Source organism: Microcebus murinus, chromosome 24 (genome assembly GCF_040939455.1).
Source record: "Microcebus murinus isolate Inina chromosome 24, M.murinus_Inina_mat1.0, whole genome shotgun sequence".
In the NCBI taxonomy this organism is placed as follows: Eukaryota; Metazoa; Chordata; class Mammalia; order Primates; family Cheirogaleidae; genus Microcebus; species Microcebus murinus.
Genome location: NC_134127.1, coordinates 11,304,462 through 11,881,177, shown reverse-complemented (window position 1 = coordinate 11,881,177; position 576,716 = coordinate 11,304,462). Strand labels below are relative to the sequence as shown.

Genomic DNA, 576,716 nt, shown 5'->3' with positions numbered 1-576,716 from the left:
CTCTTGGGAGGCCGAGGCGGGCGGATTGCTCAAGGTCAGGAGTTCAAAACCAGCCTGAGCAAGAGCGAGACCCCGTCTCTACTATAAATAGAAAGAAATTAATTGGCCAACTGATATATATAAAAAAAAAAAAATTAGCCGGGCATGGTGGCGCATGCCTGTAGTCCCAGCTACTCGGGAGGCTGAGGCAGAAGGATCACTCGAGCCCAGGAGATTGAGGTTGCTGTGAGCTAGGCTGACGCCACGGCACTCACTCTAGCCTGGGCAACAAAGCGAGACTCTGTCTCAAAAAAAAAAAAAAAAAAAAAAAAAAAAATTAAATCCCGAGTAGAATAAAGGAATCGAGAAAAAAGCAAGCAAGTGCAAAAGGCTAAACTACAAAAGCTACTTCATGGCCCTGAAGGGTTTATCTAACTTTTTGTAAGTCTTGTCCTTCAGGACTTCCTAACCCCACATAATAGAGGTGCCCTAATTTCATGATCTGAAGGACCAGTAGGCCTGATATTCTATCCCCTCCTGGCATCACTACAAAAGTCCTTTCCCTATTAAAATCTCACCGTTTCTGCCTATTTTATTGAGGTTCCAGTGGAGGTCTTCACATATTAAATGGGTTGGTACAAGTGTTTATAAATGGTGTCCAGCACCTAGTAAGTGCTGTGTGAGTGTTTGTCATCATTGTCTCTGTTCGTCCAAGGGTGGCTGGATAAAAGGTTTTCAAGTCCAAGTTCATCCATCAGCCCTGAGTTCTCTCTCTTACATAAAGAGAACTGTGCTTTTAAATGTCCACCCATGAAAAGCGAAGAGCCCCAGGAGTCTGAAACCATATATCCGCACACATAACAAGCCGTCCAAACACACGGTTGGCAGTGGAGACATGATCTTTCAGAGAGGCTCTGTGCTCACTAACACAACCTAGAGTCTGTTCTCATAAGGCTGTTCCTGTAGGGCTTAGCCCCAGCCGTATAACATTTTAGATTTCCTGAGACTGCCAGCCTTCCTCTAAGTCTAATGCAACCCATTGATTGTATCATTTATTCAGCCCCTAATGTGTGCGAGGCAGTAGGCCAGAGGATGTGTGAGCTATATAAGATCATTGTAACAAGACTGAAATTATTATGCACCTATTAAGTACCCAAGCCCTATACTATGTGCTTTGATTCCATGAGTTCATTTTATGCTCAGAGCAGTTTTTAAGGTAGGAATGATTAACCTTATTGTATAAAAGGAGAAACAGATTTTCAAAAGGCTAAATACATTTTCCAAGGTTATATACTAATGGCTACTGGAAGCACACAAGTCAAACCTTCATCCCCTACTTTAAACTGCATTTTTTTTTTTTTAAAAAAACACTATATATTCCTCTGTCTTTAAGGAGACCACCGTTTTGGAGAAATAATTGTTTTCTTATTGCTTCAACATCCTGATAGGTCCTTAAATAGGAAGATTTTGGTTGAAAATAAGTAACTAGAAGGTATTTTTTCTTTGATTGAATATCAGATGGGATTATAGATTTTTAAAATTATTTATAACTTATTTTTATTATAATAGTAATTCATGCTCATTGAAGAAAATTTCTCACATGCAGAAATTTGTCAATAGGAAAATAATTAATTAGCCATAATTGCATTATCCAGAGACAATGATTGTTAATGTTTTAGTGTACACTTTCTCATCTTACTTACAACTGATTATTAGTTACAAGGTTGGGATCATATGATATTTTTGTCTTTATAATCTACTTTTCTAACATTGTACCATAAATATTTCCCTAATATATTTAAGGAGTAGTTTAAATACTTAAATATTCTTTAAAACACAATTTTGATGATTTGCTAGCATTTTATCCAATGGATATACCATCATTTTTTTTTTTTTTTTGAGACTAAGTCTTGCTTTGTTGCCCGGGCCAGAGTGCCATGGCGTCAGCCTAGCTCACAGCAACCTCCAACTCCTGGGCTCAAGCGATCCTCCTGCTTCAGCCTCCCGAGTATCTGGGACTACAGGAACTCTCCCCCATGCCTGGCTAATTTTTTTATTTCTATTTTTAGTTGTCTGGCTAATTTTTTCTATTTTTAGTTGAGATGGGGTCTCGCTCTTACTCAGGCTGGTCTCAAACTCCTGAGCTCAAGTGATCCTCCCGCCTCGGCCTCCCAGAGTGTTAAGATTACAGGCGTGAGCCACTGCACCTGGCTTACCATCATTTTTTGATCTGTTTCTTAATTTCTTTACTTCTACAGACAGGGCCACTGTAGAGGAGTGTGCATTTTGTGCACTGCCCCAAGGCTGACACTCTGGTCATGCTCTGCCCTGCAAGACACACACGTGGACAGGCTGCAGCAGGGCAGAAGAACATCTTTTTCTAATTAGTCTGAGAGACACCAATCACAGCCTCGATGATAATAGATAATAGTAGTTTGCTGAATCAAACACAGAATACTTTCAAGTATTATCTGCTATTGGTAATTTCTACCAGCAGAACCCACTACCCCCTGCACTAACTTCTGTGCCTCTTTTTTTCCAAATTAAAAAAATTGAATTCTTACATGACTGTAATGATTATTATTATTTTTTTTAAGAGACGAGGTCTCGCTATGTTGTCCAGGCTGGAGTGCAGTGGCCATTTACAGGTGCGATCATGGCACATTGCAACCTTGAACTCCTGAGGGATCCTCCCCCCTCAGCCTCTTGCGTAGCTAGGACTACAGGCACAAGCCACCATGCCCAGCTTTTTTATTTTTGTAATTAATTTTCTTTCCCATTAATTCCATTGCACCATTTTTTAATAGCACTGCAGTTACTTGGAATCATGGTTCTGCAGGTGATGAGAGATTTTTCCATTTCCTCTTTATTTCCACAACGCAATGCCATGGGTACTTTAAACGCGGCTAAAAAATATACAACCATTGAAGATCATTTCTAACAATGGCAATTATTATTGATCGGTTGTGTACCGGGAGAGTCTACACAATCATTCCAGATCCTCTCAGGTTTATATAATTCCAGGCAATTAATGTGACTTTTGTATATTTGAGGGACGTGATTGCAATGCTGAACAGATGCTGAACTCTCCCAAAGTCAGTGGGGACAGAAGGTCATCGCAGTTGTCTAGTGTCCTGCTCTATTATAGATGATAATGCAGAATTGTAAGGGGGAAAACTAGAGGTGGTTATGATGATTGTGTTTAGATTAAGGATGAAAATGACATTCATTTTGGGAATGTTTCTCTACTGCCTTCGCCATGGGAAACTTCTTGGACTACAAATTGCCTAATACATATTGCATGTCCTTGAGTTTTGGCTAATGTACCAATCTCTTTATTAGAACAACCATTTACATGATATAAATTTGCTCTGAGCACCGCTTGGAGGCCGGGCGCCCCGGTCTGGGATTACTGCTGCTGTTCTGGCCAGCATCCGGGAGTGGGCCTGGAAGGGTTTGCATCTGACAGTTTTAATCCTCCGCCTTGGAACTGAGAGAGCTTGCAAATGTGCATATCCGTGCTTGTCGCTTGCCTAGGGTCAGACTTTCATTTGCAACAGGAAATGCTGGGGAAGTTGAGATGAACCATAATTTAAAAGAGAGGTTAAAGTATGAACACTTGTGAGTAGACTGCAGTAATGATAGCAGCTTAAAGTTATTCTTCTACCAGAGAGTATGCATTTTAGATGTTGCTAAAAGAAACACACGGCAGTAACAATAGTCTGTGAATCAGGGTGGAATCATGTAGTCCCTTGAAGAAGCTCACTTCGATTTCAACTCAATTTATACTGCAATAATAAGGATTGACCTTCATTTAGAAAACTGTTGTAAGACAAGCGTTCTAAATCTTGCTAAATTGTTTTAACAATGAAGTGAATGAGAGAGAGAGAAGGAGGGTTCAGCCTCATTATAGCATTTCAAGAATAGGAATAAGGAACTTTCTGTTTGTTTTCTTTTTGGCTTTTTAGTCTTGTACGATTTGCACGTCTATGTGGGAAGCAGACCTGGCCTTTGGGTTTAATTTTGAGATAATGGGCACAGCAGAAAAGAAAAGCCACAGACTAAAATTTAGAGTCATTTATGGGCTAAGTGACTTTGGTAAGCCTCAGTTTCTGCATCTGTAAATAGGGAAATAAAGGTTTCAGGAGGATTAAATGGGAATGTGCTATAGCAGTGTTGATCACTATAAATACAGGAATAGGTGCACCTGCTAGTAACTGCCACAGGCCAGGATTGGGAACGTTTTCTTATTTATTTATTTATAATTTTTAGTTTTAGGGATGGAATGCAATGGTGCAATTATAGCTCACAGCAGCATTAAACTTCTGAGCTCAAGTAATCCTCCTGCCTCAGTCTCCCGAGTAGCTGGGACTATAGGCACCATTCAGGGTCCTTTTGAGGACAAAATTCTGTGATCTAGGGATAAGTGCCAGGAACTGACGAATGAGATTCTCCTTCCTCACCTTGAGTATTCAAAGAGATGATGGCTTAGCACCTAGCACTTTGGCCAATTCCACGGGGCTATTCTCTTGCCAGTTTCCTTCCCTCTTTGGTTCTGACCTTTTGATTCTGAGCTGTCAGGAAGTTGATCAATGACACAGTTTGTATGGCTCATTTCATCCATATAAGGCATGAAAGAGCCACTTTTGCTTTTCCTGTAAACGAGCACTTGTTTATGAGCCCACAGGGAATCGGTAGACAATGTTGTGTTCTCTCTCAAAGTACCACACGTATACACACACACACACACACACACACACACACACACACACACACACAGTGATGATATGCTGTTAGGTCCAAGAAAGAAGATGAGTTTTATTTATTTTAAACCTGCCATTCAGAACTTTCCCTTGGGCAGGGTCACTAAGCTGTCACCCTAGGCCCAGAGTGACTTCATTGGACACTGCCTCTTACTTCCCTTTGCTGAATAATGTTCTTATAAAATCCAATTTTATACTTGCTGCCTTAAATGATATCCAAGGGGTTCATGAAAGCCTTCAGCTGTGTGACCTCCTTCCAAGTCCTGGCACCTTTTTGTCCTGGGCACCTACATTGGCTGAGTCCCCCTTGCCTGGCTGTTCTCGGGATGGAAGTCAGCAGCGTGCTGTGTCTACCATGCGATTGTTTTAAGAGTTAAGGGGATGCGTACATATGTGTGTGTGCACATGTTTCCCATCACAGAAAGTGGGGAATAAATAACTTACCTAGATTTTACCCTAACGTGAAGATCATTGACTCACGATTTCAGAAGGTGCAGAAAATTCTTTGTCTATTTTTTCTTCCTCATGTCCCTGGACAATGTTGTTATCTGAAAGGACATTTCAGTAGGGTTTCTATGTAAATGGCTTTGGCTCTAATTCTGACGACCTCCCCTTGGGGACACAGAACAGCAGAGTCATATCGCTGGAAAACCATTTGGCCCAGGCCCTGCCATCAGGCTGCCTTCTGGCCATGTCCATCGGAAAACAGTCTGTCACCTCCAACTTGCTTCCACCAGCCAAGACAGCACCAGCGAGGTTTTCTCATTGCCTGCTGCGATGTTGAACAAAAACTCGTGTTTTAACTTGTGTCTCTGATATAAAATGAGGGAAAGACAGAGTAATAAAAGATGAGCAGGTCTTCCCACGTAATAGCCATTTTTAAAAGCCAAAAGCTCCTTGCAAAATGATGTAAAAAGGCAGGACTTAACTGCCTAACTTCAAATCCAAGATTTGAGCTGGGACATCAATGGTCAGTTTTTCTGGCAACAGTACATTACCTTTCTTAATAAAACTCTTTAACCCAAAATATGCCCCCTCCCCCGTTCCTGATGGTAGCGTGTGTAATGAGACCTTTTATTACAATCATGAACATGGGATACTGGAAAATATCCCATATATGGCAAGCCAAAACTTTAATGCTGTACTCAGGAATTCTCTTATTAAAATGTGCACATACACTCCTACTTGAGATTTATTGGTATTTTGTCTTGTTGTGTTAAGTTCTTAAGCTGATTTTTTATATTACTCTTGTGGCATTTTAAAGCTTTTGTGCTTAAACTGCACATTCTTCTGCAAGCATAGATATTTCAAGATGAAGTAGGCAGCATTTTATAGAATTTCAAAGAGATGGGTGGCTGAATGATGAATGAATGTATTTACTGTGTATCAGAGGAATAAAACTGGGCCAAGGATTTTCCTCCAGGAACCAGATTTTACAAAATGTTTTAATAATATATTTTAACATTTTCCCCTCGTTGGAGCCGTGTATATATCCAGGAGACTGTACTTTGCCCCTTATTTTTCCTGACTTTGAATCAGAGTGACAATTTGGTACTACCAAGGTGGCATGCCCTGGCTACATTACTCTCTGCCACCCTTTAAGATCTGTTGGCAACTAAGGACATTTCAATGGCTTCTTTGAAGCTCTTGCTTTCTTCTACATTCAATTTCCTTCCTTTAGCACACCATTCAAAAATGGCATTGCAATACATGGTGCCACGTGCCTATAGTCCCAGCTACTAGGGAGGCCAAGGCAAGAGGATTGCTTGAGCCCAGGAGTTTGAGGTTGCCGCAACCTCTGATGACACCACTACACTCTACCCTGGGTGACAGAACTAGACCATGTCTCAAAAAAAAAAAAAATGGTGTTGCAATCCTGGTATTATTTCTTCTCTTCCCTTGACTAGCCCATAATGTTTCTGGAGGCAATCTGATCAGTTGGTTTAAGTAGCTCAATTTGGAATGAGCTAACCAGCAGGGGAAGTAAGGGTATGAACAACAGAGGTGGCTGAGGCCCCTCATTAAACTAATGTGTATATAGTGGAGGAGGAAACAGATATCAGAAAATATTGGGCCACTAGCTGGGTATTAAGTGTCAGCTGTTGTCAGAATTATGACAAGAATGGAGAATGAGGATCTGTTTTGCCTTTTCTCATTATCTTGGGGGTGAGAAGTTATCAGTTTATTGTTTGACTGTTTCTACCCTTTGAAAGAGCAAGGATCGTGTCTGCACTCTGTGTGGTGCTACAAAATCAAATTAACGTTGACCTGAGCTCCTATTACAAGCTGCAAAGCAAAGTGCAGGTGCGGCTGGTGATGTGGAGGAGCATTAAACATGGGCAGGAGAGATGTGAAAAGCAGTTGGAAACAACTTTAGGATTTCTAACACAAGGTGTTAGGTGGCTAGTAACCTGATGAATGTCTTTGACCTTAAATAAGTCTTCTTAGATTAGTGGGAGTGAGGAGGGGTCAGGGGTGGGGTTCTAAGGATGAAAGGATGGAGGTGATGGAGAGAATTGGGACATTCTAGGCAAGAACCACAGCAGCAAAGTAGAAAGAGTTCTCTCCAGGAGTCAGGAGACCTGGCTTTTGGCCTCCTGTGGAGCATTGGGCCAGCTACGTAACCTTTCTGAGTTCTTGTTTCCTCAACAAAATATGGAGGAGTTAGATGACTCTTTTATTCAAGAAATATTTTTTGAGCACCTGCTAGGCGTCAGACCTCATGGTGTGCACCATGGGTATGACGGGGGTGGAGGTGGGGGCAGCATCATACCCCAGTGTCATAGATAAGATCCACGCCTTCTAAAGAGGATGGAGTCTTCTGGAAGGCAATTGACAAATCATCAGTCACTCCCAGTACTGGAGTTGAGTTCTGTGACAGGGAAATGTACAGGACCATGGGAGTACCAAGGAGGAGAAGAGTCCAGAGGAGGAGGCTGAAAGGTGAGTAGAGGTTGGCTAGCCAAGGTGAGATGGGGCAGGTTCTTCTGAATGGGGCACACTCCTGGTCGGCCGGAACCTGAAATTCACAGGGTGGAATCACGCATCCCTGACATTCTCACGTTAAGAATATCCAGCAAGTTCTGCTGTAGATAGTCATGCTCCTAACTAGCTGGGAGACCTTGAACAAGTTTCTGTAACTCACAAAGCCTAGTTTCTCAATCTGTAAAATGGGATCATAATGGCAAGTATTGCATTCATCCATTAACTTATGTGGACTCAATGGGATGATGTATGTAGAGCCCTTAGCCTAGTGCCTGGAAGGAGGTGAGCCTGTAGTAAATATTAACTGCTGCATTGTCATCATTACTACATCTGTCATGGCCCAGAGATCCCATGTGTCAACAGACTGCTGGCTACTGCTGCCAGGCACACCTTCCCCAATCACTGTGGCCCTCTTTGGGGAACTGAAGGTCTCCATAACAAAAGCTTTCTAAGAAATTGCCATGGTATTAATTTGTGAGCAGGTGTTTGCATGAGCTCAGCTTGTCCTCTCATTTCTAGAAGCTTTAGGTTCATTCTCCCCAGCACATATTATTATACCTAGACATTTCCTATGTGGAATCCAGGTGAAATATTGGGATATGTGGTTCTATCCCTATAAATAATATGGCTTTCTCTCTCTGTTATTCTGACACAATGACCAATGAATAATTTGGGTGGCTTTGGAAAAATAATGTGCTTTCTGTTGTTTACAATTTATTTTGGGCATTGTATTTCTCTTTGGCATTAGGATAACATTATACCTTAGTCTCTATCCTTCCCTCAAGTATAATCTTACTCGTAGGAGGTGTGAAAGGTTAATTTAGCCTTTAAGTATGTTCTTCTAATTCTTCACTTTTAGAGAAATAATTCCCAAGACCATCCTATCAGAGAAATGCAACACTCTAAAAATCTACTTTATTCTATATAGACCACTTCCTATGTATTTGCTGAAAATTTGGCGCCATTTTTAATTGAGTATACACATTTTGAGGGGGTGCAAACATGCTGTGAGTTTTGGCTGTTTTGAGACTCTCATTGTGTTCAAAACTTGAGGACCTTCAAAGATGTCTTCAATCCTTTCCTCGTTTTCCAGCCATCTCTGCCTGATCCGTCACATTCTGACCTTGAACAGTTCTGACTTCAGTGTTGAACCACAATCCAGCAGCAGATCTCATGGAATGCTGCAATAGCAGAAAGGATTTACAATTGTTTGTGCTTCTCATCAGGGACTTGAACGGCATTTAATTCAGAATGATGTGCTGTGCTCCAACAATGCAGATCTGAAGGAGGCAAGAACGGAGACAGACTGATTTATCTGGGGCCATATGGTTCGGGTCTAGCCAGACATGGAATTTTTTCAAACATGGTTTTAATACAATCCACACTTTCTCCTTCGCCCACACCTCTGCCTTCTAAATAACTTTGGTGAAGCACAATCTATTAATCCTTCGATGAGAAAGAAAAGCCATGAAAAAAATCTGACATGAATCGTATGTGAGACAATGCTTGGACTATTGGAAGTGGAAGACATGTGCCAAAATAAAAAACTCAACCTTGCAGCAAATTAAGAGTATTGATTGAACTTTGCAAAGAAGTGCTTCTTTTGTATTTTTCTGTTTGATGGATGTATTAAAGAGAATAAATACATAATATTGAGCAAGGAATCATTGCCACCAACAGTGGTACTAAAACCCTTACTTGTAACTATATGTGGAAGGATCAGGTTAGATGCCTGAAAGTGATCATTCTCTTAAAACTGGTCGTAGGGCCAGGCGTGGTGGCTCACGCCTGTAATCCTAGCACTCTGGGAGGCTGAGACAGGCGGATTGCTCAAGGTCAGGAGTTCGAAACCAGCCTGAGCAAGAGTGAGACGCTGTCTCTACTAAAAATAGAAAGAAATTAATTGGTCAACTAAAAAAATATATATATATATAAAAATTAGCCAGGCATGGTGGTGCATGCCTGTAGTCCCAGCTACGTGGGAGGCTGAGGCAGGAGGATTGCTTGAGCCCAGGAGTTTGAGGCTGATGCCATGGCACTCTAGCCCAGGTGTTAGAGTGAGATACTGACTCAAAAAACAAACAAACAAAAAACAACCCTCACCCCTCCCCCCCAAAAAAAAACTGGTCCTAGTGGGAGCTGGGCAGGGACATGGGCTGGGCCTTCATCTGAAACAAAACAACTGGGCCCCTCCCAACTCTAACGTCCCTTGGCAACCTGATTTTTCGTATCAGTCCCCATGCTCAGTCCCCACTGCACCCCCAGGTCCCCGGGGGTCTTCCTTTTTTACCAGCTTGGATGCTTGCAATGGGTCCTGCACCCCGCATCAGAGGATACCATAGGCAGGCTCTATAGGAGGTGGTATTGAGCTTTTCTTTGTTTTCAGTTGCCATCGTCATGAAAAATGGGTGATGTTTTGGCTGTCCAAGAACAATAAAGCCATGTGTTATAAACCGGCTCCAGGTTCTATCATGTTTTGAAAAATCATATTTTTCCTTTGGAAGTTGGAAGAAGCGCTACAACATAGGTGTGCACAAGCCCTCCCACCTCCCCTGTGTCATAGTTAGGGTTTGTGCTCTTCGTTCATTTCTACCACATCCTACAATGCCATGTCCATGATTCTGTTCCAAGTGCCCCTAGCAGTGTCCCCTAGTAGTTAGCCTCATTTGTGGCTAAATATGCCTCTGTGCATGGCATAAACATTTCAATTTACCTTTCAGAGTCTGACAGATTGGCACTACCATACTCCATTGCTCTCGTTATATTGCAATCAGCATTCCCGGGCAGCGCTTTAGAAAGATAGACGTGTACTTGGATACGGATTTCTCACTCTCTAGAAGATTGTTGTTTTAAAACTTTATATCTGAAATCCAATCTGCAGATCCTGATTCAGTGGGTCTGGGATGGGGCCCAGGAATTTGTAGTTTTAACAAGTATCACAGGTGATTGTTATCAGGAAAGTCTGGAAAACACTGCTTTATTGTGTACTCAACTTTCCTGTTCCCTTTCCCCAAATATTTGCTGTACGTACAACCTTGGTAATGGCTCTGTACACTTCCATTTGACAGAGTTTAATTGTAATATGGCCATTTTGAGCACTTGTCATTTTTATAAAATGGAGTTTTACCAGATCAATCATCCTATATTGACACTTTTAATTCATTGCTTGTTCCTTCATGAACTTCTAATTGTGAAACAACCATGAAGTCTACTTTTTAAAAAAAAAAAATTTGGAATTTAGTTCATTAGAAAAACCTGATTCTTAGCAGCTATTTAGGGTAGCAATTGAAGTTCTTTATTTTTTATTTGTTCTTTTCAATTAAAAACTTTTAGGGAAGGGAGAAATGAGGAGTGGTTTCATGGATAAGAGTTTCAGTTTTACAAGATGAGAAGAGTTCTAGAGATTGGTTGTATAACTGTGAATATACTTAACGCTGCTGAATTGTACACTTAAAAATGCTTACTGTCATAAATTTTGGGTTATGTATATTTTATCACAATTAAAAAAAACAAAGTTTTGGGGAAGTGTCCACAGGTTTATTGTCTAGATGAGGGACAAGAAATGAATGTGAGTACCTATTATGTAACCAGGCACTGTGCTAAGATCTTTTTTACTTTTTCTATTTATTAGATTATTTAGTTCTTACCAACAATGCTGTCTATATCCCATAGATGAGGAAGGAGAAGGTCACTTAACTCCACCAACTGCTATCAACTGAATTGTGACCGTCTCCCAAATTGATATGTTGAAGCCCTAACCCCTAACATGATGGTATTTGTAAATGGGGCCTTTGGAAAGTAATTAGGTTTAAATGAAGTCAGGAGGGTGGGGCCCCCATGACGGGATTAGTGCCTTTGTAAGAAGAGACATCAGAGAGGCCGGGCGCTGTGGCTCACGCCTGTAATCCTAGCTCTTGGGAGGCCGAGGCAGGCGGATTGCTCAAGGTCAGGAGTTCAAAACCAGCCTGAGCAAGAGCGAGACCCCGTCTCTACTATAAATAGAAAGAAATTAATTGGCCAACTGATATATATATAAAAAATTAGCCGGGCATGGTGGCGCATGCCTGTAGTCCCAGCTACCCGGGAGGCTGAGGCAGAAGGATCACTCGAGCCCAGGAGTTTGAGGTTGCTGTGAGCTAGGACGCCACGGCACTCACTCTAGCCTGGGCAACAAAGCGAGACTCTGTCTCAAAAAAAAAAAAAAAAGAGACATCAGAGAGATGGTTTCCTCTTTCTCTTTCCACCTGCATGCACTAAGGAAAGGCCAGGTGAGCACACACCAAGAACACAGCCATCTACAACCCAAGGGGAGAGCCCTCAATAGACACCCACCCTGTTGGCACCTTGACCTTGGACTTCCAGCCTCCAGAACTGTCAGAAACAAATTCCTGCTGCTTAAGCCAGTGATTCCATGGTATTTTGCTGACTAAGACACCAACTTACCAGGCCAAGGTCACTCCATAGTTGAGCACAGGATCCTGACTCAGCTCTGCCTAACGCCACACCCATGCTTTCTCTGGATATAAACTTCTGCCCTGCCTGGTTTCCTTGATTCTCTCTTTCTAGAGCCTTGGAGAAGCACAAGGAAGGTACTGCACACCCAGGCTGGAACACCTTGTCTCTAGACAGGTCTCTGTGTAGTGTGTGAGTCCATGGGGACATTCACGCTAGGTCCCCTGATCTTGTGAGTTGACAAAATTTATGTTGGTAAGCTTGGCAAATTTAATGATCACCTTGAGCAATTCTTCAGGTATGAGGACTTTCTACAGGGATTAGTCCACAGTGACCAAAGCTGCAGTGTGGGATGATACATACACAGTGTACTGTTGGGCAAAACCTTCAGCAAATCCTATACACGTAACCAGCGCCCACCCCGGCTTGCTGGGATTTGCCATTTTGCAGGTGAGAGCTCCAGGCACTGGGTGTCATTGGCAGAGCCTTGTCCAGCAGTGGCTGGTGGCGATGTGTCTGCCACATCAGGTCAAGACCTCTGTTGCCATGGCTGTCTCTCACTGCAGAACCTCTTCATCAGTGTATTAGAGCTTTTCGACTAACACCCTTGAGTTTAGAATTTAATGCCCTGGTTTCATTAACTCTGTTTTGATTACTCTAGGGGCTGCCTTTCCTAGTTGACTTTTACCCAGATTTGTGCAACTGCTAGAACCTTTCTTCTGTTCTTGCTACAATATGCCTGCCATACTTCCTTTTACTCAGGTGTCTCTTTTTTGTCTCTTATCTCTGTGTGCTGCAGTAGCAAAAGGATTAATCTGTGGTCTTTCTCCACTCCCCTCTCCTGCAGAGAGAACAATGTTCAGGCTAAGGGCTTTCTGAAGAATCTGTACCACTGGACAGAAGGGTTAGACACGTTTGTGTCACATCATCAAACTTGGCCTTCTGTTTCTATCTACTTAGGATCTATACCCCGCCTGCCATTGTGTTTCTACTATGATTTTATCTTGTAGAAATCACTTTACCTCTCTGAGTCCCAATTACTCATTTATTAAAGGATGGTCCCTTTTAGACTAAGCATTCTAAGATTGCACTAATTTTCCTCTTTATTTCCAAATCTGTCAGCGGTGGGAATGCCTGCCCTGACCTCAGGTGACAAAGAACAGGTTCTCCCTGAAGTGTTGACATGGGCCCTCCCTTGGCCTCTCCTGCCAGGGCCTGGAATGTTCTGGCACCTTCCAGCTTCTCCAGGCCAAAAGTGGCCTCAGCCTTCCTGGTGGAGGTCGAGGCTCGAGCTTCCTCTTAGGAAGTGGCTCAGAGTGACAGAATCAAAGCTTAGCATAGCTTAGACCTTTCTTCACATTGGCCAGTTTTACGGGAGCCCTAATTATACCAGTTGCCCCCATGCCCTTAGTTAAGTCCCTTACCAAATCCTGACTTGTCAAATGAGGTTCAAATTATACCATGAGAACCTACACTTGCCCTAAGAACTTCCATCTTTTGCCCACAATCAATACTTTCTTACTCAACTCTTTCTTCAGTTTCAGCTAGCATTGGAGGAGTCATTTTTTTTCCCTATAGAGTTTTAAGAATTGCTTTCTCAGCAAATTGAGAATAAGAAAATATAGGAAATGTTCCCTCTCACTTTCTTTTTCCAAAATGTTAGTTTAGGAGCCTCTATAAATCGGACGGAAGTCTTAGGAAAATGAAGTCAGATAAAAGCTTACAAGACGACTCCAGAGTAGTCAAAACTGAAAACAGCTGGAGTCAACCATCTTAAACATGTGTGTTGATGACTGGTACAACTATATCATAGGGCCCATGCGTCCGTAAAGTGGAGTCACTTCTCAGTTCTGGAATGTTAGCGACCACTCGGCCTTTATATTATGACACTGTCTGGAATGAAAGAGTAGGAAATTAAACAATCCAACCTTATTTTCCATTAATGTATGTATTAATTGATTCTTTTTTTGATCCTGTATTGATTGTGAATTTCATTCATTAATTCATATACTTGTTTATTTATGTTAAAAATATCATCTCTGGGTGTCTTGTCTGCCAAGTGTCATTCAAAGCTTTGGCCTTAGAACATTGGACAAGGGAGGCAGAATCTGACCACATAGAGTTTGCATTTGAGGGAAGGATAACAAATTGACTGATAAATGAACTGAGTAGTTGCAGATCATGATAAATGAAACAAAAGCATAATATGATATGACATTTATAGTCAAGCTAGGAATCACTGAAATAATAATTTGTCTAAACCTTTGGTTTTCTAATTTCTACTTTTTTTTGTCATTGTACCTCTAGACTGATTTCTTCCCAACCTCAAGTTCAAATACCTAATTAGCAGAAAACAACCACGCAAATGTCTGGGAGAGCTGCTTTAGTCATTGAAAATACATAGGCTTCCTTATTAACCTATCTTAGTATCTCCTTTGCATTTCAGAATTCTTCCAAGTAGGTCATAATTTTTTTTTGAAAATCACAGGATCTTCATTTTCATTTAAATTTTTGAGATATGTATAAATTATGACTCAAGACAATTAAAAAAAAAGAGTTTGCATTAGACATAACACCATTCAAAGTCATGATGTTAATTCACGGAAATAGTATTTATTGCCAGAAGAGATGAAAAATAAAATTAGCCAACATCAAGCTGTGGACTATCAGAGAAGTTCATGATCTATGCATGGCAAAGAACATCTTGTTCCACCGTCCCCAGTTCTGTTCTTTGTGCTGACCTGGTTTTCCAGAACTGCTAGTTCTGATTACGGTTTTTCTACTGATTGGTAGACACCAAACAAGGCATTTACCTTCTGGGTCTTCTTATCTCTAATTTGTCTTATCTGTAGGAGGGTTGCCTGGTTTAGATGAGTCAAACCTTTAAAAATGCTCTGTATAACATATTTCGGTTGTTTTTTTTTTTTTGTATCTTGGAATGTAAGTTAAAATTGCTTGTGTCCATTAGTGCTGTCTGCAATTTTTGTTTTTACTGCAAAATCATTAACAAATAATGAGATTTGTATGAATTAAATTCACCAATAAAGCTCCCCACCAAAAAGCTCATGCCAAGACCATAAACTGTAACTAGTTTCAAACAACCAGTCTGGTGTTGAGGAAACCGAGTGTCTCCTTTCAAGTAGGAGGTGTTGGAGATGTTTTCTATATTAATGAGGCAGGAGATGTTTTCTATATTAATGAGCAGTTCTGCTTTAATTCTGTCGGGACAGAGGCTGATGGCCTGGGAAGCTGTGTTATATTGGGTTGCAACATCTGTCACTGGCTTACATAGCTGTTAATATTTCATTTCATATTCAGACTTATCAGTATTCATTAAAAACCCTCCATTTGTGCAAGGCCTTCTGGGAAAACGTACCCTATCTTGGCGTCTTAGATTTAACAACAACAAAAAAAAGGTTCAGTTTTAAACACATTTTTCACCCTGCAGCGAGCAGCATCTGGCTGCAGGAGGTGGAAACCAGTCTTACATTCAGATGACCAAACAGTTTTTCTCTGGGGGAAGTTTAGCATTGGTGAAAGAGGCTTGCAGAATTAAAATTTAAATCCACCGATTTCCATTTTGATTCCCCACCTACAAGAACATTTAGAAGCTGGTGCCAATGGCATTCCATTAGTACTTCTCATGAGTCCTTGCATATTTTACCTGTGACTGAAAACAAAGGCTGAGCCTGGGAGTCTGGATCCTTGAGGCTTCAATCCTACTTGGGAGTCCAGGCATGTACACAGTGTCTAAAGGTCTAAACAGAAAGATAGGATGTCCTGCCCCAGCAAAAATCTAATGATTTTTCTCTGTCTGTAGCAGAAAACGAATACAGCAGGGATTTCTTCCACCAGCTCCTCTTTGCAGCTCTGCTGTAAATTCTATTAAAAATGTAGGAAATGTACAATGTCACCCGTTGCTGCTTATTTCATATTTAAAAAACATGAACATTCCTAATGTGACCTGTTATTAAAGTGTCGTATTTTATCACACTCATAGTCTCTCAATGATTCAGAGAGGAATTAGTGTACATTAAAGTTTTTCGTGGAGGCAAGAATAAATCGATCAGATACGGTACAAATTGAGCCGACAGCCAAAACAACCCACGTGTAGAGAAAATCAAATTTTGGGTCTAAATAAAAGATATTTTCATTTATATGGAATGGTATGACCAGGTCTTCTGCCTGCAAGGAAGGGGACTAGGAAGAACAAACTTCTGAAACCTCTAAATGTCAGCAGAAATGCAGTCTTGCAGGGCAATGCCCACAGTGTAGGAAGGTGCCCATGGAGGGAGCCTGTTTGCTCTTGACTCTTGGGTGCCTTTCCTGAGTACACAGTCCTCCCCAACTTTGAAGGCTACATGAAGGTGAGCAGCTGCCCAGGAGACTGAATAAGTTTTATCCTTTACTGAAGGCCAGATCTTTGGTCTCCTCTCAAAACATCTAAGAGCTTGAGGAATAAAAATAAAATCCTAAGCCCTCCAATGGACTGAACGGACCCCCTCTAGGCCAAGGGACCCCAGAGTAACCTTAAAACTGAGTTCCTGGCCATGAAAGGATGGGAGGTCAGACACACCTCATTATACCCCCTTCCTCATTAACCATAATTAGGCTTTCTTCCCTAAGAGTTAAACAGAACCACCGCTGATTTCAACCAACACCTAATGCTGCTCTTCCCTCTTTGCAGTTTCTGCACTGCCATTGATCAGTGTTCCTTCCTGATAAGAGACCACCAACCATGGCATGGTCCTGGCCAGGCTACAAAGGATGTGTGGTGAGGATTTTCATGTCCTCTGCATCACCTTTTGGCATCAGAAAGTGGAAAAGTCCACCCTTGGGTCATGCTGAAGCCACCATTCTTTGTACATGTGAACTATGAAAGTGTATGAAGCTCAACTGCTCAGGCTTGTATTTCTCGTTTCATAAATAATCATGACTCCTCCTATATAGCTTGTTAACTATGTATATTCAGCCACCCTGCCTAGCATAAATTCTTATTACTGTTGCCCCTCCCTCAAAGTACATGATTTTTCAGCTTCTGCCCCAGGCTATAGCTTCACTGCTTTCAGTATGGCCAGCCCTTAATGAGAAATAAAGCTCTCCTTTCCAAATACATGAACCTCATTGTTCTTCAGTTGACAGGTGTGTTTCTTAGACTATAGACTTTAGGTCAGCAGAATTTTTCTAAGTGGGGAATGACAGTGCAGGAGCCATATCCTGTTCCCAAATCCCCTGCCATGCTCAGAAGTTTCCACTAGTGGCCTGAATCTAATACTACAATCATGTCTCTGGTCAACCTGTATTTTGAAGAGACTGGATCTCATCTAGGTTTAGTTGCAGCCTAAAGCTTGAATGTGGCCAGAAAGCAGGAATAAAATACAGTATGGGAAAAAGATAAGAATTTTGTATGTCCCTTTTGCATATGCTTCTAACTTTCCTTTCCAAGGCTCCACCAACACTAAAGCTTCTGAGTTAATTTAATTGCCCTATGACGATGACTGTGTCCACAGTGTCTATCTCGTGGAAGTTAATCATCTAGTCTGGACTCTCAGCTTCTGGGAAACTAAATACACCAGTAGAAGTGTGCAGTAAGGTGTGGGACTATTACATCCAAAGTAAATTACCAAGTTAAAAACAATGTGAGCATATTGTCTACCTACAGAAAAGCATTGCTTAAAATATTGTTTTTAACTTTTCATTTTGAAATAATTTCAGGCTTTAAAAAAAACACAAAAAAGTGACTGTATGTCCTTTACCCATTCACCCTGGCTCCCCAATTTTTTTTTTTTTTTTTTTTTGAGACAGAGTCTTGTTCTGGTGCCCAGGCTACAGTGCCATGGCATCAGCCTAGCTCACAGCACCCTCAGACTCCAGGGCTCAAGTGATCCTCCTGCCTCAGCCTCCTGAGTAGCTGGGTCTACAGGCTTGAGTCACCACTCCCAGCTACTTTTTCTATTTGTTTTAGGTGCCTGGCTAATTTCCTTTTCTTCTATTTTTTAGTAGAGATGGCGTCTCACTTTTGCTCAGGCTGGTCTTGAACTTCTAAAGTGATCCTGCCACCTCAGCCTCCCAAAGTGCTAGGATTACAGGCGTGAGACACTGCCCAGACCCAGGCTCCCCAAATTTTAACAAGGGACATAATCACAATTACATGCCTGAATGAGTACAAAGATCCAAATCAGGAAATTAACATTGATATAAGACTATTACCTAATCCTCACACATTCAAATTTTGTCAATCATTCCATTAATGTTCTTTTTCTGGCCCAGGACCCAGTCAAGGATCTCCATTGCATTTAATTGTGCTGTTCCTTTAATCTGCAGTGATTTCTAAGTCTTTCTTTGTCTTTCATGACCTTGACACTTTTGAAGAGTACAGGTCTGTCATTGTATAGAATAGCCTTTACTTTGGGCTTGTCTGATAGTTCCTCATGATTAGACACAGCTTGTGCATTTTTGATGCATATCTCAGGATATCTATATGTGCTGTTACTTGTGAGATTCTCTTTGATCACTTGGTTAAGGTGATGTCCATCAGGGTCCGCCACTGTAATTTGTTTTTCCCTTTGTAAATAGTATCTTGTGAGGACATAAGCTGGAGACTAAATATCCTGCTCCCCCTCAGAAATGCACCTGCTTCTTTTACCATCCTTACCTGAAGTGGTGCTTTCCAAATGGTGATTTCTTAATTCCATCATCCACGATGTGTTTATTCATTGAAATTGGACAGTAAGGATGAACTTCCCTTTCTCCCTTGTTTATTTATTTTAAAATTATTTATTTATATCCATATGGGCTCATGGATTCTTATTGTATTCTTGAGGAATAACCAATTACTATCATTATTTAGTTTCTTGCTCAAATTATTGTAGATTTGGCCATTGGGAGCCCTTTCAATTAAAGGAGTTTCTATGTCCTCTGACATGGCTCTATCATTCCTTGGGCACTTTCTTAGTTTATGACATATCAAGATTTTCCAGGCTCATCTTGCTCTTTCTCTATTCCAGCTCTGGAATCAGCCATTTCTTCAAGGAACCCTGCTCCTTTTCTTGGAGGTATTTAGAATCCAAGATCTGGAAGCTGGTTATTTTCATTGCTGTCAGGTTGTCATTTCTTCTAGTTCCTATCAGTAGGTAGAGCTAAGAAATATATGTTACACACACATCTGTTTCTATTTCTCCACATGTAAATGTTAAAAACCATAAGTAGATACTCTCTCCAATTCCAATCTAAACCCCTAAGGCTCATTCTGACCTTCCCCTTTTCTTACTTGTAATTCTTTTCTTTGACAGTGAGAACCCTAAGGCTCAGATATTAACTTACCTGCTCCATCCTAGAATATACATAAAATACTTTAACGCGGTACCTTCTTAAGTTCCTGGACTTAGTTACAAACGTGAGAAATTACACATGAACTTTAAAATGTCATTTAAAAAAATCCTCAGCTTTCCTTCTTATATTATCACCCTTAGTAACTCTCTACAACAATGCAAATTTTTGCTCATTCATTCTTACAAAGACATTTCAGGTCTGTCTTATTTCTTACCTAGGATTCCTAGAGGCTCTTTTCAAATAACTTTTATAGGGGAAGAGTTGGGAGTGGGATCAAAATATGTCTTTTCTTTCTCTGAACATGCAAAACAGACCCAAAGAGACTGTTACCTAATGCATCTATTTTCTTTCAATGCAGTCATCTTGTCTTTTTGTCTAGTTTAACTTTGATAGTGTAGGATAGAGAACCAGCAGAGCTTCCAACATCATGCACTTCTGTTTGATTTCTGTAGAAGTTAGGACAATGAGAACTGCAAAGGTTTTCAGGAGATCTGTTGAGATCGCCCTGGGCAAAGTTGCTATCTTCGAGTTAAAGAAAAGACAGATTTGAACAAATGCAGCTTTTTTCATATTTCTTCATACCTTAATACCCTAAAATCGTTGCTTTGGGCCTTTTAAGACGGGCTGTTGAACGACATTGCTGCCACCATCAATCACTGCTGCAGAAGAGCTGAGATGCACTAAAGTTTTGTAGATGTAGTTTTTGCTATGCAGAAAACAGCCTGCAAACCATTACTCTGTGCCTTCATTTTATTTAAGTACAGGATGCCAATGGCAGATCTAAGTCGAGGCAGTTAACATCTATTTTGGTTGCCCCAAGACCAAGGTCTTATGTTTATTCAGTACAGAGTTGATTATTTTCTATAGGACTAGCTCTAGATAAATTAGATATGAGTGAGAAAAATTATTTACAGAATATATGAGGCCACTACCTCATATACCTAAGATATTTGTACTATATTTCTAATAGTAAGCACAGTTAAGAAGAATGGGTAAAATTGCTGCCAAAATACAGACTCTTATATTGTTTCAAAAAACAATTTAGTTGTGTATCTGTTATAAGATTGCATTTTTTAACCCTTTACACTCGCTTGCTTTTTTTCTCGATTCCTTTATTCTACTCGGGATTTAATTTTTTAAATACCCCAGATTTTACAAAGCGTGGCAGTAGAATAAAAAACTGGAGTTTCATTTCATACAAACTTATTTATTTGGATTTTTTTATATTTCAAATTATTGATACATTCAAAGAGTAATTTTAATCTCTATAATTTTTGCTAACCATGTCAAGTCACACTTGACAGCAGAGTGCAAAGGGTTAAAAAATAAAAAGTCACAGTAAGACTTAAAATAAAGGAATGGGAAAAGGTATACCCAGAAAGTATAATAAAAAATACAGCAGGATGGCAAGATTCTCACACAAAGTATTAATAAAATTAAAAACAGGATCCAAATGGGTCAAGATGATATTAAAATAATAAAAGATACAATCATACAAAATTTATAATAGTCATAAAACTTTATGTACTGGCCGGGCGCGGTGGCTCATGCCTGTAATCCTAGCACTCTGGGAGGCCGAGGCGAGTGGATTCCTCGAGGTCAGGAGTTTGAAACCAGCCTGAGCAAGAGCGAGACCCCGTCTCTACTATAAATAGAAAGAAATTAATTGGCCAACTAATATATATAGAAAAAAATTAGCCAGGCATGGTGGCGCATGCCTGTAGTCCCAGCTACTCGGGAGGCTGAGGCAGGAGGATTGCTTGAGCCCAGGAGTTTGAGGTTGCTGTGAGCTAGGCTGACGCCACGGCACTCACTCTAGCCTGGGCAACACAGTGAGACTCTGTCTCAAAAAAAACCCAAAAAAACAAAAAAAACTTTATGTACTGACTAACATAGCAAAAATGTACATACAACAATAAAACTATTAGAAATCTTATGAGAATTTAAAAGATATTAATATTAGTAATCAATTTTAATATTACTCGTTCAGTATTCAACAGATTAAACATAATAGTTTAAAAATAAATAAAACCATAAAGGTTTTGAATATATAAAAATATTTGAGTATTGAATATTTCAATGTTTTGATATAATGGATAAAATATGTTTGAATAAACAAACAATATATTCAAATATGTTGAATATATAAATATATAAACTTAATTGTGGACAAACAAAATTTTGTTATTTACAGAGCTTTTTAAGATCACCAATGAACATTTGCAAAAGTTAATCACGTACTAACATACAAAGAAAATCTCAAATCTCAATAAAATGTAAAAATTAGTACTATTATTAGACATATTATTTGATTGCAATATAATAAACTGAAAATTATTAAAAGATGACAAAATGGTCTACCTTCTTAAAAATTGTGACAGAAACTACTTTTTATCATACCTCTTGAATAAATGACAAAAACAAATCTAAAATCCAGACTACTTAGAGATGATAAAAGTGGAGGTAATACACAGAAGAATCTATAGTATATAACCAAAACCACACCCACAGAAAAATCCATAGCCTTAAATCATTTTGTGATCAAACAAGAAAGACTGAAAATTCGTTAAAATTTAATTCAAAAATGATATTAAAAGACCAAAATAAAGTTGGAGAAAGAAATTAATAAAGAATTAGAAAACAAAAATTTTAAAATTTAATAAAACATACAACTGATTTTAGAAAATAATAAGAGAGACAAATCGATGGTAGACCTAGCCAAGAAAACAGTTGAGAATATAACATACATATAGTATTAACAGTGAGAAAGGCAAATATAACCACAGATTGAGAGAAGTTTAAAATTATGAGACAGCAAATTTCATGGGAGAGCATAATTATGCCAAAATTGTTGACAAACTAGATAAAGTGAATTATTTTAAGAAAAATTTAAAATAAAATTGACACAGTAACGTGCAAAACTTAATTCATGGAAAATCCAAGAACATCAGCAGAAAAAATATCGAAACCAATAGATGTGATCGAGAAAATGTAGAGAAAAAAACATACACAACAGCCATTCACTTTTGTTCATACAGTAATTATCTGTTAAAAAATGTATAGGGAAAAAGATCCATTCACCATTGCAATAAAACTGTAAAATACTCAAAATATGCTTAAAAGTGTTAGAGGCAAGGACCCTCAAAGACCCTCAACTCCCCTATGACTCGTCCTACACACGGACTTCGCCCTGGAAAATTCCAGCTATAGCTCCGAGAAGAATGCATTCCATGACGTGCTGACCACGGGATGCTCCAGGGAGTGCTGGCTGCAATTGTTCCCGACCACCTGCCAGGTTGCAGATGAGTAACCAGTCAAAAACAGGATACCGATAAGACGCTGATTGGGGCTGATTAACCCAGACCCAAGCCTCATCGTCAACACTCTATTTTTTTTGCCTCTACTTCCTTGTTTTTGTATGCTTATAAAACCTACTAAAAATCTAAGTAAAGCAGACCTTGACAATCATTCGCTTGGTCTCGTTTCTTTCTCTCGCTCATCTCTTTCAGGCACGGTCCCCCTCGCCCCCGCGAGTAACAGAAGGTCCCGCGGGCCAGGACATAAAAGGAAATGTGAACAATCTTTTTGAAGAAATCTATTAAACTTCTCTGAAGGAAATAAAAGGAAGAAAGACCTAAATAAATGGATAGACAACTAATAGAGGTCAATGACTTGGGCTACTCTGGTAGGACAATGTTTACTGTGTTTCTCATGAATTAAATAGAAAAGCAAATAATAGTGTTATAGGGTTCTCTGGGAGATAATTAGAGAATATCATTAATATAGCATCAAATTCCATATGAAACAAGTTTCTGAGTTATTCAATACTATTCAACAGCTTTTGTAGTTCTGGGATTTGGACAAAGCATTTGTCACACCTGGCTCCTTGACAATATTATCCATCTTCAATGATCCTTCCTCAACCCTAAATGGCAGGACATTCATCATGGGGACCTTGGCACACAGCAAAAATCACCTACTTGTGTATTTTCTTTTGCTCGAATATGTTAGAATTATGTGTTATTATTGTTAGAATAATATAATAATATATTATATATAATAATATATTAATATAATAATAATATAATATTGTTAGAATATGCTAGAATATTGTTAGAATTATGTGTGCAGCCAACAGAGGGTTAGCTAAGTTCAGCGAGCAGCACCTAACCCAGAACTAAAGAGCCCCCCCCTCATGGAGTCAGAGAGCTGATGAAGCACCTGTCCCTTAAGCTGCACACCTGTGTCAATCCACGACAGCTTGGAATGTCACTAAACAACTCGGTTATCACGTGAGACCCCAGAATGGCACTAATAATGTATTTACTAAATTATCTCGTTTTGATGATGAATGTTTTGTTCACATCAACAGTGAACGTGCCAAGACCTGAACTTCAAGCAAGCTGGGTCCATGACGTGTGAAGTTTCTATGGAAACCAAACATATAAGAAGTCAGGGCTTCTAAACACATTCCTTTGGGGTCATCCTTGAGTCTGCTCCTTCTCTCACCCTCCAGGGCAATCCTGTAGGCTCTACCTTCCAAATATTATATATTCGGAGTCCCACACTTCTCTCCACACTTCTGTTTGGTCCAAGCCATTCATAATTTCTTGCCTAGATTGATCTGGATTAGATCCAATTGATCTCTCTGCTTCCACATCATACCCTTTGTGTTTTTTAAAAAATTTAATTAAATCTAATTTTTTCTAACTCCATATCCACTGGAGTTCCCTGTCCTTTTATTTATTTATTTATTTTGAGACAGAGTCTCACTTTGTTGCCCAGGCTAGAGTGAGTGTCGTGGCATCAGCCTAGCTCACAGCAACCTCAAACTCCTGGGCTCAAGGGATCCTCCTGCCTCAGCCTCCCAAGTAGCTGGGAATACAGGCATGAGCCACCATGCCCAGCTAATTTTTTCTATATATATTAGTTGGCCAATTAATTTCTTTCTATTTATAGTAGAGACGGGGTCTCGCTCTTGCTCAGGCTGGTTTCGAACTCCTGACCTTGAGCAATCCGCCCACTTTGGCCTCCCAGAGTGCTAGAATTACAGGTGTGAGCCACCGTGCCCAGCCTCCCTGTCCTTTTAAATGAAAGTCATATCATACTGCTTTGTTTTAAATCCTCCAAAAGCTCATCCTTTTGCTCAGAGAAAAAGCCAAAATCCATACAATGGTTCATAAGTAGAGTGACAGCATAATTTATCCTTCAAATAGGGACAGTTTTGAGAGTAAAAGGGGAATTATTACACATTGTTCCAGAACAATAGCACTCAACAGGACTACGCCAGGCACGTGTATGGCCACCGTACCTGTAAAGCCTTCCATCATTGTCCACACCCCAGTTTCCTGTTGGCCCTCAACACCCTCCAGTATCACCCTCGCTTTCTCTGTTCCACCTAAATAGACCTCCTTGTGTTCTTTAAATATGCTAAGCATGCTTGTACCTCAGGGCCTTTGCACTTGCTCTCTCTGCTAATTGGAGTGCTCTTCCCCCAGCTGTGTACAAGGCTCACACTCTTCTTTCCTCTGGTCTCTGCTCAAATGTCCTCTCACTAGCGAGGTCCTCCCTGACCATCCTGTAAGTTCAGCGACCTCATTTCCCCTCCCCACCCCCAGTGTTTTTATCCCTCTCATCCTGCCGGACTTCGGCTTTATTTATCACCACCTGTCATGTTACATATTTACCTTTTATTGTTTATGGTTTGTTTTCTCCCACCAGAATATAAGCTCTCCAAGAGCAGGACTTGGTTTTGTTCATGATTATATTCCCAGCTCCTAAAACAGTGCTTATCATGTAGGAAGCACTAAATAAATATCCACCAAAAGAATGAATGCGTGCTTAAGGCAAAGAGACACGGAAATCATAGCATTCCTTGCAGAAAAGCACGAGATATTTATTTTTAAGTCCTTCATGTGAAACAGGAATAATTTATCAATGAGAACTGTGGCCATGTTATCTTTGTACCATAAACTCATTAACACATATGTCCACAAGGAATAGTGTCAACAAAAACAAAACCCAGCAAACTGTTGTACTGAGAACTACGGATTGTTTTTGGCTTTTTAAGGTTCGTATTTGTTTGCATCTTGTTAATTTATCTTGTGCTCCTTTTGTTCTCGCAAATGCTAAAGGAATGCAATGTTGGAGAAAAGCATGTAATTTTGGACATTTGCTCCCATTAATTTGACTGTTTCCATGAAAGAAAGCTACTGTTAGATTTTGGTCATAGAAAACCCAAGAGTGTTCTGCTGACTTGGAGCTTAAGAACTACTGTATTAAACCATAGCCAATTCAATGTAAATAGCCCTTAGAGACCTTTTTCTTTATTGTCCATACAAGGACATTGGGATCCAGGATAGTTGTCACTTGTCTGAGAAGGCCAGGCTCCTGTAAGAGTGTAACAAATGCCATTTTATAGTAATATCTAAGAACACCCTGTCTTTGCATCCTCACCAACATTGAGACTTGCACAAAATATTAGTCAATTTAACAAAAGGAAAACTAACATCTCATTTGTTAGAATTGCGTTATAAATTATAGTTATAATTTTTATTTATCGATTTAAGCAATTCGTTTCTAGGGAGATTGACTTTTTTTTTCTATCCATCTTTACTATTTGAGTTTCTTCTTTTGTAAATTTCTATTAATATCTTGTGTCAATTCAGCCATTGTGCTAGCTTTTTTAATTTTGAACTATCAGAGCTCTTTCTGTAGGTAAGAGCTCTTATTATATTGTAGATGGTCACTTGGACTTTTGTTCTGATTCCTTTTTGATACATAGAAGATGAGCACCTAAATAATTTCCTTTGTAATTTTTTTGACTTTGTTCTTATATTTATAAAGTTTTCTATATCTGTGTGTATATGGAGGGGGGGTTGGTTGTACATGTGTCTGTGGGTATCTATGTATTTTTGTTGCTCTGGTTGTCACTAAGTGAGGATAAAGATCATATGGGTAACAGTTTACTACATACACAGTACCCTGTGTCTTCAGCCAGTCAGGCAGGGAGTAAATCATAGTGGCTTTCTTGTGTGGGTCAGATTGGTTTGGAGTGGCCTCCATGGGCCAGGAGGCATCCCACTGTGACAGTCCTGGTCCTATATGCTGTGAGATAGCCAATTCCAGAAACAAGAAAGGTGGGAGTTCATCATCACATGCCTTTTTACCTTTCTTGTCCTTTTTTTTAATGCTTCCATTATCCCATTCCAACTTGCTCTCCTTTCTAAACTTCTGTTGTTGAACAAGTTTGTAGGAATTGGGGTAGATTTGTCTTGAGAAAAGGCAGCTGCAAATTTATTGTAAGTTTCCCAGAGGTGGGACTATATTTTACTCATTTTTGAATTCTCCAAGCCTACTAGAATGCAACACATACATTCTGCATTGTCGAGTAAGGTAACATAATTTTGAACCTAAAGCAAATAAGAAACGTCTTTGAGAGTACTGATACACAAGTCATGAATACAAGTATACACAAGTCATGAATTCATATGTATACTTGACATGATTTTAATCAAAGTTGAGAACTTTGAGTGAGACACAAATAACAGCAAAAAATAAACAGTAAAATCAGCTACTGAGGGAAGTTATGGAATCTCTTTCCCTAAAACAAATTAAAGGCAATGGCTCTGTTGGAGCATTTCTGCTTTTGTTATTGGTCTTGAGGTGGAACATAGAATAGCTAATCTTGTAGGACTCTTCTAGATTTCTGATGCTATCAAATTTGGCCAGAAAGACTTAGTGAGGTGAGACAGATTATTAGTGGTCACTCAGTCTTTGCAGTGACCTTTTTCTGTCTGAGCAAGTGACTTCCATTCATGGGCCTCTCCCTGTACTAACCTTCTCCCAGGAAAGGTCTTGACCCCAGCCAGCAGAGATGGAAGGTTCTATTACTTATATCAAATACATTTTTGCTAGAGACCTGCCTTCCTTTGTGCCTATGTATGATGACCAGCATTTGTCATTGCCTCGAAATTATCTTGTAAAACCTGGGGTTGTGCAGGCTCTTTGGAAGCACAACCACCCATAGGAGTTCTGAACCTCACCTTCTCCTTGATTCAAGGGTTGGGTCTGTGCTACCTGCTGTGTTATTTATCTAATGTCAGCTCGCTGTGTGCTTAGAGCCAGAGAATCACTGCTCGGCTGGGGAAGGGGTATGCCTGCCTTCATGTCAATCACAGATAGCCACGACACTAGACACACTGCTTGCCTGGGTAGGGCATTGGCCTGGTTGATCAGGTTCTCTCTAGCAAGCTTGTCTGTCCCCCACACCTGCAGCTATTTCCCGTCCATCCCTCAGTGGCCAGGTCTGGCCTGGTTGTGGCCCAAACTGCTCCTGTGGCCATAGCTCAAGGGACTATACTTAACCATGTCCCGCAATGCTGCCATTACGTATGGGGGAAACGTAACATCAGCCAACGCAAAACAACCCTCTCAATTGAGAAGAAGCATGGTCTATGGAGAGCAAGGTGGTTTGGCCTCAGCTGTGAGCTCTCACCACTCGCCACCATCTTTAACACCATTTATATCTTCTCCATTTCTTGATCAAAATCTATGCCCCTTTTCATTGCAGGCCTTCTAAAGAACAGCTCAGCAGATGAAAAGATAAGCGATTTAAAATGTGTAAAAGATGCCAAATTCTGGCAAGGCACGGCGAGATGGATGACAAAGGCCAGCCTCTGGAGCTGAGAAATCTCCAAGTAAGATTTATTATTCCTAAGCTAGATGAAGCCGGCTGTATCTTGCCTGGGTGTCTGTAATTGATCATGTCCCTTCAGCATTCGTAAACAACAGACTCTGGTTGTTATAAGCAGAAAAAGAACTTGTTTATAGGATGTGGGATTATCATGGAATAACAGGGAATTAACAGGGAAGACAGAGAATGGAATTAACAGAGAATGGAATTAACAGGGAAGACAGAGAATCAGGTAAGTACCAAGGGGATCTGGGTGGCTGGCACAGCACAGGACCCCCATGGCGGGTACAGGCTGATTAGGGTGCTGCTGCCACCACTATTGCTGCATGGGTGCCACTGGACCCTGAATGCTGCCAGGATGGGTTTCAAATTGCTCCTGCTTCTAAGAGTCACTGCTCTAGGCTAAGAGGTGTTAGGCAAGAGTGATCCATGGCCATGTTTTGGTTATAACCCCATAACCTAGCTGATGCCCATGAAGGCTCACACAAAGGTAGAACTTGAGCTGGAGTTTAAAATAATTAATTAATTAATAATAAATAAATAACAAAATGATAATATGAGTTTAAAAATATCCACAAATCAATCAAGCCATTTGATTTAATGCAGGGAGCAAGCAACAGAACCAGAATTTAAAAAGTTTTATTTCACGTGAAGTTGGCTGATCGGGCTATGTGATATCCTGGCTTCCATCCAGTTGGAATCTTCTAGAATTCTAAATCAAGGCGCTCAGCTTCTTTCCTTATCCTGCGTCCCCAGGATTCGCCTGTGAAGGCATCTATGAAATAGAAATAATGATAAGGTTGTGAGGATGAACTATTATAATACAAGTAAAGTTTCTAATATAGGACTTGTCACATACTATGTATTGAATAAACGTGAATTGCCTTCGTCCTACTAAATACCTTGAAGTGTTTCTTAACCTGAGAGGAGAGGATTTGCAACTTAATGGAAAACCCTGTCCTAAGATCAAAAAAAGAAATCCTAAAACTTCCTTTCTGGTATCACTGAGAAGATCATGTCAGGAATTTCTGCACCCTGGAAATTAACTCCAGGGAGAGTTGCCTCCTCTGTCCTGGGTGGAGGGCTGCTTGGTGTTGGGTACAGGGCCTGGGGGTAGTGATTAGGGGTATTCCCAGAAAACTGGACCATAAGACTATTCAAATTATCCCTCGGATTGGGACTTTCCTTTCTAACAAAGGGCTACTACCCTGGCTGCCAGATTGCTTTGCCACACCCACTCCGCCTCTCACTTTGCTCCAAGCAGATTGGAGCAAGGCCTGAATGACACGGAAGGGTCAGCTGTGTGAATGTACCGGGAACAATGCGATCCAGACAGAAGTTCAGAGCAAAGCACTGAGATGGGGACAGTCTTGGCGCCTCTGAGGGACAGAAAGCAGAGCAGGGAGGCTCCGGCATGGAGGATAAGAGGTGCTTGCCAAGAGATGTGGGTGGGGAGAGAGAGGGCAGTGGGGAGGTCACGTGGAAGCCCTGACGCATGCGTGGGAGAACCGAAAGCCACGTGATCACACGAATCACGTGACCTGGTTTACACTTTGAGGGGATGATTCCTCTGTTATTAACGAGAGAGAATGAAGAGCAGAGGGCGCAAGAGCCCAATTAAGAGAATACTGTGGTTCCAGACAGGAGATGAGGTGGTTTGGACTAGGATTTTAATAGCGGAAATGGTGAGCCATGATCTGTTTTGAATCTATTTTGAACCAGGACCAAAGAATGAGCTGATAGGTTGGGTGCAGGGGGTGAAGGAAAAGAGAAAATGGATAACTGACTTCTAGATTTTTAAATTTTAGCAGCTGCAGCTAGAAATGCCATTTGCTGAAGTGGGGAGAAAAGAGTGAGGTAGGAAAAAATTTTGGCAGGGGGACATGGAAAGTTTTGTTTGGGACACATTGTGTTTGAGATATAAATATAAGTCTAGGCTAGGGCTAGTCCAACTTTTTCTGTCAGGGCCATAGAGTCTCTGTTACACACTCTTCTCTGACTTTTTTTTTTTTTTCCTATTCTTTAAAAGTATAAAAACTATTCTTAGCTTTTGGGCCATCTAAAATGGGCCACCGGTCACCTTGATCTGGAGCTCAGTGGAGAAGGCAGAGATAGAGACGTGGATTTGGGTACCATTAGCACATAGATAGTCTTTAAGACTCACAGATAATTTCTCCCTGTGGATGAAATCATACAGGAAGGGAGATTAGATAGAGAAGAGAGGAAGGTATGACCACCTTTAACACTGAGACAAAGGGGGTGTGGCCAGTAAAGGATACTGAAGTTGGAGAGAAATGGGTAGGCTGAGGTGGTCCATTATTTGGATTTTGCTCTGTCCTGCTGTGGACTCAGAGTCCCCAGATTTCAGTGCCCTACAAGAAAAAAGGAGCATGTCTCACTCAAGTTATGTGTTGGCTGCAGTTCCTCTGTGTCCCTGTTCCACATCTTCCTTCCAGACCCAGATGGAAAGAGAAGTGCCCATCAGAACAGGCTGCAGTGGGAACAGAAGGGCAATGGTTGAACCAGGCAAGGGCCCTTCAAGGTTCTCCTGGGATATGGCATCTGTCCCTTGCACTAACTCGCCATGGTTAAGCTTGTTGTGACTATAGGGTATGGGGGTATAATTTTTTCACAGGGACAAGCAGCAAATCGTTAGGAACAATAACACAACTACCACAAAGGGAGTGTTGTTCATGAAGCACAGAGAACAGAACGTGGTCAGCTTGACCAAATGCTGTTGAGAGGTTGAATGAGATGGAGTCAGATAGTGACCACTGGGTTTGGAAATACAGAGGTCTTTTGTTGCATCAATAAGCCATTCTTCTATGTGTGCAATATTAACAAGAACTTTCTGCACTAGAAAAACATGGTATGCTAGTGTTGTCAGCCCAGTTATGTAAAAACAATTTCACTCCTTCTATGGACTTCCATGGAGCTGATTCAAGATTGATGATGCCCTGAAGTAGCTCATGGGCCCAGTAAGCGGAGGTATTTAGCTGTAAAAGTAGATGGTAACTTGAATTTTGATTTGCCCAGTCATAATTATATGCATTCTTGGAGAGGAGTCCTTGACTAAACAAACAGCAATGATTATATCTTCTGATCAAATTAGTTTAAGGGGTTTTTCTAAAGACAGAAGGAAGCATTGAATAGTAAATTTGCACTTTAAGGAAGATTCTCTACACGCCTCTATTCTATTAGTAAGATTTTCCTGCACCAACCCTCACACTTCCCCAGATCTAATTCTTTCTTCCAGAAGAATCTGTGTATGAGCTTGCAAAGTGAGGGGTGGGGATCCAACTGGTGAAGCAATAGCAATGGTGCTGAAGCAAAATGCTGACTCTACATAGTTTCCCCCTCAACCTGCTTGGGGTTAGGGACAACTACAGGAGTCATTTTGATATTTGTCAAGGTACCTGAAAAACCTGAAATCTCTCCATGTGATCTGTATCTCCTTTAGCATTTTAAAAGAATTGTTCTTTTAAAATGTAAATCCTAACCCTTTTTTAAAAAAGTTTAGAATATTGGGGTTAGTAAGGAGATCTTAAAGGTATTTGAGTTCAACTATTAAAAAAAATGAGAATCTTTACAACTCTGAGAAATTTAGCCTCTTTCCACACATATCTGGAGAAGAGTGATCTAATTATCTGACTACCGGAGGGACAATGATGAACTCCTTTAATTTGAGAAAGTCTTTTCTGATGTTTAATTCAAACTTACCTTCTCATAACTTCCACTAGTAATCTATGCTGGGGATAATATAAATGTGGCATGATAAGAAATATATTTGATCTGTGTCCCTAGTTCCTGGCATGGAGCTCCTTAAACCCTCCCAATTTCATCAGTGATGGGAGTGTCCTCTCTTGCTTGTAATGACAGCCCTTTTCCATCACACCTGAGATTAAGCTAACGAAGGATTCAGAGTGGGGTTTCCAGATAGTGTCAAAATGGGGGCTGGTCAGACATTGTGACATCATTGAGAGTCAGAAATTTCAGCCCCTGCCCCCAACAGGCAGTGGACATTGAGTTCAATCACCAATGGCCAATGATTTAATCAGTCAAGCCTACATAATGAATCCTCCATAAAAATCCCCTAAATAACAGGGTTCAGGGAGGTTCCAAGTTGGTGAACACTTCCACGTGCCAAGAGGATGGCACACCTGGATTCCACAGTGACAGAGGCTCTTGTGCTTGGGGGCTCTTTCAACCTCACCCTATGTATGTCATTGTCTGGCTGTTTGTTTGTATCCTTTATAATAAATTGTAGCACTTAGTATTTTGCTGAGTTCCGAGAGTTGTCCTAGCAAATTATAGAAACCACTGGGGTGGGAGGGAGAGGATAAATACCCCCAAATTTTCAGCCAAGTCAGAATGAAATGCAGGTGACCTGGGAACCGGGTACTTAGAATTGATGTCTTAAATGAGGGCTGTCTGTGGGACTGAGACTAGCTCCATGTGGTTAGTGTCAGAATGGTATTGAGTTGTTGGATGCCTCAGAGAATAGAGTAAACCTTTTCCATCTTTTACATGAGAATCCTTTGAATATTCTTACATCTTCTCTCTTTGGTCGAACATCTTTAATTGTTCAAATTCTCGCAAGATAATTGACCAACAGTGCTTTATCCATCGTAACCCTCTCCATCACTCCTCAGAAACTCTAGTTTGTCCAAATCCATCTTAAAATGTTATATTTAAAATTCAGCACATTTCTCTAGATAGGACCCCGTGAGGCCACTAGCAGTGCGCTAGGCAGTTAATAATTAATATTTGTTAGTTAATAATGTTATGCTCCTTCCAATGGACATCCACTGAATATTTGTCCAATTGTGGTCGGGCAGGGGAGGGTGGCTAGTGGCAGCTCTGGTCTTCTTTGCTAATACTGCCATCAGTTCAGCTCTGACCCAGTCCTGTACACCCTACCCAACAAGTACTAGTCCTCCTATAGGCAACTGCACCTACCTCCTTGCAAAACAGTTAGTGACCCTCAATATAATTCAAACATGTCCTCAGAGAGCTCAGCTCTCGCTGTGATGATCTTATCACGAAGTATCACATTCAACCAAGAATTCTGATAAATGACATTTTCTCCCTCTCTTTACACAGCCAGTGATATTGAGCATCTTATATTTTGGAGCGCTGGACACCTGCATGGTGAATGCACCCCTAAATCCAGCTCTGGATCTGACCAACTACTTCTTGTGTTCTGAGTCACTGCATTGATGGTGTTGGTGTCAATTTTTAAAAACCCTGTCATGGCGCCACTCTTACGAGAGCATGCTTAACTTATAAACAGATTTTTTTCCCCACGTGAATTACCAAGCCAGTCTCCCTCATTCTACATTTCCATGATTGACTTCTGTGAGCCTAAATATAGAATTTTACATTTAGCCTAGTTGACTTTCACTTGGAGTCAATGAACCATTTTAATTTGCCAAAAACATTTTGAATTTTTATTCCAGTATGTCAGTATAGGATATTTTAGGCAATATTGCATTATCTGATTGACAAACACTTGGAGGTAGAAACTTGATCACTATGTTAGGGAAATTCCTCTCTTTAAACTCTAGAGCTGTGCTATCCAAACAGTAGTCACTAGCCGTGTATGGCTTTTGAGCCCTTAAAATGTGACTAGTTTGAATTGAGATATGTTATGTCCAATATACATGTCCAGATTTCAAAGAGTGAGTGAAAAAAAAATGTAAAATATCACATGAATAACTTAAAAATATTGAAGATGTTAAAATCATAATATTTGGGGTATATTGGGTTAAATAAAATCTGTTATTAAAAGTAATCTTGCTGTTTCTTTTTACTTGTTAAAATGTGGCTAGTAGAAAATTTAAAATTATACCTGTGGCTCACATAGTATTTTTGTTAGACAGCATTGCTCTAGAAATTGGAGTGACCTCTAGCTTCCTTCCATTGCAATTGGATAATTAGAACAAGCTTGCATTGGGGCCAGGGCAGTCGAAATTTGAATGGGAGACGCAGGGTGTTGGTTTGTAGATGAAAGTGGGAGGGAGAGGTCATATCTGGCAGCCAGAGAGCAGCATGATACTAAGTGGGTAGGAGGCTCAAAAATAGGCAGAAGACAAGAGAAAGTGTCTAGCCAGGTGGGGAGAGGACACTCAAGTTGAACGGCAATTTTCTGTGATTCCCATGTCATATGTTTCTCCTGCTGATGTCTTGGTTGGATGAGAGTTTATCTACACGGCTCACACCGCAGATTTCCCCCAAGTCTGCCCCATTAGGAAAGGTACCCCATTAGGTACCAACCTCCTTCACTAAGCCACCCACCTTCTACCAGCAGAAGGAGAAGAGAGAAGGTGGACATGTGTGCCCTGTCCTGTTCTCTACTATCAGCTCTTTTCTACTGAGAACCTTCTCCTCTTTTAGCATCAGTAAAATATTTGTCAGACAGTCGTGTGCTGGGGTTCTGCCAATTCTACAATTTCTGGTCCTAAAACATCATTTATCATGCAAATGCAGAAGTAGCATTTTTTTCAAGATTCTTTTTCTGCCTTCAGTAGTATCCTTGACTTTGGTTTGGAGAGAGAGACTCTTTCACTGGGGGACAGCTATAGTGAGCCCCTGGGCAGAGGAAACATTTGTGTGATGCATGTGTGTCTAAGTGTGCTGTCATTCCCACAAAGAATGCAAAATCAAGCAAGAGTTAAGCTAACCACCAGTATCTACACCTTGGTATTGCATTTTCTGGTATGTTAATTCCTATGCAAACAGGAGGTATTAGTCCCATTCAATATAGGAACCTGTTTATAACCAAGGTTTCACACTGGCAGCTTGAGGCCAAAGGTGGCCCTCAGACATAGTTTGTTTGGCTCTTGCAAATGTTTTAAAAAATTAAGCCAACCTGGGAAAATCAGAACATCTCACATAGAACTCCAGAGTTTGAGCTTCACTTGAAATCTCCCAAGATAACTCTCAGTCTGTATTTATTCCCCAGGGAAATAATGGGCTGGAATGGAGTCACCAAAGCCCCATTACCCTGGGCCCATGGTCTTCGCTGCCAGGTCCCCGGGCACAAATTGTCTAGCTGGTTCATGAGTCATCTGTTGCCACTACTAGATCTTCCTGATTGGATATCAGAGTGGAGTGTAGGCTCAGGAAAGTGGTATGAGGCAGGCTTTTTGGGTGATGGTTTTATTGCCAGGGAGATATGAGAGTTAGGTGAAGGTGGAGGTTCTGGAAGGCAGAGATTAAGGTTCTGGAAGCTGCACCTAACTGGATATACTTCCAAGAGGTGGAGCAAAAGAAGGGGAGGGCAAAACTTAGAGTTTGGGAGGAAGGAGTCTCACTCATATTCCAAGTTCACCTGTCATTCACTTCTGCTGCCTAGTTAGTGGAGCTATCAACAAGGAAATCTAGACCAGGTACAGTGGCTTATGCCTGTAATCTCAACATTTTGGGTGACCAAGGTGGGAGGATCGCTTGAGGCCGGGAGTTTGAGATCAGTCTGGACAACATAGTGAGACCCCATCTCTATAAAAAAGTTTTTTAAAAAATTAGCTGGGCATGGTGGCATGCAAGTGTAGTCCCAGCTACTCAGGAGGCTGAGGTGGGAGGATTGCTTGAGCCCATGGGTTTGAGGCTATGTTGAGCTATGATCGTACCACTGCACTCTAGCCTGGGTGACAGAGTGAGACCCTATCTCTAAAAATTAAAATAAAAAAAAACAAACAAAAACCAAGGAAATCTAGTTAGTCACTAGTCAAAAACTATGCAATTATTCAGCTTACTTACAATAGTAGACTTAACCATATGCAAGGATGCATTTCCCCTACTAATAAAAGGAAAAGACCGGGTAGCAAGAGCATGGGGTCTTTGTGAGTGAGGAAAAGTTGACAATGGCTTGCTGGCCTATTAGCTGGATGAAAGGACACCTAGATCTCCAAGTGACAAAGGGAAATCCGGTCCTGCCCTCTTATTCTGAGGTCCAAAGAGCAGGTCAGTACTACTCTTTATATAGGGCAGCCTGGGGCAAGAGAGTGAGGGATAAAAATGGCTTCCTTGTTTCAAAACAGCCATCTCTTATGGTATCTTATATTCTTGGCTTTTATTATAAAGCAACTGAATTTTTAAAAAGCATAGTAGAAAAGGGACAATAACCCAAAGACAACAGTAGATTCTTTTTTTTTTTTTCTTTTAAGCACATTGGATAAAAAGAGATTGCTTAAGAAAGACCCGAGTTTCCTTCACATTCCTGCGGTAGAATCTAGATAGCTTTTGTAAACTTGAGTCTACTCTGGTTGCTGTTTTTGGCCTAGTTTCCTTTTAGAGCAAGAAAAGAGTTTTGAAAGTCCCTCAGCCTGCGGTGTTTTCTCTCCTTAGCAATTTCTAATTCAGGAGGCCAATTTTAGCCACACTGGGCAGGTTCGTGAAGCAGGGTCGAGTCTCACATGTTCTGTAATGACCAGTTTTTATTGAGGACCAAATTGAACCCTTTTAAATTACTGTGTCCCTAGCCAAGATCTAATTTCCCAATGACAGTAATCATAGTGTGGGCTGCTCATGAAGTCATACGTTTGTTTGCCTATTCGTTTGGAGTGGGAATGAGACTGAAAGAAAGACCTGTTAGAAATTGAGAAATTGACTGACACTCTATTTGCATTTTGTTATAAATGTGTTCCGTGATTTTTCTCTTGAATTCCAAACCTGATAAATGTAAATCAGTGAAAAGCAAAAAAAAAAAAAAAAAATGGCTGTGCCTCATTCATTATAAGAAATATCCCAGTCCTTTTGTTCTTGAAGTTTCTCTTCTCCATTTTTTGTCCTGAGTTCAGTTCACAGGGATGGTTCTAATTTCACATCTCTTACTATAGCTTTTAGCTCTGGAAGGATTGAATTTTTTCCTTTAAGGGACTACAGAGGCATTTATATGCCATTACCCTATGATAGGCTTTGCATTTCTCTGTAAATTTCATGGTGGTGTTTATCTTTGAACTTGTGTCTTTGACAAAGACTCTCCCCTTGACCAAACCCTATCCAGGCTTCTCTAAGCCTTCTTCTCCATTAGCCCTCAACCATGGACTGGGAAGACTTAAATAAACAAAACATAGTTTTTAACAGTTCAGAGCCTCAACCCTAGGATGACCATAGCATCCATTAATGCGACCGCCTGAGAAAACTCAAGGCTGTCAAAAGAATTTACTGTTGGTTCCAGCCAACACCTGAAGATAGGACACCTGTCTCCTAGTCTCTATGGGCAGGGGGTTGGCTGACTTCAATCAACACCAGTTAGCAAACCCAACCCAGCTGGGTTTCACATGGACCAACTCTGCTCTCTTTTTGTAATTTTTCCCTTCCCTAACACTTCTGAGACCCTTCTACTGCCAACCCCATTCCTTATTCTCCATTTAAAATGCCAGGTGCCCTCTGTACAAATTGAAGTTGAAGTCAGCTCACTTGGGACTTTTCCCTATTATGATAGCATATTATGGACTAAAATTTGTCCTAACCACTTTAGTTAGTGTCCAGCTTTCTTTATCCCTTTTTTTTACAATATGCATATTCTGCCCAAGCAAACTCCAAGGTCATTGAGAGAAGTGAGTAGATCTTGTACGTTTTTGTGTTGACCACAGCTCTCTGCACAGTGCTATGCTCACGTTAGGGTCTCAGAAACGATCCATTGAAGAAATGGCATAGTGATTGATTTGGGGCATAGAGTCTGCACAAATGGCGATTGTCTTTGCCCTGTTGTAGGTGAAGTCAAGGGACTGGGAGATTTATTCAAACTAACTCAGACTCAAATATCCCCTCTCTCTAGACAGGTCTAAGTCCACAACCTGGGTAGACCCCATGCTCCATGACAATGCCACAGCTTGCACTTTGCTTCTCCTGGCACTGTGTCCCCTTCTGTGTGCACCCCTATACATATACACAAACACACACACCCCACCCATAAACAAATACCATACGCACACACCCCACATGTACATACACACGTGGACTTCGTGATTTCCCTTTCTGCTTCTATGTTTTCCCTCATTTCTCTTCTCTGAATATATTCAATTTTATAAAAGTGCTTAAGTTCAAACCAACTGAGGTGATATTTCCCAGGAATTAAAAATTTAGAGAGTGGATTATCATGATGAAAAAAAACACCATTATTTTTTAGGATTTTAACTAAACAGATATCTAGAATTCAAAAGCACCAAGACTTCACGCATCGTACAGATTGCTTTACCTTTTAAACTAATATAAATTTTATGAGCATCTGAGCAGCCAAGAAAGGAGAGACCTCTTGGGAAGGAAGGTCTGTTACACCACGCTCTCTGAGCACCCTGGGCTGTCTGGGGCTCTCAGAACAATGGGAGCAATTGAAGAATTGAAATGAGTAGGTGATCGTTTATATTTTTACAAGGCATCTCCTGGAATACCCCAACCCTGGAACCTCAGTGGGTCCTAAGACTTCCTTCCTCTGGCACCATCTTCCCATCATGATGGGCCATGATTCAAGATCTTTATGTAACACATGCCCAGGCAACTTTTGAGTTTATGCTCAGTGTCTTTTTTTTTTTTTTTTAATAAATGTTCACACACACACACAATCCACTATTACCTCAAAATGCTGTTATGGGCTACATTTTGTCCTACACCCCCCAATTCATATATGGACATCCTAACTCCCAGTACCCCAGATGTGACTGTATTTGGTGATAGAGCCTTTAAAACAGGTGATGAATGTAAAATGAGGTCACAAGTGTGGGCCCCAATCCCAATATGACTGGTGTCCTTATGAGAGAAGATGAGGACCCAGAAAGAAACACACAAAGGGAAAACCACGTGAAGACACAAGAAGAGACGATGACCTACCTACCATGTTTCCCCGAAAATAAGACAGGGTCTTATATTTATTTTTCCTCAAGAAGACACCCTAGGGCTTATTTTCAGGGGATGTGTTATTTTCCCCTCAAAGCCTCAGCTTGCAGCAGGCACAGGATGGCCGGGACCTGACAGGGGGAGCTGACCTTGTTGGTGGGGCTGCCTGCACCTTTCTGGTCACCCCTGAGATAGTAGCTGTCATGATGGGGCAGATGAGAAGGGCTGCTCATCTTCTTTACTGCTCCACGACGAAAAGCATGGGTTGTGCAGATGCGCTGCGTAGCCACGCCCGTCACTAGGTCTTATTTTCGGGGTAGGGCTTCTATTGCGCAAATGCTTAGAAATCCTGCTAGGGCTTATTTTATGGGTAGGGCTTATTTTCAGGGAAACACAGTACAAGCCAAGGAGAAAGGATGAAACAGCCTTGCAAACACCATGACCTTGGACTTCTATCCTCCAGATCTGTGAGAAAATAACCTTCTGGTGCTCAAGCCACCTAATCTATGGCACTTTGTTATGGCTCTTCCAGCAAACTGATATGATGTCTCTACTCATTTTTGCAACATCTCCGAAAAAATATTCATTTTGTAGGTAACAGCTACTCCTGAGTGAATATACCCAAAGCCATGAGGCTAAATAGGGATTGTAACAATTAGTTTTTTTCAAGTCCTGCACAGTATTTTTTTTCCATTCTACATTTGTAAAATATTTTTAAAGCAAACTTCATTCCTACAGAACAGTGGTTCTCAACTCCAGCCTTGTATTGCAATGAACTAGGGCAGGGGTCCTCAAACTACGGCCCGTGGGCCACATATGGGCCGCCTAGCACGTTTATCTGGCCCTCCAGGTGTTTTTGCCGCCGCTGCTGGTCCTGCTTAGCAGCCGACTCGTCCCGGGCCCACAGTGCACACTCTCCAACGGTCTGAGGGACAGTGAATTGGCCCCCTGTTTAAAAAGTTTGAGGACCCCTGAACTAGGGAGATTGGGGCAGGGGGCTGTCTAGGTCCCCTCTCCAGAGTTTCAGAACAACTGGCCTGTGCTGGGCACTAGTACCCCACCCCAAGTGATTCTCATGGGCAGCTAGGGTGACACTCTAGCTCTAAAAATCAGTTGATTAAAACAAATCCTGAGTATTGAAAGTTGACAAAAGGAATCATTCTGTTTCATCCTTTAGAAGACTTGGATTTCGTAAATCATGGTCCATTGCTCCACCAATATGAAATATATTTCTTATTCCAAATAACTCTTCACCTTTTTTAGCCTCCCAGTTGTTAGGGAGCTGATACTGCACCATGTAGTGAGAACAGAGACCGTTTGGCAATTTCATCACCGCTGATCAATGCAAGTTACAAAATGGCAGCGAGAGTTTTAGGGGACATTTAAAACTCCTGGAGTTTCAGGGAAGCGTCTATGTGGAGAAGAAACTCTGTTTGGACAGGGGTGCCCTGCGGCCCACATCACCCTAATTAGCAACTTAGCAACACAAGCCCTGTTACAGAACTAGCCTAATTTGGTGGGGCTGGATCAAGATCCAGTTTTTCAAAGTTTGGAAGCAAGTGAAAGCGCAGTGGGTGCCAATTAGCTGGAGTTGCCTTCCACCCCTAGCTACTTAGTGGCGGCTTTTTAATGTGTGTTGGTTTTTCATTAAAGATTGATCTGACTCTGTGGATTTCTAACGTCCTTTTATTTGGTAAGTCAATCCCAGCCTGGCAGAGTCACATAACACAAAATTTTTTTTTTTCTTTTTTTAAAAAAGGCCTTGGCTGAAAGTGACTTTCAAAACTCAGCTCTCTAGTTCCAGAAGAGAGAGAGAAAGAAAAGGAAGAAAAAGAGGACGGTGGAGTGAGATGCAAGGCCCTTCTTCCAGGCTGTGAAATATACCAGGGGCTGAGAGGCATGGCCAGAGGAGGAAGAGAATGGTGAGAAGTTCCTGAAAGGACAAAAATATGTATATATTTTTGAGACACAGTCTCACTCTGTTGCCTGGGCTTGAGTGTTGTCGCGTCAGCCTAGCTCACAGCAACCTCAAACTCCTGGGCTCAAGCGATCCTCCTGCCTCAGCCTCCCGAGTAGCTGGGACTACAGGCATGAGCCACCATGCCCGGCTAATTTTTTCTATATTTTTTTAGTTGGCCAATTCATTTCTTTCTATTTTTAGTAGAGACGGGATCTTTCTCTTGCTCAGGCTGGTTTTGAACTCCTGACCTTGAGCCATCCGCCCACCTCGGCCTCCCAGGGTGCTAGGATTATAGGCGTGAGCCACCGCGCCTGGCCCCCAAAATCTTAATGCTATTTTTTTTCAACAACAGCTTTGGGGGCATGATCTGGGGTCTTTTAGGAAAGTAAATAAGAGAGTAGTCTGGCTGGTGGAGAAGGAAAGAGATGTTATAATAGTACATTCAACCTTCATCTTGACTTTCATTGCCAGAAGATACAGCAGCCTGTGGCCAGGTCAGACAAAATTGCTTAACCGCCTCTTAAATATTCTGATTGGCTAGCAATGCAAACTGCCTAACCAATCAGGTGGAGCCCCTTTGGGGCAACTCCAGATTGGCTGGAAACCAATCCTCCCGATTGGCAAGTTTCCCTCGGCTAATTTATCTTGTACTACTTAATGAGGTATCCTGACTATAATTTCTGGCAGAAGCTAATAATGAAACTACTTGCTAACAATCTCATTGATAAATTGCCCCAAGTGGAACTATTCTTCTATCAATTAGGGCTAAGGTTGCTTCAGCTGTGGCTAACTGGCCTCCTGGTGGCCGATCATCTAAGGATTTGTACTATCTGCCAACATGGCCAAAGGCACAAAAAAGCTTAAGATCCACAGTCTAATCCTGTAAGGCCTGGGTGGTGTTTTGTTTGGTATGGCTCATATTGGTATACCTTGAAAAGTCATTCTCCCAGTGGTTCAACAATAGTGTCTGTTAATGCAAGCCTTACTATATATGATATATATTATATATAATATGTTTGACGTTATTTACATATGTGTATTAAATCACGATAACTTGGCATATGTGTGTGTATGTGTTTGAAAAATCAACAACAGTGTCTATTAATGCCAGCCTCATTATTTGTGTGGGGGTTTACATATAGATAGATAGATATACCAACTTGAAAATTTCTTTCCCCAGGGGTTCAACAATGATATCTAGTAAATACCAGGTTAACTGAGATTCTTAGGGGCTGGGGGGTGAAGGGTGTCATGGTTAGATTTCCTGACCAACTCTGGATTCACTACAAAATGGCTGTTAATGCCAGCATTATTTATATATTTGCGATATTAATATATATCTACATCTTACATCTCTATCATCTATCTATCTATCTATCTATCTATCTATCTATCTATCTATCATCATCATCTATCTCTGCCTTCTAAAGCATGGCTCAAAGAATGAAACTGGATCTTTGTTCGCTTAGCCAAGACCTCATAAACCGTTGAGTTAATTCTACTCGTCAGTTCTTAGGACAGAAATATAGAGTGTCAAAAGTTGAAGGACAGAGCCTGGAAGTTACATTTTGTCCTAAAATCCTGATAAAGGTTTGTTTTCTAGTTATTTTTTCTCCTTCTTCCAAAATGAGAATGCCACAAAACACACAAAATATGAACCCCAACCACAACCACAGGCAATTAAGTGCCATGGCTGGCTCGGCTGCAATAATTTGAGAATTCGCTGCATTTGTTTCTCTCTGTGACTTTTGTCATTTAGCTGCAGGGTTGTCTTCTCAGTTCTCACATCTGCACGTTCCGAGGTGTGGACTTGTACATGCTCATCTTAAAGCAGCATCAAATTCTTGAAGAATCAGCTTTTCCACTGGTCTCGCTATGCCTTTTTTTGTCTGTTTCTGCAAAAATTGTTAGCAAGAACTGACCCGTCCCAATAGGTAACCAGGTATCTTGAGGCTGTTCTTTGCTTGGAAAGAGATGGGACTGTGGCAATGCAGGTGGGCAGATGGCCGGGTGCTCACTTATTTTACAGCAGCAATTGGGGAAGTTCTGACAGTGAGAAGGGAGGGGAGCCCAACAGGGGTGTTGGGAAGCTCTCCATCAAAGGCAGAAGAGAGCTCCATGATAGCAGGACATTAGTATAGAGACTGGTTTGGTGAATCAAGTTGCCACTGGTGAGGTGACAATAAAAAGAGGCTGCTACCTCTTGGAAAGAAGGAGAGCCAAGGGTGCACTTGAGCTGAGTGTCAGTTGTCTGGGGCAACCTAGCACAGAGAGCAACCGAGCTGAATGCCAGGTTTCCTTCCTGCTGAATCCAGCCAGTTTTGCAAATGAACAGAGCAGGCAACGAAATGTAGACTTGCTTCATAGGGAGTTAAGATAGTTGTCACCACCACTAACTACCACCATAGAGCCTTACCTGGCATTGGCTTTTGGCCTGACTCATGCTTACTGCTTCTGTGCAAAGGATAAGTAAAGGTGAGGCATGATTCCTATTTGCACAGGGCTCACATACAGGGAGTCACACTGCCGTGGATTCCCCACCAACAGAATAGTGATAAGGTTGTTGGCAAAAAGTCCATAATTTGTATGCTTTGTGATTTAACTGCTAAAGATCAGTATCTAAATGATCAGTTAGTATCAGAATAAACTATTGTAACAAAGAGATCCAAAATGCAGTGGTACTAATCAGATAGAAATTGATTGCTTTCTCACCTAAAATTCCAGGGAGTGAAGTGCTCCAGGTCAGTGGGAGGCTTTATCCATGCAGTGACTCAGGGATCCAGGATGCTTCCATCTTATTTATTCTCCATTCTCTAAACCATTTTCCTTATCTGTGTAGGTACCATATCCAGATACTAGCCAGCAGGAAAGGGGAAGAATATGAGGGGCATGCTTGCAAGGTGTTACAGCACACTTCTCTTCCGTTGGCCAGAATGTGGTCACAGAAATACCTTTCACTGCAGGGGACCATGGAAATGTGCCTGTCTGAGCAGTGCATCAGCTACAAGTCTCTCACAGTGGAAGAACAGGGGAGTGGGTTTTGGTGAACAACCATCACATGGGGCCTCACATTATATTCTGATCTGGTGGTTTTGCAATCCTCTGGCTAATTTTTTTTAATCTAACAAGAAGTTTGTAGAATTCAATACTTTCCAATCCCCTTATAGTGGTTGTATGGCAACTTTTCTTTCTATTTGCTTTTTTAAGGCCTTCTGTCTTCCCTCAATCTTTAAAAGACCGAACGAATAAAGATTACTGGGAGAATTTTCCAGCATTCCTTAAAGATAGTTGGTGTTGCAAATCCAGGTTGGAAGACTTGGATAAGAGAAGAGTGACCTATAGAAAGGGCAGGAATTCTGGAGACGGGGGAGGAAGGAGATTTAGATGATCGATTCTGGGGGACTCTTTCCATATAAACCCAATCTCGTCCAGATTTGGAATCTCAATTAGAAAAAAAAAAATGGACTTTAAAAAAAACGAGTTTACCAAAAATGTTTAAATTCCAAGGTGGTAGAGGCTTTCTTACTTTTTTCTTCTGGGCTCTGACCCCATGGATAAAAGACATCATACTTGGAAACCGTTAAGTCCTGTATCCCAAAAGATTCTCTCCTTTCTCTGGTGGGTTCTTAGAAACCTTTGGGCTACTTGAATATTACAATTAACCCCTGTTATGCAAAGTGTTAACAACCAGGGAGATTTTTCAATAGAAGTACACAATTCTGTTAGAATTTATTTCCACTCATTTTAAAAATACAATTGAATAGTGCCATTTACGCCTCTTTTAACATATACTTGCTTGGACAGATAGTTCCAAATCAGCCATTTGCCATTTAGCAAGTGTTTTCTCTGATCCTGTGCTTTGCTTCTGTTACATTTAAAGTAGATTTTACACTTTCTCCTTCACGTAATATTCAAACTCAGCCCTCTTGGTTTGTTCACAGGGGAAGTTTTGGCATAAAAGATGAGTTGCAAAGTAATAGCTGAGTGGAGCCAACACACTCAAATGCAATTACCCTTTGGTACATTTTTGGACTAATGATATTTACATCAATTTGCCTGAAAAAAGAAAACTAAATGTCAAACCAAATACCAAAGAATGAACAACCTACTGCAAGATTGCTAGAATCATAAACAGTTCCCTGTGCTCTAAGATTGCTCTGAGAACCATGTCAATATGCTACTTTCATGGTAATTAAAAAAATCTAAAAAGCCAATACTTATTTTGTCAAAGGCACAAATAGGTAAATCCAACTTGTCCTATGACCAAATTAACACAGAGTTCTGATTGTGCTTAAAGCTGGGGCAGTTAGCAATCATTCTTCGTATTTCTATAAAGAACTTTCTTCTGAAAAACTCAAAATGCTTGAGAATCATAAAAGTTGGAAAGAACTTGGGAAACCTAAGTTTCACATCTAATTCTTTCGTTTTGCAAATTTTGAGGCCGTGGTGCACAAAAGTTAAGTGACTGGTCACACTGCTAGCCTGTGCGTCTTGACTGAGCCTAATTAGCTTTAGTGGCTTATCCTGATGCCCTTGTCTTTGGACATCTTAATTCTCTCTTTCCCAGTCTATTGTAAGACAGTTTCTTTCTTAAAAACTGTGAAGTTTGGAGAAGGAAGAAGACTTAAATATTCTACATTGTAATGCTTCGGTTCACAAACACGAAGACTTGATGCTTTGGCTTTTGACTTATCTTTGGACTGGTGCTCCCATCATTAAAGCTCATAGCTCTTCCTACATCTGGTTGGGTGTCAAGCAAACAAAACAGAACAACAACAATTAAAAAAAAAAAAACAAACCAAAAACCTCATGGCTCTGCAGAATTCCCAATGATGCCTGCACCTCTCAGGTCAGATGCTAGAACACCAGGCCCTGCCACCAGAAATCCACCTGCATTCCTTAGAAACTCGTGACTCTTTGTGACTTGGCCCACAGTCACCAAGCCCTGCTCCTAGAACAAGTCCTGTTGCTTCTGGCTAATGCTGCACAGAACTGGATGCACGTGGAACCAACTCTGTGGTGTTGAAACCTCCCAACATATTCCCTGACTCTGAGATACCCATGTGTGAAAGGGAGGGTGTTGAATAAAGAAAACCAAGGCATTTCATTTGACAGTAAACACTGCCAATGGCATCTGTGTCACATGGTCACCCAAATGCCTGGAGCTGCCCTAAGAGAAATATAGAATGAAAGGTTATAACCCTACACTGTTTGAGACAGTGCATACAACCTATCAGATTAGATCTGGAGTGTCGAATACCATTCTGAGTACAGCATTTACAAAAGGATTTAGACAAACTAGAAGGTGTAATCAGACCCGCGAAAGGGCCAGAGATCATTCCTGGGAGAGAGCTGCCGAAGGAAATAGGGGTTTAGCCAGAAGGAAAGAAAATTGAGAGCTGCCTTCAAAAGTTAAAAGGGCTGGAGCTGGACTATTAGACTTGCTCTGATTTGTCACAAGGGCCAAGAAAAAGCAAAAAGGGCGACAGAGATTTCAAATCAATATAAGTGGGGTTTTCTAATCTCGTGAACTTGTGCAGGGGCAACAGACTGCTGCAGGTGTTTGAGGCAGGGGAGATAGTGGTGAAATCAAGCCAGAGTCATCAGCTATGTGTGCACTGGGGCTTGGGAGGTGATTCTTTAAAAGAAAGAGACTAGTTCTCATTTCCCTCAAGCTAGATGTGAATACGTTTCCAGGATTCTTTCCTTCACGTCTACCAAAAGCAGCATACATGCTTAGCTCCTGCCCAGCTGAAGCCCTGGATGAAAGAGGAAGTGACTGGTCATCCTGGGAGACCCTCTCACCCACCACTGGCAGAGTCAGGACTTCCTGTGGCCTTGGGGAAAACTGGGAATGTGCCAATTTTGTCCAGATGATATTGATGACAACGATGCTACTGTTTACCAAGGGATTACTGTGTGCCAGGCATCTTGCTAAATAGATTAAGCATAACATCTTATGAAATCTTTATTCCCATTCTATAAAATAGCTATTATAGTTTTCATTTTCCCAAGGAGGAACCGGAAATGCAGAGAACTTCCCTTTCCGGCAAGGCCACTCTTGCTGCCGTGTGGCAGTGGCCGGAGCCCGAGCTCTCACCACCGCGGCTGTCAGCTCACCTCCGCTGCAGAGATTATCCACACCTCCTGGTTGAAGTGCCTCCCAAGCCAGCTCCACTCTGTTCCCAGCTCTGAACTCCCAGGAAGGTGCAGTGGCATGGTAGAAAGAGCTTATGAGTTAGAATCAGACAGGCCTGGATTTAGAACCCAACTCAACCACTTACAGCTATATGATCTTGGGCAAATTACGTAGTCCCTTTAGCCCCTAATTTCTTCGTCTATAAAATGTCTATTTCTTTCGTATAGTGGACGCATATATTTTTTTCCAGGGGTCAGGTTCTGAAATAACAGAGTAAGCAAAAAAACAAAGATTGTTAAGTGTGTCCTTGGCAAATCCGTTAGGGAGGTCACTTGGGGCCCCCATGTGGACAACTTTCTGCACTGGGGTGGTCACTGTGATCCCTGCTCTTACAGGGCTTAGCATCTGGTGGAGGCGACAGCAGACATCAGAGAGTGTTAAGCACTATTCAAAGACCAATGCAGTGATAAGGAATGACAAGGACAGGCTTCTCCCAGGAGGTGGCATTTCAGCCAAGATCTGAACAGCAAGCAAGAGCTTCATGCAAAGATGCTAGGAAAGAACATCTGGGCAGAAGGAACAGGCAGGCTAAGGCTCCCACGGAGAGAATGAGCCAGAACAAAGTGGCTTAAGGGAGACTGCTCCAAGATGGGGCCAAGCAGTTAGGCAGGGAATTAGATTGTTTAGGGCTTGTTTTCCAAGTGTGCCAGGAGAGTTCCCAAGGCCACTTCGTGATCTGAATTCCTTTTTTAAGCTCTCTCTGACAGCTGTGGGGAGAATGGATTGCAGGCTGATAGGGAGACCAGCCCGGAAGTTTTGCAGCAGTGCAGGCGTGAGATGCTAGAAGCTCCGACTCGGGGTGGTGGCGAGCAGCAGATTCAGTTCACGATTTGGGGGACAATGACAGGGACAGCTGGAGGCCTGGACGCAGGGTGTGGGGGAAAGAGAGGAATCAAGAATAACTCAAGGATAACCCTTATTTGCAACTAAGTCCGACACAGCTTTTTCGCCAGTGCTGGTCCTGTTCTTTAGTTTGGGCCACACTGGATACTGATTCCAAGTTACAACCTAGAAGTTCTCTTAAAAATAAATCACTGTTACCTACTTTTTTCCCAAGAAGCAAATTGGAGGGGAATTTAAAAATATCTTGTGTTCTCCTGGTCTTCTGAGTTCTTCATCTTTTTCTCTTGGTCGTCTAGACCCATCTCCTGGAACATCCATCGTGTTCATTTTCTCTTTTTATTGTCAAATCCATGGTCAAAAAATCATTGGTGCTTGGGTTAAACAAAGTGATTGATAATCATTTACAGCTGTTTTCTATTGCTGCAACCACCACCACAAACTGAATGCCTTAAAGCATCACAAATTTATTCTCTTATCATTCTGGAGGTCAGAAGTCTGGTGTGGGTCTTATTAGGCTAAAATTAAGGTGTGGACGGGACTATATTCCCATGGGGGGTCTGGGGAACACTTCATTTCCTTGCCTTTTCTGGCTTCTAGAGGCTTCTTGTCTTCCTAGACTTGTGACCTCTTCCTCTGTCTACACAGCCAACAGTATAGCATCTTTAAGTCTCTTATTGCAAACCCTGTTTTCAGAGTCACTCTGATCCCCTGATTGCCTCCCTCCTTTTTAAAAAAATTTTTATCGATGCATAATAGAAATACATATTTTTGAGGTACATATGATAATTTGATACATTCATATAGCCAAATAAGGGTAAGAAGGATATTCATCGCCCTAAATATTTATCTTTTCTTTATGTTGGGAGCATTCAAATTATTCTCTTCTAGCTATTTTGAAATGTACAAATGTACAATGGATTAATGTTAACTATAGTCACCCTACCGATCTGTCAAACACCAGGTGTTATTTCTTCTAACTAAGTGTGTATTTGTACCCACTAATCAACCTGTCTTCCTCCCCACCCTTCTCAGCCTCTGGTTACCATGAATCTTCTCTCTGTCCTCATGAGATCCACCTTTTGAGTTCCGGTTCCATCCATGTTGCTGCGAATGACCGGATTTCATTCTTTTTTATCTGCCTGCCTTGTAATTACATTGGGCCTAACCTCTCATTTTAAGATCCTTAATTTAATCACATTTGCCAAGTCCCTTCTGTTCTTCTTCCCTGGGAGGTGGCATATTCACATTTCCAGGGATTAAGATGTGGGCAGCTTTGGTGGAGGTATGGAGCCAGGTTGGGCATTATTCTGTCTAGTCCAGCTGTTATCCACTCTAGGGAGATTTGTGAACAGAGCATCTAATTAGGATTCACATACACACCTCTTCGTGCTAAGCCAGTATTCAAAACCAGCATGCTAGAGTTCCCATAAATGATCAAAGTGATAAATACGGTGAGTAGTACTCCAGGACTGACCCATCACCATATCACGTTCCAGACCATGACTTGCTGTTGGAAACCTTAGTCCCTGAATCCAAGTTGCATTTCCATATCGGGCTGGTCAGAGAACCCAAGTATAACTTGCAATCTCAGTAGACTCAGGGGCCACATGAAGTTAAACCTGGGACCAGCCAAGGTGAAGGTGTTTCTGGGTGGCCAGCAAGCTCTTTGCATGGTTTTACCATGGTAGGAAACCAGAAGTCAAACTTAAAAGCCAGAATTGTGATTGAATTACAACCCCAGGAGCCAGTGTGTGTGTGTGTGTGTGTGTGTGTGTGTCTGTGTGTGACAGCTGAACTGCTCAAGATGTTCAGTCAAGATGAGCAGCCCTTCGGTTTCAGGGAAATCTAGATTTTTCTCTACGTGCAGGTGGATGAAGGCAGCCTGTTAGCTGTGTATCCTCAATCGAAGAACCCGGAAAAAGGGCCACATGCCACGCTGGTGTATTTTACGGGTATGTGTGTGACTTGATCTTATTTTAGGGATTAAAAAAAATACCTCTCTGTACACTTTAGATAAGAATGACCCTGTGGTTTGTTATTTGGGCCAAAGTCTCTCCTCTCTTTTTCTTATATAATCAAATCAAATATAGATTAATCCAGAAACTAAGGTAGAGGTGATTAGCTGAAAAACTCTTTGGGCAGCTCTCAAATTTGGGAGGCACTTTAAAAAAAAAATATTCCATTCTTTTCTTTCATGCAGAAATCTCAAGTTCCCTAACTGAACTGCAGCTTTTTCATGATTATAGTGAATCAGTTTTTTGAGAAGATCTACTTCTTGTCCCCAACCCCCAATGTATAAATAAATCACTCACAGGTTTATTATTATTATTTTTAAATGACTCTTGTATGTTTATAATTGAGGTTCTAGAGCACAGTTCCTGGCCTTATTTGGTTTATGAATTAGAAGGAACAACCATAGCCATTTTGAGTTACAGAGGCATGGGATATTAAAGTTGTATTCTTTGATGTTTCTGCCACAAAAGGAAACCCTGTGACAGAGGACAGTACTGAGGAGAGCAGACACTCAAGCGTTTGTTAGCAGAAAGAATAAGAGCATTGTTTGGGCCCCAGCAGGGAAGCCAGGAGACCAGCTTGCTTCCTCAGTGATGAAGTTCCCTGAGCAGTGTGGTGTAGAAGAAAAGGGCAGCTCCTTGGAGTTTTGGAGTTAGAATCCTGGATTCTAGATCTGCCACCGTCTGGTGTGTGACAGGACACAGTCACACAGCAGCCTCTGAACCTCAGCCTCCTACCTATGGACCGAGAACCTCTGATGATGTTCTAGGCCTCTGTGCTCATTGGTGGAGTCAGAAGCCCAACTCAGAACTCACTTTAATAAACACACCACCACCCATCACTGGTGAGAAATGAGTCATTCTGATCTCAAATATGTTGTGATTGATTAAGTGGTACTACCTGTGCCTTACACAGAGAATTAGAATACAACAGAATTGGAATACAATATGTGTGTCGTATACAACTATAAGATGGAAGCTAATTTTCCCTTGATTTATGAAGCATTTCCGGGTGTGATAATTGCTGTGATCTATTCATGAATGAAGGCCTAGCAGCAAGTTATTCTACTCATTAAGCCTTTTGCTTCCACTAGTTATAGAAATTAGACCTTGAAGGATTCTCCATTATCATTTGAGCCTACAGGAAGGAAAAAATGAAAGTAGCATTTCCGGTAGACACAGCTAGTTCATGGAGGGCCAAGAAGGAAATTTGACACCCCTCTTTCTCAGGCTCTTCCTGAACTTTGATCACACTCACAATCTTCACTCACCCAGCAAATATGTGTTCGGCTTGGCTGTAACCTGCCACTGTTCTGGGTGCTGAAGACAGAGGCGTGGACCATCGGCTCAACGTCCTTTCTTTCTCCCATCTTTGTGGGGAAAATAGAAAATAAATGGACAAAGGCATTTCAGGTGTCCACAGGAGCTACAAAGAAAGAAAATCATAGCAATGTGATTAAAAAATGAGGGAGCACGGGTGGATTGTCTGGACTGGAGGGCAGAGATGTCCCCTCTGGGTAGATGCTCTTCAAGCTGTGGTCGTCAGTGGAGTCACAGTCTAACTCAGAACTCACTTGAGGAAACACATCCAATGCTGGTGGGAAACGTCTTGTTCTAATCTATGGAATGTTGTGATTTTTCTAGGTGTCATCTGAGTTGACATCTGGACGATGAGAAGGAGCCAACCATGTAGATATCTGGGCTTGAATCTTCCAGGCAGAGGAATAGCAAGTGCAAGGGGCCCAGAGAAGAGAACAAGGAAGAGACAAAATCTGGTGTGAGCTGAATTCGGGACCAGGAAAGAGAGTGGCGGGTAGTATGGTCAGAAAGGTTAGCGGGGTCCTGCAAACCGGGGTAAGGGGTTTGGTTTTTATTTCATATGAAGTTGGAAGGTGCCAGAAGTCATTCAACAGGGGAGTCACAGGATCCAGTATGTTTTTAAAAGATTGCTCTGGCTGCTGGGTGGAGAATGTGAGTAGAGGGGCGAAGTCGAATAGGTCTCCTTGTCAGGAAGCCAGCAGGACAGAGTAGGCAAAGGTGACAGTGGCAGGGACTGGGGAGCAGAAATGGAGATGGAGGACAATGGAAGGATTTAGAGTATATTTTAGTAGCAGTGGCCATAGGACCTGCTTGTGGGAGGTGAAGGAAAAGGCGAAATGAAGGAAGCTGGCAGCTACGACGACAGGGGACAGACAGGTGTGTCAGCAGGCATCATGAGTTCAGTTTTAGATATTAAGCTTAGGTTGCCTGTTAGACATATATTTCTTGAAACATTATCCAATTTAGTCTAACATTTGCTCCTCTTTGTCTGAATTAAATGAGGTTTCCTATGTCATGCTCTAGAAACTCAAGTTCCTGCCTGGGATGCCCGAACAAATAACCGGTTGTTCTTTAATGACAATGGTGATGTAATATACTTGAGAAGATGCCCTAATTTCTCATTTTGAGGTGCCCTGCCTGGCCTCTGCTGTGCCTAGCTTTTTCTTTCCTTTATAGACAACCTCAGGACACCCACATGGCAGATGGGAGAGGCAGTGGGACCAAGGAGACCCAGAGGCAGCGAGACAACTGGGCCACACCCCCAACACGTGACCTTTGGGAGCCCCTAAGTGGATTGGAGTGGTCAGCATTGGGGCTTCTTTCTGCTGATGGTGGATAATCAAAGGGAAAGACTGCAGGGGATGAGATGTTAGTTTGGAGAAACTGGAAGTGAAGGGGAAAAAGTCAGTGGCCATCTGTCCATCAGGAGAGAGGAAGAGATTAGGAGCGCCTATGAATCTGATGAAAAGAACTCAGAGGAAGGGCTTAGAGAACACAGTGGATGGGCTCATTTCCCCAGGGACTGGGAATCTGGAGAAAAGATGTGTTTTACCTTGAGCTGATGGAAGATGCAAGTTAGAACTACGAAGAGACTCGGGCTTCCCAGACAAGCAGGTAGAAGGCGGCCGGGGCTGGGAGTAGGGAGTGAGTATGAACAGCTGGGTACTCACGACTGCAGGCCCCAAAGGCCAGGGCTCTGGAGGCTCAAGACTATACATATGGTTTTCTCCAGAGCCTTTCTACCTACTGACATGCCTGGTTTCATCACACAGCTAGATTTCGTTCCTACTCACTTGTAGGCAATTTATGAAATGGTAAAACCTGTGAGCACTGGAGTCAGCCTGGGTTTGAATCTTTTTTTTTTTCAGCATATTATGGGGGTACAGATTTTAAGGTTTCAATAAATGCCCATTTCCCCCCTCCCCCCACAACTCTGAGTCTCCAGCATGACCATCCCCCAGATGGTGCACATCTCACTCACTATATATGTATATACCCGCCCCCCTCCCCCTTGGGTTTGAATCTTGACTCTACCATCTACTAGCTATGAATTTGGATGTGGTATTTCAATTCTCTGCATCTCAACCACTTCATCTTTAAAATGAGGGCAATGATACCTCGTGCGGTGGTTGTGAGGAGAAAAGGAATTAACACATGTTAAAGCCTTTAAGGTAGTTCCTGGGATATATTAAGCCCATTAAAATACCATTTCCTGTAGGGAGAGGAACTGAGGGGCAAATGGGGCAAAGATTGTAGCTTCTTAGTCCCCCAACTCCTTGGGAGGTAGAAGAAGAGGCCAAAGTCAACATGGTGACTCTCGTCATGTTGTCTTGGCGTTTTAATGTAAGTGATCTCTTCAGCAAAGATGGGGACTTGCTGTGTCATCTCTCACTCACGTGGGAGGAAGAAGAGGGTGACCACTTTAGTCATTGCGCAGCATGTGAAAAATATAAAAACAGCATCACGATGTCTAATTCTGCCTTCTAAAAGCATCGCTAAGTAATTCGCCATACCTGAGATAGAAGCAGATGACTAGATTCCTTGAAATACCACTGTGAAATATCTGGACGCTTTGTAGATTAATAGCATTAGAGAAATGCTATTAGAAAATTCCTGCACTTGAAAAAAATCCAGTGCCTAACCTTTGCAACTATCCCCTTTGGTGTATGCCATTTCTGCCCCGAGGAAACAAACTTTAAAAAAATTATTTAAAAAATGTAATAGGATGAATTACCAATCCATTAGAGAAAACAAACCCATTCTAATTAACAGCTAGTCACGGGAAAATTGCTCACTGCTGCAGGGCTAGATAAATGCCAACCCAAAGCTAGAGAAAGTGCGCCAGCTACACTTCCCAGTTCAATTATTTTGTCCTCACTCAGCCAAGTAATTGATGTCTGATCATTTTGCCCGGTGGGCGGTGATGGAAAGGGAGTGATTTCTCCCCAAGCTAGACCAGCTTCTAGACTGTGGCTCAGGGAACAAAAGAGATGACAAGACAGGATCCTGGAGCAAACATGTCCCCAGACCAGCCCCCATGAGAAAATGGGGACAGCAGTCATCCCCACGCGACCAGAGCAGAAACTGTCCAGTCACCTGCCAGCCCTCTCGCCTGGAGTCTGTACCCCAAAACAGCCCCTTTGACTTCATAAAACTCTCCAGTTCTAGATCCAGAACCACAGAAGCAAGTTTGTGCTTGGCCAAAAGAAACTAGGTGACGATTTATTTTTCCCTTCTGTTAGCAGAGGTAGGACAGTGAAAATGATTGTTGCTGAAAAAGCCTATCTTTAAATGATTGATTGAGTGCTTTATTTCATGCTGTTTCCTGACCTTGACAGCTAAATGGTTATTGAATGGAAGAATTTTAAGCGCTGTTCCTTCATATTCAAGAAGCACAGGGAAAAGTATCCTTCGGATGCCCATCTCCATGGTGAAGTAGAAAGAATATTTCTGAGCAGCCGTGTGAATGATTAAGGAGTCTAAGAACTGTCCACAAATGTAGGATTTCAGCACTATCCCAACCAAAGGGGTGCATTATGCAGCTCATTATCATCACAGATACAAATAAATCCTAGCCATTCAAATCTGCTTTTGTTCAAAATTGCTGTTTGTGTCCCTTGAATACTGTGTTTCCCCGAAAATAAGACCTACCCATAAAATAAGCCCTAGCAGGATTTCTAAGCATTTGTGCAATCTAAGCCCTACCCCGAAAATAAGACCTAGTGATGGGCGTGGCTATGCAGCAAATCTGCACAACCCATGCATTTCATTGCGGAGCGGTAAAGAAGATGAGCAGCCCTTCTCATCTGCCCCATGAGAGCTCTATTGCTCGACATGAGAGATTGGGGCCAATGTTTCTAAAGGAAATAGAGTGGCAAGAAATTCAGGATGGAATTCGGGGTTTGGAGAGTTATGATGATGTTTCAGAAGAAGATGGCTTAACTATATTTGGATAAATGTAGATTGTTGGACTGTACTTAAGAAAAATAACACATCCCCTGAAAATAAGCCCCACGGTGTCTTCTTGAATAAAAATAAATATAAGACCCTGTCTTATTTTTGGGGAAACATGGTAAAACCATAGGACTTACAGATATAAACATCTTAATTTGGTAGAAAAGCGTCCATAGAAACAAAAACCCAATGCTGAGATTGAGAAGGATCAAAGAAACACCTTACCATACCGGATGCTTTCATGGACTCTTGTTGGACAGCTAGCAACTGCTGGGCCCTGTCCTGCCCTGATGACAATTCAGCAGGCAGAACTCCTATAACCGAGGGAGTGGCCTGAAAAAGGGCAAAATGTTTTACGAGTTGTCTCTTTAACCCCCACCCCGCACTCTTTAGGGAATTAAAATATGCATCCCTACCAGAGGCCAGTAATCAGAGGGGCAAGGGGGTGTCCTTTGTTCTTTGTACCACAGGAGATGGCTCGCTGATGGTAGATGGAATTGTTCAGGCAGAGGTCACAAGATTGTCTGAGATTGTCTTTGCTGGATATGGGTTGATCAGGACCATTAACTGTAGTTAAACAGCAATAGCCTGAAGCCGAAAACCCCTTTTAAAAGCTCCGTGTTTCTGCTTATAGATAAAGATGTGAGTCTTTAAGACGTGAGTCTGCCATACTCCTCATTTGCTGGTAAATTAGTAAACTCCCCTTTCCTTCTCCTCAAACCACTTGTCCTCATTCTTCTGATGTCGCCTCAGGGACAAGTGCCGAAATTTTGGTTACACCCCTAGACACCTGCCATATCAGCAAATGGTTTTCTCCCCAAGAGTAAAGAATACAATATAATGGTCAATAAGACGCATACTGTTAGGATAAAAAAGACTCTTTTGGGTGTTTTAGAGAGTTGAAAGGGATCTTTGATGACCATCTAGTCCAACCCAGAGAGGTTAAGACTCTTGCCTTTGGTCACACCGTGAGGGACAGATCCAGAACATGAAACCAGGTTTCCTGGACTCTTGATTCAGAGCTCTTACTACCTTACTGAGCTGACACTTACGGTACATATTTTAATCCCTTGAGTTGAAAAATATCAACAGACGTATTCAGCTTGTTTTACACTCGAGATAGGCATCTCCCAAGTACAAGGGAGAAAAGCCTCTGTCTCTCAGAGCCCACCTCACCCCGGGTGTCTATGATGGAATTGCTGTTCCCAGACGTAAAGGAGCTCAGGAAATTTCACCCCAAAATATGACTCCTTGGTATAAAGACTATTTTGAGTTAAAGGCCCTTAGAGATCAACGGGCCCTCAGAAGGCACTTCTCTCTCTCTGCATAAACCAGACAGACCCATCAAAAAGAACAATTGACTTCCATTCCCCTCCCTGTTATCTCAATATATCGCAGGAAAGAAGATCAAGAATGCAACAAGACCTGGCCCAAATGATTTAAACGTAACACCTATCTCTCAGGTTAATTTACAAGTCAGTCTGTCCACCCTTCCATTCATTCTCCCAAGCGTCTATTCATCCTCCCCAGCAACCATTTATTGCCCCTAAACAGAATTACCTGTATTCCTCATCTCCCCCTCCCCTATAAAAGGTGAGTATAAAAATATCTGGATCTTACTGGGACATTGGGCCAAGCACACAGTTTCATGTTCTGTGTGTAAGTGGACCCATGCTGTTTCTAACCTGTGTTGTTCAAAGGTCAACTGTAATTACTCAGGAATCCTGGCTCCTTCCATCCTGTGTGGCTCTCTTACCCACAGAAGGGGAGAGAGAACTAGAGAGCTCATTCGAGACATTTTTAAAGACCAGTCCTGGAAGATGCTTACCCCATTCGCATCTACCCCATTCTGTCAGTCAGAACCCAGACACACCCAACCAACTTCAAGGAAAACTAGGAAACCAGCTCTTCCTGTGTGTCTAGGAAGAGGAAATGGAGTTGACAAAGGTATAGCTGGTTTCAATCCTAAGAAGCTCCAGTGGCCCAGAAAGATCAGCAAATACAAAAGTACCTTTATTAGGGGGCCAACTGTCAAAAACATTAAACAGAGGCAGAAACAAAGATGAGATTGGTTAACTCTGATTCATCAGTAAAGGGTATTGGATACAGAAAGGCTGCTAGGGGAACTGGGTTTGGTCAGGGTCTTCAAGGATGAATAAGTATTTATTTATTTATTTATTTTGAGACAGAGTCTCACTTTGTTGCCCAGACTAGAGTGAGCGCCATGGCATTAGCCTAGCTCACAGCAACCTCAATCTCCTGGGCTCAAGCAATCCTGCTGCCTCAGCCTCCCGAGTAGCTGGGACTACAGGCATGCACCACCATGCCCGGCTTATTTTTTTCTATATATATTAGGTGGCCAATTAATTTCTTTCTATTTATAGTAGAGACGGGGGTCTCGCTCTTGCTCAGGCTGGTTTCGAACTCCTGAGCTCAAACGATCCACCCACCTCGGCCTCCCAGAGAGCTAGGATTACAGGCGTGAGCCACCGCGCCTGGCCTGAATAGGTATTTAAATGGTGGAAATAGGAGGGCGAAGGTAGACAAAGACACAGCTGTGTGGGCGTCCACACCACCCAGAAAGAGAGAAGGACCTGGTAAGACTGGGGAAAACAAGAGTGGAAGAAAAAGAGAGGCCAGATTCCAACCAAGAGTCTTGAGTGTTTTGTTAAATGGTTTGGATTTTGTTGTATAGACAGTGGGACCTTTTTGAATAGGTAATGACATCATGCGATTTATATTTTAAAAAGAGATGTTTTCTTTACCATGTATTTGGTTGTTGGCTGAGGTTGGTGAGAAGCCTCATGGCTGATAATTAGGGAGGTTGCTGTTTCATAAGAGGCAGTTCTTTTCTTCCAAGAAGCTAAAACACTTTGCATGTATTGATGAAGCTCATTAATCCTCACTTTCTTCAAGGGTAGCACAGATGAATCAACTATTCCTACATGACCTACTTTACTGAACTGAGAAAACCACCTGCTGATGGTGCAAATGATCTATAAGAAGAGTTGCAGGCTTTATCATTTGTCAGCCTTGCAGAGAACGCTGTCCAAATGCCACCGGGAGAACCAAAGCAACATGACAACTCCACAGTACAACTCAAAACACTGAAATTAGATTGCAGGGATTTGCAGAAACCACTTGTGAATGTTGTCATTAGCGCATTTGGGTTCCAGCTTCCAGCTTGTTTCTGATCAGCTAATCACAGCCCATGTCTTACGCTTTAACCATGTAAATATCCATTTCTTCATGGGTTCTCAATCCTATCGCTGCTGTGCACTATTGATAGTTAAAGGTGTTTCTTTATTATAGTGCATGTCTACACACATGGAAATGTAGTTTAAGTCCTAACATAGATGAAGTTATTTTAGTTTCTCTGTACCTTCCTCCACTAAGTTTCCAAACCAACATTTCTCATTCCCACATCCACAATCTGGAAGATGATAGAAACTACGGTAATAGGGAAACCCTAATTTTAAATGGTCTTTCTTCAGAGAAGTTCAGCACACTTCACTTGAGTAAAGTCACTATTGGCTCTTCACCCAGTGGTCAGTTCTTTCCTTACTAGGAGTAAGGACTTTGCTGTCAAAGTCCTGATTTTGTCCAGATTCCCTGGAACTGTCCAAAGCAGGTTCCAGAAAGCAGGCAGGGAGCCAAGGGCTTGCTCCAGGTTGCAGAGGATGGGTGAGAAAGGCAGGAAGAGTCAACCCAAGATAGTGACTTCCTCCTAGAGGGCTACCTGGTGTTTGGAGCCAGGCACGCCCGGCTCTGGCTCTTCTTGGCTATGACTTGGGTCACTTTACTTAGCATCTCTGAGCTTCAGCTTTTCTCAGCTGTAAACTATGTACATCAAAGGTTGTTTTGAGAGTACAAAATAATCATAGTAAATTATCCAGCACAATACTTACTGCCCCATGCAAGATGGCCATTCAAGAAAGTACAATGATGGACAAACTTTTTCCTGAAGACCCTTGATGTCAGCAAAGAACCTCTGGTCCATTTACCCTCCTGTTGTCACTTGATGCCACACATTCATAGGACAGAAGGGAAGGACAGTGCTCCATGGAGGAGACTCAATTCAAAGCTATCAATAGCAAGCCATTAATTCAGGCTGGCACCCAAGTCCATACAGCTCTATTTTTTATGTGCGAAAGTTTATGGGAAACAAGAAAAGCCCTGAGACCACACCCGAGCACCCATTTTCTCAAGCTATTTTGCCACTTACAAACTTAGAGGAAAATTGCTTTCTTAAGAGTCATTTTAATTGAGTGCTGTGCTACTTACACATACCCCTCATTAATTTTTTTCATAACTACTTGTTAGCCTCCAGTTTGAGAGAAGGGGAATAAAAAAAACCCTGGAATGTTCTTGCTTCGAATGATAATTGCTCATTAGAACCCCATTTTATTATAATTGTACAATTCATTATGCTGAGCACTTCATTAAAAGCATTGTAAAAATTCTGACAACTTGAATATGTTACATTGAATATCGAAATGAATCTGATTTAGAGCTTTGCCATTTCTTGAGGGCATTTTCTAATTAATATACATCTGAGAAGTCAGAAAAGCGAGAGGCTCCATATTTTATTCTGGGTGGCGGTCGTTATAGCGGATGTGTTTTTTTCAAAAAGCAACATTATTTTGAAATAGGAAGCTTTCTTTGGAACAGAAAGAGAAAAAATGGCCCATAAACCTGAAATAGTCACAATGAGGCCACATCTGTCTTTACAAATACAAGTGGCTCTGAATTATCGGCAACTAATACTGAACCAAATCTTTTTATAGTGCTGTTAGGAACTTTTGGGTGAAGATAGCAGATTGAACATTTTCATTTATCTCCTTTTCCTCTTGAAAGCTCCTACAAAAGTAACAGCCATGGGGCTTAAGCAGAATCCTCAGCTGGCAGAGTGAGTTGTGAGAGGCAAACGTACTATACTTCAAAAGCCCCCAAATACTCAGAAATGGATGACTCTGGTAATTAGAGGCAAAGGTGAGGCTATAAAAGGATCAGCTAAGCATCGGTTTCGGAAGCATTTGGATCTCCAGATTTCTCTGTCCCACTGCATTGCACCTCGGCCACACCAGGACAAATTGAGAGGTTTTTAAGCTCTAAATAGGGTAAAGCAAAGTTTCTCTGGACTGGGGCACTCTAGAAACAGCTGATGGCAAAGCTACCATAATAAAACAAGGGCTCCAATGGACGTTTGTATGTTCAATGATGAGGCCTTTCTTCCAAGTCCTCGTAGGCTACCAAAATACTGGCAGCCAGTTCTAGATCTCACACTGGAGAGTAGGAGAGAGGCTTCTTTGAGGAATCTGACCAGCCTGTAGGGAGTTACCTCTAAAGATCTTCATTCAGGAAGACTTGAGAATACACCTAGTGGGAGCCATGATTCTCACAGCATGGTCTCCTAACCTACAGTATCTATATTACCTGGGAATGTGCTAAAAATGGAAATTCTTGCAACCTGCTCCAGAAACCCTACATGCAAGGCCCTGAGGTCTAGGTTTAACTAAGCCCCTAAGTACACACTAAAGTTTGAGAACCACTGCTCTTTAGCAAAGCTCACTATGGAGACAAAGTTTCCTTTCCTTACAAGTGTGAGCAAACAAGGGTGAGAAGATACCAGAAGAAAAATGGAGAATGCAATACTCTGAACAATAAAAATCTTGTAGGAAAAAAAGACCATGCAGGAAAAACATTAAACTTGGAAAAAAGCTAGCATGGCTACTCTCAGAGAGGTAAGAAAAGATATTTTATCCATGAAACAAGAAGAGGATGTTGTGTTTTAGGAATTCTTTGCAAAGTGACGAGTATGAGCTTTTGAAAATGAAAAAAATATGGTAGTGAAAATGATGAATTTAACAAAAAAACTAAAAAATGAAACCAAAAGACAAAAAGATAGAAAATAGAAAGGAAATAAAAGAAAAATCTGTGGTTTGGTTTAGGAGAATGGTTGAAAACAACTGGTCTAGGAGAGTGAACACCCAAATCATAAAAGATCCAAGCAAAGGAAGCAGAGAGGAAGAAATACTCCGTGAAATAGTTGAGAAATGTTTCCCAACATTAAAGAATACATATTGCCAGATTGAAAGGGCCCACTCAGTGCCCAGCCAATAGAAAACAGGTTCATATCAAGACACATCACTGTCAAAATTTAGAATGTGGGAATAAAGATATCGTGCAAGTTTCCAGAAAGGAAGATCAGGCGTAGACTAAAGATGTAGAACCAAATGGCTCTGGACTTCTCAGGAGTAGCAGTGGATGTTGGGGGATGGCAGTGCAAGGCTTCTGAAGCCTCAAGGAAGATGATCTGCAGGTTAGAATTCTATACCCTGCTAAACAATCAAATGTGGGGATGAAATAAACATAATCAAATGTGAGAGTAGAATAAAGACATTTAGGAACAGGGCACCAATGAGTTAAATTGTGACAATGACATGGGAATTGTTCCTAATCTCTCTATTAGTCATTCATGCAACAAACTTATACTGAGGACCTTCTATTTCCGAGGCACCTTGGTAGATGCTGAGGATGTTGTGCCATAGGACAACATTTAACATCTAAGACATTTGAAGCCTTGGGGTGTTTCTAAATGTCTTTATTCTACCCTAGAAGACAAATGTCGGACTTTCTCAGTAACAGAAGGGCAAATGGGTCAATGACCCAGGGTACGTGGGGAGTCACTTATGAACAGTACCTAATGCCACATACTGTGTGTGGCAGCAGGACGCCATGGAGGGCCACTGAGGCAGGTAGAGGCAGGGATGTGATGTGCTTTCAGTGCCAACAGTACAATGTGGGATGTACAGAAGACAGCATTAAATATTGGCCCTGGCAAGTGGCTCCCCAGCCTGAGAAAGAAGGTTGTAGATCCAATAGACCCAATATGTTAATTATGAGTATTCTTCAGTTGAATGAATAGTTTTCAAAAATGGTTATGCACCTTTATTTGATTTGCCATGCTTAGTTTGCCTTTCTTCATTGCCAGGGCTGTTCTTTTCCCAGAGTATTATCACCCCCTGATTTCTGTTGACACACTATGATATCAAGGAGCAAAAGAGCAGGTGATGGGGGTCCCCACACTTTCACATCCTCTTCCCCCACTAAATAAAGACATTCCCATAAGAGCCAAGTTCATGGTCATTGTGAATCAGAGTCATAGTTGTCAGCACATAATGGAGCACACCATGCTTTACTCTGTTTAGAGAGACATCTGTACATTGTGCATTGCTGTGGTTTCTTTCAACCCTTAAAGTTAAATGCTTGTCTTTCCTTTATTGTCTGTTATCTTGTTTACAAGGATCTTCTGAATGTCTCTAGTAGCCTCATTTAGATTTCTAGGATTTAAAGAGATCTACTCATAGATAACCTATGCCCTCTAGTATTTACACTCATTCCATTGAAAGAGACCAGTTTCCATCCTGTAAGAAGACCTGGAGGCAGGCTCTGATCACCATGATCTCCTTCCCTGAAAGTGAACATGTCTGTAGACATGTTCACCAGTCTCCTGCTTCTCACTGTCCCATCTTGGGCTGTGCCACTGGTGGCTGACTCTCTCCTGGGGCTGAACAAGAACCAGCCCTGGGTATGGTCAATCTGGAGATCACCCCTTCCTTCCACATAGGGAGAGAGAGGGGAGAGAACACAGCAGAGCCGACCATCCATATAAGAGACTAAAAATGTAACCTAGAAAATACATTAGCATCAGCACATAGTGCTGATTAACGCTTAGTTACTGCTAGAACCTTCTTTCTCCAGGTTGCCTAGCAGTCTCCATCTCTGCTAAGATATCTGTGATTAACTTGTGCCTCTGTCCAGAGTTTCTGGATCCGTAACTCAATCAAGTTTCCAAGTAGGAAATTGCTAATCTCTCTCCTGAAGACTTGTCACCTCAGCATGCCCAGTACTCTCAAGATACCAAGCAAATCTTTTTGTTCTTGGTGGGCTTTGTCTTGGCTTGGGGGCCAGCCCGGGGGCCTTGTCTTCAAGCTGCATCTGCAAAGTCACCACCCTCTTAAAAACTTCTATTTTATATCACTTTCAGTAATATTTTCAAGATGATTTTATTTACTCTAAATGTAAGAGTAAGAAAATATTACTTGTCCCTATAGAATGTTATTTTTATCATTTTTATTCAGAGTGGTTTGAAGAGAGATAAGGACTATAGACACAGTTGGCCCTGCATTCTGGATGACAGCAGGAGTGGAGACATTCTTGGCAATAGGTTACCTTGGAGGCTGCTTAGACCTGTCTTCTTGTTCCCAGGAATGAGTCATCTCAAGTCTAACCCATCCAAGTCTCTCTCTGAGAGCTTCTCTGCTAGAAGTTGCTCCCAGAAACCACCCAGTTGCTTCTTAGCACCATTTTTCTGCAACACTGCTTTGTCCAAAGACCTGCTCTTAAAGATATGTATTCAGAGATACCTAAATTTGCCAGGGAAGGTACCCTGGGAAATAGCACAGTGACACACTCCTACTTTCTTGGTTTCACTGGGTGGAGCCTTCAGTTAGGACATAGCTCCACTAGCTATTTGATGAACTTATAGAGTAGCATGGTGCTGAAGAGGTTGGGTCTTGGGGGTAAGATAAAAATGGGTTCAAAGCTTGACTCTGCTATTTCCCAGGTAGGTGATCTTGGGTAAGCCATCTAGAAAATGAGACAAATTAACTTATCTGAACAAGTGGTTGTGAGGATTAAATAAGGTAACATATGCAGGTATAACAGGGAACGGCCTGGAATACGTAACAAGGAATGGCCTGAAAAAAGTAGCAAAAATATTTTCTGTCTCTTTGAAACTTTCCCCCTTCTTTTTGAGCACTGAAACCTGCCTCCCTGCCTCAAGGCCAGTGGTAGGGAGGAGCAGGGAGAAGCCCTTTTGTTCTTATCCCAGGTGGTGCCAGGCCCCCAGGGGGGCAGCTGGTGGACTTCACAGGCTTTGTCTTCAGCAGAGATAGGAAGATTAGAAAAATTAACCACAACCGCCTAGAACTAAAGGACCCTCCCTTTAAAAGCTCTGTATTTCTGCCAATGTGCAGGAAATTTGTATTTTGAGATAAGGTGGTCTACCATTTTTCCTCCTTTGCTGGCAAAGAAATCTCTTTCTTCCTCCCCAAAACACTTGTCCTTGTTCTTTTGATTCAGCCTTGTGGACAACACAAGGATGAAACACTTTAAATCTTCAATCAATAATATTTGTTATTCTCCTTTTGCAGATAAGAAAATGGGGGCTTAGAGATGAACTCACGTAGAGGGAGCAGATAGCAGCTGAATGTATGGGGGGATATCTTGAAAATGTAGTGGCCAGCCTCACCCAGTAGAGATATTCATTGACTCCAATTTCTTTGTCCTTTATGACTTCTAGAAAACATTTGGGAAATGGTTAGTTGTCTTCTTAGTCCCGTGTAGCTACAAGGGAACTTTCTATATGCCCAGGGATATTTCTGTATCCTCTCCTCAACATACAGAGCTATGTAGCAGTAGTTGGGTCACAAGAACATTGAGCCATACAATGTCAGGGCTCAGCAGAACTCTCTAATTTGGCTCTAATATTTGTCTTCCCTCATTTCAAATACTTCATAGCCAAAGACTTGGCCTCAAATTTTCTTATCTTTCCCAAAGGGGCTCATAGCAAAGCAACTATTCCAGACCTGCCACCCACATTTATTCACAGTTTTTTTTTTTTTAAACAAACCTGCAGTTTCCTCTTTGGAAGATTATTCCCCACAGATACATCTGGAGAAAGCCTAGTCTAGACGATCTTCCAAGTCTCAGCCAACTCTGAAATTCTGTGACTCTGCTGTAGGTAACTTATGGTTATATAAAAGATCAAGGTACACATCACAGGTGTTAAGGGAATCCAGAAATGTCCTTGACTATTTAGTGCTTTCCTGAAATCCCTTTTAGGCATTGATAGTTGGGGTCACATTTCCACTAGGTGGAAGAGAAATTGGAAGGGAAGTTACCTTGAACTGGCCTCATTCAGACAGCTCCATTGTTGGCTGAAGGCTCCCCTTTGACAGCTACCATCCAACCAAGCCTAGCAGGGTCCCCAGGGAGTGGCTAGAGAGAGGGTCACCCTGAAGGCAGACATCATGAGGAAGTGACAGCTTGGAAAGCAAACCTGCCAGGCGTCAACTCTCAGTGCTGCTACTGACTCACAATATCACCCTAACCTCTCAGTTTTCCCATCTGCAAAACGGAGGCAAGGCCATCCTCTCCTAGGGCTGCCATGGGAACGAATCACCCACTCTAGATGCCAGCACGTGGTAAGTGCTGTATCAATGGCCGTTGTGAATAGCAGCATTCCTAACAAAGTCCAATTGCTCAGCCTGCTGGAAAGGCTCACACTGTAGAATGCACGGTTGGGGGCCGCTCTCATGGACGTGGGACTTCTTTTTTTCTTAGCAGCAGTAACTACTACTGATTTGCAAGAACCAAATTGGGAGTAGTTAGCGCTATTCGTACTGTCACAAAAAAGTTAATTTTGTAAATTGAAAGTATTATCAATTTCAGTTGCTGGTTATTATCAGTTATAAAGAATTTTCTGATGGGCTAAGCTGACCAAGGCTGGAATAGTCACCTCAGTGATGGTGAGGGCTCATTACTATGGCAGGGTGGCTTAAGGGTAGGGTAGAGGGAACACTTGGTTGGAACATTGCAGAGGAGATTGAAAGACCAGGTAATGGTTTGCATCGATGACTTTAAGTTTCTTAAAGTTCCAAATGGGCACAGACCCTGGGATAGCAAATATGCATGGCAGGTCTCTAAGCAGCCCTGGAAATTTATCATTTTTGCTTCAAGTTTTCTTTGGTCTTACAGACTACCCATTAAGTGATTAAGAATCTATAAATAAGCATTAGAGACAAAACCCCATAATTTACTAACTTTCAGGTTTCCCTTGGTGGGTTTTCTTGAAACTCAGTTCCCGTGCATAATTGTGTTCAAGCCCCTCCTTGGGAAAGACCTCTCCCCTGGTCTTTGCAAAATCTAGCAAATGCTTCCTGAACTCATCTTTATGGCTGCAAAATCTAGGCAAAGAGGCAGCAGTGCTACTTACAGATAACAGCCAGTGTTTGCAGAGATAACATGCCAAACCTACAAAATTAGCAAACTTTCCATGCAAGGAGGAAGGAGGAGGACAAATGACTGCCAGGCCTGTGCATTCACTGAATCGATGCCAGTTTCAGACCTCAGAGAACTGGACACCTAGATGCTTCGTTTGAATTGCTCGAGTATTGACATAGCCCAGTAAACTGAGATCCTTCAAAGGAGTGAAAAGAAAAAAGAAGTTCAGAGGAACGTTTACAGAGAGAGTTCCCCTGGGTCCCAGCTGCCCAGCTAAATTAGCATCAAGCCGTTGCCCTGGAATGGGGTTGTGAGAGTTGAGTTTCCAGGCCCCACACAATGACTGCAGTCAATATGGGGACTGCCTGGTTTTCATCTGGAAGAAATTTACATCTGATCTCACCCTCGCCCCCAAATTTCCACCCTCCTATCAGCTTGACTCTATCATTCTGAGGCCCAAATAGTTGCAAAAATGCCTCCACTATTCTTCGCCCTCGTGAATTGACTATAAAATTTCTCTCCCTGGATCTTTCTTATGAAAGTTAACCTCTTGAATGACAGCATCTCATTCACTAAGACCAAGGGCAAAAAAGGAGTTTTTCTATTGTGAGAGTTCCCTCCCTTCTCTGAGCTCCTTAAGCTGTGCCTAGAAGGGAATGGTTTGAGGTGCATGGAGGACTGAGCACAGCTGGGACAGGAAGTCTGGACATGCTTTCATCATGACACTGTATGCTTCCAACCTGAGCCCTCTTAAACTCGCCAGTGGCATTGGAAAGTGGAGAGAAGCCACTGGTATCTTATGACAACAATCACCAGGTAAAGGGGACAGTGGAAAGAGAAAGAGTGTGACTACCTCATCCATCTTTGCTTTTGGAGAGGGACGCTGACTAAGACAGCTGCAGAGGCTGCAGAGGAAAGACACCTTTGGCTTTTCCCATGGCATATCTTGATTCTAGATTAATTCAGAATCTTTATAACATGCTAAATGTTCTCCCAGGAAGGTGTGGCATTAAATTGTCATTGATAATGATAATGACCACGAATGAGATTTGGTGCTTATACAGAAGTGTCTTGCTGTAAGCTTGGCACTCACAAAATTTACCCATGACCGTGTTGCAGTGTTGCATTTTAGGTTTTGTTTGTTTACTAGATGAACTTTCTTGGAAGTTGTGCTTCCACGTTGGTGAACAGAATTCCAAACTGTAACCTGGCTTGGAGGAGGACCTGAGGAGGGCAGGTCACTGCAGGAGATCTGGGCTGCAAGGTTGGTGCTCCAGAGCAACCTTGTGGGCATTCCTAGGGTGGGCAGAGAGAGAGGAAAATCTTCCCCTCTTCTGCCTGTCACTCCAACTTCAAGGCTCCTTCCCATTGGCCCTCACAGGGTCCTCCTGGGCCCAGTTACTCTGTAAACCTCGCTAAATCTGAGTTGCTGTTTACTTGGGGTTGGTGTGTGGTAGTGGAAATCCTCATTCTTGTCTGCATGTTAGGAAGACAGTTAGGTAGCTGATAGGGAAACCCAGAGACATGTGTCTCTGGTTCACAATGTCTCCCAAGATTGGTCCCAATTTCTTCCAGATGGCAGGGCTGGCCTCCATGAGCCTCCTGCTCCTTTGGCAAAGTTTTCCATCTTGGCTCCTTGGAAGCCAGGGTAAGGCAGGACGATATAGTGTGGTGGTCACTTACTTACTCTCCAGGCTTGGAAGAGACAAATCAGCAGGACAGAGGCCCCGGGCACTCCACTCTAGTGAGTTGACATTCTGGGTCCCGTGACTTCTCTTTAGTGTTGAACTTTCAGTCTGGACATATTGAGCAATTTACAAAAATCTCATAATGGTTGGATATATGTTGTTCTACATTTGTCCAAACCTATACAGTGTACAACACCTAGAGTGAACCCCAACATGAACTATGGACTTTGGGTGACACTGATGCCAATGTATTAATAGGTTCACTGATTGTAACAAATGTGCCACTCTGGTGGACGATGTGGATGACAAGAGAGATTGGGGGACAGGGGGTACCTAGAAAATCTCTGTGCCTTCTGCTTGATTTTGCTATGAATCTAAAACTTCTCTAAAAATTAAATTCTATTTTAAAACAGGATCTCCCCATGGTCACATATAGGGTGTTCTGCCTATAACTATTTGTACAACTTTAATAAATTTTCTCTACGTGTACTATACACTCACTCACACACACACACACACACACACACACACACACACACACACACACACACACACATAAAGTATTTCTCTTTCCTCCTCCCCTGTCTCCTTCAAGAGGAAACTTCTCTGAAAGGGTCCACAGTTTTCCAAATCAATGATTCAAAGCTGAGTAAACAGATCATTCTCACAGAGTTCAGAGTCAGTATAAAACCAGAACTTCATTTGAGCCAGTAGGACATTTCTACCATGCTTTTTCCTCCCTGTCCTCATCTATAAACCCCAAAGCATCACCACTATCCCAAGAAGGGTCTCAACCCCCCTATCGGAGCATCCCAAACCAGAGCACTGGAATAGCTTAGTACACAGAAAGAGTCAATTATTCTGCTAATCCCCTGGTGGTGACACTTAGGCAGCAAGTCCAGCCCCTCTGTTGACAGAGAAAGAGGCCAAGGCTTGGAGAAGTAGCATGACTTGCTCCCTATCACACAAATGCTTTCAGGAAAAACCAGTTCTCCTCCTTCTGAGAAATTTACTCTTGCTACTGGGCCCCCCGAATAAGTACCTGACTGTTCCTTATGTAGAAGTAATGAAAAAGTTCAAGCCACCAACATCAAAGGGATGGATGTTAACATGTTCAATCCAGGTCATTTTATAGGACTGAAGTCATTGGAAGATCAGTTTCTGGGGGTTAAGAGAACTAAAGAGCCTTGTTTAGACTATTTAAAAAATGTGAATCTAATCACATCTGAAATAAGCAGAATTAGGAGCTGGTTAGCAGAGAGCCAGGGGTGGCTTTATTGCTGTTTCAGAACAACTTTTCCCTGACAAAATGATGCTTTGAGAAATCTGCCAATGGTATGGAAACATGTTCCAGCTATTTAGAATTTGTTGATTATTTCTTCCAAAACATATTGGTTCCATGGTAGATTATAAATAATTTGGACCTCATAACTTCAATATTTATTGCTTTATGATATATCCAGTATATCATAGCTACTCAAGTTTTTGTTGAATGAATGAAGATCATTCATGCTAAACTAGTACACTGATGATACATTTCAGGTAAAAAAAAATCTGGTAGCTGGGGTGTTAAGCTAAAATTAATAAGTTAAGATGTAACAGGAATTAATTTCTAGCCATTGATTTCATTTGTAAGAAATCAACTGGGATGAAATGGAGGACACTTGTTTCAGTAGCAGCTCAAATGAAAAAGACCTGAGAGCTTTAGTTTGCAAATTCAAAGCCAAATGTATGAAGTACGTATGTGAGAGTTGCCATAATTTTAGACTGCTTTAGTAGAAGAATAGTTTCTAGACCAAGGCTGGACATCACTACACTGTGCTCAGAAGTGATAAATCTTACCTGGAGTGTTGGAGTTAATAATTCGATGTCAGATCTTAAGAGGAATATTGATAAACTAGATCATGCTCAGAGAGTAGAGAGTAGGTTAGTTAAAAGTCTAAATGCTGTAACATATTATGGCCCGAAGGAACTCAAGAGTGTTGAGCTAGAAGGAATAACTGAAAGTGACATAGAGAGTGACTAGATGATACATTGAATGTCATCAAAATTTTATGACTATGAGGCAATATCCATAATGTATGTCCAGAAAAGTTGTGATTGTCAAAGGTGGCATTTTCAGCATGGAAGTCCCTGCTTCCATAACCCAACAAGACTCAGGGTATAAATGAAAATGCTCTACAAACCATCATTCTCCATAAACAAGGGCTAAAACTATCCTTACTCATAAATGAAGATAATACATATGCTATTAACCCAGATAATCATAGGCTTATCAGAAATGTTGGATAATTCCACTAAGAGATTTTTTTTTCTGTTCCTTCAAATCATTAATAAGTATTTTGATGGCAATAAAAGCAATAAAAAATAAATACACAAATAAATGTTTCTTTTCTTTGGACAATGATTTATTAATATCTATTCACAGTGTGGCGTATTCTCTTTGGATATGGGTTTTTAATCACTTACGAATTTATCAAACCATATTTCATTCAACTTGTGTATTTCCTTTTCTTTTTCTTCACCCAGGAGTTGCTGGCATCAACTGGTACATTTCTACGTGTTTTTCAGAAACTTTATCACAAGCTTTGCTGTATCTATGAACTCCCTTTAGGATACTAACACTATAAAAAATGGAATTAGTATTGCACAACAGAAAAAATGAGGTTAGTATTTGCTTTTATGGATTCATATTTTTAATAAGCATCAATTCTTCTGTTTCACACTCTGTTCTAGAATTTTGCCAGGAAATAACAATCCCCCTGTTCCTCTTTCAAAATTCAGGTTTTTGAAATTTGGGAGATCCTGTTCCCCTATGGCATCTCAAAGATTATAGTACGGGCTCTGGGATCCACCTCTAAGTTCTTTTGGGACTCTGGGATGTCGCCTCTGAGCTGGGGAGGGGTAAACTCTTCTAGAAGAGGCAGCCTCATGAGGGCAGAGTGGTGCTATTTTGCAAACCAGCCCGGGTGGTTGGTGGTGATTGTCTGGGGTTCCACATTGCACAGAATTCTTAAACCTTGCCAGGGTCCAGCAAGAAGAGGCTTCACCGTGCAGTGGTGACATCTACCCTTGGCCCCGGCAAGAAGGGTGACCGCTGGTGTGAACTCAGAATTTCCCATCCAGAGCTAGATGTTTTCTCACTGTCTCGTTACCATCCTGAGCTTTATTTTCCTTCCAAGCATCTTTGTTTTACTCTTTTCACTTTGAAGACTTTTTTTTTTTTTCATTAAGAGAGAAAATTGAAGAAAAGTTGGAGGGGATTGATTCTGTTGTTTCCTGGTTGCGTAACTTTGGATGAGTTGTTTAACCCTATTTTATAGGACTCAATTTCCTGAGGCATCAATATAAAATTCTTTCTTAAGCTTAATTTATGTAGTTGTGACTATCTATATCATCTTTGTCCCCTAACAGTCTCGTTCTGTTTATGGATTCAGCTAAAGACACTTTCTCTTTCTTCCCTCCTTCCTCTCTTCTTCCCATTCCCTCCTTCCTCTCTTCCTTCCCTTTCTCCTCCTTTTCTTTCTCTTCCTCCCTCCTCCCTCCCTTCCTTCCTGCCTTCCCTTCTTCCTTCCTTCTCTTTCTTAAGAAATCTCTCCAGACTCACTCACTTTTACCATCCTGTATTTACTTCACATTGTATTCTTGGACACACCCAACACTTGAACTCAAAGCTTTGCGTTGTCCTTTGGTTACTGGACATCTTTTGCCAAGAACTTAGGTGTGGGCCAGGCATGGTGGCTCACGCCTGTAATCCTAGTACTCTGGGAGGCTGAGGCCAGGAGGATCACCCAATGTCAGGAGTTCAAAACCAGCCAGAACAAGAGTGAGACCCCCCATCTCTACTAAAAATAGAAAGACATTAATTGGCCAACTAAAAATATGTTAGAAAAAATTAGCCAGGCATGGTGGCGCATGCCTGTAGTCCCAGCTACTCGGGAGGCTAAGGCAAGAGGATCACTTGAGCCCAGGAATTTGTGGTTGCTGTGAGCTAGGCTGACGCCACAGCACTTTAGCCCCAGCAACAGAGTGAGACTCTGTCTCAAAAAAAAAAAAAAAAGAACTTAGGTGTGAGTCCCTTGTGCTTTCTGCCCCACAATCTCAGGCCAACCCTGTTCACCCCTATCCTGGCCTTTTCTCTACATCCGCACCCAGATTGGATGACATAACTTCCTAGAGAGGTCAGACAGTGACATTCAACTTGCAATAAAGCAAGTGAGAGCACTTCGAAAACCATAAAGCCTCTGAATAGCTCCATCATCACAGACTAGTCTCCATCCTAAAATGCAATATATTTTAAGACAGCATAAATTTTAAAAACATTTTCAGGGGAAAAACTCATAAATGTGCACTTGGATTTATAAGGCAGCAGAAACATTAAAATGTTTTCTTAAAAAAAATTGTGTCTTAGAATTGGAGAAATGCAGAGTTACCTGTTAACATTCTGTTATCTGCCCGCCCGCCACCGCCTTGTGTACCCAGTGACCGAGCAGGCTGGATTTGGCCGGTGAAATGAGGAAATGGTTCGTTCCCCACCATGGCCCTCAGACCCATTCAGTCATCTCCCTTTATCAAACCTTGGTGACATCTTGGGCAGATCTTACAGAGGTCTGGGCAACTTTCAAACATTAGAAAGTCCAATACAATTCAACCCAAAACTTCACTCTCTCACCCAATGGAAGCTTCTCCCCTTTCTCACACCTGCCACCCTTCCTACCCCTCCCCAACTCTCTTTGCTCCTCTTAGTTCTGGCCAGGGTCCTATGGTCCTGCTAATTGTGTTTTTTTCTGTGCCACATAATGATTTTTCTTATCATCGCCATATTGGAAATTTCCCATGGGACCCTTTCGTAGGTTCTTTAGGGACACCTCCCCACCACTGTCACTGTCCCCCACCCCCAACATACAGGTCTCCCAGCCCCACGTGGCTCCTGCATCAAGCCCCCATCCCCAACCAGGGTGATGTGTCTTTAGGTGACTTCCTGGGACATTCCTGGGCTCCCTCCACTCTGGCAGGTGGCCCTCTTGGCTGTGGTCCTTTCTAAACTGGGGACTAGAGGGCACTCCCACGCCTGCCTGCTCTTCTCTCCCTACCTAGTGGGAGCCTCAGACATCTCCCTGCCTTTGGGCTGCTTCAGGCCCCAGTTTCAGGACCCTTAAACCCAAGGACCAGGTTTTGAGATTTCCCAGCCAGGGACGCCCCTGTGCCCTGTGCAGCCACAGGAGGGAGAGACTCGCAAGTGAGGTGCCAGCCCCCCCTTCCGGAAAACAACTCCCACCTAGTGGCTGTCCAGAGGCCCTTTTGTCACTTAGCCTTGGAGGATGTCTTCAAAGACATCCTTCTTCTCTCCCAAGAGCCATTGGCCTCATCATCGGTAGGTGGAGGTGGCCTCCTCTGTCCAGATTCAAGGTGGCTATGGCCAACTCCTCTCTTCAGAATGCAGAGGACTCTTCATCCATTGTCCTCAGTCTGGAGGCTTTGGCAAAAATAAGAAACAGGTGCAGGCTTGTTCCACCTGTGCCCCTAGCTCAATGCCACACTCTGGGGGCGTGTGCCACATGCCAGGCACGAACTAAATGCTGAGATTAGCAAGAAGAGCAAAACACAGTCACACCCTCAAAGGCCTGGAGCTCCAGCAGGGCTCAGAATGGATAAGTGAACAGTAAGGCCATGGGCTGGTGTCTAAGGGCCTGACTGCAGGCAAGTTATTAATTCTTTACCTCTAGGCACCTCCAGTTTGTACCTGTAAAGTAGGGATAATAACATCACCAAGGCATTGTGATGATCAAACACGTTCAAACGTTAAGTGCAGAGGACTGAGCCCAGCACGTAGAAGAGTTATTTTTGTGAAACACCAAACACTGCGCTGCCCTTCCCATTTTGCAGGCTCTGGCTTCTCCTGGCCTGAACTTGCCTTCTCGTATCTTCCCAGGTTGGGGCTGCTCCTTTGCGCACGTCTCTGGTCACCTTCTTCTCCTTCTCGTGCCTGTGCACGTCCTCTTAGCTCCAGTCTCAGCAGAACGCACAACCAAGTGGCTTCCTGGAGATCCCTGCTCCTCTGCTTTTTTCACCGGAATAGTTGATGTAATAGGTCATGTGCCTCACATCCCACCTTCCCTTCTAGTCTCTCCCTGTGGGGACATTTGAAATGCACCTTCCCCCTTTGGAATCTTCTTTCTTAAAATATAAAGAGCACTTCTAATTATGCTCCATGTTTTCTTCGGAATTCTCATGTTGAGCAAAGCCCTTGTGTCGCCTCCTGTCTCTTATGAGAAACAAATTGAAAAGCAAAACAAGCCAAAACTTAGCACAATCAGATTTCTAGACGCTGTCCACCTAAAAATGACTTCTCAAGACTGTCTTACCTCTGTGGCAGTTTCCTGAACAATGATTGTAGTAAGATATTAAAATGATACTCTTGCTGGGTTGAAATTTGGGTGAGGCTTCCAAAGCTACCCTAGAGGGGCACTAGATCATCTTTGTAAGGCTGGCATAGGGGTGGCCCCCAAATTTGTTCTGCCACCCACCTCAAGAGTTTAGAATAGGAGGCTGTGAATTTATTAGGAGGCTAAAACAGCCAGCAGCAAGGGGTCGTTTGAAGAGAGTTGGTAGGACCTGGGCATTCCCAGCACCTCCGCCCCCTCCCCTGGCCTGGGGGAGGGGAGTGGGTTTTTTTCTCTCATGTTAAACAAAATGAAGAAGCCCTCAGAGACCACTCAGAGAGTTTCTCCTATGTGGCTCAGGATTAGGTGAGTATGGCGACTTGCACCTGTCTTCCATTTGTAAAGTCTAAAGAAAAGACTGTGATTGCAGTTGATTGTGATTGCCAGAGAACAGAGTAAAGAGATGGGGCTTGAGAGGCGAAGGTACCCTGACACAGGTGCGCACCCGAGTGCTACAGGGGTAGGCAGGTGAGTGGGCAGGTGGGTGAGACTTCACCTACTTTAAAAGAACTGCAGGTTGGAGTCTACCATGTTGTTAAGCAAAGTGTCAAGGGAAGACCCCTCCCACTAAGAACCCCAAAAGTACTGCACAGGAGAAAGAATCAGCCTGGAGCAAAGTGTAATGGTGACAACCAAGGTGAGCCCTGTCTTACACCTTCCCTTTCTTCCTTCCACCCTTTTCCAGGATGGAGGAGGAGGGGAAATAGTGAGAAAGCCAACCACAACCCTCTACCCCACTGTCGGCTCCTCTTCTTGTATCAGGCCCAACCTGGTAGGAGGGAAGGAGTTTAAATTGTATGACAAATTTGAGTTTGGGATTGGACTGGACATTTTTATTACCTGATAAATGAGGCTATTTGTTAATTTCATAGAACCTGCCTGGGATTTCATCCAAGAGCAAAAAGAAGCATTCAACTTAGAGCAGAAAAAAAAAATAATTGCTTTCTGCTTGTACTCTATCGAGTCCAACTCATTTAATGAAATAGTGACTTGGTAATAAGAAAGCAGAGCCCGTGGCCTCTGCCTACACGGTCTATAGATGATTTGGTTGTGGTATTGGAAACATGATTTTCACATTTATAAGTTCCTAGACATAAGAAATCCACCCCCAGAGCGATGGCTTTTTAATTCTCTCTCGTTTTAGTTTCATTCCTGTGCTTTGGTCATCCATCATCTATGAATAAAAGATGCTATTGGACCAGGGTGAATTCCTCTTGCCATACTCAGCAAAGATCTGAGCACACAGACGTGACAGACATAGGAAAAATTGGGCCAAAGATGGAACATAAAGAGGGAGAGGGAAGCTTAGCCATCCAAAGCTAAACAGGAAGTACCAGTCCATAAATTCAGCACTTCAAGAAGGGGGAAGGGGTTGGGTACACAGAGGTAAGCAGGTAAGCAATGCTCAGGGGGCACTAGCAGGGGTTTCTTGTGGCATCTGAGAGGCTAGAGTAAGTAGAGGCGTGGAGACAGGAGGAGAAAGAGGGGCAGAAGTGAAGGCCTGTATAGGCAGGAAGTCTGATAAAGTTAGAAGGACTTTGCTATAGGGTCCACAGACCCAACAAATAAAAATACAAAAAATAAATAAAATTCTTTTGTCTGGCCACCCTACTCTGGTGGCCAGACAAGGAAGGTCTGTTGGACCAGAGGAGTAAGAAGCAGTATCTGTAGCATTTACTATTGTGGCCATTAGAGACACCAAAAATTAAATAAAGACAATGAAACTGTGGAAATAGATCTTTCTCCATGAGATTCTGCGAGAGCACAAACGTTAGCAATACCAACGTGGATCAACTCTTAGCACCAGGAAAGACAGTTATATTGAATAAATAGTGTTTGCTTTGGTGATGTAAAGGACACTGGAGATAGAAAATTTATATTCCTTGGTTTAAAGAAATATGACTTCGATATAAATGACTAAGGGACACCAAATAACGTTAGGCATATTTAAAAGGAAGCACGTCCAGTCTTTAGTTTTGAGTCAAATAATGGGGGTAAATTTATTCCTTGTGCAACACATAATTTTAACCTTTTATTATGCAAAGCCAAAAATTCAATTTACATTGTGAGAATTTATTGGTTTGGCCCCGTTAATTTTGATATTTGCCGTTGGCTGGCTCTCCTAAAAGGCGGAACATCTTGAATCATCTGCTCACGTTATTTCAAATCCTTGCTCGCAAAGTGACATATCGGGCTGCCATCATCAGAGGCTTTTGAAAAACTGGCAGACGCGAGTGCTGATGTGGTAGCAGTAGCAGGAGTGTGATTTTCACATCAGCAAATGGATGTGCAAGAGGAAGTTCTTGCCGGCACTTTAAGGGCCCCCATTACGGGGACCCCCCCACCCCCCAGCTTTGGTCACGTGATGCCAGCACCAGGCATGTTTTTAGGGGGAAATAAAACTGCCCTCAGCTCCCAGTGTGTGAAGGTCTAAAGCACTGGGTGATTTAGCACGAAGCACCGTGTTTCTCTGCCCTCCCCCTTCCCACCCCTGCCTCAGGATGAACCGTCAGCGTCCTGAGAAATGATGCAGAGTGTATCCGAGCATAACAGGTAGCAGGGCATCAATGAATAAATCAAGAAGCGTCTCAGAATGCAGATGTATGTTGCTGGAATTAAGGAGAGAACTGAAATGTATTAATATCTTGAGGATCTAAAGGGACACCTGCAGCCCAGAAGGATGAAGTGATTTAATCAAGATCAACCAACCAAACAGTGCCAGGGAGGTGTTCCTGAACCCCACCGAACTGTAAAAAATGAAATTTTTATTCTGTATACTCTTAACATCCAGTTTCAAAGTCCAGGATTATTTTTTATTTCATTGGGTTTCCTTAAACTGAGGTGCACCTTTATTTGTGTCGCCATCACTACCTTCAATTATAACAAGCTACGTATTAGTGATACTAAGAGTGGCAGTAATTAGCCTATGTTGATTTGTTATTCAACTTCCAGCACTATTTTTAGGACTTCACATGTTGCAATCTATTTAACCCTAACTATTTAATAGGTGGGCATATTACTACCATCCCCATTTTACAGATGAGGAAACTGAGGTATTGAGAGGTTAAGAGGCTTTTTCAACGTCACAGAACTTGCTTGGGGTGGAGCCAGAATTGAAATCCCAGTGGTCTGGTTCAGTGCCCATGTTCCTAACCATTAGGCATCACTTCCCCTCCCTAGCTGCAGCGGGTGGAGTTTGGGCGAGCACACTGCCCAGTCTGGAAACCCAAGGCTGGCTGTTCCAAAGACAGCGCCCTGCACATCCAGGGCAGATAGACTGTAGATGCAGTTTGCATGGCCTATCCTTGGCACCTCAAGGCAACCACTGGTTGGAAAGAACAATTCAGAGAGTTTAATTAACAGCAAACTTGTAGGAATGCCAAGAACAATGGGAACTCCAGGAGTGGATGCCTTTGTGTGGAAAATCAGGATTGAGGGGCCACCTTTCAAGCTGCTGTGGAAAATGACAGGCAGAGCTGCACTCGCTGGGTTTGGGCAAGAGAGTGGTCTAGGTCAGTGATACAGATCGATTGCTTTGCTCGGAAAAAGCCAGTGGATGGTTTGATGTAGTGACTTCTGCAACCAAGATATATAGCTCTATCTGTGCTAAATGGGGCCCCGAAGAGATTAACCTCATATACAAAGTGAAAATGATATGAATGAATTTCAACCAGTGGGGGGAACTTCTTGTGATACTTGCAAATAGTGGCTTCATGTCAAGGATGTTGGATTTAAATGTCAAACTATGGAAAAATTCTCTTGAAAGACCGTTCACGGGGTTGCAGAAGAAGCGCTGGATTTGGACATGCAGTTGATTAAAATTGGAGATCATTGTCTTGTAAAGATTCCTGAATACATCAAGCTTTAAAGAGGGGGCTGTAGGGGTTCTGTTTATTTTATAGACAAGATACATCTTCAGAGAGAATGCATTTCATGCCTTCAACCCAACTGCAGGTTTTGTGACTTCTCTCCCGCCCCAGGGGAGGGTGGCAGTAAGGCCAGTTGCGGGGGTGGGGTGGGTGCAGGCCAGATGGGCATTCTGGGGACCAACCTTACCGGTGCTAAGAGTGGGCTCCATTTCTGGGATCAGCATGGTGACCACTTCAGGGAGGCAACTGTGCAGAAACTGGAAAAACATGCACTTGGAGCATGAAGAAATGTGTTCAAGTCACAGCTCTGCTACTGACTGGCAATAAGATGTTGGGTGAGTCCACATCCCTGTGCCTCGCTGTAGTCATTTGTGAAATGGGGCCATAAACCCCTGCAGAGCTGTTGTAAGGATCAGGACAGTGCTATATGACAGCACCTGTCACCTACAAAGCACCAGGAAATGCTCTCTAATGTAGTAGCAGAGTTGGAAACATAGCTTACCTGGTATCTCTTCTACCTCTGGTCCCTCAGTAAAACTATGCTTGGCTTTTTTGCTTTTTGTTTACTATTTTTTTATTGTGCGAAAATATATATAGCATATAATTTACCACTGTAAGCATTTGTGTTTTGTTTTTTTTTGAGACAGAGTCTCACTTTGTTGCCCAGGCTAGAGTGAGTGCCGTGGTGTCAGCCTAGCTCACAGCAACCTCAAACTCCTGGGCTCAAGCAATCCTCCTGCCTCAGCCTCCCAAGTAGCTGGGACTACAGGCATGTGCCACCATGCCTGGCTAATTGTTTCTATAGATATTAGTTGGCCAATTAATTTCTTTCTATTCATAGTAGAAACGGGGTCTCGCTCTTGCTCAGGTTGGTTTCGAACTCCTGAGCTCAAAGGATCCGCCCACCTTGGCCTCCCAGAGAGCTAGGATTACAGGCCACTGTAACCATTTTTAAGTGTACAATTCAGGAGCATTAAATACATCAACAATGTTGGGCAACCAGCACTATTATCCATCCACAGAACTTTTTTATCATCCCAAATTGAGACTCTGTACCCATTAAACAAGGACTCCCCATTCCCTTCTATCCCCAGCCCCTGGTAACCTCCACTCTACTTTCTGTCTCTAAGAATTTGCTTATGAGGCTCCTGTTAGTGGAGCCTTACAGTATACATTTGTTATTTTATGTCTGGCTTATTTCATATAGTATAATGTTTTCAAGTTGCATCCATGCTGTGGCATGTACCAGAGTTGTCCTTTTTAAGGCTGGATAGTAGTTCATTGTCTGCATATATATATACATATATATATACATTTTGTTCATCTGTTCATCCATTAAAGGACACTTGGGCTGTTTCTACCTTTTGGCTATTGTGAATAATGCTTCTTTGAACATGGTGCACAAATATCTGTTTACATCTCTGCTTTTAATTCTTTTGGGTATGTTATAGTTTGGATGTTTGTCCTCCACACCTTGTGTTAAAATTTGATCGCCAGCGTTGGAAGTGGGGCCTAATGGGAGGTGTTTGGGTCATGAGGAAGGATCCCTCATGAATGGTTTGGTGCCATCCTCATGGGAATGAATGAATTCTCACTCAGTTAGTTCCTGTAAGAACTGGTTGTTATAAAGAGCCTGACATCTTTGCCCACGCCCTCCCCCTGGGTCTCCTGCTTCCTCTCTCACCATGTGATCTCTGCACACTCTGGCTCCTCTTCCATGAGTGGAAGCTTCCTGTGGCCTCACCAGATAAAGATGCTGGAACCGTGCTTCTTGTACAGCCTGCAGAGCCGTGAGCCAAATAAAAATCTTTTTTTTTAATAAATTACCCAGCTTCAGGTATTCCTTTATAGCAACACAAACAGACAAAGACAGAGTTTAGATCTAGCAGTGGAATTGCTGGATCATATGTTTATTGCTGGATTCTCTATTTAATTTTTGAGGAACTGCCGAATCATTTTCTACAGTGGCTGCATGATTTCACATTCCCACCAGCAATGGACAAAAAAGTCCCCATTTCTCCACATTCTTACGAACACTTGTTCTTTCTCATTTTTTGATAACAGCCAGCCTAATGAGTGTGAGGTTTTGAAAGATATCAGTTACATCTTCCACGTGATAAAAACCCAAAAGTAGAAAATGTTCCCTCCCCGTCACAGAACTCTAGCAGACCAGGGAGTGTGTCTGGCACCAGGAGTCTTTTATTTTTTCTCCCAAGACTTTTAATCCAAAGAAAAATGGTTTTCAAGGGGGGAACTAGGAAGAGGACTTTTGAACATAGTCACCTGACAATTCTGTCCATTTATTTATTCATTCATTCACTTTTCCACTCATTCATTTATTCCATAATTAAATATCAAGTTGGTGGTAGGCCACAGGGAGAAATTGTGTTAAATGCTGTGGCAATTATATTTTAGAATCCACAAAGCAACCTTAAGAACCATCTTGTCCAAACACCTACCCCATTCAGGAATGTTTTCTAAAACTAGAGAGAAACTATCTTTGTAAGTTAATGATCCATCAGGAGCAATGTAGCCCAACCCATGAAGCAAAACTTGTAGGAGAAAATGGGTTTAAAACAAGGACAAGCATTTGCTGGGAAGCTCTCTTTTCTTACAGCTCACTAAACAGTGCAGTCACTTGATCAGCCCGTGAGATTTGAACACAATAAGACAAGTGTCAAGAAAGCCTGATTAGATAAGTCCTGAGTACTTACACAGCCCTTACATTGTGATAACCTCCCACAGAAATGTCACATACAGGCTGTGTGCAATGGGAGATACAGCTGACTTGGAATTTGAGAGCCAGGCAGGAGTGTGAGTATTTGATTTCAATATGGGAAAATTCCAGAGGACTAGTTTGGAGGGTTTAGGAACAGAGTAATGTCTGTACAATTAAATTTCACAGACATTTTCTAGCTCATGCTGGGACATTTCAACCATATTAAGGGACAAAGAGAAAGAGATGGACAGATGGGCTAAAATGCAATTTCTACACATAGGTTTATTTTACTCTCTACTTAATGCTCGAGCCTCAGGAGTCCAGAAGTAAACTAGACTCACAGATATCACTTTCTGAAGTCACATTCTCTTCTATTAGCTGCCCACCTTCCAAAGCCACACTAAGAAGCAAGGTCAACCTTGTCCACTTCAGTCAGGAAGAGAACAGCATTTTGTAAAGATCTGGGTGGAGGTTTTCAGGAAGAACTTCCCAATTTCCATGTATCTCATCTTAGCATCCGAGATGATGGCTAGAAAATAAGATTAAATAGGACTGCACAAAATTTTCCATAGCTTGGATGCCAGTAACCCCATATTCCATTCTATCTACATTCAATGAGGTGCTATACCGCACTTAATATCTTACTGCCATTTTTATGTACATAGAAGTCCTTTGCAGAAGTAACAATCTTAAATGCATGTAAGGGCTTTTGCATAAGGACTGTTAATGTCCAGAATTAGCAATAAGGGCTGGAATGGTTCATACAGACGAAGTGTTAGCACAACCCTTAGGCTACATGTCTAAAACCACACTCTCTAGCCAGCATGTTGGTAATACAACTGATATATGGATCTCCAACTGTTCACTGCCTGCATCTCTCTCTCTCTCTCTCTCTCTGGGTTTTGAATTCAGGTGGAGAAAATGGGTGTTATATATGAGCTCCCCAAACCCCAATCAACTTCAACATTTGCAGCAAACTCTCTACCCTTCTTTGTCCTGTTTTCCTAATTGTCCTGAAATCTAGCAACATACACACACACACACACACACACACACACACACACACACACACACACACATTTGCCCTCCTGTTTGAAAGTCCCCAACCTCTACACCTAACCTGTCAAGCTGAATTATCTGGCTCTGGCCAGAGAGGGCTCCTGGCTTCCTTCCCACTGAGGGGAACTTATCCCTGATGAGGCAGCCGTGGATCACACCCTCCCTCAGAGAGTGTGGGCATGGCACTTCCGCCACCTGGAGAGATAGACTCCACCGAGCTCCACCTTCCCAGGGCCCTCAGCAATCACCCCCTCTTTGTCTGGCACCTCTCCTCATTTCCATCCAAGATTCCTGGAACTATGACCTCAAGCCTTGATGCTGGGAGCCCTGATCTGCCCGGGAGGATTGGGGCAGGTCATTTATAAAACAGAAGCATTTTCTGGCAAGGAAACAAGACTATCTCCCAAATCAGGTCAATGTCAGGTCAGACTGGAATTTTCAAGTATCTCCAGTAGCTGGTCCCACAGTCTTGTCTATTTCATGAGCAAGGTAGGGGAGACTGACGATTTTCTGACAGTTGCCAGAACCCGGAGCTCTGTTAAAGATAGGATATGAATGCCAAGTATGCCGCCCCGTGATGCTAGTGAAGAATTCATTCCCCACTTACGTGAGTCTTCTGATGCCAGAGACTGCACTCCTTCAGTTGTTGGAGCTCAAGGTGGCCCCAAAGGGGGCCCTGAATTAACTCTCCTTGCTCCCTAGCACTGAGAATTGCTAAGGACCTGCAGAATATATTTATTAAAGTTAATGGAAATTTATAGGGTTGCCAGATGCACTTGTGTGGGGAGTGCTAGATGATGACACCTGAATTATGCAGTACACAACCAGTGAGGCATATGCAAAGGTCCTAGGGTCACATGGGGGAAACCAGCCAGTTGACAAACACGTCCCCACAGAGTGGCCGTATAGGATGGTTTTGCCACAGTCTGGGCCTGAGCATCTGTTTTGGAGGTTTAACCACCTCATTTGTCAGGGGAAGGACCTAGCTTAGCTATGCTCACAGAGGCTGCTGTGATTAGAAATGAGACATGTACCACTCAGAGTGGAAAACCTGGTGGGGACACGTTCTTCCTGGACGACGCTGAGCTAGGCAAAGTCGACACTCACCCTGTGATACTCCTAGTTCTGTGATTGCCTAGACCTTTTTCTGATGGCCATGTTCTTTCTTTAGGGATGAAGAAACTACATTTCTAAGTCTTAGTTACCACTGAGTCCTACAGGGCTGGAGACATTTCCTCTTAGGTGTTTTTGTCTCTCTTGCTTGGATCCATTGTGTGAATGTTTTATAGTTAAACTCATAGCATAGCAACCTTAATTCCAAATTTCTTGGGTCACTTTGATGGACCCGGTTTACCCCAGCCCTCAAATATGGAAGGTGCTGCTGAGGTTACCCAGTGTTCGTGGCTGCTCCACTACTCACCAGCCCATGAATGGACCACACTGTCTCCCTGTCCCGTGTGTTTACTGATATTACATCCTCTGTCCAACCTCTGATTCCTACAAGGCATATCTCAAAGTCCCTCCCCTGATTTCTGAAATTCTGCAATACTTGGAGATAATGGAAGCTAATCTAGCCATTAATTGGATATTGGCTAGTGTTGATCATTGTCATTTCCTGTATGTCCTATTTCACCAACTAGACCATAAGCCATTTAAAACCAGAAAATGGTAACCAAAACAGCATGGTACAAAAACAGAGACATAGACTTATGGATCAGAGCAGAGAACCCAGATATGAAACCATCCTCATATAGCCATCTGATCTTTGTCAAAGCAGACAAAAACATACACTGGAGAAAAGAATTCCTATTCAATAAATGGTGCTGGGAAAATTGGATAGCCACATGTAGAAGACTGAAACAGGATCCATACCTCTCACCACTCACAAAAATTAATTCACAATGGATAACAGACTTAAACCTAAGGCATGAAACTATAAGAATTCTAGAGGAAAATGTTGGAAAAACTCTTACAGATATCGACCTAGGCAAATAATTTATGAAGAAGACCCTAATGGCAATCACATGAACAACAAACATAAATAAATGGGACCTGATCAAATTAAAAAGCTTCTGCACGGCTAAGGGCACAATCAGCAGAGCAAATAGACAAGCTATAGAATGGGAGAAAATATTTGCATGCTATACATCCAATAAAGGGCTCATAACAGAATCTACGAAGTACTCAAGCAAATCAGCAAGAAAAAACCCAAACAACCCCATTAAAAAATGGGCAAAGACATGAACAGAAATTTTTCAAATGAAGACAGATTAATGGCCAACGAACACATGAAAAAAATGCTCAATATCTCTAATCATCAAGGAAATGCAAATCAAAACCACAGTGAGATATCACTTAACTCCAGTGAGAATGGCTCTTAAAACAACAGATGCTGGCATGGCTGTAGAGAGAAAGGGACACTTATAACTCTGTTGGTGGGACTGCAAACTAGTAGAACCTCTAGGGAAAGTAGTATGGAGATACCTCAAAGAACTTAATGTACACCTTACCATTTGATCCAGCAATCCTACTACTGGGTATCTATCCAAAGGAAACCTGTCTGACCACCTGTTATTGCCTGAGCCTTGCATTTTTGTCACTTGGTTACGTTCTGTCTGAATTTATGTTCTGGCTTAGGACAGGAGAGTCCTGTCTGTACAAATGCAGTCAAGGTTTGGTGATTGATGGGAGCTCCATACTGGAGTCTGACCCACACAGGTGTTGGTCAACAACGCTCCAACAACTAAAGGTTGCCTTTCCCAGCCTGGCCACTGTTACCTGTTGAAGGGAGCTTCAGCATCAGGCAGAGCTGGGCGTGAGTCCTCGCTCTGTTGCTTATGAGGCATCACTGTGGGAAACAGCTCACCCAAGCTCTCCAGGCTTCCCTTTCATTTCTTCATCTATACGACGAGGGGAGGAGAATCATACTCCTCACCTACCAGAGCTGTCATGAGGCTTAAGTGCCACCCTATGCTGAAGACATTAGGCATGTAGAAGAAGGGTTAAGAGTGGGTCCTCTGAAATCAGATCACATGACCTTGCCCAAGTGACTTAAGTCCCTAAATTACATTCTCCTGATCTGTACGAAAGAGATAGATGTGTGAGCTGCATGGGCTTCTTGTGGGATTTTGCAAGATGATATGTCTAATTAGGTGGGTGGTTGGTAGTAGCGATAGCAGCAGCAGTAGTAGTAGCAGTGAAAAAGTGTTAGCACAGTAATTGGCACATGGAAGGTGCTCAATAAATGTTATCTTCTATCACACCTGTGATCTCTCTGCCAAGTATCAAGGTAGGGCCACTGGCTCCTTCTCCATACCTGCTGTCTACACAGCTCAAAGCAGGGCTTGAAGCCTCATCAAACTGTTGTAATATCCACCAACGCAGGCCTAGGATAGTAGGAGCCTCAGCATCCCTACCTATTAGGCTCTCTGTAAGTTTCCCCCACATGGGTTATCCTGTATCTTGAACTCTTTAATCCTAAAGATGAGCTGTGATAAATTCTTTCTCGAGGATGGCGTGGAACAATTTATAGTGCAATAAAATCTACAAGATTGTCCTCTGAGCATGAATTTTGACAACAGCTCTCTTCCCAAAGGACAGCACAGAAGATTCCTGTGCTAAGGGAAAAGTGATCTCTCCAAGAGGAAAATCGCTCTAAACCTCATAAAGCATTGGGTGATCAGAGCTTTCAGGAGCTTGGCTCAGTGTTTGAATTCCTGTGGCTACTGAGTGTTTCATGGGCTAGCTGTCACCCTACCTCCTTCGTGCAGGATGATCTAGGTAACTCCTCAGAGAATGGTTTCCTTCCACCCTCTGGTTCTGGACTGATGCTCTTCCTGGTCCTTGGTCATGCACACCCAACTCTGGAGTCTACAAATTAGGACTCTGCACTTGGACCCCTGGCTACATCGAGCCCTTTATTGCATTTAACTTCTGAAATTCTCTCTTCACTTTCTGTCACTTCTGGTATGTGACTTAATTACTGCCCGAACTTTTTAAGTCGTGATTTTAATGCAACTAAACAGGTGCCATAATTTATTCCTCCAACGGGCCTGGTTTTCTGTAATGACAAAGAGATTCACCGCATTCCCGATTAATCATATTAGCTCCAATTTGTGTGCTGCCTCCAGGTGAGGAGAGAAGGATATAAAATATGCAGCGTTGTTATTGTTCATTTTTACTGTAGCTCATTCTCTCGCATGAACTTCTGGATTTCAGAAAATCAAGACCATTTAATGATGTCAAGGGCACAGGCAGAAAACTGCAAAGAGGCTGTAATTGATTTTGGGGTGTAACACAGGGAAAGGTCTGAATAAAAAAAAATATATATATATATATAATAAAAAATATATATATATTTTTTTTTCTGGCTTTTTAAAACTTCCCCTACTCTTTTTGAGAACTGAAACCTGCCTCCCTGCCTCAGGCCAGTGTTGGGAGGAGCAGGGAGAAGCCCTTTTGTTCTTTCATCCCAAGCAGGACAGCCCCCCAGGTAGACGACTGGCAGAGCTCACAGGCTTTGTCTTTGGCAGAGATGGGACGATTAGAATAGTTGACCACAATGGCCTAGAACTCAGCGGCCCTCCCTCCGTATTTCTGCTTTTGTTCAGGAAATTTGGATTTTGAGATGAGAAGGTCTGCCATTTTTCCTCCTTTGTTGGCAAAGTAATAATAGTTCTCTTTCCTCCTCCCCCAAACACTTGTACTCATTTTTCTGATTCGGCCTCATGGACAAGCAGCTGGGTTTTTGGTAACTGGGGGAAGAAGTACCGTGCTTCCCCGAAAATAAGACAGGGTCTTATATTTATTTTTCCTCAAGAAGACACCCTAGGGCTTATTTTCAGGGGATGTGTTATTTTCCCCTCAAAGCCTCAGCATGCAGCATGCACAGGATGGCTGGGAACTGACAGGGGGAGCTGACCTTGTTGGTGGGAATGCCCGCACCTTTCCGGTCACCTCTGGGATAGTAGCTGTCACGATGGGGCAGATGAGAAGGGCTGCTCATCTTTTTTACCGCTCTGCAACGAAATGCATGGGTTGTGCAGATGCGCTGCGTAGCCACGCCCGTCACTAGGGCGTATTTTCTGGTGGGGCTTCTATTGTGCAAATGCTTAGAAATCCTGCTAGGGCTTATATTATGGGTAGGTCTTATTTTCAGGGAAACGAGGTAAGTCTAGGTATAACGAGGGATGTTTCACAAAAGCTTCACCATTGCTGGATATAATCCACTACAAATTCAGGAGGAAGAACGCAAAAAGAACTGCAACACAAACTTAATTAAAGTCACGGGTAGCTGGCAGAGATAGGGAGGGATACAAATAATACTAAAACCACTGCAAGACTCTAAAATGCATTTACGCTTGCCTTCTCTTGAAATCTAGCCATGCCCAGAAACACATACCCATGTCCCCAGAGTCACAGAGTAACATTTGTCCCTTCAAAAGTGTCCCTATCAACCTGTGACACATCACTGACCCAGAATCTGACTTGGTGGAAGAGTGAAGACTGATTCAGAAGGTCCGCAGTGGGACTCCCTGATCTGAATTTGAACAGACGCCCAGAAGGTTCTGATGCAGATAGTTTATGGACCACACTTTGAGAAGCACTGGAGTAGATGACTCCAGGATTTTTCAGCCATAATAATATATATACCACATCTAAACATTAGATTCTTTGTATATTTTATACATTCATAGCTTGTGTGTAGACATGTAGAGAGAGACTATACACCATCTGTCTCTCCCCGCTATATATGGATTCCATATGGGCCTCGTTTATGATAGAACAACTGAATTTCATAAGTTTTCAACAAAATCAAATAAATACGATATATGGATTTGAGTATTTTCTTTCCTTACTTGACTCAGAAGAGGAATTTAATTTATAAAAGATGACTAGAATCACAAACACAACTCCACATCTCTGAGAACTAAACACAGAAGTGTCCATGTGGGTTGACTTCAGGGACTACTGCAAACAAACTTGGGGGTCTTGTCCTTGCTCTCCTGATGGCTTCTCAATACCTTTCAGCCTTCAACTTGGGACTTGATCTCCAAACTCTGATGCCCTGTAGAGGCCTCCAGCACCAGGAAGTCATTAAATTTGCTCTGCCCTGCCTCCACGAAGTAAAAATATATTTTGCCCTTGTTAATCATTCACCTTTAGGGACTGCAAATAGGTTTTAACTCATGATTGTTTTGCAGAGGCTGACCAAAGGCGTGGGTGGGTTGAGAAGGAGTCTGAGGCTTTCTACAGGCTCTGGATGAAGCAAAGTGACCTGGATCTCCATAGGGGTAGAGTGGGGCCACTTTTGTGTCATCTATTTGCCAGCCAAGCCCTGGGCTTTCTCTTGAAAAGAACAACTCTCTATATATGTAATTTTAGAATTTGGAAATTTGATCACTAAGGGTTAGAATTTCTTTCTCCTAACTCCAAATTCCATGCTCTTCCCAATAACCTGGTTCATACTAAATCATCTTTACTAGTGGAGGCCTTTTCTGTCCAATCCAGACAAGCTTTGCTAACAGTAGTGATTTGGGGCTGCATGTGAAAAAAGGGTAATCCCATGCAAGGTTATTGGGGACTTTTGGGGGAGGGTAGGCCTTGCCATCCTCAATGTCTCTATTTCTGAGTAGCATTCTCAAGCCTTTGATAGCTTACCAGAAGTGCCTTGCATTGGTTAGATTTCTTCACCTCCTACCTCAATCTATAGATTTGCCACATTTGCTGGTTCTAAAGCTGTATGTGCTCATAAGCACACATACTACAAATAGCTTTTTCCCACTGTGACATACAGGATCCTTCCTCCATGGGAGTAAGCTCATTGGGAACAGTTTTCCCTGGATCTCTTGCCCAATACCATCAGGATTCACTGGATTTATTTTGGCAGAGGGAGGGAGAGACGTTGAATAAAATGGAAACAAATATTGTACACACCTGGCATTTAACTCCTTTGCTATTAGACAGACTGATTTAGTGGCGAGACTCCAGGTGATGGGTGGAAAGTGGCATGAAAGATACAGGAAGGAGATGAAGCAGGATGGAGCCAAGAGAAGCAATGAGTGATGGGAGAGCCAGGCTGTTCTCAAAGCATTTCTGTTGCATTGTGTTCTTGCAAAGAAGGACTGATAAAACCTGCTTGAGGTTTCTAATTTAGTGACTTTCATCTAGAACCAAATACATCTGATAGTAGGCTGACTTTTTTAGATGCAAACACTGTGCTCAGATTTATTAATCTTTATGTTATGAATATTTAAATACACCCATCCCCATGGAATCGTTTCACGTGGAACTAATGCACTTACATTTTCAATGAAATGAGTAGTCAACCATTACAGATAAAATATTGATGTGAATTGTTAGATTAATTGATTGGGGGAAGGAAGTTATTGTGCAAGCAATCAGAGGATTTAGAAAAAGGAATAGAAATCAGATGACCCAATTATTGTCGGCCCTTGACATTCAGGAAGACACTGTCCAATATATCTCTTTTTCTTTATGAACAGTCGCTTTTTTAAAAATATCTGAAGAAAATTATCACTGTAAATCAACCCTCGGGTAGGAAATGTGAGCTCAAAAGGAATCTGATCTCCAGCAGCAATTCTTAGGTGCTTAGTTACTGCTACAAAAAAGAGAGGTGAGGAATTGAGCCTGCTTTTTCCTGAATTCCTCATAAAATACAGCAACTCAAACTGAAGATAAGTCTCCCCTCTCCCTTGAATTTCAAGATACCTGTGTTCTTATCAAGATGTGAATAAATGTAACTTTAAGGTCACTTTAAAAACTGCTGGCTTCAAGATGCTTTGAAGTTTTTTTTTTTTTTAAGTGGAAGAATAATAATTGTTTAAAGCAAAACTGGCATTCCTTTTTCTGAGTATGATTTTCTATGTTTGTCTTTAGATGAGGCATACTTTTCCTTGAGTTAAAGGTTTAAGCTTAACTAATGAAGACTGCTATAATTCTCAAATTCTTTTTCAGTTGGTAAACCTATACACAATGCACAGATTCACTGCCATGTCTCATTTTTTTGTTGGCCAAAGAATTCCTAACTTCTGTTCAGTTAGGAGTGAGTTGATAAACAGAAAAGGCAAAAAGAGCTACAATCCATTCAAGGGGAGATTGAGTTCAGATTTCTTGCTAAATACCTCGAACATGGCCGTTGGATGAGCAAGGCGTGTATTGATTCAACAAAACAGGAGGTCTTGGTGTGTTTCAGTAACATGATAGGTGCCCGGGGCTCAAAGAACGAGGAAAGAATCGAGAAGGTGAATTGTCAGCATTTTGTATGCAGGAATAGAGAGACTATAGGAGTAAAAGAATTCAGGATATTGGGGGGAAAATGGTTAAAGTGATGCATCAGGGAGAAGAAAGGAAAGGAAATGTAAGTAAGAGCCAGGTATGGGGGAGGCAAAAACAGCAGACCAAATGAGGAAGACAGATGAAATACTTGGCCAGGGGTCCTCAAACTTTTTAAATAGGGGGCCAGTTCACTGTCCCTCAGACCGCATTGGAGGGCCGTTGGAGAGTGTGGCCACATTCCACACATGCGCACTGTGGGCCTGGGACGAGTTGGCTGCTAAGCAGGACAGGCAGCGGCAGCAAAAACACCCAACAGGCTGGATAAATGTCCTCGGCGGGCCACATGTGGCTTGCTGGGCTGTAGTTTAAGGACCCCTACACTTGGCAATGAATTTCACTTAGTGCTTGCTTCCTACATTTGACATGCATAGGAATCACCTGGGGATCTTGTTAAAATGCAGATTCTGATTCAGCAGGTCTGGGGCAGGGCCTGCAGTTCTGCATTCCTACCAAGCTCCCAGAAGACCTCCGTGCTGCTGCTGGCCCAGACCACCCACTGAGTAGCAGGAGGTGAGGATCCCAATTTCATCTGCTGGAACTGGAAGAACGTCTTTCCATTCATGAATTATTTATTATCGGTTGTGTACCTTGCAATCTGCAAAGTACTCTGAAGAGTCCTTAAAAGAAGGAGATAAGACATGCAAACAGCAAACCACTAGAGTGAAACAGAAGAGATTGTGTGTTATGGAGCCTACATGTGGCTGGAAGTCTTCGGGAACAGAGAGGGATCTGTCTACGTGTGCCAGAGCTTAGACAGGCAGGAAAGGGAAGGAGAGGCTGTCAGCTGAAAATGAACACAGAGGGGAAGAGCATGGAATGCAGTTGCCAAAGAACTACTGAGACTTGTGTGGGGCCTTAATGCTCCACTGCAACCCCATACAGTGGCCGTCTCTAAGGTTCAAAAGGCCAAGGGTTGTGGCTGGGCCTGAGTTCAGCTGAGAAGGCAGGCGTGTCTCCTTTCAGTCTTCAGAGCACCTGGCACATGGCTGGACCCATTAATGATCATTCAGTAGGTGACTGATGCATTGCCAGGACCATTCAATGAACCACGGAGCAGTTACCACGCTTATTAAATAATACACCTTGACATAGGCATTCTGGTTCCAAAGGTGAAAAAAAAAGGACTCCCATCGTAACAGTGGGAGAAAAATACAAACAATGATTGTGGCATAACAATCTAGTCAAGACATTCATTTCTTAGTTGCTTTTGCTGCTAAATGGAACAACAAAAAAAGTAAGATAACATTTTCCTTCTCTTTTCTTAAAAGAATCACCGTACATTTGCATGAAGGTTCAAACTGTCTGGGCTTCCGAAACCTTGCAGAAGCAATCCTCGCCTAGCTTTGGGAAGATCTGTCCGCTACAAATTATGCTGGAGTTGCCAGAATACGACTTCCTGTACCGATCTGTCCTGGAGCTAAGTCACATTGTCAAGTCATGAAACGTGGTGATAAACATGGACGTCTTAGTAACTCAGCCAGAGCCAGGAGCAATGACTGTGTCTAGAAAGAAGAGAAGCTTTCACCCAAGAAGGACTGGCATGTGGGCCATGCCTCGAAGGATGAAAAGGAAGCTGCCAGTAGCTCAGAGGGACGGGCTTCCAGAAGAAGGCCATAGCTCCAGCAGAGCCGTGGTGACATTCCTGTGTTGGGAGAGCAAAGCACTGTGCATTGAGCAGAGACCTTGAGCCCAAGGGGGCTAGGACAGGAGGTAAGCATGGACAGGTAGACTGAGGCTGAGCAAAGAGACCTCTTGAATACCAGGCAGGAGAGTTTAGACTTTGTCCTGTGCACAGTGGTATCTAATCATGGCTTTCCCACCTGGCTTGTGAAGGCGCTTGGGAAATTGCAGCCCCCAATTATGACTCCTTAGTATAAAAAGTATTTTGATTAAAGGCCCTTACAGATCAACAGGCCTTTAGAAGGGGCTTTCCCTCTCTCTGTATAAACTGGACCAACTCATTAAAAGGACAATTGACTTCCCTTCCCCTCCCTGTTATGTCAATATATTGCAGGAAAGAAAATCAAGAATGCAGCCAGACCTGGCCCAAATCATTTTAAATATAATACCTGAGTTACTAAATATAATCTCAAGGTTAATTTAATTTGCAAAGAGAATCATTCATAAGGCAATCTCTTTTCCCCATCCATTCATCCTCCCTAGCCCCCATTTATTGCCGCTGCACAGAATTATCTATATTCCTCATCTCTCCCACCCCTCTAAAAGGAGTGTATAAAAACATCTGGATCCCACTGGGATACTGGGTGATCTCTCTGTGATTATCCCTATGTCCATGGTAAATAAACCTCTCTCTCCTGTTAATCTGCCTCAATTGTGAGTTGATCTTTCAGTGAACTTTTGGGAGAAAGGGGACGTTCCTATCATCCCCCCATTTGGATAAAAAATTGCTTGTACCCACATAGTACTGGCAGTCGGCTTTGGACCATGGTTAAAAAAACAATGATATCTTTGCATAAACTTCCATTTGAAATCTGTGCCTTTACTCGGCTAGTTCTCGGGTGATGTACTCATGGAGGAGTGAACTGGAAGAAATAATTGCTAACTTGCTGTGTAATTTTTGTGAAGGAGTAACTTCCCTGAGCCTCAGTTTCCCCTGCTAGACTAGGAGTTATGATTATTTTGGCATATCAAAGTTAACCATTCTCACAGTACTAGTTCCTGAGGACTTCCCATGGTGCCCTCACATATATAATCCATGTCATCCTTCAATGACCCCCTGAAATACAGTTGAAGAAACTCAGGCTCAAGGAATTTAAATAATTGGCTACAATAATTTGTTTTAAACAAAAGGACACAGGTGGCTAACAACTGGCAAAGCTGGGATTCAATCTGATCCCAAACTCCTAACCTAGACTCAATTCCGTAGCAACCCATACCCCAAAGATGGTCATTTTAATGATCTCCATTTCAAATAAAAGTTCAAACTCAAAATTCTTTCAAAGGACATTGCTTTGTAATCCGCATGCTGCCAGGAAGGAATATAGAATCTGATGCTACGCTGAAAAGACCTTGTAGTTCACTTTAGTTCTCTCTTCTCTTTTTACATAAGAAGACACTGGTGTGCACACAAGCTGTGCGTGGAAATCAGTCAAAGCCACATGGTTCATCCTAGTAACAGCTGGTCTTATTATATTTTCATGTGTTTCAAATGCAGCAATTGAACAGGGGCTCTGATAAATGCAGTTTGGGATTTTTTTCCCCACACTCACCCATTTTCTCTTCCTTATGGCAAAGAGTCATTCTCCCTGCTTCTTTTATAATTCCAAGTTTCACAGTGATGTCGAAAATAAGTATCATGACAGGCCTGGCAGAGGCCTGGGGCCAGGCAGGTGTTTGCCAAGTTGAGTGACAGTTCAGGACAAAGATCTGGATTCTGATGGTTCCTGGGAAGAAGTTTCGGCGTGCGTTGCTTCAGGAAAAGTGTTAGAAAACTTGAAGTTTTCTCGTGATTGAAATGAATATGATATTAACATTCTTTCAGGGAAAATATGGTGATATAGTCATAAAATATGCTTGAAAAATTAAGACCAAAGTGGTATCAAGAATCTTAAAATGAGCCAGACTCTTTGAGTAATTCACTTCTAGGAATGTACTTTAAGGACATAATCTAAAATTCATAGAGTTATATGTACATGAATGCTCATCTCAGTATTACTTATAAAATTAAAAAAAAAAAAAACAAAACTAGAAACGACCTAATTGTTCAATCCACAAAATAAAATATTATGGAACCATTAAAATATTATTTGTAAATGACTTCAATGAGATGAGGAAATGCTTAGTATATAATTTTCAGTGGGAAAAAAGATGAAATAATATAAGTATTAATAGCATGACCTCAATAATGTAAAAAGTTGCATAGAAAGTATGGAATATACCAAAATGCTAACAGAATCTTTCAATGGGAAAGGTAGAATTATGAGATTAAGAATGATTTTATCTTCTTATCTAAGCTTACCTTAGTTTTCCAAATTTTAAGCAAGAGAATGAGTTCCTTTTATAATTAAAAACAAACTTAAGAAGCATAGAAAATCTCATATAAGTAGCCAAGATGTTCTCTCATGCAACACCTGTTTTATTTTCCATTTGGAGTTGTCACCCTACATTGTTATAAAGTCGTATAGTATAACTCAGAATGGGCAAGATCAGCTCGGTAACAACAAGAACTGACTGTGAAGGCCTTTTCTGGAATTGTGGCTTGGGAATGGAAACCTGGCTTCCAAGGTGAGCAGTCAGGAGTTTGGCTGAAGTCCAAGTTCATGGGACTGAAGAAGGAGCTTTAGGACGGACACCAAGGAACAGGACGGGAGAGAGAGGCAGGCAGCAGGTAGATATCTTGCCTGAAGATGAAGTGATTCTCACTGGAAAAATAAAAGACCTCCAAAGATCCATTGCTTTTGCTCTGAGCAGAAACTTAGAGCTGAAAAAGTATAATCCCCCCATTTTACAGATGAGGAAACTGAGTCCAAGTGACCAAGACTCCCAGCTTCTAGGCCAGTTTGTTTTCAATTTTCCAGTGCTGCCTCCCTCACTTTGAAATAAATGTCTGAGTGCTTTAAATAGTTGTCTGCAATTTATTATTATACTGGAAACTGTGAGTCGCCTCTGTTCTTCTACTGGGATTTAGTGCATGATCCCAGCAACAAGCCTAAGTTACCAAACACAGTCAGTGCCAGTTGGAGATAACACTCCTCCCACTCCCTGCTAATTTATTTCTGAAGTGGTTAGATCTCCAATGCCCTGGGGCTAGAACGACAACAACTCCAGAGGTTGGCCAGGTGTTTGTCCAGAGTCTGTGTAGGAAATCTCCATTCATTTCTGGAATTCATGAGCGTCAAAGAGGGAATAATATCCAACTTAACATGCCACTTTCAGAAATTTGGTTGACTGCCCTGGGATAGTGGGAATGTTCTTAGCCCACTTTGCAGAAATTGCTCAATTTTTTTTTTTTTTCCTGGCCTTGGGAGTAGAGCAATGAGGAGATGGTTGAAGTTGGAAATAGGGCAGTGAGAAGTTGGGATCTATGATGCTAGCCAAGGGCTCAAATGAGCAGAAGCACAAAACTATAGAAACAGTGCAGAAGATCCTGTTAGGATGGAAACATCGAATGTCACAAGTGGTGGGGAAAATGAGGAGGGGGGGTGGCAGCTAGCTGGAGGCAGAAGAGAACCCTCTTAGATAGGTGGAGGTGAACCCTCTTCGATAGATGGAGACCCACCTTCCTCCTCTCAGGAAAGTGGAGGTGCCTTAAGCTTTCTAAGCTAGGCATAGTCTCAATACCAGATTCTAGCACTTACTGCATGGTACCTGCCCTGCCCGGTCTTGTACCTGGATGTGCCTACTGCATTCCAGTTCTGTTGGCACCTGGAATCCCCAAAACAGCAGTGGCGATGCCTAGAAGCAATGTCATGTTGGTGAAACAGCAACTCTGGGATGGTGATGGTGATGAAAACAATGGACGATCAGGGAGCAGGTGAGGAGTCTCTTCTAAGATTCCAGGCGGAGAGTAACTCAACGGTGACAACAGAGGCACCAATATTTTCAGCTACTACAAGGAGAATTTGTGAGTTTCCTTTATGTTCTCAGGATCCAAAAGGAATAGAGACATCCAGGATTGCAATAATTATACTGAAGAAAGCCGGGCGTGGTGGCTTAAGCCTGTAATCCTAGTACTCTGGGAGGCTGAGGCGCACAGATCGCTCAAGATCAGGAATTCGAAACCAGCCTGAGCAAGAGCCAGACCCCGTCTCTACTAAAAATGGAAAGAAGTTATCTGGACAACTAAAAATATATTTATAAAAAATTAGCCGGGCATAGTGGCTCATGCCTGTAGTCCCAGCTACTAGGGAGGTTGAGGCAGGAGGATCGCTTGAGCCCAAGACTTTGAGGTTGCTGTGAGCCAGGCTGACGCCACGGCACTCTAGCCTGGGCAACACAGCCAGACTCTGTCTCTAAAAAAAAAAATTATACGGAAGAATGCTTGGTATAGAATCAAACAGGGACTTGTAAGATTCATAAAGGTCACAAAGATGAATTCAGTTTGTACTACATGGCACATACTATATGGGCTACATGCTGAAGGAATCAGCGTCATAAAGAAAAGACAACATTTCTATCCCCTTATGGGGCTTCCAATACAAGAGAAGACAGAGTGAACAATCATTTATATATGTGGCAGTTAGCACAGTTGGAAAATACAAGATGCTCTAATATAACAGCATCTGTGAACTCAGAGGAAGGATCCAGATTAAATGAGGTAATGTGCACAAAGCACATAGCACGGTGCCTGGCACATAGTAAGTGCTCAATACACAGTAGCTGTTATTTTTACTATTACTGATGGCCTAAAGAACACAGTTCAAGGAAGCAAAACGGTTTTTTAACATATGAACTGGGAAGAAAAAGTCTACATTCACGCCATTCATCCATTCACTCATTTGTTCATTTAATATACTTTTTTTTTTTTGCTTATATTTATAAGGCACCATGCTAAGCAATAGAGTCCAAAAATAATAAGGGTTCCTATGCTTGAGGGGCTCAAATTCCAACAGGGAAGAAATACATAAACAAAACATTGCAAAATGGTGTAATAAGAAATATATTATGTAAGACAGCGGCCAGCAAGCTCAATCCTGCCTCACAGTGCTGGGCCAAGAAACCACACTGCATAAAGGAAGGGAGTTGAGTCTAGAAGGATGTAGTCTAGCAGTTGTACAGGAGCCCTTGTTTTATCGCTAGTTTTTTCTTGAGTAGGGGGAGCTTGGCAAGGTGACGTTCATCTTCGCGTACCTGCCTCCATGTTTTATGTCTCAGTTCAATCAACCGATGCATTAAAAACAAAATGCTGGAAAGCATTCATTGCTGTGCTAGTGCTACAGCAGCAACACTTTTGGCTGGGAGAACAAACTCAGAACAGGTGCATTTTGCACAGAGGGACTCACTTCCAAAGTAAACACAAAATGGCCCATCTCCACGAGGACCACGACTCGAACGCAAGTGTGATTTGATCAAAGTCTCAAAGAGTACTCTGATGATCCGTGTGTTCCAGAAAGTGGGAGATGCTGACGCTGGGGACAGTGGGCAGATGTCCACAGGAGAGAGGGGTATGGCCTTGCAGAGCTCCAATCTCCACGCTGGCACCCACGGGCAGGAACCTTCTGCCCCCTCTCTCTGCACCCTCGCTGCCTGGGCCCCAGAGGCTCAGGATCTTGGGGGCAGAGTTTGTCGCAAATGTCTCACATGAAGGTAAAGGAGAAAAGAATAAAAATGCAAGAACAAGTTCCAAAGCCCTCCTCAGAGAGGCAATATGAGGATGATTTTCCTTTCAACTGTCTGTGGCTGAGAGACAGGCACCCGCCCCACTCTCTAGCCTCTTGGCTGCCAGGAGCTTGGGCCAAGTTGGAAGCCAAGCCTAGACTTGGCGGGTTGACTGATGGCCCAGAAGAGCACAGACTCATTTGATGCCTTCACACGAAGCCCTCGCATGGACAGAGTGACCGGGTCTGCCAGGTGCATGCCTTCGGAGAGTTCTCTGTCTCCGGCCCTGTGGGTCACCCCACCCAGTAGAAGGCAAAGTTAGTTCCTGCTGACTCTATTGGCTCAGAAATCAACTGGAAGAGAGCCAAACTTGTCTCTTTTCTAATTCCTGTCCAAACAAGCAAATAAACAAATGCAACTGCAGCAAAATAGAAAAAAGAAAAAGGAGCTTGTTCCTAAGGGGAAGAAGCAAGGGGGGGGGGGACAGGTAGTCCCTGAGTATCCTTTGTTCATGTAGACCAACGCTGTCTCCCGACCACTCTCTTCTACCCCAGGAATGGTACATCCTATGAGAAGCTCTATTCATCAGTAAAAGAAGACTAGGTAGGCAGTGTCTTACCCGGGAGGCTGACCCAACTGTGAAATGTTGGGTTTCATAAACCAATAAATCTGGCTTTCCATCTTCTCACACTCTGACCCAGGAAGAGAAAAGACTCCAGAAGAATCTTCTCTAGGGGTCCCTTCTCTGCAAAGGGACCCAGAAGTGTGCCTTAGGAAATGCAATTCCACCATAAGATGCAGGAAATGTAGAGAAGGAGGGTTTAGTCTTAGGGAAAACTACTTACCCAGACTGTTTCCTTTTTTGATAAAGTGCTGGATAGGGATACAACATAGTGTGGAAAGAGATGAGCATTGCCCTCTAACTTGAATTTGGTGTAACAGTTCTCAGAGAAGTAAAGACTCAGATAAAAGCACCAGAAAAGCCCCTCTGGGAATTCTTGGCAGAGCAGAAAATGTTGGTAGACCTAGGAAGGATTTCCATCAATGCGCTAACAGTGGTGATCTCTGAGTTACAAGATTTTATGCATATTTTTCTTGATTGCTTAACTTTTTTATTTATAATAAACCTCAACTAAATCAAGAAAGAATCAGGAAAGAAATAAACTATGGGTATGATTGTGGGTTACTCCTCCCTACAAAGACCTCAGTAAAATAAAAGCATGGAAATACACTCATAATATTCAAGGCAATGGGAAGAGACAGAAGAGGGGAGATCCCAATACACTTTCAGAGGAAGGAAAGAGAGTAGAAACCAGTTAATGGATAATCAGATCACGGAAGCCATGTTCCAGAAGGGTGGTGGAAGTGGAGGTGTGGGATTGCAGAGGGGACGATTCGAATTGTCTGGGGAAGAAAAGAACTGGCCAAGTGGTGGGGGCCCATCCCCTCCCCACCCATTTCTGAGTTTGGAGCCTTGGCAGCCAACCCCCATGCAAGAATCAGAACTCCCTTCTCTACAGACATTGAACATTCTTTCTGGGAATTAGGACTTCTAGATCTCTGTGTAACCCACCTGCCCTTTGACAGTTAAGAGCTTCCTGGCCAGACTCCTCTTTCTGCTCACACTAAAGTCAAGCCCGATAGTCACCAAACCTCACCAAACAGTGGCACAGTATTGGGACACCAATGCAGTGTCACAAAGAGAGCACAAACCCATGCTTCATTGCTACCTAAAGTTCGGCACTTGTCCAAGAGGCTGAATCAGAAGAATGAGGACAAGTGTTTTGGGGAGGAAGAAAGAGATTACTTTTGCCAGCAAAGGAGGAAAAATGGCAGACCTTCTCAGCTCAAAATCCAAATTTCCTGAACATAGGCAGAAATACAGAGGTTTTAAAGGGAGGGCCCCTCAGTTCTAGGCTATTGTGGCTAAATGGCCCATCTCTGCCAAAGACAAAGCCTGTGAACATCACCAGCTACCCACCTGGGCCCATGGGGTGGCTGGTACCACCTGGGAATTATCTTTTTTAACAAAGGACTTACCTTGCCTCTGGGATGCAGGCCAGTCTGCAGTTCCCAAAATGAGTGGGGGAAGTTTTAAAGAGACAGAAAATCTTTTTTCCCCCCTCAGGCCCTTCCCTCTGTTATATCATGGCACCTACTGTACAATCTTAGCTCAGGGCCAGTCTCAATATTTATGGGAATGATTGCTAAGTATATCAACAATTTTAGATTTATAATAACAACATACATACTGTTTATTGGTTTTTTTAAGGCTGACCTTGGGAGTCAGCCTAATAGAACACAGGAGACGAAATGTGGCAAAAACCAAAAAATGTATAATATGATCAGCCTCGAATGTGTATTAGCCAATTCCAGCTATCAGAAAATGAGAAGGACACAAGGAGAATTCCACACAGAGCAGGAAGAATTGGTGGACTCAGGGAAGATTCCCATCAATATGTGAACTTCATCTAATTTACTTGGAAATCAAGAAATACTGTCTAAAACGGACAGAACATAAAAATAGATGTTTACATTATTATGCGGAGGTACAAAGGTAATAAATGGTAGGACAAAAATAATTGTTAAAAATTGAGAAGAGAAGGGGGGATAAAGTGAATCAAATCTGTATCTTTTTGTGGGTGTGAGTGACTGGACAATATCTTAAATGAATAAGTTAAGAACCGGCACATACATTAGTTAGAGTTGGGAAAGTAGCTTAAAGAATGAAGAGCAGAAAGCATTTGCCTTGAGCAACCAGAGCTACGCATGGGGAAGAATGGGGTAGGTGACTGTAATTTTTCACTGTAATTCCTTCTGTTGATTTATTTTCTTTTTCTTTCCTTTTCTTCTTCTTATTTTTTTTTACAATTTTCATGATAAACATTAGATGGGGAATGAGTGGAGAAAGAAAGGAAAGAGAAAGAGAGAGAGAAAGACAAGGATAGCAGAGGTTACCTCTTACCATATCCAACCACTGATGTTTAGTCAACACCAACCAGCTTGAGGTGTCAGATGGTATGAAATCAGCCTAATTGTTTCGTTGGTATTTCCATCCCCTTCTGGCAGTCACTGCTTGTATGTTCGAGCAAGAGCTACAGCAGCCCCTGAGTACCTTCAGGTCTTCTTGTGCCCTGGACTGGCTCAATGGCCGACCTGGTCATTGTCAGCCTTTTCCTGATCTTGCCTGTTACAGACTCGCCCAGCATGGACCCGGGGCTCTGGCTGGACCTCCACACAGCCCCTGCCTGCTGGCCTTGGGTCTCCCTCTTTTGGCCTTCAGTGTTAGGGTGGAATGCTGGTGCATGCGGGTTTGAGAAAAATTTCTCCAAACAAAGATTAGGATAGAAAAATGAAGTTCATTTTACTTTTCCCAAGTGGGGTCAACACAATGAAACAGAAGAAGGAGAAGTGTGTTGGCAGAGAGAATCAGGTATTCAGGCTTTTTATTTAGGGGGTAAGGAAGGTTTATGGCTGTAGCCAAATTAGCAAGGAACTGTGAACTGTCCTATCCACTCCTTTCTTCCTTTTTGGCAGGCAGGTAACAACAGAAGTGTCTGTGGGATATCTTGCCCTTAAGATATGATTTGGGGAAGGAAACTGAGGCCTGGCATTTGCTTTCCCTGCTGCCAGTCCAAGGGCTTCTGGGAACTCCTTGAGTCTACAGATGCAGATTCTAAAGGGCAGTGAGCTGGTGGATGTCAACAGATATTTACATTTCTTTTTTGTCCGTTTAGGCTCTTTTCAGATGTTGTTAAGAATGGAGTCCCTGCAGGGTGCCTGCTGGCTAGTGACAGAAAGAACAGAGTGGGCAGAGAGACAGAGAGAGAGAGAGAGAGAGAGAGAGAGAGAGAGAGATCTTGCATGATTGATTTTAGCCCTTACTGAAAAAACTATGAGTTAATAATTTTTCTGTTATTTTGTTATTAAGGTGGTCCTTTCATTCAGCATGATCAACTCAAGGTTGATCAATGGCTTCCAGGCCTAAGGGGCATAAGAGAATAGGGTTTTCTTGTTTGACGTGGACAGCCCAGGAAAACCCACCTGCAAGAAAGATTGCATTGGAACCCAGAATCACACAGCACGTAGTGGATACAGCATGGGCCTTGGGGCCAAACCAAACTGTTCCAATCCTAGATCTGCAGCCAATTGTGTCATCTTGGCCAGAATATTTTACTTCTCTGTAAAGTAAAGATAATACTACCTCCCGCATGAATTTATTGGGAGGATTAAATTAGATCTTGTATATAAAAGGACTAGCAGACAGCTGATTTGCAGTAGGCACAGAACATTAGATCCCCTCCCACCTCATTTTTCCTATCTCCATTCTTCCTCTTTCTTTATCTTAGATAAATGTGGGCATGAAGTGAAAAGCAATGAAATGCTTTGCAGATGACCCTTTCTAAGATCAGGAAGTGCTGGGATCCATAATATTAATACTACTACTGCTTTGCTGTGAGTCTTTATTATAACTTGCAGGTACAGACCCACTTACCTTAGAAAAAAATCTTCCAGGTTGCTTCCCTCTAGGGTAGAGGAGGCACCTGGACCACAGCATCTATTAAGACTTAGAGTCCAAAAATTGTTAACTATTAGGATGCATAGGACCTTAGAGGGGGTCTGGTGACCAGCCATCATTTTTATAGAGGGGATCCAGAACTTGAGACCCAGAGATATTAAATTGCCTAGTTGAATGTCACACCCCTGTCCTACTGCATTCCCATCTGCCACTCTTCCAAAATGAAAGATCCCTGGAGAAGGTCGCTGTGTTTCTGTGTCAAAAGAATATAAGTTATACAGCAAAACATGGTTATAACTGTGACCAGCATGAAAAATACGCATGATGAAAAGCACCAAACTAAAAAGAGGGCAGATATTTTAAAATGCTTTTTTTTTTTTTAAGAAAATGTGAATACATTAAGTGACGCTGTAGTTAAATGCCACTCTACACTAAGGGAAAATTTTCCCTGGGCATCAAAACCGGTGACAGATGGTAGGTTTATACAAGAGTGTCTACTAATGCAACAGACATGATGTATCCCAAACAGAAACAACCAGATATCCTGCTGTTCAGTGTGTTGAAGATATGGCTAAGAAACCATAGCCAACATTATGTAAGAAACTTAAATAATTTCTCATGTTTTCTTCTTGTAGCTAGTAAGTTAATATATTTATTCATGGAGTCAATTAGTATTCATGGGCTAGAAGACCACTTGATATACCAGTATGACAGATACAATATCAGGGTATGAATTATTTTAGGAGAGTCTTGATAGTTTGAACATACAGTAGACTGGCCAGTATTAGACAATATGGTCATAGGCTGTGATCTGTTACCTGGTTAGTGTTCATTTCAGGCTTATTAGGGAATTTAGTAAGGTGACATTTGTAAGGACATAGGACTTAAGCCTATTAATTACATTATTCATCAGCAATTGCTTAGTGCTAAAAGGTTAGAATTGGAAAATGTCAGGGACATTGTAATTAACACAAAGCACTGGTTATACTTCTGTGCCTTGGATGGCTGAAAGCACAGTGATTTATGTGACCCTCTTGAAACAAAACACCATGTTCTGCTATATTTTATGGAATTCGGGGAGATCTGTTGAGGTGGTTTATAATTGGAAAGTTTTTGGAATTGTTGAAGTCAATTGACTTGTTTCCATGATCCAAGGAAACTCACCATGCCAACTCGCCATAGCTGGGGCCATCTGAAATCAACATTTGGAATATTTCCTCTGAAGGGCATCTGTGAGTTAGATACCTATATGCTGAAGTTAAGAAATGTAAGATTCAATTCAACGCACTCATTTCTAAAGAAATTACATCTAAGAAACTCATTTTGTGGGGAACAGTCTGGCCCACTTAACTGCACTGCAATGAGTTTCCAGAAATGAAAGTGACAGACTGAACTACATTCTCAAAATTGTCACTTCGAAGACTAGACTCCAAAAAGTGTATTTCCAACATAATGAAAATGAAATAACACTGTTAAGTTTGCTTTCCTCAATTAATCTTGATAGGCTAAAGGAAGAACTATAAATTGATGTTATTGAACTGTAGGGCAAAATAGTACTGAAAACTTAGTATGACGATAGTGAAGTGGCAGAATTCAAAAGAGGCAACTCTTCTATCCATGTTCAGAATGCAAAATGGAAGAAGCGACAATGATATTTTGATACGCAAGAAAATGTGTCAGGGTCCCAGATTTGTATCAAGGAAGAAATGAATAATAAAAAATTTTATCGATTATTAAACATTTCTTGTTCTCTACGTGCATTTCATACATACAAAATGTAATCCATATTCCATATGTTTGCATACAACCTGCTTACATTAAAATTCAATAAAAAATAAAGCCTGCATGCTGATTTTTCTTAAATGTAGTCCACTGTGTTCATTTTTGGAATCTGCCTGCTGTATAGGCATGTGACTTTCAATCCCTGGCCTGAGGGTCCCTGAACTTGAGGGAAGACTTGTACCTGCATATCATGTGGCTGATCCTGGAGGCTGCATATCTGAGCTCAGAGGCAGGGCACAACACTTGACCTGGGCAGCCTCCCAGGGCATTGCGACAGAAATGGGCAAGCGTCCAGGGACTCTATCCCAGGAAGCTGCATCTGCAATACCATGTGAGACCAACATGCAGAGACTGCAGTTGGCTACTAAGAATTTTCAGTTCTTCCTGTGCCTGGCCTTGAAACCAGAACTGATCAATAGCATCTCTGGACTGAGCCAGCCCTGAGATACAGGAATATTTACTGAATGAGAAACGGGGGCCCCTCATGGGGCAGATCCTTGACTTCCTAGAAACAGCACGAGCGGGGATTTAAGTGATTGACTGAAACAATAAAAGATACATTAATTTATATTTTTGTTTTTAATCAACTTCAGGTGCATTGGATTAATCCTAACTCTTGATCTATGACACACTCACATCATGGCCTTTATTTAGTGTGTGGATGAATGCATTTATTTAATTATTCAGAGATATGAATGCATTCATAGCCCAAGTTCCATATGGAAGAAAACTGAGCATCACACTGAACCCTACTCATATGAGATCTAAGAGAAGGGACGTGCAGGAAGGACAACCAGCACTTAGTGAGGATCTATTCCTTGCCAAGTCCTATGCCAGGCCCTTTGCAAAATTATCTATTTAATTCTCCCCAAGACAAGCAAAGACAAGCCAATTGCTTGTCATCCTCCCTGCCTTGCTCCTTTCTTCCGACTACTGGAAACTGGCTGGTCAGAAACAGAGGCATTGTGAGCGGCAAGAACCCTGACTGCAGTGCACTATTCTCAGGTGGTTGGGTGGTTTGATGTTGGGTGAATTTCAATTTTCACAGCTGAACTCGAAAATCTCATTAAAACGGCTTTTCATTGCTGTTTGCTGAGTTGAAGGCAGCAATGATTCAGCAAATCGGCAGACACAGCAGGTTGCTTTTCTTGGCAGGTATAATGAGGGACCTACAAAGTATATGATTGAGAAAGAAAAAATGGGATTTCAGAACTAAAACAGAGGGAGCCCCTTTGTAAGGATTGTCTTTTCTCTACATGCAAACTGATCTTTATATGTGAATGACTTTGAAAGAAAAAGAGGGCTCGCTCTTCTCCCCTAAGGGTGCAAGTGTTTGTATTGGCAGAAGTGTTGGATGGGTGGATTGCTAAGAAGTTTGGAAATCGCTATTAGTGTCTGATGCAACCTGGTGTCCTGAACAACATTAATTAAAAAAAAAAAAAAAAAAAAGTCCTGAGCATGAAAAAGATCTCTCTTAGATTCAGAGCAGCTCTAAATCCCCCAGCTGGCCTGTACCTGGGTTTTAACAAGTTTTTCTTAGCATTTGGCTGGAAGAAACAAGAGGAAATACTGAAAGGGTCGATGTCATGGCCACCCTGGGCAAAGGACGGTGCTTGGTGTTGCAGCTGAGTCAGCCAGGCACCTCCCCGGAAAGTTGCTCATAGTGTATCGATGGAAACAAGTCTCCAAAAATTGGAATTCAAGGTAGAAAGAAATAAGGGCCGTAAGACGTGCGAGGCAGGAACCAGTCCTGCAAAAGGAGCTCTTTCAGATAAGTCTTGCTGATTCGGAACTAGGATATACATGCCAAAGGGCCTCTGGGACGGCGGAGGTGAGAGGACCGGGTGGGTGACAGGGCAGAGATGGGAAGGTGACAGTGAGAATGGGTGGGGAAGGCTTCCTTATGTCGGAGCCACCGTGCAAAGAGTAACCATGAGGCCGGGCGCGGTGGCTCACGCCTGTAATCCTAGCTCTCTGGGAGGCCGAGGCAGGCGGATCTTTTGATTTCAGGAGTTCGAAACCAGCCTGAGCAAGAGCGAGACCCCGTCTCTACTATAAATAGAAAGAAATTAATTGGCCAACTAATATATATAGAAAAATTAGCTGGGCATGGTGGCGCATGCCTGTAGTCCCAGCTACTCGGGAGGCTGAGGCAGGAGGATCGCCTGAGCCCAGGAGTTTGAGGTTGCTGTGAGCTAGGCTGATGCCACGGCACTCACTCTAGCCTGGGCAACAAAGTGAGACTCTGTCTCAAAAAAAAAAAATAAATAAAAGAGTAACCATGAGGAGGAATGGTAAAGCGAGCAAGACCTTCTAGGGCTGCGCCCTCAGCCCCTTCAGCCTGTTTCTTGGCATCTGCTGCCCGGGTTCTTAGCGCTCTCGGGCTATGGCTTGGCTGGCAGGGCCCCCAACACCGCAGGAACCCACTATGGCCTGTATTCCTCCTCTTCCCTTCTCCGTTATTCCTCCCTACGGGCCAGGTCGCCACCTCGTAAGGACTACATTACTTAATGGCTAAAATGGCGACATTAGTCATGGCTGTACCTATTTGCTTCTTGGACGCCTGTGTCTAAGAGTGGCAACCGGTCACCCCACAGCAGGCCAGAAGGAAGATATTTGAGGACTTGCAATGATAAGTTCTTAGAATGGTCTCTGACGTCACCCAGCACAGCCTCCTATGTCTGGTATCGAAGCTTCCTAAATCAGCCCCAACAGGCAGACAGACCTGGGTCTTGGCAGTCCCCAATCCTGCCTGCCTGTGGGTGACTCAGAGACCAACCCCACGCATGTCTTTATTTCAGGGCTTTGCTTGGTAGCAGCCAAGGGGATTAGGCAGAAGCTGGTCTGAATTATGGGCACAAAAGCTCCTCTTCAGCCCTGGGGCAGCAGGAGGTTGGGGCGGGGGGAGCCCTCAGGGTTGGTGAGATCTTGCTCCAGGCAGCAGGAGAACAAGCTGCTACTCAGCCCAGGGGCTGTTTATGTCGGGACAGAGCAACCCACGCCAGCTGCCTGGAGCCTGCCGGGCTCTGTGGCCAGGGAGCTGCCCTAGGTGGATAATGGGGGCATTCATTCCCTCCTGGGGTGCCCACCAGTGCAGGGGGAGTGAACTCTGAACTGTGACAACTCAGGGGGAAGCAACCATTCGTACAAGCACAGGTGGGGGCGGGGCGAGGGGGACAGTCAGGAGAGTTGAGACATCCATACAGAGCACTGTGAACTTTTGTCGCCTGACTTGCCCAAGTCTGCAACAAGGCTAGTTAAACATTGCTAGCGTTTCCAAACCCTCTGTGCGACATTTCTCCCAATGAACTGCCTGCTAAGAAAGGGTGGGCAGACCCAGCGCCCTCAGATCAGTCGAGATGCACTTCACCTCCCCTCCCCTGTCCCTGGGGAGAAGAGCTGGGTCAGTCGTTCTCTCTGTGACCTCCCGAGAAGAGTCCTGGGCGGGGATTAGGAGAACACAGGGCTATTTCCAGCCTTAGCACCATGAACATGACCTTGGGGCAGTTATGTAACTGTTCCGGCTCTTTGTTTCCTCACCTCTAAAATGGACATCATGACAATTGTCCCACCTCCATCCCGGGGTGGCTGGAAGGATGAAATGAGAAAACAATCATAAATTGTGTTATACACGAGACGTCCTTAAGTCTTCAAGACCAAGGTTGGCAAACCTTTATGCAAAGGGCCAGGTAGTAGTTATTCTAGGCTTTTTTGTACAATGTCAGGTCTCTGTTGCATATTCTGTTGTGTGTGTGTGTTTTCACAACCCTTGAAAAATATAGAAATAATTCTCAGCTCATGGACCACAACAAACAGGCCATAGATTTGGCACATGGATGGTAGTTTGCCAACCTCTACTTAAATCAGAAGTGGGGGCTGGAGGTACAGGTCAGTGGTTGTGATAAATCCAAATCTAAATAAATGTTAATAAATAATATATGGATCATATATAAATATAAAGAAATATGCATAGTCATGGTTTTGCTGACTTATGGATCACACTAGTGAAATTATTTGAACCCCGGCCCACGGGTCATTTAGTTCAAGTATTCGTAGACTGTTTGGGCATTGATTCTACTCTTCCTGGCCTAGGCTAGAACTTCTGCTTTGAATTGTTTAGTAGTCTTAAGACTAAAGGCCAACCGTCAGCCCCAACTCGGCTGGTTGTCACTCCTAAGAGGTTCATTGGGCCCTCATGGAAAATGAAACTCCAAGCAGAACATCTTGCTCACCCAGCCAGCACTGCCTGGCCACAGCTCCTGCCTGCTCTCCTTAGGGACAATGGGGAGACGGTCTTTATTTGGGGGCCACCACTGCCCATGCAAGAACCAATTAACATTACCTGTGACAACTAGTGCACAAACAGTACTTTACTGACAATGTGGATTTTTTTGTTTTGTTTTGTTTTTGAGACAGAGTCTCACTGTGTTGCCCAGGCTAGAGTGCCATGGCATCAGCCTAGCTCACAGCAACCTCCAACTCCTGGGCTCAAGAGATCCTCCTGCCTCAGCCTCCCGTGTAGCTGGGACTACAGGCATGCACCACCATACCTGGCTAACTTTTTCTATATGTTTTTAGTTGGCCAATTAATTGCTTTCTATTTTTAGTAGAGATGGGGGTCTTGCTCTTGCTCAGGCTGGTTTCGAACTCCTGACCTTGAGCGATTTGGCCCGCCTCGGCCTCCCAGAGTGCTAGGATTACAGGCATGAGCCACCGCGCCCAGCCGAGACAATATGTTTTAAAATTGCCATTAGTTCTCCCATAATACCCCGTGAGATAAGCTGGCTTTATCGCTGTCATTTTCAAAGGAGAATTGTGATTTAAAAAATATTTAAACAAAGTACTCAAGTCACTAAAGTCAACTTTCCTGATTAGGTGAGGAATGGATTCTGGTTCCTCCTGTCACCCATGAGGTCCCTTTTCCCTTTTGCATGTCTCTTTCTATTCCTCTATCCTCCTTACTTGCAGAATGAAATAAACATTCAGCAGATAGCACAGAATGTTTATTTCATTCTTTTCCTTTGCAAAGTATTTCCAAAGAAAAATGGCAGGTCAGTAACATTTCTCTAGACTAGAATAATGCAAGCAGTCAGATTTCAGATACGCCCGTATAAGAAGTACTGGCCTAATACATCTTGCTTTTGTTGACAAGTGTGGAAATATGAAATGAATGCAACACTTTCGAATCAAGTTCTTAGATAACAACCTCCTGGTATCTTCTTTTGACAGAGGGGACAATGTGTGAGCTTTTCAAGAAGATGGCTGGTGCTCAGAGCTGACACTGGCACCCCAGTCTCTGATTTGGAGTCCAGTCTGTTTTCCACGACACAATGTCACAGCCCAGTTCTGTGGTGCCTTGATGGTCACATTCCTACATAACTGCAACTCGAGTTTCTCATTTCATTTTTATAATCTCTATGTCTTGTCCCACTCCAGATGAAGATCGCTATCATTTCTAATTTAATACAACATTTTTCTCTCCATGATTATTCCAATTTGTTAACCCAGAAAGCTAAAAGCTCGAAGTTATATTTCAGCACCACATGGGAGAAAGGTTTATGCTGCAAAGGAAAGGTCCTATTTTTTGACACAGGCCAGACCTCAAACATGGATCTTGTCAATGCCTGGCCTTGGTCATGGGAAAATGCAGACGGCTCAAGGTTGGTCTAGCACCCCCTCCTGGCCAAAACAACCCAAAGTTTCCATCATAAAGACAGTGATCATCTGCGCTACTTTTACTCATCAAGGGAAATACTTCAGAAATAAAAACCTAGCCAAGAGCAGTGCCTGGTGCCCATTAGGCACACAATAAGGGTTGATTAAGTGAGTGAAAACCCCTCCAAGGAGATTTTTGAGGTAAGCCTTCTTAGAAGAGGAATTGGACATGCTAATGAACCTAAAAGATAAATGGCTTCTTTGGGAACACTGTATAAACACCCATATCTTCATAAAAATGTGATAAAGAGAGAAGATAGATGGTGGTGTCTCCTTCCCTGGAACTAGGGTGATACAGAGAGGAAAAATTCTTACCCGCTGATTTCGGTTTTATTAAACGTCATGCATCTGTCACTGTGTTATATTTTATACTTTTGTTCTTTTACTAGAGCTTGGGTGGATTTGTTCCTGATAAGGTACACGAGATCTGTCCCAATCTCATCCCAAAGCCACCCCATGATGATCCCTGAAAAGCTTTTCCAGCGACCACTAATCCCAGTCATGGCATGTGAGTCCTCGGTAGCTTTAGTCCTAACACTGGATGTTCTTGGCTTTGCCCTTGGACTTGGGGAAGAGTGTCCTGCTGTCTTGAGGCTGAGGCCCTGGGGGTGGGGCCTTCTGAGCAGCCCAGACTATCGGCTTCATAGAACACTGAGAAGAATGCTGTTACTTTATTTGTCCTACTTCATATTCTGTTATACCTACAGGGAGGACAGGCAAAATTACACTTAGGAAAGAATGTCATTTGTCACAACATACATGACTCCCATAAACTTCAGGACAAAATCCAAACTTACTGGTATGTCAGAGGAGGTCCTCTGGATTTGACCCCAACCTGCCTTTGCAATCCTCAACCTCTGTCACTCTCTCCCAGGCCCCACTAGCCTCTGTGAATGGCTTGCCCCTTCCCTGATGTACCCTGCTCTTCTTTCACCTTCGTGCCTTTGCCTAAACTCCTCTCTGCACCTGGGAGGCCGTTTTTCCTTTTTTGTGACCTGATGAACTACTCATCCTTCCAGACCCAGCTCAATTAGTCCTCAAATAGCCTTTCCTGATTCTCCCAGGCCAAGTTTTTTTTTTTTTTTCATGTTCTCCCTTAATGCCTTGTGCAAACTTTTATGATGATACCTGTGACTCTCCAAGAGTTATCTATTTATGTCTGTGAGCTCCTGATCTGCAGGCTGTGACTACTTATTGTCACTCATTGAGGACAGCCCAGTGCCTGGCCTTAGTAGTCTCGAAGAAAGGTTGAGGGAATGGATAAATGAGCTGGATGCAAATCTTGGAAGACTTTGGCAGCCCAGCAAAATGATCCAATGCTATCCTCAGTGACAGCCACTGGGGGGCATGCAAAATGATCCAGTGAGGCAAAGGGAGAAAATACTAGAGCTCCTGTTTATGGTTCTGTTTGTCAAAAATTAGCAATGAAAGTAAGATCTTCTAATATGTTATATGGCTTGCTAGCAGCACATGCATTTCATTTATACATAAATATATGCATTAAGGATCGGGTGTGCATTAAAGAATTGTAGGCCACTGTTGTAAGTAATGGGAAGCTATTGAAAGATTCTGAACAGGGGGAAAACATGAAGAAAAGAAAAACAAGTGTTCAGGAGAATCAACCTTACCAACTGGAGGGAGGTCAAGCCATCGGCCAATATGCAGGGCCTGAAGTGGACCAAACACAGAGATCAAAGGATGGATGTTAGGCATGGGGAGAAAGGAAGACCTTCTAATGAGTTGTTATACTACATTATCTTCATTGTGCTCATTACAGCAGCGGGACTGGGGGACACACTGACTGACAGTAAGAAGGAGGGAGAGTCCCATGGAGTCACAGAAGGAGACAACAGGCTGAACTCAAAGGACACAGGAGAATAGTCTGCCCCAGGCTTAGATCCTGTAAGTGAGACCTCAAAAAAAAAAAAAAAAAAAAAATTTCTCCACTTTTTTGAAGGGGCAACGAATTAAACATCAGGCCTGTTTAATCCCAGCTCCGGGCTTGTTAGCAAAGACTATTTATAGTTCCAGGTTGCTGCGACACTGTTGTGCAATTGCTGCGTGCAGCAAGTGGGACAGCTAGTCTGAGCCACTGCCGGGTTAGTGACCGTCTGACTGGCTTCTGGCAGCCTCTTCTTGTTGGCTTAGGAAACTGCAGAAGAAGGTGGATTTGTTTGTCTGTTGAGCAACCTGCCGTTCTCCTGCCTAATCCTGCCTTTCTCCCTTTAAACATTAACCATTTCTTAGAACATTTGTGCTTTGTGCCCAAGGCCAAGGGGGCCCCAAGAGAAAGAGGAGGAGAAAAGGAGAGGGGTGGGGGGCTCCTTATATCAACAATTGATTCATTCCACGAACATTTTTCGAGCGTCCGGAGTGACCCAGGAGCCCACTGAGCCCCAATGACTCAGAGCTGAGTAGAACAAGTCCCATCCTTAGAGACTTGGAGTCCAGTGGAGGAGACAGATGTGTAGACAGAAGACAAAGGGGAAAGGAGAAGCCAGGTATTGTCCCTGTGCCTTCAACTCGGCTTCTCCATTTTCCAGAGAAGGTTTAATGGGGGAGACAAAGAGATGAGATACCTGCTAGTCTTCAGGGTCTTTGTCCCCAGAGCAGTGGGACTCAAGCTTTAGTGCGCAAAAATCAACCTGGAAGCCTTGTTTAAAATGCAGCTTCCTGGCCAGGCGCGGTGGCTCACGCCTGTAATCCTAGCACTCTGGGAAAGACAGGTGGGAAGATCGCTCAAGGTCAGGAGTTCGAGACCAGCCTGAGCAAGAGCGAGACCCCGTCTGTACTAAAAATAGAATGAAATTAATTGGCCAACTAAAAATATTTAGAAAAAATTAGCCAGACATGGTGGCACATGCCTGTAGTCCCAGCTACTCGAGAGGCTGAGGCAGGAGGATCACTTGAGCCCAGGCGTTCGTTGGAGGTTGCTGTGAGCTAGGCTGACGCCATGGCACTCTATCCAGGCAACTGTTGTGACTCTGTCTCAAAAAAAAAAAAAAAAAACCCAAAAATGCAGCTTCCAGCTCAGCAAGTAGGTTTCAGTGGCTTTGGTTTGGGGTCCCAGGCTCTACTTAGCCCAGCTCTCCGGAGGATGCGGGTGTGGGTAGTCTGTGGCCACAAGGGGGCGCCACTCTTCCAAAGGTGGCTGGAGAGTCGAACCTGTGACCTCCTGGCTGGAGCTTCCAGCCCTGGAGCTGGTCCCCCAGAGACCCGATGCAAGGGGAAAAGGAAGACTGGCAGAAGGAGCCTTAGAGAAGATTAGAGCAGGAAACGGAAACCCAGAAGATCCAGGGGGTACAAGAGAGAAAGGAATACCTCTCTAAGGAGTCCAGCCAATATCACCCAGGGCCCTGGGGCCACTCAGCTGTCCTTGTATTAGCTGTGATTTTGGGTCTTTTAAACTTGATGACCTACCTGTTTGATCACGTGGCACTGAACTGAAAGCAGACTTTACTGGAGGCTTGGACATGAATATCAAGGATGGAACCAGCCTCTTCTTTGCTGCGCCTCTTGTCTTTCTTGCAGATCCCTGACTGCAGGCACATTGCTAAACTCCAGGTGGTGAGGCTGGGTAGAGCCAGGGGCGATGGAAGCACAGTCTGTGTTTTAGAGAAGACGCAGTAATTTCCCCAGCTCTTGGCAGTTCTGGGCAGCCACATCCCCACCCAGGCAGCGTCCAGTTGACCAGGAAGCCAAGCTCCATGAAGCTGAGCTCTGATGGTGGTCTACAGATCCTACCCCTCATTCTTATGGTATCTAGATTGTTCTCTCTCTCTCTATTCAACTGGACTTAGCCCGGGGGGTGCACTTACTCTGATCCTAGCACCATGAGCTTCTTCTTCAGCTGTTTATCCCAGTACCGCTCCTAGAGCACAAATGGACATCGCCTCCCCCATTCTTTAAGCACCTGCGCTAGTGCTACTTTCCCTGTGAATTCTTTCTTTCCCTTTCCCATTTGGAATCCAGTTTTTTAAAAAATTATGTTTTTTAATTGACAAATAATAATAGTACATATTCATGGGGTACACAGTGATGTTTCAATACTTATAAGAGGCATCCTCAAACTACGGCCCACAAGCCACATGTGGCCCACCAAGGACATTTATCCAGCCCACTGGGTGTTTTTGCCACCACTGCCTGTCCTTTTTTTTTTTTTTTTTTTTGAGACAGAGTCTCACTTTTTTGCACAGGCTAGAGCGAGTGCCGTGGCATCAGCCTCGCTCACAGCAACCTCAAACTCCTGGGCTCAAGCAATCCTCCTGCCTCAGCCTCCCAAGTAGCTGGGACTACAGGCATGTGCCACCATGCCCGGCTAATTTTTTCTATATATATTAGTTGGCCAATTAATTTCTTTCTATTCATAGTAGAGACGGGGTCTCGCTCTTGCTCAGGCTGGTTTCAAACTCCTGACCTTGAGCAATCTGCCTGCCTTACCTCCCAGAGTTCTAGGATTATAGGCGTGAGCCACCACGCCTGGCCCGCTGCCTGTCCTGCCTAGCGGCAGACTGGCCCCAGGCCCACAGTGCGCATGTGTAGAATGTTCGCCGCACTCTCCAACGGCCCTCCAACATGGTCTGAGGGACAGTGAACTGGCCCCCTGCTTAAAAAGTTTAAGGACCCCTGACTTATAATGTATAGTGATCAGATCAGGGTAATTAGCATATCCATCATCTCAAACACGTATCATTTCTTTGTATTGGGAACATTCAATATCCTCCTCCCAGCTATCTGAAACTATGCATGATTGCAAACTATAGTCATCCCGCAGTGGTATAAAATACTGGAATTTATTCTTCCTCTCTGGCTGTAATTTTGTATCTTTTAACAACCCTCTTCCTATCCTTTATCGCATTTTTCTCTTTTCCCATTTGGGGTCCTTATCGCCTGGTGCCGACTCTCTGTGCAGGTGTGCTCCCCCTACTCCATGACAAGTTCCAGGGACTTGGTGTCATGGAAGTCACCACAGGATGATGGTTAGGCACTCAGGCTGACCTGAGTCAGAATCTCAGCACTGCCACCTGTCAGCTGTGTGACTCTGGGCAAGTCACTTCATTGTTCTAGGTCTCAGTCACCTTACCTGTAAAATGGGCAAACAACTGTACTTACTATTAAGGTTAAATGAGCTAATCCTTCACCCAGGGCCTAAAATAGTGCAGCTCTCAGTAAGTGTTTACTCTTCTCATTACACCTATTTATATCCTTACTTTTGACTCTAATCCCTGTGGATTTAGAACAGAGTAGATGCTCTGTAATGTTTATTGGATTAGCAATTACCATATGTAACTCTATGGCTGCATCTGTCCATTAGTACATTTTAAGAAGGAAGGGGCAACTCAATAGACCCATTCATGCATCAATATTTTATGGTGTTTCCTCTGCAAGAGGATCTGTTCAGAGGGGAATTATCTATTAGTAAACAAACTCAGGCAGTCTCTCCTCAATTACTCTTCTTCTTGTCCATGGCTTCGGGGCACTTTTCTGTTTCCATGTTTATGTTTGCTATCCTGCTTCTGAAAAAGGAACAAATCGGAAAATGATGGCTGCTTCCTTAGATGGAAATAGCAACCAAATTCTATCCAGTCTGTTAGAAATGTTTGAATTCAGCTTTTCCGCCCCTCAATGTCCACCTCGTGAAATGAAGGAGCAAGAACTAAGCTCTGAAGTCCCTTTTAATCACAGTGCTCTGTGATCTCCTTTGTCCACGGCTGGACTTTCAGGCTCAAGATGGCGAAGCAACTTCAGGAAGCAAACATCATATAACGACTGGTTCTGACCCTGTTATATGGATAATCTCGGAAAGAAAATATGCTTCTTGCCCAATCTGCTGCTTGTCTTGGCACTTACTTGCCTGGATTACTAGAGACTGTTTGCCTGGCTGAGCTCAATGTCTAGAAATTTGGTTTACGTCCCTTTAAGTCCAGGAACTCTGAGCAAAGATAACAAGGGTAGACCGAGCTCAGAACGAACTAAGCGCTTTTTGTAGAGTTTAATCAAATGATTGAAGGTTAAACATGAAGAGGAAATGTTTCACCAAAGTAGGTGAAAAAAACTCAGAAACACGTCCTTTATTGTGAATACCTGTCCTTCCCCTCTGGGAGATTGTGACTGTGAGTCCCCACTATCCCACGGAGGCTGAAGGTGGACAGTGACTTCCACCTGCTCCTCACCTGAGAGCTCCTAGAAGTGTAGTAGGAGCCTACTCTGCCACGCAGGTGGCACCTGGGCACAGTTCTCTGCCTCCTTCTCCCATATGGAGTGGTTTACTTTGAATCCATGCTTTCTCTTGGGTCATTGTTTCTCATCTTGATTTAATCCACACTCTTTTTAGATGTATATATATATTTTTTAATGTACCTGTACTTTCTCCCTCTCCCCCAACCCCCAGAGGTTGGACTAGGCCCCTGCTGGGCCATGGCCCATTCCACCCACTCTGGGTGGCCAGTACCTCCCTCCACCATTCGCGATCGACTGCTGGTGATTGGTTCTGGGCGGGCTTTCCTGGGTCAACATCAAACCCAGAGATGCTGCAGTCAAAGGCAGTGCTTCAGTGAGTCATCCACTCACCGAATGTTTTCTTAGTATCTTCTATATGCATGAGGCACCATGGGAGGCCCATAGGGAGGTAGAATGGGCCCGGGGGACCCAGGAGAAGAAGGGGCTAGCTCAGCCTACAGGCGCTGGGGAAAGTTTTGCAGGTAGAGAGAAAAAAAATCAGGACACCCAGGAACAGCATGTAGGGTGTGTATGTTGAGGGCGGGGGCCAGAGGAAGGATGGCCTATTCTGGAAACTGTAGATCACACAGTAGATATGGGAAGTGATGGGAGACGATGTTTGAAGGGAAGCAAAGGCATTTGGACTTGATCTTGTTAGCGATGGTATCGCCATTAGATAACCCAGCAAGGAGCCGAAAAAGAATAGGAGTTTTAGATCTTCCAATCTAAATCAACCTATCTAGCCAGCATCCTCGGGGTATTCAGGTAATTAGAAATTAAACTTGAGAAGGGATCCGTGGAAGAAACACCCCAGAAGCAATCAGCAGGTATACTCTTGACCTGTGGAAGCTGCTATAGAAAGTGCAGATATAAATCCTCAGCTTACTGGAACCAACTGACATAAATTCTCCATTAACCACACTTGTTTTGCTGCACACCTACAATGCAATCAGCTCAGCCTCCTACAATCCGTTACATTGCAATGAGAGATGATAAATAATAGAATGTCTATAAAAGTGCTTTGTAGCACACAGAATGCTCTACAAATAGACTGATAGTATCGCAGCTTTCCACGGGCATGCACAGAAGTTGTGGCCCAGACACATAATGTATCAAACACTCTCCTTGGAGAAAGTTATTCCCTTGAATTTAAGGCAGAAACATATGGAATTGAATAGGGAGGGGTACAGCTAATCAGATCAGTCAAATCAGATTTGGTGATTATTGTCATGGTTCAGAGTAATAACCCTAAGATAGCATCAATAAAGCACATTTTGTGGATCTCTAGCTCTTCGGCATGGTCACTGGGTAAATATTGGGTTGATAAACTGGTTTCTTTAACAGTAGGACTTGCAGAGCTTTTAATATATTAATAATAATATTAATATTAATAATTAATTTTTTAAAAGTCAAAGAAGATGTTTGTATCCAGTATTTCTCAAGTTGATTTTGCCACCGGATGTCCTCCTGTCTTTCCTGGTCCATACCACCTGGAGATCCTCCAAGATAAGCAATTTTAGAGCCCTTTCTCTGTTGTGTATTTTGAGAGGCAGAGGCCAGTTTCCAGGGAAGCTGGAGGTAACCTGGAAAGCAGGAACTGATTGAAGAGCCAGCACCAGGGGCTCAAGGCTTAGCAGGCTGGAAGCCCTCATCTTCCCTGCAGCTGAAGTTACTCAGTAGCCCCAGGATTCAGGAAGGCTGGAGACTTAGGCTCTAAGACCTGAGGTTGCTTCCCCTTCGGTTCTCAGCGAAGACCTGCCCTGAGCACGTCCCAATCGGCCTCACCCCACGTGACCCTCTCTTTGTTACCAGCCCTGACTAGTAGCCTCATCTCTCCAGATCATTCCCTTTGCTTGATATTTTTAACCCTGGCCTGGGGCTTATTATAAGAACTCAGCAAGAAGGGCTCACGTCTTCCTCGTCAATATTGTCTCACTGATGTAACATTGTCTTATGCGGCATTACTTTCTTCTCTCATATTTTTAACTTATTATTCTTTTGCGGTGTGTGTGGAGGGGGGCAGGGGCTCTTTTAGGACTCCTTTTGTTCTATGATCTGTCTCTCAGAGTCAGTAATCACTTTCCTTAGTTTGATGTGGGTGCTCTCAAGGGCTGTTTTTCAATCTTTGTGTATAGTCTCTCTTGTTTTCATCCCTGATGTTCTTTTGGTTTTCTTCATTTGAAGGCAAGGAGAGACTTTAATTAGTTTTTGCTTTAGTGTTTATTATTAATAACATGTGCTTTTGTTTTTAGTGTGATATTTTCAGAATGACCTACACGCAGTGCTCTTCGCAGGCGGCGACGGTGCCCAAAGCAGCATTGAACGGGAGCACTTTTCCCTTCTTATGGGAAAGAACTATATTTTTCTGGTCTGGCCCTTTGGGATTTTGGCCCCTGGGACCCTGACCCTCTAAAGATACTCCTGAGTTTTCTTTGTAAAGCAAAAAGAGAGCTTATTTCTGAGATCACATCATAAATTTTTAAAATTAAATCCCAAACCCTGCCTTTGAATAAGACACTGTCTTCCAGCCCCAAGCTTTACTGTAATCACTATTAGTTTTATTCAAGTTAAAAATGTCCTCCTGGTTTCCCCTCCCTCCACTAAAATTCTTGGTCACTTTTAGGAGCCTCATTGTACTTAAAATAATATAATTTTTTTCCCATTCTTCTAGCCATTTGCCTGACTCCTGGAGCTCTTGTGATCTTGGCCTGTATTTCCAGCTACCTATGGAAAAAGAAATCTCTCTGCAGGCCCCATGAGCTTGTCAAATCAGCCTTTCTTGAAGTGAAGCACTTTTTCCTCCTGCCATCTGCCTCTTCCATCGCTGTCCTTAACTTAATCAAGATGCTCGGTAGATAGCCTCTAACTGGTCTTAATGGTGTCTTTCTTTTTATACTCAATTCCATCAGTCTAATCGGATCTAATTTAAATTTTGTCCACTCTGCATCAGTAATTCTTCTTACATGAATCTCGTTGTCACCTGCCATTCTGCCATCACCAGCTCTTGTCCTCTCTTTTTTGGACCGTTGAATAACCTCTTCCGTGGTCTTCCTTAGGTTTTCCCTTCTTCTCTTCTAAGTCCACCCTCTACTCAGCATCAAGAAAGACTTAACTGCAATGAACATTCTTCACCCCACCCATAACCCACTGCCAGTCTCTGGCATTACCCCCTCACCTGTAAGGCAAAGTGCAATTACAGCCAGCTCATCCCTTCAAGAGATGGATCTTGTGTGACTGAACAAGATAATTCTCACTGCTCCTTAACCAGCTCACCCGAAACTACAGGGGCTTTCTACAAAGGACCTATTATATGCCCATATTCCCAGGCTCTGGGAATTCCTCTGGGCTCTAACTCTGGCCTGGTTTCCTCACTTTATATCCTACACTTCATACCAAGGTCTTCCCACTCTGCCTGTTCTCCAAGGAGTGGTGGCCAGGTTGGACTCTCTGATGAGTTTTGGAGATTGCTTCTTAGCTCACCCTAGATATATCATTGTCTACTAGCCCCAGGCAAACCCCCGCACAGCCCAGGTAACAGGGACACTGTAGGCCAGCCCAGGTTCAGCACGGTGGCCTTCCACTTGTTGAGCAGGGGGCCCAGATGGAACTTCTATTATCAAAGCTAAAGACTATGAGGTTTGCAAGATGAAGTTCACTGGCAACACCTTGGAGTTCCATAACAAGTATTTCTAGTTCATTTATTCTTTTAGTCATCCAACAAATATTTATAGAGAGACTACAAAGCGCCATATACATTCCATAGTGCTGGGGACATGGCAGAGAAGATGTCAGAAAATGTCCCTGCTCATGGAACCTGTATTCTAGTGTTGGAAGAAAAGAGACAACATCCATGTCAATGCACATCGAACATCAATAGTTGTCAATGGTTTTAAAAGTCTGAAGACTATTAGTTGTCCAACATATAAGTGACTGAGAGGGAAGGGCTATTTTACACAAAATGCTCAAAGAATTAATCTCTGAGAACATGACCTTTAAATAAGGGTCTGAATGATAAGAAGCCAGCATGGCAATTTTGGTGGGCAGTGTGCTAGATAGAGAGACAGCAAGAGTACAAACCCCTAAAGTGGGAATGAACTTGGATGAGTCTGAAAGAAAGAAATGAGAACAGTGTGGCTGATCTTGATGAGCAAAGAGGTAAATGAGAGGAAATTAGGTCAAACAGGAAAACACAGACCAGATCGTGTCAGGCTTAGTACGTTTGCATAAAATATTTGCACTTCCCTTTGAGAGCAATGGGAAGCCATGCTCTGCACGCCCAGGAAAAAAAAAAAAAAAAAAAGCTGGAAACCATGGTAACTGAAGATCCAACTAACTTCCATGGAAATGAAGACTTGGGCCCTAAGGGAGGGAGTGACTACCAAGTTTCTTAGATGTTCATGGCCTGGAAATGATACCTTGATGAGACACCTGGCTTCTGGGGTTAGTGAGGAGTTCAAAGAAGGAGGCTGAATGGATTCAGGAGGGCAAACACAGAGACCTGATGTCTTTCAGTAAGAGGGAGGGGTCAGGGGTAGGTAGAGGGGCCCAGGTTCCAGGGAGGCTGCAGATGTGAGCTCTAGGACAGTGCTACTGCAGCTTCCAGACCCATGCAGAGTTATGGGTTGCAGCAATGGCGCTATCTTAAAGAAGCAAACATTCTCGATGCATCTATGCAATGGACTACACGTGTCCCCTCAAATTCATATGTTGATACCCTCACTCCTCATGTGATGTTATTAGGAAGCAGGGACTCATGGGAGGTAATTAGGTCCTGGAATTAATGCTCTTATAAAAGGAGCTCCAGAGAGTTGTCTCACCCTTTTTCTGCCATGTGAGGCTGTAGACCTGCAGTCCGCACCCTGAATGAGAGCCCTCAGCAGAACTGAACCATGCTGGCCCCCTGATCTTGGACTTCCAGTCTTCTGAACTGTGAGAAGCAAATTTCTGCTGTTTCCAAGTCACCCAGGCAGTAGTCGGTTGTTATAGCAGCTCAAATGGACTAAGATGCTCACATAAATCCTGTATATATTGATTCTCAGCTCTGCTCTTGCACCATGGGGACCCTATAAGAAGATGCACAAGCCTGTAAAAATAAGTGTAAAAGTGGCACCCCAATATTTATGCAGGGTGATCCCCAGAAATGCCCCATACCCTAGTAGTGTAGATCCTAGTCTCTGGCAAAATGGCTTTCTTGACCTTTCAATGGCCTAATAAGCAGATCTCCCTTGAGAAGGGCTTTCTCCTTTCATGATTGTTCATTTCCTTGCATGGTAATTTTACTCTGCTAATATGCAATAGTAAAAAAGAAAAGCAAACCTACCAAATAGAAGGGTACTTTGAAAGTGCTAAGACTGCTCAGTTCTCTGATGGGCCCTGCTGCTTCAGCCCACAGGGAGGCCCTGGAATAAAATTAGGACTGTATGAAGGATGAATAGGGCCAGTCTGTCTCCTGCAGAGCCCTGCCGTGTGGATGGGGCCAGAGTCATCACTTGGTTCATAAACTGGAATAGAGTGTCTTTCATTCAAAGTTCCCAGGACACTTCACAGCTGCTAAAATGATCCTAAGCAAATATTTGTAGCCACATGGTACAGGTGAGAATGGAGGTACCAAGAAGAAAAAAGATTGGTCAAAACCCCCAAAGTTAACCACGGAGGCAGGTCCAGTATCCAGGCCCCCAGCCTATTCAGAGCACTGTCAGCAAGATCGGGCTTGGGATAGGACCAGTGGGGATTTTGTGACGATGAAGAGTCACGATCAAACAAATTTTGGGGTCCACAAGAACAGGTGGTTGTGAGCTTGCTGCTTGCTAATCCTGTGCCACGCAGGCACATGTGCTTGGGGACGTGGTGCCCTGCAGCTCCAAGTGGTTAGGAAGCTTTAATAATTAAAGCTCTAACTAGATTGACAGTGTCTGTCAGAGTAAGTAGGCAGAAGAGTATTTTTTGTATCCCTGACAAACTCACTTTATAGCTTCAATTAAGCCCATTTCCTATAGGCTGGGGCCAGAAAGGCAAATGCACAGAAATGAGCACGTGACCATGTTGCCTGCCGAGACAGGGGTGGACACGATATAGTCTACCTGCCGTAGGCTATAGTCTGGGGTCAGAGTTCAGGGCCAAAATCAAGGTCGTGCTTCCATGTGGCCCTTCAGAGGGAGGCTGCCCTGTTCTTGTCGCTGCTGACACTAAGATAAACAAAACTCCAGCACTGTGTAGAGTAATGATTAGTATACTCAAGCATCCTTCTCTCAATAAGCCTCGTTGGAGTTGATTAGCTAGATAGCAGACAAGGCAGGAAGGAAAGGAAAGAGGGCAAATAAGCAGAGATCTCAGACTCATGATGGGCTGCCACCAACAGTACTCTCACCCCATGGGACTCTTAGAGCCTGGTTTGTCCTGGGGCGTCTCCCAAGAGTCATATCTAAACAGAGGCCTCCCCACATGCCAGGAACTCAGAAAACCTTCAGGGCTCATAGAAGACCTCCAGCATGGCCTTGGAGAGGTCAGGGACCGTCTTGGCAGTATGGAATGGTGGATTGTTCAAATTCAAATTTCGACTCCTCTATTTACTAGCTGTGGGATCCTGGGTGGATCACCTCATATCTCATACCTCATTTATTCTGGGCACAAATAGTATGTACTTGATAGAGTTGCAAAGTAAGAAGTTGACAGAGTGAAGAAGCACTTAGAACACAGCTTGGTCTGCAGTAAGAATTCAATGAGGGTCCGTCATTATTATTACTACCGTGTTTTCCCGAAAATAAGACCTACCCATAAAATAAGCCCTAGCAGGATTTCTAAGCATTTGTGCAATAGAAGCCCTACCCTGAATATAAGACCTAGTGATGGGCGTGGCTATGCAGTGCATCTGCACAACCCGTGCATTTCATAAGACGAGCAGCCCTTCTCATCTGCCCCATGAGAGCTCTATTGCTTGAGATGAGAGATTGGGGCCAATAGTTCTGAAGGAAATAGAGTCACAAGAAATTCAGGATGGAATTCAGGGTTTGGAGAGTTATTATGATGTTCCAGAAGACAACAACTTAACTATATTTGAATCAATGTAGATTGGTGTACCTTGGGAAAAATAAATATAAGACCTTGTCTTATTTTCAGGGAAACACGGTAATATGTAGCAAGCCCAGGGTACCCCAGAACTTACTAGATTTCTGGTCCATCTTCAATGCAAATCCAATTCACTGTTGGGTCTGATTTAACTTGGGAGTTACATATGAGATTCAATTCCCAAATTAAAGGGCTTTGACCCAAAGATCACCTGTGTCGGCAGGTGAGGAAGGGAGCCAGGTGATGGTGAGAAGTCCTCATCCCTGGCTCTTTGCTCCTGCATCTGTCAGGGCTGGCCCCAGGGAAAATCAAGAGACAGCCCAAATTTGCTTTCATTGAGGTGTTCCTCTCTAGCACCCCCCAACCCAGGCCCACCCAGGATCTACGACCCCGGAACTCCCCCAGGGCAGGGCATCGGCACAGCCTTCTACCATCAATCAGTCAACGGCCTCCCAGTGAATCCGCCCACCCTGGCAGCAGGGAGCAGGGGCCAGCTCAGCCAGGGACACCCACAGCTCGGGGCTGGCGCAGAGGGGCCAGGAGAGAGAACCACAGCAGATGGGGTAGATTTCAGTGCTAGATTTCGTCCAGGCTGGTCCCGGGCAATACAAAGGCATTTTGTGTATTGTGAAGGGCCACCCAGATGTGAATGGGTGTTATCCTATGGTTGTTTATGCTTTTCATTGGAAACCCAGGGGTTTACTATCTGCGTAGCCATCCACAGAGCAAAGGAAGCTGGAAAGATCTGGATTTGCAGCTGACTCTGTGGCTGACGCTTGTGTGACCTCAGGTAAGTTCCACAACCTTTCAGAGCTCAGGTCCTCTGCAAAATCCCCAGGGAGCAGGGTCTCTAAATGAACTGAACGTAAATAAGATAGATCAGGTGCCTGCAACAGACAGAAGCTCAACCAGGGTTCCTTCTCCCTTCTCTCTGGTGAAGACACAGGGTACCTTTTTTTTTTTTTTTAACATGGAAATGTAACTTCAGAAAACCAGAAACAAGACTGGCACCAGGGAAGGCCTCAGCAGTGAATTGCTTTCAAAGCGTCCCTAATCTCTTTAAAGATCGTGCTGAGAGGGAGTATCTATTTGGGTTTGCAGCAGGCGCTTGCAAACAGTGGCATCTGGGAATGTTTTCGGGATGCAGAGATGTTTTGTTAGCCTGGGTCCTGTCTCTACGGCCTGCAGCCGGCAGGAGCCTCCAGATGTGTGTTGAAAGGGCAGAAGAGTCTAGCCCGGGAGGCTGGGCTCCAGGAGACGCAGTGCCAGCATTTGTGCATTGGCGAGAATGTTTCCTGCAGTGATTAGTGAGCCCCAAAGAAAACCACCGCCAGGCAGGAGCGCCGTGGAGGGGGGTCCAGGTGCCATGAGACCACTCTACCCAAGTGCACTGATGGCTTCACATGCATCCCCTTGCCTGGGCTGCTTCCAAGCCTCCGGTCAGGCCGGTCTAGAAGCTGCTGAGAAGCTCTGTTTGCAAAACCTCCTACACCCTGGCAGCCAGCGGCCAGGGTGTAGGAGACGAGGGGGTGGAGTTCGTGGAGGTGCATGGCTTTATCATCCACCGTCCATTCAACCGGAACCTCTCTGCGCCCTGACCTCATCCCTTCCTGCTTCCGTTATACTAACACCACCACCCCATGGACAGAACCGCTCACTACAGATAGCATTGATTATTCCCCCACCCCAACCCCTGCCAGGTCAATATTCTCTTCTGGGAACATGAACCCTTCTCCTGACATCTGCTTCAACCCTCCAGGCCTGTAGGGTTGCAAAGGCAATCACAGCTCAAGAAAAATATCCATAGGGATTGAGAGCACATTAGACCCAGAGCAGCAGACATTGTGTGTAGACATCAGCACATACAGGTTATTTATGTATATATGCTATCTGTACATATGATGTATGTATGTGATATGAGATATATACACATATATATAAGATATGTGTGTGTATGAACTCTAGCTAATCTGCATTTAGACATATCTATTTTTATTTAAATAAATATACATATAGTATATATTAAATATATGTATGTTTATTTAAATATGTGATATATAATATTACATAGACATTCCTGAGCCATCTCTAGGTCAATCTTGAAATGCTCCCTTCTGCCTTTCGCCTGCTTTTCATGCTACAGTGTTTATGATTTCTTCTCTGCCCCCAATGTACATTTTAACTTGATCTCACTGGGATAAAAACGTTTCAGGCTTTGGCTTTAGATGTGTATCAAGAAAAAGAGCTAGGGGTGGGCATTCATGGAAGATGTAGAAAGTGTCGCCCAGGCTGGGCACTCGTGGGTGTTTAGCGTGTGCTGAGGGTGACGTGTGGGGCTGGTGGACAAGGCTGAGATTGCTCCTGGTCAGCTGTGGTCTGAGAGTGGACAATGAGCCCAAGGTTGGTCACCCTCAGGAAGACGCCACAGTCCTTGCCTTCCAGAACATACGGTTAACATCCTTGACTTCAATCAGCTGAATGAACAAGCTAATTAGAGTCTGGGAATTGGTTCTTCTGCCCCCAGTTCTTTGGCATTGGAAAAACACACAGAAGACAGAGGGGCAAAGTCATGTCTGAAGTCTGGTTATTTTGCAAAGAATGGAGCGAAAGTGGAAGTAGTGAGCCTCTCAGTGTGTCTGGATATCTAAACACAATTCACCACCTTGCACAGGTGCCTCGTACCTGGTGTGAGTGGCAGACACCTTAAGCAGTGATTGTATTAATAACGATGATGAAACAATAACAAGAACTCCCATTTTGGGAGCTCTCCTCGCCAGTCTGTACCAGTGAGCTCTGAGAAGACTTGAGAGGGTAGGGTATAGCAGAAGCTACTTCTTCCTTCCAAAAATGTCCATTCATTCTCCAGTCTTCTAAGTTTGGGTAGAAGTTGAGAAGTTACCAGACCGTGAACCCTGAACAATCTACTAACCAGCACAATGTAACACGAATCAGTACAGTGTCTAGAAAATGCACACACCTGGAGACCAAATTATAGGTTCTTGTCCTTCTCTGACACTCCCAGGACTGGAGAACTTGTCCGAGGCTGTGACTAGATCATGACTCAGTTTCCTCATCTGTCAAGTAAGGAAATTGATCTCAATGAACCCCAAGTTCCCTTTCAGGGGTAACATTCCCTGATCTTCAATTTAAAAATGATCAAAAGTTTGAATTCATTGATAATGATAATCCTATTAGAATTTTTAGCATAATTACAGGCAATCGCAAAGAGCAGAAAATCCAGAAAAAGCATTTATGTTTGATTCAGAAGTTCAGATTTGCCATGCTATGTGTCATGGCTAATTATTGATTGTTTTTGCAGAGAACTGAGTGGGCCCGGAGATATTAATAATTAATGTTAATAGCAGTTTGCATTCTATGGTCACTAATAGTGGTCAGCCACAGGAAGACAGAGTAAGTCCCTGAGAGATGAGAGGGAGTCATTCACCGGTTTGACAATTGGTTCTTGAGGCCCTGAACTTGGCCCTAGCCCTGAGACAGAGGCTACAGAGGAGCACTTCTATAATTCAGTGGATTGTTCCACTCACAGGGCATCTTATTAAGTGCAGAATCTCATTCAGTAAGTCTAGGGTGGAGCCCAAGATCTGACATTTCTATAATAACACGTTCTCAGGAGAAATCAGATATATGTATGCAGAAAAATACCTGAAAATAAGACCTACCCATAAAATAAGCCCTAGCAGGATTTCTAAGCATTGGCGCAATAGAAGCCCTACCCCGAAAATAAGGCCTAGTGATGGGTGTGGCTACAAAGCATATCTGCACAACACGTGCATTTTGTCATAGAGCAGTAAAGAAGACAAGCAGCCCTTCTCATCTGCCCCATGAGAGCTCTATTGCTTGACAGGAGAGATTGGGGCCAATGGTTCTAAAGGAAATAGAGTTGCAAGAAATTCAGGATGGAATTCAGGGTTTGGAGAGTTATGATGATGTTCCAGAAGAAGACGACTCAACCACATTTGAATCAATGTAGATTGCTGTACCGTACTTAAAAAAAATAACACATACCCTGAAAATAAGCCCTAGGGTGTCTTCTTGAGGAAAAATAAATATAAGACCCTGTCTTATTTTTGGGGAAACACAGTAGGTGTCCTGCAAGATGTCTTGTTGGGTGTTGACAGGGGGCTCCGGATTTTAAACGCAATTGCAGTTTAGAGGAGGGGAACAGCCCCAAATCCTAGAGGAGGAGTCCTAGCTTTTGCAGAAGAGGAGGTCCAACCCATCTGAGAGCAGAATGTTGCTGTAGTTAAAATGCTAGCAGGTAATGGAGAATTATCGGTTACGGGAAGCGAGCAGAGCATAAAGAAGTTTTATTGGTGGCAGGAGCTGAGTGTCATGATGCTCCTAAAATGCGTCGATGGTTCTATTACACAGAGACCCTCAGCTCAAGGCTCCGGCTTTTCTGTCCTCCAAATTGAGGTTTGCCTTTGACTTAATGGAACAATTTTCTTCTGGTGCCACGAGAGCCATTTCATTCTAAGACGGATTGCAATGTGAACTGGTCTTTTTCCATTTCATGTCGCAAACTGCAGCACAATTAGGCTCTAAATAAATGCCAATGGCTTCTGTGGGAAGCTCTGAGTGCGGGGCTGGAATACTAGAGCAAGGCAAGGTTCTGATTCCGCCTGTTGTGCTTAGACACCCTGTATTTCTTTGGAAGCATCAATACTGCTGAGTGCTGATCAAACATTTTAGGTATGCAACGTAGTTTAAAAGACAGAAAGAAGACGGAGTTTGTTTTAAAGGTTGCCACATTTTAAGGTAAACACAGATCAACTCTGTCCCAAAACAGTTGTGCCTGCTTCTGTGAGCTCGTGACCTTTCTGTCTTGACAATCTCCAGTTACATACAGAGACGTGGCCCCCGTCCCACCCTCCCCCCTTCCAGCTGAGTGAGGACAGATGTTATGGGTTGAAGTGTGTCCCTCCAGAGTTCATAGGTTAAAGTCCTAACTTCAGAAATGTGAACTTGTTTGGAAATTGGGTCATTGCAGATGTAATTAGTTGAGATGAGGTCTTAATTTACTGGATGGTAGAGTAGGGTGGGCCCCTAATCTGATGGGACTGGTGTCCTTATATATAGGAGAAATTTGAAGATGGACACACACATAGGGAAAATGTCACATGAAGATGAAAGCAGACATCAGAGTGGTGCATGATCTGTAAGCCAAGGGACATCAAAGATCATCTATGGCCATACCACCCTGAACATGCCCAATCTCATCGTGCCTGATCTCGGAAGCTAAGCAAGGTCGGGCATGGTTAGTCCTTGCATGGGAGGAACACCAAAGATCGCCCACAATCCACCAAAAGCCAATGCAGGGAGGCCTGGAACAGATTTTCCCCACATCCTTAGGAGGAACCAACAATGCCAACCCCTTCATCTCAGACTTCCAGCCTCCACAACTGTGAGACAATACATTTCTGTTGTTTAAGCCACCCAGTCTGCAGTGCTTTGCTGTGGCAGCCCTAGCGAACCAAGACAACAGATTGATAATAAAATTAGGTATCAATACAATTAAGTTGTTACATGAATGGCCTTGGGAAAAATCTTTTAACTTCTGTAAAATGAAGAAGTTGGAGCAAATGGTTAGTGAAACCCCTTGAAGATAAAGTATCCTGTGATTCTATAAAATTCTGACATATTGATCAATCTAATGCCATTTTGTGGGTAACACCCGGAAAATGATTGCTGAGAAACAGCAGCTGGGACCAGAAGGGGCGGGCACAGCTGAAGGAGACCAGGCCTCAGTTTGGGCAGCCACAAAATCAAACCACCAAGTAACCAGGCGGAACCTGAACCCACTGGGGACCTCAATGCTAAATGAGACTGGACCACATGTGGGCCAGCAGGGGATGACCCAGGCCAGCAAGGACCCCAGGTTCCTCCTCCTGCACCAGGACTACAGCATCAAAGGACAGAGAGCCCAGCAGGTGGAACAGTCTAGAAGCAGTGATTTAGGAGTCAGCCTAAGAGAGCTGGACTGAATTTCTGTCCTTTTGATTTGGCAGTAATCAAAGGGCAAGGACGACCAACTCACAGACCAGGGTAGGCAGCCTTGGGGCTGTTCAGGAACATGTGTTGGAGGAAACCCTTGCTACGTTGGCAGATGGGAATCCAGAGTCATTGCAATTGGGTATGAAAGGAGATGTGACTTCATGTTGCAGTCTAGCAGGTGGCACGTGGGCATATGCGATTTGCACGTTCACCTCTGAACTTGACGGAGCAGGGGCCGTGTCGGGCTATCCATTACTGTTTTCCCTGGTTCTTGCCTTGTGCTTTGGAAGAGCTCAATTTGTTGCATGAAAGGAGGATGATGAAATTTTTCCAGGAATAGGGAAAACAATTAGCCAATTTATTAATAGCATTTAGGGCCATGTTACCCTTCTAGACTCAACTTTAATTACCTGTTTATTAGAATTAATTTTTTGTCATCATTACATTGATTGTTTTACTTAGTGCCTCTTGGCGAAGAATAATGTGTATGACCACAAAGGCTAGCTTAGAAATTCAAGGATATGAATTGGGCAGGCAGAGTTAAGTTTCCCCATGCTATCAGTCAACAACGAATATTAGCCAGTTCTCTGATGTGTGCAAGGTGTGTGCTAGACATTTGTCATCAAGGTGCAGGGTCACATGCCAATGCTTATTCTTCAGAATAATACTGAAATAGAATCCTATGATCTCATATCAGCCCTGCTGTTTTCTGTTTTTGTACTTAGGTGTTCTCCTTTTCCAGGGATGTTCTGCTTTATTAAACATCTCTTAACCTTTAAGACCTATCTCTCAAATTATCTTATCTACCCATTTCCCCCAGATTTGATAAATGAGAGCATCTCTTCCTTTGTATACACATAACTCATTACAAGTCTCTCCTGGAATTGAGATTCTACGGTATATTTTAGCTAATGACTATTTGCCTTCTCACTCTTACTAAAATACGTGTTCCCTGATATACGGGGTTGATTAGGGTCCCCCAAAGATTATGTCTACCTGGAATCTTAGAATAGGTGACCTTATTTGGAAATAAGCTCTTTGCAGATGTAATTAGTAAAGATCCCAAGTTGAGATCATCCTGGATTTAGGGTTGGCTATATAGCCTGATGTTTTTTATAAGAGAAAGGAGGTAGAGATTTGGACAGAGAGAGACACAGAGAAAAGAAGGCCTGTGAAGATGGAGGCAGACATCAGTTACACAGCCACAAGCCAAGGACACCAGAAGCCACCAGAGGCAAAATTCTCGCTGACACCTTGATTTCAGATTTCTGGACTCCAGAAATGTAAGAGAATAAATTTCCATTGTTTTAAACCACCAAGTTTGTGGTAATTTGTCATGGCCACCCTAGGGAACTAATATATCTTAGTAAAATCCATAATCTATGACTTACCTTTGTATGTCCTCAAATTTGCTCACAAGTATTTGTGAAAATACTAGGTTACTACATTGCAAGTCATTCATCTCAGCTGTTCTTTAGTCCTAATGGCTAAAGAAGCACTTGTGAAAAAAAAAAAAATCAAGGCCCAAACAAAGTCAAATTATATTAATTAGTTATGTTTTCTCTGAAGTGTGTCCTGGGAGATACACATGACTTTTGTGTGCAAAGGAACCAAGAAAGACTCTTCGGATCTGGGTGTGAGCAGTTGTCCTGCTGATACAAACATCTAAATGAGGTCCCTGACTGCCAGGAAGGAGCCCAATTCTCACAGCAAGAGAGACTTCCAGAAGAATCTAGATCCACTCTCTATGGCCCTTTATGACACAGAGAAACTGAAGTTTCTAGATCATTAATTGGACCCTTGAGGGGCACAAGGACTAGTAGGGTTTCACTAAATGTCACATGAAACATACACAAGAATTTGGAGCCAGATGTGTAAGCCATCTATCTTACGTTCAAGTAGAATAGATTTTATCATAATTTGGAGGTACCTAGCTGAGAGGCCTCCCCAGCGGGCACAGGGGTTGGAAGGTCAGGATTGGATATTCATTTCTTTGGGTTAAGCATTGACTCTTCGCTCCACCTGTTTTTCATGCATGAGTACCTTAGGGAGATCTGCTAAGAACCCCCCTAATTTCTTAGTGGTTCTTGATTTATCAAATAATACCTATAATAGCTAATACATATGGAGTGCCTTACCCATGCCCACAACTGTATGTATGAGCACTTTGCATGCGTTAGATCATTGAATTCTCACAGCGACCCTGTAAATTGAAACCCCCATTTTACAGATGATAAAACTGGAGTCCAGAGAGATGAAGTAACTTGTGCAGGGTCACACAGCCAGTCAGTCATGGCGGATCTTACGCCCATGTCTGGTTAGAACGTGGGGAGGCCAGATGCACGCTTCCAGGGCATGCTCTTTCTACCATTTTGTACATTCTGATTGAAATGTTCTATTGTCTGAAAGGGAAGAATTATTGGGAAAAAAACAAAAACAAGATGAAGGTGACTCCCACTGGGTGGGTCAATGATGCCAAAGTCCATCCCCTTCCGGGCCAAGTTATCCTGGGGTGGGGATGGGGGGCACTAGGCTGCAGTGGCGGACGGAAGTCCAGAGGGGCTGTGCCATGTCTGGCTCTTGCTCCAGCAAACTTCAGGCTTGGTGAGTCACCCAGCGCCTTCCACTCCCCCAGGGGCCGGATCATGAGCAGCAGGTCTCCCTGGGTGGTAAGATTTATGCCAACTGATGGTATCAGGCCTCAGGAGTTGTTAAAAGACCATGATGTCAAGCTGTCAGCGGTCATTCCCTTTGTCCAATCCAGTGAAAAGCCATTGTTCTCACACAAGAGACTCAGGACTACCCACAGGAGCAGTTCTAGTGTGACTCATAGACAAGCAGTGGTGTGTAAGGAGTCTCGGGTGGCCACTCACCGATTTCTCATAGGATAGTGAGACTGTCTCATTGTTCCGCATCTTCAACATCTTTCCAACTCCTGCATCATCCCCATGGACAAATACATTCGACTTGAAACAGCTCTCTTCGTACAAACAAAAACAAAGCAAAAACTTTATCTTGACTTTATATTCCCATCCAGCCATGCCCATCTCTCTGCTTCCCTTTATAGCAAAACTTGTGAAAAGTTGTAGATTGTTACCATCTTTATTTCCTCACTTTCCAGTCTCTCCCAACTCTCCCTCAGCTCTATTGACAGCACCACCGATCTCCTCATGCATCCAGAGATCAATTCTCTGCTCCATCTTACGGAAACTTCCAGAAGCTATAGACTTCTCTTTTTCTATCCTCCCCTACATTCAATGAACCAGTCCTATTGGCTCTAATTGTAGAATATACCCCGAATCTAATTATATCTCACCACATCCACTGCCGCAGCCCTAATCCAAGTCATTGTCACCTCTGGCCTGGGCCATAGCAAGAATTCCTATCCTGGGTTTCCACACTTGCCCTGCCATGATGCATTCCAGACCCAACAGACAAAATAATGTCTTAAGTGTGTAAATCTGCCGTACCACTCCCTGGCATAAATCCCGATAATGGTTTATAATAACATTACAGAACAAGATTTAGGCAACTTGGCACACCTATGAGACCCTACGTGATCTGCCCCCTGTCCCTTCTGCCTCCATGCTCTGCTTGTTCACTGTGTTTAGTCGCACTGGCCGTCCTGTAGCCAAGTCTTGGCTTGGTGCTGCTTCAGAGTCTTTGCACTTGCTGTTCCTTCAGTCCCGAATCCTTTCCCCCTAGACCTCAGGACAATTAACTCTGCACCATTCAAGTCTCAGCTACAGTGTCATCTCCTAAGAGAGGACTTCCCTAAACACACAGCTTAAAGTGGCCCCCAAGCCCAGTCTGTCTCTATCTCATCACAACTTTTTTTCTTCCTCCATGTAACACTCTGCACCTGAACTTATGTTTTTATTTATTATTATTATTATTTATGGTTTATTTTTTGTCACCTTGCGCTAGACCCTGTGACAGCAATCTTCTCTGTCTTGTTCACTGCTATTTCCCTAACTCACACAAATGCCTGTCTCATATCAAATGCTCAATACATATGTGTCCTGTGAGTAAATGTTCACAGTATGAGGAGTTCTAGACTGTATTTCTGTTTCTGGTCTGAAACAACATGGTTTCCCAACCTGGGAGCTCGGGAGAATTACCTAGACCTAGTTTAAATAATTCAGATCCTAATCTTGCCATTCACTCGGAAGAAAAGTGTTGAAGTGGCCCAGGTACTGTGTTTCCCCGAAAATAAGCCCTACCCATAAAATAAGCCCTAGCAGGATTTCTAAGCATTTGCACAATAGAAGCCCTACCCCGAAAATAAGACCTAGTGATGGGCGTGGCTACGCAGCGTATCTGCACAACCCATGCATTTGGTTGCAGAGAGGTAAAGATGAACAGCCCTTCTCATCTGCCCCATCGTGACAGCTACTATCCCACAGGTGACTGGAAAGGTGCTGGCAGCCCCACCAACAAGGTCGGCTCCCCCTGTCAGGTCCCGGCCATCCTGTGCATGCTGCAAGCTGAGGCTTTGAGGGGAAAATAACAACCCCCCTGAAAATAAGCCCTAGGTTGCCTTCTTGAGGAAAAATAAATATAAAAATAAGACCCTGTCTTATTTTCGGGGAAACATGGTGGAGGACAAGGGTTTAGCCTTCAGGCTAATTAATGGAAGTCAGGTTAAGTGTTCTTGTGAGTCCTATGTTCCATCAAAGTAAAAAATTTCAGAAACCACTAGATTGATGTTGGGAGTAGGGGTGGCATGAGCCCATCTGTCTGTTGAAAGCCAAGGTCTGGTTTTACCCACTTTGGTAGCTAAGTGATTCTGTGAATTACCAGGGCACCCAACTGCGAGTTCAAGGAAAACTCTACGTCCGCCATGTCCTTCGGCTTCAATATGTAGAACTCTGCTGTCTGATATAGTAGCCATGGTTTAAATCTGAATTCATTAAAATTAAGGTATTTGAATTAAATGTATTAAAATTAAATAAAATTAAGAATCCCATTCTTCGGTCTCCCTAGCCACATCTCAAGTACTCAATAACTGTGTTGGCTAGCAGCCACGGTTGGGGCGGTACATTTCCACCACTGTGGAAAGTTCCAGAGCTGGGCAGAGCTGGTCTAGCGAATGGGCTCCAGGGATGGTCAGGGCATCTGTGCTGATGTTGTTATTGCTTTAAATGCCAGGCTTGTCAATCATACATGGAATTACAGCTCTACCCTGGTTAAGCAATGGGTCTCTGGAGGCCTGGGAATTTCAGTTGAGCAGGCGAAGAGCTGATGAAAACAGCTTGTAAAAGCCTTTGCCAGCAGACCTGCCCACACACAGAGGAGATGTGCGTTTCCAGAGACAGACCATTGCTACCTCCGAGGACCAAGGGGAAGCACGGCTGTGGGCCAGGAAGGCTCTTCTCTTTGTTTGCTCTCCTTGAACTCTGAACCCAAGGTCACTCATGGGAATATCACCAGGACTTGTTTATTGAGTTTACATTTTATATCCCCAGTGAGATTATCAGTCACTTAAAGGCAGGAGAAGTGACTTATGTTCTTGTATTATCTCCTCCTCAACATTTCATACACTGATGATAAACAAATACTAACACTTAGTCTAATTGCATTATAATTAATTCTGTAAATGCATCTCTTTGCTCATGAAGTTTCAAGGGCAAGGATTAGCTCTTATTCCCTTCCCTGTAGCATCTCATACTATGCCTGATGCATAATTGTTTCTATACAGATATTCATTAGATTGGATGGATGGATGGATGGTTGGATGGATGCATGGATGGTTGGATTGTTGGATGGTTGGATGAATGGATGGATGCATGGATGGATGCATGGATGGTTGGATGGATGGATGGTTGAACTCAGACCCACACTGATGGATGATCTCATGTTTCAATGTTATCTCACCCTTTCTAGTGACACATAATTTCTCATCTTGGAACTCCACAGAGGAATTTGGCACTATTCTCTCTTCTGAAAGTAAGAAGACATATTTTCCAACTCAACCGTGAGTGGATGAATGAGTGAAAGCTTTTCCAGTGTCATCAGAGCATTCTCAGAAAAACTATTTCCTTTGCTTTCTTCCTGGCAGAAAGCCCAGCTGGGAAAAGAGCAAACCTAGCTCGAAAGGAAAACATGACGATAGGAAAATTTCACCAGAATTGTGTATATGTTATGTGAAACATTCAGGTTCCTGGAATATTTTTGGTTGCTCTTTTAAGAACCCAATCTTGAATGCTAGTATAGACTGTAGATCTTCTTTCACTACATCTTGACTTTGAGTGACAGAAGAATGAGACTGTATGCTGCATAGCTAGGAGGAACCTGAGATCACAAAACTACACCCAGGCCAGCTCTTAGCCACGTGACAAAGGAGGCAAGTGTGTCAGGGGCATATTCATTATGTTCCTGTGTATGTTCACCTCCATTCGGTTGAGACACTAATGAGAAATCCAATAATACTTATTCAAAACAACATGAGCAGACTGCTTCCCTCCTCTAGCAAACTTTCTCATGTTCAATTGTCAATCATGTAAGTATTGGTTGGTTTTACTTTCTTGTAATTATTTTCTAATTATAAAAATAACCCACATACATTATAGAAATATAGAAAGGTAGGAAGACAACTAAACATGCTTGTGATCTTACTACCCTAAGTTAATTGCCGTATATACTTTAGGGTATTTCTTTATTGTCCTTTTCCTATGTATATATATAATGCAAAGGGGTATACATATCATTTTTCAAATAATCAGATTCACGTTATTCAGACTGTGTTGTTTTCTATTTAGTGATGTATTATTATTAATATATCCCTACATCATTAAATATTTTTCAAATCAACAAGGTATGCAGTCAAATAATCCCTTTCCCTTGCCCTAAAACGTATAAGTAAAATATAACTGAAGTGTCATTTAGAGGGAAATGTATCATTTTAAATGTTTATATTAAGGAAGAAGAAAGACTAAAAAGTTAATGAGTTAAACATCACGTTTAAAAAGTTAAAAGAGGATTACAGACAGTTCCAAACAAGAAATTAAACTACAATCATGAGCATAGAAATTTTTTTCTTCTCATCAGACTCTCTTTTGTCAAATACTTTGCAGCATGATTTCTGGTAATTATCATTTCCTTACAGTAGATTCAAGTTTTCATCTGCTACCACTTCCCTTAGGCCCCAAAAAACTCCCATGAGCACTTTCTGTAGCACAGTTCTGCTTATAACAACTTCTCTTAGCTTTTGTGTATCTCAAAGAGTCTTTATTTCACCATTATTTTAATGTCTATTTTCACTGAATGTAGAATACCAGGTTGACGGGATTTTGATCTTTTTTTCAGCATTTTAAATATGTTATTTCTAGGTCCCCATCATTTCTAATAAGTCAAAAATTGTTTTTAACTTTCATTTAACCATAGATAATGTATCTTCCATGGATAATGTATTTTCTTTTTGGCTGATTTCTGTATTTTCTATTCACTTTTGGTTTTCAGCAATTTCACTATGATGTGCCTAGTGTTTTTCATCAACTTTTGGGGAGTTTGGGGCTGTTATTTTTTCAAATATCTTTTTCCTCCATTCTTATTCTCTTCTTCTTTTACCAACCCTATTGCATGCAAGTTAGACCATATAATATTGTCCTCAGGCATTTGATCATTTTTCTTCAATTATTTTTCTGTTTATCAAATTGAATAACTTCTATTGACCTGTCTTCAAGTTTACCAACTTTTTCTTTCATCATCTCTAATAAGCTCATTTGGTCAATTTTTTATTTCAGGTTACTATACACTTCAGTCCTAGATTTCCATTGGGTTGTTTGTTTGTTTTTTAATAGTTTCCATTTCTCTAGTGAAATTCCACAGTTGTTCATTCATTAAATATATTTCTTTAATTCTTTGAGCTTTTCCCTTTAATTTTTTGACCATTTTTATAATAACTGATTTAAAGTCTTTTGCTGCTAAATCCAACAGGCTTTTTTAGAGTGGGTCTAGAGTAAGTAGTACTAGAGTGGCTATTTAAATTTTAGTGAATTAAAGGTAATTAAAATTAAACATTTAGTTATTCAGTTGCAAAAGTCGCATTTCAAGTGTTCAATAGCTGCATAGATCAATGGCTACCAAACGGAAATTGTGCAACTATAGAACATTTCTGATATCATAGGCCACCTCAGTTTCTATTGAGTGCTTTTTCCCTTGACTGTCAATTACATTTTCCCATTTCTTTGAAAGCCTAGTGGGTTTTTAATTGAATACTGGACATTGTAGGTAATACATTGTAGAGACTCTGGATTCTACTATCTTCCTCTGAAAAATGTCGATTCTTGTTTCAGCAAGCAATTCAACTGTCTGATCACCTTGAACATGTGTATGTTTGGTTTTACGTTTGGTTTTATGCTTTCTTGTTACAAATAAGTAAAAAGCCAGAGGCATTTCACAAATCCTCCTAACTTATGGGACTCAATCTCCAAACTGTCTCCCACAATGATCTTATTAGAACTCGGTTTTAGGCTTTTTTAGAGTGGGTCTAGAGCAAGTAGTAATAGAGTGGCTATTTAAATTTTAGTGAATTAAAGGTAATTAAAATTAAACATTTAGTTATTCAGTTGCAAAAGTTGCATTTCAAGTGTTCAATAGCCACACAGATCAATGGCTACCAAACAGAAATTGTGCAACTGTAGAACATTTCTGATATCATAGAAAACTCTATTGGTCAGCACTGCTCTATGGCAGAGGTCAGGCACTTTTGCTTTATGGGCCCTGCAGATCTGTCACATCTACTCAGCTCCACCATTGTGGCATGAAAGCACCAGAGATAATATGAGCATGGCTGTGTTTCAATAAAAGTTCATTGTAAAAACAGGCAACAGCTGAATTTGGCCCATAGACCAAATGTTTAGGGCAGGGATCAGGAAACTATAACCTGCAGGCTACATCTGGCCTACTGTCTTGATTTTTTTTTTTTTTTTTGGAACGACTTTATTGAGATGACACTCATATACTATATAATTGAACCAGACAGCTAGATGGGTTTTAGTACATTCACAGGGTTGTACAAACATCACTACATCTAACACTCTTATTTTTGTACATAAATATTTATAGGAACCCAGCTTTTTTCATTTATTTATGTCTTAATCTATGGCTGCAGTCATGCTTTGATGGCAAAGTTGGGTAGTTGTGACAGAGATTAGATGGCCTTCAAAGTCTAAAATTTTACCATCTGACTGTTTTTTTTTTTGTTTTGTTTTGTTTTTGTTTTTTTTTTTTTGAGACAGAGTCTTGCTCTGTTGCCCCAGCTAGAGTGCCCCAGCATTGCCATAGCTCACAGCAACCTCAAACTCCTGGGCTCAAGTAATCCTCCTGCCTCAGCCTCCCGAGTAGCTGGGACTACAGGTGCATACCATGATGCCCTGCTAATTTTTGTTTTCTATTTTTAGTAGAGATGAGATCTCATTCTTGCTCAGGCTGGTCTTGAACTCCTGAGCTCAAATGATCCTCCCGCCTCAGCCTCCCAGAGTGCTAGGATTACAGGCGTGAGCCACCGCACCCGGCCCATCTGACTCTTTAGAGAAAGTGTTTGTTTTAGAACATTGTCTTTACTCTTAAGGCACAAGCTTTCTGGTGTTTCACCCGGATTCCCGGAGTGTTCATGGGATGCCAAGATCTCTCCTGTATGCCAGGGTCAGACTGTAGTATCCACACCACCGCTTGATCTCTCATGTCATTGTTTCTCCCTCAATCTATAGCAGCTGCTATGGAGCCTTTCTCTGCACGGCTTCCTCTTGTCTGATGCATTGATCCAGTTTTGTATTTCTTCCTTGATTTTTAAAATATGTTTGTTCAGTCACTAAAAGAAGTATTTGAAAGTCTCCCAAGATGATGTCTATTTCTCTTCATTGGTCTCTTTAATTTTGTTTTTATGTATTTTTAGACCGTGTTGTTAGGCACCAATTACTTTAAACTGGTTGTATTTTTCTATTGAACTAAAACTTCTGTCATTACCTAGAGAGCCTCTTGATGCCCAGAAAAGGGTTTCTGCCTTAAAATCTAGTAACAGAGTTTCTTTCTCTTGGATGTGTCTGTCGTGTCTTTTCCCATCCTGTGCTTTGAACCTTTTTGATCCTTGGGTTTTAGATGTGTCTTGTGGAAAAGAGCATTTAACTAGATCCTTTAAATTCCGTCTGGCAATCTTTGCTTTTTAACGGAGGCATTTAATCTGTGTTCATTTAAATGTAATCACTGAACTATTTTACATCTTATTTTGTGTTTTATAACCAGCCTATATTCACTGTTTTTCCCCCCACCCCTTTTTTTGGCCTCAGATTCTTTTTTTATTGCTCTGTACTACTTAGAAAGTTATATGTCTAATTCTCTTCTCCTAGAACCCATGCCAGAGCGTTCACAAGCTTACATAACCTTCTCATAGTCTAAATTTAATTTATTGGTTTACCTTCCTTCTTTGCATTACACAGACCTTAGAATATTTTAGCCCTCTTTCTCCTCCCAGTTTATATGCTATTTTTGCCTTGTATTTTATTTCAATCCTTTTACCCATAAAAGTTTGTTATCATTGTTTTATACAATGTTTTTTACATTTGCTCATATATTTAACACTTTCTTATCCCACTATGCTATCTTACATCTCTGCCTTTTTAACTTGGATTACTTTCCTCTGCTTAAAATAAGCCCTTAGAATTTCCTTTAATTACAATCTGTTTTTCCTCCCTTTAAAATTTCTTTATTTTCCTTTTTCTTTTTTTTTTTTTTTTTTTTTTTTTTGAGAAAGGGTATGGTTCTGCCACCTGGGCTAGAGTTCAGTGGTATGATCATAGCTCACTGCAACCTCAAACTCCTGGGCTCAAGCAATTCTCCTGTCTTAGCCTTCCAAGTAGCTGGGACTACCAGTATGCACCACTGTGCCCGGCTAATTTTTCTGTTTTTGGTAGAGATGGGGTCTTACTCTTGCTCAGGCTGGTCTCAAACTCCTGACCTCAAGCAATCTTCCTGACTCAGCCTCCCAGGGTGCTAGGATTATAGGCGTGAGCCACTACACCTGGCCTACTTTCACTCTTACTTTTGGAAAATATCTTCACTGCATATACAGTTTTAGGTTGATGGTTATTTTCGCTCAGCATATTAAAGATATTGTTCTACTATTATCTAGCTTCTATGGTTGCCATCAAGATGTCAATTTAATTGTCATTCCTTTGTAAGTAATCTATCTATTCTGAAGTTTTATTAAGCTGTATCTGGGTATATATTTCTTTCTTTCTTTTTAAAATCCTACTTAGATTTTTTGGGATTCCTTAATCTGAGTATTGGAGCCTCAACAATTCTGAAAATTACTATTCATCTTTTTCTCTCACTGGAATGTATAATGGATAAATGACTGGTCTTCCAGTTTTCTAATCTTTTCTTCAGCTGTGTTAATCTTCTGTTAGACTATACACTGAGGTTTACAAAAACTTTCAGTTATAATATTTTTCATTTCTAAGAGTTTTAGTTGTATCTTTTCCCAAATCTCCCTGATAACCTCTATAATTTTTGTTCTTAACTTATATTTATAGATCCTATTATGAGCTGAATTGTGTATACCCTCAAAATTCATATGTTGAAGTCCTAACTCCAAATACATCACATGACTGCATTTGGAGATAGGGCCTTTGAAGAAGTTATCACCATTAAATAAGGTCATTAGGATGACTCTGATCTAATGTAACTGGTCTTCCTATAAGCAAAGGATATTAGGACACAAACACACAGAGAGGAAAGACCATGTGAAAGCAGAGAGAGAAGATAGACATTTACAAGCCAAGAGGAGAGGTCTCAGAAGAAACCAACCCTCCCAACACCTTAATCTTGGGTTTCCAGCTTCCAGAACTGTGAGAAAATAAATTTCTATTGTTTAAGCCACCCAGTGTATGGTACTTTGTTATGGCAGCCCTAGTGAATGAACTAATACAGATCTCTCTATTTTTTTCCCCCTTTAAACATAGTTCAGAATACTTGTTATATATCCTTTGGCTGATAATCCAATATCTGAAACCTTCTGGAAGCTGAATCTGTTTGTTCTTCCAGCTATGTTCTGCTTACGGAGCCTGGAATCTTTGTGGGTTTTGTGATCTGTGCCGGTGAACTTGTAGGTTTTGAAAGTTCTATCAATGGGAATTCTTTGAAACAAATCTGAAAGGATTTGCTTTTCTTAGTGCAGTGAGCCTAGGGCCACTTCCAACCCAGCAGCATCCTACGTTAATTCTCAGCTGGAGTTTTTTCAGACTACCCAGGTAGGGTGACTTGAAGTTGGAAAATTGTTCAATGGCCTTGTGTTTATGAATAATGAAGGTGGACACTTTGTTCCCTTACCCAAGTACTAAGATTGGAGAAAGGCTATTTTCCCTGATGTCCAGGGTAGTAGCAGTGGGGGTTAGTAGTAGTAGTCATGGGGGAGGAGTGAGCATATATCTAACTCGTGCTCACACTGAAGATATAACCCATTAGAGTCCAGTTTTCTGTGTGAAGATCTACTATTAGATTCTTCACTTTGTGAAGTCCCTGGGGTTTTTCTTCTGTGGCCTGGCCACTGGAGTTTGACAAATGCCCTCAGGCTGAAAGTCAGATATAGTGTTTCAAAGATAATGCTAGAAGAAGAGATAATGTTTAACCCAGATTATCTGTCAATTCTTGAGAAAGGCCAGACTGGCCTACCTTTGGAAACGTTTAATATTGCTTTTCTCTCTACCTGCTACCTTCCTGATTAGCTAGATAAAGCTTCCCTTTTAAAAGAGCTAGGTCTGGGAAGGAAGCATTTTCTGGAAGTTGGTTCTAGATGCCCCAGCGACCTAGGTAGAGAAAAGCTCTTACCCATCCCATAGCTGTCCCGGGTCTGAGATCCCACCCTACCTGTGCATGGGGTGTTTTAGACACCGTATGTTCCTACTATCATCTCTCTGATCACTCTGTCTCCATTTCCTACACACTTCTTTGAAAAAAAAAATAGAAGAGCCATCTGCCTTGGAAGATATCCTGGTTCCACTCTCCTTTGTCAGAAAGTGCTAGAAACAGAAGCCAAATTTAAATGCCCTACATCACCCAAAGCTGCATGGAGACAGGGCCAGGGTTCTTGCTTCTGCATCCCTGAGGGGAGCCTGCCAACCCTCATTTCAGGAGTATATTTTATTTCTAAAGCCTGAGCCCATCTATGAAGTGGATCCCGGGCCAGGAGGCATTTTGAAGCATCCTAACATGAGACAGGTGGCTGGAAAGGGTGTATAAACTCACCTGGCACTGCCTTTGGCTTCCCTGAATGCAGAGTTGGCCTCACTCTCCCAGCTGCTCTCTGGAAACCCCGTAGCATGCAAGACAACGTGAAACAAGGCCATAAACCTTGATGACTTCGTGGGCCTCAAGCGAAACTCTGACTGAGGGATATTCAACTCTATCTGATTATTTTCCTGTTTTATATAAAGCCTCCAATGGGATTGCTGACTCAGTTTTGATTCTCTTTCTTTGCAGTGTGTCTTGTCCAGGGTTAGCCACAGAAACTGCATGACCCAAAGACTGAGGGCTCCTCTCAATCAAGGTCTCTGCTGACCTAAGCAATTTTGCAGGCAGAGAAAAATAAAAAGAGTCTAGACAGTGGCTTATTGACACACCTATTAACCTTCTGCACTAGCCGATGCTGCCAGTCCTCCTTAGACAGCCCTGGGCCATAAAAGAAAAGCTAAACACATTTTCAAATTCAGGGTCAGGTCTTCAAAGGGCTCTGAGTCTGGGCATTCTCCTTAGACAAGGGCAGAAGGCAGCTCTTGGTCTGTTTCCAGCCTGCCCAAGCCCATGTTTTCAACAGGATAAATCTTGCCCGTAAACTCTCCTTGCTTGATGGAAGGTGAAAGGCATTAAGGCTGAATAGTATTTAGGAGATGAAGGATTAGTTCAGGCTTAGGAAAATGTTCATGCTGAAACAATTTTTTTTTTTTCTATCGGTGAAAGTGATCACTTGAAAACCAAGGTTCAGTTCGGCTAAGCTGCAGTTTGATATGACTTCTACAGGTCTAAAATTCTTTACTCTTTAAAAAATGAACGACTCATACATCCCATAACAGATGATGGGATAAAAAACACTGTCACCTTCCTTCTGAAACACACAGAAAATCATATCCACAGCCCCTGAACCACTCTAAGGAAGAATGTTTGGATCTGATGGAGCGAGAGTAAAAAGAACAAGAAACACCAACAGTCAGACCAGTGCTTGACACTTCGTAGCTGGGGCCTAAATGAATGAATGAGACATGAACTTTCTAGATCTAAAGCAAGACATTAACATCTCTGAAAGTTAGTGAAAGGATTCTATGAAACCCAACCAGATGTGCTAGACTTGGAACAATTAAGTTTAAATTCTTGGAGAGGAAACATAAGCAAAAAAACCATTTCTCTAGTGATATTTTAACGTTTATCATTTTAGAATAGCAGGGTGTGCGTGGATGTCATGGGAAGAAACTCTAGGCCAGCCTACCATGTGTTCTAAGACACTCCTTTCCCAGCCCTGCTCACTGCAAAAAAGAGGAAACCAAAAACTTAAAGTAGGGAGGTCTTCAGAGCAGAGAACACAGCAAATTTGTGCAGAAAACCTGGACGATGATAATTATGAATAAATCTGAAAGCTATGCTTCATAACTTAAGGACATGATTAACGCAAATGCCTAGAGGAAAATTATTAGGCTTGGGCACTTAGCACTAATAAATAAAAACAATCTAAATAATGTGTTAATTATTCAACTTGAGAAGTTTGTAAAAGAACACAAGATAATTATAAAACGTAAAAGGAAGAAACAAATGGTGGTGAGAGTTAAAATGAATACATTAAAAAAATGAATATTTCGCAGACAAATAATTGAATCCAAGTCCTGGTACTTTTAAATAAAATAGGTAAAGCATTAATATCTTAAACAAAAAAATGAGTGGCAAAATACAAATTCATAAAATTAGAAAGGAGAATGAGAAATGACACAAAAATGGAGAACATTTTTTTTCTAAAAACTATGCGAATAAACGTGAAAAACTAAGGAATTATCATACATGAAGTTGAGAAATTGACTGAATACCAGACCCAGGTATTAATAATTTCACAAATAAAATTTTTAATTTAAAATTTTTAAGAAATAGACCATTCTAATACTTTTAAAACTTTTCTAAAGAAAATCAACACTTTCAATGTTTTTTAATGAATCTAGCATAACACCAATACCAAAGCTCAACAGTGATGCCATGCATGGGCATGTGGAACTCACAAAAACAGCAGAACGGTTTTACTACTAAGTCTAGTTCAAAAATCTTTAAAAATATATTGATACTTTAGTTAGGATTAGTATTATTTTTTGTTTATAACTGACACATATTCTAACAGCTCCTTGACCAAAGAGGAAAAAGTAGGTCTATTATAAAAGAAAAATAATTAAAATATTTCAACAATACAAATGGGCATGATGAGAAAACTGAGTTTTGATCATGGTCTTTGGATCAAGCTGAGAGTTAGAACCACCATGTAAAACATGATTAAGTCAGAATCAAGTCTGGGCACAGTGGCTCAGGCCTGTAATCCCTCCCACTTTGGGAGGCCAAGGCAGAAGGATGGCTTGATACCAGGGGTTCAAGACCATCTTGAGCAACATAGTAAGATCCTAACTCTACAAAAAATAGAAAAAAATTATCCAGGTGCGGTGGTGCAAACCTATAGTGCCAGCTACTCAGGAGGCTGAGGCAGGAGGATCGCTTGAGCCCATGAGTTTGAGGCAGCAGTGAGCTATGCTCATGCCACTGTACTGCAGCCTGGGTGACAGAGTGACAGCTTGTCTCTAAATTAAAAAAAAAAAAAAATGAAAATCAGGAGGTGGACTGTAGGTAACTGAGTTTTCCAGGTCAGAGACTAGCTGGGGCCAGAAATTACTCATAAACATTAACTCTACTTTCTCCAATCACACGGGAGTTTCTTATTGTGAAAGTGAATGTTCTGTTTCGGCAAATTGTTCCAAAATGATGACATGAGCCTGTGAATGACTTTCCACTTTCTGTCCAAAATCCAGCAGGCTCCAAAGAGAGTCCTTGAGCATGCTGGCCCGGGGAGAGGAGAGAGCCAGGATACAAAGTGTCAGGAGGGGGGATGGGGCGAGGCGAGGCGAGCCATGCTCTTTAGAAGAATAAAAATGGAGATTGTGAAGGGAAGCAAAGATGTCAGCGAAGAAAAGGGCTCTGACACCCCCTAGAGTGGAACGGATTAGTGACATTGGTCATAACAAACCCAGTCATGCCTGCTGATGGCTGGCGAGGTCTACACCAGCAAGAGATCAGTGCTGAAGTCATTAAAAAGTCTCCGTGCTCTGCCTAATCCTCTTGGACAAACAGACCGTTCTCTCCAGGCCTGGAAGAGAGGCTCATGCTGATTCTGGAAACATCGGCCAGCTTTGGAAATGGGACCTGGTGTCCGCCATGACGGGGAGGAAGTGTGTGAGTCATTTTGTGAGGTGTGGAGAACCAATCTGCTCAGGGCGTAAGTCTTCCATTCAACCCCAGCCAAGCACCCAGTGATGTAGGAAGAAAAAAAAATAATCTCCATAAGAGCCAAGAAAGAACAATAGCTGGAACCCTAACCCACAACTCTGACTCACGCAGGCTGACCAGGGCCCTGAGGGCACACGGAGGAGAATTGGTTCTAGTTCCTGACCTGTTGGTTTTGAGATTGAAACTGGCCTTTTAAAGAAAATAGACCAGAAGCTAGAGACACCCAGAGACTGTCCCTGTATCCAGATCTTTCCAGAGGGATTCTTGTCTCCTCTAGATGAGCCTCGACCAGCTGGGTTGTCAAATTTCAGAGAATGGGTTGAAAGTCAGTCTGGACTTGGAGACAAGAAATTCAATAGATAGAATACATTAAGATCTTCCTCCGAGTAATTTCTTTCCTAACCAGCTGTGAAAAGAAGAGGCAGAGGTCAGCTTTTAATTGGGTTGGGATCTCAAAGGCTCTGAGATGAGTTGATTTCTTTTCTAAGAGTGGGCTCACTTGTAACTAAAGGGGCTTTATTATCCAAATTATATAAGGTCTGTGTTTTGGATTTGCCACCAGAGAAGGTATAAAACAGTGCCACCTGTCAGAAATACAATGCCTCCTAGGGAGTTTTACATTTTTGAGTAGCCACATTTAAAAAAGTAAAATAAAAACAGAAGAAATGAATTTTAATAATATATTTCATTTAGCCAGAATATCATTATGCTAATGTGTAATTAATATAAGAGCCTACTAAGGAGATGTTTTATATTATTTTTTTCCATGTTAAATCTTCAAAATTCAGCACATCTTAATTCAGAGTAGCCCCTTTTTGAAGGGACTTAATCGCTATGTAGGGCTAGTGGCTACTGTATTAGACAATGGCATATTGAACACAAAGGATCCAATGAGCACATAGATTCCTGCCCTCTGGGAGCATATAAACTTGCACCCTTCTCCTGTATTCAACGAAGTGGAGAGCCCTACCTCTCCCCACCGGAGAAGGCTGGAAGCCTCTCTAGGGTTTGCTGCTAATGACTGGCACAAGGTGGGTTTTACACAGCTCCTTCCTCTTCTCGGGTCTGGTTAATTAACAACTCTCCATCCAACCAAACCAATCAACGAATCCCTGGCAGCTTGACAAAACAGGAATCACAACACCGGTTGGGCCAACCCAAATTCACATACCTCCTCTTACAGGATTTGAAAGGTCTCCATTGCACAAAGCTTTAGGGGGACTGCAAGGAGGAAGGGAAGGGAAGGGAAGGGAAGGGAAGGGAAGGGAAGGGAAGGGAAGGGAAGGGAAGGGAAGGGAAGGGAAGGGAAGGGGAGGGGAGGGGAGGGGAGGGGAGGGGAGGGGAGGGGAGGGGAGGGGAGGGAAGGGAAGGGAAGGGGAGGGGAGGGGAGGGAAGGGAAGGGAAGGGAAGAAGGGAAGGGAAGGGAAGAAGGGAAGGGAAGGGAAGGGAAGGGAAGGGAAGGGAAGGGAAGGGAAGGGAAGGGAAGGGAAGGGAAGGGAAGGGAAGGGAGGGAAGGGAAGGGAAGGGAAGGGAAGGGAAGGGAACTTCTGTAGTGGTTTAACATAAGAGCACACATGAACACTTTCCCACAACCAGGGCCAGTGCCAGGACTGGTTCAGACCCATTACTCTCGCCACTCCTGGAGGGAGGTTTGGTGACACCACCAAGGTTTAGGGGTGTAGCTTTTAGAAGGGCCTCAGCCCATTAAATGCAGCCAGACTCCCTTGAGCCCTGAGCCGGGCTGCAGCTGGCACACCTAAGCTGTCGCTAGCTCTAATGCCAGGGTCTATGCCGTCAGCCAGTGCCGGCTGCCCCTTCATCCTCCAGACCCGTTGGGCCCAGGCTCTAATCTCTAGCTCAACACCACAGCTTTATTTATTTATTTATTTATTTTGAGACAGAGTCTCACTCTGTTGCCTGCGCTAGAGTGCCATGGTGTCAGCCTAGCTCACAGCAACCTCAAATTCCTGGGCTCAAGCGATCCTCCTGCCTCAGCCTCCCGAGTAGCTGGGACTACAGGCATGCACCACCATGCCCGGCTAATTTTTTTCCTATATATTTTTAGTTGTCCAATTAATATCTTTCTATTTTTTTTAGTAGAGATAGGGTCTCGCTCTTGCTCAGGCTGGTTTCGAACTCCTGACCTTGAGTGATCCACCCACCTCGGCCTCCCAGAGTGCTAGGATTACAGATATGAGCCACTGTGCCCGGCCCACCACAGCTTTTTGTATCCACTTCTAGATTCCTTCATGTGCTCTTCTCTGATCACTGACCTCAGCTTCTTTCTTATCTCTGCATGCCTTCCAGACTCTCAATGCGGGTAGGATCTGTGTCTGCCGCAAAGACCCTGGGGGCCCTCCCTAGCCAGGCTTGTCTGGGCCTTCCCTGCCCTCCCCTCCCCTCTTCTTAGCAATAAGGAGACATTTGGGTGCAGTGAGGTCTGTGGCTAATCCTACCCCCCAGGTCCCAGGAACCCCCATTGGAAGAGTCAAGTGTGGCTCTCATAGTCCTGGCCTCGGCCCAGGCCTCTCTTCCTGAGTCATCCAACTCTTCTTCCAGCTCTCACATCCTTTTTGCAACTTTCTCCAAGCTGGTTGCTTCCTTCCACACCCCTAATGTGCCAATGTCAGGGTGCTCAACTTCTATATTTGCAAATTCTCGAAATTCAGTTCCTAAAAACTAGTGATGTCAAACTTTCATTATTCCTTTCTTTCAAGACATATTGCTATTGCACAAATCTATGCAACAGGAGAGATTTTCTTTCTGTGAGAGCTGGATACTGTATCAGATTGCTGAGTGATGACTTTCTTTGCAACCCATGCCCTGATGCTAACACATGAATGAGGATAAATGCTCCCCTAGAATAGCTTCAACTGTTACTCAAATGCCCTTTTCCTGGTCATTGCCCTGTTCTCTCATATCAAAAGCTCCACTGCTTTTGGATGCAAAGGGTCTAGCTGCACTGAGATCTGTAGCATAAGGATTGCTACATACCCACTCCTTTGGGCAGTAGTCGTATGCTCAACCTTCTACTGTGATTTGGAGCAAGTACTTTCTGCATATGTGGCTCAGGTTGCTCACCTGTTAGTAAGATAAAATGGAGGGGGGCATGAAAGTGTCACTTGACAGATCTTGTCAGCAGGCCTTTGAGTGCAAGCAGAGACTAAGCCTAAGGCAGAAAGCAAGTACAGATGCCAAACTGGACTTCCGCCCAACCAAGTCAGGTGCTAGCAGGCATTAGAAGAGCTCTTCTGATCATAAACACCATATACTGTCTTTACCACGACCTGGTGTGCATTTTGTTGCGGGGTCCCGTTTTGGAGGTGAGGGACTGACAAAGAGTAACATGAACACAGGGATGAATGGGACCGTCCAGACCTACTTGTGCTTTTAGGGTGAGTGTTCTATCAGGATTTCCTGAGCGTAAATATTAATATGGGAGGAGGGCGAAAAGTTCTGCTGTTGCCTGCATTCCACAAAACCCCACTGGTCTGGGCTCCGGTTTTTGCTCATCACCCACCTAAGAAACTTTTTCAGAGAACAGAAACCCTGCGACTTCTTCCGTTGTTCTGCGCGAGAGCACTGGCGCCGCAGTGCCGCCGCTCCCCGCTAGGGGGAGACGGTGACGCGGCGCCGGGAACCCGCCGGGAGGCGCCGAGATCCAGAGACCCCGCGGGGCCAAGTCCGGTTTCGCGCGTGTGCGTCGTTATCTTCTACCTAGAAACGCGCCTCTCGCATCTGTGTTTTGGCTTGGGTAGGATTTTGTGGTTGGATTTGATTTTGGTGCCCCCAGAGTGGATGTTGACAGCTCCCGTTTTGCAAAGACTTGAACACGTCCTCGGCAGCACGGGGCGTTTGCTTTTTCTCTTTCTACTCTCAAATCGTGCACGAAACGTCCCCTTCTTCCCTAAGGCACGGAGCCCCGCACGGAGTCTGGTGCGCCGCGGGCTCCTCCAACTCGCCACTGTCGGCAGGTGCCACGTCTGCCTTTATCTCGAGTTCGGAAGAAACGGGTTCATCCTTGCTTTTTGAATAATTTGTTTTTCCTGGCTGAAAAAGACAGTCAGTAAAACATCTTTGCTTCCAGGGCAGCAGAAATGCTCTGTTTCGGGGGTGGCAGGTGCAGAGCGGTGGCGGGACGAGTGTCACTCTGGAGTCAGGGGCTGTGTTTGCAGCCCTGCGGTGGGTGCCCTTTCCTTAGGTTCCCGGGCTAACATGGCCCATCAGGCTTCCATCTCCATCAATTAAATAGATAAAAAAAAATTAACCCATTTCCTGTGTTTTTTTGATGAGAATGGGTGAAGACACACTGCTCAAAGGACATAGCACAGTGGCCGGCACATGCTAGGCGTTCAATGCACTCCTCTTCCCCTTTGGTCCGGAATCTTCTTTGTCCTCTGATTGCTATGAAAGACAATCTCTCTCGAATTTTTTTCCCCCACATATTATTTAACACCCTGTTTTTCTGATCAGTGTGAGATAAGAAAACCTCAGTACAGAGAAGGGGAGTGGATGAATTGAAAAGAGAAAGCCATCTTTTAGGAACAGAGAATACAATGTCATCATAATCGAAAAGGATTAAAAATGCTTCCCAAACTAGGTGGCCAACAGTTCACTGCTCCTCCCAAGCCCCAAATGCGTTTCCACCTGTCCACAACTCATTGCTGGACCCCACAGGTTGGTTCCTTCATCTACTTTTGATTTAGGATTTTTTTGATACATAATGTTTGTACATAGGTATGGGACACGTGTGATATTTTGTTACATGCATAAAATGTGTAATGACCAAGTCAGGATATTTGGGGTACCCATCACCTCGAGCATTTACCACTTCAATATGTTGGGAACATTTCAAGTCCTCTCTTCTAGCCATGTTAAGACGTACAACACCTTGTTAATGATAGTCACTCTACTCTGCTACCAAACATTAGATCTTGTTCCTTCTAACTGTGTGTTTGCACCCATGAACCAACCTGTCTTCATCCCTCCCATCTTTCCCAGCATCTGGTGTCTATCAGTCTGCTCTTTACCTCCATGAGGTCAACTTCTCTTAGCTCCCACATGGGAGTGAATGCACGCGATAACAATACAGAACACTTCACAAATTGGCGTGCCATCCTTGCTCAGAGGGGCATGCTAATCTTCCCTGTATCGTTCCAATGTTAGTACATGTGTGGCCAAAGTGAACACCGATTTAGGATCTTTGACCTGATCCCCGAAAGATAGATGTTGCACTGCTTTGGTAGATGATATTAAATTGAAACTCTACTTCCATAGAACTGAATTATAATTGTACACATTCCTTTGGAAGATGCCAGGATTTGATTAATAATTCCATGAACGTTTACATCCAAGATTTTTCCATTCTTTGTGGCCCCGGTTTACTGGTACCTGGCTGCAAAATCCCAACAACAAGATAGATTTCAGTTAGAGATTGATTTCACCCTGCCTTCTTGGCTTCCCAGCTGATACAAGACATGCCTGCCAATGGTAGTGCACTGCTGAGTGTCTTTAGGCAGCAGAATTCAGCTTCTTGCCTGAATTCAGCTACATTTTGGATAAGTAGGCTTTTGCAGGCTGGCCTGGGAACTTTGCCATGATGCATAATTTTGTAGCTATGGCATATGAGGCTCAAATTCTAAATGACTAGCTTACCAACTTTGAGAATTCACCTGCTTATAAATTGGGAACAATCTGTTCTTTTGTCAACGGCCTGAACTTGAACTATGATTCAGCTAAGTAAGGGTATTTCTAAGTGGCAGCGTCCAAAGGAGATCTATTTGCAAGAGGCACTGGTGTACCTCGGGGAGACAAGCAGGGACACACTTGTTCTTAGATCACGAGTCAAGGTCAGAGTGGGCGGCGACTCAGTAATGGATATTGCACTTCAGGTCAGCCCCTGGACAAACGCCCGTGTCTTAAACAAAAGGACAGGCAAAAACATAGTGAGAAAATGCCAAAAGCTGCAGTGCATTGGAAATGCTCTCTGCATTGGAAGGAGGCCTGTGACAGGGACGTTAGTTTCCTTGGTGTGAGCAGAGCAAGAACCAGCGTCATCAGCAGCATCTTTAACACAAGCACCCACGTTGAAGCTGAAGTTCCCCTGTGTTGCCGCCAATGTGAGCAGGAAGGAGAAAGAGTGACAGTGTCATTCTTAAGGCCATCAGGAGGCAGCACAGAGCACAGGCAACACATGGCCCCTTCCATGGTGATTGGAGAGGATGAGATGAATCTGGAAATGCCAGGTGAGCATATTGCGAGTATTTCTGTGGCTGTGCATTTTACCCTCAAACTGATACTGACAAGGAAACATATTTATATGTAAAAAGGATGTTTTTTGGAAAAAAAAAAGTGTGTGTGTGTGTGTAAACCTAGCTGGATCCTGCCAGACACTAACATTGAGCTGCCCAGCAAGCAAGAAAATAAAAAGGCACTCTGACACCTGTAATCCTGGCACTCTGGGAGGCTGAGGCGGGAGGATCGTTTGAGGTCAGGAGTTCGAGACCAGCCTGAGCAAGAGTGAGACCCCGTCTCTACTAAAAATAGAAAGAAATTAGCCGGACAACTAAAAATATATAGAAAAAATTAACGGGGCATGGTGGCGCATGCCTGTAGTCCCAGCTACTTGGGAGGCTGAGGCAGGAGGATGGTTTGAGCCCAGGAGTTTGAGGTTGCTGTGAGCGAGGCTGACGCCACGGCACTCTAGCCTGGGCAATGGAGCGAGACTCTGTCTCAAAAAAAAAAAAAGAAAAAAAAAAGACATCTGGGATCTTCAAAAAAGTAAGCTGGGCACTGACAATTGCTTTCCACCTGGATGTGTAATCTCATCCTTGGCCTTCTCTCCCCAGCTCCAGCGCTCTCTTTTGTCTCCCCTTCTGGCTTTGAGTCCAGGTTTCTGACAGATGGGGCTGTCGCCTGTGCACTGCTCTGACGCTGCATCTCTCTTCCACGGCCATCTGACTCGGCCTCCCAGTCTGTCTGCTGTCTCAAGCAGAATTTCCTAAAGGATTTCCACAAAACATAGTCCTGAGGGTTTTGTGCAAATAAATCATAGGTGTGTGCAAAGGAATAACGAAACAGTGCATAGAGATCAGAGGTTCTGCCTATATTCTCAGTATCCAGCCCTGTGACTTGTACATAGAAAGTTCCTAACAAATACTTGCTATGTGAATAGATGACCAAGTTTCAGAAACTCTGGTTAAACTGAAAAATAAATGTCTTTGATTATGGAACTTTAATTAGCCCTTAATATGTACAAAGGCATTGAGAATGAACCTCGACCTAAATCTCATGCCTTGTATAGAAATGAACTCAAAATGGATCATGGATTTAAATGTAAAAAGTAAACTTAGAAAACTTTTAGAAGAAAACATAAGTGAAAATCTTCTGGACCGAGGGCTAGATAAAAAAAGGTTATGAGATATGACACCAAAATGAAATCCATTAAAAAAAAAATTGGAGTTCATCAAAATGAAAGATTTTTGTGCTATGAAAAACATAGTCAAGCAAATGAAAATGGAACCTACAGCCTGGGAGAAAATATTTGTAAACCACATATCTAACAAAAGACTAGGATCTAGAACATATAAAGAACACTTAAAACTCAACAATTACAAAAAAAAAAATAAAAACCTTAACAATCTAGTTATAAAGTAGGAAAAATCACAGACATTTCACTAAAGAGGAGATATGGATGAAAATAAGAACATGAAAAGATATTCAACATTATTAGCCATTAGGGAAATGCAAATTAAAATTACAATGAGACATCACCAAGCACCTGTTAGAACAACAAAGAACAGTGATGATGCAAGAGAAGATGCAGAGAAACTGGATTTCTCATATAACCCTGGGGAAAATGTAAAATGATACCTTGGCTGTTTTTATAAAACTAAACATGTAACTACCATACAACCAAGCAATTATATTCTTGGGCATTTATCCTGGAGAAATGAAAACTTGGGTTCATACAAAAACTTGTACACAAATGTTCATAATATCCTTGCAGATAATAGCCCCAAACTTGGACCAGCCCAGATGTCCTTCAATGGTGAATGGTTAAACTATGATACAGTCATACCAGGAGCTACTATTTAGCAATTAAAGGAATAAACTGTTGATACATATGACAACCTGGTCCAATGCTAAGGGCTTCATGCAAAAAAATAAAATAAAATAAAAGTCAGTCTCAGAGAGTTACATACTGTATGATTCCATCTATATAACATTTTTGAAATAACAAAATTATAAAGATGAAGAACAGATCAGTAGTTCCCAGAGGACAGGGATGGGGAGTGTGTGAGTGCAAAGAAGTGGTACCCTTTATGGTGATGTGGTTACACAAATCTACATCTGGGATAAAAGTGCATAGAACTGTAGAGACACCCACAAAAGTGAATTCATGTAAAAAAATGGTAAAAATGGAATGAGTCCTATGGTTAAGTTAACAGCACTGTACCAAGGTCAATTTCCTAGTTGACATTGTGCTACAGCTAAATAAAATGTCCCCATGGGGGAAGCTGGGGGAAGGATACACAAGACTACCTATACTATTTTGCAACCTATGGCAAATCTATGATTATTTCAAAATAAAAAGGATTTTTTCTCTTTTTTTTTAAGAGATGGGGTCTCACTATGTTGCCCAGGCTGGTCTCGAACTTCTGGCCTCAAATGAGCCTCCTGCCTTGGTTTCCCAAGAGGAGCTGAGATTACAGGTGTGCAACACCATGCCCAGGCTATTTCAAAATAGAGAGTTTGTTGTTTTTAAGAAAAAAGACTTGGGAATATCCAAGGAAGGATTTTAACCATGAAACCCTTTATTTCTGGAGCATTGGGTAGGATTAGTGTTCCATGGAACACATGCTGGGAAATGCATGTCAAAGAAACTGATTCTGGAACAACCATCTCTGTCCCCGTTGTTCTGCCATCAGCCCCAGCCCCGTCAGGCTTTGCCCCCATCAGTGGCCAAGCTTGCCCTGCCTCCCTCTCTCACTTTGCAACTGAGAAGTCACTCCGCAGAGCTGGTTTTGTTCGAGAGGGTTTTCTAGAAAGCTTGCATCATGGTTCATTTCTGTTTTCTGCTTTGGCTCAGCCTGTCCCGCCAACTTCCTGCCCCTGTGTGAGTCAGCCCGTGACAACTGCCATGCCTCATCCACAGAACCTAATGAGATGTGACGCAGGTGGCCGGTCAGGATGGTGGCGGTTAAGAGTCTGGCGGAAACAGGGTCATTGCTGTAATAATGGCCTACTCCCAGAGGTATTAGGACACGAGCAGAAGCCGGGAATGGATTTAGAGGAAATAAGTAGTTGTTTTTGGTGCCGCAAATCCACAGTATGTGCACGCTTGAGTTGATACCATTATCTCTATTGACACACAGCCAAGATCAATGGTTCTCAAATTCCAGCGTCCTATAAGAATCACCTGAAAAGTCCTTGTTTTGGCACTATGATATTGGAATCCTCTAGGAGGGACCTGAGAATAATCAGAGTTTGAACCATCTCACCAAGTAACAGTGTAACAGGGAGATTCTGGCACTACACTTTCTTCTACAGCGTCACGTTTTAAGTCATTGTGATTGGGAGCCTATTACTTGCAATTAACATTATATAAAGTGTTTAAAACTGCTAACTTCTGCCCAGTCACACCAGCACATATATTTACCAAATTATTTGTTTTATTCCCTTGCACATCACTCAGAAACAAACCAACCTAGGGGTGTGTGTGTTTTAAAAAATAAAGAGCATTAATCATTTCCAAATGTGGTTCTTCTTGTGTCGAAGAACAAAACTTGTTGGAACCGCGACAGCATTTGTGATATACCCAGGACTCCAGAAAACAGGAAGTTTGTTTGTTTTGTTTTGTTTGGCTTAATCACGATTGAGGAATCCGTTTGAACCTTATCTTTATGAGCCCTGCAAAGTGGTGTTTTTGACATCTGTTTTTTATTAATAACTGACTAAAGAAATCCTAACAAATGACGGATAGACTTACCAATTTTTTTTTTTTTTTTGCTATGGGATATCTGGCTGATGTTTGGAAGTCCCACTGGAGCCGAAATAAAAGGACAGCTCAACTTGATGAAAATGGAGTAAAGACTCACTTAGTGATTGGAGGTAACATAACAAGAGAGGGTCCCAGTCATCCGCAGTCCTGAAAGTGACCCGGATGCCTTATAATGTGAATTTATTTGACTGTACGATAGTGATCCATGTCACCCTTATGTTTCCCAAAACTATTGCAAGCAATACGGCAGAATCTAATAAAAAGTCGGAAAGGACTTATGTGAGGTGGTGCATATGGTAATTATCTTGATATAGCCATTCCGCAATATATACATATATCAAAACATCGTGTTGCATACCATTAAAAAATACATTTTTATTTGTCAATTTTTTAAAATAAATCTTTTTTTTTTTTTAGGTTTTAAAGGATTTCGTAGCCCTTTCAACCACCCTAGATCTAGATCTCCAAAACAGAGTGTCTGGCACTGATTCATGGGAGTGCAAGAGAAAATGTTAAAACTTCCACTCATATTTAATTCAATCAAAAATACAGAAGTTTAACTGAACTGATACGGTATTTCCCCGAAAACAAGACCTACCCATAAAATAAGCCCTAGCAGGATTTCTAAGCATTTGTGCAATAGAAGCCCTACCCTGAAAATAAGACCTAGTGATGGGGGTGGCTACGCAGTGCATCTGCACAACCTATGCATTTCCAAGCAGAGGGGTAAAGAAGATGAGCAGCCCTTCTCATCTGCCCCATTAGAGCTCTATTGCTCAACATGAGAGATTGGGGCCAATGGTTCTAAAGGAAATAGAGTCGCAAGAAATTCAGGATGGAATTCGGGGTTTGGAGAGTTATGATGATGTTCCAGAAGAAGATGACTTAATTATATTTGAATAAATATAGATGGTTGCACCGTATTTAAAAAAAATAACACATTCCCTGAAAATAAGCCCTAGGGTGTCTTCTTGAGGAAAAATAAATATAAGACCCTGTCGTATTTTCGGGGAAACACAGTAGTAATATATATGTTGAAATCGGGACCTCCACCCCCACCCCCACCCCCATTAGTCTATAAGTCCCAAACATGGTCATGGGAGCCCTGTAATATTCCCAGTAAGTTAAGAAAAGAGTGGAGTTTCTTTGATCAAGACGGTTGATGGTGGCCCTCGCTTAGCCATGAGCTATCAGGTTATTGGAAGGAGTTATTGGATATTTCAGGGGACGTATCCCTGGTTAAGTAGACTTATGGAGCATGTTATCTAGATTAAACCAATCCTCACAAAAATGAACAAATGGCTTAAAACAATTCCTTCAAGGATTTGCCTATGTCTTTACTACAGAAAACTCTGATCTAAAACCTGTCTCAACAACCCAAACAGCCCATTGAAGATAATAAAAATGCAAATATAAGAGAACATCCAGAAATGGAAAATCTGACATTTGTCCTGTTTACGTGGTAGACTCTTTGTCTGCCCACATCATGAGTTATTTTAAAAAATCAGAGACGAGCTATCATATTTTAAAAGAGGTTGCCCAATCTGTAAGAAAGTGTTTTTTGAAGAAACATATGCTATGAAAAGAATAATTTGAAAGTGGATATTTGGAAACATTTTCATGTTTATGTGATTTTTTTTTAATCTTAAAAAAACTGGGTGCCATTTATAAAAATCATGATCAGTATACTGAAAGAAAAACTATCAAACAAGTCTGTTAATTCTTCTAAGCAGAGCTTTAGTGAATTTTGAACCTATTTGTTAAAAGTACCAAAATGAAATACAGTAGTCTTCTCCCTTATCTGTGATTTTGTTTTCTGTGGTTTCAGCTACCTCAAGTACAGTACAATAAGATATTTTGAGAGAGAGAGAGAGTGAGAGAGAGAAAGGGACCACACTCATAGTACTTTTATTTCAGCACACTGTTATAAATGTTCCATTGTATTAGTTATTTTTGTTAATCTCTTGTTGTGCCTAACTTATAAATTAAACTTTATCATGGGTGTGTGTGTATATATAGGGAAAAAACATATTAGTAGTATATATAGAGTTTGGCGCTGTCCAAGGCTTTAGGCATTTACTGGGGTCTTGGAAAGTAAACCCCGTATCTAAGCAGGGACTACTGTACCTTGTGACCGGTTAAGAAGAGCAGCTTATTGACATCAAAGGAAATAAAATTTACCAGCAGAATTTAAACAGAAACCTTTGCATAATCCACGAGTGGAATGAAAATGAGCATCTGAAGGGGTATTTGTTCCATCTGGTTTGGTGCATCTTTGTGAGAGAACTTTTCAGCTGCAATAAGCAAAAAAGCTAAGAAAGAAAATGTGTGAGAGAGAGACAGACAGGAAGAAAGGGAGGGAGGAAGGGAATGAGAGAGAGCAGGAAAAAAACCCTGAACTTGGAATCAAAGTATTAAACGTATTAAACCAGTATAGTCTAATCAATCATAGCACTCTCACTAAAAATTATTATTGACAAGTTTCATAGTGAGAGCAAAATTTTGTCATCTTGTCAATAAATAACAAATTATTTTAAAATGTGCATATATATTTTGAGGTGATCCTTGACTCAAATTTAAAAAATTTCTTCCGTGTATGTCTTATAATGGACAAGATATATACATCAATAGTATATGAATATTTTTAAACTTTCTTTCTCTGCTTGTCAGTTTTTATGGATTGAATATCAAAAATATTTGAAGACTTCTGATCTATATAGGAGTGGAAATGACATCTGAGAAAACCCAGGAGATGTTAAGTTAATCTACATGATGATAATGTCAGCCCAAGAGCAAGGGAGAGGAGGAGAAGGATCCACAGGTATGAGGAGCTGGGAAGAGTGGGACAGACCTGACTTATTCTTGGACAGGTCATTCATATGTTGTGCAAGAAAGATGGAGAAGAGAAGGGAAATGCCTGTCATTAGGAGAACTTTCTAGAGTGTTGCTATATGACATTCAGTGCACTGCACTTTCCACTTTGCTACATCACCCATGTCTCAACCACAGAAAACTCCAGTCCCAACAACCCAAATACTCAAGAAGTATGGATTACCAGACAGATAATAAGAACGACTCTATTCACCTGCAAATTGCCAATTTAGTGACTATGTATCTACAGAGAAATACAAACTAATACAAGTGACAGTTTTGATTTGCTCAACATCAATATAATTTGGGGGGAAAAGATACTTCAAAGGTGTATAGAGTCATACTGTGAGGGTAAAATGCCAAACCATCCAATGTTAGAATGTTGTTGCAATTTGAGACTTAGAGATGTGTCAACAGACAGAGATCACCTACATTGCCCCTAAAAGCAAATGTGACAGGTAAGCAGAAAAGAGCAAGGTGTCTATTGCTGGGCATCTCACTAGAGTCCCCAGAATTGCCCCAGACCCTTTCCAGCAAAGTGAAGAAGCCACATGCAGCTACCTGTGGAATAATCATGGACCTTTCTGTTATAACCCGAGAGACATGCAATGCAGCCTTTTAGAAACCAAAAAGGTGTGTAACAAGCCCTTTAATAAAGATAGAAAGGTGAAAAGGATATAAAAGTCAAAGGTGGCATGTCAAAAGGACCCTTGGATGTGATATTTTAAAGTGATAGAACTGAGATGTCAAGATCCTTAAGTCTTTGGAGAAGTTTTCAAGGTCTGAGTACAGGACTTCCAAACATAAGGAATCAGGAGTAGACTAAGACTCTATGAATTACATAAAAATCTATGTGTGTACATGAGAAGTGCATATGAGTAATAAATTAGAAATCAAGATATTAAAAACCATTTCTAGTCATAAATGCTTTCAAAATAAAATTGTGCCATTAGGTATTACAGTCTCTGTGACTTTGCAAAAATAAAACACTGCACTAAATGCTTCCAGTTTGACCACTGTATGAGTTTGTTAGGGCTTCCATAGCGAGGAACCACAAACTGGGTGGCTTAAACAACAGAACTTTATTTTCTCACAGTTCAAGAGGGTAGATGTCCAAGATCAAGGTGTCAATAGGGTTGGTTCCTTCTCAGGGCTGTCTGGGAAGCATCAGTTTCCTTCATACAGGCTGTACCAGCTACACATGCCTGTCTCTGTGTCTAAATTTCCCCCTTTTATAAGGACACCAGTGATATTGACTGAGGGGCCCACCCTCTTCCGGTAGAACTTAAGAATTATCTGAATTAATTACATTTGCAATGACCCTATTTCCAAATAAGATCACATTCTGAGATACTGTGGGTTAAGCCTTCAATATATGAATTTGGGGGGAACACCATTCAAATCATACTAGCCATGACTTTGGAAAAATGAAAATTCTTCTTCCTCATTTCTTTTAAAAAGTGTGGCTTTGGTAAACAAAACAAAACAAAACCAAAAAAAACCTGGGATCTGCAAAGCTTGCAGTTCTACATTGCTCAAGGGGTATCACCTCTTCCCTTAAATTGCCCCATATGCAATCTCCATCCCATACCCAAATATGGTCCTCCTTGGGTAGAAACCGATCAGAAATATTTTGAGGCTAAAATCATAATTTGCATTCCTATACCCATCTTTAACTGTGCCTTTTTACTGCTGGTTTCTCCTTTCCATATGTTATATACCCTTTGTTCTTCTACAGCTACAGATAAAAGATTTCAGACCAGGCAACATTTCAGGGTGTCTGTCCTATCTGTGAAATATCTTCCCAAATGAACAGTGAAAAGGAGCGCTTTAAAGGTCTTATTTTAATATAAGATTTTCAGTCTAAATATACTAAAAGTGGAATTTTTTTAAAAAAAAATTCTTGCCCTTTTACCTGCTGTCATTTTCAATGTGAATAAAGAAGTTGTCCTTGCCTCAGGCAGAGACTTCTGTTCAGAACACAATCATTGGAAATATAACACTTAGGCAGTTGTAAATCCTTAGTGTAGGTGGTAAACAAAAAGTATCCCAACGCAGGTCCATTTCATGACCTGTGAAGATGGAAATCTTCCGCAACCATCAAATGTTGGTTTTTGGTATTCATGTGAATGAGTTTGAATAACGAGGAAGGTCTTGGTAGCAGCCGGCTCAGACTCCAGGAGAGACGGAGGTGACTCAGCTTCCATCTGTAAGTTCCAGCCAGAAATTACAAGTAGAAAATGTGAATTGATCTGAACATGCAAAGTCTTCCTGGAAGATACAAACAACCCAATCTAAATCCAATACGGAAATAGAGATGGGTGAAGAATGCTTTAAAAATGTATTTGTATCTGGAACCTAATTTATCTCTGAGCATCTGTTTATGTCTGAGGGGCTCTTTGAGGAGATAGGGTGAGTGATGGTCACAGGGTGGAAACAGGGATGGTCACGGGGTGGGTCAAAGATAGGAGCCACTACACTACAGGAGGGTTTGGCCAAAGACTGACCATTGGACAGGCACGGCATGGAAGGCCAGACAAAGGGGCCATTTCCAGCCTATTCCAACCTTGAGATTCTTCTAGTCTCTGAGCGGTGAAAACATTCACAGGCCCAAATACAGCAGAAGGAAGTGAGGATGGGCCAGAAATTCAAAAGCTCTTACCTAGTTCAGCTCCAAAGAATCCAGCTGGGAAAAGAAAAGTCAAAAAGAAGTTGACATACAAAAAATGTATTGAATACCTACACTAAATGGGATGAATTATTTATTATTTCCACAGGAAAAGTGGGATGGGCTAAGCCAGAGACAAATTCTTTTCTATCCATTTTTGGGGGGATAAAAGGGGTTTGAGCCTTTCTGAACAGTATTGAAGTGTTTGGAGTTATGGGAGCTCTGTTTGCTCTCAGATGCCTCAGAATTAGAATCCCTGAAGTAGCTGTATGGTCCCTACAATAAGAGGCAGCTCTGTCACTGCTCCTAAGACAAGTCAACCCTGCAGAGGGGACAGAAGGTCACTTGTTCAGTGTGGCATTTGAAATCAAAAAGCAACATGATGGCAAGTGTCGAATTACCTTCCTTCTTGTGGTTGGATTTGTCTATGGATAAGCCAACCCACTTCCTTTTTCAAAAAATGGTGGTAAGACATACATAACATATAATTTACCCACGAAATTTTAACCATTTTTTCCAGTGGCATTAAGTACATTCAGCAATATCATGCAACCTTCACCACTATCCATTTCCAGAACTTTCTCAGCATCCCAATCAGATGATGGAAATGGAAATCTCCAATTTCTCTTTAATCCAAAAGAAAGAAATGTGCAAATTGTCTTACTCTCACCTCTCTGACTCCAAGCACTAGCTTAGTTCAGCAGTGCCATCTTCTGAGGAACAATGGTGCTGGGGACAGGTGGTGACCACCACAATGGCACAGTTGTCCCAGCTAATGTCTCAGGAATTCTCAGCACCTGTGTGGGAATTCTTAGCACCACACCGACAGAGAGAACACACTCAGACCCTCCAGCAGGACCTTTTCCTCCTCAACATGCTCTGCTCATTATGTGCTGAGATTAATGCTCAATTAATTTTAATGATGCCATAAACTGGGTAATCAGAAAATGAAATGGACCAGTCTTGCTTTCACTCTCAGGGGTTAATGACAATGGGCCCAAGATAAACAAATAGTGTTAAGGCTGAGAAATGATGCCTTCCTCTTGATCCTCTGTCTGCACTGAGCTTTTTCGATGGCTTTGTTTACTTGGGAGACAGCAGTAAATCTCTGAAATTCAAATGGACAAATGGACAGAGAGGGGCAGACCTTGCATCCCCTGGCTTTGGTCCTTCCACCTCTTCAGCTGTTTCTATCCTAAGCAGTGGGAACAACTAACCCTGCTTCTATCTCTGGGGTGAGGAAAGGCTTATGGGCCATACAACTTCTTTTAATCATTCAGATCTCCTTCTAGAGAATAGGATCAGCTCAGACAAGACACCAGTTCTATCTGTACCACTGCCTCTTGGAGATCTTATCAGCATCACATATCCAAGGACACCCTGTTAATGCTTCTGTATTTTTGTCTTTGGTGGACCCTTGCTGTGATAATAGTATAGGCCTGTTTCATTCATCTCCATGAGACAAATTGAATGGCTTGAGCTTGTATGTTGTAGCCCACATTCCTCATGGGAAAATCGAGGCTCGGTGCATTAAGTGACTGCTAAATTCAGATGTTTGTCTCCCAAACCTCATGTTGAAATTTGATCCCCAGTGTTGGAGGTGGGGCCTAATGGCAGGTATTTGGGTCATGGGGACAGATCCCTCATAAATGGACTAATGCCCTTCATTGGGGTGGGGAGAGTGAGTTCTCGCTCTATTAGTTCCCAAGAAAGCTGGTTGTTAAATTTTTTAAAAAAGCCTGGCACCTCCCCCCCCCTCTTGTTTCCTCTCCCGCCATGAGATCTCTGCACACACTGTCTCCCCTTTGCCTTCAGCCATGAGTGGAGGCAGCCTGAGGCCCTCACCAGTTGCTGATGCTGGCATGATGCTTATCATACAACCTACAGAACCATGAGCCAAATAAACCTCTTTTCTTTATAAATTATCCAGCCTCAGCTATTGCTTTATAGCAACACAAATGGACTAAGACAGTGACTAACTCTAAAATAGTTAGTTAAAACCCCAAACTTTACCTGTTAGCCAATTGATTCATGCCCCCTTTCCCAGTAGGTACAGCATCAGAAGGTCAAAAGTTGGGACTTAACTATTATGAGAACCAGCAGAGTTAGTAATCAGGACACTTGAGATTATGGAGCCAGGAACAGGACACAACATTCTGAACAATAGAATTCCAGAATTCAAAACAACCTGATGAGACTGTTTAGACCAAAGAGCCTCAAATAATTTGTGCTGGTTAGAATACAGATTCCCAGGCTCTCCCTTGACCTGTTAATTCAGAGTTTTTTTCAGGTGGAATCCAGAAATCTGTATGTTTTAACAGCTTCCTGGGTTGTCTTGGTGTTTCTACCAAGTCTAGAAACAAGTGATCACATGGATCAAACCTCCCACAAAAGATGCATCTGAAAGAAACATGAAACAATCTTCTTTTTGTTCAGGACTTGCACTTCGGTAAATGCAACCTGAGATGATATTAGCATTTTCAACAACAGAATCATAGTAGGGGATCACTACTAAGTTTGGAGCCAGCTCATATTCTCAAGGCCTTTTCTCATGAATTGCCATCATATTTATTCTTGCACCTCTGACGCTCAACACAGTGAATTAAGAATGAGATTTGAAAAACCAGAAGCATAATTTGGCTGAGTTTACTCTACCTTTTCTTATGTCCATCTTTTGTTGTTAAAATCAGTGGTGCTTTCATCTTATCATGAGTATTCAACTAGAACACAAGCAGAAAGTAGGCTTTGTTATCTGTAGTGTAGAGTTCATATTTCAATTCAACTCAACAAATATTTGATGAACAAAGAATTTAGCAAATTATTTAGGTGCTAGGCACATACTATATAAATATATTATTCAAGCACAAGGTAGAATAGATATTTGCCATGAAATAGATGCAAAGTGTTATACATGTTCAATGAAGGCAAAGATGACGTCCTATTGGGCATGGGCTGAGGACACAGAGGGACTTTATTGGATGAGATCCCATTTGAGCTGGAGCTTCAAGGACCATCTGCAAAAATGGGCTAAGGGGGCATTGCATACATAGAAAACTTTGTGAGCCAGGAATGAAAGTATGAAGTATTTTGTTAAGGGTGGCCATAGAACCAAGGGTGGTCATAGAACCAACAGACCATTTAAAAGCTAGAAAAGTGGGTTGGGGCTAATCACGGACTACCTTCAAGCTAAAGAATTCAGATTTCATTTTCCAGAAGTGAGGAGTCATTAAAGACCCTGGAGAGAGAAATGTAGGGAGATAGAAGCCAAGGAGGATTGGAGTCCAGGGTTCCGGTCAAGAGGTAGAAGGTAAAAAAAATACTTTCAATTCCAAAAAGTTGGAAACAACTTGCATTAGTTTCCTATGGCTGCTATAACAAATTATCACAAACGTGGTGACTTCAAACAACGTACATTTATTCTTGTACAGTTCTGGAGGTCAGAAGTCCAAAATTGGGTTCACTGGGCCAAAATCAAGGTGGCTGCAGGGGAGAACTTTTTTCTTGTCCTTTATAGCTTCTAGAGCTGTTTTCTTCACATTCCTCAGCTCTAGGATCTTTCATTTTACAATTAAAATTAAAAGGGGGAATAGGAAATGAGGACCAGGAACAGGGCAGTGAAGATTAAAAGCAAGGGACTGATGTGAGAAGAACTGCAGAGAGCAAGTCTCTGAGATTCACCAACTGTTTGGATACCCTGCACAGAGGAGACTTCCTTGTTCTTCATTTTCTCCACTGGGAACGGAGGCTTCCAGCCACGGGGGGGGGGGGGGGGGGGGGGGGGGGGGGGGGGGGGGCAGAGAACAGTGAGGCTGCTAGCAGCCATCTGGGCAGGGGGAGACAATTTGGGAAAGTCGAAGAGGTTTCCTTCAGTTGTGTTTGTCCTCTCAGGCTAGCCCACTGCTAGTATTTGACTTTTATACTGTGTAATATGAAAGTTTCAGAGTTTCCATCTAACTAGTGTCTAGGAGGAAATCTCCTTTTACAGAACCAGGAGCCTTCAGCAGTTCTGAATTTGCACTTCAAAGGCTCCTCCGTTTCTGCATTCCCAGGGCCCTGCCTTGCAGCCTGGCTCTAAAGAGATGTGGCAATGCCTTTGCTCTGGCCTCTTATCAGCCTTGGCAGCCTGGGATTCAGAGGGGAGGCTGTGAACCAGTCCCCTGGGAAATGTCTGTTGCAGTTCTTTCTAGAGGGAGAGGGAAATGAATGGTTGGCAGTGGTTTCACTGGGACAAGACCAAGGGTCTTCTCCATTGCCAAATGGACAGTGCCCACTCTCTGCCCTCTCCAGCCCCAGACCACACTGGGATCTCCAGCCCACCCTCCATCCCCCTGCCCTCTCACGTAGGGGTCAGGACAGGCCTTTGGAGAGAGACCCAAGAGGAGGGGAGAAAGCATAATATAGACAGCCTGTATGTAAGAGGTGTGCCCATTTCTGATCTCAGTGGAAAACTTTGCAAAAACAGCCCTAGACTGGAAAACTGGAGTCCAGATACTTCCAAGGCCATTAACTCTGCAAAAGCAACCTATGATAGGCATTCCCCGCTCTGGGCCTGCCTTGGACAGGATTTTCCATGGTTACTTCTAAATCCGGTGTTCTGGCCTCTGAATGGAGCTCCTTTGGAGATTAAAAGATAAAGATTTATGATTTGGAGATTAAAAGATAAAGAAAAATATTTATGACCTCTCCTCCAAGTGTGCTTTGGTTTGCAAGAGTATGCTAGGCTCAAATATGCCCCCAATGCTCCCTGGAACTTATAAATGTTATCTTATTTGGAAAAAAGTCTTTGATTATGCAGATGGGCCCTAAATGCTATCAGAAGTGTTCTTAGAGAGGCAGAGGGAAATTTTACACACACACACACACACACACACACACACACAAACACGCAAATATACAAGCAAACACACACAACGGTGGCGTATGTAAAACAGAAAAAGATCCTAAAATGTCGGCCTTGAAGATTAGAGTGATGCGGCCACGAGCCGGGGAGTGCTGGCAGCCACCAGAAGCTCGGAGATGCAAAGGACAGATTCTCCCCTGGATCCCCTGGAAAAGGTGCAGCCCTGTTAAGGCATCGATTGCAGCCTAATAATGCCCATTTCAGACTTCTGGCCTCCAGAACTATGAAAGACCAAATTTCTGTTGTCTTAAACTGCCAAGTTTGTGGCCATTTTTTACAAATGCCAAAGGAAGCTAACACAAGTAGAAAGGCCACCTTGGGCCTGTGCACCCTGCAGAAGCACCCACTATGTCCCTGACAGGTTCCTTGACACACCCTGCATGTTTTCAGCCTGGCCCTGAGACTCTCCTACTAAAAGGCCCCTGCTCCTGGCACCCGTAATAGAAAAAGCACAAAGGAAAGAGCTAGAAGTCCTCCTTCTTGGCTTTGAGAAAATCGCTCCATTTATCTGAGCAAAGGTTTACCAATCTGATGAGAGGAGGGACCAGATTTTGTTCCTCTTTGTGTCTCAGCAGCTCGAGTTGTGTGAGCACATCCACAGGAAGCACTCAACATTTGCCGAATGAAAAATAAGGGAATTATCATGACATTTCCCTGCCTATTTCACAGGGTTGTTCATTGTGGGGTTAAAACTAGAAATGTAAAAGTATTTTGAAAGTTGTAATGCAATAAACTAAAGGTATTATTAACTGAGTTGTGTCTCTGAACAGTATTACTTGGAATGAGTAAGTTACAGCTGGGATCTGTCTGGCCAGAAGCCAAATCTCTTATACATTCCCAGAGAGAAATAACATTGTTCAGGGGTCTAAGCAGAATTGGAATGCAGAGGCTGTTTCTACAACAATTTCTGCTGAATTGCTCTATTCCTTATAATGGCAAGAGGCAGGAAGGTGGGAACGTAAGGAGCTGCGTTTTTATAAGGGAGGCTGAGTTTGGGAGAAGGTAGGTGCATGTGATATCATAAAAAATAGATCTAGTCTTTGTCCCTGGTTCCTGGCACATAGCCTTGGAATTTGCTGGTAGGAATGTCTTTTGTTATTCATAAAGAGATTTTTTTCCAAGGACACCTATAGTTATGCCAATGAGGTGACTCATGGTAGGGCCCCCTAGATAGTTTCAAGAGAGGGGCTGGCCACTCTAGAAAGACCAAGCATGTGGCTGGAGAGGTGGAGTTTTCAGCCTTGAGCCCAATCTCTGTGGAGGGGAGGGCGACTGTAGATTCAGTCTGATTACATGGCCTATGATTTAATCAATCATGTCTACGTAATGAAACCCACATAAAAACTCTGGATACCGAAGCTCAGGAGAGCTTCCTGGTTGGTGAACAAATATATCAATGTACCAGGAGGGCGGTGGATTTCCACAGACACCAAAGCTGAAGACCCTCCCAGACCTTGTTGTTCATTTGTATTCCTTATAATAAAGCAGTAATGGGCAGTATAGCACTTTCCTCAGTTCTCTGAGGCATTCTAGCAACTTGCCAAACTTGAAGGGGTTGTCTGGTGGGAAGCTCCAACTTTGTAGTCACATTAGACAGAAATGTGGGTATCCTGGAGACCCCATTTGTGACTGGCATGTGAGGTAAGGGCAGTCTTGCTGGAGTGCTTGTCCTTGAAGTTGGGATCTGACATTAACACCAGGTAGTGTTAGAATTGACTTGAATTATCCCAGTTGGTGTCTTTTTCTTTTTTTTTTTTTTTTTATAATTTTTGAGACAGAGTCTCACTCTTGTCACCCAGCCAGAGTGCTGTGGCATTGTCATAGCTCACTGCAACCTCAAACTCCTGGGCTCAAGCAATCCACTTGCTGCAGTCTTCCGAGCAGCTGAGAACTACAGGAACGTGCCACCACATCTGGAATTTTTCCATTTTTTTCTAGAGATGGTATCTCACTCTTGCTCAGGCTGGTCTTGAACTCCTGAGCTCAAGTGATCCTCCCACCTCAGCCTCCCAGAGCGCTGGGATTATAGGCATGAGCCACCATGCCTGGCTGGTGTCGGAGAATTGGTGTTGAAACTTAGTGCAATATCCAAGTCCTTGGACTTCTCCATCTGAAAGTCAATGGCAAATGACACCACCATTGCCATTGACCAGACAAGATGGAATATGGCAGTGTGGACCAAGCACAGGATGTAGGCCATGTGGGTTCTAGCCTAGCTTCTGCCACTAGCCCAGAGCAATGCCTTCCCCTCTCTAGGGCTCTTGCCTACAAAATGAGACAACTTATTTATATATCAGAATCTTCTGAGAAGCTTCCAAAATGCAGACTCTCTCAGCCCCACTCTTCAGAATCGGAATCTTGAGGCCGGGCGCGGTGGCTCACGCCTGTAATCCTAGCACTCTGGGAGGCCGAGGCGGGCAGATTGCTCAAGGTCAGGAGTTCGAAACCACCCTGAGCAAGAGCGAGACCCCCGTCTCTACTATAAATAGAAAGAAATTAATTGGCCAACTATTATATATAGAAAAAAATCAGTCGGGCATGGTGGCGCATGCCTGTAGTCCCAGCTACTCGGGAGGCTGAGGCAGGAGGATTGATTGAGCCCGGGAGTTTGAGGTTGCTGTGAGCTAGGCTGACGCCATGGCACTCACTCTAGCCTGGGCAACAAAGCGAGAAAAAAAAAAAAAAAAAAGAATCGGAATCTTGGGAATCGATCTTAGGAATCAGCATTTTTAAAAAGCTTCCCCAAGTGATCCCAACACAACTGATGGGTAGTTGGCTGACTCAGGACTTCCTCACCACCTCTGATTATAAGAACAAACTGGGCCTCGTTGTCAATTTACTAAACCACACTCTCCACTAGAGGGAACTGTGATTTTTAACAGGTGTTCCAGGTGATTTGTAGTAACACAGATGTTTGTAGAGTAAAACCCAGTGGCTCGAAAAGTGCAATCCTGGGACCAACATCACCAGCGTCACGTGGGAGCTTGTTAGAAAAGCCAAGTCTCGGGCTCCATGCCAGACCCACTCAATCACAAGCTCTGGGGATGGGGTCCAGGCACCCGGGCTTTAATACGTTCTGCAGGTGATTCAGATGCATGCTCAGTCTGAAAACTCTTGGCCCAGGGAGCTTCTAAAGGTGCAGTCAGCACTGACAATTTCAGTCTAACTCTTGCATGGACGATTTATTCTCTATGTCCTGCAGATTGAATAAAGAAGATTTTCCTGGCAACCGCCACCTCCATCTCCCTGGAGGCTCTGACGTGGTCTCATTTATGACCCTGAGATCAATTCCGAGACCTTATTCTCCATCAAGATTGATCGGGAGATTCATGGACTCTTTCCTCAAGCCAGAAGTCAGGATGGAACCCCTTCCCACTGTTAATTGCCAAAGAACTGGCTTTTCAGAAGAAAAATTATCCACGCTCTTCATGGGACCTGCTTATTGCAGAAGCTCATTGGACACTGTTTCTCCTGTTACAGGTAAAAATATTTGCAGGCTTGTCTGGTTGGGGTCAGACAGGCTCTTTAAAGCCCATAGACCACTATTATTGAAGGAAAATTGAGTGAGCCTAATGCCATTTTACCAATTAAGAAATTGAGGGGCCAGAGCTAGTTAATAACTTTTACATAGTAACAGAGATAGTCGCGCAGCTAGTTTGTAAGAAAGCTGGACTCAGGCCTGTGGACTCATTTCACTGGGCCATGCTGCTTCAGGGGTTCTCAGCAAAGCTTTGGAAGTAACAGGTATTTGCAACCCCAAGACTCTGCAACCTCAGTGTCGCTTTTAGGGCCATCTGTGCCCATTCAGAAAATTCAGGGTCTGCAGGAATAGCGCAGATTTGGATTCCAATTGGCACAGTAGAGGCAAATACAGGAAACAGGGAAGAAAATGGTTTTTCCAGGCAGAGTTAAAGCCACATTAACAGTAGTTCTTGCTGCAGAGGTTCCCTCATGTGCTAGATGCTTTTTCCCCTCAAAATAACCCTGCGAGATGAGCATAATTATCCCAGTTTTACCAGTGAGGAAATGATGCACAGAGAGGCCATGAACTTGATCGAGTCCAAACAGTGAACAAAGAGGAGAGACAGGATTAAGCCCCTCAACTCTTAATCCTGTGCTCTTCCCGTGAAACCACCGTCTTCCTGGTGAGCTGCTTTTGCACTGTTGGTTCGATTATTTTCAGCCTCTAAATCAGTAACTCTTAACCTTGACTGCAGGTTAAAATTGTGCAGACCTTTAAAAAATACTAATAGCTGCTGCCTTTCTTCCCATCCCCATTAAAACAAAACCTCTGGGAGTGGAACCAGGATATTGGCATTTTTTTAAAAGCTCCCCAGGTAACGCTAATGTGCAGACACGGATGTGAGCCACTTTTCTAAGTGTTCAATTCGCCTCCAAATAATTTAGCTAACCAGGAATAGATACTGTTCTCTAAGGTAGTGGTAGTGATTTCACTAAATTCAAACCTGTGATTGAATTATACTTAGAAGGTAGATTAAGAGGGGAAATGGGGAGAAGGAGGAGTTGAGGTTTTGTTAAACAGTTGATTGGTGGATATGCCTTCAAGACTTGCTGCAAGTCAGACATGACATCTGAGGAACCAGGACCCCCTTCCTCAACCCCCTCCCAGGAACCCCTGGGGCATAGTGTCATTTTGGTGTTTGAAAACGTATGTGTGTTTAAAACTAATTAAGGCAAATTGAAAGTTAAGTGTTCTGAACATTATTTTACCAAGAGAAGAATCCTCTTTAAAGTTAACAAGTTTTCTATTTAAGGCAGTTTGTATCATGTTCCTAGGTTAAACATAGACGATGGCAATCACATGGTGAGTTCTTGGGTCTTACCCAAAAGACATTTTAAGTAATAGCATATTCATTAAGGTCAAAAATAGATCTTTAACAGAGGTCTTTCTTTAAGCAAATCTATACTTCCCCTTCTTTAATTAAAGCTTCCTGGCATGAGACATACTCCCAGAAATTCTAGTCCTTTTGGCCTGATTCTCGAGATGTGAATTTCCACAGTGCTGGGAGAGACCAAGCCTCTTCTTATGAGCACGAAGATTCAGGCAATGATGAGCCCCATAGAACCTCCACTTCCATATATCAAAGCCTCTCTTATATCCTTTTTCACACCAACACCACATTGATGGGAAGGCAAAACCCAATCACTAACTGCACCCCCAGAAAACCACCATCTGCCATTAAACTATTCCAAACTAAACCAAAAAAATGTGTTTATAGATATAGATATGTGTTTTTTCTGCCTGAATTTTTTGGTGCCTTTTTCACTTTAACATTTTCCTAGTCTGGCATCTGACTCTGGGCATATCCGGCTTCCCTCCTCCACCAGTCCACTGTTAGTTGCCTCCCACGTGCTTTTTGCAGAACCTGCAAAATTCTACGACAGGTCAGGGTGCGACAGGAAGAACACGGGTGAACAGGTGCGACCACCCACGGGAGACTGAGAAGCACCCGAGTGAGCTGGGACACCCAGTGGGGCCCAGAGTGGCTGGGAGCACAGTTGAGAGGGACTTTGGCAATGAGGGTAAAACTAAACGATATGGTGAAAGAATGAGGTTTGGGAGGAAGGATTTGCAAAAGCCGGTAATATGGACAGAATGAAAAAGGAAAAAAATAACTTTGGCCCAATCATTTCGGTATCTGTATCTGCACATAATGTAAATTTACGAGGGGAAAATCAGGTTCACTGAGAACAAATGCAAATAAGGACAGGCTGGCTCTGGTCTCATTTGCATTTGAATCCTTGGAACATTTCCTGGGAGACGAGATGTGCAGAACATTCTGCCGCCTCACCCAGCAGACAATGCTGATGTTTGTGCTGTCACCCGCAGGCCTGCTCCCAATCCTATCAACTTTGAAAACTACGGAAAATGAATATTTATTCTAGACAGACAGGCTCTGCAGCACTTTGTGGCTGAAGTGACAGGACCCTGTCCAGCAGACCCCGAAATGTTTTTAGAGTTCCCAAAAATAGATATATATGGTTCCCGTCTTTATACACACAGGAGCAGAAATATATGCTATGCTCTTCATGACAATGAGAGCGAGGAGAGGGGTGGTCAATGTTGGGGTGTGTGGGCCTGCCTGGAAAAGTTAGTTAGAAAAGGGGACAACCTGAGAATAGTGTCACCCCCAAGGAGCACTGACCCTTTAGCATCATCACCACCTTCATCACCTTTAAGTGACCAACTCTTAACCATCAGGCAGTGTTTTATGAAATTAGCAGGCATCATGTGCAATTCTCACAGCTGTTGTTATTTCAATGATATTGACAAGGATGTCAAGGCTCAGAGATGCTAAGCAGTTTACCCAAGGACACACAGCCCATAAATGAATGACTGGAGTTTTCAAGTCTACCTCACTGCACTTTGCACTATGCTCTTTGCACTATGCTCTAGGTCCCCCTAGATTCATGGCAATTTTGAAGAGACTGGTAAAACTAAAATGAACCTGAAGACAAGAAAATCCAGAAGGAAAGAAATGATCTCTTAAGGCAAAAAGGCAGATAGAAGAGTATAGTTTAGAATATTCTACGTGAAGTTCTCGTTCTCTCTTGTTGCCCATTAAGAAGTTTGGGTGGAGCCATTTGGAAAATTCAGTGTTTTTTTGCTGAATACCCTCATAGGTGGATGGCAACTAATGAATTGGGACAGGCAGGCTTAAGGGAGCCTTCCCGGGACCCCCACATATTCATGAGCCTGAATGGCATGTGCCATAGCAATTTCTTGGGACTAAAAACCAGAGGCCCCTAGGAGATAAAGCCCTGGAGGAACATTCCAGTACCCAGCAGACAGGGTCTGGGCTATAGTCACCTGCCTGAGATATTCACAAATCCTAGATGCTAAGAATATAAGTGACAGATGTCTGCTTCTGGAAACAGTGAAAGGTTTGAGGGGTGCTTTGAAAGCTCTGGATCATTGGCGAGAATGAAAGTTTCCTAGATGGGATGGGAGAAAGAATCCAAGAGACAAGTCAAAAAGAAATGAGTTCAAGCAGGCAACGATGTATTAATAATTCAGGGCTAAACGTTTGATGAGTAGGATGAGGTGCCCACAGGAGAAAGAAGATAGGAAACCATCAGACGCCATGGGGAAACAGAGGCAGATACACTATGAAGGTGAAGTTTAAAGGTCCCTCCCAAAGGCCACTTTCCAAGGGTTTACAAAGGGCACTGACAATGTATCTGTTATGATCATATGATGGGCAAAATTTGGCGGGAAAAGATGTTTTAGCTGAAATGAGTTAAGGTTGATGACTCTTTATTCCATCTTCCTCTCCGTTCTTCCCCATTTATCAAGTGGCTCTAGAATGTTCTTAGGGTGTTGGGGGATCTGGCTAAGGGGAATTTCAGTTGGGGATACATTTAGTCTGGGTTTAATGGGATATATTCATATGGTTTTAAATCATTTCATGCACATTCATTCCAAGGGAGGGATGCTTCTAGAACTATACCTGCCATTGCCTGTGCGGACTTACCCAGCATCACAACACAAAGAAGCATGGCCACAGGTCACATGCAGATATGTATCAATTCTCCAATGACTGGCAGGAAAGTAACTGGATAGTGAAAAAGAAATAATCTCTCAAATGTTTGGGGCCAAGCTAGTCTAGGAAAATTCCAATCATTACAAGAGTAAAATTGAAGCAGAGAATACTTTGGTTCACACATCAATGCCTAGTTAAAGTTGAAGCTTTCTCTTGTCAGGAAGATACTCAATAATGCAAGATATACAAGTATAAACTCACCTTAAAGATATCTTTTTTTCTTTTTGAGAGACAGGGTCTTGCTCTGTCCCTCAGACTGGAGCGCAGTAGTGTACTCATAGCTCACTGCAGCCTCAAAATCCTGGGCTCAAGAAATCCTCCTGCTTCAGCCTCCTGAGTAGCTGGGACTACAAGTGTGTGCCGCGACCAGCTAATTTTTTAATTTTTTCATAGAGATGGGGTCTGGCTATGCTGCCCAGGCTAGTCTTGAACTCCTGCCCTTAAGCAATCCTCCTGCCTCAGCCTCACTAAGCACTGGGATTACAGGTGTGAGCCACCATGGCTGGCCAATTTTTTTTTTTCATGGATATTACATGAAATGAAATTTATCAGAATGCCTATGTTGGTAGGGCCCAAATCCAAAGCAGTATTTAACATGTTAGCTGCCATGTGAGTTGTATTTAACTCACGCTAATTTTGAGCCCAGGGCCTCATGAAGCATATAACTCACACATCTCTTCACTTTGGGAGCCACAAGAACTATTTTTCAAGTTGAATATAACTCATGTACAGAAAACAATAAAAAATAACAAATTTTTCATTAAATTAGAAAGGATCGTTTTGTTTTCAAAGTTTTTATTCTATTTTTGTAATAAAACACCGTGGTCCCAAGGAAAACAAAATTTTTTTCTAGTGTGGCAGTCAATGTGTTAAAAGTAGCAAGTATGTCTGTGTATCGAGTTTATTCAACCTATCAAAAATAAGAAATTCTGATGCTCTATGCTAGCGGAAAGACTAAATCATCTTCCTGTTCACTCTATAGAAAATGATGTCACAAAATCATTGTCATAGGAAGAAGCAACCAAAGAGTACACAGTCAAAAAATTAGGTAAAATGTATTATAAAGGTGTGTCAGGAAATTAAAAGTAAAATATTGTCATTTTATGGCTTTCGTGATATTTATAGTGTTAGCTTTTTAAAATGTATGACTCTGGATTCTTTTCACATTCTAAATGCATATTCATTTTGCATCTAATTCGAAATTTCTCTTTTTATGTTCTTTTTCTTAAAGGAGGCTCACAAAACTGAATAAGCTTCAAATGCCACAGCTCCCAGCCCCACCCCTGATTGAGGAGAAGGAACCAAGGAAGAGCAGAAAACAACGAAGAATGTTCTCCAGGCCAGCAGGTAAGGGGGAATCTTCCATCAGCTCAGGAGAGAGTTACCTGGCTGGCAGCTGCCTGCCCTTGGAGGAAGAGGGGGGTGACAAGTCAGTGGGTGTGCCCAAGTGTGGAGTGTGGCATTGGACAGAGAAAGCTGTACAAACATCTAAGTTGGTCCCTCCTGGCCTGCAATTTTTGGAAAGTGGGTTAAGTTTTCTGTGTGAACCATCAGGACTCTTCCAGAATCCTTTGAAACCAAACCACACCCTGACTTTCCAAAAAGAGAAGTGACACTTGAGAAAACTCAAAGATGCAGAGGCTATGTCAGTAAAACCCATCTCCTAAAATTCTGGAGAAAGGGTGGCTCTAATCCCATGATGCATTGGGCCCCTGGTGGCCTGAAGGAACTTTTGTTCTCCAAGCTTCGAGATTTGTTTCTTCCAAATTTTATCACTGGCCGGCATTCAGTGACCTCCGGGATGGGGTACCGCAGCCCATTACACCTTGACTTGCCTGACAATCAGGGCTTGGAAAGGAATTCGAATTAATTATCTGGCTAGATGATGGCAGGATTGACCTTTAAAGTGGGTGCAATGGCCATGATTTACATAATCTATTTAATCATTTTTCAATAGAATTAATATTTCAAAGGCAAGTGGGGAGAAATAAATTATATCTTATAGCTTTCTGTGAATACCAGGCTCAGCTCCCAAAAGAATATTAACATTATCTAAGGCAGGCGTCCTCAAACTACGGCCCTCAGGCCACATGTAAGTGTTTTTGCCTGTTTGTTTTTTTTACTTCAAAATAAGATATGTGCTGTTTGCACAGGAATTTGTTCATAGTTTTTTTTAAACTATAGTCCGGCCCTCCAATGGTCTGAGGGACAGTGAACTGGGCCCCCTGTTTAAAAAGTTTGAGGACCCCTGATCTAAGGTATAGAACGTATCAAGTGCCCAGAGCAATAAATGAGATTGCAGGGATAACAACCCTTCCAGAATCTTCTTGTAATATGGAATTCATCCAGAAAGTAAATAAACAGTGCCACACACAAGTAGCAGCTTTCATCCATCACTCTCCTCTTGGGGTCCAAACAGAGACACCCTGATCTGACAAGACCATATGAGATTTTGACAGGTGTGTGATAGAGATTGAAACCATTTGTTGAAGGATCTGCCAGAGATCTAGCTATTAATAGAAGGAACAGGCTGAAAGTAAGCTAAATAAAACTGAATTTGAATTGGGGTACATTTCTTATCTGATCATTGTCTTCATTTAGGTTCTATTATGAGAGGGCAGTGTGTGGATTTTATTCTGCTTTCTAAAGAGACAAAGGCCTAGTAACTGAGCAACTGGAGTGGACAGTTCTCTTGTCCCGGGAGAACCTGGTGACTCAGAGCCATTATTTGAAGAATCCAGAAAAGTTCTCATGGATTCAAAGTGAACTTTTGGGCCGGGCGCGGTGGCTCACGCCTGTAATCCTAGCTCTCTGGGAGGCCGAGGCGGGCGGATTGCTCGAGGTCGGGAGTTCAAAACCAGCCTGAGCAAGAGCGAGACCCCGTCTCTACTATAAATAGAAAGAAACTAATTGGCCAACTAATATATATAGAAAAAATTAGCCGGGCATGGTGGCGCATGCCTGTAGTCCCAGCTACTTGGGAGGCTGAGACAGAAGGATCGCTTGAGCCCAGGAGTCTGAGGTTGCTGTGAGCTAGGCTGACGCCACGGCACTCACTCTAGCCTAGGCAACAAAGTGAGACTCTGTCTCAAAAAAAAAAAAAAAAAAAAAAAAAAAACAAAGTGAACTTTTGGAAGCTAAAAATTCAGAAAATTTCAATTGCCCCAAGAAAATAGAGCTAGATGAGCAGGAATGGAAAAATAGGAACTGTGTCATGTAAAAGTAGTCTACATAAAAATTTAATTTGCAATTATATAAAAATACTCACTGTGAATTTTGCAAACACGGGGCGGGGGTGGGAGGAGGAGAGTTCTAAAAGAATATAGGGGCTCTACTTCTCATAGTGAGAGTAGAGTGAAGTGTGTAGTGGAAAGGGCAGGGGCCTGCAAGTCCAGAGAACGGGGCTCCAGCCCTGACAGCCACTAACTAACAGGATGGCTCTTAGGAAACTCACATTACTCTTTGTCTCAAAAAAAAAGAGTCTCACTTTTGTTGCCCTGCCTAGAGTGAGTGCCATGGCATCAGTCTAGCTTACAGCAACCTCAATCTCCTGGGCTCAAGCGATCCTCCTGCCTCAGCCTCCCAAGTAGCTGGGACTACAGGCTAATTTTTTGTATATATATTTTTAGTTGGTCAATTAATTTCTTTCTATTTTTAGTAGAGACAGGGTCTCGCTCAGGCTGGTTTCGAACTCCCGACCTCGAGCAATCCGCCCGCCTCGGCCTCCCAGAGTGCTAGGATTACAGGTGTGAGCCACCACGCCCGGCCCTCACATTACTCTTTTGAGAGTCCAGCATCCTCATCTGAAAAATAAGGACCACATAGTACCTAGCACATAGCACAGTGGCTAACTGTAGGTTTGTGTTTAAACCCTACTTAGCTGCAAGACTCTCAACAAGTCATTTAACCTCTTTAGCCTCAATTTCCTCATCTGCAAAACAGAGAGATTGGTAGGATGAACCTCATAGGATTATTAGGATGATTAAATGAAATAAATATACAAAGCACTTGGCACAGTGCCTTGTGCATCGTAAGAGTCTGATGAAAGTTGGCTCTTAATAGATATAGCTCAAAGATCTCTGCAACTATATCCTTCTATAATTCTAGTTTTATGGCATATAGAAAAACTCACTGTTGAAGAATATTACAACTTATGAATATGGAAGCTGTGTCAATTCATGAAAAGATATCTATGTCATAACATCAAGTAGAAAGATGGGGTTGGAAATAGTGGTACTCAGTATACATGCTAGGTAAAAATAAGTGACAGATTGATAAGGGATGGGAAGGAAATCATCATGGAAACATTGAAATGTTCTAGTATCCTTTTCTCTGAAGTTGTTTGAGAGTTCACTACGGATCTAATAAGAAACTGGAACTGTATGAAAAGTGCTTTTACTTCTCTTTTTCTATGACATTGTCGCAGATAAGTAGAGATTGCCACTTAGAGCTACAGTAAGGGCTCCAGGGCCCTTGCAAAACCACACTGTCAACATGATGGATCTAGTTGTTTTGTGGCTCATCTGAGGCTCCTCACAAAAAAGCCTTTTAAAAGAGAAAGATGGTCCAAGCTCTTTCAGTGAAGCTTGCTGAACTCTTTGCTGCAGAAAATGTTCCTATTAGCTCTTCTCCAACTCGGCCTCAAGCGTTTTAAGAAAAGCCCATAAAGGTAGCCTACTTCATAAATTAAATGGAAACACTCTTCATCAAACTTCAACTTCCACTTTTTATTTCTTGAATCTTAGTGAGGAGAGAGGATGTGTGTGAGTCTACTGCCATTTAAGTAGCGTCAGAGAGTAAGAAATCATATGTGACATCCAAAATAGGCACAGCTACCTTCCAAAGGGTACTTTATTATTTTTTTATTTTTTATTTTTATTTTTTTGAGACAGAGTCTCGCTTTGTTGCCCAGGCTAGAGTGAGTGCCGTGGCGTCAGCCTAGCTCACAGCAACCTCAAACTCCTGGACTCAAGCAATCCTCCTGCCTCAGCCTCCCGAGTAGCTGGGACTACAGGCATGCACCGCCATGCCCAGCTAAGTTTTTCTATATATGTTAGTTGGCCAATTAATTTTTTTCTATTTATAGTAGAGACAGGGTCTCGCTCTTGCTCAGGCTGGTTTCGAACTCCTGACCTCGAGCAATCCTCCCGGCTCGGCCTCCCAGAGAGCTAGGATTACAGGCGTGAGCCACTGTGCCCGGCCTAAAGGGTACTTTAAATGCAGGTTCCCAGGTTCCTTGCTCCTAAATCAATAATCTTTCTATCCCACCATAAGGCCTCTGTGTTGCTCTAATAATTATAAGAGAAACAACAAGAGCTCAATGATTGAGTGTTTTCTACGTGCCAGGCACTGGGCTGAGTGCTTTACACAGTTGTACCATTTGATTCTTACAGTAGTTCTCCAACTTGAGCAGTAATATTATCCCCATTTTACAGATGAAGACATGGCAACTCAGAAAATTTAAGCAACTCATTCCAGGTTACAATGTTGGTAAATATCAGAACTAGGACTAGAATTGCCTTCTGCCTGTTGATAAGTGATCCCTCATTTTTAACACTTTTTCCCAAATCACTGTGGTATCTCCTGTCCTTTAGGGAATTAGACATCTTATTGCACAAGGCTTAGGGAGAGTTTTTTCCAGACAAGGGGACTCCATTAACCAATAGTTTGAATGCCTGTTTTATGCCCAGCACTGAGCTAAGACAAAAAAAGCCTTTGTACTTCCAGCCTTGTCATTATCTGAAAAGAATGCATTGAGGAAAGCTAATAGACAGGTGAGGTTTTCAAAAATTAAATGCCTATCCTTAGATTAACAAAAAAAAAAAAAAAAAAAGAAAGAAAAAAAAAACCTCCTTAAAAAGTAGGCTAGAGGGCAAACAATTCTCAACCAGAATTTCGTGTCTGTGTGTGTGTGTGTGTGTGTGTGTGTGTGATTTGTGTGTGCATAAGGGAAGTCGAAGAGAAACGGTGCCCATTTATTCCATGCAATGCCAACAGGAAAAATGAACAATGTCAAGGCAAGAGGAAACTATAGCTATTTATTCCCCAAAAGAAGAACTCTTGAAGAGATTCATTGGCATGACATTAGCAATCCTCCAAAACATTTATATGTGAATTCTTGAAGACAAGAAAAGGACAAATCTATCAGGCACACAACATTCAAAGTGATCGCATCATTCAGCTCTGTAATAAGTCGTCAGTGGAGAATGCAGAGTCCGCTTGGCTTCCTGTCTTCCACCTACGAGTGGAAAAATAGCGCTTGCAAGGAACCAAACCGGAGTAATTACACGCAGGCTCCGCAGAGTCAATGTGCAGGAAGCGAAATGGACAAAGCCCATTTATAAATCAACATAGTCATGCTTTAAAGAGATAGCTCCATCCCTTCCTGTGTACGGATGCAGCACCCCTAACAGAAGGGCCAGGGCTGAGATTTCCTTCTCTTTTCAAGGGTTAAATTCTCCTGTTATTGTTCACAGAACAAGACACAGTTAACGAATTGGACCAGTTGTCTTTTTGTTCCTCTATGTGAGTAATAGATGTTTCTTTCAGATCCGGGAGCCAGAGGGGGGGAAATGAATGCTCCAATTAAGCATGAGGCAGGAATAAATTTAGTCTTATGAAACCTCCAAACAAGCTACCCAGCACTCCAGAGTTGAGTCTCTGCCAGATTCTTCAGGAAGATTCCTGACCCTAATATTAGCTCTACTGGTGCCAGGAAAGTGTTCCTTGACTTTACAGAAAATGGCTTGTTCACATAAATCTGGAAGGCTCTGGTCTTGCCCCTCATGTCACTGGAGGAGGCAATAGAGTTTGGCCATATCATCTTCAACTCTGAAGATGTGCAGACCTGAATTCAAGCCCTTGATTTTTTTCTGGGGTTCGAGATCTCCTGTAATTCAGGGAGTGAGAATAGAGGTGTCAAGTTCAGAACTAATCATTTACTTGATAGGTTATAGATCTCTGGGGACAGTTGTCAAAGTTTGAAGAACGATAGAATTCTCACTGCAATGATTTAAAGGCTTCATTAAATATTTGAGACAGGACATGGGAAATTCAGCAAGTCTGTCTGCAATTTTGTTTCTTCTTTTGTATTAATAAAATGGAAATAATCTCTTGCTCATCACAGAAGAATAATTCATTAGGACAAGAGTTGCTTATAGACAAGTATAGCCCCCCCTAACGTTTTATCTTAAACCTTTGAGCAGTGTCTAGCCCAGAGAAAATGCTGAAAAACATCATAGTTGCATAAATAAATAAAAGAATGATTATATCAGTGGATTAACAATAATAAAATATGAAAAATTCATAGATTCTTCTCTACACTATTCTCCAGATGTGATAAACGACCAGGTATTTTCTTTTGGCATGGTTCAAAGTTTATAAAGTATCTCAACCTTTGATTTGACACTTTTTAAATTATATGTTTTTTAAATTGTGTTTTATCTTTGGCAAGCCAATGCTAATACAATCGTGGCCTTTCCTCTGAAGACCCAATGACTCATCAAATAGCCGCCTGATCTCTGATCTAATCGCCAGACTGGTCTCCAGGTAGCTGGAGGGACTTTCATTTGCCTTTGTGACAGCTCTGTGGGAGCCTTATGAAGTCACTTCCTCTTGTCATAATGCCTCCAGCTATACCCTGAGCTGCAATCAATTACCTTTCAAATATTAATGGGAAATGGTGCTGTTAGTAGAAAATATTAATAACAGGTGAGGTCCCATTCTCAGGTATGGTTTCCTTAGATATAGGGCAGCAGGGGCTGTCTTTGAGGCTAGCTGGGTTCTACCATGTACACCTGGTCTTCACATGGCAGCCTGGCTCAGGCTCCTTGTCACAGCCCTGGGGGAGGAGTTAGCCACCAACCAGTTCTGACAGTGGCCAAGCCCCGGGTGCAAGGCTCTGTGGGTAAATCCACATGCTCAAGAGAGACAGACATTAAACCCAGCAAAGTTATCTAGTAATGGAAGACAGCCCATCACAAGGTGGGGCCACCTGGGCAGGCCACAGTTGTCAGGACTGAGAGAAGATTTTACAGACTGGAATTATCAGTCGAGGATGGATTCACCTAGCTGTTCATTTGGAATGGAGGCCAAGACACAAGAGTGAGTGAATGAGGTGTGCAGAGACGCCAGGGCTTATGGGAAGAGCAGCAGACGAGCTGGAAGAGACAGCTTACAGGGGGGTCTGTACTGACCTTGACCTTCATCAAGATCTTTCTCTCTGGACCACCCTCACTTCCCCCTGCAGTGTTTGTAAGGATCAGATTCATAGTGATGGGAAAGTTATTTGAAAATGCTGAACTGCCACACAAATACAATGTGCTATAATTATTGTTATTTAGGAAAAATGTGGCCAGCAAAGCAGGTAGGGCAAAGATCAGGAGGGACATTAAATGCCAGGCTATGGAGCTGACTCGAATGACACATGAAGAGGGACAAAGTCCCTGACAGGCCCACACCAGTCCTCTTTTCCCATGAGTCTCCCCTTCCTGCCTCACTCCATACTCCCACCTCACTAGCCATGTCTCTTTCCAAATGTCATGTGGGAAACCAAAGTTTATCAATAAGCGTATTGCTGAAGTATGTCACTCACCCCTTTTCAGCTCCACCCACCATCAAAGCTAAAAATGAGCAAACCAATTAAAGTAGTCTATTTTAGAACTTCACAAGCTTTGAAAATCTGAGGCAGAGCTGCCTAGCAACCAGAGCGATGATGTCAAGGGGATCTGAGCTCTCCCTGGAGATGTGCTGGGAATCTATTCCTCACCTTGGGCTTAACTTTCCTCTCCTGGTCTGGACCTTAGTTTCCTCATCTTTGAAATGGGTGGACTTCCATGTTCTCTAAGAATTTGTCAGATCTTTGAGGTTGCTTCTGAATGTGAAGACAAAGAAGAAGAGAAGCTCCAGGAAGGGTGCTAAGTGCCCCAGGAAGAGCAGATAAAATGTATGGAGGACACAATGACAGCCACATATCCTAGGTAAAGCTAGGCGGTCTATTCATTGGTCTATTGGTCTATTCATCCAACAGACACAGAGGATGCGTGGATGAATGACAAATGTCTTCCACCATCACAGAGCTCCCAATCTAGGGGCAAAGTCAGACAAATAGACTATTACTATGAAGTATGGCAAGTGTCAGGATGGGTTATTGCTAGGAGCCTTGGGAGAAAGATGAGGGACATCTTCACCAGGCTGATGTTTCCCAATATTTATATCTTGTGCTCCCTGCAATGCTTTCTCACTGTACCAGCCAAAAGATATGGACACATTGGAACATTACAATGGCATGGCATGTATCAAATATGCCTAACCCTCCAGGTTCTGAGACATCCTCAAGTGGAATCCTCCACTCTCTATGGTGAATCTTGGGTGACCTTAGGACCTTCTTATGTGCCCTCACCCCATAATTCTCTATCATGATCTATTCTAGCTGTTTCTAGTGGGCATATATTGAGCCAACTTCCAGAACACGTTCTTTTCCTTGCTCTGTACACCTGCCCACTTGGCTGTTACACCTTTCACCAGGTCTCCAAGCTCTGTTGGGCAAATTACCGATATTCTATGGCAGATACTAAGATATAGAACCATAAATGGCAGGGAGACAAATTACCAACCACCTGCTTGGATCTAGTTAGGAGAGTTCATGCCCAAAGCCAATGAGACTCTATTGAGCAGTAAGTTAGTGGTGGTTATGGTGTTCATAGCAGCCATCAACCAGTAAGTCAATGATTATTTACTGAATTCCAAAAATGCATCAATCACCATGTTATATGTGGTTGGACACATAAAGACACATAGACTTTGACCTTATGCTTAATAAGTAAACCACCTCAGAGGAGAGTCTAAGCTGTTGTAGAATTGTAGAATCATAAAATATTAGAGTAGAAAGTCTTTTAAAAAGTCATCTAAATTAATTTCTGTCCCAGTGAAGTTTTTCTCAAAATGTGTTATTTTAAAAATAAACAGGATCAAATCCTGACAATTTCATGATAACTTATAGCTACATTATAAGATACTAATAGTAAATATAAGAAAGTTCAGAGGAAGAACAAGTTAGTAAGGATTAAATTGTCCAGGAAACAGTTATGAAGAGATTCAGGCTGGATCTTGGGTATATTGGATGGGTAGAGGCTATCTTGGGAGGAAATGAGAGTATCAGAAAGTAATGAGGCAAGAATGAATGAGGCTTGTGGGAGGATGCTAATTGAAGCAGAAGAGTTTTGCTGGGAATAGTAGAAAATAAGTACAGCTGCCTACCTAACAATGACTTCCACCTTCTTTTACGTTGTCAGAATTCTGGTTTCTGTTCTTCCATTCACTTATCCCCTTGTTGACTCATGTACATTATATATTATGATTGGTCTAAGCAGTAAGAGTTATCCCATTTTCCTTACCAGTGATTGGCTCACCATGGCCATGTGACTGAATTCTGGCCAATGAAATATGAGGAAAAGTCTGCTGAGGAGCTTCTGAGAAGATTTCTTTATTCTTTTAAAGAAACACACAGGACACACAAGAAAGGAGCAGTCTTTTTGTTTTCTCTGGACATTGGTGTCTAAGGATGTGATAGCTGGAGCTGCTGGAGCCATCTTGTGAGCTTGAGGGGAGTTGGCCAACAGGCAAAGGATGGCAGAGGAGAAAGACACAAAGAACCTTGATATTGATGCTGAATTGTTAACAGAGAAGCACTGTATTTTCTTCACCTCCAGCCTTCCTGCTATGTAAGGGGGAAAACAATCCATCAATCACCTTTATCGTTTAAGTTATTTTGAGTTGTTTTCTATTGCTTTACTGAAGGTATCACAAATGATGCTGAGGATCTCCAAAGCCAGCCAGAGGAGTCTGATGGAGGATAAAAGGGTGAGAATGACTGGAGAGAACAGGAACAAAGAGGAGAGGACAGCAGAAGGAGGAGAAAGGCCAGAAGTTGTTAGAAGTCAGGAGAGAGCAGAAGCTAATCCTTGGGCTAAGGAGTTGGATTGACTTGAGTTCCAATCTTAGCTGTTCGGGGTCAAGTTATTAATCTCTCTCAACTTAATTTACTCTTCTGTGAGATGGAATTAAGAATAGCTTCTGCCTCATTGGGTTATGGGAATCAAATGTGATAATGTATGGAAAGCATGTAGTAGAGTGTGGTGCACATGGTCTTTGTCATGAAGGGTTAACTCTTAGCAGGGTTGAGCCCTACCCTGTCCCAGTTACTGGCCATGCCAGTCTTGTATTTTCTCTTCTTATGTCATGCAACTGTCTGTGGTGTAGCTCTTTCAGGATCTAGAGCACAACAAGGTATGACAAAAATGGGATCTGAGGGAGAGTAGTCTGACAGCACCATGCAGGGTTGAATGGAATAAAAAGAATCCACAATCAGGGTAGAGTTGGCTACCTTTGGATGGTGCCCCTGCCCAGTCCAATTGGCCATGGGGCCTGGGAGCAGCAAACTGAAGCCAAGGTAGGTAGGCAGGAGGACCCTGGGAAGGGTCATTTCCCCCAGCAAGGGCTATGAGTGGATGAAGCCAATCCAGTGCAGTGTAGACAGATCTGTCTACACCCTTCTTTCCTGTATTCCTTTTTTTGACATGTATCATCTCTAAGGGTATTCAGTGGGTTCATCTACGAGTTTCCTAAATTTATTGTTCACTATGTATGCTTCTTTTTTTTTCCTTGCTAAAATGACTTTTTTAAACTTTCAAAGTGTTTGGTATCCAGGAATCTCATGACCACGCCCATGTGCTCCATTCTTACCCTTTCTTTGTTTCAGAGATCTGTCCCATCTCTTCCCATCCTCTGCTGTTCTAGACAGAAGATCCCAACATTGCCAATATTCCCAGTCCTCCATTCTTCCCATCATTCCATTGGCCCATCCCCTGGGCCTTCCACAGTTCCATTATGTCCTTCCTGTTGTGCAGGGATGAGAAGTACACACAGCATTTTTTGGATGAGAGCAAGTGTTTGTTATTTGTTTTCAAAGCTCTTCCTGGAGATCCCAGCCCCATGCTAGCCATTCCAGCCACATCACCCCATGTCTCCTGATGAGCCAGGTGGCAACCTCTTGGCTACCTTCTCCCCCTGCATCCCCGAGGGACAGACCCTCTCTCCAAGGCTCTTTGAAAATGACTCCTAGCCTGACAATAGCAATTTCTCCTTGCTATGCTGCTGTTCTCTGCCAAAGGTAAGAATCAGCGAGAAGCAAAACCATTTTGCAGCCAGGAGAATTCTAATACTAGGCTGAGCGTGTGCACATCCCAAACGCATGCAGGGCACGGACTCTGACAAGCAGATGACACTGCCACGGTTGTGGGGACAGAGCTGTTCACAATCTGCCGGCTGCCTCCTAGAGCAGTGGGGAGAAGCTTTCCATCAATGCCAGACCTTCTGATGACACCCCTAAAGCATAGCTGCAGTGAGCAATTTCCTTCCAAACAGCGTGAGCTTAAATCTACGTGAAATGAGCTAGATTGTGTTCATCAAAGTAGCCGTGGCAACTGCGGGAGCCATTTCATCTCTTATGTTCCAATACAAGACTTTTCAAGGCTTGGACTATAAATTCTAACTTAGGATTTACCATTCTTTCCCAAGAGACTCACTCATGTGGGTGCATGTATACGCATATATCTAGCTTTGCTCACATACACCGTCTCTTCTTTGTATCTCTCTTCATCTTTCTATTTGTTTCTGATGCCCCACCCCAAAGATTTCCACTAATGTGTACTTGGTAAGTACCAACGTAAGAAATTCAGTAGGAAAAAAGTCCTAAAAACCAAAGTGCACCAAACTTAACTCTTCTGTGCTCATCAAAACTTGTCGATACCTCGGATTCTATTAGGCTGACCTGTCACAGCTGCAGCGTGACCTGTTCTTCACGATGACCATACAGAGCCCCAAAGTGCTTTCCAAAACATGCCAGATAAAATGATTAGAGTTTGGGTGGCGTTTTTGGTAGTTTATTACACTTTGAGCTCTAGAAAATTGGAAATTTGTATATGGTATAATTTGTACACTAACTTATAATTAACTAGAATAGCAGATTAACCTAAATGCCCTTTTCCTCTAATGGTGCCACATGGCAGAGAGCATTTTTGTACAGGAAATAGCTGTACAAATTCGTTGTGTAACATATTGGAAGGCAATGCAGAAATGTGTGTAAATGTCTCGGAGAATCATCTCAGAATATGATCCAGAAGTATGGCAAATGTCAACAGTCCTCAAATAACATTCATGTTTATCCTTGGGTTCCAATGACAACAGCAGCTGCCTCTGATGGATCCTGACTGTGAGGCCACCCTTCCAGATCTGTTGCTCGTCTGCCTGTCCTCTTCACCTCACGTGTCATCGGGTCCCAGCCTCTGAGCTGGGTATGTTTCCCATTCCAGCCTCCCTCAGTGTAGACACTGCTTCAACAACTCTGTCCTGCCTGCGCTTGGAATGAGAACATATTTTGACATATTTGTCCCAGTTGTCATAAATTATAGAATCATAAATCTACCATGGACCTCAGAGTTCTCCACTTCAATCTCTCATTTGACTAATAAGTAGGGCGACTGTTTTGTCTGGGCAGTCTCAATGTACACATTTTGTCCTGACATAGTTATTAATAGCTCTCTCTTTTCATCTCAAATATGTCCGAACGTGGATGATAAATTATATGGTCTCCCTATTAATTTAAAAAAAAAAAAAAAAGCAACTTAGCCTGGCCTAAGACCAACACTCAGGTATCCCGAGATTTTATTTTTTAATAATTATTATCTTGTGTTGCCTCTTTCACTTTAGAGATATTTCTACAGAGCTATGCTTCTTAACCCAAATCCCCTGGAGTGCTGTTTCCAAACTTAAATGCCTTGGCTCAAATAATCTCTCAGGGTAGAGTCTGGACATGTGTCTCTTGACAAAGTTCCCAGGGAGATCCTGATGTACAGTATATCTCTGACTCAGAACCCCTACATAGAGAAAAGAGGGGATTAGGAGAAGTTGCTAAATCCCCCAAGCATGGGGCAGGATGGACCATTTCAGGGCTATCAGATTTGGCCAACCATTTGCCAGACTCTAAAGCTTCAGCACTGATGACCTCATTTTGGTTTCTGATGTGCCATGTGACTTTGAAATAAGGTCAAACAGGGAGCTAAAAACCCAAAGGTGATTGCTCTCCTGGTTTTAACTCCAGAAGACACGCAGGAAGAGACTTCTTTGACTCATGGACATTTCCTTTCTTTTGACTTTCTGCTTCCAAAGTATCACGCCGTGCAAGCAGAGGTCAGGGGACCAGACAAGGACAGACTGACTTCATTCCATAACATGTGAGGGTTATAGCCTAACGGTGGCTTTCAGATAAGCTAAAAAGCAATGCTAACCACCACACTTAGAGCTGATGACCAGAAGAGATTAGTAAGACAGGAGTGCTTCTGACATTTTGCCAGGAAGAAAAGAAACCAGCAGAGATGACTCCATGCCAGGGAGGAGAAAGTGGACCACAGCTGGATACCTAAGTGAGGGAAGAACAGTGATTAATCAGTGCTTGAAAACCATCTGCTTTCCTTGGCTGCAGAATCTGTACCAGCCTCACTGGCTACAGATGCTTCAAATTGGGCTGGGTACCGGAGAAGGAATGGAGGTTTTCCTGTTGAGTGAAGGTTGTAAAGATTCATCTCCCAGAAGACGAGGGCTATAAGGGGTCAGGCTCACTTTGGGCAACACGGGTAGGTTTTTGCCTCCCTCATCTGGTGTGGCTATAAGTTGACTTTCTTTCATTTTGAGTTCTTGTGTTATGTTTTTGTTTTATGAATTGAAATCTTTTGCCTGGACTTAGAGTGATGCATGGAGACATGATCAAACCTGTTTCTCTTTCTTTTCCTTCCAAAACCCCAATTTAAAAACCAGTAGGGAAATTTTTAAAAAGTCATTAACCCACAGGCAAAGAGAATGAAAATGAAAAAGGGAAAAACAGAAGTTAAGATATTTTCATAAATTGGGGGAATGACAGAAAGCAGGTAGGAGATTGATTTAACTCAGAATTGGAAGGGAGTTTGTGCAGGGGTCAGCTGGGGTTAGGTGGTGATAAGCAGGTGAGCTCTTTGAAAGACTCCATGTTGAGCTGCTAAACAACCAGGACCCGCCCGCCCACTCTAAAGATCTGAGTAACCACCCCTCTGCCACTGTTCCATGAGCAATGGGAAAAATTTGGCTTTGTTTTCTGGAGAAATTGAGCTGGAGATTGGGTGCTTAAGGCACAGCTGAGGGCAGAAGAAGGTATATGCTGCAGACAGAGTGACTCAAGACCTTCCAGAACGGTGAGGCTCTCAGTCCTCTGCCTCAGACCTGATCCCAGAACACAGCGGTCAGGGGTACACCCCCTCGTACCCCAGGGAGGAATGTGAAAGGGCGGCCTTATGAAAAATCACAGGAAAATATCTCATCCCACAATTTCCCCAGTAACAGCTAGAGATCAATCCTGTGAGTGTGTGCTCTTCCCCCTCCCTCTCTCTGCTGATAGGCACCCTGCCAGGTTCTGTTTTCCCAATATCTAAAAGTAGCTGGACAGACAGAAAGGAAATGTAAATCTGTCTCTTCACATTCACCAGCTTACTGCCTTTTAGACTCTGTTTTATAGCCTGGGAAGCTCTGGAAGGGACTGCAGGGGACAAACTCCAGGCCTCAGTTTCCTGCCCCAAATCATATCTTAAGGGCAAGATGGCGGACAAGATCTTTGACATCCGGCAGCCATTTTTGCTATCTGCCTGCCGAGAAGAAAGAAAAGAGCAAATATGACAGTTCGCAGTACTCTGTTAATTTGGCTACACCCATAAATCTTATTCATCCCCTAAATAAAAAGCCTGAATACCTGATTCTCTCTGCCAACATTCTCTATTTCCTTCACTATTGTGTTGGCCCTTTTCTGCCCAGAAAAATTGAAATATACTTCTTCTTTCTGTCCTCAACTTTGTCTGGAGAAATCTTTCTTAAAACTCACCTGCAGTAGCTCACACCCTAACCATATACCCTTACAGAGGGGGGAGGAGTCTTCTTTGCCGAAACTAAATAATCTGAGGGGAGTGATCTCTGTGTAATGAAAATGGAGAATCTACCAATGGAAAAAATACAAATAAAACCTGCATGCTCCTGGACACCCTACAAAGGAACCTACAACCTGACAAACTCCACCCAAATACATCAAGCTTATCATCATCATTCTAGTTCTCCAATTTTAAGTATGAGTGGACAGCCAAGGATTAAGTGAAGGTAGAATAAAGACATTTTCAAGCACGGAACTCAAAAACTTGGTTTCCCATGCACTGTTTCTCAGACTCTTAGAGCCTGTGCTTTGGCAAAATGAGCAAGGAACCCAACAAAGAGAAAGATGTGGGATCCAGAAAATGAAAGTAATGATATAAAATAAGGGTGAAGGGAAGTCCTGGGCTGCCAACTGTGCATCAAGCCTAGGAGGAAACTAGCATGAATGGAGGGGAAAGATGGAGGGATGTGAGGGTGATGTCCAAAGGGAAAACACTGTAAGTGGAAATAATCTGATACATTTCAGATTTTAGGAAAATAGTTCCCAGGTATTTGAAAGGTAGTGAAGACTTAAGGAAAAATTGGAGATTAATGCATATAAAAAGAAACAAACACAATTAGGCAATTATTAATTATAGAAAAAAATGAGAAAACATACCAATAGCCAGTTTCTGAGATAGTCTTTAATGACCCATGCTTCCGGGTTCTCACACCCTTGTGTGATCCCCTCCCATATTCAGTAGGGCTAAACATGTAACAGCTAGGTTTTTGTACAGATAATGGTATGTGAGATTTAAGGTTAGGATATTGGCAAAAAATACCTCCAGCTTGAACTGAAAGGAATAGAAGTAGAACAAATTGTAAAGGGGAATTTGGATCCCCAAACGTCTACGGGCAGAGCGCAAGCTGCACACACAGGCTACCCTTCATGAAAATGAAAGAATGACACAGAAAGTGGAAACAAGTGGTCCGAGGGGCATAGCCGAGGCCCATGGAGAATTCCTCCCAGGCCTTGAGCATTAAGAAACTGTCAACAGTGTCCTGTTAGATTTAAGAGTTGCTATGGACCCCTGACTCCAGGGTGTTTCCTCTTTTTCCTTTTTTGATAGCAGCATTTATAGCAGTTACCATATGCCACCAAGGTATGTTGGGCAGTTATCATATGCCACCAAGGTGTATGGCTGCAGATAACTTGTCTCTTTAATTCACAGGTCCTCAGATCGGGAGGAACTGTATTTAAAGAGCTATGCTTAAGGAACCACCCCTGATAAGGTTCATTATCCCCTGGACCTGATTTAGACAATGAGATACTGGGACTTCCAGTTGATGCTATAATGGGATGAGATTTAGGGAGAGACGGGTGAATGAATTTTGCAAGTGAGAGAAACATACATTATTGGGGTTGACATCTTTTTTTTTATTTTTAAAAAAATTTAATTTTTTAATTATGGACAAATAATAGTTGTACATATTTATGGGGTACAATGATATTTTGATATAAGCATTTAATGTGTACTGATTGAGTCAGGGTAACTAGGCTATCCATCACCTCAAGCATTTATCATTTCTTTGTGTTAGGAACATTCCAATTCTATTCCTTTAATTATTTTGAAATATACTACAATTATTGTTAACTATAATTGCCCTATTGTGCCACTGAACACCAAATCTTCTATCTTCTATTTTAACTATATTTTTATACCCATTAATCATCTCTTTATTCTCGCCCTCCTCATGACCCTTCCTAGCCTTTAATAACCACTATTCTACTCTCTATCTCCATGAGTTCAATTTTATTTTAGCTCCCATATATTAGTGAGAACATGTAATATTTGTCTTTCTGTGCCTGGGTTATTTCACTTAACATAATGTTCTCAAGTTCCATTCATGTTGCCACAAATGACAGGATTTCATTTCATTTTATGGCTGAAGAATATTGCATTGGGCATATGTACCACATTTTTTCATTCATTCCTTGATGGACACTTAGGTTGATTCCATACCTTGGTTATTGTAGGGTTGACATCTTGACTGAAATCTCATAAAAGATGTCCCCAAACCAGAACCACCCAGCTAAGCTATTCTCAAATTCAAGACCCACAGATTATGTGAGATAATAAATGTTAGTTGTTGCTTTAAGTTGCTAAATTTGAGTATAATTTTGTTTGCATCAATAAATACCTAAAAATGAATCACAGTATTTGGCTCAGCAGTGAACTTTATTTATATAATCATAATAATGTTTTAAAATGTGATATTGAGGAAGGGGGAGGGCAAACAGGTGGCGATATAAGAACTAATTACTTACTTACCTTAACAGAGTAAACAGACACCATCTAAAACTGATGCACTGAGATATAGCAGATAATGAATATTATATAGAAAATATTGACATAAATATCAGAAGCATTACCTACAATTATTGAAAGAGCTTATTTCTAGGAAGTAAAACTGGAGGTAGAAAGGGGTAGGAAAACCCAAGGTGACCATTTTAGTGGTGTATGACTGGTTTCAAAACCAATGAGCACATCATAATTTAATAAAAATAAAATTTTATGTAAAGAAAGAAAGACTCACCCTAGCTCTGAGACTTTGATGATATTGGTAGAAGAAGGGGCTGCAGTGAAGCTCTAGGATGATAAAAAAGAGAAAAATGCTCGCTTGGGAGCTGAGGTGTAACCAGTTTCCAAAGCTGGGGGGCTAACCTGGGAATGTTCCAGATGTAGGAGTGGCTCTTGGGCTAGCTGTGGAGCACACACACAATGGAGCCATTCTTGGACCCAATTTCTTACAATCCAATGCCCTTGCCTTTTCAACCCTAGCCTCTACCATACCAACATGTCACCCTAAGAGGAAGCAAAGGAAGCTTGTTGAGTAGCCACTGCTTTTGCAGAATGTGCTTAGTAGAAGCGCTGTGACGAGACACCTGGGTTCAAGACCCTCCACCTCTGCCGTTCATGGACACTCAGACCCCAGAAGACTCATTCAACACTCTGCTCTGCTCTTTTCTCCTCCATAAAATGGAGGACACTTCACGTGGTGATTCTCTCACAGGGGTGTCTCGAGAGTGAATTCTAAAAGTGGCAAAGCACTTTCAAACTATTCAGTTCTGTGCAGCTGTGGGTCCTCCTTTTCCCCCACTTTGGCCAAGGCACTTCCACCTCCTCCCAGGATGTGGACTCGAGAAAGATGGTGCAGCTTTCTGGACTATGCAGAAAAATGGTCCATTATTACCATGACCTAGAAAATCTTATGAAGGGTCAAATTAACTAGAAAAGTTATGGAAAACAGGAACCCTATCCTTCCCAGAGTCAAATGAGGCAAACTTAATGAGGGCTGAGGGGACTGATAAATGAAGGCATTAAAGCCCAGACTGTCTTAATGTGACAATTTAAGTGTTTCACCTTTTTTCACCTTCATTGCTTTCCTTAAATATAGGTGCCACTACCCCAGCTCTTAGTTTTGCCTGCCTTGTGTTTGTTCTGCTACACTTCCAGGGTGGGAGGGATGGTTATTTTCCATTTATCTATTTATTTACTTACTTATTTTTGGTGCAACATAAAATGATTAGGGACCAAGAGCAGACTCCCTGATTTTGTGTCTGCAGAAGCTCTTCTCATTAAAGTAGGAAATGTCCTGAGATACCACTGGCTTGTGCACAGGTGTGCAGCCTGCCAGTACAGGTATCTTTTATAGACAGGTAGGGTGGGAAGACATTGACTCTGAAATGTCACCCGGTGAGGTCAGGTGACTCCAAGACTTTGTTGAATTTGTTGGAAGCGTTGAAAAGCTTTCTCCATTCCTACAGCTAATGTTGGCATTGCTAGCTCACAGCAGATGTCTAACGTTGCCTGCAAAAATACTTTCAGGCAAAACTTGGCGAGAATCATTAGAGATACTTTAACTACCTCCTTCTCAAAACAAGGAGAAGATCATCCAAAGACAGCCCACAAATTAGCCCATTTGCATATAGGCATAAGGTGACAGCCTTTTATTGCTTTCCTAACTTATCCTTGAAATCTTCCTAAAGAAGTAGGAAGCACATTTATAAGCATGAAAGACCTGCAGTATGGTCCTTAGAGCTAGAATTCCATTAGCAATTCTGCACCTGCTATTATACATGACCTGCATTTTTACAAAATTGAAGCTTTTTGATTTGTAGGAGAAAATCCCTTTTATTATGGCACAGAACACAAGGCGCCATGTGTGGAGGACTGTCAGTTGCTTTCAGGAAAGGTGGAATTGTAGTCTCCCTCCATCTGTGCATTGCTCCTGTTTTTTTGGAGGTTCTCTAGAAGGCTAATAACATAAGATCAGAATCCTGAACATTACTCTCAACTATAATCAGTGAAACCAAGAAGAAAATTAGCTAACACAGATATGGCTTCTCAGTGATTAAAAAAATAAATAAACTACAGACTTGACGAGCTCTACAAATTCTATCAGGTGAATATTCTTTTCTGCATTTTCTTGTGTCGTTTCACAAAAGCATGGCTTCCGGAAACCATTTACATGGCAGAAAAGTAGCCTTGGGCCTACTGAAAAAGAATGATGGTGTTTGGGGTCAAAATAGATGTTTTAGTTGTTGATGTATTCATTTATTTAACAAGTAGTTTTAAGAGCCTAGTAGGCTCAGGGATTCAGAGATTGTTCAGGTTTGCAAAATGGTACAGTCTCTGGCTCTCTGGCTTACAGGGAGAGAGACGAAGAGTGAGCTGGGAAGGGAAGGAGAGGTGGACAGAGAATTAGCAATGGAGGAGACATTTTTTGACACCAAGCATGGACCTGGGAGAGAGGTATTATGGCATACAAGCTACTGGCTGCTGTACAATGTTGGTTGACTCCTTCAATCTTTTTAGGCTTCTGTGTTTCCCATGTGTTAAAAGCTATGCTTGTTAATTATATAGTTATATGGATTCTCTCAAGTTCTATACACATAACAGTTTGATATGCCCATAAGCCCCATTTGGGGGAGTTTGTTCATTCAACCAATACAAGCAGCCACACATAATGAGCAACTATCAAGGTCATGTGCAATATATATTGAGGATAATTGTATTAAAAAGAATACACCCCATCTCTGATCTTATAGATCCCTCTAATATCATGAAAGTGTTCAAACATGGCCTAGATCACCTGGTGGGATTTTTGTTGGAGAAATTCAAATGGGAGGTAGCATATAATAAATAATACTGTGTTTCCCTGAAAATAAGACAGGGTCTTATATTTATTTTTCCTCAAGAAGACACCCTAGGGCTTATTTTCAGGGGATGTGTTATTTTTTTTAAGTAAGGTACAATAATCTACATTTATTCAAATATAGTTAAGTCGTCTTCTTCTGGAACATCATCATAACTCTCCAAACGCCGAATTCCATCCTGAATTTCTTGCGACTCTATTTCCTTTAGAACCATTGGCCCCAATCTCTCCTGTCAAGCAATAGAGCTCTCATGGGGCAGATGAGAAGGGCTGCTTGTCGTCTTTACCGCTTCATGACAAAATGCATGGGTTGTGCAGATACACTGTGTAGCCACGCCCAACACTAGGTCTTATTTTCGGGGTAGGGCATATATTGTACAAATGCTTAGAAATCCTGCTAGGCCTTATTTTATGGGTAGGTAGGTCTTATTTTCGGGGAAACACAGTACAGTGTTCATGTTCAAGAACTCCAGAGTCCAAACTGGGTCCTAATTCCAGTTCTACCACTTCACAGCTCTAAGACTTTGGAGAATTCTCTTCTCTTAGTTTCCTTATCTATAAGCATGGAGCCAATAATATTGACTTCCTAGGGCGGTTCTGAGGATTAAGTGAGATTATGCACGTGAAGTGATTTCCAGTGACAAGAACATAGTAAGCACTCAATAAATGAAAGCTCTTATAAATAATCTTAGAAAATCCTTCCAATTCTGAAATTTGACTCTAGTCTATTTTTTTGCCAAGGTCTAGGTAGAAAGGCTGTACAATAATAGCACGGAGCTGGCTGCCTAAGCTTCTGAGGACGCCATCTTGCTACCACATGTCTGGCATGGGCTTTGACAGTTATTGTTCACTCTTTTCAAATATTGTACAGGAACTCCGAGACACATAAATATGTAAAACTCACATTTCCAGATGTGGGTGGCTTATTTTCTTCTTCCTTGATTAGAGCAAAGTTCTGTATTACCACGTAATGAGATTTATTTGTTATATTTGTTTTTGTCTTTTGCCTACCTGAGCAATTGTATATTTGGACCTCTTCATTTCCTAGTCTGTGAACTTTGACTGATAATTCAGCATTTAATTGGTTCATCGTCCAAAAAGAACATTTTTTTTCCCAGAGGAAATAGCATTTTGCTTAAATATAATTTTGAATGATTTATTATAACTAATATATTTTAGCTGCAATAAGAATGTTCACAAATAACCTAGAAAATATGTAGGCAGAATATATCAATGAGAAACATTTTTTGGCAGGACTTTACCTAAAACAATAAATCTTAAATCACTGTTACAAGTATATACTGTTTTCTTTTAAATTATGAAATAAAATTTATTTTTTTCCATGGACTTACCCAAAAAGATTTTCTTAAGCAAGATCTGCTTATACTACAGGGAATTTTTTCTTTTTAGATTAATTTTTAAGGTGCTCTTGAGATTTGCATAAATCTTCCTTAATGATAAATTCCTGCTTAGCTATTCCACTTCCCACTATAATATTTGGAGCTGTTGCCCTCATCTCTGTCTTTTGTCTATACAGAAAGGTAGGTAATGAAATCACAAAGAACTTATTCCCCTGAAATTTCCCCAAAGCATTTGCCATTCTCAGAACAGATTGTTTTATGAGCATATTTTACCTACTTGCACATAATAGCAAGACAAATTTTCCTTCAAAAGAAAAGAGTTTGCATGCATCTTTAACTTTTGCTTTTCAATTAGAATAAGCAATAGCATTCTTCCCAAACACTAGGCAAATAGCCCACTGTACTGCTTATTTCATTTGATCATTTTCTTGTGACAAAGATGTGTACTTACATTTGGGTGTATATTCACCCAACATGAGTTGATCCCTACTGCGCCAAGCCCCTTGCTAGTGTTCAGAGCACTCAGACTGGGTTAAGAAGACACTGTCTCTGGGTCACTCGAGCTCAGGAGTTCGAAACCAGCCTGAGCAAGAGCGAGACCCCTGTCTCTACTAAAAATAGAAAGATGGGCCGGGCGCGGTGGCTCACGCCTGTAATCCTAGCTCTCTGGGAGGCCGAGGCGGGCGGATTGCTCGAGGTCAGGAGTTTGAAACCAGCCTGAACAAGAGCGAGACCCCGTCTCTACTATAAATAGAAAGAAACTAATTGGCCAACTAATATATATAGAAAAAAAAAAATTAGCCAGGCATGGTGGCTCATGCCTGTAGTCCCAGCTACTTGGGAGGCTGAGACAGAAGAATCGCTTGAGCCCAGGAGTTTGAGGTTGCTGTGAGCTAGGCTGACGCCACGGCACTCACTCTAGCCTAGGCAACAAAGCGAGACTCTGTCTCAAAAAAAAAAAAATAAATAAATAAATAAAAAATAAAAATAGAAAGAAATTAATTGGACAACTAAAAAATATATATAGAGAAAAAATTAGCCGGGCATGATGGTGCATGCCTGTAGTCCCAGCTACTTGGGAGGCTGAGACAAAAGGATCGCTTGAGCCCAGGGTTGAGGTTGCTATGAGCTAGGCTGACACCATGGCACTCTAGCTGGGCAACAGAGGTAAACTCTGTCTCAAGAAAAAAAAAAGACACTGTCTCAGCCACAAGGAGTGCACAGCTGGTCAGGGAGATAGGAGAGACTTCCAAAGTGGGATGCCACTTGAGCTGAGCCTTGAAGAAAGACTAGAAGTCCACCAGGTAGAGGAGAGGTGAAATGCTATTCCAAGCAGTGAAACAGCCTCTTCAAGGGTTCAAAGATGCAAAACTTCATAATAGGTTCAGGAAATGAAGTCAGCACATGTAATAAGAGGGCAGTTGTCATTCCTTGAACAAAGGTGTGACTTTGCTTGGAATTGGTGAAATCATGGATTGCTTATGTACCTTTTAGCTCAATTCCTAATCCTACATCAGGGGCCACTTGAGCCTGGGTTTCTTTGCTCAGAACATCATCTCACATGCTAGTACCTCCTGAAAGGGTATATTCATCCCATCCCCATACTAAAATCCTGAGTTTCATCCCATAGGTTGAGGCAATCAACTCCTGAGATTATATTTTTATGTTATACCTACTTAATTTTAAGGCTCTGCATGTTGGCATGTATATGTCAAAGCTTCAAGTCCTGTCTCTGCCATACTCTTCTCCTCCCTCCTTGTTTTCCCATGCAAATTTTCAGGAAAGCTCCCATCCTTGTTCCTCTGTAGTTTGGAACTGGATTTCATCCTTCTTTATATTGAGTTTAAAGTCCTCTAAAACTGACTGGTTGTTCTCCAAACAAATAGTCTCTTCCCTTTCTCCATGAGATACAACTCATGCCTACATGGTGCATCTCTAGCATACCTTAAATGATGCTTCATGAATCAAAATTTAAATTTTCCCTTTTGCATAGCCAGCCTTCCTCTCACCTCTAAAGTACCAATAGAAAAGTCCTTGTATTTCCTAGTCCTTGACTGCTATGTTATTATAGCAATAATATAGGTGACAAGTAACATTCATTGGCCCTTGCTAAGTGTCAACAACCGAAATAAACACAACACAAGCATCCATTTGTGTAATATTAATCAGAGCCCTATAAGTCAGTGCTCTTATTGTTCTTATTTCACAAATATAAAAATTGGTGCTTGGAGGGTAAGTAATTTGCCTGAGAGCATGTGGGTAGGAAGTGTTTCAGAAGCAAGGATTCAAGCTCCAATCTTTCTTAATGTAAGACCCATGCTACTAACCATTAGAGTCTACTGTCCTGCCTAAAGATGCTTCAGGATACAAAACTGAATCTTTTACATGGTGGATTAAATTATTATCCCCAATTTCCTGGCCCTCCCTAGATCTCCAGCTATGCCACAGCCTCATAAAGGTTCACCATATTCTTTCTGCACGTTGATTTCATGCTTGGCCAATTAACCTGCTTTGGCCAATGGAATATGGGCAGGAGTGATGGTTTAGGTCTTATGTAAGTATCCTGGGGCTGCCATGACAGATTACTACAAACTTAGTGGCTTAAAACAACAGAAATGTATTCTTTCATAGTCCTGGAGGCTGGAAATCCAAAATCAATCTGTTGGCAGGGCAGGTTCCTTCTTGCAGCTCAGAAGGAGAATCTGTTCCATATTTCCCTCCTGGCTTCTGATGGTTCTCAGCAATCCTTAGTGTTTCTTTGTTGTATCTTTAATCTCTGCCTTCATTGTCATAAGACATTCTCCCTTGGGGTCTGTGGCCAAATTGCTCTCATGTTATAAGGACACCAGTCATTTGATTAGAGCCCATCCTAATCCAGTATAACCTCACCCTAACTTGATTATATCTGCAAGTAAGGTCACATTCACAGGTAGGAGGTAGTCAGAAATTAGGACTTCAACATATCTTTTGGGGCACACAATTCAACCCACAACAGGCCTTAAAAGGCATTGAATTTTTCTAGTTGGTCTCTTGTACTTGTGCCATCAACAGAAAAAGGGAACTGTTGTCCTTCAGCCCAGGCCCAAGAACAAACATTCCTGGGACAGGAGTGTCCCCAACCAGATGGGTCTGCAGCTTAAAGCAGAGCCATTGCCAGACTATATGTACCACCCTCATCTGACCCACAGGTCTCGAGAATACAAGATCTTTGTTGGAATCCACCATGTTTTGACATGGTTTGTTACAGAACACACTTGTGGCAATACATAATCAATGCAGCAAGTCTCCTAAACATGAGAAATAACTAATTACAAGACACAACATGAGGGGAAAATCCATTCCCAAGAACAACAAAAACTATAAAATACCTAGTTCTATTACCCTTCAGCAGATCTTGAACATGTGAACTTTAAATGTTATATTATTCATGGAAGATAGACTGTTTCCTAATTCAAAAATTATTTTGGACTCCATTGGAGATTCCTTCAAGAAACATGGTGAACCTGTCTGGATAGCAAGGAGGGATGAGGAAGGAAAAAAAAAAAGGAGCTAGAGATGGAAAACAAAATGTCCTTGCCTTCAGGTCACTCACAGTCTGTTAGTTGAGTATAGGAACTTAGGTGGACGAATGGGATAAAAAATATTCCATTAGAACTATGTCTAGACAATTGTTTCTTGCCCCACAAAGGCAGTTCTGAGACAAGCACAGCAGTTGCAGAGAAGCATAGCCATTTCATGAGGAAGAAATGCAAGCGTATGCATAGCCATTCGCTGACATTAACGTCTAAGCTTTGCCTTTGGACAAACCACGGAAGTGACTGTTCATCATGCAGGTTAGTTCCAGCCAACCTGACTCTGACTTTCATCTCTCAACTCGTCAGCCCTTTCCTTCCATCCTCATCCCAGTCCCGACTCTACCCATGCATTCCCAGAAGGATTTTTTTATGCTGATAACTAGAGTTGATGTATTTATGGGGCTCTATTTTCCCAGAGGATCATCCTATCTGAAACTGACATTCCTCCAGAAGTCTGGAGAATCTAAAGCTTGGAACAGCTGAACAGTTCCCAGAAAACAGAACCTCAGGGAATTAAACTTTAGTCCGATCTTAAGATCATTAGTGCTTTTTTTCCTCCTTCTGCAAAGAGTGTGACTTTGGAAAAACTTGGATGGCAAATGTTATTAATGATCCTATATAAAACCCTCATGAATCAAAGTATGAATTCAATTTTTAACTTGCTGTTTTCATCTCTATTTGATTTGTGGTTTGCAGAAATTTGGACTGTTTTACCCCATAACAACAACAAAAAGAGAGTCACACTGTAGGGTATTGAAGTCTGAGTCACTAGAGCTACCTTTTCTTTGCACCAAGCTCCTGGGTGATCGTGCATGAATCATTGTTCAACACTGAGAATTTCTAATTCAGTAAACAAAAAGCAACAGAAAGTTCATCTTTAGCTACCAATTACTCAATTGGAAAAGGACATGTACACACTGTATTCAGCTGCTACGTAGCTCTACAAAAACTACTTTAGGACAATTCGTTCTCTTAAATGAGTAGCTAAAAAAGTTACATTATGCCACACATAATTTTATTGTTTCTCTGGCAGACAGCTGCCTAAGAGATGAACTCTGTACTATTGTTTCTTGCTTGAGAATTTGCTATTGTAGGAGATAGGTGCATTTACAACACCACTGAGAGATGAATGAATGGAAACAGAGGGCGTAGAAGTGAACACTCATCACTTATTAAGCCTCTCTGAGCATCAGTTTCTTTATCCATATAATGAAGTCAATAATGCTCCCTGCCCATCTTAGAGGATGACATGAGAATCAGTTCAAGTTAATAAACATATGAGTAATTGTAGCACTCTGGGAGGCCGAGGCAGGCAGATTGCTCAAGGTCAGGAGTTCGAAACCAGCCTGAGCAAGAGCAAGACCCCATCTCTACTATAAATAAAAAGAAATTAATTGGCCAACTAATATATATAGAAAAAATTAGCTGGGCATGGTGGTGCATGCCTGTAGTCCCAGGTACTTGGGAGGCTGAGGCAGCAGGATTGCTTGAGCCCAGGAGTTTGAGGTTGCTGTGAGCTAGGCTGATGCCACGGCACTCACTCTAGCCTGGGCAACAAAGCGAGACTCTGTCTCAAAAAAATAAATAAATAAACATATGAGCAGTACCTACTATGTCCAATGTTATAATAGATACTTCTGGAAATGTAAAGGTAAATGAAAATTACTTCTTGGCTCAATGGCCATTTAATATTAGAATAATATAATTTATGTAAATTATTAAACTCTACACAAATGTAAAGTAGTAGTAGTAGCAGTGGTGGTGGTTGTGGCAAGTGACCACATGGTAAACTCAGAAAGTCAAAACTGGAAGGGAACTTAGAGATTCTGTAGTCTAACCCTCCTCATTTGAACAAATTGAGTTCTAGAAAGATTAATGATCTTTTCCACGGAGGTACAAGTAGTAGAAGCTAATATTTATTGTTAATATATCCCAATTTTTAAGCAGGTTCCTGGAAATTCGGAGAGTAACCAATAGCATGTCAGTTAAAATTTAATACCGGGAGAGTGGAATATATTTAGAGAAGCCTTTTAGCTCTGTTTAGCATTGTGGATAAGGAGGAGGACTGATGGGTTTAGATTCTGGCTCTGCCACTTACTAGCTGGTGATTTGGGACAAATTACTTAACTTCTCTGTGTCTCCTTTCCTTGTCTGTAATAAGGCAATAATAGTGCCAAACTTCACAGAATTACTGTGAAGGTTAAAGGAACTCATGCATAAAGTGCTTAGAACAGAGCATAGCACATGACAAGTACTCGGTATCACTATCTAGTAATGTTATTTAACCAGAGTGAGGCTCATATGATCATCCTGTTCATAAGAGAGATGTCAAAGGAAGAGATGAGTTAAGGAAGGCAGGACACAGAGAGACCAAAGGGGCAGCATCCAAAGTGATAAATGCAATGAAGATTTCTTTCCTCCCAAAACAAACCAGAACTGTTGCCTTTAGGATACGTCCTCCTTTTCACACAAGTGTCAGCTAACATCCTGAGCATTTCAAATATCACGTGTAAGCGCTGAGGCAGAGAATGAGTCTGCAATCTTAGGTCTTGAGCAAGGTTCTCTCACCAACTCAGCTCCTAACCACTGCTAACTCTGGGTTCAACTAAGGTAGCAAATAGTTTACAGAGAAGAGGCAGTCCCTGTTCTGAGATAAAAGTATCGATCACCCATCATTACCGATTCATTAGCCTCCTCTGCACCAGTGGCCCTGGCCTTCTGAAGGTTGTCAGGCAAAGCCTGGGGTGGGGTGTTGTGACACTGATCACGCGTGATGACATAAGGTCTCCTAACCTCAGCAGAGCACCACAGCCACTGCTGACCCGAAGCTAAGTTAAGGTCACTCCAGGACAACTGTCCCTTTCCCAGCTTCTCTTGGTAGACGGGGTGAAAGCAATGGCAAAGAAGAGCCAGACCTGGGCTGTAGCCCAATCAATGTAATTGTCACAGCTGAAGAGAGAACACATCCAGCACAAGAGGTGTGTCCAGCATGGGACAAAACAGTGTCCAAGAGGAAGAGGGAGTCATGCACAGTCGTGCACACCCAGAGAATGTGTGACCTATCCCGAGTGTGTGACCTGCCCCCAAAATCCCATCTGTCTGACCTCCCCTACAGGTGTGTCCCTTTGGTGGGACAGTGAAATATGGGCTTCCTTTAACTTTCTAATCAGGCAGCCAGCTCTCTCTTCTCACTCCGGTTCCAGGGTCGCCGGGCTATCTTCTGATGATAATTCGACTTCCCACCCAGATTGCAGGACAGGGAGAGACTTACTTCAAACGGAGTATGTGTCTGCTCTACTGGCCCACTTTATTTGTGTTTGTAAATTAATAAAATGGCACTTTGATTTACACAGCCATCTCCTGTAAACTTGGTGAGTATGACGGCAGGCCTGATAAACCGATCTTACCTCGGTGTGCTGCCAAAACCAATTTTCTCAGTTTTTGAACCTGAAAAACTAAGGGCGAGACCCTAGACTGTAGTGAAATCACCAAGGTAAATTCCCTTTTGAAGTACCTGGCAGCCAGACAGCCGGCCTTTCCTCTACCTCCTGTCAAACACATTTTTCTTGTGGACTTTCATCTTTCAAGGTGAACACTCCATGTTCAATGTCCACTCGAATGATTGATTCCATGGTGCTAAGCTCAGGAAATGGGAAATCTGCTTCTACCTTGAGCTACCTAATCAATGTTCTGACACATATATAAAGGCACTTAATCAAAACATAATTCTAATGAGCATGTGATTTTTAGCATTATACACATGTCTTATGTTCAAAACTATGAAGCTATCATTCATCTATAAGCTGAGCTTTTCTAAACCTCACCAGACAGTACAAATTAGGTTATGTTATCGTTAAACCCAGTGGTGGGCTGGGTGTCCCCACCCACAGAAGGGGCCTTTAGCCTCTGTCCCCAAGTCCCTCTGTCTGTCCTGGAAGATCTCTGGGGAGCTCTAACGTATGCTCACAATCCTCTCCTCTGGCCTCTTTGTAAATAAATGTTGGCTGCCTGAAGGTCACTTTCAAGAAAGCCTGGCCTTTGTGACCACCATTGCTTTTGTTGTTGCAATAATCCATGTGATTTCGGCCGGGCGCGGTGGCTCACACCTGTAACCCTAGCACTCTGGGAGGCCGAGGCGGGTGGATTGCTCGAGGTCAGGAGTTGGAAACAAGCCTGAGCAAAAGCGAGACCCCGTCTCTACTATAAATAGAAAGAAATTAATTGGCCAACTAATATATATAGAAAAAATTAGCCAGGCATAGTGGTGCATGCCTGTAGTCCCAGGTACTTGGGAGGCTGAGGCAGCAGGATTGCTTGAGCCCAGGAGTTTGAGGTTGCTGTGAGCTAGGCTGATGCTACCACGGCACTTCACTCTAGCCAGGACAACAAAGCGAGACTCTGTATATAAAAAAAAAAAAAATTCATGTGATTTCTTCTCCCAAGAGCACTGTCTCTGGAAGTTTGCAACGCTACTCTTTGGTATGTTAAGGTAACAAATGGCATGAAGTTCTCTCAAGTCATCTCTGCACCCCTAGAGCTATTCATGTTAGTGTAGAAATGGATGACACCCATCACCCTGATTTGATCATTATACATTGTATACATATATCAAAATATCACATGGGACCCCAAAATATGTATAAGTGTTATATATCAATTTTAAAAATTAAAGAAATGGATGATATCCTTCTTCTTCCCAGGCCTGTACTGTACAATGCTGTCTAGGTCCTAGGGTGGCGCTGCCTGTGCCCAGAGTCTTAGGAAGTCCTCAAGGAAACAGCTCTTTTATTTTCAGCCCTAGCCCCTCTCCAAAAAAGGGATCAAGGCCTAGGACTTACATGGAAGAGACATCTTGCTGTCTTCCCCATATTCCCTGCCTGACTCTGGTCTGACATACGTTGAAAGCCTTCTTCCTCTGAGGCTACATCATTCATTCATGCAAATAGACACCTGGAAGCAGTCACAGGGTAAAAACAAAGTCCCAGTTTAGGCTCAGGGTGGAAAACTCCTGTGCTACGTAGTCATGTGTGTATTTAACACACATCTGTGAACAGATGCTAAGGGTGACAGATTCTGAGCTAGGCAGTGATAACAGAAAGAAGAATAAGACATAGACCCTAGGAATTCAGAATCTGGGGTATTAGGTGACAGATTTCATTCATGATCAACTGTGACAATAATGACATATGTACCAAAATAATAACATGTACAAAATATGCTAAAACTGAAGAATGAAGGCTACCTAAAGAAGAGGTGACACAGCAGTAGAGAACAGCTGAGTGGAGGAAAAGGCATGTCTTAAACAGGCTTGTTAGGGGATGACAATTAAATGATCCATTTAGCATGAGTTTCCCAGGTAAATGAAAAAAAGGCATTCTAGGGGGAAAAAATGTGAACAAAAGGTTAAAGAAAGTCATTTTATTCTATAAATTTGATAATTCTCTAAACTTGGTAACTCTAGTTTTTTTCAAAAGGTTTTATTGAAAAGCTGCTGTTTACGTGCTGAGTCCTCTTGGGATCTTATTACACAAAATTCATTTCTAGAATTCCAAAAAACAATTGTATGATGATCCACAAGATCTGCTGTTGTTATTGCATGATTTCTTTCACTTTCCAATAAGCTTTCAAGTTCCTTCCATACTAAAACTAGGATATAGAACAGTGATAGGATCTGGATTTGGGAAGTGCCATTCTAATCTTCCAGAATTTGCAACTCCTTTGAAAGTAGCTGGCTTTCTGCCTGTAGGAATGAGCTTCTATCCCTAGTGCTTTCTCTGTCCAAGGTGTCATTAGTCCTAACATTTCTGGCCATACTGACTATTGGACCTTTTGACATAGATTGTTGATCTGTCAATCAGCATGGAACTGCATGCTTCAGGCAAACGAATTTTCCTATGGTTTACATTTGTTATGTAGATAAAAATCCCTTGAACAGAGATTGTAGACCAGAGGCAGAGGGTGACATGCAAGATCTGCTAAAGGTGATGAGATGTGACAGCACTCTCCCTTGCTGGCTTAGATGAAGTAAGCTGAAATATAAAGAGGCTAAAGTGACATGGAACCAAGTGCAGCTTCTGGTCAACAGCTAGCAAAAATCTGAGCCCTCATTCTGACAGCCCACAAGGAACTGAATCCTGCCAACAACCATCTGAGCTTGAAAGTGGATCCTTCCCCGGTCGGGCCTCAGATGAGACCCAGACCTGACTGCTCCCTTGACTGCAGCTTTTTGAGAGGTGGTGAAGCAAAGGATGGTTAACCTGGGCCCACACTCTTGACTCAAAGAAACTGAGGCAAATAAGTGTGTTGTTTAAGCTACTATTGCAGTAATATTGTTACATAGTAACAGATACCAATACACTCTCCATTTACCAACACTTATTCATTTGGCCACACATAGCTGCAAAGGAGGCTGGAAAGTAGTCTTTATTCTGATTGGCTGTATATAGGCTAAAAGTCAGAAATTCTACCAAGGAGGAAGATATTGGGCCCCAACCAGTGATCTCTGCCACAGCATACTAAGTGAGCAAATAATCTAGAGAAAAATGAGAAATGTTATTGGAGAACGAGCTGCAATATAATATTTCAAGCCACAGTGGCTTTAGTATTAAATTCTTTCAAACATTTAAGGAACAAAAAAAATCTCTTTGTTATAAAAAAAAAAAAAGCTATTCCAGACTATCTTTTGCTGGTGACATGGCTAATTAGAATAATCCTTTTATTAAAAAAATTTATAATATATATGAAGAGCCATAAAAGGTTTCTATCCTTAGCTTCAGTAATTTCATTTTTATAAATATATACTAAGGAAAAAAATAACAATATAGAGGAATAAAGCTATGCAATATACCGGTCATTGCAGAAATATTACTAACAGAAAAAAATAGAAATCAACTAAATATTCATTAGTAGATCAAGCAATAAGTAAATTATTGTCCATCTTCTCAATGAAATTATCATGTAGTCATTAAAGATAATTATGAAGACTATTTTGTAGCATAAGAATACAATGTTAACATGTAAAGTAATGAAAAGAGAATTCAAAAAACATTTTTTAGAAAGAATGAATATCAAATGATGCAATCACTCAAAATAGCTAGAATCACCAGCAAATTTTGTAGTGGTGAACCTATGGTTTTCTGAAGAGGAAAAAAAAGTATTAATAGCAAAACAGTGACAGACAGAAGTGATTATTTTGGTTAATGGGAATATTGTTGATTGTTTTTCTCATGTTTCCCAAATTTTCTCTAATTACTTGTGTAACTAACAAATTTTAAAATAACAAAGTTTAAATGATAAAAACAGCTATGTATACTGGACTTCACAATCAATATATGGAACACTTTGGACTACTCTTTGCATATGGTATTTAATTTAATCTTCTCAAAAACTCTATGACGTCACTAGCAATATGACCAACCCCCATTTTACAGTCAAGGAACTGAAGGCACAAGGAATGTAGGTTTCCCACGCAAGAACACAGCCAGGACATGGCAGAGAGAATTAAAAGCCATGTAAGTCTGACTCTAGAGCCCAACATTTAAACCTCTGAGCTAAAGAGCAAAGAATAAATAAAAGAGGTGGAAATAGCAAGTAAAATTTCATGAGAGAAATGAAGGAGTAAGGCAATTGCTCGGGGAAATCACATTTGAGGGGAGAAACTAATAGAGCTCATAAATTCAAAGCCAAGAGTCCACAGCCCTTGGACTGTCACAGAACTTCTGGTACCTTCTTTTAATGTTTGGACACGTAACAGTTTGAGAGCTCAGTCCTTTGTGGTCAAACGCCTTGAAACAATGAGGTTTATGCAAGGGCTGCTTTTGTGCCTAATGATCCGTGGTGGAAGGAATTACTGGCCTTGTGACCTCCGTCTCCTGGCAACAGCAAGGCCCACGTGGTCCTTCTAACCATCTCAATGGCTATGTGACAATCCATCAAATGGCCAGAACCACAATACTGAATCACTATCGAATGACAATAATTTCAAGCATAAGTTGAAAAAATAAGTTCTTTAAGAATTCCTCTGATGAGTCACACCATGGGGTGAAGAATAGATTTTATGAGCTAGAATGCTCCTGTCTCACACAAATAACAAGCTTTTTTGTGTATGATAATAACTTAGAGTTGCTGACCTCCACATGCAGAAATGAAACTGTTCTGCATAGAGTCATCAGCAATTCAGCTCTGATCTCTCTGTTTTTTTTGGAAGAATTTTTTCCTTCATCTGGAGGTCAATGTTTGTAGGATCAGAATAACATCCTGCATTTTTAATGAGCTTTCCAAATCACATCTCTTATACAAGGTCAGGACTCTTGTGTTATTTTTATTTCATTTTGGAAGGAAAGTTAAGTGTTTATAGCTCAATGCACAACTTCAAGTTTTCCTATGCTCTACTGTACAAATGATATACACTAGAGTTTGCATGTGTTCTGTACATTTGCATTTAGGAGAGAGTATGATGTCCATATGCTGATCATGATTCCTCTAATATGCTCCCTCTGGGTTTAATCATAGGATGTTAATTCAGTTGGACTTAGAGTTCTAATGAATTGAAAATTCTCATGAATTCCCATGCAAAAGACCTTCCTTGTTAGATAGGCTATCTCAACATTGTAAAGATGTGAGTTCTCCCTAAGTTTAGTTATACATAGAATGTAATCACAATTCTAAAAACTAAGCTTTCTTTCTGGAGACAGACAAATGATACTAAAGTTCATATAGAAAACCAGTTATGCAAGAACGGCTAGGAAAACCCTGAAACGGAAGAACTCTGAAAGCAACCAGCCATCTCTGATAGTAAAACATACTACAAAGCTTCTAAAATTAAAATGGTGTGATATTGCCTTGTAAGTAGACTAACAGACCAAAGGAATAGAATAGAAAATCTAGAACTCAACTGCATATAAAAATCTAAAGGATGATAAAAGGAACATTTCAAATCACTAGAGCAAAGATGGATGGATTTTTAAATAAATGGGATTGAGTTGTCATTGTCATTTGGAAAAAGATGAAATTAGATCCATTCCTTACACAACACGCCATACACATATGAATCAGAGATCTAAATTTAAGAAAAGAAACCATACAAGTACTAGAAAGCAGGAGTTACTTCCTCTATAATATGGATGTAGTAGGAAGTTTACTATGACTCTAAATCCAGGTGCAATAACAGAAAAGATTGATAAACTTGACTACATTAAAAAATTCTGAATGACAAAACATACATCATAAGCTAAATCAAAAGACAAAGGATAAATAGTAAATATTTGCAACATACATCACAAGTAAAGAGTTAATATCTCTAAGGAACTTTTAAAAATTGAAGAGTTAAAAGAAGACCAAAACTCAAGAGCAAGAAAGCTATGAGAGTGTGAATATGCTTAGCTAAGATAAATGTAACTAATAGGAGCTCTTTAGTTATTTTACTTTAGCCATAACATCTTTATCTAAGGTAAAAGGGGGAAATTCCTTTAACTGGGGCATGGGCACAGTGGCGGTAACGGTGTCCCTAAATAAACTATCCTCATTAACATAGTAAAAATCACACCCACCAGCGCCATGACAGTTTACAAATGCCATGGCAACTCCCGGAAGTTATTCTCTAAGGTCAAAAAAAGAGGAGGGTTCCTAGTTCTTGGAATTCTCCACCCCTTTCCCATGAAAATCCATGAATATTCCACCCCCAGCTTGGTATATACTATTAGGGATTAGCATAAAAGAATAGACTCTAGCTCTGAGGGGCATTATTCTTTCCTGCATCAGTCCTCTCTTTTACTTGTTCTTAAAGAGGGTACTTCGCTTTCAATAAAGCTCTCTGCTCTTGCTTATACTTTGTGTCTCAGTTCTTTTCTCTCATTCATACCCCTGTGCTTGAATTCCTTCTGGCACACAGAGCAAGAACCACCTTGCCATTGTGGGTGGCTGGTCCACACTGGTATCACTGTGTGTATGTGTGTATGTGGGGGGAGAGAGAAAGATAGAGAACAAACGAGGTAACATGTTAAAAAGAATTGGTGCATCGGAGTAAAGGGTATTCGGGAATTCTTTGAATATATTCATACACATATATTTCTGAACAGATCAAGGGATTTCTCCTTGTTCTCATTTGTATTCAGGTTGGACAATACTTTCAAATAAAAGACGATATATTATATTCCTATTCTCATCTTCTTTGACTAGATAAATCCCTTCCTTCACTGATATTTTTATATGTGGTTTTATCTGACAGTTTTACTTTGAGGTAGGTTAGGAAATGAAAATTTCTCTTCTCAGTTGACAAACAAAAACTAAAACCAGAAAGCTGCAAGTTCAGAGAAGAGAACATTCTTGCCAGAAATTAGTTAATGAAGAGGGGAGGTCAGATGTGGATTTTGTCCTAGGATTCTGTGGCCTCCCCGGAGACAGAGGAGGTGTAGGGGTGGCTCGAAGTAAGGTGTAAGCCAGGGAGAGAGAGGCTCTAGAACTTTCTGAGCAGCCCCCTGCTGTAAAGACCTTACTGCTTCCTGGATTCCAACAAAGAGCAGAGCTCAGTCACTGCACTATTATTCTGACCCAGAGACCATCCTCCCTCTTTGCCCTAACAAACTAACAATGCCACACAATGATAATTATAATGACTTTTTTTCCTATTCTTCCTAGACGCATTTCTATTTAGTTAAAAATGCACTTCTCTAATGATTCATTTATCAGCCTGCTCCTGTATTTAATCATGCCATACCAACGCCACCCCCCAAACTCTTTGAAATTAATTGTTATCCAACAAGGCCCAAACCTCTCATACTCCCATCTTATTGCATGGCACACCATTGCCTTAAGTTATAGCAGTAATTAAACTGTGCTTTAATTAAGTAAGCCCTATCGTCCTCTTCTAACAGTCCCATTCAGGCAATTTCCTTCAAGTAATTTCCTTCATTTCTATATTACTACTCACACCTACTGGGGTTTAGAGGCATAGATATGCCGGCACGGGATGAGATTTTGCGTTGTCTTTGGATGTTGATTAACTACCTTGGCAACATTTGTAATTTCTACAGCTCTATAAAATCTATATTCTTGTTTTCTCCCTCCCAAATCTCTTCTTTTGAAAAAAAAAAAATAGGAAAGCAAGCCCTTCTGCTGTTCTCCAACCCAAATGTAATCAGCATATAAATCTCCAGACCCGGGGAAGAGTTGATGTTTATAGTTCTTGCTGTTGTTCACATCAGAAAACATGGCAGACTGGAGGGTGCAAATTCTGAGTGCCTAAGATGAAGCCCCATAATGTAGAATTCGTCAGATCTCTATGAAGTGACAGAAAATATAAGGAGTCCAATATAATTCTGCTCCCTGTCAGCCTTGCAAACAGAAAGTGATGTTATGTTTTTCAGACCTGAAAAACCAACACAGTCAAGGGCTCTCTTGGTCAGAGCGTCATAACTCTTCATGGCTATGACACTGCCCCAGGTCAGTCACTGCTACGACTGAGAGTCACTTTAGGCATTTTTTTTCTCAATCTACTGGAAACCCAACCTAGTAACTAGAGGGCACAGGGTGACCAACCATCTTGATTTACCTGGAATTGAGAAATGTCCAGGGACACGGGACTTTCAGTGCCAGAACCAGGACAGACCTGGGAAAATTGGGACAGTCAGTCACCCTGAAGACAGGTCCCTAAGGGAAGGGATCCTTTTCTAATAGACTGTACCCAAGGAAGCCGAGTAGCTTGCGCTAGGATTGAACAGTCATTGACAACAAATTATATTGTGTGATTAGGGACTTCCGATCCTAGAGCTGGACCTCAAATACAGTAAATTTCTTTCTCCCCATTTGGGGAGTGGGTATTTCTCAAGTGGACAGCAGCATCTCTGTTCTCAGTGGCCCCCCAATCTGACTGAAGGGTAACTGGGTAAGATGCTCATTCCCAGTCCCCCCAGAGAGGGGCTGGAAAGACAAGAAAGTCAAAAGGGTCTAATCTCTAGGAAAACAGATTGGGAGGACGACACGGAGTTCCAAACCCAGGACGACTCAGTAGGACTTAGCAAAAAGCAGACTAATAATTCAAGGTGAACATACTGGACCTGTGGATCTCAAACTTGATTTTACAGAATTCTCTGAGGTGCTTGCTGGATAATAAGAGTCATAGTTAGCCTTTATTAAGCCTTCCTATGTAATAGGCACTGTTCTAGGCACTTTCAATGAGTTTATTTATTTAATCCTCTCTCTGAGTTAAGTATCAAGGTGATTATCACCATTTGAAAGATGGAGCAGAGGAAAGTTATGTGATTTTCTCCAAGGTGACACAAATATTAAGGGATGGAGCTGGATATCTACAGTCTTGTGTTCTTAATCATTGCACTGTATTCTTTCTTATAGGCTACCATTCTTCTTCAGTTAAAATACAGATTTCTAGGCCCACTCTTATTGAATAAGTTTGGGGTAAGATCCAGGGATCTCCATTTTTAACAATAGCCAAAACGATTCTGGTGCGGTGTTCCAGCAGGTGTGAACTGCTCTTGGCCAAAGAAAAACCAGAGCGGCACACGGAGAGTTGGAGAATCAGCCTTATTTTGCTGGCGGGCTCAGAGAGCCATATCTGCCACCAAACTCTAGCGTCCCTTTTTCGTTTTCTTTTAGTTTTATACCTTTTGGGGGGTTACGGATAGCCAATGGCAAGTTTTCACAAGTCACCTCATTTACATAGTAGTCAGCCAATCAGAAGTATGTCCCCAAAGTTACTTCATTTACATAGTAGTCAGCCAATCAGAAGTATGTCCCAAAAGTTACTTCATTTACATAGTAGTCAGCCAATCAGAAGTATGTCCCCAAAGTTACTTCATTTACATAGTAGTCAGCCAATCAGAAGTATGTCCCAAAAGTTACTTCATTTACATAGTAGTCAGCCAATCAGAAGTATGTCCCAAAAGTTACTTCATTTACATAGTAGTCAGCCAATCAGAAGTATGTCCCAAAAGTTACTTCATTTACATGGTAGTCAGCCAATCAGAAGTATGTTCCAAAAGTTACTTCATTTACATAGTAGTCAGCCAATCAGAAGTATGTCCCCAAAGTTACTTCCTTTACATGGTAGTCAGCCAATCAGAAGTATGACTCAAAATCACCTCATCAGCTCTGAGTATTAGTAGCTGCTCAACTTAGGAGCAGGATAAGTGAAGCAGGCAGGTTTTGGTGGAACGCCCTGACAGCAGGAGTAAATGGCATGTCAGGGATCAGGGGAGCACTTTGACCCAACAGGCATACACAGGAGACTGGGGACAGTAAGTGGGTTCATAGCAAGCTCTAATTCTGGACCCCAATGACCCATCTGCCCACTCTGGCAGTAGAGTCTTCCACCTTCTTCCACCTTCTACTGAATCTTCAATTCAGTAGATTCTTCCAGCTTCTGTTCATTGCTTCTTCTCTTTGTCCTTCTCTGCTGTTCACCTGCATCTCTGTTCTTCTCCTGTGCTAGCTGCAAATGAACCGAATCACTCCATAGAGAGCACCCTCTTTGAGTTAATCATCAAGAGTGATTCATAAATGGGTCAGGACTGAAGGTAAATAATCTTAACAAGGACTGGCAGAGGCAAGGACTAAAAACACTTCCTCCCTTTGGCAGCCAGTAAACTTGCTTGGTGAGAAGACACAGTAGGATTTGAACACTAAGCTGCAAGGCCAGGTGTGAACTACTGAACTCCCAAAGTGCCCCGGGACCATGACTTTTTTTGTTTGTTTGTTTGTTTTTGTTTTTGTTTTTTTTTTTTTTTTGAGACAGAGTCTCGCTTTGTTGCCCAGGCTAGAGTGAGTGCCGTGGCGTGGGACCATGACTTTTAACACTTGGAGATGGCAGCAGTTCTCTGAGCTGAAAAGTGGTGGTAGCCCGTGTGAACCGTCTGAAACACAATAAAGAAATGCTGGCTTGCCTGACATGGTTTTCAGGCATGTACACAATCAGCCCCAGAGGCACCTGGCTAGATATGAGGTCCGAGCAGTCCCATCTGGGGAAAAAAAAACAAAACAGAAAAACATGGATGATTCTGTCTGTTTTTCGGATTTGAGGTTTAGAAAAACAGACTCTCTGCCTCTTTTTTTAAACAGGGAATTCTTATTTCCTAGTTCTTCCTGCACCTACAGCATTTGCATTTCATGAGTAGCAGGTCAGGATCACTGTGCTTTGAACAATCCATTGTGGTCCTCTGGGTGTTTGCAGTGCTGAAGTGCATTTGTGTGTGTGTGTGTGTGTGTGTGTGTGTGTGTGTGTGTGTGTGTGTGTGTGTGCTTGCATGAGCGTGAGACAGAGAGAGAGAGAAAAAGAGAGAGAGAGAGAGGCACAATGGCTTGTGCAAAGGTCTCCTTTGCTATGGATGCCTGTTTTCTTTCCCAGAAGTAATTACAGTCCACATTTCAGCTTCTCTTTAATGTGCCCCTGTTCTGGAAGCCGAACGTCTCCAGCTAAGGAAAGCAGAGCCCTGTTATCTTTCCTCAGTCTACTGGTGAGCTATATATCGCCTTGGAGAATTGATGGAAATCACAAAGGCTTTTGTTTCTTTCCCCTGCCCTTGTTCGTGGAGATTTTTAGATAATACCAGCACACCAGGCAGACTGCCGTTCCTGATCAAAACTCCCCGGATGCCCTGGGCCTGAGCATTCACCTGCCCCGCCTTTTGTAGAGGGGAAGATAATAAAGCAAAATTAACATTATATCTGTGCTCTTTCTTCTCATAACAGGCTCAGCAGCTGGCTCCTCCTGCTGGGTCCCCCCCCCCTTTATCTTTGTGATTTGCGAAAGAATAAAAGAAAAGGAAGAACAATTAGGAACATCATTTTAAGGTGTGTGTGCCTGGTGGAACCCTTTTAAGTGACATTCAGAAGCACTGGGTTGCTATGATTCCTGGGCCCCAGGTTGGTCTGGCCCAGATTTCTCGTTTCAATGACATCCATTCTTCAGCTTGGCCATTGTGTTCTGGTCTCTTCTCAAATGGCAATACCCGGAGAATAAAACATTTCCCTTCTTTTTTTTCTGTCTTTGTTTCAGGAGCAATTCCCCTAATCCTTTTATTCAACCACAGAAAAAAAAATTCTTGTTCTCATCAATGGGTCTGCTTGACTCAGACTAACCACAGGCAAATGTATAGGCAGATCTTAAAACTGGTGGCCTGGAAACATTTTACCCATTGTAGGTGAGCCACTTGTCTAAAAATGCTCACTCTGCAGAGACCTGAACTTTCAAACGGATGATGATAGCATTCAAAGGTATTCCTTACAAACAGGAATTCCTCCCAAGTTTGATTTCTGCAGGTAGGTGCTTACAGATCTTTCAATATCATTGAAAGACTGATGGAAAATTCAGTGGAGAAGGAAAATTAATCTGGAGAGAAATTTAAAGTCAGAACAACCAACCAGGGGCCAGGAGAAGAAACAGGTTCTTTCTCAAGCTGGGAACCAGATTCAGGTGACTTTAGGCCTGGGGCTGTGTTGGACACTCCTGCCACTCAGGAAATTACAAAGGTCTTAGGAGCTCTGTTAGGGACTAAGACTAAATATTAGAACAGATGATCCTTCTAGAGACCCTATGTACAAGGGTCTGGCAGCTCTGTGTCAGGAACTAGGGGCAGAAACCAAATATACATTGTTGTGACTTTTCCTCTAATTTCAGTCTTGAGGTCTCTCTTTGGAGAGTGACTATAAACCCTAGCCCTGCCCTGATGGGAATCCAAGGGGTTTGGTCATAGATCTTTATAGTGTGCCCTTCACAGGATAATTCTTTGTCCTGGCAGGTGGCATAATGCCAAAGTGACCAACCCATGACCAAGTGTCCCTCTTCCAGGAAACTTATTTATATTGGCAGATGCCCTTTTGGCTCTCCTGTGACCTGTGTCCAGTTCATTCCTACTGATTGGAACAGACGTAGGTTCAGGTTCTGTCAGATGCCATACAACATGAAACACGAGAGGAAGAATGCAAAGGCAACAGTTTGAATGTGCTGCATTCAGTCCTTATGGGAACACAGTGACCTAACCACTGCTCAGAACACAGCAGTGGCTCTATGCTCCCATCTGGCAAACCAGGAATAGATGGCCATGTGACAACTCACCCTGTCATCGCCTGAGATCTCTGCTTTATTTGATTATTCACAGGATGCCGTTCCTTTTGGTCTTTCGTTTACTTCGGCCCCTGCCAACTCTGCAACCGCATCTCTGTCTGCTCTCTGACTCAAAGTTCTGCTTTCTCACCGCTGCTACTGCCTCGTGGCTTCTGTTCGCTGCTTCTTCTCTTTGTCCTTCTCTGCTGTTCACATGCATCTCTTTCTCCTGTGCTAGCTGCAAAAGAATGAACTCCGTAGAGAGCACCCTCTGTGAGTTCTCACATCAGATCATCTCAGAGATCTCTGGCTGCCTAGTGTCCAACCTATCCATCTCTGCCGTTGGGACAGTCACAGATGCCTGGTCCCCTGAGCAATGGCCAGGGTTACAGAACCACGTGACCCAAAGCATGAGCACTCTTACACAGAAGGGACAGAAGAGCCAGTGGGCGTGGCAGGCACCCAGAGCACTGGCATGTATGTTAAGGCATAAGGAACAGTTACTATGAGTGGGTGGAATTTTAACTTTCTTTTCCTTTTTTTTCTTTCAATTTTTGCTTGTCTTCTTTTTCTAGTCCTGCTTCTCCTCTCTTTCGTTTTCCAGCTTCAGTGAGTCAAGGTCAGCAGTGGTCCAGAAATATTAAATGGAAAATTCCCAAAATGAACAATTCTTAAGTTTTAAATCTTTTTCCCTGAGTAGCAAGATGGAATCGCATGCCATCCCACTCCAATCCACCCAGGTGGATCGTCCCTTTGTGAATCGTCCCTTTGCCCGGTGGATCCACACTATCTATGCTACTCACCCATTAGTTAGCAGCCACCTTGGTTATCAGATTGACAGATCACAAGAAGAAAACAGAGAGCACGAGCGAGTGCACATTCACATAACTTTCATTACAGTATTTTGTTATAATTGTTGTTAATCTTTTACTGTGTTATTAGTTGTTGTTATTTTATTTTTATTATTTTATTTTATTTTATTATTAGTTGTTGTTAATCTTTTACTGTGCCTCATTTATAAATTAAATTTTAGTATGAGATGTATGCGTAGGAAAAAACATAGTATATATAGAGTTCAGTACTGTCTGAGGTTTTCATCCACTGGGGGTCTTGGACTTCATTCCCAATGGATAGATGGAGTTACTGTAACAAGAATAAAAAGAATATTTTCTCATATAAAAATTTAATGTTTGGCACAGATACATATATCTTGTTTATATTTCTTTAAATCTTATCTTAAGTTGTACCTTCTATTTAAGTGATGTTCTCTGACATCACAACTTGATCAGTAGATTTGAAAGTAGAAAGACTAAGGAATTGTTTTTCTTTAATACAACAGAGTGCAGAAACATACCAATAATTGACTCTGTCAGCCACGTTTATGGAAAATCCAGATACTTAAAGCCCAAAGCGTCAACATCCATCTTGTAGTAGATTACTCACCTTGCAAGGGGCTTACCTAGGTGGAAATACACCAAAAGTTGTCTGCAAAGGCAAATCGCCCACCACCTGAAGCTAGACCCTTGGCTGCTCCAAACAAAATTGAGATTTGTTTGTGGTAAGGGAGTCTGCCACACATGGATCAAACATTACGTGGTGATGTTTATAGATACTCCAGTCCAGAGAAAACGAGGAAATGAGGCCAGGTCTCTCTTAAAAAGTGGGGGAGAGGAAAACCCCCAAAACTGCACTCCTAGCCCCACTCCCAAATGTGGGATGACCAGGTTGCTTTAAATATACTTGAACCCAGTGACATGGGAGAAAGATTTTTGAGACTTTGATTTGGTCAATAACAACATTTTTGTGTATGTTCCTGTTTTAAAAATAGATTATATTGTCTGAGAAAGGCTTTGGAACCCTATAATCTCCCAAGGCACAGAGGGCGGGGAATGGCCCTATTCCAGAGAGAATGCCTCCTGAATAGCAGCAGAGCAGGCCTGGGACCGTACTGCCAGCCAGCGTCATGCTGTCCTGTGGCTCACGATGATTCGAATTATTAAAATGTCTGGGAGTCATTTTCATTATCCTTATTGACAATTAGCTTTAATAGCAAAATAAAATAATTAGGCAGCACTAAGTCCAGAGCACACAACTCTTCTGTAATAAAAGAAATCCAGGGGTGCGAAGGCAAGTTTACTGAATCTATGGCTCTTGCAAATGAACCAAAGCGGTATGAAGATAAGCTTGTGAATGAGAAGCCAAGGAATCCGCCGTCGCCGGATTCATTAGCAGAATTAACAGTCCATGTGGCATTCAAGCTATTGCTTTACAAATTATCTGAGATAATTAATAGAAAATGTGCTACAAAATGAATGGTATTTTAGTAACTTCTTTGCCAGCATGCATCGCCGAGGCCACTAGTATTTAATACTCCCATGTCTTTTGTTTTTGCTCCTTGGAAAGCAAGCTTGCCTATATTTAACATCACCGCTTGTTGACTTTGTCAGACTTAACAGAACTGTAATTTGCCTCTCAGTCACTGTCTTGGAATTAGAGAACATGAAGACTGGGGATGGCATCAATCAGTGTTTCTCAGTGGAGACATAGTTACAGTCTCGGTCAGAATATGTTCTTGTGTTGGGGGACCGACCCCCACATTGCATGGCATTTAACCCTGGTTCCCTGGGCACTCAATGGCAGTAGCAACTCTCAATCATTTTAATGAAACCATACACAACCCCCACACGTTCCCAAATGTCCCCTAAGGCACAGTTAGACCATAGGCCGAGATCCAGGAAATAGCTTAAATTTACAGATGTCCAAACTAAGACACTCAGTAGCCCAGATGGTACAGTCATGGGTAACAGAGGCAGGACTAGAACCAAGGACTGGGAACTTCATATAACAACAGATTTTCTCTGCCATCTAATGGAAAGTGATTACTTTCCATTATTTACTTTTGCTCCCTGTACATAATAGCTATTTGATCAATATTTGCTGAATAACCAAGAATCCAATTCAATGAAAGCCAATGTTATGCACTAGCAGACGCTCATCTATGACAAATGGCATCCTTAATAAATGAATAAAGGCATTTTGCTTTGGGCTCTACTCTAAGAAATTCATTGGAGAGGCCCTGTATGGCCTTCAGGGTCAAAGGGCAAGAGTGTTTTGGATATGGACATTTGGAGTCAGGGCAAACACAAGGCAGCTGGGGCCAGAGAAGCATTTTCTATAATGTTGTGCGTAAGGACCCTGAAAAAAAGACACAAATATTTTCAGTATTACTTCCGCTGTTTCCTTTTACCAAATAAGCTTTTATTTGGTGGCATTTCACGCCTGTGGCCTGAATTTCTACCTTTATCCTTGGAACAATAGTCCTTCTCTCAACAGGAAGGAAAGTAGAAAGGAAAACCTCTTTAACAAAAAGGCTACAGTATTTACTTGACAACGTGATAAGCATTTCTTTGATATGAGACTCAGAGTGTATCAAACACTCTTCTTTTTGCCCTCCTTGCTAGTCACAAATGAATACATTCTATTTATCGCTCAGTCATTTCACAAAAGTACCAAGTGCCCACGATATGACAGGCACTGTGCCCAATGTTGGAAAACAACTGTTGTTTGGAAATATATATTGGAAAATATAGATGGCTTGCAGAAATATGTAGAACGGGTATGTGGCTTTGGAAAACCAGGTTCAAATCCCAACTCAGCCACCTTAGGACTCTTTAATTTGGTCATATTACATCTCTGAGCCTTAATTTTCTCATTTCTAAAACTGGTAGAAATACCCACCTTGTAGGGTGTTTATGAGAATTAAATATATTGTGAAAATTCCAACTATAGTGCCTTGCACATAAACTTAAGTGTCCTATTTACTTTTGCTTCTGAAAGTCTTGTGCTTTAATAATGTCTTTGCTGCTACCCTGAGCTAAGACTTTGAAGAACCTTTATAACCCTTGGTTTCCTCATCTGTAAAGGAAAGATGATACCTGCCTTGTCAAGCAGGAACAGGGATATTTACAGGGGTATGATGAGCTTTGAGTGACTTGATGGAAAAAGAAAACAAGAGATTTGAATGGATTGTAATCCAATTTTTCATACTTAATTGAAATTTTAATTTAAGTGCACACACACATTAATGTGCTTAACTTGTTTTAGATTTTAGATTCATAACATTGGGTACAGACTTGGAATAACATAAACTCAATTCTGAAAATGGCATATGCCTTGCATTATTTTTAAAGAACTAATCCTTACATGCTTTTTGCCAAAATAATCATATTTTCATTAATGCCATTTATATCACTGCAGCCTTTGATCACACGTAGAAAGGGTCCTCTCTTGTTCTTTTAAAAAAAGCTCCAGAACAAACATACATATATCTCAATCCAGTTTTAAGATCCTATGATGTCACTGTCATAAATATAATTGTCTTTAGTGAGTGTGAATATTACTGGCAACTATGTAAAGTTAGTTTGGTGCAATAGAAAGACCAAAAAATGTTAGTCTGTCTTGGATTAATATTTCAGCCTCTGCACTGATTAATACTGGAACTTTAGACAGGTTGTTCAACATTTCTCTATTTCTTCATTTCTAAAATGCCTATTCCACAAGGTTAGTGTGAAGGTTAAATTAAATACTGTCTATGGGACTCAGTATAGAATTAAGTGCTTGGGAAAGGCTTGTTCCCATTTCTGATAGCAGGTTTGACTCTCAGGATAAGAAAGACCATTTCCTCCTTCTTATTCTGGCTAATTCCTACTCTTCCTCCAAGCCATAGGCCTTGATACCTTCTCTGGGCACTGGCTTTCAACATCAAGAGAAAAACAACCCCTTAGAGATTCGTTTGATTTCTTTATTGGCATCATTGACACCATAATCAGCTCTCTCCTTTCTAATACGTGGTCCAGGTGGCCTTCCCGATTTTCTTGACCACCGCCAACCTACCCACTAAATCCCAGGTGGCCTGGGCATCTCTGGTACTCTACTGAGACTCTGTGTTTACCTTTCTCAAGTCACCAACCAATCCTAATCCAAATTAGTCACCGTGTTTTGTTTGCCCCTTTGCTTTGGCCACTAGACTGGAAGAGTTTAGAAAGTTCCAGGGACTGGTTCTCAGTCTTACACTGTAACACTTCACGGGCAGTAGGTGCCAAACACACTTGACATCTGAAAGTCGAACAAAATAAAGACACCACGGAGTTCTGTAAAGCCATATCCCAAAAGTGTGACCCCCCTGAGCTCTTACACTAAAGCAGAGAACTTCGAAGTTATTCGATAATGCTGTGAGTGGTGCCAGAAAGGAAATCAAAAGAATCTCTGAGGGGTTGTTTTTCTCTCGATTTTGAAAGCTAGTGTCCAAACTCTGAGATCATGTGGCAAGAAGAGACGGGCCCCTTAGGACAAGCAAGAGATCATTTCCAGTTGCTTTCCCAAAATAAATATTGGAGTTAAAAGTAGTGGCATGGTATATTTAAGATCATGATCATTATTCAATTAAGACCCAAATGGAAATGGCATGAGCTGAAGTTGATTCTGCCTAAACTTGGCATTCCATTGGCTATTCTCTCTATAGCCACTGCTTGGTTTCCTCTCTGGTCAGGGCAGAAGAAAAGGCCTCATAAAGGAGTGTGTGGTCTTTGCATAATAGGCAGTGAGAGAAAAGGGAAGAAAAGATATTTATTACAAACTTGTTCTGCCAGCCTTTATGTATTTTGCATACATTATTTCATTTAATCCTCTCCAAAGCCCTGCGAGGTAGTTAAGCAGTTCATTATCTTAGTTTTACAGATGTTCACCCAAAGACTCAGAGATACTCCGTCACTTGCCCAAGGTCGAACAGACAGTAAGAAGTTCTCAATGCCAAACAGGCCTCCCACGCAGGAAATTGCTCTTCGAGAGAAGTCATCAAGTTGCATGCAGCACATGAACTACCTCTTTCATTCATTCATAGGCTTTGGGGCCAAAGGGATTGAGTTCCAGGCACCAAGGAAACTGAGTGAATATACAATCTGTATGCAAGTTAGTTACTTAACCTTTTTAGGTTCAATTTCCTTATGTAAAAATGAAGATTGTAAAAATGCCTTCCTCAAAGAATCATTTGAAAGGTAAAGTGGGATAATGGGTGTAAAATGCTCAGCATAGTACAACTAGGTTGGGTACAAAATTTTTAACTATGATATGTTTCTGCAACGAAGCAATTCCAGTACAGCAGCAGAGTTGGGGTCATAATCAACCCTCAAAGAAACTATCACTGTTTTACTGTTGGTGGTGGTGTTGTTGTTTTGGAGACAATCTCACTCTGTCATCCAGGCTAGAGTGCTGTGGCATCAGCCTAGCTCACAGCAACCTCAAACTTCAGGGCTCAAGCAATCCTCCTGCCTCAGCCTCCCAAGTAGCTGGGACTACAGGCATGTGCCACCATGCCCGGCTAACTTTTCTATTTTTAGTAGAGATGGGGTCTCACTCTTGCTCACACTGGTCTTGAACTCCTGACCTCAAGTGATCCCCTCCGGATCGGCCTCCCGGAGTGCTAGGATTACAGGTATGAGGCACCATGGCCAGCCTCACTGGTTTTAATAGTGATACAAACTAAGCATTAATGAGGAAGTGATGGAGTCTGCCAGAGGGAGTAGAGAAGACTCCCTAGATGTGAGATGTTTGAGCCTTACAGAATCTGCCATATTTCCCTGGTTTAGGAAGTGGGTGAGGGCATGTGTTTGCAAGGGGTTGTATTGCAGGAATGGTGAACTCAGTAAATAAGGGTTGGTGGGATGTGACAGTTTGTAGCCAGACAGGAATAAATGGGGGGAGGGTAGTAGGAGACCCAGCTAGACTGTAGATTAGGGTCAGAGTATGAAGAATCTAGCATACCAGTCTCCAGGGGTTGGGCTTCGTTCTGTAGGCAGTAAGGAGCCATGAGAACTTTCCAAGCATATTCTCATTTGTACATTGGAAAGAGAATTAGGAAGGCCACCTGGACCAGTAGAAATGAGACAGCTGGAGGCAGGAAGACCACAGTGACACACCAGAACATGAGCTATGAACAAGCGTACAGGAAGGGAATGGAGAATGCAGCTCCTGTCTAACAGGATGGATTGCAAGTGTCAACAATGCAGGCCTATTTCTCATCTCTCCAGGGAAAAGCTGCTTCGTGCTCTAATCTTTTTTTGAGAATCAAAAGTCTTATAAGTTTAAGGCAGTATTTAAGAATTTGAGAAGTGGGGGAACTCTATAAGTGACAAACAAAAAATAGGGGTAGTCTGTGGGTTTGGCAGCAATGCAATGTCACTTAGTCTGGGTGGCTTCCTGGATTTATCTAAAAATGCCTCCAATAAGTCCTGCAATATAAACAGCTACTGGAGTTGCTATTCAGTAAACGAACTGATGACTAGCACATTCCCATTTGCCATGGCTCTGCATTCTAATATCCTTCTGGAGAAAGAATATTGATGGAAATCAAGTTGTCGGGAGAGAGAACACTAACTTGAGAGTGTTTTCCTTCAGAAGTTATTAATATTTCACCAATTTTGCCAGCAAAATGCAAACAACAGGGTCACCATGGGTGCCCCAGAACCAGGTACAATCCAAGTCTCCCAGGTGTTTAGTGTTCAAGGATACATCTGGATTTTATTTTATTTTTTATTTATTTATTTATCTATTTTATTATTTTTTTTTATATTTTCTCCCCGACCCCCTACATCTGGATTTTAAAGGTAGAAGACATTTGCTTTCAGAGTTTTATTATAAACCAAGAGACAGAAGGCTAAGAGCACAGAAACCTTAAATAAGGCTGCGAACTGAGAATTTTAGTGCCAGACTAGTTAGTAATAGAGAGGGAAAGATGTGAACACATGATAAAAAGACATTCGAAGCATAACTTGGGATATTTCAAAACATGGTGTTGAGACATTAAGCTGGTCATGTAGGGGGAAAAAAAAACAAATTTAAATTCCTACATACTCATTAATCCAAAATAAATTCCAGATGGAAAATCAAAATATTAAAACAAGCATTTTAAAATGTTTTTATTTTTTTTAAAAGTGGTTATGATTTTGGATTAGGGAAGACATTCCTCTGCCTAAAATATATCTACAAGCCATAAAGAAAAAAGATTGATAAATTTGACAAGAAAAAAGTAAAAGCTTTTGTATACGTGTATGAATACATGTAATAGAAATGTTATAATGTAAAAGTCAAAAAACAAACAATATGAGACAAAAAGAATTTGCAACACTTCTAATCACCTCTCACCTGGCCCCCATACCTCTATCAGTAGGAGTTTAAAGCCAACCTAAAACTAATTGCTCATGTCAAAGTTCACTCTTCTACCAACTTCAGTCCTCAGCCTTCCATCTCGACCCTTACAGCCTCAGAATTTGCTGAGAAAATAGAAACAATGATGGGACATTGCTCAAGCTCTTGCTATATCTCCCCACCTATCTTCTATGCTATCTATTTTGATTTTTATCTTGTTTATTTTCTGCATCTTCTCAGTAAATGTAAGTTGCATGAAAGCAGGAATTTCATCTATTTTGTCCATTGCTCTATCTCCAGTACCTATAACATAATAGCCATTCAATATTTTTTGCATAATGAATAAATGCATATAACAGAAGACTAATTTCCTCATTAGACACAAAAAATCCTACAAATCAATAGGAGAAAGAATAATTTAATTAATATAGACAATGAATATAAATAGAGAGTTCATAGACCAAAGAAATTTAAATGGCAGTAAATATCAACCAAAAAAACGTGTTCAACATTGTTCATAACTAAAGACAGGCAACTCGAAAAAATAAAGAGACACCAAATTGCAACCATCAGATTGGAAAAAAATTTAAATCTTGGTAAAATTCATTGTTGATGAGGATTCAAGGAAATGGACACTTCCATACACTATTGGTGGAAGTGTAAATTGGCATCTTTTCTACAATATCTACCGAAATTTAAAACAAACATACCTTCTGCAAGAGTGCCAAGGTATATGTATAACAGGATGTTCATTCTAACTTTGATTATAATAGCAAATATTAGATTTAAATCAATGTGAGATTGTTAAATAAATTTGATACACCCATACAAGGGAATACCTTTTGGCCATTAAAATGAAATAGAACTACATTTGCTGATATAAAAAGATGCCTATTATAGCCAACATTCAAGCAATGAATACAACAGTCTATATAGAATGTGTGCACGTGTTATTAAAGATTTCTAGAAGGTTATATAAGAAGCTTTTGATAATTATTGTTTCTGAGTAGTTCCACGGGGTTGGGAAAAGAGATTTTTTGGTTACTGTTTTATTCTTTTCTATAATGCTTACTTTCATGAACATGCATGACATTTTTTTTCAAAAGAGAGAGAAGCATCTTAAAGGGCAATGGTGAAGCTTGTTTCCCTTTTATAATCTAAATACTTTGCATGTGAATATATAAACACACACATGCACACACATATATATACAACACTTTATGTAGTACATAGGGTTAGAGCAATTTCGTATCAGTTAATGGATCCAATTTTTTTGTTTAAAAGCACTGTTTTCAGAAGGCAAAAACAGCCTGTCAGGACAGTTGATTAAGTGCCTGTGCATACAAATACATAAATTCAATAATGGAAAAAATCATCCAGAACATTTTGTTTGGAATTTTGAAGATAAAGCAACCAATCAATAAAGCACTTCTCAGCTCTGTGTCTTCCTCTTCTTCTTCCTTCCTCCTCTTCCTCCTCCTTCTTCTTCATCAGACAGGTACTATGTTTTCGTGTTTGATAGATCATTCTACTTATCTGCTGTGTACCTACTACTTATCTAGCTCTGAATTAGGTCCTAGAATTTAACAAACTAAGCCCCTGTCTCAAGAAGCTCATACTCTGAAAAGGTGGGAAAAACAATATAAACACAAAAGAAATTGTCAGGAAAGACTTCATGGAAGAAGGAAGACTTAAGAATCCACAAGCAGAAATCAAGCCACAAAGCCTAATGACCGATGCTTTCTTTCTAAGAGCAGGTCTTTGGAATCTAGGTTTTAATAGTCCATGTATTCCAGTAAATTATGACAAATCAGAAATGCTGCTATTAAAATGGACCCCTGGGGCAAAACTCCTTCTCAAACCAATTTGAATTCAAATTGACAGCAAAACATACTACAAAGAGAGGCAAATAGCTAACGCCATTTCCAACACTGCTTTATAAAGATAATTAACTTTTATCTATTCAGATATAAGAAGAAAACAGTGACTATTTTCGGATGTTGCTAAAGATGCAAGCCTTTCAGGAGATTCCTTCCCCTCAATTCACCTTCCTGAATTATTATGCCCATTACCAACCCCATGTCTAAATCAGAAAATTACTGAAATGCAAATTGAACAGAGCAATTTATCTGTAACTGAAAATATCTCTGAGTTAATAGAGCTCCACTGATGAGATCTAAACAAGACCAGGGAATAGCGGGAACTAATTTACAATGGAATTATTTGGCAACATAAATTTAACTACAAGCAATGTATATCGTAAAAGTCATAAATAAACACCAGAGAAAAACGGAGGGAGACGGGGGAGCGACACAGAATGTGCTTTGTTAAAAGAGAGAAAGGATCACAAGACCGTTACATTACTGCGTGACACACGGTCAGAATTTCAAACTGGTGAAAGTAATTAAGCCAGGGAATTAAAAATCCCATGTCTCTTCCCCACCCCCTCCAGATTTACAAATAAGTAAATCAACTTTTTTTTTTTTTTTGGTGAGGATAGTGAGTATTTTCTGATCAACAAAAGACAACCTGGACTACCTGGGATAAACCCAAAGTCCAACAAAGTCAAGTGTATTGGCTTGTTGCTATGAGGGAGATAGCACCCCCAAATGAACTGTGGGTTTCTCAGCAAACAAAGGGAATAAATAAATAGTATAGGATTGGAGGAAGAGTGGAGTTTGGGTGAAATTTTTAAAAATCGAAATTTTTTTTGCCATCTTAACCTTTTATAAGTGCACAGTTCAGTGGCATTGAGTACATTCCCAGTGTTGTGCTCCATGTCACCAATGGCCACCCATCCTCAGAACTCCTTTTGTCTTCTGCAACTGAAAACTCTGTACACAAAAACATTAATTCCCCATTCCCTATCTATATCCCCTGCCTCTGGCAGTCACTATTCTACTTTCTGTCTCTATGAATCTGACTACTCTAAGCACCTCATGTAAGTGTACTCAGTCGTACAGTATCTGTCCTCCTGTGACTGCCTTGGTTTGCTTAGCTTAATGTCCTCAAGGGTCATCCACTTTGCAGCATGCTTCAGAATTTCCTCCTTTTTAAGACTGAATAAATAATATTCTAAGTACATATGAATACCACATTTTGTTTATTCATTTATCTCTGATGGACACTTGGGTTATTTCTACCTTTTTGGCTATTGAGAATAAATACTGCTATGAACATAGGTGCACAAATACCTCTTTCAGTTCCTGCTTTCAATTCTTTTGGGTATATACCTCCTAGTGGAATTTCTGGATCATATGATATTTCTGTGTTTGATTTTTTTGTTGTTTTTGTTTGATTGTTTTCTTTTCAATTCCATGTTTTGACACAGGCATCTATGTTTCATTTTTGGAGGAACCAACAAAGTGTTTTCCACAGTGGCTGTACCATTTTCCATTCCCAGCAGCAACGTATAAGGGTTTTGATTTCTCCAGATGCTTGTCAACACATGATTTTCGGTGTTTTTGATTATAGCCATCTTCGTAGGTGTGACATGCTACGTCACTGGGGAATGGAGCAGTGTTTCACTAGGATTAACACCAAGCAGGACTGTGTCTAAAAGGTTCAACAACAGGTCAGGACTGTGAAGCGATCTCGGGATCTTATTTCCTCGGAAACTGCAAAGTTAATGTGAAATTTTGTGTTCAGAAACCCCGTACCTAAAGCTCTGTAACTGTGTTAGTAATTGAGGCAACTTCTCTGTTGCAAAGTACTTAGGCAAAAGTCTTCCAGGCAAAAGTGGAATGCTCCGTTCTTACTGATATTTCAAACTGCAAGCTTTCAGACCATCTCTGATTTTAGAAAACAAGGTTTCTCAGTGAATAAGTGACAGAGAGACTCCTTCAAAAGAGAGGGTTGTTATGACACGTTACAAAGGCAGAGCGTCCCTGGGAGGAATATTGGAGGCTGTTAACTTTGCAGCTGGCTTTATCTGTGTCTGTTATCCCCCAGCACGGTGAGTAACCAGGCAGATATTTTACTTTCCCTGTCTGAGCTAATTTGTACTTTCTCAGCATCAAAGATGCAACAGAGAGAAAGGAAGAGAGAAAGTCATAAATAAAAAAAAAAAAAAAAACGACCTACTGAAAATGAGCCTGCAAACCAAATTCCAAATCATATAAATACAATGCTAAGACAGCTACCTGGTGGTGGCTGCCTCAAACGTGACATTAGCATCATCTGCTTCACCATTCGTTAGCAGGGTGGCTTCACTGAATCATTCACCTTTGGGGGTTTTTAATTTTATGTCAGGGTTATCAACGTGACCCACTTGATAAACTTGTTATTGGACAGGTCAAGGAGGTCTCATGTAAAAAAAGGCATAAAACTTCAACATGCCTTGCAAAAGTAAGGTGTTGCCATGACACTCATTTATTCATCTCTGAACAAAACATTCAGGGACTACAGAGGGACATTGCCACTCCTGCAAGCAAGAGCATCTGTTCTTCCTTCCACATTTAAAGGAGACTTACAGAACATTTTCCTGACAATCCTCTGCTATAAAATCAGCAGGGGCTAAGTGGGACCCACCTCTCTGGTCTCCTCTTCTCTGAAACCTCTTCTGCTCTTCTGAAGGGTTATTTTGCCCATTTTGACTTTATTTTCATGGATAAAGATACAGTTGGGCTTTCTTAATATTTCAGCCTCTCTCCTTTAAGTAGAAGCAATGGAGAGTGGGGCTGAGAGCCTGAAAGCCAGCGGTGCAATTTACATTCATCACCACCTAATTAGCTGAGCACAACACAGAGAGATCCTGCTATGTACACCACTCCATGCAACCCAGACAGGAAGAGCATGTTTATTTCTTCCTTGCAAAGTGCAAATTGGGAACCATCCAAGTATTTAGCAAGAATAAAGTACAACATTTAAATGAACTGTTTAGCCATGACAACGAGGAGGCTTTATGCAATACAGTCAGGTCTTCTTTGGGGACCTTGTTTGCATTGAGATCCAGTTTCCTATACCCAGGTTGCCTCCCTGAAGAAGCATTTAAGATGGCTTTTTTTTTAAATGAAGATGAAGCATTATTCTGGGTAATGACTTGAGACCCTAGGCTGTAGTTAGCAGCTGATAAAGAGACTTTCAAGCTGCAAGACAATCTAAGAGGAGAGCTGATTGGACTTTTTGCTTTGCTTCTTCGATGCAGAAAGCCCAGAAGAGCAGTCCCTCCCCAACGTGCAAGGGAAAATAGACCAGCATGGCCAATGCACCCTTCAGCTTTGTGGGCAGAGAAATCATCACTCTGCCCCCTAATTTTCTTGCCACTGTAGGAACTATAAATGGCATTCTGTGAGGCCACAAATCGCTATGGAACACTTTGTGCATGAGGGAAATTCTCTTGTTGCGTAAATGGATCGGTTCCCACCCTAAAATTACTGGCCTCTCCCTGACAAAATGATGCAGGAACCTTGCTGTCTCCAGCTGGGTTGTGTAGAATCAGCCTTGTTTTTATAGGAAAAAGCTTTTCTACCATATGGACCCCCAGAATGCGGGCTGTCAATCTGGGGGTAGTACTAGTGGGCTCAATTAATGGTCATTTTTTTTCCCTTCTAGGAATGGTTGCCTCCAGGACTGTCATGGTACAAGAAAAGAGTAGGTTCCCCTTCATCAACAGAGAGTACATTTTTTATATTTTTCCCCCCGCCTCCATTCCAGATCTAAACTCTCTAAAATCCTCCCTCCACCGTCTCCTGCCTACCCCCCACCCCAAGATTCACTGTTACTAGTTTGCCTAAATTCTCACACTTGCTCTAGGCAGTCTTTCTTGCAATATCCAAGACAGGCAAACACATCCTTCTCTGCTTCCACAATGCTTTGTTCATGCTTCCAAAGTGGCTTAGCTCACTCTCCTCGGATTATTTGTATCCACACTAAACTACAACACCCTAGAAGCCAGAAATTACATTCCGTTCAACGTTGCATCCCCCAAACAGACCTCAGTACCTGGCACATAGTCAGTTCTTATTAAATGTTTATAGTTGAGTGTATCTTCTAAATCATAATTTACCTGTCCTTTTTTAAAGAGACAATTTAAGCTCAGTTTTAAGATACTGGTTTTAAAGAAGAGATAAATTTATTTCATAAGGGTATATTGTGTCTCCTTTGGGCTGGGCAACTAGGATACCCAGCGGACTGACACCAATGCTCCGAGGGGCTAAAAGCCTAGGCATTTGAAGACAGATAACTAGAATGCTAGAATAGAGAAATAAATCAAGTGCTATGGGAACGTCATAAGGGCAACCAATTCTGTCAGGGGTAGTCTGCGAAGACTCCACAGTGGAGGTGACTTTTTGTTTTTATTTATTTATTTATTTATTTATTTATTTATTTATTTATTTATTTATTTATTTATTGAGACAGAGTCTTACTCAGTGGCCCAGGCTGGAGTGCAGTGGCCTTGCCTTGTCTTAACTCACTGCAACCTTGAACTCCTAGGCTCAAGGGATTCCTCCCACCTCAGCCTCCCCAGAAGGTGGGGCCAGAGGCATGTGCTACCACACCTAGTTAAGTTTTTCCATTTCTTTTCTCTAGAAATGGGGTCTCGGCCAGGCACAGGGGCTCACGCCTGTAATCCTAGCACTCTGGGAGGCTGAGGCAGGTGGATTGCTTTAGGTCAGGAGTTCGAAACCAGCCTGAGCAAGAGCGAGACCCGTCTCTACTATAAATAGAAAGAAATTAATTGGCCATACATATTAATATATGTAGAAAAAAATTAGCCTGGCATGGTGGCACATGCCTGTAGTCCTAGCTACTCGGGAGGCTGAGGCAGGAGGATTGCTTGAGCCCAGGAGTTTAAGGTTGCTGTGAGCTAGGCTGACACCACGGCACTCACTGTAGCCTGAGCAACAAGGCGAGACTCTGTCTCAAAAAAAAAGAAAGAAAGAAATGGGATCTCACTGTGTTGCCCAGGCTGGTCTCGAACTCCTGGCCTCAACCGATCCTCCCACCTCAGCCTCCCAAAATGCTGAGATTATAGGTGTGAGCCACTGTACCTGGCTAGGAGGTGAATTATATAAGTGAAACGTGGGTCCCATTTGCTGGGTATAGGAGGATGAAAGGCATTCTAGGGAAAAGAAACACTTCTGGAAATAAAAGTTCCACACCTGACAGGGCAGAATGCCTGTTCGGGGCTGTGCCCCACCTCTCCCCACCTGGGCCTTCCTTCATCCCAGCATGCTGGGTGGGGCTTTCAAAAGAAACCTCCTCACAACTGTTTCAGAATCTCATTTATTCTTCCCATCCTGCACTTGGGAACCGTGGGTCCCAGTAAACAGGGGCAGAAATCTCTAGAAGGCCATTTGACTTAAGGCACCATTCTCAAAAGGAAAGGAAAAGCTTCCTCCTCAGCTATCACTAGGATCCTGAGTGATTCTAGTTTCTGGTTGCTTATTTGTGGAATGAGAGATTCTTCTCACAGGAGAAAGGTGCAGGGGTCCCCACATCTGCCACCGTTGGACCATCCTAATCCGGCCCCTCCACCCTCCTCCCTGCCCTTACATGTAGTGGACCCTCTGCGTCCACTACAGAGAAAAGTTCTGGAGCATAGCTAGGGAACTTTCTAGAAAGAATCTCACATGAGCATAAGAATACAGCCTAAGTTTCTACCCGTAGAAACAAAGGAGGCAACTTTTGTGCCATTTTTCTTCCTCGCTGCCATTTTATCATCCACTCCTGTATCTGAAATAACCTCCTACAAGGCCCCGAGGACTACACTAGATACTAGAATGATTGTGTGGTAGCGCCATATATTTAAAAATTCTAGTTAGGTTATTCTTTTAAATCAAGGCCACCATTAAATATGTTTCTAAATTGTTCCTTTTAACTGTAGTCATCTAAGTTTAAGTGGTCTGGAGGGAATACATTAAGCTGACTTGCACTGTCGGCTAAAATACAACAGATATACATCAACTTTAAGAGAATTTGACCTATGAAAGTCCTGACTCAGCTCCCATATTTTGTGTCTCACTTCCCCTGTTGGGTTCCCTTTTGTCAGTCCTGGCAGTTTTTCGGCACTTTCATCAGACCCCTTAACTGTCCAAGGCCTCTGTGGGCATAGCACTGCCCTCTTTCCTCTCTAGAATAATGGTTTTGCAAGCTGGATGTACAGTCAAATCACCTGGGAAGTTTGCTTTGGTTCTTGTTTTGTTTGTTTCATTTTTATTTCAATACCCAGGCTCCACTCCAGGCCAAACGAATCAGAATCTTTAAGTGTAGGGGCAGGGTGCTGGTATTCTTTAAAAGGTTCCAGAAAATTCTATTGTGTAGCTAGGGTGGAGAATCACTGCTCTAGACAGTGTTAAAACAAAAAAAAAACAAAAAAAAAAAACTTTAAAAAGCTGTAGAACCCTTTGTTCAAGTGAACTCTTATACAGAAACCCAAAGTATAGAGCAGAGTTTCTTTGGTCAATGAATTGCGAGCATAGAAAGAGACACACATCTATAGAAGACTCCATAACACACCTAGGACCCATCAAAATATAACTTGCCTGAAAGCCACTTCTTTAAACCAGAAGCTGACAAATTTTTCTGTGAAGGGCCAATAAGTAAATATTTTAGGCTTTGCATCTCTGTTGCAATGGCTCACCATCATTATTGTTGAGCATAAAGGCAGCTATACATGATACTTAAATGTATGGGCATGGCTGTGTTCCAATAAAACTTTATTTATAAAAACAGCCTGTGGGCCAGATTTGACCTGCCAAGCCATTGTTTGCCACCCCCTGCTTGAAAGCATTATGCTCTTCTAAGGAAATTATTATTAATCTTACAAACTAAATATGTTTGTATTTTACTCCCACCCAAATTACATGTGTGCATTTTCACGGGAGCCCTCTGATAACAGCCCAATCACACCAAGAATTGGTTTTCCTGTATCACTTTTGGAAAGGACCAATCCAGGGGAGTCATTATTTGGTAGGAGGTGGAAGACGTATGCAATGGGCTAATCTAGGATGGTAGCAACTAAATCTATAGTGTCTTCTTCTGAATTGGAGTTTAAAGAGTATGGAATGGAAATTCCTCCAACCACCTGGAAGTGCCCCCAGCAGAAAGGTGCTGATTTTGGAGGAGTGGTGGCTATAGTCACCTTGACCCCTTTGTCAGATAATCATGACGTTGTACTGGGGTAAACTATGCTTCATCCAAATCTGTCACGTTGACTTGTGAGAGCCCAGGCTTTGTGCTTAGGCTCCTCCTAACTGAAGGATCACGTCCAGCTCAGCTTAGAACAAAGGCTGAGCAGCAATGCTCCTTGAAGCACCCAAATTGCAGAGTCCACGTAAGCTGCCGTGTGGGCTGTTCAGGATTTGGAGGTTTGTTTTTGCCTCTCCACAGTTCACAAGGTGCATTTACCCTTGTGCTGCCCAGCTCTTGCTTGGGTTTCTCTTGGGCACATTCAGAATCCATTGTCTTCTGCTGCTGATGAAACAGTTCTCTGCGCCCCAGACATGCCGCTCCTCAGATGCCGGAGCTCATTTATTTAAGAGCTTTTTTTAAAGCACATTCTTTTTATTGCTTTCCATTCCAAATCCACTTGACACTCAATTTGCTTTCTCACTCAAGAAATGCTTTGATTTTTTTTTTTTACCTCTTGCCCCTATAAATCAAAACTGAAAACAAATGTTGAATCTAGTTAAAGATAGGAATGCTGAAGTATTTATTGATATTTGCAATTTACTTTAAAACAACAAAAAAAACTAAGATGGATTGATTGATGGGTAGAAGGATGGATGGTTTGGAATAAAATAAGTAAGGTAAAATGTTAATGGTGGAATCTAGGTGGCAGGTATATATGGAAATTGATTGTAAAATTCTTGCAATTTTGCTGTATATTTGATATATATTTTGCTGTATATTTGATATATTCATTATAAAATCTTGAAAAAATACATGTTGGAATATTTTAAAAAAAGAATTATTTCTTCATCTGAATTATGTTAGTCCTTGATTCAAAAGCCATGAACTTGGACCAGCAGGTAAGAACCACTCTGCTTGGAGTACTAATTATGATTAACATTCCTACCAAGGAGCCTGGTTGGATTTGAATATTTTTATTCTATCATTATGGCTATGGAATCCTGTTAAACACCAAGTATTAATGAGGTGTTCTAGGACCAGCATAATTTATTCTTTTTTTCTCTCTCTCTTTTTTTTTTTCCCCTTGTGGATCTCAGGTGCCCAGAATTGGGCATTCATCATCATAATTCAAGGGCACAATTTCATCCTGGGCCCGTGAATGATCCAATGCCATTTATTTACTATTTGGTTATTTATATTAAGCCCCTGCACACCCACCACCTAAAATAAAAGCCAGGACCTTGACAACCTACATCCAATTACATGGTCTCCCCAGCTCGTCTTTCATCTTGAATTTTCTTGTCATCAGTCCTATGCTTTACTGTACAGGTGTGTGTGTAGGAATATAGATGTTCTTTCTTTCTTCCTTTTTTTTTTTTTTTCTGAGACAGAGTCTTGCTCTGTTGCCCAGGCTACAGTGCCATGGTGTTAGCCCAGCTCATAGCAACCTCAAACTCCTGGGCTCAAGGGATCCTCCTGCCTCAGCCTCCCAAGGAGCTGGGAGTACAGGTGTGTACCACCACACCTGGCTAGGTTTTCTATTTTTAATAGAGACAGGGTCTCACTCTCGCTCAGGCTGGTCTTGAACTCCTGACCTCAATCGATCCTCCCACCTTGGCCTCCCAGAGTGCTAGGATTATAGGAGTGAGCCATGCGGCCAGCCAGGAATATAGATGTTCTTTCCATATATGTGTAGTCCTTTAAAAATACATATTCTGTGTTGTATTTCACTTTATAAAAAAGTATATTTCATTTTGATGGGTTTTTTTTTACTTAATATTATATTGCAGAGATTTATCTATACTATTCCAAAATTGCTGTGGTTCATTTGACTATTATATGAAATCCAATGATATGAATCTACCCTTTATTTATTCTCTGCAGTGATGAGCACTTGTACCCAGGTTTTAGTGTTATGAATGTTATCATATATATCCCATGCCATATATGTGCAAGAATGTATCCTGGGTCTATATCTAGGAGTGGAATTGTTAGGTATTGGGGTATAATAAGGTTCAACCTTAGGAGATAATGCCAAATTGTTTTCCCAAGTGGTTGTACCATTTCTACTGCCTCTAGCAATTCTGTCTCTATTATTAAGCAGCTTCCAAGCCAGTGAAACATAAGATAAACTAATGAAATGATTTAATATTACAAATACATAAATAGGGTGAATAAATGGAAGAGAAGCTTCAAGATATTCCTCCTAGGGGTGAAGAGACAGTGGCAAATGGATTTGTCTTCTCCTCTTAATCGATAATTCATGGGAATTATGTCCAGATTGATGTTTATATTTCTTTCCTTCTACTCCCATGTTTTCCATTTTGACATTGTTTGTACTGTACAATTCTCTTGGGTTTCTCTCCATCTTTGAAATTGTGGAAATGTTTTACCCTTTTAGTTTCTGGCAACACAATAAGCCCCTCCCTACAACAATTCTTTTCTTCTACACAGAAAAGCATCAGCCCCTTACACACCCCTTCCAAAGGGCTGTCTGTCTGTCTGTCTGTCTCTCTTGCTGTCAATTTTCTTCTGTCCAATGAGTGGCCTTGTGGGTAGAGGTCAGAGGTGCCAAATTAATTTACTGTGTTATTAAGCATCCAGGTATCTCAGCTGGGCCTCTGAGTCTGTTAAAAACCCCTCCTTTCAGGAAACAAATTGGTGTGATTCACTCTGCAGCTCATCTAAGCACAGCCAGACTGTCGGTTTCCCATTCATGCCAAGTCCATTTCATACCTGGAAGGTCCACCCAGAGAATGAATGATTTCGAGCAAAGCTAGCGATAGGCCTGTGACCCCTCCTCACCCACCAGGAGCTTTTGCACATTTGTCCTGCATATCTGTTCACTCAGACGGGCGGGGGGTGGCTGGTGGGGATCTGCCCCCTTTGCTGGAGAGATGAGGGTCACCTTAGGTCTCCTGGCAGCTGGGTATAAGTATGCGACTCCTACCTGCCAGTGCGGCTGCCTTATCAGATAGCAAGTTTCATTATGTGCCATCCACCGGGGGACTCTCCCAAAAGCAATAAATTCATTTCACTGTGCGAGTCTCAGGACTATTAAAGCATTTTAGTCCTGTTTCTCCTTTCACCTCCCATGAGCCAAATATTCACTCGGACAAAATCCTATTCATTACAAAGTTAAGATGACTTTGACTCTGTTTCTCTCGCAGATAATACGATGAAGATGCTTTGTCCTGAATTCATCTACAGCCCGATGGTATTACGGATAAAAAAACATGCCAGGGCGGGCAGTCTTTTCCTCCAAAATGGATTGAAATTACCTCTAGCAAGCTCTGTCTTGCTTAAAAGAGTAGCTGAACAAAATGGTTTTCTGCTCATTTTTAATATCCTAACCAATATATATTGCTTAAGGGAGAATGGTTAGGGGGGAAAAAAAGAGAATAAGATAGAAAAATGAAACATCACTGGAATATAAAAAAAGATCAAATCTTTTTTACTCTTCTTTTATCCACAGATATTTTTCCCTTCTCTTTTTCCCCATGCTGAGAATGAGCAATGGATAGGGGAGTTTGGTGGAGTTGTGGACTGTCTCCAGAGATGGGTACATGATAGACACCTAGCATGATCTTGCTGATTCATTCATTAAACAGAAATTATCACCATATTTGATGTATCATCTAAGTCAGCTACAGGTCTAAACCCTGCCTCTGACGTTTATCAGCATGGGGTAAATTTATTCACTTTTGGGTGACTCTTTCCTCATCTATAAAATGGGGGGAAATGGTACCTCCTTCATAGGTTTATTGTAAGGACAAAATGAAATAACACATGAAAATATCCTAGCCCAGCACTTAACATATAGTGAGAAAAAAATGGGTATATATTAACATTTCCTTTCTCTTGTCCTCCTTTCTCTGCAGAGAGCTAAAGAGAGAAGCAGGAGAGGAAAAGAGAGAAGACCTAGAGCCAGATTGCTGTGAGTCTCAGAGAGAAACCTTCGTCACACCTCTTTGACCCAGAGATGCCATCTCTCTTCTGCCTACGTTGAAAGGATCATATTGAATAACCATGGAAGATCTGATCGCTGTGTTTGATGTAGGCATGTTGTTGCAGATATTCCAGATAAAAGCTGTGAGAGGCATTTCTTTCTGGTTGGATGAAGGAAGACAGCCATGCGTCCCAGGAGCCCGGGCTTTGTTGGTCTTAAGTGTAACTGATCTTCCTGCCTCCCTCCTTTTTTTTTTTGAGACAGAGTCTCACTCTGTTGCCCAGGCTAGAGCACCATGGCATTAGCCCAGCTCACAGCAACCTCAAACTCCTGGGCTCAAGCGATCCTTCTGCATCAGGCTCCCAAGTAGCTGGGACTACAGGCATGTGCCACCATGCCCGGCTAATATTTTCTATATATTTTTAGTTGGCCAATTAATTTCTTTCTATTTTTAGTAGAGATGGGGGTCTCGCTCTTGCTCAGGCTGGTCTTGAACTCCTGACCTCGAGCAATCCGCCCGCCTGGGCCTCCCAGAGTTCTGTGATTACAGGTGTGAGCCACTGTGCCCGGCCTGTCTTGCCCTCTTTGTGCGTCCTGGGCTTTCATAGCCCTGTTTGGCACCAACTTTGTTCCTAGTTTTATCATAATCCTTCCCTTCCTTTCCCTTCTCCTCCACCCACCACTTTTCTGGGTTTCCTTATTTATTTTCTGCATCCATACCTATGCAAGCCAATTTGTACCCTAATCTAATTACTTTGTTGATTAATTAAAAGGTGGCTTTCCTAATTTTCTCCCTGCTATTCCATGTGAGGCTTTTCTTTTGCACAACTGATGGGAGTGCACGGGAGCCTTTTCAGTTTGTGCAGCCAAAGCCTTGCCTCAGGAACAAAGGCGGGATCTGATGCTTCCACAGCCACAGCCAGCCCCTTCCCAGAATAAGGAGAGATTTGGGCTTTCCAGAACACTGGAACTTTCCAGAACTTTCCAGAACACTGGGAAAAACCTCCTATCTCCAAGGAAAATAGAAGCCAAGACATTCACCCTCATGCTTGTCTGTCCAGTTAAGACTTAGCTTTATAAGTAATTAGTTTTCTAGAAATGTTCCCATCCACTCTTTCTTAACTAGAGTAATTTAAAAATACCTGATATTGCAACCCTGTGGGCATTCCTCGTAGAGTGTGTAAAACCTATCAGGATACTAACAACCATCTTTTAATGCCTTCTTAGACTCTGGGATTGATTACTTTTTTTTTTTTTTTTTTTTTTTTTTTTTTTTTTGAGACAGAGTCTCACTTTGTTGCCTAGGCTAGAGTGAGTGCCGTGGCGTCAGCCTAGCTCACAGCAACCTCAGACTCCTGGGCTCAAGCGATCCTTCTGTCTCAGCCTCCCAAGTAGCTGGGACTACAGGCATGCGCCACCATGCCCGGCTAATTTTTTCTATATATATTAGTTGGCCAATTAGTTTCTTTCTATTTATAGTAGAGACGGGGTCTCGCTCTTGCTCAGGCTGGTTTTGAACTCCCGACCTCGAGCAATCCGCCCGCCTCGGCCTCCCAGAGAGCTAGGATTACAGGCGTGAGCCACCGCGCCCGGCCTGGGATTGATTACTTTTGAAGGGTGCCATTAGTGTATGATCACTGAGGGCTAATAGTGGGTAAAAAAAGGGCCAGTAAGAATTTTTCTGCATAAAGTTATATATTTGTGCCTCCATATAGCTCATCAATTATTAACCAACTAGGAATATTTCCAAGTACTACATCAAAATGTACGGCACCAGAAGGCATTCACCCAAACAGGTTCTATTTATTGAATGCTGTTTACTGTCTCTTGGCAGCTTTGTTTTTTAGATGATGTTTGGAAGTCTCCCTAATGTATACACTGTCAACAGAAGAGATCTCTGTTTGGAGTTCTCAAATAAAAAACTGGCAGAAGCCCCAAAGCAAGTATGTTAACTTCAGATTCTTAGAGAGATAAAAGGAAACCATTCATCAGCAAATCCACCTTTGTTGAGTCTCTTCTATTTGCTGAATTGGTTCAGGACCATGGTTTAGTGATGAGGATTAGACCTGAAATGCCACAGTATGGTAAGACAAAAGTCAGAGCCTAAAACGTCAGTGTGAACAGAAGAATGGATATTCCTGTTAAGATGTGAACTGGTATTATTCATTCTTGGTGGCACTGAAAATTTCTTTTCATCCTAAACTCCTTGCGTTGTTTTGTTATTCTAAAAAGTAGGAGGAGTTGAGAGAGAATGATAAATATAGGAAATTTTATTCTGTATGTCTGATTATTTTTTTTTTTACTATATACAAACATAAAGACCTGGCTTTTGAAAATGTACACAGTTGAGCATTCTGGGTGTAAAATTGTGAACTTATTAGGTCTGTTCATTGATTTTTCTTTTGAGATGAGCATTTCGTTGAAGGCTTACTTTCAAAAGAATGAAGACTAGAACAAGAGAATGAAGGAAAGAGGTGGTTGATGGAAAAACAAATCCATCAGGATCTGAATTTGCCATTATTTCAGAAAAGGTCACAAATCTTGGTGTGGGAACAATGACAGAGCAAAGCAACTATCCAGTGAATCACATGGGCCCCTGCATGTGATGCAGGAATTCAATGGACAAGGAGGCTGTTACAGGCAAAGATGGGAAGAGTCTTGCGGGAGGTTGGGGGGGGTATCCACCATTATCTTTTGTGTTCTCTCACCACTAGCCCCCCTCAAAACCTTGGAGGAAGTCCATGTAGCCCTCCTGGATCAGTAGATACCACATGGCACAGGCAATAGTGGCTTTTTCCATATTAGCCCACATTTCCTGGAGAGATAAACAAAAATCCATGGAGGAGAAAATACTTGCCTAAATCCACCTGAATGAAGCAAGGCAGTGGCTAGGAATTTACTAACACCCATGTGTTAAAGATTCTAGGCCTATACTTAATCATTCAACAGGCTGTTCCTGTCCCTGAAGAAGCAGGGCATGTGTACCTTAGAGTGTATAATCCCACAATGTAGGGATCAATAAAACCCACACAATTTTTATTCTAACATATAGAAGCATATATGGACAATATCTACAGTTTTCTTAAAAGAGAGAAAATACATGAAAGCATCTTAGGCTGTTTAAAAGCAAGATATTCCAGAAAGTCAGAGTAGTAGTATTGTTTCGTTCCCATATTTTGACACCTGCATTTCCAAGAAATGTCTTACTACTTAACCTCAAGGTGCTTGAAAGAGGCACAGAAACCTGATTCTGTCTAGGTCAATGGAGGAATTAGGCTCTATCTTCCTTTGGTGGCAATTCAAAGTGATGTCATTGTACCTTTGGTATGTCACCTGAAGATTGTCTTCCAAAACCACCCGTTGTAATGTACTTGATTAATAGCAATGCTATCTCTTATACAAATGAAAAAATAGAGATAAATAATTGTGATGTAGCCACCCACCCCTCCCTCCTTATTCCTCATTCTGTGAGAGCAATGCCATTTTTCCCTGAACAGCAGACCTAAGAAAGACTTCCATTTTTCTTTTACACTTCCCCTGAGGAGCAAATTTCGCAAGAAACAGAGTTACAGCAACCAAAAGCAATTTGTATACCTAAACTATTCAGAAATGCTCAGACTGCAGAACCATTATTAGCATTTGATTGCACGTTTTGTTCCTAACAAGCACTCCCTAGCCTTCCAAAAGGTAATAATTGCAGTTCTTCTTCACCCACTTTAAATTAATTTGTCCTTGGGGGAGTGGGGGGCGGTCACAGGACTGCCAGGTTAGCAGCGCTGGAATCTAGCTTCATAATTGTATTAAACTATGGCCTTCCAAGCTTCTCTTAGCAGTCACTTTAGCAAAAAACAATTTACAATTCTCTGCAAACCCTGCAAGCTAGCAAATAGGTGGCAAGGGACACAGCCAACCTGGACCTGGAGATTGATTTCTGAATTATACCCTTCTGTTCTTTGCTGGTGATTAACAGATATTTACAAAGCACCACGAGGCGACATTGCTCTGAGTCATATGGAATTAAAGAAAATAGATAAAATGCACACTCTTCCCTTGTTTTCTAATCTTGGTTGATTGTAACGTGCTGTCTCTTTTTCCCCCACATCTAGTTCAGAAATGTATTTAATGATGATAATATCAAGGTGCAATCTGAAGTAAACAACATATGAACCTTATGGAGATGCAAGAGGTCATGTTGACGCCGTAGGTTTGAAGCAGTAATTCTAAACATTATGAAGGAACCAACATTTTTGAACACCTACTATACATGCCAGGCTTTGTGCTAGGTGCTTTATATTACTGGCTTTTTAAATATTCACAGTAACCCACTGAAATAGATTTTATTTCCCTCAATGAATAGGGTAGAACTTGAAGTTCAGCCAGTGCATGGTGGAGCCAGATTTTACACCGATAGCTCAAAGCACATCCTTCCTTGACTTCAAGCAACTCAAAGATGAGCAACCTCTGTGTCCTCCCCTCTCTGCTAAAACCTTATTCTGGTGGGAGCAGCAGGATGGGTCTATCTGGCAAAGCAGGTTAGGAGTCCAGGCAGTACGATCTACATCTATGTGTGCTGGGATTCACTTACTTGATTAACCTCCTAAAACTTTAACCCAACAGGTCAAATCCAAGAAATCACACAGTAAAGTACTTCCCTCTCGGGCCTTGAGAAGACTCAACCCAGAAAAAAAAAAAATATTTGTGGTCATAGCCCAAAGCTTATTACAGAGTTCAGGAACAATTACAGGATGTGTTGAGCAGAAAGAGGAGTCATTCATTGGGTCAGACTGTGCTCCTAGCAGAGAGACCAGACTGAGCGAAGCTAAGAGGAAGTTGAATTAGGCAAAAGTCAGAACAGAGAGACCCAAGCTGGTCAGAGCCAGTGGGAAGCTGCTCTGGTCAATGCCTAGGAAGCAGTCACTGTGTGAAGTGATAACTCTAAACCCTGACTTTGTCTGACCTTATTTGAAATGCGTCTTGCCCTAGTAGGCTGAGAAGCTGCATGGGTCCTTCCAGGGATCCAGCCAGTATTTGGCGATTCTAGAAAAAGCTGCATAGGGAATTCTGACTGTTAGTTTCAACTTTCATGTTGCCTCAGTCAAGCACAGTGCTGAGATCCGAGGAGGGATGCAGTAAGTATTTGTTGACAGCAAGAAGGAAAGGAAGGAGTGAATAGGCCAGACTCAAACATCTGAACTGAGACTGAGATCCGGTGTTGTGTGTTAGGAAGGGACAGAATAAGCTACAGCTAAGCTCCCAGATGTGGCAAAAGAGTGACCCAGGAAAGGGCTCATGGCTGAGGGTCCACTCACTGTGACGCTTCACTCATGAAGAAGGGCTGGAATGCAAGATGAAAAATCCAGCCATTGGAAAGGACAGGGAAAATGAAGATACATCCTGCCTCCAAGGAACTGAAAAAGTAATTAGGACCTTAATCACCAAGACACAGGAAGAAGGAGAGACCAGGGTACCAGGATACAGAGGCATGAAGGCCACCAGGATGAATAACTCAAAACTCCGACTAGGATATGCCCCTAATTAGGGCCATTATTCATCCTAAGATAGAGTTAAAACCTCAAGAAAGGCTTCCGTGCCCTTCATAGAGAATGTTCGAAGTCCAGCAGAACCAAAATGCTTACAGATTACTGCACATCTCCTAGTGTGGATGGCTAAGTTAGGGTACATCCTCTTCGGGCTGGTAAAAGACTTGCCCCTCCCATTCAATTTGTAAAGAGAGAAAGGACAAAGGACATTGGATGAATCATTACCTGAAGAAATAAGGCAGTGGAGCAGTTTTTCTGTAAGCACATTTCTTTTAGGAAAACGTGATGGAAGGGATCAAGATGACCCTGAAGAGACAGGCATGGTGTCCCACCCCAACTCTACCTATCAATCCAGTCCCTGCGTGTCTACTCCTGCTCCCAGGGTGGGGTTATTTGCCCCTTACTAGCATCGTCTGTTGTTTCCATCTCACTTATAATATTCCTTTTTTTTTTTTTTACAATTGCCTGATTATTTTATCTTTATCTCTGTTTAGACTACTACCTCCAAGAGAATAGGTACCTGTCTGTTTGTCTTTTTCATCTTTGTATTCTCAGAATCCAGGCCTGTGCCTGCCATGTTTAATAATTACAGTTTGATGACTGAGTATCAAAAATTCATCTCCAATTTCAACTACAGGGAAGAAAAAGAAAATTTTAGAGGCAAGAGACACAGGATGGTGTTGCTTTTAAGTTTCTGTTGAGAAGGCTCTTGAGGGCTGCAGTATAGCAGCCTAAAATCTCTCTCCGTACAGAGCTTAGAGCTGGAAGTCCAAAAATTGCAAGAAAAGAAAGAAGAGATTACAAGATGCATGCTATAACTTAACAGTAATTTCTAGGTCAGTTGCAAATGATTGCCATTAATAATTACAAGCCTGTATTGAGTTCTTTCTATTTTCAGAGTGCTTTACAATCATTAATTTGTTATTCCTCACAACACCCTATGAGATACATTATCATCGTTATCACATTGCAGATACACTAAGCATGTCAAGCTGGAGTTAATTGACCCAGGGATGTAGCTATACTTAGTAGTTCATTTGCTCCTCTGCTTTCTGGTCTTAAAAATCTATTGATGCGGCCTGGAGGGTGATATTGCTAAAGTGCAATTTAGAAGGAAACATCACAGACAACCAAGAGAATTACAGAAGTAGAGTAGGCACTAAATTTCTGAAGGGTATGAGGTGACAACGAGAAGCTCCAGTGTATTCCAGAAGCACATGCATTCACTTGCAACCATTTGCTGAAAGATGACTTTTCTCCTGAGGTTACTGCCACCATGCAAATGTGCATTTTGTTTAATATGCATAGGTTTGAAAACAGTTTCTACAAGTTGGCCTCACAGGATGAGTCAAGGTTTCCATCCATGGTACATCTGAATCCCAGGACCAGATAATTTTGTTCATCTGGGAGCTACATGTGATTACATGTTCACACCAACAACTAAAACAAGTATGATTACATGCTAGGAATAGTATTGTCCAAGAAGGCTGTTCAATTAATTGGAACACTATCTCTCCATATTCAAGGAGAGTGTTTTAGCTGCCTGATTACATGCTAGGAATAGTATTGCCCAAGAAGGCTGTTCAATTAATTGGAACACTATCTCTCCATATTCAAGGAGAGTGTTTTAGCTGCCTGTCAATGGGATGTTTTTCTTTCTATGCTTCATTGCTTGACTTTCCATTTACCCACCTGTGTAGCCTTCTCAATAAGCACTTAAATTCTCTTGTTATAAAATGAATTGAATCTCCCAAAAAGACACCTTGGAACCCTAACCCAGTACCTCAGAATGTGACCTTATTTGAAAATAGGATCTTTGGAGAGGTAATCAAGTTACAATGAGACCGTTAGGGTAGGCCCTAAGCCAGTATGCCCGGTGTCCTTATACAAAGGGGAAATTTGAACAAGAGGTAGACATGCAAAGAAGGAAGACAGACGTGTGAAGACAGAATATTGGAGTGATGCATCTACAAGCCAAGGAACACCAAAGATTAACAGCCAACCTCTAGCTTCTAGGAAAAAGGAAGGAAGGACCTTTGCCCTATAGGTTTCAGGGAGAGTATGGCACTGCGGATGCCTGAACTTCAGACTTCTAGCCTCCGGAACTGTGAAATGATAAATTTCTGTTGTTCTAAGCCACCTGGTTTATGGTGCTTTGTTATGGCAGCCCTAGGAAACTAATACAGTATTCTTAATAGAGTAATCTCAAAAGGAGATGAAAAATGACATTGTCAAAGGCCATGGCCACAGTACTCAATTATCCCTAGTGCTAAGTCACTTCCTACCACATAACAACTTGTGTGTATAAAAGATACTTCCATCAACCAAATCACTGGGCAATGTTTTGAATTCTCAATTATAATTATGGTCACAACTCTACAACTGCTGTCCCCAACCCCCAGGATGTGGATCAGTACTGGTCTGTGGCCTGTTAAGAACTGGGCTGCACAGCGGGAGGTGAGCGGAGGGCAAGTGAGTGAAGCTTCATCTGTATTTACAGCCACTCCCCATCGCTGGGATCACTGCCTGAGCTCTACCTCCTGTCATATCAGTCACTGTTCCCCATCCCCCCAAGATGGGACCATCTAGCTGTGGAAAACAAGCTCAGGGCTCCTACTGATTCTGCATTATGGTGAGTTGTGTAATTATTTCATGATATATTATAATGTGATAATTATAGAAATAAAGTGCATAATAAATGTAATGAGTTGAATCATCCCCAAACCATCCTTCCCCCACCCCAGTCCATGGAATAATTGTCTTCCATGAAACCAGTTCCTGGTGTCAAAAAGGTTGGGGAGCACTGCTGTACAATATAGAAGCACTCCCTTTAAAAAATAAAAATTTCATATTAACAATCTATATCCCTAAGTTGTTAGAGGACCATCATTTGAAAACACATGCTTTTGGTCACACAAAGGACAATGGGAAAAAAGGAGACTGGAATAATATAAGCCATTACCACTATAAAGAAAGTATTTTAAATTCATGTCTTACTGGTATCCATTTCAAGCAATTTTTAAAACTATAGCAAATTAAATCCAAATAACATAGAAGAAAAGAAATAATAAAGAAGAAAGATGAAAGAAATAGGAAATACACAATTAAAAAATCAACAAAGTCAAAAGTTAGTTTTTTTAAAAGACATTCCAGAATGATAGATATTTAGCCTAACTGATGAGAAGAAAAAGAGATAGAAGACAGAAGTTGCAAATACTGGAAATGAAAAAGGGACATCACTATAGATTACACAGATGTTTGAAAGCTCATAGGAAGATATTATGAATAATAGAAGGTCAATAAATTTGCCAGTTGAGACAAAATGTACACATTCATAGGAAAATATAATTTAATAAACTGCCAAAAAATAAATTAAAATTTCCAATCATATATATTAATATATTAAAGAGGTTGAATCTGTGATTTAAAACTCTTTCATCAAAAAACCACTATGGCTAGATGGCTTTACCAGTGAATTCATCCAAACATATTTAAGAAGGAAATAATAGCAGTCATGACAAACTCTTTCATAGACTATAACAGTAGAAACACTTCTCAACTTGTTTTATGAGGCCAGCATAACTTTGCTGCCAAAACCCAATGATGACATTACAAGAAAGGAAAATTTCAGGACAAGCTCTCTCATGAGCATAGATGCTAAAATCCTAAACAATATGTTATTCAAGGCCAAGAAAACTATGAAACATTTTAACGAACAATTACGGAAGTCCTAAATAAATGAAAGAATAAACCATATGCACCAATTGGAAAATTTGACCAATTAGAAAAATGTACATTCTCCCACTAATAGATATACGGATTAAAGGGAAGGCCAATCAAAATCCCAGAAGGTCTATTTTTGTGAAAATTGACAAACTGCTTCCAAAGCTTATATGAGAACGCCGAGAATATGGAATAGCCAGAACAGTCTTGAAGAACAAAGTGGGCGGACTTACACCACTAAATACAAAGACTTACTATAAACCCATGGTAATTAGGACATTTAGTATTTAGCACAAGGACAGATGAGTAGGTTGATGGTACTAAACAGAGAATCCAGAAATAGACTCACAACAAATGCAGCTACTTAAGACAAAGGTGACAGGAGTCTAGAAATATGGTATGTGCCAGGCAGAAGCTGCCAATGTGTTCAGCCCCAAATAACTCTGGGTACCGAGTCTCTAATGAGCTTCCCTGGTAGACAACATGTCACAAGTGTTGTCACAACCAGTTGCTGGGGATTCGAATTAGCACATCCTGTGCAACTCCAGTGGGAGAGGAAGCTTGCATGTGGTTTCCTCTAGACCTCATTCATCTGCCTTTTCCTTTGATGATTTTGCTTTGTATCCTTTTGCTGTTATAAATCATAGTTTCCGACTAAATATTGAATCCTGTGAATCCTCCTAGTAATTCATCAAACCTGGGGGTAGTCTTGGGGACCCCAACACAGAATATTAGAAGTGCCCATCTTATTCCCTTTTTCCATTGAAATATGTCAAAAGGTATAACAAAATCAAATTGCATATAGTATCAAAAGGACGTTATAATGAATAACATTAGAATAACTCAAGAGAAACTAGTGATTATATAATACCTTGAAACATGAAGTGGTACATAAAGACTAGGTGACAAAAATAAGGCAAATTATACTTTTCAATTGTAAAGGACATTCCAACAGATTTGCACACAAACTTAATTTTGTATGTCCAGCATGAACTTTTGTAAGCCTTTTCAATATACCTAGAATATTTTTAGTGATAAAGATAAGTGCAGAGATCCATTAACTACAGGGGAAAATGTTTGGGAACTATTGAATAAAATGTCAAGTCTAATAGGATTTAAAACCAGTTTATTAGAATTATAAGGAAGTATTTCATGTACACTGCTCTCTGGGTTTTGCTTAATGGTTGTGATAATTAACTTCTCAATTTCCATAAAAATGTGGGATATATATATACCTATGTTCAGTACTTGACAAATAAATCATGGTAATTACATATTCACATAGCCGATGATAATTCTTCTAACTCAGTCTAATAAGCAAGAATTTTTAAAGATAATTATTCTTTTTTAAAAAACCACATGTATAAAATGACTCCAGCTGGGCAGGAATTGTGAGGCTCTCTGATGATCTGGAAACAGGAATTTCCTAAATCTTCAGTTCAATGTTAACATCCTTCCAGGCCCTGCTTCAGGAAGATGTGTATTCCCAGGGCACTAACACTTTTGTTTAACCTATTTGTTTCCTGTGACATTACTCATAATAAATCATAGTAGGAAAAAAGGCTCTGTAGCTGATTCAGTAATATCTGAATATCCCCGGCAATCTAGAAGCCAAGCATTCTAAGGAAAGTAAAAATAGAAAATAAAATAGGAAAAACATAGACTTTCAAGTCATAAAAACTGAATGTAGTAGGCTCTAAGGGGGCTCCATGAGAGCTCCATAGGCTACATTTTGGGGTGCATTTTGAGAAACATTACAGTGTGTACTTGATAACTGCATGCTATTAATATCTTTTTTATTACATTGTACCTCTGTACTAAAGTTCTTTTAGTAAACTCTTGCTTTCATATTATTTACACTTGCTTTGATTTCACATGACCAATAACCACCTGAGTATTCTCGATGTCTATCAAGAGCCACAGGCTTTGTCTTCATCCACATCTCTGTCACTTTGGAGCTCCCCCGCCTCCAATCATTGACACCCTTGGTAGATGTCTCCTGCCCCCCTCCAAGCCTGAATAGTGATGATTACAAGTTCTCCAATGTTAATCAAGGCTTAAGATATTAAGCCAGCCAAATCTATAAAATCTTGGTATAATTAAAGTTAAGCACCTCATTTTGTGCTTCAGAAAAACCATAATGACGCTCTTGCTCTTTAGAAAGGGTTGGCTGAAGTCTATAGATTTTCAATAAGTGAGAATTTCCAAAGAGATTTGTTTCTCAGAGGGCCCAAAGAAAGACAATAAAAAGGATTTGAGAGTACTGCACTGGCGAGAATTGTAAAGATAATTACCCACATTAGTCACTTTTTATCCATTTTCTTTCCCCGCTTTCCGCTAAAAAACTAGAAAGGGAATTCAATACAACACTCTGTGATAATGGAACAGATCCCTTCATGAACTGTAAGTACACTTGAGATATAAATCCAAATGACACTGCTGTGACTGCCAGCCAATGTTCAAATATTCAGTTCAAGTTAGGTGCTGAGATGACACACTGCAAAGATAGCAGTAGCAGGTATTCATTACACCTTCTCCTTGGGTGCCCTTGGGTTGGCATGGAGCTACCCCAAGGGACTCTGTGGTGTGACTCCAAGCAGTCTGCTCACAGAGTGCAGCCAACTGTGCCACATTCTCTCTGCTTCCAGAAGCAAAGGGGCCTGGGTGACCAGAGACAAGCTGCTCCAATGCTGGCAAGGCCATTAACACCACTCACCATTTATGAGATCCAGGTAATCAATGATGGCACTTCATGAATACACACTGCACCTAACTGGCTGATCAGTATTTATCAGATGACTCTGATGTTTTCAATGTTGTATAAAATGACAGAACTGCTATTTTTGAAGGTGTGATTTCATGAAGCCTTCAACACAGTAGAGTTGAATATATTAATATTTTTGCATGTGAGGACCTGTAGGAAGGAATGATATTCAAAATATGTAATAGCTTGTATGGCTTGGCCACCAATCAGTCAAGATGACAGCCAACAACTGATATAACCTCTTTTCTGCTTTTCAGCTGAACATCAGCCCTGCCTGGATTGGTATTTTAGAATCCGGGCATGCTATAGAACCTCTACTGACTACAAACATCAGCACCCATGTGAAAAGTCATGTTGAGACCTTCTATCCAGAGGTATGTGCAGAAGAGATCTGCAGGAGGAAGGAGTGTAAAAATTTGTCTTGATGGTCCCTTTTTGAATTGTGATTTTTTTTTTTTGAGGTGGGTCTTGCTCTGTTCCCCAGGACAGTGTGTTCCCCAGGACATGTCTGTGCAGTGACATCATCATAAGCTCAGCCTCCTGGCTGTTCCAGATTCAACTCAAAAGGAGCAGCTTTTTTGGGTCACCCACTAAATAGGCTGACGTCACACACTCTAATGGGGAACATGTTGCCTCCAGAGTTCTAAGAGTCTCACCAGGCATTTTGCCTCTTTCTGGGTTTTAGGAGGGGCCGTATGGAACAACTTAACTAACCTTCATCTCAGAGAGGATGTCTTGATAAGCCCCACACTAATGGAGCCCTAGGAATGTTACTGAGGTACAAGTCCTCTAAATTTGTGTTGGATTTATTTCTCACCCTCTGGCATGTGAATGTCTTATCAATAAGTCTAGAGTAGTTGCTACTTCTTGCTCACTAGGTCCAACCAGCATAATGCCACCCATGTAATGTACTAGTGTGATGTCTGGTTGGAGAAAAAGGTGATCAAAGTCCCTGTAGACTACATTATCACATGAAGCTAGGGGTTGATATACCCCTGCAGTAGGACAGCATTGACCCCATTGTACTTCTCTGATTGAATAGGGTGCTTTCTCTTCTGTGTCCTCCTTCTGTGTGCTAAACTAACCCAAATTTGCCCCTTAGGACAGACCTCTCTCTCTCTCCATATAAGGCATACTTTGAAGTTCTTGTTGTAGTAATTTAATAATGCCCCCCAAATATGTCCATATCCTCATCCTGGACCCCCCAAAATGCTACCTTATATGGCAAAAGGGACTTTATAGATGTGACTAAGTTAAAGATTTTGAGATGGAGAGATTATCTTGGATTATCTGGGTGGACCCAATGTAATCACAGTGGTTCTTTTAAGGATGAAGTAGGAAGAGTCAGAGTCAGAAGGTGATGCAATGGAAGCAGAGATTGTATTGATGTGCTATAAAGATGGCAGAAGGGCCAAAAGCAAAAGAATCAAGGCAGTACTAGAAGCTGAAAAAAAAATCAAGGAAACAGATTCTCTCCTCAAAGGCCCCAGAAGAAACCAGCACTGTTGACACCTTGACTTTATTTAGCCCAATAAAACTGACTGTAAACTTCTGACCCCAGAACTGTAAGAGAATAAATTTGTATTGTGCTGTTTCAAGCCACTAAGTGCATGGTTATTTGTTACAGCAGCAATAGGGAACTAGTATACTGAGGCCCTTAACCTAGTGAAGTCAGCTTGATATAAATTGACAAAAGGAAGGATAGAGAACAATTGCCCTTTGGTGATACCAAGTGACAGACACTATGTGACTTCAGCCTATTGTCATAAGTAAAAATAGGTAAAATAATAGGCTGGTAGCTTCATATCATCCAATTTTCCAAAGAAGCCCTGTATTCATTTTCTATTGCTGCTATCACAAATTAATCACAACTTTAGTAGCTTAAGACAACACAAATTTATTTTATAGTTATGTAGTCATAAATCTGGCATGGGTCTCACTGGGCTAAAATCAAGGTGTTGGCAGGACTGAGTTATTTTCTGGAGGCCCTAGGGCAGAATCTGTTTCCAACTTGTAGAGACTGCCTGCATTCCTTGGCCCCTGGCCCCATCCTTCATCTTCAAAGCCAGCACTGGCTGGTTCGGTTCTTACATGGAATCACTCCAGTCTCCTTTATTATTTCCATTTTGTTCATTTAAGGGCTTTTATGATTAAGCCCACCCACACAATCCAGGAAAATCTCCCTATTCTAAAGTCAGTTATTAGCAACCTTAATTCCATCTGTGACATTAAATCTACTTCGTCACATAAGGTAACAGGGGTTGGGACTTGGATTTCTTTGAGGTGCCATTAGTCTGCCTATTACAAGCCTTAAATATAGATATAACAATAAATTTTGGATTGATCTACTACCTGTAATCATTGAGTTTGGGAATTTGCTGTTTTTCTCTCACATCCTTGGCCCTCTCACTTATATGGTGATTCATGGTCAAGTTCATCTTCTGTGGGAGATTCCTTTTGCAAACTTCCTGGACCACAGGGACTTCAGAGATTATGGATGTGTTGGTTTCTCCTGAGGTGGTCTTGCATCTGTGGTGGTTTCCCATATGGTGAAGACGGTGGTTTCTCAGCATTGTGGGCAGAATCCTTCAAAAGAAACCCATATACTTCCAGGCTGAGGTGCCCTCCTTGGCTGTTTCCACCTCTTCCACAGTCTGACTAGCACCAGAAGGGTCTATTTGTGTTTCCCGAAATGTAAGAGGCTCTTTCCATTTCCAAGTTTATTAGCTCTTCTTTTAAGAGACTGTAAAGCAAAAGAAGAAACATGCACAAGAGGCCAAATAACAACACAGGGTAAAAAGGAATCCACTTGTTGTTGGGCAAGAAAAATTAGTCATGTCTCTTGGGTTAACCTTTCTATATCCCATAGCAGAGGCCTTTCCCAGTTCTTGATAATAATAAAAGCTGACACAGCGTTTATTATGTGCCGGAAGTTGTTTAGGCACTTGGAATATATTAACCCATTTATTTCTTGCGACAACTATTAACATCTCTCCTTTGCAGATGGGTTTACAGAAAGGTTAAATGATGATCCTGGATTATACATTTTATTCTGAGCATCTCAACATGAAAACAAAGACCTTGGATATGGAGGCATAGGCAATGCCAAGAGAAACTTCTCACGATTTTCACTTATTCAGCTTTCATCTATGAAAGCATCTATGTCCTTCAACAATTCAAGTAACAGCTGCAAGGGAGCAAGAAGAGATGGTGGGTGGAATGCATGAACCACCTGTTTGGGGATGGATGGGAGCCTCTCACTGCCTAGGCTGTCACTCTTTCCCAGCTGGTAGTTCTGATGATCTTGGCTGGCAAAGGTGTTTGCCCCAGTCTTCATCTGGACTAGGAGTCACCTCATGGTCAGTATGTGGCAGCCACAAACACTCAGGCAGTGGCAAGGATCAACATTCATAGTGGCTTGGTGTGTAGCCCCATGTTCTGATTGGAAAGGCTGAGCACTCTGGGTGCACTCATAATCTATTGGTTTGCAGTTGCATCAGCCCTATTCTGATTGGCTATACCCATTTACATAAGCCATTACATCATTATATATGCATTGTTGGCTAATTATTCTATTCCTTATCAATGCATTCCAGAACTTTTCTAAACATGTGTATGACTTTGGAGGATAGCAGGTGTTTGTCTCTTTCGAGTGAGGTAGTCAAATACTTAATGTGTATGATTACACAAATACAATACATGTGTATGATTTTCATTACTTTTGGAAAAAAAATTGCTTACCAGCAAAAGAATGTTTTTGATAGGAAAGCTTGTTTACTGTTTTGTTTTTTTTTAAACACAGCAGATAGGTTTTCATTCATTCTTATTAAAATGTAGGATGTGGCATTCTTCCATCACACACTGCTAATTAGTGACAAATATAGGATTCATCTTTAAGAAGTCTACCTGCAGAATCCATATTCTTAACTACTATATTATACTGCCTCTCTGCCTGGAACTAACATTTCACAACGAACTAACTACTCCTAAGTGTACAGACCATAGCAGGAGAAAATGCAAGTTATCACAGGGCAGGCTACAGATGTCTTGGGAGCAGCATTCAGAGGACCCTGGTATGTAAGCGATATCTTACAAAGCAACTGAAAACTTCAATGGGGGGGTTCCTAAGAAACTGATATATAGGGGATCTTTAAATTACTATATTTTTCCTGTCTTGTAATAATTTATTTTGCTTTTTCTTTGAATAAAACTTTCTCTGATATAATGCAGTTAGTATGATTTCAGCTGTTGGAATTGTTGACTACTTGTGCCTTTACAAAAAAAGATTCACTTGGATTTCTGGATGGACCTTCAGCTAAGAGAATGTGACACTTCTATAGAGAAATCTGGGTTCTTGACACCATGTCATAAAAGTAACTTATCTTTCTCTAAGACCAAGGTGAGGACATGATACTGCCTCAGCCAAACTACAGCTCTGGCTTGTGCTTGTGGATTTGCTGAGGAGGCGTCACACAAGGCATGAAAGAATAACTGGACTTAGTAGATCTGAACTACTGCCAGTGAACTTGGATCTGGGCCAGATCAATGGGAAGTATATGGATGGAATAACACCCAAGCCTAATTGAAATACAGAACCTGTGTAAGTTTATGATTGTGTAAATTTCAGAGTGTCCATGTAACCTCCATGAGTGAAAAAAACAAACAACAGAAAATAGTCCAGAAGATGACTGCCCTTTGAGTTGGTGGCTTTGTCTTTTGTATCAACAATATGACCTAAGAGCGTGCTATATACTCATATTTTTGTAGTATTTGGATATGATTTTTGTGAAAACATTTTTGAAAATACGATGCTCTATAACTGAGCCTCAATAATAGTTTCTTGGAGATAGGGTTTATAAAGAATCCTGGATTAGCAGATGAGGAAACAATTAAACCCAATCTTTCTTTGAGTAAGATTCCTGGTACATGCAAAATAGTGGATATTTATTCCCAGTCTTTATTATAAAGGGAGTTGTGAGGAGAAAGCTATCAACAGTGGCTGTGAGTTCTTGTTAACATTTTATGGGTGCCACATAAGAGAATGGAACTAACATTCAAGGAGTGTTTACAAAACACCTAGGTCTTCTGATCCTCATGACAATGCTACAGTAAAACGAACATTTTAGGCTTACAGAGCTGAAGCATGTCTATCAAGATCAGGCAACTAGCAGTTTTCAGAGATGTGATTCAAGCCCAGGTTTGTTTGACTTCAAGCTTTGCTCTTGCCATTATGGTATAGTACATTCCTCATGGAATTATGTTTAGCCACAAAAGATTAGGTAATGACATCTGCCCTTTCATGTTTAGAGCTCACATTAGTCCATATAAACCCAAACTTTATAAATATTTAATGTTAAGTACTTTTAGTACTTTCCATTGGAGGAGGAAAAAAAGCAATTTCCAATTGATTGACCGCATTTCCAGAGTTTCAGGCCATTTAGTTTTTTAAAAATCTCTATCCAGCAGAGATTTCCTTATTTATCTTTTTACGGATAAATAGACACAATAGATACATTTTGAACTAGCTTGAATATTATTACTGCTTTCCATGATCTATGAGTAACTGGCCATTGGGGGACAAATGAGATATTCTATGCTTCCCATTCAGTGAGAAGGCCATTGTCAAGAGGGCAGAAGGTGAGTTATGGACATCTAACATGTCATGCGGATTCACACCCACTCTTCCATGCTTCTATATGCTCCATGTTAAGAAGTTAGAATTCAAAACCAGAAGAATGTTGTAGACTTATTTTAGTTGTAGTGATGGATTTTTCCTATACTTTTTGTCATTTGTCTACTGTGAACAATGGCACAAATTTATAAGACAGATGGGGGTAATCTTAAGAGTTATAATCTGTAACACTAGACTTGATGGAAATAAATGCCACTCATGATTCTAATTATGTTCCTGATCTTATTGTATTTAGTTGGTAGTTCCAAATAAGCTCACCTATATATTTAAATGGTAATAGTAACAGCACACTAATTATATTTAATAATCAACATGTGAAACAACAATTTATCACCTGGTTTAATATTCTGCTTGACTCCTCTAAATGTTGTTTCTCTTAGGACACAGAATCCCTGTGTCCACGCTATTAGAATAATGCTGTTTGTGCATATTTCTACAATGCTTACTTTACTATTGAACAGTACGTATGAAATGGAGACTTCATTGCAATCATTCCATTTATGGATACATCTTTTTTGATGTCAGACTGAAAAAAAAAAAAAAGAAAAAAGTAGATAAGTAGATATAGGCAGGAGAAAGAGAGAAAAAGTAGTTGAGTCGCTGAAAAAATGGCACCTGAAGGTGAGTGACACCAGTCAGGTGTTTATCTTAGTTTGGGAAGTGGGGTGAGAGGATAAGCTAAAAGAAGTCAACAAAATGTGTAGAATTTTGTGATAAATATTTTGTAAATAAAGGTACATTTAGCTACAATTTCCCATTTTCCTTATGTTTGGCAACTTTTGGAACACCCTGTAGAATAGAAAACAATCATAATGTTAATAGTTCAACTTATTGCACTATTGTCATTTCAATTTTACAGAGGGGAAATGAGACACAGAGTGGTTAAATAGCTGGCTCAAATTTGCACAGTAAGTGGCAGAGCTGGAATGCCAATCCTGGCAATCTGAACCATAGTTTAAAATGGGGGATTAACAAAACGCATACAGTGTTAACTTATAGGGAAGGGAAAAAAAAACAACCAAGTGATACCTGGGAAAAAAATAAGACTGCATTTAAAAAAATTACCCAATGGGCTAATTATAGTTATGTATCACTGACACCACGCTTTGTATCTGTTAGCGCTTTTAATCCGGCTGACAATTCTGTGAGGTAGGTACTGCCAGTTCCATTTTTCAGACAAGGACACTTTATACATGACACGTTTTCTGCTTGCACAAAGTTGCATTTCAATATCTGGCTCTGGAGCAAGATAAGGAAGACAGAGGGAGATCTGGCAGCAGAGTGAGCAGGGCAAGGTAAGCAGGCTGAAAGTGAGAAATGCAGGAAGCTTCCCGTTTAGGCAGAAGCTGGCTCCAGCTTTCAAATCTCTCCAGCAAGCCCGCCAAGGCGTCACAAAGCCCGCCCCTCGGTGAGAAAGCCACGCCCCTTCCCTGGCTGTTCTCGGAGTTCCCATTACGTCCCTCCTTCTCTTTGGCTCCGCCTGCCCCGCCTCGCATCATTTCCTGTGCGCTGGATGCTGATTGGTCCTGCGGTCGGAAGTGAGGGCGGGCGGTGGGGGCCGTTGCCGCAGTGACAGTGCTCGGGGAGTCCGAAGATGGCGGCGTCGCGTCGCTCTCAGCATCATCACCACCATCATCAACAACAGCTCCAGCCCGCCCCAGGGGCTTCGGCGCCGCCGCCGCCACCTCCCCCACCACTCAGCCCCGGCCTGGCCCCGGGGACCACCCCAGGCTCCCCAACGGCCGGTGGCCTGGCCCCCTTCGCCTCCCCTCGGCACGGCCTAACGCTGCCGGAGGGGGATGGCAGTCGGGATCCGCCCGACAGGCCCAGATCCCCGGACCCGGTTGACAGTACCAGCTGTTGCAGTACCACCAGCACAATCTGTACCGTCGCCGCCGCTACCGTGGTCCCGGCAGTTTCTGCTTCACCTGCCGTTGGGGTCGCTCCCAACCCAGCCGGTGGTGGCAGTAACAATTCACCGTCGTCCTCTTCTTCCCCGACTTCTTCCTCATCTTCCTCTCCATCCTCCCCTGGATCAAGCTTGGCGGAGAGCCCCGAGGCAGCCGGAGTTAGCACCACAGCAACATTGGGGCCTGGGGCAGCGGGACCTGGGACAGGGGTCCCAGCAGTGAGTGGTGCCCTACGGGAACTGCTGGAGGCCTGTCGCAATGGGGACGTGTCCCGGGTAAAGAGGCTGGTGGACGCGGCAAACGTAAATGCAAAGGACATGGCCGGCCGGAAGTCTTCTCCCCTGCACTTCGCTGCAGGTCAGAGACTTTTAAATTGTTTATTAAACATTTTGGGGTAGGGGATAGGGGTCCGGCTAGGAAAAGAAAACAGACTCCTGTGATGGAGCAAAGTGGGGGCGTGGTTATGGTTCTATAACACCTCACCAGAAGACTAGAGGTTCCTTTCTTTTGATAGTGCCTCGGTGATGGGGGCGTGGTTGGGGAGATTGTGTGAATCCTAGGATCCTTCTTTAACTTCTTTAGTGTTTGCATAGTTACACTTGTACATATTCCAAAACTACTTGCAGTTGGTGGCCTCCGGATATGGATATACTTAAACTTTTTCAGTTCTGAGTGTGTAGGAATAAAGGTAGATTTAAGAAGCTTTAGAGTAGTTTTGTTGTTTGTGTGCTTGTTTCTTTTGTTTTTACAGGGGTGTAGCCATTGAGGACAGTCCAGACCAAAAGATGTTAAATGCAACTCAGCAAGTGTTTAAGGATCTATCATATAGTCTTGGTAACTTAATGAAAGACATAAATGAAGTTTTTGAAAATTTCCCTTTTTTCAAGGAGTGCACAGTCTAGTTGGGGAGACCAAAATATGCCCTTATGAAAAAACTGGAGAAGAATATTTGGATGTATTTTGTGATGATGGAAAATATATAGGCTTTGATGTTGCAGACACCTCTACTTGTTGTCTGACAGACAGTTTACCTTGTCTCAGTTGCCTGTTTTATCATGGGCAAAACTCATACACTAGAGTCGTTGAGAAGTATCTGGCACAAAGTTTTCCTCCCAAAAGTATGAGTTCCTAAACTCTGGACCACACACTTTGCATTTTTGAATGCCTTTTTTTTTTTGAGCAAGTAGTTGACTATGTTCTTTTAAAAACACCTAATACTATTTTTGTAGAATACAGAGAAATGTAAGACAAAAGGAAAGGACTGTAATCTCACTGCCCAGGTACCTATTATTGATATTTAAAAGTAAAGATAATAATGTTATATACATTAGAAACATTATATTAGAAATACATATATTGTATATACATTATAAAATTCAAGTGGGACAGAAAGATACAAGATAAAAAAGCACCACAGACACACAAACATCAAAGATAACCTGTTAAGTTTCATGCTACATTTCTTACATCACTCCTTCAATTTGTTCTGTTAACAGTAAAACATACGTTAACTTACTGTATGCATATTTAACTTGTTTTTTAACACATCTGGGAAGATACTGTTCTCCTTGTTTTACAGATGACAAAAGTGAAGCACATTGTTTAAATAAGTCCATATTCACTCAGGAAATAGTGGAAACTGGATTTGAATTCAGGCAGTTTGATTTTAGAGCTTGTGAAATCAAGCTTAAACTGTCATAACCTATACTGGGGTTAAGGTCACTTTTCATTTCTGTGAGTAATTGCAGTGCAGTGAGTTTCTGATTTTTGCAGTGTTTTGGGAGAAGTAGTAATCAGGGGCTTCAATGTAAGAGAGTAACTTTCATGTATTTTTTATTGTAGCCCATAATTAGAAATACATTTTACATTGTCATACACATACATGCAAGTGAATCCAAAGTTTTGGGAAACAATACTTTTCCCTTACTACATGTGTTGTACTCTGATGTTTTATATCATTTTTAGCGAATGCTGTTTGTGATCCATTAATGGATCATGACCAGTGGTATGAGAAACACTAATGGAAATCATTATTAGGTCACTGGATCCATTCTTGATATATATAAACACTACTATTAGGACTGTAGTGAATTGAGTCATAAACAGGCTTTCATCTAACTAGATATTTATTTGCTCAAGGGTCTTGCTTGTTTTAGATAAAATAGCATTTCTTTTTGTTTACACTAAATGAAAGATCTAAGGCTGATTTTACAAATCATCCAAGGTTGTTTACTTATACATACTTTATTCCAAATTTGACCATTTTAACAAGTTGTTTCACAAATCTTGTCATCTCTCACATACCTCAAGTAATCACTAACAAATCATACTTAGTTATATTTATTTGTGTATTAATGTACTTATTTAGGGTTATTCACACAGAAAATAGTGCTTGTCTTCCAAATCACATGTTTTCTATTTGCCACAATAGTTACTTTTTATTGGTTCAGAGTTTTATGTATACCCAGATAAACCAGAATACGAACAGTAAAACAGTCCTGTAATTATGTCATAGTTAGGAGAACCTAGCTTTGAGCTGGCTTTCTTAGAAAAAAGTTTCTTTTAACGCATTTGTGGAAAACAGACAAAACAATAATAAAACTCGCCATAATCTAAAGACATAATACCCTGTAGTCGATTTACCACACTTCCATGTTTGTATGCATAACATTAAGTTATGTTAAATCTTGTCTTCTCCATCATGTAGAGGCTGAATAATTAAAAATAATTGTCACTTGGCTATTAGTTGACTATTTTAGTCGCTTAATAGCTGTTTTAGGGATAGGAAAATTGGTACAATCCCTTGGATGGAAAAGTTAAAAAATTATAGCTTATTTGTTACACAAATATTTTAGTACTTAGAGGTCAGGTGTTAAATATTGGCACAATTGTGGAGTGGCAAAAAGTCCTTTCCCTTAAGAAGCTTACAGTCTAGGGGGAACCCTAAACAACAACATGAACAACACAACAAAAACCTACAAAGTATGTAACCTGGAGTGATAGGAAAAGTACATTTTACTGTGTGTTGCAGTATGTAATGGGGGCTCTTATCCTAGTTTTAGAGCAGTTAAGGAAGTTTTTCTAGATAAAGAGATTTTTTTAAAGCAGAAATTTAAAGAGTGTACCCAAGCTAGCCAAGCAAAAGTTGGAAGGGAAAATGTTAATTCCTTATTTCTATTTAAAAATGAGTTTATAGTTCTATAGAATGACATGAAAGTATTTTTGAAGATCTCAGACATGGTATGAAGCCTTATTTAAATTCTTATGACTTTATTTATATTGCTGTATGAGTAACTATATTCTTTCCATCAGTAGAATTAAGGAATCCTTTCTATCCCATCTTTGGATTGTGATAATTATTTGTTTAAAATGTGGCTTAGAGACTTTATTAATGGACTCATCCTAGTCTCAATTAGAACAAAATCTTCAGTTTCCATTGTTGATATAGGTGCTTAAAATACGATTTTAATGCCTTTTTAAGATGTCTGTATCAAAATGGTCCAGTCCTTTTTTTTTTTTTGAGACAGAGTCTCACTCTATTGCCCTGGCTAGAGTACCGTAACATCAGCCTCGCTCACAGCAACCTCAAACTCCTGGGCTCAAGCAATCCTACTGCCTCAGCCTCCCAAGTAGCTGGGACTACAGGCATGTGCCCTGCTAATTTTTTCTATGTTTTTAGTTGGCCAATTAATTTCGTTCTATTTATAGTAGAGACGGGTTCTCAGTCTTGTTCAGGCTGGTTTCGAACTCCTGACCTTGAGCAATCCGCCCACCTCGGCCTCCCAGAGAGCTAGAATTACAGGTGTGAGCCACTGTGCCTGGCCTGGGCCAGTATTTTATGTTGACTAGAGTTTATATGAGGTTTTCTCTTCTACAGTTAAGATTTGACCCCGCTTTTTTATTGCTCAAAATATAGCACTCAAAGAGCTTTAAAAATAGTACCAATTTAGAGTGATATCATCTCCTTAGTTCAGTTCCTAGTAATGACATTTTTTACTAAAGGACTACTATATTCTGATGGAGTTTCTTTTTATAGAAGAGTTCAGATAAGGTCTTTTTTTTTTTTTTTAAAGTCTTTAACAAAGCATTAAATTCTGAGGTCTTATGGTATTCACTTTAAATTGAAGACATTTTGATATAGGCTTCCTGGCAGTTGATTAACATATTGTTTGGATTATAACATGTGATATGAGGTATTTTAGTATCAAACCAGCAAAATAAGGATGTCAGTTTTATATTTTCATTTGATATTTGATTTGGATGGTATCTATTACAACGTACTCATTCCTGACTCTTCTCCTGATTTTTCAGCATGGCCATGCTTGTCTTTTTTTACCCCCTCACCACTGTATAAACGTAGTTCTTAGTAAAAAACCACCAAGTCCTATAAACTGTTTTCCATCAGTGGGTAGGAAAATGAGTCAGAATGCTTCAGTCCTGGAGTGGGAATCTTCCTGCAGTTTTCATTGTCTGGCAACATCCTTGATAGTATTTGTAAGCAAATGCCCTGCCTCAGGGTTTAAGAAGGGTCTAATTTGGTAATAGACAAAAGGAGCTAGTTTCCTAAGTATCTGCGCCCAGACTTCAAATTGTTGATTATAAACTGGATAATCTTTTACTTATCCAGTTTAATTTTTTGTTGTTTTTTTTTGAGGCAGAGTCTCGCTTTGTTGCCCAGGCTAGAGTGAGTGCCGTGGCGACACCCTAGCTCACAGCAACCTCAAACTCCTGAGCTCAAGCAATCCTGCTGCCTCAGCCTCTGGAGTAGCTGGGACTACAGGCATGAGCCACCATGCCCTGCTAATTTTTTCTATATGTTTTTAGTTGGCCAATTAATTTCTTTCTGTTTATAGTAGAGACAGGTTCTCGCTCTTGCTCAGGCTGGTTTCGAACTCCTGACCTCAAGCAATCCGCCTGCCTTGACCTCCCAGAGTACTAGGATTATAGGCGTGAGCCACTGCGCCCAGCCCCAGTTTAAGGTTTTAATGCTTATCCAGTATTAAGGTTTTCTTAATACCTTACATTTTCTTTAAGGTACTTCTTTAAAGAAAATTCACATAGCCCTTTTAGCTAAAAAGTTGTGTAAAGTATCTCTTTTGCCTTAATATCAGTCTTTGGAAGCAAATGATTTAAAGAACAAGTTAGCTATTTGTAAGATGATATGTACATGTATCTCTAATAGCAAAAAATTGGTAACAAGTCAACTTCAACAGTAGAGGGATGCTCACATAAATTATAATATTGTGTAATTTCTTTTATGTAGCTGTCTGCATATATTAGTATATTCTTCTGCCCATCAATTTATCCTTTTTTAATGCATGTCAATATAAATTGTAGGCATCTGTGCAGCTCCCCTAAATACACTAATACACATATGATTATCTAGAGTTCAGTATTTGTTTAAAGATATGTTTTTTATTATAAAATCTGTGCAAATCATATGTGTACATTCACTGAATTTTGACAAGTGCAAACACCTGTGTAACTCAAATTATGACTTTCCTCACAGAATGTCATCATAACCTCAGTTCCCTCAAGCCCCTATCTCAATCTGTCCCTACCCTGCCTTCCAGACAATCCTATTCCGATAACCCTATTCCAGACAACCCTATTTTTTCCACTATAGAATAAGAATTGCCTGTTTTAGATTTCATATGAATAATACAATATTTACTCTTTTTCTGTAAGACCTATTTTGCTCAGTGTAATATTTTTGATTTTGTAACATGTATTTCTAGTTCCTTTTTACTGCTGAGTGAATTTCATTATATGAATATGCCACAGTTTGTTTAACCCTTCTCCTATTGATGGACCTTTAAGCTGTTTTCAGTTTTGGCTGTTATGAGTAAAGCTGCTATGAACATTCTTATAAAATTCTTTTTGTGGACATGTTTTTTTACCTCTTGGGCAAATACTCTGTATTAGAATTCTCGGGCAGTAGAGTGGGTAAATGTCCAGTTTTATAAGAAATTGCTATATCTTTTCTCAGAGTATAGGCACTATGTTACATTTCCATCAACAATTTATGAAAGTTGCTGTTGTTCCATATCTGAGAACATTTTGATGTTCTTAGATGTTTTAATTTTAACATGCTGGTGGGAACATGTGGTGGTGTACTGTGGTCTTATTTGTGTTGTGTTTACAGATCAATTTGGGGAGAATTGACATCTTAAAAATATTGAATCTTCTAATCCATGAACATCATTTAGGCCTTCTTTATTTTTTCACAGCAATTTTTGTAATTTTTAGTGTAGAGGTCTTTCATGACATTTCTAAATTTAATCCCTAAAATATTTTTAATGTATATTGATGCTATTGTAATGGATTTAAAAATTTTTTTATTTTTCAGTTGTTTGATGCTCATAAAATAAATTTGTATCCTTGTAGTCTGTGACCTAGAACTAAATTATTATTTCTAGGAGCTCTTTTGTAGATTATTTAGGATTTTCATTAAAGAATCATATTATCCGTGAATACAGACAATTATGGCTTGTATTTCCTTTTCTTCACAGTATTGAATAAAAGTGGTAAGATTAAGCATCTTTGTCTTGTTCTAACCCTTGAGGTAAAATATTTAATATTTCATCATTAAGTATTATGTTAGCTTTAAGTTTTTCATAGATACCCTTTATCAGATCAAGGAAATTTTCTTTTATTCCTAGTTTGAGTGTTTTTATTATGAAATGGTGTTGAATTTTGTCACATGCTTTGTATGCATATATATGGGCTTTGTTCTTTAGTCTTTTAATATGGTGAATTACATTGATTTTTGATTTTGAAAGGTTAAATTGTCTCAGTCTGTTTTGTGTTATTGTAATAGAATGCCACAGACTGGGCAGTTTATAAAGAAAAGGAATTTATTTCTTATGGGTCTGGAGGCTGAGAAGTACAGGTCAAAGGGCCCAAATCTGATGAGGACCTTGCTGTATCATCTCATGGCAGAAGGTGGAAGGGCGAGAGAGTACAAGAGTGCAAGAGGAGGCTGGGCTCAAGCTTGAGCTCACTATTATGACAAGCCCTTTCTAGTAATTTACTTCTATGATAATGATATCCATTCATGAGGGCAAAACCTTCATGGCCTAATCACTTCTTAGTGGTCCTGCCTCTTAATACTATTACAATGACAGTTAAATTTCAATATGAATTTTGGAGGGGACATTCTATCCATACCATAAATCATCCTTGCATTCTTGGGATAAAACTTTATTGTTCATGACGTGTCTATTTTATTTGTGTTGTCAAATTTGTTTGCATAAAATTACTTGTGATATGTTATTACCTCTATGAGCTGTTGAGATAAACTTTTAACATTTTTTATACTGATATGTGTTTTCTTTTGCTTAGTTTAACTTGGGGGTTTATCGATTTTGTTGATCTTTTCAAAGAACCAACTTTTAGGTTTGTTAATTTTCTCTGTTTTTTGTTTTTCATTTCATTGATTTCTGTTCTTCATTGTTTTCTTTCTACTTATTTTGAGTTTACTACACTAGTTATTGCTGTGTGTAAAACTAAACCAAAACGTAGCAGCTTAAAATAACAAACATTTGTTATTTCACGCTTTGAGTCAGCATTCCAGGTGCACTTGAGGAATCTGGGCATGGCTTAGCTTTGTCCCCTTACTTAGGATCTCTCATTTGGCTGCATTTAAGATGTAGGCTGGGGCAATGGTCTTATCGGAAGTCTTAATTGAGGGAGGGTCTGCTTTCAAATTTGCTTATGTGGTTGTTAGCAGCATTCAGTTACTCAAAAGTTGTTGGATTGAGGTCTCCCTTAATTTCAAAGGACAGGTCATAACATCACAGTTGACTTCTATCACAGTCAGCAAGTGAGAAAGCAAGAGAGGCCAGCAAGATGGAAGCCTGAATCGTTAAAGTCTAATCTCAGAAGTGTTCTCTCATCACTTTTGTTGAGTTCTGTTTGTTAGAAGGAAGTCAATACATAGGAGCAGGGTTTTTTTTCATTTCTTCCATACCTAAACTTCTGGTTTTCAAGGACCCAGGGACTTAGAATTAGAATATCACATAATAGCCATTTACTTTATCCTATTGTATGCACAAATAGTCTCAATAATAGCATAGGCACTAACATGAGTACTGAAAACAGTTAAAAATTTATTTGTACATACTGCCATTATTTATTTTCTGTTGTTCCACTGTGAGAAGATGTAGCCAGTACCTACTTTCTCTTATATACTTCATTTAGTTTTAGTTCTGTAAATATAGATGTGACAGATAGTCCCCGAAGGCGGCTACTATATATTCCTCCCCTCCATGTATTTGTATGCTGCACCACTCATCAAGAGGTGCAGCCCATTTCCCTCCCCTTGTATTTGAGTTGGTCTTGTGACTTGCTAGGATAAATGGGATGTGGCAGGAGTTATGCTGTGTAACCCCCGAGTCTTCAGAGACCTGAAAATTCACTTTCATGCATTGGGAACTCTCCCTCTTGGAAGTGAGTCATCGAGTTTTGAGAAAGACCATGTAGAGAAGAAGAAAGTCTGGTCAGCAGCACCCCCTGACACTCTCAGCCAGTGCCCACTGGTGAGTGAGAGAGCCACCTGGGATATTCCAGCATTGTTGAGCCCCTGGGGACTGAACTTTAGTTAACACACAGTATCACCAGAAATGCTAAGTGATGGTGATTATTTCAAGCCACTGAATTTTGGAAGAATTTGTTATACAGCAATAGATATGTGAAATCATTATTTGTAGCTGCTCCTCTTTATCTGTTTTCTGTTTTAAATGACCACTGCTAGTCCTTGATATTGCTGTCTCTCTAGTTATTTTGGTGATCTGTCACTTGTTCTCTAGAGTTTACCCAGGAAGCTGTCCTGAAAACAGTGTTCCCTGAAATTATTTTTATGTCACTAACAGTTGTTGCCTTATTCTTGGAAGTCAGTTCAGCTGGATATATAATCTTTTGGTTCTCATTTTATTTCCTGAGTGTTTAAAATGTTATTCTGTTTTCTTCTGATGATAAAAGTTGTTAATGTTGAAGGTCTGGTGATAATTTGATTTTCTTTTCCTTGGTCTTTTTTTCCTGGATGTCCAAAAGATTTTATTTTCCCTTTTATTAAGGGGCGGGTATTCTACTAGAGCATGTCTTGCTATTAGTCCTTCTAGATTCAATTTGTTCTTTTCTTTGCTTTTGTGTATATTGGAACTTTGCCTTTCTTCTAAACTTCTTACTTGCTGTATTTTAGTGTACTTAATTGACTGGCATTAACATTCACCCTGTTATATAACTATCACCACTGTCCATTTCCAAAACTTTTTCATCATCCTAAACAAACTCTTTACCCATTAAACTATAACTGCCTATTCTGTCCTCCCCTAGTTCTTGATAACTGTCACTTACTCTTGAATCTTTACAAAACAATTAGCTTTATTTCTTTTTGATTTAATTTTATTCCTCCTTTTATCTTCCATTTCTTTTTAAGGCAGGAGTTGGGAAACTTTCTAGAAATGACCAGACAGTAAATATTGTAGGCTTTATGGCTCTATGGCCTCTTTCATAGCTACTCAGCTTTGCTTTTGTACCATGAAAATATCCAGAGGCAATACATAAATGAATGGATGTGGTTGTGTTCTAATAACATTTTATTTATGAAAATACGTGATGGGCCAGATTTGGCTAATGGGTTGTAGTTTGTTAATCCTGTGATAAGACATGATCTATGATATTTTTTCACTTTTATATTTTCTTATTTAGTCTTTTTTTTTGAAATGATTTTTTCTTTTATTTTGAATTATTTCTGAATTCTGTCATCTTATTTCTAATTCAGCATATGCTGTTTTTTTTACATCTTGCGTTGTTTACATATTATCTTTTAGCTAGTGTTGAAATGATTGTAATTTTGTGTTTTGTTGGCATTTTCTTCTTTTCTTCTCTTATTTATTAACTGTAGGCCTGCTACTCTGCTCAAATTCTTCTTACAAGAATTTTGCATGGGATGGATTTGCTTTCAGTTTTTTTCTATTGCTCATTTTTATAGAAATTAATTGCTAAATAATTTTAAGGATAAAATTAAAGGTCTGAGATGTTGAGGGTAACTCCCCTTGTCCCTTTATCTCATGTTGGACATGCCACTCTGGCCTAGAATAGATGAGGTCTCTCAGTAAGATTTGCAAGATCATCTTTTACAGTAGTAATATTAAATTGTAAAACATCACCATTTTATACCTCAGTTTATATAACCTACGTGATGTTTTCTGGGGAGCCTTAACCAGAGATGTTTTGCTAAGTCTCTTCCTCATAGTCTGTTTACATAGTAGTCTTTTTGGTAAGTTTGGTCTAGTGACCTGTGGGGTATCTCCTTCCCCCAGTGAGTTGAGTAAATCACTTGCCAAGTGTTCCTTCCAGACCTGAAGTGATTCTTTGACATTTAAGAGGCTGAAGAAATATATCTGGAGGATAGAAGGCATATATCATCAAGGGCCAAGTTGTGAGCATAAATATATTAAAAGCCCAGAAGAAGAAAAGTAATCAAGGAATATAAATGATTTTGTAAAAATATATTTTATTGAAATGTTAGGTTTGGGTTTGGAAAGGAACAAACATTATCATGAGCTTTGTGATGAAATGAGAGGGAAAACACTAGAGTAGTTTAGTCTTGAATATATTTAATAGCCTCCTTTTGCTTCATAGACAAATCATTTGGATAGTTGACTATAAAATATGCAGTAGATAAAATTGAAGAGACATTACTTAGATTCTTATATTTCCCCTATGTCAGGGTCCTTGAAGTTACTTTGGTTTATGGTTATTCTTCTGACAGATAAGCTCAGGAAGTTTTGATGTAGCTCTGATCTTTGGGGGTAGGGTGGGAAGGAGAGCTTGTAATATCCTACATTGTTAATGTGAGTTTATAATAAGAATTGAGTAGGATTAGTCAAGATGAAGATGGATCAGAGTCTGAGGACTATGTGAAGCTTCCTCTTATCGGGTTTAATAAAACAAATGAAGTGGGTTTAATAAAACAAATGAAGCGTACATGAGAAAGAAATGTCTAGAAATGAACTTTTAGTTTATTGGAGATTAAAAAGTATTGTACTCTTTTAAAAAAATAATTAATTAAGTAGGGTTGGTTTTTAAGGGATTTCCACTAAAGCTGTGGTGCTCAGGATAACTTTGGGCCTCATTGTAAAAAAATCATTTTGATTTTGAGTAATTGGGAAAAGTTTTGAGTGTTTTGTTTTTGTTTGCTCACTGTCCCACTGTTTGTTTTTTTTTAAGGCTTTATCAGATGTTCAAGGTTGCTTTTCTCCACAATGAGTTGCTGGGTTCTTTTGTGGAAACTTGTTTTGCCAGTTTGTTCAGGTATCTCTTTATAGAATTAAAAGAGCTTGAGCTTAAAAAGCCTTTTTATTTTATTTCATTGAGGCCTTTTTTTTTTTTGGTGTTAGTTCCCCATTCAACTTAGATAAGTGATTTTTTTTTTTTAATGTAGGAAAAGGGGAAATAATGTGATGTAAAATTTCTTCTTTTTGCCTTTTGAGTATAACAAATTAAGCTGCTGGTAGGTTGCAGATTTTTTTTATTTGTGTCTTTAGACTTGCAGTTCTTCTGGGGCAAATAAAAAAAAAATGAAGAAGCATTTCGTAGTTAGTAGATGATTTCCATAAACTTCAAGTCCAAATTGAAAAAAGATTTGTTTTGAAATTACTGATTAACCGAAAAACCTTAAAGCTATAGTTTCCATATCATCAGTTATTGTTTAAACTAAACCTCCTAATGCCTAGTTAATTATAATGTATTTGCAAAGCCAGAGTATTTATGTGTATAGTAGACATAGAAAAGATCATATGCCCTCATTCTGATAAATTCATCAACCATAGAAATCATTTTGATGTTTTCGTCAGTCTTATTAATAAGATGTGCAGTTTTCCTTTTCCAAATGCTCAGGTTGACTATGAAAATTTGGTATTTTAGAAAGAAATGACATAGGATTACAGTTAATGAATACATTTTGGGTATTTTTTCCCAATGTCTTGAGAAGAAATGCCAAGTTATACTTTTCTTCTTTTCAGGAAAATATTCTGATTTGGAAAAAAGTTTTTTGGACAAATTTTAGAAACTTAGAACAGCTATCAAAAACTTGGTTGCCCCCCCTCTACCCACCCGGTACCCACAAAAATTTAACAGTAGAGAAGTATAACTACTTACTCTATGCAGATAAATTTGGGATATGTAATCAGAAAACTTCAGTATTTAATTCTATGAATTGCTCATAGTAGGTGCTCTATAAATATTTGAAGAAGTAAACCTTTTATGTTAACACTTCTGATTTCTGCTCTTCTGGCTTTCTTAAATGCATAAATAATAATCCTTATATATTAGTCCATTCCTTTGTCATCAACGTCCAAGGCCATATATCTGTTAAGTAGCGGAGCCAGATTTAAACCCAGTCCAGTTGTCCTGAAGTCATTTGGGCTGTCGGTGCTATTCATATGGAAAGTTGGTAGCAGTGAGAAATAAAATCTGTATTTTGAGTCATTTTATAATTTCACAGTTGTTATTACCTTCCCAAATTGTTATTACCTTACCAAATTTGCTTTCTGATAATAAAAGTAACTGTACGAAGTTTGGAAGGTACAGTAAAAAGTAGTCCCATTATTTTACTACCCCAAGGCAGCTAATATAATGATTTTGGCATATTTCCCTCTAGTCTTTTTCCTAGGCATTTAAAGTAAAGCTTTTTAGTAAATAGAGTATTAGAAGATTTGCAATTATTAGAATGTTGGACTACCTGGTCTTTTGTTCAGTTCCCTTATAAACATAAAAAGTGTGATTGGAAGTAATCTTTGAAGAGCTTCATAATTAAATGGAGGGAGAATATTTTAGCAACTCCTTTCTTTTTTTTTTTTTTTTTATTTTTATTTTTTTTGAGACAGAGTCTCACTTTGTTGTCCAGGCTAGAGTGAGTGCCGTGGCGTCAGCCTAGCTCACAGCAACCTCAAACTCCTGGGCTTGAGTGATCCTTCTGCCTCAGCCTCCCGAGTAGCTGGGACTACAGGCATGTGCCACCATGCCCGGCTAATTTTTTTTATATATACATATCAGTTGGCCAATTAATTTCTTTCTACTTATAGTAGAGACGGGGTCTCGCTCTTGCTCAGGCTGGTTTTGAACTCCTGGCCTTGAGCAATCCGCCCGCCTCGGCCTCCCAAGAGCTAGGATTACAGGCGTGAGCCACAGCGCCCGGCCAGCAACTCCTTTCTTTAAAAGACTACTTAAAATTGTTAAAAAATCTTGAAGATAAATTTTGATACATGTTGTGACTCATGGAAACAGTCAAATTAAAAATTTTTTTGAACAGTAAATAAAACATGGGAGTCACAGGAATTTGGAAATACATAATACCACTGAAATTTACATTTAAAAATGGTTATGATGATAAATTAATTTTATATTATATTTGTATATATTTTACCACAATTAAATGAAAAAAAAAGGGGGTTATCAGAGTGAACATTTGGTCTCTCTATTGTCCTGGAAAGAACTCATTTCTTAATATTGTCAGCATGTGTATAGAAAATAGTATATTCAGGCTGGGCACAGTGGCTCATGCCTGTACTCCTAGCACTCTGGGAGGCTGAGGTGGTAGGATTGCTTTAACTCAGGAGTTTGAAACCAGCCTGAGCAAGAGCCAGACCCTGTCTCTACTAAAAATAGTAAAAATGAGCCGGGTGTGGTGGCACACTCCTATAGTCCCAGCTACACTGGAGGCTGAGACAAGAAGATCGCTTGAGCCCAGGAGTTTGAGGTTTCTGTGAGCTAGGCTGACGCCATGTCACTCTAGCTGGGGCCACAGAATAAGACTCTTTCAAAAAAAAAAAAAAAGAAAAGAAAAGAAAATAGTGTATTCAGTAGAGTGAATCTCAGCAATTAAGTTGAGGACACCCTTTTTATTTCTTCTGTAAAATCACATTTCTGAGAGTGACTGTAGTCCTTTTCTGGCATTGTGAAGCTCAGCATTAATGAAATGTTTATGGAAGTTCAAAAGAACTTAATGCAACTTGCTTAATTAACAGTCACTGGGTTAATTCCATGGTGTATTTCCCCCTCTTGGTTTGTATCTCAGGGATCTGGCATGAGCGCTAAGGTTATACAGTAGTTCTGTAACAGCTCAATAAATAAGAGCAAGATGATGAAAATGGCATTATTTCCTGCCCTAGAGGAAGCTTGCAGTAAGCATGCAGTGTTTCTCAAATTTTTTGGTCTCAGGACTCTTTTATACTCTTAAAAATAATTGAAAGAGCTTTGGTTTATATGGGATATGTCTATGGAGACTTACATTAGAAATTAAAATTAAAAAATAAAACAATAAACTCCATTATATGTTGGTTTTAATAAAAAGAAACTGTTTTCCAAAACCAAGATTAATAAGAAAGGCATTCCTTTACACTTTGCAAGCCACTTTAATCTCTGACTTAATAGAGGATGGGTAATTCTCATCTGCTTCCACCTGCCATTTGTTTAGTGTATTGTTTGGATTAAAGTATATGAAGAAAATTCTTATTCAAACAGAAGATAGTTAGAAAATGAACAAATATTTTAATAGCATTTTCAGAGAATCATGGATTTTTTTCTTTGATATGATAACCAAACTTGATAACTAGCAGTTTGTTAAAGATAGTTATAATGTGGAATCTGAAGCCAAAGCAATGAATTTTTTATACTTCTGTTATGTTAGAATTCATTGGTCTGTTTTGCACAAATGAATCTTACACTTGGACTTGTTTTGGTCATTTGGAAAATATTGATTCCCTAAGCTATGCAGATCTTCCAAATGTTAACACATTTTGTTTTATGATAAAAATAATAAGCATATTTGTTAATATCAACACCAGTCTCATCAGAAAAATATTTAAGTATTGGGAAACTGTTAAACTTAATGGCAGATGCAAGTGTTACAAAATTCTAATTTTTTTTTTTTTTTTTTTTGAGACAGAGTCTCGCTTGTTGACCAGGCTAGAGTGAGTGCTGTGGCGTCAGCCTAGCTCACAGCAACCTCAAACTCCTGGCCTCAAGTAATCCTTCTGCCTCAGCCTCCCAAGTAGCTGGGACTACAGGCATGCGCCACCATGCCCGGCTAATTTTCTATATATATTAGTTGGCCAATTAATTTCTTTCTATTAATAGTAGAGACGGGGTCTTGTTCTTGCTCAGGCTGGTTTCGAACTCCTGACCTCAAGCAATCCGCCCGCCTCAGCCTCCCAGAGTGCTAGGATTACAGGCGTGAGCCACCGCGCCCGGCTCAAAATTCTAATTTTTGCATTAAAGTTCACATTTTATCATTGGGAACAAATATTGTCCATTGCTTGCTTTGAAGTGACAGGCTCAGTTTGCTATTCTTGAGAAATTATCTGCCAAATATGCAGGTCAAACTGAGCTCAAACAGTTGCATAAGTGTTGTTCCTCAAGGCAACCATCATGCTTTGGTGAGCACTAAAAGTGTTTAATTAGTATTTCTCATTTTGTTACAGTAATATTAAAAGACATGTACTCAAGTATTGGAATTTAATAAAATTAGTAATATTTACATTTTCATGAAGGACTTTCTTAGTTGCTGGGCAACACACCCAGAATTTCTCTTTAAGTTGATCTGGAGTGACACCTGGGAATTTGCGTTTTTAACAAGTCCCAGCTGATGCTGGTACTCCCTTTGAGAGCAATGATTCTTAACCCTGGACCAGTTGGATCTAATTGCTGGTGGTGAAGAATACAAGGACTTGTAGCATAGTTTGGTGCCACTGTCTTGATTTATGGCAAGCAGTTTTACCTACCATTGCTTTTGTATTATCAAGAGCACAATGAGTACATAAAATCATGCACTATTACTGTTTTGACAGTGAAAAAGGCAAAATCATCTTAGTATTATTTTGTAAATCGTTTTGACCTCTCAGACCCCCCAAAAGGGTCTCAGAAACTACTGAGGGTCCACAGAACATAACCTTTAAAGCTGCTGGGCTAAGGCAAGTGGTTCTTAATTTTGCTAACGCTCTTGAGAATATTATGAAAGGTATGGACATTCTCCCCAGAAAGATATACTTAACACCAAATTTTACATGTAATTTTCAGGGGGATTACAAACTTCCAGAAGCATTAGAAAGAACTGTGGTTCCCAAGCTTTGCATTGGAATCACCTGGAGGGCTGGTTAAAGCACAGGTTGCAGGGCCACACCCCCAGAAATTCTCTTTAAGTTGATCTGGAGTGACGCTGGTACTGGTACTCACTTTGAGAGCAATGATGCTTAATCCGTTCAATCAAATTGCTGGAGCAGGGGTAAGCTTTTCTTTTTTAAAAAATCTCCTTTGGTGATTTTCATGTGCAGGCAGGGTTGAGAATAATTGCTTGAGGACATATGGAACCCAGGTTAAGCTTCCCTAGTCTAGTGAGATTAAGAACGTCTAATATTTGTACAACCTTTTATGATTTAAAAAGTATTTTAATTGTGTTATTTTTAAACATTTTTAACTTTTTTTTTAGAGACAGGGTCTTGCTCTCTTGCTCCGGCTGGAGTGTAGGGGTGCATTCATAGTTCACTGCAACCTCGAACTCCTGGACTCAAGCAATCATCCTGCCTCAGCTTCCCGAGTAGGTAGGACTACTGGCACCTTCTACCATGTCTGACTAATTTTTAAAATTTTTTTAAATTTTTTGTAGAGGTGGGGGTCTTACTATGTTTCTCAGGCTGGTCTCAAACTCCTGGCCTCAACAGTCCTCCCACTTTGGCCTCTCAAAGTGCTGGGATCACAGGATTAAGCCACTGTGCCTGGCCTAGAAAGTATTTTGACAGTCATTGCTCATTTACTGCTTACAAGTTTGAAGATACTTACTGTCTCTGAGGAAAAACTGATGTTTTGTTTCTGAAATTGTAGGATCTCTGGGCTCTGAATCTATGAAATGGACTATGAGTATACTTGCTGAAAGTTTTTAAGACAGTACCATTCATATATTCCCAGAAGAGTTTTTGCATGCGGATATGTTACTAAACTTGCTTTCCTAAAAGGTCCTACTGATTTGTGTTCTTACTATACCCTTGACAACCAGCATTTATCATAGTTTTTTTTGAAATATACACACAGAAGTGTGCACAGATCATAAGTGTATAGGGAGGTGAATTTTCACAAAGTGAATACACATGGGTTACTGGCTCCCAGATCAAGAATCAGAACATTATCTGCAATCCACACGCTCCTGTCTGTGTCCTTTGAATCGCTACCCCTTCACCACCCGTAGATTAGTTTTGTCTGTTTTTTTAACTAGTTATAAATGGTGTTATATAGTTTGTACTATTTTGTGTGAGAGTCATCTATTTTATGTAGTTGTGATGTGTTCATTTTATTGTTATTTTTTAATAATAAAAAATAAAAAATTATTTATTGTTTTATTATTATTCCATTATGTGAATATGCCACCACGTACCCATTCTGCCGTTGAGCATTTGGTAGTTTTTATGTGTTGGGTATTATGAATAGTGCTCCTGTGAACATTTTTGTACATCTCTAAACGTCATCATTAAAAACACATTTCTTAGTTTTTTGATAAAAAACAGTATTCATGTTTTACTTTGCATCTGTTTGATTATTTCTGAGGTGGGAAATTTTACTTTTTTAAAATAATTGTTTCCTTTTTTGTGAATTATCTTTTTTCTTTTGCCTTTTGGTATCTTTCTTATCTGTGGTTTGTTATAGTCATTGTAAATATTTTCCTGGCTGGGTTGTTTTTAATTTTATCCATAAGCTCTTCAAATCTGTTGCCTTTAAAATTTTTCTTTTTTTCTTCTATTGCTTTCCATTCTAAGATCATGCCAGTGTATTTTTCCATCCTGAGATGATGCAAATGTCCACCTAATTTTTTTTTTTATGGTTTCATTAAAACATTTTACACATTGATATATTTTGAATTTATTTTTCTATATACTTAGGGGTAAGGATTTAAAAAATTGTTTTTTGCTAAGCAGATAGCTAGTTTCCTTGAACCATTTATTGAATAATAAATATACCATTAACATAAAAATGAAGGTAGAGGGTTTTTTAATTATACTAGGGGACATTTTGCTTCTTTTTCTTTGGCCTCTAGTTATTGTGATTCATTCATTGTACTCTAGTTAACCTTTCTCTCCCTCCTATGGCCTTAAGAGTAATTTGTATAATTAGTTCTATATCGAAATAAAGAAACTGCCAGCAGAATTCCAAATGTCCTTTTAGCCTTTTTTCCCCCCTGTGGCTTCTAAGATTGATGTATATACAGATATTTATCTGCATTTGCAGTTTACTGATCTCTAAATTCACATAGCAGGAATTTAAATTATGCCACTTTGGTAGGGAATGGTCATAGCCTTCACATTGACATGTATAAAATAAAGGAATTTTAGTTTTGATATACTGTATTGGTTTTTAAGGACGTTTCTGTTTCTTTTCATGATTTCTGTAGTAGAAAGTTTGTAGATTCCATGCTGTTGCCACTCTCAGCCTCTTTCTCTCTGAATTTCTTTTAGTACTTGAATATATAATGCATCTTTGCATATGCTGTACATTTGGAATTATTTGTCAGAGTGTTTATTGGTTAGTATTCCTTGAGACGGCAATAAATTTTTACTGAGTTAATTCATGATATATAGATACACCCACACACACTACTGAATTCATTGTTTGTCATGCTGAAGTGTTCTTACAAGAGTATTTTCAATTGGGATCTTTTTGTGTTCAACTTTGAGAGTTTACGTATCTGAGATCATTTTAATTTTATTCTTATGTGTAAATACAGTTAGCCAGATATGAAAGTAAGCATCAGAATGCTTTTTCTAAAAGTTGAGAAGATTGACTTTAGTTGACTGATTCTTGGTTTTGGGTTTTTTTTTTTTTGTAGCTAATCTGTTTTCTTTCTGAAGGACTTAGAAATGTTATCACCTTTGATATTACTAGACTTAATTATAAGGTGTCCGTCAATTCTGTTTGGCACTCCATGGACTCTTATTAATCTGAAATTTTACATCTTCTTTTATTTATGAGAAGGTCTGCCATTATCTCTGCAGTATTTCCTCTCTTTCCATCCTCCATCTTTCCTGTCTTTTCTCATTCTCTGCTTCTATTTGATGTCACAAGTCTTTCCCTAGTTGCCAGGTTAGGGAATATCACTACAACATATATTAATGAATTTCCTTCATAAAATGCAGTAAACTGAAAACTTAAAAGAACTTTAGAAGGTAGACCTGTACAAGAAAGTGGGTAGAATTAGAAAATCATGTTAAATTTGGAAGTCATAGTTGTCAGTAATAAGATTTAATATTGGCCAAGGTTGTTCCTTGGAGGCTTTAATTTTAGGCAAGTTTAAAATGCCGAATATATAAATGAAACAGTTTTCTGTCTCTAAATTCAGATCTAGGGAATAGATACCAATCACCTTACATTTGATATTGAAATATTTTTGAATGGTCTTAATTAACTCTTTAACATTAATTAGAATAAGGAAAATTAAGTATATTGGCATTATGCTATGTGTTATGCTATGTGCTATGTGTTAGGTTTTCCTTACAGTGATAGCACAATGCTTTCCACATAGTATATTTTTAAATGTCTGCCTTCTTACTATATATATACATTTTTTTTTTTTTTTTTTTTTGAGACAGGGTCTTGCTCTGTTGCCTGGGCTAGAATGCAGTGGCAGCACTATAGCTCACAGCAGCCTCAAACTCCTGGGCTCAGCCATCCTCCTGTCCCAGTAGTTGGGACTATAGGCATGTGCCACCACACCTGGCTAATTTTTCTATTTTAGAGAGAGATGGGGTCTCACTCTTGCTCAGGCTGGTCTTGAACTCCTGGCCTCAAGTGATCCTCCTGCCTCAGCCTCCCTGAGGGCTAGGATTATAGGTGTGAACCACCATACCCAGCCATTACATTTCTTAATGTCATTGTTTCTTATGAACTGTTTAGGGTGGAGAATGTGTTGAAATTCACAATTTGAAATTATATTATTTAGTATTTAGAGAAGAGCAATTCATTGGGTATACTTTTTATTGCTGCCTGCGTGCCCTGACCTTTCCCCAAATTGCACCTTCATAAACTGAGCTCCTCAAGCTAGAAATCTGGGAGTCAGTCATCTCTTCCTTCCTTTAAAACCTGTCGCAGTTTACCTGTCCTTTGACCCAGCTATACTCCACTATCCTATTCTAAGCTACCATCAATTCTTGCCCAGACTGTAGCAGCATTTTTCTTAACTGGTCTCTCTGATTTTGCTCTTGAATCCTCTTCAATCTATTTTTTACATCACCGACTGATGATCTTTTTAAAACTTAAATGGAATCAAGTAATTACCTTTATAAATGCCCTCCTACATAACTATAATGGAATTTCAACTTCTTACCCATAACTTACTTGCACAGCTGTAAATTACTGTGTTTAATGAACCTTTAGCGATGCTCATGAATACTGGAACCTTGAGTGTTAAATTAGTAAATGATGAGTCTGCTGTCCCAGATACTGCTGGTTATCCAACCCAAATTCATTTTCTCCTGATTCTTCACTAACAGATGTTAGAGTTTGTTCAATGCAGCAGTGTGCCCAGCTGTAAAAGACTAGATCAGGTGCCCTCAAACTACGGCCCGTGGGCCATATGTGGGTGTTTTTGCCTGTTTGTTTTTTTTACTTCAAAATAAGATCTGTGCAATGTGCATAGGAATTTGTTCATGGTTTTTTTTAAAACTATAGTCCGGCCCTCCAACAGTCTGAGGGACAGTGAACTGGCTCCCTATTTAAAAAGTTTGAGGACCGCTGGACTAGATCTTCCAGGCTTTTTTTGGTAACTGGACAGATGACACATTTTTAGCTAATGAGAGATAGGTGAAAATATCTAGAGAGGCAGTTTCTTCCTTACTAATAAAAAATCTAAGAGAAAGCCTTTTTCTTCCTTTACCCTCTCTCTCTTCTTGTCTGAGAACCTTTATATAAGGTTTGGAAATGTAGCACTCTTTTGTGGCCATGAGGTGACAAGCAAGTTGAAGAAAGCTTACATATATACTAAGGATGCCAGAGTGGAAAGATTCTTAAGGAGCTCCTAATACCATTGTTAAGCTACTATGTGAGCCTAGATTGCTTATGTCTAGACAAATCGAGACAAACAAATCTCTCCATTTTCTTTATGACTCTACTAGTTAGGTATTCTGTCATTTGCAACTGATTGTGTTCCTGTGTGTATAAAGGCTCTTCATGATCTAGCCCTTGCCTATCTTTCTGACCTCATCTTACCATTCATACTGTTGACTGTACTCTAGCCACATTAGCTGTCAGACAAATTTGGCTATCTGACAAATCTCTGCTCAAGTCCAAGCTCTGTGCTGTGACTCAAATGCTCCGAGTAATCTGGCTCTGCTGACCTCTCCTAGTGTGTTATTGCCCTCTCTATCTCAATAGAAATAAAACCTTAAAAATACCCAATAATTCTTAACAAATATGTGTAAGGTATTAATGGAAAACACAAAATAGGACATAGAAACCTGAATTGGAGAGTTATACCATACACATGGATTTGAAGACATCTTAAGTTTTTCTGCTTTATTAAATTTGGAAGTCATAGTTGTCAGTTATAACGGTTAATATTGGCCAAGTTTGTTCCTTTGAGGCTTTAATTTTAGGCAAGTTTAAAATGCTGAACATATAGGTGAAACAATCTTCTGTCTCTAAATTCAGACCTAGGCAGTAGATACCAATGAGCTTACAGCTTTCCAGAATTAATGCTAATCAGTGAGATTTAACAACAACAACAACAACAAAACCCCCAGAAAAACAGGTTTCTTCATGGAATTTGAAGATATTTATACTGAACATCAAAAACCAATTAGTAGGTTGGGCATAGTGGCTCATGCCTGTATTCCTAGCACTGTGGGAGGCCGAGGTAGAAGGATTTGTTGAGCTCAGGACTTCAAGACCAGCCTGAGCAGAAGCGAGACCCCATCTCTACTAAAAACAAGAAAAATTAGGCAGGCATCATGGCTTGTGCCTGTAGTCCCCAGCTACTTGGTTGGCTGAGGCAGGAGGATCACTTGAGTCCAGGAGTTTGAGGTTGCAGTGAGCTTTGATGAAGCCACTGTACTCTACCCAAATGAGAGAGCAAGACTCTGTCTAAAAAAAAAAAAATTAATAGCCAAGATAATTTTTTAAAGAGGAGCAAAGGGGTTAACTGTATATCCTACTGGATATCTAGACTTATTTTAAAGTTATACTAATAAATAAACAGACTTACCAAGAAGAAAAGATATAGAAAAAACAAAATTTGATTTCTAACTCATACCATAGTTACAGGTAAGATCTAAATATGAAAGAACTATAAATATAATCTAGAAGAAAATAATAGGAGCAGTATGGGAATAGGAAAGGATTTCTTAAAGATTGTACAGAAAGCACAAACTATATAGGAAAAGATTGATATATTTTATTATGTTAAAATTGAAAACTTGTGTGAAATGAAACACATTGTAAATAGTTTAAAAACAAGCCATAAACAGAAGAAATATTTATAATCAACAAAAGATTAGTGTTCAGAATATATAAAGAACTCCTACAAAATAATAAAAACACAGTCCAACAGAAAACTGGGGCAAGACAGTGAACTGACAAGATATGCAACTTGAATGGTTAGTAAACATGCACAGATGTTTATATCAATTTGCATGGGTTAAGGGTATTTCAAAACTTCAACTAATGGTAACTTTAAGTCAAAGGACATTTGTTTCCTGCTTGATAAGAAGTGTAGAGGAGGAAGTTTAATAGTTGGCACAGTATTCTATGAGCATAGTAAGGGTTCTGTGCCAGTATTTTTTATAATTCTCTTGAATTTTCTAAAAGTTGAGAGGAAGGAAAAGAAGAGAAAGGGCACTCTTCTCCCCCAACACCTTCTCTTAGTAGGGAGAAAAATCTTTCCAGAAGCTTTTACCTCTAGTCTCATTGCCGGTCACTGGTAGAGAGGGATGAACTCACCTGACTTAGAGTAATCAGGATTCACTCCCAAGACTAGAAAGGGATTATTGTACCTTCATTAGCATATTACTTTTGGCCCAATTCCTGAGCAAATTTGAATTTCTGTTGACCAGGAATAGAGAGGATAATTGCCACAATTATCACTTTCTTTTGCTAGTACAGGTTGAACCATAGGATATTGACAATAATACAAATATGTATAATATATTCTGAAGCATAAAATATGAAATTATAATACAAAACATAAATATAAAATAAACATAAACACAAGCGTTTAAACACACACAAAAAGTATAAAATATGCATGATATAACAAACATTTAATTTATGTAATAGTGTCCTTGGGGAAGAAAAGAGGGGACTAGAACTGAGAGAGGGAGTTCAACTGTATTTATATATTTTTAAAAGTAAAAAGGAGTTATCTGAACTGAAAAATATAAATTATACAAGAGTGCATTTTCTTCCTCTCTGTAAAGCTTATTGCAAATAATGATAATGCACACAAGGTATTCTCAAGCATTTTGGTTGGAAGTGAAAATGGATAGAGTGAATTAGAGGACAGTTTGGCAACATATGAAATTTTAAATGTGTACCTTTCACTTAGCACTTCTACTTTGAGGCATTTATGCCTCAAAATGAAGAATTGGACAAAAGTACAAAGATATATGTACAAGGAAATTTAACTTTTTTTTAGTAATGGCAAAAGTCTTTTTATAGTGGTGAAACTACCCAGCTAAATAAATTATATATACATGGAATGCTAAGGATCCATAAATAATGATATTTTTCACGTAAAAACTTAAAATTTATATATCTGTGATATTTGAACAGTAACAAGGCCAGAGAAAACACATATTTAGAAACACACATTTTGCAAGGAAAGAAATATGAAAGTTTATCAAAATATTCTTGATGGTTGTTCATGGGTGGTGACATTATGGATGATTTTCTTTCACAATAACTTGGTGTTTTGTTTAAATATTTTAAAAATATTTGTGTTATTTTCATAGTTGGAAAAACCTTTACATTTATTTTCTTTTTGTAAATTAAAAACATAAAATTAAAAGCTGCTTACATACTAATTTGGTCTAATTCCTCCTATGAAGCAAGTAAACATTGTGTAGATTCATGTATTCAACAGATATTTTATGGAGGCTGCGCTGTGTGTCAGGCACTACTGTAGGTGATGGAGATACAGACAGCTCATAAACAGGGAAGCTCTATTCATGGAATACCTTGAATGAGGAGATACATAATAGACAGGTAAATAAATAAATGGACAAAGCACTTTCAGGTAGTTATTCAGTGCAGGATGTTGAAAACAATGATGAGAGGGTGTGTATGCACGCATGCTTGGGTGGCTTTAAATTGCATGGTCTGTGAAAGTCTCTCTGAGCTGCCTATGTTTGGGCTGAGAACTGGAGGACAGAAGGAGCTAGGCCTGTGAAGATCTGTGACTGAGGTCTTCAGGAAGAGCACACAGCAAGTGCAAAGTACCCAGGTTGAGTTTGTCATATTCAAGGAACAAAAAACGAAAGACATGGTGAGTAAAACTCAGTGATATTGGAGAGATAACAGGGGCCAGCTCACACAAAGCCTTGCAGGTCATAAGGACTTTGTACTAATATCGTATTGTATGTGTTGTGGGAACCCATGGTAGGGTTTTAAGCAGGAAAGTGACCTGATCTGATTTATGCCTTGAAAAGATCACTGCCTGCTGTGTTCAGGATAAATTGTAGGGCAGCAGACGTGATAGCAAAGACATCAGTTAGAAGTCTAGACAGAAGATTATTGGATTTGAATCTGAGCTGGTAGCACTGGAGTGTAGACAGATTTGAGATACATATTTGGAAGTATAGTTCATGAATATCAGAACTGAGGGGAAAAAACTCCTTGACAATAAAACAGGGATAATGTTATCTCACAGGGTGTCACCATGAGGAGCCACTACATGTTGAGCATTTGGCATATGACTTCATGTTAGCTACTTTTATTATTGTGATTTTTATTATTGTCAAGGATAGGGCATGTTACATGAGCAAAATTTTTCTGTAAAAGTTAAATTACACCTCTTGTATAACTGTCAGATTGGAAGTCTGTTACAGCACACACTATGTGTCGGTACAGATTAGAGTATTACAGTCTTAATTTTTAGTGATAAGAGAGAAAGGTGCATTGGTTTTTCCTTAGTACTTCACAATACTAGCCACAAATATATGTATAAGTAGCAGCATTATTCCTTTAGAAATTATGACTTAAAAAATTTTAAAGATCTACAAGCTTGATGGAATGGGGCACTGGAAATCTTGTCTGCAGTATGTGTCAATAATGCTTTCACTTACAGAATATTTCTCCAAAGTCAGTTAATGATGTTACTTTCAAATTGTGTGGTTTTCGGTTCTTCGAAGTGACCCCAATTATTATTTTTATTTTGGTTCTTTAGACTCAAATAAGCAAATCAACTAATAGAATAGTTCTGACTACAAACCTTGGTTATAAAACAAAGATCCTGTGTATAACCTTCAGAGATAATGAATTCTCATTGTGTATGAAAAAACAATGCATGAGCATTTAACATTGGTAGAATGATAAATAAATAAATACAATTCATACACAATAGAGCATCAGGCAGAGTATATATTTTGAGTGAACTTTATAGTTTCCTAAATTTCAGTAGTTTAAATAGTGGACTAATTTTTTATGAATAATACAATCTCTAACTTAATGAATTCTAATAATTTAAAATCAAATTAGAAGATAATGACCTCATAATTGCCACATGAAGTGCCTGTTTACTGATTTTGACTGTTCACCACTACCTTCTATTATGAACACATATTTAGCACACATACTCATACATACATGTATTTTATACAAAATTGTGTTATATAATTAAGAAAATAAAAACAAAAAGAAGAAAATTAAAAATTTCATAGTATTACTACTTAGCGATTGAGCGTTTTTTCCTATCCATTTATATTTTAAATATATATTTGTATTTTGTTTTGTACATTTTTAATATATAAAAACACCCTTCCATGTTATTAAGTTTTCTATAACATCTTTCTTTTTCTCTTGTATATATGACTTTTACTTTAATGATTTTTTTAAAATTGTGGTAAAAAATTTATAACAACATTCACCATTTAATCATTTTTAAGGGTACATTTCACTGGCATTGGGTACATTTGTAATGACTGTGTATTAGTAGGGGGAAGGACATTGAAATTAGAGAATTAAACAGAATCTAATATCTATGAAGTTCTGCAGGTATTTAAAAAAAAACCCCAGCAACATAGTGACAATTACTTTAGCATGTATTCTATACTTTTATTGTTCCAGTTACTAATACACACTTGACCTCTTTTCACCCAAAATTTTCAGCTTATTTTGAAAGATATTTTTCATGGAAGCCTAATTTTGACTTTGTGATATGTCTGTGAAAATACACCATTTCCTGCTTCCTTGGAATGAATGAATTTCTGTAGATAGTATGGAAGACATGCCTTGAAATTCTTTTTTTCTCTTTGCTGTTTTCCACATGGTTATTTGTATATGTATAAAATGGAGGAACATGTGACTCTTTTACCCCCTTTGAGTTTTATTTAAAATGCCATTTTCTAACAATATTACATAGTAATAGCATGGAGGTAGTGATACCTAGCCAATAAGACCTGATAAAATTTAAAGTGGGAAAGAATCACTAATATAAAGGTCCTAGCTTGTAAAGATAAAAATACTAATATTTGTAGTTTTCTTTTTTAACCTGCTGCAATGTAGTTTGCAGTTTTATTATTGTACAAAAATTACTTTAAAATTATTAATGGCCATTTTTTTTCTTCTCCATTGATCTCACTAAATTCTCATCATGCTAGGCTTTGCATAATGGTGTATTTTCTTGGTATTTCTTACCTTTCTAAGTGTTTGCCTAGTCCTTATAGTGCTTCAGACCCTTTCTGGCTGTTCCCATCCCCCTTTTCTTTCTGAAAACTGTGATTCTCTTACCAAAGTTCTGCTTCTGTATTCCCAAGTGCCTTTATTCCCACGTGTTTTCCATATTATTTCCTTAAATTCAGTAAATCTAAGCTTGAATTGTTTCACTTAACCACTCATTGCATGTAGTTTGGCCACCAGTCCTAAGAATAGATATTTGGCATCATCTTTAGTTCTTTCTGTTCAAAATCCTCCCCCCACCCTGCTGTAACCAAATAGTCACCATGTATTTCTGGCACTTACACATTCCTCTCCAATTTCCCTAATGTAATGTTGAGTGTTGTGATTTGTCTTACACTTGGTTCTCTTAAATAACCTTTATCTCTTAAAATACAGAGATGAGTTTTATACATATAATTTTGTGTTGTGAAACATGGAGGGAAAGTGAGTACCTTGGACAGGAGTCTTGTTTTGTTTACTTTGTGTTTCCAGCACATAAGTGTTTAAGAAATGTTTTTTGAATGAACTGCCCAAAGACTAAATTTAGAGCTTTTTTAGTTCTAAATTCTGTGAAATGAGTCAGTTTGAATGGAGCTGATGTTTCTTTTGTTTTACTCTTTTCACTATACAGTAAAATACTTTAGTTATTCATGTTTGTTGATTTTGTTAAAGGTAGTCTGATGGTTCTTTTTACAAAATTGACTTAATGTATAAGACATTTTCCCCTTTCTTTGTAGGTTTTGGAAGGAAGGATGTTGTAGAACACTTATTGCAGATGGGTGCTAATGTCCATGCTCGTGATGATGGAGGTCTCATCCCGCTTCACAATGCCTGTTCCTTTGGCCATGCTGAGGTTGTGAGTCTGTTACTGTGCCAAGGAGCTGATCCAAATGCCAGGGACAACTGGAACTATACCCCTCTGCATGAAGCTGCTATTAAAGGGAAAATCGATGTGTGTATTGGTAAGTATTATTTGATGATACCTAAATTATAAGGTCAACCTGACAGGTATACAGTTTTTAAATAAAGGTTTGTTGCTCTTGTTTTTTACTGTGTTATAAATAGTGTTCCCTTAGACTAGGTAAGAGTTTATTGTTTCTTCTAGAAGCAATTCTTTTCCATCAAAAGAGAAGTAGAGAGATGGTAATCTAAAATTAGTTAAGAACAAGATTCACAACATTAACTCTCCAAATGCAAGTCAAATGACAACTGGCGTAGAACTAAATTTTGATGGATTACTGTTGTCAACTTTAGTTAATTTACAGTCTCTTTAAAAGACTGCACATTTTCCATGCTGGCATCAATGAGAGCCATTATAAAGTACATGTTCTTACTGAATTGGATGACATATTTGGATACTTTAGGTTGGTTAAAGGAAAGTCATCTAGTACCCTACAATAGTCCCCCCTTATACGTGCTTTTGCTTTCCCAGGTTTTGCTTTCCACGATTTTGATTACCCTTATTCAACAGTGGTCTGAAAATATTACATGGAAAATTCCAGAAATAAATAATTCATAAGTTTTAAGTCAAGCACTATTCTGAGTAGTGTGATGAAATCTCACACTGTCCTGTCCCAACTGTCTGGGGCCTGAATCATCCTTTTGTCCAACACATCCATGCTGTCCTTGCCACTCGACAGTTAGTCACTTAGTAGCCATCTTGATTATCAGATCCATTGTCACGGTATTTCAGTGCTTGTATTTAAGTCATCCTTATTTTACTTCATAATGGCCCCAAAGCTCAAGCCTACTGATGCTGGCAATTCAGATCTGCTAAAGAGAAGCTGTAAAGTGCTTCCTTTAAGTGAAAAGGTGAAAGTTCTCCACTTAATAAGGAAAGAAAGGAAAAAAAAATCAAATGCTGAGGTTGCTAAAATTAGCAGTAAAAATGAATCTTCTGTCCAAGAAATTGTAAGAAAGGAAAAGGAAATTCATGCATTGTGTGTGTAGAGTTCAGTACTATTTGCAGTTTCAGACATCCACTGTGGGCTTTGAAAGTACCCAACTCAGGTAAGGGTTACTACTGTACTAAGGCAAAGGCTTGTTCTTTATTTTGCTAAAATTGAACAACAGCCAGTTTATTAGTACTGGAAGTTTTGAGTGAGTGTTTCAAACATAATAGTTCAAAGTTTAATATTTTCAATATGTGCCATAGTTTAGAGAAAAAGCAATCTCTAATGAAATTGAACTTTTCAACCATTTTCAGTATCTAGATGATATGAAATTGTATTAAGTCAGCATTTCATTCTCTCATATATATGTATTTAGATTTTGCTTTATTGTATAAAATATTTTGAAAGCTAAAATAATCTTCTAGAGGACACGCATAGTTTCTCTTGAGTTTGTCATCCATTTCTTAATATTCAAGATGGCAGATATTTGTTTAGTCCATGGTAGGTTGATTTACATAATTGTTGTTTTCCTAGATGGCATCCATTTCAGTATAATCAGTTTTTTAAATGATAAAACTCAAATATATATGTCATTTTAAAAGATATAGCGGTGCCACTAAGTTTTTCTTTTAATAATGAGTAAGATTATTCCTTCCTCATAGCTGGCTATTCCAGCCTCCAATCTATGTTTCAGTTTTCCTCAAATTATTGCACTGCCTGACATATAACTTTTTTTTTTTTTTTATCACACTGTCTGTCATTACCTTCTGTCACTTCAGCATCCATTGTCACAACCCTGGAGCTCCTGTCCTTTTAGGTCTTTAACATCTTCCACTTTCAGTTGACTCTCCAATTTCCTTCTAAGTGTCTCACTAACACAGCCACATCCTGGACTAAGTCATTACAAAAAACTACCTTGAAAAACTTGAACTTATCCTCTTTCTGACCACAAAACCCTTAAGTTACCTGCTTTTCTATGTGGTAACTATTATTGAACTTGATATATATTCTTACCTAGTCTTCTAAGTTTTCAGCTTCCCTGCTGTCACCCATTCTTGCTTCACCTTGTTGTCATATCCATTGGATTTTTCTCAGTCATTAGTCATAGAATTTAATACTCTACTCACCTTCTTAAAATATCATCCTTTCTAAGCCTCAATGTTCTATTTTTCTCCTCTACCTCTCTGATATTTTCATACTGTCAACACTTTGAATATCTTACTGAAATTAATAATCCTATCCTTGTGCTCTTACTCCCCCTTTCAAAAGTACATAATGAAAATGCTCCTTTTATCTAGATATAGGTTCTGTTGAAATACTAGATGTAGGACTTGAATTTTTAAAGAATGAATCAATCCCTGCAGCCCCCAACTCCCACAATTCTCAATAGGCTTTGGCACAAATTGTCTTCCTTCTGTTTAAGTTCTTGGGCCTTGAAGTTGAGGGAAGGGGAAGGGCACCTTTGAAACTATAATCAAAATATAAATGAGGATATAGTTGCTATACATTACGTAGCATAGTTATGGGAATCAAGATTGTTTGTAGACCCTTCTGTATACATAATTAGCTTTCAGGAACCTCGTGGGAGGTTTATTTTCAGGCTCATTGAAACCTCTGATAGCTTATATATCATCCTTGCTGAATTTGGGTATAGTTAAGGAATTCTGAGGTGTTTCTGTGAAGCAAATTTTCACTTTGGGACAGCTGGACAAAAAACTTAGAAGATTTACCTTTTCTCCTTTTTGCTCGAATCTGATGTTTTTTTGAGAGATTAGTGTTCAAAATTGATTTTTAAAAGGTTTTTGCCTAGATGATGAAATGCTAGCCTGATTATTTTTAAGATTAATCATATCTCTATATGTGGGATAGAATAGCAAATATATTTGATATTTATAATGCCAGAGTTAAACTACATTACCACTGGCTTAAGGGGAACATCTGGAGAGATTGCTGTGGAGCACGTACTCTGGGCTTATATCCTGACCACACCAGTTGGCAGCTGTGCGTGAGACCAAGGGCTGGGTATTTAGCCTCCATGTTTTATTATACGTGAAATGGGAATGCTATCCATACTTCACAGGGTTCTTGAGAGGATTAGCAAACACGGATAAAGTACTTAGAGGAGTACCTGGTACGGTGCACACCCAATAAATATTAATTGTCATTATTAATTACTATTATTGTTGCTAAGGTCTCAACTTAAATTATGCTACCATGTGGTGTAGGCTTCCTTGTTTCCCCTGTCCTTAATTGACACTTCTTAAAAATGTCAATTTAAAAGCCTTCAATCCAGGTGTTTCTTTCAAAGATGCTATATAGGTCTCATTATAAAAGAAAATATAAACAGATTATTTAAAAAAATCAACTTTAAATGCTTGTATAATTAAACCAACTACTTAAAACAGAGGTCCTGGAATTCATTAGATTAGTGTTGATGATATAATTTTTATATTGTGTAGAACAAATTGAATTTACTTAAGAAATCAATACATTTTCTGCCTTTAGAATTTATTTATTTGTCCCTGCTTTCTCTGGCCCCAGAGAATGTTTTTCTCTAAAAAATTAAATAACTTCTTTTCTGAATATATGCTAAATGATTTTTTTTTTTTTTGAGACGAAGTATTAGAATGATTTTTTTTTTTTTTCTTGAGACGAAGTATTAGTGCTTGGAAATTCCATTTTAAAAGCAAATTATAAACATACCTTTCATAGAATCAGCTGGTATATGATCTGGGAGTCATAATGGACACTTGTCATGTTTTTCTTTTTTTCCTTTTTTCCTTCTGGCTGACTAGCATCCTTTAAAAACTGTGGGCAATCATTATGGGGAGGAATACAGAAGCTAGTAGAGTTAGATTTTTTCTTCTTTCTACTTCTTGGCAGTCAGGGATAGCCTTGGTTTGGTCAACCACACACTCCCTTTTGTAATGTAGAATTTTGAGTACAAAGTCTTAGAGATATTTAGGAATCAGCAGCAGAGTTTTGCTACAGTGTTGGCAGTGGCCTGGCCATAATCTTCCTACTAAAAGACAGTTGTGCTTCCTACTACTTATAAAAAAGCCCTATAGCTTTTTATCTGTTTTCTAAGGTTGGTCCTCTACCCTCTTGTCAGTTCAGTCAAAGACAGACATTGGTTTTATTATTTGCAGATGAATAGAACTGTTACAGAGATATTGAGAAAGTTGCTAAATGGAAGTTGCAGAATGGGGACTCTAATGAAGAAATCTCTTGAATCTTTGTATAAGTCCCACTGTCTTTACACTATTTACCTGTATACCACTTTCCCATCTCACCTTATACCCTGTGATTCTCAAGGGTGAAGGGGACACCTTGCTGGCTCCACAGCAAGTAATCCTAAAGACAATAGAGGTGTATGGTCTTCTAACATATGTGGGATTCTCATGGACTGGAAAACCCCAACATCTGGACTTGAAACCCAGCAAGCCAAGTGAAAACCAAAAGCCCTTCTCAGCCACAGGGGACGATTGAGGCAACAAATAGAATACATGTCCAGGACTGCTAAGGGGTCAGAAAAATACCTGAATAAGAAAAATAAAAATATCCCCCAGGGAAATTCAAGTGTAGTATGTAGAAGAGATTTCTGGGCCAAAAAGACCCTAATTTTTTTCAGAGTGAACAATTCAGTAAATGAATTAAAGAAAGACCGTGTTAATAGCCTGGAAGATCAGATGTAAGAAATTTCCCCAAATACAGAGAAAAATGTTAGCATATGGCTATTATGAAGAAAAAGATAAATACATCTAGGAAAGTCACCATTATTTTAAAACCTTACATGTGATAAGAGCTCCAAGATTGGGGGGGGGGAGAAGAAACTGATGAATGAGATCAGTAGTAATTAAACATATGACAAGCAAGAAAAACCCATATTGAGAAAAACTCATATTGAAATAGAAAAGACTCAAGGAATTTCATATTGGATTGGTGAGAAAAGACACATTAAGGAAGATATATTCTTGAAGTTTTTTGGGAAGAAAGAACAAGTTGCCTACAGAGGGGAAAAAAATCAGGCCAAGCCCTTTCAATTTACAACATTGAAAGCTTAAAGACTGTGGAATACCTTCTACAGACTACTGAAAGAAGAGGATTAAACTGTAATTTCCTTGATAAAGAGCAGTTTTTCAGCTTTTTGGGAGTAAGAAAGGTTGAATAGAGCAAGTGTCATTATATTAAAGAAACAAAGCTTTTGCCACTGCTTTCTTTCTCTTTCTCTATATTTTCACACAATTCTTGGTGTCATTTGTCTTATATGCAGAGACTAAGGGGATCCTGACTGAATATCTTACTTGGGAGCCCAAAATTCAGACTGCTATTTAAAATCTAACAGTTGGGACTGAAAAAAAAAAGACCACTTAATTTTCCAGGGTCAGTGGCATTGTGTAATAGTGATTGGAGTCAAAGAGACTTGAGTCCTTGAGTGAGTTACTTACTTCTTTCATTATTAAAATGGGGGTAATGACTATATGTCATATAATTGTTAAGAGGATTAAATGAGATAATACAAGTAAAGTACCTTTGTACAATATCTGTATATTATTATAATATCTGTATAGTATATACCTAGTAGTTGGCAACTCCTCTTATTGTTATGAAAATAACATTAGAAATAATTTTTCTCTTGTACTACATTGTATTATTTTAGATACTTTTATATTTACTAAAAATGCAAGAGAAAATAGAGATCTGATGGTATTTTTCTAAAAAGTCTTTAAGCAAATTGGTTTATTAGGGGAGATTAGGCTGACTATATAAAGATAGTATCATTGGCCAGGCGCGGTGGCTCTCACCTGTAATCCTAGCACTCTGGGAGGCCCGGGTGGGCGGATTGCTCAAGGTCAGGAGTTCAAAACCAGCCTGAGCAAGAACAAGACACTGTCTCTACTAAAAATAGAAAGAAATTAATTGACCAACTAATATATATAGAAAAAATTAGCTGGGAATGGTGGCGCATGCCTGTAGTGCCAGCTACTTGGGAGGCTGAGGCAGCAGGATTGCTTGAGCTTAGGAGTTTGAGTTTTGAGTGCCATAGGCTGACACCATGGCACTCACTCTAGCCTGGGCAACAAAGCGAGACTCTGTCTCAAAAATAAATAAATAGGCTGGGCGCGGTGGCTCACGCCTGTAATCCTAGCACTCTGGGAGGCCGAGGTGGGCGGATTGCTCTGCTCAAGGTCAGGAGTTCGAAACCAGCCTGAGCTAGAGCGAGACCCCGTCTCTACTATAAATAGAAAGAAATTAATTGGCCAACTAATACATATAGAAAAAATTAGCCGGGCATGATGGCACATGCCTGTAGTCCCAGCTACCTGGGAGGCTGAGGCAGCAGGATCGCTTGAGCCCAGGAGTTTGAGGTTGCTGTGAGCTAGGCTGACGCCATGGCACTCACTCTAGCCTGGGCAACAAAGTGAGACTCTGTCTCAAAAAAAAAAAAAAAATAAATAAGTAAATAAATAAAGATAGTGTCATTTAATACAATAAAAGTTGCTTATCTGAATGAACTAATAAAAGCAATTAGCAGCCATTCTCATTTTCCCCATCCCAGTTCAGAACTTCAGTTAATTATTTAATATGTAATAGGATTTCTGCTAGTTTTTCCCCATTGTTTACACTTTTAAGAATTCCTTGTTATAAAAATAGGTTTTATCTCTTTTTCTCCTTCCTTTGCCACAGAAAAAGTAAAGGACGTGTCTTAGCTTGTGATCATTCAACCAGATAAAATTCAAGTTCATTCAATCAAATGTAACATATCAACCCAGAGAAGATCCTGGTTCAGAAAAAAAGTTAAAGCAGCCAGCATTACAGTATATAGTCTATATATTTGGTTGGAAATAACTCAGCTTATTGACTTGTTAGATTGTGGGCTGATAAAATATGGAGTTATCAGCAATAGGGAGGATTTTGCTCTTGGAGTAACTGAAGGCCACTGTGGTCTGCTGCAGAGAGCAGTAAAATAGGAGGCAGGGGACATGCAGACTACTCTTGTGTCTCCCAGTAGCAAGCACTTGCATTTGAGACAGATTATGGGCAGATTACTCTCTGTGCCTTATTGGCTTTGTTTATTAAACGGAAATAATGGGACTGTTTTATTTATTTTTATCTTGCTGGAGTTTTTTTATAGAGATAAATCTAATGTTATAGTTGTGCTTTTAAAACATTTTCTGTTTATAAAAAGTGACATGCTGTACTAAGTATTAAATTGGAACTAACTGATGAGCACATGTGCATAGAGGGAAATAAAACTCAATGGGAATCAAGCAGAGGGAGAGAGAAGGAGGGATGGCCGAAAACCTACGTAATGGGCACAGTGAATGCTATCTGGGTGATGGGCACATTTTTAACCCTGATTCAAACTATCCATGTAACCCAAAACACTTATACCCCCATAATACTTTGAAATAAAAACAAACAAACAAAAAAAAGTGATACATTATATATGGTAGGTAAAATAATGGTCCACAGATACTCACATCTTAGTTCTTACAACCTGGGACTATGTTACTTGTAAACAGGAATTAAGCTTACAGATGGGATTATGGATGCTAATCAGTTAACCTGGAGATGGAGAGATTATTATGGATTATCTGTGTGGGCCCAAAGTATTAATAATTACAAGGTTTCTTAAGAGTAGAAGAGGGAAGCAGAGAGGAAAGTCCTATTGATGCAATGTGAGAAGGGTTCAACCCACCATTGCTGGGTTTGAAAAGAGAGAAAGGGTGCCATGAACCAAGGAATCCAGTCAGCCTCTAGAAAATGGAAAAGGAAAGGAAATAAGATTTTTCCAAAAGTCACCAGTAAGGAATGTAGCCCTGTTGACATCTCGATTTCAGCCCAGTGAGACCCATGTCAGATTTAGGATCTCTAAAACTGTAAGATAATAAATTTGTGGTGGTCGTTGTTATTTTACACCACTGGATTTATGATCATGTGTTACAGCAGCAATAGAAAACTAATATATTATAAAAAGCATCTTGCATCAGTTTCTCAATTGATTTAGATTTAGCATCTTCTGAAAAGGGTAGTAGAACATTTTTTGGTATAATTAAAATTGCATTTTTGTTAATGTTTAAAATTTCTGTCTCTTCGGATAAGTAGCAGTTGATGTTGGTACATAGAGAAGAATAATACTTGTTAAGTACTCTTAAAAATGATAAAAAAAGAAGATAATATAGTCAACTCTTGTTTGTACTTACTATTTTGAATTTTTTTTCAGATTTGTGTTAAATTATGTGACTGAGATACTTTAAAAGGAATTTTGTATTTAAATAGGTGTGAAGAGTCCTTGTTCTTAAACAGTTGTTTGTTTAGATTAAACATTTTCTTTGTTGTCATCAGGTGCTACATAATGAAATTTGAAAAACATTATGCAACTTGACAACAAAATTGTTTCTTACGTTTAAAAACGGGAATTTTATTGTCTGCAGTGTGAGGCATAATTAAACATTTACTTTGAACTGAAGGCAAACTACGGTCCTAGGATTTCATTCTTTTCTGACTCTAAATTACTATTACCTTGGACAGATCTGTAAAATCTGCTTCTGGCAAATCTGTTTCTAAAAAAGAGTAAAGTAGCCACTGTAAAGGTTTACTATATGAAGTGCTTTGAGAGCCTTCAAACTCCAATGAGCTGTTTGGTCTAGAATTTATTCAGTGACTAAGAAAACAAAGATGATGTTGAAATTCCACAGCCTTATTTCACATTAGACTAGGAAGAAGAAGCTCATTCAGGGTCTTGAGAGAGATTAGGTTAACAGGAGTGGGGAAAAGGTGATAGCATTCAGTACACCATCAATATTATTGTTACTATTGCATGGTAAACTATTGGTATAGGAATTTGCTCTGTTAGCGTTTATAACTAAGCACACAGAATTATTTCCCTACTGTCACTGAACCTGTTGACATGAGAGAAAATTCTGTAGCCAGTGACTTTGCTATATGGAAGCCATGAAACCCGAATTAAAGAAAGAATGATCTACTTTGTACCGAATAAGTTTAATTAGAGAGTAGGACACACAGGATAGAAATTCCGGGTTGTGGGTGGCAGCAGGGTCAGCTAGACTAGGAGGCTCTGAAACCAGGCAGTGGAGTTAGCTAATGAATGGGATTGTTACAGACTAGAGAACCCTTGGGAAGGGTCAGATAAAACTTTGAAATTATAGTAAAAACTGCATGTAAAATTGGAGGCAGAAACTCACCATTCAGGAAAACCAAGAATTGAGAAGTGGAGAACCAAGCCAACTCCAGGAAATTTACCAGCAGAGGTGTGTGAACCTGCTCATTACAGTCCTCCCTTAAAGTTGATGTGTCTTGGCTTCATGTCCACTCTGGTTTTCAAATCTGAGACAGAAAGAATCTGATGTCCCCCGCCCTCATCTTGAATCAGATGTTGACCCTTAATCAGTCATCTTTGGTTTCAGAGAAGTTTCCTGGTATCGACTTGGCCCTTGTGGCCCCGACTATATATATATAGGTGCCATTCCCAGAGGGTGTCTACAACCCAGGGTTGGGTTAGGGTGAGCCTGGGAGGCAAGAGGAGGAAGTAAAGATGAGCTCGATTTTGATTTTGGATCCCTTCAGAAATTGATTGATGTTAGCATTCTTTGAGCCATCTCATTGTGCCTTTTAAAGATACCTTACTACTGTTTCTGAGATAAGTATTCTTATAATACCTTTCTACAGCGGTCTATAATCACTTCTGAGTTTATTGTGTGTGCATGTACTGCCACCCCACTGTGTCTTCCCTGTTCACAGGTATGCTCCATTGTCCCAGTGGACATTGCTTACAAAATACAAGTTAAAAGATAAAATTATTAAGAATTTAAGATGGTGACATCTTATCATGGGGCCCTGGGCAACTGAGTAGCTTGTGTGCCCATGATGCTGGCCCTGGTTAGATTGTACTACTTACCTGTTTAAAAATGCTCCACAGAATTCTAATTACACTTAAATTATAACCAAACTCTTTATCAGGGCCCTACTTGGCCTGGCTATGTCATGGACTTGGTCCCTGTCATTTTTTTCCCTTTCTATCCACCTTCCAGCTATACTGGCCTTTTTGTCTCTGGAATGTGCCAAGCCTGTTCCTTCATCAAGAACTTGTTTCTTTTGCCTAAGGCATTCCTTCCCCAGATTTTCATTTATAACGTTAATTCTTCAGAGTTGTGCCCTGACAAAGCTATCATAATTTCTTGCCCTACCCTGCCCTGCTTGTCTCGTTACTCTTTTACTGTGTTTCATTTTACATCATAGCACTATTACCTGAAATTATATGTTTGTTTAATCATACATTTATTTACTTGTTTTCCATCCATCTGTGTACTCTTCCCATCTCTGTGCCTGAGGATAAACCCGGGAACATTCTCTGCCTTATTTTATGCTGTATCCCTGGCATAATGTACCTGCCAGGGCCACATTGTGTTTTTAATTGCATTTCCCTGATGAGTAATGATGGTGAATGTCTTTTCATGTGCTTCTTGGCCATTTGCATATATTGTTTGGAAAAAAGGTTTATTCATAGCTTTGTCTGTTTTTAAGTTGGGTTGTCTTTTTATTACTGAGTTTTAGGGTTTTTAAAAATATATTCTAGATACAAGTTGCATACTAGATAAATGATTTGCAGTTTTTTTCCTTCTATTCTGTATGTTGTCTTTTCACTTTTTTGATAGTGTTCTTTGAATTATGATAGTTTTAAACTTTGGTGATTTGATTAATGGTTAACATTAAAAAGTCTATTTTTTCTTTTGTTGCTTGTGCTTTGGTATCACATCTAAGAATCCATCACTGAACCCTAGGTCATGAATATTTAACCCTATGTTTCCTTTTAAGAGTTTTAGGTCTTAGATTTAGGTCTTTGAGACATTGGGAATTATTAACATTTGTATATGATATGGGGTAAAGGGTCCAACTTCACCCCTTTGCATATGGCTATCCAGTTTTCCCATTCAGTTGTTTATAATATTCCTTAATAATATTTTTTATTTCTATAAGTTTGGTTGTAATGTACCCCCTTTTATGTGTGATTCTAGCTATTTGAATCTTTTTCCTTTTGTTCTGGGTCCATTTAGCTAAAGGTTTGTCAGTTTATATTACATGTATCCCTAGTTCCTTCCTTTTTGTTTTTGTATGGTGTTTCATATTATGGATGTAACACAGTTGGTGGCTGTTTGGGTTGTTTCCAGTTTGTAACTGTTATAAAGAGGGCTGCTGGGAGCATTGGTGTATGTGTCTTGCTGCGGACATATTGTTTCTTTTCTCTTTGATGGATCCATAGGAGTGGGATTGCTGGGTGGAATTGGTAAGTGTATGTTGGATTGTGAAAGAAGCGGCATTTCCCTGATGGCTGAACACGTTGAGTATATTTTCATGTACTTGTCATTTGTGTATATTCCTTTGTGAAGTATCTGTTCAGATCTTTTGACTTTTTTTAGGGGTAAATTCTTACTGAGCTGTGAGAATTCTTTTTGTGTTATGGCCGTGGGTCTTTGTTGGATATTGTGAATGTTTTCTCCTAGTCTGTGCTTTACCCTTCATTTTCTTCATGGTGTCTTTACGCAAGCAAAGGTTTTTAATTTTGGTGAAGTCTAATTTATCAATTAAAATACGAAAAATATTTGGTGGTTTACCAGCATTGGAATAATGAGGTAAGATTTCTATTCAACAATTATTCTTAGGCTAAAAACAGCTGATACAAAATAAGATTATAGTTTTAATTACATGCCAGAAATGCAAGAAAGCAGTTTTTGGTTTGAGGGTCAATTTTTCAGGTACTTTATACTAACTTGTTTAGGATACATTTTTAAAAAATTAAAGAATCAACTATTCCATATGAAAAATTGAATATATCATGTGACCCATTTTTAAGATTTAACAATAAAAGTCAGGTGGGCCTTGTTTAATTCAAAATAATTATCTAAGATATGCATAGTTATTTCTGAGATAATGTTGTTTGCCCCTACTGTTTAAAGGTATGTTTCCAAAATTTAGGGAAATAAGTTATTTTTAATAACTCGTTGCCCGAAATCTTTCTATACATGAAGACTCATTAGTTCCTAATACTTAACATTTTTTTTGGTTTGCTTTTCTTTAATGTGTCCTGTTAGCATTGTGAACATTATCTGCTTTTCCAGGATCAAAGGACATACAGATGGTCTTTGAGCTGTTTCTTCATGTTATTGGCTTTGGTATAAGTCTCATAGCTTTTTGTATTTCCAATATTAAGAATATGGAATTATGAATAGATTTAAGTATCACAGACTGATCTTCATAGTTCTGGTATAGTTTAAACCTCCAGTTCTTGTTGGCATCTAGAAGTAAAGTAGTCCTTAGTCTACTGAATTATATTTACTTTCCAGTACAACCACAGGACAAGATATCAGTCTCTTAGACTGAATCAGGTAAAGTGTGAACTTAGGCATGTTCCAAATTGGTTAGTGCCTTGCTGTATGCTCCCATAATATTCTGTTTAGATCTTACTTGGTTCATCTTGCCTGGTATGTTGTTAGTTCTCTGTGTGGTAGGAAACTAACAATAATCTTGTTCACTCTCCTACTCTCATTGCTTATCGCTAGTGTGTAATTATATACTCAGGAAATGTGTATGAAGTGACAGAGCAATTCACAAGAAGATGGCTTGGTTTTGTCTTTTTTATACTAGTCTGTGTTATATGGATAAGGAAACAGTAATTTTCTACTTCTTGACTGGGTGATATTTTAGGATCCTTTATTTTAAAGTAACGTGAATTTGCAGTATGTCAGACAGTCTCATATACATATATAAGTATAAAATATATTTTATAGTCAGATATAAATAATGTTTAGATTATCTGCCCTTTGTCAAATAACTGTTTATTCTTCATTAGGTTGGGGAGTTGAATGTTGATTCTCATCATGTATTAACTTTTGGTTATAATGGTTTGCTTTTTTTAAATAAAGAATTGGTAGTCAAATATTTTTTTCTTGTTACTTATAGGTTAAATCCATGAATTGTCCTTCTCAAAAGTGGAGGAGTTGAGGTAGGGAGGGAGGAAAAAGAGTAAGGTGATGGTGGTGGTAAACTTATCAAAAATTGCTACAGATAGATGATACATATTATTATAAAAGGTTTTCCCTTGAGGCAATTCACAGTACTGAGCCAAGTAATTTCACATGTATTTGTATCCTGTGGGTGAGGCTGATGGTTCAGATTATCTATCATTTTACAGTGAAGAAAGAAGAAAGTTGTTACTTCGCTACAGTCTTGTAGCACTGATATAATAAAATTGTTACAGTAGAAATGTTTTCTTGACTGAGAACTGAAGGTTCTCTGTTTAGTGGGATTTATTTAAGAACACATTTTAACCATGAAAATTTATTTCATTCTGTAGGTTTGCCAAATTCTTTTTTATTCTTTTTAGAGTAGCTTTTTAAACCATCTGATATTTAGTAAATTTAAAGTGGAAAATAATCTTTACCTAGCTTTACAAAAAAAAAAAAAAAAAACTAAATAAAAATAAACCCAAAAAACAAAAACCTTAATCTTAAAATTTAAACAGAGTTTTTATATGACTCACTCCTAAAGTAATATCCCTGCAACTTTATTTTGTATATCTACTATATTTAAAAAGATATATTTATTTTCCCCATACAAACTCTATTTTAGTTTAAATTATCTGATTACTTCCATGGTTACCTACCCTTTATGATGTTAATGTCCTGGAATTTACAGTGGTGTGGGATTGGGGGTGGGGGAGAGGAAGGCAGAATCCGAGTTGGACTGCCTCTGGTACATTCTTATCTCCTCTTATGTTAAATATTTCAAAAGTTGACAACTTTCTGGGTTCTATCTTAACAGTACTATTAATATTAGAATTATTAGATGTTCGTTAAAGAAAAATTAGAAAATACACTGATAACAACTGCCATACCGTTTTTTCTGTCCCTTTTTTTTTCTTTCTTTCAATTTTTTTTTTTAAAGAGATAGGGTGTCACTCTGTCACCCAGGGTGGGGTGCATTGGCACAGTCTTAGCTCACTGCAGCTTTGAACTTCTGGGCTCAAGCCATCCTCCCACCTCAGCCTCCCGAGTAGCTGGAAATATAGGTGCACACCACCATGCCCAGCTAATTTTATTTTTTGTAGAGATGGGGGTCTCACTATGTTGCCCAGGCTGGTCTTGAACTCCTGGCCTCAAGCAATCCTCCCACGTTGGCTTCCCAAAGTGCTGGGATTACAGGGGTGAGCCACCATGCCCAAACATTGTTTTCTGTCTATTTAGACCTATGTGGTTCAATGTGGTAACCATTACATTAAAATTAATTACAATTTTAAAAATTAAAACTTAATTTCTCACTTGTACTAGTCACATTTCAAATGCTTGATAATCATATCTAGCTATTGTTTAACATATTGGAAAGTGCAGATATAGAAATCTCCAGTTCTGTTGATATAGAACTGCAGACAGTTCTATTAGAAATACTGTTAGACCCAGTGAACCTGTGTACACAATTCATTTCGTATAAAAATGGGATCATTTCATCATACTATTTTGTTTTCTCATTTTTTTTTACTTTGTGTTGTGAACATTTTTCATTTTCAATTTTTTTTTATATATTTTAAAGGCTTTCCAGAATTGTATAGAAATAACCATTTTTTAAAATCAGTTATAGGGTATTTGTGATTTTTTTTTTTTTTACCATTTTATAAACAGTACAAGAAAATATCCTTTTTATTAAATACACATATGAACCTTAATTACTTTAGGATAAACTCCTAGAAAGCCATGCTTCTTAATAAAGACTAAAGAAGTTTTAGCTACTAGAGATCTCCACTAGGGCTCTTGATTTAGTCTGTCACATTATCTATTTATGTGTCATCCACGGATGAGCTAGATTAAGAAAAGTCAGTCCCACACCTTCCTTATTTTTTTCGGAAATTAGCTGAAAATTCAACGAAGTCTTGAGAATTTGGTTCACTTGATTTTGTTTCATTGTTGTCTTATTTTCCTGCCAGAATATCTCCCTTCTGCATTTTTAATAGCAGTTTTCCATATAAAAACTGAATTGAGATCTTTTAAACAAGCCTCAATGTAGCATTTGCATAAAAAGTAAAGTTGATAAAATTCTATACTTGTGTCCTTAAAAATGAGAAGAGGAGCCCAATATGAGAGTGATTTTCCCTTCTGAAATAATCCAGCTGACACTGAGTACCATTATTTTGATGGCTTACCTACTTATGTTCAAACTACTTTCAAGAAGGTTACATTATTTTCACATTTACCTGATAAATTTAGGACTATGTTAGGCATTCTGGACAAATATATATATATATTTACATTCATTGTGTTTTATTAGAATTGCTGGAAAAACAGTGGTACGAATGCTTTCACTCTCTAAGGCTTTTAAGATGTATGTTCAAGATGTTTACATTAGCAAGAAAAAAGAAAGACAAAAAACAAGCATAAAAAAACCTCATAAACTTTTAAAAAAGTGATACAAAGCTTTACTTAATGCTCAGATCCATCTTTTAAAAGAATTACACATTTACATTTACTTTTAGATTGACTATGATGCTTGAACAACACTCTGGATTTCAAGGAGATGCATGGATTGGGGTTGCCTGAAAATGGTATTTGAGACAAATGGCTCGCGTAACCAGGCTTTGCATGGTTATCACGTTATCTGAAACTCATGTATGTTAGAACTGTGTCCTCACTTTGTACACTTTAGTGATAACTAGATTTCAGACACAGGTCCAGATTGGAGAGAAAGATTTAAGTTCCTTCTTACTCCTCATTCTCAGTTGACCAAACTAGAAAGCTGTTAAGTATAATAATTGTATTTATAGGCCTTTTTAAAAAAATGCACTCCTCATTTTAGTTCTTGAATTATTTAAATCTGCCAATTATCTTTGTAAAATGGTGTGGGTGTTAGACTTTTCAAGTGTAAACTGAATCCAAGATTAAGAATGTAAACCTTACTGTGAATGATTTCATATTCCATCCCCAGATATGACAGTATAAATAAGACTTACTAAGAAATCCCACTGTGTATCCAAAGATATATTTATTTTGTGTCAAGCCTGAAATTTTTCAAATATGCTGTGGTACAGATAATCATGTTGAGAGGTAGAGGGCATGTCTTTTGTTTTGCCTGTTGGGAGCACAGTTTTGAGTTGCTGGTTTTTTTGAAAGAAGGTGCTTGAGTTTGGAGAATGAAGGGAATAAGAGCAGGAAATGTTCTAGTGGGTCCCTTAAAATAGAACCCTGGTTGTCCTGGGTATTTTTCACAGTTGTGGTTTCAAATGTTCCCACAGAGGGATTGTTTGGTGGCATTATTAGGAAGAGAACATTTAATATAGGAGGAATAGATGAGGTATTTAAGACAAATATGTAGACATATACTTTAGAGTTCACTTAAGGGGAAGAAAGCTTGAGTTACAGTTTTGGGGAAATCTTAGCTTACATTTGTATAGAATAATAAGGTAGAAATTAAATGCTTGGCTTGAACTACAGTTTACCACATAAAAATTGTGATTTTACACAAATAATTGCTTTGAGCCTCAATTTCTTATTTATAAAATGGGAATCAGATATACTGAATAAGGTTGTTATGAGAAGTTAAAGGAAATAATATATCTAAAGCAAGAAGAGCCTCAATATATACTTATTTCCTTCCACTCTCTTTCCCCTTGTGTGGCAACAGTAAGGTGTTCCCATATATCATTTTTGTATTGTGACACAAAGAGGACACTTAGTAAAAGCTTAAATGACTGACTGGCAGTTACCATACACTGCTCTTTGTTACGTCCTTTCTTTAATATTCTTTGTAATTTTGTAAACTCGAATTGTGATTTGATAAGACACAGAATTTTTTTTTCCTTTGTAATTTAATTCCTTTTACCTAGTCAGTGGAGACATTGCGTACAGGATTATGGAGAATTATTAATGTAACAAACATTTTCCTACAAACATTTCAAGAGCAGTCATATGAGGGTTCTAGTGGTTTGCTGTGACCAAATATAAAGTGTATGAAATCTTGATAAAAGTTGAAAAAGATGTGAACCATGGTTAATATATTTTTTAAAGCAAATTACTTATGGGTAAATAATTCTCTTTTAAGCTACCAAGGGATATCATAGTTGTTGTCTCTGAAAATTATAACCCACTAGGTATGAGAGAGGAAAGGGCAGAGGAGGAATTATGGTGAAAGAAAAAGGCAGTCTCTTTTCCTCCTCAACTTGGAGGGAAAGGGGCTGAGATGGGATGTGAAGTGTGTGATTGAATATTATCCTTACTAGTAATTCGTAATAGCATCAAGCATCAAATCTAATAGAAACACAAAACTGTGGAATGAAAATTCTATGTCATCTTCAGATTGAAAGTACAGCAGTGTATTGATGTTTCCATCTGTTGAATCAGTTCTCAGAGGTATAGGAAAATAATAATAATGATATAATTTCTTAAGAAACTAAAGTTTAGAGTAGAATCAAAATATGGTGGTACAGGTTTAATCCTGTTTTCTTGCAGGGGGAGAGTGTTTTTAAATGTGTAACTTTAAACTTTGTACCTAGTAATATGAAAACTGTTTTCAGTTGGTCTTACCCACATGGGAAGTTTATCTGGAATGCCAGTAAATCCTTGGGGCCTTGAGAGAGAGGAGGTAGGATTAGCAATTTAGGGAAGGAATCACAAAGGCAGGTGAAGTGTTACTAGGGTTCTCTCCCATAGACAGATTAGGAAGCATCTTTTCTATGTGACCATTGTTCCTTAGAGCTGTAAAAATTTTGTGATCCTATTTTAAACTTACATGGATGGTTACATTGTAAAGATAACTACTTTATTCCTTATGGATATTTCATTTAGCTGAATCTAGTCAAGTAATCTTTCTCTAATTAAAAGGAAGCATAAAATAACAATTGGCGTGGGACCAATGAATTCATCATTCCTAGGGATATTATCATTTTACCTTTATTTCAATCCAACAGATTTTTTTTTTAAAGCACTGTATACATGATTCTGTTTTTGAAAAACAGATGCAAAGATTCTGATTGGGATGAGACAGGGTGTTTATTGATTTCTTGATATGTGCCAAGAGCTAAGCTAGGTTTATATATATTGTCACATTTAATTATAACAGCAATTCTCTGAGTTAGACAGTGTTTTATGAAAGAGGAAATTGAGATTGACAGTGGTGAAGTAACTTGCCCAAGGCCAGATGGTTACTATGTACAGAGCAATATTGTAAAACCTAGTTTTGTCTGATTCCTGGGACAGTATTGTCTTTCAGGCATTACTTTCTAAGGTTTCTACTGGAAAGTCTAGAAAGAGGCATACTATGTTATAATCATTCTTATATTAATTCCAGTGCCAGCCTTATCTTATAATAAATTGTGTTTTGTGTAAGCAGGTAATGCTGGTTTTACAAATGTATTATGTCATGGCTTAACATGGTAAAAAGGGTATAATTTAATCTTGGATGTAAAAATCTGTTATACAGACTGGCCAACGTAGCAAGACCCTGCTCTACAAAAATTTTTAAAAATTAGCCAGCTGTGGTGGCATGCAGATGTAGTCCAAGCTACTTGGGAGTCTGAGGTGGGAGGATCACTTGAGCCCAGGAGTTCAAGGTTATAGTGAGCTATGATCACACCACTGCACTCCAGCTTAGGCAGCAGAGCAAGACCTTGTCTCTTAAAAAAAAATTCTGTATATACATACAGAATAAGCGATACCCAATTTACTACAGATGTGATGTGCCTTTTTAAAAAAATCTTGATTTTTTTCTGTATTTATAAGAAAACTTGACAATAGGAGCAAAATTTAATTGGAAGATTCTTTTATTAATATAAAATTTCATGCCAAAATTTAACCATAAAGATTGAAAGAGATGCATTTAACTCATTAAATCACAAATAGAAGAACTATCTCATGTAAAATCAGTAAGATTGTTTACTTGAATTAATTTTTAAGTGGATAATTAAATATTTTTTAATATTTCTAAAAAATTACATGCATATGCTTACTCGTTTTATCCTCCTAACAGCTCTGTGAGATAGGTACTATATTATTATCTCCTGATTTACAGATGAGGAAATGGAAGCACAGAGAGATGAAGTAGCTTCCTAGGGTCCCGGAACTGGGTGGTAGCAGAATTGGGATTCTAAGCCATGCAGTCTGGCTTTCAGAGTCCAGGCTCTTAACTGTGAGCTGTGTTCTTAACCTTAACTATGGTGTGTTGCCATTAGTAGGTAAAGCAGACCCAGTTGAGAAATTGATTTTTTTTCTAGCTTTTTTTTTTTTTTTTTTTTTTAAGAAATATAGTCTTGTTTTTTCCTCTACTGAGGTACATGGAAAAAAGTTTTAAATGGGAATCTATGTAATAGGCACATAAAGACAAATCGTTCAGTGTAGTGAAATTAAGTAATTTATCATAAGTATGCTAGTCCTAGATGCTGACAGAATTCTGAATTTCTGGTCACTTTTACATAAAAGGTGAAGATTTTTAAAAGTGTAAATAAAACCCTGGAATTTCACAAAGTAGAAAATCACTTTTTAATTATTTTACTTGAATTGTTTCTACACTCAGCATTATCACGGAATCTAAATTAATAGATTTATTTTTGACTTTAAGGTTGCTCACATGATAGTAAGAACTATCCAATTTTTCTTTCTCCATTGATTACAAATTAATTACTTTAAGCAACAGCTTTTTAAATTTTTATTTTAGCGTATTATGGGGGTACAAGTGTTAAGGTTACATATATTGCCCATGCCCCCCCTCCCCTCAAGTAAGAGCTTCAAGTGTCTGTCCATCCCCCAAACATTGCACCTCTCACTCATTGTGGTTGTATATACCCCTCCCATCCTCCCGACACCCGATAAATGTTACTCCTATATGTCCACTTAGGTGTTAATCCGTTAATACCAATTTGCTGGTGAGTACATGTTTTTCCATTCTTGAGATACTTCACTTAGTAGAATGGGTTCCAGCTCTATCCAGGAATATACAAGAGGTGCTATATCACTGTTGTTTTATTAATGCACTCATGAATTGATGGGCACTTGGGTTGTTTCCATAGCTTTGCAATTGTGAATTATGCTGCTATAAACATTCGCAAGTGTCTTTTTCATAAAGTGACTTTTGATCTTTTGGGTAGATGCCCACTAGTGGAATTGCTGGATCACATGGTAGATCTACTTGTATTGCTTTGAGGTATCTCCATATTGCTTTCCACAGAAGTTGAACTAGTTTGCAGTCCCACCAGCAGTGTAAGAGTGTTCCTCTCTGCATCCACACCAGCATTTGTTGTTTGGGGACTTTTTGATAAAGGCCATTCTCACTGGAGTTAAGTGATACCTCATTGTGGTTTTGATTTGCATTTCCCTGATGATTAGAGATGTTGAACATTTTTTCATATGTTTGTTGGCCATTATTCTGTCTTTTGAGAAGTTTCTGTTCATGTCCTTTGCCCATTTTTTGATAGGGTTGTTTGATTTTTTCTTGCTGATTTTCCTGAGTTCTAAATAGATTCTGGTTATCAGCCTTTTATCAGATGTGTAGCTTGCAAAAATTTTCTCCCATTCTGTGGGTTGTCTGTTTGCTCTCTTGACAGTTTCTTTGGCTGTGCAGAAGCTTTTGAATTTGATCAGGCTCCATTTGTTTATTTTTGAAGCAATAGCTTTTAAAAAGCATTGTTTTTGCAAACATACTTCAACAGCATATATGAATGTAAATTTTGCCTTAGGACAAATATCTCTACTTTTTCTTTCATTATAAAAATAATACATACTTGTAGTAAACATTAAAACAATGTGGAAATGTATAAAATAGAAAGTAGAAGTCCCATTTATTTCACTCTCACAGATACAATCACTGTTTTTTGTGAAACCATCCATTTACCTTATATAAATCTATTTACATATTTTTAAAACAATTTTGAATTTAAGGTCTGTTGTTGTGAGAAATTACTCATCATTTTATGGCAGAAGAAACAAGGCTAAGACCACACAACCATCAGGTCATGTTAGGCCAGGCATTATATAACGAGGTTCTCAGAGATTCTGCCAAAGGATATTAATTAAGGTGAAAGAAGCCTGCTTCATGCAGTGAATGTCACTACTCATTCAGTGCAGAAAACAACATTGAGTATCTAAGAAATGTTTATCTTATGTTCTCAAGAGAAACTTATTAGCCTGAGTATATTAAGAAGAGAACAGAACTGATCACTCTTTTTGTGTCCCAAATTTAATCTGGTATACAGAGTCAGTGTTTATCTCCTGTGAATGTTAGAATTTAAAAGAATACTTTATTCAGAGGTAGAATCTCTGCTGGAAAAAAAAAAGTAGATCTTAGTAACTGTGAACAGGATTCTAAAAGGAAATACAAAGAGAAAGTATTTTAAAAATGAAAAAATTTACAAATGAAAATAAATATTAAATTTGTATCAAAGAGTTGTGTTGGGTTTTTGTTTTGGCTGATGGGACCTAGATTATGTCTTGGTTGCAGGGTAGTGTTGTAGAAAAGCTTTGAATGTATCTACTTTTAGAATTTAAAAGAATACTTTATTCAGAGGTAGAAACTGCTGGGAAAAAAAAGTAGGTCTTACTAACTGAACAGGATTCTAAAAGGAAATACAAAGAGCAAGTAAAATATTTCAAAAATGCAAAATTTTACAAATGAAAATATTAAATTTATATCAAAGAGTTTTGTTGGGTTTTTGTTTTGGCTAATGGGACCTAGATTATGTCCTGGTTGCAGGGTAGTGTTGTAGAAAAAGCTTTGAATGTATCTACTTTTACTATTACCATTTATTTAAAATATTTTTAAAAGTATAACATAATTTAATTGACATCACCTAAATTAAAACTATTCCAAGAATAGAAATATAGTGTTTTGACAGCTGTGAAATAGTTTTTTTAATAATTTAATAATTTGCTAAATATACATGGAAACAATTGTAATTAAATCCTTGCTTAACATATACTATATAAAATATATATTAAGGTAGGATCACAAAATTATTTATCTTTATTGTAGTTTATATACTATTAATTTGCTAACTTGCATGCTTACTCTTGAATTGTTAGCTGCTTTCTTATAGTTCTTAATTTTCATGTGAAAAAATTTTTTCTACATGATTCATGAGTTTATCCTGTTTGTGTTTCTTGAACCCATAAATTGGTGTCGTCTTTTAGTTCTAGGAAAATCTTAGGCATTATCTCTTCAAATACATATATATTTTTTCTTTTTCTTCAAATATTGATTGAAGTATCTTAAACTTTCTAATTCCATCCTTTGTGCATTCTAGTCTGTTTCCCTCTCCTTGATGCATTCTTGGAAATACTGATTGATATATTTTCTGGTCCAATAATTTTCCCTTCACCTATTTCTAATATGCAGTTAAACCTTCTATAAAGCTTCATTAAAATTAGTTTTATTGAGTTATAAATTCAACTTTATTGAGTTTGAGGTAATGAAATCAAATGAATCCATTTTAAGTATGCATTTTGATGAGTTTTGACAAATGTGTGCACCCATGGAACCACTACCCCAATCAAGATGAAAGAACATTTTCATCACTCCAAAATGTTCTCTGATACCCATTTGTAGTCAAATTTTCTTCCCCTCCACCATTCTCAGTAAACAATTGATCTATTTTTCTGACACTGTAGTTTTTCTGTTCTAGAAATGTGTTCTTGGGTGTCTAGCTTCTTTTGCTAAGCATGTTTTGGAGATATCATCCCTGTTACATGAAAAAAATGTGTGTGGTTTTTTTTTAATTGAGTAGTATTCTCTTGTATGACTATGGCACAGTTTGCTTCAGATTTTTTTCAATTTTTGGCTATTGCAAATAAACATGAACATTCACTTGTAAATTGTTTGTATGGCCTCATGGTTTTTTTGTTTGTTTTCTTCTGAGTAAATACCTAAGATTAAGTATATATGATGGGACATACAGTAGTGTGTATTTAATTTTATAAGGAACTGCTAAACTGGTTTCCAAAGTAGTTAAACCATTTCTAATGGCCATCAGCAATGTATGAGAGTTCCAGTTTAGTACCACCTCATTAACAGTTGGTATTGCCAGTCTTTTTAGTTTGTATTTCTGTTGACTGATAATTTTGAGCAACTTTTATAACATTATTAGTAATTTATATATCTTCTTTTGTGAAGTGTCCTAGTCTTTTGCCCATTGTCACATTATAATGTCTGTCTTTGAATGACTGATTTGTAGGAGTTCTTCATATACTCCAGAGGAGTTCTTTATCATATGTGTTGCATATATTTGCTTCTAGTTTGCAGCCTGCCTTATTATGTTCTTCATAGCAACTTCTGAAGAGCAGAAGTTCTTAATTTTTGAAGTACAATTTATTGGTAGTTTTTTAAAGTTCACCCTCTTTTTCTCCTAAGGCATCTTTATATATCCCAAGGTCATGAAGATTTTTCTTACATGTTTTCTTCTACAGATTTTATTGTTTTAGCTTTTACATTTAAATCTGTGGTCCTCTTTGAGTTAATTTGTTTGTATGGAATGAGGTAAGAGTTGTTTTGTGTCTTTTTTCTTTTCTGTGTAGAAAGCCAATTGTTTCAGCATGATTTGTTGAACAGACTGTTTCTCCACTATTGAATTACAGTACCTCCTTTGTTGAAAAATCAGTTGACTTCATATATGTTGGTTTATTTCTGGGCTGTCTTCTGTTTCATTGATCTACATACCCAAGTCTGAATAACAGAGTTTTTCTGTCAATTATCTTTTAATTAAAGATTATAGTTCATAACGAAAAGTGGCTAGTTTAGCTTGTAACTCCAATAATAAATTTTTGTTTGTTTCTTTATGAGTAAAGTTTCTAAGACTAAGTATGTATGCTGGGATAAATGGTAGTATATATTTAACTTCATACAATTCCTATTATGTCTGATACTATTATCCCACTATTATACTGTCTTGAGTATAGCTTTATAATAAATCTTGAAATTAGGTAGTGTGAGTCTTTCAACTTTTCAATCTACAGTTCAGTTCTACAGTTTCCCACTTGGTTCTCAGAGTTTCTCTATCTGTTCACTTCTTAAGGCCATATTTTCCTTTAATGCTTTGAATATATTTTCTTTAATTCTTTGAACTTCTTTATAATTGCTACTTTAAGGTCTTTGCTAAGTCCAGCATCTGTGCCATCTTGGGTATCATTTCTAGTGACTGTTTTTTCTTTGGTTTTTTTTTTTTTTTTGACTGGCTCATGTTTTTCTTTATATATTTAATTTTTTATTTAATAGCAGACACTGTAATAACTCTGATATTTATTTTTATTTATCTTATGAAGAATTTCTATTCTTGTTTTAGCAAATCATTTACTTGCAGATTCTAAATCACCATAAACTTGTGGTGGTTTGGTTCTAAGCTTTGTTAGTGCAGATCTGTGGGAAGCCCAAAGTGGGAAGCCCAAAGTGTTTCCCATGTTTCTTTAACATAGTTAGGCTTAATTTCCAGATTGTCTCCTCTGCAGACCTTGATAAGTCTTGGTTTTAGGCTTTATTAGTATGTGTCTAGACTAGGGCTTATTTGGGGCAGAAGCTCTCAAAATGTTTGGTTTCTTTGCATTGTTAAAAATCTTTGAGCATTTCAAAGTGCTTTTATTTATGAAGGTCATACATACTATAAGCATGATACCATAAAAATTCTAGAAGAAAACATAGGATAAACTCTTTTAGACATTGGTCTAGGCAAAGAATTTATGATTAAGACCCCAAAGGCAAATACAGTAACAAAAAAAAATAAATAAATGAGACGTAATTAAAAAGTTTCTGTACAGTGAAGGAAATAATCAACAGAGTAAATAGACAACCTACAGAATGGGAGAAAATATTTGCAATCTATACATCCAATAAAGGGCTAATATCCAGAATCTATCTACAAAGAACTCAAATCGGCAAGGAAAAAAAAAAACCCATTAAAAAATGAGCAAAAGACATGTTTTAGAAATCAAAATTAAGAACTTTAAAAACTTAATTTTCTTCCTTTTTGCATAAGTCAAAAAAACATACAGCTAGTGTGCTGAGTTTCCTTGTTGACCTCAGCAGATCAAGTGAGCGGATAGTGTTAATTCAGATTGAAGAAATTATCTGAATCTTGGTTTATGTAGATTTGCCATCTACATGCAGTATTAACTAAATCAGATAGCTTTTACTGTTCCACATATGTACATAGGCTCCCACCCCCTTCCATATCCATGAGTTATTGTACTTTGTAAACTGGCATTGAAACATTACAACAATGTTTTGTTGCACCAATTTATAAACTTATACAGTGCAATACGTGTTATTTCTCTGAGGCAAACCAAACGTAAATTTCTCAAGGTTCTTGCTGCCGCCTTTAGCAGCCTTTGATGGATCTTTTATACATTTGTATTAGATGAAAATGAACCAGATTGCAAATCCTTTTTCTAAAATTTTAAACCATGTACCAAGTTTTTGGTCCAAATTGTGTGAGATAAGTTAAACTTAAATTACATTCTATTAACCAATATGAGTCTATTTCTGTAAGCATAGTTATGTTGAAATAAAGTTTTAAAAAGCAAAAAAAAAAAAGTGATTTCAGGCCGGGCGTGGTAGTTTATGCCTGTAATCCCAGCACTTTGGGAGCCCAGGGCAGAAGGATTGCTTGAAGCCAGGAGTTATAGACCAGCCTGTGTCATAGCAAGACCCGGTCTCTACAAAAACTGAAAAAATTAGCCAGATGTGATAGTATGCACCTGTAGTGCCTGCTACTGAGGAGGTCGCTTGAGCCCAGGAGTTGGAGATTGCAGTGAGCTCTGATCATCTCACTGCATTCCACCATGGGTGACAGAGAGAGACCTTGTCTCAAAAAAAAAAAAAAAAATTATTTTAAGTTGGAAAAAGGAAGAGTATATTAATGACATTTTCAAATAATTGTGAATATTCTTCTTTGATACCACATCCAAACCTGACAAATGGTAGTTTCTTTCTCTTTTTTTTTTTTCTTTTTTTGAGTCAGAGTCTCTCTCTGTTGCCAGGACTAGAATGCCATGGCGTCAGCCTAGCTCACAGCAACCTCAAACTCCTGGGCTCAAGCGATCCTACTGCTCCAGCTTCCCGAGTAGCTGGGACTATAGGCATGCACCACCATGCCCAGCTAATTTTTTTTTTTGTCTATATATTTTTAGTTTGCCAATTAATTTTGTTCTATTTTTAGTAGAGACGAGGTCTCAATCTTGCTCAGGCTGGTTTGGAACTCTTGAGTTCAAACGATCTGCCCACCTTGGCCTCCCAGAGTGGTAGGATTACAGGCGTGAGCCACTGTGCCCGGCCTGGTAGTTTCTTAATGGTTAATTGCAATGTGGAATCTGAAACCATGTCAGAAAACTTTTTATACTCTGTGACATCACAATGCATTGGTCGTCTTGCGCTTTCAAAGGATCTTGTACCCATGTATGATTTTATAATAATTTCCATTTGTCATTTCAGACATGTTGGTTCACTGAGTTAGCCTAACTTGTTGACACATTTTATTATATTGTAAAAAAAATTGTTATTTTTATATCAGTGTCGGCAGAAAAGTCTATGAATTTGGAAGTCCTTTATGTATATTTGCTAATTCTCCACAGTATTAAAAAAATGTATCTAAGGGTCAAGATTTAATAGAATTCATAATTTTTACCACTTTATCAAGGACATTCTAATGTGAAACTGGTTTTTTTTAACTGCAAATGCATGGTAGTGAACAAGGTGGTATCACTAATACATTTGGTGGCACTGCCTTGATTTGTGCTAAGTCACCAGCAGTTTTATCCTCCATTGCTTTTGTACCATCAGTGCAAATGTTAATACAGTGAAGCAAGAGAATAATGTCTTAAAGTTATTATGAAAATAGTTTTGATCTTGTAGACCCCCAACTCACCATGCTCTAGGGCATGGTGCCTATTCATAACTAAGGCTGGCGCTGAGTTGAGCCAGGCATGTTAATGAGGTGTTTTTAGGGTCTCTTTATTCTGTCAAGGCCAGAATTCCAATTTCTCTCAACATTACCCTCCCCCATCACCTCTTGACCTTTACTAATTCTGTTAAGCTCTCAGTCTGTACCAGCTACTACTTAGTGAGCCCGGCCCACAGCCATGTTGTCACCCCTCCATACCCGTCTGGGGCCTGCTCTCTGCACAGGTCCCTCTCCTTCAGTCTTTCACCCTACAAATTCCAGACAATTCTTCTGCCCTGAATTTGGATTTCTGTCTTGTCAGCTCAGCATGACTATCATGCTGTGCTTTGACTCCAGTTGTGTGCATGTGGTTGGCAAATCGTCTCAGGCAGGGTTAAGTGATTATACTACCCATCTTGCGGGGTTCCCTTCTTTCAAGGATGACAGTTTCACACTGCTGTTGACTACAGCCTGCAATTAATTGCTTTATCTATTTGTCCAGTTTTATAATTGTTTACATCAGAGAGGGAGGGCTAGTCTGGTACCAGTTACTCCATTGTGGCTGGAAACTGAAGTTTTCATTTTTAATTTTAGTTATTGTATTTTTATTTTTAAATACTATGTTTGATTCTTTTATAAATTTGCCTATTACTTTTTATAGTTTCCTCTTCCTTAGATCTTTCGGCTGTCTTTTATTAAACACAATAAACATGGTTCTTTTTATAATCTGTGTCTGAGAATTCTGATATCTGAAGTTTTTATGAGTTTATTTTTATATTGTCTATTTCTGCTAGATATGGCTTTTGCATTTTAGATTACTTGTGTGCCTGGTCATCTTGGCTATGTGCTGGACATTTTACTAGATATTTATTTATAGGAGTTACTGCCAATCTAGGACCACCTTAAGTTAAATTCAAGGCTTGAGATAGCCTAAACATTCAAAGTTTCCAACCAGAGCTATAATTCTGTACTAGGACTAGTTCGCATCCACCTTCTCCTCATTCTGAGATATAGTCCTTATTGCCTGGGGAAAGTCCTTGTTACAATCCTTACTTGTGGGGGGAGCCCAGGGCTTTTACTGCTATTCTCTTTGCCCCGTGAGTCATTGAAAAGACAGGCTGTATTTTTCTGGATCAATAATTACCTTCAGAACAATGACAGCTTCCACGCGTATTTATCCTATGGATTCCTTTTGCCCTTCAGTTTTCAGCTGGTAATTCGTTAACTGTCTGGTTAGCTCATAAATGATTTTAGGAAGTTATATTCTGGTTTTTATTTTAAATCTAGTTCTGTTCATTGTTTACAGCCTAGGGGATGGTTTAAGTAAGCTAGTCTACCATTACTAAAACCAGAAAATTGTGTCATTTAAATTCTAATTTAAATTCAGGAAGCCATACTATTGTATAAGAAAGTGGTTACTTGAATTTTCATGGTTATTGTTAGTCGTAAATCAACTCTTTATGATTTCTTTTAAAAAATAAAATACATTAGCTTAACTACTTTTATGCTATAATAAGTAAAGAGTATCTTGAATTTGAGTTTTAAAAAATATAGTATATAATATGTACAGTATTATAATGGGATAACTTATGCCACAATATTAATATTATATCATTATAATGTAAATATTCTAAATATTGTACATATAAAATATTGTAAATATTCTATAGAGGAGATTGTCTGCATATGTATTAACTCCAGCATATATCATATATTTCAGTTTTAAAAGGTAGTTTGTCTCTTAAAGCTCATTGGGTATTAGTGGGAGTCTTATACATTGACAATTGTACTGTAGTTAGTTAAAATTTAGTCCTTTGATACTTTTCTATAAACTTAAAAATTTTGTTTGCTTAAAAAAATCTAAGGAAGTTGGTCCTTTATGTGATTCAGTTTTTGACAATGTAGTAGATGAATCTCTCTCTATTCTTAAAGAGTTAGATGCTTATAAATACTTGGAAAATATTTTAACATAAATATAACTTTTTTTAAAAGTACTTGAGTGTTCGTTGTGATGAAGAATTTTAGACTCTTAATGCAGCTCTAAATTCCCATAAACAGAATTTACAATATTTTAATAGTATGATTTTTGTCATTTAAAGTGAAAACTTATTAAAACACCCTTTGATAATTGCTTGCTACATTTTTAGCTTGGAAAATTCACATTGTTTCTACTTCTTCTGTCTTAAATCAATTAATAATGCCTGTGGTTAAATACAATTTATCATAATAGCATTTTGCATTTTTCTAGGAATTTGACAGGATGAGGCTTTGTATAGATGTAGACATACCTTCTTTTTGTTTGTAAGAATTAAAATGATACAAATGCTTAAATTTAATAGTTTTCAAGAGTGAAATGAAATAACATGGCTAAAGTCATACCTTCTGTATCCAGCTCCCTGTACCTGAATGCGTGTACCAGAAATGGGAAAATCATGAGTCCTTGCCATAGCTCATTAAAAAATGACATTTTTTAATTTTGTGATTCTACCTTAGTTTTAATTATCTGTTGTTATGTCAGCTGTTATCCTTCCTACCTCAAAAGGAGATAGAGTCGAGATGCATCAGTATAACAACTAGAAACAGCCAAGTCTTTGGGATTTGAGATTTAATAATGTCCCAGTGGTGAAAGATAGTATAGGGAAATTTTCAATGGCCATAGTACTCTTGAATTTATGTACTTATGCTATTCAGATTTTAGTTTTCTTGTTTTTCTTTCAAACTTTGTATATCATTTGTGTATTTTGGGACCTTTGCTTTAGACATTTGTGGTACTTTTTAAGAAGAATCTGTTTTATATTAGTGTGTTATCAGTGCATATTGATTTTACAAGATGCATTTCCAATTGTATTATGCATTAATTGTCACATTTTATTATTCTCTTTGATGGCTCAGGACTTTGAAGATTTTTGAGTTGTGAAATTTTGAAGCATCCAGAATTGAGAGTCTTAGGTGCCACCACTTTAAGTACAGTCTGGCATTCTTAAAAGCTGTTGTTACCTTTGCCACCTGTATATGCCATTCTCTGGCATTGGGAAATTGTTCTGCACAAATCCCTATAGAGAACAACAGTGCGAAGCACCAGGATTGGAAGACACTTTTAGAATGAAGTTCAATTTGAGAAATTGCTAGAGGAAGTAGTTTGGGACATTTTAGTATGTACCTGACAGCTTTCAATGACTGGGGTCTCAACTTTTAGTTTTGTTTCCTTTTGTGAAAGTGTTAAGATAAATGAAAATCTTTTATATTTTCCATTTTGATTTGGAAGGTAGGGGAAGAAAAGTTTCTATTTGAACCAACTCTCTTTTATTATTTTAGATCTTAATGCTTCAGGTCTTTGGCATTAACTAAAGCATTATCAGAGATTTGAGGCCTCATCCTAGCTATCTATTTAGAGATCACCTGTCTAGTTCAGCTCCTTTACTTTATAGCCCTGGAAACTGAGGCCCAGAAAATGTTTTGTTTATCCTATCACTGCTTCTCAAATTTTCTATGATAGAGGACCAGGGTTATTTTTTCCTCAATGCATGACAGACCAATAATTTTGTAAAAGATAAGTAAAATGAAGTACTGGGAAAAGTAATTTTAAAATGACAGAGATAGTTTTAAATATCTGCCCTCAATTTCTGTACCTATCTCAATATAGATGAATTACAAACAGTTATAGAACCAGAAGTTTGTATAACTTTCTTTGTATCATATAGACCATACATGTATAGCACTGCCCAAGGTCAGGGTTCAGCAAATTGTAGCCCATAGGCCAAATCTTGCCTATTCCTGTTTTTGTATGGCCTGTTAGCTAAGAATTATTTTTGTATTTTTTAATGTTTTATTAAAAAATCCTACAACAATACTTTGTGACATATGAAAATTATGTAAAATTCAAATTTCAACGTCTTTAAGTGAAATTTCATTGGAACACAGCTGTGTTCATTCATTAAGAACTATCTGTGGGTGTATTTGCATTATAGCAGTAGGATCCAGGCAGGGATGAATACCATTGCTGACCCTTGAACCATGTGGGGGTTGGGAGTCTACTCTGTGTAGGTCAAAATCGACATCAAATTTTTGACTCTCCCAAAACGTAACTACTAGGCCGGGCGCAGTGGCTCATGCCTGTAATCCTAGCACTCTGGGAGGCCGAGGCAGGTGGATTGCTCGAGGTCAGGAGTTCAAAACCAGCCTGAGCAAGAGCGAGACCCCATCTCTACTATAAATAGAAAGAAATGAATTGACCAACTAATATATATATATAGAAAAAATTAGCCGGGCATGGTGGCACATGCCTGTAGTCCCAGCTACTTGGGAGGCTGAGGCAGGAGGATTGCTTGAGCCCAGGAGTTTGAGGTTGCTATGAGCTGGGCTGATGCCACGGCACTCACTCTGGCCTGGGCAACAGAGCCAGACTCTGTCTCAAAAAACAAACAAACAAACAAACAAAATAACTACTAATAGCCTACTGTTGACTGGAAGCTTTACCAGTAATATAAGTAATCCATTAACACATATTTTGCATGTTATATGTGTTATATACTGTGTTCTTATAATAAGGTAAGCTAGAGAAAAGAAAAGATGGTTAAGAAAATCATAAGGAAGAAAAATACATGTACTATTCAGTAGATGGAAGTGACTCATCATAAAGGTCTTCATCCATGTCATCTTGAGTAGGCTGAGGAGGAGGAGGAGGAGGAGAAGGAGGAGTTGGTCTTGCTGTCTCAGAGATGGCAGAGACAGGTACACTTGGTGTAACATTTATTGAGAAAAATCCATGTACAACTGGACCCATGCAGTTCAAACCTGTGTTGTTCAAGGGTCAACCATAGTTGAGACAGAGGCCATATGTTCCACAAAGCCTAAAATATTTATGATCTGGCCCTTCACGGAAAGTTTGCTGACCCTTGCCCTAGAATAAAGCTCGGAATTAGCAGTTACTGGTAGAGCTGAGACTATAAACAGGGTCTGCATTTTAAAATGTCCTTTAAATGTTATCACTAGCTGATAGACCCAGGCTCCTTGCTCAGCACCTTTGTCTACCACTTACGTCCTTATTTAATCTTCCTAGCAATCTTGTAACCTTTTATGAAAGTTAGATAAGTTTAGGCCCCTGCTGGTCTAATTGCAGATACCCTTCTAAAAATCTTAAATTTACTAAGTTTTGTTTTTTTTTTAATCAATGTCTTGTGAATCACAAATGGTTAAATGTTTTTAAACATGGATTTTGTTATCAGCATCTGGTTCAGAAATTCAGCTGCTGCTTTGCTGTTGCTGTATTACTTTGTAGTAAATGTGTAAGTCTAGGTCCAATGAAAGATACGCATGACCCAAAAATGCATAGAAAACATATATTTCAAGTAAAAAGTTTACACTTTTTAATGTCAGCTAAAACAAAACTGCAACCAAATCGTAATGGCAGATTTCTGTTGTAAAATATAATAGAACAATATAATAGGTAAAATACCAGTTACAAGAAGGATTGAGGTTTTAGGGGACTTTTAAAGGAACATCAGGTGTTCAGTGTATTGCCTCTATCATTCATTAAAAGCTATAAAAATGAAAGCTCCCATCATATAATTGTCAAACTTAGTTAAATAAAATATTCCTTTACTTCTCGTTTAAACCAGATTCTGAAGTTCCTGAAGTATGCAGTAAAAAAACCCCTCTGTTTTTCATGGTAGCTTTTATTTCTTTTGTTTTCCTCTCCTTTGCATGTGATCACCCAGCAACTAAATAGAGGTAGAGATAGTTACTGCTTCCATTTGATATGTGAGTTTGCTTTATGATAAAGACTCTTTGCAAGCCAAATCTTCACATTGGAATTTCTTCCTGGAATAAAAAAAATGTTGCTGCAAAAAAAAACTTCCATTCATTATGATGAAAGAGTAACTGCAGTTTCATATTGTGGTACATGCTATTTCATGCTACTTACCTTTGAGTCAGTTTATAAACATCTGGAAAATAATTATGTTCCTTGTTTACTACATTCAAGTATGAAATAATGTAGAAAGTCTTTGTAAGATCTCACTGCATCTTCTCAAACCATGGCTAGTTTTTATTATTCCAAGGCCGAAACTACCCAAGAGATGCAATTGCTCACCCTCCCAGCAGTTATCTAATTCTGTGTAAGGCTATTGTTTCTTCATTTTAATGAAACCACTGATTTGATGGTTTATGCATTAAAGGAAGAGAAAGAGCTGTGTAAACAGCAGGACTTACTACATTGTAATATATGAGAATTGCCTCCCAAATATTCCTGAAGAGTTATATGCTTCATTCAGCCTGGAACTGTTAATAATGAAAATTTGGGGTCATTAATGGCAGTGGCTCATAACCTGTACTTGAATTATACTTATTTCAACAAATTTTTAATATATTTATTAATTTAATCATCACACGATCTCTTCCCTTCACTTTCCTCACCACTACACACCAGATGTATCTGAGAAATGTTTTGGATTGATATTGTATTTGGATTTTATTTAAACAGTGATTCTCTTTTATAGGAGCCTCCCTATTTAAGAATTCTCTGTGGCTATTTTTTTTTTTTTTTTTTTACCAAACATAGCATGTGTTACATTCATTCCTTAGCATATATAATAATGACTGAGTTTCTGTTTCTAAAAATTTTTGATGGAAAGAATTATTGGGGAAGGTAGTTCTTTTTTGCTGCTTCACTGCAGGCGCCCAGAGTTGCATGCATTACTGTGTCTGTTAAACTTCTTGGAAGCAAGCCAGTATGTTATGGTGAGTTTCATATGTAGGTGGTGAGCCACTAAAAGGCTTGCACAGTATTACAACTATTCTAAGGGGAGGAAGCATTTGGAAATTCAGCAGTAAAGCAGCAGCACCAGCAGCAACAAGCACCCACGCTGGTAGTTTTCACAGTTAGCGTATTTCACAGTGTGAGCCAGTGAGCACGTAGCTTCCCATCCTGCTGCCTGAAGGAGGCAAACCAAAACTGACTCTGTATATTGCAAGATTTTTTCTAGTTTCATGTTTATGATGTTAGGTCATGTGACTGTACTGTACCATAAGTTGCCAACTTCGCTTTACTCTAGAGAGGAGCCTTTGCTGCAGTGCTTTTTTCTTTCTTTCTATTTCTTTCCTTCTTTCTTTATTTTTTCTTGAAAGAGAAAGAAATTGTGCAATGTATGTTTATGCCTACACCATGCCGAGACGACACTTACCAGTAAATAATCTCTGTATCCCCGAGGTAAGATACTGTTTCTGCTTTCCCTGCACAGTGCTGCTGCAGCACGGAGCTGATCCAAACATTCGGAACACTGATGGGAAATCAGCCCTGGACCTGGCAGATCCTTCAGCAAAAGCTGTCCTTACAGGTAAGAAAACAGAGAGCTACCAAATTATTGTATCTGCGTCACTGCTGGCTTGATTTTATAAAATTTTCAGACGCTGAGTTTTTCTTGCCACTGATAAAGCTAAACAAATCCATATGCCATTATCTACTACTTTGTTATTGGTTTGCTATCTGTCTCATTGATTGCTGTGCTAGCATAAGCAGTAAGATTGCTTATCCTACTTACAGTTATAGCATTAAATCATAACATATCATTCACTCCTATTTTAGTCATTTTATGGTTTATAGCATAATTTTTCTGTGCCTCATCCTCTCAATTGTTTCTTTTGAAGACCTTTACTGTTGAGCAAGCAAGGGCATTTGTATTGCTATAAAAGTAGTTTTGATTGGAAAGACAACCTGCTGCCTTCTTGATTGGATCGATAGTTAAATAAAATATGCTGCTGCTTCCCCCTTGCTACCCAATTTATACTTTTATCGTATGTTTCCACTTTTACCGTGATAGCTAAGTTATTTTTGATGAGGCACATATTATCTTTTTACTTCAGATAATGTGCATTTGTGGCTTCAATGTTAGTTTTACTAAAGCAAATGCCAAGAAGCAGCAAAGAGGAAATGCTAAAGTCTCTCGTAACAGTGTAGAAAATAACGCTCTAAGTTATATGATCTTGAGCAACTGTTTTCATTGATCTTCATTCTCAGAATGCTGCATTGGATCTCTTTTTGTTTTTATTCTTAGCATCTGAGTCCTGCTGCCTTTGCCCTCTTTTACTTAACTGACCTTTGTAATTTGGAGCCTCTGTCACTGCAGTGCTAACAGTATTGTTTTAGGTTGTGTGAAAGTAAATGACTTTTAACTACCTTTTAAATTTGCCTGTTTGAAAAAAATAAGTCTTTTGTTCTTGTTTAAGTTGAGAGTCTCTGCTGTGCATTTTTAGCAAAGATACTGAAATGAATGGAAAACGTTTATGTACAGAAAGCTTTGAAAATATATGGAATTATGCTTAATTACTCTGCAAAGAAAGACAACTTCCCACTGTGCTAAAATTAATACTGATAAATCAGAGTGATATGATTTTTCTCAATTAATGTGTATTCAGTTGCTGAATCAAGATAACAAACTCCAGAGGAATGAAACTATTTAAATCAGTGTAGCTAAGAAATTTAAATATAAAATTTTAAATAATGAAATTAAAATACATAGCCTGAGGCCTGCTTAGATTCTGCAGCCTTTCAGTCTCTTAACAAAGCCCAGGGCAACCACAGCAGATTTAGAGCGGTCTCTGAAATACGGTGCATAGTAACAGAGGTATATTATAAATGCTGAGCAAGACTGTCTATATCTAAATGTCCTCCCTCTGACCTTTCTCTCCAACTCTCAACACGTGCCTTGTCCATTTGTTAGATTCATTTAATGTAACACTGCTTTTAGATCCACTTTTACTTTTCTAAAAGGCAAAGTTTCAATATAAGTTATTAACAAGAAGCTATCTCCTAATTTGTAATGAATTTCAGGGGAGATTATATTAGAAGTTGTTAGTTTGGGAAAGGGCTTTGGCATAATCACTTATGGAGACTGAAGATTCCTGGGGGACAGATACCATATCCGTTAAAGTTGATTTGAAAGCCATCTAGCATCGTACTTTGCTTAGATAGGAAGATACTAAATTCTTCTTAGTCATAATACTGATTTCATTAATTGTCCTTTTCAAGAATATCTACTTTTTTGGAAATGGCATACAACTTTTCAGATAGGATTTAAAAGAAAAAGTCTAGAAACAGTGGTTAATTTTGTTGAATATAAGCTAGTTCTACTTACACATTCATATTATATAATGCAGTGAAATAATACTTAAGTGAAATGTATTCCAGAATGTTGTCCAGCCCATATAGGTTGTCTACTAAGCAATTCTTTCCAATGGAATTACGTACACATATTATTTCTAAAGTTAATGTTAAAATATTAAACATTGATTTTTAAAAAGGGTATTTTTTGAAAGGAACATCTTAGAGCTATTAGAGATTATTTTGAGTGATGTGTCATTCCTTATTTTTATGCCAGATGCAGTTGTAGTACCATTACTTATCTTGAAAGTGAAGTTTTTGTTTTTAAATATTTTCTCTTTGGGAATTTACTTGCTGAAAATCTCTTTCCCAATATCCCATCTTTTATGTTGCTATTAATACTTTTGTGCATTAGCCAAAATTATATTTGAGTATTTATGTATCTTCCTTAAATGAAATTAAGAAAATGACAATCATTTTATAGGACATTTAAAAATATGTGACTAACACCCTCTTATACAGAAAGAATGCATGGGTTTGATAAAGCTGTACAAAGCATTACTTAGTTTTATAGTTAAGAGACCCCAGCATATGTAGCTATTTGCTTTGGATACTACACATAAGTTCTTTAAAGAAAATGCTTAGACTTATCAGACTCTTTGCTGAATTGCTATCTAAATGAATGATATGCTTAGAAGAAATATGGAGGGGGTTTTGTGTTTTTTATTAATGATTTAAATTCTGGGCAGTTAACTGAAGGACTTGGAGGTATTTGGGGGTTTTGTTTGTTCACTTGTTTTTTATTTTAAAAAAACAAAGATATGAAAAGTCCAAAGCAGCCTATGTAAATTTTTGAAGAAGAATTTTGATGTGTTGTGATCATAAATTTTTTAAAGTAACATTTTGGCCTTTAAAAAAATATTATATATATTCATTTGGAAATTGAGGGAAATAGGAAAAGCACAAAAAGAAAAAAATTATTCATAATTCTACTGCCCAAGAGATAACATTTTATTTATTAATATTAATATAACCTTTTTCCTATGAGTACACACATCCACACTCTTTCTTTAATTAAATCAGCCTCATATATTGCATGCTGATTAATATTAATAACATATATATTTTTAATTTAGCTGCATGAATGTTCCCAGAAGGCATTAAGTATTCTTCTGCAGCATCAGTATGTAATGACTTCATAATATCCTTCCATGGGCATATTTTAGTTTTTTGAGTAGGTTTAGGTAGGTTGTTTTCAGCCTTTATTCTTTGTGAATTTAGAGTCATTTCATCAATTCTGTTGGAATTGTGCTTTTTACCAGATACAGTCTTAGCATCCATAAGCATGGTGGATGTCTCTACTCTTGACTTTGAAGAATATGAGGGTTTGAAAATGAGGATCTTCTCTTTGAAAAGGCTGTACTGCATGTGGTATTCTTGTTGGACTGCAATGTTTAAAAGTTAAAGGTGGTTGACAAAGGGAACGTTCATTGAAGAGGGCTAGGACGTAGGGTGTTTATTAATCATGTAAAGGAGATTCTCTGGGGCATAGTGGAAAGGTTAGAGAGAAGCAGTGAGAAATTGTCAGGAAAAGAGGTAAGATCAGGTTGAGACTGAGAGGTTGTTAAAGGCAGATGACCAAAGGAGAATTTATCATTGGCAGGAACAAGGATGATGGAAGTGTAAAGTGGGTGAGTTTAGATGGTCACAAGGTTGCTAAGATAATTGGTCCTAGTGGCATCCCGATAGATTAGGGGTAAGGGAATGGGGAAGAAGAATATATTTGCACTAAGGTGTCTCAAGAATAAATAAGCTTTAACCTGGATTCACTGCACTTCTGAGGAAATCATAGATTAGTATGATTGATGGGCAGCCTCTCCCAGTCTCTCCGGAAGGAACCAGCTGTGGCTCAGGCCACCAGGCAATAAGGAGGAGTCTGGTGTATTCTTGCTGAGACTGGCCTGGTAAGTCAGCAAAGTATGTCTGGAATCCTACCCCTTTTTTCCTACTCCACTGCTTCCTACTGCTTTTCAGATTAAGACTAAAACCTTTAGCATGATCAGTGAGAACTTGAATGATCTAGACCCTGCCTACCTAGGTTTGACTTCTAGGTTTTGCTCAGGCTAAAATTTAGGATTCCTATCTTTTCCTCGCACCTGGTATCCAGTATAGCAGCAATTCAGGTTTACTGCCCTTCCAGATCCCCACTCTGACCATTTCTCACCACCTTCACTGCTTTAGCTGGTCCATGTCTTCGTCCTCCCTGTCATTTCAGCAGTAACTTCATAATGGGTCTCTCTGCCTCTACATTAACCCCACTTTCCTTACTATATATGGTTGGAGTGGTCTTTCTAAAGCAGCTTTGTGATCAGAAAATTCTTTAATATATTCCCATTCATTACCCCTGAATAAAATCTAAATTCTTTAACCGTGGCCTGTCATGATCTGGCTCCTGCCTTGCATATCTCTGATCTGATCTTTTGCTGTGTTCTCCCTTGATCTGTTTGCTTCATCTGCAGCTGGGAATGCTTGCTGTCCCTCACACAGTTTCTGTGTATGCTGATACACGCTATTTACTAAAACTGGAATACTCCCCAGAACTTCATCAGTCAAATCTCTGCTCAGCTGTCTACTCCTTAGAGATGCCTTCTTGTCCCCAGTCCTATTAGCTTACTTTATTTTCTTCATAGATTTATTGGTATCTGAAATTGCAATTTTTGCTGTTTGCCCCAGTAGAAGGAAAGCTTCACAAAGGTTTGGACTTTTGTCTGTCTTGTTCGCTTCTTTATCCCTAGGACTTAGAAGATTACATAAAATGATTATATAAACAAATAGATTTAAGGTCTGATCACTGGTTAACTAAAGGCAGCATAATTTCCAGCTTCTGCAAATACTCATTAACCATTAATGATATGATATCTCATGCTATTTGTAATAGTCTTAATACATTTTCTATTTCCTAAAAATTGTTCTGGATTGCTTATATATCTCTTAAAACATAAGTGCACTTAAAATGTTTTAATTGGTATGATGGATGAAGTTTACTGAGTTTTATCAACAGATTTCTTAGATGGCTCCTTTGATTGAGAACATTCATATTCTGGAAAGATAAAACTGCCTGCAGCTGTCACATCAGACTTCCAGATGTCAAATCAGGGCCTAATTTTTACTCTTTTCTTTGGCCATTGTTCTGTGAATGTGCTGTTTTGCACATTAGCTATACTACAGTCTGGCACATTGTATGCCACATGTAGTACATTTTTACTTTCCTCCCACATGATTAATTTCTTATGCCATTAATCTGAATTTAAGAAGTTATTTATATTGGTTGTTAGCAAGTCTAATTGCACAGCATGCATCCTAGAAAATAAACCATAAGCAGCAATAAACCTTGTATTACTTTTCAAGAAAAGTTGTATATTTATCCACATGAATTTTAGTAAGGAAAATTGTTACATTAAGATGAATTTCTGCTTTTAAAAAAATTACCTTTAGTATTATAGCAAAGGAAGTTAAAACTTGTTGAAATAAAACAATGTAAAAGCTCATTTTAAAGATATGTTGAAAATGTTAATTTATTAATTTTTAAGAATTTAATTTCATAGTTCAATTTGTTTATAATTTTGGACATGAATAGAAAAATTTAAGGTTTATTATTAAAAGTGGTTGAAATACTTTTTTGAAATTTTAAAAATATGACAACAATTTAGGAAAAGCATATAAAACCTAGTACCTTTTTAAAAAAGATATTTGACATAGTATACATTGATTCAACTTTTAAAGTATTATTTGCACCTTGAATGAATAGAAAGGCTTACATGAAGCTAGTAGATTTCTTCTTTTTAGCAGCTATTTAATAGTTTATATTGAATTGTTATTTAGCTTACTTGCAGGAAGCTAAACTTTCTTTTAAGAAGTTAGATAGCTTTATATAAAATACAGTAACAATAATAACTGATACCCCGTGAATCCTTCTATGACTTGGGCACTGTTTGAAGGGCATTGAATCCTCACAATAAAGGTATGAGGTAGATATTATTATTATACTCATTTTTACAGATGGAGAAGTTACTTTTACAAGTTCACAAAGCCATCAAGCGGAATTATTGGGATTTGAACTCAAGCAGTTTGGCTCCAGGATCAGTGAGTGCTCTTATATATGCAGAATCAGATTTTTTTACCTATTTATTCATTTGGATAGACATGGTCCGGGCCAAAATAAAAATAAAATCAGACTGGCTCATAAACATGAATTAAGGGCTGAAATCCAGTCTGTTAATACAATGTTTCTTTACTTTTTTTAATTAAAGATTCTTCCTTTCAAAAAAAGGAAAATTTACCTACTGTTACCTATAAGATTCATCATCCTATTATTAAAACAAAATGAATTAATTTGTTAATAAATTTATTCAACTTTGTACACTATGCTTCCCTTATCTGCAGGGATACATTTCAAGACCCCCAGTGGATGCCTGAAACCGTGGATAGTTTTGAACTCTATATAGACTGTTTTCTCCTATACATATATGCCTATGATAAAATTTAATTTATAAATTAGGCACAGTAAAAGATTAACAGTGATAACTAACAATAAAATAGATCAATTATAATGATATACTATTAAATAATGAAAGTTATATGAATGTGGTATCTTGTGCTCTTTCTCACAATGTCTTTATTGTTCTGTACTCACCTATTTTCAGACTTCAGTTGACTATGGGTAACTGAATCTGCCAGTAACTGAAATCACGAAAAGCAAAAAAAAAACTGCAGATAAGAGGATAGTATTGTAAATGTTATTCTTAAATATTTGCTCTTTAGTCAGAGGGCTTGATTAAAATTCTTTTGATACTTTAAAAAAACCTCAACTATTTAGAATTTATAAGGAATGATGTAATATTTAAAATGTTTGAGCTATCCATAGGTAAGGGGCAAATCAAATCATATAAATAGACCTTAAATAAGAAATGAGCTACAGGCTTCATATGTACAGGCATACCTCAGAGATAATGCAGATTTGATTCAGACTACTGCAGTGGCTCACGCCTGTAATCCTAGCATTCTGGGAGGCCCAGGCGTGCGGATTGCTCAAGGTCAGGAGTTCAAAACTAGACTACTGCAGTGAACTAAATATCAAAATAAAGTGAGTCAGACACAGTTTTTGGTTTTCTAGTGCATATGGAAGTTATATTTACGTTATATTGTAGTCTATTAAGTGTGTCTTAATTATGTCTAAAAAAGGTACATACCTTAATTAAAAATATTTTATTGCTAAACATGCTAATAAAGTGAGCACATGCTATTAGAAAAATGGCACCGATAGACTTGCTGGATGCAGCACTGCCACAAACTTTCAAATTTGTAAAAACCATGGTATCTGCAAATCATAGTAAAACAAGGTATGTTGTGTATGGAGTGGGAGGGAATAGCAACTGTCTAACTTTCTGTTTAGTTAACTCCAGCATTCTAGGACTTCAAGTCCTTCCCATCAACCTTTTTGTGTAATTAAAGCCATCAGGCTTATGTCATTAAAACCAGCATTATCTTTCAACTCATCAAAAATGACGGTGTTTGTGAAGCATAACATGTTAGCGTGTGCTCTGAGAGCAGCTGTCATTTTCTCTCATGAACTGTAGCAACTCTATAGCATTTTTAGTGTAATTTCCATTAGAATTTCAACTGTAACCAAATTGCTGCTATTTTAAATAGTTATTTTAAAATTTATTATAAATTAGTGTAAATAATTTGCTTTCTTAAAATAGCACATGTGACATTAGAATTCATTAATGCTTTGCTATGAAAATGGTTACTACCTCTATTCTTTGAAATTTTTATTAAACATTTACTTTGACATAATTAAAGATTCATATGCAATTGTAAGAAATAAAGAATAATAAATGGTCCCCTGTACCCTTTGCCCAGTTTTCTCTAGTGGTAACATCTTAAAAAGCTGTAGCATAATATCACCACCAGTATATTAACATTGATACAGTCAATACTGTATCAATTAGTTTATTTGTAATATCTTTATCTAATTTTGTTATTAGGGTAACACTGGCCTTATAGAACAAGTTAGGAGGTGTTCCCTTTGCTTTTATTTTCTGGAAGAGACTGTGAAGTGTTAGTATTCCAGGTGACTCTCAGTATCCTCAGGGGATTTGTTCCAGGACCCTCTGCAGATGTGGATGCCCAAGGCCCTTATATTAATATAAAATGGCATAATATTTGCATATAACTCATACATAATCCTCCCATAAACTTTAAACCATCTCTAGATTACTTATATTACCTAATATAGTATAAGTGCTATGTAAATAGTTTTGTTATATTGTATTTTTTATTGTATTATCTTTTTATTATTCCTGTCCCCCCCCCCCGAAATATTTTTAATCCTCAGTTAGTTGAATTGATGGATGCAGAAGCCACAGATGTGGGGGGAAGACTGTATTTCTTCCTTAAATGTTTGGTGGAATTCATTAGTGAAATGATTTGGGCCAGGTGCTTTCTTTTTTATTGCTCTTATTGATTCAGTTTTAAAATAGATATAGAAATAATCAGGTTATTTATTTCTCTTTGTGTGAGTTTTAGTGGTTTATGTCTTTCAAGGAATTGGTCAATTTCATATAAGTTGTCAAATTTTTGTATAGCGTTGTTTGTAGTTTTTTTTATTAGACATTTGATGTCTGCAGGATCTGTAGTGATATCTCCTGTTTCATTCCTGGTAGTGGTAGTTTGTGCTTTCTCTTTTTCTTTCTCAATTTTATCGATCTTTTCAAATAACCAATTCTTCATTATTTATTTTATTTATATATACCTGATTTTTTTTCTGTCTTTATCTTCTTACAGCTATGTTCAAACCATTCACCTTGTCTCTTCTTAATAGCAGTGATATATCCAAACTCTTGATTTTTAAGTATTTTAAAATATGACCCTCATATCTTATCCTTCCATCTCTCTGTTATTCTGTAAATGATTGAATTTCACTTAGACCTCCCATCAGTAGCTTCTACCATTTTTTGAATGCATTATCCCTTCATTTCTTTATCTCCTATTGTTCAGCTTAGATTTCATTGCCCACCATTGTCTTCCCTTTTGACAAACTCTGTTAGCCAGTGACTGCCTCTCCTGTCAGTGTACTCATTTGGCAATACTATAGTATGTATTAAACCCAACCATGATATTGCAAAATACATATTTGATCTTTGACTAGTTTCCTGGTATACAACTCCTAAAATTTTTTAGAATCTCCAAAGTGATGTCCTTTTGTATGCTAATGAGTTGACTGGTGCCGGGCAACCCCTAGGTAGCTTCAGGATTGGGGCTGGTCACTGGGTTGACCAAGGCATTAATAATTAGAGGGTTGGGTCTCTCAGCTCAACTTCTAGGGAGGGGAGAGAGGCTGACATTATGTACCTGGAGACAGCGTCAGATGCCACAAGTTGAGGCAATGTTAGAATTGGAGAACACCCAACTGGTATCCACTGCAGAATTGGCTGCTGGCTTAGTGCATGAGGGGAAACTCTCCCCCTTCTCCCCTATTTGGTCACAGAAGTCTTCTGTGTGGATTGCGATGGTGTCAGAACAGAGGAAAAACTGTTTGTTTTCTGCTCTCTAACTATTTCCCTATTTGATTGCCATACTTAAGAAATGAATGTGGTTGGAGAAAGAAAAAATATATATGAATATGTAGTTGTCTGATTTCACTTTCTAATCATAACCATAAATCTCAAATATGGGTTTTTCTCCTTGCCTCAGCCATTTCTCTCCTCAAATCTTTAGCACCTCTTCAAGTCCATCCTCTCAGCTTACCTCTTTTTCATATTTCATTGAAAAAGTAAATGCTGTCAAACAGGAACTTACTGCTATCTTCAATTCCACCAGCTTCGCTGCAGCTGTACTCGTATGCTCTGCCTGCCTTCTGCTCCTGTGGAAAAGAGGCATCCTTTTTCCTTCCAAGTCCATCCCTTCTGCTTTTGCTCTGAGTTTCATGTGTACCACCTACTCAAGGACTTGTTTCTTGCAGTTATGCTCTGCTTATTGATTTATATGCATCTGCATATATGTATATGAATTCTAGTGGCTCACAACTTTACAAAAATAAACATGAAAACAAATGTTATTGATCTTTATGCCACCCTCTAGTCACCCATCTTTCTGTTTCCCTTTAGAGCATAAGGAGTTGTCTGTGGTTACTCTCTACTTTCTCACTTCTTAATCTCAACTAAATTTACCTGGTCCTGTTTTGTTCCTATCCAGTGTACTGAAATACTTCGTTTTGTTTTTTCCTTCCTGAGTTTTTAACAAACTCCATCTTGCACATGCAGTGGTTACTTCCTCCTGCAGCCTTTCAGCAGCATTCAAAATTTATTACAACTTTGGTTTTTTTAAATCAAAGTCTTTTTTTAAACCGAGTCTTGAGGTAGTGATTTTTGAGTTAAGACCTAAATATCAAGAGAAGTAGTTAAGTGAAGTAGGATATGCAGGGTCAAACTCTGCATATCCTACTTCACGTTGCCAACTTGGTTGTTGAGATGCCAACACAGAATTTTTCATCTCCCTATCCAGCTCTATTGCCAGGCCTATTGAACTTGAACCCCATTGTTCCCCCTCTTGAGAAATGGCACCATAACCTACTCAGTTGCTCAAGCCAAAAACCTACAAGTCAGGCTTGATTCTTCTCTTGTTCTCATACCCTGTATTCAGTCCATCCTCCAATTCTGTTGGTTTTACCTCCAAAATCTACTCCAAATCTATTTTTCTCAGTCTTTGCCACTACTATCAAGCATTCAGATTTATATCAGGCCCAACCAAAGTGTGGACTTTAGGCTGGTTCCAGTGAACTGTTTGTTTCTGGCCTGCAGTAAGGTAATAGACTGGTACCAAAATATAAATAAGCTGCAGGACTAAGTACACCTTTAGTTTACTTGACTTTTTTTTTGAAATAGAAAGACTTCCTTGATGAAAAAACAGTGCATTCTGATGCAGATCCTAATCTTCTTGTAGACTAGTGACATTGCAGACCAGGTACTTGGAATATTGTTACTGGTCTAGACTATCGCTGATAGCCTCCTGTCTGTCTACATCAGTCTTCCTTAAGCCTGTCTTTAAGACATAAAAAATTTTAAAAACATTGACAAGTTTATTTCATTTATTTCCTTAAAATTCATTTTGTTGGAATAAAATTCAAACTTTTTATCTGGCCCCTGTCTACCTATCTGAGTGCATTGATTAATACTTTTCCTGTTGCTCCTTACATTCCAGTGACACTAACTTCCTCTCTATTAGTCAAGTTGGTTTGTGTCTTGGATTCTTTTCTACCTTCTCTATTCTCTCTCCAAAGTGCTAGTTCCTTTGTTGGAAGTGTTCCTTTCCTCAAGTCTTCACTTAACTACTTCTCTTGATATTTAGGTCTTAACTCAAAAATCACTACCTCAAATAAGCTCTTCCTGACCCTCATATGAATACAGGGTCCAGCTACCAGTTATCCTTTATATCACCCCTCTATCACTATCTGCAGTGGTTTCATTTACTTATTTTTCTGCTTATTTATTGCCTGATTTCCACCCCTGACTTCCAGTACTGGCTTCTTGAGAAGTGGGATTTTTTCTTTGTTCATTGTTATGGTCCCAGCACTCAATAAATATTTATTAAATGAATGGTCACTGAGAAAATGGGGGCTTCATAGGCTAGCACCGTTTTATCGTAATGGTGTAACATGGTAAGATTAAAACAGCATCCTAGCAGTATAATAAAACGTACAAGAAATGGTATATAACAGATAGGCAAGCTGGAATGGACAATAAGAAGATTTGAAAAGGGACCTTAGATAAGTTATCTAATCTGGTGGTTGGTTGTTTAAGTCTGTGGTGTTCTGTAGGTCCCAGAATCTGTAAGTTCCCCTTTCAGCTGCTGTTAAATAAACTAGCAAACTTAACTCTTTAAAAGATTGTTTTAAAAAAACAAATCCCCGTCACATTAATAGGGAGAAAAAAAGAACCTCTTGTGTATAAATTCCTGCTATATAAAATCTCCCATCATAGAGTATGCAATGTCTGGCCCATCCATAGTAGTACCCCAGTAATAGCCTTTGTTATTAAAGAAAAATTAGAAATAGTCAGTTGTGTGCAGACTGTATTCAGAATTGTTATCATTGGACTTCTATCATCAAGGCAGATTAATCCTAGGTAAATGTAGTAATCTGCCAAGAAAGAGATTCTAAAACTTTCATATTCAATTGATGTTTATTGATTGCCTATTGATTGCTCTAGATACACTCTCAGACTTTTTAAAATATATTTTATAATTTATTCAGAAATTCTTTACTATATCTAACGTAAATCATCCCTTTTACTGTGTTGTTTTTCCACTTGATGAAGCAGTGTATACATTCTCATGAACTTTTATACGAGACCATTATTAATTTGCTTATTTTTGAACAAAACAAGTTTTAATTCTGTTGATTCTCATGAGGCTGTTATTTTAAACTAGATGTTCTTGGGTAAGATTAGAAGCCTTATATCTGTAAATGTGTTGCTTTCAAATATTTCATTTAACAGTTAACTGTTCATAAAGCAGTTTTCATAACATTGTTAACATCCTCAATTTTTACATAGCAAGAATCCTCTTATGCTTCTTCAGGGTGTCAAAAGGGACGTTTCATGAAAGACCTTCCCCCACCCCTATCCATGACATTGTCTCAATAGTGAGCCATTTTAGGGTGTTTTAGGCAAGACCAAAGATGGAAAACCATCCAAGCCTGAGAACAATCCTCCATTGAGATAGAATTTTTGTGGGCATGCTTTCACTTACTTGCTTACAGGTCATAAAGTGTACTGATGAAAAAGAAGCCATTGCTAATTAATTTATAAAATCAGTTGTTATCTAATGTAGTGGAAAAAAAAATCACTAAAAACTAGACTAATTTGGGGTTCTATCATTTAGATGAACAATCTTGTCTCTTTTTCTCTCTTTTTTTTGGTAGACTTAATTAGTATATCACAGTCAAAAGATAAATCATCTACTTTAAAATATAAGGGGGTCATCTCTCATTCTAGTTTATGCAATTTTAAGTTTTATATTTGTGAACCTATTTAATTTTTCTCTTTATTAAAATTTGATTTTTCATCTTATTCAGTTAGAAAAGACTTTTCCAAAATAGTGCTAAAACAAAATCTGACATGGTTGGTTAATTTTTTTTTTTCAAGAAAAAGTGACAAGCTTTTTAAGGATTTTTAACATGGATCCAGCTATAGAATGCAGATATAATTAGGAAATGGCAGCTGAAATGCCAATGACGTGTGCTTCAGTGGTTTACTCATTTACAAACCTTATAAAAAAGATATCAACATTAGTTTGTCTCTTCAAAAGTAATGAAAATTTTTATTAATATCTTTGACACAGCTTTGGGCACATTAGTGGCAGTTTTATTTATTATTATTTATTGTTTATTTATCCCTAAAACTTAATGCTATTAAAAGCTGAAATTTATAATTAGACTTTTGATAAGTAGAAAGATGCCAGACTTCATGTGTTAAAATACAATGAAATTTTTATAGATTATACTGTTTAATTCAAATTCAGCTGTTCTTTTTGCCTCAAAGTTGCATTTTAAACCAGTGGGTAATGCAGTTGAGCTATTTAAATTGTATGAGTCATATATCATTGCTAATGCCAAGCTTCTTATACTGCTATTTCTCCCAATTTTTATTATTTTTATTTTGAAAATTCTCCAACTTACAGAAAAGTTTTAAAAAAATAGCAAAATGAATACTTACATATCTTCATGTAGATTCACCAATTGTTAGCATATTCCAGGTTTGTTTTATATCTTTTCTCTCCATATATATATTTTTTTCTTCTCTGAACCATTTGAGAGTTACTTGCAGACATTGTGGTGCTTCATGCCCAAATACTTTAGCATGTATCTTCTAAGAATAAGGAAAATCACTTGTATAACTAGAACATAATTTATCACACTTAAGAAATTGCATATTAATACAATATTACTATCTAATGGACAACTCATCTTTCTATTTTATGAAAATATTTCTTAGCCTGTGACCTTTCCTATCAATACCAGGTAACTCCATTTCTCAATAGCTTTGAGCCCCTTGAATCATTCTATGAACACTTAGAAATTGGTCTATTGTTTCACCTCTACTTAATTGTCACTTCCTTTCTATAGATGTTCTTTGTATCTACCGAAATGTTGCTTGTTTTCCTTTACTTTGGGTTCAGCGATATTACCACTATCTCTGTCTGTGTTATTCCTTATAGAGATAGTCAGATACAGGTGTAATTATGGAAAATGGTGCATTACCACTTACTTACATTAGTTGCTTATGAAATTCATGATGAAACTGTTTTAAAAGTCAAATTAAATTAAGACTTTTTAATCTCCCTTCCAAAAATGTACTGTTGATCTTGAAGGAGTTGAATGCATTGGTGATCCAGATTGGATTTTCTAACAGTTTATGATTTTCAGTAATAAAAACACATAAGCAATAGGTTATCCATTATTTATAATTGCAAAATATTGGAACCTATTAAATGCCCAAATATAGGAGATTGGTTGAATACTCTGTGGTACATACACACAATAGAGTGTTTTACACCTATAAGATAATGAGATTCTAAACTTATGGATTGCTTCCTAAGACATATTGTGTAATGAAACGAAGTACAAAAGAGTGTTTATGATATGCCATCTATTTTGCATGAAACAATATGTGATAACTAGCCTCCAAAAAGGTTCCCAATCACCCTATCTCCTAGTATTCATACCTTTGTGTAGTCCTTTCCCACATTGTACTGAGGTTATTTGGTGTGACCAACAGCATTCAGCAGAGCCAATAGTATGTCACTTCCAGATGGTCATAGAAGACTATTCCTCCCGTCTCAGCCTCTGTCTTTCTCATGGATCACTTACTCTAGAGGAAGCAAACTGCCTGTAGAGAAGCCCACGTGGGGAGGTCCTAAAATCTCTGGCCAATAGCCAGCAAGAAGCTGAGGCCTGCCAACAACCACATCAGAATGCTTGGAAGCAGATTTTCCAAGTTAAGCCTTGAGTTATGGTGTCCCCAGCCCATAGCTTGACTGCAGTCTTGTGAGAAATACTGAGTCAGAATCATCCACATAACCACTCCCAGATTCCTGACTCTCAGAAACTGTATGAGACAAAATTTATTCTTTTAAGCTGCCAAGTCTTGAGGTAACTTGTTGGGCAGGAATAGATGTCTGTCTGTCTGTCTGTCTGTCTGTCTGTCTGTCTGTCTGTCTATCTATCTGTCTGTCTCTCTCTCTTTCTGTCTTTCTTCCTGTCTTTCCGTCTTACTGTCTTACTTTTCCCCAAAATGAAACACAGGAAAGATAAACCAGAAAACATTGAAGTTGGTAGTTGGTTACCTGTAAGGAGGTGGGGACTCTGGAAAGGAAAGCGGGAGTTAGGGAAGACATTAACTAGAATATGCCATTTGGGTATAATTTTAATTTTTGGAAGCATGTTAATGGTCTGCATATTAAAAAATGAAATCAAGGATGGGAAAGAAACCTAAAATTTGAATGCAGAGAGAGAAATGAACCACATCTGTATTTCAAATAAATAACCACACTGAAGGAAATAAAGAACTAATCTAAGTAACTTCTGAACATGGTTCTTTGATTTTTATGCCTCAGTGAAGGTAGGGAGGAAGAAGAAAAGGGAATTTCAAATAATCCTTAAATTCTTTTTATTAAGTTTTTTGTTCATTTGTTTCGACAGTGTGTGATACAGTAATTCTGAAACTTTTTTATATATATTGTAGTATTGAGCAAATGAGTGTGTTGGAAACCAGAATCTTACTGTGAAAGAAATATATAAATGTGGAGTAGGGAAAGACAAAGGAGAAGCTTGTGGAATTGGATTGAAGTAATGTAGGTATCAGAATCATTGTGGGGGAAAATCTAATTCTGCTGCAGAAAAGACTTCTAAAAAGCACTGAGGCCCCAGCCAGGCACGGGTGGCTCATGCCTGTAATCCTAGCACTCTGGGAGGGTGAGGCAGGAGGAACACTTGAGGTCAGGAGTTTGAGATCAGCCTGAGCAAGAGTGAGACCCTGTCTCTACCAAAAAGGAAAAAATTGGCCAGGCCTGTAGTCTCAGCAACTCAAGAGGCTGAGGCAGGAGGATCCCTTGAGCCTAGGAGTTGGAGGTTGCAGTGAGCTACAATGATGCCACTGCACTCTACTCAGGGCAACAGAGTAAGACTCTATCTCAAAAAAAAAAAAAAGAAAAGACCCCAATAGTAATGGAGCACACCTACTTCCCAGATCTTTGCTTTTACATGCTATTTATTAAAACACACCAGAACTCTTTGGAAAAAAATGACTGATTTCAAAGGTAGGACAAGGATAGTATAAAGTGAGCCTGAAACCTAGTTGTGCTAGAAAGTAAGGAAGTGCTCAAAAAATAATGGAGACATGTTACAAGAACACAGGAGCCATCTTGAAGGAGCTCCCACTGACAAATCTATGATGCTTTAACCATCAAAATAAATTATGATAGTAATAGATTATATAGCCCATTGTATAAAGGGAATAGATGAATTCATACAGCGATAAATGAATGGATGGGGAAGGACTCTTTCTTACTATAGAATGCCTATTAATTAATGTGGAAGGACAGTTGGAGTTGGAAAATCACTGTTTGCAACCATCATAGAAAGACTGGTTAGGGCTGGGCGTGGTGCCTCACGCCTGTAATCCTAGTACTTTGGGAGGCCAAGGTGAGTGGATTGCTCGAGGTCAGGAGTTCGAAACCAGCCTGAGCAATAGCGAGAACCCGTCTCTACTATAAATAGAAAGAAATTAATTGGTCAACTAATATATATAGAAAAAATTAGCCGGACATCGTGGCACATGCCTATAGTCCCAGCTACTTGGGAGGCTGAGGCAGGAGGATCACATGAGCCCAGGAGATTGAGGTTGCTGTGAGCTAGGCTGACGCCATGGCACTCACTCTAGCCTAGGCAACAAAGCGAGACTCTGTCTCAAAAAAAAAAAAAAAAAAAAAAAAAAGACAGACTGGTTAGGACAAGAATCACTGGTAAATGCTAAATCTCACAGCCAAGTTCGATGAGCAGCAGTGTATTTGCATGGTTCTCAGCATGTCTGTTTGTAGATTAATTATTACTTGGGAAAAACAGTAGCTATACAGTGGAGAAATCTGATAATACTTTTATTGGGTATCAAAATTAATATCACTGAGAAGCACAAACCTTGTGTGTTGGCATATTTAATACCTGAGAAGGACATACCATCTCTTATGTTGTATTCTAGCCAGCGATGCATAGCTAAATCTCCTGAGAAAACATCAGGCAAATCCTAATTTAGGCACATTCTACAAAATAATTAACCTATATTTTTCAAAAAATATCCATGTCTTGAAAGACAAAGACTGAGAAATTGTTCCAAATTGAAGGAGACTAAAGAGACATGACAACTAAATGCAAAAAACATGATCCTGGGCTAGAAAAGAAAAATGCTATAAAGGATATAATTGCAACAATTAGAATATGTACTCTGTATTAGATAAAAAATATTGTACCAGTGTTACCTAAATTTAATTACTGTGCTGTGGTTACATAAGAGAAAGCCTGGGTTTTAGAAAATAGGCACTGAAATATTAAGGGCAAAGAGAAATGATGTTTTGTAATCTTCTCAAATGGTTCTGAAAAATTGATTGTTACATATGCATATGCATAGACAGAAGAGAGATGATATAAAGTGCATAGCAAAATATTAAAAATTGGCAAATCTGGACAAAGGTTATGCAGGAGCCTTCTGTACTAATTTGCAAATTTTCTCTGAAGTTTTTCTCTATGTTTTTACTTAATTTCAAACCAAAAGTTTTAAAAACTTATTACTCTGGCCCCCACCCTCCCAAAAAAAGAACGCAGTTTGGTCAATAAATTATATGGTCATTCTATCTATACTACATTTCTACTTTTTCACCTCAGATAGACTCTTTTTTTTTAATTACTAGTGTTTATGAACAGCTCAACTTTTTTTTCTTTACATTTTATTCTAACAGCATTGATAGTCTTTTCCATTTATTATTGTTTCAAAATTAAATGATTGTTTCTTTTCTATAAATAAAGATAACAGTTCCTGGACTTCATTTTAGATCAGAACATTTTGTGGGATGGCTGGGCATAGTGGCTCATGCCTGTAATCCTAGCACTCTGGGAGGCCGAGGCCGGAGAAATTGCTTGAGCTCAGGTGTTGAAGGTTGCTGTGAGCGAGGCTGATTTGTATGGCACTCTAGTCAGGGCAACAGAGTGAAAATCTGTCTTTAAAAAAAAAGACATTTTGTGTCATTATTATAATTGTTAACTTTCCTTGTTATATATCTTGTTCTGAGGCATTCTAATTCTGCCTCTTGTTCTGAGGCATGCTAATTCTTGGGCATTAAGTTTGTTGAGGTTGTTTTGAAGCAGATGCTATCTGTACCTTTTTGTTTTATCTTTTTCACAAGACCGCACAATGGATTCAGTGTTCCGAATTGGGTAAGAATACATTCACTTCATTCTTTGAGAGTACATTACTTTAGTTTGTCACTAGATGGGTACTGACTAGTTCCCAGGAAGCTTTTTAACCAAATTAGCCTCCTTAGCTTTGTGCATATGACTGTGATATGTGGGTGAACAATATTTTCTCAGGGAAAGGATTGAGCCTACTTAGAATATCAGTAATTTAGAGTATCTCAATATTGATCTAATGATCATCATCATTGACAGTTTTAGAATTACTAGACTTTTTTTGATATGGACATTGAAAATCATCTGAAATGATAGTCTGATTTGAGTATGGAGAAAAATACAGTGAAGAATATGTGCAAGTCTTTGAAAGAGGAAAATGTATAATTATCTCAAGTGACCATGACTATTATTCTATATACAGAAATTTCTTTTAAAAGAAGTAATATTTAGGAGATTAATTAGACAGGAAATCAATCCTAGATAAGGAATGCTTTACAAATATAGACTGTCCATTGAGTTGTGGTTTATCAGAACTCGGTCATCTCCTGTTTGTATCATATTGCTTTTCTTTCTAAAGACAAATAACATTCTGTGTACCAGTTTTTGTTTATGTTCTTTCCCTCAGGTTTTTTCTTTGTGGGGAAAAGTGTGTATTGTTCTTTATATTTTAGTTATATGTATTTGGCCCCAGTGTTTGAAAATGGGTCCCAGGTGAGTGAAAAATAATCTTTTTTCTCTATTGATGTTCTAATCTTTCCATATGTTGTTTTTCTATTATTCTATTACCCTCCAATGCACTGAGAGTGAATGATATATTGCTTATGACAGGACATAAAAATGACTCTTGTTTTTAAGAAGTTATTAGAATGCCAGTGGCAATAACAGACATGTGAGAATATCCTTTTTTCCAGAAGAGCCACAAATTTTCCAGAACTTGTTTGCAAAACAAGTTTTCTTTTCATTTTCAAAATCTAATAAGGGAAAATAAAATAACCACTTGCCCTTACTCTCAAAAACATACCAAGTAGAAATATTAATGATGGTTTATAGAAGAGAAATCAGGTCAGGAATAGAGAAGGGAAAGAAAATTAAACATGAAGCAATATTTAAATCCCTTTATATTTAGTACTTCATACTGGAAGTTTGCAATTTGATTTGTTCCTTTCTCTTAAGGTTATATTTTTATACATACCCTTCTAATATTTGAATTCTTAATTAGGCAATATTTGACAGTTTAAAAGACTAAGGTTTCATTGAAGGTTCTTGGATCCTTTTATATTTCCCTATGTTTGCCTTAATTATGGCTCCCATGTCAATGTTACTTATTCCCTCAGTTATTTAAAGTACACCTTGGGCCAAATGCTGTGCTGAAATGTTGTGAACAATACTTTGAATTGTAGCAAGTTGTGGGCCTAAAGTTCTTCTAATCTCCTGGAGAAGAAAACAGCCATGATCATATATACACATATATTTTACACAATTTTTTTTTGCCCCGAACAAACGAAATATTGTTACTGAGTGAGTTTATATATTTTGTTTGTGAAAGAGTAAAGAATTGAAAAGATTATTCTAAATATTTTTTGCTTTAGATCTTTATGTGATACTTTCCAGAGAAAAATGATGAGCAATAAGTTGAGATGATGATTTAACCAAAGAATGAAAATAAATATAGTTTTCCATAAGAAATATTGAAAATATGAGGTAGAAAATTCTTTTAATGTATTAAAAGTCATAAGATTGGAAAGGAAACTGGCATATTATTTATAATGAAAAAAATAGGATGAGGATGTACACAAAGCCCTACAAGAGAAATGAATGTATATACATTGTAAAAATTGGTGCCCAGAACACAGGGTGAGAGAACACTTAAAAGAATGAATGATTGCAGGAACTTTCTGTAAACTTAACTAAAAAGAGATGGAAGCAAGGATAGTATGTTCTGATAATTTTGCCAACAGAAAAAAATTCCTCACAAGTTACTTTTCTTCTTATGAATCTGATTTGAAAAGTATTGCCAGACTTTTATCATCACACTTTGCCAGTAGGTTTGCTATTGTGCAGTAGTGTGATATAATTAAATCTGAATAATTCTGCATGTTATTTAGAGCAAATTGGGGTGCTACTTTATAAATTCGTTAAGATTAAAAATTTAAGAAAGTGGCCGGGAGCATTGGCTCACACCTATAATCCTGGCACTGTGGGAGGCCAAGTAAGGAGGATCACTTGAGGCCAGGAGTTCGAGACCAGCCTGAGCAAGAGTGAGACCCTAGCTTTACTGAAAAAAGAAATAGAAAAATTAGCCGGATGTGGTGGTGCATGCCTATAGTCTCAGCTACTCAGGAGGCTGAGGCAAGAAGGATCCCTTGAGCCTAGGAGTTTGAGGTTGAAGTGAGCTATGATGACGCCACTGTACTCTAGCCCAGGTGACAGAGCGAGACTCTGTCTCAAAAGAAAAAAAAAATTTAAGAAAGCTAGTTTACTGTTTAAATCCATACCCATTCCAGGCCTATCTTTAATTGATATAAAAACCAATTAAGCTTTCAAGGAATCCACATTTACAAACTGTCAGTTGTTTAAGCATAAAAACAGTTTATGAGCAATTTGAGCAATTTTCATACTGGGGTATGAGAGCAGCTTTTTTTTTTTTTTTTTTTTTTTTTTTTAAATTTTGACCACTGATTTCTCTGTAGGCTAGAAAATGAAACTTATTTTTGATTGAAATGATGAAGTATATATACTTACTTTAAAATATATTACATAGTGTTTTTTTTCCTTTCACTGTATAATCTTGTTTATCTAAGCCCCTATTTGGCTTTTTGGTTTTTCCTAAATATTTTTCAACTTTATATCTTTTCATTATGTAGTAGAGTATAGCATATATTTACTGTTTTATGTGTTTACTGCAGTTCAGCAACTTTTGTATTTATTTCTGATGCAATTAAATAAACTTAATTAACTTGTAAGGCTATTCCTCAGAAACTGCGATGAGTTCTTGATGTCTTAGGGGATTTTGGTTTGTGCTATGAGTATTTTGGGGTGAGGAGATGAGTTGAAGAGTGTGGGGAAGCAAAGGGCTTCTTCGAATACTTGCAGTTCCTATACTTAGAATCTCTCATTCATTTTCCTTTAAGACACCCATTTATACCTACATCTTACAGTAAATTGTGTAAAACCTGATGTTCCAAAAGATCAGTCAGGAAGGTTCAAGAGCAATGGGAGATATCCTTTTTGAACAAATCATAATTGTAGGAAAGTGTCATCAGCTGCTGTAAATCTTTTTTGTGAACTCTTTGGCTGAAAAGTACCTGTACATGAAATATATCAAGAGGGCTGTCTGGTAATTTGATATTCTTATGTCTTGATTATACCAGGGTTAAGTTTATTCTTAAATAAGGTGTCGTAGTTCATTTTATGTTGCTATAACAGAATACCACAGACTCTATAATTTATAAAGGAAAGAAATTTATTTCTCGTAATTCTGGAGTCTGGGAAGTCCAATATCAAGGTGTTCACATCTGGCTAGGGTGTTTGTCATCCCATGAGTAAAGGTGAGAAGGAGAGACGGAAGGTGGGGGGAGGAGGAAACCAGGCTGAGCTCATTCCTTAATCCCCTATTTGGGGATTAAGTTTTAACATATGAGCTCTGAGGGACACATTAAACCATAGCATAAGGCTGTACTATTTGAGCTATTTAATGGTGAATTGTTCACCCAGAGTATTTTTAGTTAGACTGTGTTTACTGAATCAGAAAGTAAGTCACTGTCTGAAGGCATCCGTTATATTCAAGAATCTGTCTTCAGTTATATGGATGGTAATTACTGAGAATTAAATTTGACATAGTAAGAGTACTCTGAAGATGGGTTCATCATTTGTATTGATTAAGTTTTTTGGTTTTTTTTGAGAAAGAAAATAGCACCTTATATACAGAAGCTAACCTGGCCATGCTAGGCTATGTTGTTCTCCTGTTGGATGGGAACAATTTCATGAACATCAGCATCCGACCAGGCCACTCAAGACCATGATTAAGTGGTACACAAAACAAGATCACTTTCTCTAAACACAGATAAAAACAAGGTCACTATGTGATCCGTAACATATTCAACATCTTTCTCACCTTGCTAATATAGCTGACATTTACTTTTTTATCCAGTCATAGAATTGTCCCCATTTTCTATTAGGATCCATTCCAGAACAAACCTCTGTTTCCTCAGACCATGTCCCCAAATCTCCCAACCAAAGCCCAAATGCTATGATAGATTCCTTCTAACACTCTCTTACTGAGATGCTCCACTGTTTTCCATGATGTGTGTTTTAATAAGCACAATTTGTTCAGCTACACTTGTGTTCCTCATGGTCTTTGGGGTGAGGAGATGGAGGACATTGACAGTTTCATTAAAGATATTTCTTAAAGTAGAAATTACTCTCCATACATTTGGTAGTTGGATTCTTTTTTTTTTTTTTTTTGAGACAGGGTCTCACTTTGTTGCCCAGGCTAGAGTGAGTGCCGTGGCGTCAGCCTAGCTCACAGCAACCTCAAACTCATGGGCTCAAGCAGTCCTCTTGCCTCAGCCTCCTGAGTAGCTGGGACTACAGGCATGCGCCACCATACCCGGCTAATTTTTTCTATATATATTAGTTGACCAATTAATTTCTTTCTATTTATAGTAGAGATGGGGTCTTGCTCTTGCTCAGGCTGGTTTCGAACTCCTGACCTCGAGCAATCCGCCCGCCTCGGCCTCCCGGAGTGCTAGGATTACAGGCGTGAGCCACCACGCCCGGCCTGGATTCTTTATTAACTTGTTGTGTACATGTATTTTCAACTCAGCATGTTTGTTACCATTTGAATGTCAGGCATTTTGGTAGTCAAGTATGTAAGGACAAAAAGGGTGCTATCCCTGCCCTCTAGGAAATTTCAAATGGAGCAACTGATATAGTCTCTTGTAATAATAAAAGTGAGTCTCATTTATTTATGAATCTCTCTCCTTTACACACCATACTTATTTTTACCATATTTTAACAAAAGGCATAAAAATGTTTGAAAATTTGTTAATTTTATATAGGGTATGAGATTCTAATTACCTTTGCCTAATACAAGACTCAAGTTTTTGGAATTTATTCACGAAAACTCTAGTGCACAGAGTATTCCTAACATTATTTCTTTTTTTTAAAAAAAACCTTTTTCTGAGCATATATTTTTTTATGTGTGTGACAGAGAGAGAGACACAGAGGGAGACATTTACTTTGCAAGTCAGTCATAATGATTTACACAGAACCACCTGATGACCAGTTATGATAATATATTATCTGTCTTTCCTAAAAGAATTTCTGAAATTACTGTCAGTTCTATCATCTGCCCTAGGATATATCTATCTCCACAAGTCATTTTCTCTGAGATGTGAAAATTTCTCAATGCGGTCTGTGTCATAAAATCTATAAATCTTACACAAGCAGAGAGTTAATCTTAAGTGTTTCTTAGTTTTGCTTTTCAGCAAGTAGCCTCACCAAGTTTTCTTATGTTCATTGGACTCCTGGGATTTAAAATTTTTACGTTTCCACACCACTACAGATAATTTTTTACAAGCTTGATGTAGAAATATTTGACTTAAATCTTTTAAGGTTATCAACATGAGAAAACATTAGCCTGTCAAGAATTTGAAAATAGTCTAGTAAGATTTTTGTGCCAACTGCAAACCTCTTAGGTAGTCTTTGTCACCATTCATAGGTAATTATGTGCAAATGACATTATACAAATGGCCGATTTTATCAATTAAGCCACATTTACTCAAAATGAATGTGTAGTACCTTTTGTTAGCACAGAGTGAGAGATTATGTAGAGAGAATAGTTTTTATTATTTGAACAGTACTAGTTCCCCTTAATTATGGCATTCACTCAAATGTATGGCTACTATTACATTATCATAAATTAGAAATATGAATTTATTTGAAACAATTTTCTACATTTGTCACATTAGGATTTTCACAAACATAATTTAATTTTTATTTCTGTCCAAATGCTATTTGGACTGAGGACAAATAATTTGAAATGGTATAAGATGAACCAGAATGATGTCATCCTTCATAAACATGACCAGCTATGAATTATCTAGTTATATAATTTGTCAGAGTGTATAAAATAAATCTTTTAATATTCTTGAAGTAAGATTTCAGTTTAAATATACTGCAATTTAGAATATTGAACACTGTTTTTCTTTCATTTTTTTAGCCCTAATTTCTCATAAGTTTTTTCTGTATGTATAATTCTCTATTTAAAATGAATAATAGTACCTTTAGTAAAAACATGTACCCTCTTTCTGGCATATAAACTTTGGTTTATACTATAAAAAAAAATTACTGAATAAACATACATACTTTAGTATCTCAAAATGTTCATGTAAATTCCAATCAAAACATAGAAAATTACTTTACCTCTGTTGGAAGACCAATATAATAACAGCCTGACTAAAAGTATGTAAGCCTTATATTTCTTTATACTGTATTGTTACAAAGTAACTGATTATATTATACTCCCATAATAGTAAGAAAAGATTAATAGTTTACCTAATTTTTATATAAATTTTTAAGTCAGTGAAAGGAAAACACAGATCAAATAAAAGCCCAAATTCTACTTTATTAGACATAAGAAATTTTTCAGATAGAATTGCTTTTTCCTCATATTTTACAGTCATTTATAGAATCTTGGGATGTTTTTTTAAAAATGTATTCACACCTAGTCTTGGAAACAAATATAAAAGAACTTTGGGGAGATACCACCTCACATCCATTTCAATGGCTATTGCCTTAGTCTATTTTGTGCTGCTATTAATGGGGTACCACAGACTGGGTAATTTATAAAGACAAGAAATTTATTTCTTACAGTTCTGGAAGGGATGTTAGGAAGTCCAGGGTCAAGGGGCCCTGCATCTGGTCATGGGTCCCTTCTTGCCATCTCAAGAGAGCAAGAGGGGCCCAAATATGCTTTTCATAACAAACCAACTCTCATGATAACTAACCCACTCCTGTGATAATGGCATTAATGAACTTTGGGGAACACATTCAATCCATAGCATACTATTTGATGTGAAGAAATTCGACCCCTTGTGCACTATTGGTGGGAACGTAAAATAATGCAAGCACCATGGAAAACAGTGTGGAGATTCCTCAAAAAATTAAAAATAGAATTCCCATATGATCCAGCAATTCTACTTCTGGGTATATATCCCAAAGAAATCAAAGCAAGGACTTGAAGAGATATATGTATGTTCGTGTTCACGGGAGCATTTGCAATAACCAAAAGGTGGAAGGAACCCAAGTGTCCATTGAGAGAGAGAGATAAAATATGGGATGGCATACAAGGAAATATTAATCAGTCTTAAAAAGGAAGGGATGTTGACATATGCTACAGAATAGATGAAGCTTGAACACGTTATGCTAAATAAGCCCGTCACAAAAGGACAAAAAATGCATGATTCCACTTATGTGAGTTACTTAGAGAGTAGTCAAACTCATAGAGATGAAAAGTGGAATAATGGTTGTCAGGATGGTGGGAGGGGAAAATACGTGGTTAGTGTTTATTAATAGGTATAGAGTTTCAGATTCGCAAGATGAAAAGAGTTCTATGATTAGATGATGGTGATGGTAGCACAACGATGTGAATATATTTAATGCTGCTGTATACTTACAAATGGTTAAGATTATAAATTTCATGTCTTGTATATTCTACCACAATTAAAATAAAAAAATAGTTTTGGATGAAACTCTGGTAATGGGTGACATAATGATATAATACATGAAATGAACATTTTTTTCATCCCTGTAGTTAAATTTGTTCATTCTGTTAGATAAAGTGGTAATTGGTTCTCTCCAAGATAGCATTTGAAAAGACTCTATTATCAACATAGTTGAGTTGTATTCAGTTGATATTTGCATGTTGCTACTTGCTTGAACCCACATTTTCATTACTTGTTTGGTCAAATATCTGAAAGAGAAATAAAGTTTATCACTATAATTCTTTCTTATGAAGTTCTAATATTTCTTGGAGTTTTTACTAAATGTACTTGGCTCTTATGTTGTTTGAGATCTGTATTAGTTTCTAGTGACTGGCATAATTTCAACAAACGGTGAAATGCCTTTTGGGGGACCACCATTCAACCCACAACAGTACCTAAAGGAGCTAATTTTCTTTGTGCATTTTTTAAACAATTAAATATGAAATTATATACATATAGTCCTCAACTTACAATAGTTCGAGTTAGGATTTTTTGACCTTATGATGGTGTAAAAGTGATACGCATTCAGTAGAAACTGTTCTTTGGGTACCCATACAATCATTCTATTTTTCATTTTCAGTATAGTATTCAGTAAGTTACACAAGATATTCAACCACTTTGTTATAGGCTTTGTGTTAGATGATTTTGCCCATCTGAAGGCTAATATAAGTTTTCATTTGAGGTAAACTAGGCTAAGCTATGATGTTTGGTAGGTTAGGTGTATTAAATGTGTTTTCGACTTACAATGGGGTTATTGGGACATAACCCCACTGTAAGTCAAAAGCATCTGTGTTTGATCTTACTCCTGTCATCTGATGTTAACTTTATTTTTTACTATTCTTTGTAGTATTTTTTTAAACTTACTTTGATGGTTTAAACAAGTTTCTAGTTTTTCCCCTTCCTGGAAGTTCTATTTTTGAAAATTCAACTTTATTTGACTTGTAGTTATCTTCTTTTCTTTAATAGCCATATTTAAGTTCACATTTTTATATTGATTTAACAAAATGAAATAACCACGTTCCCAAGACATTTACTTGCTGTTCCTTCCATACCTCTACCCTCAATCTCACCCTCAAGATCTATAGTTTTCTCATAGTTTAGGATTTTAGTTCTACACTAGTAGTATGTTATGTCTCTTCATTTTAGAAATCCTACTTAACACATAATTTCCTGCTGCATTATCATTACCATTTAGGCTTATTTGTATATTTCAAAAATCATTGCTCATTTACTTTTCCTGTGTTCTTGGTCTTCCCTTGCCTAGAAACTATTTATTTATTTATTTTTGGCTTGTAGTATTTCTTAAAGTTTTTTTTATTTTGGGTTTTTGTTTTTTTTAACAGATAGAATATATGAGTGTTATTTTCTTCTGAGTTCTTACATGTCACTCTTTGGCCTGTATATGAGTGATGTCTTAACTGCAATAAAAAGTTTTATAATTGAAGTCTTTCTCTTTTATCCTCAATAGTCTATAGATGTTACTCTTTGCTTTCTAGTTTCTATTGCAGAAATCTGTTTTTAGTCTGATTCATTCTCCTTTATGGTTTTTTGTTTTGTTTCTAAATGTTTGAGATTTCATTCTCATAGAGAGGTTTCTAATTTTTATGAGGTCACATTATGTGATTGGTAACTTCTCTAACTTTATAAAATGTTCCCTGTTAAATGGCATCAATATTAAATGACATGTATCAAGGTTTGTCATCACAAACTCATGGAATCTTAAGGGTTAAATGGGAACTTAAAAGTCATTTAGTTCAATCACCCAGTGCTTGGACATTTCAATATCATTATCAAATAATTCTCTAGCTCATACTTAAGTTTCTTACTTTTGGACTCAATTTAGTCCATCATTCCAAGTTTTGCTACTCTGTTAGGCCGTCTTTTACTTTGAACTGAAATCCAGCATCTTGTAACTTTCTGCATTAGTCCTAATTTTTTCCGTTGGGGTCCTAGGAGTAAACCTAATCCTTTTGTACTCTGGCAGCTGTTCAAATATTTGAAGAGCGCTATCATGAATTTTAAAACCCTTTTCTAACTCTCACCATAAAAGAGTAAAATATGTATGTTTTTAGTGTTTATACTATACAGCACAAAATCTTGAGGGTGGTGTTTTTTGTTTTTTTTTTTTAATTATAGGTACTACAAATGTCCTGGTTGCTTAGGTTGTTTCTGGTTCATTATTACACATAAACTGTGTTTTTAGCTTAATAAAGATAACAGATTTGGGGTTTTACAGAGAGACTTCTTCTACCTCCCAGTTTTTTACTTTGGAGTAGGAAAATGAAAGTGTTTTTAATTTAGGAAAGAGGGATTGCTGATATATGAAATTTTATATCCTTTAATTGGTGATGGCAGAAAAGTAGTAAGACAAAGATAGCTTAACTAAAGCATGAATCACGTTTGCCAAACTCTGTTTTCTAAACTACCAAGTGGCAAGATATTGATTAATATCTTAGGAAAATTAAAGAGGGGACAATTTTGGAGCTCAAGTTAAAGAAGTTACCTACTACTTGGTACTGGAAAAGAGTTGAGTCTATTGGTAGAATACTACTCGTTTTGCTGAGAAAAAGCTAGAGAAGTGTAATTTTTTTCCTCTTTCTCTTAGTTTATTGCATTTATTTTACACCAAGCTCTAGGATGACCCAGAAGTAAGTGGAGAGTGAAATTGAGTAAGGTCATTTGGTTTTAGTCTAGCCTGTATACTTTTGACACTGTTGAGCAAAAGTATGGAAAAATAAAATATTCTAAATGGAAAAATATGTAAAATGTTACAAAATACTAAGTCATGTGGGAGGATAAAGAATAACACAGGTGTTGTAACTGCTGAGTTCTTAGCTGCTTTCTGCAGAGAAACAATTACTCCTTCCTTTGTGTTCCATAACATTTGAGACATTGTATAAGAAATCATTTGTGGGTCTACTGCACACCTAGGCTATATGATAGAGCCTATTGCTCCTGGGCTATAAACCTGCACAGCATACTACTGTACTGGACACGGTAGGCAATTGTAACACAATGGTAAGTATTTGTCTATCTAAATATATGTAAACATAGAAAAGGTATGCCAAAAAAACGGCATAAAAGAGAAAAATGTGGTACACCTCTTTACAACACATCAGTGGAGTTTACAGGATTGGAAGTTACTCTAGGTGACTGAGTGAGTGATGAATTTGAAGGCTTAGGATGTTACTGTACAGTACTGTAGTTATAAACACTGCACACTTAGATTACACTAAATTTATATAAAAAATTTTCTTTTGTCAATAATAAATGAGCTTACTATAACTTTTACTTTTTAAGCTTTTTAATTTTTTTTAAGTTTTTTTTTTTTTTTTTGAGACAGAGTCTCGCTTTGTTTTCCAGGCTAGAGTGAGTGCCGTGGCGTCAGCCTAGCTCACAGCAGCCTCAAACTCCTGGGCTCAAGCGATCCTCCTGCCTCAGCCTCCCGAGTAGCTGGGACTACAGGCATGCGCCACCATGCCCGGCTAATTTTTTTCTATATATATCAGTTGGCCAATTAATTTCTTTCTATTTATAGTAGAGACGGGGTCTCGCTCTTGCTCAGGCTGGTTTTGAACTCCTGACCTTGAGCAATCCACCCGCCTCGGCCTTTTTTTAAGTTTTTAACTCTTGTGTTAACACTTATCTTAAAACACAAACATATTATACAGCTTTACAAAAATATTTCTTTCTTTATATCCTTATTCAAGAAGCTCTTTTTTTGTAAATTTTATTTTTTTTTTACTTTTTAAATATTTTTGTTAAAAAAACAATTCTTTCCTTTTTTCTCTCTTTCTTTCCTTTTTTGAGACAGGGTCTCATTCAGCCTCCTGAGTAGCTGGGACTACAAGCCCGCTCAAGCACGCACCACCACAGTGGCTGATTTTTCTGTTTTTGTGTAGACAGGGTCTTACTATGTTGTTCAGGCTGGTCTCAAACTCCTGACCTCAAGCAGTCCTCGTCCCTCAACCCTGCAGAGTGCTAGGATTTATAGGTGTGAGCCACTGTGCCTGGCCTTTATCTTCTGTTTTTCTGGAGAATACTGGACAAATTATATGTGAGGAATAAGATAAGGTGGGAATTTTTCATGTTTTTCAAGGTCATATAGAGATTATTTTATATACTTCACAGGTAGAATATAAAATAAGTTAAACTGATAAAATGAGTAATAACTAATAATCTTTTATTTGGAGTAGTACAAAATTTCAAATAAGAAGAATAAGGTGAGGCAGGGCTCCTGCCCATTGTTTTTTTGTTTTAGTTGAGTAATATAGAAATAGCAGGCAAAGTTTAATGTTCACGTATTCAGCTGGTGTAAGAACTTTTACTTTAATGTAAGGATAGAAAAATATTACAGCAAAGTGATTGTCATATGCGTATCTTTTGTTAAATGCTGTCAAAGACCACCAAGAGCACCCTTGTAACAAACTTAAATTTATTTTGCTTGTTGCCTCAAGGGAGGACACATCCCAGAATAGCTTTGGGAGAACTTAGGGGAGTTAGGAGCAGCTTCTTATAAGGTCTAGGCTTGTACTGTATCTGGTTGTTCCTAAAGAGAGGGAGTATGGAAGCTGGCATCAACTCTGGATTGGATACTGTCAAGAAATGGGGTGATTCAGTAGTTCAGGATGCAGGAGGAATGAAGCCAGATTGGTGGTGTCATTATTCAGAGAGCAAGTCACTCAGAAGGAAAGATTGTTGGTCACTTTTATAGCTGTGGGTACAGCCCTGCATAAAAACATTGTTTTATATGGTCTTGTCCATATCCTATTGAAAACAGTCATTACCAGTGGGGCAGATTTGCACTTTTCTCGATATTCAACATAGTGCTAATCCTAGAGTAATTTTTTTTTTTTTAATTTTTAATTTGTCCCAATGTCATGCTTTAAAATACTGACTAATATACATATTAACCTTCAGTCAAGTTTCATAATGATTTTTACACTTCAGGGTTGGTACATTTCTATGGTAGATAAAAATATGCCAGACCTGATACACATTTCATGAAATCATTATATGCATAATTTAAAGTAAATATAAAGTTTAAAATTAACAAAAAATTAAATATGTATGAAATATGGAAATCTATATTTTCATTATGGCTTCTAATTACTAACACGTGGATATACTTGCAGCTGTTAGAAGTCAATATGTCACCAGCTAGATTATTAAGAACTATCAAATTATATGATAGGAACTCATTACCAATACATACTTCTTTTTTTTTTTGGAGTTAGGTTTTCTCTCTAATGAGGAAATAGATATTACTCCTGGTAAGGTTCTATCAATCTCAGTAAGGTTCTATCTTGTTTTGGTATTGAGGAGAAAGGAAAATTGATCTGCATGGTTTTTCTAATTTTCTAATTATCTTCCAGTGAATGGATTTCACCTTTTCTTGGAAATTGCTTAAAACCCTCTATTTCCACTATTAATGTGATGGATCAGTTCCTATAGCTTTCTTCTTCTATTGTAATTACAACTTTTTAGGGACCCAGCAAAAATTTGGGGACTGAAAGATAAAATGCTTCTCCTTTTTAGTTTAATAAAAGCCATTTGATTATAGAGAAAGTTAGTGGTGTATGGAGAAATCTATTTTCTCAGATTCTTTAAATATTAGTTCTTTTAATCAAAATTCTTTCACTGGGATTAATGAAAAGGAGATTCTGTCTTTCTAGTGATTCACAGGGAGAAATAAGAAACAATTGTTAGTAAATCAAATGATTTAAAATTTGAATGACATTATCATCATCATCATTATTATCTTGTGTTAGGGGTTTTCTGTGTCAAGCACTTCTGACTTTTGAGTGTTTGATTTTTATTAACCCTGACCCTGAGAATAATCCCATAAGATAAATATTGTCTTTCTCTTTTTAAAAATGAGAAACAACATGAAGCTTAGAAGAAGGTTAAATGATTTGGTCAAGTTTACATGGATACATAATAGCAGAGCCAGGTTTCATTCAAAATGTCTTGCCCTAGAGGCGATGCTCTTTGTTACGACTCAGTGCTGTTTCCCAGGCCATGCCCTCCAGTAGACAGGGGGTAGAGGGTTTCATGCAGTTTCCATGGACATTTGCATCTCCCACCCCCATCTTTATGATGAATGTCATAAAGTATGGGGGAGAAAAAAGATGAAAGCCTGTTGTAATGAGCAGTGTAGTGGAGAAAAGTTAAAAAGAAGAGAAGAAAGCACATCTTAAACACTCATGAATCAAATTGCTATTACTTACACTCACAGTGTTTGTTAGCTAAGGGAACTAACCACATAAAGACAAAGACAGGTTTGACTTCAGGGTATCCTGGATCTGAGGACTCAAGCTATTTCATGCATATGACTGTGACTGTTTCTCTAAACCACTGTGCTGTCTTGGTCCACTTTCTGTTGCTATAACAGAATGTTTGAGACTGGGTAATTTATAAAGGAAAAGAAGTTTACTTAGCCCAAAATTCTGGAGGTTGGGAGGTCAAAGATTGGTCAGCTGCGTTTGGTCAGCCTCTCGTGAGTGTCTCATGCTGTGTCATGACATGGTGGGAGGAAGTGGGCACATGCAGGGTAACCACATAGGTGAGGCAGCCTCACTTTGTAACAACCTGCTCTCCTGGTAACTAACCCAGTCCCTGAGAGGGAATTCACTCCTTTGAGAAAGGCTTTAATCCCTCTTAATGACATAATCACCTTTTGAAGGCCCCACCTCTCAACACTCACAGTTACACTAGCAATTAAATTTCAAGGACAAACCACATCGAAGCCATAGCACCCACCTACCTTCTTTCTGCTCCACTTGTGTCCCCTTGTCCCTGCTGCTTTCCCATCACTCCTGCTCCCTTCCCCTCCTTGCTCTCTCTGTCCTTTCTCTTCTCCTCCTCTGTTATTTTCTTTTTTTGTCCCTTCCCCTACTGACAAATGACTCCAGCCTCTGTGTCTCCATTTTCTGTCTACTTCTGTGTGGTTTTTGTTTTCTTAGGCTCTTCATGTTTTGAGGAACATGGCCACTGACAGCTCTAGGGCCACAGCTCTATAGCTCGAGAGCTCTTTCCCAGTGAGAAATGTCAAGGAAGAACTCTGAGCTGTTTGAGTCACGTATCTGTACCTCAATCATTCCCTGGTCCATGAGTAGAGTATCAAGCTGGACAAGGCAGGTAACTAGTCTCTCCACTGCCTCCAGGAGCACAGCCCTGCTCATCTGTTTTAGGTTTCTGATCTCTAGAAGTATAGGAGAATAAATTTTGTGTTTTGATCCACTAAGTTTCTGGTAATCTGTTACAACAGTAATAGGAAACTAATATATGACCTATGTGACTTTCTAGTGCTAGGATAGCATTATTTGAGGACTAAATGAGTTCATTCAAGGAAAGTGCCTATCATAATACTAAGGGGTGTGTGTGTGTGTGTGTGTGTATAAAGGAAGAAACAAACTAATTTCTCCTTTACTATTTATACCACTCTTAATACTTCACTTCTGGTCACCAAAACATGCAGGTTTTCCCCCAGCCAACCCATTCTCCAACACCAGCTGGCTGTCTTATAATTCAGTTCAATTTTATCTACCTAGAGTTAGAGTCAGATCTCACACATTAAGGGCTCGGTCCCAGAAATCTCCCTCAGCCCCCTCCACTGTACTATGAAATACTGCCCCTACATTATGGAATATAGTGTAGGATTACATACTATTAATATATTCCTACATGACATTTCTATACTCTGTCCATTTCTATACTCTTTGCCATAATAAGTCCATTGTTGGCTAACTTAAATGGTTAGAAATATTTCTCCTATGTATTAAGCCAAATACAGTAACTTCTTTTTGTAGCTACATTGTGTAAGGCTAAATATTTTTCTTTTTGAGAACCTTCTCTAAATACTGACAATAGTAGTCCAGAACCTTCCTATAACCACCATGTGTATTACCTCAGTCTTTGGTACTCTAAGTATCCCACTTCCCTTTTTTTTTTTTTTTTAAATTCTGCTCATACAGCCTAAGTTTCCATTTGCTTTATGAAATTTATCACATTGATTCCTTGAGCTTCCTGTCAAACTAGCTTCAAAGTAGTTTTATCAGGGCTAGTCTTAAGTCAGTTTTTAGTCTTTCTTTACTTATGTATTTGAACAGCTGACTTTTTTGAGGGAAGAAGGACTCTAAAAGCAGGATATTGCCTTTATCCTCATTAAATATTCTTCATATTGATCATGTAATGCTCTCCATCAGTTGCCAAAGGTTCATTGTTCTGTATCCCAAACTCAGGTTCCTTAAGACCAGATTGTTTCTATTTATCTAGGTAGCCAGTTGTTTCTCTTTTTCCATATTCCCATTTCTTTGAAGTTAGCAGGTAGAAATGCTGAATTTACCAATTCCTATGGTCCCTTGCTCAGGACTTCAGAATCACTAGAAGTGATCTATATCGCTTCTTGTAAAGTTTTCATCCCTACAAGATTCCGTAAAAGTGATTAGTAGTGTGTTTGACACATTGTCTAAGCGTACTCTCAGTCATTTCTTGGCATATGCGTTTGAGTGATGTAGCTCTTAAAAGTGTGTGCTGCCTCTACAAGAGTCATCATGAACCACCACTGGTCTCTTTCTCTGGATACTGTAGCATGTTGCAAGGATTCTTCAGTTCTTAATACCTGTGAATTCTCATCATCATTGCAAGTGTTTTTAAAAGCCCCAGATTAACCTCTAAGAAAAGCCTCATTTTTACATTATTCTTCTCACATCTCTGAGTCTCTGAGCTTTCTTAGAGTCTGTCCACCTCAAGAACTTTTTTATTGGATTCTTTTAATCTCCCAGCCCTTTCCTACGTCTCCTTTTACTACTTTCCTTCTTCTTCCCTTTTGCTTCTCTATTCTTCCTCCCCCCTTTTCTTCTCTCTTCTCCAAATTAATGTCCAGAAGTCATGCTCTGAATCTCTGAAGTTCCTTATACCTAGGAGAGTCCTCATTACCTCACTGAGAGCAAATTTGCTCCGACTGTAGTAACAGTTTTCACTGTTTACTTAAATTATAACTATTTTACTGTTGTAATCTTTCAGCTCAAGGTCATTTTAGATGTGCACTGTCACAGCTGGCTGTTGAATACAAAAAAATGGGCCTAGTGCCACATGTTGGAATAGTAGTATTTTGGATATAGTGGTTTAAATAAAATGTATTATTAAAGTTAATTTTTCCTGTTTATTTTTAACATGGCTACTAGAAAGTTTTAAATTATATATGTACCTTGTATATAACCTTATATTTCTACTGGACAGCATTTTTTAGACATAAATGGAAATGTGGAAAGAGATTCTAAAGGAAAAGAGAAAAAATTGCATTAAAAAATAATAAAATGCATAGCATTCTGGAGCCCTTTTAGGTAGATACAAATATCCCTGCACATCTCAGTAGGCCCAGAGAGTATTGCTGTATTATTACATAGTCTGGTGGAGGTTCATAATAATTGGCCCTGACTTGTCAAGAAAAGTTAAATTATGTTTGGAATAATTTATTTTTGCTGCATAGAAGTGTCTAGTGTATTTCAAAAAGAAATTTCATCAAGAACAGAGAAATTAAGATGCTAAATTAGCAGTTATGTTGAAAACTTGGCTATCTAGAGTGATTTAGTTCTTGAGTGTTCCAGGAGAGTTAATTTTCATGGAAGCAGCAGTTTGGTCAGGCTAAGTGATAATTTTTATATGAGTGTAGTTGATAAATTCATGGGAGGAAAATAAGTCCATCAGCGAATAGAAATACCAAAATACACAAAAATACTTTTTCTTCAGAGATTTTCTTATATTTGTATTATTTTTATGTGAAGTATTATATTAAAATAATTATTTCAAAAGAGTTCATTTTTGTTTAAGCCAGTATGCAAATATGATCTCTTCCTTCTAGAAACTGTTTTATATGTAGTACCCACAATCTCAGAGCTCTGAGGATATATGAACAAAACATATTGTGATTTATAGGAACCGTGTTGTTATCTGTGAAAAGAAAATTACTTTCCTGCAGTCTTTGCTCTTATCAGGCTGCTTGGCCTCTGGATGCATCAGCCAGTGGAGGCCCTGAAGTTCTGCGAGACACCTATTTGGGGATTGTCAGACCTCTGCATCTTACAACCAAGTATAGTCCTAGGGATTTTCACTATGCAGAGACATGTGTGACTACTTTCTGAATGATGTAAGAACTGTCTTGTTTTTGTTGTGATTATTGTGTATGATTGCATTTTTCTTTGTATATTTTTGTCCTTAAGTTACAAAACGTTTCTGAAAGATGTAGTGACTTTGCAATTTGGGGTTTTCTCAAGAAACACCAGTTGTGATTACTTCTTCAGCTGCACATGCTTCACAATTTTTTTCTTATGTTTTCCCAAAAGTATCACTAAATCTCTTATTCGGGGTTAGAGTTAATTGACTTTAGTGAAGTCTGGTTAATGGTATATCCTAGGCATAAGCTTTCTCATTAAAGCTCTTGTTTTTTTTTTTTTTGTTTTTTTTTAAATGCCATTCATTCATTAGTCCTCCTTTGAATTACATCATTTATTTTTTCATTTAACAAATATACATTCACTGTTTACACTATGCTAAACACAACACAGCAGTAGTACAGATACCATAAATCTTGAATCAGTAGGAGAAAAAATAGAGCTGAAATTAGAGCTAGTATACCAGAAACAGCACCAAACCCACAGAATAGCTTATTCATTTAACAAGCTGCAGTGCACAGCTGTTGCTGTTGGAAGTATATCATCCATATGAACATCATCTGTCAGGTGTGTTGAGGAAAAATGGTTGAGAACCATATTTAGGAGATAACAGAGCTAAGCACTATATTCTTAAAAGCTGTGGGGGATTTACCATTGGTGGAGGAGGGTTGTTTGTATCTGTATGTGTCTGTGTAAACAGAAGATTCACAGACCATTTTAAAGTACCTAACAAAATCATCTTTATACCCACTTCCTAGGGATAAAATACTTTACACCTCTGAGCATAAACTCAAATTTTTGCATATAGTTACCCAGTGTTTAGAGACTTGTTGCAGTCCATGAAGTTACCAGTCAACCTCTAACTTAAACACGTTGGTTATAAATACAATCTTCGAATAGGCTTGATAAGATAAACTCATTTATATCTTTATTTATTCGTGATTAAGACCTAGAATAGGCAAATAACTTGTCTAAAATTTTAAAACTATGTAGTGACAAATCTAGTTTTGATAATATTTTTTATTGGAATGATTTGGAGTGATTTCATGAAGGAAGTCATATATAAGCTGACCTTACATTTTTGGACAGAGTTTTAACAAGTGGAGATGGATTGATGATTAGATAATTATCAACATTAACAAAGAAGTTCAGGAAAACGCAAGATGTATTTGAGAGAAATGAGTGATAGAGAGTTTATAGTATGTGTCAGAAAGGTAAGGTGGAAAGGGGAACATTGAATAATAAATTTTAAAAACAAATTTGGTCTATATTTTTAAAGGATTTTGAATGTCAGGCTGTAGAGTTGAACATTATTTTGTAAGACAGTAGGAAGTCATAAATTTATTTCATTCTATTTTGTTTATTTTCAAGCAGAACTGTAAGCTAGTTAAAACAGAAATCAATGTAGTAACTGAATTAAGAGCTGGAGACATTAGGAATTAGTTTGTGGAGGATCTGTTGGTAGGAGTATGGTGAGAGGAAAAAGTACAATAAATAAATGGTGACAATAAGAGTGGAAAGAATTTCAAGTGGAGAAAAGGTATTAAATGGATCACAATGTGGCTGTATTTGTAATTTGTGTTAGTTGAATGTATGACTTAGGGATATCATGTTATGTAACTATAAATTAATGGTAAAATTGAAATATTTAATATTTAGATTAATACATTATCCATTGATCTTTCTGTACATAATCATAGGAGCAATCACTTTGTTGATTCAGCTTGTCCTTAATGGATATATTACCATGGATTTAGACTTCACATATTGAGAAATGCTCATTAACTTAGGATAACCTATTTAAATAATATAGTTAATTTAACTAGTGATTTAGTTGCTAAAAATGAACAATCTTTAATTTTTATATATAGCTAGTTTCAAAACAGACATCGAGGGCTCACAATTTAGGTAGGCGAAATTTCAGACATATTAAAGAAAATGTTCTCCAAGAGAAGCAGTTTTGGTAAATATTATATCTAAAAGACTATAAAGAGAGATATTAAAATATAATGTCCAGAAAGCCATTTTGTTCTTTTCCTGAGCATAATATTAGCTTAAAAAAAAAAAGATTCAATACAATTGAACATTCATTTAATAAATTTACTTAAAACTTTTGGTTTTAACTTGCTTATTTTTACTTTGATCTACTCATATTTTGTGTAGTTGAGAAAAAAGATTGAGAGTGTTTTTATGGTTTCAGAAAAATATGGAGGGAAACTTATAAACTGAGGAAAATTATAAATTTATAAATTGAGGAAATAAAGGCATATTTGTGATTTTTTTTTGAGAAGTTATTTGGTGGTATTTTGCTTTGGGAAATTTCTTTATGTCTAAGTCAGGAGAACATTTTGATTTGAAGTAGCAAAAAGGAGAAATGGAAGGAGGAAATGTTTAGTTTTAAGTCATCTTAAAATTATTCTATTGGGATACATTTGCCTTTATATAGAGGGCGTGAAGCCACATATCACTCTACATTTTAATTTTCTTTTCTGGAGTATTGTCTCATTCCTTCTTATTTTAAATACGTAGTAAAATAGGACAGCAACATTTCTATCTAAACCATGCATAAGACAATCTAATAATAATAATGAAATTTGAGTCATCCCTCCTTTTATTTGTGCTAATATGAATTTGACTACCTAATTCCACTTCTTAGGGGGTAGAATTTAGGTATATGTAATTTTCAGTGCTCAGTATTATCTTTTTAGTAGATATCATTCAGAACTTCCTGTTCCTCTGATTTTTTAGAAAATTGCTTAGATTAATCTATGATATACTTCAGACTCCATGCATATAGCCATACTATGATGTTCAAACACTGATGGTAACATTTGTTTTTCCAGAGTTAGGTTTTAGTTTATGCGTTATCCATAACTTGTTATAGAATTTGCCAATATGAAATGCTTACCACCATTTCTAAACATCTATGGAATACCTGTTACTATGAACCTAAGATAGAAAATACCATTTTCTATTTTTAAAAAAGATACAAACAACAGAGTAAGTGAAAAATGAAGAATTAACATATATGCAAATTAGTTCAGATTAGTTCAGATTAAGCCCTCATAAGCGGCAAGGTTGGGATTTGCAGCTGTGAGATTGTAGCAGTACTGTTATATTTCTCAGTAGATAAGTCTTTCTCTTTTGCTCTTATTCCTTTCTGTAGGTAGCAGGTCCATATTTGAGAATTGAGAATTTTTCAGATTTTAAAAAACACGTGGTTTGGCAGTGTCTTACAAACTTAAACATATGCTATAGTTAGGATACAACCCAGCACCCCCACTGCTGGGGAAATGAAGTCACATGTCTGTATAAGATCTTGTCTGTGAGTGTTTGTAGTAGCTTTATTCATAATCATCAAAAGTTGGAAACAACCCATGTCTGTCAGCTGTTGATTGGATAAACAAATTGAGGTACATCCATATAATGGACTATTACTTAACAATGAAAAGGAACAAACTACTAATATATTCAGCAATATGGATGAACCTCAAAAATAATTATACTAAATAAAAGAAGCTGGACTCAGATGTTTATATATTATACAATTCCATTTATGTGACATTCCATGGAATAAAATATATAGGGACGGAAGTCAGATCAGTGATTGCCATGGAATGAGATTGGGGTAGGTGATTGATTTCATAGGGGTCGTTCTCCCCTTCCTCCCTTCTTGTCTTCTTTTTAATGTATTAAAAGGTTCCTCTGCAATGTGGTCTAAAAGGTGGTTTTCTTTTAAAATATAGATAGGTACACTTTGCAGAAAATCTCATTTGTTAACAACTTCCTAGTCCAGGGGTCCTCAAACTTTTTAAACAGGGGGCCAGTTCACTGTCCCTCAGACCGTTGGAGGGCCAGACTATACTTAAAAAATAACTATGGACAAATTCCTATGCACACTGCACATATCTTATTTTGAAGTAAAAAAACAAACAGACAAAAACACCTGTATGTGGCCCACGGGCCATAGTTTGAGGACGCGTGTCCTAGAGGAACACCTCTTTTGGCTTTTAGTATCTAACTTTAAAAAAATGTATGTATCTTGTAATATAACCTTTTTTTTGGCCAGTATGTATTAATTTTTATGTCCCAAATTTTAATACATTTTTAACAAAAATATTTTTCAGGGAAAAATCTTGAGTTTCATTCCAAATACAGTTGACAACATATCAGAAACAAGTATAAATGATTTAAAACCCTGCTGGCCAGGCGTGGTGGCTCACACCTGTAATCCTAGCACTCTGGGAGGCTGAGGCGGGTGGATTGCTCAAGGTCATGAGTTTGAAACCAGCCTGAGCAAGAGTGAGAACCCGTCTCTACTATAAATAGAAAGAAATTAATTGGCCAACTAATATATATAGAAAAAATGAGCTGGACATGGTGCCACATGCCTATAGTCCCAGCTACTCGGGAGGCTGAGGCAGCAGGATTGCTTGAGCCCAGGAGTTTGAGGTTGCTGTGAGCTAGGCTGATGCCATGGCACTCACTCTAGCCTGGGCAACAAAGTGAGACTGTGTCTCAAAAAAAAAAAAAAAAAAAAAAAAAAACCCCTGCTAAGTGAGGAAATGGCATGTGTGTCTTAGATGTTGCCGGGACTGAGAGAGGTCTATATTTATTGATTGCATTACACGTTTTTGTAGAGCCTTTATTAGACATGAGTGTTATATTGTGTTTTTGAAATGATTTAGGACATTGAGGTTTTTATGTTGATGTGTAATAGTTTTTATGATTTAAATATTATGATATAGGACAATATATTTGTATTTAGGGGAGTTTTACCTTTGAGATTTTATTCTCAGCTGCCCTTCAGGGGCAGAGGTCATTTCCATTTTCCTAAAGAATTGGAAAACTTTTCTCAAATAATAACCTCTTGGTTTATGTCTAATTGCATACTCAGGTGAGCTTTTTTCCTTAAAAGAAAACTTACAACAAAATAGAAATGTCTATAATTAAAGATCAGAATTAGTTAAAAAGTTACTTTCTTTTGGAAGAGCTGGTTTTTATTTAACTTCTAGTTAAAGCAATACCAAAAGTTTAGAATTGTTAACTAAGTAGAGAGTACGGGTTGGGTAAAATTGTTTTACTGCTTACTCTACAATTCCCAGGTACTACTATTTTTTAGCAGTTTAGTAGAGTTTTTCCTCAGATAATTTTATGTTTTTCCTTAAAGCCTAATTAGAGCAACATTAAGTCCATCTCAGAAAAACTTCTTACCAATTATTGAGAATTAAATACAGGATGAAAATTTGAGAGCTGAAATTTTAGAAGTCATTTAACCTCCACATTTTTCAGATGACACCACAATGAAGGCTACCTGAAGGGTAAAGTGATTTACCCGAGGCCACACAAGTAAATCAATGGCAGAGCTAGAACTCATTCGAGATCTTTTATCATTCATTCAATCCAGTATTTTTCCATGTGTTGCATGATGATGAAGTAGTTGTTTGGTATTTAGTAAGGAAAAAAAAAACACATTGAGTTTGGTAGTGCCAATTTTAAGAGTAAGAATATCAAAAGTAGTTTATTATGGTAAAAGATGACTTCTTATAAGGTCATTGAAAACACACTAAAGTTGATGGTCCAATAATAGTTTCAACTCTTCTGTCTGATGTTTTCTCTGCACTGTCCATATGGTAGTCACCAGCTACCTGTGCCTATCAAATACCTGAAATATGGCTAGTGTGACTGAGGAGCAGAAGTTTTATTTTTATATAATTTTAATTTATTAAAACGTAAGTAGCCACAGGGTGGGGGTGGCTACTATATTGGGCAGCATAGTTTAGAGATTACATTGGTAAAACACAGTCGATGTTTCATGTTAGCTAATGTTAGCTAGTTTAAAAGGTCAAAATTGTACGAGACAGTAGAAGGAAAGAATCTCTACCAGGAAAATACTCTGGTCAAGCCTAGAATTTGAAGGCCCCAAATTATTTAGAATGAATTAAGAATGAATGTGGAATGTTTAGTTTGGCGATGATTCTAGACTTAACTGATGGCATGGACTTTGAAGCCAGTATTTGAATGCATGGAAAGATTTGACAGGACTCAAAAGTAGGAAGAAGACATTGAGAGCTCTGATAACTTTGTAATTTTCCCCCAATTGTCCTGAAAATATCCTTAAAAGATCCTAGAAAGAAAAAAATAATTCAGATATATCCAGGGCCAATGTTTATATATAGTAGAATATCAGTCTTCTGAAAATTGCTTTTGGTGGAAGACCAAACCTTAGCTCTGATTAGATTACGTCCTGGTGCTTTAGCTAAATTCATTCTACAACCACCTAGCTGGTTCTGAATTTACAAAGCTGGTGAAAATACAATGGAATATGTCACCTAAATTAATATTTTATTTTTTATATAAATTGTCAGTTTAGCTACAAGAATCAATTCTTCCCTTAATTTGCTGGTACCTTGATGAGAAAATATCTATATCAGAATTATCAAATCATGATACCACTTAGCTCCCGCAATATGAGTCTCTACATTAACCTGATAATTGAGATTCTGGACTCAAGTCTTTGCATAGCCCTTCCCCTGAGATGCCTAATAAATTCAGGAATTAAGTAAAGCATTCTATGGGAAATGCAAATTATATTGATCATCTGAATAGATCCCAAGTGAATTTTCATCATTCCTAAAATTCCCATGGTCTAGTGGCCCTTGTTTGCAAGCTCATCTGCAAGTTCAAATGCATTAAAGCAGCTTTGTTGGTTAATTTAGGTTTGTTATATGAATATGTTTAATCTGTTTAAAGCTAGTAATTGTCATTGCTTTTTAAATTGTTTTGTTGCTATTATTATTTATTGCTCTTCTCTTTTGCTTACATTCCTTCCAAAGCTCAGATTTGGTTAGTTTTTGCTCACATATTAGCCGAGTTCACAATCTGACAGATAGTAGATAATACTCAGTGAAACCTTAGACAATTCATTTAATTGCCTTGGCATCAGTTTCATTAACTGTAAATGAATATGTTGCAGATGATCTCTTAGGGGAGTGGTTCTGAAATTGGGGGTGAAGTGACACAAAGAAGGGTGACTTTCACATGACATTCCCCTCCCTTTATATAATGCAAGGTGTTACAGATAGATGTATATTGCGCATGGTTTGAAAGTATATAAAAGTCAGAATTCTTTTTTAGTCATTAACTTTAACAATTTGTGATTTCCATGTTCATGATCTTTCCATGCTAGTCTATCTCAACAAAACCAAATGATTCATTTTTACAAAACTAAGTCTACTTTGATCCTGTAAGTTGCTGAAGAAAGGGACAAAGCCCTTAGAATGTCGAAATTGAGATAAGTCAATAATCATAACTTCTATTTAGTTTTCTTCATGTTTATTCACAAAGTAATTCTGCCTTTACACCGAGTAAAAGAGAAGTTGTTTCTGACTACCGTAGAGAAATACAAAAGGGAATTTTAATTTTAACCTCCATTCTGATAACATAGCTCTTCAACACATTAACTTGTATATCTGTGTATGTGTGTGTGTATCTATCTTTACATCTTTCATATCTTTAGTTATTTCACTAATAAGACAATTCAGACTTGGAAAGTAAACTTTGTGGTTTATTTTTTTATCCCACTTTATTCTAATAAAAAAATGTTTTAAACTACCTATTTTCTCTATTCCTGGCAGCTATTATCGTGACTATAATTGCCTAGTTTCCTTTCTGCTGATCTATTGCTAGTCTTTATCTGAATGTTATTAAAGAATATAAATGCTCCATAGAGCACCATAGTCTCAGCCAGAATATTTTCAGATTCTCAGCTAAAATGAAACAGAACTGGTGCTTTAGCTGTTAAGTAAGTAGCTCAGATTTGTTGTCAGAGTGTGTGAGGAGCTCTAAATTCATTACGTTAGTTGTTCCTGCGAGGTAGCATTTGAAAAATAGCTTCGGCTGTTTATAGATTGTGGTCCTTGGGCACCAGATAGTGGATGTTGGAATGTATTGCAGAAAAGCTGATTAAAGTACTAGGATCTCTAACAGTAAGAGTAGAAAGTCAATTGTAATACCTGTGGCTGACTCTGTTGGATGCACTTAAATATTTCCTTTTGAAAGCTTTGGTTTAATATCAGCTTTTCCAGGAGGAATAACATTTTTGCAAAAAATGTGCCTTTGGTGAAAATATCAATAAGGTATGCTTGATGAGAAGTTTATGGAGGTAGACTGGTTTGAACTTTGAGGACCCCAAATACTTTGCAGTTTTATTACCTCGCTTATTAGAGTCATGTTTCACTATGACTAAAATTTCGATAGTAGTAGCTTCTTTCAGTTCACAATTTTAATGTGTTTTTATTGTAAATCAAGGAATTTATACTTACTCTAAAATACACACTATGTCAGAATTTAGGTGTTTTTCTCCTTTTTTTTTTTTTTTTTTTTTAGTGGAGGGCACTTTCCAACAAAAGTTGCAAGAATAGCGTATGGAAATATTTTATATAATCATAAAACTTACAAATCTTTAAATATACTTTGTCCTCCCCTTGTTAAAATATTTCAGTAGTTCCTTATTGACTTTAAAACAAAGGACCTATTTCTTAGCTTAGGGAGCCATTCTTGATCTTTTCATTTCTTCTCTGCCCCATCTTTACCCATTCCCCTGCAAGTATCCTTCGCTTCATTGTGTAGAGAGCTGTTATGTCCCCCCCTTCTCTCTCTTTTTATTTTTGACTGGTTGCTTCCTCCTTAACCTGAGCATCACCTACCTACTCTTCCTTCAAAACTCTGCTTCAATTTCTCCTCTTCCAGAAAGGTTTCCTTGAACCACAACTCTGCCTCTTATTAATCTCATTTAGACTAGCCAGTAAGCTCTTTATAGCATTTCTTAAGGTATTTTTTCATACTCCACTGTAATTATTTGTTACTTATCTGTCTCCTTTAATAGAATAATAGTCCCTGCGGTCAGAGGTGATAGTGTCTTTTGGTTTAGAAACTGGCCTTTTGAATAAAGTTTGGTGAAAGAATGACTTCTAGAGATAAGTTTGTCTCATAACTTCTAGAGATAAGTTTCCTAACATTTGAGAGGATGGGTTATACCATTTCCTCACAAAGAGCTTTTAAAATCAACCCTAATTTTCATATGTTTAATAAAGGTAGGTCTTGGGCTTTGGGAAGGCAGGAGCCTAACTGGCTAGACAATATAATAATATAATTTTTATCCCATCAGTTAGCTAAATAATCTGAATTCTAATTTATGGGAAATTGTAAAGACCAACTCTGTAATCATGAAATTGTACATTCAAGCTTATATTTCTGAACCTATGACTTTACTGGTATACAGAATTCCCTTAGGAGAAAACAGATGTTTAACAGCTTTTTCCTCATTTGAAAATATCTGGTTATAGTTTCTAGATTTTAACCTAATCTAGAAGAAAGACAAAGCTAAAGAATCTTTGTTAATAAGGAGTTATAGACTTTAAACATGTGCTTGGTAGCTTTGAGGTGTCTTTGTAGTATTTGCGTCAATATTCTGCATTCTATAGCAAAATAGAAACAATATGTGAAGAAGCCCATATTTACATATAAGATTTAAAAAACCAATTTATTTTATAATACAATTATAACATTTTCATTTAATCCAAAATTTTATTTCTTATATATATACTTAATATTTGCTTTCATATAATTATTTGCTAAGACACTTTATATAATTATTTCTTTAGTAATACAGCAAACTGAGTCAGTGTATTATAGCTGAATCATAGTCCTGGCTGTTCTTTTTATTTATTGAAGGAACAAACGCTGTATTATTAACATTCCTTGTCCTTCAATTGAGCTTGCAAAAGAAACTTGTTTGTTAGATCTTAAAGACTCTATTACAGAGGGTTTGTAATTATATTTGTAGTTTCAGGCTGTGATATATTTTAAAAATCCATGGAAATCCGCGGAAAAATAGAATGGGGAAAAATTACTCACGTCGCAATAGTTGCATATCTGCTCATTTTCAGAGGCTCCCAACCTCCTTTTAAAAAATATTCTTAAGATTTATTGTTTGTTAAAATTTGGTATTGAGTTTGTTGTATAAAGCATAAAGATTACAGCACATTAGAATATTATTGCCATTTAAGAATGTATTCACTGTTTTGGTTTCTGGAGCGCTGCCTCTAAGAGGTTCATGGCATTTGGTACGTAGTTCACGTATTTCTAGTCTACAGACCTTCCCTATCGAGGCAAAGGCTTCATGGTTCTGATATTTGCATTTGCTACCGCTATAAAGCTCAACAATGGTAATTAATGGTTTTTAAAAAAAACTTTCCATGTCATTACAAATAAAACTTGAGTTTTTTGAAGCCTAGTAATTTGTACCTTTAAAGAGCCACATTATTTTGCTTTTGTCTCAGGATGTATTATGCTTCACAAGTATACTGTGACAGCCTGAATAGAAAAGGGGGGAGGGGACATTGTCTTCAGCTGGCATGCTGTTATCAGAGGGAATGTGTTTCTGGACACGAGATTTAGCATTCATTGGTTGTCTGGAGAAAGCTATTTCATCTGAGGATTGGACAAGAAGCTGCGTCAATTTGCTGCCCGTCTCCAAGGCACTGGTGATGCTGCCTTCACAAGCTGGCTAACGTCACGGCTCCATCACCCAGCGGGGTGTGGACTCTCTTTTTCTGTTCTTCTCTATTTAATTCTCTATTTGCTGCCTACTGCATTTCTTAATCTGTCTCCTGCCAAATGCTAACAGCATGATATTTTGCAATCATCTAGGTGAATACAAGAAAGACGAACTCCTAGAAGCTGCTAGGTAAGTGATTCCATTCATTTTAAGTGAGTATAATGCATGTAAGGGAGAAAAGGGGGAGGGCAGGTGGAAGACTATAAAAATTAAAACATGTTATTGTCTTGCTTGGATTTTATGCAATAATGCAGAGAAAGACCTATACTAAATCTTTGTGTACTTTATTTCCCATGATTAGTATATATAATGATAAAATCTTTCAATATGGTGATGATTATTTGGTTAATTTTATTTGAAACATTTCTTAAGGTACCTGCAAACCGTAGTTGCCCGGCTTTTCAAATGATATTTGTAGAGTATTTAAATGCCTATATCTTATTTTCCTCTGAAGATTTTTCTAGCAAAGCTTGAATGAGGGGCAGAAAGTAAATGTTTAAATCTTCATTTTTGTTGTTGTTGTTCTTGGTCATTTATAATTTAATTGATTAGCTCTTCACAGCATTTTGTATGTATTTTTTAACTCCAATGTTTTAGATCATTTTTATCAGAATAAAGTTTGTTTGTAATTAAGAGGATGACTTTATGCAGATAAATAAAACAAAAACGTAGAAAGCTACATTATCCAAGATATACCATTATATGATGATTAACAGGAATTAATTAGAAATACAGTAATTTAGTATTGCAAGAGATTTATTGTGATCCATATAAAAGAAATCAATCCAAACCCATATTATTTTTCACTCTTATGTGAAAAAATTATTTACAAATATTAATAAGAAGCTCTATAATTTTATAGGAATTGACTTACTACCTTTTTATAGGAGTGGTAATGAAGAAAAACTAATGGCTTTACTGACTCCTCTAAATGTGAATTGCCATGCCAGTGATGGGCGAAAGGTAAGTTATTTAAAATGTAATACCCTTCAATAATTTCTTTTTGCCTTGCAACAAAATTTTTTGAAGTTGGCATGTATATACACATATATGTATAGCTTCATGTATGTACAGACATATATATGGCTGTATTTTTACTGGCATCTTTTCACCATAAAATGAAATGCTGCTTTATCTGTTATTGGCAGTTCTGACATATTCATAGAGCTAGTGAAGCATGGATCTTAAGTAAGCCTTTTCTCTTAAATGTCAGATACTGAAAGTTGTTTGTTACATAGAACTGCAGCTTTGTTGGTGATTAAAAATTACAACACATATTATTTTCTGTTTATGGTAATGGGAATTGGAAATATTTGTTTATGTCCTATTTATCCATCTTTGTTAGGACATTTGCATTTTTGATTTCGTATTTGGCAGAGGAAGAAATGTGTTTGCTAGACACTAACACTTTTTCCATTAAAGCAGAGAAAATGTTGATGATTTTTTTAAATCTATATAACAGCCTTGCCTTTTTGTATTCTTTTTATTGGTTTAGGTTTTAATTGTGGGATATTGAAAGAAAATAGATTAAAATAGAAATATTTTGCATTAATATACAGTTGTCATAAATGTAGGGTAATATGTAAAAATGTACACCTGGCAGCTTCATTATCTGCTCTGTATTCCTGCTAACTATAGACTGAAATGTAATTCTTTACAGCCATTGGTAATTGCAAAGTTTTGCAGTGATTTACCTAATAGACATTGAAAAACAAAACACTCTGTACTGTAAAGTTTTTTTAAGATGACAGTTAATTTTTTTAATAGTAAAGGATAGCTTTTATATTTTAAAAACCTAAAATATTTTTAAAGATACACTGAAAATATTGAGGGAAATTTATCTTGTGCCTAGTATACAAAGAATGGATTCCTTTGAAATTCTTTATAGTGAAATGTTATGGCAAATATCAGAATGAATGGTACCTCTTAGAAATAATATTTTGCTTTTAAAAAATTACTTTTCTGTGAGTGATAATTTCATAGATCAAAATTACTCAGTTTTCCTTTAGTGCCTGCCTGCCTACTTTTTCCCCATTTTAATGAAATCCCAAAATACTGACAAGGAATTGAGTCCCTCAGAATATATGTAATTCGTTATTATAGATGGCTTGTATATTATGCCACATTTTTTAATGAGTGTTTAGTTTTTCTGCATAATTTTGGAAGAGATTTCTTCCATGGAAGATTAAATTACTCACATATATCAAGCTATAAACTAGCATAGATTTACTCAGCACTATTACTTACTTGTCGGAAGTGTTTTTAAATGGGAACTGCTCATTTTTCCTTCAGTTTTGAAGTTGCTTTGGGGAATTTAACACTCTTGTGTATACTTTGAGCTCCAAATTTTATTTGGATCATCTCAGCAGATAAAGCAACTTGTATCACTATGCAGAAAAGGTCCTTCTTATCTGTGGTTAAATGTAGCTATGGTTTTTAGACAGAGCTTGTTTAGAGCTTAGCCTAATTCAGTTTTCCATAGCTATTTTAATACTACAGAATTTATGTGAAATTACTATAGCAGGAGTCAATTTCTATGCCAGCTTTATTTTCCCTTTCTTACCCTTCTACCTTGACAGTCCCCTTTCTAGTGCAATAAATCACATTAAGGAGCATAATTGCTGATACTTGACAAATTATCTCTTCTTCCTGCTTCATACCTTACACAAATGTATAGAGCTCCTTTATTTTTCCTTCTCCCCACAGGAGGATATAGTATAGATTTCCTTTGGAATCAATATATTCCTCATCCAAATTCCTATGGCTTCTTTTCTGTTATTACTCTATGGCATTTACCACAGAGTTCCTTAAATTGTAGTTATTCATAAATATCTTTTTCTTCTGCTCCTCTGTTAGCTTTCTTTGTATATTGCACAGGACAAGTCTGGCACTTTGCATTTAGCAGAAGCTTAGGATATGACTCTGTTGTTCCCTGATAAACATAATTTTATCCTCTGAGTGAGAAAACCATCTGCACTCTTTTCCATTTAGAAAATTAAATCAGAAGTATATGAATTGGATATTTTATGTTTGCTATTATTATTACTAATATTCTGTTTATTTGGGGGTGATTATAACATGAAGGAGAACTGTATATTTTAAGGTGTAGAACATTTTTAAGAACACACCTCAAGTATTATTTTACTGAAGGATTCCTAACATATAAATAGGGCAATAAATTTCTAAAATGTGCTCTTGAACATTTTTAGATTATCAGTTTTTTAAAATTAAATTAGATAGAAAATGAAAAGTAGACTTAAACATTTATGAGGTTTTTAGTGCTTTGTATATACTATAGGAAATCATTTACAATTGTCTATCCATATGCAAAATGCAAATAAAATTTCATGATTAAGTTGAACTACACACACACACACACACATTTAGATACTCTTCGTTTATGTCACAGAGCAATTCTTATTAGATGTACCGGTTGCAGTAAAACCGTGAAGTGTTACTGTTCTGGGAGCTAGTGGAGATCAGGACAAGGTCCCTTAGTTATGACATTATCTTTTGTTTTCTTGCTGTTATTATCAAGAAAACAAGTTAAGCAAATCTAACTGCTAAATAAGGTGTCTTTGTCTTAGATATGCAGTCTTTTTTCAGAACATTTGCATGGATTTATTTAGAATTAGGAAGCCAGATTGTACATTAATGAGAGGATAAAGGTACTTTTTCATGTATAGTAAATCAGGCATGTAAAGTTTTTATTTCTTGAATTTCATTTTAGAACACAGTACAGAATCAAATCTTTTTTTAGAGGTTTCCTAAATGACTATATTAATGTGTAACTGAGCCCTTTTCTGTCTTAGTTTTTACTACAATTCCTGGTTGGTAAATTTTAAAAACCCATGGAAATGTTAATTTCATAATGTTTTTGGAAAGGAAATGTTCCTTATACTGTGCTTAGTAGGTGGAGAATTTGCCTACAGATATGTGGGGGTTTGAGACTTTAGTATTCCCTTTTTAATGTAATACGTGGGATTGTACAATGAGAGTATAAATTTTAAATACTCTCTTAATTCTATACTGTGACTTGATGATTATCTAATTAGGTAATATGTAAGTGGCTAATTTTTATATTTCCCACAGACAGTTATTTTTCTAACCCGTAGAATTTTGAAAGTAGTAAGATTTTACATAACTTATATTGTTATATTAGGCTTTTATTTTACATACAAATCAGAATTGGAGCTTGGCTAGTGTAGAAATTTTATTGTTTTTTTTTTCCTAAAAATGAAATGCAGAAGTTTTTTGTTCTAATATGCTACCTTTTTGTTGTTTTAAAATGCTACTTTCATACAATTATATATATGCTATACTGATGGCCACTTCAGAAACATAGTATAGATACAATTTATTCTTCTTTCTCCTCCCATTATGATTAGTTATAACATTCCACAGTTCCTTATGACAGTTAAGTGTAATCAGAACCTTAAAGTAGATTGTTTCCTTTCTAAAATTCTTTATTCCTATATTTTCAAACTTAGATTTCTTAACGTTTAATCTCCTTTTACAGTGTTTTTCTTTCTTCTTTTTTTTTTTTAATCACTATCAGATGCCTTCTTAGCAATTAGCAAAGTGTTCTGGCTTATTTGATATCTAAATTTAAGGTGGTAATAGTTTCTTGTTTTTTGTTATCAATTTTCATAAGCACACCTTTGTATAATAAATGAAAATAAATGTTTGAATACATCTCAAATTATTCCAACTCTCAATCCTCTTGAGAATATTTTTCATCCCTCTCTATGTTCTTCCCCTTCCTAACTGTCTTTATTCCCTTCCAAAACAAATGTCCTAAATTCATCCCCTCCTCATCAGAGGAAGCACTAGGTGGAGGTTAGGGATTACTGTACATATTCCTGAATAGGTACAATATGTATCTTTGCATACATCTAATACGTCTACTATTGCCATGGTTATATGTCACCAAAGAGTTGAAAGTAGTAATAGCCAATAGGTGCTTTTTAATAAAATACTCAGTATAATTTCAGATATTTTCAGGTTTCTTTCTGTTCTTTCATTCACCCAACCAATACTCAATACCTGCCATGTATAGGTCAGTGTGCCTAAGTGTCATGGGAGATAAATAAATATATAGCTAATTGTACTTGCTCACAAGGAGCTCATAAATTGTTACAATGATTAAGACATTATCCAGGATGTCCTTTTGCTCGGATACAGTTATAAAGTGCAGATTTAAGATGAGTTTTTTTTTTCTGGCCTTTTATTTTTAAAGCATTAGTATTTAGACATGTATACCTTTCTGTAAGAAACTGCAAATTTAGATGTGAACAGGCCTTTGAAGAGGCATGATTTAAATTTGGAAAAATTAACTGAAGGGTTTCTTTAAATGTCAAGTTGCTACTGTGTAAATATTTGCTTCTATAAAATCATTAATAATGAGTAAGAATCTGGGTACAGAGAAAAGTAAAAACTATTTGCAAATGGAGATCAATCAGAAATAAAGTAGAATTTAGCTCCATACCTTTGAAGACATTGTGAAAAAAGCGTGATATACTTGAGCAAGCAAATAGGCTGTGAGATCGGAGAGACTGGGTCCTATTCTTGGCTCTTCCATTTTCGGAGTGTGTGACTATAGCTCTAGACTTTTTAATTTAGTCATTCTTAAGTGGGAATAATCATACCCATTCCACAAGGCATTAAGATTAAGTGAAATAATGTGGTCAGTGTGCCTAGTACTGTTTATAGCACATAGAACTTCAGTAAATTAGATCCTTTGATAAATTTTTGGAGACTTTGGCGTCCTCAAACTTTTTAAACGGGGCCAGTTCACTGTCCCTCAGACCCTTGGAGGGCCGTTGGAGAGTACAGCGCGTATTCCACACATGCGCACTGTGTCGGCTGCTAAGCAGGACAGGCAACGGCAGCAAAAACACCTGGCGGGCCGGATAAATGTCCTTGGCGGGCCGCATGTGGCCCGTGGGCAGTAGTTTGAGGACTCCTGCCAGTGAGTTTGAACATATTTAGAATGGATACATGCTTTTGAGTATCCCAGTGTTCCCTACCTCCCCACTTAAATTGTCCTTATTATCCAAGTCCCAGGTGGCATTTGGATAAAATAAACTGTAGGTTACCGGGTAATCTATAAAACATTTAACTGAATTAATTTTTTAGGAGCTTGGACTTCCCCTCTCTCAACCCAGTATCACATTTAACAAATAAATTTGTTTAAATTAGCAGCTTATAAATTCAGAAATGTGTTCTTGAGATATATACCCATTTTTAAATACATACTGATTAAAAATTAATATCTGGCTGAAAACAATGCCATAAATTTGTTTGCATTCCATAAATCTCACCTGTTAAAGCACAAGGAAGATGTAGGATTAGTGTAATCTTGTAAATCTGTATTTAACTTTTAGGGTTATATGCATTTGTTGTATTGTAATATAAGTAGAATTTCTCATTCGTCTTGGTTAATAGCCCTCTCTCTGAATAAAACTATTCTCTAAATATCATGTCGACCAGGATTTGAACAACTTCAGCGTGATAGATTGTTACTTTGAAGACCTCTCAACGAACCATGCCTCTTATTATTCATGCCCTTGTCTAATATCCTCCCACTTGGACTTTGAGCTTAGCCTGGAACTACTTTGAGAAATAAGGCAGAAGTAATGCTGTGTCCTTTTCAGGACAAGTCCCTGAATTGGCCTGGAAACTGCTAGTTTCTTGCTTTTAGAATGTCCCTTCTTAGAACTCAATCGCCATTCTATGAGGTAGCCCAAGCAGCCAGGTGGAGAAGTCCATACGGAAAAGTGAGGCCTCTAACCGACAGACCCATGGGAACTCCCAGCTAAGCTAAATGACTCCACCCACGCATCCTAGATGTTCTAACCTTATCTGAGTTCCCAGTCCAACTCCAGGTGACATCAGTCATCGTAGCACCCTAGCTCATACCACATAGAGCAGAAGAACTGCCCAGGTAACTCACCATTGTTGGGGTGGTTTGTTATATAGTAGTAGCAGATAACTGAAATGCCTGAATATAAGAAAATAGAACTCAATGCTTATTATTTATTGGGCAAGAAAGAGTGCATCTTTTTTAGATGGATTGCTGAAAATGGATCTTCCTTCCGTAGCTACTTGGAAGAATAAGTGAGGGTTTTAAAATATATTCTCAAGTATATTTAGTTCTTTAGTTCAGTTATTTTGAATTAATATCTTACAATTAAGTTTTCTTTTCCTCCTCAAAATGCAAAAAATAAGTTTATGTGCATCTTTTGGGGTCATGGTATTGTGGGATAAAGCAGGAACTTGAAGCTAGAAGACCAAGTTTTAATTATTAGCTATGTAATCATGGCAAATTTTATTATATCTCTGAGTTCTCAAATTTTTTAGCCTAAAAAAAGTGAAGGGTTTGGGCCATATGAGCTCTAAAGTACCTTTCAACTCTAACATTTCAAGATTGTAATATATTTTGTCATTTACTTTTCAGTAGAGTTAGTGGTAATTATCAGTAATACAGAATTGAATTGCATGAGAGTCTATAACGTTACACTGGATGTACACTCATGATATCTAGAATAAAGTTATTGTAGTGCTCTTTTCCCCTTTAAGAAAGTGTTAGCATTACCTGGGGGCACATATCTGGCTCCCCCTGGCCTGTAGTGACCTTATCATCCTCTTCTGTTCTTGCCAAATCTTGGTAGATAAAAGGTCATACCATTTTTTAATTTCCAACTTTTATGGATCATAGTTCAGATGTTATCTGGGATTATAAGAAGGTCAAAATGCAGTAAGTTGGCATCAGGGAACTCTTCAAGTACTTTAGGTTTAATTATATATCTAATCAAATCACTTCTTTAGAGTACGTCTTGCTGAGCAATGCATGTCTTACTGTACTACAGAAATCCCTTAGAGCAAGTTTTCTTGCCTACTTATGTTGGGATATATTGTATAAAATCTTTATGCTTATGTATATTCATTTTGTTACAATAGGGATTGAAAATGTCTTCTTTATATTTCATTAGGGAATTGCTTCTACTAAAACAATCTTTATTTTGTCAAGCATGACATTTCTACTGGTAAGGGTAATTAGTATCCATGCCAACTGTGATGTTTCTCTCTTTGAGAAGGAATTTTTAGTAGAATGGGGCCACAGGGATAAAAAGTCTATTTTACCTATATTTGGCCACCCTCCTATCCTAGCTTTGGATTCTCCCACACTTACATCCAGAAGCACAAGCTTCCTGCAGTTTTCCATATTAGACTACTTGAGGGATTGGGAAGGTAGTATTAAATCATTTGTCTGTAAGATTCATTATTAAAATTTAGTTAGTGGCCAAATTACAAAATGACACTTCAGCATCTGCTTTAAAAATTGTTAGAATCTAAGTTTAAAGTGAGGTTTTTTTTTTTTTTTTTCTGCCTCTACAAGCAAACCAAACTTGCTATTAGTAGGGTATATTACAACGGTAGCAGTAGCTGGAAAAACATCCTTCTGGCAGAAGTGGCAAGGTAAAAGGAGTAGGAAGAAACATACAAGGTGGTTTCAGTGCTATTGTTAATGTCCTCATTCTTCAGTTCAATGGGATGGCAAGTAGTGGTGTTTTAGTATTATGCTTTATAACTTACACTTATGCGTCAAATATTACATGATAAAGATATTTAAAAATATCCCTATTATGACCATGATTTTTGTATACTCTTTGGCTTGAACAAACCGTTTAGTTAATATCATTTGATATAGTATTCTGCAAAAAGTTCTTAAATCCTTTAAATAAAGGGTAAACATTTAACACTTTTTACAGTGTAAAAAAGGCTTGCAAAGAGGTGCAAAGAGAAGGTGCAAAGAGAAGTCTGATTTCACAAAACTCTTCCAGCCTGATGAGAAGTAGCAAAAAAGAAAGTAACAAGTTAACCATAGACTTAAGAATTCAGAAATTATCTGTAACTTGAACTAGCATTTGTAAAACAGTTGTTTGGCCACAATATAAAACCAATGCAATTTTTAATTTCACTGTGTACTGGTTACCTGGTGTCCACATCAGCTTGGACTGTCATACCATTGACAGGGTACTTAAACCACGGAAACTTTTTTCTTACAGTTCTAGAGGCTGGGAAGTTCAAAATTAAGGTGCCAGCATGGTCAATTTCTGGTGAAGGCACTCTTCCTGACTGCTTTCTTGCTGTTTCCTCACATGGTAAAGAGAGAGAAAGCAAGCTGTCTGGAGTCCCTGCTTATAAGGCCACTAATCCCATCATGAGGTCCTTACCTTTATGACCTCATCTAAACCTTATTACCTCACAAAGACCGTCACACAGGAGTTTAGGGCTTCAACATATGAATTTTAAGGGGATACAAACATTCAGTCAATAATACCTAGCTATTTTGTGTCACTGCCTTTTTTTCCTTTTTATTAAAAAGAAGATTGGCCAGGCACAGTGGCTGATGCCTGTAATCCCAGCCCTTTGGGAGGCAAAGGCAGAAGGATCACTTCAGCCCAGGAGTTCAAGACCAGCCTGGGCAACATAGCAAGATCCCTGTCTCTACAAAAAATTTAAAAATTAGCCAGGGTTGGTGGCACATGCCTGTAATCCCAGCTACTTGTGAGACTGAGGCGGGAAGATCATTTGAGCCCAGGAGTTCAAGGCATCAGTAAGCTATGCTGGTGCCATCACACTCCAGCCTGGGTGGCAGAGTGAGACCCTGTCTCTAAAAAGAAAAAAAAAAGGAGAAGAAGAAAACCATTATTATTCAAGAGGCCTCCTACTTCTCTCTCTCTCTCTCTCTCTCTCTCTCACACACACACACACACATATACACCCCCATTCACTCACTCATCCATTCACTTACTCATTAAATTAAAATTATAAAAGGAAATTTCTGAAAGTATCAAAAATCTTCATAATATGCCTTTTAAAAGAATGTTTTCAGTTCTTAATAAGACATGTTCTTCTCTAAGAATGGCACCAATAGTAAAACTTTAGAAATACACTATAACTGCCATGCATAATCACTTGAAATGCATATTTGGGTAGCATTACAGTAAATTGGGGAATAGACTAATTCTAAATATAAAATGTTTCATATTTTAATTTTCCATTTATAAAGGTGCTTGAATTTATTAATAGTAGCATGATAATACCCTACTCTTGAATACCATAAAATGTCCATTAAAATCATCTAAATTCAGAGAGTGTTCAGTACCTGTCAGAACTCGGAGAGAAGGCTGTCAGCAGGGAACGGAACTAGAGATCTCTGCTCCTGTCTGCCTTTGCTGCCATATTCATATATGCAAACCCAGAAACAACAAGGATTTTATCACTGAAGGAACTCTGAGTTGGCAGCGTATCTCTAAAAGCATAGCGCTCTTAACCACATTAAAATCCGCTGAAGGAATTTGTCAGCCTCTCAGTATACAGTTAAAATGACTATCTGATGATCTAAGGTGGACTGCTTCCCTCTTGTGCAATCATTAAACACCGATCAGTGCAGTGTATGTATTTCCTTTTTCAAGAACAAGTCATCTATCTGTTGTACGTTACTTAGAATCTTTGATGCTTAGATATGAAAACCTAAGATTGCAAATGTTAGTTATGAAAAAGAATTCATGTGAGGTTTGGGTAGTGTGAAAACTTTTTGTCCTTAAAGTATAGAACATCAGGACCAAGAAACCTGGTTTACATAAAATCTACCAGCTGTTTCTCATTAGACAATGAAAAATTAATGTTGCACCTTGAGAGCATTAAGGATTTTTTTTTCATACAAATCCTATCAGAGGATGCTTAGAAACTCATTTTCATGTGCACATTTCAATTCTTCTGCTGATTCTGAGGCTGGAAGGGAGAAACACAAATTGCTGGCCGTTGGAAGAATCCCCCTGGAGATTCCACAATGATAATGTTACGTTAAAATTGAATTAAGTTGGCATTCAAAGCTTTATTCTCACAAAGAATACCCTATGAATTTTCTGTTCTCTCTTGTCTGCTCATTTCCTTTCCCCTCTTTCTCTTCCTAATACATACACTTGAAATAAAGATAGTCCTTTATATTTTCACTTTAAAAATAAATTTTTACTATTGAAGGCAGTTGAAGTACAGAAACCTTGTTTTATAAGATATTTCACACATTCTGTAAGTTTTCGAATGCCTCCTAAAAATGAATACATATGTTACTTTGGAAGAACATCCTCTCTGAGGCAATAAAATATCAATCTTTATTCTATCTCTGTTCATCTAATATAGGATTCATAGAATTCTAGAATTTCTTATTTGGAAGAGATTTTAAATGGCAACTAGTTCAACCTCCCAATACAATGTTAGAATCTTCACTGTGATAACTCTGACAGGTTGAAAGGGGGGGAGCCCACTGGTTTAGATCAGACCATATTTGGGTTTAGTGCTCTATTTAGGGTGTCACATTTTAAGAAGGCATATTGACCAACCAGACGGTGACCAAGAAGGTAGTCAGAAAATTATTCTATAAGAAGCAGTTGAAGCAGCTGGAGGGATTTAGTTCAAGAAGAGACCAAACGACTATCTGTTAGAAATATCTAGAAAAATTTTGTACTGGGAAGGAGGCAGAATAAATTATCCTGTCCAATTTTAATATTGTTATTCTTCTTTGTCCTGCTATACTTACTATTTTTAGGCAGCTTCTATTATTAAGGACTCCCACATTTATGGGACACTCATTCAATGGTATGGTTATACTGTCATTGATGGGATTTAATGTGTAGCGACCTCTGGATCAGAGAGCTAAAGTCATCAGAACCAAGGAGATTCCTGCCCACCAAGAGTAATTCTCCTTGCCACTCAGCCTTCCCAGCCCATTACTGAACATCCTGTCTAGAACCTGAGTGCCCAGCCAATGAGAAGAAGAAAGGCAGAATGAAAGTTCTGAAGTCCAAATGCTGGGATTCAACTCCTGACTGCTATTAACTTGCTGTATGAATCCCTTCTTCCTCACTTTCTCTATTTGATATACAGAGATAATAATAGTTTCTAGCTCAGGTAGTTGCTGTGTAAACAAGTTAATACGCATAAGGCACTTAGAACATTGCTTAGTACATAGAAAATGCTTTTATATCTTCTGTGTCATTTTACCTGAAGACAATTCTGTGAGGAAGCCAGTGCTATTATTGCCCATCTCCTTCCCCGCATTACAGAGATTGTGAATTAAAGACATATTAATACATTAAACAGTCTTAGATTGGAGTAGTGTCATGTTTATTAAAGGAAAGTGATAGTCCTGATGTGGTCTACTATGATGAGACCATATCTCTGCTTAGGTGTGTTTAGCTCTGTGCACTGTGCTTTAAAGAACCACTGATCAAGAGGCCCTGGACTAGAGGGGAAGACTCATAATGGAAGAGAAAACATTACTAAAAGAGGATCTAGTAATATATAATGTGTAGAAGAGACAAGTTAGAGGAGACATAGTTTTTGGGAAAGGAGTGAATAAAATCTTTTTGTTTCATCTCTACATTGGTTTTGTCAATTTTCATTCTCCAGAAGGTTTCTTTTTTAAATTCTCTTTGTGCTAGTCCAAGAGTTAAGAAACTTCAAGGAGACTATCTGAGCTTCATTATGGTAGTACTTAAAATATTCCTTCAAAGGACAGGCATCAGCAATGAGATATATTTATTTCCATGGACTCATGCCCATATTGATTCTCTAGCTTTTAATTTGTTTAGGTTCTGATCTGAGTATCACTGTCTCAAAGAGCTTCTAAGCTCTTTGCTTCTTAGCAAATTAATCATGGGTCTGTGCCTGATAGAAATTTAATAAAGCTGATTATGTGTTTATTGTATTTTCCTAGGAATTTTGTTTTAATGGTTGATGTGGTATTTGTAGAAGGGAAATACTGATCTAACTTAACCAAATTATAGCTTCAAATGAGATGTGTTGTAATAAGATAGAGCAAAAGTAGAACAACATAAATATCATTTTATAGGCAATAGGTGAATAATGATGGCATAGGCACACAACAGAAATATTGTCCAGCCATTACAAAAAATAAGACAGATATGTACTCACATTAAGAGTAAAAAAGCAGGGCTGGGTGCCGTGGCTCATGCCTGTAATCCTAGCACTCTGGGAGGCCGAGCTTGGCGGATCGTTTGAGCTCAGCTGTTCGAAACCCACCTGAGCAAGAGCAAGACCCCGTCTCTACTAAAAAAAATAGAAAGAAATTAATTGGCCAACTAAAAATATATAGCAAAAAATTAGCTGGGCATGGTGGCGCATGCCTGTAGTCCCAGCTCCTCAGGAAGCTGAGGCAGAAGGATTGCTTGAGCCCAGGAGTTTGAGGTTGCTGTGAGCTAGGCTGACACCATGGTACTCTAGCCCGGGCAACAAAGTGAGACTCTTGTCTCCAAAAAAAAAAAAAAAAAAAAAAAAAAAAAGTGAAAAAGCAAATTGCAGAAGAATATAATACAATCCTAGTTGTATGGACACATACACATTCTATACATGGAAAAATATCTCAAATGATACTTGTGCAACTGTAAATAGTGACTGCTTTTGGGAAGGGGACTTATTGGGCTGGAAGTAGAAATGGAGCCTTTTACTTTATATTACAGTATTTTCTGTACTATTTGAATTTTTAGAAGGAATGTATTAATTTTAAAATCTAAAAAGGAAGTCTGTTGAGGAGTTAATGGTAAATAAATGTAAATCAATTGATAATTGAGACCAGTTAAAACTGAGAAAATACATATATAGTACCCCATTTTTGAACCCAGACCTGGATGCAAGAAGATACAGGAAGTTAAAAAAAAAAAATTGTAAAGATGGTATTTAGGACTCATGAGTTCAGAGAGGTAGTACTTGCAAAACTGATGGTACATTGATGCAGTCTCACTACTAAAAGTAGAATATCCAGACATAATATGTACTATATTAAGTATATAGGACTACCTATGAAATATTCTTGCCACAAAAGATTTATTTGAAGGAAGAAAGTTGACTTCCAATTTACAAGAAATACAGAAGATAACAGCCACAAGTTAAACATTCACACAAGAAAGGGAATAGACAACTTACACTATTTCTTCAACAAGTATTGTGGAAAAAAAAATAAGAAAGGGTGAAGATTATTATAGATTAGAGAGACTTTAAGGCCCAGTAACCCAAGGTATGGATCCTGATTGCAGCAAACCAACTTTAAAAAGGCAGTTATTGAAATAATCAGGAAATTTGCATACTGACATGGGCTTTAGATGTTAATAAGGTTTTACCACTTTTGTTAGATGTGATAGTAACATTGGAGTTTTGATGGAAAGTGTCTATAATTTTTAGCAGCATCTTAGAACTATGTAGAAGTGAATAGTCACAGTGTTTTAAATTTGTTTCAGAATACTTAAGAGGAAAAAATAAAAAGAGATACCAGAAGACGTGTAACAAAGTCTTAATAATTAATGATTGTTGACTCTGGGAGATGATAACATGGTGGTTCTATATTTCTTTAAAGTCATTCTTAATAAAGCAAAGGTTTCATGTTCAAGTGCTGAAAAGATTATGAAATTTTATCTTATGAAACCATTTTGTAATTATACCTGTGGAATGAGAGTCTGGAGGAAGAATTTGAATAATATTGTCAAGCTTGTATGAAACTAAGACTACACTTGAGTCTTTTGAAGAAATGAATGAAAAAAATTATCTTTTATTTCTTGAGTCAACCGCTCAATAGGATTCTTCTCCTGATTTGGTGAAGTAATAGGTCCATTCAGAATGCACATGTTTACACACACTTTCTGATTCAGGACAGTTCCAGAACTAAGAAACTCATTTAGCATTAAGTCTGGTTAGAGTAGGATGACCAGTGAGCCCAGTTTGCCTGGGATTGGTGGGTTTCCTGGGACCAAGAAAATACTAGGCAAACCCAGAAAAGTTGGTCACCATAGTTTGGAAAGTCCCAGAGATTTTGATATAGGCCAACATGAACCCTCATCTTAAAAAAAAACAAAATGCACTATACATTACAGTTTAGACAGCTCTCTGATGACTTACAGCATAGCCTCGCAGTTGTGGTTTTATTCTTTCCTAGGGAATGCATCAAACATCACACATGCCTGTGTTGAAATGTCAGTGTAAATCTTCCACACAAATTTAAAATCATACTCACCATGTTGGATTATCCATGTCTTCTGTTGCCCTTTCGTAATGTAAATCAAACACTGACAATGACTTTCATTCATGCGTTTTTATTTTTTGGGTTTTTTAGTACTCTATTTGAGGGCCTATGCTAAGCCTCTGAAACAAAATTAAGATTACTTTTCTCAGTGAACTCACAGTGAATTAGAGGAGACAGAGACAAAGTAAAGAACTATATTATTTCATAGTAAGTGCTACGGTAGAAGATTGTGGCAAGTAATTTCAGGACCAATCTTTTGTATTTTTTTTCTGCAAAAAGTATTGTCCAAAGTCAGAACAAGAGGAAAGAAGATAATTATTTGGAGTATTAGTATTTTAGAATCTTATTTTCAAATATTGCTCAAGGCATGCCCCAAAGTTTGTACTTTATAAAAATAGAATAATAAGTCCTAAGGAATTAAAAATTAATTGTTACGTTTTATATATTTTGGATGGAAATCATCATAGATGTTGGGCTATTTCCACTAGATGGTAGTTATTAGCTTGGAAAGTTTCCCCAACACTATCAGACCAAGGAACCCTTTTGTCCTTCACCCAGCAGTCATTTGTGAAATAGCAGTATGTGTTTTGTGTTAAAATATAAATGCTAAAATTCCATTGGCATTAGATATGTAATAATACAGCTAGACATTTTGATAGTTGTCATTAATTTCTTAGTGGAAATAAAAAGGATGTAGAAATTAGTTTTTATATTCTAGGCACATAACAATATATAAGTCTTTCAAAGCTAATAGCTACATTGTGTATCCGTAGGGATTTTTTATTTTGATATTAATCTTTAGGAATATTTTGCCTTCCATTATTATTTGGATTAATTAAGAAGTCATATATGAAATTACAGTGGAAAAATATTTTGTTGGCTTTTAATTCTTTCAGAAGTTACTTCTCTTAGTACAATCTAATTCTCAGTCGTTCTAGATAACTAATAATTGTGGCATTTGAGCTGTGTGAAGTGGGGTGGAGTGAACAAAGGGGATCAGATTAAAAGGTGAGGTCACAAAGTTGGGGGGACATAGGCCTTCTAGATCATTATAAGTACTTTTTAAATTTAGAGTGAGATAAAGAACCATTGAGAGATTTTGAGCAGAAGACTGGTATATTTAGCTTGTATTTGAATAGGACTACTCTGCTGCTGTGTTGTATTACTCTAAGGAGATTACACTGGAAGCAAGGAGGTCAGATAGAACTATTGCAACCAACCACCTGAAAGAGGGTAGTGGCTTAGACCAGGCTGGTGATATATTTTAGAGATACAGCCAACAGAAATAGTCTGATGGGGTAAGCGTGGCATGTGAGAAAAAGATGGGAATCAGAAACAACTCCCAGAGTTTTTGGCCTGGGTAACTAAAAGGATGGAGTTGCCTTTAACAGAAGAAATTCTTCAGAGTAGGTTTTAAGGGCAACACTAAGAGCTCAGTTTGGGGCATATGATACACATGAGATATCTGCTGCCTGTCCACACGGTGATAATCAAGTAGGCAGCTGGATATAAGAGTCGAGGTCAGCAAAGAGGACTGGGCCAGAGATATAATGGAGGTACAGTCAATTTATGGATGTTATTTAAAGCTACCAAAGGAGTAATTATAGACAATGAAGCAAAAAGGTTTGAGGACAGATCCTGGAGCACTCCAATGTCAGGAAAATGAGTAGCCAGCAAAGACTGACCAGCTAGGTAGGAGGAAAATGAGGAGTATGCTGTCATAGACACCAAGGAGGAAAACATTTTGAGGAGGAGGAAGTGATCAGTTATATCCAGTAAAGCTATATAGGTCAAGTAAGGTAAGGACTGATAAGTGACCATTAAGAAATAACATCTAAGTGTGTCAATTACTAAATAAGGTAAATAAGTAGCAACTACCGTTTGTCGTGCTTTTCCTATGTGATAAATACTGTAATATATGCTTTGTACAGTTATCTTTAATCCATAAAACATTCATTCCTACATGATAGGAATTATAACTCCCACTTTACAAATACTGGAAGCCAAGGCTCAGAGACATTAAGAAATTAGCCCATGGCTGGTCATGGTGGCTCATGCCTGTAATCCTAGCAATCTGAGAGGCCGAGGCAGGAGGATCGCTCAAGGTCAGGAGTTCAAGAAATTAATCCAAAGCCACATACCTAGTAAATTTTCCAAAGCCAGAATGCAAAACCAAGATTGAAAAGCCTTTACTCATTTCCTTATATTGTAGTCTCTGAACATATGTTAAAGTTGCTTCCTCAGCTTTGTACAAAGCTTGTTAATATTTTAGCTATGCCATGTATGTATGTATGTAATGTATGTATGTATAGGATTAAAGCTACTATTATGCTTTTTTTTTTTTTTGAGACAAAGTCTCGCTTTGTTGCCCAGGCTAGAGTGAGTGCCATGGTGTCAGCCTAGCTCACAGCAACCTCAAACTCCTGGCTCAAGCAATCCTCCTGCCTCAGCCTCCCAAGTAGCTGGGACTACAGGCATTCGCCACCATGCCTGGCTAATTTTTTGTATATATATTAGTTGGACAATTAATTTCTTCCTATTTATAGTAGAGACGGGGTCTCGCTCTTGCTCAGGCTGGTTTCGAACTCCTGACCTCGAGCAATCCGCCCGCCTCGGCTTCCCAGAGAGCTAGGATTACAGGCGTGAGCCACCGCGCCCGGCCTTACTATTATGCTTTATATCGCACTGCAAATCTATATCATAAAAGGCAAAGATAATAAATTCAAGTTTGTTTTTTTCTTATAGCCTGACTCTAAGAAGAAAATGTTGAATTATGGGATTTCTTTAAATGACTTTTGTCTGTAAACATTTTATAATATGAAAATATTAGTGATAATATGTCTCTTAGAGCAGATTAATATTAATTTAGATAGAGTTTTAGGTAAAGTTTTTGTATTTACATTTGTTTTATACTGCTCTACATGTTTGTCTTTTAAAATGTTCCCAACAAAAACATCTGTTTTTAGAATAAATCTGAGGTGTGCAAACTGGCAGTGATTGCTGTCCTGTGTGTATTGATGTCTTAAGCATTTGATTCTTGTGTTTATTAGTTTACAGCCACCATCCAATTATTAGTAACATGTGTGAGGTTTTTACAAATGGGTCTGCTTTATTTATCCAAAACTGAAATTACACTCTGTTAATTATCCGAGCAATTAGAAAATTACTTTTATCATTGCTTTGCCATTTGGCAATTGAGGTATAAATTTGGCACTAGATAGCAGCTATTCACTAAGTTTAGTCCTGAGCTACATGGTTTCAACTACTTTGTATTAGGACACAGCATTTGGTAAGTAAATTTTTTTTTTTTTATAGAGTACGGAAAAACCTCTGGGCTCTTATTGGCATAAGCTTGATCAAATCATCCTTTGTTCTCAATTTGTCTGTACTTTTTCTCTTTGCATTCTGCCATTTTCTCAGATTTATTGCAAGCATTTTACTGATTTTTATGTGCCTTCTAGTGATACTGTATAGGTTACATGATTAGCATTCACATTGGACTGATTACTTAGACCGTCTCATCTCACTTGCTCTGTACTCACTCTTTCCTGTGAATTCATCACTCCATGGCTTCGCTGCTTCTATTTAGATGCATATAGGTACTTTAAATTCAGTAAACCAGACCTCAAATTCTTTCCCTGTGGGCTCTTCTCCCTTGCCCTCCCTCCTTTTCTTTTCTTTCATTTCTTGTTTTCTTCTGTCATTGACATTTCCCACTGGAAACTGCCATATCCCTCACTACTTATATCAGTCATTTTTCAGATTCTATCAGTTTTGCTTCCCAGCAGTTTTGAAACTCACCTCTTAATGTCACTTTTTTCACAGACACTTTATTTCAGGCTTCCTGCCACTTTCTACCTTGTTAATTATAGAACCTTCTAATTTACTTGAGTTATATAAATTTCAACAGCTTAGCAACTAAATATATCATTATTTTCAAAGCACTGTAAACAATTCTCACTCTTAAATGATTTTAAAATATTTGCAAACGAGATAATTGTTTTTTATGTTTTTGCCCCTTTAAATATGCTATTACCCTGGTTTCATTTGTATTCATTCATTTAGGGATTTTGTTCATTTTCAGGAATAAGAACTTGAAATTATGTACAAATAAAATTGTGTAAAAGATACTTACTATGAAAAAGGAGACTCTTTTTGTTCATAAGCAATAAAGATGCCCCTCTTTTTATGTAATGAAATGTCAGCTGTATGCTGGAAGAGCTTGCTGGCTAGTCACTATTGACTAGTCATCCAAGGCAGTTCTTATCTCTGGGGATAGCTTTACTGCAATGTCAAGTCCAACTCAGTCCAGGAAAGTGGGCCAAGATGGAGTAAGAGGGACTAGCTTTACCTTCCTTCCTGAAACAATAAGAAAAATAAACAAAATATATGAAACAATGGTTATCAGACATTGAGTATCAAAGCAGTACGTGGCAGCCGTCCCTGAGACAGAACAAATCAGATGAGCCGTGCAATTGCTTCAGCTCACTGCCTCAGAAGAATTTCCAGGATGTAATGCAGAAAGAGGAAACCCACGGAGAGAAAACCTAGGAGGGGCCTAATGTTCTCCCTGAGTTGAGGAGAGGAAATTGGGAGTTTGGGGAAATCAAGGTAGGGAGAGTCAGCAAGGTGCAGAGGACCAGGTAAGGAGATCTACCCCAAGGGTCCCCTTACTGTCTTAGGCTAAGTACTAATTAACATATGTATAAGGAAACTACCTGAAGCTGATTAAAGAACCACCCAAAAGGATCTGAGGTTATAAGCCTAGGATCTCACAGAATCTGTGCTAGTTTCTGTTGCCACCAGCTGGAGTAAAAACCTCTCATAATTCACTGGATATCATAGAACAGTGCTTCAGTGGTAGGGGAAAATTCTTCCTATACTAAAGGAAGAATTTCTGCTCTAGCCCTGCCTAACAAAGCCTAAAAGCAAGCTTTGAAGTCAGCCTCTAACATATGTGTAACTGAAATCTCTGGAGGAGAGAATAATGGGGAGAGAGCAGAAAAAATATTTGATGAAATAATAGCTTAAAGTTTTCTAAATTTAGTGAAAACTGTACAGGTCTAAGAAGCACAGCAAGTCCCAAGCAAACACACACACACAAATAGCATAAAGAAAACTATACCAAGGTACATCATAATCAAATTGCTTAAAGTCAGTGATAAAGAGAAAATATTAAAGTGTCCAAAGGAAAACTACATGTTCAAAGGAACAAAAATAAGGATGATGGCAGATTTCTAGTCTTTAAACACTGCAAGCCAGTTAAAAACAGCAGAGCAACATCTTTAAAATATTAAAAGAAGGGGGAAAAAGTTAACCTAAACTTCATTTTTCAGCAAAAGTTTCTTTCTAAAAATGAAGGTAAAATGAGAGTCCTGAGAGTAACTCAGTACTCCCTGGAGGTATCATTTGTAAAAACATTTGGCATATTATCTGAAAGCAGAAACTTGCTATGCTGTTTGATAATACAAAAATTTTAATTATCTATTTTTATATAGCACTTTACATGATAAAAGTGTTTATATATGGGAGAAAACTTTATAGTAGTTTCCCCTTATCCTCCAGGGATACATTTCAAGACCCCTCAGGGATGTCTGGAACTGAAGATAGTACAGAACCCTGTGTATTTTTTCAATCTAATAACCAACAGGATACTAAGTGACTAATGGGTAGGGTCTACAGTGTGCATGTACTAGAGAAACGTCCCAGGTGGGACAGAATGGGAAGGCACAAGATTTCATCATGCTACTCAGAATGTCACACAATTTAAAATGTATGAATTGTTGATTTCTGGAATTCTCCATTTAATATTTTCAGATCATAGTTAATAGTGGATAACTGAAACTGCAGAGAGTGAAATTGCAGATAAGAGGGAACTACTGTTTTCAAGTTTTTGAAATAGCTTAGGATGGGTGATTTTTATCCCTATTTTATACATGAAGGTGAGACACATATGTAGGATGACTTTCATAGGGTTTCATAAAATCTGGGAGTATAATCAGGTTTCCTGATTCAGGAAAGTTCTGACTTCCTATTCAGAACTCTCTTCTAATCAAAATGGTCTTCTCGTTGATAGCTGTGCATTGCTCAAAATATTTTCTAAATTTAGAGACTGTCAGAATATACAAAGTGTATGTAGTACCTTGAAAGCAATAATAGATAGTACAGTATGGAGTAATTCTTTTATATTTTGACATTTGGAAAAGGTGAAGAGAATAAATAGAAAATCTTACTAAATCCCAAGGCCCCAAATAAAAGGCAGCAAAGAGGGTACATTAAAGTAGACTAGAGCCTATGTGAAAAACTGTTATGGTATTTAAATTGTAAATTAGTAAAGGTAGAAAATTGCTTTGGTTGCAGTGAAATTTTTAATTAAAATGAAGTTATTTCTGATTCCTAAAAAAGGTGAGAAGTTTGATTATTTTAATTAACGTTAAATTTTAGCAGAGAACCTTTTAATAACTTCAAATTAAAATGTGGTAGAAATTAGTTGGGAAGAAACTATATTTTCCTCTTGTATTTATATGATGTATAATGTATATGATACATAAAATAGGAAGATTAAGTACTATCTTGGCATGTTTCATTGCATCCCATTTAGCAAATTAGTTTTGACCATTCCTGGCAGCCATATGGAATGAATAAGGTCCATTGTCCTTTTTGTTGCCACTGAAGTTTCTTCAAATAGTTCTTCAGGGATGTTTTTCAATCTTTTCTATTAAAGAAATTTTGAGAGCTAGGTCTTCAGATAAGTTTTATGGCAGAATTGGGATTTAAAAGTTAGAATTTTAAAAGAGGACAGGATTTAAGTAGGATAAGGAAGAATGTTTCCAGTTATAGCAAATATGAACTCTGATAGGTCTTCTCAGAACAATGAGAATGGTTCGTGTTGGAACAAAAGAAGCAATAATGTAGGATGGGCAGGGTAGAGCTTGATTATGGAAGGTCTCAAAAAAACAAGTAAGGGAAATGGATGGATGGCACTGAAGTTAGAGTAGACTCCTAAGGAGCATGAATTATCTCTCATTCAGTTATGAAATGTGAGTTATTAGTATTTCAACCGAGTATTTTTTGTGTTAACTTGTGTTGTGTTTAAATCTGAATAAATGCAGCTTAAATAGCAAACCAAGAAATTTTTTACCTGACGAGGAGGATGTGTTTTTCTTTCTCTTTTCTAGTCTACTCCTTTACATCTCGCAGCTGGCTACAACAGAGTTCGAATAGTTCAGCTACTGCTTCAGCATGGTGCTGATGTTCACGCGAAGGACAAAGGGTAGGTTTATCAATTCATCTCCTTTTAATGGTTTTGTTCACGAATTGTTACGCTTTGTTTTCATCTCATGCTCTGAAGGTTGTAAGCTCTATACAAAGTCATGTATTCCATTTATTACAACTTATGTAGCATTTTAAGAATGTTCCTAACTTTGATTTCAAACTTTATTTTCATGTGCCTGTCTGTTAAAGATACTTCTCATGATAATTTCCTAAATCAGTTAGATTTTATTGCAGTTCGGTTATTTGAAGTTGCAGTTTGTTTTTCACTTGCAATCATTCATTGTTTTTCAACTCTTAGGTTGCATTTTAGAAAGATTAAATTGAAAATTGTGACAATCCAGTAGTATAGCTATCATATTTATCAGATATTAAAGCATCAACCCTTATTAATGCGCCAAAATCATAAGTATACAATATCTAATTTTTTTTCTGATGAAATCTTGGACATCTAAGGCAAGAAAACCTACAAGGTCCTTATGAAGGTTGATATGGGAGGGCAAAGGGTGGGAACCAAGAAAGCAATGATGTCATTTATTTTATGAAGAGGTGAGTTTTAGAAAACTTTGTATCCGTTTCCTGTATAGTCTCTAGGGATATATGAGCATTGGGTCTGCTATCATATGTGATGGGCTAACCTTTCTCATTGTCCCACCTGAAGATCTAAAAGATAATTGACCCTACGACCCAGGTAAAGTAGATATGTTACACTCTGTGATTGACAACATAAAGAAGAGATGCCCCAGAAGAAGGTTTCTTTCACTTTGCCCCCCTCTCCAAGTCAAGAAATGTAGAAACAAACTCAGTACTTGCAATACTTATCAGAAGGAGAATTCATCCATCTCAAATCTGCTCTTTTTGGTGCTATGTTTCTCTCTTGCCTGCATCAGGTTTTGTGCCATATGTGAATGGTGTCCCAATAGTATAGGGACATAAATGCCTGATGTTCTTGTACATCTCTGTTTCCTTGTGCATGTCTGAAAACAGATGGGTGTACAATAGGTGAGTCATCAAGAGAAGTACACCACAAAAAGGGGGCTTTGACTCATTTAGAATACTTTGATTTACAAGTTGTAATAGTTTGGATGTTTAATTCTTATGCTAGAAATTACCATGAAACTGAATTAAAATGGTGGAATATTTCCATTCACTGCCAATTAACATTTGCTTTTGTAAACACTTATTAATAATATATAAAGTATGCAGTTATCAATTAGCACATGATCTTCCTTTCTCCTAAATGTTCTCTAACTGGTATTTTTATTAGCTTTAAGGATTATGTACAAAAAACAAGATAAATCTAAAAGGTGTGAATATAAACTGTCCTTTGAATTCTCTTATTAAATACTTAAAAATATTTTTATGTATAATTATATTGGGATTTATTTGATTTTTGTTTCTTAGCACTTCATGGATAAATGACTATAAGTTGTTTGAAATTTAAGTATTTTAATTTGCCTTTTGTCATTTAGTGGACTTGTGCCTCTTCATAATGCATGTTCATATGGACATTATGAAGTTACAGAACTACTACTAAAGGTAAGAGAAATTCAAAATCTTGAACATCATTTGCTTTTCCTTTTAAACTTACCATGACTTTTCATGTGTTTTTTGGCCACCTGAAAGTCTTTTTAAAGAATAAAAGAATTCTTAAAAATAGTACCATTGCCTTAAAATTTTTTAAAACATTCAAATTAATTTGAGCTGTTTTTCAGAGTGAAATTAGGAGAAATTAAAATACTTATTCACATTTTTTAAAGTTATAACTGAAATTTACAATGAAATAAATGTTTTCTGAGTTTTGATCCAGCAAAGTGATTACTGACCTAAAATATTTTTTCTCACTTTAGCATGGAGCTTGCGTCAATGCTATGGATCTCTGGCAGTTTACCCCACTGCATGAGGCTGCTTCCAAGAATCGTGTAGAAGTCTGCTCTTTGTTACTTAGCCATGGTGCTGATCCTACGCTTGTCAACTGCCATGGCAAAAGTGCTGTGGATATGGCTCCCACGCCTGAGCTCCGGGAGAGATTGACTTGTATGTATTTATATCCTAAAATCAATATTGCTTGTTGTAAATAAGAATATCTTTCTGTTGAGTTTTGTCTGATTTAAATATTAACCTTCTGTTTTTACTAGTGTGCTAGTTTATAATCCTCTATTCTAGCTGTACACTTTTCTTTATTCCACAGGAATATTTTCTACACATACACACACTATATAAGGTGTGTGTATACACACACACACACACACACACACACACACACACACACACACAGTTTATTTAAGCCTAATTCTAATTTGTGTGTTGAGTCTCCTTTTTGTTTTTTTGAAGGCTAATGAGGATGAGTCAATCAACAACCATTTGTTGAGTATTTCCTATGTGCCAGGCACCAGTATACAAACCAGAAAAAATTTTCAGAGGTCACAGATCTTACATTCTTATGCCATTGATAATAGATGATGTCTAACGTTATTAAGCACTCATTATTTCCCAAGCCCTACAAGGTTGTACTATCATGTTTTTATTTATTATGTGTGTTGTGGCCCAAGTGTGTAATCATTTGCTCAAGTTTAAGTGAGATATTTTTTATGATTTGGTGGAAGTCATCTTCTCAAATATTGATATAAATTACTGATATATATGTATGCAAATGTTTTTAAATAAACTTTTGTTTTAGAATAGTTTTAGATATATACAAAATTTATGAAGGTAGTACAGAGTGTTCCCATATACTCCATATTCAGTTTCCCTTATATTAACATTTTACATTAATATGGTAAAGTTGTCACAATTAATAAACCAGTACTATTACATCATTAACTAAAGTCCAAACTCTATTCACATTTCCTTAGTTTTTGCCTAAAGTCCTTTTTCTGTTTCAGGATCTGATTCAGAATACCACATTACTTACAGTTGTTACTTACAGTACTGATATATATTTAATTCTACATGTGGTCATTTTAGGTTTCAATGTAGGTATCATCTACTTCATTTTCACTTGTCCCATGGCTTGTATTCTCACATTTAGGATTATAAGAATCAGTTAACATCTGAGAAAATCTTTGCTAAGTGATAACTTATGGAAAACATAAGTTTTGACATAGTCAAACTTTGACAACACTTTGACATAGTCAAAGTGATGCTGGCATCATTTATTTTTAAACTGGTTTTAAACTAGTTTATGTTAGAAACAGAGTTTCTCACAATTTTGATCTTGTTTAAGAGGAAACTTGAACTCATTTTGACATTCACATGGGTGACATCTTTAGATTATAGGCCAACACAAACCCAGTTGTAACTGGGCAGTTACATCTGTCTTTATAATGAATCCTTTTAAAAGTTTATTTATTCACTCTCAGCCAGATGTCTCTTGCCACTTGCCATCATGCATTATATGGTTCACTTTTCTATTTGTACATTCTATCTTTCCAGTGAATTTTTAATCTTTAAAGATCTTCAGTTTATTTTTCTTTATAATTCCTTGTTAACTAACAAAAATGTGTGATGGTATTTGTGTTTGGGCCTATATCTACCTCCCCCAGCCTAGCATAGTGCATTGCTTATAGCATGTACTCAGCAAGTTTATTGAATTGAATTTGACTCAACTCAAAACTTATTATCTTTTTCTAGTTTTCTTTCTCTAGTTTATACACTGGCTCAGCTTTATCTCCCTATGTTATCATTTGACATTTTTTTCCTTTCAACCATTTTACAAATTATGAATATCATTGTATTTTACTAGCCTGTCTTATTCAAATGTAGACATTAAAATTCAACCTAAATTTGTGTAGTTTTATGAAGAGAACAGTTCCTTGATTACTTTCCAACTTTCTCAGTATCTCCTTTGTTTTATTAAATAAGATTCCACCAATCAATTATTTGAAGAAAAGGATTTTATAAAATTGGACCTTTTCTAACTATAGTTTTCATCATCTTTCACAATTAAAGAATTCTTTTCAAGAAAATTATACAGGAAACAAAAAAGTAATATTTTGATCATATCCATGGTTATTACATTTTCACTACAGATTTCTTTTTTGCTCTTATCTGCTTTTTAATTTGTTGTTATTATGAAGCCAAATGAACAAGATAGTTGGGGTTTCGTTCTTGTTTAGAGAGACAGTTTTAGGTTTTATAAATATTAAGTTTTCATAATGTTTGAGTAATTTGCAATTTTACCACTTTTTTATCCTCTTCCTTGAAGTTTTAAAAACAAAGCTTTATGTAACCTTTGCACTTAGAAGTTTAGAACTTCAATTATAAGTTGATAGATTTTTCATTCTCTGGGTAATTTTTTTAATCTTCATTAGTCTTCAATAAAATATTTTAGGTTTGAAAATGAATTTGGGTAGAAATATTTACCTTTTTTCTAAAGAGCAAAGGTAAGGAATATTTTATTTACTGTTAACTTGAGAAAATACCATGCTGTGTAATTGTATTATTGCATCATAATTCCTTAATTTCCTTAGTACTGTAGTTTTATTATGTTTTTCATAAATTTGCCCATTTAGTTTTCTTCTGAGCCACCTTTTCTGAACATAAAGGAGTGCGTAAGTGAAATGGTAGAAATGGTTTTATCACTTTGATATTCATAGAATATTTGTCATTAGTGAAAGGCCAGTATGATTTGCATTACGTTTAAATTTCTCAAGATTGACGACCCCAGCAGTTTATAATTAATTCTATATAGCCCCTTCTGTATGGCAGTTTATAATTCTTACTTCATATATCCCTAATTTTGTCATTACAGTGAAAATCTATAATTTTGTTATTTGAATTTACTTTTATTTCACTTGACTTAGGTTTTTTATTTTTTGAAGTTTCAAAGTCCTATACTTTGAGCATTAAGCAATGATAACCACTAAATAAGAAGTTACAAAAAAATTTTTTCCCTGAACCTGCCATGACTTACTTTATAAATATTCAGCATCCATGGGACAAATATATGTTGAGTACCAGTTATATGCCTAGCACTGTGCTAGGTGATGAGATTACCATTACAAATATGACAGTGTGATATGTCTTGTGATATGGCTAGATGCACGTGGTGTGGCCCTTGTAAGAAGGAATCCTAACCCAATAATCAGGAAGGTCAAGAAGGTGTATCCAAAGTATCTAAACTGAGATCTTGAACAGTGTAGTAGTTAATAAGGCATGTATGTGCATGTGCGTACATGTATGTGTGTGTGTGTGTCATTTGAGAGAGAGAAGGGAATATGATGGGGCCCTCGGAGGAGAGGAGAGAAAGGAAAAGAGGAAGAATACAGTACCATGAAGATACAAAGGCCTGAACGTGAGAGGGTCTGAAATTGTTAAGTAATATGTTATGTTATACGTCGTTGCCATTTGCTATGTTTTAAAACCATTTTCAGTTTTTTGTTAATAAGTGGGCATATCAAAATGTAAGTCAAATTTGTAAAATGGAAAATAAGACATAATTTTAATAAATAAGAATATTGGACTTTTATTCATGCAGTTAATTTAGATACAGCTTTTAAAAAATCACCTGCTTAAAAAAATAATAAATAAAATATTAATTGTCTTTAATCTTTGAAAAAGATGTCTTTAATATTTGAAAAATTTTCAAATTCTGAAACTTTTCCCATATTTCATGTCTTCCCTCCTCTGTCAAGACCTAATCACTATTCAAATTTTGGTGAATATTTCTCTAAATGTTTTTCTATACTATTATTTTGATTTAGTTATGGTGGCAATAATAGTAGCAAGAATAGTAACAAAACAAATAAATGGGTCAACCTATGCTTTCTCTTTTGCTACTTGAATTTTCATTTAGCAGTGTATACTTTCACGTCAGTAAATATAGATATCTCTTTAAGAGCTGTAAACTATTATAGTGTGTGTGTTCACAGATTATCTAAGTGGTTTCCTTTTGGTGAACACGTAGGTTGCGTGGTTTAAAACTCTGCTGTAGTATGTATTTTTGTATGCGTATCTTTATGAACTCAGAGTATGAAACTGTCTTATTTCAGAGCACACATACTTCAAAATTTTCATTAATCTATACACCCTCATCCTTTGCATTTTTATCTTCCTATTATCATATTGGTGCTGTTGCTAAGATAGAGAAATTTGTAAAATCAATACTTTTCCAAAATTTATTTATAACACACTGAAGATTTTCATAAATTTTAAATCTTTTTTATGTCAACCATTATTTCATTGGCAGATGAATTTAAAGGTCATTCGTTACTACAAGCAGCCAGAGAAGCAGACCTAGCTAAAGTTAAAAAAACACTTGCTTTGGAAATCATTAATTTCAAACAACCACAGTCTCATGAAACAGCACTGGTAAGATTTTTATTGTTAATCTGTTCTCTGGGTCTGTAATAATAGTGTAAGCACAAAATATGATTTTCATTTCAAAAACCTTAAAGTAATTTTAGTATCTGAAATGCCAGGAATTTGCATTTTAATGTTGGTTGCACTGATCTTTAAAATTGGTTCAGGGGATGATTCTTTTCATGAGTGAGAGAATAGACATTTGCTCAACCTTGACTTGGAAATTATTTTTTCCTTTGGCTTTACCTAAACTTATTATAACAAATCTACTTTTGTGGCCATGCTATCATAAAATACAAGATGTGATTTTTCCGATAGAATTTTCTTTTTTGTGTGTTTGCTAGATAAGTACTATATTTCTTTCTGTAGTAAAGTGTGTTTTCAAAGATACTTGCATCATCCTTTTGAGCAATTATATTCAAAGAACTGATTACATTCATGCTAGAAAAATGGTAAGATTATGAATTTTTTGTTTCATACTGTACAGATTATCCTTAAAACTATTCATGTTTTTTCTTCTAATGCACTTTCAGAAGGATTATTTTCTTTGTCATTGACTACATTAAGGCTCAGATTCAGGGGTGGTTAATGATTGCTCCTGAATTCAGAATGTAAGCATACGTAATACCTGTCCCACAGACCTATAAGTATGCTTCAGTTAATATTCTTACATGTATCTGCCATAGAAAAGTCAAATTTTAGTCGATATCTGCTGAAAACAACATTAAAAGATTCACCCAACTGAAATGAGGCAACTGTATGTTCACTTAAATGTATGTCTCTGAACTGAGGTTCAGATACATTCAAGCTACTCAGCATTATATTAGGAGATATCCAGAATAAATATGACCCCTTTTTTCAGAGTATTCATTTTACTCAATTGTAAGTAGTTTTTCATTTTAAAATTTTAATACGGTTGGTAAAATGAAGCAGAATACAAAGTTATGTAAATATTATGATAAAACATAAAATTATTGGGAATATTTCTTCCTCTAAACTTCTTAAGTCTATCACTTTCTTGCCTGTCCCTGGGTATATAAGCTTGCTCTCTTGTAATGCTGGGAGTAGCTCTGTAGAAGAAGGTGAGAAAGATTGGCTTATATGGCCGGTAGCCTAATAAAAGATTGAATAATTAGATTTCCATAGCTTGGAAAAGGCAGTATTCTGATTCCTTCAATGGAGTATATACTGAATAATTATTTACTGTCTAAGCAAAAAGAAGTAAGATCTATCTTAATGATTAAGAGCATAACTTCACATAACTTGATTTAAAAGCTTATGTTTTGTACTTCCACTGTATTTGGAAGGAATATTGATGATCACCATAATGTAAAACATAAGTATGTTCTGATACTCTTTGAGATAACTATGTTCTAAATAGTCAGCAAAAAGAAGTTTATTTTATTAACTTAGTTTTGTTTACTTTATAGCACTGTGCTGTGGCCTCCCTGCATCCCAAACGGAAACAAGTGACAGAGTTGTTACTTAGAAAAGGAGCAAATGTCAATGAAAAAAATAAAGAGTAAGTGTAATTGCAGGAGATGTGTTCGATTATTAAAGAGGAAATGCAATAAAAAAGAGAAAATCACCTTTGGCTTTTCTCTTCTCCATAGTTTCATGACCCCCCTGCATGTCGCAGCAGAGAGAGCTCACAATGATGTCATGGAAGTTCTGCACAAGCATGGAGCCAAGGTAAGGTACACACCTGAACAAAGTACCACACACAGCACTGAGCAGCGAGCTGCTCTTACGGCTGCTACTTCTCTGTCTGATTCTTCCAGAGAAAGTAATTTTATAAAAGACTACTAGCCTGTATTTGAATTCATAGATTCTCAGATAAAGCTAATTTAAATCTTGTTTCTAATAAAAATAATTGCCTGTGTTTCTTGGCCCTTTACTGTCACTCTTCTTTAAAGCAGTAAAATGTAGCTACAGTCATTTGAGAAAGATTTCAACTTTACATTATTTTAGTTAATACTAGAATTGATATATTTTGATAGTCAATATTTCAATGGTAGTTTATCAGAAAATAATTTATGTAAATGATGGAGTCAGAATAGCTGTACTTATTTTAAGAAACATAATTAGTAACAATTGTTTCAACCTCTACACTAAAGAAATATGAAATTTTTAATAAATGTTTATTATCATTTGAATGGCATAATCTCCCTTGTGGATCACTTGAGGGAGGAAGGAAGCAAATTGATTGTTTTTTAGAAATGAACTTGCAAATTTTTAAATCCTCAAGAGTGTATATTTTTAAGCAGTAGCCTCTAAAGTAGGGTACAGACATCCCTTGTATATAGAGCATACAAGATGAGCACCACTGGATGCAAGAAAAAAATATTAGAATTTTAATTTATAATCTTTTTACTTAAGAATAAAGAAATTAAGGCCAGGCATGGTGGCTCATGCCTGTAATCCTAGCAGTCTGGGAGGCTAAGGCAATAGGATTACTTGAGCACAGGAGTTTGAGACCAGCCTGAGCAAAATATAGCAAGATCCCGTCTCTGCAAAAACATATAACAAAATTAGCCAGGTATGGTGGGGTGTACCTGTAGTCCCAGCTACTTGGGAGGCTGAGGCAGGGGGATCACTTGAGCCCAGGAATTTTAGGTTACAGTGAGCTATGATCATGCCACTGCACTCTTATCTAGCCCAGGCAACAGGGTGAGACCCTGTTTTTTTCCCTCTATAGGGTTATGTGGTCCAAAAATTTGGATATCACTGCTTTAAAGGGCATTTGATGTTTTTCATTAAAAAATGACAAGCTGGAATAAAAGAGACATAGTTCTGCAAATGTAGGTATAACTACTACATTGTTGTATCAATAATGTCTTTTTGCTCTGTCAAGCAAAAAATACTAACCTAAGTGAGCTTTCTGCTACCTTTAGGAACATCATATATTTGTCATTGACCTGTTTTTGTGAATATTTTATGACATTATGCTCTTAAAAAATTATGAATAATGCCTTTCATTTTGGGAAAATAGTATCTATTTATTGTCATCTCCCATGGGACATTTTATTTCATACAGGTTCAATGAAAAATAACATTATTTCATAACCTGTTCTAGTCAGCTTCATTCTCTATCTGTTGTTCCCAGTCTTAACTGCCCTTCATCTGCACAACAAGTTTTCGTCAATAACATGTTAGTTCATCATTGGGGCATGAATAATTGTAAACACCCTGCCAGTGATGTAGAATAGCTTCTAGACTGGTATGTCTTCCCTAGTCTTTCTATTATAGTTCAACTAAATTGAGAACTCTTAAGATGAGGCACTTTTAAAGGGGAAAAAACCACATTTAATCAGTTATAAACCAATAGATACCACTTGCCATCAATAGATATCAAATGCCATATCATCTCTCATTCACTCATTCTCTGGTTTCAAGGCAGGTTGCTGTGGCTCTGGTTTGGGGTATCTGGTGATTAATGTGTTAATAAAAACTCCCTTTAAAAAAACCCACTTTAGCTACTGTTGGGCCATACTTTTTGCTTGCTTAGCATTTTCTTTCTGGGGAACTTGTGGTTTCTGTTTGATTTTCAGGCAACTTATGGTTTCCATTTGATTCTAGAAGTACCTTCTAAACAAGCAGTACCACTTTTAATTAGGACTCAGCCCTCTTACACTGCTGCCTTCTCCTCTTCTTGATAAGTCAATTTCTCAGGCTAAGGCAGAAGAATTTGGGAGGGAGACCTAATTACCATTAACTAATTTGTCTTACTTAGACAGAAAGTCAGAACATTCTTTTGCCCAAAGCTTGGTGATAAATACAAAGTTCAGGTTCATTAGGCACATTAATCTAAACCTAGACTTGCATACTTTTGTGTTTAGAATCCCAAAACTTTATAGTTTTGTGATCCTGGACTAAATTTCCCTGATCTTCAGTTGACTCATCAGTGATATGTGGAAAAATACCTCCCCTCCAAGTTTAACTTTTTTAATTAAATGAGGTTATGTATATAAGTGTGTAGTGCTTAACACACAATGCTTTGATTACTTGCGAGTATGAGCATTTTTTCCATATTTGTCTTTCAAACATTTATGTATTGTGTATTTCCCCTTTAATTATCTAAATTTTTTATGAGACTTACATATCTAATCCCTTTTTAATTAGTTTTGATCTACTGACTCAACAAATATTGGCATGTAAAATGATCAAGACTATGCTGGATACCGTGGGAAATACCACTTTGGAAGTTAATGCAGTTACCAAACTCGAATCTAATCCTGATCAATTTAGCAGGCATTAGTATTGAAGAAGGAAGAGAGAGATGAAAGGCACTTAAGAAGGAATGATGGCATTACTTGAAAGTGAATTGGCTGTTAGAATGGACTTCGAACGTGGTGGTACAATTAATGGAAATAAGAAAGGTAGAGAGAAACACTGGTTTCCTCTGTCTTGATAATAATTTTAAACATGAAGTTTATATGATTGAGGGATATTTAGTAAAACCGGCAGTTGGAAAGATAGCCCTAGAGGATGAAGGAGAGTTTAGGATTAGAAAGATCTCCTGAGGAGTCACTGACATAGTGATCATACATTTTTAGAGGGAATAGGGTCCCTGGTGGAAAAAACATGGAAAATGAGTTGAGGGTTAAGGAAAGAACCTTTGAGGATTTGCCATGTTCACAGAGCAATAATAGAAAGAGGAAACTGAGAAGTCTATCATGGCATCTACTGTGTGCATGTGAGTATGAAAAAGGAATAGGTGATCAGTGCCAAAAAGAGAAATTGAAGCAGATGAGGGCATTTTGGGGGCAATTTTCATATGAGGGCTTTGGTAGCTTTTGGAGGAGATGTTCTAAAGAGGTAGAAGTAGAGGTTTGTATCAAGGTCTTGGCAATAAACAGCACACTCACAGTGGGTAATTTGATGAGAGTTTAATAAAGGAGTTATATACAGAGGTATGGGCAAGGTTTACAGAAATCAGCAAGGACTGAGATAGTGAGAGGAGCGATATTATCTCTGGTCTGAAGGGGCAAGGGAAGGAAGATGCCACTGGCACCAGGAGAGAGGAGCTGTGTGGACAAGGCCACCTTGCGACAAGGCCACCTGACAGCACTTGCAAATGTGATAGAGGGATATATCTAATCTACTCTCCTCACTCTCCCGCTGCCCACCATCTCTTGTCATTGCCTCCTGTTGGCCAAATCCAACAAAACAGTGAAGACCAAAAGAGCTTATTCATGTGGTCCATACCCATGTTTTCCCAAGACCCAGAGCAGGATGGAGGATGGTTATGGATCTGGAGGGCTGAGGGAACAATATTCAGCAAAAGGTTAGAAAACAAATTGCTGGGAAAGAAAGGCGGGTCATAAGAAACTTAGAATATTAATCATTTCAAATTAATTCATTCGAAAAATCCACTTTTACTAGGAGTGAACTTCTGTACCTTAAAAAGATTAATAATTATATTTGTCATCCCCTGCTTTATGAGAAGAATACTATAAAGTATACTTAAATAGGAGAGACTTGAAGATTTTATCCTTCCCGAACAGTCTTTTTCTTTATTGTTGTTAGTCTGCCCTGGCATTCTGCATTCTGTCACTAATGAATCATCTGCTGTCATTATTAAGAGAACTTATGTCCCAACTGCATATGGTGTTCAGAAAGTTTAATTCAAAAGTACTTTTTTTCATATATAAAGTGCTGCTATTTTGTCATTAGTGGGCATCTTTTAAATGTGTGGAACATGAAGGAATTTCTTCTGATTATTCATGTCTTAATTTGGCACATTTGTTTACATTGTATGTACGAAGATGTTGTGACAATAGTAATTGACAAGTAATGGGCTTATTTCTCACGTTTAGAAGTGATCGCAAGTCTTTGCTCACTTTGGGGAAATGTGTTAGCTCATTATAAGAGTTTTATTAATGCTATACTAGAGGTGGATTGATAAGTAGATTCTGTTAGCCCAAGGTGTTAAAGTGCTTTTAAAGATATTACAAATCCAAGTGTATTTTAGAGTGCAAATAGTATCTGAAGTTTGATCATATCAAAATAAAATACAAAGGGGCCAGTGTCCCTGAGACATTTTAGTTACCAGTAACAACCAACTGAATCTAGATTAAGCTCAAATGGAAATCTATTTTATACTACTAATGTACAGTTATTACTTCTATGAGATAACCATGTGGTTATCCCCCAGAAATAATCTGTAGGAATTATAGCTGAGATTCACAAAAGACCAGAACAAGGAATTTGGAAACTAAGTACCTTGGCTGCAATTCTCTATGTCCCTCCCTCTGCCTCTCACTCTGTCTTTCTCCTTCTGTCTCTTGTCTCTGTCTTTCACCATCCTGGGGGTTCGGGAGGGGGCATTGTCGGGGCTATGAATCTCTGGCTCTCTTTCTGAAGTTTCATGGTTTCTTTTCTCTGCCAGTGTTTGTTCATCTGCTTCATTCTTCTTTCTACAGGGTAGATTTTTCTGTTTTCTTTCTCTATGGCCTAAATATGGCCTTTACAACCCATACTTTATATGTCCTTGGCTTAGAAGTACACCACCTGCAGTTGACACTGTCTCTCCCAAGTCTCAGGGATGAAAAAGGGAGAATTATGAACAAGACTAACTTGTTCAGCATGGGCATTGGATCGGTGCCCTCTAGTCTAATCAGCTATGCTATTTCTCAGGGCATGTGAGCAAGGTTAGTGCCTCTTTAATAAAGCAAAGAAATTTATACCATTATAATAGTTCCTCTTTTCAGGGAACTTGATTGTTTCTTTGAAATCTCCATATGAATTTTGAATGTTTACAAATAATTACACTCAAGTTCAGGTAATAAACATAAATCTAGTTCCATACTCTGTAGTGAGTTCACAACACATTAAAGGATTAAAAACCTTTTAAAGTAAATTATTGATTACTTTACAGAATTCTAGTTAATAATTAAATGTGTGATCATTTGCCTCTTTCATTTCTCATTGGAGGTGCTTTGTATACATACCACCAAGGATAATGATGGCTTAGAAATATCTGTAAAAACTTTTTTTTAATTTCCAGGAAAAGAGGAATGCATTAGATAGAGAGTATCTGGTAGTTTCTAACACTTGTTCAATATATAAAATAGTATGTTAAAAACAGTATTTTTATATCAGTAAAATTTATCAATTTATTGCTCTTATAAATCATTTACCAACTGTTTTCAAACATGCATTTATATGAGGCATTTTACTTATTGCTATGAGATATATAAAGTTTGAATTTGATCAAGATCTTTTAAGAGACTAAAAATTTAATAATAGTCTTGTCTAACACAGATTGCTTGAATATCTATTAGACAAATTGAAACATGGTATATATAAGAGAAGTATAGGTAGGTTAATATTCAGAGGAGAAAACAATTATTTCCATTTCTGGTGGCAGGCTGGGGAGAGACTGGAGAAATTTCATGAGGAAAATAGAATTTCAGCTAGGAATGGCAGGAGTTAGATACCTAGAAATAGGCAAAATACAAAGAATATATTTTAAATAAAGACTGAAAATCTGGAACATGAAGAAGTCTGTTAAACGGTCAGAATTTATGATTAGTTAATCCAAATGGTACAGAAAAATGGAAATAATGAAAATCCAAAAAGATAAGTTAGAGCAAGATCTTGGCAGTCCCAACAGGAAAGTTTAAACTTCGTTCTTGTAATCCTTGGAAAGCCATTGAAAATTTTTGAATAGGCAGGTGGCATGAGCAGAATTCTGCTTTAGGGAGATAAATACTTCCTAGGAAACTACTTTCTCTTAGAAAACGAGTTGCAGAAATGTAGACTCAATACAAAAGCTGGTATAATCATTTAGCAATATCCAACAAAATTAGCTTTTTAGGGTTTTTTAGAGAGGGCTGATATAGAGATAATGTTCCTTACCTTTAAGCTAAAATGTTTTAATACGCTTGCTACCTGTTGCCTGTAGGACATGGACCTATTTCAGATCCCTATCTTTTGTTTCTTTATTGTAGATATATTAATGCTTGGAATTTTTTATTGTTCACTTTCATTTTCTAAGTGTACTACTGGTTTGAGGGGAAAAAAACGTAATGTCACTCTAGCTGAAGGAATACAGGGACTGTTTTCAACCCCTAGGTTGCTTGAAAGCAAGTTTTAGCTTGAGGCATACACATGTTCAATTTAAAGTAAAGGTATAATGTGAGTTAACAATAAATGCCTTAGTCTAGATGTCACAGAGTAGTTTACGATTAATTACCAAATGAGTGATATGGACAACGATAGCTTTCAGTTTAGGAGAGGCAGCCTCAAGGTTAGCTGGTAGAGACTAGGCTATTCATACTGATTAGAATATTGAAAGATTCCCCTCAGCCATTTCCTCGTGATCCACTTGCTGGTTTCCAGAACTGTTTTGGCGTTTTCATATCATAATTTGATATCCTGTACATTTCAGCCCAAATGTCATTGTGGTTTAATATAATTTTTTTCAATGTTCATCTTTTGGAGAATCATTTTTGCTACTCAGAAATAGATGAAAATACGTTCTGTAAGTTTGCAATCTCTAGAGACAAGAAAAAGGGGGAATATGTTTTATCTCCGATAGTGTCACACATCTGTTGTTCTTCTGACACCCTGTACATGTAAAGGTTAAGCCAGTCTTAACTGTTTAATTACCACAGTTGAAATGTAACATTAAAGGTAGCATTTTCCAGGCCGGGCGCTGTGGCTCACGCCTGTAATCCTAGCTCTTGGGAGGCCGAGGCGGGCGGATTGCTCAAGGTCAGGAGTTCAAAACCAGCCTGAGCAAGAGCGAGACCCCGTCTCTACTATAAATAGAAAGAAATTAATTGGCCAACTGATATATATATAAAAAATTAGCCGGGCATGGTGGCGCATGCCTGTAGTCCCAGCTACCCGGGAGGCTGAGGCAGAAGGATCACTCGAGCCCAGGAGTTTGAGGTTGCTGTGAGCTAGGACGCCACGGCACTCACTCTAGCCTGGGCAACAAAGCGAGACTCTGTCTCAAAAAAAAAAAAAAAAAAAAAAAAAAAAGGTAGCATTTTCCTGATTTGAGGCAGTTTCTGAAATGTAGTGAAAATAACCTCTTTAGGGCTGAATGTTGAGTATTTTTGGTGACATACTTTGTCACATCCTTGTGGTGGAGATATGGTGATAGACAGGAAAATAGAACTGGATCTAAAAAAGACTTCATCAGAAAAATTTAAAACTCCAAATTTTTTTCAGTAAGTATGTATGTTGGTGGTTCCAAATAATATGCATTAAGAATTAAAGTTGTGTCTCTTTAAAATATGAGGAACAAATCAATACTGTTGTATATTAAAAAATACAGTCTGTCAAATACATATTTTAGGTTGAAAACACAAAAAGGACTATGGACAGCAGTATATATATGTATACCTAATTAATTTGGAAGTTCTTAGAAGAATCCTTGTGACAATACCATTGATTTGGTTCATTCAGCTTGAGTGACCATTTAGGCATTTAATTATTAATATATGTATAATACTGGATTGTATTTTCTGGTTGCTTCTTTATTTTAAGAGTGTGATTCTTATGCATAGAGAATATTTTCAATATTGTCAAGTCTAAGTGTTTTGCCTGAGTGAAAAGTATATGATATCAGTGTATGAATTGTCAATGCCAAGAGGACAAAACCAGTGTCATTTCAAAGGCATGATCTTCAGCTCATGGGCTGTATTCTATACCTGAGTTGGACCTTTCTTCTCAGTGATACCAGTATTAAAACTATAGATGACACACATAGGTCATTTAATCTCCTGTATTTCCCCATCAATAAAGTAGTCAATATCACTGGACATTTATGTAACTTATAGGATAGTAGAAATCAAGATAATAAATCCAAACTTAGGAGGGCCTCCTTTAAATAATTAGAGTTGCCTATAATTCTCAAAGATTTTAATGAAGTAAAATTACCTTGGCCCCAAAATATCACCATTCATCACTGTAAAACTGAATTAGAGCAGCAATACAAATCCTACCGGCTGACCCATTAAAATAGTCAGGGGAGGGGAGATTGATGTATAGTCATATATGATAGTTTATGCTGCCACCTAAAAGCAAATTTATTACTTACTTTAGAAGGCAAGCACATTTTTGTGCTTCTGTGCCTGGAACCACTTCCAAATATATGAAGAAAAAAATTAGGATGACCACCTTTTAGATAGCTCTAAGTATATCCCATGACTGATTGATAAAAGCATAAGCAAAGGTAGAACAGCAAGGGTGTTAATAAAGGTAAATATTAGAAGAAATTAAGGACTTTAATTGGTTTTTCTTTATTTTGAATCCATTTACTGGTTTTTAATGACTCGAGAGGATAGTTGATTTCCCATCCAGTAATTCTTTTCCCCTTCCTCCCTGCTACAGAACAGGAGTCAGCAAACATTTTCGTAGAAATCCAGATAGTAAATATTTTAGGCTTTGTGAGCCAAAAAACAAAATCGAGGATTTTATATAGGTACTTACGTAGCCATTTAAAATGCAATCATTTAAAAATGTAGAACTATTCTTAGCTTGCAGGCAGTGAAAAACAGCTAGTTGGAGTCGACCCACAAGCCACAGCTTGCCAGCTCTCCTGTAGAGCTCTGTTGTGCTCAGGTGTGGGAGACCATTTGCTTCACGGGAGGCTGAAGTCTGGTCACCGCATTCTCCTTGCTAGTGACTGGTGTAGACAGAGGTTCAAGAAACATTTCTGGCCTCAACAACAGAAGTTTTCTGAGAAAGAGTTCTTCTCTTTTACAATAGGCATGTGAACCTGCCTTTTTGGCCTTGGACGTGATTATGTGGAGGGGATGGGTGAAGCTGCCCCAGTCATCTTCTTAGGCCTAGTGTCCTAAGTTTGGGGATCTGAGCAATTTAATATTTTCCCTGTTACTCATTGTTGTTCTTCCTAAGTGGATTGTACAAAACGTCACCAAATTGTTCCGGTTTGGTTATTCTGTTTGTTTCCATGGAATGAGTACCTTGATTACATTACTGGCTTATACTTTTCTGTGGCTTCTGGTAGTGTTTCAGCTTTGTTGGCTGATAAAGCACTCCGTAGATATTCTTTTGTCACTGATACATTTTAAAGTCTGAGGAAAGAATTACAGTGTTCTTTCGTAATAAAAAATAATGCATTTACTGAAACAAAGAATTTTGTGTTACATTCGTCTCTCTTACATTACTTAGGGAAGTTTGCTGCTTTGAAATAATAGAAGGACATGATACCACCTGTAGGAATGAGTAAATGCCTGCTGTGTAAACACCATGAGAATGAGGACGTAAAGTGATCAAGTTTATGATCAAGTTTTTAGCTTTCTAGGCTTATCAATCAGTCCTGATCAGATGGTTGAAATTTTTTTCAGCTAAATATAAAAAGTCCCCTTTATAAATTAAATCTAATAACCATTGATACATTATTCTATTTGTTAATTTTTTAATTGACATATAATTATACATATTTACAGGTATATAGTGGTGTTTAAATCAGATCAGGGCAATTAGCATATTCATCATCTCAGACATTTACCATTTCTTTGTGTTGGGAACATTCAATATCTTATAGCAATTTGAAAATATATTTTATTGTTAACTATAGTCATCCTACAGTGCTATAGAACACTAGAATTATTCTTCCTATCTAGCTGTAATTTTGTGTCCTTTAACAAATACCTGCCTATCCTTCCCTTTCCCCTACCTTCCTGGCTTCTAATAACCTCTGCTCTCCTCTTTACTTCTATGAGATCAACTTGTTAGCTTCACAGAGTGAGAACATGCAATGTTTAACTTTCTGTGCCTGGCCTATTTCAGTTAATGTAATGTCCTTATTAAGAAGACATTTATGAATCTCTAGCCATGCCCTAAACATTGTTGTTTCTTGGGAGTGGTGTCAAGGGAAGTGTAACATTTAAGACTATATCATGGTCATTGCTCTTGAATAGCTTACAGTTTAAATATAGCATCTAGCACAGAGCCTCTTATTAGTAGGTGTTCAATAAACATTATTAGTTTTAGAGAGAATAGCACAGTAGAAAAATGAAAACACAAGTCTTGGAGTAGAGTTTCTCTCAGGACTACTCTCTCCAAAATGGAGAGAGAGAGAGGAACAAGAAAAATCAATTTTGATGATAGCAGCGAGTAGTGAGTTTTGCCCACAATTTCTCTCTATGAGTGTGAGCCCCAGGGTGAGTGAGAGCTGGGACAAGTGAATCTGCTGCTTTCTATATTGCACTCAGTTTCATCACACATAGAAAGAGCCTCTTCTCACATGGTGGATCTAATGTTTAAAGATAATGTGTATACTTTACCTTGTGTTCAGTTGATCTGCTCAGTCACTGGAGGTAAAACTGCCTAGTGTTCAATTTACAGAGAAACTTTACATCTATCTCCACCATTTTGCTAAGGTGTTTTCAAGGATAATCTTGACCAAAGGCAAATTTTGCCTTTTGCAATGACTTTAGAAACTAACACCTTCATAAAATGGGGCTCCGGTGTAATCTGATAGAGCTGGAGCATAGCAGGCCTATCAGATTGTGATGAAAAATGATAGTGGAAAGGAAGGTGGCATCAGAGCAAATTGCAGATGGTTTTAAATGACATGCTGAGAGGTTCAACTTTATTTGAAGGCACCGAAGAGTCATTCATTTGAGCTGAAGAATAGCTTGGTAAAAGCTGTATTTTAGAGGAGTAATTCTCAAATCATGTTCCCATGATTTAGCAAGCTGGATTGGGAGTTTCCATTACTATAATTGAATAATTTAGTGTTTCTTACTCAATTTCCAGAAAAATATTAATGATTAAAATGTCCACAATTTTAGATTTTTCTTGTCTGATGGAGAAGTAATAAAGAAATAAAAACTCAAGTTGAGTTTGGCAGCTTGTGTTTTCCATTGATAAATACTAATGGCTGTGCTTTTTATGTTGCTATGTATAAACAGTCATTGTTTCTGCTGGCAAATGTGATAGAATTAAATATGTTGGTATCTCAGGGTGAATTTTGTGAAAGACCACTAAGAATTTAGATGAAGTCTTACCTGCATAAGTATGACAGCCTTACTGGTAATGATAAAAGACTGGGGACAGGGAGACCAATTATCTCAAATCCTTTCTTTTCTTAACCTTGTACTTGGTGGGTATGCAGAATTTGCTATGTGCCCTTAGCAGGAGATTTCTAGAGAACCCAGAAATTCTATATAATACAGTCCATATTCTTAGTAAGTAACCTTAGTTCAACTTGATAAGCAAAAACTACCCAGTGTTACAATTTATAAGACAGTTAAGTGCTAAATTGACACAGGTGTTCAGAAAAGGAGTAATCATCAAGACTTTAAGTAATCAAGGAAGACTTAATCCCAAAGTTTAACATTGTCTTAAACAGTCCTAAAACTAGCTAAATTATTCTTTCTGTGTATAACTCTTCAAAGTTTTTTTAAAAAAACATTCAAATCCTCAAATCATTTTTTTGTTGTTATTAAATGTGTTTGTAATTCAATTAGGGTATTCTATTATAATTAGGCATTACCTAAAATGAGAAAAGAAATATAATCAACTACTTCAACAGTCTTTGCATACATATTCTGTTATCTTTATATGCTGGGAAGAAGTTTGGTAAAACCCATTCATTCAAAAGTATTTGGTGAGTATCTTCGATGTGACTAGCAGTGAACACCAGAGAAGAGTCCCTCTCCTTGTTGACCTTACATTCTAGTTGTCCAGGGGAGTGGCAGGGAATGGTAAGTGGGCATGATAATGGTCCTTCAGGGGAGGGAGGACAACGTTGTCATTTTCAATCAGGTGGTCAGAGAGGGGTAACTAAAAATATGATATTTCTTCAGAACCAATAAGCAAAAGTTAACAATGAATATTTGACATTTTTCTAAAAGCTGTAACAATTGATTTTTCTCATAAGAATGTATTTTCTAAGGTGTGGAGGGGAACAAAAATAAATGCTCAATACCATGTGTTCACTCAATGATTTTTCAGATGAATGCACTGGACACCCTTGGTCAGACTGCTTTGCACAGAGCTGCCCTCGCAGGTCACCTGCAGACCTGCCGCCTCCTGCTGAGCTATGGCTCTGATCCCTCCATCATCTCCTTGCAAGGCTTTACGGCGGCGCAAATGGGAAACGAGGCCGTGCAGCAGATTCTGAGTGGTGAGTTAAAGTAGATAAACAGTGTACTTTATGCTTTTTATTCCATTTCCACTGAAATACACATTCCAACTTTGCCATGTTTTCTTTGCCCGAATTTTTCTCATGCTTTTTCTTGCATGTGTAATATTCTGACCTTTTTATAATTCTTAACTTCATTGCACTATTATGAAATTATCCTGTTGTTTCCTGGTTTAAATTAGAATTATAAAATCTTGCTTGAATGTTCCAGTGTCTGCCTAGTAGAGTGTTAGATATTTTAACTACCTGTGTTTAGTTTATTGAGGGAGATCAAACATAAAGTGATATGAAAATAAACTCTGGCTTACTAAGTCTCAAAGTTAAAGGAACTTACAGTCTGCCTACTAAAAAATGATGAAATAGGCCGGGCGCGGTGGCTCACGCCTATAATCCTAGCTCTCTGGGAGGCCGAGGCGGGCGGATTGCTCAAGGTCAGGAGTTCGAAACCAGCCTGAGCGAGACCCCGTCTCTACCAAAAATAGAAATAAATTAATTGACCAACTAAAAATATATATACAAAAAATTAGGCGGGCATGGTGGCGCATGCCTGTAGTCCCAGCTACTCGGGAGGCTGAGGCAGGAGGATCGCTGAGCCCCAGAGATTGAGGTTGCTGTGAGCAAGGCTGACGCCACGGCACTCACTCTAGCCCGGGCAACAAAGTGAGACTCTGTCTCAAAAAAAAAAATGATGAAATAGATTGAAAAGAAATTTAGTATAAATGATTCTTTTCCAAACCTTTTAATTTTTTTTTTTTCAAAGTATTACTATCTTTATTATGCCATAAGGCAGTATTTTATACATTAACTCAGCTTACAGTAGAAACATTTTATGTACAACTATAGAGTAACTGCTGCACAGATAGCTCCAACTTAAAAATGGGTTGTAATTTTAAACTCCATTGAGTTGTATGATATATAAATTAGAAAATATTTTCTCTGTAGAAAATAGTAAAAATGATAACATTTCCCAGGTCCATTTAAGCCAAATAGTAGCCGAGTACATTATACATTTATAAATACGATTTGAATTCTGGGATCCAGGAGAAACAGTTTCGTTTATTGAAACAGTTATGTTTTTCTTAAAATTAAGTTATGTGAAGTGAAATTCCCAATAATCTTCCCTATTACTCTTGATTTATGCCTGATTATTTTTCTTCAGGCTAACCCATAACCCACATCAAGGTTTTAGCTATTCCTTCCAAAGGACAGGTACCGTATCATTTAATCTGCTTGATAAGGTATCCATTCCAAACCAAATCATGAAATGTTCTGGTAGTAATACAAGTATTAAAGCATACCTGTAATTTGGGCAAAACCAGAATCTAATTAATTATAACCCACAAGGTATTAATATATGTGTACTATCACCAAACATCTTCCGCTAATTCCCTGTGGCTTGATGGGAAACCATGAGGAACCAGGAGTAGACTGAGAAAATTGACAAGTGGATCAAGGAAAAAGGCCAGGAGAATTCTGAGAACCGAGGGCAAGAAACCTCTAGTCAGGATTCAAGGATAGAACTGAAGTTCCAATAGAAAACGGATGCTGCCTCTAGGATCAGGAGTTGAGTTGGCTATGAGAGCCCCTACTGCAAGGTGATCAAGAAAACAGCAGTTAGAGGAAGGATGCATGCCTGGCTTCTGGCCGGGCCTCTGCTTCCCAGCACCAAAAAAGAAAAGAAAAAGAAAGAAGAAAACAGCAGGTGGAGATAAAGACTGGGTTAAGTGAGAGAAACCATGTCCTAGAAAGATTTTATTTGTTCGAACTGAATGAAAATGAGATAGACCATGTAGTTTTGATTTTCCTATTATAGTTTGTTCCAGGATTCCCAATACAGAATCTCTAGGAATTAAGATGAGAAGATAATGCCACTCTCAAGCTCCTATGTGTTGTTCTTCAGTTCCCTCGTATCAACAACTTAAAGAAGGAATTAAGGGAGGGGGGTTCACAGATGAGCATTGCTGAAAAGTATGTCACAAAAACCCACTGGAAATATTCTTCATGTGCAAGAGGGAAACAAATTTATAACTGTGGAGAGCAAAGGAAGAACAAGTAAAGATGCATGATTCAACATTCTTTTAATGGTGAAAACTTAATGGATCATTAATGTTTCTAGAGGTTAACTTCTAGTGGGTAAGATTCAGTTTTTAGGTAGAATTCTTCAATTTAGTTTCTCCAATGGCTTTGTTCCTAAAGCCACCGTATAGGTGGCTTTTTTGTTAGCTTCTCTATTGAAAGGTTTTTAGCTGCCTAGAGACTCTTTTAAGACAAACCTTTTAATTTTATGTGTAGATTACATCTGCTGTAGAGTAACATAACAAACTGGAAGAATAAAATGGAGATTGCCACAGACTAGGAGTCAGAAGTCCTGCTTACTTTTTTCTACCCATAACCCAGTAGTGTCTAACTCTCTCAGGCACAGTGCCCGCTTTTTATAATAACTATTTTATGACATCCCCTTTACTCTCCAGAAATGAAATTCATAGATAATATGACCTAACTATTATATGCAGTTACTTTCCCAAAATCTGTATAAAATACCCAAAAGGGAAAATGACAGTAACTTGTAATTATTGATGGAACAGCTTGGGCATGGCTATACTAGAAGAAAAAAAATGGACCCCACAAATTTCTAAAGGGTCCCCAAGAAGTACAGCCCAGTTGAGAATCACTGCTATATGCTGAAACAGGGAACCTTCCAAGGCATAGAGTTTATATTTGCATGTTGTTAAAGCTTTATCAAAGCTAAACAGCCTCATAAAACTAATTGTACAATATGGTGAAAACTATTCAGGACTGATATTTTTCTCATGCTTTAGTTTATTCTTAGAGGGTGGTCATTCTACTTCAGTCTTAGGTTTTCCTTTGCCATTTTAAGGTGATCATCTATCTAGGGTCTCTTCACTATCAAAATGAATAAGATCTACAGGAAGGAATGAAATTTCCTATTACAGGATTTTAAGTTTGAAATATTGGAAACATGACTTTTACTTCATGATTTGCTTAAAGAAGATATTACTCCTTACCTATTCTGCCTTCTCAGTAGACTCTAATAATTTCTAAATGTTGTGATTTTTATGAAAACATTCCTAAGTTTTTCTGATATGCATTTTTACTGAGAATGACTTAGTACTGAATTTTAAGTTAGTTTCTATAAGTCTAACCATAAATCAGGCAAACATATAGGTATTACATCAGAATTTCTAATAATACTGTGCATAATTTTTAGAGATAATTAAAATGGAGAAAAAAGATTGAATAAATCAAGCATATTAGATCCATCTGCTTTTACATTGTCTTCCAAATGAATGCAATTGGAATATCTGAGTTTTGGTAAAAGATAAAATTAAATACTGAATCACAAATGCAATATTTTTCTTCAATTATTTTGAAAATTTTGCTTTCAAAATTGATTTTTAAAATAAGACATTATATAGGTAATTAAATGCTTAATTAAGAACATGCCACAACTTTTTAGTTTAATCCTTCATATTCTTTATTGATATGGAACGCTAATACAAATATTTAAAATTATATGATAAATAAAGTGTTACCCTTTATGTGCTAAGTATTATTATGATCAAATAGTTTACCTTCCATTGAAGAATTCTCATAATTTATTCTGTAAAAGCCACTCTCCTGAACAAAACACTTTAGACTAGAAGAACTAAAGTATTCTGAAATCTAAAACCTTTTCATACCATTACTTCTTCTTCCTACAATCTTAAATCTGAAAGAGACTTCTCTCACTTTATAAGTGCAAAAACTAAGCTATTACATAATTTGTCCAAAGTTACAGATAATAGAGTTACAGTCTAAAATTTAGGACTCCTTTTGTGTTCTGTGTATGTGCCCATTTTAAGAGCCACACTTAATGTCCATAAGCATACTTTGGTTGATAATATTAGAAATTGTTTTCTTTATAAACCTATCTTACTTGGGCCAACATGAAATGAATATTTGGTTTAGTTGTAGTGGATTAATCAAAATACCTCATTTGTTAGCCTCTAAATTTAATAGTCTTATTTAATTATATTCTATTTAGCATTGGTATCACACCTTCCAATTATACAGACATCTTAAATAAAATTTCCCTGAAGCCATTCAATACATGTGAATTAGACAAATGTCTGTTTTTTGGTAGGCCTTTTTTGTTCACTGATTGTACTTTCTAAGATCATTTTGATTTCAGGAATAGTAGTACTTTTTTATATTGAGGTCATTAAGACTAAAAAGAAAAATTAAACCTTGAGTACTGAAAGTCAAGTGGCTTCCCTAGGCTTATATAACCAATCTATGGCATTAGAAGATAAAGGGATTACCAGTAAAGAAAAAAACAAACAAATTTATGGCAAAGGTTTGCTACAACACTTTGTAAAACCAATGTGTCATAAAAATGTTGTTGATCTCTTAGTCCTAGGTTTTCTCACTTACCTTTGTCAAATTTGTGACCAGCAAATTTGAGGGGTAGAGTAATAGGAATGGAAAAGGATTTGTGTGTACTAGAATTTAAATTTGGTTTAGGATGAGATGGATATAGATTTAAATAAGAAAACACTTTTTTCTTATCTGAAAAAGACTAGGGAAAGCCTTATTAGATCTCAGATCTCTATATTAGATCTCAGAAATTTTTGACCCCTTAATCTCTTTCCACTTACCAAATAATTTTTCCTCCTTAACTACTCTGGGATTATTCAAGAACTAATAAGAACCTTTCCTTTTTTTATGCAGAGAGTACACCTATACGTACTTCTGATGTTGACTATCGACTCTTAGAGGCATCTAAAGCTGGAGACTTGGAAACTGTGAAGGTAAGTCAGTGCTTTTATCTTCTTTGGTGGCGCTGTTGACCTTGGCTAATCAATTCTTTTTTTAAGCTTCTAAGAATGACTACTCAAATCCCAACAAAAGATGGGCAGAGAAGACTCGTAGACAGGAGAAATTCTTCATAGTAAATATTAATATATATATATACACACACACATATGCTTTTTAGTCAATTCCACTTATAATAATTGAAGTGTTACCATTTTGAGCCATATTTATAAATACGTAAACTAGCTCAAGCCCAGGTATTAGTAGGATCATATTTGAAATGATGTTTTTTAATCTTTTCCCAGAGATTCAAATGTTCATTCTAGGAAAGCATTCATATGATCCCTCAACCACTGTAATTACTCAGAATTATGCAGAAGATGGATTTTCCTTTTTATGTAACTCTACTTGCCAAGAAAATTTTATCAGTCTTTAATTGTAATATAGAAACAATGGTTATAGATTTAATTTTTTTCAAATATAAAATCATATTCTGATATTAAATATTCTTTTTTTAAAAACCCACACACTTCCCATTCATTTAGAGATGCAGTTAATAATATTTCTTTTCTTTCTTTCCTTTTTTTTTTTTTTTTTTAAGAGATGTGGTCTCAATATATTGCCCAGGTTTGGCCCAAGCAATCTGTCCATCTCAAGTCTCCTGAGTACCTGGGACTGTGGGCATGTACCACCAACATACCTGACTTTGTTTTTACATCTTTTTATTTATTTTTAAAGAAAAGCTAATTGCAAATTGGTATTAACAGTCATACGACTTTTTACAAACAAAACTTTGTCACCTCTTATTAAGCAAACTTTGTCTTTGTGATTTTTAGCAAACCAGTTTTACTATTCTTGATAACATATACTGGTTGAAAATGACAATAAATAAATAGTTCCTAAGCTCTGTTGCCTAGAAATTTTATTTTTATTTTAATATGTGGGACTTCTTCCAACTTACAACAGCATCTAAGTTATTTAAAGAAAAATAGTAAATTTTAGTTGTAATAACCTCTGAGGAGAAATTTTTAAATTCTCTTAGATCTAAAACTATATAATATTTTTCCTTAGAAATACTTTCTCATTTGAAATGTATCCTAATAAAAGAAAATTCTTAAATATAAAAGTGATTAAGTTGTCTTTCACAGCATGATCATCTCAGCACTAGAATTGCTACATGTGCTCATTATAATTACTTTAATATATAGTTTATTTTAAAAATATACCATTTTTAATTCCCATGTGTTTTATGTGTAATAGGTAAACATATACTAAAGCTTTCAGCTTTTCTAAACAACCCATTCACAATGAAGGCCAAATTTATTTTTATCAATGGAATGACAGTGGCAAAAGAAAACAAAGCAGCACAAATTAAGTGAGAATTAGGTCCAGTAAATTTCTTCTCAAGAGCCTTTAGAAAGTATTAGAAGTCAAGCTGAATGCAGTGGCTCATGCCTGTAATCCTAGCACTCTGGGAGGCTGCGGTGGGAGGATCACTTGAGCTCAGTTTGAGACCAGCCTGGGCAAGAGTGAGACCGCCCCCCCCTATCTCTAAAAAAAAGAAAGTAAGTATTAGAAGTCAGATATTAGACGAAAAGGCTGTTTGCCAAGTAATATATTTGAAAATATGAAAAGTAGGTAGCAAGGATATAAAGTTGCTTTGGCATTCAAAAAGGAAGTAAAATAGAATAAATAGTAAAGAACTTCCATATATTGAAAAAGCAAATATATAATAAGCAGGTTGGGCTTCTAGTTTTGTAGGCTTGCAAAACGAGTTATTTAATTCTGTACCTCATTCCTATTTTGCCAATATTCCCTGCAAAAATAATAAAGTTAATTTAGAATGTAAGAACCAGGGCGAAAAACAGCATCAGGAAGCAGCTTCAATTATGTAAGACTCCATAGGTGTTAACTACCAATTTTTGTAGCTTTTCTTTTTTGTTTACTTATTAATTTATTTTTTAAAAAATTTTATTGATCAATTCTGTTACTTATGTATTAATATAGCCACAGATTCACTTGTCATGAAAGAAATTTGACCTGGCCATATGACAGTGGCTTTTTAGGTCTTAGAGCCTGGTGCTCTTCCCGATAGAGTTGATGATATTGTGAGTTCTCCCTTACTGCACATACTTCTGCCTGTTGTGTAAAAATTGTACCACCTGGAAAGCCCTTGTATTTATCCTACCAGTGTGAAAGTTCTTTGTCTTAGTCCATTTGTGCTGCTATAACAAAATACCATAGACTTGGTTATTTATAAAGAATAGAAATTTATTTCTCACAGCTCTAAAGGCTGGGAAGTCCAAGATGCAGGTACTGGCAGGTTTGGTGTCTGGTGGGGGTCCAGTCTTTCCGCTTCCAAAATGGTTCCTTGTTGCTATGTCTGCTGGAGGGAACAAATGCTGCAGCCTCACATGGCAGAAGGCAGAGGGCAAAAAAGGCCAAACGCTGTGCGAAGCTTCTTTTATAAGGAATTTAATCTCCTTCACCCAGAAGGAGCCTTCCTGACCCAATTGCCTTCTAAAGGCCCCGCCTCTTAGTAATATTGCAATAGGGATTAAGTTTCAACATGAATTTTGGAAGGGCACAAACATTCAAACCATAGCACCCCTGCTCAGTATATTAGTAGAAATAGAGATCTTTTCAGGTTCTTAGTTTTTATATAATAATAGCTCATTATAGTGGCAAGAGCCACAATAAGACTAGCAAATAAATGCCTAGAAAGCCCCTGTCATCATACCTTTTAACCTAGAGAATACCACTATTTTCTCTGCTTCATTTCCCTTTTCTCTTTTCTTTTTTTATTTCAGCATATTATGGGGGTACAGATTTTAAGGTTTCAATAAATGCCCATTTCCTCCCCTCCCCCCACAAGTCTGAGTCCCCAGCATGACCATCCCCCAGATGGTGCACATCTCACTCATTATATATGTATATACCCGCCCCCCTCCCACCTGCCCAATACCCTATTACTGTAGTACCTATGTGATCCCTTTTCTATTTTTTTTTTTTTATCTTAGCCACTAGACCACCAGGGATATTTGCCTTTTCTAAGTTTCATTACTTTTCTTCTTATTATTTCCCTGAAGTTAGATCATTAAGAGAGTGATCAACGATGTATGATGTAGCACAAAGATCAAGAAATTTAAAATCAGTAAAAGAGGGTTTGAGTCTTTATTTTACCCCTTATCAACTATTTGAAAAGGATAAGTCACTTAAGCTCTCTGAGCCTTGCTTTATTTATCTATAAAATAGAGATACATATATCTCCATATAGATAATACATATGTTCATATATATAATAAATAATATATATTCATCGATATATATAATTCCCTCACTGGAAGAATATGATGCTATTTATAAACTATAAATTATTATTTAAATATTATTATATATTAATGATATATATCACCACCAGTGATGCAGCCTTTCATGCCTTCTTTCGTTTCCTACTGCTTTGTAAACAAACATAATTTAGCTTATAATTTAGACTGTGCTGAAATGGTAGCATTCAGAGAGAGAAAAGGAGACAGGGAAGAAATTTGGAGGACATCTCTGAAGGAGATGGAAGTAAAGGCCAAAAACTAGAGTATGATTAAAATCAGTTAACTCCCCCAAAATCAAGTAAAGCACTGTTGGTTTTGCTATAATGGATCAAAGGGCCAAGTGAGTGGCCCAAGCAGAAAATTAATTTTTCCAGAGCCTTTTTGCTTGCTTTGATGTACGTTAGAGAAGACAAGAACTCTTTAGTTCTCTGGTCAACTGGGGATGGTCGTATTTGAGCAAAGAATGGCTAAGAGTGTGCTGTACCAGCAGATATGCTGTGATAGTCTCAGGGGAGAAAAGACTCATAAAGATGAAATAACAAGGCATCTTTGGCTTCATTGTGGGTTTGACTATTTGATTAAGATTGTGGCCAGGAAATGTCAAAAAAGATTAAATTACTGTGTTCATAGTAAGTATTTGTAATCACTACAAAGCTAAGCATAGTGCTGATTTTAAACATCATTAGTATTACATCTAATCTTCGGTGATAAATATGCATTAGAAAATTACAAGTTATCCAAGATGCTGCATTTTAGAGCAAAATCTCTGAATAAATATTAATGTTCTCTTTGTGTTTGTCTCTGTGTGTGCACCATAAAAGCAACTTTGCAGCCCTCAAAATGTGAATTGCAGAGATTTAGAGGGCCGGCATTCTACACCCTTACACTTCGCGGCGGGCTACAATCGTGTGTCTGTCGTGGAGTACCTTCTACACCACGGTGCCGATGTCCATGCCAAAGACAAAGGGTATGTGTTGGAATCTAGCTGTTTGCGATTCATTCTCTTCATACTTAAAAAAAAAAAAAAATTAAATATTTTTGAAGTCTTAGATTTTTTCCCCCTATTAAAAAAGTAATGCATGTCTTTTGTTTAAAAGATAAATTAAAGCATTATAGAAATGTACAGTATAGAAAGTGAAAATTCCCTGTTAGCCCAAGCAGGAGTAGGGAACCTGCAGCTTTCTGATTTCAAAATTGTTCTCTTTTAAGCACCAAAGGAGGCAAGAACAGATTCATCTTTCTCTTCTGCACCCCTTTTAATAAAAAGATTTGTTCTGTAAAGTTTGGATTCAGTCAAAAGGCCGCACTTAAGGACCTAGAAGGCCACAGTTTCCCCACCCCTGCTTGGTGGTTTTTAACACAAATGATGGTTCCGTTCTATACAGTCTGCTTTGTGCTTTATTTATTTTCACCCAGTAGTATTTCTTTTGAATGTCTTTCTATATCAGTACTTAATAGTTTATCTCATTCTTTTAATTCCTATCTATACTATTATAAGAATGTTTTACAGTTTTATAGTTTATAATTTATTATCACCAGTTTTTTACTATTAAAAATGTATTTAATATAATCTCATCCAAAAAGATGCCACCCATCCCAAAGTCATTAGTATTAATAGACATATAATTTTATTTTTACCAATTCAGATATTCTATATTTTATATTAGTTTGCTTGATTATTTGAATTTATCTAGAAAAAGCTTAAACAGCCATGGAAGCTACTTAGAAATGTGAGAAGTCATTGGTATTAATAGACATATAATTTTATTTTTACCAATTCAGATATTCTTTTTTTTTTTTTTTTTTTTTTTTTTTTTTGAGACAGAGTCTCACTTTGTTGCCTAGGCTAGAGTGAGTGCCGTAGCATCAGTCTAGCTCACAGTGACCTCAAATTCCTGGGCTCAAGCAATCCTTCTGTCTCAGCCTCCCAAGCAGCTGGGACTACAGGCATGCACCACCATGCCCGGCTAATTTTTTCTATATATATTAGTTGGACAATTAATTTCTTTCTATTTATAGTAGAGACGTGGTCTCACTCCTGCTCAGGGTGGTTTCGAACTCCTGACCTCGAGCAATCCCCCCACCTCGGCCTCCCAGAGTGCTAGGATTACAGGCGTGAACCACCACACCCGGCCTAGATATTCTTTATTTTATATTAGTTTGCTAGATTATTTGAAATTATCTAGAAAAAGCTTAAACAGCCATGAAAGCTACTTAGGAAATTTTAACTGAAATGAGTTTCCATATTCTGAGTTAATTTCTTACCATCTCAAAAAAAGCCAGCACTTTTCTGTGCAATTACATAGCAGAATGAAACTAAACAATTTAGGCTTCACTTAACCATAATGTATTTATTTATCTTTTTAAAGGGACACATCAGACATGATTATTCAGTAACAATATTACTAGCTCCTTCAAAGTGCTATAAAGCATTGGAGAGCAGTCAACATTTGTTTCTATTACCCATTTTAGCACTTAGCATATTTCATCATAAAACAAAACAAAGGCATTGTTCTCTCTAAATAAAAAGGCAATTGATACTTTGTTTTTGGCTTAAGTGCAGCTTATTCTTTTGATGCATCCTTTTTTATGGGAGAATCTTTTTGTCCTTTTCCAATTTCCAGTTGCCCTACTAATCAAAACTTAGAGTCATCGCAGAATAGTTTGATCATTTCTTATATGACCAGAATTTATAATAGATGTCATCATTTTTCTTAGTGAATACGTTTCTGAATCACTTGGATTGTGTGTTTTCATTGCATGGCACCTCCCTATTTAAACCTATGCACAGAAACCACCACTGAATCATTATGATTTAAAAAATAATAACAAAAGGTTGAACTTGCCTAAAATAAGTAAGTTGAATTGTATTATATGTTTTATAAGTAAGCATATAATTTTCATTAGTAAAACTTCAAGAAAATCTGAGAGATGATAAAGCTAGATTATTGATTACTTATTCCTGAAATCTCTTTGTAGTGTTGCTATTTATATTGGTAGGGTGAAAATCTGAATTAAAAGTATGGCAATAGAACCTTATTCTGTGGGTATATCTCTCTCTGTATATTTTAAGGATAATGATTACTATAACACATATATCCATCCCCCCAAAAATATAAAAAGTCCTTGTGACAATTTTGAAATTATTAATCCTTATTTATAAATGGTTAAGAAATGGACGACTATATCTTAAAGAACAGAGGAGAATTATTTCTCTTTGAGCGGTGTTCAGTATAATCAGTGCTGTAGAAGAATACCATTTTTATTATAAGAACCATTTTAACACAAAGATCTGTTTATGACTTTAAAATAATTTTCTTTCATTTAGCGGCTTGGTGCCCCTTCATAATGCCTGTTCATATGGACACTATGAGGTAGCTGAGCTTTTAGTAAGGCACGGAGCTTCTGTCAATGTGGCGGACTTGTGGAAATTTACCCCTCTACATGAAGCAGCAGCTAAAGGAAAATATGAAATCTGCAAGCTCCTTTTAAAAGTATGTAGTTTAAAAAGTTATAAAAATAAAGTAATTGTATTTATATCTGGTTATTACTCGAAATTAAATCAGAGTGTTTTATCCTATTAAGAATAATAAGTGCTATAGAAACGGCTTCCACTTTCTATTTTACAGAAGACTGTCTGTGTGATATCATGATACTTACATTGCTTTGATTAGTGCCTCAAGTGAAGTTCTGAACTGATTTGATTAAATTCCCTTCATCAGAATTCATCAAAATAGGTTTTGGAAAGAGTCGAAATAGTTTGCATTGCTTATACTTACAAATATCAGGAAAAAAATGTGCAAGGAGAAATAAGTTTTTCTATCAAGTTTATTTTTTTCCTTTTACTGGCTATTTTATTATTAGCTAACTCATTCTCCATTATTAAACATTATTTAAACATTGTATCTTATAAGAACTTATTTTAATATCATATTTTAAATATAAGGTAATCTCTAAGCAAAGTTGTTCATACAGATTTTGGGGATATATGTGAAATAAAAACTAGTAGTTATATGAAACTAACAATAACTTTATGCTCCTTTTAAAGTATATTAAAGATGACCAGATATGTGCACGCACGCACAAATGCACGGTTTTCTCTTTTGTTTTTAACTACAGAAAAAAAGTTCTCATTAGATATAAATGAAGTTATTCTCCCGTCATATATTTTGTAGTATCAAATATATTCTTAGGAGTTGAGAAAACAGCATATTTGGTGCTCATTTTTATTATTACTGGTTGGTAAGAAATAACTTCCAGATCATTGTGAATCCATTGTCTAGCTTGGCTTATTCTTAATTTCCACAGTGGGCCAGCAGCAGTCTGTATTAGGCCCATAATAAAAATTCTTTACTTTTCTTTACTTTATTTCCTACATATTAAGTGATAAAACTTTTAAAATCAATGTAATTTTTAATACATTTGCACATAATTTTTATGATAGGTGTTAAGACTTATTATGAAAATATAAAAAATATTACCAAACTTTTTTCTTACTGATGGGATTTGGAATTAAGTACATTTTTCACATGTATGTCTTCCTCCTCTCTCTTCTTTTTCGTAATACCCGTGAGTATCTTTGTGTAATTGAAGTCTGGTTACAATAAACATCCAGGCCATTCTTAAATGGACAAGTTTTCCAAAGACAACTGAGAGTCTGGGAAATAGTACATTATATGACAAGTAAAAGATGCTTAACACTCCCTACTTCAGCACCACTGATCCTGAGGCTTTGATGGAGTAGTAGTTAGAAAGCTGATCCAATATATTGCTAAGTAGAGAATTAAGATATTGCCTCTTTTTCAAAATGCATATAGAATAGATTCCTTTCCTTGGATGAAAGAAGGTAGAGTAAATTAAATAATTAAGTAAATGCATACATACATACCTCCATCCCTCCCTACAGAAAGATGCTACAGAAAATACAAGCCCCATTTGGTTTTTCTTCTTTGTAGCATGGAGCAGATCCAACTAAAAAGAACAGAGATGGAAACACACCTCTCGATTTGGTAAAAGAAGGAGACACAGATATTCAGGACTTACTGAGAGGGGATGCTGCCTTGTTGGATGCTGCCAAAAAGGGCTGCCTGGCCAGGGTGCAGAAGCTCTGTACCCCAGAGAATATCAACTGCAGAGATACCCAGGGCCGAAATTCAACCCCTCTGCATCTGGCAGGTAAGGATCACTGGTGCTACCAAGTCTCCTTTTTTTGTCTTGGATACCTAATATGGTTTACCAAAAGATGAAACCAATGTTAAGCATAAAGGAGACTACTTCATAAAATGCTTTTGATTGACATACTTGTGTATAATTTCTTATTGTAAGGGCTCTCAATTATGCAGTAATAGCATTGGCTTTTGAAACAAAGAGTATTAAAACCATAACATTTTCTGGTCCTTATTATTTCTATACATATATGTATTTTTTTTCTTTTAAACTGACGTGTTTGCCCTTTTTTTTTTTTTTTTAACTCTAATAGCAGGCTACAATAATCTGGAAGTAGCTGAATACCTTCTAGAGCATGGAGCAGATGTTAATGCCCAGGACAAGGGTGGTTTAATTCCTCTTCATAATGCAGCATCTTATGGGGTGAGCATGCTAAAGTTCTAGAAGACTTCTCTGACATTTACTACTTCATTAAATACGTACTATGCATTGAGTAAGTAGATAGCTAACCAATAGCATAATTTAGCACAATTTTAATCTTCTGTTCAGAGCTTTTTCTTGCCTTCCAGTTAAGGTTATCTATCTTTTGGCCAATGGCCATGCTTCTTATAGCTTTTTGGTCTGTCCACATTATCTAGCACAGTGATATTTCTTAACTCTCAAGTAGATTTTAGAAACTATAAAAGCCAGGATGCTCCTATATGAACATGGAAATTATAATGGCTTATTTTATCATCAGCATTTTAAAAATGTTTAAGTCGCTGGGCACAGTGGTGCACACCTGTAGTCCCAACTACTTGGGAGGCAAAGGTGGGAAGATCACTTGAGCTCAGGAGTTCAAGGCCAGGCTGGGCAACATAGCAAGATCACATCTCCAAAAAAAAAATTATATATTTATATATATATAAATATATATATATATATTCAAGTAAGCAGTTGAGGAACTGGTATATATGATTTCAGAGAGTCCAAATTACTAGCTAAAACCCTACACTGAAAGTCCAGGCTCATCCTTTCAAGCACTGTAACTGTAATCATCAGTTGGAAGAGGAATGTGTTGCAGTGCCTTACAGCTTGTTGGAACTGACTGACAGACAGGAAGTAGCTAAGGCCCACTCAGGCGTGATGAATCACTGCAGTAGAAGAAAGACGGATGCTCTCGTGGTTGTCTCTTCAGCCACGTGATCCCTACTTGACTGTAAAAACTCACAGATGCCAGATTGCACCTACCAGGTGTTCTCACAGTTGGAGCTGCTATTAATGAGGATGGTTTCTAGATTTGCAAAAGGCTGACAAACTATAAATAGAAATTGAACTAAACACCTCGAGCTCCATATTCTTTCTCCCTGCTGTCTCCTCTCCTGCCTTTCTTGATGAGACTGTCCTCATCTTCTCAGATCCATTCTGCAAAGACCAGTGTTTCAGGGAGATGACAAATCTGAGTGGGAATATTTTGAAGAAAGCAAATAATTCGTTTTGAGTTGGACAAACAGCTAAGAAAATTATACTTCCAAGTATAATATAAATTAATTGAAAATATATTTAATAAATGTTATTAGTACTAAAATTCTCTTAAAACTATAGTGTTTAAATTATCTTTCCAAAGATGATTAGTCTTTTACTAAAATTGTTAGAATTTTTTAATCTTTCTTCACATAGGATTCTCAGCTTCACCAAACAACAAATAGTTCTACCAAAGATCTGGCATGCTTAATATTTACAGCTAACATAATGTGTATACATTTATGTATAATCCTTTTACCCTTAAGTTATAACTATACAGGTATATCAGTTGGAGGCTAATTTTTGGCACTTCTTGGCATGATCCTTCTCTCCGTATTGTATTCTACTAATCCGTTTGCTAAGCTTCAGTTAAGAGTATATAAAGCTGATGGGATCAGTAGAACTTAAATTAGAGTCTTTTATCCTCTCTGTAAACCTACTGATTTATAAGGATAGGTGGTAGCACTTATAGTAATGACCTGATCTAATAAAGATTGTCATGCTGTCAACTGTGTAGACTACAGTAGATCCCATACATTGGATGTAGGGAAGCTCTATCACATCAGTCTTCATAGCTGTCACAGAGGATAAAGTTTAATTTGTAAAGTAAGTATTTTACTTTTAGATCCCCATTCTTCTGATAAGAAAAATGTTGAGATGTTACTTATTCTACCTGTGTATCATTTAATGACCAGTGTGAGGGGAATAAAATGTACTGTGGTTCTCTTTTGCGGCTGAAGAGTAATGTAGTGTTCAGGTCAGCCTTGTTTTACTTCCTGTTCACTCGGAGCTGTCTTGCTGTTAGCTGAAGAGAGGCAGAATACGATCAGTCTCCCGACCAGAAGTCCACTGTTTCATTCCTCATAAACTGATTTCACCATTATCCATAATTCCTGCTCTTCTTTTCTAACACCAAGTGAGAAAAAATAATGAACACTTTTTCACTATTTCTTTTTATGTTATCCTGTTTGTTAAATCTCTACTGCTTAGCTTTTTGTAAATGAAGGAACTTACTGAGGAGAAAGTAGAACAAAACATTTTTCAGGCTACATAGAGGGCATTCGATAGAGGTTTTGGTTAACCTGGTTCAATCCATCCTTATATTGAAGAATGCAGATAAGAACTAGATAATGTGTTTATCGCAAGTATTTTCACCTCATTGGGTGGATTATTTGAGTCACTCTAAAAAATTCTTCATTTATTAAACTTGTAAATTCAGAAATCTAATATCTGTGAGCTAGTGTCTGTGTACTTACATTATTCACTAAAGCCTTTACTTTGGTGGGTTTTTTACCTTTTTTTCTTTTTATTGCCATGTTTTTCACATGTGCAACCCACTCCCCTCAGTAATCTCTCATGATACATGCCGATTCTCAGTTGGCATCCTCCCCATTGAGAACCTCTGCTCTACAAAATAATTTTATTTAATGCCATTTGTAAACTTATGATAGGTAGCCAATCAGTAACCATAGCGAATCAGTATTTCTCTTAATCTCAATGAATAGACTTAAGATGAGGACTAATGTTCATATTTAATACAATATAAAAATTTAAAATTGTTTTATCTTCCCTTAGCTAAAACCTAGATACAACTATGTTTTCATTATCTGTAGATACATAAACCTATCTATCTTTCTAAAGTTCCCTTTTATTCATTCTATACATATGCCTTGGCTGGGTATTTTAATGAAATTATCAGACTCCAGTCTATATTTTTCTATATTGTATTCATCCCATGAATCTGATGAGGCTTGCACTGGCCTAGCCACATATATTCATTTTGAGGAGACTTCCTGTGGCACTTTATTTGGAAGAGTGGCTTCTATACTAAACGTGAAGCAATTCGTAGAGCAGTTGGAGGTAGAGTGTTACCCAGCGATCTTGACTTAAAAGATTTCTCCCTAATATCATACACTCTTCCATTTTCAGCTTGCCAGGAAAATGGCTCTTGTGTTTCAGTCTAGCAAGATTCCTGCAGGCATCTGTGGTGTAATGGAAAACCCTAAACTTGAGATCTGAACATCTGGGATCTAGTCTTTACTCTTCTGTTCAATAACCTAGTAGTCTTCAGAAAGTGCCTCACTCTTTCTAATCTTCAGTTTTCTCACTAGTAAAAGTTGAGTGCTGAGACCTTCTTTTCAGGATATTGTAATGATTACATGAGACTGTGCATGTGGAAAGTGCATTCTTTAATCAAAGGCCCTGTAACAAATACAAGGTAATCTGTTACTATAAAATTACTCACTTCCCACAGTTCATGTGCGGAGCCAATCAGAGTAAGGGCTGCGTGTCACTCCTTCATCTCACAGCCTTAGAAATACTCTATATATTTGATCAGTTCAATATCAGTATTAATTGCACAGATTGACTAGTCTGGGGAAAAAATAATAATATGAGATGTCTGTGAAATTGCATAGTTATTTCCTTATGCAGTTATTTATTGGTAATTATACCTTGATGCATATTTACTATTTTTCCTCTAAAGAGTTCAGTCTGCTCTCTGTGTCTCTTTGGTCCTTTTCTATATAAAAAGGTCTTGCCACCTCAGTTTTTCCAAATGGAAAAACAAACATTAAGAAGCTTAAATAAAAGTTATAAGTTTCATGAGAACTAATAGTAATAGTAACATGGCCTTATTCTCTTTAGTGTTCTTTATATCATAATGCCTTGTATTATTTTTTAATACATGTTTACACAATTTTTCTGCTATTAAGTAAATGTAAAACATTGATATTTATTACCACAAAGCATGTAATTTTCTATTATAAATCAATTGGCTGATTAGTTTTTCTCTCTCAACTTTTGTATTTTCTCTAAAATGGATAATATTTGGGGCATTTCATGGCATCATTGTAAGAAAGCCTCTGAACAATTAAATGGCTTTAACTGGACCCCAAGCAGGATTCTCCCCTTTACTTCCCACCTTTTTGAAATTAAAGCCTTCTCAGTCTTTTTGTGTTATATTTGTCATATAAAATATTTTGTGTTCCAGCTGTATCATGAAACTATATTAAATTGGCTCTTTCTCCTGGAAACATTCCAGCAGACTTCAGTTCTATTTCTAGACCTTCCAGTTCAATACTTTGTTTTTACATACTGTATTGAATAGAACTGAGCTATGGCTGGTTTATTGCACTTGTCAGCCTTAAATTTCAGTTACTATTTTTGCCTCGTGGTATAGCTGTTTGAAAGAATTAAACAGCTTAAGAATTGTGTTTTTTAGTCTACTTGGGTAGTAATATACTCTTTCCTGTTCATTGCCCTTTTAGACATTTGTCAGCACATCTAACAAGCATATAATTGGCTTCTCCAAGCATAAACTATAAATTCAATATAAAAAAAGTTTAATCATATAGTCCAGATACACAATTCATTTTATACACACATACACAAACACGTAATTTTTCCTGGACTATCTAATTTTGGAAGCCTATGTAAATTAGTCTACTGAATTATATTATTCTGCAAATAAACATGGGAATAGAATAAAAGTAATCATCAGAAATAGTTTAAATAGCTTATAACTTCACTGACAGAAGCTTGAAGTTATTTCATGCTTTTAGATTAACTTAACAAAAATTGTTCTCTTTTCTCAATATATATATATATTTGATATGAATTAAGGGAAATAAATTACTAGGTTTGAGTTTAAGTAATTTTGATAGTACCACAGACGGTACCTGTTTTCATCTTTTGTGTTAGAAAGTCTAAAAAATTCAACTATAAAATCAATTTTATAATGATCCCAAAAGGATCACAAAACATTACCTCTTCTCAGAAGCCCGAGTCAGATTGTCTGATTGTGTTGTTGGGTTTTTGGTTTTTTGGCTTGTGTTGTCAGAGCAAATGTGGAAACTTGTTAGGAGTTAACTGATCTATACTTTTTAAATTTTCTTCACTTTGTTTTTCACAATTACTCTTCCCCAAATTAGTAAATACAACTAGGTATTCGTGTTATATAAAACTTTAATACTACCTCAGAAAAAGTGCCTGTTCTTTTTGAAGTGTCTTCAGAAATGCAGAGAAAATAATATATTAAGGAAGTTATGAAGTAACATGCCTTAAATCACATCTTGGGATCTTTCTTTCTTTACCTTCCCATTCTCAGAAACATCCGCTTAAAAAAACTCAATTTATTGTAGTTGGTACTAGCATAAATTAGAAATGTGTTCCCAACAGATAATGTGCATTAATTATCAAAAGTGATCAAGTTATACCAGGAAATATATCCATAAGGAACACAAATATGCCAATCACACAAAATTACAGAATATGAAATTGATATAGATTTCAGAATACTTCAGTGGTAACCAGCCTAGCATCTCTAAATATGTTTATAAAAATATACAAGTTATTTTTAATATTCTTAAAAGCCTAATTGTTACATCAGTATTACTTATACATAATCAATTAGCTTATTTCATAGGGACTTTTGGGAAGAAGCTGAAACCTTTTGCCATGTAGAGCTATCATTAGTTGAGAAAACCTTTCTCCTTGGAACTTCTCCTACATTGGGTTTTATAGTCCGAAAATTCTGTGGTGCTTATTTTTCCTTTTGTGCCCTCTGAGGACTCTTCCATTCTCCTTTTCCAAAATGTTGTTTTTCAATGCATTATCCCCTTTGTAATTATCTTCTTATATTCCTTTTCTTAGGGAGCTCATTATCAAGTGGCTACATCAATTAGTCCAGTATTCTGTTTTGTAATCTCCCTAGAGTCCATGCCTCCAATGCCAGGACCTTCATAGGTACTCAGCAGCTGTTTGGTTGGTGGGAAATGGGCAGGAGAGTTAAATGAATAACCAATGATGTCCTCTTAATTGTACTCTAGCCTTTTCTGTCAAGCCATTTATAGAACCCTCAGAAGCTACCTACCCCAAGTGAACCTTACCTTGCTTAGAGTTTCATACCTACTTAAACTTCTGTGATTCCAGTTCTGTTTATAGTTCTACCTTTGTTTTTTTAATCTAGATTCCCCCCAAGAAGAGTAGTCATCTTTGACTTTTCTGTCTCTTCTTCTGTTGTGAATTTGTCTTTCTAAACCCAATTTTTTTTTCCTTCAGAATTTCTCAGATTTAGCCCTTCTTGCCCATTCTTCTGTTACCATCACAGTTCGGAGTTCTTATCACCTCATGCCTGGGTTATTAGCGTGTCTGCTGCTAACACTTCCTCACCCCTAAATCATTGTGGACATGACAGACTATAATAATTTTTGTAAAATATTTTGATATGTTACTTTTTCAAAGTATAAGAAAAAACATTAAGAATCTTTGAAGTGAGTGTTTTAATAAATAGATCAGATTGTGATAGGTTAGAAGAAAAATGTGAAGATAAAAAGAGAAACTGTGTAGAATGCTCATTTGAAAAGTTTGGCAGATAAATTAGACCATTAATACAGAAGATGAGGTCAGGTACTAGTTTCACTTTACACATTTGTGTTTAAAATAAAACTAAATGTGTTAGAAGGCTGAATTAAAAAAAAAAAGCATAAATACTTACAGGGTAAAAGAATATTGTAGAATAATTGGAGGAGGCAAGAAAAGATAGAATCCACAGTATAGGTGGATGGATGAAATGCTCTTTTTTTGTTTAGAGGAAACTTATTTATTAAGGATAAGAATACAGATATAGAGTGTGAATCATTAAATAAAAACAAGTGTACATGATAGTACATCTAATATGCTAGATGGTCTCTTTCTTAACTTTGTATATCCTTTTGTTTTTCTTCAGCATGTTGACATAGCAGCGTTACTGATAAAATACAACACATGTGTAAATGCAACAGATAAGTGGGCATTTACACCTCTTCATGAAGCAGCCCAGAAAGGAAGGACCCAGTTATGTGCCCTCCTCCTAGCACACGGTGCAGATCCAACTATGAAGAACCAGGAAGGGCAGACACCTCTAGATCTGGCAACAGTAAGTCCTTATTTCAAATGCTCAGTGTTCACTACACTTTCAGAGATGACATTACATTCTAGGGCTCAGCAGGTTTACCTTTAGCAGTGCTCATTTTGCTTAGAATAAGAACAAAGATTTCCTTCTGTACATTTTTGAGGTTGTATGCTTTTTATATGAAAACATAATTTAAAACTGTTAAGGCAAACTAAACGGTAAGTTAACTTAATTTTTTTTGCCCTACTTAGCCTGGTGGGAAAACATGAATCATAAGAAAACACATTTCTGAAGCGTATCCTCAAAGAATTACACTTAGTAAAGTATCTTGTACCTTTTATGTTATTGTAGAACAAGTAATGTTCATGATAATTTATCTGTGAGATAGTCAAAGAAAAATTAACTCTGGGTGGTATATTATTCTAACAAAGATGGAAAAGCAAATTATATACTGTAGAAATACTTTCCATACCAAGAATTAAAATTTTGTGGTTAAATATTATCTTAACCACAAATTATAATTTTTTAAGCCAGAAATAGTTTTCCAAGTTACATTCTGTTTCATTTATTTATTGCTGAATAACAAACTGTTTCAAGACACTCAGTGACTTAATGTAATAATGATCTGTTATTAGGATTCTGAAACATTGGCTAGAGGGTTCTTATGCTGATGTCACCCTGGGTCACTTGTACAGCTGCATAGAGCTGGTGGTGAGAGCGGAAACATAAAGATAGCCTCACTCATTGCCTGGGTCCTGGGCCGAGATGGCTAGAGGGATGGGGCCTCGGCATCTGTGTTGTCCCCATAAGCCATGTCATCATTAGATAGTCTTGCTAGAATTTCTTTACAGAATGATTGCATCTCCAGAGAGAAAAAAAGCAAAAGCTGCCATTCGTCTCTAAGGCTAAGCCTGGAACTGAGATGCTGTTCCTTTCTACAACACATTCTGTTGTGCATAGCAAGTCATCAGTTCAGCCAGATTCGAGGGATTAGGGAAATAGACCCTATCTTTGAAAGGAGAAGCAAAAACTTTGTGGCCTATTTTAATCTACCGTACTTCTCCCTATGGATACAAATTACTTACATTTTCCCCACATTCAAACTGTATTCATGCTCCCTCCCCCCAAGAGGAGGCAGATAGCCATCACTAGGCCATAGCAATTCTGAAATCCAGCCAGGCACATGTGGTCAGGGCCATCTACTCTGGAGTCGGGGAATGGTCCCTGATTAGGACCTCATTCTGTTCCCAGAGAGTAGTTTTCCATAGCTCTTGGCTATCCCCTCTGATTCATCCTTCTCTTTCTGTAAGAAGTAGCCCATATTTACAGCTAAATGGCTTTCTTAACCTGTTCTCTGCTCCTAGAAATCTGGGGTCCCTGAGCCTTTTTTCATTTTGAGCTATCTGTCCCTTTTAGTCCAAACTGGTGTAACTCCTTTATAAACTTTTGGGTTTCCCATCAAGTTGTATGTCACTTCATCAGACAAAAGCCCCAGCTACACATCTCCTCAAGATTGGTCCCTTTCTAATTTGGATTGCAAGTCAAGGTGCTTGTGGGACAGTGCCCGAAGATTCTCAGAAGTGCTTTCATCTAGCTGAGAGAGTTCAAAGGCACCACTTTAAAGGTCTTTTTAAGACTTTTAGGTAATAATATCCATAACTTATGAGTTGATTTTTACTCTGAGGACATGTTTTATTTTCAGCACCCCGAATATGACCTTTGGCCTAAAGCATTTTTTTACTTTGAGAAATTTTGCTGGTGGAGAGTCTGGGAATGATGAATAATTTTATTTTCTAAAGTACCAAATCCTGGTGAAAGTATTTCCTTAAAGAGATCTAAACAGTTGCTTTCTTAGTTCTCTCTTCCTATACTTTATCAGGCAGGCAAAACAAGCCAGTCCAGTTAGCAGAGTCAGCGTTCTTCCTGGAAATCTCCTTAGCCAGATCCCCAAGTTTATTAGGTTCATTTTCTGCCTTCCATAATTCCTCATGTGCGAGCATCACCAAACATTCCACGACACAGCATCAGTGCCCCTTTCTCCAGCCTTCACTAGCACTTGCCTAACTACCTTCCACTAATAGTCACCTTGCCACCCTCGTGCCTCCAGCCAAAGCCACATGTCCAGTAGCCCCCTACTTCCAGGTACCAATTTCCATGTCATTTCTCTATTGCTGCATAACAAGCTGTACCAAACCCTAGTGAGTGTTTTAACATAACAGTGTATTGTTTTTCATAGTTCTGGGAGTGGACTAGGCTTAGCTGGGCAGTTCTGCTGTCTGTACAGCTACTTTAGCTGGGGACTCGGCTGAGGCTGGAGCTTCCAAGATGGCCTTTCATCCTGCAGGGCTCTCTGCATGCAGGATCTCATCGCTCAGTAGTCTAGCTCCAGCCCAAGCTTCTGTGCAACATGGTGATGGCTCCGAGAGAGTAAAAGTAGACACTGCCAGTTCTCTTAAGGCCTGGCTCAAAAGCCCCAGAATATCACTTCTGCATTCTATTGGTCAAAGCAACTCACAGGGAAAACTAGGTTCAATGGGAGGGAAATAGAGGTGGCTTGCAGGTAGGAGGAAGGAGTTGATGGCTGGCTATCTTTGAAGACTATCTCCTGCATACTCCAACACCAATACAGCTGATACTTACAAACTGTAAAATTCATGAATAAATGAGTCAAATTAAAGTGTCACCCCTTTAAAATTTCACTAGATGTTAATTGTACATTAAATTATTGTGTGCACTAAATAACTGAAGATTATTGTAGTTTAAGCAAACAAAATATAGTAAATATGGAAATTTCTTCTAAAGAAGAATGAGAACACTCTAAAAGTGCTTTCTTTAAATGGAAGAAGTATTTTTAAAGATTATACAGTTTCTCTTGTATCTACTGAAACTACTGAGACTCTTTAGGGCTGTGGATATGAGAAGGAAAGAGGAAGGAATGATCAAAAATCAATAGGAAATATTGAAGCTTTCATTAAGAAAAATATTTACAAAGAATTTGATCCTTAGTTATAAAAATACTATATTTTAAAAAGGTAAGTTTTTTTTATGTTTTTTTTTAATTATTATTTTTAGGCTGACGATATCAGAGCTTTGCTGATAGATGCCATGCCCCCAGAGGCCTTACCTACCTGTTTTAAACCTCAGGCCACTGTAGTGAGTGCCTCTCTGATCTCACCAGCATCCACCCCCTCCTGCCTCTCTGCTGCTAGCAGCATAGATAACCTCACTGGCCCGTTGGCAGAGTTGGCAGTAGGTGGAACCTCCAACGCAGGGGACGGCGCAGCCGGTGCAGAAAGGAAGGAAGGAGAAGGTGAGTATATCCTGTCAGTGCTTATTTATTTATGCTTTTTATAATGGAACAGATTCACTTTTTTCTACTGGTAATTATTGAACACCACCTCACTTAGTAAAGACATCCTGTCTGTAAATTTTCATACACACGTCTTATAAGAAATACTTCTTCATAGAAGACTGCCAGATTCCTTGGCATCTACATTGTTCTTATTTATATTCTAGGATGTCTATTTCCAACTGTAGTATCTCAATGAACTACTGAGTGGGTCTTATTATTGAAATTATATCAGCAAACAACTGAGAGGTCATTGAAGAAATGAAAATTAAATAGCTGATATATTTGAATTTTTCGATTCATTAAAATCATTAGATTATCTTGTATAAAATATTTTATATTAGAATTATAATAGTCTATACTTAAGTTCTTATATTATAATCTATAATGTTATGCTAACTACATTATAATATAAATATTATAAATCTGATAAAATACTTGTCAACCTAATTCAGAGATAACTTGAAGCATCTGAATTAAGTTTATGTATTCTGTATTATTTTATGCCACGTAGAATCACCTGTATAGCCAAGGGTGTCAGAAAGCCATGGCTTTAAATAGATACTAAAACTTCCTTTAGATTCATAAAATTCTTTCTGAGAAACTTTAGTATGTTCTGTTTTAGTTGCGGGTCTTGACATGAATATCAGCCAATTCCTAAAAAGCCTTGGCCTTGAACACCTTCGGGATATCTTTGAAACAGAACAGGTAAACTTTCTTATATATATTTGAATCTTTTTAATTAAATATTAAGTTATTAATAGCCACCCACTCTTTCTCTTCTGCTTCTATGTATTTCTGTAGAAGCCAAGGGAACCTAGTATGTTATACTCTCCCCAAAATTGTCTAACAGATGGGAGTCTTTAATTGTTGTTTTATTTTTATAAGCAGTCTGGCTCTATACATTTTATTGCATGTCAGAACTTAGGCTATGAAACCACCTCAAAAGAAATGTTTTCAAAATTGTCTTTGGTTGTTTTGTTTCCAAAAAGTGGTGTCATTTATTCATCACATTTCACACTACTGATGTGACTAGACACTTAAAGTGATTGCCCATTAATTTGGAAAGCAAAGTAATACTTAAAAAGGTAGAACATGGAGAACATTAAGAAGTAAAATTTTCATGAACCAACTGCAGGGTTTTGATTCACGTGGCCCCAGGGTCAAAACTAGCCTGAGTTAAATACAACTCACGTGGCAGTCAATGTGTTAAATGTTGAACCAAAAATTGGCCATATACTCTAATAAACTCATTCTATTTTCAGACACATCTTAAATGTCTTTGAAGGGCTAAATATGAAGTCATCATTAGGGCATTTATGAATTAGGATCCTTCTGTTTGCTGTGCTGTTTTTACACAGGATAATGAGTTTTTGACTTGATATTGTATAGTTTTATTACCGTATTGTTAAATATCAAATGATAATAAGTTCTTGAGTTTAAACTGAGTATTATTGATATACAGGGAATCTTAGGATGGGAAAAGTGTTTAGAGATGATTATGTCATTCTCCCAGGTTTAGAAAATCACCTTTTTAACATCCATGTCAGTCCTCCAGCCAGGGAAGATAACTTGTTATAGTTCGAAGCAGGTATAATAGAATGCTTGTAATTTAAAGTATACTAAATGTATAGATAATCCATTTGGTTTATGTTTATGCTTAGCCGGTTTTGCTTAGAAATCTAACCTCAAGTCCACCAATGTTTACGTTTCATAGGGCTGCCATAACAGATTACCGCAAACTTGGTGGCATAGCAGAAATTTCATTCCCTCACGGTTCTGGAGGTCAGAAGTCTGAAATTAACATGTCGGCAGGGCTGTGCTCCCTGTAGAGGCTCTAGGGGAGGATCCATTCCGTGCCTCTTCTAGGTGCTGGTGGTCAGCAGCTTCCTTGGCTCGTCGTGGCCACACTATTTTGGTCTCTGCTTCGATCTGTACATTGCTTTGTCCTCTGTCTTCTCTGTATGTCTCTTATAAGGACACTTGTGGTTCAATTTAGGACCTACCAATACAATCCTGGATGATCTCATCATCTCAAGATCTCTTACATTTGCAAACACCTTTTTTCCAAACATGGTAACATTTAGGCGGTGAGAATTAGAACTTGAACACATCTTGAGGGCCACCACTGAGCCCAATACAATATAATAGAGTCCTTCATATCTTTTCAAGGCCTGGTCAACTTAACAGAGATGTTTAAACCACCCACCTCTACAGATCTTCCCGTATTTTGGAATAAGTCTACCTATTTATTATTTCAATATTCTTTATATGACATAGTTTCCAAATTCTTCTTTGCCCCATTCTGGTTTCTTTCTAGGCTTATAGTCAATAGGGAGTTAAGATTTTCTTCTGCCTTTTCATATTTTTGTAGCTAAATAAACTTCTTATATTGTTTATTGTAGTTCCATCTTCAATGTTCTTAACATCCAAAACAGTTAGTAGATATAACATTGGACTAAAAGAACAACTTGATTCTAGTTATTTTCACCTTCTTACTAGCTGTGTAGAGTTGGCTTAAAAAGCATTTGATCTATCACTTCCCTTACCTATAAAATACTCGCTAATGTCCAGATAGTTAAAATTTCCATTCATATTATGCTTCTGTGTCAATTTATAAAATTATAGACTGCTGTAATCATTTCCTCGTCCTACCATTTATTCTTCTTCTGGTTTGGAGATTTCTTATGAGAATATCTTAAACAGTAAGAATCCTTTTCTGTTATTCCTCCCTGAAGGTATAAATGCTACTTTAAAAGCATTATATTCTGTTATAACCATATTACAACCACATCTCTTCTTCCTAAATCATATCCACAATAATTGTGAAATGTTAAACATATCTTCACTTAATAAACCAAAGACCCTAATTCAAATAAATGACTCCAATTGACTGTTGAAAGTTTTCCAAAGAACATAATTTTTTCTTTTTCAGTTTATATTGTATATTTTCTGTCAGTAACTGACTTCCTGTGGTATTTTTGTCTCATTTTATTTATTTTAATAGTTTGGTGTCCCAGTCGGTCCTTCTGACAGCTTATCCTGGTTTTATCTGTTTCATTGTCCTTATTTCACTGCAGTCTTGTTCTGAGTAAATGGTTCCATTGATTTTCTTTTGGCCAGAATAACTTCTATGTCCTTTTCTTGACCAATATGTTGACTATTACATTTAATGTATATAACCTAGCACAGTTCCTTTCCTCCAGACAAATGATAGTACCTTTTTTGTGTGTCGAGCTGTGCTTAACTATCCTCTGGCAGCAAGCAATCAAATTTATTTTAATTGTAAATATTTGTCTAGCTTTCAGTTATAAAGTAATAAATTTGGTAACCCTTTCTCTAACTTATGCTCAGAATTTTCTCCCATTAACATTCTTTATCAGGCCAGTAATATGTAGTAATAGTCAACATATTTGTGTAGTGGGGAAAGAGTGGAGGTGCATGCATTGTACCTACTTAATTCATGTTTGTTTACCTTAAGCCAGCAAGCCATTCTGTTTCCTAAGATGCTTTGACATAATTAAATGTCTATTGCCTCTGTTTCTACTCATGCATACTTCTTTCCCAGTGGGGTGTGGACTGTAGTTATTTTATTTCTGGTTCCAGAGAGAGACCTCCTTCAGAGTGTCATAGCCTCAACTTTCCTCAGTTATTTTCTCTGAAATCTCTCAACTCAATTGTCTTGTTTCCCATAGATAATTGGCCAAGTTCTATACTAAATAATATATACCTATATCCTTTATCATTAATACAGTACCAGCATGACTTTGGTCTTCCTTTATAACATAGCTTCCTACCTAGAATACTTTTTCTATGGGAAAGACAGATCTGATTTACATTGCAATTCCTGGACTGTAAATGCTATGACTTGGAAGACTACTTTGTGAATGTATTTATGGTCAACCCATATATTTTCATGGAAAGTGACCATATAAATTTTGATTTCAAAATTCCTGAAGACAAAGGCATGGCCTCAACTAAATTCACCGTGAACATGATTGTAAAGTTAGTTCTTACAACCACTACTCTAGCCTGCAACCTTTTAAAGCCAAGTAAAAGAAAGACTTTTTCCATTAAAACTCTAATTTTCTCTCCGAACCCCAGGTAAAATGAACAGATCTTAGAAGCTAGAGGCAGCCCTCCTTGAAGTGACATTGGCTTTATATCCAAGATGATTTTAACTGATACTGGATAATTTTTACTCTTAAGATTATAATTTCATTTTATTTATTTATTTGAGACCAGTCTCACTTATGTTGCCAGGGCTAGAGTGCCATGGCGTCAGCTTAGCTCACAGCAACCTCAAACTCCTGGCTCAAGCGATCCTCCTGCCTCACCGTCCTGAGTAGCTGGGACTACAGGCATGAGCCACCATGCCTGGCCTAAGATTATAATTTTATTTTAATATGTGCTAGATATAAATAACTAGCCCAACAAACTTACAATTTCCTGGATGTAATTTAATTTAAAGATGATTTTCAGAAAAATAGTTCTAGCAGTTTACAGGGATATATAAAAGCCTGAATCTTGGAACATGTCTATAATCCAACTAACCTACTTTCCTTCCAGATATTTCCCTTTCTTTTATTGATAGTATTATGTCATACTCACCCAGCTTCAGAATTTTAGAATACTGTTTAATTACTTTCATTCATTATTTTTAAAACCATTTCTATTTGCCAGGCCGTCTGTTCTCCATTTAAAATTACTCCCAGATTCATCCCTTCCATGCCACTCCATCTTCTTCCCAATCACTTTCTCTTCCATGTCTGCCCTTCATAATACCACCAGTTTCCTCCTCCTAAAATACAACTTGGATTGTGTTACTCTGCTGAAATGACTTCCCAAGGCTTTGGGGGTACTTTCTAAGCAAGGCATGGGTCTCAGGAGGTGGGAATCACAGAGTCTGTCTGCCACAACATGGCAGCTGCCTCTCAGAGGGTGAGCAGTCCAAGGGAGTGCATGCCCAGGATGAAAGCCACAGTCTCTTTATTACCTAATGTGAAGTGTAATATCCCACCACTTCTGTTGTATTATATTTGTTAGAAGTGAGTCTGTAAGTCTGTCCCTCGCTCCGGAGGAAGGGATTATAACGAGGGCACAATCCCAGGAGGAGGTGGGGGTCACTGAGCCATTTTATGGCTGCTGTCCACGGAAGCTGTGAGGCCTCCTCTCACCCTTGCTTTCTGTGTGACTTGATATCACTCGATCACGGGTTTTGTTGCATTAGTTTGAATTTTTTGCATTCATTTTATGATTGGAGCTGTATGATGAACAAATATGTTAAATACTCTCTAGGGCATTATGGAGAATACTGTGTATTGCTGCCCTGGTTTATACTTGCTCAAATATGTACTATTTGTATCCATTCAGAAAAGTTTGAGAATGCTTTGAGTTGAAGTTACCACGTAGATGTGAAATCCTGTTTTTATGTGAACCTTATTTAAACTGAAGTTTAGAATATTTAGAACAAAAAAAATAAGACATCAATAATACGGTTTCCAAATTATATTAAAATCATATCTAGCTAAAAATGTAAAAGCTCCTATTATTCTGTGAACTATTATGTCTCATAGATGTATGTTTCAGAGCTGTTGCTTTTTAAAAGCTCTGCTGAAACCTTCCTTTGGGTGTTTGGAAGTGAATTGCCCATTTTGTGCAATGGAGCAATTATTTCTTAAGTGGCCACTTAGAGGCAATATAGTAAATTATTTCCAAAGAATGAGTGATGTATGCTCATTGCACTGAGAAGATTAAACTCATTATATAATATTTCATTCTGACAATAAAAATCAGAAGAGCTTCAGGCTTAATTTGTCAGTTTTTTAAATGTCATATATAAGTTAAATGTGGAAAAAGCTATGGATAGATAAAAATTTTATCTTACTTGAGTTGTAAAAGGAGTGCATATAAAAGGATTTCTCTGTTTTCCAAGGAACGAGAAAATCAAGGGCGAATCTTATAGACTAGTGTTTGGATTGTCACAAGGCCAGCTTCTGGGCTAGAAAATTGCATGTTCAAGCCCTCAAGAAATGGGCTGCCCCATGTGTCCTCCTGTGTGTGCAGAACACAGCCACTAGGTGGTAGTAGAGTCACAGTGACTTTAGCCCACAAAGGAACTAGGTCATTTTGAGCCAACTAATCATTTCCATCTACAGGGATGAATAACCAAAAATTAAAAACCACTATGTTGTATAAAAATAGAATATATTTTAGGCAGCAGGGATTGTTATATCTGCAAATTTATAAGAGAGCTTAGAAGCCTCTATTCTCTTTTCTTGGGTAAATTCAGGTCTGTAATCTACCTGAACTCTTGAGATATAAACCTCACTACTTTCTAAGGCAGCCTGTTCCAGGCTTGAATATTTCTTAGCACTAGGAAGTTCTTCCTTATCTTTATGTGAAGTCTGCTCACCCTTCTTGCCACATTCCGATCAGATGTGCTAAACAGTTCTCTCTCTCCTTGCCATCCGCTGCTACTGCCTGCTGGATACCAGGATCTGGCATATCCCCATTTTCAAGCTACTGATTCATCCTATATCCTGAAGTAAGCAGAAAATGGTAGAATTAAATAATCAAAAGGAAATATCTCAATGATCATTTTGTATTTCTATAGTGTTATTTCTGCCCTTTTTAATTCTCCACTGACCAAAACAAATTAAGTGAGCCAAAAAACTGATAAAGCTCTCAAGGCAACTTTTAAAAAGATTGTAAGTTTATGCCTATGCAGGGAACAAAAGAATTTTCTTAATTTTAATGTTAATCATAGCTTGTAGACAGACAGAAGAGCTTTTGTCCTTTTAAAGAAATGTTAAAGGTTTACCAAACTAGGCCAAGGTGGCTCACACCTATCATCCTAGCACTTTGGGAGGCTGGGGTGGGAGGATTGCTTGAGCCCAGGGGGTTGGAGACCAGCCTGAGCCAGAGCAAAACCCTGTCTCTACAAAAAATAGATTAGCCAGGTGTGCCTGTAGTCCCAGCTATTTGGGAGGCTGAGGCAGGAGTATCACTTGAGCCCAGGAGTTTGAGGTTGCAGTGAGCTATGATGACACCACTACACTCCAGCCTAGGCAACGGAACAAGACCCTCAAAAAAAAAAAATAGACTTACCAACTAATTTTGTTTTATTTTTCAGATTACACTAGATGTGTTGGCTGACATGGGTCACGAAGAGTTGAAAGAAATAGGTATCAATGCATATGGGCACCGCCACAAATTAATCAAAGGAGTGGAAAGACTTTTAGGTGGACAACAAGGTGAGCTACTCAGAAAACAGTAAATTTCAGGAATTAGTGGTACAAGATAAATGTCAAGGCTGACGTTTGAACTAATGTGGTATCTCCTGCCTTCCCCGTCTCAGTCATTGGCGTCATGCTCCCTCCAACTGGAAATGTCTGGGAATCAGTCTTCCCTCTCTTCCCACACTTCATATCCTAAATTTCTCTGTACTCTGTCCTTTCCCACTACTGTCAACTATTCCACCCACATTGTCTCTCTCCTGAACTATCCAGCCACCCTCCAGCGTATCACCAGCCTTCACCTTTTCCTTGAGCCCGTACCTTCCCTACACTGTAAACGCAGGACTCTTTTTCAAAATGAACATGTGATCATATCACTTTTGTTGCTTAAAACCCTTCCATAGAAGCCTGTTGCTTTTAGAGTAAAATCAGACATTTGTGATGGCTTTTTCACAGTCCGACCTTTCTCTCTTACCTCATCTTGGACCTTCCTCCGTCCCTCTGGACTGTCAGCTCAGTCCTTTTCCATTGCACTTTGCTGTTGCAAGCCTCTTATCTTTCCCTTTGTCCTTGTCATGTCCCCGTTTCTCAGAAGAGCTGTCACTATGGGAAAACAGGGAAGAGAAAGAAAACAACTTGAATACATCAATTAAGTAATCTACATAGCTAAAAAAAAAATTGCAAGAGTTATTTGAAACTAAAATTTAAGAGGTTTTGAGCTTGAGTCTTGCTTATTTATCTCTATTTTTGTCCATCCATGAAATTAACAAGAATAATGTATTTTAAAGCTATTGTAACAGCTGTTTCAAGCCATCTCATAAGAGTTTTTAGAGGATAAATTCTTATGCTTTAGACCTGACTACATTATAATTTTAGTTTGTGTTTCTCTTGTGTTAGCCATAGTTCATTTCAACAAGTAACTTGTTGAGCCCTGCTGTATGCACAGGGAGCTCTGTGTAAGGACAAAATCGATCCCCAAACATCTCCATTTCTTGTCTTTGGGTGTATTTAATATAACCTTATATATTAGGTTCAAATTGTAAATAGTTAAGGCTTATTTCAAAATATCCATTATTTTTGACAGATTTCCCTAAAATAGAGCCCGAGTAGTGTGGACATTAGTTTTATATGTTAATTTTTCTCCCCTGCAGGTACCAATCCTTATTTGACTTTTCACTGTGTTAATCAGGGAACTATTTTGCTGGATCTTGCTCCAGAAGATAAAGAATATCAGTCAGTAGAAGAAGAGGTAATGCACATCAAAAATCTTTAATTTTCTTTTCCTGAAACCTGTGGTTAAACCTATTTTTCTAGGGGAGTTACCATCTCATGTTAATGTCTTGTGGTCACTTGCCTACCTATTATTCAGTCTCCCTTAGTCATTGTGGTGGAATATTGCCAAAATTAAAGTATGAGTGTGGATTATAACTATGCCACATCGAGTAAGCCTAGGGTTTGCAGTTAATGGGGCAGAGCTGTCCTTTTATTCTGGAGATTTTCTTGAAACTTACGCAAGTAAGGATCCTATTCCAGCTATTTCCTTATAGTGCTACCCAAGAATGATATGGAGTGACAATCTTGCCTCATAGATAGCAAATATCTTCTGATCTTTATTATGCAGGTATAAAATGTGATTATAAAATAATGTGCCTAATTTGTATGTATGCTTCTGAGTCTGTGTCATGTTTCATTTCTCCAGTCACAATTATTCTAAGCTCCATATTAAGGCTATTTGTATGGACCCTCCTGGTAGACAGATGCCATGGAGAGTCCGTCTCCACTGATTGTTTATTATGGGTAAGAAGTGAGGCATAAGCTAAGTGCCTAATTCCATTTTTATAAGCTGCCTAATTCCATCATTATGCAAACACCTAAGCAGAAAAAGGTATGCTTACATTTTGGGGTTTTTTTTTAGCTAGTTGCCCATTTTATTCCCATTCTCATGCTAGGAAGTCACATTAGGGAACTCAGGACCATACCCTGGGGCAGTATATCAGCTCCTACTTAGCCAGCTTATCAGGAAGACAGGTGTTCGTTCTAGTGTCTTATTACCTCCTATTCCCCCAGTAGTTAGTATAATAAATTCTGAGAATAATGTCAAAAATATAGTGACTCTCTTCACAGGTAAAGCACTGAGATAGAAAATTTACTCTGTGAGTTAACTTCTATGAGAAACTTAGGGCTTTAAAATATTTTTTTCCATAATAATCGTTTTTAATTTGAAAAGTGGAAGAAGGATGAGCAGTGGTCAGAAGAAAATTATTCCCTTTAGTAATACATTATGGTCAACTTCCCTGGTCTGTGCAGGTATACTGAGAGACCCCAAGTTAAAGACTATTGAGATAGGTGATCTGTTGGCAAATGTGCCACCAGCTGTCAGATCTGCAGGACCATAAGTTTATTTTGATTCCTGTCTCATTATTGTTCAAGAACAATTTCAAAATGCTTTACCAGATGTTAAAACACCTGTAGTTAAGAATGGGAAACATCCCCTTTATCTAATGTCAAATAAATAAGACTGTTGAGATAATATGGAACATTTCACCTAGGAAACAAAACTATTGATTTTTTTTAAATTACTGTTTATTTTTGGCATTTGCCCAGTGGGTATTAATTTGAATGTGAGTTTTTGTTTGGCTTAATCACAATGTTGCTTCTCATTCTCAATAACATAAAATAGTAATTGTAAATGATTTAATGTGATATTTTTTCTATGTTTACAGAAAAATCTTTCAGAGCTTTTATTTAAAAATAAATCAAAAATGCATAAATATTTATGTTTGTGACTATTTTCTCACCAGAAGTACTTATCCACTAAACTTAGTGATTTATAATGAACTCCTCTTTATTTGTGCTTGAGTTTTAGGCTTGTGAGTAAAATAATGAATTGAAATATTAAACAATGGAAAGCATGTCTTTATACACTGGTATATTTTCATAAAGATAGTTATTTTGTTCTATAGATGCAGAGTACAATTCGAGAACACAGAGATGGTGGTAATGCTGGTGGCATCTTCAACAGATACAACGTCATTCGAGTAAGTTTAAAAATTTAGATTACCTGAAAATCAGATCTAGACAATGAAAAATTTTTTTACAAGTCAGTATTTTCAAACTGTCAAAGATAATCCATCAGATTAATACTTTCATCACCGAGATATCTCTAACCCCAAGATCATACTTCACTAGGAATAAAGGGCACCCTGAAAACAGAAGGCTGGTCAGCTTGTGCTGCTGATGCACGTGGGGGCAAGGCCTCTCTCCCTGCTCATCCACACATTCGGGCCATAGCTGACAGTTTTTTTTTTTTTTTAATCATTGGAAAGTAACATGAAGGCCTGGATATTCAGTCTAATTGAATCAATGATTATACCAGAATACATACATCTCTTAATCTTAGTATCTTAATTTATAATATGGAACAGATAATTTTATATGCTTTTTTTCAAAGCGATATCATAAAGATGAATAAAATCTGTTGAGAACTAGTTTAACCCTTGAGTTAACAAACCTGCAAAAGTTACACTGATACTCAGGAAGCTTTTTTAAAAATAAAGATTTCCAGGCCCCCATCTCCCAAAAGTCATTTAGTCTAGAGAGGAGCCTAAAAATAACCTTAAAAAAAACCTCCTGAGATGATTTTTAGGTAACAGCCAGGTCTGATACAAAATAAAGAAACCATAACTGAAAATTATGTCACTAAATGCTAGAATATTAACTGAGTTACATGGACATGGCAACTTTTAAATTGTCTTAAGCAAACAAAACAAAAAATTGAACCTGCCTAAAGGAAAACATGCATTTCATTTTAAATCATAAACATGCATTTTACTGATAATTACTTTCTTTCTCCTTTATCCTTAAAGATTCAAAAAGTTGTCAACAAGAAGTTGAGAGAGCGATTCTGTCACAGACAAAAGGAAGTGTCCGAGGAGAATCACAACCATCACAATGAGCGCATGTTATTTCACGGTGAGTAGCGTGGCAGTAATTGCAGACATCTCTGCGGGCTTTCGCAGAATTCAATAAAGTGAAAAATCTGCGTTACATTGACTGTAATAGGGGTTGTGTTAAAAATGCTTATTTTTATTTTTTTTCCAAGTAAATTACTTGTTGGTACCAAGTTTCTTTAATGCATTTCATGTTACTGTGGGCTTTCCAAGGCACGTATAATGAAAATTATTCATCTGAAATTGTTTCAGAACTTAAATTGCACATTGAGCCAGCTGGTGAAGTGTTTCTGTTATAATTTAGTACTAGTGCATTATGTATAATAGACCAACTTAGAAAATAAAAAAAAAAAAAAAGTTTGAGACAAGAGTCTCACTCTGTTGCCCTGGCTAGAGTGCCGTGGCATCAGCCTAGCTCACAGCAACCTCAAACTCCTGGGCTCAATAGATCCTACTGCCTCAGCCTCCTGAGTAGCTGGGACTACAGGCATATGCCACCATGCCCGGCTAATTTTTTTTCTATATATTTTTAGTTGCCCAATTAATTTCTTTCTATTTTTGGTAGAGTCGGGATCTTGCTCAGGCTGGTCTCGAACTCCTGAGCTCAAACCTTCCACCTGCCTCGGCTACCCAGAGTGCTAGGATTACAGGCGTGAGCCACTGCGCCCGGCCGAAAATAAACTTTTTATGCATTAATTCTTAATCTACCCAGTGCAAGTATTAGGCAACTATTTGAAATTCTAGAAAAGTATTCAAAAACTAATCTTTCTAGCCGGGCGCGGTGGCTCACGCCTGTAATCCTAGCACTCTGGGAGGCTGAGGCGGGCGGATTGCTCGAGGTCAGGAGTTCGAAACCAGCCTGAGCAAGAGCGAGACCTCGTCTCTACTATAAATAGAAAGAAATTAATTGGCCAACTAATATATATATAAAATTAGCCGGGCATGGTGGCGCATGCCTGTAGTCCCAGCTACTCGGGAGGCTGAGGCAGCAGGATCGCTCGAGCCCAGGAGTTTGAGGTTGCTGTGAGCTAGGCTGACGCCATGGCACTCACTCTAGCCTGGGCAACAAGCGAGACTCTGTCTCAAAAAGAAAAAAAAAAAATAATAATAATCTTTCTATCTTTATATTTTAAGGTTCTCCTTTCATTAATGCCATTATTCATAAAGGGTTTGATGAGCGACATGCATATATAGGAGGAATGTTTGGAGCTGGGATTTATTTTGCTGAAAACTCCTCGAAAAGCAACCAGTATGTTTATGGAATTGGAGGAGGAACAGGTTGCCCTACACACAAAGACAGGTCGTGTTATATATGTCACAGGTAAGCATCTTGCCTTTAGTGTAATGGTTGCCACCCTCAGGTCATGAACTACATTAGTTTTTCAGGCTCTCAGAAGTCACAGATTATCATACAGGCTTAGGTGTTGGATAGGTGCAGCTCATCAGCCTCTGCCCTAAGGAGCAATGACAGCAGAGCCAATACCAGTAGTGAAAACCAGATGCATGGCCACCAGTCATCGACTGTAACAAAATTCCCTGCGTCTTGGCTTTTTCCCTAGGCTTTACTTTCCTTGCTTCGGAATCAGAACACGAAAAGGCTGAGAATGATTTCTGTAGAACCAAAAAACCTTTAGTTCTAAGATGTAAAACTTATACAAACTAGATGACTCTTTAATTTTCTTCTGATACTGCTGGTAATGTTTGTTTTTAGGCAGGATATATAATTAGCCTTGAAAAGTAACTTCAAAATACCAACTTAGGAATTAATAACAAACAAATGACTTTCAGCTTTTTAAATAGGATGTTAAAACTCAGAAATTAGAGAAAATAATAGTGTACTATCTCTGAAGTCAGTGGGGAAAAATACAAAAGAATTATACTTTATGAAGATTGGGATTTGTTACATTTCTCTTTAAACCAACCAAATGCATTATTTTTGCAAAGTCAGCTAAATAAGATATCTTTATGATTCAGTTAAGACCTTAAATAGACGCATATAACCTTGAAATTCATTATGGTTGAAACTTAGATTATTTATGTTAAGAAAAAAACTATTATCATGAGCCATAAGATGGATGCCATATGTCCAGAAAGAAACTTCCTTCCATTAAGACCTCTGTGGTTAAAAACACACAGAAATTCCCAAGAAAATGTAGCCTGCAAAAGCGTTTTTCTGATGCTTCAATCATAACTACTACGGAGACAAAATGAACCTAAATAAGCAATAAAAGTGAACCTTGATGAGGATTCACAGTTGCTTATTAAAAATTAGACACACACGTTTATGTCTTAGCCAGGATTTCCTAGAAAAGAGCTTGAAGCAGAAGTCTATGACTAGTACATTATTGGCAGATACAGTGCCAAGGAATCAGGAATGAGGGTCCAAAAAGAAGTGACATGGAGATGGCAGCAGAGCGAACACAGTGAGGTGCATTAATGAGCTGGCCACAGTCTCATGACAGGTGCAGTTGCTGGCTCGGTCCCTGAGACGTGTCCAGAGAGGCTGTGTGAATTACTGCGTTTCAGAACAGTAGCATATCAGTGAGAGAGGGATGAATTGGACTGCTGGCTCCCATCTTGCATTGGCCAAAATTTGCTCTCCGGGGCATCTCTACCCCTACAGTTTGGGCTGCTGCAATTGCGTAATACACCGCAGTGAGCAAGCGCGAGCCAGCACTCTGCACCTGCAGCCTCGTGGGCGGGCTGGGCAGGTCCCGTAATCTTCTCCTGCCTCAGTGGCGACAGGGCAACCCTGGGGCAGGAAGCAGAGGCAGGAGGCCGGGGCCTGTTTATGTCATACACAGATTGACCTTATGGACTGAGAGCACGCAGAATCTAATGACAGCACACCACTGCCACGATGTAGAGATGGAGCTCAGAAAGCCTCTCTCTACTGTAGAGCAAAACCCTTTTCTCTGGGCCCTACAAGAACATACGATCCATGCCAAAAGCCAGCATCCTGGAGGGTCCTCAGCATTCCAGCTAGAACGTCTGGATCCAGTTATCCTGAGCCCAGCACAAATTTGAGTTGATGCAGAATAGTATCTCTGATGGGTCACACCACTGAGGTCATACTCTATTGCTAAAAACAAACTATTTGATCGAATGATAACTATTTACATTTAACAGTGTGACCAACCATACCGATTAATTAAAATGTTTATTGCTTATATTAGCGATTGGCAAACTTTTTTTAAATTATTATTCTAGATAAAAATTTTAGGCTTTGTAGGCCATACAGGCCCTGTCAGAATAACTCAACTCTGCCCTTGTAGTGCAAAAGCAGCCAAAGATAATATGTAAATGAATACATGGTGTTCCAGTAAAATTGTATTTACAAAAAAACAGGTGGCGGGCTGGATTTGGCCCATGAGCTATATATAATTTGTCAATCTCTAGTATGTATATAATATACTTTCTTCCCAATCAACCTTTCTTACTCCCTATAATATTTAGATCCGTTCCAGTGCATGTTTCACTGTAGTAGTATGATTTCCAGCCATATAAGCTAAGTATTTTTGTTCCTAACCTAGTTTTATTATCCTCACTTTTTATTTTTTCCTCATAATGAGTAAACCCAGTCTTCATTTCAGGTGCTGTTTCTATCTCCTTATTCTTTCACATTCCACCTTTCCACCCATACAAGCTAGCACTCAGTTTTCTCTAGAATTTCCCTTTCCCACTAGCTGAAACTTACTACCAGGTATTTTTCTAGGATTGATTCCTAAGCCACACAAAAACTGCTTTAAGTGTAACTTACCAAGCCTGATAACTGTTTATAAGTAAATCAGTGTATTAAATACCATCCCATTCCTACTCATAAATTTGAAAATGACATTCCAATTAGCTTGCCTTTGTGTTAAATTGTTTTTAAAAATCAGTAAACCTTACAGTTTTATTATTCTAAAGTTTAAAGTTTCCTTCAAAGCATCGCTTTTCTCTTCTCTTTAGACAAATGCTGTTCTGTAGAGTGACCCTTGGAAAATCCTTTCTGCAATTTAGCACCATGAAAATGGCTCATGCTCCCCCAGGACATCACTCAGTTATTGGTAGACCCAGCGTCAATGGGCTGGCGTACGCGGAATATGTCATCTACAGAGGAGAACAGGTATGTCACTCATCAAACAAACATGACCAAGCTACTGAACGAACGTGTCAATACACAACATGGAGACCATGTGAGAGATAACAAAACCTCTTAATGAAATATCCACCACGTAGTCTGATAGCATTAGTCTTCCAGTACACAATGAAGATACCAAAATGATTCTCTGACACCAACTTTTGACGCAACCTATCAGTTACCTACCTGTCAGCTCAGTAACTGTACACAAGAGGGCAGCTGAGAAACAAACGCTTGGGCTCTTAGGCTGTTCTTGAGGCCTGGAAATATATATACAGAGAAATACATACATAGGGAAAACTTTCCATAATTTCATCCCTGTCTTTAGCTGTCACAGTATTACTAAACATCTACCAATTTGTTCAAAAACAAAAAATTAATTTGTGTGAACTTATTTGAATTTTAAATGAATACCATAACTACACTGAAAAAAAGAGAAAAATATAACCTATGAGGGTCAGGTGTGGTGGCTCACGCCTGTAATCCTAGCACTCTGGGAGGCCGAGGCAGCAGATTGCTCAAGGTCAGGAGTTCGAAACCAGCCTGTGTAAGAGTGAGACCCTGTCTCTACTAAAAATATATAGAAAAAATTAGCTGGACATGGTGGCACGTACCTGTAGTCCCAGTTACTCCAGAGGCTGAGGCAGGAGGATTGCTTGAGCCCAGGAGTCTGAGGTTGCTGTGGACTAGCTGACACCATGGCACTCTAGCGCGGGCAACAGTGACACTCTGTCTCAAAACAATAAATAAATAAATAAAAATATAACCTATAAGAACAATATTTTACTATATGCTATCAGTCTTGGGCATGGTAAGGTGTGTGAAGTAGAGGGAAGATTGGCAAAGAAATCCTGAACTTTTTGGATAGCGTAAGCAGAACAGGGAAACTCCTTTCGGTATATTATAGGATTGAGCAAATGAGTAAATGTGCTGATATATTGATTTGGGGAGTTGAAGTTCTCACTGTAGAAGAAGGTTCGTACAAATAGAGAAAGGTAAGGCAGACCCTTCAGGGATGGAATGAAATTGGAGATATGATTTCATGGTTTCTAGTATACATATGTATGTATGTACCCATGTAAATATATGTATGGGTATGCATATGAGTGTGTATGTGCATGTATTTCTTAGCTCTGTCTACTGAGAGCAAAGAAACCCCAATTGCAATGAACAAAGCTAGAGCCCTACCATTTCCCATTAAAAGGGATCAAGGGCTTCTTGGAAAACCAGCTAATTCCTGGGCTGGAAGCAGAATAGGTACAAGATGAGCTTAAAAATCTTGTTATGCCTCTAAAGTGATGAAGTGTTCAAAAAACAAATCGTGGGTGCATGTCACAAGGACATGGAAGCCAGCTTGAAGGCCTCCCACCGGCCAAATCTGGGACAGTTTGAACACCAAAGTAATGAATTTTAAACCACTGGGAAAAATAGGAACTCATTATTCTATTTGATAATAAATAGATAAGGGGGCTCTTGATTACAGTAGAATTTCAAGGGCAAATGGGTAGATGTGAGAGTGCTGGAATTGGAAAAACATCTTTCAAACATCATGGAAAAGATTAGATCAGGCAAGAATCATCAGTGGATGCTAAATCTACGGAGTAATTTCAGTAAGGAGAATAATAGTTGCATGGTCTTATTTGCAGTAATTATACATTGGAGACCAATTGCCTTGACCGGATAATCCAAATTAATATCACCCCTCAGGGACAGATAGCAGATAGTGTGTCTCTAGAAAGGCACAACATCTCTGCAATATTCCAGCTAACAATATACAACCTGTGTCTAATTAAAATGAGGAATGTTCTGTTTTTAAAAAAAACACATAGAAAGAGACTAAGCGCAACTGGCTCATACCTGTAATCCTAGTACTTTGGGAGGCCAAGGCAGGAGGATCACTTGAGGCCAGGAGTTCAAGACCAGCCTGGACAACTTATAACCAGATCCCCACTTCTGGAAAAAAACAGAAAAATCAGCCAGGTTTGGTGGTGCACGCCTATACTCCCAGCTACTCAGAGGGCTGAGGCAGACGGATCACTTGAGCCTAGGAGTTTGAGGTTGCAGTGAGCCATGGTGCCACCACTGCACTCTAGCCTAGGCAATAGAGTGGAAAGATTATATTCTTCAAATCTTTAAAAGAGCATGACAATTCCTGCTTCATCTCCATGAAAAATAAACTGAGAGCATCCGAGTTTAAATTTTAGCAGTGGGAATTTGGGTTAAGAATTTTCTGAAATTGAGGTACCAAAATAAATTGTTAAAACTTTCAAAAAATGCATTTTATGCTTTTATGACCAGCATGGATTTAAAGTAACTTGATAGGAAATATTGTTCTTTGGTCTCTTCTAGGCCCTTCTAGTCCTGCAGTTTAGTAATTCTCTCGCCTTAAATCCCTCAGGACTTTGATGTGATTAATCAGTATCTTAAAGTGTGTACAAAAACAATTTGGTAGCCTAATCAGCAGGGACCAGGAGCATTCAGATAAGGACCTTTGAGTAAGTCATGTCATTAGAATCTTAGAATCTGCCTGACTGAAATTTACTTGTGGCAGGGATCACCTTAAATCTTATGCCACCAAAATTCCAACGCTGGCATCACTGACTCCTTTGCTTAAGCAACTTTTCTGCAAGGAAAAAGAATGTGTCATGCAAAGTATCATAGATATTAACCTGCATTGGCACAAAAGGAAGTAGGAGTGGGCTTCCCACTCATTTGTGACACGTAGCATATGCCAGCTTGGATTATGTTTAAATGTCTCCTTTCTTTGTCTGGCTTAGCCTCTGAGACGAGATGGTAAGCTCCTTCCCAGCAGGGTCTGTATCTCAGATCAGAGTGTTTTTACATGGTAGATGCTCCATAAATGTATATTGGTGATAAATATATAATTTTCTTGGCCATTAAATGATTGGTTGGCTAATTATACTCAACTCTGGAGTTAGAAATGGATTTGTGACCTAGATTGTTTTAGTAAACCATTTCAAGAATTAAGCAGTATACAAATTATAACAAAATAAAACTACAAACTGTTTAGTTATTGAAGCATCAGATTGGAAAGTCAGAGATTGTCTATCGTGGTTATCCCAACTAAGTGGAAACCATTGCTGTTTTTAACTCAAATCTGAGCAGACTGGAATTTTGGGGGGGAAAGTGTTATGAATGATAGATTCCTTACATATATATAGACAGTTATAACTTTTTAAAACACATTAATGTTTGTTCTTTTTAAAATCTTTACTGAGACTCTTAAGAGATACATGAATGATAATAATGATGAAAATGTTTCTGCCTCCTAAAATCAAGGTATATAATTATTCAGTAAATCTATCACATTTATTTCTGCATTCTAAATATTAAACAGTCCAGTTTTTTCTTATCCTTCCTTCCTTTTCTTATCTTATTCCACATCTGTATGCAAATAATTCATAAGTCAGCATTCAACAAATTATTTTTGGACCCCACAACCAAGCCTTGGCTCACCAAGGAATGTTTTCAGCCAAACACTACTCTGAAATCCTGAGCCTAGTCTTATCATCATGCTATATTGGGGTTGAAGAATTCCTACATAGTATCCAAACTAAGGGGCATTTTGCCCTCTTCCCTCCTATTGCTGGCTCCATGTGGTTCGGGGGCAAGATCTGTAACAGCTCCCTCGGGTCAGCCTGCCTTTTCCAGTACCCTGCCCAGCCCAGACACTGAGCCTTCTGTGTTACTAACTATGAGAGAGAAGGGACAAAGAGAAAAAGAATAGTGAAGAGGCATATCTAAATCTGAGCCATTAGTTAATTTTTAAAAATTATCTCCAAACTGTGGCCTCCAGGTTATGAGTGACTCAACACATCTCACCCTTACTCCTCCTAGCTCAGTGAGTTACATCATTTTCTATAATTAATTTCAACTCGATTCGGAATTATTTTTTCATTTAACAAGCATTTATTGAGCACATGCTATGTGACAACACTTTGCCACCTGAGGCAAAAAAGAAAAATATTCATGCTGCTTCATGCTTTAGTTTTCCTGTTGATGGCACATGGCTCTCTAATAAGGGATGACTGGAATGTAGCTAATTTAGAGTATTCAGATAGATTTTACAGGGGTCTTCAAACTTTTTAAACAGGGGACCAGTTCACTGTCCCTCAGACCGTTGGAGGGCCAGACTATAGTTTAAAAAAAACTATGAGCAAATTCCTATGCACACTGCACATATCTTATTTTGAAGTAAAAAAACAAATGGGCAAAAACACCCACATGTGGCCCGCGGGCCATAGTTTGAGGACGCCTGAGATAGAAATAGCATTATTTTTTCTAGATTTGTAGGATTTACACATGTTTATATACAGTTAAGTAGTTGGACCTGCCAATCGTTCAAGCACCTGTTAATGGACTGGGCCCATGTAGAACACTGTCCAGTATGAACAGCTTCTAAGGCTCCACATTAGTAAGCCTTCAACGTTGTACCTACCAGAAGCGTGACTTGTTTTTCTGCCCGTCGTTTCCAGGCATACCCGGAGTATCTCATCACGTACCAGATCATGAAGCCAGAAGCTCCTTCACAGACGGCCACAGCTGCTGAGCAGAAGACCTAGTGAATGCCCACTGGTAAAAGCCAGATCGGAGTTAAACCTGGGACTGGATTACAGTGGATTGTTTCCAACAACAACAACAAAAAAATCAATATTCTATAAATCCCTGACAGCCTAGAAATAAGCTGTTTGTCTTTTATAAAAGCATTGCTATAGTGATGAATATAGTATGAGTAACTGATACATACTCAACTGCTACTGTTCCCTTTGAGGAAATGTTTACAGGGGCGGCCTTTTAACATATCTCAGGCTCATTTTCATTGCAATGATCTGTTTCTAAAACAAGATTACTTTGATCTAGACTTGGAAACAGAAAAAAAAAAAGAAAACCAATACTTTCAGATGTTCACAGTTCACACACTACACTTGCTTTGTTACGCGTGGCACGTTGTATATAACACACACACACACGTGATAGGCTCATTCTTAACTTTTTTTCCAAACATGCATCGTTGGCTTTTGTTTTTTGGTTACTTTGAAAATGAGCCAGAGCCTTCTTGAGGATATTTTGCACAAAAATCACACTAACAGAAATCATTAGCAATGCAACCCAAGCTTCTGGCTGAACGAGATTCAGTTTCCTTTTTTTTTAAACTTTTGTTTGTTTCAGTTTGTATCTGTGCTTCTCATTAACATAAACTGAGATGAAAAAGAGCAACGTCAAGTTTTGGTATCCTTTTACGCATTGGCCCATCTTACCAAGGGGAAGGCACAAACATCACCTTGACTTAGGAGCCTCCCAAGTTCGGAGAAGTCAAAGCTGGTGTGGTCCACTTGCTCATTCTGATAAGACGGTGCTGGAGATCGAAGACTGTGCACGGCCAGGGAAACATTTGCGTTCCCAGGTGAAACGCCAGAGGCCATGGAGGCGGCGTGGCATTTAAGGAACGCGAGGAGCACGTGGCTCTATGTCATTGCAGCCCAGATGGATCAAGGGACTCCTCCAAAAACAAATACTTCCCTTCACTTAATCCATACTACTGGAATTGTCACCGCGCCCCCCCCCCCAAATTAGCTGCCTTATTTCCAAAGTCAGTGAAATTATTATGTTTCATTAGAATCACAAAAATATTACAGCTAGGGTTCAGATCTTACTCAGTAGACAGATGTACGCCGCCAAGGCAAGAGCTTCTCCATTTACTCCCGATTTTGGGTTTGAGGGACATGCTTCAAATAGTTCATAAAGATTCCTGTACTCAATTTTTGAATCATTTTCTCAAACTTCTTTATATATTTAGGCAAGGAGAAAAAAATTGAAACCAAAGCCCTTTCAGTTATTAATATTTTTTTCAATGAGGGTGATAAATACCATACTGTTTTCTTTGTGACATTACTGCTTGTTTTCATCAACATTTGCCAAGTCCACATTGACACTTATAGAAAATGACCCATTATATTCTCACATTTGCCTTTTTCACCTTAACTAAATATTGAATTGAGTGCATTAATTTATTTGACACGCTATGCATCTACTTCATTTTGAAGCAAAATTAATATAAACAGGGTGGAAAAACAGGAAAAACAGTAGGACACAAACTTGCCATTTCAATTTGAAGCCCTGAAAACTATTTTGGGTTTCGTTTTGTTGTTTGTGTTTTTTGTTTTTTGTTTTTTAAATGCAGCCTGATTAAGCTGTGACCACCGTTAATTTCCTGAAGTGAAATAAAATGATTACATGAAAATTTGCTAGAACTAGGCTCTTAAAATATACATTTTGCTTTCTTTTTGGCTTGAATCCAATGCTAGAACTAGGCCTCCAGACTAGTTTGAATTTTGTAGCCGAATCTTGCATGGGTCCTCAAAATTAAGTCAACAATTAGCCTCACTTGTTGCTTCTATTGAAGTTTCAGTGACCCAAGCTGGGTGTTTGCGTCTTGGCTACTTGTTTAACAACACTAGAATTCCATATGAAGCTTTGAAACTTGATATTCATAAAGAGGGCTTTTTTACCCTCCTTTTTTGCTGTTGATAACAAAGGGTTGAAGAAATTGCCATCTGTATAGTTTTCAGTAGCTGTGACGTGTGTATCGTCCGTCCCCCCCACCTCCCGCCCAACATAGTTTAAAGTAATAAACACAGCTGTGAGTTTTAGTTAAGTAAAAGTTAACATGGTATAGCCATGAAAAGCGTTATAGCTTCATTAAAAAGATAAACCACTACCCACCTGTGGCTGTATGTCGTTTCCATCATACTAACTAGATTATTGGATGTGCCAGTTTTAAGCTTGGGCCTTACACTTGAGAAGTTAAACTGTGGTTCACTATTTAAATTGCCAATGTTGTATGTCTGATGTTCTGTGTGCCGAGTAAAGGTACTATGTAAGAAAGACATTTGCAGTGCTTCTTGTCTTGTGATGATTCAAGTATATAGTTCTTGAAAGAATGTGCGTGTATTACTCATCTGCTAAGGAGAGTGGGTTAATGGGTATATCAGAGGAGCCTAATGCATTTTTTTTTTTTTAGAACTTGAAAACCAAAGGTCGTCATGAATGTGCTCAAAAGTTAGAGATAGATCACATTTGGAATTTTCATCTATAGCAATGTGAAGAACCCTTTGCAATATAAAAGCATGACATTAAATGAGGCAGAAATCCATTTAATTTTTTGTATATGTGCTATATAGAAACACTAGTGAGTTGGGAATTTTTAATACCACCACCCCTGAAATGACCACTCAGTTTCCCAAACCACGTGGAAGAGAATCTGAGCATCTCCACCAGCTTTACTGGAGTTAAAGGTGAAGGGCTTCTCTAGACCTAATGGTTCCAGTTTACCAGGTTTTGGCCAACTTGATACTTAGACATAAATTAAGCGCCCTAGACTAGACACTTTCTCCTTGGACTTGACCTCCTTCCCTTTTCCCCAGATTACTAGTCTGGAATTAAAATTAGCTCCAACAGTTACCTTTAACACCACTCATCTTCCTCATTTCTCCATCTTGGGTCTTCCAAAAGGAGACTAGGTCCCTTTCCATTTTCATGTCACAACCAGAAATGGGTATTAGGCCTCATGCGCTTGCTCAGAGAATCCTGCCACCGTGTTAACAAATGACAGCATAGAACCCAGAGTTTTAATTCTATGCAAAATAATAGCAGTACCACCAGGATTCTGTTCCTTTTCCTTCCTGGAGTTTGGAATTTCTAGCTGTTTAAGCAACTGTAAGTAGAATAAACAGTATTAGGATGTTTTCATGAAATAGCATGGCATCCTTGTACTCCTTTGAGCTTGATGCTAGTGGCTGGGACCGATTTCCCTTTGCTCTCAAAATAGCAAAGTGCATCGAACCATGCAGAGAAATGCCTGTATTTGGCAAGCACAAAAGGTAACGTAGATTAACATTATTATAGCCGTTATACAAAAAAGAAAATTTTGGTGTATGCCGGAAAACAGCATTAGAACACAATAAGTTGTCTAGGTATTTGTCAATTTCAGTATATCTCCCAATTGCACAAAGGGTAATTGGATATTGCTCCCCTTCCCTTTAAACATGTGCACTATCTGGATTCCTATAAATGGCCTTGCAAACAGAAATGGTGTGTATTTTCAAGCACCTTGCCCCCAGCGTGTTCATGTCCCATTCATGTGACATCTGTGATAAATAGCCTCCTTCCTGTGTTTTCTGTTTGGCTAATTATCTTGTGTGGCACTATTTAGACTTTATTCATTCAGCAAACATTCAAAACCAACATTAAAATAGCATTTCGTGTGTCAAAGATGGAAGTTAAATTTGTTTGATGTCAAATCAAAAGAAAAGTAATTGCGAAGGTAATATTTGAGCTATTGTTGGACAGATCTAGCACATGAAAAGGAAAAACCACATTCAAAAAGACCACTCTAAAAAGTGAGGTTTCTGCAGGCAACTTGTACGTTCTGCAATTATTAGACGATTAAATTTTCCTTCCTAAGAAAGCCTTAACTATGGCGGAAACTTTTTAACCTTTTATATTGTAATAAATAAAACATTGTCCCATTCCATTTCTTAGTGTTTGAGAGGGTGAGTGAGTCAGGCGTGTCTCCATGTATTTCATACTCATTAAGCTTATTTCATGAGGGTCTATTTCCTAAATAATATTCCCATGCATACAACGGAGCTGCTAAAAATCAATCCATTCCAATTTCTGTATATCTATTTCTCAGCTGCCAGAATTCTGGTTTGGAGAAGTGCTAGAAAGATTTCAAAGCCTGTTTTATGTGGGGATACAGCAACAACTATGATAACACGTAGAATTTGAATGAGATGGAAGCTGTTTATCATTTTAAAATATAAACTATAGTGATATTAAAGAGAAAAAACCTGTAAGAAGCTAAAGATTTTATATCTTCTGTAAGACCAAATGGTCATGGTGTGACCATTTTTAAACATCAGCCAGAGAGTTCTGCCTCCTTTGAAACAATATTCACACTGTAGAGGTGACTGCATTTTGACTCTTCCTTTTACATTCTCTCTCTCTTTTTTTTTTGCTTTATACATTACCCCTCCACACCTATCCTACCACCCATCCTTTCAAAGAGGGTGTCTCAGGCTTCAGAATTTGGAATGTTTTGTTATTTTGTGTCTGTCTACCCATTTCTGCAAGCAGCCCTGAAAAATCGTTTGCAAAGAAACAGTTGAACTCTGGTAGTGTCCCTCACACACCCTCACGCCCCTCCCAAAGTTCAGGGTGAAAACCTAGGACTATAAAAGTTCAGAAGTTAGGAAGGAACTGAAATCTTTGAAGCTAATAGCCTAAACCCAGAAGATGACCTTGACTATGTAACGCACTGTATTGTATTCATGACACAAAACATTGAAACTCTTCATGTGCATATAATCCCTGCTTCTAGCTCATCCTTGTAGTGGTAATATTTGTCTTTGATACCTACAAACAAAAAAGGTACTTTTCTCAACAAGGTTTCTCAAAAACATTTACAAAACCAGCTTTGAGGAAATGGCGACCGTTTCCTGGCAACAGCATTTGGAGTAGTAATTGTATTTTCTCATTTGTGATGTGTAAGTCTGTGTAAGTAACCAGTGTAGTGACTCTTTGGTTCATTACTGGTGTTGTTAATTTTTAATCTCTGTGTGACCCACCAGTGGCAGGGGGTTCCAATCCTTTCCCCCTTTCTTTTTTGCATTTGTCTGTTTGTAGGATTGTCAGAAATTATAAGATGTCCAGTTAAATTTGAATTTTAGATGAACAGTTTTTTAGCTTATGTTTCATGCAATATTTGACATATACAGTGAAAGGATTCATCATTTGTCAGAAATTCAGATTTAACTGAGCATCCTTGGTTTTTCCTTTGTTTTATTTCATTTTTCTAAATCTGGCAATCCTACCAATTTGGTCACTAAAAATCACTTGTAGCATGTGAATTCTTCTAGTCTTCATCCTTCACCTGAAATAGAAGTCCTTTTTTCCCCCTCACCTTCTACTTATTTCCAAAAGAGGGAGTCAAAGAACTTAACCTGCCTGCATGGTGGGTTTCTATTTAAGAGATCTTTGTGATTATATTTAACCTGTAATTGTGCTTTGGCTTAACGTCTAACTTACAGTACTTGTAATTGATTAATATTCAATAAAAACATTTTTAAAGTACGCTGTGTGTGGATAACAGTTAGCTCTTAATTGTTTCTGTTTCTGCCCTGTTTGTTCGTTTCAGTCTGACCAACTTTAACACAACTGACCTAAAACTGTCGGAATATAAATAACAACCCTCCCTCCCTATCTTCCTGGTGAGATCTGGGTTTGAAGTACCTTATCCTCACCTCTAAGTCCACATGGGAGTTCTTGAAGCACAGTGATAGTAGGAGAAAGACGAGTTCCTCTTAGAAATCCCTCCTGAACACACAGGCTTGGGCTTTGGAGTCAGACCTCACAGAAATTCCAAGGGTAGCTCAGAGACTCTGTCCCCACCTCTCATTGGAGAAGAGGGAGGGAAAATACCTGTCTCCTGCCATGGTAAATATTAAATACCTGGCACAGAGGACTAAGGAAAATTTTCCATTTCTTCCTGTCTCCTTTTTCCATGGCTAGTGATCCATTAGATTGCAAATTAGAATTTTATCTGTACAGTAACTTCTTGTGCAAGAGGGATTGTCAGAGCCACGAGGAGACATAAATTAAGCAATTAGAAGATCTAAGGTTACTCTACTAATCCTGTAAAGGACAATAGCTATCACTGAGCCTACACATGAACCAGGTACTTTGTACACATTGTCATTAGTAAAATCAACAACTTTGCAAAATTGCTCTATTAATTTCTATTTTATGGATGAAGAGATGAGACCTAATAAATTATTTTATGTTCCAGAATACGTTCCAGTGAAGACTAAGTGAGATAGGGAACCAGCAGGCATTGCTTAGCTGAGTCGGGAAGTCTCAGAAACGAAGTCTCAAATCACCCTCATCAAAACCGGATGCAAGTCAAGAGGTTCCAAGCTACCAAAATCAAAACTAGTTGGGGGCAGGACAAGTTCCACTGGTTAGAACCAAGATGGCAGAGAAATCCATGCTTCTTTGACCTTATAGCTTCATTATATACTTCATAACCACAAAATAACCATAAAAGTTTCTACTCACTCCCATCATGCACCTGCAACCATGACACTTCGGTTTGACCACATTTAGTCAAAAGGAGGGCGTCACCCTAACTCCAGGAAAACACTGTCCCTCTGCAAGAAATAACATGAATATTCTTCCCCTTGTTTGGCCTATAATTAAGCTATTGCTTAAATAGAGGGACTAAAGAACCCACAGGGGCTGTTCTTTGCAGGGAAATCTAGCCTCTGTCTGTAGAGTAGATTTTCTATACGTGTTTGAATAAAACTCTCACTTCACACTGTCAGCTCATTCCTGAATTTTGTGTGTGTGTGAAGCCAAGGACCCACTTGGACCTAAGGTGATTTCCAGCATAGGGAATTACTCTCCTGTGTCGTAAGAGCCAGTCGCACTGCACTAATCTGTAACTATATGGAGTTTCAGTGGTTAGGCAGAGACAAAAACAGAGTTGCCTGTACTACGAGATTTTATATCATCTCTCATGAGAAGATCAGAGTCTAAATGCCATTAGACTCAGGTCCTCCCCTTTGGTTACTGTTGTGTTCAAAAAAAATTACCTGAACTGTGCACAACAAAAAAGTGGAATATAAAATAACAAACAACTTAGAATTCCAACAGCTTGGTTTGGTTTATGATACAGAAGTATTCCTGGGGCCTGCTTTTGTAGCATGAACCAGGAGTAGCATGAATTCAGGAGGAGGGGCTACAAATCACTTGGTGGATTGGATTTATTTTATTAATGTGGAGAAAATTACTTGACAGAAAACTAAATCCTATTAACATAAAGGGATGGGTGCTTCTTGGGCAGCAAATTTGTAAGAACTGTTTTTGAATTGCATTGTCTATGTTGAACGTTTGGTTGCTGTGACCCAGTGGCTCAGATCAGAGACAGAGCACCCCGTTTAGAGCGCTTGTAAACCTTAATCATCTAGCTCAGTTCACTTTTCCTTATTATTTTGTAATCACAAGACCACACAGTAGGCCTGACACAGAAGAACCTGACACTATGTTGGAAATAATAAAATATGGGTCATCTATTCCCATTAATAGGGCACCTCACTGCCAGGTTTTCTGGTTGGCACCTGCTCTGAAGACCTAGACGTAGAAAACAGAGAGGTGGAAGGGAGAGTCGTGTGTATGTCTTCATTTCAAGCAATTCCCACCTGTCCCATAGTGCTAATAAAACAACTTTGCATAGGTAAGACAGTCTGTAGGCAACGTGCTAATTTTGGTGATACAATTCTTGGCATACTCTCTTCCTGGCCAAGGATTGATTTTTAAAGTAGGCCTATCCATCTGCACTTTAGTAAATCTGCCTACAAATCAGTGGTATAGAATGCAAAGCAGAAAGTATAAGGTAACCATGGATATGAGTTGTTGGGAGTATTGAGAGACTAAACCAGTGCCTGTCCTGTGCTACTAAGTTGCTTCATAACTCCAAGGAAATTATATGAGGGCTTTAGGCCTCTACCTTTCTATCTGCCAGGTAGGAACACTGTCTGCCATGTAGTTATTTAATAGGACTATTTAGAAGATGTACAAGGTGCTACAAATCAATGCTTTTGGGGTCCTAGGAGAAAACAGAACAGTGAGAAGTTTGGGTGATTAGATAGTTAGTTGGTGCAACTGGTTTGCCTAAACAAGGATTAAAACCTCCAGCTCTGCCATCAGGTCTGAGTTCATAGCCTGCCTCTGCCACTTAAAGCCATGTGGCCTAGCGAAGTTCCTCATCCTCCCTGGGCCTTGGTTTCCCCATCTTTAAAAATAAGTATCCGACTACTACTATTATTTCATAGACTCGCTGTGAGAAGTAAACAAATTAACTTGCATAGTACATGGTCTGGTTTTTTTTTTTTAATTCCCATCCTGCCCCTCCAAGAAAAAGCACATGATTGGTTAGAAGAAAACAAATCTATAATGACTGGCTCAGACCACACCCTGAAGAGTTTCTGATAGGATGGCCTTGTTAATACACTAACAAGGGAAAATAAATTATCAAACAGAAAAAAAAGCAGCAGCAGCTCACAACACATAATTGCCCCTTTAAAGGGAAATATCACAGCACAATTGCCCTTTCATTTTATTTGATCAACTACCTGAGCCTCAAACTTGTTGTCTTTAAGATTAAAATTGTTTTCAGAGTTTTGTCTTCGTAGCCTTAAAGAGCCCTAAGCAGACACAGCAGGGGTGTGAACTCCCTTCCCAGCTCTTGCCAGAACCAGATTCCAAGGACTCTGATAAAGCCAGCCTCACAGAGAAAAAAAATTTTTTAATCTACAGAGATTTAATCTTAATGACTGCAAGTTAGTTTACGTTTTCTTCTTTTTTTCCTTTTTCTTTCTCCTGGAGACTATCTTACCACTGGAATGTAGTCTGGCCTGTCTGGTAAATATTTTTTAAATTTCATATATTCTTTTTTGTTTACTCAACTCCTTTTAATTGCTATAAAAATGTCTCTGCAGGGGGGATGTTAATTGACAAGAGAACCCAAGTAGTTGATCTTAAAGACAGGGTTTAAGTCATGCTATCACTTAGGGACTGCAGGTTAGATAATTTATTTTTCCCTTGTTAGCTTATTAACAAGGCTGTCCTATCAGTTTCCTGCTTTCAACATGGAAGCAGCAGAGCTAAAAAAAAAAAAAAAAGAAAAGAAAAGAAAAAGTTTCTTGCTTGATTGGAACCAGATGTCCAAGGTCAGCCATGACTTTTTTTTTCTTTTTCTTTTTTTTTTTTTTTTTTTTTTGAGACAGAACCTTGCTCTGTTGCTCAGGCTAGAGTGCCCATGGTATTAGCCTAGCTCACAGCAACCTCAAACTCCTGGACTTAAGCAATCCTCCTGCCTCAGCCTTCCGAGTAGCTGGGACTACAGGCATGCCCCACCATGCCCAGCTAAGTTTTTCTACGTTTTTAGTTGTCCAGCTAATTTCTGTCTATTTTGGGGAGAGACAGAGTCTCACGCTCTTGCTCAGGCTGGTCTCAAACTCCTGACCTCGAGCAATCTGCCGCCTCGGCCTCCCAGAGTGCTGGGATTACAGGCATGAGCCACTGTGCCCGGCCAGCCCTAACATTTTATCACCAAACTACCCTCCTGGCCTGGAGCTCTTGTCATTTCTACTGGGGTCACTCCTTACCAATGCAAAAATGAGAACAGACAATGTCACAAGAAGGAATTTACAACTATAAGCTCACTTAGTGTTGATGAGCACAGTACAGCAAAAGTTCCCCATAATTCACCCAAATCCCCAGAAAGAAATGCCTAAAGCAATTACTAGACTAGGATTAGACTCTAGAAGGCTACCACAGACCCAAGGCCAATGTTGGTGTGGGTTGCAGGATGGTTGAGGGGAGGGCCTCACATTCAATAAGTATATCTAGGAGTTCAGGGAAGAAACTACCTAAAATGTGATAAAAGTAACCACATCTCTGATAATGGAAATACTTGGCCAGTTGAACATTTTCTAACAATTGAGCAAGAAAGCTGAGAGGAAAGGCAGGAACAAAGAGAGGTATGAGGCTGGGTGTGGTGGTTCGCACCTGTAATCCCGGAATTTTGAGAGACCAAGCCAGGAGGATTGCTTGAGGCCAGGAGTTCAAGACCAGCCTGGGCAATACAGCAAGACCCTGTCTCTACAAAACTTTAAAAATTAGCCAGGCATGTTGGTACACCAGCTACTTTGGAGCCTGAAGCAAGAGGAATGCTTGAGCCCAGGAATTTGAGATTGCAGTGAGCTATGGCGATGCCACTGCACTCCAACCTAGAGTAAGACCCATGTCTCTAAAAAAAAAAAAAAAAAAAAAAAGAGAGAGAGAGAAATCTGAGGTTTCCAAGACATAGCAAGAAAGCAACTTGGCTGCCACTCAAGTTGACTTGAGCCTGATTGCATTGTCTCCATCTAGTGGCATTTCTCATGGTCGTAGCTTGAGTGAAGCAAAGACGAAGGTTTATTCAACAATTTTTGTTGAACTCTGTTCCAAATCAATTAATCATGATGAATTTCATTATCATTGTCCTTGATGGGAGTCATTAGCTATCTGTGCACTTCTGACTTCTCTCTGGGATCGGAAATGGCCCAATACCGCCCAGCACAGCGCCCTGAACATGGAACACTGGTTCTGTTTCCGGGCTGCATTTGAACAGGCTGTCGCATCAGCAGCCTAACCTTTCAAAAAGGGAGTGTAGGTGCTGTGAAAACACCCTAAGCTGGCCACATGCTGAAGGATGGGGACATAAGTGAAGGATGGGGACATAAGTGCAAAATAGCATTTGACGGACTCCGAGAACTGGCATGGGTCTTTAGAGACCATCTGGGCCAGCTGCATCCTTTTATTGATGAAGAATTTGCCAAAGACCACACGGTTACCCTGAAGCAGGCAGACACAAGAACCCCAACTCTTATTTGGACTTAGAAATAGCATCCCTATCCTCTGACACGGATTTGTACAATGGCCATCTTTAATTCTTCCCAGTCTTTGCCCCGTCTCCTGGCCTTCTATAGACGGCTGCTGAGTCCTATAGAAATATCCTACCGTCAAATCTCTCATTCATCCCTGGATCGGGCCATCACATCTGGACTAACGATTGCTCATGCCCACTACCAAACCCTTCCGAAAGCACAATTCTGATCAGAGCGCTATGTCGTGCGAGAAATTACCCTGATGCAATCGTAGTTTCTACAGACAGAGCAGGCAAGCTACCCCAGAGCTCACAGAGCAGAAGGGTCCAAACCAGATTAACATGCTCAAATCGTTTGTATTAATTGATTTTAATGAGTTGATCATTCAATTTATTTATTAAACTATACAGCAAGAAGAAAGAAGAATTAGGTTAGCACACTTAGGGTAGGGTACAAGAGACTGCAAATCCTGACTCTAGAGTTACACATATTCTTATTTCCTGCCCCCTTCTCTTGCCATTCCTCCTCTCACATCAGCCTCCCTGCTGATTATATAGCTTCAAAAACCAGTGTGTACAATTTCATGGAACTTAGAGCACCTTCCAGTAAGGGGGCGGGAGGTAATGCAAAGTTAATGCAAAATAAGTGGGATAAGACTTCCTCATTCAAAGTCCCAGCTCAAATATCTCCCAGGCAAAGCCATTCCTGGCCTACCTGCTGCCAGGTGACCCCTGGGCCTTGTGGGTCAAATCTGTGCCAAGTAGGTACCCTATTAGACTGCATCACCATCCATGTACGTTGTCTCTCCTGCCACCAGAGTGACCTATTTGGACTAGGGCCATGTGTCACTGTCACGGTCTTCCTAGGGCCTGGCCAAGTACCCATTGTTAAATCGAACTAAAAACCTATGATAGCAACACACATCCTGTACTTTGGATTATGGAAACATCTGATTTTAGGTGGCAGGAGAGTGGAATCGAGGAAACTCTAAGGAAGGGAGAATTGGGCTGAGGCTTTAGGAATTAGAGGGAGTTCTCCAGGCAACGAGGGAATCTTCCAGGCCAGGAAAGGCATGTACAAAGGATTGGTGGTAAGAGAGAACAGAGCATGTTCAAGACACGGAAGCAGTCAGTCACAGCTGTGTGATGACATCAAGGAGGTGAGAGTGTAGGGAATTAGGGCCAAAATCCTGGAGGGTTTCCTATGTTCTTCTCTGAGGTTTAAATTCTCTCATGGAGTCAGTAAAATACCAGTGAGGAATTTTCAGCTATTTACACTGATAACAGACCTTCAGTAAAAATTAATTAGTTGACTGTGCATAAAACTATATAGATAAAAACTGCAGGGTTCTTTTTTCATAGAAAGAAAAAAATATTTTAGAACACTCCCCCAGATGGTTTCATTTGGAACTTGCCCCCATCAAGTTCCTTCTCCCATTAATATGAGACTAAATTGTTTGACATAAAAAAAAAAAAAAAAAAAAGGGAGGAAAGGAATGAACCTGCTTACAGCTCCATGAGCCAGGTAATACATGAGTCCTACTTCACTCTCCAAGACCCTGACTCGGAGAGTTAGGGAGAGTGGCTTGTTAGAACTGCCTCACCTACTGGGTTCACCGTAAAAATACTACACCCATCACTTTCTTCCTCTCCCAGTGGTATCGATCGTGAACTAAGCTGGCCTTCAATAGTCTCAGAAATGGAGGAGGATTATGCACTGTCTTAAAGTATTTGATGAAAATATGATTTCTTTTTATCACAAAACCTCATATGAGAGGTATATTTTAATATTTGAATATTGCATTTAATTTTGGTATATAGCATGGGCTTCATTACACTGGAACTCAACTTTGTCAAAAACAACTTTTCCACCTATGGTTTTCAAGCTTCCAGAATATCATAGTGATATGTTTTCCCATCTCCAACTTCTCTCCCCTAATCAAAAAATATAAAGCTTGCACTGTGTTTCAATTGTTCTACAATAAAATTCACTGAACTTGAAGATAAATAGAAACGATCTAATGTTATGAATAAAGAAACAAAGGGTGAAAGAAATGAACAGAACCTCAGAGACCAGTGGAACACTATTGAATTTTATAATATACATAAAATTAGAGTTCCAGAAGGAGAACAGAGAAAGACTGGAACAGAAAAAAATAATTAAAGAAATGACTGAAAAAAGTTCTCAACTTTGGTGAAAGATATTTTCAGATTGAAGGAGCGCCGAATAGCATATCCCAATCAGGTATCCGATGGGCCAGGACTTAGAACATAAGCCACGGCCCTGCACAGGGGTTCCACCTACAGCTCCCCTCTGTGCCGTACCACAAGGCACCGTCACCTTAGCCACAGTTGCTGTGACAATGGTGAGCTGATGTATGAGGTGCTTTCGTATGAAAACTCTAAAGGCACATTGACCAGTTAGTTCCATCAAGTGTTCTAGATACGGAAAATGTCGGGCACCGGGACGCAGCTGCTTGCCACCTCCCCGTTGCTCCGCATCTCGTGGCCAGTTGGAGGGCACACTACTGGGGCCGGGCCCAAGGCAGAGAGCCGCCAGGGGCCCCGAGTGCCCGAATGCCCCCAGGCCCACATGCCACTGCCTGTTTCCAGCTACTCTGCTGATGTGATCCTGATTGGGTAATTTTTGAATCCTACTGTTTTTGATTGGATGTTAAAGCTTAATGTTGATTGGATGTTAAAGCTTGTTGTTGATTGGATGTTAAAGCTTGATGTTGATTGGATGTTAAAGCTTGATGTTGATTGGATGTTAAAGCTTGATGTTGATTGGATGTTAAAGCTTGATGTTGATTGGATGTTAAAGCTTGATGTTGATTGGATGTTAAAGCTTGATGTTGATTGGATGTTAAAGCTTGATGTTGATTGGATGTTAAAGCTTGATGTTGATTGGATGTTAAAGCTTGTTGTTGGTTGGATGTTAAAGCTTGTTGTTGGTTGGATGTTAAAGCTTGTGGTTGTTGGTTGGATGTTAAAGCTTGTGGTTGTTGGTTGGATGTTAAAGCTTGTGGTTGTTGGTTGGATGTTAAAGCTTGATGTTGATTGGATGCTTTTTGATCCCTACCAAGGGCATAAAAGCATGAGGCAAACAAGGAAGGGGGCCAGAAGGGTAAGAAGATAGGAAGACATGAAGAGAGCTGTAACACATGCTGTGCCCAGCCTGCTGTGGAAGAATAAAGGCTGTTCTCCAACTCTTCGTGTGCTGCTCGTTTTTTTCCCCGGTCAAGAGCTGTAACACTAGCTGTACACGTTGCCGCAACATCATTCTTTCTCGGGAATCTGAACTCAAGACATAAAGTGGTAAACAGGCCAGGCGTGGGGGCTCACGCCTGTGATCCTAGCACTCTGGGAGGCTGAGGTGTGAGGATCGCTTGCGATCAGGAGTTCAAAACCAGCCCGAGCAAGAGCAAGGCCCCATCTCTACTAAAAATAAAAAGAAATTGACCAACTAAAAAAGATATATAGAAAAAAGTAGCCAGGCATGGTGGCACATGCCTGTAGTCCCAGCTACTCGGGAGGTTGAGGCGGGAGGATCACTTGAGCCCAGGAGTTTGAGGTTGCTGTGAGCCAGGCTGATGCCACGGCACTCTAGCACAGGCAGAGTGAGACTCTGTCTCAAGAAAAATAAATAAATAAAAGGTAAACAGATGGTAGGAAAAAAATAACTTTGAAGGCTTCATTCATCATCTTAAACGTTCACCTTAACTGCTGAAAGCACTCACAGGACTCAAACAGTTTATACTCGTGGAACAGTTTCATTGCTGGCAAAAGACACAGGCAGCAATCGCAGGAGAAATGCACACATTGACAGGGGCTCAGAGATCGCAGGCACAGGCAGCTTTGACTTCCCACCGCTGGACTGAGTCGCACAGCGTGTGCAGTTGCCCAGGTCTTGACCACAACCAGGATGTCCCTAAAGCATCTCAATACCAACAAGCCCACAGTCTGCTCATCATGAGGGTCTTTTATAGTGAGCTATTCACACCAGCACGTTCTACCTATGCAATCACTCACATTCTCCGCTAAAACCGGGTGCAAATCATAAATCCAAATACTATTACTAAACAATGCCTACAGACAGATACATACTGCTGCAAAATGATGCATGGACATATGGTTATGGGATATCCTTCCTCTTTAATTAATACATATTATCACGTTGGCCAAGAGTCAGTAACTCTGGAGATATCCATGTGGTCAGTCCAGACTGGCTGAGATTAACCCGAGCGATGCAAAGGCACAAAAAAAGATAAGAAAAAAACCGAGAGACTGGCTGACTCCAAACAACGGTGAATATTGGCGTAGAAAATTAAATAGCTACTGCGGGGGCTATGACAGTAACCCAGTCAGTAGAGCTGTGTTGGGTCCCAAGAAGCCTCCAGTTCCTAAAGATGTTCTAGCCATCTGGGATAGCCTAGCATTTTCTGTATTCTTGTGGTTAATCGTAGGAGATCAAGATTTTTTTCGTATTTCCCATACATGTTTATAATAAACCCAATCACTTGAGGCCAAACAAGTCTAACACACTTTTCCAAAGGCTTAAAGACAGCACCAAGGGCCTGGATGACTACTTGAGTTCCTGTTTGCACTGGGATTTTAGGCTGTTGCCATTACTCAAGCTGCCCCAACCTGCAAATGTTGGAAGTTATGCTGTTGATATAAACACAGTATCCTTTTTAGTCCTTCATTTCACAGGATTTATGTTTTTCGTGGTTAAAACTTTTTCCTGGCCAGGTGTGGCGGCTCACACCTGTAATCCTAGCACTCAAGGAGGCTGAGGCGGGAGGATCGCTTGAGGCCAGGAGTTCAAGGCCAGCCCTAGCAAGAGCAAGACTCTGTCTCTACTAAAAACAGAAAAATTAGCTGGGCATCACGTGGTGCACTCCTGTAGTCCCAGCTCCTTGGAAAGTTGGGGCAGGAAAGTTGCTTGAGCTCAGGAGTTTGAGGTTTCTGTGAGCTATTATGACACCACTGCACTCTAGCCTGGGCAACAGGCCTGTCTCAAAAACAAAACAAAAGTAAAACTTCTGTGCACAAAAGACGTAATCAAGAGAGTGGAAAGGCAACCCATGGAATCTGATAAAAGGTTAATAATCTAGAATATGTAAGCTGGGCATGGTGGTGCCCACCTATAGTCCCAACTACGTGGGAGGCTGACATGGGAGGATTGCTTGAGCCCAGGAGTGGGATGCTGTAGTGTGCTATGACTGAGCCTACGAACAGTCACTGCACCCCAGCCGGGGCAACAAGACCCCATCTCTAAAAAAATTGTTTTTTAATTAAAAAATAACATATGTAAAGAATGCCTACAACCAAACAACAAAACCTGATTCGAAAATGGGCAAAAGGAAGAAAATGGTGGAGTAGAGGTGACCTCCTGGCTCTCTGCTCCCAAAGAGGTGAAGAACTCTGATGGTTGCACATGAGTGGCTCGGTCCCCCACAAGAACAGCGTTGTCAAACTGCAGGAAAACAGCGTGGGACACCCAACACAGGAAGACAAAAAGAGGTGAACAGGAGACATGACCGTGAAGTCTGGAGAGTGCGAGATAAACAACAGAGTGTGGGATGGCTGTGCCTGCCCAGCCGGCGCAGTGGGATCTCACCCACAGGAGGACGCCAGACTCCCCGACTGGCCTCCACACCCACTCAGACAGGGACGTGCCTGAAGTCAGTGCAGAGTTGCAGCAGGGGACGGTGGGCTCTGTGGAGAGGTGACAGTGACAGGGGAATGCGGCTGTTCGCTGCCTCCTCACGGCTCTTCATCCCCGAGGGCCAGCGCTGCTCGGGGCTGGCTGGAGGCCGCGGCAGGTGCAAGCTGCTGAGGCCGAGCCTCGGTCTGTCCTGCTCCCTTCCAGGCTGGCTGCTCGATCTTGATTGGATACCTTTTGAATCCCACTGTTGCTGATTGGATGTTAGAGCTTGTTGCTGATTGGATGTTAAAGCTTATTGCTGATTGGCTTGTTGCTGATTGGACGCTTTTTGAGTCCTACCAAGGGTATAAAAACAGGAGGAGAACAAGGAAGGGGGGATCAGAAGTCAGAAGTCAGAAGTCAGCTGAGCCTGCTGTAGGAATAAAGACTGTTCTCCGACTCTCCGTGTGCGGCTGGGTTCTTTCCCTGGTCAGGAGTGGATACCCTGGCTGCTCCACAAGAGCTGTGACACTAGCTGTACACCTTGCCATAACAACAGTAGCGGGAAATGTACTGAATTCCCTGCTGCTCTGCGCTAGGACTGCACTGGGCGGAGGAGGGACTAGTCTGAGTGCTTGCTTCTCACCACCATGCAAGGGATTTTAAGACAGGCACCTGGCTTCTGGTGGTCAGCAGGGCCAGAACAAAGGAGGCGAACACTGAAAAGGGGGCTCTGCCCTTGGAAACTGCTGATGATGGGGCCGGCTCAGGGCAGGACAGAAAGAGCAAGACTTTCTGCTGGGCAGGCGAGAGATTGCAGGAGTGTGACACACAAGGGACAGCAGGCATCCTGTTGACTCAGCCAATTCCTGAGCAGTCGCCCCATCACTAGCTCTCCCTGGGTAGGTGGCCACCATGTTTGGGGGCCACAACCCTGATGCTGCAGTGTGCCAGGTACGGTGGGCTCCACCCTTGGAGGTGGGAAAAGCCGCTTGCTCTGTGTGGCTGGCGTGAATCCGAGGCTAGCCAGGTCTGTGTCGGTGGGAGAATTTTGAGTGCTTCCCCAAAACGCTAGAGGAGACACTGGGGTGCTGGGCAGTCTCGGGCATCACCCCTCCCCTGGTGCAGTGACTTTCATTCCAGGTGTGGAGGGCTTCGTCCCCAGAGGTTGGGAGAAGCAAGAAAAGCCACTTTTCCTGTGTGATTGGTGTCAATCTGCTGGGCCTTGGTGCAGATCAACAATTGACAGCCCATTGACTTGGGCTGCAGGACCAGCTTAGGTCATCTAATAAGAACATAGCTCTAGGGCCTGCTCTCTGCATACTGGTGGCTCCTCCTAGTGGCAGATCAAGCAATCATAGAAGTACACACATCCAGGCTGGTAGGCAGCAGTTGCAATCTGCATTACCCCTTAAGGAGGAATAGGGTCCAAGTAACCCTCATGAGTGGCAAGACCCTTCCTAAAGATCTGGACATTAGTATTCCCCATCCAGGGGACCACAGACCAACACAGAGGCATCAGACTACCTCGATAGCTGGCTCCTCCATGCAATCTACAACCGACGACAGAGAGGGTAACCCCATAGCTTAACATATCCATCTCAAGCTATTAGAGGGCAGTGGAGTTATACACACAAGTGTGATTCACCACGTGGGAGCTTTAAGCTGGGGGATCAAACTCACTAATCTCTACTGGCAAGAGGTAAAGACAACAGGTCAGAAGTATCCCAACTTGCCAAAGTACCTCTAAGGCAAAACAAGAACAGTGTGCCTCTTCCCACCACTGTCAAAGAATGTCCCTTGTGGGCTTAAAGTTAGGGGCACAAACCAGTCCTAGCAATCCCAGTTCTCAACCAAGTACCCTGATAAGAAAGAACCAGCAAAAGAACTGAAGGAACTATAAAAGATCAGAGAGAAAAGTCACCCCCAAAGGAAATCATTAGATCCTTAAAATCAGATACTAATTTAAATGATTAAAACAACGGAGGAAAAATTCCGAATATGGATCATTAGGAAACTCAATGAAATTAAAGAGAAAATAGAAACCCAACACAAAGAAGCCACAAGAACAATACAGGAAATGAATGAAAAATTCTCTAAAGAAATTAGAATATTATGAAAGAATATACTAGAAATCCTGGAAATGAAAGAGGAATTCAAGGAACTTCAAAGCAAGTGGAAAGCCTTAAAAATAGAATGGATCACACAGAGGAAAGAATCTCAGAGCTTGAAGATAATGTCTATGTGCTAAACAAATCAGATAAGGAAAAGAACACAGAAGCAAGAGATAAGAACAAAACATACAAGAAATGTGGGATTATGTAAAGAAATCAAATGTAAGAATTATAGGCATCCTGGAGAGAGAAGAAGAAAATACACAAGGGCTGGAAAATCTAGAAAATCTATTTCTTGGAATACTGGAGGAAAAACTGCATGGGCTGGCCACAAACCTAGGTATCCATATACAAGAAGTACACAGAACTCCTGGGAGACGCAATGTGAAAAGGCAATCACCATTTCACATAATTATCAGATTGGTCAAAGTAAACACAAAAGAGGCAATCCTTCAAGTAGTAACATGAAAACAACAGATAACCTACAAAGGAAAACCTATCAGACTAACTGCAAACTTCTCAACTGAAACCCTACAAGCCAGAAGGGACTGGGGACCCATCCTCAACCTTCTAAAACAGAATAATGGGCAACTCAGAATTCTTTACTCAGCAAAACTAAGCTTCATCTACGAGGGAGAAATAAAGACCATCCCAGACAAACAATCACTGATGGAATTTGTGAAGACTATACCTGCCCTGCAGAAAGCACTCAGACCTGCACTATACACTGAATGGCACAATAGACACTCATTAAAGTAAAATCATTCAGGGGTTAAAGCCCAGAACCTGTATTCCACAATGGCTCAAGAGGTAAAACAAAACAGTAAGAATTTACCCAACAATATGAACAGAAAACTACCCCAAATATCAATCCTCTCAATAAATTTGGATGGCTTTGTCCTTTGAAGAGACACAGACTAGCAGAGTGGACAAAAATTCACAAGCCAAGCATCTGCTGTCTCCAGGAAATGCATCTAAACCCACAAAGAGACTTTTAGATTAAAGGTCAAGGGTTGGAAAACAAACTTCTAGGCAAATGGAAGCCAAAAGAGTGGGGGTAGCAATTCTGACTTCAGAAAACAAATTTTAAAATAGCAAAAGAGAGACAAAGATGGTTACTATATAATGTAAAAGGAAAAATCCAACAAGATGACTCAACAATTCTTAATAATTATAAACCCAACACAGGAGCACCCAGATACATAAAGCAAACCCTGTTTGATATAAATAGCATAATAAACAGTAATGCCATAGTAGCTGAGGATTTCAACACCCCACTGACTGAATTGGAAACAAAAAATAACCAAAGATATAATGGACTTAAACAGAGCTCTAGAACAAATGGGTCTAACAGACATCTACAGAACATCCCACCCAAATAAAGCCAAATATACATTCTTCTAATCAGCTCATGGAACTTTCTCCAAAATCAATCACCTCCAAGGCCACAAATTAGACATCCACAAATTAAAAAAATATAGGTTGTACCACGTATCTTCTCAGACCATAGTGGTATAAAACTAGAGATCAATTCCAACATAAACACCACTTTAAAGTCATGGAAATTAAACAATCTATTGCTGAATGACTGCTGGGTCAAGGAGGAGATCCAGATGGAAACCAAAGCATTCTTTCAACTAAATGATAACAGGGACACAAGTATCAAAATCTGTGGGATACAGCAAAAGCATTCCTGAGAAAAAAACTAATAGCATTGAATGCTTACATCCAAAAGACAGAAAGCTCACAAATCAAAAAACTAATAAACCTTCTCATGTAACAGGAAAAGGAAGAGTAAATTAATTCTAAACCTAGCAGAAGAAACGAAATAACTAAGATCAGAGCAGAACTAAATGAAATTGAGACCAAAGGAACTATACAGAAGATCAATAAAACCAAAGTTGGTTTTTTGAAAAGATAAACAAAATTTTATAGCCCTCTTACTAGATTGACAACAACTAGAAAGGAAAGGACTTTAACAACCTCAATCAGAAATGAAAAAGGAGAGGTCACTACAGACATCATGGAAATACAAAACATTTTCTTTAAATACTACAAAAATCGATATGCCCCAAAACTATAAAATGTGGAGGAAATGGATAAATTCTTGGAAACACACGACCTCCCTAGGCTCAATCAGGATGAAATAGAATTCCTGAAAAAACCAATATCAAGCACAGAAATTGGGGCAGCAATAAAAAATCTCCCCCCCACACAAAAAAGTCCTGGACCAGATGGGTTCACACCTGAATTTTACCAAACCTACAAAGAAGGACTCATACCTATACTGAAGAAATTATTCCCAAATACTGAGAAAGATGGTATCCTCCCCAACTCATTCTACAAAGCCAAAAAAAAAAAAAAAAAGACAAAAAAGACAACCATAGACCAATATCTCTCATGAATATAGATGCAAAAATCCTCAACAAAATCTTAGCAAACTGAATCCAAAAGCACATCATAAAAATAATTAATCGTGACCAGGTGGGTTTTAAGGCGCAAGGCTGGTTCAATATACCCAAATCTATAAATGCAATTCACCACATAAATAAAAGCAAGAACAAAGACCATATGATTCTCTCAATAGACACAGAAAAAGCATTTGATAAAGTCGAGCACACTTTTATTATAAAAACCCTTAACAAAATAGGCATGGATGGGATATTGCTTAAAATCATTACGGCCATAAATGATAAACCCACAACCAATATCATACTGAATGGAGAAAAACTGATAACATTCCTGCTTAGAATTGGAACCAGACAAGGTTGCCCACTATCTCTGCTTGTATTCAACATAGTGCTGGAAGTTCTTGCCAGAGCAATCAGATAAGAGAGGGGAATTAACAGTGTCCAAATGCAGCCAGAAGAGGTCAAACTTTTATTCTGTGCAGATGTCAAACTTTTATTCTGTGCTGATGAGATCCTATTATATCTAGAAAATCCCAAGGATTCAACCCAGAGGCTCCTGGAATTGATGAACAAATTCAGTAAATCTCGGGATATAAAATTAATGCACACAAACCAGTGGTATTCATATACACCAATAACAGTTAAGCTGAAAATCAAATCTAAGATGCAACACCTTTCACAATAGCATCAAAGAATATTAAATATGTAGGAATATATTTAACAAAGGAAGTGAGAGATATATATAGGAAGAACTATGAAACACTGAGAAAAGAAACTGTAGAAGATGTATATGGATAGAAATCCCTATCATGCTCGTGGATTGGTAGAATCAATATTGTTAAAATGTCCATTCTACCTAAAGTGATCTACAGAATTAATGCAATCCCTATAAAAATTCCACCATCATTTTTTACAGATTTAGAAAAAATAATTCTATGCTTTGTCTGGAACCACAGAAGCCATATAGCCAAAGCAATCTTAAGGAAAAAGAACAAAGTGGGAGGCATTAGTCTGCCAGAATTCAAAAACTTTACTACAAGGCTATAGTAACCAAAACAGCATGGTACTGGAACAAGAACAGAGATATAGACCTTGGTAATAGGACAGAGATCCTAGATATAAAACAATCCTCATATTGTCATCTAATCTTTGACAAAACAGACAAAAGTATACATTGGGGAAAAGAATCTCTGTTCAGTAAGTGGTGCTATGAAAACTGGATATCCACATGCAGAAGATTGAAACTGGATTCCCACCTCTCACCTCTTACAAAAATCAACTCACAATGGGTAACAGACTTAAACGTAAGGCATGAAACCTTAAGAATTCTGGAATAAAATATTGGGAAGACTCTTTTAGACATCAGCATAGGTAAAGAATTTATGAAGAAGACCCCCCAAAGCAATCACAGCAGCAAGAAAAATAAACAAATGGGACCTGATCAAATTAAAAAGCTACTGCACAACCAAGGAGACTATTATTAAAGTGAATAGACAACCTACAGAATGGGAGAAAATTTTTGCTTTTTATACATCCAATAAAGGGCTGATAACAAGAATCTATATAGAACTTAAGAAAAATCAAGAAAAAAAAAATCAAACAACCCCATCAATAAATGGGCAAAGGACATGAACAGAACCTTTTCAAAAGAAGACAGACTAGTCCAGCAAATATATAAAAAAGTGCTCAACATCTCTAATCATTAGGGAAATGCAAATCAAAACCATAATGAGATATCATCTAACTTCAGTGAGAATGGCCTCTATCAAAAAGTCCCAAAATAACAAATGCTCACATGGATATAGAGAGACTGGAACACTCTTGCACTGCTGGTGGGACTGCGAATTAGTAAAACTCCTGTGGAAAGTAATTTGGAGATACCACCAAGAGCTAAAAATAGAAATACCATTTTATCCAGCAATCCTGCTACTAGGCATCTATCCAAAGGAAAAAAAATACATTCTAATACAAAGACATCTGCACTCAAATGTTTATAGCAGCACAATTCACAATTTCAAAGATGTGGAAACAACCCAAGTGCCCATCAATATATGAGTGGATTAATAAAAATGTGGTACATGTGTACCATGGAATACTATTCAACTACAAAAAATAGTGAACTAGCAAGTCTTATATTATCCTGGATAGAGATCAAGCCCATCCTTCAAAGTGAGCTATCACAAGGATGGAAAAACATGCACCACATGTACTCACCATCAAATTGGTACTAACTGATCAACACTAAGGTGTTCACATGGTAATAATACTCATTGGGTGCCAGTCAGGTGGGGGTGGCGGGGGCAGTAAACCTACAACTAATGGAAGTAGAGCACACTATATGGGGAAGGACATGCTTCTAGCCCTGGCTTGGATGAGGCAAACGAATTACATGTAACCAAAACATTTGAACCCCCATAATATTTAAAAAAGAAAAAAATAGACAAAAGACCTGAACAGACATTTTTCTCCAAAGATGATATACAAAATGGTCAATAAGCACATGAAAAGATGCTCAGAATCAGTAATCATTAGGGAAATGCAAATCAAAACCATAATGAGACACTACCTCATACCAATTAGGATGGTTACTATAGAAAAAAAAAATGAAAAGAAGAAGTGTTGGCAGGGATATGGAGAAATCAGAGCCCTTGTACACTGTTGGCAGGAATGTGCAATAGTGCAGTCACTGGAGAATACAGTATGGAATTCCTCAAAAAAAAAAAAAAAAAAAAACACCAACCATAGAATTACCATATGATCCAGAAATTCCACTTTGGGGTATATACCCCAAAGGATTGAAGGCAGGGACTTAAACAGGTACTTGCACAGCAATGTTCATAGTAGCATTATTCATAATACCTAAAAGGTAGAAGCGACCTAACGGTCTATAAGCAGATGAATGGATAAACATGCAATGGAATATTTATTTAGTCTTGAAAAGGGAGGAAATTCTGACACATAACAACACGGGATACACCTTGAGGACATTATGCTAAGTGAAAAAAGCCAGTTACAAAAAGATACTGTATGATTCTACTCCTGTGAGGCGCCTAGATTGGGCAAATTCACAAAGACAGAAGGTAGAATGGTGGTTACCAAGGGCTGGGAGAGGACAAGTGAGGAGTTGTTATTTAATGGGTATAGAGTGTTAGTTTTGCAAGATGAAAAGAGTTCTGGGGATTGGTTGTGCAATTTGAATGTTTTTTAAACTATTGAACTGTATGATTAAAAAATGGTTCAAATAGCAAGATGGTAATTTTTTTGTGTATCTTTTTTACAATTAAACAATTTTAAATACATTCGATTAAGAAAAAATAAAGGGGTGGCTCACGCCTGTAATCCCAGCACTTTGGGAGGCCGTGTGGGAGGATGGCTCGAGGTCAGGAGTTCGAGACCAGCCTGAGCAAGAGTGAGACCCCGTCTCTACTAAAATAGAAATAAATTAATTGGCCAACTAAAAATACATAGAAAAAAGTTAGCTGGGCATGGTGGCACATGCCTGTGGTCCCAGCTACTCGGGAGGCTGAGGCAGGAGGATTGCTTGAGTCCAGGAGTTTGAGGTTGCTGTGAGCTAGGCTGACGCCACAGCACTCTAGCCCAGGCAACAGAGTGAGACTCTGTCCAAAAAGAAAAAAGAAAGGTTTATATCTTATTATACAACATGTCTATCACAGGTGTCTGGGTCCTGTTTGCTCAATGTGGTCCTCATGCAGGACCCAAGCTGGGAAAACAGCCGCCAGCTAGAATATTGCTGGTAACTGGCAGAGGGAGAAAAGTGTGACCAAGCACACATATGCTGTTAAAGTTTCTGCCAGGAGCCAACGCACAGCACTTCTGTTTACATCTAATTGGGAAAACAAGTAACATTGACACAGGAAAGTAACTCCCAGTGCTGAGAATCACCTGAAGTCCAAGTGGGTCCTTGGCTTTGGGCAAGAAAGTAGGAGCCAGCTGACAGTGTAAAGTGAAAGCAAGTTTGATTCAAGAAGTATAGAAAATCAATGCCATAGACAGAGCAGAAACTAGTTCTCCCTGCAGAGGAGACATGGCCCAGTGGTTCCTGTAGTCCCTCTATTTAAGTAATGGCTTAATTATAGGCTAAACAAAGAAAGGAATATTCATGTTATTTCTTGGAGAGGGGCAGTGTTTTCCTGGATTTAGGGTAACGCCCTCCTTTTGACTAAATATGGTCAAACTAGAAGTGTCATGGTGTCAGGTGCATGATGAGAGTGGGAGGTTTCCTTAGAAACTGTTATGCTAATGAGGGTGTAAGCCACCATCTTGGTTCTGACCTGCCTGTTGGACCTTGTCCTGCCCACGTATTGTTTTGATCAGGGTAGTTTGAAACCTCCTGACTCCCTTCCTGTTTTGATCAGGGTGGTTCGAGACTTTGTTTCCAGACTTCCTGACTCAGTGAAGCAATGCCTACAGGTTCCCTAGCTCACACGGCCGTGTCTAAGTTCAATAGGGAGGAGAAGTCTAATTGTCCCTCAGGGAGGGTTACTGGGTACTAGTGAACACAATCCTCCCTCATTGTTGATAAGGCAGCCTTAACATTGAACACCATCACTATTTGAAACCTCATAAATTACAAGAGATGCGACATGAAAATAACTAATAGAATTTGCAACCAAAATTCAAGAACATAAGAAAAAGCAGCTGGGCAAGAGTAGTGAGAGGAGAATCCATGTGGGTGGCGTGGCCTGGGAGAGGGGTAGGAGGAGACCGGCTCAGGTCCTGAAAACGTCCCATATCTTGTTCTGAATGACAGTTATGTGACACAGGTGTATGCAGATATATATGTCACCGAGTTCTGAACTGAACATGTATGTGCCTTGATTTTTAAAAACTAAAAAAAATAAAGGATAGGGAACCACAAAGTTGATTGGAAGCTCTGAATGTGTAGGTGTGGCTTGACAGCTTTGACCTTGGGGTGCTGTTCATGGGAAAGCTGTGGTGTTGATGTATTTTGGCAAATTGTTTTGTGGATATTAACAAACTGTTTCTGGCACTATCTGACTTCAAGACTTACCATACTGCTACACTAATCAGGACAGAATGGTGTCGGTGAAAGAACAAATAGATGAATGGAACAGAATAAAGAGCCTAGAAATAGACCCGCATGAATATAATCAACTGATTTTTCACAATGAAGCAAACAATACAATGGGGAAAAGGCAGCCTTTTCAATGAATGCTGCTGGAAACAAGTGGACATCCACATGCAAAAAAAAAAAATCTAAATGCAGACCTTACACACTTCATCAAATTAATGCAAAATGGATTACAGTCTTAAATGTAAAACACAAAACTGAAACTCCTAGAAAATAATGTAGGATAAAATCTAGATGACCTTGGGTTTGGTCATGTCTTTTTAGATACAATACCAAAGGTATGATCTATAAAAGAGATAATTGATAAGCTAAATGTCATTAAAATTAAAAACTTCTGTCAAGAGAATGAAAAGACAAGTCATAGAATGGAAGACAATATTTGGAAAAGACACAACTGATGAAGTACTGTTATTTAAAACACACAGAGAACTTGTAAAACTCAACAAAATAAACCACCTGTGTAAAACATGGGCAAGAGATCTGAGCAGACACAGCACCAAAGATGATATAAACAGATGGCAAACATATGAAAAGATGCTCAACATAAGTCATCAGGGAAATGCAAATGAAAACAATGACATACCACTGCACACCTATTAGAGTGGCCATAATTCCAAACACCGACACCATCAAATGCTGGCAAGGACGTGGAGCAACAGGAACTCTCATTCACTGCTGGTGGGAATGCAAAATGGTGCACCTGCTTTAGAAGACAGCGTGGCAGTTTCTTACAAAAGCAAACACATTCTAACCATACAATTCAGCAATCATGCTCCCTGGTGTTTATCCAGATGAATCAAAAACATATCCACACAAAAACCTGCACACAGATGGCTAGAAGTTTTATTCATAAGTGCCCCAAATTGGAAGCCACCAAGATGCCCTACAGTAGGAGAAAGGACAAACCATGGTACATCCACACAAGGGAATATTACTCACTGCTAAAAAGAGATGAGCTATCAAGCCATGAAAAGACAAGGAGGAACCTCACATGTACATTACCAAGTGAAAGAAGCCAATCTGAAAATCCTATACACGGTATAATCTCAATTACATGACATTCTGGAAAAGGCAAAACTATGGAAACAGTAGTAAAAAGTTCAGTGGTTGCCAGGATTTGTGTGGAAAGAGAGGAATGAACAGGCACAGCATAGAGGATTTTGAGGGCAAAGTACTCTGCATGATACTAGAATGGTGGATACATGTCATTATACATTTGTTCAATATACAACACCAAAAAGTGGACCCTAATGTCAACTATGGGCTCTGGGCGATCTGGGCGTGTCAGTGTAGGTTCACCATCTGTAACAAGGTGCCATTCCGGTGTGTGTGTTGATGTTGGGGGTGGCTGGAGTGTGGGAGCCCGACAAGGGGTGTATGGATACTCTCTCCTGCTCAATTTTGCTGTTGCCCTAAAAATTAAAGTCTATCTTTTTTACAAAAGAGAGAAAGAGATAAGGATAGAAATGTATGGGCAAGCAAAGGATAGATAGAGTCTTCCTCTTAGTTCATAGAGGAGACATAGACATGAATAAGAATACTTAAAAAGTTGATTAATTTTGGCTTAAGTACTTCTGACTTCAAGAAGGCAAACAGCATAAACATATACTATGGTATTAATGTAGTTTTAATTAGTTTGAAACTGAGGAAAGTAGATGGGAAAAATAAATATTCTGTATGCTTCTTTCACTTTGGGCTTAAAGCCCGATTTTAGAGACCAGTGCTCCAAAGTTGAAACTCAGGAGAATTATGATGAAAATAGAACAGTTATCCAGGCCAGATCTCCCATGCCCTCTCTGAAGGCATCCACATTTTAGTAGGACTGATGTATCCTTGCACAGAAGCGGGGGCAGAGCCACAATGCAAGCAGCTTTCTGTTCTAATTTTTTTTTTTGGTTTTTGAGACAGAGTCTCGCTTGTTGCCCAGGCTAGAGTGAGTGCCGTGGCGTCAGCCTAGCTCACAGCAACCTCAAACTCCTGGGCTCAAGCAATCCTACTGCCTCAGCCTCCCGAGTAGCTGGGACTACAGGCACGCGCCACCATGCCCGGCTAATTATATATATATATATTAGTTGGCCAATTAATTTCTTTCTATTTTTATAGTAGAGACAGGGTCTCGCTCAGGCTGGTTTTGAACTCCTGACCTTGAGCAATCCGCCCGCCTCGGCCTCCCAGAGTGCTAGGATTACAGGCGTGAGCCACCACGCCCGGCCTTTTTTTTTTTTTTTTTTTTTTTTGAGTCAAAGTTTCACTCTGTTGCCCAGGCTAGAGTGAGTGCCATGGCCTCAGCCTAGCTCACAGCAACCTCAAACTCCTGGGCTCAAGCAATCCTCCTGCCTCAGCCTCCCGAGTAGCTGGGACTACAGGTATGCGCCACCATGCCCAGATAAGGTTTTCTAATTTTTTTAGTTGCCTAGCTAAGTTTTTCTTTTCTTTTCTTTTTTTTATTTTAATATATAGTAGAGACAGGGTCTTGCTCTTGCTCAGGCTAGTCTCAAACCTCTGACCTCAAAGTGATCCTCCCTTGTAAGCCTTTCAGAGTGCTAGGATTACAGGCATGAGCCACCGCACCTGGCAACTCTGTCTAAATATTCTTTAAAATAGGGCAGGATAGTAGATACCCCAAAGAATTGAAAGCAGGGACTCTAAGAGATACTGTTTTGTTTTTTTTTTTATAAAGGGTTATAAGTAAAGTCAAAAGACAAATGACAAACAGAAAACTGTTACAAATGTTTGCAATAGACAATCTCTTTAATATATGAAGAGTTCCTGCAAATCTAGAAGATAAAAAAAGAAAATAAGGTGAAAATAATGCTCAGCCTCCTAACAAGAGAAATGCAAGTTAAAACAAGTTAATAATGTAAGTTATACCTTTTAGATTGCCAAACTACAGGACGTTTTATAACAATGTGTTTGTGCTTTGGCAAGAAAGGGAGGGAAGAAATCACATAGAGATTCCCACATGCCTTCCTATACTCACTTGTATATGGCATAGGGCATTTTTTGGGTGAATATGTGAAAATCTAGTAACACGGGTAAACATGAGCACATTAGGTGCCAAGGCCATGGTTCAGAGGAGACATTTTATCATATATACCTCTGTGCCTTTTGAGCTATGTGAATAAATTATCTAAATAACTAAAAATTAAGAGCAAGTTAGATCACTTATCATTTGGCTTTTTAGAGGGATTTCCACAATATATTGGGGGAAGCAAAGTGCAGAAAATTGTGTATTATATGGTCTTATTTTTATAAAGCAAAGAATGCCAAATAAAATCCCTATATGTAACTATACATATATGTACATTACACCACATACTACAATGCATTATACTGCATGTGATACAATGTAATACAATGTACATACTGTACAAAATACAATGTATTACAATGCGATACAATGTATTTTGTACATTATGTACATTGTATTGCATGTGATACAATGCAAGGATACATGCTCCTTTCTCCCAGGAGCATGGAGAAAGATATGGAAAGACATAATTGTGAACAATGGTTGTTTGCAGGGTCCAGGAGGGAGAAGGGAGGAAAAGAAAAGAAAGTATTCTCTTAACAATGTACCTGACATATTCATGAAAGAAATACCATATGTATGTATTCATATGTTTATACATATTTATATCTATCAAAAACATGGAACAAAGTGAACACCTATAAACCACAAGAAAACAATCATGACACTTTGTCCATGAAAGAGATCAAAGCATATAAAAGCATATAAAGATATATATATGTGTGTACATACACACACACATAATAAAGATGGCCATGGGATGCTGAAGTTGGCTGTTTCAGAGATACGAGATTTCTAGGGCTTTTGCTTTCCAATATTTTGATATGTTTGAATATTTCAACAAAGCTATTTTACTGCGGGAAGGAAAACAATTGAAACAGTCAATTTTTGTTTTTTTAATAGCGTGGTTCAGTAATCAAGGGTTTTAAAGGAAGAAGCTGATCTCCAGGTGAGTAGCTATAATCTGTTTGGAAACTCAAAGCAGAAGCGATCAGCTCAGAAATGAAGAACAAAGCCCCGCTGATGGCAGAGCTGTTCCTCTGTGACTGCTGTCTGTCACTCAGAACATCGGAAGAGAATCTTTACAGTTTGGAAGGTGGAAAAGATGACGACGGGGGAATGTCTCTCTTTGCTATCCCTTGCTATATCTACTCGAAGCAACAAATTATATATTAAATGCAGTTAAATATCCAGAATCAACACTTGGCCTAATGGTCTAATTCAACCTATAAATCTATAGTCATGGTTCTTTTATTGGTCAAGTTTTCTCTATGATTCACACATAAATTCCCAACTGTTACCTATAATGAAAAGAAATATGTAAATATAAAGAAATACCAGGCAAGTGGTAACAAAAAGAATGTGGAAATAGTATTATTGATACCAGAGTAGAAAAGAACATTCCATGAAGCCAAGAGAAAAACATCAGCTATGAACCAGAAGACATAATAATGACTCTTTGTGTATGGAACAAAACATCAAAACAAAAAACAAAAACTGTTATAATCTTCCATTATGATTCTAATTTTATCAAATTCTCCTTATCTTTTTAATAGATTCCTCTAAGAAACCTGATAAAAACAAACAGAAATAGGGTGTTGAAATCTTACTTATCTAACTAGATTTTAATAAAATATACAAGCTTTGGTTCCCCAGAGAATGTACATTCTTTTTCAAATGTCCTTGAGACATTTACAATCATTTATCTTGTACTCAATCACAAAAAAAACCCCTCAAATTCCCAAAAGCAATATCAGCTACATTCTTTGGCCGCCGTGGAATAAAACTATCATAATCACATAGAATAGTCTAAAAACAAAACGAGAACCTAACTACCTGAAAGTTATATCATTTTTGAGCTTTAAAAAAAAGCAATAAAGGCTGAAATTATGTGCTATTTAAAAATAAACAATTTGTTCACAGTATAAAACATTATGCAGCTATTAAAAAGTAGGAAGCAGAACTCTACGTACAGATACAAGAAATCTCCAGTGTGTGCTGTTAAATGAAAAACCAGGCTATAGAATAACATGTATCTAGCATCATGCCCCGGGGCAGGAGGGAGTGACTGTGGCCAAGCACGCATTTATTGCTTTCTGCCTTCCAAACTTAAAGGACAAGAGTGTGATTCTTTAATTTCTGTATTTTCCACCATCATCCCTCACCTGGGGCAGTAACAGTAAACCAGCTAGCTGATCTAATTGAGGGAACAGGACAGAACCCAGCTAACATCTCAAATATTATCCTGTCAAGCGTGTAAATTTGTAAAACACACACGTGAAAGTCTGGCAGTAATTATACCCAGTTGCTAATTTTGGCTACTGGAAGTAACAGCGGTATGTAGGAGGGGGATATCAAGAAGGAGGAACTTTTCCTTTGTACTTTTATGTATTTGTGTTATTTGAATGTTTTGGTAGTGAGCCTATGTTCATATATTAATCATTTCACAGATTTATTGGGGTATAATTTGCATAACATAAAATTTACCTTTTTTTTTTATCCAGATAGGGTCTCGCTCTGTCGTCCTGGCTAGACTTCAGTGGTGTCATCATAGCTCACAGCAGCCTCAAACTCCTGGGCTCCAGCCATCCTCCTGCCTCGGCCTCCCAAGTAGTTGGGACAACAGGTGCACACCACCACACCAGCTAATGTTTCTTTTGTAGAGACCGGGTCTTGTTCTTGCTCAGGCTGTTCTCGAAGTCCTGGTGTCAGGCAATCCTCCTGCCTTCGCCTCCCAACGTGTCAGCATCCCGGGTTTCGGCACCAAAGACGTCATGGTGGGAGTCTACCCTCCGATCTTGCTGTGCTCTTGGCTGAAGAATGACCGGACCCACCAAAGTGTCAAGTCCAGACTATTCTCCTGGTCCTCTGACTCCTTTCTTGGAAAACCCACCAGCAAGGCCAGCATGACACAGTAACCTCAGGCAGGGAGCAGTGTCACAAGAGCAGCTCTTTATCATAGAATAAAACGGGTCTGTCTCCACAGGCGAAGAGAGACAAACCAACTCACTCACTGACCCACTCGTTTCATCCTGACTTCTTGGCTTGTTTCCTTTTATTAGCCCAGTCTGGAGAAGGGCTCGTGGGAGGTGTAGGATGTTCTCCAATGATCAACAGGTGTCCTCAAAATTTCATCTGCCTATACGAGCTCCCTCTAAGAAAACCCACCTGGGGGGGAAAGGATGAATCGCAATGTAGATTCAAGCTAACGGCACATTAATTACTCTTAGGCGACTCTAAGTCACTTTCTAAATCTTATTCTGCCTGGGCTTGGGAATTCTGGATTGATAAAGCATTCCCTCTTTCCCCAGGTGTAGCAGTTGCTCGGAGTAGGATTAAGGCGGGGGGGGGGGGGGGGGCTCCCAAATGGAGTGCCCACCCCCCCCTCCTTCTTCCCAGGTGGAGCAATTGCTCAAAACAGCACCAAAACAGGGAATCCTTGTCCCAAAAACAGCTGGAGATCCTAACTATGCACCTAGCCAAAGTGTTGAGTTTACTGGCATGAGCCACAGTGCCCGGCCTTTCTTTTTATTCTTGTGTAGTATTCCGTTGTGTGGCTATATCACATTTTATCCATTTACCAGTTGATGGAGATTTAAGTTGTTTCCAATTTGGGGCCATTATGGTTAATACTGCTATGAACGTTCATTTACAAGCCTTTGCGTTTCATTTATCTTGGAGTATAAATGAATCGGTTCAGCATGCAGGCAAAGCTGGACCCAGCAGCACAAAGAGTACCCCCATTTCTTACTCTACGCCTTCCATGTTGGCTCCATCCTTTCCAGAATTTTCTCCTGTGGTTTTGAAGATGGCCCCCATACCTCCTAAGATGACTTGCTTCTTGTACAGGTGTGGAGAAGAACTCTTCCCTAACCACCCAATAAAAGCCAGGGTTTCAATCTGATGCATAGTTTTTAGCTCAAATGCTCATCCCTGAACCTTGCCCTGTAATATTAGACTATTTAATTTAGGCCTGAGCCATGGGCCTCGGCCCTGAGTTTGAGCAGAGTCAGTTTTCCCTGAAGCATATGGGGGAATGGATGTACCCATGGACCAAATTAGTGTGCTAGTAATAAAATGAGAATTGATCTTTTCTGAGCAGCAAAGACAGGGAAGGAACACGATGATCGGTGACAGCTCAAGTTCAAGTTCAGTAGCTTCCCACTGAACTTCCTTATGACAGTTCCCCAGTTATTGCTTTGATTGGAACAGATGTCCTGCTTTCACCAGAGACCTGAGCTCCACTTGCAAGAGATCCTCCTGACTCCTCTACTTCCGGCTGCACTGTCAGCAGCGAGATTCCTGGAACTGAAATGTGACCTTCACTAATTCCTGTTAGATGAAGTGCTCACCTCTTAGACACATGGATCCCAGGGCTGGGTAAAGCTTTAGGGCTCAAGCTGTTGTGAAACACTCAGTATCAACAAGGATGATGGACAACTTTTCCCCAGTGGCCTCTCCTCCAAAAAGCAGAACTTTTTGCCTTGTTTCTAACCCTTTCTTTCTTTCTTTTTTTTTTTTTTTTGAGACAGAGTCTCCCTTGTTGCCCAGGCTAGAGTGAGTGCCGTGGCGTCAGCCTAGCTCACAGCAACCTCAAACGCCTGGGCTCAAGCAATCCTGCTGCCTCAGCCTCCCGAGTAGCTGGGACTACAGGCATGGGCCACCATGCCCGGCTAATTTTATATATATATTAGTTGGCCAATTAATTTCTTTCTATTTATAGTAGAGACGGGGTCTCGCTCTTGCTCAGGCTGGTTTCGAACTCCTGACCTCGAGCAATCCGCCCGCCTCGACCTCCCAGAGTGCTAGGATTACAGGCGTGAGCCACCGCGCCCAGCATGTTTCTAACCCTTTCTTAGTGCCTCTGCCTGTTCATTCATCCTTTTGCTGCCAAACCTCTCTCCCAGGGAGACGAGCAGCCCATCCAACTGGTTGGAACCCAGGATGTCCATTGGCCCATTGGACTACACTTTTTTTTCCCCATTGAGTGATATTCCTATGTCTTAGATTAGCACATTCCTCTTGCTCTTTCTCCTGCCACAGTCTGTACCTTGCCATCTTCACCTGCAACTAGGACAGCAACTTAGTGTAGGATCTGCTCTATAGATTCAGCTCTTTTAGGTTCACAGGGCGAGAAGTCAGAGGTCTAAGCTGTGTTGCCCAACTCGGTTCTTAGCTACGAGCCAGTTGTTAGGGGGCAGCAGACACGTGCCCATTTGATGTCTGTTACTTGTTTTTAACATATTTGGATGAAAATACCAGTCCAAGCCTCCCCCTCCTTGTGGCACTTCGTATGACCCCAGAAAACCAGGGCGAGGAGTTTTAGGGAGCTCATGGAGGTGTCTGTCTCACCCCAAGACCCTGCAGCTGCCCCGGTCTCCCTTTCCCAAGCCGGCTGCCAGACACAGGGCTTCAGTAGCTCTGTTGGAAGATCCAGTACTCGTTTTTCTAGCTAATTGTGCACTTGCTTGGTCTCTTTGCCACTTACTATGCAGCAGGGAAGACATTGTGCATGGATATACATGTAAAAAGGGTGCAGACAGAATGCACTGTAGTGGAGAGGGTGTCTCTGAAATGAGTGGGCACTGCAAACCCTTCTCACCTCCCTGGACTGTGCTTTTTGCAGCTTACTGCTTTCCTGCATTTGTTTCTCTATGTTGAGGTTTATCTTGCAATGTTTTCCAGAATGGACAGGGCCAAGCACCTGTGATCTTGGCCAAGCGACTTAATTTCCCCGAGTCTCACTGTCCTCATCTATAAAAAAATCTGTGAAATGGAGATCACATGAGGACCCATATCTTGTTAGGCTGTTGTGAGGATTAAATGCGTTTATATAAGAGACTTAGGATGGCATTGCATAAATGTCAGCTATTTGTTATCATCTTGCAGGCCAACGCCAAGGAAGTGGTGATGCTTGTCTGGAATGCTATTAAAACTCAGGGACAAGCTGGGTATGGTGACTCACAGCTAAAATCCCAGCACTTTGGGAGGCAGAGGTTGGAGGATCACTTGAAGTCAGGAGTTCAAGACCAGCCTGGGCAAGACAGTGAGATTCTGTCTCTGCAAAAAAATAGAAAAAAAAGAAAAAAAGGAAAATTAACCAGGCATGGTCACACATACCTGTAGTCCTAGCTACGTGGCTCACACCTGTAATCCCAGCACCTTGGGAGGCCAAGGTAAGAGAATTTCTTGAGGCCAGGAGTTTGAGACCAGCGTGGGCAACATAGCGAGACCCTGTCTCCATAAAAAAATAGGACAATTAGATGGGCATGTTGGTGTATGCCTGTAGTCCCAGCTACTTGGGAGGCAGGAGGATCACTTGAGTCCAGGAGTTTGAGGTTGCAGTGAGCTATGATGATGCCACTGCATTCTAGCCCAGGCAATAGAGTGAAACCCTGTCTCAAAGAGAAAAAAATGCATAAACCATGGGGACAGAGCTGGGCTCAGTAGAAAATAACACTGTGGTTGATTAGCAATGTCTGTTACAGGAGCAGGATCCACGTGGGCACCCTACATGATCACCCCTAATGCAGAAAGTCAGAGCTGAATCCTCCTGATTCTATCAATCTAATGTACTGTCGTTAGATTACAGGAAGAACTGAGGCAAGGATTTTGGCGGCAGCGTGTAGGCTGTGCCCAAATCCACCTGGGAATTTTTAAAGAGCTAAAATTTTCCCTCCCCCAGGGTGCCAAAACCCCATCAGAAGTTTTGGTTCTTGGATGAGATCTCAGCTGACAAATATCTCTGGATGAGGTTCGGTGAACTTTGCATTTTCAGGTTTCCTAGATACCTGTGTATTGGTGTGGTGGTTTTAAAAAATGGCTACAATTTTTTTTTTACCTTCTTCCTATAAAGAGGCAGGATCTCTCTTCCCTCCCTTGAATCTAGGTAGGTTGGAGACTCTTCAACCAATTAGTAGAGAGGAAGAGATGCCCGGTGAGTTCTGAAATGACATCATAAAGGGCAGTAGCTTCCACTTTGTCTGCGAGGACATTCACAGTGTGATCTGTCATGTAGGAAATCTGACTGCTGTGAGGCCACCAGGATGGAGAGAGAGCTCAAGTCAGCAGTCACAATTGAACTCTGCCGACAGCTGGCTTGAACTGCCAGTCCTGTAAGCGAGCCATGTTGGGAGGCCAGCCCAGCTGAACCTTCAGATGAGACAGCAGCCCAAACCACCAGCCAACTGCAACCACAGATTAGTCCCCACATGAGATATGCCCAGCAGATCCTTGCTTGAATTCTTTAATTGACAAATTTGTGAGCAAAACAAAATGCCTGGCTGTTAGTTTACACAACTAAGGTCTTGGGTTGATTGTTACTCAGCAACAATAACCAGAATAATTATGGGTTGTGGGCTGTCATGCTGGGAGGAGACTACATGGAAGGGACCGGAAGAGGAGAAGCCTAGACATCCCTGAACTGGTTTGTAAATCAGAACCTTTGGGGAGTCTGTAGAGACTTGGGTGCTCCCAAGAATGTTTATTTTTTAAACCAATTTCCTATAAAAAAATGTTAAACTATTTTTATCACAATAGCAATAGATGCACAGTACAAAATTCCTTTGCCCCCACCTTGGCATTTTTGCCCCCGTTATTTTTTCCAAGTTTTCCTGCATATTTATTTCCCCGGGTTGACATTCAGGATAATTTTGCCACTTTTTCCCCTGAAACCCTGTTGGTGTTTTCACTGAGATCACATAAAATATTTATTTTAATTTATGGAGGAATTGAATGTTTCTGATACTCAGTCTTCTTATCCAATAACGCAGTACAAATGCTCCAATTTACGACGGGATTATGTGCTGAGAAACCCATTGTAAACAGAAAATATTGTAAGTGGAAAATGCATTTGATACACCTGAACCAGCAAACGCCATTGCGTGGCCTACCCTGCCTTAAACGTGCTCAGAGCACTTAGCCCACCATTGGGCTAAGAATTGGGCTAAGCGAACTCATCTCACACAAAACCCATTTTATAATAAAGTATTGAATGTCTCATACAATTGTATTGAATACTGTGCTGAAAGTGGAAAGCAGAATGGTGGTTGTGCGGATACTCGTGTATTGTTGAGCCGAACTGTGGTTAAGTCAGGGACCATCTGCATGTCCTTCTGTTGTTTCCAAGTGTCCCATATGGCCTCTGGCGGGTCTCTGCCTCGTCTGTTATGTGCACCTCACCTATTTCTGGCAAAATTTATTGCAGGCATTTTTATCTTTGTTATTATAAATGGGATCTTCTACTACTTCTAGTTAATTTTTATTTTCATATAAGAAAGCTTATTTTTTTTTAAATATTAATTTTGTCATCAACCACTTACTGAATTATCTTATTTCGGACAGTTTTTCAGCTGATTCTCTTTTGTGTTCCAGACTCTTATCATCTGAGAAAAATCTGGCCTCCCACTTTCCAAACTGTGTTCATTTCCTTCATTTGCTAATTGCATTGGCTGGTGCTTCCAAAATAATGTGAAATCCTGATGGGAGAGGGGGGTGGAGTCCGCGTTTGGTTCCCAGCTTGGGAAATTCACACCAGTGGAATCTTGACACAAGAGATTCACAGATCAGCATTTGGGGTAGCACTGACATGTGATATAACCTTCATCCGTGTCTTTCTTCATTCAGGCCTTGAAACTTATCGTTTATTTCCAGGACCCCAGCAGAATATGAGGTCAGGTCCCATTTCCTACGAAATATGACCCGGGTCTTCTTTTCCTCCTACTCCAAGTCACAGCAACTGGACAGTTTTCAACAAAAGACTAAACCAAGCCAGAGGTGGTTGAAAATGTGTTTATTTTTCTTCAAATGATCTTTTTCAAGCAATAAATAAAAACAGACATGTTGACTTTTCTAGAAAACCAAACCAAACCAAAAAAAAAAAAATCCCCTAAACTATATACATCCTACAGAAATACAGGCATATCAAATGTAGAAATGACGTCACTCTGAAGGATGTGGCTATTTACATGAGTTACAAGGATTGATTGCATTGCTGTCTTTAAGAAATCTCTTCCTTGAAAATGACTGGTAAACTCTAAGGAAGGGCAGGGTGTTGGGGAGAAGGAGAGAGCCTTTGAAGAAGAGACCCCTCCATCTTTATGGATGGACAGGACAGTTTCAAGGAAAAACATCAACATCCACACACTACTGAGTCCCCTAACAACACTCCACAGATCAGCTGGCTTTTACAAGGAGCCTGGGAGGACATCCCACTCAAGAGCTCCCAAGAGAAACCACCTTGACCTGCAGCAGGGCTGGGAGTGGCAGTGAGACCAGTGAGCCAGGGAAAAAGCCCTGGCTGTGGCTGGTCCAAGAAAAGCTATCTCTGAGTCACATCACACCTGGCCTCCTACAGCACCTTGGCAGCTAGAAAGCAAGGTGGCTTCCCAAACATGGCTTTGTATGGAAAACACCCAGGGAGCAATGAAACACACGGATGCCCGAGTCCCCTCCATGGACCTGCTGGTTTAATCGGTCTACGGTAGTCTGGCTGGCAGAACTTTGAAAGCTCCCCAGGTGACCCTAAGTTTGAGTCACGGCTTTACCACCATAGGCACGGTGACCAACTCCCAATCTCCATCCCTTTCCCCCTTGAAATTGAATCTGTTTGTACATCCTACTTCCCTCTTGTCACCTTCCCAAAGATTGAAATTTTTTTCTCAGGGCTTCCCAAACTCGAAAACTCTCAGGAATCCAGCTGGAATGAGCAACTGAGCAAAACGTCCTCGGCAGGGGAATGACTAAAGCTGGGACCTGCCACCCCCCACCCCACGCCTAATGCTGCTTGGCGGGGCAGCTTGGTGTGTCTCCCCCTGGGCTCCTCACAACCCCCTTTGGGTCAGACGAGATTCTGGGAAGGAGTCTGCAGCATTCCTCCTTCTCCATAGAAAAATCCAGTGAGCATCCTGCTTTTCATAGCCAACGTCAAAGCTGATGATCAGTGAGAGGGCCAATTACAGAAATTTCCCATCACCAGAAATCACTTCCGGGGAGGGGTGATGCCTAGAGAAACTCGTGGACCATGTGGGCTGACCCTGAGGTGGTATCTTCATCAGAGCTGTCCTAAGTCATCCAAGAGGCTTCTGATGGGAGAATAACGATTAAAAAAGTCCCCCTCTTCCAATCAAGCCAATGTCCTATTTTATTTCTAGGTTTGGGGACTCGTATTGTCATCAAGTACAAAGGAAATGGCTTTATAAATTGCTGTTTGACACGTTGATAAGAGGACTGGAATCGGAAAGTGGGCAAAGGATGTATCTGGATTTAGTCCTGAGTTCCGACTGTCTGTGTGGCTGGAATCCAGTCTGGGAAAGCAGGACAGTTTTGGCAAATGTACACTCATTCTATAAAAAGTGCATCTGTTCTGGGGCCCACCTTTCCTCCTCGCCCAACAGGCCCCTTCATTCACACCCACTCACTGCTGGAACCCGAAGCTTTTTCAGCTGCAGAACCCACCTGACTTCTAGGAATTAAGGAAAAAGTAGGAATGTCCAACTGTGCTGTCTCTAAATGGATCCACTGTCTGGGAACCCAACCCCTCCATGCCTCGCCCTTAAAATGGGTCCATTGTCTGGGAACCCAACCCCTCCATGCCTCACCCTTAAACCGTTGAGCGGAGCAGACCCCGGAGGAAGCAGGCAGCCTCTGGCTTTTCCAAGAACAGGGTGCAGGAAACTGACTTCACCTAAGGGCAGGGCCTCACAAAATCAGGACCCATCGTGCCAACACAGGTTCATGGTTCATGGAAGGAAAGTTAACCAACCCCGTCCTGTCTGGGATGCCCGATGAGAAAGAGCATTCCAACATGACTGTGACATTGAGCCTTGAAATTATTTATGGGTGAGCAAGAATGTCTGTTGAGATCTACACTCTCAAAGGGCTTTAAAAAAAAATGTTCTCCTTTCTAGACAAGTTTGCAATCACCTCTACTCTGGCACTCTGAGACAACACTGACCCACAACACTACAAATGAAATAACACGGAGCTTGTTCCCTCCTCCCTCTCCCAGCCCTCCCCCCAGAAAATACATCTTCTTCTTTCCAAAGCCATTCCTCCATCCGGAAAGGCCCAAGGAAGAATTCAAAATGGCAATCGAGTGCCCACGATGCTGAAATGTGGGGTCCACTCCCCCTTTCTTATTCAAAAGAGGGCTTTTAGAAATATTCACCCAAGCAGGAATTTTCTGAATGCAAGAATCTGGTGGCATATTCATCTCAGATAAGCCCCCTAATACCAAAACCTTTGATTTCTGCAAAAGAGAAAAGATGGTGCAACTGACAAAAGGATTCATTTTGGGGATACCTGTAGTTATCTGGTTTTCCCGATGCCTTTGCCAAATGATTCGCTGTAGGAAAATCTGAACAGAACCCAATTGTTCAGGGGCACCTTGTTAAGATATGGCATTTATCTCGGATTAATAGACAAGTCTTAGATCTATGAGAAAGTTGCTCCAACCACCAAATGGATCATGGGAGAGAAAAGGTTGCCTTGTTGTGGTCTAAAATTTCTTCTCTGGTGGTCTATGTGCCCAGCAACCAGCTTCAAAATGACAAAGTAGTTCTTTCTTTCTCTTCCCATTCATCCTGCCTGCTTTTCGGTGGCAACAAATGCAAGTTGACCTCGTGCACACCTACACTACGACAAGGTTGACCTCCTAACTGCTTTGACACCTGCATGCTACTGTGCTGCGCCGTCAGACACCAACATAAATATAGTCTAAGTTCACGGTCACTAGACTCCTTGTACTTACATACTCTGAAGAAATTCTTAATAAATACTTTTATTTATTATTAAGCATAATTATTCACCTGTTGGTGACTCAGAAATGAAAACCACGTCCTCGAAGATTTCTTTTAAAAAAAAAAAACAAAAGTTCCCATAACTACAACAAATGACAACGACGATGACAACAAAAGGGACAAGCACACAGAACCAGGCACTTCTGGCAAACTTGTTTTTCTCCGTGTCTTTCCCCTCCCCTCCCTCCCTCCCCCCTTTAATAAAACTGGTTGGGCACATTTGCCAGGATCTGTGAGTTTCCTAAACTTCAAGCCTTACTGCTTAAAAAAATGAGGTAAGAAATTTCTATCTGAAAAGTAAAACTGACACATAAACCAAACCAAGGTCTTCCCTGGCCGCTGGGACGGCCGTTATTGCTCTAGGTTGGAGTGTTTTGTTTTGTTTGCTGTTGATGTGGAGTCAGAGTCCTTATTGCCGTCGGGATGGCCCCGTGGTCGGCCACGGAGAAATGCACAGGGAAGGAGCTTGGTCACCTGCCCGCAGCTGGTCGGCGTCCACCGGCTGTCCCGCCCCTGCCGGGAGCCACCTCTGGCGTCGGGGGTCCCGGGGCGGCTCTAACAGCTGGGGGAGGTGGTGATGGGGCTGTGCAGGTACGGCAGGCTGCTGGGGGCCGAGTGCACGCCCACGGAGACCGGGAAGCTGAAGACGAACTGCGACGTGGGCGTCGGGGTGGCCTTGCCGCGCTCCCGCAGGGGGCCCGAGGGGCTGGCGGCCTCCGCGGCGCAGGACGTGGCCAGCACCTGGGACTCGAACTGCAGCAGCTGCCCCATGAAGCTGAAGTTGGGCGAGATGATGCTGCGGCGCTGCTTCACGAACTCGAAGGCCTCCTCCAGCCGCACCCGCTTCTTCATCATCAGGTAGGCCAGGCAGATGGTGGCCGAGCGCGAGATGCCCGCCTGGCAGTGCACCAGCACGCGCCCGCGGCAGTCCTTCACCGCATCTGGGGCAGAGAGCGACGCGGTCAGGGCTCCCCGTGCACCCTCCGACCCTCGCCAGGTGGGGTGGGGGGGCCCACTGAGGGGCTAGCCATGCTAGCCTGGGGCGGGGAGCAAGAACCACCCGAGTGGGAGGGACTGTGACATTCCACTCCTTCTGGGGCCTTGCAGTTAAATCCCACCCTACATTAAAGGCTTTGCATTTGCAGAAGCAAAACCACGACCCAGTGCTCCCTTTGTCCTCCTGCCCATCCAGAAAATCTTACCATCTGGACATGGGGCGCCATGCAACTGGGCACCAGTGTAGGGGTCACCTTCCCACTCCCCCCCAACCCAACGTCCCACAGGGGAGCCTTCGACCGAGGAAGAGGGTGCAGGCCTCCTGAGTCCCCGCTTCAACAGAGTCACAGGTGGTTCCGTCCCCTCCGCCCCACCAGCCCTGGGACCCAGGAGCCCAAGGCCGGGCCCAGCCTACCGATGTACTCGATGGCCTCCATGAACCAGGAGCTGATGTCCGCCTTGTGGTTGTCCTCCACGGGAATGCACTTGTACTGATAGTGTCCTTCAAAGTGGTTTGGGCAGTCCGAGGAGACGTTCAGCAGGGCTGTGATGCCCAGGGCGTCCAGCATGTCTCTCCGGGCAGCATGGTAGGCACTGCCGAGGTAGAGGAAGGGAAGGATCTCCACGGGACCCCCCTGCACCAAAAACGGGAAACAAAGGCCCCCAGACAACGTGAGCCTAAGGCAGCCCGGCAAAGGGCTGAGGTGCTGGGGACAGGGAGGGGAAGGCCCGTCTGAGGGGGACTTCTGGGCCCTGAGAGAACACCTGCTGGGCACAGCCCCTCTCCCAGGGTCCCCCTTTGTCCTCCTGGAGGGAGCGATGGGCACAGGGGGACTCTTGAGCCTTCGCCCTCTGTGTGTGGACAGAGAAGCCAGGGCAGGGAAAGCTCCGTGCCCCCCTCCCCCCCGCAGGCCCCAGCAGCCCACCTCCCCGGTGGCAGAGGAAGCAGCAGGACAATGTCTGCGACGTGAAGAGTTCACACCCGCTAACCATCAAGCCACCGTTGTGCCATTCAGGCATGGATTCGGTTGGCTACACCTTCACCTGGCTCCTTAAAAACAGGTGCCATCTTCTTGGCACAGTGAGGCAATGGTGGCTTAAGTCTAAGACCAGCTATTGGGGGGAGCAGAGACCCCCGCATCTGAAAGCGCTGGAGGGGGTGGGCTCGTGAGAAACGGGGTGGCTCAAGTGGGTTTTCTCAGCGGGAGGTGGCGCTATCTACGAATCCACAACCGGCCGGGGTCCAGGGCGCATTCGCTGGCCTGCTCCTTGGGAAAAGGGTGTCTGTCCCCCGCTTCCTGCACAGTCGGCACAAACCTCTAAAGGCCAAACCGGGGAGTCCTGTCTTTCCAGTTCTGTCTTAAGGGACTCTGTCATGAGGGAGCAAAGGGAAGAACACCCCCTCCTAATGCTCAGGGTTGCCACACTGCCCTCCAAATTGAGACCCTGCATTCAAAGCCTTAAAAAACCCTCAGAACTATAAAAAGGGTCCCCTGGCCCCCACCCCCCAGGCCTGGCCCCCTCACCCCGGGGCGCCGCACCGGGGTCTACCTGGTCGTGCAGGGGGGTCCCGCACGAGCCGCAGCCCAAGTCCAAGGACTCCGTGGCGCTGGGGGGCACCGGGGGCGGGATGGCTGCCAGGGCCTTGGTCTTGGAACAGAATTCTGGGTACTCAGAGGAAAACCTCTCGTAGCCACCTGTCAACGAGAGAAAGAAGTTCCGGTTAATGGGGTCCCCAAGGGCGGGGAAGGGACTTGACCCGGGAGAGCGGCAGGGAGGGCGCCGCGCTGGCCACTGGGTGGCGCTGCGGGCCCGGAGATGGCGAGTTGGTGCAGCCAGGACGCTGGGACCTCCCGCAGGCTCATGCCAGAGACTCAGATGAAGGCACGCGCGGGAAAGTGCAGGGGGTAGGCAGAGGGACTCTTTCCAGATTAGCTCCATGGAGCAGGGAACAGCCACAGTGGGCTTCCGCCTTCCACCCCCAATTCCAGCCCTCATTTGGGGGGCGTTCTCCAATGTGGGGAAGGAGGTAAAAAAAAAGAAAAAAATGACCCTGGCACCAGCCCTTCTGGATCTCAGCAACAGGAACAGATGCCAGTTGCATGGCCTCATGAACAGCTGTTCCGTCAACAAGGGGCCAAAACAAGAGGAAATGGGCTTAAATCTAAATAAATCCCTCTTGCTACACACAGGTTTGGGGCAAGGGAGGATTTCCTGACCTGGGAGTCGGGTAAGCTCTGGAAGGGTTATCTGAGGGATCACCTTCCGGAAAAGGGAGATCTTTTAAATAATAACAATACAAGAAAAGATAAATGGCCAACTCTTCCGGGACAGGGTGAGTGCTAACCAGAGCAGGGGTGGAGGTGGGCGGGATGCAGGGAGGACTCGTGGAGGGTTAGGCAAATTTTCAAGCCCTATCTCTGACTTTCTTGTGATCTATGGGACTTTGTTTTGTGGGCAGCTTCCAACCTACGGCATTGTCACAGTGTTCGATCCTAATAGGGTTGTTTATTTTGCAATTTCTGTAGGGCCAGAAATGGATTACGTTAATTCAGTAGGGCTTGCGTGTTGCAGAACCAGCAACTTAAGGGACCCATTCAACTGTCGAAAATGACAAGTTGGCTGATGGTCTTGGATGTAGCTACCTCTTTTCAGCCTTGATGACTGTGACATAGGGCCACTGTCCCCCTAAGAGCCATTCACAGGAATCTTCCAATGTATAGGCATGTGATGGTTAGTCTATTACTTGCCCCAAATCCCAACCCTCAAAAAACTGCTGCCCCAGAGAGGAAGGAAAATGATTCTTTGACCCATCATAAGGCTGGCAGACATAGGGCATACATTTTTTCCTCTGTGACCGGAGGCTTCTCTGTTCCCCTCCGCTCCCTCCCTCAGGATATAAATGGATCTCTCTCTGGTCACAGGCCCTTGTTCCTGCTGAGTCACAGTGACCACAGCCTCCCTGGATGGAAAACCTGCTGGCGGGGCCAGTACTGCCAGTTTCAGACGAGCTGGTGGCCTTAGTGGCCACCACAGCACAGGAGCAGCCCTCTCCTTCCCCCCCTGGAGAAAGTGGAATGGAAACAGATGGATCAACAAACCACGGTTATATCACGTGGGTGCTGTACCAGAAGCCATCACACATTACGTACTTCTAGAGGATTTGAAAACGTTCGAACATAACGATCCCTGTGTCTGTTACATAATTTGAGCTATCAAAACACGTTTTTTAAAAAGAAATGTAAGACACAAGGGGTGCCTGTAAGAGGTGATCAGGAAAAGTCCCCTGCACAGAGTCCTTCGGGGACTGATTCCAGCAGTCGGTGCTCTGCTCCTAGCACCAGGTAACACACCACGAAGCTGTCCCTTCTCAGTGCCTACACTGCCCTCAGCAGAGGTCCCCAAAGGCCACTGTTTGGACTGGGCGATGCTGGCGACGTGCCAGGCTTTTGCCAGCCCACTTTCCCGGGCTTGAGACCCGGTAGGTAAGACAGAGGAAGGGCAGGTAGCACACACCTTGTGTTCCACCCTCCCTTCCTGGTGACAGCCATCGCCGCTGGCTCAGCACCGGACCTGGAGGCAGCTGCTGACCGTGGCGTGGCGTGGCAGGAAGGGGGGACAGGCAGCTGAGTGGGCAGGACCCAGGTGGCCTGAAGGGGGCCACTGGTCCGTCTCCCCCAGGCTGATGGTAACAGAGAGACAGCAACCGTTTGGAAAAGACACCATTAGATCAGAGCAGAAAAAATGGTTACTGAAAAGTCACTTCCCTGTGCAGGATCTTTAAAGAACAAGCACACACACACACAAAAAAAAAAAAACCAAAGTGAAGAAGCAGATTAGCTCACGGGACGGGAGACTGGAAGGTTCTTGCTGCTGATGGTGACAGCCATGAAAGGTTTTTTGCCTTGGGGACTGCTGCTGCCAGGTTTCAGGGGTCTGTGGCTAGTGGTCACAAGGACCAACGCTCAGGCCAGGACCACAGCTGAGGACAACATGCGTTAGGGGATGTAGTCAAGGTCATGGACAAGGATGCGTTCAAGTTAAGAGTTTATCCACCAGATGGAAGAAACCACTCAAGTCCACACCCCCATAAGTCGTGTCTGGGTATCAGATTGGTGTTAATAGAAATTACAGCCCTGTTAAGAGGGAATGCTTCACTATGTGCCAGGCTCTTTCCACATCTGTGTTCAACCAGCCCCCGTGGAAACCATGACTAGGCCCATTTTACAGAATAGGAAACTGAGGCACAGGACAGCAAAGGAACCCGCCTACAGTTCCACGCAGCTGAGGCCAGGTCCAGCCTTCAGCCAGGCGTCCTCAGAGCCGGATGTCTAACCCCTACTGTCAGGCTCGGCCATCTCTGCTTCCCACCCCTTTCTGGTGGCCCTTCCCTTAGGGGCGTTGCCTGCGAGTTTCACCCAGCAAAGATGGACTCTTCATGCAAAACCAGAACTGACCTGAACAGGGTACCACTGCTGACATTTCGCCTAACTCTTCTTTCTACCCCACGGTTTCCTAACTACAGGCTGCCATTAAAGAGTCGTGACCAGCATTTTTCAAAAATGAAATACAGCAGAACAGGAATGAATAGAATGCACTGCATTTTAAGAGGGTATCGTTTCATGAGCTTTTGTTTCAGGTGTGCGGGCGTCCCTCTGCTGGGTCGTGATGTAAATTAAAATGTATTTCCTTACTGTGGGTGGAGTCAAAAAAGAATGTTCTAAGACTTCTTCCCCTCAGTCCCTCCTACCCATCTCCGGATCAGTGCAAGTACCATAACCACAGCTCTTTTGGCAAGAACTAGTTTTAGATCACCAAGTTTTATGAAAGGAAAAGCTTATTCCTACTGTATACAAAGGAGTTGGGCTCTATCCAGCAGGTGCACAAAGAAAACAGGTGGAATCAGATCTAGGTGCAAGACTCAGCTCTAGTTGAGGAAAACGCATCCCTTCCTAAACCCTATTTTTTCCCCACCCTCAAAATATAAAGAGATTCCAGACTATAATGATCTCTAAGTTCCAATATTCTGTGATTCTAAGTAACCAGGATCTACTTATTTGCAGGGCGGTTGTGCCAGTTCCAAAGCTGCAGCTGCCTAAAATCTGCATTTCTATCTTCTGAATAAAATTTCCTAAGAGATAAGCTCTTAGGAATGAATGTTGACCTGTTTTTCCTATGTCCGATTGAATGTATGAATTGAATGTCTTCAAAGTATCTCGTATGGAATGTAATTCCATAACCGATTTCTTACTAATTTTGACCTGTTTTTCCCTGGTCCTTATTTAAGAATGCATTTCCTATTCTTAAATCTCATTTTCTCATCTTAATTTTAAAACTTCAAGGTCTAAAAGAAAAACAGGGAGTATGATTTTCGCTTGGCTTACTGGAGGAATTAATCCATCTACTGTGGGACTCCACGTGCTTTTCTTGTTCTCACACACACCCACACCAGGGAGGCAATTTTCAAAGTTTAGTGGAAATGATGACCTCTGGTCACAAGCTCTCCACTGTACCCACCCTACCCCTGCCGGAGATAATGTATGTATAAGTGCTTTACAAAGCTCGGATTGATGTAGTGCTGATAAAATCGTCATAATAGGACTCTTAATGGATCTGTGATGGGAAGGCTGTCTTTCGGTGACAACTGTCGTCATGCATCTTCAAGGGGCTGCCACTTTTCCCCATTACGCTCTCAACACTCAGAATAGCACCTGTTCCCAGACGGGGCTCATGGCCTTGCCCTTGCCTAGCAAGAAAGTCCGGGGTTGTCTGAAGGTCATTTGCCTTTGGGAACGTCCTTAGTAAGCGCTCATATAAATGCTGAGTAGTATTTGAAATCTACCTAACTGGGCTTCTCACCTTGACACGCCACACACAGCCACACCTGTACCTCCTCGCCAGCTGGCTGACACCTAATGCCGTGCTGAGGGCTAGGTTTGGCTGGCAGTCTCTTCCCTGTCCTTCTGTGCGATCTGCTATGTTCAGCAAACTGGCTTCCGCCGGAGAGTGAACTTTCCTTCCTGTCATGCTTCCTCTGTTAGCCAGCAACTGCCTCCCAAGTAAGGAAATCGGCTCTCTGCTTTCAGATGCTCTAATTTTTAAAAACAATTTCTTGGCTACTTAAAATGACCAGCCTTTCTCCCTTGCTCAGTCGTCCGTGCAGCATCTTGGTGGGTGCAGCACCCAGGACAAGCCCACAGAGACTGCCCTGGTCTCCTTAGCGATCAAGTTTGCATTCTCAAATTACACCTTCTCCCTGTCTGCAGTTACTGTTGTAGGTTGGAAATATGCAATTTAAATGATGCCAAGAGTAGTAAGTTTGCTTCATTCATCGTAATTATTTAATGAATTATGTAATTATTTAATGAATTACAACAGAAGTTGGAAATTACCTTTAACGTCTACCATTAAATAACTCTAACACTCCCAATCTGTAACTGTCATGGGCATTGTGTTACATTTGCAAACAGAAAATGCTAGTCATTGTCCCTTTGCGTAGAAAAGGTATGTAACCTTAGCATCCTGCAGGGCTATGCCATTTGATGCCACTGACCTGGAGAACTGCATATAAAAGACACAGAGATAGCAAGGGGGGGTAGAGAGAAATGACAGAAGACAGTCACCATTGGCCTTAGTGTTTTCTACAGAGAGGGTGACAGCAGCAGCTGTAGGGTCAGGCCTTCGCTACTGGGTACTACAGAGTACTTGAGTTCCAACCTGGAGGGAGAAATCAAAATATCTAGGTGACTCTTCCAGTTTCTCAAAACTGATCCAGGACAGCTTTTAAATGGGGACTTGAATACGAACTGACATAGGTCATGGGCTGAAGCGAATTTTAGACAGAAGAAAAGGAAGTTCATGTGGTCATACCTGAAATCTCTTTGCGCATCAGACTGGTTTGTTATTTGGGGATGTTGGGGGTAAAGAATGACTTTTATTAGGGTAAGAAAATGCTCCTTTTGTTTGTTCCTAATGACCAGGGACATCTAAAACATCGAATCCAAGGAAGTATGAAGGAGAGAAAAAGGGATTTCAAGATGTGTACTGTGATAAAATCTGCAAAGCTGAAATTTCTAAACTGACCCTAAAAATGCCTTTAAAGATTTTAAATTAAATGAGCTTTAAAAAAATTACCCCAGTGGGAATCTTTTAGTAGCAAAAAGACAGAAAATATAGTAGGATTTTCGTTATTGCTTTGAGCAAAACCTGGGTATATTAGAAAATGTAATTAGGACAGGCAGCATTTTACTGGCATAAGTAAAGTTTACTCCTGTCTTTGTGAATTCTCACTGGAATCAGTTCTTAACTACCTGCACTGGGTAACCAATTGCTCTTCAACCAGGCAGACACAGAAAGACTGAATTTTTAACGCAACTAATTAGTAGAACTCGATAGCTTTGGCTGGGGAAGATGACACCACTTTGGAAAATACCCTGTCGTTTTTTACTGCCCACCCCCCACCCCCACCGCCACGATGCCAGACACTAGCCATCAGGACCTTCCATGAGCTTCCAGTCCTGCCCACTTTTACTCACAGGCACCAGCACACAAGAAATAAAGGCCCTGGTTCCCTAGCTGGAAAATAAAATGAACAACTCCAGAGGGAACCAAATTATGCAACCCTTAATTCAGGCATTTATGGAAGATAATCTAAGGGTTTTTTTTTTTTTCTTCCCTTTCTTCTCAATATTCCTTTTTAAGGTCCCTGCTCCGCAGCCCCCTCCCGTTAAACCACATTTCTTCTGCTGCCGGGCAGGGAAGGGAGGTGTCTCTAGAGACAGTAGGAGACACCTTGCTTTCCTCCTACCGGGGAATGCCTCTTCCCGCAGGGGTGTGGGAGCAGATACTTTTTCTTTCCGCCCTTTCTAGGGATGACTTTTCATTAGAGGGCTCAGAAGAGGAAGAGGAACCGGGCTAAACATGGCCTCTGCTTAGCACACTTTGTCAAGATCAGCTGGGCGAAACAGACTCTGGCCCAGGTACCCTCAAAAGACGTCAGCCACCACTGCAGCACACGCTGACGATCCCCCACCTCGGTGAATAATCGTAGGCGCTGCCTTCCACGGGCAGCCTCCCATTGCTTGTGGAAATGCACCTGAACTTGTGGCTGCTGGCGGCGGGGGGTTGGGAGGCCGTTTCTGGAGAGAGAGAGAAGCTAAACCCGCAGCCCAGGCCACGCGGTGTCAGAGTTCGTCCCCTTTGAGACACGGAGGGTGGCCCTCCCTGCCCGCATCCGGGCAGACAACAAGAGGCAGTGCGGGTGTCTGTCCGGAGGAAATGGCCCTTAGAATACTCCTTTCCCGGTGGCCGGGCACCTCGCCACCCACCAGGGGACTGTCATTTTACCGAGAGGCTGTGTGTCCTAGCCGGCCACTTGCCTCGCCCTCGATCTCCATCACTGAGAGGCCCTCAGAATTGCTCTGGCCCCCCGGTGTCGCCGGACTGGCTTCAGGAGGGACAGCGAGGCGCCCAGAGCCCTGGGGGATAAACCTTTAAAATAGCGCCTCCCTCCCCAAGAGCTCGGCCTAGGCGTCTGGGCCCCGGAAGCCCAAGGGCCGAGGTCCCCGAGCTGCCGCTGTAGGGCGGTCCCCTCCGGATTTCTTCCAGGAAGAAAAACAAAACAAAACAATTGCAGACTCCACGTGGGACTAGAGCCCGGCCCGAGCCCCACTGCGCTCTCGCGGCGCGGGTTCGGAGCCCCGCGAAGGAAGGCGCGCGCTCCCGCCCGGAATCGGGGGTCGGGGGCGGGGGGACTCGCAGGTAGCGGGGCACGGGGATCACTCCGGCCAGCCCGGGCCACTCGGGGGGACTTGCGTCCCAGAGGAATTGCTCTCATCTCTCCCACCAGGGCCACAGGCTCAAACAATAGCGCAGTCGCCCACCCTGGTGGTCTACGCGGGACCTGGCAGCGCGCCTGCCGCGGGGCTCCTGGCACAGCTCGGCGCCCAGGGCGGGCGACGCCGGCCCTTCCCTGCGCCCCGCTCCCCGGCTCAGGGCCGGGCCTTCCGGGACAAGCCCCTTCCTGGCATTTTCTCTTGGAGCGCTTTGGGGACAAGGGAGGAGGCCAGGGCTCAACTGGAGGTGTAAAGGGCGGTCCTCACGGAAAATGAAAGAAAAATCAGCAAAATCGCCTTAGCAGTTCAACCAAAGGACAACAGCGGCATTTCCCCAGCAGCTGACAGGTCAAATGGGCAGGAAACAACTGCCGAGAACAAAGCCCCCCGCTGTTCGGCGGGGGCAAACCCGGCCCGCCGGCACTGAGCAGTTTTGTGGTGCTTTTCGGAAGGGGCGGGCGGGGGAGGGAGAGGTTTCCGCCCCCTCCAGCTCCCTTCCTCCCCGGCGGACAGATCCGAGAGGAAAGAAGGGAGGGGGCGAGGGGCGCCCGCGGGGACAGGGGCCGCTCTTTGATGGTGGCGGGGTCTGAGCAGCCGCCCTGGTTCGGAAGCGAGGACCCAACCCGCGCCAAAGAATGCGCGGAACGCGACGGCCGGAGGCGGCGGGGTTGGGGACAGGGGACGGGGGACCGGGGGGCGGGGGAGGGGGCGGCGCAGCGCAGCAGGGGGCGCCCGACCCCCTCGCGCTCTACCAGCTCCGGCCCCCGGGCGGCCGCGGACCCGGCCCAGCAGGTGCGGCGGGCGCGGCGTCCCTCCAGTGACTCGGACGGCACGCGGTCCCGTCGGGGTTAGCGACTTCCAAATGTGACAACACACCCGGGTCGCCAAGAGTTTCATCAGGTTCACTGAAATCAGGCACGCGCCGCCACCGGGTAGCTGCGAAATCGGGTCTGAACAAAAGGTCGTCAATTCCCCGGGGCCCGGATCTGCAGGGGGCAGAGTCACAGTTCCGCCCGGCGCCCCCGGACACCCGGGCCTCCGGCCTCCGCTCCCGGACGAGGTCTAGCCCAGGGCGGGGGACTGGCCACCTTCCAGCCGGAGCTTGGAGTTGGGCAGCGGGAGATACAGATCGCGCCACACGACGTGTGCGACCCTATCCTCCGGTCTGCATTTACCGAGGGTTGGTTTTCAGACCGACCAGCACGGCCGATTTCACCTCGGCGGCCACCAGCCTTCACCCATTCCCCAGCTCTCGGGTTCTCCCGGTCGGACTCGGTGCAGGACCCCGGCACGCAAGCCAGCAGGCCTATCTTGTCCCCACCCGCCCTGCAGTACTTCGGAGCACTTCCCGGGACTCGAAGACGGACCACGCGGAGGAGCCGCTTCACTTTCGGGGTCAGGACCGTTAGGGAGTGCACATAAACGCGGAATCGCTAGGACCCTGTGGAATTGCAGGTGACCGGGGCAACGCGCCCGCACTGTCCCCGTGGAGGACTTGGGAGTTCGCACAGAAAGGCACAAAACCTTGCAAACCCGTGTCCACCAACACAAAGGGGCGCGCGGGGATCCCCGCGGCCAGGAGCCACTCCGGGTACTCCCTCCCATGCCCATAAGGCGCTGGCCGCCAAGCGCCCCTACGCCTACCCCCCAGCTCGCGCCCGGCGCCCGAGTTTACCTTTGAGCAGGCAGATGTCGGTGCGCTCGGCGTTGCGGCGCAGCGCCTGCACCACCAGCGACACGGTGCTGTCCTCGCGGAGGCTCTCGGCGCGCGGGCTGCGCTCGTCATAGACGATGACGGCCGAGTAGAGGCCGGAGCGCAGGCGGGCGCGCACCTCCTCCTCGGCGGGCAGGATCTGCTCCAGGCTCACGGAGCCCTTGGCCCGCCGCCGCACGATGGTGTTGCAGCGCACGTTGACCGAGCCTCGGATGTAGCCCGCGCTGTGCGCCAGGAACGGTCTGCAGTCCAACAGCAGGCACTTGCCACCGCTCGGCAGCCCCAGGGCGCCGTGGCCGCCGCTGCCGCCCGCGCTGCCGCCGCTCTCGTCGCGGTTCATCAGCCTTTTGAGCACACTGCAGTCCATCTCCCGCAGCTCCTCCATCGTCACCATGGTCGCCGGGACCCGAGGCTGCTGAGCGCGCGAGCAAGCGAAGGGCACCCGGGCCAGCTAGGCTGCAGGAAGGGGCGGGCGCGGGCCAAGACGGGGAGCCTGCAGAAGTGGCTGCAAACTTGGCCTTTAGGTGCTCCCGGGGGCGAGCCTCGTCTCCCCAGTCCCCTTCCTCCCGCAGCCGCGCGGTCACATAGCAATCGGAGCCGCCTTGGGCGCCAAGCAGGACGGCGCGCGGCTCGGAGAGGGAGGCGGCGGTGGAGGCGAGTGTGTTTACGGGAGAGGACCACGGGCTCCCTTCCGTGTGGCCTCTAGTGTATTAAGCCAGTTGTGCCGCTCCTGCGGCCACTGGCGCCGGCGCGGCCGATCCCCACGCACCGCCCGAGCTGCGCTCTCTGCCCAGCTAGAGTTCCCTCTCCGGCTTATAGATTTATTAATGCTCCTCCGCGCTCCCGGGGGAGGGGGACTCGGTACTACCTCGGCAGGCCCCGCCTCTTTCCATTCTCGGCCCCGCGCCCGCCCCGCCCCCCGCGCTGGCGCCCCGCCCCCGCCCGGACCCCTCCCCCCGCCCCCGCGCGCGCGCTTGAATGGAGCGCAGGCTGCAGGCGCCCGGTCACGGGACCCCGACGTCACAAAGAGCGGAGTAAACAGGGCGCCGGGTGCTCGCCGCCAGGCCCATTCATAAAACCGAGCCCGAGAGGAAGAGGGAGGCGGCCCGCGACCCGCCGGCGAGCGGCTGCGCCGGACTTTGTGAATGGAGCGCGGCGGCGCCTCTTGTCGTCAGCCCGGCCTGCCGCGCGCGCCCCTCCCGCCGCGGGAGCCGTGTGGCCGCCCAGCCTGCGGCCCGGCGCGCGGCGAGTGGCCGGCCTCGCGGAGGCCGGGCTCGGGGTCGCGGTCTCTTCCCTGTGCGCCTCCGTGCCTCCCCGCCCGGCAGTCCCGCGGGGCTCTCCAGGTACCCGCGTGGACAGGGGGACGTCGCGCCGCTGGCCACCCGGCGGGCCTGCGACCTCCCAGCCCCGGACTTCCCGAGCGCATTGGGCCCGCACGTTCCTTTCTTAAAAACGCGACTTCTCAGTCGTTCGCTTACGCCACCAGCGCGATCGATTTTCATCCTAAGCCATTAAATCGGCTTTATAGCTTCCCGAGGAACGTGGGCAGACCCCAATTTAGAAGATGAAAGCGAAAGTGCTCCCGCCCAAAGCCCGTAATAGGGGTGAGGTGTGGGGTTTGTCGCTTTACGAGCCCGAGGGAGGCATTAATTGCAGGAATGCTGTTCCTGCGGGGGACGGCCGGCTGCGCTCCCGTCCACGCTTCCTAAAAGATGTTTATTTAACCCTGGTGGGGGAAGAAGCGCTGTTTTCCGCTTTGGGGAAAGCCCTCGCTCCATCTTGCATACTTGTGAATTGTCTTCTTGGGAAGTGACAGGGTCCGCATTTGGTGCAGAGCCAGACCCTGGGAAATGCACCCGCAAAGAATGAATGACCTTTGGAAAGGACTTGGTAAATTCGGGGGGCCGATTCCGGTTTTCCTGGCATCTCCCCTTCCAGGTCACGTAGCATTCCCCCTCCCCCGGCCCCCACCGTGTGTCTCAGGCGTTTAATTTCCCAGGGGCCGCTTTTGGCTGGAGGTTTGTGCGCGCACGCGGTGGGGACCTTACAGAGCCAAAAATTATTCGCCCGACATCTTGCCAAGTCTTGTTAGTGAGAATTAATCGCAGAGCAAGGGAATTGCAGGACTCGCCCGCCGCCTGCGTAGCAGCGGGATCGAATATTCCACTCCAGGTCGCGCGTGGAAGCCCGACCGAGGCAGCGAGGGCCGCGGAGCGCGCCGGCGTCCCCCCCCCCCAGCTCGGCCCTCCCCGCCCTCCTTCCCCTCTGCGCCTTTGTTCCCGGCGGAGCGGCTCCCCAGTCTCTCCCCTCCGGTCCCCAGGCCACCCCAGCACTCCCCGATCCGGGCTCGGCGGGGCCTCCACTTCGGAGACCTCCGATCGGCGCTGGCCTTGCCCTGCGCCCCGAGTCCCCCGACACCCGAGCACTGGTCGGGTGGGCTGTGGGCACCGCATGACCAAAGGGATGTTTCCTTTGACCTCGGGCTCCAAAATGGCACTGCGTTGAGCCCGTCTCTGTTTAAATATTTTATTCATCATGGATTTTTGCATCTTTTAAAACAAAAAGTATTGCATTAAGATATTTTGATTACTGGCTTTTTGCACGCACACACCCTCCCCCCTTAAATTTTGCGCCCAAGGCGCGTGCTGTCCCTTAGAATCTCAGCCCTGGAAGGGGCCACAATCGCGAACTGACCGAGGTTGCCTGGGGCACTCCAGGCTGGAGGGAGGCAAAAGGGGCCTGAGTCCAGGTTGCCATCCTGCTGTGGGGGCTGTGAGGCTGTCTAGTGACTCGCTGTCGCTCACACACCGGGAGTGCGCCCCGTCCAGGGGGCCCCTGTCATGCCCCGACAGTCCCGGGCTGCTCCGCTTCCCCGGGCTGCTCTCCAATAGCTCAGAAACCCGACCCCTGCCAGGACCAGGGCCCGAGCTCTCCCGGAGCAAGGAAACACCGATTCCTTTCACAAAAGCTTTGACAAGACATTTCTTGAAAGAGCCTCTGAGTCGGAGGCAGGTCCGGGCCAATTTCATGCGTGTCGCAGGGGCTGGGGAGCCGTCCCTGGGCCACAGTGGCCTCGCTCTGCTGGCCTTTGTCTCCCCTGCGCTGGGGGCGCCTCCCCGCCTGCCGGACCCGCGCTCTGCGCTCACGTGGCCGGTAAATAACATTCAAATCCAGAGGGAGGAAAAAGCCCACGGAACAAAGAGGCTGGCTTTCTGCACCTGACAGTAATCGGTGCTGGCGAAGCCGTAAATCCCGCCGGCAATTCACACGGAAGGGGGTGTGGGAGGGCGCGTGTGAGTGTGTGTGTGTCCACGTGCGCGTGCCCGCGCCTGCGCGTCTGCTCCCTGGGGGGGGGTGCCCCCGCCCCCGCGCAACTCCTGTATTTAAGCCAAGGGCCACTTTAATTGCGAATGCCAAAGACCTGATTTTTGAAAGAGGCTGATTTTTAAAACCCCTTCCCCCAACTCCGGAATTAGTTCAGTTATGTGAATCTCAGCAAAGGAGGTTTAAATGACTGTATTGTATTTCTGCAAATATTATGTAAGCACCCTAGATATGTGTATATTTTTCACTGTCAGTTTGCGGGCCATTTGGTTCACAGTGAAATGAATGCGATGTGAGGGCTATACTATTCCCGCTATAGAGAGAATGATAAAACGTGTCTCCAATTGGTCTCCGGGCTGTGGGTGGGACGCACAGTTTGCACAGGAACCTTGTGAAACAGCATGTCAACATGCAGATCTTGGAGAAAACAAAGGCATTAGAGAGGAAGACATTGCTCGAATGTCATTTCAAAGTTAATTTAATTAACTAAGGCATATCTGCAGGAATTGGGATGGGATTGCCCAAGGAGAGGTATGTTATTTATATTCAGCAGTAAACCTCGGGGTGAAAATACTTTTAAAAATTCACTGTGACATGTAAATCCAGCTTCTCTTTCATCAGACAGTCCTTAGACCGACCTTATTAGTCACTGTCAGGCTCCCTCAAAACCCCTGCTCTTGTTTAAGAACATTTCTTTCCAATTAGGAAGTTGTGTGATCTGGGAATTTAAAGCCCAGACTGGAATCTCCAGAGAGAACTATAGCTTCTATTCTGGTTTTGATGCCAGCCTCTGACTCACTGCCCTGTCCTAAAGTGCCTGACTGAATAAAACCTGCCTGAAAAATCATTAATGAATTAATCAAGGTGGCGATGAAAAGTAAAGTCCTGTGGATTTTCCTTTCCTGAGCAAAGAGGGAGCCTTGCTTATTACTCTGAACTGGAACAGGAGTGATCCATTTTGCATGGACCTCTTGGCTAGTTCAGCTGATTGGGGAACTTGCTTCTGGTAGTGGGAATGCTCCAAAGAACTGCGAAGCCATCTCAGACTCTTAGAAATCTGTGAAATCTGTGTCTACACAGTGTGTTCTTAGGCAACATTTATAAAAGGAATTGAGAAATGTCTGCCCTTCTCTGCCCACTCCTACCCATCAGGTCTAGAATCAAAAGCAATGACAAGTGTTCAACATTTAGATTGAACAGCACCAAAAAACCTCAAAAAAAATAGCCTGAAGGTTTTGAGGTTTTGTCTGTTTGTTTAAGTCCTTTGTCACAAATCTGTTCAGTAGCCTGCATTTATTTTCTATGTGTGATACTACAGCACGTACAAATGATTTTAAAAGCTAGGTTTCTAACCCAGGGTCTCTACAGAAAGATTTTAATGCATTGCTTTGTTTTCTACTTTCTTTGAAAACAATGCAATCTAGGCTATGCCGCCATCTAGCTTAGTGGCCTTGGGCAAGAACATCTCCCTTGGCCTCAGTTTCTTCATCTGCAAAATGAAGAGTTTGGGCAGGATTGGTTTCTCAGGTCTCATCAAGTCCCAACACTGTGTGATTCTGAGCGGGGAGCACTCTTGTCAGCTCCAAGCCAGAGTGCCACCAGCCTTCTCATCTTGCCCTCCCCAAAGCCAAACCCACTAAAATGCCATCAGTTAACGGACAATCTCTAGCAACCACCCGGCCCTCCTTTAGAATATAGAGTCACGGGACAGCAAAGTTCATAGTTTTTCTTTACTTGTTTAGTCAAGTGCTCATGTCCCCAAGCATTTTGCTAAAACTTCGAGTTTTCAAAAATAAATTTTGGAAACAAACACTTCTTGGAACAAGAGATTAGAAATGGGCTCAGTCTTTTGGGGACACTCTAGTTGTGCATATTTTCTTATTTATTTATTCATTCATTCAACAAACACACTAAACTCGGCAGGGGAAACAAATTTATCTAAAACCCTGACCGTGCCTTGGAAGAATTCACAGTCTTATCAGTCTAGTCAGGACGTGATTATCACCGTAAGTTGCTATAGAACAGGATCTAATAAGTGTCTTTAGAGAAGAACAAACAAAATGCTAGGAAGATTGAGAAGAGAAAGGAATCAAACTGTAGGATTAGGGAAATGGGAGAAAAGGCCATCATGAATAAAGTACATTTCATCTACTTAAATATTATCCTTGAAATGTTGTCCCTTTTCTTGTGGATCCCTTTTTTTTTTTAACTGTTATCTCACCTCTGACATTCATTCTGCCCTTGTGCCTTGTATTCTTTTCATTTGTTAGTATCGCTCTTCCCCAGTGGGATTGCCTGCTAAAAATAGACAAGCAATTGGTCTGAAACTACAAGAGAGCCAAGATGATGCAAAGGCTCTGTAGAAAATCTGTGCCAACCTAGTTGCGAGGTGACCTAGGTATGGGCCTGATTGTCACTTTCATTGTCCTCTTTAGCAAGTCAGGTGTTCTATACCTTCATTTTATTATCTGCAAAACTAGGGGAAATAATGTAATTATTACTTACTTTTTTTGCAGGAGAAAAATGTCTAAATCACCTTTCTAAAGATCTGGCGGTAAGTATGTTTGCCAAACCAGATATGGTCAGAAAACATTTCTTAGGGACTTGTGAAATTTCTTGCATAAAAATTCTTAGCAAGGGGTAAACATACAATCCCATTTGCCTATAATGTTTACTAAATCTTCTTTTACTGAAAACAGTACGATGACCCGAGATCTATCTGAGAAAATCTGGGCCTTTGGGGTGTTATTTCTTTACTGGTGAAACAATAAAGGAAACAAAGTTATAGAAGACCTCTGTCAGGCCACCTGTTTGCCTTGAGAGCCCCAGGCCATCATTATCCACTGGTGTCTCCATGTTCATTCCACAAAGGGTCCCAGATGCCATCTTCCTTCACCAATACACATGGGGAGTGTTGTGTCCTGCCATTCAGTTTAGCTGTTCTACACTTCCGCATCTTGGCCTCATTGAGAGCTGTTTGTGTAATGGTCAGTTATATCTTGTTATTAATATAACCACATCCACAGTTTGACCAGGTGCTGGGCAGGGTAAAAGAGAGGTGTCAGAGCCTTTAGCTGGAGTTTTGGCTGGTTGATGGGCATGTCCCATCCAGCTAATCCGTGGATTTAGGAACCCTGAAGTCCCTACTTAGAAGTTTTCAGGTAGACAAAAGGAAGGGGCCAAGAACCAACAATTTCTAAATAAAAAATATCCACCCTTAGCAAAAACCAAAGGCTTTTTTTGAGCTTGTATGAAATTGATCAACTCGCTTCAGTTGAAATAATGGTTTTTTGAAATGAGGGCATGAACAGCCTTTCCCAGCTAGATGGGACACTCAGATGACCAGCCCTGGAAGGGAATAAAACGAGAAGCAGAGTTGAGGAGCAGCAAAAGGACACGCACCCCACACTTCTCAGTAGGCTGCCATTCTGAGATGACACCTGCAGAGCCATTGTCCTACCTGCCTGAGCACCCACAGCTGCCGACATAACCTTGTACCATGTAGCTGCTCAGTTCTCCTTAATGCAATTTGACCTATATAATCCAGTTTTTTCAGTTTTCCTTTTTTTCTTTTTCTTTCTACTTGACATGTAATAATTGTACATATTTATGGGATACAGAGTGACATTTCCAAGCAGGTGTACAAAGTGCAATGATCAAATCAGTGTAATTAGCAAATCTGTCACCTCAAACATTTATCTTTTTTTGTTGTTGTTGGGAACATTCAAAATCCTCTTTTCTGTTTTTTTTAAAGTATACAATAAATTGTTAACTATATCGATTCTACAGGGCTATAGAACGGTAGAACTTATTCTTCCCATCTAGCTGTAACTTTGTACCCATTGGCCAACCTCTCCCATTCCACCCCCTTGCCTCTCCTTCTCAGCCTCCAGTCCACACAATTCTATTCTCTGCTTCTATGAGCTCACTGGTATTTAAACTTCCACATATGAGTAAGAACATGCTGTATTTATCTTTCTGGGCTTGACTTATTTCACTTTTATAATCCAGTTTCTTACTAGTAAAAAAGAATCTACTTTTTAACTGACAATATGTGCTGTATTCTTTTGCAGAAAAGAACTATCATCTCTATCTTTTCGATTGGAATTAGCGTCACAAACCACAGGTGTTGACTGACTGAGGGAAACACCTAGGGCCCCTTTTAATGTAAGGCAACTAGATCTTGCTATTTATCCTACTTATTAGAGGTTAACTCATTAGCACCCAGCCAACTCCATTTTTAATCTACAATATTTTTCTGCCTTCCTCCCCAGACTCAATGCTATGTGTCCTCTCTGTCACATGGTCTTGAAGCTCCCCACCAAGTATCCAGATGATGAGGTCTGTCTTCTAGGTGACCAAAGTCCCTTTGACAAGAACCGTCACCTGGGGTGCCCCTGCCTTGTGTCTGAGCTTTATTTTCTGCAGACCTAGGTTTAGTTTGGTGTGTTAAAAATGGACACAGGCTTTGTAGCCAAGAAGATGTGGGTTCTGATGCCAGATCAGCTGTGTAGCAGCTGGAGAACTTTGGGTCAAGTTCTGACTTTTTGCTTTCCACATCTTTGCACTGAGAATGTTACTAACACCTGGTTAAGCATCAGGAACATTTTCCAATAAACGTTCTCTTTCTCTTAGACAATTTTATTTTATTTATTTTTTTTCTATTATTTTAAATTTTCTTTTTTTTTTTTTCCTTTCTGTATCTTTTTTCCTCCCAGTCAAGAGTAAATAGACAATTTTTTTTAAAGGCTAAGAGATGGCAGCGAGGCAGCGTTTCTGATATTACACATGCATCATTCTCTCCATGGAGGTGCAGTTGGCAAAACTCCAGGCACAGGGGAGAGCGCAGGTGGGGTCTCGTGTCGTCAGGCCTGGCAGCTCAGTTGCCCAGCTGTTCATCCAGGTGTCTGCCCAGGTGTTCGTCCATCCATCAACATAACATGAAAGACTCCCGGATTCTTCTACTGTTTGCCACCGTCCTGGGCTACTGCACCCCTCATCCTCCAGTCCCCTTGGTTTGTCTCCATACCACCCCCTTTATCCAAGCACAAACCAAATTGTCCCACTGAAACCTGTGACTATCCAGCGGGAGAGGCATCCCTCCCCTCTGCTTGTTTTCTCTCGCCCTTCCTGCCTTTCGCATTTCTTTCTTACTGTTTACTGCACAGAGCTTGCCTTTCCTCCAGTGCAGTGTGAGAAATGTCTCCGATCCAATGGTAGCCTCCAATGGTGCCACTGGGCAGGCTGTCCCAGACACAAGTCAGGACCGGAAAGGCTCTCAGGCCAAACGGAGACACTTGAATCGCAAGCTTTATCTGAATCAGTTGAAAACAGCCCAGCGTTTTCAAAGGGAGAGACGTGAGGTAGGTTCACCCACTTAGGGTAGAATGCAAGCTAGTGGAAGGACCACATGGCCTGATCCTCAGTGACTCAGTGTGCATGTGACCTGCTTTCTCTGCCACATCAGCCTTCCCAGCTCATGGCTATTTATGCAGCGAGCACTGAGGTTGGGACAGGAGGCTCTGCAGAAAAAACTGCCTAAAGCCCAATCAATCTTGCTGTATCAGAGACGCGAGTAGCCTGCCCAATAAGTAGCTTGCTAACCTGCCACTGGTTTTCTCTGTGCTTCCAGGCAAAAGCCCATGTGGGGACAGAGGGGACCAACATGGTGTCACCGATGATGTCCGATTTAGGGACAACATGTCTGTCATACTACAAGTGGCATAACCCATACATTATGCCTTAGTCCTTCAATCTTATTCTGTCTAGAAGCAATCTTATTTGGTTTGCCCTTTTTTAAAAATTGTGACAAAATACACATAACATAAACTGTATCATTTCAACCATGTTTTAACTACAATTCAGTGGCATTAAATGCATTCACAATGTTGTGTAACCATCACCACAATCCATTTCCAAACTTTTGCATCATCCCAAACTGAAATTTTGTTAAACAATAACTTCCTCTTACCCATCCCCCCTGCCCCTGGCAACCTCTATTCTACTTTCTGTGTCTACGAATTTGCCTATTCTAGATACTTCATCTAACGGGCAGCCTACAGTATTCGTCCTTTTTTGTCTAGGTTATTTCAATACCCAGTATAATGTTTCCAAGTTTCACCCATGTTGCAGCATATATCAAAATTTCATTTCTTCTTAAGGCTGAATGATATTCCATTGTGTGCATATGCCACGTTTTTATTTTTTTACAGTGAGCTATGAATGTGCCACTTTACTCTAGCCTTGGTGACAGAGCAAGATGTCGTGTGGATACTGGGGGTTAGGACTTCAATATATAAATTTCTAGAGGACATAGCAGAACTGTCATCATTTTCCCAGAGTGAGGCTTGAACCCATTAACACTGTTCTTCCTTATTCTCTCACTAGGAGGTAATTTTGTGTAGTGGGGAGAGAGCATAGGTTCTAGAGTCAGCCAAAGCTGGATTTGGACCCTAGCCCTGCACTTTCTAGCTGTGTGACCTTAGGCCAGTTACTTACTGTCTCTGAGCTCCTGTTTCCTCTGCTGTGCAATGGGGACAAAATACACCACCTGAGGTTAAGGCAGAGGGTTCGATGAGGTGACATAGCAGAGCCTGGCATGGTACCTGGTCCCATACCCAGTTCTCTCACCTTGACTCTAGACTCAGGAGTGTGCAGTCACTTCTTTAAAGTCCCCAAGGATGTATCCATGCAGAGGTCAGACAGATGCATCTATTTCTGATAAGGTGAGGAATCATCTCCTGGGTGGGTGGCTTGTACCCATCTCATGACATTTCTGACTCTCCAGGGAAGACGTGGGTCTCCTGGGGCCTTCATCTCTTCTGGGTTCCCACAGGCACAGCTAGGTGGCTTCCTGCTTGGTCTTACCCCTCCGGGACTTTCCTCACAGCAGCGCCTTCCCTGTTGGGCTTGGGGGTCGGGGAGGGCTGGGGAGCCCCTGTCCCCCAGTGACACTCCACCCAAGACAAGCTGGGGAGGACGGGAGGATGCCAGAGTGGCTGCAGACTGAAATAGGAGCCCTCCAGCCTCGGCTTGGGGCCAGGACAAATGCCACTTGCACTAGTTGTCAGATTCCAGTGATTAGCAATTTCCCAGACTGGGGAAGGTGACCCGTCTCTTTGTCAGGAGAGCCAGAAACAATTGCTAAGAGCAGTTAAAGAGACGTTGGGAAAAGAGGAGAGTACCAGAGCTTGGGCCTCCCTGCTCTAGAAGGCAGCGTGTGGAGGATGTCCCTGGACACATGGAAGGGGCTTCTAGACCAGGGAAGTGATGCTGAAGTCAGTGCTACCCCCACATCTCTCCCATGGCTCATCTGCGTGGCTGAGAGTTGGGGTTCCCTGGGGTCCCGGGCTCTGATGGGCAGCTCTGTCTGGGAGACAAGCAGTGGAAAGTTAAGAGTCCACCATGCAAGGGGCACCTGCCCAGGGGCCATGTTCTCTCCATCTTGCCCTTTCCTGCCTTTTCACCACTGGTTCCTGTCTTCTCCAGAAAGTGCAGAAAGAGGAAGAGGCGACAGAGAAGCAAGTCCCCTTGTCTCGGCAGGTCCAGCTGTGTTAGAGTCGCTTGGGTGTTGTGTGCTCAGATGCATGCTCTTTCTCCGCAATTCAACAGGAAATAGGCAAAGGTTAAGTGAGCATTAGCCATTCTATGCCCAAGCATCGCTTAAAGCATTGCCCGGGAGTGGGGAAGGAAATGTCGGGTCAGCATTGGACATCCTAGCCTCTTCCCTTGCTCATCGGAGACACTTAGCCCCCTGACCCCTCAGCAAGCCTGGCTGGGTGCCTGGTACCATTTCCCCCCCAGCTGATGGGCCCTATATTGGGTGTGGTGGCCTTTCTGTCCAGGGTCCAGGCCTGACCTCTCCCCATGGTTTCTGGATTGCTGCTCCAAGTCCCTCCTAGACCTGGGTTCTTGCTGCTGGAATCTTATTTTCTCGGCTAGGTCTGGTTGTCAGGACTTTCCCAGGTGGGACTAGATCCTGCTCATTGGACTCCTGCCTCCTGGATCATGGAGACGCTACATCTAGTTGGACCACCAGGCCGAGCCCCTAGAGGGACTGGCTATATTGACCAATGGGATTTGCATGGCCTGCCCTCCATCCAGTGGCCAGCTAAACCAAACCAGATTAACCCTCCAGGCCACCAGCTTGCCCCTGTGAAATCCAGCATGCTTCCTGGCTGAGCCCATAGCCTCATGACTTGGCCAGGAGGTCAGCCATTTCCCATGACTTGGGAAATCTTCAGCATGGAGAAGCCCACGTGTCCTTAGGCTTTGGGTTGCCTAAGGATTCTCCCAGAGCCATCTGTGACTTCTGCTGTCTTCTTTGACCACTGCCCTGGCAGCAGTCTGGGGCCCACTGCCAGCAGACGAGTCTCACTGTCCCAAGTCTAGGCTTTCCTACCTCCTACCTGGAATGTTACACCAGCCTCCCAACTACTCTGCTCCCTCCCTCCCAGCTCTGATCCTGTTCCCTGAATGCAAATGTTTTAGGACCCTCTATGTCCTCCCACGTTCATGGGATCTGCAATGGGACCACTCCCTCCCTTCCTAGCATCCCACCCCTGCTCCGCTGAGCCGTGTGTCTTCCCAGATGTGTTCTCCATTTTCTTTCCTGAACGCCTTGGCTCACACTGTTCTCTCTGCCCCAAACGCCCTTCTCATGGATCTCTTGAGATAGTTCAGGAAAAGATTGCACCAAGCTCTGAGCACACACATACGAATTTGCCCTCTGTCTTACTTACTCCCAGACCACTCCCCCAAAACCTTATGCAAATCTTGGATCCATTTGACAATTGCCCCACTTCTCAGTGACGCAAAACCAGAATAATAACCCATCCCAGGAGAGACTTCAAACGTCACTTTCAAATCAATTGAAAATTTGGACAAAACCTCTTTTCCACATTATACCTGTCCCCTCTCACTTTCAGTTCAGGGAGACTCCCTGACCTTTTTGAAAGGATATGACTCTCTTTGCTGGGCAGGCAATAAATTCATGTCTATAAATATTTAGACTACACTGGTTATCTTTGTTTCATGACAATACTAAACTCTGTGATTTCTTGATATTCCAGCCAAGGACTTTCTTTTGAATGCCTGTAGCATTTTGTCTGTTGTCTTGGTCTTGAAGCATTCCTGCATCTTCTTTTATTCATTCACTCAACAAATACTCAGTCATTGGTGTTATAACCAGGCACTGTTATTTGTACTGGGTTATGCTATTAAACAGAGAAAACAAATATAGACAAAAATCCCTGATCTTATGGAGCTTACATCACTTATGGGTAGAGATAGACAATGCCTAACACTAAACAGTAACATATATAGTGCCTTAAGATGTTGACAGGTTATGGAGAAAAATAAAACAGGTAGGGAATGTGGGAGAATGCCTAAAATTTTAAATAGGAAGGTCCTGTAAACTTGACCTAAATCAGTTTGGATATGCACGATTTTTTTTTTTTTTGAGACAGTCTCACTCTGTTGCTTAGGCTAGAGTGCCATGGCATCAGCCTAGCTCACAGCAACCTCAAACTCCTGGGCTCAAGCAATCCTTCTGCCTCAGCCTCCCGAGTAGCTGGGACTACAAGCATGCACCCACCATGCCCGGCTAATTTTTTTCTATGTATTTTTAGCTGTCCAAGTAATTTCTTTCTATTTTTAGTAGAGACAGGGTCTTGCTCTTGCTCAGGCTGGTCTTGAACTCATCCACCCGCCTCGGCCTCCTAGGATTACAGGCTAGGAGAGCTAGGATTACAGGCGTGAGCCACTGCACCCACCCGGATATGCACAATTCTTAAGTTCTTTCTGGTAAATATAGGTAGCCACTGAAAAGTTCAAGATGAGTGAGAGAGTGAACTGCTCTACCATAATGTCACTATCAGAGAACAAGCAAAACACACCCCAAACTGGATTTTGCTTAGGACGCTTATTAACCAAATAATTATTCATAAAGCAGACTCCAAATTATTCACACAATTTGTTCTGACTTCTCATAAGTGTCTGTATTTCTGAGGTTCCGTGCAATCTCGATAAGATTATGTAACCACAAATCCTCCCAAACCAACAGCTGGATATAGGGAAGGTTAGAGATCAAATCTCTCCTGATGGGTGCAGTTTACAAGCCTTGCTAAATTCTTACACTCTGTTTATGTAAGAGTAGGAATTATCTCTAAATGATTGGGGCTCAGTATTCGAGCCAATTCTATAAGAAAAATTTTAATTTCACCAACATAGAAATGGCACTTAAAGCCATACATCTGGATGCAGTAATCAAGAAAGCAGTATTGGCCGGGCGCGGTGGCTCACGCCTGTAATCCTAGCACTCAGGGAGGCCGAGGCGGGCGGATTGCTCGAGGTCAGGAGTTCGAAACCAGCCTGAGCCAGAGCGAGACCCCGTCTCTACTATAAATAGAAAGAAATTAATTGGCCAACTAATATATATAGAAAACATTAGCCGGGCATGGTGGCGCATGCCTGTAGTCCCAGCTACTCGGGAGGCTGAGGCAGGAGGATCGCTTGAGCCCAGGAGTCTGAGGTTGCTGTGAGCTAGGCTGACGCCACGGCACTCACTCTAGCCTGGACAACAAAGCGAGACTCTGTCTCAAAAAAAAAAAAAAAAAGAAAGCAGTATAGATAGGAAAGAGGAGAGGTCCCCAAGACCAGGCTCTGAGACTCTGACATTATGGGGTCAGGGGGACAAGGAAGAATGAGCAAAGAAGTCTGAGAAGCCACCAATGAGATAGAGGAACACCAGGAGATTGTGCGTCTTGGGACCAGGGGAGGATGTGACCAGGAGTAGGTATGATCAACAGTGGAAGATGAGGACAGAGGTGTGACCTCTGGGCTTAACAACATGGCGTGTCCTTAGTGAGAAATGGTGCAGATCAACAGTTGGGGTGGATTCAGGACAGCTGACAGGAGCAGAGTCGGAAGCAGTGAGTATGAACCACTGTTTCCCTCAGAATTGCTGCAACGGGCAAGAGAAAACTGGAGGTAAGTCCCTGAGTTACCTCCCATGTTGGTCAACATGGAATTGACCAACTGCTGTTTGCACAAGGTCAAGTCCATATTTCTTCACCATCTACAGGGGTCCTCAAACTTTTTAAACAGGGGGCCAGTTCACTGTCCCTCAGACAGTTGGAGGGCCGTTGGAAAGTGAGGCGCACATTCCACACATGCGCACTGTGGGCCCAGGACGAGTCGGCTGCTAAAGCAGGACAGGCAGCGGCAGCAAAAACACGCAGCGGGCCGGATAAATGTCCTCGGCAGGCCGCATGTGGCCCACGGGCCATAGTTTAAGGACATCTGATACATGCCAAGGACAGCTGCCAAATGAACAAGGTGGCATTGCCACCTCCCAGCAGAAGAAATTCTGCAAACAATGACAATTCCAAGTGACACGTATTCTAACAGAGGATTGGACTAAGTTCCACAGGAGCATGACAAGGCAGGGACAAACTCTGGGGAAGTCCAGGGAAAAGTGGCATTCGAACTGGCTGTGGAGGAAGAGAGGTGCTTGCTAGGTAGAGCTAGAGAAGAAGGTTGCTCTCAGCAGAAGAAAGAGTTTCAGGCACCAGAGGGGATATGCCTGGGGCCAGCAGTGGAGGTGCTGGCCCGAGACAGTCAAGGGTGCAGACTACGTTGACAATGACCTTGGGTGGAAGCTGGACTTAGATCCTGCAGACAGCACGAAATGCTGGGAGTCTTTAAAAAAAAAAAAAATTAATTAGTGATTAAATCAACAAATAAAAACAGTATATATTTAGAGTATACAACATGATGTTTTGAAACATGCATACCTTGTGGAATGAGCTAATTAGCATATGCATTACCTCACACACGTACCATTGCCTATGGCAAAGACACTTAAAATCTACTCTTCTAGCAATTTTCAAATATATAATACCTTGTGATTAACTGTACACACCGTGTTGTACACCAGATGTCTTGAACTCATGCCTCCTGTCTAACTGAAACTTTGTGTCCCATGACCAACGTCCCCCCAGTTCCTCCCCGGTGTCCCAGCGCCTGGCAACCGCCGTTCTCCTCTGGGTGACTTCCCTGCTTCTGTGAGTTCAACTCTTTTTAGATTCTAATATGATGAGGTGGAAATGTCAGGATCTAACTCATCTTGGGGGAAGATCTTTCTGGGGCTGTAGGGGCAGAGACTGGAGGCAGACAGACTTGGGCAGTTTGGCCACAATTTGGGCAAGAAACAGAGAGGTCTGGATGAGGGCCGTGGCCGTGAGGAAGTTCAGGAGGTGAAGGATGTATGTGGTGACAGCTGCAGGGCTTGGTGACTGCTCGAGGTGGGGACTGAGGGGTTGGGCGGGGGCAGGACAGGAATGACTCACAGGTTTCGGGCTTGAACTGAGCAGATTGGTTGATGAATATTTTTATCTCCATAGTACTTAACACATGTTAGGTTCCTGAAAAATATTCCCGGGCTGTTTGCACTTAAACACAAAAAACCCTGTAAGTGAGTTTTGAAATCAGTTTGTAAGATACCAGGGGCCCGGCACATGGCATGTCCAAGTTCATGGAGACTGTGGGTGGGTGGTCAGTGGAGACAGCAACTTATGCTGGGCCAGGCACTCACGGTCTCCCAGAGAGGACAAGGGAACCACGTGGAGCAACCAGAGCAACAATGAGTGACAAAGCCCCTTGACAACATGTGCTAGGCAGCACTAGTTTGTGTGCCCGACAGGGAGTGCTCTGGGAGTCTAGGGATGAGAAAGACCACGATGAGACTTCCAGGTCGGCCCTGCAAGGCAGGTAGGATGAGGACAGATGTCATAGTAATGGTGAGCATTTATCAAGCACTTGCTGTGTGCCCGGAGCCATTCCTGGTGCTACGGGGCCCATGAGGGGGCTCTGGGATTGCTCCCACTTTACAGATCACGACACTGAGGCACACAGAGCTCAGGTTCCTCCTCAAGGTTCCCGAGGAGGAGCTTACCAGTGGCAGGGCCGGGGTGGTGGCTCCGGTGGGCTGGCCCTCTGGAAGGATTCCTCTGGAAGGTTCTTCCACAGTGTCGCTGGCAGGCCCAGGGGAGGGGCCTGGAGGTGAGCAGGATCGGAGCCCAGACAAGCTGCTGGGGGAACCATTTTGGCAGGCAGCTCTCTGCACCCCAGGACAGTTGGCTGCCGAGGGGAAGTCCTTCCTGACCACGGCAGCCCTGGGGAGGGACTAAAGGGAAGAATGTGGGCACAGCCTGCAGGGCTGAGGAGTGGGGAGGGGGTGCCGACTGTGGGGGCTTGGCCAGCAGGGCCCCTGTCGAGGGTGTGTCCCAAGGGGCTTGCCCCAGTCAGGGGCTAGGGCAGGTGGGGCACGCAGGCAGCCCGAGCTCAGGTGAGAGTTCGTGTCCCAGGCTGGGGACACGGCTTCCCCAGCAGCGGGTGTTTCCCTTTCTCCTTCCATCACATCCTCTGGAATCAAGGAAGAAAAGGAGCTGAGGAATGAGGCCCATGGGGACAGGCAAGTCCCCTCTCTGTCCCTTACGTAACAGCTTGCTCTCTCCCAGCCCTCCACAGCCGGAGCCCAGCATGTCCGTGTTCCCGCTGCCCAGAGGGGCCACCAAGCACGTCACAGCCTCTCCAGCCTTGTGCCGAGGGCAGAGGAGCTCCTGACTCATCCTCAGCCGCCAGCGCTGCGGAGCGGCCGGCCAGCTGCCCGGCCGGGTCACAGGGCTGCCTTGACAGCCGGAACCCAGCAGAAGTGAGGCCTTTCCAGCCCCTTTCCACGGGCAGGACTAGCCACTGGGGAGAGGATGCCAGATCAGCTTTTCAAAGACGACAATGAAATGTTACTGGCTAATACACTGGGTAATTCATGCTACGAAGAATTCTCATCTCCTCAGTGGGCCGGATGCTGCTCTGGGCAGTGGAGACGTAGCAGGGAATAAAACAGGGGCCCTGCACTCAAGTTCACGTTCTAGTGGATGAACGAGTGATGCTACGGGATTCTCGAGAATTCTGTGCAGCCTGAAGTTGGGGCTCCCTGGGGGGCATTCATCATCCGTGGTCTGGCCTGTGTTCCCTTTCCTCTGGTCACCCTGGGAGTCAGGCCAAGACTCGATCCAGGTCTATGGGCCTCTTCTCTATGCATGGGCTCCCGGCACGGCCTCCAGAAGGGACAGACTTCCCTAAAGCCTGGTTTTGGGCAGAGCTTGCAAAGCGAAGCCCTGGGCTTGCTCAGCCAGATGGAGATAGAGGTGACCCGGGAAGAGTCACCCTAGGGGCTGCTGAGGGAGCACCATGCCCACTCCAGTGTGGGCACCCTGGGACACTCAGATTTGTGGACAAAACCTGGCTGGTGGATTTGGGGAGAAGTTCAGTCCGAAGTCCCCAATATCCACGTCCTCTATGGACAATTTGAGATCCAAGAAGAGAGACTGGTTTGAGGGGAGCTGCAAGGTAGTTGGGCCATGGAGGCTCAGCGTGCCGGGGTGCTCTGTGACATCACATTGCCTGGCAGAGTCCCTGTAGCAGATGAGGACACGAGCCAGGCTCCGAGGGCAGTTGGGAGTATGTCAGGCATTTCTCCTACCCCGCACTTCTTCTTCTGGCCATAGCACTGTGATTTTCCACTGGGGAAACCTCCTGGACTCGGTGGGATTGTCCATCAAGCTGTCTTCCCGCGGTGGACACACCCCAGGCCAGCCCATCAGACTCTCTCTCTCTCTCGAGCAGACATGGGGGCAGCTGGCGTGGATTTATCCCAGTGGGACCATCGATGGGATTCTGCTGCTCCGATCCCAGATGGCCCTGGTTCCTGTCCTTCCGAGCCCGGTTGTTCTGTTCTTCCTCCTACTCTGGGAACTACCCTCTAGCACATTCGTTCTCTTGCTTAGATTGAGTTGTTTTCTGTTGCTGGCAACCTGGGAACCCTAGCTGATGGGAAAGCTAATCTGCGCCTGTCCCTGGACCTGACCCTGCACAGGGAGAGGCTAATACAGGACCAGCCAGGCTCCCGGGTCCCAGAGTCCTGCTTTCCCCGGCCAGGGGGGAGGGCTGCGAGCAGAGCCACTCGGCTGCTGTGACATCAGGGAATGGGGGGCCTGCCCCGATCCTTCTGCTGTGTGGTCATCATTGCTATTACATTTTTTCTCGATTCGTTTATTCTACTTAACCGTGTCGAGTCACACTCGACATCTGAGTGCAAAGGGTTAAGAATATTTGTTAGACCACAGTTTCCAGAATGTTGTTTTACCTTGCTGGTGCCCTGGATGGAGAGGGGGTGGCCCTCTCAGCATGTGCCCAGCATCCGGCCTGGCCTCCCAGCTCTGACTCCTAAGCGGCCTGGCTCTGGGCTTGCTGTCTCCCTCCTTGACCTTCTCCTAAAAGCCCTGAAGCTAGGACAGTGCTAGGAGACATGGGCAGTGTCGGGCAGAGAGGAAAGAACCAGACCTTGAAATCAGACACAACCTGCAGCTCTGCCACTTGCAAAAACGGGTCAGCTTTTGCTCATTGGCGCATCTCAGGTGTCAGTTGCTGGCAGTTGTTGGGTGGACCTCCTCCTAAGGACGGTGGGCTCTCTAGGGGTCCCCTCCCTTGCGGCTCCAACTGTCCACAGCACCTTATTCCTGTACCTGTCTGGCTACTGCACTGATTATCCTAATTTTGGAACATGCTGCCCCAGGAGGTAGGAAGCACTCTCCTTCCACGTGTTCAAGTCCAGCGTGGAAGACCATCTACCAGGGATGTCTGAAGGGAATCCAAGTTGCAAATGGGAAGTTGGAGTCAATGATCCTTTCTGAACCAGGTAAGGTGGTGTGAGCCTGTAATTTCAGCACTTTGGGAGGCCAAGGTAGGAGGATTACTTGAGGCCAAGAGTTTGAGACCAGACCAGGCAACATAGCCAGACCCCCTCTCAAAAAAAACCAAACCAAACCAAACCAAAACAACAAACAAAAAGAAAGAAAGAAAGATTCCTTCTACTTTGGGATTTGATTCTTCTATATCTATTTCTTACATTTAAACTTCAAAATTTTTTTTTATTGTGAGTTGTTTCAAGCACACTAAAAACTCCAAAAATAATATAACAAATAACAAACGTGGATGTAACCACCACCTAATTGTCAAACCTTAACTTTTTGCCATGTTTGTTCCCAATAAAAATGAGCCCTATGCAGATCTGTGTTTTCAATGAAATATTCATTAAGGTGTAATTTACATACAATCAAATGAAAGGATTTAAAGTGTACGGTGTGGCAGGTTTTGACAAATGTGCACATCTGTGCAACCAGCACCCTAGACAAGATACAGAACTTTCCCCACGCATCTCTTCCAGTCAACTCCTCTGCCAGAGGCAACCACTGTCCTAATTTCTCTCAACATAGATCAGTTTTGCCTGTTCTAGAACTTTATATAAATAGAATCGCGCAGAATGAACTCTTTTTGTGCCTGGCTTCCTTTGCTCATTGCAATGTTTTTGGAATTCTTCCATGTTGCTGCAAGTATTAGTAATTCAGTTCTCTTTATTTCTGAATAATATTCCACTGAATGAAGGAACATACCATGGTTTACCTATTCATCCAATAACACCCCAGACCTTTGGATAATGTATTTACCCAAGATGAATGAAAACATAGGTCCACAAAAAAGAACAGTATGGGAATATTCATTGAAGCTTTTTTGCATAATAGCTCCAAATTGGAAACAGCCCAGATTTGTATTTTATTTTTATATGAGCATCCTCCCCCAAGACAACGAAGACAAGATGCTTACCTGATTCATCTGCATATTCTCACTGTGTTTCGAACATGGCAGGTGATCAATAAGTCTGGTAAATGGATGAAAGGCCAGGAAGATGAGAGTGTGGAATTCTCCAAGCCCAGTTCAAGGATGATGGCTGAGGATTGGTCCTGGTCAGCTTGCTAGGAGTAAGGCAGAGTAAAAGCAGGGAAAATGTAAGTGTTAATTCGCACCACAGCCTCAGTGCTGAGCCCAGAGCCTGGCACATGATGACTGCTCAGAATATGTAGGTTGAATGAATGAATGAATGAATAAATGAATGAATGAATGAATGAATGAATGAAAAGGGGTAAGCAGGCTGTCCAATGTGGAAATCACTAGGTCCTCTTGCTTCCAGGTTTATCCTTACTTCCCAAAATGACAAACCTTCCAGGGCACAGGGACAAAAGGATAGTGTCAAACAGGGAGAAAGGTCTGAGGGTGGCCCCTTCAGATAAGGACAAAGAGATGGAGAGTTTCCAGAATCAAGAATGAATGGGGTTCTCTCCCCTGCTCCCAAGTCCCATTCCTCAACTCTCTTATCCCTGTCTACCGATGGACCCAAGCATAGCATTCCTAGCATTTAGGACCGAGAAACTCACCTGGAAACCCCTCTGTCCGTGTCTAGGACAGGTTGCCCTCTCACTTTCCATGGTGGCTTCAGGCTGACGCTCAGACCCTTGGAGAGGCATCAGACAAAGGCAGGTGCTAGATAGCTGTTCATCCACCCCAGCCAGGGGCTCCCACCACTCAGCTCCTCGGGAACCCAGACATTTGGTTTTGGGTGGGAAGTTGATTTTACAAGGAATAAAAAAAATGTATCCTCACTTCAGCCTGTTTGCTCCAAAGCAGGGATAAATATATTCCCTTAAGTGACAACTCTTAAAAACGTCAAGTCCTTCTAGGCAGGAACTAAAGATGTCACGAGAAGTGTGGAGAAGAGAAGGCTTAGTGGCACTCTGGCCTCAGTGTGGCTCTTGATCAAGAAGGATTAGTATGGAAGCATCTAGAGATTTTTATCCACTGATGAGCTGGCTTGTTCTGGGGCTGCCAGGCCACTTAGTGTCTGAGAAGAGGGATTAGAAAAAGGTCACCAGGATCCAAACTCCTGCATTCTTCTGGTTCCACCTCTAGCCATGACAGGACCTCAGAGAAGGCGGTTTTCTCATCTGTGCAATGGGAACGTCAGATCAGACCATCTGTAAGACCCCTTCCAGCCTAGACTTCCAGTATTCCAGACTCCAAGCACAAATTCAGTTGATCTCACCACTATAGATGCTTTCAGGGCAACTTCACAGCAGTCTCTGGCAGGGGGCTCATGTATTTTAAAGACTGAGATGAACACTGTAAAGACTTCATTCCCATTGAGGAGATTTTCCTGCTCATGTTTTCTCTTTCTGAGTCCTGTTCAGAAATGTTTTCAGTCAACATGTCAGTGTGGGCGGGAAAAAAATCTGGAAGATTTTCTGCTCTCCATCCTTGTTGATAATACTCACAAACAAGGCCCCGTCGCCTTCAGAGGATGGTGGAAGGATAGGAAATTCTCATCCTTTCGGGTCTAAAAATAAGTCCTTGTTGATGATCTGGACAATGTGATCGCTTGAAGCAGCAGCAGCCTGGAGTCCCACCACATGAAAGAGAAGGGTGCATTTCCCTGCCTGGGCCCAGGATAGCAGGATTGAAATAAAGTTGACCTTTTGCAGAAGAACACTGAGAAACTGTGTCCACGGCTTTCCCTCCTCTCTCATTTTATGGTTTTGTACTGAATTTCCTATGGAATATCTAAGAACGTACTTCAAGCCCGACATCCCTTATTTCCTGTTAGGACTTAAAGTGGTTTATATATTCACCCTGACCTTTAAAGACTTTTATGACATGGGTAGAATTTGTAAGGATTTACTTATGAAAGATCTTAAAAATTAAAGATCATTCAGCCGGTAGAAAGGATTTTTTCCCCCCCATATTTGTTGACCGACAGAACTTTTGGCCTCAAATGTGTATTTGTTTACTTTGTAGGGGCCAAGGGAAAACTTCCCCTTTGCTTACTGAAGGTTCACTGAAAGTCAACTGACAAAAGGCAGAATCATAGGGGAAAAAATGCATACAGAATTTATCTTATTATAACATGCATGGGGGAAATCACAGGTGAGTGTTTATCTCACAAACCACTGCAGTACCAATGCTTATATACCCTTCTTCACAGGGGATAGGGGGATAGAGAAATGTGGATGATTTAAGGGAGATAGCAAATGATTTTTAAGGGAATTTAATGGGTTTGGAGAACATACAATGTAGGCCAAAGTCTCTTGAGCTCACAGAGTAGACAATGGCCAGTAAATGATTCTCTTTGAAATACTGAACGGGACCAAAGCAGAAGACAATGGTTTGTAGCAAAAGTCCATCCCGTTGTATTGACAGACTTCAGTTTTTCTTCCAATGATATGAAGTTAATGAAAACCCAGAGAAGGGACCAGAGATAATGGTTTTCTTCTTTGGTGGGTCTGGACTTTAGGCAGATGAGGGAACTTCAGAGAACAACTTCATCCTGTGCTTTGGGAGGGACGGGGGATTGAGAGACAGGAGGGAGGGAGCCTGAGAGAACTTGAGGCTGGTTCTGTAGTCCAGAAAGTCAAAGCACCAGATTTTGGGGTATTGGTTTCTGATCTCCAATATTCCCCTGTCTGAAACTTCCTTAGAAGTTTCACACACTAAAAACTAAACTGGTAGCTATAGAGAAAAAAAAAAATGAGTTAGTAACTGAATGGAAAAGGGTCCCATGAAACCAATCACTCCTTCCTGGGAATAGGCCAGTTTAATTAAACAGCTGTATCTCAATTTAGGAGATGATGTTATAGATGGGTTCTCAGAGCTAGGCCTCTATATATGATGCAGGCAAATAGATCTTTAACTAGAGGCATTCTATGGTAACAAAAAGAAAAAATGGTTAATGTCTGAGTATTCTATAAACTAGTTTCTTTCAGAGTCTGGTGTGTAGTCAGCTGAGAAAACCAGTGACAATCTGATAGATTCTCCTGGATTGTTTGTGTATAAAGTTTGTCCAAATATAAGCTGTTGCTATGATTTTTCTTCAAAGTCAGATTGACTAGTTCCAGCTTATAGGGCCTTAGGAAAAAAAAAGGCAGTTTTAATTTTTTTGTGATTTCAAGTCAGAAGATTGAAAGAAAAATGGAAAATGTTAGTCTGGAGGAGTTGCAGCCAGATATTGGAAGAAACTAAAAATTCAGGATTCAGATAATAGAAACTCAAAAACAATGGGCTAGACAGGGCTACCATGGCATAACAGGTAAACTATAATTTTCTTCTGAAACATAACTTTTCTCTCTCCAGTTTCCCCTTTCTACCAAGGATATTTATGACAAGACTAATTTGTTTGCAAAACAGGTTTACTTTCATTAACGTGGCCTGATTATTTGCATAAAGTACAGTAGGTATAGTGATTTATCATATAGATTCTTTTAAGTTGGCTTTGCTGGAACTTTTCATAAGAAACTTCAGACTAGACTTTTCAAAGCCTCTCAAGGCTAGGCAGCCAGGCCAAGGATTTGATTACTCTCAGACTGTGTTTGTAATATCTGTAATCAGTTGGGTAAATTCCTCTCTTCTTGAGGTCCTCAAAATATCTTGAGCTTCCCGGGCCTGTCAGAAAGTGGCATTCTTTGCTTATCACAAATCAACAATGTGACCTATATATTTAAGATATCAGGCTAGTTTTTCCAAGGGCTTATATTGGCTTCCTAATGTTAACTTCAGTTCCTTAAAGCTGTCTGGTCATATGTGAAAATCAGACAATCCAGGCAAAGCCTTGGTAAAATAGCCAGTGTCTCCATTTGTTCCCTGTTACAAAAGAGAACAGATTCCTATTGAACTTATGCAAATAACTGTATTGCCATAAAATGAGAATACTCACAATTAGTTTCTGGATTTTGGAGGGATCAGGTAAAGAGAAAGATAAATGTTTCATTTTTTCCTCACAGAAGTATACTTTACCAAGTTCTTGTAAAGCTATAAATAGCCTTAAAAAAGTTTTCCTAACTCTAGAAAACAAAACATAAAATGAATCAGCAATGCTTTGAACAAAAAAAAGTCATGAAAATCATTTTAGTTCAATATAATTAATACTTGTTTTGCTTGATGTTGAGTTAGCAATTTTATGAGTCCAGGTTTTTCATCAGAATTCTTGGATTTTTTTTTTTTTTTTTTTTTTTACCTAGTCTGATGATGTGATCTGAAAGTTATCAGAAACCTGTATGCAAGAGTACTTATTGCAGTCTTTTTCATGAACTCTCTTGAAAATACAACACTGTAGGATGTGCAAAGAGCTTTCAGGCAAAAAGCATCAGTATAAAGCTATGTATGCAACAACACTTAAAATGGCCACTGTTAAAGACACAATTGACAAGGAAATTTGGCTATTATTTTGTGGCCTACAACAACTTAACATAATCGTAATTATGACTGATGTCATATACCAAGACATATTAAACTTAGGAATCTCATACAATTTTGCGACACATATTAATAACATATACATACAAGTATAACTCAAAAAAGGTTAAACATCATTTCTTATTTCACAATACTTCCCATATAGTTTAACATATCAAATAAGATGATGTACTATCTCCCTTTTGGATGCTTAAGGGCCCTGTGAAACATTCCAAAGTTAGTTTGAGGTCACAAAAATTTAATTTTAGATTTTCAAATTTGATTTTGGGAGGCTTGTCAAATACGTCAAAGGTTTAAAATGCTTGATGAAAATAGGATCACAGGCCACTGTAAAATAATACTCATACATTTAGCCAAAGTGACAATTAAAAAATTTCACAAAGCAAAATCCTTTACTTTGACAGAGAGGAGATTCATTTTTCCAAAGAATCAAAAGACCTACTAAAGACAGCATGAGGTACACAGAATCTGTTTCTCCCAAAGGTGAACAAAAATATTTTATTTTTTAAATCAAGAGTATATGAAAATCTTGTTTAAAACAGAAAACCTAATTCTAGGTTTGTATTAATGTACCTTTATTTTGAGACAAGGTCTCACTCTGTTGTCCAGGTTAGAGTGCAGTAGCATCATCATAGCTCATTGCATCCTCAAACTCCTGGGCTCAAAGCAATCCTCCTACCTCAGCCTCCTGAGTAGCATGGAAGTATACTCATACTCCTGGAAGTATAAGCATGCACCATCATGCCTGGCTAATTTTTCTATTTTTTGTAGAGATGGGGTCTCACTCAGGCTGGTCTCAAACTCCTGGCCTCAAGTGATCCTCCCACCTTGATCTCCCAAAGTGCTAGGATTACAGGTATGAGCCACTGTGCCTGGCCCAGTGTACCTTTAATACTAAAGCTAATTTTAATTAAACCTTATAAACAAGTTCATCCAATCTTAGTCAGCTTTGACCATACAAAATAAAATTTCTATAAATCTTTTATAACCCCTTACATTTTTCCATTCTCTTCCTTTCCCTTTTATATCCATTTATTTTTATCTATATCATTTTTTTCCATTCATTTGTTCTGAAATAATCTTTAAATAATCTTTAAACTAGACAAAATCATTTTTCTCAACAAAAACACATCCTTGTACCATATAACATCTTGCTTTCTTTGTACACTCTATACACAGAATTGTTCCTTATACCTACTACTTTTAATTACATATATTAATTACAATTTTAAGTGTTAGTAACCCTAATTTTCAATGAAAAACCTAGAAAGTAAGCTATTTTTAATTGTTTTATATCAGTATTTGTAGATGAAAACATTTCATAGTTTTTAGAAAGTTACATTTCCTCAATTATTTTATATTTATTAACACATCTAGATATATTTAGCTTTTATATATCATATAAAAACAAAATATTAAAGTATATAAGCTTAAACTCATGCTTAATGTTTGAGTATTTTAACTTAGAAATGACTCAGAAATTTTATGATTATCTAATATTTAATACAACATGACTTTCAAATTCTTAGTTACTGAATAGATTTTTAAAAACTATTTATAACAAGTTCATTGATAAACATTTATCTCATTCACCTTTACCTATTTTACTCATTCTTAACAATGTTATTCGAATTGCATGGAAAATAAAGCTAGTCATTTATTTTTTTTCTTTTGATAAAGCAAAATCAGGCCAACTCTGCATCAGCCAGTCTCATCTTAACTAAAGCCTTTAAGATACTGGACATAGTACCCCCCCCCCTTCAGGGTCTCCCATCCAGTCATCCTGAGCCCCAAGTACCCATGTGGCACCCAAGGTAGCTATGAAGGGTAGGGCCTGTCTGGGTCCTAGATTATATATCAAGTGTGGAGCCCAGGACAGAGGATGGAGCTATGGAGACAATGTCTGGAAGAACCAATCAATATCTCCCAACAACAAGGCCAGGAGGCAGAGCTGGGTAGGGGAGAATGGGCCACATTGGGCTTGGCCCTGCCCTGCAGCAAATGGACCAAGTGCTGTGGGCACCTATGTCCCCAGGCCTCACCATGGCCACCTGTCTAGACTCCAGAACCCAAAGGCTTAAAATCACAGACATAAGCTCACAGTAAGATGTGTGCAAGGCATTGAGGAGCTGAGTGGGCAGCCCTCACAGCTTGAGCATACAAAGAAATCAAGCAAGGATCAAAAGTATCATACAAGTAACAGTTTTATAACCATAAAACATCTAGCGGAGAAAGCATAAATTTGGCTGATGTGTAGACCCAGGCAAAAAGGTGTGAATTACATTTTGAAGTCGCTTTAATTTTATTTGACCAACAATTTTACAACTAACTTTATTTATCAAAGATTACTAAAGTCATGTGAGCTTGAAAATCATTTAGGCTAGTTATTTGTGAGTATTCATTTACTTATAAGTCAGTTTGGTACCATGTAGACAATATACAAACACATGTAAATAAATATACATACATGTAGACACAACATACAACACACATATGTATCCCCCAATGCCAAAGATATCAAGGTGCTTAATGCAAAGAGAGCAGATATTTGGACCCGAGAGAAACCTTCCTATGACTCTTGGGGCTTCCTGAGGAAGAACAGGGACTCCCCAAAACAAGGGGGTCAGTGGCAACCTTTTTTTGGTGTCCCTCAGGGGTCTCAGGGTCACCAGAAGTCCCCTCTAGATCCCTTCATGTGTTATCAAAGATGGCAAAAAGAATTACAAGTAGAAGCAAATGTAAGAACAAGTCTTAGAAGAGCCAGTTTGGGAAGATCTTAAGCTTTTCCAAAAAGGCCAATAAAATTTTACTTTTTTTTCTCAGCAAAATTATGCCCAAAAGAAAGGAAGCAAACGGAAGGACCAATCATATGATTAAAAAGGGGTGTCAGTCGACTGAAAAAAGTTCCCATGGGAGAGATAGGATCCAAAGAGAATGGAGAAGGTTAAAAATATAAAGTCTGAATATTAGCTTTTAATTAAACTTACTTTTGACCATAGAACTCTTTTTTTTTTTTTTTTAATTTCTTCTTATTAGATTTCAGCCAGAACAAACAGCAAATATTCCTGCCTTACATTTTTTGGTCTTTTCTTTTAAACCAAAGTTACCTACCAAGTGACTCAGAAGCAAACCAATAAGCCTGTTATGACTCAATCAAGGGTGCACAAGGCATCTCCAAAGAGGTGCAAAAAGTAGTCCTTACAAGACCCAGAGCCACCCCTCCAAGACAGCTAAAAGAACAAAAGACACTTAGAGATGACAGGGAGACAATAGCTGGCCATGGGAGGGAGAAAGCTCATTAACAAATGGGTACTCCAGGGCGGAGCAGTGGCTCATGCCTGTAATCCTAGCACTCTGGGAGGCCGAGGCAGGAGGATCACTCAAAGTCAGGAGTTTGAAACCAGCCTGAGTGAGACCCCATCGCTACTAAAAATAGAAAGAAATTAATTGACCAACTAAAAATATATATACAAAAAATTAGCCAGGCATGGTGGCGCATACCTGTAGTCCCAGCTACTCGGGAGGCTGAGGCAGGAGGATCTCTTGAGGCCAGGAGATTGAGGTTGCTGTGAGCTAGGCTGATGCCAGGGCACTCACTCTAGCCTGAGCAATAAAGTGAGACTCTGTCTCAAAAAAACAAAACAGAAACAAATGGGTACTCTAAAAAGTTAAGAGTCACACAAATATAAATTCAAGACAAATAATTCAAACTGACTCTCATAAAGCTTCCTTTTCTGTTTTTACCTGAGTTACAGGATTTACATCTTCAAGGAATGGGTTCTCTCTGACTGGGAATCAAACCAGGGCTTAAGGTGTTGAGAGTAAGAATCTTGACCCTTAGACAACAGGGCGGAGGGTGGGTGCTTAGTTGCAAATCCCACAGGGAATCCAAACAGATAGTGCGAGTTGAGTGTACAAAGGATTTTAATTTTGTTTTCAATCTGGTTTCTGCCTTTTAAAAATCTTACTTTGGAAGTTTTTTAGGCTATATTTCTTTTTTATCTTTTCATAGGTACCAATAACAGCTGTTTAAGATGTACACTCTCTAAAAAGCTTTTTTTTTTTTTAAAAAAAATACAGTCAATGTATTTATTTTGTAAGCCACTCAAGCCAATAAGCCTGTTCTAACGAAAGTCCCAGAGGTAATTCTCCAGCTTTAGAATACCATGGGCATACATGTTGTTTTTAAAATGGGCACAGAAAATGCAGTCTTCATGATCTCCCCAAAAATTTGCTCCCAGAAATAGGTTAAGACAGCAAAAGACTCTTTTTTCCACAGATGGTGAAGGATGGTGTTTATGCATATGGCGTCATTGGTACCCACAAACTTGTGGGGGGGCTACCAGTCACAGACCTGTTGATCTGTGACACCAAGTAGTCCCTCTTGGGATTGGACTTCCCCAGGACCAACTAGGCAACAAGAGTTGAGGTAACAAAAGCCCTTTATGGAGGGGACTTATTAAGATGCACTCCCCTGGGAGCTTGGCACATTCGGAACAAAAAGGATGCTGGTTAAATGTTATGTGTCTTGGGTTCCCATCGTTTTCAGACCGGCCACCAGATGTGACCTGAAAATCATGCACCTCTGATGGATGTCAGAGACTGAGAGAAAGTGGTCCCATTTGTCACAAGTCAAGGTCTCCAGGACATAAAACAGGATGAGAGGGGAGCCTCATCCAGTTTTTATTTCAGAGACCCACAGCACAGTTTTGCATGCTAGTCTGATGAGCATCGTAAAACTCACCAATCTGGGGGTGCAGAGGGTTGAACCACAGGCTTATAGGGGCGTTAAGCTTATGTTCTACCCTATGGCACCCCTCTCTGTGACAAAATGACACAGGAAGACAAAGACAAAGGAAAAACAGACGGTTTCTGGGAGGAAAATGATCAGACGACATGAAAATTCATAGCAAGAAATACATCAGAGTCTGTAAATCTAAAAGTAGCCATAAAAATACTTTTCTACCATTAATCTTAAATTTGGAAAAGATAAAAAGGAGGTAAACAGCGATTTTTACCATCTGCTCCACTGGATTCCACAAAGAGAGATGGAGAGTCCAGCTTCTCTGGCCCTGGGTTCCCCGGGCTGCTGCTTCTAGAAGAGCAAAGAGGATTTGGTTGTCCAGCCCACAGTGCCAAAGCCATAGGGACCAGGGGGAAATGTCCCCTTCACCCTCCCAAAGCTCACTGAAAACCAATTGAGAAAAGGCAGATTAATAGCAGAAAAGGCATACAAAATGGACTTCAATGTGAATGGGGTAAAGTCACAGGTGAGTGATTACCCCACAACCCACTGGGTTGCAGACACTCATACATCCTTCTTCACAGGGGCAAGGAAGATGGGGAAGTGTGAATGATTTTAGGGGGCATAATAAGTGATTTTTACCAGGACTTCGGAATTTGGGCTCTACCTCTGTGTCTTCATTCTTCAACTCAAAAATAAAATAAAATAAAAAACAACTCCCTAATTCAACTCGGGACACTCAGGTCTGCCTCCAGCTTTGTTTTGGTTTGTTCTCTTCTCTGTGCCTTCCTTACCCCCACGACTTCATTTACCCCCTTGAAAAGGTTTTATCACCCTGTCCAGGTCTTGGCTGGGGAAAGAACAGAAACTCAAACACTCCACCATGCAGGGCAGGCCAGAATTTAAAGAGCTTGGCAGTAAGAGGGTGGAGGGGAAGAAATGGAAGACAAGAGCCTCATAAAATGTCACAAGACACCAGTTTTCTCCTTTTCTGTTTGTTGTGCCCCCAATAAAGCCTTGCTTTATCTGGTCTTTGTACACCTGAAATCAGATTCTATTTTTCATCATTCTAAACTTGACTCCCAGGGAAAAATGATATAGCATCCAAATTCAGATCTGTGTCTTTGAGGTCAGGGGATTTAATTTATTTCTCCATCCATGTACTTTCTCTGACTCGACTGCTGTTTTTATTTTTCTCTGAGGAGTGGCCAAAATGGCAAATCTTCAAGTCTGTTCCATGAGACAACTGGGGACAGAGTCCTCGGAGCGGACTACCTTCCAGGTGTCAGGAGGCAGCCATGTGACAGATTGGAGGGACAGGCACAGCTGCTCCCAGGAACTGGTGTGAACAGTGTATGTGCTCCAGAAGGAAGTGCAGGCCACTTTCCTATCAATGGAAATTAATTTAGAATGGGTGTGTATGATTGTACGGCTAATGTACATTCATTATAGAAAGTTCAGACAATACATTCTGTGCATAAGGAAGAATCCTACCACCCACCCATAACTATTAACATTTCAGTGTGTGTTCTCCAAGTCTTTTTAACATAAATATAACATATAATACATTTTTTTTACAAAACATTAAATCACATACATGTGCCTATTATTTTTTAAAAACAAAACATGAAAATTGAAACTGCCCTTTACAAATCAACAACAGGGTGCAAGGTGAGAACTGTGGAAAGGGCTTAAAACCTTGTGAAGGTGCAAGCTTAGCTAAAAATAATGATAATAATCCTCCACTGTCCCATCATTTGCTTGGTGATAATCAGCCACTGTCCCTGTTTACTTCTCTATAATTGCTACTTCCGAGTCAGATGGCCAGTGGACATAAAAACTCAACTTTACCCATAGGTAACGTCACCTTTTCGAAGCCTAAAGGCAGTTTTTAAGATATCATTCAGGCCCCAAATTCCAGTGGATTCGCTGACCCACCCAGACCAGCAGCCCACACCAAGGAACTGACTCAACTGGAATTGTGACCCCAACCCAGGAAGTGACTCAACACAAGAAAATGATTTCTACACCGCTGTAATTTGGCCCCGAAACTAGCCAATTAGCAAGTCCTGAAGGAGTCCCAGTGAATGAATGGAAGAGGAGTTTGGTCTTGAGAGTGGGAACACGGTTTCAAAATCCCCAAGGGAGGTGAGCAAAACTGTGAATGTTGAACAAACAGAAATCCCAGGCCCACAGTGCTCCCAGAAGGTGAAGCACACCTAGGTTCCAGTTCATTATCTTCCCTGTTTCAGATTATTGATGAGATGATCAAATGGGATGCCATTCATTTGCTTTGAAAATAAGTTAGAGCACTGCTTAAAATAGGGTTTCAGGTCATCAGACCAGCCCTAGTCCTTATCAACACAGATAATTAGAAAATGGACTATGCAAATGCAGTGAGCTGCTGTAAAAATAACTTCTCAAGATGCATATTAGGCACCAAGCTGTCTTGGGAGGCCAGTATAAGAATGTCTAGAAATTGGTCACTTTATTTGAAACAAAACTGTTTCATTCTAAAACTCTCCAATTCCTCCAATTTATCATATTTACAGATATCTTTCTTTAAAAATAAATTCTTCCGAGGTGTGCACCATCTGGGGGATGGTCATGATGGAGACTCAGACTTTTGGGGGGAGGGGGGAAATGGGCATTTATTGAAACCTTAAAATCTGTACCCCCATAATATGCCGAAATAAATAAAAAATAAATAAATAAAATAAAAAAGGAAGAAAAAAAAAATAAATTCTTCCTCTCCAAAGAGGGGCCAATCTAAAGAGGGTGATGGCTGGGTTCACTGTGACCATCGCTATTTACGAGACAGAGAAATTGAAGTAGAAAAATTTAGGATGCCTGAGACTTTAAGCCAGACCTTTTTCTCCTGAGACTCTTGCACAGCAGGCACTTGAGGGTATAACCAGCAATGCTTTCCTGTCATTTCCCCAGCGCTAAAGGATTCACATGGATCACTGCTTACCCTTGGGTGGAGAGAATTCAGGAAACATCAGCAAGAGGTGTGGGGGCTTCCCACATGTGGAGGTATGGCAGGGGTGGAGATGGGAACTAAAGACCCTGCTGGAACCCTTCATTCACCTTGGGCCAGAGGCTCCTGTTTTGTAAATTCTTCACTGGACGTTGCTAAAACAAAGTTTATCTGCTCTGCAGGTGTCTACTCTGGCATCTCTCCTTAGGAGCTCTGGACAACCACAGCTGTCAACACGACCAGCTCGCACTGTTAGCAGCTGGGGCTGGGTTTGGGCCACACCTGTGTTTCTCGTGTGACGCTGGCATGAGGCCTGGGGGTAGCTAGCAAGGGGCAGCGACGTAGGCGTGGTGGGTTGGGGCACAGGGTGTGGGGTGAAACTCTACTTTGACATTCTAAATCCAAACAGTCAATGTGGCCTTCCCTAATTAAGCCATGAATTGAAACCAAAGTAAGAAATAGGAATTGCATATGTTAATGATCAGATGCTAATACAAGACTCACTTAAAGTCTTTTTTTTTTTTTTTTTTTTTTTTGAGACAGAGTCTCGCTTTGTTGCCCAGGCTAGAGTGAGTGCCGTGGCGTTAGCCTAGCTCACAGCAACCTCAAACTCCTGGGCTCGAGCGATCCTTCTGTCTCAGCCTCCCGAGTAGCTGGGACTACAGGCATGTGCCACCATGCCCAGCTAATTTTTTATATATATATCAGTTGGCCAATTAGTTTCTTTCTATTTATAGTAGAGACGGGGTCTCGCTCTTGCTCAGGCTGGTTTTGAACTCCTGACCTTGAGCAATCCGCCCGCCTCGGCCTCCCAGAGAGCTAGGATTACAGGCGTGAGCCACCGCGCCCGGCCGCACTTAAAGTCTTTAAGTATTTCAAAGTCCCAGGGCCTGAATAGGATAGCTAGAGAGATATAAACCATTTTTGCTTTGACATGGAGTAGGTCTAGTGAAAGGCTTTTCTGGGCTTGATTAGATTTTTCTGATGGTTTCTGCTCCCTACCCATTGTTGGCTAGAATAGGAACCTGAGGCTTCTAATTTTCGTTCCTCTTCTCCCACGTGGCGTGATGTGACTGTGTTAGAACGCTGGTTCTACCCTGTAAGGCTGGCGGGGAGGGGGGGTGCGGGGTTGGGTGGGGTGGTCTCTGTCCTTTTACCCCGAGCCTCTTGTGAACTCCAAGAGAAGCAGAGTCTAGCACTTACCCTACCAGAGGCTGCCTTTGTTTCATCAGTCCCTGGAAGTTCTAGAAGCCTCTGTGACTGTTTCACAATGCCATAATGAAGTCCCCTAACACAGAGGGATCTGTCTTCCTTCTTAAGCCTGAATTTTACACCTGGATGGCTTTAAATATTTTCCTGAGGATGAGAATGTGGTTTGATACTCACCAAGAAAGCTTTGGGGAACTTTTACAATTGGTTTAACGGCATTCTCTAGGTCTCCTGTCAAGTGACTTACAGGGAAATGGGATTTAACAAATATAAGGTAAGTGTTTTACAAACAATTTGCCAGATGGCTCTTCTCTGCCTGTCATATTAGCTTGGTTTTGTGACATACGAGTAAATTTCCTTGTACAATTCCCACCGGAGCTATGGTGTTAGCAGGAGCGTGGCAGAGGAGTATCTCAATAAATCCTAAACCAAGGAGAGTTTTCAATCATAAAACATCTTGGTGACTTTAATCACAGAAAAGGTCCTCACAGGGCTCTGAAGGAGAGCATTTGTGAAACAACCCACAAAGCAGGAAGCAGACTGCCTTTCCTCCACAAAGCTAAACGGAATCCAATTCAAACACAACCTGTGGTTCAATCTCTCTCCCCAACTTGGAGTAATTGCACTTTTTTCAGCTTGGGATTAGATGTATCAAAATAGTATTTATGACACGGGCTTTTCCCAAGCTGCATGGATCACAACCAGGAATAGGAAAATGCCAGAAGTTTCTCAAGGCAAAATATTTTCTTCATTTTCTATATGGAAAAGTTGGAAATGGGTTGTCAACTCCTTCAAGGAAAAGGAGTGGCTACAACCATCTGATGAAAAGGATGGAGAGAATTCTCCCCCAAGAATAAGAAATACTTTCATGTGAAGGTCTCCCTATTTAGGAATAGGGAGATATATAGTGTGTGAATCTAATCCAAGCAATTGTTGTGTAGACAGTGTCACTTAATAATCAAAGGGGCAAAGAGATCTAGAAAGGGAGAAGAGGTTTTGGAGGGAGTGTGAGGTAGGAAAGACCATTCCAAAGGAGCATGTGTGGTGTTCATTGGCCAAATAAGAGCAGTTGGAGATTGGGGAGGGGGGGTGTTGAAGATAAATAAAAGAACGGGTTTGTCTGGGTCAATGTGGGACAGTTGACAGTGATTAAGGGCTTTGTTGATAGCTTGGAAGTCATGTAATGCCAGAGATGTTAGTGCATGAAGTGAAGATGGATCTGGATCACCCTTTAATGTATGAGTTGGTTAGTAACTCCTGAAGTGGGGCATACCCAATTCGCATGTCCTAAAAGTTGCTGTAATGAATGTAGTGTTAGGGCAGAAGGCAAGGAGATTGCTATTTGTTGGGGTCACAGTGAATGTGAAAAAAGTGGATGACCAAGATAGCGCCAGGGTCGGATAAGTTGTACTTTGTCTGGGGCAATTTGCAGCCCATGGACAGCAGTGTGTTTGGACATGAACAAACCATGATAATTCTGCTTGAGTAGGAGCTGCTAATACATCATCCATATAGTGCTGGATGACAGAGGATGGGAACTGGCGCTGAGAAGGGCGTGGGGCTTGACGAACACAATATTGACAAACAGTAGGACTACTTAATATTCCTTGCAGAAGGACTTTCCAGTGAACCTGTTGACCGGACAGGCATTATTGTAAGTGGGAACAGAAAATGCAAATCTCTCCTGGTCTTGTTTTGATAGAGGAATTGTGAAAAAACAATCTTTTAAATCAATTACAATCAAAGGCCAATCTCTTGGAATTAACAACAGCTGGAAGACCAGGTTGTAGAGGCCCCATTGGGACTATAATGGCATTAAGTGCTCTTAGGTCCTGTAGTAAATGCCACTTGTTCTTTTTAGGTATGACAAATAGGGGAGTGTTCCATGGGCTCAGGGAAGGTTCTATATGTCCCGCTTGGAGCTGATCCTGGACAAGAGACTTTACATGGTTTAATTTACCCTGCTTAATGGGCCACTGTTCCATCCAGATGGGCGACTTAGTAGCTCATTGTAAAGGTGTGGGTTGTATTGGACGCACCTGAGCAGTGGGTCCCCAATGAAAAGGCTGAGTACTTTAAAAAAAACAATCTCATCTAACCTTCTAGTTGCCCTGTAAGAAAAATATTACGGTCATTATACAAGAGAAGAAGCAAAGGACCCAGAAAAGTTAAGGGAATGTTCCAGAATCAGTTAACCATTAAGTGACAGCATTCAAACGTGGGGCTCTCCTTGAGTTTGGCTCTCTCGTAGGCAATGTTGAAAAGCAGATTTACCAGGGGAGGAAGAGAGACCCCCTTCCAGAAGGGGAAGAGGAGGAGGAGGAGGAGGCAGCTATCTCTTCTACTCAACCACAGAAGGCGATGGTGGAGAGAATGGTTCAGGATTTGGGAATTTTAGGGCAGGGAACGCCAGCTGCTCTGGTGGAGCAAATGGCAGAAGAGGAGGGAGGAGGGGGAAGGAGGAGGATCCAATAGACTAGAAGCCATAGGAACATGCAAAGGAGTCAGCGCTGTTCACACCCGGCTCCATGAAGTCAACCCAGCAAGGGGCTTCAGAACCCCCTGCCTAAGATTCTTCTCAAAAACCTTCCCTACTTGCTCCCAGAGCTCTAAATCTAACCGCCCTCATCTGGGAACCAGGGGCGATGCTGTCCTACTGTAAATAAGAGTTGTTGTGAAGCTTTTGGTTCGACAGGACTCTGGGCAGCTTTTAAGAGTTGTCGCAAAGTGTGCAGATAAATTCGCTGATCTTTTGTCAGGCTCTGCCCCACTTTAGAAACCCCCTTCTGAACTCCACTCGGGTCCCTTTCCCAAAGCAGCAAGCGGGACTGTCCCTTACCGGGATGATTCCCCTTTGTAGTCCGGACCACGAAAATGCCCACTGGACGCCAGGATTCCCGAGTCACACAGGGGTCACCACTTGTAGCAGCTGCTTTTTGCTCCTGAGTTCAGTAACGAAGGAATAGAATAATTACTCGAAACACGTAGACAAGGGAAGAGACCAAAGTCTGAAGGAGAAAATGGCTTCCTCAGCCCAGTTCCTCCCCAAATTCATTTCCAAGGACACGTGCAAAGGGTCAGGGCCGTTTGCTAATTTCTTTAACAACTTCCATGCGGGTCAGCTGTTTCCAGCTGAACTTTGCACGCAGCAAACAAGCAGCTTCCAGCAGGTGTTTTCACCTGACCCTCTCCATTCACCTGCTCATGTTGTTTCCATCCGTCCATCCTTTCTTCTAGGCCCGGCCCCCATATCTGACCACCTGTCTAAAGATGGCCCCTGTCTCTCACCATCACATTATTCTGTTTTATTCTTTTTCTAGCCCTTATCTCAATCTGAAAGTCTTTATCATTTGCTTGCTCATGTCTGGCCTGCCTCCCTCCACTGGAAGGTGAAGGCACGAGAGTCTAAGCCTACTCTGGTTCCGCAACTCCAAGGCCAAGCATAAGGTTCCTAATGACACTCGGGAAATATTGGCTAGATGCACGAGGAAGTTTCTCCACTTCCCTTTGCCCCCTCTGTGTTACTGCCACGCCAAACTTCTTGCAGTTTTTCAAACAAGAAGGCCCCCTTTCTCGGTTATAAATCTACCTACCTACCCTTGAAGACCTGGGTCAAATGCCGTTCCTCCTCGGAAGAGCACTTGGTTTGTGTCTCTGTTATAATTCTTTCCACATGAGGCTGACTTTGTCTGTCTGTCCTATATGCATGAGGCGATCCCTGAAGTCAGGGACCAAATCTTACTTACCTTACAGCCCCAGGATTAGCACAACGTCTGACACTTTGCAGGGGCCAAGAAGTGTTTGTGCTTGGTCTTCTATTCTTGTGATACCTCAACTTGGAGGATGGGCTCAAGCTCTATCCAGGAAAATATAAGAGGTGCTAGATCACCATCGTTTTTTTGTAATTGAGTAGTACTCCATTGTATACCTATGCCATATTTTATTAATCCACTCATGGATTGACGGGCACTTGGGTTGTTTCCACAAGAATGGAAGAATAGGCCCCACATGTACTCACCATTGAATTGGCACTAACTGATCAACACTAAGGTACTCACATGGTAGTAATAGTCTTTGGGGGTTGGGGGGTTGGGGGTGGGTAAACTCAAAACTAATGACCGCGATGAGTATTGTAGGTGGGAAAGGGCATGCCTCAAATCATGGTTTGGGTGTGGCAAAGTCCTAACATGTAACCAAAATGTTTGTGCCCCCATAAAATGTCCTGAAATAAAAAAAAAAAGAAAGAAAGAAGAAGAAGCAGTGTTTGTGAATGAATGATTTGCCCCAAAGCTTTTGGATAATGAGATTTGTAAATGCAGATGCTGCCTTGCAGGCCCTGACCTTGGGGAGCCCTGGTTTATTGCCTCTGATGTGTTTCCGGAGGGGACCTGACTTGGGGACATGCATGTCATGACCATCTGGGAGTAGACACAAGGAGAACGCAGAGCGGCAGAGTGAGCGGGTGCTGCCAGCTGCCTTTTGCTGAGAGCCACTAGTCTCCCCAAAAAAGTGCAAATTCTTCTATCGCGTTGCGTTTGGCTCTTTCCCCATCAGTTTGTGCAACAGATTCTCACTCTACAGTCGTTTGCAGCATGCAAGCTGTGGAAGGATCGGTAACGTTTCCAAGCACGAGTCGTCTGTCTTGGTGACAGAGTCTTCTGAGGTCTTGGAGTAAACCTCAGACAGGGATGTGAGCCTCGCCCACTGCAGATCCCATTTTCCAAGATCACTTTCCCCAAATCTGGCTGGGAAAAGGGCTTGCCGCAAATATCAGTCGACAGAGATGCAGAAAAACTCGCCCAGTGACTGCAGCCTCCCTTCTGGTCCTACACAGAGAGAAACATGAAGACATCACTTATCTTTCAATCTGTTTCTGACTCCAGAGTTGGCTCATTGCAATAACATGCATTCCCTGTTACCTGCGAGCGAGCTGTGCAGAGATTAGTCACTCGTATTAGGAATAATTATCAGAGGGCAAAACATCCCCACACATCAATGTTAACTTTCACTTACAGGGAATGTTATTGAAGATTTTTAGAATACAGTAGAGATTTCCTAAAAGAGAGAGAAAAAATAACACTGGCAAAACAACATAGCATGCTGTATTTATTGATTGAAAAATAATTTTTTTTGTTTCTGTTTTGCCAAAGGCTTGGGAAATAGGAAGACTAGAATAATAACTTCTAAGTAATAAACCCAATCATTGGGATCAGTTTTAAAAGTCTTAAATTTGGGGGATTTGATGGAAGGTTTGGCTAATGGAGTGAGATTTCTCGGAGGGCTTGATATTATGGTTTTGATTTTTCACAATCTTATTTTTTTTTACTTAGTTTTATTATGTTGTTAATCCTCTGTGTTGAAATATAAAATTAGAATAAATTCTTTATGATGCCAGCAACTATAAAACCAACACAAATTTACATTTAAATTTAGATATAAACTCAATATAATTAAAATGCCAACAGTAATTTAAAGTGATAGTTGATATTTCATAGTAGGATGATAAATGTTTTATATTTTCTTTCTTAGCATGATTCATTAGAGTTGATTTTGAGCCCAACTGGACCATTATTTGAGTCACCTTGAATATCATCATCATTATTTTTCTTTTCATAATAAACTAATTTTAAACTAGTGATCCTTCGTTTTCACAGGTCAATTAATTCAATGGTGCACCTCAAAATACAGTACCAACAAAAATTCTTAACTCCTAAACTCTTGTTAGATATGAAGATAGCTGCTCACAATATAAGTGTGAGATTTTTCACAACTTTATGTCTCTGATGAATACTATCTTGGGATAATACTCTTCCCCTTGGATTCTTCCTTTGAAACACTTCAGTTGAATGATTCCTCCTGGCTCTGAATGTCTCAGCCCTTTCTCTGTTCTTCTGTTTCATGTTATATTATCACATTGCTATCTTATTTCCCCTATTAATTTTAAACTCTTTGAGGCCGGAGATTATAGCCTACTTATATCTACAGTTCCTGCATAACTCAGCAGAGAGGTAGAAATTCAATACATTGAGTTAAATTCAGAATCTACTTATATAGCTAAGCATCCCTAAAATCAAAAGTAAGGAGGAAAAAAAATAACTCACAAAACAGTGATTTATAAATCAGAATATCAATTTATGGTAACTATGATAACAAAGCTCATGTTGCTTGCCAACTGGTTTTGTTCTTTCCATTTCTGGGCACATTTTCAGATTATGCATTCCCGTCCCCCTTGTGATTGTATAGAGGAGCCAGGCGACTGGTTCTGGACATTGAGTTGTGAGAAGAAACAAGACGTGTCACATTGGGGCTAGAGCTAAGGGGACCAACCATCCTACTTTCCTGAGTTGGAGGGGTTTCCCAGATGTGTGAATCACAGTGCTAAATCAGGATGGCCCCTGGCAAGCCAGGCCCACTGCTGGAGCACTTAATTGCTGGTACAAGACCCGCCACTTTGTAAAGGCTCAAGCCTACAAGTGACATATGTCATTTCCATTCCCATTCTGTTAGGTGAGGACTCAGACCCATGGCATTTCTGGTGGTAAGAAGGTCTAGGAAACACTTATGTGCCCAGACATTGGCATGAAATGGTGTCAACCATCAACCTCAATTACAACCTTCTAATGGGAGATATAAGAAGTGAAGACATGCTTCTCTGTGTACAAACCTCTTCTTATCACTGCGGAAGGGGGCCAGCCTACAAAGACATTAAAAACATCATCTTTTCCCTAAGGAATTTACATCTTAGTGGAAGAAATACTCTGTGTTTACAGACACATAGCTGTGGTGTAAGCAGAATGTTGTAAAGGCAAGAATGGCCCAAGCACAAAATCCACAGGGAGTTCAAAGGACAAAGGGCCATAACATGCTACGATGTCCCTGTGGGACAGTAATTATTCTTGGTACTCCCTCGTGCGGTACGAGCTGTTCTCCATTGGTGTTTACGTCTTTCATCATCCTCCATGGAACATCAACTCTTATGGATTTTGTCTCTTGGAAGAAATGAATCCTCTCTCTATCACCCTGCCCCCTCCATGGGACATTTGACACCTTTATAATGCTCCTCATGGGTAGGGTGAATATGTACCTTATCATCCAAACAAGGACAATTTTGAGAGTGAAAGGAGGTGCTATTATTCCCTAAACTGTGACTGTAGGCAGCATCCGTGATCGTGCCAGGCAAACCGGATGTGTGGTCACACTACCAAGGGACACTCCTATGGGATGTCACTGGCCCCATTCACCCAAGATTCCTTCTCCCATCTGCCTGCTTTGCCCTCTCAACTCGTTTCCTACAGGTGGCTGATTCATAGCTTATAGATACATGTTAATTTAGATTTAAAAGATGCTGGGCTCAGATGTCTTCGGTTTCTTGTTGCTTGTGTGTGTGTGTGTGTGTGTGTGTGTGTGTGTGTGTGTGCTCAAGTCATTCTTTTCATGCTGACATGTTGAGGGTAGAACTTACTTTCGGTCCCATAATCCTTGTTTTTTTCAATACCTTGAATAAAATAATGCCTTGTATTAATGACCTGAGTTACTTTATTCTAATTTCTCTACTCATAAAATAAATAAGATGTAGCTTCCTTTTTAAAAAATCTGTCATACAAATGCAAGCCTCTGAAGTTTTTTTCTTAGTTATTGTTATTTGGTAACAGGGGTGGGGTAAGAAGGGGAGGAGGAGAGGGAAAAGTCGTGGGAGTACAGTACATATTCTCATAGGCTCCTTTTGGGAACACAGTGGAAGAATTTACAGAACATATCAAGCAAGCTGGAACATAGCCAATCTGCATGGCTCTCTCCTTATGTCGCTGGGAAAATGTTCGTTGTGAATGCAAGTGCCTTATATGCTGGCATTTCTCACTGCTGTGGGACATAGGAAATGTGCTTTGTTTGTCTTTTTAAAAAATTCTAAATTCTGTGACCTTGAGACCTTCTGTGCAATGAGCTAGAAGAGAAGGGTTGGGAACTTCCAGTCCTCCAGAGTCACTTGTTCGGCCCTTTTGGGCCCTGTGATGTCCTCTTTGTGTCTGGGGAACCTGGCAGCTAACATTAATGACCCTTTTCCATTTTTAGGTAGGACCAGTGGGATTAAAAAAAAATTATTGCCTTCCTTTTTCCAGGTTTCCCAGACTGTTTGGAATTTTGGAAATTTTTTTAAAGCCAATGACTTTTTATCATTTGGACTTGTCTTAAGGATAGCTCACCTGTGATCTAGTCAAATCATAAATTATAAAAATCCATTCCTATATGGTGACATGTTGTGTGCTCACTCATGGGACGTGGAATGGGGGGTTGAAAATGGAACTAGATGCAGCCCAAGATAATCAGCTGTGACTTTTCTGGCTCCTGAAGAGTCAAGGGCTCCAGAACCCAGAGACCTAGAATATGACAGTCTGAGTCACTGGATACTTTGAGCAATGTTTTCTCACCCATGAGATAAGCTTGAAACTCTTGTTGCCACAGCATGTGGCCAATGACAACAGATAAGGTATACTCAGTGTGCCCCACGAAGCATGCATTGAGTTACTCTTCTTTATATTCTCTCATTTAAACCTCACAAAAGATCTACAAGGAAGGTGTTATTATCTTTATTTTATGAATGAGGAAAGAGAGACTTAGATTAAAAATCTTGATGAAAAAACCCAAGTACCTATCAATACATGAGTGGATTAATAAAATGTGATACACAAACACACACACATACACACACACACACACATATATATATATGCATGCCATGGAGTTCTACTCAGCCACAAAAAACAATGGTGATCTAGCACCTCTGATATTATCCTAGATAGAGCTGGAGCCCATTCTACTAAGTGAAGTATCACAAGAATGGAAAAACAAGCACCACGTGTACTCACTATCAAATCGGTATTAACTGATTAACACTTAAGTGCATATATATAGTAATAGCATTCATCAGCTGTCGGGCAGGTGGAAGGGGGAAGGGGACGGGTATATTCACACCTAATGGATGTGGTACACACCATCTTGGGGATGGACTCGCTTAAAGCCCTGACTCAGGTAGGGCAAATATATATAACCTAAACATTTGTACCCCTCTAATATGCTGCCACTAAAAAGAATAAATTAAAAAAAATCTTTACAAATTTGATAAATGAATAAATATCTAATTGTTTTCATGAAAAAAAATCTTGCCCAAAGTCCCAATTAAATAATTGGCAGCACCAGTAATTGGATCCCTGTCTGCGTGACTCTAGAGCTGTGCTTTGCATTGCTGTGCTCCACCAAACGAATGGTGAGGGTTTGCAAAGCGACCGTAACGCCCACATGCTGTACATACTTGGGCGAGGTGCTGAGGATTACACCTTCAAACAGCGCTAAACAACACACCTTCCATGGCTTCCGTTGTGGCATCTCTGGATTTACTTGGTCCTACCAAGGGAGTTTACCTTGAGGAATATAATGTAGGAAAAGAACCCGAATTTTTATTTCTTTGGAGGGAGTGTTGGGTGGGTCTCAAGTTGGTGGGGAAAGGCTGCAGATGACCTTCTTCAAGGTTGGATCTTCTTCATCAGCAGTGGATGGGGGACAATCCTGCGCTTGGCATGGTTGATGGTGGCCCCTTCTTCTTTTCTGGAAAAACTCAACTCTGTCAAATAGATGGAGTTGGAAAAGTCTACTTTCTGAGAAGATCTTAGAGAATCCCCAATACTGCAAGAATCTGATATTTGCTGACCTCAAGAAAGTGAAAAAATGGTTGCCTTATTTGTTGAAAGACATTGAATGGAAAATATTGAGAGCATCAGGTTGGTGGATTTTTACAAAAGGAATTATCTCTTTCTGGACCAAGACTATATTGAGGTTAAGTCAGGCATGACCCAAAAGTGGTCTATGATCTCCACTCTGTCCTGTCTAGGCAGGGTGAGTACTTAAAGGGATTAATTCTGAGCATAGGATTAAAAGTAATTGTACTTTGGGGGGGGGATATTTTAAAATATTTTCTATATTTGTTATGTGTTACTTCTATGATTATTAAAATAAGAATGTTAAAGATTTCCTTGTTCTTGGGACTCAGAACTGAAACCTCTTTCCCATGTATTGGAAGTGGTGAGTGTGCACCTGACCGTGAGACCTCCCATCGTGACTGTCATCTATAAATGTTTCACTCATGAATAGATGGATTTATCTATAAGACTCATTCCCATTAGTCCAGAAGCATTCTGCTTTCCATATATTTTCTTTATATATCGATTGAATAGGTGATATTTCCACCTCATTCAACATTCAGAAGGTACAAGAAATTCCCTCCCTGGAAGCAAACAATGTTATCAGCTTCTTGTGTATTTTTCCAGAGATTTTTCTTGTTTATGTAAGCAAGCACACACACACACACACACACACACACACACACACACACACACGGATGCAGCAATTAAGATTGGGAGTCAAGTGCATTTTGTTGTGCTCTGCTTGGGCAGACCTACCCACCCTACCATTTGTCTTTCTCTGGAGGACTCAGACTTGTGTCCCCTCACTCGGATTCTAATCTCTACCATTTTCTCCGTCCTCCTCTTCCTGCTGAGACAGAAGCAGCCACCCCTATTTATTTCTGATTCTCAAGCACCTGTTTCATCTTCCCTTTCCATCCCCCTCCCCCCATCAATTTAATGTTAGATGACAGAGTGGCACTTTCAAGCAAGAGGCGAAAGAGAAGGAGGTGGTGGGCTGGTACTGCCACCTCCCATGAGGCATTCTGCGCAGCTCACAGACTGTGGAAAAGGTCAGCGTCCTTCACGGGGGTGAGCTTGTGGCCTGTGTCCCTTCCACCTCTGTGGGGTGGCCCCAGATGTCCCTTTGTCCATAGCCCGTAGCCCAATGCATCACAGGTTTCCGGCGTGCCTTGGAATGTTCTCTTCATTTCACTCTTGGAAAAGAAGTGCTGTCACCGTCAAAGACAATCTGAAGCAAAAGCCAGTTGCTAAGCTATCCGCCTGTTATTAATTTGTAGTATTATTAGTGACAGCAGGAATCACATAGTTATAACTTTTTTCAAAATGCAATTTACCCTCCTCTCCCACTGCAGCTCGGTTTTAGTCAGAATTAAAAGCTGTTCCTCCTACCAGGTTTCCCAGCGCACTGAATCACAGACTTCCGTGAGGAGAAAGGGGCCGTGGTTGACAATTGGGTCTTGGTCCTCTCGGTTCAGGGGCCCACATTACTCTCGCTGATCTGACGGGAGACTTCCGGGCCTTGGTATCGATGTCAGGAAACATATTCAGTTTTGCCTGAAAGAAAAAGTCCCATGCACAAGGTCATCTCTCTGTTCCTGAGGGTGTTTGTCATGAGGCTTCAAATACAGTGACTCATAGTCACAGGTCGGAGTGAGCCTACTCGCTACCATTTATTAAAAATGAGTTCCCACCTAGGGAGGCTGCCGGCCTCTTGTAAATCACATCCCCAGAGCTGAGTGCTGATGAAATCGTGTTTAATGACACGGTCTCTAAAATAGCCCAGGCTTGCTGATTTTGTGTTTCTTTTGCTTTTTGTTTGTTTGTTTTGGTTCACGACATGTCCTTTGCTAATATTTCAGCCCTTAAAGGAGGTATAGAACCATTGGATATTGACAAAAATTTGCATTCTTCCCTCTCCTCCTGGAAATGGTCTGGATCCATGGATGGTGGAGTGGAAGGCTGCCTTGAGTGGAGAGCAGGAGTAGGGTGACACTGGTGTGTGGCATCTGAGTCACCCTGTCTCTCCTCTTCCCTGGTTACTACCCCTGAGGTGGATGGAATGTTCTAGAAGGACCAGCTGGCAATGCCCTGTCACGAATGGGGCCAGATGACTTCACCAGCAGTGCCTCATCCCCCACCCAGGATTTGGTCTTCCGGTTGAAGTTTCGGAATCCAGATATTCTGATTAGGCAAAGAGGAACAACATAATCATAATGTTCAAACTCCCAAGAGGAGATTATCAATTTGGAATAAAACATGTAACCACAAATGGACCAGAGGACAGTTCATTGGCTGGCTCATCTTCTCCCTATACACGTAGGTATGTCCAAAACCAGTTATAATTTTAGGAAGGGCCTTGGTAAGGCAAGAATCAGAGGAAAAGTAGGTGAATTAAAATATATATCCAGTTTATTATCCCTTTCTTGTTTTCGTGTGTGTGTGTGTGTGTGTGTGTGTGTGTGTGTGTGTGTGTGTAGCAAACTTAATAAAGTAAAAACAAAACCATGGAAGCTTTATAGATTATCTGTTGTCTTTCTTTTTAATTACTATTCATTATTATTTTTGAATAATAATAAACATGTACATGCTAAAAACGTCAAGAGAACAAAAGGTATACAGTGGCAACAGAATCATTCTCCCACCTTTGTCTCCAGATCTCCAAATTCCTATCCACAGTTATCAATTTCTCATGTTTCTTTCTAGGAATATTCTAGATGTATAGAAACATATTAAATACATATGTGTCTATTTTTTCCACTTGCATTTCATGTGTGTAAATGTTAATATTACTCTGTGCACACTGTTATATGTCTTGCTTTTTTCACTTAATGTTATATCTTAGACATCTTTAGTCTAAGATAGCCAAGATAGCCTATTTTTCCATCGTAGGGATATACCCTAATTTGATGGGCATATCTGTTGCTTACCATCTTTTGCTATGACAAAAAAACTGCTGAAATGAATGAGATGATTGAGAAATATTTTTAGTATGAAACACTTTAATAAAATATCCATCTCTTGCAGTGGAATAAATCTCTCTTGTGAATAGAACAGTCTTGTCGACCAGACCCCGTGGCTTTCTTCCTGGACGCTGATAAACACTGACAAATTCTGGTCCCCTTTTTTGTTTAATACCACCCTCCCCCATCCCACCTCTGCCTCAGGAAGGTTTCGTGTTCATCGTTTTCTCCTGGGTACAATGTAGTTAACTAGATATTGTCTTTTTGATTGGACTCATATTTTAGTAAGTGCCTGAGACCATATCTAAATTGCCAAAGTTAAATTTTAGCCTTCCCAAAGCCATAGTTTTACAGAGAATTGTGTTACTTTTAGGGATGTACTGTGTGTGCGTGTGTGTATGTTTAACTGATTTAACTCTCAGAAAGTAACTTTATTCTGAAAGCCAGAGATCAGTGTGCCTTCAGATTAATCTATGTTTTTACACTGAATTTAGATGCCTTGCTTTTATACCTGTGACATAGGTCAGTGATTTGGAAAATTTGAATAAAATCTCATTCCACTTTATTTTCTTTTCCTGAGGTCGCTCAATGGCCAGTGGTCCAGGATAGGATAGATAGAGCTGCCATTTCAACATTGCTCTCTTTTTAATGCATGTGCGCAGAGATGTTTGTGTGTGCACATATCAAACTTGTTGAGGTTTTGAGAAGGCGGGTTTACATTGCAGCAATGTAAATAGCTTAAAAATGAATATTAGACATCTTTGTTTTTAGAAGTCCTTCTGGCAGGTTGCCACCAGAAATTCTTTACTGGCCACATTTCTACAGACTTCAACCTCCTGCAGCTTCTTTCGAACTTGCATTGCTTTCCTATGGTGTATTTTAGCCTCGTATCTTATGTGTGTGTCCAATGACATAGACAGCTGTGCTATCTAACCCTAACACTATTGACTCCTTCTTGGCTTCCAAAAAGATTTTTTTAAAGAGTATAAATCTCTGAGTATTTGATATCCTACAGAGTGTAAGAGTGGGACATGAAGGCACTACACTGAACTATTATCTACCAGTGGCTGGTGGGTAGATGCTTGGCTCTCAAGGGACAAGCCACTGAAAAATAAAATCCATTAGGGTAAGCGAACGAAGATCACAAATAGACCTCCAAGTGTATCACAGCTCTAGCACTCTCAAAATTTATTTCTTGCTCACATAACAAGTGGGTGATTGAACAGTTCAGTAGGGTGACACTCCTCTATATAATAATTCTGGGACCTAGGCTTTGCCAGCTCTGATATCCCTAACTCATGACTTCCAAGATTGCCCTGGAGGTTACCTCCACTCTACACAGTGGGAAAGAGAGAAAAAGGTCATGCAGGAGTGTTGCATGGCTTTTATGGGCTTTTACGGGCCTGACCCGGAAGTGGTGCAAATCACTTCCGCTCACATTCCCCTGCCAGGAGCAGCCACGTGGCCACCTGACTGCAAGGGAACCTGGGAAGTGGAGTCCGTGGCTGAGTACCTGCTTTGCAGCAACAACTCTACACTATGGAAGGGGAGTTGGGATACTTGATGGACACGTATTAATAGCTATCTTTCTCTTATAATCATAATCATGATGTTTTTATATATCACCTTTTGAACACTTACCTATGAGGCAGTGTACTATGTGTATATGCACTATCTAATTCTTAGAGTTTGCTATTTGTCATAGATATTATTAATCTATTTTATAGATGAAGATATTGAAGTTCAGAGATTAAATCACTCACCCAAGATCATACATCTTGTACATTTTGGAAGTGACGTTCAAATTCTGGTCTACCTGATTCTACAATCCAGTATTCTTGAATTTATGTTCAATAGAACATAAGTAGCCTAAGTAGAACTGGCATGTTTGGCTCTTTGGTGGCTAAAATAGAAGACAGGGACAAGTCCCCAATGTTTCCCTTTATCTTTCTGTTTCTTTTCTAGTAGCACGAAGGAGGCCCAAGGTTATGAGTAATCTCAATGGTTTTCACACTACCCCTCACCAAGTCTGCCTTCATTGTCTAGTATCTACATTCACTTCAATCATTCTCAAGGATTCAGTTACCATTCATATAAGGATGAATCTCAAATATTTATCTTCAGTTCAAGCATTTCATTTCAGTGTAGACTCATCATTCTAACTGCCTGTTCAACACCTCCATGAGAACCCCCAATTCAACATGTCCCCAAACTAAAGGCATTGATTGTCTTCACACCCAAAGACCTGCCCATTCCTCAGGTTGGCTAGTCAACAGCCCACTGGTTTTGATGAACTTCCCAAGGTGTGGGTGCCAGACATTTGTTTCTCCATTACCACTGACCTCTTAAAGAGTAAGCAGATTCACAGCTATTTTGCATGTTTTCTAGACGGTCCAAATGTCGTCACTATTGCCTGTAGGGTTGAGAGACTATTTTGAGATGGTGATGAAAATTATCTCAAGAAAACACCCTCTCTTTGCAGCCCTCTTCTCTTTTCATTTTCTGTTTGACACTGAGGAAGTTGGCGAGAACTTGTACATCACGCTCATCCTTGGGCACGAGGCATGACCTGAGTCATGCCCCCACCCACTCATGGAGACACTTTCATGCTCATGAAAATGAGCATATGGCGGCAATGGGCAAATATTCTGTTATGTTAAGTCCTTCTGTCCAACCCATCCTCTGGGGCCATCTTTTCTCTTCCCCACCTTCCTCATCTTTGAGCTGATTTTAATGCACAAAAGAGCACAACAAACTAGAGCTCTCCCTCCACTCAAGTACTCCCGAGTGTTTGTGGAAAGACGTTGCTTGTCCTTGGTAAGCTCAGTGTTTGGAAACACGGGACCCTCTCCAAGATGGTCTGTCTCAAAAAAAAAAAAAAAAAATCCCAGGCTAGTTGTTATAGACCTTGCAGTCTATAGTTTGAGGGCAGTTGGAAGATAAACTGGTACTGATTACTAAATTAAAAAAGAAACACAAACACTAAGACATCTTGGGACAAAGTATAATGTGAAAATGGCAACTAATGATCAGAGAATTTAAATTCTTATTTTCTGCCATCTTTTATTCTTTGCCAAAAAGAATTTGTTATGGAATGTGAAACAAAATATTCACAGCTGTTGTTTGGTTTTCCCCTCTCCTGTGCCGGGCACTATTGCTAATCTTTACAGAAATCTTGTAAGGTGGGTACTCTGTGTGTTGTACAGATGAAGGAACTGACCTCAGAGAGGCTAATTGACAAGCCACATTACTGAAATGAAGATTTTTTTTCCCCTCCACATTTTTATATGTGTAGCCACAGACCTATAGCAAGGAACTGTCTGCCTCGTGCACTTCTGTATACCTGGGGCTGGCACAAATCCTGGAGCAAAGTAGGAGCTCAGTAAATGTTTGTTGCATAAAGGAACGAACAAAACTGGAAAGCGATTTTAACGATGGTCTCCTCCACCTAGCAGTGGTGTAAATTGCGATGGGCCAGGTTACAACTTGGTACCAAACAACCCCAAAGTTTCAGCAGTTCAAAGCACAGGTCTGTTTCTTGTTTTCACTCGATGCCCACTATAAGTTGTTAGGAGGCTTCATGCCACCCATGATGGTTACTCAGAGACCCAGGCTGACGGAGCTGCACCTATCCTGAATGTTGTTGCTTGCCCTGTAATTCAATCATTTAAACTGGAAGTGGCCCACATCTCTTTTGCTCATAATTCACTGGCCGGAACCACCCACCTGGCCCCACCGAACTACAAGAGAGCCAGGTAGGGCAATTCTATCATGTGCCTGGAAAAGGGTAGATCTAGATTTAGTTGACAAACAGCCCTAGTGACCTCCCTAGGACATAGAGGTCAAACAAAATGATTTATATTAAAATGCTTTTCATCACGAGAGGCAGTTGGTGGTTACTGGTGATTGTTAGGCACAGTGTGGCCCTGAGTCATTGTGTTTGCTCTTACATGAGACTTCTCAACAGGAATTTATCCTGGGCAATGATAGAAAAGCCCTGGGTTCTTGTCAGAAGGAATAGCATGTCTAGTCCTGATGCTTTTACAAATGTCAGGAAGGTTTCCTGTCTGGATGCCATTCTGAGCCCTACAGACATGGAGGGTTAACAACTGAGACTGGTTAGGAGGTTATTCACTGAGCAAGAGGATGGGTGCTCAAGCAGAATTATCACTCTGGTATGCTTGGGCTTATCCCAATTCTTAAATGGTGAATAATATTGTCCTAATCCCTTTTTTTAAGCACTGCAGGCGCATCTCATTTGCAGGGTTGAACCATGGTGGTTGGGGACCAGGTAGCAGAGTTTAGAGCACCACTGGGATGATTACTGGGGTGGGGGTTCAGCTTGCAAAGGCAGAAAGTTCTTATTCATTTTCATTAGTGGTCAAGGTCGGGGCTGGAAGACCGGATGAGGTTCCCATCAATCTTTTTTGACAGATGTTGTGTGTTTCCGGAAAACAAACCAATGGATTCTATAAGTTCATGTCCTAACTCTACAAAGTGCTAAATGCTTACAAGAGTAGCAAATAAACATACCCCTTCAATGCATGAGGAAATGATTTTCACTCATCTTGTCATTGTATAATTGAAATATTAGAAGAAGCCATTTTGCCACTAGATGAAAGTCCAACCCCATCTCCTTTACAAAAGACAATAAACAGAACACCCAGTTCATATCTTAGTTCTCTGACCCATAGGGAAATGCTTGCCCTGGGTCAAAAGATAGAAATGAAAACCAAATTTACCAATAATGTTGTAGGTAACTCCAGACGTTTACCATTGGTTGTGTCTGGAAGTGTAAAGGGACTTTCTCTCTTTTAGGCATCTCTTAGGGATATGTGGGTGGGGGAAGGTGGGGTGGGTTGTAGGGTGAGATCATTAGAAATGGTACTAGATGCCTGTAGACAGGGGTCATTTGGGGCTATTACTTTGGTTTTCCCCTCTGTGTGTCACCTCTGAAATGATTACTATGCCCTCTCCCGTGGTCAGGAGTACAGCTTATCAGACAGCTTGTATAGACTCAGGGGACGTGGGAGCTATTTATTTCTGATTTCCTTATCTACAGGTTGAGAGATCAACTATCTTTAGAAAATCTAATGGAATAGTGGCCAGGACTTTGGAATAAGAAGGACCCACTTATTACCTGTGTGACCTTCATGAAGTCACTAAATATCTTTGAGACTCAATTTCAGAATTTGGAAAATAAGGATATATTAATAATAATACTCACTTCTAAGGGAATTTATAGGAGGATAAACTAAGGTTATCCTTAGTTTATCCTTATATATGTAAAGCACTTAGTGCAGTGCCTACTGCATAGCAAGCTCTCAATAAATATTTGTCAAATGTCTAGTTGGGTTGAATGTGAAGGCACCCCACTGTCATATCCAGTTGATGGCTTTTTGGCATAAGTGTAGGGTGACTAGATGCACCATTAGCATCACATAATGGTGCTTACATTTATTTTTGGTATCTCAGGGTACACATGGGATCGTGAGGCATGTGACCAGTCTCTGAAAGCAACATGATGACATCGCGGTGATGATGTCACACCTGTGCTGTGAGAAGCCAGGATAGTGCTTCTCCTGGTGGGGCACACAGGGCACTTCTGATGCCACTGATAATGTCCGGTTTCTTGACCTGGGACTAAAGACATCCCAGATGTTTCGTTTTTGAAAAATTCATTGAGCTGTATGTTTCTGATAGGTACATTTTTCTCTATTGATATTGTGCTTCAATACAAAGTTAAAACTATAAACCTTCTAAGTCATCAATCTAATTTGGCAAGATAATCAATCAAGATTTAAGATATTGCTGCAAGGTTATAGAGTCTATATATAATATAATTTCTCTCTCTTTCTCTCTTTCTCTTTTTACCTCCAATAATGTCCTGCCTAGTGTAACTTAGAAGAAAAGCAAAACATTTCAGACATTTGAATTTTATGTTCCTCTATCTTATTCGGTGGTTATACATTTAAATTTCATCTTCTGAAATTTGTATTTCTACTGCTATTTTCTTTTTGCTCACATTTGCCTAGTAATGCTTTGTCTACCCACTTTTAAATGTAAATTTTAAATAATAATGATAATAGTGATAAATCAATAAACTATATGTACTAACTATATGTACTACTCATCTTTGGAATTAGAATATTAACAATTCATTTGAAGCCCTCCGTGTGTCCCTTTCAGATCTAATCTTTGTCCCTTGTGCATTTCTTTATATGTATGAATGACTAAATAATAAGTCTCTGACTTATGATGGCTCAACTTAGGATTTTTCAATTTTTCAACTTAGAGATGGTGCGAAAAGCCATATGTAGTCAGTAGAAGGTGGTACAATACCTCCCAAGATGCCAGGCAGGAGCAGAGAGCTGCAGCTCCCAGTCAGCGACAGGAGCTAAAATAAAACTTCTAGAAGAAAACAGAACATTTTTGTGACCGTGGACTAGTCAAAAATTTCTTGGATAGGACACAAAAAAGTACAAAGTGTGAAAGAAAAAAAAATTGATACATTTAGCTTCATCAATATTAAAAACTGCTTTTCAAAAGGCACATGTAAAAGAATTTTAAAAAGCCACACACTGGGTAAAATTTTTTGCAGAACAATTAGCTAATACACGACGTGTAGTCTTCAAGATATGGAGACTTTTACAGTTCAAAAATGAGAAGATACACAACCTCATTCACAAACGGAGAGCCGAGGTGGGAAGATCACTTCAGCTCAGGAGTTCGAGACCAACCTGAGCAAGAGTGATATCCCATCTCTACTAAGAATAGAAAAAATTAGCCGGGCATGATGGCGAGTGGCTGTAGTCACAGCTACTAGGGAGGTTGAGGCAGGAGGATCCCTTAAGCCCAGGAGTTTGATTGAGGCTGCTGTGTGCCAGGCTGGTGCCACAGCTCTCTAGCCCGGGTGACAGGGAGACTCTGTCTCAAAAAACAACAATGACAACAAAACCTGAAAACAACTGTAGAGACGATTTAACCAACTCTTCACCGTGGCATATAAACATGTAAAAATATACTCAGTGCTATTAGACATTAGAGAAATGTGAATTTAATTTTGTGTCAGTAAATGTTATTTTATATTTAAAAATCCATTTAGATGTTAATGTCCTTTTTCCTTAAATGGGTCCCTGTGGAAAAGCCCACTATCTGCTCAGTGAATCTGCCCCGAGGGGCCACGGCCAAGTGGCATCCATCAGGACGAATGGAATAATTAATAGACCCAGGATGGAATGATTAAGAAAACCCTTGATCCGAGTTACTGAAAAAAATCAAATCAAAGTCTTCCGGAGAAGAAAGTTGGTGGGCGAAACATGGTATTTTTAGTAGTGAATTATCAGTCTTCAGCAGGTGAGGAGGAGGATGAGCAAGAAGGAAAGGAGAAACGTGGGCTTGGAGAGACATGAAAGGAAATTAATGACTACAGAAAAGTCCATTTAAAAATAGAGGGTGAAGAAAGTTCACTGATAGACTGATTTTCCTCTGGAAGAGAAAAACCAGGGACCCTAACCTCCCAGAAATCAGAATATTAAGACTTTTCTACCCAGAGTGGTGGAGAAGGCAGGAATGGACATGACAAGGTACTTTTGACATGACTCATCTTTCCTCTGAAGCTGGGTGTTCCCAGGCAGTAGTTTTCCAGATGTTTCACTCTGAGTGGACACAGTGGGACACACAGATTCCAGGGGGATGGGGTTCATAACGACAGGATCTAGGGAACTTGTTCGAGAGAGAAAACAGATGATAGATACGAAGGAATTGATTTGTTAGGCGTGGTAATGGCAACATGGCGCTGCTTTTGCTAATTCGATCACAATGATGGTTCTGAACTCTCTGCAGCATGAAGCTATGTAAGTAACATACACATTTTTAAGAGATGTGTGGAGGAATAAAATGTCACGGTGCTCTGGATGTGCTTTCAAAAACCATGAAATAAACCCAAACTGTAAGATTTATTTTGCATAAAGTGTGTGATTAAAAGGAACCTCTCTCCCTGTCAGGAATATTAGAGTGATTAGGAAAACAAGCCTGTTCCATCTCAGCAAATGGGAAAACAAACAACAAAGCTATTTGCCAAATTTAAAAATATATATGTTTTTCTCCCCAGGATCGAGTTTGCCTTTGGCAATGCTCTCTTGGCTATATTGCTATCCAGTGAAAAACAGAAAATATTTAATTGGGTGGGAAGACACACTTTGTATTCTGCCTGCCAGTCTGGAAGGAGATTTATCTGTTGCTACGAAGCATCATTAGGACCACAAAGGGGAATTGCAGTGTCTGGATGTCGTTAAATGAGGCATTTGCTTCATCATAAATTGTGCAATGTCTCTCCCATCCTCCCCGCTTTCTCTCTGCCACCGCAGCCTCAGGACAAGTGCGTTTCTCAGAACGCAGGGGACGCCACACGTGCTTTCCACAAATCATCACACCAGGTGCAGGACCTGCAAACCCTCATTCTTTCAGCAAACCTGTTTGAGCACCAAGTATGTATAGGCAGAAGGGCCCTGTGCTTGATTTAATGCTCTGTTGGTGCCTTCTTGAAATTCTTAGTGTGTGTGTGTGTGTGTGTGTGTGTGTGTGTGTGTGTGTATATTTTTTTTTTTTAACAAGGAAAGTCTGCATTTTCATTCAGCACTGGCCCTGCATGCAAGCTCTGTAGCCAGTCTTCAATGGCAAAGAAAAAAACCCAAATGCAAATCTCTGATCTCATTGCCAGGATTCAATTTGAGCCCTAGGTCTGGGCTAAGGGGCACAGAATCCCATGGGGAGAGATGCAGAGATGGAACCAAGTCCGGCAGGGTGGGAGGAGAAGCAGAGAGGAGGTGATGTTACCTAAGTGCTGTGGAAGATTTGGCCTCAAAAAAGCAGTAGGTGTTTGCTAGTGGGAGTCACAGTGGGCGGGAGAAGATCAGGGGATATTTGTCCATGAGCAGGGGCGTAGAGATGCAGGGGGGGGGTGTTTCTTCGTGTGTTCAGTGAGGCTGGTCTCACGATCTGTTGGATACCAACGTGCTGAGAGAGAAGAGACCAGTGTAGACTTGTTGGCTCAATCCTGGGGAAATTTACCTAGCCCAGTAAGGAACTGGAACTTCATTTTTGGATGAATGGCTTTCAATTCTTGTTGACTCATTAAAATCACTTGAGGGAACTTAATTTGTTTTGTCTTTTTTTTTTTTTTTTCTTTTTGAGACAGAGTCTCACTCTTGTTGCCTGAGCTAGAGTGCAGGGGCATCATCATAGCTCATTGCAGCCTCAAATTCCTGAGCTCCAGTGATCCTCCTGCCTCAGCCTCCCCAGTAGCTGGGACTACAGGCATAAGCCCCCACTTTAGAATAATTTTTCCATTTTCAGTGGGAGGAAAAAGCCAACAAAATAACGGTAATAAAAGACACCCCTCTTCCCATGATTAACAACAACAACAAAATCCAATAGCAGCATGGTTTCCAGATTAGTGGGTTGGGTTACATTTTAGTTTCTGGTGGAAACAGGTTTGTGTCTTCAGGTTCTTGTGCTGGGAGCTTGGGGATTCCTGGGTGGGAGAATCAACCGAGAAAGCCTTCTGAAGCTCTATCTCCTGGAGTGGAAGTTCTAGGTCAAGAGTACCTTCATCCTCAGGAGTCTATAAAGGAAGAAACTATGGGAGTTGGGTGTGGTGTGAGTGAGAACTGCACCTTCACTCTTCTTGACTCAGAAAAAGGCTCTAGGTTCACTACAAGCTCAAGATTCCTTGCTCTTGCCTGGACTTTCATCATCTTATCCTGGAACTCTGATCATTTCACGCTCATCAAAAACTCTGATGTGTAGATACTGGTGTATTTGATGAGTAAAAATAGGAAAAGTCATACAGTTTTCTTAGGAAAGTAACTCTTGAAAAACATGGCTTCCATGATGGGGGGGTATGGGGTAAAGCTTTTTGTTGGGGACAGTTTGGAGCATTCATCCCAATGCCTGTGGTGTTCTGGAACTTCACTGAACAAGTGTGAGCAGCCATTGTGATACAACCAACATTTTATGCTAATGACATGCAATAGTCAAGTCAAGCAATACTATTTTGATACCTCCCAAATGTAATAGAAGACATAGAGCCATCAGATTTCTTAAAAAAAAAATCAGTTGACTTCTGTGGGACTTTACATAAAGCCAGCTCGTTTCATGAATGATGCCTCTGAGTAAATAGTGAGGTAGGTAAGAGAAATGGACAAATGGCAGATTTAGTGTTTTTTTTTAGCCTTTAAAATAGTGTGGCCAAAGGGTACTGACACTGTACAACCCTTTCACACCTCACCTTAGGTATGGGGAGGAAATGTGTTCGTAAGGAAATTAAATATCCATTCACAGGCATGAGAGGTGAGGCAACTTCTTCCTCATCCTTTGTTTTTTAAGCCACATGACAAATTGACTAGTTTATGTCTACATATTCCATATCCCCAGATGGTTGGTTATGTAATACAATTTGTGCTTACACAGGGAGATCATTTTATGAGTTTCATGTCTGTACATGTGTGGAGTTTAATGAAATAACCCACCTTAGAGACAGCTACAGGCTTGTATTATGAGCAGAGCACAGTCAAGGTGTGCAATGTCTTTCAGGTCATCTTTGTCTTTCATTTTATGAGAAAACATTTTTAAAAAATGTAAAAGGCATTGTATTTTGAAGATCCATTAGTAGATACTAATTTTTAGGCAAATGTTAGCCATCCACTAGGTTAAAATATTTAAACATTACATTTCAAACAGATTCAATGTAAAGAAATTTAAGGAAAGTATTTTACAAAAGAGGCATTGCAGAAGATAGCTGGTAAAGGAAAATATTCGGAATGGAAAAGTTTTGAGTCAATGCTGTTGGGTCCACGCCAGAGATAAGGTTGGGTGTACATCATGCAACGAAAATATATTTTTGACCAGTCTAAATATTTTTGACCACGAAATCTGCCATTTGACCATTTCTCTTACCTACCTCACTATTTACTCAGAGGCATCATTCATGAAACGAGCTGGCTTTATGTAAAGTCCCACAGAAGTCAACTGATTTTTTTTTAAAGAAATCTGATGGCTCTATGTCTTCTATTACATTTGGGAGGTATCAAAATAGTATTGCTTGACTTGACTATTGCATGTCATTAGCATAAAATGTTGGTTATATCACAATGGCTGCTCACACCTGTTGAGTGAAGTTCCAGAACACCAGGCATTGGGATGAATGCTCCAAACTGTCCCCAACAACTATCTTGATTTCAGCCCAGGCCCAGACTCTACTATTTACCTTTCAGTTGTTAGGTAAATGGGGCTGATATGATACATTCCTTTGATCATTTAGTTCCCTGTTTATAAAGATGGATTGGTCCCTTTTCAGGCCACGTGAGACTCCTCTTCTATATACTGAGGCTGGACTTGTGTGAAGCTTTGTGTCTCTAGACGATTAAAACTTGCTCAGGGTTTTTAGAGAACAGGCAGAACTAGCAAAGAGGGTAGAGAAGAATAAGAATAACAAATTTGGCTTTCTAATGGCAGAAGTTAAAGAAAAGCCAAATGAACTGGAATTATTTAACTCCAAGAAGACTGATCTTTCAACATAATAAATAGGTGTCCATATTTAAATATAGTAAAGCTTCCCATTGAAACATATGCATCGTATATGAGTTAGGAAGAATTTCAAATAACTATTGTACAAACAAACAAAGTAGTTAGGTGTGTGGGGTGCTACCGTGGGGTGTTGTATTATGATCTGTTGACATATAAGGAGCAGATAATCTGGCCAAGGACAGGAGGACTATCCTCTCAGTTGACAGTGCCACAGCGTTGGCTTTTACCCATGACAAATTGCTACCGACATTTACTCAATACCCACACATGAGGAGGTGATTTCCAGGCGGAAAGGATACCTCAAGGCTCATTAAGAACATTTGCTGTTACGAGATCCTGAAAGAAAATGGAGTAAGGTATGCAGAAAATACCTTATTATCATATCCTTTTTAGGAGGGTGTAGCCGACGGGATTCCTCAGATATAAATACCCTCTTTTGGCACCATTTGCTACATTTAAGAAAAAAAAAATTGATAGTTCTGAAAGAGCCTGCCTGCCAAAATCACTTCTTACTGGTGCATTTGTGTGTATAAAGTGAGATTCCCACTCTGAGAACCAGGAGCTATCTCAAAGCATTTGGGTCTGAGAAGGAAATATCTAGAGCCTGGAGGCAGCGAGCCTGTCCATGGCCAAAAGGACCAGCCAGGTACCAAGTGAGGAGATCTCAGCTGTCACATGCTTCCCTCTGAAAGGTGGCAGAATATGCCGCCCCAAAATATGCCATGCAGGCAGAAGGATTATTTTGAGCTTAAGGCACTTGCCAAACAGCCATGGCAAAAAGGATTCTCTGACCTCTTCTTTTCTTCCTTAAAAGCAGGAGATGAAGCCCCATATGGAAGTTGTCCTTTTTATACCAGGAGAAAAGGGACATTCTCATCACCAGGCATGAAGAGTTGAGGCTGCTGGAAATCTACACAGTCGTCCCTCCGTATCAGAGAGAGATTGGTTCCTGGACACTCTGTGGATACCAAAATCTGAGTATGCTCAAGTCTCTTCTATGAAATGGCATGTAGTACACAGTATATTGGCATAGTATATAGTAGTATTTGCATATAACCTACACACATCCTCCTGTATACTGTAAATGATCGATAGATTACTTATAATACCTAATACAATGTAAATGCTATGCAAGGAGTTGTTATATTGTATTGCTTTTTATTTGTATTATTTTTTATTTTCTTTACGAATATTTTTGATCTGAGGTTGGTTGACTCTGTGGGTGCCAACACACAGTCCAGCTGTACAAACAACCCTTGAATTAACCCTTATCTCTTAGTCCCTTCTCCATGATTAACTGCCTTTGTCCAAGCCCTTTTGTCTCGCTATGCTTTCGCAAATTACTAGCCTTCGTTCAACCTGGCGTATGAGCATTTAGGTTTTGCCACTTCTTTGGGTCTTTATTTTCCTTCGTTTCCTTTATTTCCCACATGTAAGTACAAACCTGTGTGCTTTTCTCCTGTCAATCTGCATCATGTGAATTTCATTCTCAGCCCCAGTTGGAGGCGCTGAGTGTGAAGGTCCAGTTTTTCCTCCCCGACATCCCCACCGTGGAATCCATGGAACATTCCATTGAATGAAGAGTTTCTCAGTTGAGATGATTTAAACCTTGACTGAATTATAATAAACAAACAAACAAACAAAAACAAGTACTGTCCCAGGAACAGTATTTTTGTGTTTTTGTTTTTCTGGCAACAAACACTAGTCTGGCAATCAGCTGGGACTGAGAGATGCTTCAAGTAGCCAGGGATTTGTTCTCATCAGATCCTAAATTACATTCTTTATCAGAGTAGAAGAAAATGCTTTAAATAGCCTTTGCAGCCAATAAGTGGGTGAGCCTATACTTTTATCTTAATTTCCACCTGCCAAAGGCTTTTCATGGAGTCTGCAGCGATCTGCCAGCTCGTGTTCTTTTTCCCAATGTTTGTGAGTGACGTTTCCTAACATCATGCATGGGATGATTATGAACAAGGAGCTAAAAATCCTTCTCAGCCTCTTTTTAAAATATATATCATGAAATTCCAAGTACTTTTCCAATTCCTCTGTGATGATATTTGTTTCTTAGAAGACCAACTGGCATATGGGTGGCAAAACTAGTGTATGTCATATAGCAAGAATACTGTCAGTACTTTACCCAGCCAATATCTACGGGTAGATCCAGGGCTTGCTGCAGTGGGTTAAGCAAATGAAGCAATAGCTAAATTCCAGAAAAGAGGGTGGAAGACTATTGCAACATGCTTAGTGGGGTGAGCTCAGGGTCTGGCCAGGGAGTCAGCAACTCTATAATGTGGTCTGGTGCAGTGGTTAAGATCGGATGGGTTTTGATGCTGATGGACTTTGGTATTACACAAACCTGGGTTTGATGACCAGCTCTTGCCTTCCTGCTGGGTGTTCTTGGGTAAATTATTTAAACATCCTGGGCCCTTGTTTCTCCATCTGGAAAACTGGAGTAATTCTAGTGCCTGATTTATGGGGGTGATGTTAGCATTACATGGAATAATGTTGAAAATGAGCTTAGACGTGCCTGTCATGTGCTTGTTATGCATTCTAGTTGATGCTATCAGAGAGAAGGGTGACCAGTGAGTCACCTGTAGGATTTGATCAATAGGCGATCACGATCATTCTCATCTCTTTCTAATATGCCTTTCCTTACTGCAGAGGCTAGAAAACTAGAAATGCCCACATATCCCAGACTCTCTTTCAGCTAGAAAAAATTGTTTCCTTTCATTAGATTTGCTTATATTTGCAAGGAGGGGTGATATAGTGGCTGCTGTCACGCTGCTTTGGGCTATTTCCTGCAGGCAAGAAAGGTCATGGGGTCATGGAATTTTCTGGAGCACCCATCCAGCTTTAGAAGTGGTGAGAAGCAATGACTTTCTGATCCTGGTTTTCAAATTCTTGTTTCTTCGTCCTTGGGTGGCAGCGATGGTGAAATGTTCTTGAACCCAATCGTTTCTGGGGCAACCTTCCAATTCCCTGCTTTCCTGGTGTTAGCAGAGGGAGGGGCTCCCTGGTGGTTGACGCTTTGTCCTTCTGGGAGTTTCTCCTGGAGACTCATCCGAGATTACACTGCTCCAACCCTTCCAACCTCTTCTGTAATTCAACCTTTTTTGTTGTTTAAAATATTAAAGAGTAGATTCTGTTTCAAGCACTAAATCCTAACTTAAATAGTAAGCAAGTCCTACAGGGAGAATGAAGAAAGGGAATGGAGAACAAGGAAGTGAGTGGTGACAAGTAGAGATGCAAGAGGAAGAAGAAAGAGGCATTTTTTCTTTTTACATAAAGGTTCATATTAACTTTATTTGCAATAGCCAAAAAACAGGAAACACCACAAGTCTATCAACATGTGAATGGATAAACAAATTATGTTAGAGTCATACAAAAGAACAGTTAGCAATTTACAGGAATGTACTATTGATACCTGCAATAACATAGATAAATCTTCAAATAACTATGCTAAGTAAAGCAAAAACAAAAAAGTACTTATTATATGATTCCATTTATATAACATTTTATTTAAAAATAGGTAAATTAATCTGTGGTGATCACTGCTTGCCTGGGGATGAGGGTGAGGTGTTTGCTTGGGGAGAAAAGGATCACAAAGGAGCACAACAAATCTTTTGGGGGATGAATATGTACATTATATCTTGTTATTATGATTTCACAGTAAATATATTTGTCAAACATCAAATTGTACACTTTTAGTATAATTGATTATGTCAATTATATCTTAATATAGCTGTTTAAAAAGTTTAGTAAAGATCTATGACAAAGAAAGAGGCATTTTTATGCGCCTGATGAGGCCACATCACCCACAGCTGATGACAGTCCAGACAGAGCATGAAAAACTCAAGGAGGGATGAGTAAAACCCTGCAGAAACCGGAACAAACTCTAGATGGAGCCGGGCATAGGGCTGCACACCTGTAATCCCACGTGCTCAGGAGGCTGAAGCAGGAGGATCACTTAAGGCCAAGAGTTCAAGACCAGCCTGGGCAACATAGCAAAACAAAACAAAACCCCTCTAAGATATTTGGTCATCAGCCTTATGTGAACAATGCGGGGCACCAAATGTCTGTGAGTAAAGCCTTTGTATGATATAAAAATTCTTTCCACTGGCCGCTTTCTCTGTTAAGGGAGTATAAGAAACAGCTAGCGTCTCCCAGAGAGTTAAACCATAAATGGTTTCAATGACAAAGTTTGATGACAAATTATTATGTTGGTCTCTGTCCTGATTAGACTAGAAATATACAGACTCCGTAAGTGTCAAGGGGCTGGGAATTCATCGCCTGTCGGTTCTCTTCTACCTGAGGCTTGATGATTAAGCCACTCTCTCCCCTGGGGCTGTGCTCTTCTCTCAGAGGTGATCTGTCACAAGTATAATGGGGATTAAGTATTACAGAAGCATTCTAGGCTATTAAGCACAACACACTGTCCTGATGATGTTTGCATTCAACCGTGGCTTGGGATAATCATGGATAGAAGAGCCCTTAAGAAAACGCTCTCATTAGCACATTTATCCACAGGTATCTGTAGATAACAACTCTTAGTGAAATGTCAGCATGCTTATTGGGCTTTGGCTAACACTGGTTTATCAGCAAGGGGGCTGTGAGAAGGGCACTTGAGTGTAAAAGTTCCTCTAGCAATCTGGTGTAGGTAGCAAATTGGAATTATTCTGCCTCCTCTTCTACATAAGATACTGGTGACAGTTTCAGGAAAGGTTTACATCAAACCTTATGCTAAGCCTGGCTTATCAACAACTTTGGAGGAAGTAAAGAGGCAACAGCTGCCTCATCACAGTTGGAAGCTTTTTGGCAAAGGTTTCCATTCCCATCCTATTGGAATACCATCCCCAGAGAACACAGACAGGAGACCAGACATCAGTATAAGAGATGATAAAGTTGGATGCATTTGCTCATGCAGTGGACTAAAAATGCCACTAATGCCACTAAAAATGCCACTAACAGGTGTGGTGGCTCACGCCTGTAATCCCAGCACTTTGGGAGGCCCAGGTGGAGGATTGCTTGAGGCCAAGAGTTCAAGGCCAGTCTAGGCAACAGAGTGAGACCCCCCTCTCCAAAAAAAAAACTTTAAAAAATTAGCAGGACATGGTGGTACACTTGTAATCCTAGCTGCTCAGAAGGCTGAAAGGAGGAGGATTGCCTGTGCCCAGATGTTTGGGGTTGCAGTGAGCTATGATCACACCATTGCACTCCAGCCTGGGTGGAAGAGTGAGAGCTGTCTGTTAAAAAAAAAAAAAAAAAAAATCAGTAAATCTGCAGTTCCTCCCATCAAGAAGTGGAATTTATTTATCTATCCCCTTAAGGTTGACCGGCTTTGTGACTTGCTTTGACCAGTAGACCAATAATCAATGTTGGAGAGATGATGTGATATGACTTCCAAGCCTAGGCCCACAAGAGGTCTTGCAGCTTCTGTTCCCATCTCTTTTGAACACCACCACTGCTGTATGAAGAAGCCCCGGCTAGCCCATTAGAGAATTAGAGAATGAAAATATATGCAGCAGAGATGTCATCCTAGCTGAGACCCTCCAGACCAAGCAGCCCCCAGCCAACCCACATGTGTTTCTACCCACCCTATCGTCTCATTGCGTGACTCCAGGCAACAACAGCAAAAGTCACCTGCTCAGTTGATCCTGGACCAAATTATTGACCTGCAGAATTATGATAAAATAAAATTGCTTTTATTTGAAACCACTAAATGCTGAAGTGTTGAAAATGAACACAATTAGCAATACCGAGACTGAGCTAGCCAAGTATGTAGGGAAGAGGGCAAGGCACACAATGCTATAGGTCTTGATGGTCAATGCAAAGCCACACCAAGCTTTAAAAGTGAGTCTATTAATACATCTTCAAGTTGGATTCTGTAAGAACCACAATTAGCGATGTTTTGCATGTCTTTGGACCAATATACTCCCCAACATAGAATCATATTCTTAGATGGCGCCTTGGAAGATGGTGAGTTTAATTACTTCTATTTTCAGAAATCCCCTCTGTGGCATCTCTAAATGAGTACCCAGCTAGCTCCAGCTCGAACTATTTCAGGAAAGGGAAGTTCACCATATTTTGAGCTTGTTTCTTTCAATGCTTTGTCAAAATGGGCCATGCAATAGTTTCTACCTAGTGTTCCTGATTCTGTATTTTCTGGAGCTGCCAAAAAATGAGGCATCCTCCAAAGCCTCTTCCTTCTCTTCCTGGCCAAGGCTTTTCTTCAACGTATACATTCACAGGTTTCCTGGCTACTTATGCCTTCCATGACTGACTGTTTCCATACTGCTGGTGACTCAGGTCTTCCACATTCTATTCTTTTGAGCCTCAAGATACCTTGTGCTCATCCCTGTTGTCTTATCCCTATTAAAATCTCCATTATCTTCAGTGTCCCCAAAACAACAAGAAAAGGAGTTGTTTTGCTCGTTATTCTTACCTATTGTAGCATTTAAAAAAATAGTTATCTTTCCTGGCTTCATGTTGCACATGGGTCTGATGAACGTGAGTCATTCAAATTGTTAATCTCGGAACAGGACAGGCCTGAGTACATGCAGGCAGCAGTGACTAATGTCTACATCCTCAATGTGGATGAGATTTTTTGAATTAAGAAATGATAAGCCGATATCACAGTACTGCTAAGTTATGTTCAATTTCGTGGTATGGAATTAAGTAATAAAGAGAGACAGAGAATAGGAACGATGATGGAGAATTGCATTAGTTTCCTATGCTGTGCAGTACATTACCACAGACGTAGTGGCTTAAAACAACACATTATTAACTCAGAATTTCTGTTTGTCGGGATGGTGAGTGTGGCTTAGCTGGGTTCTCTGCTCGGTGTCCCACAAGGTTGCAATTCAGGTGTGGGCCAGGCTGCATTCTCACCCGGAGGCTTGACTGGAGCATAATCCTCTTCTAAGCTGAGTCAGATCATTGGCAGAATCTGTTTCCTTGGGGCTGTGTGACTAAAGGTCCTTTTTGTGGCTGCAGCATGGAGGCCATCTGCAGGTCCCAGAGGATCAATAGCAGTTCCTTGACACCTGGGCTTCCTTGACATGGTTGTTCATCGAGCCAGCAAGACGGGTATCTCTAGTGCACCCCAGCCAGATGGAGCCTCATTTCTGGACACCCTAAGGCAGTTATGGGAGTGACATCCATCACCTCTGCCATATTCTCTTGGTTAGAAGCAAGTCACGGTGCCACCCATATTCAAGGGAAGAAGATCATAGAGGACATGACCCTGCGGGTGATCCTAGAGTCTGTCTGCCACAGCCATGGAGTCTTCAGGAAAGGCTTCTACAGCACATGGGATTTTATCCCTTTGAAAGATAGGCAATAATGAGAGGAGGAAGCAGGAAAGCCAGAATGAAAGAGGTGAGGGACTGACTATTTTGGATGAAGTAGAGAATGCAAATTGAAGAATGGTGGGAAATCAAACATTGGGCAATGATTGTATTAATTAAGAATGTATTCCCCCAGGAGTAACAGATAACACAGCGAATGCTGGTTTAGACCCAGTGGTGTGTTGGACAAAAGCTGATTATCAAATTTTCAGGAATTTTGCAGGCCAGTTGTCAAATACAGCCATAATTGAAAATTAAATGGTATAAATATATAATTAAATAAATTATACTACAAAGGTAATACATACTTAAATATATCACTTCCCAATTATTTTACTGCTATGTATGTTCTTGAGGTCATTCACCTCTATTATTCCTATGTGGCTGGAATGCTATACAATGGTGTACTATTGTGCATCTCTTCTCATATTTGCATTCAATGATGTCACATTGGTGGTTTAAAATCAGCCCTAGTGGGAGAATTGATAACAGAAAAATTACAAATGCTGAAATTCAGAGCTTTTTTTTCTTGGAAAGCCAGGAGTTGACACTAATGCTTAAATTCCATGTGTTGGGTTGTTTATTTTGATTCCTCACAAACCATGAAGTCTAGGCACAGATACTGGTTACTGTTGGTTCCGTGGCCCAAGGATATTAGGGCTCAGGTCTCTGCGATCTCTTGGCTCTTCCCTCGTCATTCTAAGATGTCTCTGCTGTTCTTAACATCATGTCCACATTCTGAGAAGGAAGAAGAAGGAAGGAACAAAGGAGAAGAGGTAGTACACATATTTACAAAACAAACATTTCCAAGAAGCCCCAGCAGACTTCTGAGATCCAAGGAGTTACTGGAGATGACGTTTTTTGAGCTGAGCACAATGCCTTCCGCTCCTGTACAAAACTGAGTTTCTGTTAGTCATCGAAATGGAGAAAATAGATTTTAGTTGACAACTGTCAGTCTCTGCCACAGCTGGGCTGATGGATGGATCATACCTTACAATTGTACAGTGCTTAACACTTGCATGTATACATGCAGTAAGTCATTTTTATATTAATATCAGTTCTGCAAAGTAGAACAGGTTTCTCTGTCATTCATTCTATAGTAGAAGAAATAGGCTCCAAGGGAGCCTAGTGGTCATAGAGACAGTAAATTGCAAAGTTAGTTATTAGAACACATCTTGCTTCTCCAAGCCCCCAACTCTCTCCATTTTATCTCATAACTTCAGTTCCTCAGTGTGAAGAATTTTGTAAACCAGCAAGAAGGTTTTATAAGGAGCTCTTCTGAAATATCTGCCAGAAATCGGAAGTACAGACAAAATATCAAAAACATTAAGGTGGTGAAATGAAGTCTGGAGGAGATGTGTTAACACCTTGCTCTATTTTTGCTTCAAATACTTTATATTTATAGCCTGCTCTCTCCCATTACTTCCTGCCGATAGAATCAGGGCCAGTGGTTTCATGCATTGCACTGGGGAGTTCACAGTTACTTCCTGGAATGTGTTCTAGGCAGTTCATGGTCATTATCTCAGCCTTATATACTGGCCTTACCTAGTTTTGCTTGTTCTATGGATTATCTGGATTATCTCCTTCCTTGGTCATCTGTAATTACAAACCTAGATGACTGAGCATTTTCAGTTGTCCTCCTCCAAAACACCCAGGTGAAAAGGGAGTGAGTGTAATTTTCCTTGTAGATTGACATTCTCTACTATAGAACAATCTTTTAAAATCTTTTTAAAAGTGGTGGAGCTGTGCTATCATCCTATTGGCTTAAGAGCTCATTCTCTTAGCCACTGAGCTATATTGCCTTTCACAATAGTACATCAAGTGCTGGTTAGTATTTATTTTTATAGTAGTTTATTGAATGGATGTTTCACGATATGTTTTACTCATTCCAGACTGCTAGTCTTAAGGTTTGTTTTTTTTTTTTTTTTCCATATTTGCTAGTGCAGACAATGTTGAAGTGTGTAACCTTGTATACGTGTGCATTAACTATATTTTATGATTTTCTGCATTCTTGATGCTCTGGCATCTGGGGCCTCATTAACTAGGGGGAGACTCCTCCTCCAAGACTAGAGATAGCAAATGACTCCCTTGTGAGTGCACTTTTCATAAGTAAACCAATGAATCCAGAGCCCTTCTTTCAACTGCCATTCCCAGCCACTAGCCATCTTCCTTAATCATCCCAAGGCTAGGTGTGAGACAACTAGTGGCAATCTTTTTGCCCACTGACATGATTCAAATTAGCTAATCCTAAGTCTATCTATTCTGCTTACTCTGCCTCATCCACTCCTTTCTGTGAAAACCACAGTAAAGACTCTCTCACATGTGCTTTCCCCTCACTGCCTCCACCTCCTCACCGGCTCTGGCACTTCCTCGTGTAGCCCTGTGTGCCTCCTATTTCTAGGAAACTGTGAACATAAACTTTTTCTTTTATGACAGTCATTTCTGTGTCCATATATCTTCTTATAACTTATGAAAACAAGGTCCTTTTTTTTTGAGACAGAGTCTCCCTCTGTCACCTGGGCTAGAGTTCAGTGTTGTCATCATACCTCAAACTCCTGGGCTCACACGATTCTCTTGCCTCGGCCTCCTGAGTAGCTGGGACTGCAAGTATATGTCAACACGCCCAGCTAATTTTTCTATTTTTTTTTTTTTTTTTGTGGAGCTGAGATCTTGCTATGTTGCTCAGACTGGTCTCAAACTTCTGGGCTCAAGGGATTGTCCTGTCTTAGCCTCCCAAAGTGCTGGGATTATAGGTCTGAGCCACCAAGCCTGGCCAATAAAGTTCATTTTAATACAAAATGTTATTTTGCACATGTGTAAGTAGAATAAATTTCCAGAAATTGAATTTCTGACCCAATGGGTAATGTGCATTTTAAATTTGGATAGATATGGACAAATAGCCCCTAAACAGGGCATATCAATTTACACTTCCACAACTGATGCCTGTTTTCCTGTATCCTTGCCAACATAGTGATACCAACTTACTAATTTGTCTAATATAATAGGTTTTAAAAGGTATTTCTTTGTTATATTAATTTGCATATCTCTTAAGATGAGTGAGATTGAGCAAGCATCTTTTCATGTGTTTATAAGCCATTTGTTTTTCTTTTCTGTGAATTTTGTTCCCCTTTTTTGCCCATTTTATTTATATTTTTCTTAATGATCTATAGAGGCTCTTTATAGATATATAATCCTTATCAATTTGTAGCAGCCATTTGTGGTATGGATTACAAAGACAAATGCAAAATCTTAAATAGCAGCCTGAGGGGGGAAAAATGGATTATCCTCAAAGGAGCAAAGACTAGACTGACAGCTGACTGTGTAAGCACAGTAATGGAAGACAGAGGTCAATGGAAAGATAAATTTAATGCACTGTAAGTAACTGAGAACCCAGAATTCTAGATCTAATGAAAAAAAAACATTGAGAAATGAAGAGTAAATAAAGTCTTTATTTAAAAGATGGAGGCAACTCATCAGCAGCAGACCTGCACTGAAGGAATTAGTAAAGAGAATTTTTTTAGGCAGGACAAAAATAATTCTCAGACTGGTGTTTGCAGATTCAGAAAGAAAAAAACATAAAAGGTAAATATGTAGACAAATCCAAATAAAAAGTGAATGTATACAACAATAGCTGACATGTTTTGTGAGTTTTCAACTATATATAGAATAAAAATACACAAAATGATGGTATAAAAGGCAGGAAGAGTTAAATGGAGTCATTGCATTGTCTGGGAAGTCATAAAGCACCAACTTATATTTGACTATAATAAGTCAAGGATGAGTGCTGTCATCTTTAGAGCAACCCTGAAAGAATCATTTTTTTTAAAAGTATGATTAGCAAGCAAATACATGGGGAAAGTAGAGTAATAAAAAGCACTTAACCCAAAGGAAGACATGAAAGGAGAGGAAAAGAAACATAAAACAAATGGGACAAATAGGAAGTAAATCATAAGATAGTATATTGAAACCTAACATATCAGTAATTATATTAAACATAAAGAGATTAAACACCACAATTAAAAGACAAAGATGATCAAAATGCATTAAGAAACACTCAAATTACATTCTGCTTATAAAAGTCACACATTAAATATAAGTATACTGAAATGTTGGAAGTAAAAGAATAGGCAAATGATATGCAATCATATCAAAATGCCATATCAAACAAATAGGCTTTAAGAAAAGTAGTATTATTAAAGTTAGAGGTACATTTCATAATGATAAAAGAGTAGTCAACTAGGAAAATATAATAATTTCAAATTTAGATATACTTAATCATACACATATATACACATATATATTCAATCTCACTAACATTAACAAATTAAAAAGCAAAGAAATACAAATTAAAAAGTAAAGAAATACCTTTTAAAAATTTATCATATTAGATAATCAGTAAGTTTATATCATTGTGTTGGCAAGGCTGGGGGAAATAGGCATTAGTGGTGGGAATGTGAATTGATGTACCCTCTTTGAGGGGCTATTTGACTGTATCTATCAAAATTAAAAATGCTCATCATATTTGCATCAGAAATTCTATCTCTGGGAAATTATCTTACTGACACATATGCAAAATATGAGAAAATAGTATGATCATCTTAATAGATGGAGAAAAAGCATTTAAAGTTAATACCTACTTAAAATAAAAATTCTTGATAAAGTAAGAATAGGAGTTGTGTTGCTCCATAACAAACTGTCCCACAACTTCATAGCTCAAAACAAGAATAAACACATATCATCCTTATGTATTCTATGGACTGGGAATTTGGGAGTAGCTTAGGTTGGCAATTCTTGCTCTGGATCATTCATGAGGCTTTTATAAATATTTTGGCCAGGGCTGCAATTATATCAAGGTTTGACTTAAGGATCTACTTCCAAATTGGTTCACTCACAAGCTGGTGTTGGCTGAGTATGAGAGGCATTATTCTATTATAATTATTATCACATTTGAACCTCTTTACAGGGCTGATTGGGTCCTCTCAAAATAGAGTGGATGGCTTCCCTCTGGGTGAGTGATTGAAGAGAAATTAACCCTTTGCACTCGGATGTCAAGTGTGACTGGACACGGTTAGCAAAAATTATAGAGACTAAAACTACTCTTCGAATGTATCAATAGTTTGAAATATAAAAAAATCCAAATAAATAAGCTTGTATGAAAAGAAACTCCAGTTTTTTATTCTACTGCAGCGCTTTGTAAAATCTGGGGTATTTAAGAAATGAAATCCTGAGTAGAATAAAGGAATCGAAAAAAATGCAAGCGAGTGCAAAGGGTTAAGAAACCCCAGAGAGATTAGGTAGAAACCCAAATGTCTTTGATGACATAATTTTGGAAGTCACCCATCATTTCTGCCACATTCTTTTGAACACACAGGTTAGTCATGATTCAGTCTAGGCAATACTATATAAAGACTTGAATACCAGGAGGTGAGAAATATTTTGGACCACAAAAGGGAATTTCCTTAATCTTATGTGTCTATACAATCTCATAGCAAACATTATACTTGATAATAAAACTCTGAAACTTTCTCTTGAAATTGGGACTGAGAGAAGATTGCTCACTGGAACCATTTCTATTTAACATTGGACTGAATTATTACCCAAAGAAGAAGAAGGAAGAAGAGGAGGAGGAAGAAGAGGAGGAGGATGTACTAGGATTGGTTAGACAAGAAGGAAAAATTATTCATAGGTGATATGATATTATAATACATAGAAATTGCAACTGAATCTACAGATACACTTTTAGACTTAATGAGTGAATTGAGTATAGTCACTAACTACAAAAGTCACATATAAAAACTAATAGTTTTCTATTAATTTTCTATTAGCAATAAACAATTAAAATAAAATTATTAAATATCACCATTTAGAGTAGTACATAAAAGTCAACTACTTAGGAAAAAAATCTAATGAAAGATGTGCATGACATCTACGCAGGTAACATTATTGAGAGAAATTAAAGAAAATCTAAATAAATGTAGGGAAGACTCAGTATTGTAAAGATGCCAATTCTCCCCAAATTAATACATAGATTCAGCGTAATCCCAACAGGGCTTGTTTTGGGTATGAGAGAATTAACAAAATGATTCCAAAATTTATATGGAAATGCTAAGGGACAAGAATAACTAAGACAATCTTGAAAACAAATAAGTTGGAAAACTTACACTACTAATATTAAACATTGGCTGTAGAAATTAATATAGCATGTAACTGGTCCCAGGATAGAGAGATAGACCAAACTGATGAACAGAGTTCAATAAGAGCCACATGTATACGGACACTAGATTTATGACAAAGGAGCACTGCAGAGCAATGGACATAGTCTTTTTAATAAATAATGCTGGGTCAATTGGAGATCCATATAGAAAAATTGAAATTTGACCCTTGTACACATAAAAATCTATTTCAAGTGGTGTGTATCTTTAAATGTGAAGGATAATTCAATATGTTTTCTAGAACATAGCAGCTATCTTCATAACCTTGGAGTAAGCAAAGATTTTTTAAACAGAATACAAATCAAAGTTTAACCGTTTGTTAACCATATTCATCACAGATATCTTTATGGGAGGGAAGGGCCCCTAACATGGGGGAGAAGGTATTTGCAACATATAAAACTGACAAATGACTCATATCCAGAATATACAAATTATTGCTTACAAATCAGTTAGAAAGGACAGACAACCCAGTACACAAATGAGCAAAAGACTTGAAAAGGCACTT

The 576,716-nt window shown here is 40.0% G+C and overlaps 2 protein-coding genes, 1 long non-coding RNA gene and 2 other non-coding genes across 6 annotated transcripts; 2 read left to right on the top strand and 3 right to left on the bottom strand.

The window, feature by feature from the left end:
* Positions 1-150,735: 150,735 nt before the first annotated feature.
* LOC142864288 (U6 spliceosomal RNA) lies at positions 150,736-150,843 on the bottom strand. The gene has a single exon (XR_012914813.1). It is a non-coding gene; the product is annotated as a U6 spliceosomal RNA (small nuclear RNA).
* Positions 150,844-184,125: 33,282 nt separating this feature from the next.
* LOC105857457 (uncharacterized) lies at positions 184,126-252,561 on the bottom strand. The gene is made up of 5 exons (XR_001147681.3): positions 252,337-252,561; positions 251,457-251,847; positions 249,057-249,254; positions 192,240-192,292; positions 184,126-184,377 (listed from the first exon to the last, which is right to left on the bottom strand). It is a non-coding gene; the product is annotated as an uncharacterized LOC105857457 (long non-coding RNA).
* LOC142864293 (small nucleolar RNA SNORD65) lies at positions 206,867-206,939 on the top strand. The gene has a single exon (XR_012914818.1). It is a non-coding gene; the product is annotated as a small nucleolar RNA SNORD65 (small nucleolar RNA).
* Positions 252,562-256,348: 3,787 nt separating the features above from the next.
* Positions 256,349-457,937, top strand: TNKS (tankyrase). Of its 2 annotated transcripts, XM_012739786.3 has the most exons (28): positions 256,349-257,063; positions 284,357-284,581; positions 318,665-318,760; positions 324,583-324,666; positions 365,694-365,730; positions 366,489-366,564; positions 387,883-387,977; positions 389,449-389,515; positions 389,827-390,013; positions 394,167-394,288; positions 395,710-395,801; positions 395,893-395,971; positions 408,227-408,398; positions 413,148-413,227; positions 417,382-417,527; positions 419,889-420,054; positions 421,516-421,735; positions 422,040-422,149; positions 428,958-429,146; positions 432,195-432,432; positions 433,097-433,179; positions 439,607-439,727; positions 440,861-440,958; positions 442,673-442,747; positions 443,576-443,681; positions 444,794-444,980; positions 447,611-447,767; positions 452,279-457,937. In XM_012739786.3, exons 1-28 carry the CDS (start codon positions 256,391-256,393, stop codon positions 452,363-452,365), a joined length of 4,068 nt encoding a protein of 1,355 aa, XP_012595240.1. In that variant the 5' UTR covers positions 256,349-256,390; the 3' UTR covers positions 452,366-457,937. The 2 variants fall into 2 exon arrangements, with proteins under 2 accessions (XP_012595240.1, XP_012595241.1); XM_012739787.3 differs by lacking the exon at positions 324,583-324,666.
* Positions 457,938-493,375: 35,438 nt separating this feature from the next.
* DUSP4 (dual specificity phosphatase 4) lies at positions 493,376-505,806 on the bottom strand. Its single transcript, XM_012784155.2, has 4 exons — positions 504,916-505,806; positions 495,958-496,103; positions 494,822-495,041; positions 493,376-494,351 (listed from the first exon to the last, which is right to left on the bottom strand). Exons 1-4 carry the CDS (start codon positions 505,346-505,348, stop codon positions 493,966-493,968), a joined length of 1,185 nt encoding a protein of 394 aa, XP_012639609.1. The 5' UTR covers positions 505,349-505,806; the 3' UTR covers positions 493,376-493,965.
* Positions 505,807-576,716: the final 70,910 nt, after the last annotated feature.

Bases quoted from the DNA above. Each gene is read 5' to 3' on its own strand.
- TNKS (XM_012739786.3), top strand. From the start codon at position 256,391: ATGGCGGCGTCGCGTCGCTCTCAGCATCATCACCACCATCATCAACAA. The intron at 284,582-318,664 runs GTAAGTATTATT...TTCCCTGCACAG, and splicing joins GAAAATCGATGTGTGTATTG to TGCTGCTGCAGCACGGAGCT. The intron at 324,667-365,693 runs GTGAGTGCTCTT...GCAATCATCTAG, and splicing joins GCAGTTTGGCTCCAGGATCA to GTGAATACAAGAAAGACGAA.
- DUSP4 (XM_012784155.2), bottom strand. From the start codon at position 505,348: ATGGTGACGATGGAGGAGCTGCGGGAGATGGACTGCAGTGTGCTCAAA. The intron at 495,042-495,957 runs GTAGACCCCGGT...TTTTTGGTGCAG, and splicing joins GGACCCCCCTGCACGACCAG to GGGGGTCCCGTGGAGATCCT. The intron at 494,352-494,821 runs GTAGGCTGGGCC...TCTCTGCCCCAG, and splicing joins GGAGGCCATCGAGTACATCG to ATGCGGTGAAGGACTGCCGC.